This window comes from Rhinolophus ferrumequinum, chromosome X (assembly GCF_004115265.2).
Source record: "Rhinolophus ferrumequinum isolate MPI-CBG mRhiFer1 chromosome X, mRhiFer1_v1.p, whole genome shotgun sequence".
Taxonomy (NCBI): domain Eukaryota; kingdom Metazoa; phylum Chordata; class Mammalia; order Chiroptera; family Rhinolophidae; genus Rhinolophus; species Rhinolophus ferrumequinum.
The window spans coordinates 113,085,675-113,662,390 of NC_046284.1; the positions used below are offsets into that span (position 1 = coordinate 113,085,675).

General features: G+C 42.4%; 3 protein-coding genes and 3 pseudogenes across 17 annotated transcripts; 4 read left to right on the top strand and 2 right to left on the bottom strand.

Annotated features, from left to right (window-relative positions):
• Positions 1 to 5,887: 5,887 nt before the first annotated feature.
• RAI2 (retinoic acid induced 2) lies at positions 5,888 to 67,475 on the top strand. 5 transcript variants are annotated; one of them, XM_033119645.1, is made up of 3 exons: positions 5,944 to 6,127; positions 55,324 to 55,392; positions 64,461 to 67,475. In XM_033119645.1, exon 3 carries the CDS (start codon positions 64,485 to 64,487, stop codon positions 66,072 to 66,074), a length of 1,590 nt encoding a protein of 529 aa, XP_032975536.1. In that variant the 5' UTR covers positions 5,944 to 6,127; positions 55,324 to 55,392; positions 64,461 to 64,484; the 3' UTR covers positions 66,075 to 67,475. The 5 variants fall into 5 exon arrangements, with proteins under 5 accessions (XP_032975525.1, XP_032975536.1, XP_032975514.1 ...); XM_033119654.1 differs by lacking the exons at positions 5,944 to 6,127; positions 55,324 to 55,392 and adding an exon at positions 6,410 to 6,716 and having other exon boundaries at positions 64,461 to 64,619; positions 64,836 to 67,475; XM_033119665.1 differs by lacking the exons at positions 5,944 to 6,127; positions 55,324 to 55,392 and adding an exon at positions 6,410 to 6,716 and having other exon boundaries at positions 64,461 to 64,619; positions 64,911 to 67,475.
• Positions 67,476 to 86,618: 19,143 nt separating this feature from the next.
• Positions 86,619 to 103,900, bottom strand: SCML1 (Scm polycomb group protein like 1). Of its 6 annotated transcripts, none has more exons than XM_033109459.1 (8): positions 103,798 to 103,900; positions 99,616 to 99,760; positions 98,327 to 98,416; positions 97,757 to 97,834; positions 92,607 to 92,711; positions 91,672 to 92,197; positions 90,171 to 90,307; positions 86,619 to 88,685 (listed from the first exon to the last, which is right to left on the bottom strand). In XM_033109459.1, exons 2-8 carry the CDS (start codon positions 99,643 to 99,645, stop codon positions 88,551 to 88,553), a joined length of 1,101 nt encoding a protein of 366 aa, XP_032965350.1. In that variant the 5' UTR covers positions 99,646 to 99,760; positions 103,798 to 103,900; the 3' UTR covers positions 86,619 to 88,550. The 6 variants fall into 6 exon arrangements, with proteins under 6 accessions (XP_032965350.1, XP_032965346.1, XP_032965340.1 ...); XM_033109455.1 differs by having other exon boundaries at positions 103,731 to 103,868; XM_033109449.1 differs by having other exon boundaries at positions 103,726 to 103,868.
• Positions 103,901 to 105,025: 1,125 nt separating this feature from the next.
• On the bottom strand, positions 105,026 to 452,764 carry NHS (NHS actin remodeling regulator). 6 transcript variants are annotated; one of them, XM_033116698.1, is made up of 9 exons: positions 451,637 to 452,764; positions 151,006 to 151,158; positions 145,407 to 145,540; positions 121,566 to 121,628; positions 119,330 to 119,522; positions 116,324 to 116,455; positions 112,094 to 115,072; positions 111,662 to 111,788; positions 105,026 to 109,117 (listed from the first exon to the last, which is right to left on the bottom strand). In XM_033116698.1, exons 1-9 carry the CDS (start codon positions 452,184 to 452,186, stop codon positions 108,511 to 108,513), a joined length of 4,938 nt encoding a protein of 1,645 aa, XP_032972589.1. In that variant the 5' UTR covers positions 452,187 to 452,764; the 3' UTR covers positions 105,026 to 108,510. The 6 variants fall into 6 exon arrangements, with proteins under 6 accessions (XP_032972589.1, XP_032972612.1, XP_032972604.1 ...); XM_033116721.1 differs by lacking the exon at positions 451,637 to 452,764 and adding an exon at positions 200,738 to 201,045; XM_033116713.1 differs by lacking the exon at positions 451,637 to 452,764 and adding an exon at positions 180,262 to 180,784.
• On the top strand, positions 134,445 to 135,048 carry LOC117024832 (calcineurin B homologous protein 1-like; annotated as a pseudogene).
• On the top strand, positions 402,260 to 402,553 carry LOC117028337 (60S ribosomal protein L37-like; annotated as a pseudogene).
• Positions 452,765 to 485,713: 32,949 nt separating the features above from the next.
• On the top strand, positions 485,714 to 486,718 carry LOC117028262 (poly(rC)-binding protein 2-like; annotated as a pseudogene).
• Positions 486,719 to 576,716: the final 89,998 nt, after the last annotated feature.

Genomic DNA, 576,716 nt, shown 5'->3' on the forward strand with positions numbered 1-576,716 from the left:
AAGAAAGGTGCATTTGACAGTTATAAGACTTGTATAAGATAAGGGATATTGAAGCTCCTTAGGAGTAAGAGACCACAAGCGTGAGGGGAGATAATGGGAACTAACCGTTACTTATCGAGGACCCCCTACGTAGAGAACTGAGGTAGGGACTGTGGGAGATGTATGCCATGGGTCCTCATTAGATGCCGACAGTCGAGTCAGAGAGACTGGACACGACATCAGGGGGAGGACGGCTGCTCCTGATACGAGGGATCCAAGTCCAGAGAGAACAGAGCCTCTCAGACAGCGCAGTGAGAGATCGGGAAATCAACTCTCCTGGCCCTGAGCACAGGAGTCTCAGCTCTTTGTCAGAGGCAGGAACATGAGGCGCTGCTGAAAGAAAACCGCCATGTGCACAGTGGCCTTCCAGATTCAGCAGAACCGCGTGCTAGTTTAGGTGGGTTCTTTCACTTGTCTTTAAAGTCAGATTAAAATCTCAATTCCTGACGTACTCCTCTCCTCCACTTGTTTTCGTGAGATCTGTCGACTCCAGATGGTCCTTACCCCATCTGGGACTAAGACAAACCAGAACAAAACCAATCCTGCAACTGCATGTACTGGATGTCTTAGGATGCTTTCAATCACAAGCAATAGACTTGACGCAAAGAAGCTTTCACTTATAAAACAGTGTCATAATTTACATAATAGGGAGTGCAAATTCAGGTGGCTCCAGAGGTGGTTGTTCTGGCAGTGCAGAAACATCATTCGAGTTTCTGGTTCTTTGTCTATTTTTGTCATGCTGCCTTGAGCATCAGGTCCCTCCCAGGCCTGGCTCCTAGCATCACAGTAATCATCCATCCTGGGTTGCTGAGAAGACCCAGTTTATGCCTTAGGCCGTGACATAAGCAGTAATAGCAACCCCTTTCACCCTCAATAGTATCCCAGTTTAGATGATCGATTATATGGTCACCTGCATTGTGTTTTTGCTGCCGGTTGCAAATGCAGTTCCATTATCTTCAAGTCCATTGGGAGAGAGAAGGTGGCTCTCCTGGAAGAGTAAGAATTTACCCATAATGCCCCCAGCAAATCTCTCCTGTTGTCTACTTGTTCCAAATTATAGTAGGAGGGGTGCCATCTGCTTCAGATCAAACAGACACCACCTTAAAGCTACGATCAAATTCTAAAGTGCATGTTTTTGTAGGAAAGGGATGGATACCTGAACAACACTGGGGTTCTGTTAAAAAAGAGGAATGGGGAATATAGAATGGAGCCATTTATAATGAACCTATTTTTTACTCTTGACAATTTCCCAAAATTCTCTGAAATGAAATGCTTTCCTGATTATGAGACTAGACAGAGCTACAATTGGACTATGAGAGACCAGTGTAGGGCAGGGCCGATACTTTATTACCCTGTGTGTTCTCACATGTACTACTAATTTACTACTGTAAATTAATAGCTGCTCGAGATATGTTTGTTGATTGCCTAACTGAAGGACGAACTGACATATCCTTTGATTCAATCTTTGCTAAAATTAGCGAAGATTTCATATGAATTCTTTTATACACTTTGGATAAAATCAGGACATAATACAGTTCATATGAAGTCTCCAAATGAAGAATATTGAAGCCCCCATGCCAACCACATTAGAAGTCTCTGTTCTATCAAAATTGTCAAAAACTTTCCCTTATCCCATGGACTCTGAATATTCTTCAGGTTAAAATGTCATTCTCACTGGCCTGTTTCTCTGAATGCTTTCCATCCTTGTTCCCTGAGCCTGGGTTTCATTTCAATCCTCTGTGATTTAATTACCCCTTGTATTTTCCCAGCATTTATCCCTTTGCATTGTGATTATGTTTTTAAATGCCCACTTCAGTCAGTCACTCAGTCATCCAGTAAATATTAGTGGCCACCAAATTTTTTCAACTTTAGTGAAATACAGACCCTTTAAGAATTTCCTGAAAGCAACAGACGCTTTTCCCCAGACACATTCATACCCATGAGCCCTAAATTGGCATTACAACTTCAGGGCTTCCAGGAACTCCTAGAGAAATTGGCAATGATGTTCGTGCAGATAAGATCAAATCATGTTGTCATGGCCCAGGGTGACGGGCTCAGCCATCAACTTAAGTCACATATGTCTTCTGCAGAGCTCATCCACACCCACTGACTGGTTCAACAAACACCCATGGCCCAACAACTCCCAAATCTAGGTCTCCAGCTTAGATTTTGACCTCCACATCTGCTCTTGCAAATGCCTACTGGACTTCTCTCTGTGGCTACCCAACAGGCACTTCCAACTCAAAATGTCCTAATCAGAATTCCCTGGAGCAAACACTGACAGTGCTCTACCCACATCCCTCGGATGCTACCATTTCAGTGTGTTCCACAGACCTCCAAGCTGCCAGCCAGGATCCTCTCCCGATATCTGAGAAGGACTCTCTGCCTATGCCAGGTGGCAAGTTGAAATTCCCAGAAAATTAGCATCCTCTGGGCAGCCCTCAACCAGCTTCCTCACTTCTTGAGTGGGACAATTCTGGAGTGCATGTTTTGCATCGTGTCCAAGAGTTTGCTTGCGAGATTAAGCTCCACTTGCTCATGGTAGTAATGGGCCGTGAAAACATTCCCCCTATTGTCTGCTGCCCCCCTGTCTCCCTTCCCCATTACCCTACCAGTGTTTCCTTCACCTTCCAAATCAACTTTCTGCACTCAAATCCTTATCTCAGGATCTGCTTCTGGGGGAATCTATGGCATTCATCATTTCCAGTCCCAAATCTGCTTCTCTTCCTAGGGACCCCTATCTCAGTGGCCACACCCCACCCCCCTGTTACCCAATTCAGAAAGCCAGGCGTCAGTCATTCTAATCCTTCCTGTTTCCTCCATCATTAAGTCCTGTTGATTTTATTTCCTGAGTACCACTTAAGTTCTGACCCTTCATCTCTGCTGTCACTACCTTCACTCCAACTCTGATCATTGACAAAATCTCTCTCACCTGGTCTCCCTGCTTCCAAGCTTACCCTCTCCAATCAGCCCTTCACACCCCCCAGGGGAGCGATCATTCCTCAACCCGAATCTTTCCTGGTCACTCACTCCCTTGCTTCAACTCTGTCAATGGCTCCCCATTGACTTTAAGAAAAAACTCCTTTACAGGACAGACCAGGGACCTCAACTGACTCCTACCTACCTCTGCACCCCCTACTACTATTCTTCACAGCCTCTACTCTACCTTCACAAAATATTTGCAGCCTCCAGAAAGTGCTTTGCATCCAAGCATTGGTGCCTGCTGTTCCCGTCACTTGTAATGCCTTTCCCTTAACTTTGAAAAACTCCTGTTCATCTCTCAATGCTCAGCTCTTGTCACCATCTCTGTGCAATCTTTTCTGACTGCCCTGCCCCATGCCATTCCCTATGCCTTCTCAGTACAAGGGTAGGCCCACTTCTTCGGTGTTCACCTGGCTGATTTTATAACTCTTCATGTACCACACAGTCTCCATAGTATTATTAACACTTTATTTACTGGACTGTGAGCTCCTTGGGGTCAGCAACCCTATGTTAAACATCTCCCTAACCATAGTCCTTAGCTCAGTGACTGGCATACATCAGGTGCTTAATAGATGTTCATTGGATAAATGAATGAATCACACATCTGGCAAGTATGCAAAAACTAGATTAGGAGGCGATGCTGTATTAGAGAAATAGGACAGAGACAAAAGAATCAGATCTGAGATAGGAAATTTCTTGAGTCCAAATATTAGAATTAAAAATCTCAAAAATCAACCTGAGCAATGAAGTTTTTGTTTGTTTATTTGTTTGTCTGTGGTTCTTTCCTGCTGTTTGGGATGTCCTTTCTTCCCTCCATTTTCTTAGGCATCCCTTAAAACTGTGTAAATACAATTTTTCCATGTCCTATTTCTGTCTGAAAACATCTCCCTCCCAATCCAGACCCTTTCTTTATGGACTCCTCTTTTCCCCTTCCCTCTGCAAGGGTTGTCACGATGAAAATACAGAGGGGTGCCACTGTACATTTCTTTGGGAATAGGGGCCATGATGCCTGTTTATTATGCATTAATCTGAATCAATATAGTCTTTCCTCAAAACATAAGCACCTCAAAGGGCAGCAAATATGAATCACAACTGCCAGCGAGGATCAAACATTAACCCAGGGTTGTGATGAGGCCAACAAAAGAAATAGGCTAGTAATTGCCTTCCAGGATATCAGTCCCTACCGTATACACACATACCCCCTCAACACACACAAAACCTTTATGAATCTTTCATCCATGAACTTGTCCCATTATAATTACCCAGCTGTGTCTTTAGTTGTATTCAGGCTAGGTCCTGGCGACGGAGCCCTCACATACCTGATCCAAGGGCTCAGAACAGTTATGAGAGCCATAGAGGAAGTCTTTGGTTACCGAAGTGGTTGAAGACATATAACAGACAAATATTTCCATTGGTATCATTAGTTACTCAGAGCTGATTTAAAACCCCAAGAGCCTGATTGAAACAAGTAGGATGTGGTACCTTCTGTTGATGTTCATTATTATCAATTCTTAAACTTGAACTGTGTGTCTTTCTGCCCTTATGTTGATTGGGCACTTCTTAAATTAACTCTTTTTTTCAAGAGGAAATTCTGTATCAAGGAATAGTACCACCAGGGCTGACTTCTCTGTTAGCGGCAGTAGGCACAGTGCCTGGGGCCCACAGTCCTTTTAGGGGCCCACGGACATGTTTTAATTTCTTTTAAAATCAGAAGAAAAAGTGATCTTTTAAGTAGAAGAAAATGTTTTAGTATATCATGTTAATATATTCGTCTTTACACTAATGCAATTGAAAAATGTAATCTTTACTATTTTTTTAATGGAGGAACGCATCCACAAAGGCAACGTGCCCACGAAAATCATAATGTGGCCCTGCTTTCTACCATATTATGCTTATAAAACAGCAAGGTTCAAACAGAACCTTTCAAACACAAGTTCAGCTTCCCATACAAATTATAAACTTAACCAGGCTTCTCTCTATGTATTTCACACTCTGGTCGGCCACCCCAAATTCTATAATACAAGAGGGATATCATGGTTACCACTCAGTGTTGGGATTAAAGGACATATGAACATGCAAAGGACAGGTAGATTCAGACTGCTTTCTGCTCCGATTAAAGTCATGTCTGCTCTGCTGTTCTCTCAAATATCTTCATCCTGTTTTGATTAGCAGGAAACAAATCTACATCTTTGGGGATCAATTAAACCAATGTAGTTGCTTCCTTTGCTGTCTTAAAACATTTATAGGATTTAGGTTTTTTATTTTGTTTTAAAATGATCAATAGTACTGCTGATACCTATGATTTATTTACTGGTTAGTAAACCATATATTCATCATCTCTGTCTGTAACTCCAGTTCTTAGCCCTGTGTCTGGGAAACAGTAGGGGCTTAATAAATGTTAGATTCATAAATGAATCACCTCTCAAACAATTACGTGGAAATGAGATTATTGTCCGTGGACTAATTTTGTCTCTAATAATCTCACACTTCGTGAGAAGGATCTTGGACATGTATGACAATTGACATTTTAGGAGGTGATCCCTGGGCCCTTCCCACCTCTCCGGCCTCCATCAGCCAGCCACTTTCTCCCTCCTGGGCTCTGTTCTCACTCCTCTCCATCCTGGGATCTGGAATGGTCCTAGCCCGCCGGCCCTCCCAGGCGTCTCACCACCCCCACCCGGCACCCCGCGCCCCGGGTGCCCCTTCCACCAGCCACCCCTCGCCTCCTACAACCACGCCCTCCCCGTGGGCGAGATCACCTGTCCCTCCTCCGCCACCGCCTCCTCGGGTACCCTTTCGCCCCCCTTCTACTCCCCCTCCTCCGCCACCTCCCCCAAGCCCTCCCCTGCCCCGCCTCCTCCCACCCCTTGGTGTATATAGTAAAGGCTGGGCTCCGCACGCAGACACACACTCGCCCGGACACAGGCGCACACACGCTCACGCACAACCGGCAGCGGCGGCGGCGACAGCAGCTCCGTGACAGCGGCGACGGCGGCTCCCACCGCTGCGCATCCTCTTCAGGCGGCCGGCGGCGAGGCCGGACCCGAGAGTTCCCGCACCCGCGACCACCCTGCGGCTTCCTGGAGGCGGCGGCTGCGACTGCGAGGTACCGGCCGCGGAGCCCCACTACGGGTCGGGGTCCCCCCCGCCCTCCCCGGGCGGACCTGCCACTGGACGCAGGGGGCGCGCCGCGCTGGGCGCGCCTGGCAGGGCCCGGCGCCCGGGGAGGGGCCTGCTCCTGGGGGCAGGACGGCGCCCGGAGGCCGGGGCCAGCGGGGAGGGCCGGGCGGGGGCGGGGACGCACAGGCTGAGGCCGCCACCCGTGCGGCGTCCCCGGGTCCCGCTCCCGCTCCCGGCGCCGCGCACTGGCCGGCGGGGCCGGGGACGGCCGGGGAGGCGGCGCCGGCCGGCGGGGCGGGGGCCCCGAAGTGGGTTTCGGGCCGCCACCAGCGCTGGCACCCGGCGCAGAGGGCGGCGCGCGGCAGACTCCGCGCCTGGGCACCGCACGGGGCCGCCTCTGGCTCTGCCGCTCTGCCCCGGCCCGGAAAACCCGGCGCCTTCCAGGCCCTTCGAAAGATGGATTCTGTTGACGTATCTGGCGGCCCTGGAGAGCCGGGTGGAAAGTTGGGTTTTGCCAGATCGCGTTGGGCTCGCCTTTGTGACGCTCGGCCAGCCCCGCAACCTCCTGGAGCCGGGTGAGTGTGCGTCGGCGCCCCGAACGCCCTCGTGCCCCCCAATGTTCAGACCCAGGGTGGCCGCAGCGGCTCAGGCTTTCTGCCATGTTAGGCACCGAGCAGCGTTCTCGCTGCATTTTTGCGTGCGTTTCCGCGATGTCTTTTGCTGCGGAGGGAGTTATTGCTTGTCGCCGCGTTGGCTTTTTCGGGGTTGGGGTTGTGCTCTGTGTGTTTGCTTGTTTGCCGTTTAAAGCCCGACTATTGTTCCGGATATGCTCCGCCTGGGTGGGGAAATGGCATCCCACCACAGTTGCCGGCGAGGGGTAGAAATGTTGCCAAACAGCTGCTGCTTTGTGTTTCCCTATCAGAAGTCCCTGGAGTAGGTTTGGGGCACGACGGATGGATGGAGAGAGGGATGGGGCACGGAAGAAGAAGGTGGCTTTGGAGAAGCGAATTGTCACCCACCCCGTGGCACGCAGTCAACCTCCTTTTCTGCCTGCCAAACTTTTATGAATATTCCTTTTGTGGCACGGTGAAGCTTAATGAATTCAGCCCAGTTTTCCAGGGAAAAGCAACCCGGCTTTAACAATGGTTTGAGAACTTAATCAATGAGAAAGGCAGGGGGAGACGGAGGAGGCGCAGACACCATATCGGGGATGTGGCTGCTTCTAGCAGAGTCAGGTGGGGGAGAGGTGGGCAGGGCAGGGCGCAGCGCCGGGGTGGCCGCGTTCCGGGAACTATCCATAGCTCTTACCTGTGCTGGCGGAGCCACCCTTAGTCTTGCCCCACCACCTCACCGTCCGCCCCGAACTCGGCGACGGTGCTTGAGGGGCAGCTTGCGGCAGTGCGCGGGCTGGCCCCCCTCATCTGGCGTTTTTAAGGATGTGTAAATATTTTGCTGAGGATAAGTGACATCAACAGAATGATATTCCGCAGAGCCCGGGTGTGCAGCGATGATAAATAGATACGGCCAAACAAAGTTTTGATAACCGCGAATTCTCATGGCTCGCTCTGTTTCATTTGAGTCTTTGTTTTTGTTGGTTTAGCATTCTCTCTCCTCCTCTGGTGTGATCCCTTTATTTAGCTGAGTCTTGGAAGCTTCTCTTTAGAACAGAGAGAAAAGCAGCCAGCAGGGAGAAAGCAATTCTTAGCCTTGCGTGCATAGGGCAAGGTTTGCTGGGCTTTTCCCAGGGGATCTTTCCCACCGTTTTCTAAATGTCCCTCTTCTTCCTTTGGAGTAATCAGAATTGGTTGTTGCTTGACCAAGAGACTTCTGATAACTTTGAAAATGTGTGGTGATGTGCCTTTGTTACAGTAGACGGGTTCCAGTGTGGGTAGAGGACAGTGGGGAGGCCAGTGGGTGGGAACTGCTTGCGCGGGAGCAGCATTATGCCCCCACCCACTTGTTTTCTTCTCAAAAGGGAACATGGGGAGCTGTGCCACTTTCAGAAGCTGGGGATGGGCTGCAAGGTGCACATTCATAAGCCCGGTGGCATCCCAGTTTCTCTGCCTCTGAGAAGCCCAGAGAGGCCGTCTACTGCCGCACCCCCCTCCCCCACACACACATACACAATATCTTCCAAATGGGCACTTTCGTTTCATCCTATAAGATACCCACTAGAGGCGTCAGCAAGGCGGCCAGGGCACAGTGAACCAAATGAGACTGGAACTTGGGATACTGGCTGCTTTGGCACCAGCACCGCTCAGCCCTGGCTGGGGAGCCTTTATAACGTAAAGAAGCCCCCGACCTCCAGCAGTGAAGTTCCGCCCAGGAAAACCTGCCCATCTCGGGATTAAAAGCGAAAACAGCTTTCCCCGTGATGCCAGTTGCCAGTGTGAGAACTTGGTTGGTGGGCAGTTGGGTAAGCACTGCAAAATAAATAAAACGTCTGGTAGCCCAAAAACCAGCCTCCAAGATGAGGCCTCTGAAAGGCAGGAAAGAAAAAGAAAAGGACGGGAGGCGTTGAGGAGGTGTCGCTGGGAGTGCCATAGCACCGAGAGAGAGCTACAGCACTAGTTCCAATGACCAGAGAACTGGATGAGACTGGCCTCCCCCAATCCATTGGACCCAGCATGGAGATATTCTGGATGTGGAGATAGTCACATACAGTGTGCTCTGAGTCTCCAGTCAGAAATACCAAGTGTCTATTCTCTTGCTCCTTCTCTAACCTTAGATTTGGGGAAGGAGGGTAGTGCAGGGAAATAAATTGGGAAATGAATTAACATTTGCTGTTGCCCTCTGTCTGCCAAACTCTTCACATGAGTGCAGGGTGATGTGATGGAGGCATTCATTATTTTACAGATAAGGAATCAGAGGCTCAGAGAAATTTCCAGTCCCATGTCTGATTCCAGACTTGAGCGGTTATGATTTAAAGGGGCAACATGTTCCTCTACCCCTTCCCCAAGTCTCTTATTTATTTCTCCCAAAGGCCAAAGTTCTCAGCCTCTACTCATTCACAAAATGTGGTACCTAAGGGTGAGGGAAGCCTACCAGGGACACAGCCAGTCACCCAAGGTGCATTCTTATCAGGTGGAAAGTCTGTGCCTTTTCATCTTGGAATACCCAACACCCAACTGTTACTTAATAATTAAGAGTTGAGTTACTAAATGATGGAGCTGGTGGAGTGAATGGTGGTGGGGAGGGAGCTGTAAGTCGTTGTCAAGAGAGACCCAGCAGGGGGAAATCTAGAGATATGTATGTTTTGTTGTGGATGTGGAGTTCCTGGTGTCATGCCTCAGTTCAACCCCAGAATAGTTCCAAGCTGACAAGTCCATGTGAGATGGTCAATAGCATCCCCATCTTGTGGGTGAGGAAACTGAGGCTGACACAGGATAAGTAATTAGCCTGAGGCCCATAATGGGACCAAAGGTGGATAAGGTATTTCTGACTCTTAACTGACTAAGATGAATAAACTCTAAATAAAAATGAGGTGGGGTCGTGCTTCTGCAACGTCATTGTCAAAGTTAGTCCCTCAGCCCCCTTCCAACCAGATGGTAGCCTTAACCCTCTAGAAATTTTGGAACCACTGGGAGAGCAAGGATTTGAATCCATATATGAGGTATTTTGATGCTGCTGCCTCCCTTATCAGAATCCAAGGGACACCTCAGAGAACCAGGCTCTCCAGAGAGGGGAAGATGGCTAATTGCACTCTCCCCTGCATAAAAGCCCGTGTGGCATTCTGCATTAAGCTTGATTTGGGGATCAGGGTGACATCCTTGCTGTAGAGTTGGCAGCTCTTGTCTTTGGAGACTGCCTCTGATTATCACTTCTCTCTCCCACCTGATTGTCTGCCCAACGCCCTTCATTTCATTCTTTCCACACTCAGAGCGTTTCCTTTGTGTCTCCCAATTTTTGATAAGCCCCTCAAATCTACCACTCTCTTGTGTTCTGATGGCCTCTGATGAGGAGCTGATTTTGGTGGCTATGTTATCACTTCTGTATTTCGCACGTGACCCTCCTTCTCTCTCCAGCCAAGAACACACACACAAACACACATGCACACACAGACACAGGCACACGTAATTTGATCGTGTTTCTGTATCTGCTGCGCCAAATTAGATTGCAAACCCAGAATTGTTATTGAAAGAACATATGTGACTTTGGTGATCTTCTGTCCCATCCCCTGCCTCAAACAGATCAGAAGAGCTGAGATGGAGGCGGTTCAACCAGCAGATTCCTTGAGTAATGGCTATACTCTCTCTATGCAGGCATGGGCCCTGGGCCTTTCTTAAAAGCTCATTTTAATCTCCACTTAGAGGTAGGACTGGGGACTCCCAGAACATCACAATCCTTGCAGTTCCCATTTCTGCTGTCATTCTTATTTCAATAACTGTAGTCCATCCTGCACTCACCTGTCCCTCTTCTTCCCACAGCTGGTTTGGTCTTTCAGCACAGCACTGTCTAATCGAATTTTCTATGATGGTGGAAGTGTTCTGTATGTCTACATTGTTCCATACAGTAGGCACTAGTCACATGTGAAAGGTAGCCAGTCCAAAATAGGATGTGCTATAAGGATAATATATGCACAGAATTTTTAAGAGTACCAAAAAAGGATGCAAAGTAGGTCTTTAATACTTTTTATATCAATTACATGGTGAAATGATATTATTTTGAATATATTGGTTAAATAAGTGATAACATTAAATTTAGTGTCACCTGGTCCTTTTAATCCTTTTAATGTGCCTGCTAGAAACTTTAAAATTACATATATATTTCTATTAGCACTGCTGCAGCGCAAACTAACTACCAACATGTGCCTTCAGCCTTGAAGCACCTCCAGATGTTTTGGGGGGACATAAACGCTCTCTGCCTCCATGGCAGATGGGGGACATTAGGCTGACTCTGTAGCCACAACAGCCTGTCATTAGGTGACTTAGATTTTTGGTAGCTAAGGTGCTATTTTGGGGATAGTCCCCATCAAGCCTACTCATGAGCATGTTTGCTCAGTCAAGTTCTGTTAGGAATGTGGGTTCCTGAAACTTAATGGAGATGAGAGCAAGGGGAGGCAGGGCTGGCTGGAACAAAATCACCCTTTTCCTTTCTTTTCCTTCCCCCTACTCTACCCCAGGTCAATGCCCTTGTCCATCCGTGCGCTGTCTCCTGCCTGAGCAACCGACACCTGCTCTAGGAATACCCTTCCCAGGGATTTGCTTTGCGAATAGTGTCCCAAGTAGACACTTTCATAACGAGAGTGGGTTATTTGGGGCTGGGGCCAGTCTTAAAGAAGAGAAAGGAGAAAGGGGGACACACATAGTCGTTTCCTGACTGTTTGATGAAAACAAGAGCAAGGAAATCAATATAATTTCTGTGGGAGAGACAGAATAAATGCAAGGAAGCCCAATTTCACACACCATGGTGCCAAAGATGAGGAAACATGACCAAGGGACAGTTCGCTGGGGTAGGGGGAGGATCCCAGGGGCACTGTGGTCTTCCTGGGCCCTTCCCTGGGCTCTTGGGCATAGCCCAAGTAGACAGAAAGAGCTGGAATAGTGAACTTGGAGCTGTGGTGATTTATAGGTCAGGCGCCTGTGGCTCTGGCTCCTGAGGGGGCTGCCCCCACAGGGGACCCTTGGCTGACCTCCTTGAGCTCCTCGGAAGGAGCTGGTTTTGTTTCCCAAGGCAGAAGCAGACTGTTTACTGGAGCACAGGAAGAATCCGACATTCTGGCGAAAAATAATTCATTAACAGCCAGGGTATTACCAGTTCCCTGGAAAAGCTCCTCCAGCTGCACTGTAGCAACTGTTCTTTTTCAGCAGCAGAGTCAGGCCTCGCTGGCAGCCAAGACTGGGCGTGGTTGGGCGTTTTCGTTGTTGTTGTTATTGTTATTTTTGCCTTTGTGTGTATGGCCGCTTTTGCTGTGTATAATTCAGAGAAAGGAACGGTGGCCTGGAAGGGTTGAAATGCTATAGCTGTCAGCCATTCTTCCTTCATGGTTTAAGCCTGGAAGCTCTAGGCTGACTCTAGGAACATACATTTTTCCCGACCAAAGCCCATCCCCACGCTGGGGACATTGTGAGCCACACAGAATGTTTTAGAACTAAAGGAATTTTAGAGAATCTCAACACCTGCTCTTAAGACCCTCTGGAAACAACTGGCTGAAAGACAACCCCCCCCCTGCCCACCACCACCCCCCCACACACACACACACCAGGCAGAAAGTCCTGTCTTGGCTGTGTGGAATTCTTTGCTTACTATTAATTGGCACAGTGGGGCCAAAGTATGTGATTCATCATCCCAGTTTTGAGGGCATTTGGAAAGCCAGGCAGGCATAACCAAGAGAATGGGCTGCATGTTTTGCTCACTAAAAACTGATTGAATCTACAGTAAATAAAATGGAATGGTTCAGGAAGCTTTTTATGCTCTGGAAAAATCTGCTTTAAAAAAAGGTTTTGTCTGCTTGTTTGTGTTTTAATACTGCTTGCTCAGAAATGTGTACCCAGCTAGCAAGAAATGGGAAAGAATGGCATTTCCTTGTTTTAGTTTTTTAAACTCCAATTGCAGGTTAACTAACATACAATGTATTGATTTTGGTTTTGTATGGAACATAACTAGATAATCATTTTATTTTATGAGATATTAATTTCCATCCATTTAGACTGATGAAATATGCATTTAAATGCACCATACCTACCCCCACCATGGTCACAGTATTTCTTTAATGTTCCTACATTCAGATTGAGACCCTATTTCCTTTATTTTGAAGGGAGTAAATATGTTCCTAGTTGACCTTAGATTTCAAAGACAATGGGGTCTTCTCCTTTTGATGACTGCCAACGATAAGAATATTGAAGACCAAGCATACTTGGCTTTATCTATAGCACATTTTTTCCACCTTGGCCCTATTGACATTTTTGACATTTTAGGCCAGATCTTTGTTTATTGTGGGGAAACTGTCCTGTGCGTTCACTGTAGGATGTTTAGCAGCATCTCTGACCTCTACCCACTAGATGCCAGTAGCATCCCCCCGTGACCCCCCCCACAGTTGTGACAACCCAGAATGTCTCCAGACCTTGCCAAATGTCCCTTCTGGAACAAAATCACCCCTGGTTGAGAACCACTGGTCTAGACCAAGATTTAGTAACTTGTGCTTTTGGGAATATTCAATTTGGAATAATAAATGATACAGTTTCCCCCTCTGATTTGTATATATACAATTCGTAGGGGTGATTAATTAACATTTGGAAGCGGGTCATGTGCCTGTTTCAATTCTAAGGTTGGTAGAAGGGTCTGTAAGCTTGCATAAACACAGAGGTTTTGTTTGTTTGTTTGTTTGTTTGTTTCTTCAAGGCAGGCAATTGAATAAGTCATAGGTAATTGGGTGGCACAATATAATAATTAACGGCTTCTCTGGCTTTTCATAAAGAGAACAGGTTTATTCCTCCCTAATTTCTTTTTCATATGCACCTGATTCCAGGCATGCCCTTAAAGCCACCAGACATCTTCCTCTACCCCCGTCCCCTCCCCACTGTCATTTCTCCCGTAGCATCTTAAGCCTGAGCCAATTAATTTAGCCCCTGAGTGTAGTTGGGAGAGCTTTGCTCACAACACTGGAATAGACTCATTTCAGATTGGTCAGTCCTCTGTGTACCACGCATTTCAGGACTGTTGAGGGAGAAAGTCAGTGATGGCTAAATAGAGCATTTTTCAAGATTATTGGAACTTCAAAGTCAGGTGGTCTCCACTACCCCTCCCAACTTTTGTTCCCCATACACGCATTTGTTTCCTTGCAGCAATTCTCCTTAGGAAAGAGAATGTTACCAGGGCTCCCTTAGGCACCTCAGACCTGAAAATGCCTGCAGCCAGCAGCAACAGATGAAATGCTACCGCTGGGACAAGCCCTCAGCCCTCATCTTTCCGGTGGTTCCTTGAAAGGCTAGAAAGGAGGGGCATGCATTCACAGGGAGGGTGTCATTCCTTGCCCAGGCATGGAAATGGGATAGGCTCTTGGGGTACAGAGGGAGAACTCAGAAGGTGGATCACTGACACAGGACAGTGTCCCGGGGTCAACCCTGCCCTGCCCTGCCCGGCTTCCTACTGGGATGGACACTTTGGGGGGGGGGTTGGGTATGGGCAGGTGCTCAGTGTAGACATCAGTGGTGGCCACTTCATTCAGTAGCCATCCAAGGTTAGGTGGACCTGTTTTCCAAAGAGTGTCTGAAGGAGTTTGGAGTAGCATGTGTAGAGGAATTCCTTTGCAAGCTTAGCCAGTGAGGAAAGATGGGAAGGTGACTGTGGAGGGGTTTGCCAAGGCAGCCAGAGACCTTCTATTGGTGACTTCTAGCCTCACTTGAAGAGTAATTTGACTCTTCCATGTCGCTGTGAAGGAAGAAGCAATGAGCTGGCAGACTTCCACAGCGTGCTGGGTCCAGGCAGATAAATAATTGATTTGCTGCACGTGACACTTGGTCATTCTAAGTTGCCAGCCCCTTGCAGGCCAGGATTTGGGTGATGGTTGCAACACTGGAAGAGGAAACAGGATCATAAATCTGGGCTTAGGAGGCCAGTGTTGTGGTGCTGAGGCCACTGGGGCCACTGCTGTGTGCTGCAGAAGCAAACAGGTCCGCGTGGTATGTTGTTCCTCAAAATAATGGCAATGGATGTGGCTGTGAAAAACATTTAGACCCTTGTCATAAAAATGCAAACAGTCTTCCTGCTATAGGGAAAAGCTAAATAAACTCTATTGCAGCTGTATTAAATAGAAACAGATTTGAAAATCGGGTGGGTTTTTTTTGTTTTTGTTTTTTTTCTGAGACACTTATTTATAGCAGGTTGGGCAAAGGCTGCCACTATCTTTCGCGACTCCGGAAGTGTTTCCCAGATGGTCCTTGCGGTTTTCACTTTATTAAGCTTAGCTGAACACAGCCTCGCTTGGAAAGGTTCATAGAAATGGGTGTTATTTTTTTCAGATTACAATGGCCATTGATTGGCTAACAAATCAATGAATGGGAATGGATTGAGCCTGTGCTGATGAATTTCCTTTTGCATTTTAGAAATAAGAAAAATGTCAAGGAAAGCCCAAAATAGGGGTGCTGTTTCTTCAACTATATAAACGAAAGCTTTGAAAACCGTACGGGGTTACATTTTCTATTAACTTACATTTACTTTTTTTCTAAAATAATGCCCTCCTCTTTGCTAAAACTCTACAACGTTATCGTTTCCTTTCCAACATCTAAACAATATCCAGATACATTTCAGATTGAGCAATTAACTCTGGCTGCAATTTCCTTTTATGAAAAAATCACTAACCCACTAGACTAAATACGAAATTATTGAATGTGAAAATATCAATATGAGACCATTTGTTCTAAGATCCTCTGTGGCTTATCACTTGCATTTTAAGAGGGCCAGAAAAGACTGGTTCCACCCTGCCTTTCCATGTTGGACACACCCACAGCAGAAACCTCAAGCTTTGTTTTTGCTCTTAGGAGCTTGGCAGCTGGATTTGGGGTCATCAGAGCTGATACTAACAGCCCAAGTCACACAGGGAACCATTTGGGAATGTCACATAAAGCAGTCTTCCCTACAGACCAGGCTTGTGGACCACTGCTTCCATGGGACAAAATTTCTACCCATGCATAGTGAAATGTAAGAAAAGTGAAAATGTAGTGTTTCCTTTTTTTTTTTTTAAGCTAAACCTTTTCCATTTTACAGAATTGCCCTTTATTCTAAAACGGTCTTTCCCACTTTTCTTAGTGTTAAAATCTCTTTTGTTAATGATTAAGATAGGACATGACATTTGTGGTTTAACATCTTTTTTTGACAGTCAGAAGTTGTCCAACTCCTGTTGGATCCTCCAATTTTTAAAAAAATGTTACTCATCCTGAACATTAGAAAAGTCTGGGAGTCACCCTGGAGACCTGAGTGGATCAGGAGGGGGAGCCTTTATGATCATTCCTAAGCCTGAAAAACCAACCTGAGAGGTCCTGTTCCAAGTCCCTTACCTGACCCTTCTGACCCATCACCCACAGAGCGCTGGCTTTGCCCACAGTCCCTGTGAAGAATGGAATTGCTTCAACAGAGGACTCGGAAGGGGAAAACTGGCCTCTTGGACATAAAGTCTGAACAAGCAACCTCAAAGCTGGGAGCCTGTTCCCTTTATCCTTGGCTCCAGATGTCAGCGCTGCTGCCAGTTCCCGGAGGCTCGACGCCCCCCCTCTTGTCCTCGGCCCTGTCCCCCTGCCACCAGGAGCACAGGCCTCCACGGCTCGCTTGGGTGTGGCTCCAGTCTTCTCACTGCTCCACCTGACTCCTGTCTTTGCTCCCCCAGCTGCTATTCCTCTTGCTAAAGCACCCTTGTAGCCTCGTCGCCCTAGCTCAAGAACATTCAGTGACTCTCTTTCCGAACTAGTCAGAATAAAATGCTACATACGAAGCGCTCTTCCCATTCTCCCCCTCATGACTGGCCTTCAGTAGGGAGGATGTCTCCGGGTTGTGCAATACTCTGGGCTGGATTTTGTTTGTTTTCTTATATGGGGGGAGGTTTGCACCAAGGTTACAGGATCTCTTGGGCATCTTTGTAGATGAAGAACACTGAAGCCTTTGGTCTAATGTAATGGAACATCCCAGGGATTATGACATTAGTGTTGTTTTTTTGTTTTGTTTTGTTTTCATAAAAAGATAATCCCTCACAAAATGAGGCTCTCTGGCTTCGAGAATTGTAGCCTTACTACAAGTCTCTTACATACTGCTTCTGGATTAGGGCGCCACCTTTCTGGTCCTTTCTGGCCAGCAAATGGGTGTTGCTTTGGGATGGTGCTACTGGCTTGTCCTGCTGAAAGTAAAGCCACTTACATGAACTCTAAAATTTGCGGTGACAATGTAGTGGAAGGAGTCCATCCTAGCCAATGCAGACTGTCCATCCCATTAGAAAATGTCTGCAATGGCTGCTCATAAAATCACAGTAGCAGTAATATTACCTATCATTTATCAAGCTCTTGCTATAGGTTGGACAACTGTTCCTGGTAATTTACATTTATTATTTTATTTCCAGCTCCAGAATAATCATATGAGATAAGTGCGTATTATGATATTAATTTCATAAAGGAGGAATCGGGGTTCAGAGAGGGTTAGTAACTTACACAAGGTCACACAGCTCATAGGAGGTAGAACTGCAATTCTATACAGCCTGGTTCAATAGAACTTTCTGCAATGATAGAAATGTCCTACGCTGTCTAATATGGTAATCACTGGCTATAAGTCTCTAATGAGCACTAGAATGAGTGACTAATGTGACTGAGGCCTGACTTTTTAATTTTATTTTTAATTAATTTTATTAAAAATAGTTTTTTCTTAATCATGTTTAAGTGTACAGTTCAGGGGTGTTAAGTGCATTGTTGTGCAACCATCACCACCAGCCATCTCCACTCTTTTCATCTTGCAGACTGAATCTCTGTGCCCATTAAACAATAACCGTTACCCCTCCCCCAAGTCCCTGGCCACCACCCTTATATCTTCTTTTTCTTTCTGTTTTAAAAATTTCCCCTTTTCCCCCACATCCCAGCCTCTGGTAGCCACCATTATACTTTCTGTTACTATGAGTTTGGCTTTTTAAAAGATTCCACATTTAAGTGAGATCATGCAATATTTGTCTTTCTATTTTTAATTTTAAATGTAAATTGCCACATGTGACTTGTGGCTACTGTATTAGACAGTGCAGCTCTGGAACAAGCTTGTTTCACTATGCCATTCTGCCCCATCAGCTCCTCACTTTATATGCCCCTCTCCTGGAATGCCCACCAGCTTGGCATTTTTCTTCCTCCCTCCCAGCCCTACACAGCTCCTCCCTCTTTCAGAGGCCTGTAGACAGGTGGTTCTCAGGCTTTTAATGTGCATTAGTATCACCTGGAGGGCTTGTTAAAAATAGATTCCTGGGACCCCCCCCCCCCCCAGAGCTGGTCTGGAGTGAAGCCCAAGAATTGGCATTTCTAGCAAGTTCCCAAGTGCTGCTGATGCTAGGACCTTTGGTTGTACATTATCCACCTGGGCTTAGGGACTAATTCCTGCATCTTCAAGTAGTATGACCTGGGGTCCAGCTGTTACCTCTTGGTATACAGAGAGCAGTGGTCACTGGCTCACATCACCTGGGAGAAGCTTCCTTCCTGCTACTGTCCTGGGGACCTGGACAGTCCCAACTTTATTTAAGCCACAGTTAGGTTTGGTCACTCCCTTGGCAGTTGTTCTGTAATACATTCATTTTAATTTGGGGCCTCTTGGGAGGCGATAGAGAAACCAGGTGGGGAGAAGGAAGAGGCACCATCTCTAGGAATTGCCTGACCACCCTGGTGATGTAGGGCAAGCCCAAACAGAGGGGCCCATTGGTTGTCTGATCTGCTGTTCTCTGCAATTAAATGGTGGCAGAAAAGTTAACTAGGAAAGAAAAAGAAAAGTGAAGCAAGTCAGGCAGACAGATAAAGAAGCGCAGTCCCCCAACCATTGTATCTTCACCCTAATTAAACTCTTTGCCCATTTGGAGAGCACAGGCCAGATGCCCTGAGACAAGATAGGAGACGAAAGGGTGTGAGTGGCAAGGGGTCCCGGAGGGCTGCCTGGAAGTGGAGACTGTCATGTTTGCCACCTGGACTTTCGAGCTAGCTTTCATCAGTACTGAGAATGTTGTTCTTGCTGAAAAACAAATGCAGATGTAAAGAAATAGCTGAGGTTACTCATGAAAGTATTCTTATGAATACTTGTGGGGACAGAGCCAGGAGTGCAGTTTCCAGGCTCTCGGCCTCACGTGGAAAGGTGCTGGCTCAGGTAATAAATGGCCATCAACTATGATTGGATGGCCGGCCATCAGCTGTGGCTAGCTGGCCGTCAGCTATAACCAGTGAGCCATTGGCCACAAATATAACTGCTGTGACTACGCTAGCAGACAATGGGGGTTAGCAGGAAGATGGTGGCTGGAAAGCACGGATTGCAGTTAGGACAGTGGGTTGCGGACAGTGTGGCTCCTGCTTCCTGTGTCTCCAACCCAGCTGCCAGTGAGAGTATAGTGGTATGACTCCCCTACCTGTGGCTCCGTGAGTGTTCCTTTTTGGCCTCACCATGTCCTGCGTTCTTATGTGGGGTGTGGGAGCTGAAACCCCCCAGGCTGCCCTGCATAACACCTGTAAAGTAAGAGTAACGTGGAATAATTTTTTTCCTAAGTGTACAAATCTGCGTTTTCTCCCCCGGAACCTGTGCCTTCTTCTTTTTTCTCTCTGTTTTTCCTTCTTTGTTTTGTTTTTGTTTTGGTTTTTGAGAGTGGGAATCATGTTTCTTTGGGGGTGCGCAGGGGTCTTGGTCTTAACATTCACTCTCTTGAGCCAAGCAGCACTTCCTAAAGTTCATTTTAATCACCATCTACCACATCCCAGCCCTTCTTGGTTCTTGGCACTGTGCTCTGCAGCACTTAGATAATATAATACGTTTAATAAAAAAAAGTACAAACACACAAATTTCCCCCAGTTTGTTTCCAAAAGCAAGTCTTCAAAGGCATGAGCTCAAGGCCTCATTTCTTTTTACATGGGCTCCATCCCCATTAATCAGTGGCGAAATGAAATATCACATTCTTTGCTTTGAGTACTTCTGTCTTCCCACTTAGCTCTGTGCCATCCATCACCCACCGAGAGCTCAGCAAATCCTACCACACCAGTGGGGCCCTGGCCCTGGGCTCTCATCTCTGTACCACCACTTATGAGGGGACGAGACCCATCTTCCTCTGAGCAACTGGACCTACTCTGAACTCCATCTCAGATATTTGGACACATAGCTGTTCACCCCCCATCTGTGTGGGACCCTTCTTCCCTTCCTTCGTATCTGTTGTTTGCCTCCTCTTTCTGTTGTGGCCAATGCCAAATGCCCCACCCTTTTTACCACTTCTGTGGACGGGGTGAAGCACTCCAAGTTCTCCAAATCCATGATGGAGCTGAAGCACCTGGCCAGGAATTTAATATATGTGCTCTCACTTAAACCCTCAGTGATGTTTAGAAATAGCTATTAAGCCTTGATAATGAGCTTGGACTTCATCCTGAGCAGTTTCACAGAGGCCAGCGATATTATCTACTTTATGTGTTTGGTTTTTTCCCCTAGTGGAGAATGAGCTGGGGTGGGAGGGAAGGAAGACCAGAAAGGCTCTGTTGCAGTAATAATCCAGGGAGAGCAATGAACTTGAACTGAAGCATCATACTGGCTGTGGATGGGGAGATAAGTGGTTGGATTCTAGAAGTATTTAGGAGACTGACTCTGTAGGATGTGGTGATGCCTGGTGGACAGAGTAAATTATGACAACACCCTGGTTTCTGTTGTTTGGGCCCCTCATGGGCCAGGGAACTCAGGAGGGAGGAGAGATTGTGTACCTGGGCCCCACCTTCCCTTTGCAGCCAGGTTTGAGGCAGCCCAGACCTAGGTAAGTGGTCAGAAAACCTTGGCACTGGCACACGGAATCATCTAAGCCCCAATTTCTGAAGGGAGTATGATGAAAACAATAAAGGGACCAGAAATGGGGGCGGGGGTAGAAAACCTGATAGACAGTCCACAACCAGGAGCATGTTCCATCAGTAGCTTTGAATATACTTTCCAAGTTCGTATACTTTAAATAGGCCTGAATTTGTAAGCTGCAGGGAGCATGGGGGAATTCTGCTTCAGGCCTTTATTGGGCCCAGCTGGAGGAGAGGAGTTTGGCTGGTGGCCTGCCGCTAGGGTCACCAACTCGCCTGGTTTGCCTGGGATTGGGATTGGAATTGGTGCGGGGGAGGTTCCTGAGACATAGGACTTTCAGCTTTAAAACCTGGGCAGTCTTGGGCAAATCAGGATAAGCTGCTTACCCCACCTGCCAGGGGAGCAACATGGACAGCTGGGCTGGTCGGGCTCAAAGCAGTGGAGACCCAGCTGAGCCTGGAGACTTGCTGCAGTGATGCTGCCACAGCGCAGGAAGGGAGTTTGGGAATGGGAAAAGCAAGAACATATCCCAAGCCCTTTCAGGTGGTTTCTCTGGGTCCCAACAACATGCTTTTCTTAAAACAAGGGCCTGAGAACTCCATTCTGCTTTTCTGGAAACTAGCCTGTGCCTTACCCTCCTTGTAATCCTGCTCATCTGAGGGAGTCACCGGACATTTTGGGTGACTTTCAGGTGACTGAACTTCTGGCATCTGGGACCTGCAAGTCCTTAACCAGACGTGGGAATATTTTAAACTGGCTCCTGGGTGAGTAAAACAGTTTCTTCACATATGCATTCCTACATCCTTGAAACTATGGTTAGAAAAGACTTTTTTAATGAACAGCAAAATGCAGAATCATTTGTAGTAGTGGCCCATTCGGATCTTAATTTGCAAAGCAACCCTAGCCTTCCATTATTCAAAAGTTTCCCTTCCCCATCCCTACCCCAACTATTTCTCTTGCAAAATAAACCTCAGTAAGTAAGCAGACAGCATGTTGTAAGTGGTAGGACAGAAGAGCCCTGGAATAACGAGCTAACTAACCAGATTTTTCCTGTGAAGGCCTGACTTGGCACAAACCTTCAGGTACATTCAGAAATGCAGAGAGAAACGGAGAGTGAGGTGACACACTCATGTGACACCAGTGCCAGGAAAAAGTGTCAGAGTCCATTCTTGTGGTGGACAACAGCAGCAGGAATAAGGCAGAATTCAGTGCAAGGAAATAAAAGAGAAAGGGGAAAATGTGAAAGAGACCGATGTGAAAAAAGGATGAGATTCCTGTGGCCACTTGGCTCTAATAGTGAAGGAGTGAGAAGAACCCCAAATGGGACTTGGGTCTTTGGAAACAGCCCCCGACAGTAATAACCTGTCCTACCATGAGTCTGAGAGTGAAAATGAGCTTTGTCATTTCCCTGTGCCCTTCTACATCACATCATGAGGAGGAGATATTAGTTATAGCAAAATGGCCTACAGTATATTCTTCCCCAAGCATAAAGGATGAGGTGGGTAAAAGCTTAAACACTAGCTAGTATCAGCATTTTTCAAAGGCTTTCTATGTCACATACACTTTCAATAGGTCAGAAGTTTTAAGCTGTGGGAGGGTCTGGTTTATTTTCTTGGTAATGTTTGATTTTTAAAGCCAGCTATATGGATGGGAGAAGTCCTAAAAATGATCCTTCGTGGATTTTTATTTTCAGATTTTTGTCTAAAATCCTAACATACGTACAGAAAAGTGCACGTGTTGTTAAATGCACAGCTTGAAGAATTTTCACAAATAGCACACCCATGTCACCAGCACCCTGATGGAGACAGAACCACATTAGCCCCCAGCACCCCCCCATACCCTCTTCATTACTCATCACCAACAGTAACTACTGTCTTCCAGGAGCATGGATTAGTTGCGTCTCACGCAAGAATGTTTCAATTGTAGCTTTGTGTATGAGTACCAGGGGGGAAAAAAAGTTCTTGTAATTGTTTTAGGGAGGAGGGAAGACATTTTGTAATGGTTTCCTTTCTCTGGCTGCTCTGAGTTAGGCCTATTAAACATGAAGTTTCCGTTGGTGCAGAGTTTGGGGGCAGACTGGTCTCTGCTGCCCAGAATGATGCCCAGGCTGTGAGCCAGTAGCCTGCCCTTGGTGCCACCTCTGCCAAAGGCAGCCACCAAGTTGGCCTTATCTGCCCATTAAAGCCTCTGTAGGAGCTTGCAAAAAAGACACATGTCCGGACGTATTGAGGACAGGACAACACAATGGCCGAGAGTCTCCTGAACGTATTGGCCTGGAAAGGAAGGCCGGGTATCACCACTAAAACAGCATATCCAATGTGGTCATTTTCCCTCATCTTCCAAATGAGGGTGTGATTAATTTCACTTCCTCATCCGTTTTGTCATAGTTTTTGGTGTGCTTTCTGCCCCCGTTCCTTGTTGCTGCAGGAGGCAAACAGGATGAATGCAGAAATAAAGTTATGGAACATATTAGGTTGGTGCAAAAGTAATTGCGGTTTTCACAATTGTTTTTAACCTTTTAAACCACAATTACTTTTGTACCAACCTAATACATCATAATGTGTCTGGAGCAGCATCAGAAAAGAACTTATTTGTTCTCCTGGGCTATGTAGTGCTGAGTGATTGAATGCTCGCCAAGCTGTCAGTTTTATGAAACAAATTCCCTAACCCCCCTTGGCCCAGAGCTTTGCTCAGCCTGAGATGGAAAAGAAATAACTTTTAATAGAAAACTCATTGCTAAAATCTAAGATAAGATTTCAGAGTTACTTCTCTCCTAAGAATGAAATGAAATGCTGAAGAAAGCATTTGACGGGGGACTCTTAGGGAACCGTATTTCTCAGATGTTGGTTAACAAACTGCTAAGAAAAATATTTAGAACTTCATGATTCATAATGCATTTTTATTCCTAGTGAGCTGGCCTGTTTGTATACACAGATGTTTCCTGGGGTCCTTCTATCATTGCTTCTACTTTTTCTGAAACAATATTTCTAGCAGGAAACAAAATCTTATGTTAAGAACCCTAAGCGCCTCACAGAGCCTGTTTGAGTGAGGGTATTTACATTTCTAGATTTGGTACTTGGTGGCTGAGGGGATGGCGGCAATCTTCTTTTATTCAAAAATACAGAAAATACTTTTGATAAAAAGATAATTCACTGAATCCACTATATCGAGACGTTATTAGAAAATTTTTCTTTGGCTTCTAAACGAGACCTGGCTGATTCATCCAGGCACATTTGTTGCTGAAGGACTGGGCGGCTTTTCGGTCTCCCTTCTCACTGTCAAAACTGCTGTGAGTAAGCCTGCCCTTTCATACAAACGTTAGATGTGTTTGACTGGCTTTTACGGATTTTCCAAAGCATTGTTCTCGCAGAGCTGCAGTTTCCTTTCCAGTACCAGGGACACGGTGGCAACGCAGCTCACCAGCCCAGTTTCTCTGCCACTCTTAGGAGCACATGGAAATCAATTAACAATAAAATCCATAGGCCAGTGTACTAAGGAAGGAAATGAGGTTTTACACATCAGCACTTTTCAAAAAAAAAAAAAAGATGAGCCTGTCTTAATTGAAAAATGGCACAATGCCCTAATGAAAAATTAAGCTTCAGGATTCAGTCCCTAATATCTCAGTGATGAGTGTATATTTCCTCCTGTGGCTACCCCTGTGAGAGAATTCTGAAATAATCAGGCAGTGTGTTGAAATAAGATATCATATCACTGGGCGTGACTAGAGGAGCGAAGCATCGCCCTGTCTGGCTGACTTGTCAGTTACTGCCTAAATACCAGGCGAGAAAGTTTCTAGTTCTTTGGAGTTTTAGTTTCCTTAATATTTTAGTACATTTTGTTTCTTTATGATTATAAAAGTAATACGTACTTATTTTAGAAAATTTACAAATACAGAAAGGCAACAAAAAGAGGATAAATATCATTTGTAGTCCTGCCATCAAAGTATCATTATCACTGTGTTTAGTTCGTGTCCTTTATCTTCCCCAGGAGTTTAGAAGGTATATTCCACAATTGGAAGTCTTCTTGTGCTTAAACTGATTTTTTTTCCCCTCAAAAACCTCTGACATACGTTTCTCGTATGTATTCTTGATTATCAACCTCAAGAACAAAGGCGTCTATTTTGTTACCTCTCTTGTGTGTGACAAAAAATGGGGGCATATTTACTTCCCCCTCTTCCACTGCCCCCATGTTAGGCAGCCTATCCTACTTTAAGTCATACTCCTTGGGTGTTTAAAAAAGTAGCCAACAGTTTTCAAAAGCTTTTTATGCCAAGAATCATCTCGTTCACTACCATATCCCCAGCACCTAGAACAGCGCCTGGCACTTAGCTGTTGCTTGATAAATATTGTTGAATCGATGAATGAGTGATTGAGAGTCCATCCTCACATGACTTCCAGGAGGTGAGCACTGACTCCTGAGGCTGACCTCTTTCCCCCTTGCTTTGCCACCTCTCCCAAGCAGTCTGATGAAGCCATAGGACCCCCCGCTGTCCGCTGGGTCTGCTTTCCCTGATCTTCCATGTGGGGAGGCAGTGCGGGGTGGCAATGAAAAGTGCCCAGTCTTTGAAGTCAAACAGACCAGATACCTAGGCCTACAGATTACTACATAATGGGGCAAGTGTCATTATCTCTCTGGGCCTCAGAGATGCCATCTGTAAAATGGGCAGTGGTGATACTTCCTGGCAAGATGAATGACAAGTATGCACGATGCCTGGAACATAGGAGGGATCCCAAATCTGCAGCTACTAATATGGTTCCCACTTCTCTTTCCAATGACAGCATAAATAAAGAGCTCTTGGGGCCCCGGAGCGTTGCCTTTCTCTTCGCATTTCCAGTCAGTTCATGTAATGAGTATAGGAGACTCTGATGAGGTACTTGATGCTTCTGTGCCAAGTAATCAGAAATGGCAAAGAATCAGTGGCTTTTCTAATAACCTGCACTTCCACTGCCATCACACGGGCTTTCCCTGCAGCAGGTGTCTTGTTGCGTTGTAACTGTGTGTCAAGTAGCGGACTCTCCCACTAGACAGTGAATGGGCCTTCCACCTTGGTATCCTCAACCTGGGATCCACAGTGCTATAACTAAGGAGTCACTCAATATATATTTATTGAATGAATGAATAATATCATGTTGGGCACATCTTGCTCTATCTCAACCACACCTGTGGGTTTTCCACAATCTTCTGGATGACAGAAGCAAACCAGACTGTGGAATTAAATCTCTAGCCCTCTGAATCTATAATGTAACCTTCTGACGGACAGATGCATAAGTAGTGGTTCTGCAAAGCACCAGCTTAAGGGAAAAAATCGTATTTCCTCCTAATTCCCATGATTAAGTCCATGGATTCGCTGGCTGGAATATAAGGTCCTTTAGGAGAGGAGGGGTAAAAATATGTGCACAGTAAAGCTCCCGTCTGCAGCTTTTAGTTTGAGTTATATATGTATTGGCATCCCTTTCACACAGAATCTGATGAGTTGGTATTTATTTTTGACAACATCTCAAATCTTGTGAAAGGTCAGAGCTAGAGGTTGGTGGTGTTTTTTAGTAATATCTCATATGGTAGCAAGACAACCTTGATAATAAAAAAGAGAGGTTTAAAAAGATATCTTCCTAGCGTTCTTCCAGAAAACTAAAAAAAGTTCAACAAAGAAGAGCTTCGGAACTTCCCAGGGAAAAGACTTCCTTGAGCATTGGCATTTTGCAGACTGGACGCAAAGTCACTGGAGTGTGTTTCTTCCTATAACTTACTGGCAGCAATTTCAGGTTAGTCCCTCAAATGTGTTTTGTTCATCTTCCCAGGCACCCAGCCAGCCTACATTTCCCAGCCTCCCTTGCAGTCTGTGTGGCTGAGTTCTAATAGAATGTGAGTGGAAATGACGTGTGCACCTCTGGTTCAATCATAAACGTTTTCCAGGTTTTCCTCCATGTTCTTTTCCCATCCAAGCTGTCTGGGATGGAGCAAAGTCCCTGGGTAACCATGGAAGGTGGCAGAGCCTCCTTTGCCCAGGGAGGATCATTGCATGAAATGGAAGTGCCAGGTCTAGAGCCGCTACCCTAGACGATTTCATAAGCAAGAAATAAGCCCCCATTAGTGAGCTATTACAAGTGTGGAGTGATTTGTTAGGCAACCTATTGTACCTTAACTAAGTCATACACTTTGGGTGTTTAAAAAAAGTAACCAACAGTTTTCAAAGGCCTTTTATGCCAGGAATCATTTACGTTATTAATAATCTCTTCAGCAGACCTGCAAAATTACCCTCATTTTACAGCTGTAGATACCACTCCAAGTGGGAAGGGGGTGGGTATTCTGTCCACCATGATGGCCCCCAGGGTTGGTACAGAGGATGGCATTGAGTAGGCTGTCAGTGAGGTTTGTTGATGATGGAGGAAAGGAAGGCTCAATGAGGCAAGGTCACATGCCCAGGGCCCATGGCTGTAAAATGTTGAACCCACTGTTTCGTCCAGGTGTGCCTGGCTTCAAGGTCCAGTTGCCTCTGAGTATCTGTAACCCAAGACTAAAAAGAATGAGTGGGTAGCCAGTGATGGGGCCTCAGAAAAAAAATGTTAGTCTTTCATCTTGTATTTCTGATTGTATCAGGGTGATCACGTCATAGACTGTGTAGATGCCTGACCACAGCGCTGTATACCTGAAGCTGAGGTAGAATAATATTGAATGTCAACTATAACTATAACTATAACTATAACTATAACTATATATATATATATATATATATTCACAGGATGTAAAATATAGCTTAGGGAATATAGTCAATGGTATAGTAACAAGTACATACGATGTCAGAAGGGTAGTAGATTGAGGGGTTATCACTTTATGAGGGAGTACAAATGTCTAATTATTACATTGTTTTGTACACTTGAAACTAATAGAAAATTTAAAAAATGAAAACATAGACATCCAAAACAAAGAAAGGAACAACCCTCTGTAATATTATCAGAGAAAACTGGTACAATCTTGGTTTTATTCTTTAACTTCTTAACATATACACACATTCAAGAAAAATTAGTTCACTTGGTGTATACAAAATCTATATTCTCTCCCACCACATGACTTTTTCACTTATTTTCCCCTTAAATAATTTCCTTGGACATTATTTGCATGTCAGGACATACCAATCTGTGTTATCCTTTGCAATGACTGGTAATATTCTGCGTAACGATCTGTGATAATTAACCAGTTCCCTCTTGGTTGTCATTTATGTTGTTCCCAGGCTTTACAACACAAAAGAGCAGCGATAAACATGGTTGTGCCTCTCTCTCTGGGGTAGAATCCTAAGAGGGCAATTGTGAAGACACTGACAGGCATATTTCACTGTCTTCCACATGTGGACACCTACTACTATATGAGGTCCAGATGGTCAACAGATATTGAAATGGACTCAGTGGGTTTAGTTCTTCAAGTTAAGGTAGCAGATAACAATGGAAGAAAGGGTTTCTAGGATCTCGGAATGATGCAGGTATGCTCCAAGCCGGTGGCAAAGATTAATGGCGAGGAGTCACTGGCGTCCCAACAGGACGAGGTAGCACATTCACACTGTTGGCTGGTTTCTCTGCAGCCTGCTGGTAATGAGGTCAGTGATGTCTGCAAGACCAGGGCTGAGCTGGGCTTCAGGGAAGACACTGTCTCACAGTAAGAAATGAAACAAGGCTTCCTCTTGGAGGAGGGGGCCGTGGCCAGTAGGCCAGAAAGAAAGGGGGGAGAGTATACAGCCATAGCCACAAGGTTTCTGCGGGGGCCGAGCTGAAGGTTGCAGGACACTCACTCCTCAGAACCAGGCATAAACCTGATGTGCCTGGACAGCTTTCGGGGCGAGCAGGCGGCTCTGGGCAGATGTCTTTGTCTGTGGGCACAGCTGTGTGCTCTCTGAGACGTCCTGTCCATGAGGGATGTTCCTGGAACGATGGCAATGATGATAATGATGATGACAGTGGCTGTGGTTGGCAGCAGGAGGAGGGAGATGATCACCCAGACAGCGCTGCAGCACTAAGCTGAATCGGCGAGAAGGCTGCGCCCAAGCGCACGCAGATGTGTGTTAGCGTCTTCTGTGTTTGTGTGTGTGTGTCTGCAGTGTGATGTGACTGTGCAGGTGGTCTGTGTGTGTGGTGTGTAGTGGATGTGATCTGTGTGTGTGGTGTGTAGTGGATGTGCAGTACTCTGTGTATGCGTGAGTGTGGGATATGTGGATATGTTTGACGGGGGCTCTGATTAAATCCCCCAAGGCACCCATGGGGCCTACCAAAGGCTCCACACACTGTAGGCTCACTTTGAGTTTTTCCTCCTGTCTTCCCTGTTTCCTGTGGCAAAAATGCCAGCTTCACCCAAGAGAACCCTCTAGACCATTTTCTCCCTTAGGAAGCCAAGCTCTAGGGAAGCATTTATGTTACCGCTGGTCATAGCATTACCTGGCAGGGTTAGAGAGAAGGAAGCAGTGTCCTCTAGAACTGTCTTACTTTGTTTTATTCTTCTTTTTAACTAATTCTATTTTACCTTTTTATTGAGATACGTATAACACAGAGTGAAGTGCATGGAGTGTACAAATCTTGAGTGCTGATGGATTTTTACATGTGTAATACACCCATGTAACCACCCCTCAAATCAAAATAGAATCAATTTCCAGCACCCCATAAAGCTCCCTTGAGCCCTCCCTTTTCCAGTCAGTATCCCCCAAAGGCAAACATGATTCTGACTTCTGTCTCCATAGAATAATTATCTCTGTTCTACAATTTCATAGAGGTGGAATCATGCAATCTATATAATCTTTTGTGCGTGGGCGCTTTCACTTAGCACAGTGCTTTAAGATCCAAACATGTTGCCTGATGTATCAGCAGTTCATGTCTTCTTATTGCTGTGTAGTGTCTTATTGTATGGATGTATCCCAATGTGTTTATCAGTTCTCCTGCTGATGGCCATCTGGGTGGTTTCCAGTTTGGGGCTATTGCAAATAAAGCGGCTGCAAACATTCTTGAGCATGTCTTTTGGTGGCCATATGTAGAGCTGTCTTAGTGTTGCCTGTGATAGCATTTGACAAATACAGAGCTTGCAAAAATCCAACAACAACAACAAAAGCACGAACTTACTCCAGCAGGTTTCCCAGGAAGAATGAAGCAGTCCACTTGCAAGCAGCTTGTCTTGAATCTGACTGCTACTCTGCCTTTGGGAAAAGGGAGCATCACATATGGGAGAGTGGCGGGCTCTCTGGAGACTCAAAGCTCTGCTGCTCAACACACGTCATCTATGAGGATTGCAGTATTTATGGAGCCAAGTTTCCCAGTGTAAAAAGTATTCCTTGGGGGTAAATTGGGATCCTTCGAAGGGCCACTGGCTGCTGCAGTCTCTGGGCTGCGATTTGGGCTCCAATGCCAAGATTTTCTCATTGGGAGCCCCCATAGGGGCTGGGTACAGGCAACTTCAGAGATGCCCAGTTTAATTTGAGGGAGGTCAGACCCTGAGGAAATCCAACCTGTTGTCTGATCCCGGACACCAGGAGGGATTTCAAAGAGCCTAGAAAGAGGAACGCCCTGGTCTGTTCCTGCACGGTGGTCTTTCTCAGATATTTTGGTGTCTGCAGCACTTAATCCCTTGATCGTTTCTCTTCAGAAACTCTAGGGGCCAATCACTATGTCCCTGGCATTCATTCCACCTATCTGTGAGCTCACTGCCAACCCCTGTGGCCCTTGGTGACAAGATGTCTGTGCTAGCCCTGGGAGCAGGCGTGGCTCAAGTGTTCCGCATGTAAGAGGTGCTGAAGTTAGTGCCCTGGGGGCAGCCCCCAACCAATGCCACAGTGCAATTGTGAGATAGATACAGGAGCTTTCCCTGTCCCCCAGTCCAGGTCAGCAGGGGGTTAGCCCTGAAGTTAACTCCCAGAGGAACTGATCTCTGGCTGCCCACAGCAGGCACCTGCTCCTTAAATGCCCTGTCTGCCTACCCTCCCAGGCTCACCTCCACCCCCACACCCCAGCAACCAGGACCCTCTTCCTACAAAACTAGTCTTTGCATCTAAGTCTTTGTCTCAAGGCCTTCTTTGGGGCGGGGAGCCCAAATGAAGCCATGCCCCTCCCCGAGAAAAAAGGATCTCTGGCACAGACATGAATTCCGTCTGGGGATTTTGCAAATTCCATGGCATGTTTTGTATCACCCACGCGAGGGATCAGCCAAGCCACCGCCAGGTATCTCTGCTGTGGAGAAGTTTGAGATCGGCGGCTAACACAAGCGAGGACAGCACTAAATAGTACTTAATTTTCAAGCTGCAGTGAAGGCAGGCAGCCTTCACCCCATTGCTCCCTCCCTGTCAGCGTCACTTCCAGTACTGTGCATGACAGATGTGACACTGCAGAAAGGTGTGGGTAAATGGAATCATTGAAGACACCCGCTGAGGGTGAGGGGAGTGGAAGGAGGGTGGGCGTGGCTATTTAAGGGGATTCCAAGCCATTCTGTAACCGTGAGGAAAATGACTTAGAAAATACAGAGTGAAAAGGAAAAAAACAAAAATTGTATCTGTCCTGATAGGTTGTTTCCTTAAAAATAAAACAATAAAATCAAATAAATAGTTTTGATTTATTGGGGGCCTAAGACTCCTGGATGACTTTTTCCTTTTGGTTTTGATTTTCCAAAATGCAGTTTTGAGTGTGAACGTTTTTATTTATTTTTATTTTTATTTTTTATGGTCTTTATCTTAGTGCTTTCTTTTTTGTTTTTTTTATTAGTTTGAGGTGTATAAAGCAACATAATAGACATGTACACCCCTCACAAAGTGATAATCCCCCTCCTCCAATCTACTACTGCTCTGACATATAACTGTTACAATACCACGGACTATCTTCTTTATGCTATACTCCCCCTCCCATGGCTATGTATATATTCTTATAGTTGACATACAGTATTATTCTACTTCTGCTTCAGGTGCACAGTGCAGTGGTCAGGCATCCGCACAGTCTGTGATGTGATTCCCCTGATAAGTCCAGTGCCCATCCGGCACCTTACATGAGCTTTATAACACTGTTGATTATATTCCCCACTCAGTATTTTAGGTGTGAACATTTTTAAAAGAATTCTAAGATGAATCCTTTTGGAGAGGAAAAAAATCAATGCACAAAGCAGTGTGTCCAGTGTCTTTGTAATCTTGTCTTGGAAGGGTATTTTTCCACATAACTTAGGGGAACAGAGGAGGAAGGTGGAGGTTGGGGCCGAGAACTATAATTCAATATAACATTGGATGAGTTGAGTTTGAGTTTGCGTTTCTGGGTGTCTAAACACACGGACCTATCTCTGTGGGGCTGGAGGGACCCGAGGGGCATTAGGGATGGCAGGGTGGCACTGCAGATACAGACAGTTCATCTGTGGGGAGGGCACAGTTGGAGCAGCAAGGGTGTGGGGGAATTTGAAGGCACAGACAAAAACTCACTCTACAGGGTCAGGTTGATGGAGCTTGCGGGGGAGGGCGTGTTCTGGGTTCTGAAGGACTCCCTTTTGTGGGGCTCTCCTCCTCAAACCCACATATTTAGAAGCACACAAGCTGTTTAGTTATATTTTATTAACCTTTTCCCAGGGCTGTGTTTGCCTGGGTTGATCCAGCACACATTTTCTAATCGTTTTGCTGTTTCACTGATTATGAAATTAGAAGCCTCCCCTCTCTAGTAAAAGTAGGTCAGGGAAGTTCCTGACTCTGCTATGCTGCTAATAGATTTCTGAATGGCAGCGTCAGGGCCCCTGGATGTAACATTTAAGCAGAACAATAGTGATCACTCACTGACAGTTTTGAGCATGACTCATTCTTTTCTCCGACAGAGGCACATGTGATGTGGGCGAGGCCTCACACATTACAGGTGCAGGTGCAAAGTAAGGGAGGCACTGAACTGTTGCTTGAAAGCAGAGAAGTGCGTTTTATCAGGGCCTTATCTTTCCCGGTCTCCTCTGCCACCTCTGCTGGTGGCACTCTGCAGTGTTCCTTTCCCAACACTCTCCTTCCTGAAGTAGTACCCCCAATCCTTTTCTGTAACGCCTCCTATGAAATGGCCTTAAGCACAGGATCTCATTCCACCCACCCTCCCTCCCCTCTTACAAGCTGCCTTGGTGGGGCCATCTCATCTCTCTTATCCCGCCTTCTCCCAGTTTGCTTCTTTCTCCTCTTGGTGTTTCATGCTCTTCCCACATTGTTCCAGCTTTAGGATACTGTCAGCCACACAGAACCCATAGAAAATGAAACGGCATCGCCTTATAATAAAATAGTTAAGCCTTTAGATGGTCCCAGGAAAAAGTAAATTAAATGTAATTATTAAGACCTAGACATTGTGAAATTAACCAGATGGGCATTGCTACTGTCAAGTAATTATTTAGATAGGGCATGCTATGAGTGTCTCTTGCTTGCTCTCCTATTTTTTTCTTCTTCACATGAACGATTTTTGTTTAAGCCACTTCTTTCTTTTAGCTCCAGACATGGCAATCATAATCCTGTCCGAGCAAACCAATTGCCAGTGTGTACTCATTTTTTAATTTGAAAAGTGACAACAGTGATTTCTTTCAAGTCTCAGATTCACCCAAAGCTACCCTGCCATTGGCTGCTTTAGAATCCAGAATTTCCTAGAGGAAGAGAAAGGATAAATCAACATAAAATGATGTAATAAAATCCTCTTAAATAATAACCAGGTAGTAAATTAACGTATACATGACCTTTGAAATGATCATGTACAGGGAAGTGGAATCCAGCAAACAGCTGGCCGGGTGCCTGCCGCTGACTAATAGGCTGACAGATACAGCTGCTGGAAAGATATTTGAGAGTGAGTCCTAACTGCAGAAAGCTGTCTTTTATTAAAAAAAAAAAAACTCTGATCCTTACTTTGACAAACCCTAATTTCATTGAGATTGACAGTGTTGCCTTTGTCGAGCACACATTTAACAAATGAGCTAGAACAACCACCCCACTCAGTTTCATCTAATTTAATTTGACAGCCAAAGCAGGTAGGTAGAAGAAAGTACTTACAGAGGAGGTAAGAAAGCTTTCCAGGGGTTAAATGACAGGGCTTGCTGGATCAGGTGTCAGCGAGTATCTCCTCCTCCTGTCTCCTCCTCTTCCGTTATTTTGGTATTTTTGTTGTTTGGTTTTGTTTTAGGTTTTTAATTGACATGTAAAGTATGTCGAGTGAGCTGACCTTAAATGTACAACTTAATAAATGTTTGTCATTATGTAGATTCGTACAGCCGCCATCCAAATCGAGATATAGACTATTCCCATCCCTGCAAAAAGTTATCTTCCCAATCAATATAACTCCCATCTCCTGCTCTCAAGGTAACCACTACCCTGACTTCTAACACTGTTTTTTTAAACCGTCGTCTGTTTTTGAATTTCATATAAAGTCCTTTGGTGTCTGTTTTCTTTCATTCACATGAAATTCATCTAGGTTGTCGCATGTATCAGTAATTAATTCTCTGTTATTGCTCTGTAATACTCCATTGTAAGAATATAGCACAGTTTATGTATTATTGATGGACATTTGGCTTATTTCAGGTTTCCCCCTTACCTTCAGTTTTAACTTCTATTTCTAGATAGTCTATAGAAGGGCATCCGAGAAATAAGCAGGAACGGTATACCTCCAGATTAACTTGTTCCAAACTGGTAGCAAAATCTACTTACCATCACATAAGCAAGCGTGCTATATCCTGAAGGCCGGGACTATCCTGGGTTATCTTTCCCTTAAGAATCAAGCCAGCTCCATGTTCTCTTATCCCATCCCCCACAGAAATGTGGGGCGAAGAGGCTCTTTCATCACTTTGCCCCCTTTAACCCTGAGATAGAAGAAAGGGAGGTGAGCAGTGCCTCAGCCAGTCGTATCAAGACAGCTTAGCAAACAGATTGAAAGGTGGGCCTCAGGATGGGCTTGAAGGCAGCTAGGAGAGGAGCTATTTCTCATCTGGTGTGCCCATATATCTGGCACCATGCCCACCTTTGGGTAGACTCAGGGATGCAACTTAAATTGGGGCATCATTCTGACACCGTCCCATTTTCTGAACCTGGGAAATAAAGAAACGATTATTATCTCTCATAAAGAAGCTGACCAAGCAGTACAGCTAGGGTAGGCATTTGTCATTGGGCAGAAACAGGGCACAAAGGATTGTCGTCTTAGAAGGCTGCCCCCTGCCTGCAGCTGATGGGTAAGGCCAGCAGCTGTACATACAGATGCAGCAGGATTGGGAACTACTGGGAGGGGCAGGTCTGCGAGCTGGATCTGGTGGCATGGAAATGAGGGGAGAGTGTAAGCCATGTAACCGTCCTGCTTTGCCTGGGACTGTTGCCAGTTGAGCACAGAAAGGGTGAGGTCCTGGGAAGCCCCTCAGTCCAGGATGGTTGGTCACCCTAGAAGAAGGACACCTTTTCACTCACTTGTTTATGCAGTCAGTTAACAAATATTATTGAACTTCTATTACACATCATGCACTTTGCAAGCTTTGTGGCATAGAGTGGTAAGCAACAAGGCAGAGGTGATCCCTACCCCCTGCCAGAGTCCTTTCTCTAGACAGAAAGGTGGGGTTTAAAGAAGTGATTATAATCCAGTGGAACGCTTGCTTTGATAGAGATAATAAGGCAATCACTGCTTTAACTGGGAAAATACCAGAGGCTGTGAAAGCAAGTGGGGAAGACAATCTACTACCGTGTTTCCCCGAAAATCAGACCTGGCCGGACCATCAGCTCTAATGCATCTTTTGGAGCAAAAATTAATATAAGACCCGGTCTTATTGTACTATAGTATAAGACTGGGTCTTATATTAATTGCTTCTCTTTATCTCCTTAGCATATCCACAAAATTCTAGAGCTGCTCAGAAAAGCAATTTACACCAAACTCAGATGCATTCAAAATGGCTGTGGAACAAAGAGGGTGGGCAAGGGAGTGATAAGGAAGTAGACAGATTTCAGTCTGTCGATGTAATCCTGTGTGCTGCTTAGACCCCCTTGTGCTTCGTGTCTCCCACTCAGAGGGCACCTTTTAGGTGGAGGGAAGCGGCCAGTTTTGTGGTGAGCAGGAGATCCTGGAGTTGTCTGTGCCCATGAATTCACATTCACAAGCATGCCCTGGCAAACCCACTGCATCTTTTTGGGTCATGTAGATAAAATGTGGTGGTGGGGGTGGGGGGACGGGCTGATGTACTGGGGTTAATAATGCAGTATGTTTATAAACAGGGCTCTAGGAGCAAACAGAGCCAGATTCTCTGTGTTGTGTTACAACAGAACAGCATGTACTTCTAAATATCTAAAACTAATGGACATGTGTTCTTGCCTAAGAGGCCCAGTTATTGTTGGTTTAAAAAAAACTTTTTAATGCATTAGAAATATATGTCAGCTGTTGTAAGATCTGAAAGGCTACTCCAATGCAGGTTCGTTCATCCATCCATTCATTCCATAAATATCTATTGACATACACGTATATGCCCCTGAATGCCGTCACATAGATCCAACAAAACAAAACAAAACCAATCTCCAAAAACTAAGGCCCTTATCTCCATGGGATGGTCCAAACATTTAGTCCAGTGTCAAAGACAGCCAAGTAGTACAGGTCTTGAATTTTAGAGTCTGTTTCTTGTACAGTCATACGTTGCTTAATGACAGGGATACATTCTGAGAAATGCGTCGTTAGGCGATTCCGTCACTGTGCGAACATCATAGAAGCGCTTACACACGCCTAGACGGTCTAGCCTACTGCACACCTAGGCTGTGTGGGGTAGCCCATTGCTCCTGGGCTACAAGCCTGTACAGCATGTGCTGTACTGAATACTGTAGGCAATTGTGACACCATGGTAAGTGTTTGTGTAATGTGTTGTGCTACAACGTCACTAGGCAATAGGACTTTTCAGCAGCATTATAACCTTATGGGACTACCTCATATATGTGGTCCGTGGTTGACCAAAATGTTGTTATGGGGCCATGACTGTATTCCTCAGCCCAGAGGGTGTCATGGTGTTTCTATAAGGGTGTCCTTTTATTGGTATCTGTAGAAAAGATAGGGATGGAAGATTTTTCTAGAGAAGAGTTTTTGTTTGCATCACGTGTTAGAAACAGCGCACATACTTTGGGTCAGAGGTTTGTTCATTTGTTTGTTCTGCTTCTTCTTTCCCTACCTGTATCGTTGTGCAATTAAAACAGAGATCCTTCCAAACCATTCTTTTTTCTATCACATGGGAAGCAACACACTGCCCACACTGCTCTGAGTACTGATCCTTCGGGGTTCCCGTAGAGTGCAGCTCTTTCCAGTCTAAATGGTGAAAAGTTAAGGAGGGATTATGACACCCTCCCCTAGATGACCTCCATCCAAGCTTTCCTTCGCAAGAGGAACCAAGTGTCTGTTCCTTTTTACACTGTGACCATGCCTTCCTTTGTAGCTTGTTCAGCACGCTTGTCCTGATTTATGTATTTTTGCCATCTGGTTTATTTCTCTTGTTGTTTTGTATTGTTTTAAATATGCTCGGGGCCATCTTTGCGTCTTTTCCTTAAAAATACAAATTAAAAAAGTAAATCATATGAGTGTCATTTGAAGGTTAGGGATGAAAGCGAAGTTTAAATAGGACTGAGATCTTCCCTGTGAAGTTCAGTAGCTAAAAATAAAGTTCTTTTTACTTTGATTACATAATAGAGCACGTTCTCAGATGTGAACAGCTATGGAATGTCTCAGTTCAAAGAATTCTTGTTTGGGTTTTCTTAAACAGAGGTGCCACCGTTCTACCAAAGAATTTGAATTCATTCAGTTAGTAATTGAGCACCTACTGGGTGCTAGCCACTGTTGTGAATCACTTTGTGATGTTGATGAGTTTTAACCTGAGGTAGTGCTTGCTTTTCACTTGGTCTAACCTCAGCTTTCATTCGTTTAAGCCAGATTACACTTTCTAAAGAAAAACTTGTGCGACAAGGCAGTGGGGCGGGAGTCCTTTTGTAAGAGAAAAGGGTGGAGCTGTGTGGGGGCAGTTTTTGTTTTAAACAGAGAAGGTAGTCTGGGTGCTGTGTGCTGTCTGTGTTCTGGGAAGTCATGAAATATCAGTGACCTGCATAACTGTTTAAACCATGTTCTTATTAAAACCAGCAGTCCTGGCTTTCCCAGACAAAGAAATTCTGAAACAATTTTGGAAATCTATTCACAAGAGTGGAATTCATAAATGGAACTGTACAGCCATCAGCTGCAGTGTTTAGACATAAAGTTGGATGAGCAAAGGGGGGCTTTTACAAGTATGGAATCAAAGCTTTTAAATGAACGTGCCTAATTGATAGTAGTGATATAGAGCATCTTGCTGGAAGGAAAACAAATCCTGTATCTAAAAACGTTCTCTTAGATGTCAAAGCAAACGCAGCTTCAAACAATGCTTGGGAAACATCTTGCTTGGTTAAGGATTTTGGAAGCGATTTAAGGATCATGAGTTAGCGGCTGGCACTTGGTAAATTGCTCCACACAGTTTAGAAACCTCATCAGGAGCTTCCTAAATCCAATCTGGCTGACCTTAGAATCACTTGGGAGTGTTTGGGACCTGCACAGTCCTGAGCCCCGTCAAATGTAGTGGGTCAGGCTCTTGAGGGTCCCACAGGGAAGCTGTGTGCTCAGAGAGCTCCCCTAGGGGATTTTGATGATTAGCTCAGTTTGAGAACTGCTAACCTGGTCCATTTCTCTGGACTGAGTCCTACCCATACGATCCCAGACAAGTTTTTGCCACACAGATGGCCATGAAATAACATTTCGGCAAATTCCACGGACTAGGGATTATACATTTATTCATGAGCTGAAGCCCAATTTAAAAATCCAATCCACTATAGGATTCCTTCAAATGACTTCAAATCAGGTCACGTGCAGTGCTTGTCAAAGTTTATTTTTGTTTGTTATTATTTTACTGAGTGCTCAGGACATCTAACTGCTTCTGGGTTGGTGGGCTAGAGACATAAATAGCTTTTGGATCTCTTTTGGATCCTGGGGTTGGGATGGTTAAAAAGTTAAATGATGATACGAGAACAAAGGGATGAAAATCAGTGAGTGAGCAAACATTCAACTCAGCATTCAAGTCAGGCTTTCAGAATTTACGCCACCTAGTTCCACCCCACTCTTTTCCACCCTAACTCTGATCGTGAGTTTTCTTCTTATTATCTATGAAGAGCATCTTAAATCTTCTTGGGCTCTGCTCTGGGGTCCAGCTTGGAGATCTGGTTCAGCCACAGCTTGGCTCATCAAGGTCTACTCACTTCTACAGAGACCTCCATAATCTATTTGGAGAAACAGCGCCATTCTGTTCTGATCTGGCATGTTTGAGAGCAATCGAAGGTAGGATCATTTGTTTCTGAATTACAGATAGTCTTCCCTTCATCTCTAGAATGTAATTAAGAAAAGGGGCTCGAGGAATATGAAATTCTAAGCCAAGAGTCTTAAGAAGCTGCCAAAGGAAGTGGGTATTAGCAGCCTCTGCTGCGTTCCACGTGGGCCAAGGGCTGTTCTTAGCTTCTCGGCAGGAGGGAGCAGCTGTGGTGCCAGGAGACGGGAGAGAGGCAGGCGGGCAGGAAGGCTTCTGCCCTTCAGATTTTGTAGAGGTGAAGCAGGATCTAGGCTGGCATTTCCCGGGGATTCCCAGGTGGGCCTTCCCCTGATGGCCTTACTACCATTTTCATTAATTTTCTGAAAGGTGGTGTCTGAACCACCAAGGTTACTCAACCCTTAGCACTAGTGACATTTGGGACCAGATCATTCTTTATCAGGGGGACTGCCCTGTGCATTGCAGTACTTTTAGCAGCATCTGGGGCCTCCACTCACTAGATGCCAGTAGAACCCCCATCCCTGAGTTATGACAACAAAAAATATTCCCAGACATGGCCACATGTGTCCTTGGCAGCAAGGCCAGAATGGCACTAAGTTGAGAACCACTGGCCTAGACCTATAGTAGATACAGGAAAGGAAAAGAGATCTGCTGTGGGGGGAGGGGCACTGGGTTGAAAGTGCTGGCAAGACCCCCAAAGTTCCCCCTTCCCATCTTCCCTCAGGTATATAAAGTGTAGGAGACTTCACCACCCAAGGTTCCTAACTCTCCTTTTTTTAAAAATTAGTTTCAGGTGTACAAAACAACATAATAATCAGACATTTGCATGCCTCACGAAGTGATAAGCCCCCAAGTCTACTGCCCCTCAGACATCGTATATAGCTCTTACTACACCATTGACTATATTCCCTATGCTGTACTTTACATCCTGTGAATATATATATATGTGTGTGTGTGTGTGTAAGTGCATATATATCTATATTTATAGTTGGCATTCAGTATTATTTTATATTAGTTTCAGGGGTACAGAGCAGTGGTTAGGCATTGATATCATCTATGAAGTGATGCCCCCGTAAGTCCAGTGCCCATCTGACACCCTGTGTAGTCCTTACTACGTTATTGATTATATCCCCCACCAGCTTTCCTGTTTTCCCTTTTTCCATGGTGCCCTCCCTCCCCTCCTAGGTACACAGCGCTGCAGCCCGAGTTCAAATCTGAGCTTTGCCACCAAGTAGTAAGTTCCCTATTCCTTTCATGCCTCAGTTTCCTCATTTGTAGAGTAGTGATGATAATATCCCCCTTGTAGGGTTGTTTATCAGGACTGAATATTTGTAATCATTTAAAAGAGTACCAGCACATAATATAAACACTTTGTGTAAGTGTTTTGTAAATAAAACATCAATCATGTAGATGAAGAAGCTCTGTGAAATACCGCCATTCAATGAATGTTTATTGGGTGCTGAACAAGGCCCCACTCCTACCTTCCAGGTGCTCAGAGTTTGGCCTGCAAGGGGGATCGGGGTCACAGGCTCCCTTCCTCCCTCTCAGCCCTAGGCAGCACTGTGGGAGCAGACCCCCCACCCTGGCCGTGCTGTCCTGTCTAGTCCCCAGTGGACATGCCCTCGGGCCTTAGGACCCATGCAGTGCTTCTTACTCACCAGAAGTTGAAGGCTACTCTACCTTGCATCATGCATCAGTTCAACATTCCATTGGCAGCAGCTCAACTCCCTATGGCAGATGTAGCTGAAATAAATGCAACCCTTTATTCAAAATTTAGGGGCACTGCACTGAGGAATTTGAGCTATACCAGTCTTAGGGCACACTAGTTGGGAACATTGCCTTCCCTCCTTCCCTTCCTCCTTCCCTGTTTCTCCCCCTCCCTCTCTTTCTCTCTCCCCTTCTGTCCCTTCTGTCCTCCCTTCCTTCATCCAAATAAATAATCTCTAAGGAGACTGTCTTGATTTGAGACTTAAAGGCTGAGAAGGAACCAGCTGCAGGAAGAACATTCCAAACTGATGAAACAGTCAGTGCAAAGGCCCCGAGGCAGCAAAAAGTGAGGTAGCTTCTAGGAAAAGAAGTATTCTGGTGGAGGAGGAAAGTAATAGGAGATGATATCGAAGGGGATAGAGTGAGGCTGGTCCCATACAGCTTGCCTTTCTTGACACTGCTTTGGGTCAGTGTTCAGGGAATTGATTTTATTCTCTCTTTAGGAAGAGACTCATTGCAATGGTCACAGTGATGTTGGAGGTGGTGACGTCACTCTTGGTATCTAAGACTTCACTACATGCCCACCATCAACCTCTTTGGTGATTTTCTAGTTGTGGGACAGTGCCAGCCCAGCCACACACAGCCCCTGGGCCGCCGTGCCATCCATGACCCATGCTCATTGCGGAATGGCTGGCTGGGGGCTGCGTACAATACAGGAGACCTACCCAGGCCCCTTCTACGTGGGCCATGCAGTACTCAGGGGTGACCTCAGCCTCCTCAGTGCCCTGTTCTGATGGTTGTCCTCTGCGTGGCCTTTCACTTCCAAAGTCCATCCACCTCCTTAACCTTGCCTGAACTTTTAAGCCCAAGAATGGTAGGAAATCCCTCAGAATAAGTCCTTAAAGAGACGTTCGACAAAGCATATATAAACTCACACTTGGTGAAAAGTGACTGTAGAAAAAAGTATGTTTAGCACAAGCTTAAATATTACCGTGCTTTTTATGCGGTCTCCCGCAGCATTTTGGAACCCTGACATTTTTCCTGACTGATCGTTCCCTTTGATTTTTTTTTTCCTCCACTGCTTTGATTTTGTAACACAAGAATAATATTTTTTCTGGATGAAACTTCTTATAAGTAGTCTTACCCAGGGAATGTTTTTAAATTTAAAGAAGATTCTATTTTCTGTTAAGCACCAAGAAGTACATACACATGCAAACATGTTTAAGAGCTTCCAATGGGGTAGTTTGACTTTTTAAAGGCATATTTGCAAAATTTGTTCCTCCTGATTCCATCCCCTAGTTAAAGCTCCATCATTTTAATCCCGTTGCATACGCAGTGGAGAAGGCCCCTCATTACCTACACAGGAGAGACTTGAAGGGCAGGCTTTGGTTCTTGACAAATGGATTCATCCTAAAGTGCAGTGCCTTCCAAATGGACTCAAGGGCAAATCCATCCCATTCTCAGAAAGAACGTTTTTAACTTCCCCAAGTTAAATACCCATCTTCAGTATGTGGGACAAGACTTCAAAATGCCGACAGCTTTGTTCACACCTGCTGGCAGGATTGGATCACCTCATTCATTACCTGAAGGCAGATTTTACAGTTAACTTGTCTGGGTGGGGAAACTAATAGAAGACTGCTCAGCTCAAAATCAGACATTGGACCCTGCCTCACTGAGATTTTTTTTTTTTTTTAATGGTTTAGGTAAATGGCTGGCAGGACACTCTAACAATCTTTTTCCTATCTAAAAGAGTTTTTTTTGTGCTTACACCGCTGAACTCGGGGGTGTATACTGAGTTCTTATGTGAAAGTCTGTGCAAATCCCAAACCCTAATAAGTAAAACCAAAAAATATTGGCCTTGTCTGAGGCTGCCCTTTTTCCACTTCTGTCACCCACGGATCTCTCTTTAATCAGAACTGCAGGCCCTGGGGAGAAAATCCAGCCAGGGCCTGCATTGCCTTGGGGTGATTCCAAGAAGTAGATTTTCTGGGTCAGTGGGTATGAATACTTTTAAATTGCCTTCCAGAAAGTTTTTAACCAATTTTACTTCCATGCCAGCAGACATTTGCTATGGTGCTGTATTCATTTGTTCATTCATTCATTCATTTATCCATCCATCCATTCATCCATCTATGTGTCTGTTCATTCACTTACAGATTCAGCACCAAGACTGTATCCCAGGCACTGTGGACTCACACACAAATCCTAATCAGTTCCTGCCCTGCTTGGGGATTGGTGGATTTTCTGTCTTTGCGAAGAGGATTGAGACTGTGTCAGTGCCTCCCTGAGGCTCGACCAGGATAAGCTCTCATTCATGTCAGGAGGAGGGGAGTCCAGACTTGGAGGTGGGGTTTTCACCCCTGGCAGTACATTGGAATCACCTAAGGAGCTCTAACAAATGTTGATGCCTGGGCTGACCATGGAAGATTCTGATTTCATTGGTCGGAGTGTGGCCTGGGTATCCGGATCTTTCAAAGCGCCCAGCTGGGTCTCCGACGCAGCCTGAGCTGATTGTCCCTCCCCACCTTTAGTCCTGGGTAGTTTAGCCTAATGAAAACCCTCCATCAGGTTCCAACTGCCTCTGCTCGTGACCTTTTTCTTGTCACTTCAGACTTGATGGCGATTACTGTTCCCCTGCACACTTTGCCCACTGTGGGCCATGGGAGGCCAGCACCGTGCCAGGCTTAACACTGCTGAGAAAAAAAATCACCTCCTTTTCATCTGATTTATTGCTGCTTTATAATTTAAATTAAATTCTCACCTTATTAACAATAGCTAACCCTTATGGAGTGCTTACTGTGTGCCAGGAACTGTTTCAAGTGTTTTGCATGTTAACTCACCTATTCCCCTTAACAACCATGCGACACATATGTCGTTATCACCCCATTGTATAGATGAAGATACTGAGGCATAGAGAGGTTAAGGAATTTGCTCCTGCTCCCACAGCCAGTCCCTGGCCGAGTTGGGCATCTCCATCCTGTTTCATCAAGTAGGGCTCCTCTCTACAAGTTGGAAGGATTTGTCATGCTTCTACATTATGAATTGTTTCTCAAGTTAGAACTGCAGGCAGTGAGGGAGGGTAAACCTGTGCGCTCTATCACTGCCCTGTCGCTTTCGCAATGGCAAAGAGTGGCTTAGGACAGAGAGCTTAGCAAGGGCATCTTTCAACAGCTTCTCAGCCAACGGTTTGAGTCACTTGCGTTGCATCCACTGGACCAAGTTTCAGTAACTAAAAGCAGACAGTTAACCTGCACCAAGAGATGTCAGGCCCGTCTGCCATTAGCACTTTCACACACTTTCGGAATTGTTTCAAGAAAAAATGAGAGGTGAAGAAAAGCCTGGGCGTGATTCAGGAATAGCCTGACCTTGTCTCTTTGATGATACGTAAAACTTCTCATGTGCTTATTCAATCACGGGAGAGTCAGAGGCTCTCAGAAGTCAGTGATTGTGACCTCTTGCATCACAGCCCAGCGTGGGGACCCAAGACGGAAACAGCGTGTGTGTCTGTTGCCATAGACCAGTCAGCTGACTAGAGGGCTGAAATCTCCTCCTAAAAGGAAGTGATTAGCTGGTTAAAGAGAAAAACAGATTTGAGAAATCCATTTACCCTGAAGGCTCAAGAGAGCAGGTCAGGCTTACTCCAGTGTCTTTCCTCATGCTGTGTCTCCTGGTTTATTTCTTGCACCCACCTCAGAGTTTCAAAAGAAAGGAAGTGGGTGAGCCTTTAAACCCTGACCTTCATATTTCTATCCACATTATTAGGAGTAAGAATTCTTGTCATTTATTGAACTGAAGTAATGGCATTAAAATACATGTAAAATTATTAATCTGCTACTTGTATATTTCTCAGTTATTTGTAGGTTATTAAGACAAATCCTTGCTTCTGCTTCTATGATCATAGCACCAAACTCAAATTTCAAAGGATGTCACTAGCATATCCTTGATTTTTCTCTTGAGAATAAATATTACCCAAGATAAGAAGATAACTGGGAAATATTCACATGGATTTTGACATGGCCCTAAGGCTATGAAAGAATGTCAGAATCCTAATTAGTCTTTAAATAATCTTTATTGTGGTGGAGAACTTTTGCTTGGTAAAATACCATTTCAATATACTGTTTGTCACTTCATTACTTACAAGCCACTTGGAGGCATTTTGTAGAATTCAAACCATTTGAGGGGGCAAAGAGCAGCACACTGTCATGGAAGTTGCACACAGCCTGGGACAGAGGAGACTTTGAATTCTAACCATAATCTTGCCCCTAAGGAGATACTGGTCTGGGGCAAATCACTCTTTCTGAGCCTTTGTTTCCCAAGCTGAAAAATGGGTTGTACTATACTAGGTAGTCTTTGTAAAAGGAAAATTAGAAGGCTATGTAGATCTAGTCCCTTGCCTTTCTTTTCTGAAGGGGCAGAGCTAAGGTCTGTGGCCAGCTCAATCTGCAAGCTCCAGCGGATGCCAGTACCTTCCTTATAAAGCCGCCCCGGGCTGTTTGCAGGCTAAAGGGCGATTGGGTGGGACCTCCAGGGTTCTCACTAGGAAAAAAGAACATTCCCCTCTATCCTGCAAAATAGGAGACTTTTGCCCTGAAGGAATTTCTAACTTCCGCTCCAGCAGGGGCTTCTCTGGGTGCGCCCCATCCTGGAGACCCACGGAGGAGGTCTCAGTAGCAGCACTTTGAAACCTCTCCCACAGGGCCCCTTAGTTGGATAGCAATTGTCCAAAGACCAATGCGTTTTGGCTCTTGCTTGCCTTGATACTCCCTCCCGGTTCCCAAACACAAAAATATTGCCATTTCCTGGAAAGTGGTTTTGGCTCAAAGCCTGATAGCTATCCCACACTCTTGGGCCAACTTTCCTTGGGGCCTCTGTTCTTTTATTTCATTGAGTGTTTGTTTGGGGGCTGACTGTGCTTCCTCCTTCATTTGTACCTGGGGCAAAGGGCCCCTGGCAGGTGCCCTGGGAGGTGCCCACACCCCCTCACCGCCAGCAGCCTCTACTCCACCTCCTCTCCCTCCACTGTGCTCAGCATTGGTCAAAACTGACAGTACAGGCAGACAGATCTACTTTGGGTGTCCTTTTTCTTTTTTGCAGTTTAATAGTTTTTTCAGTCTCTTTTCTTAAATCAAGGGATAATTAACATAAAATCCAGTGATTCGTAAGTGCTCAGATGAATCAGTTTTGACAATTGTGTACACCTTTTTAACCACCACCTGAAAGAGGCTATAAAACATTCCTATCACCCCAGAAAAATCCTTCCCTCTCCCTGTGCTCCAGAGCAAGTACTTTCTGATTTCTATCATTATACATTTTTTTTGGCCTGTTTTTGGACTTTTGCCTCAGTGAAATCTTATAGCACATACACTTTTGTACCTGGCTTCTTTCGCTCAACACAGTGTTTTCGAGACTCATCTATGTCATTGCATGTGGCAGGAGTTCACTGATTTTTATTGCTGAGTAGAAGTCTGGTGGTGGGTGTTACACAGCGTGTTTATCCATTCACCTGTTGACAGACATTTGGGTTGTTTCCAGTTTGTGGCTCTTATGACCAGACTGCTGTGAACATCTGTGTACAAGTTTTTGTGAGTATATTTTTCATTTCTCTTGAAAAGATACCTAGGAGTGTCATTGCTGAGCCCGAGGGTGGGCAGTTGTTAACTTCACTGGAAACTGCCAGACAGGTCCCTAAAGTGGCTGTAACTTTTTACCATCAGCATACAAGTGAGCATTCCAGTTGCTCCATACCCTCACCAAATTGTGGTGCTACAGTCTTTTTAATTTTAGTTTTTCTAATGGATGTGATATGATTCCTCCTTTTTTTATTTTAAAGGACATTTATAAGCATTTTCAAGCATGTCAGTCAGTGCCAGCTCAGACGCTGAAAGGGTCCTATGGGAGGGGAAGCCAAGTATTACATTTTTATCGACGGGAGATTTCTGATCATCATCCCTGTCCCTGAAGCAGAGTCTGTCCAGCCCAGAGGGCTGTCTACAGGCTGCTGCAGGGCAAGTTCAAAACCAGAACCTCAGAGGGGCTAGCCTGGGCAGGAGAAGGAGGCAGGTCAGAGAGTCAGAGTGGAGAGGGGAGGGGTCTCCTGCACGGGGCACTCAGAATCACACTGCGACAGCCAGTCTCAGGGCAAATTGTGCCACACACACAAAGAAAATGAAAATCTGACATGTAAGTAGCCAGCAGGCACAAACCAGTTCATAGGCCTGTGCTAGGAGGTCCTAGCTGGCTGTCCTTTCAGCTGCTGTGACCACACATGGTAGGAAAGTTCCACTCAACACAGATAGTGACAACATTTGCAAGGCAGAATTTTGCTACCTTTTCGTTGACATAAGCAACCGGAAATCCTCCAAAACCAGTTGCTAAGCATGGGACCAGTTAGGTGGCAAGCACTGGAACCATCCTTGGGTTCTGGCTACAGGCTTTCCTGGATTTTCCAACTTTGTGTGCAAAATGAGGGGTGCCTCTAAAATATTTTGGCTAATCCATTTATCTTTAATATCACTAATTTCCCCCATTTTAGTCATCACACTAATTAGCAAGCCACCCATTTCACCACCAAAAGAACATTTCTAATATTCCCTGTGCTCTGTAGCCAAGCCCCAAGTATTGACGGAAATGAAGAGATTACTGGAACTCTGCGGGCTGACTGGGTTAGAGCTTCACCTACGTCACGGACCGGAAATGTTCCCACTATAGGTGCTGGTGCCCCTACTGTGTAGAAAGTGTTCTGATCATTTCACTCCAATGTGGCAATGACCAAGAATCTTTAGACAGATCAGTATTTTGGAAAGGAATCCAGAAAGAGGGCAATAATGTTGAACACAAGACAAGAGCTTGCTAGTAGTGGAAACGTCATTGGTTGGTAGAAGGGAAGGATACTGTTAAATGGACAGTCTTTTGCCTAGAAAAAAATTGTGTGGGGTACCAAGGGAAAGCTGACCCAGACCCCTGAGCCATAGATGATGAGCTCCCCAAAAGGAAAAGCCACAGGGACCATTCCTAGAAAGTATCCAGTGTGGCTGGGGAAAGGGCGGAAATCCCAGGCTTCTCTGCTCTGCAAAACAACAAAACATCCAAGGGTACAAAGAGAGAAGGGGGTGTTGTGGTCTGAGCCGTTCCCTCTGGCCGGACGCCAGGCATGCCAGCTCCACGGGTCTGTTTGCCTGTGTCGTGCCAGGGCCGTGCTGCTTCTCCGTCCCACACCCCCACTCACTCACATGGATGAGGGCTGCCTGTGGGTCTCCAGTGGGGGAAGGCTGCTGGCAGGCTTGCCTCATCCTGCTCTGCGAAGGCAGCTCCACACCCCCTGCCCTCTCCCAACCCTCCCATCTCAATGAATGCCAATGAAATTTCAGTGGATATTTATGCAGGAACCAAGCAAAGAATGGTCTCGAACCCATATTAATAAATGCATTCAAGTCAGGAAGAACAGCCAAGGGTGTCTATCATTGCTTTTAGTGGAGAAAAGTTAGCACGTGGGAGCTCAGAATTGGGCTCTGAGCACTTGGGCTGCTCCTGTAGTCTGATTTTAAGCTAGTGGGGTTCACAATGCTCTGAAGCTGCAAGTAAGTCTGCCCCTAGCATTCGCTGTGTAGTGTGTCACTTTAAGTAATGCTAGCTGCTGTTACAAACAAATCAAAAGTGTATCATGGCTCAAACGCAATAGAAGTTTATTCTTCCGTCACATAACGTGCAAATGGATGTTCCTGATGGCCGGTGGTTCTCCCTCAAACCATGATTCAGGCATGCAGGCCCTTCCATCTTGTGGGTCTACTATCTCCAACAGGTGGCTTCCAAAATGTCCCTGTGCATCAAGCTGAGGGAAGGAGAAAGAGATTAGAGCATCACATAAGAAAGGTTTGTAGGAGCCAGGCCTGGAAGTGGTACATATCACTTCCACCCACACATTATGTTGGTTAGAAGTCAGGCACATGGCCACCCCTAACTGCAAGGGAGGCTGGGAAATGTAGTGCAGGCGGAAGAGGAAATGGGTATGGTGAACAATCAGTCAGACAGCAACAGATGAAATGTATACCTGAGAAGGCTGGAAGTGAAGCCCTGCCTGGGACACAAGCTGGTCCAGAGGTGTAGGAAGGGAGAGTTGGGCTCCAAGAAGAAAGAAGAGCACCTGTGTCCTTCAGGGGCCAGTGATGGCTGGCTGCAGTGGTAATGGTGGAGGGGTAAGCACAGAGCTGGGCCTACTCCTGGTGCAGAAGGAGGCCAAGGAATTCTAGGTTCTGGTCAGAGGTGAGAAGACAATTCCCCCTTCTCCTTCCCTTCCTGTCCTTCCCCATCTGCCAGCACACATGGTGCTAGGAACCTTTGCCCTCTCTTTTCCTCACCTCCCCAGACCTGCCTTCCCTGCGCTGAACGTTGTAGAAAACTCTTTCTCTCCCACCCATCCCCTGGGGATTCACAGCTCAGTTTCCTGGAAAAAAAAGAAGAAGAAAAAACCCAACAAACCAATTCACACCAAGGCGGTACTGATCTGCTGGGATTGCTGAGAAACTGAGATAAGAAAATGAATGTAAAATACCTAGCAGGGTGCCTGACACATAATAAGTAAATCTTAGTAAATAGTTTGTTAATATCATCTTGTGAGTGTGTGTGAGAGAGCGGGAGAGAGAGAAGGGGGAGCTGGCACAGTCCTGCCAATGAATGTCCTTTCTCTTCTTTCCAACCTAATGGTCTCAGTACTGCGTCATGAACTCCTGTAGTTCATCAGGGCCAGTGAACACATCAAAATTGTGGTTGAGTTGGCAGTCCTTTGGGGCACAAGGTTCATTGTTGAGGGGCAACTTTTAACACCCTTTGGAAGAGCTAGACACCCCTCTAATGTTCACAGCACCCCGTCTCGCCCTCAAGCCCTCCCCAGTCCTGGGCTCCAGCCACCCAGCCTGCTGGCCAGTCTCCACACCTTTCCTCCTGTGCCCTTCCTCCTGCGCTTCTGGAAACCTCCCTCCATTCTACCATTTCCTCTGCTGAAATCCTACTCAAGTGGCCAGGCTCACTTCACATGTCACCTCCAGGAATAAGGGTTTAGTGGCTGGAACTCAGAGGTGGAACAGGTGAGGACAAAGGAGAATCACCATGAATCTTGGTTGGGGATCTGCCTCGAGTGTTAGAGGGACAACAGGTGGCCTCCTTCCTACTCACCCTCTGTGGGGTGTGTGTATGTGTGTCTGTAAACACATTTCAGGAGAACGCTCCCCTTCACAAAGAAAATAGGAAATAACACCTATATTCTTCATTGTCAACTAGCTAAATGTTACACAGCAGCTTTTTCCTTCCCCCATCTCAACCTTGTGTTGTTTATGCTGTATTAGTGGCAACCACCATACTTGCTTTAAGATAATAAATACAGTGAATTCATCAGACTTCAAAAGGCTCACCAACCCTAAGATTCTTCCAAGTGTGGTGTTCTGCTTTTGAGAGCGCTCGCCTCCAGGCAGAGGGGTGCTTCTGACAAAGCAATTCCAGAAAGCAGGCTCCCTGTTTAAAAAATGAGCGCTCTCCACCCTCTTCGTCCTGCATTGTCTGTGTACTTCTTGGGTCAAGGTTGTTGTTGTTATTATTATTATTATTGTAGGTGGTATGCAGCTGATGAAATGAAGTGGTGTTTATTTATTGTTTTTTGGACCCTGAGTTGGAATACAAAATCACCAGAAGAGAAACTCCCTCTGTGACTCATCCCAGGAACATCTTGCATTCCAGCCAACACAAATATGATTCAAAGAACTTTCTCGAGGGCTCCATTTATATTCTAGCAAAGGAACGCATTAGCCAAGCTGCCCATCTCTAGACCGTTTTGCTTTTGGAAAGACAGCCATGCCTGGCCTCTTGATGTGCCTGGCTTTTTACAGGATCTCGAGGCACACTTCTTGTGAGCTGATTCCTCTGTAGCTTGGAGATGATCATAATAGAGTGTCTTCTTCACAGTGGTCATAGAAGGTGTCACCAGATGGGGGAAACACCTGGTTTGGGGTCGTGGTGGTCTGAATTGCTGACATGTGAGTCTTCATGTAATAAGCACTGGAACTTGCCAGGGCATGGCTGGTGTAAAGCAGACATGGTTGGTGCCCTGCCCCTTGTCCCATCAGACTGGCTGGCCTCTATGTTCCAAAGACTGCTGAAAGCCAATACCTGTGATGCTCCCTGGGCCTGTTTTTGATCTCAGCAGCACACTAGACCCACATGCTGGGCTAGCTGGGAGTGCCACGGAATGAACACATCTTCCAGGAGCAGCCCTTGGCCAGTGACGGATGAGGATAAACACGCCAGTGCTGAGGCGTGTGTTCTCCATTCTCTCCCAGCATGCCCCGGTGGAAGTGAGCCCCAGTTGCCAGCCGTGGTAACTTACTTGATAAATTAGCTTCCTTCCTTTCCCAGTCTCACTGCCTCACTCCTCTACTGCTATTTTCTGGGATCTTCTCCCAAATAAACTACTTTCAATCAAGTCAATCTGTTTGTGGGGGAACCCAAACTAAGATAATGAACCAGTTGGGTCCACCAAAAACCAACAGCTTCCCCCTTCCCCCTCCTCACCATGTCTACCACTATTGGTCATGGTCATTAAGTTTCCGTTCTGGCTGTAGTACTGCAATAGCATGTTGTGCATTGGGGCAGGGGGGAGTCCTTTGAGAGCCCCTAACTTCTGCACAGAAACCTAGTACGATGGAAACCAGAGTTGCAGTAAGTAGCCAGTTCAGTAACAGGATAAGTGAGGACCATGAAGTACCATGAAGTAAGGGCAATTCCAGATACTGCTAAAATCTCCAGACCCAGGAGGCACGGACTCGTAAGGTGGCATGTGAACAGTCAGTATTTGTGGATTAAGTTTATAAAGGAATGAAGCGTTGACTCACATTAATTTTCTCTCTTAGCTCCGAGTGCTTAAAGGTTGAGGCTATATCCCACCCCCTTTGTGAACATCAAGTGCTTTTAAATGGAACCAGCAAAATGGTCATGGCTGCCTGTAGGCTCTTGTCTGTATGGAGAGATTTCAGGACATAGTAGGAAGGGCGCTCCTCATGATTGGTATCTGAAATCCCTCAATTAGAGTTTCATTTCTTTGTCCATAGCTTTATCACTGACTGAACTATGTTTATTTTACCAGTAAAGGAAAGAATCTTGAACCTGTCAGTCATAGACCGCAGTGAGAATGAGTTTATCAGCTTCTTTATGGAAAATCCAATTTTGATGGGGAAAACCCAATTCTGACTACCCAAGAAGGGGTGAGAGGTAGACAGAAATGAAGATCAGGAACCAAAAGAAGATAAATCTATGTTTTTTTCCTAGCACTGACAGCACAACCAAGTCACAAGTGAATGTGCTTGGTGGCTTTAAAAGCATGGACCTATGTAATTTTACTAACCATCGTCAGCCCAATAAACTTTAAGAAAAGACGAAAGTAAATAATAGGGGAAACTGTGATATATATATATATATATATATATATATATATATATATATATATATATATATATATAGGAATCTCAACTTTCTATGAATCTAGATCTATTTTAAAATAAAATCTTATTAAAATTGAAAAAAAAGAAAAAAGCATGGGAGAAGCTTTCCCCAAATTTGTATCCCCTTCCTTATGTACCTCTAGTACTGGTGAACAATGTCATGTTTCCCCCACGTTCTCATTCTACTAAGAAGCTCCAGTCCCCACCTCTCGGTCCACCACGCTGTGCAGTAACCAAGCTGTTGTAGCTCAGCAGCGTCCCCTTGTGGCCAGCTGAATAACATTCATTCAGTGCTTTCCTCACAGCTTTCCTCAGTTTCTCTGTTTTATCTCTTCCATTTGAGCAGCCTCTTTCTTGTTTGGACCTACACATACTTTTTAATCTACTTCCCCTTTCCTGCAACTCTTGCCCAGTTATCTTAGAAAATCTCTTTGCCTTCTCTCTCCTTCTTATTCTTACCCTCTTCCTTTTTTCCACCCCTCCCTTGTTTTTGTTCCTCTTGTGAGTGAGAAATTGATGCTAATCCTGCTGCTAAGCAGGAGAGGAGAGCGATTTAGGCCCTTGTGTCAGCAACCAGAAGGAAAACAGTAGAACCTGAAGTGATTCTATACAGCGTAGGCAATCAGCAGTAACTTCAGAACCTAGCAAGTGCTTGTGGGGGTGGAAAATACTTTTGCTCCCTCCCTTGGAAGTTCTTCTGGCTGGTCTAATCAAATTAACATGAGACAGATTAACATGATAAGATCACCAAATTTGTTACATGTGTGCATATGTGGGTTCACTAAGAACATGGGACCCTAGGATACATTGGCAGTTGAGGCTTAGAAGCCATTCTCGACTAAGGAGAGGGAGGCAGCTCTGGGACTTCAAAGGGAAAGCAGGCAATTCACAGGTGGATGAGAAGGAGCAAATATTTGGTAAACAAATTCTTGCTGGGCCACCCAGAAACAGTGGGACACAGAAGGGAGTCTAACAAACAGACTCTCTTGGTTCCTCCCTGTCTGCCACACTTAGTTCCTATGTGCTGAGGTGAAGATGCTAAGGTTGCCTTCTGAAGCAGGTTTTGCTCCCTGAATTCTTCTAGGCAGGTGAGGGGGAGGTAAAACAACAACAGCAGCAGCAAAAAACCCACCTCTTTTTGAGCTGGTTGGGCTTTCATTGTTTTCAGCATGAAATATCTGTATGCCAGGGTGGGCGGCACATTCTGGGGACACTCAGTTCTGGACCCCCTACATGCTCATGAGTCCATATTCAAGATACAAAAGACTCTGGCCACCTCTTTTTTTCTCCCCCAGCCTTTCAGCCCTGGGGGGAATAGATTTTCGTATTTATTTATTTAATTGTTTTTCCATTGTCTTTTATTTCCAGTAGTGCAACAATGTGGCTTTCTATTTTCACTGCAAATGTTCAATATTTCAGCTAAGTTGGGGGTTAAGTGAGTTTTTGTGGAAACTTCACCATCAGGTATAACATTAATTCTATGGTAAATGCCTTCCCAGTTCCTAGCAGCAGATTTTAAAACGTACCTTTGGACAAACAGGGTTTTAACTTGGAGGGTGAATGTATGAACCTACTGGGAGCATTTGTAGTGCTACTTACGATGCTCAGAAGAAATGTGGGCAGTGGATCTGATAATGATGACAGTGACTCTGTTGATGAAATGGCAGTGATGATGATGGTGGTGACGGTGATGGTGACGACGGTGGCCATGTTTTATTGAGCACTTTCCATGTGCCAGGCACTGTGCCAAGTATTTTTCATAGATTATTTCCTACAATTGTTACAACCACCCTAGGACATTTTTAAATTCCCTATTTGTGGCACACAGAGAAACTGAGGCTTAGAACTAACTTGCCCAAGGTCACATAGCTAGCAAAGGTAGGCAGAGCTGAAATTTGAACCTAGGCCTGTTACTTCTGACCACTCTCAGCGGGGGCTCAGTGACCAGGGTGAGGCTGGCGCTGTTTCTATGCCAGTGGTTGGTGAAGGGCTCAGATGCATTAGGAGAAAGGGAAAATCTGAACTCCAGTCCTTTGTACTTTACAAATCTACACCCCTTCCTTCCAGTGACCCCTTAGAGGGTCTATTTCTGGCACACGAGTCTCTGGAAAATGTCCTGCTAATGACACGGGATTATAAACAGCCCTTTTCCCAGAACAAAAATTTAACCTTTGTATCTCAATCTAATTAGAAGTATTTTCTCTTCCAGAGGCAGGTTCTCCCACTTTGTTCCATATTTAAGAGGTTTCATGCCAGGAACATCTCTAAAAACCATAGGTTTTTAAGATACACCCTGGCCTGGGACCTTAAACACGCCCGCACAGAATGCCTGTTCCAGCAGCAGCACCTGAGGGTGTCTGGGCTTCTGCATGTCCAGCTGAATGTTGTGGGGCGTTCGCTGGATTTGGGGACAGACACTCACTGACTCTCACAGCCCACCGTCCAGGTGATTGTCCCCTACCACCAGCAGCAGTTCTTCATGATTTTCTCCTGTGATTCTGAGGTGTGCCTCTCACCTTCTACGAAGGTTCACCAAGACCTGAGGAGGACATTTCTTTCCTCTTAGTTTCAGAGGCAACCCTCTCTGGGAAACAGCATTTCTTCCTTACTTTAGAGAGGTCTTTGCAATAACTATTGTCTCTTCCCTTTGCTGTCTAGGGACTGGCATTCTTCTTTAGAGACTTACTCCTTTACCTCTGCAGGAAATATGGGCCTTAAAGGAGCCCTGTTAGAAGCAGATAATCCTGGGAGAATATCAATTGGTTAGTAATTTGGGAACTGAGCCGAGAGAGAAGGCAATGAGCCTGTGGAGAAAATAGTGCCAGGGTGGAAGAATAGGAAATTCATGGCTGGCACACAGTAGGTGCTCAGATAGCTTTTGAAAGAATAAACAAATGGGTGTGAACTTAGTTCCCTATTCCAGCCCCGCACACAGGCCTGCAACGCCCCAGGGCTGCCATAGGTCCTTTGTGGGCAGGCTGGAGGTTACCCAGAGTGTGAAATGTGATCAGAAATGCAAAGACAGCTGACACTTTCCACGTGGGCAAGAAAGGAGGCAGGGAAACCTTCTGGTGCCTTCCCCAACCAGTCTCCCAAACCCCTCTTGTGCTCTGGTGGAACCCAGCGAAAGCCACCGACAGAAAACCAGGCCTGTGAGCTGTTGGCTCTAGTTGTGAAGTTCTCCCTGTGCTCTTTGGATTTTTCCAGCTTCAATATCTCGCTTTTCAACCAGGTTTCCACAAATCTGTTTACTTCGCAAGGCCCAGCCCTAACCTGAGACGCTTCAGGGACCACATAGTAGGTACGTTTGGCATATAGTGGGTTCTTTGCCAGTGCTCTGATGTCTTCTGATCACAGACACTGCTCTGCTATGGGAAGTTGAGTCCCAAGAGAGACAAACCACGCTCTAACTGAAGCTAGAGGGTGAGGTCTTCTTACCTTCCTTTCAGCCTTTACTCCCCCTGATGTTTAAAGATGAACCCGAACTGCCAGAAGAACCCACCTCTTTTCTCCAACCTCTCCATGTTCACCGTTCCTGGTCCCTCCCTCCAAGCTGCTCACCTCATCCCTCTGTGGCCTGGAATTGGGAGGACAAGGAGGGGAGTTTTCTCAGCGGTCATGGGAGTGGCCCAGCGAGACCCCCCACAGCTCTTCCCTTCCTCCATTTCTCCCTGAATGCCCATACTTCCCCATCCTTCATGGCCCACAGCAATTCCTCAAAGGGCAGGTTTGACTCCTTCTCAGCAGCTACTACTGACTCCTGGGAGGCCTGAGTTGACTTTCCACCCCACCATGAGAATGAAGCAGTACCCCGTGTCATAGAAAGAGAAACTGACTCCCTGGGATAGAAAATGACTTCCCCACTGTCATGAAAAGCTCATGCGTGTGTGTCTTGAGTCTCATCTCTTCTATTTCAATCATTTGTCTATTAGGTATCACAAACTCAGGTTGATTTCATGTTTTTTATCAAGCTCCTCCCCCAGCAAACTCTATTGACATTTTGATGGTTGAATCAGACCATCCCGCACACTGGTGTTCAGTGTGGTTACAATAGAGATGTAACAAGGGATCCCTTAGACTCAAGTGAAATTTGAAACCAAAGCCATGGGTGAGGGCCTGGGCTTTTGAAGGAGCACAGGTCTGGGAGTCCTCTGAGCCTCACTCAACCTCTGAACCTCAGTTTCCTGGTCTGTGAAATGGGAGGGCTAAACTAGGCCAGTGACCCCAAGACTTTTTCAAGCAGGGGGACTCTGGAACTCTCACTGGGCCTTGAGAGCATCATCTTTCCAGCTGAGTTGCAACTTTTTCATTCTTGCACACCTATCAGAAAAAAATTTTCAACACCCCCCTCAACACACACATATTATTAAATTATGTGTTCCTGTATTTATTACATATGCTGTAAAATAGGACAAATAGGCATAAAAAGGATGAGACGATAACATGAACGTAACTAAGTCTTATGGCATCCCCGGGATGACCTCACCTTGCTCTCTGGGAAGACCTTGGCGTACCCTGGTGTTGATGGCCAGTTTATGATTTTTTGGGCCCACCGCTTCCTCTGCCTGACTCGCCCACCTCTTCCCTTTTTCACCAATATCCCATCAAAGCTAAGATTTGCACTCTGTCTTCTCTGGCAGACTTCCCTGCAGCACTGTCCATCTTCAGGAAGGTGATGCTCAGTCATAAACCATGTGGCCACCATTGTTTTAATAAATGAAGTAATACATGAAGTAAGACATGAGGGAACGTATTTCCAAAGCTAACCTGGGTGGTCATATTACTTTGGAGGGCTGTGGCCATGTAGATCTCTGGATGTAAAAGGCAATCGGCCCTAAGGTGGGTGCCTATTTTGTGTATTCTTCATATTTGAAACAATTTGCGAAGACCTTTATGTGGTAATTATGTTCACAACTTCAGTAGAAAGTCCCTGTGCTGATGTTTAAAGCTCAGAAAATTTAATCACTGGGGCAAGTAATTGATCATTATTACACCCTAGGGGGAAAGCAAAACCATTTTTTACCCAGTTTGAATTACCTCTTAGATATTTAGTACATATCAGGTCCTGAATGGTGAAACCATATCCATGTTGTATTAAAGGGTGGAAATTATGCTTTGCTCATTTGGTTGGTGATTCTTATACAGAATTCAGTCAGTCACTGAGGGTGCAGCTGAAATACTGGATTAAGAGCAGAACATAGACTCAGAATAGTGTGTCAATGGAAGAGAGTGGGATTCTTAGCAGAGGTTTCTGGGAAGTTAGTCTTGCAAGAGGGAGAGACGTCTCATCTTGTCCTGGTGGGGGGGTGGGGGTGACATGGGGAGACACTGGGAGACTGGGTGAGGGATTTCGGGGTTGATGGCTTTCCTCTTTTCTGTGAAGCAAGAAGCAAGGTCAGCCACAAATAAGAAGGTTGGCTGGCCAGCTGCCTTGTTCTCTGGCCGTAGGACGAAGGGTTCCCAACTTGACTACACATTACAGTCACCCAGGGAAGTTTGCAAAACCCCAATGACCCAGCTGTACCCAGACCAATTAAATCCCAGTCTTGGTGGGAGGACCCAGGCATCAGTACTTTTGAAAGTTCTCAAGCAATCTTAAGGTGCAACCAAGTTTGAGAACCAGGCTAAGCCAGCACTTGTCAGACTGTAACGTGCACACAAATCGCTGGGAGCTTGTTGACATGCAGATTCTGATTCAGGAGGTGTGCGTGGGACCTGAGAATCCATATTTTTAGCCAGCTCCCTGGAGATGTGGCTGCTGCTGCTTCAGGGACCCCACTTGGAGCCGCAAGGACACAGACAGTCCAGTTTTGACCTGAAATAATTGATAACTGCCTACAGGCTCCCCCAAAAGCAAAGCTCTTGAGTTGGGAAACACAAATCTTCAGAGAATTACCAGGATATATTTTTTTAAAAAATGAATGTTTTAGAGCAGGGGTGTCCAAACTTTTTTCAACGGTTTTCACCAAGGGCCATATGCGGTAAAATACACAAACAGCCGGGCCACTCACTCGAGGTGAAGTACGTATTGCCTCGCCTGGTTTATTTAAGTAAACTAAATATATTTTTGGAATTTGCTGCAGGACAATTAACAATGGATCGCGGGCCGCAGTTGGCCTGTGGGCCGCAGTTTGGACACCCCTGTTTTAGAGGCAGGAAGGAAATTATCTTGATAGAAAAATCTGGATGATGCTTATTTCAGTGGAAGAGGAAAGCAGGGCACATCTGTAGGCTGTTGGGGCTGCAGGGGGCATCCCCAGGCACAGGGCCAGAAGCAACGGCCCCTGGCTTGAGATACTATGAAGTAACCTCAGCCCGTGCTACCCCAGTACCCAGCCCTAAAACATTTGCTAGGAGTGCTTGGCACTGTGGACCATAGGCCTTGTGGTCTTCTTGATAGTTGTTTCTATGGTGAAAATACTTTCAATTCACAAAATAAAATCAAGCCTCTGTCCAGAAGGTCATCTGGGCCTCTGAGAGAGACTCCCAGCGTGCCCCAGGGTTTTTGTCCAAATTCTTGGCTCAGAAACTTGGTTTTGTCTGAGGTGGTCTCAGAAACCCTGCCCTGGCTCGGTGTGGCGTTCACAGTCACATTCTGAACTTCCTTCAGTTTCAGTTGCTGCAGGCCCGTGAGGGGGGGCCCCATAGGATCATTTAGGATGTGGCTGAGGGCGTTAGGGGTGAGGGTGTTAGGTTATTTGTAAGAGAGAGAGGAGAGAGAGAGAGGGAGAGGGGAGAGGAGAGAGAGAGAGAGAGAGAGAGGGAGGAGAGGAGAGAGAGAGGGGAGAGAGAACAAAGAGAGGAGAGAGAGAAGGAGGAGAGGAGAGAGAGAGGGGAGACAGGGGAGAGAGGGAGAGAGAGGGAGAGAGAAGGAGAGAGAGAGAGACTGTGTCAAATACCCACAATGAGGAGGTAGATGGACTCTAGGACTTGGAGAATAGTCTAAATTATCTGAGTGTTCATGTATATTCTACTTTTTAAATTAACACATAAATTTATCCTCATTATAAAACTGTCAGTCTGTATGGAGGCCCCTCGGGCGAAATGAGTACTTTGTGTAATGCTCTGGAAGCCGGAGGCCTGGCCTGGGCGGCAGGCACGGCTGGCAGTGGTGCCCAGCGGGGCACAGAAGTGCAGAGGGTCACTGACTGGAGTTAGGCCCCCCGGTCTGATTCTTCAAGAATGTAACTCCTTATAAGGAAAACAGCACACATGCCGCTTTGTTTTGGTTTTCTTTTTCTGGGTGTGTCAGAGAAACACGGGAACCCAGGAGAAATTCATTCACACATCATCCCCGTTAGACTTTTCACTGTCCACAAAGTGATTTTGCATCTGCTGTCTCCTTGCAGGCTCCCACTGGCTGGTGAAGCTGGGTGGCTGCCTTGTTACCCTCCATGGTGCCTATGGGGCCTGACCCTCTGTTCTTTCCACAGTGAGAGCGTGGTGACCTGTGTAATAACAGACCTTGGGCAAATTTTAGTCAGCCTTTCTAGGCCACAGTCTCCTCATCTGTAAAGGGGTCAGGAAGAGGACAGAGATGTAAGCTTTAACACCCCTTCAGCTTTGACCTGCCATGATTCTATAAATGCTGGGCCTGCAATAAGAGGCTGGGCATGAGAACACCAGACTCAGAAAGGTCTAGATACTCATTCAGGTGTTCCTGCCTTCATTCTGAAAGTATTTACTGAGCACCTGCTGTTCACAGGTATGAATGTAAAGATGAACTGATGAGACAGTTCTTCCGTCCTAAAGAAACAAATAAATAGGCAATCCCAGTATGGGGGATGGTGAGGATTAGACAAGGGTAAATTGGGGTCGGGGGAGATCTCAGAGGAGGAGACCCCGACGTCTAACAGGCGAGCAGGAATTGATTGGGTGAGGGCAGAGGTCCAAGAGGTCTCCAGACGAGGGGCAGATCCTGGGAGAATCAGCCCCAGGACGTGTAGATCTTCATGATCATGATGTTAACATTAGGGGTTCAGATACCAAGTCTGTGACCCCACAGGTCTCTGAGCCCAGCTACTGCCTCCGTCCCTATTTCTCCATCTGCTCTGGGCCCTGAGGCTTTTTCTCAGAATCTCCATCTGGAAGGCAAGTGGCCTACACTGGGCTGGACCCCAGCCCCCCGGCCCCCAGCCTCCAACTCCAGCAACTGCCCAAGGGCCAAGAGAGAGAGGGTGTCCTGTGACCAGCAGATCTGGATTGCCCACTTCCCATTGGCCAGACTGTCTTGTTTAGCCATGTACCACAACCCCAGTGATAATGGGTCTGGGGAATGGATGGGTGATTTCATTAAAAATTCATTTGCAAACAATGTTTAAAAAACTCAAACTAGTGTTCCTGTCACCTCTGAAGAAATCAATGCTCCCTCTGCTTGAGCAGTAGTTGGTGGCTCCTGTGACACTCCTTGATTTGAAGCCATTCTCAGCGCACCCCTCACCCCACCTCACCCCACACTAATTAGCATGGAGGAGACAGGCCTCGTCTTTCTCTCCAGGCCTTATCTGACTTCATGGCTCATCCTGGGGGACAAAGACTTGCCCTTTGAGCCCTCATCTCATGAGCTGGTTGTTATTCTCAGGGCATCGCTGGGGCTTCAAGCATTGGCTCCTGCAGCAGCGACGCCCACTCTGCCCACACTAGGCACACTCAGGCCCCCAGCTGCTGTCCCTGAGTGGGGTGCCTGCTGGCAGGGTGAACAGCAGGGGGAGGAGGAGCAGGGAGAAAGAGGGAAAGAGCCTCTCTGGGAGGCCGGAGGGTGCATGACAAAGGTAGGCTCCTATTTCCTTTGCTGATTCCACCCCAGCTCTCTGCCTGGTGCCTGGTGGGGAGCTGGGGCTCAGTCCTCGTGCTGCGGAGTAAAGGCAGTCTCATCAACCTGGTGACTCCCCAGGGAAGAGGCTGGAGTGCTCGGGAGGCCTGCCTTGGCTGAGTCCTCAGGCAGGTCCAAAGCCAGTCAAGTGGGAGGAGGTAGAGGTTAGATTTTGGCCCTTGGCCACTGACATGCTGCACGCTGCTCACCTCCACTGCATCACAGCCTGTCCTGCATCCCATCGAGCCCTGGTCTATTCCAGAGAATTGAGGCCCCAGCAGGGGATCTGATGGCCTCCTTGGAACTCTTGGGTGCTGACGTGTCCTCCCACCCATGTGACGTCTGTGTCAGGAAGGCAGGATTGAGTGGGTGGGTAACTGGAGGTAGGCTGAGAGGATGGAGGCCTCCTAGCTGTCCAGTAACAGAACCATAGCCGCTTTGGGCTATACTCCCCAAGGATAGGAGCTCTGGTGACCCTTCAGCTCTTTCCCTGGTAAGAGGGACAGAGGAGGTCCCTGTGGAGAAAAGAGAATGAGCAAACAGTTCAGTGATTTTTCTGGAAAGGACCTGGCCACTACTGTGAAGACATGTTATGCTCAATTGCTCTCTCGTGGACAGCTCTACAGGCACCTGCACTTGGTGTTGAAGGGGGAGGCTGTAGGGGCCACTCTTGCCAAGAAACGAAATGCATGGAGGGGTGTGGCCCTCACAGCTCCCACAGGGGTGACCGTGAACTCTAATCCCAACCTCAGTGATTCCTGTGGAGTCAGTTTTCTCATCAATAAAATGAGTATAATTCTTGGACCCCTTCGGTAGGGTTGTTTTGAGGATTAAATGAGGTAATGCATGGAAAGTTCTCAGAATTCTCAGCAGAGGGCCTGGCACATAGCAAATGCTCAACGAGTTTTAGCTCTGGCTATCTGTGGGAGGTGCAGGGGCCTGTGGGAGGCACCCCGCCCGGGAGAGGGCCCCTCCTCACACTCTAAGCAAGAAGGTTCCGGGGCAGTAGCAGGCCTACAACCAGGTCCAGGCGGGAAAAGGAATGAGGTTTTGCAGGAGTTGATGAGAGCTGGCACCTGAGCAGAAGGTGTGTGTCAGGAGCAGGGGGAGGAGGCATTGAGAAGTCTGCTCTCTCTCCCTTGGGAAAGGGTGGTGGTCAAGGAGGCAGAGAGGGAGGGAGGCCGCCATGTCTGGAAGGGCAGACAGGTGCAGTCCATTATGAGAAAGCAGTCTCGCTACTGGATAATGCTAAACCCACAGGAAGCACAGAACATGGCTTTGCCCAGTGACTTACCATGCAGGCCCTCAGAAGCCACCTCAGATGGGTGACCATGGGTGCCTTCTCGGACCGTTGCTGTCGTAGTCCTCACCAGCCTCAACCCAGCTTCCTTGCATCTTTTTCTCCTCCATGAGAGTTGTGGCCACTCAGAGGCATAGGGCAGACCTTTCTGGAGGAGGCCTTAAGTTCTCAGGGCCTTCACAGGGCTGCCAGTAAGTGGCCAGCAAAACTTCGTCATGCTGATGTTGCTGCCTCTCCTGGCATAATTTTTATGCCTTCTCATGCTAGCAAATCTCTGTCCAGTCAAAGACCTGTGCCCCACTAGACTGTCATCTCCATGAAAGCAGGAACCTTTTCTGTCTGATTCTGACAGCATCTCCAGCTGCCAGCAAAGTGCTGGCATGCAGTAGGCATTCAGCAAATTATTTGGTTGGATGTGTGAATGGTGTTTAGGAGGGATGGTGTTTTATGGGCTGAATCAGGGAGCATGCCTCTCAGGGAAAACCAGGCTCTGCAGCTGGAGAAGCCCCCTCAGCTTCCTAGGGACAGCCTGCCTGTCTCCTCTGCCCCAAGGGCATTATTGGCCAGCATACTGGGTTACTTTGTGGTTTCCAGAGGGTATCCTGCCCTGGAGAGCCAGGCTCTGGGGCCCCTCCATCAGAGGCACTGTGGTGCGCTCTGCCAAGTGTGTCACCCACCAGTCTCCCCACAACGTGATACTTTGCGCGACATCCTTCCCCTTGTCCTCCCCTCCTCCTGCTTCAGAGAAACTCCTTGTTCTATGCATTTGACACGTTTGGATTCTCTGGAAATATCACAGTTGTTCATTTGGTAAGCCACCTTCCTGTAGGGAGGCCTTGTTTATTTCTAATCCCACAGTGTGCTGGACTATTTCTCTTACTTGTTTTGGAGGTTGTGTTGGTAATTGGGGGGTGAGAAGAGGAGGACGAGATGACCACAGGACTAAAGTGTAGGCAGTTCTGACAGGTAAGGTCAAGAATTGGAGTTGCCCAAGTCCTGCCCAGCGAGAGCAGTGATTACTGAATTATTGAGCCCAACCAGACTCCACGGCTGCACAGATCCCGGAGTTAGACATGGTGCCTGCCTTCTCCATGGTAACCAGGCTAAATATGGACGCATTTCCATGGAGAGCCATATCACAGCTGCAGCCATGCTTCCTCCAGGAAGCACCCGTGCTCAGTTCCTTTGGCCTCTCCAGAGGTGGCCATAGGTGCCAAGGACATTAAGAGAGTGTATCTCACCTTTGAGGATGCTTGTTTCCAACAAGTGTTCCATTTCCCTAGCCCTAGAATCATCGTCAGCCCCTCCTCTTGACAGCTAGAAGTTAGGAGAGGTCATGGGTCAGACAGATGAGTTGATTGGGGAAAGTGACAGTGGACCCGATGAGTATTCATGTTGCATCTTCACTTTGCTCCGCAGGGTAGATTTTCATGTTAGTGGGAGGAAAGGGGATGTCACTGGTGGGAGGTAGACCATAAGACCACTGGAATGACCCCCTTGAAATGCACTGCTGTTCCTCTTATCAAGCTTTTTTTGGGAAGAACGATTGTTAGAGAGTTTTTAAAGTGCTTTCCGTAATTGGGATGGCCCCCTTCCATTTTCATAGAATATTCTAATGTGACAGTTTTTTTTTTTATTAAAGGAAAAGTAAGTCTTTGCTGCCTATTTGAATTTGAGCAAGTCAAATCTCCACGTATGTCTACTGTGTGGTATAGCAATGTAGAAATGAGACTTTGTGTCTGTTGAAGGCTAAACATACAAGCTGAGTATTAGGCTTAAAAATACTGTTTAACCTCACCTGGCTATTTAGTCGTTACATCATCTATGCTTATAGCAAAATCATCTGTCAGATTGAGGCTCTCTAGGCACAGCTGATAACATGGGTGTGTTCGTATATATTGGGAAATATCTCTAACATGTATGTATACATAGAGAGATGGGTGTGCTCCTTGGTTAACTAAGATATGGAAACTTTTAAAAGATATGGAGAGAGCTCTTAAGGCAGGGGTGTCCAAACTTTTTTCAACGGTTTTCACCAAGGGCCATATGCGGTAAAATACACAAACAGCCGGGCCACTCACTCGAGGTGAAGTACGTATTGCCTCACCTGGTTTATTTAAGTCAACGAAATATATTTTTGGAATTTGCTGCAGGGCCACTAACAATGGACTGCGGGCCGCAGTTTGGACACCCCTGTCTTAAGGCAGTTATAAGTAGTTTCTAAAGGAAGATTCATGCTGTGTGTTCTGTGTTGCAGGTGGAGTGGCGTCAGAGGCGAGTGATGGACAATCTGCAGTCACAGAACCTCTCCATGGACATGGCCGACTCCTCTCCTGCCTTGACCAATAACAGACTGGAGAACGGCATGGCCCAGCTGATCACCACCGAGGCCTGGAACATCAACTCCACAGACCTGGTAAAGAAGGCCCTGGTGACGGTGCCGGCTCCATCCATTCTGAACCCCCCAGCCGAGTCCCAGAGTGGCATGGCTCTAAAGGTGGCGGCCACTGTGCTGCAGCCCCTGTGCCTTGGGGAGACCCCAGTGGTGATGCCCATTCACATGCAGGTGGAGGGAAGTTCCACGCCCGAGCTCAACCCTAACGGCAATGCCACCTATGTTATGACCACACAGGGCCCCATGCAGCTGCCCGTGGTGCTGGAGCAGCATGTCTTTCAGCACCTCAACTCCCCTCTGGTCCTGCCGCAGGAGACCCCATGCTCTTCCAGTGCCATCCACAACAACCTCTTCCAGGCAGCCGAGGACCCCGAAGCCCAGCCCCAGCTCCTGGACTTGCGCATCCCCAGCCAGCCTCAGGAGCCCACGTTGCCATTTGAAGCTGTGCTCCAGAATTTGTTTCCCTCACAGGGTTCTCTGGGCCCCCCACCCTGTCAGCCTCCTCCTGGATATGCCCCGGTGCCCCCCCAGCCCTTTAATCCCCCCTTGTCTCCCCTGGTCCCACCAGCCACCCTTTTGGTGCCCTACCCTGTGATCGTCCCCTTACCGGTGCCCATCCCTATTCCCATCCCCATCCCAGTGCCTCAGAGTTCTGAGTCCAAGTTCAGCCCCAGTTTCTCCAAGCCGCCATCTTCCTTCGGCCTGCACCCCTTTAAAGGCACCCAGACTTCTGTGGAGAACGAGGAATTGAAGCCCTTCAACATCCTCCAGCCCAAGGAGTATTTTCAGCTCGGCCGCCACACGGTCATCAAGATGGGGAGTGAAAACGAGGCCCTGGATCTCTCCATGAAGTCAGTGCCCTGGCTCAAGGCTGGCAAAGTCACTCCCCAGATCTGCCAGGAGGATGCAGCCCTAGACCTGTCGCTGGCAGCCCACCGGAAATCTGAGCCTCCTCCTGCCACTCTGTATAACAGCAGCAGGTCAGTGGACAGCCCATGTCACATGGTGATGGAGAAGCGGCCCAGAGGCATGGAAATGCCCTTTGTCCCTGCCACGACCTATGAGGCTTCGGCCATGATGAATAGCCGCATACGCAGCAATGACGCTGCCCAGCTGCTCAGCCAGCCCAGCCAGCCCAGCAGCGAGGTCAAGGCTGAAAATAACATTGAGATGGTGAGCGAGTCCCAGGCGTCCAAGGTGATTGTCTCAGTGGAAGATGCCATGCCTACCATCTTCTGTGGCAAGATCAAAGGTCTCTCGGGTGTGTCCACCAAAAACTTCTCCTTCAAAAGAGAAGACTCCGTGTTTCAGGGCTATGACATCAATGGTCAAGGAGAAGAGTCCATGGGAAACACAGAGGCCCTTAGGAAATCTGTGAAAAACCGGAGCATAAAGTTCAAGAAAGTGAACTCCCAGGAAATACACATGCTCCCGATCAAAAAACAACGGCTGGCCACCTTTTTTTCAAGAAAGTGAATAATGGCTTTTAAAAGTTTTTACGATTATAATATGAGGAAAGGTGCATTGGTTTTATAAAAAGGCATTTTAAAACAAATTATCTTTGTTAATTATTTTGGGGAGTAGTTGGGAAGCAGGAAGATGAATTGGTTCTAGAGGCCTGTAAGCTAGTATCATTTTCTTTTTTAATTTTTGACTTTTCACAAATGAGTAAATAAGAGCAACCTATTTTTCAAGCAGATTGCACATTTTTTGCAGCTTTAATGGAATATTGGGTGAATCAGAGGGGTAAAAAAGCTATTTTCATTGCCACAAAGTGCTTTGATGATGTAATACCTAATAAAGGGTAGGATGAATATTTCACAATAAATGTTTGTTTGCACTAATTGGTTGCAGCATTCTATCATTTTTAAATTTTGCATTCCTTAACTGGCATGGTTTGGCCCAAACTGTTGCTTGCAAAGCCCTACAAGTTCTGGCAAAAAAGAATTCCATTGGCCTCAGCCCCCACAAAAGGACGATTAGGAATATGTATGACCTTGAGCAAGTCGCTCGCCCTTCTAGGCCTCAGTTTCTTCATTTGTAAAAGTGTGGCAAAGGCGTTGGGGGTGGGGAGGTGTTTTAAGTCCCTGTTCACAGAGACACTGGTGTGTAGAATTCTGTGTCTAAACATTTCTGTAGACAAAAAAAAAAAAAAAAAGCCCCTGAAAGGGAGATTTACCTGCTTCCTCCATACCCCACTCCCAGAATTTAGCTGGAAAGGACCTTTTTCAAGGGTAATAAGAGCATTGTTCTGAATGACTGAAAGTCTTGCAAGTCAAAAGTATTACCGAAGGCCACTCAGAATGAGAGGAAAGTTTGTTGTCAGTGGATGAGGAGATGTCTCTTAAATGTTCCCTGGCCCTGGGTAGATATTGGGGAATGGGGTTCAGAAGGCAAGAGAACATCATTTCTTGTGAGTTTACCCCAGTGATTCTCACCAAGGGGTGACCATGACCCCCCAGGGAACATCTGGCAATACCTGGAGACATTTTGATTGTCACAGCTGGGGCAGAGGGTGCTACTGGCATCGGGTGGGTAGAGACCCGGGATGTTGCTAAACATCCCACAATGCACACGAGAGCACCCACCACAGAGAGTGACCCTGACCCAAATGTCACTAACGCCGAGGCTGAGAACCCCTGGTTTAGCCATTTCTTGATGGTCGGAAGGGATGCATCTAAAGCCACCCACACAAAAGAGGAATGGTGAGTGTACATTTCAAACAGACCTGCTAGGTGGCACATCACGCTGGTGTCTGAAACTGTGCTGGCAAGAGACTGATTATGGCATGCCTGCTTTTAAACTTAAAGCTCTTTCTTTCACTTCTTGCAATTAGTATGTATCCAGCTGTTGCTGTGAACACGAACAGGAGGAAAAGCAGTTTCGAGACTGTTCTTTTATTACCAGGTTCTCTGTGTATAGGATTACAGCTTTAGCTGGTCCTGTACCATATACCCAGAATGGCTTTTCTTTTTCCTGTGTCATTAAAATTTCTTTCTCAAAGTGTGACACGATGGTAAATAACCAAATAGCTGTTTCTCGTTAGGCTAACTAGTCCCGTTCTAGGGCCCCAGCCAGACTCCATCCTTTCAGCTTACATGGTGCTGTCTTTTTCCATTTTTACTCCCATTGTGGGTTTCCTGAGCATGGCATGTGTATTGTAGTTTCAAACACAGCCAGCACAAATGTGCCTAGGGACTGGCATTTCCCATTCAGCTGAGGTCTTCTCCCCATGTTTGCGGTCATCTCTGCTGCCCCTGCAGCGTTAGGCAGTCGCTCTCCACCAGCCAGCAGCGCCCCCGGCCTCACAGCACTCTGCCAAGAGCTGCTGCTTCTCCGGCTTCCAGGGAACAGAATTCTCAGTTTGCCCTTCAGAAGCGAGGGCTTAAAGCTGAGCGAAATGCGTACAGGTGGAAAGGAAGGCATTGGTAGCCTGTAATTACATTATAAAACCTCAAGCCACAGATTTCTCTTGGTTATATCTGGCAATTCACTTTCCCCTTCAGATGTCAGCTCCAGTAGGATGAGAAACCTTGGCTCCACAGCCAACCCTGGGTGTTGAGCCGCTGTGGCCATCCCTCAGCCCCAGGATAGATTCCTGCAACAGGCCTCCCCACCCATGTGCCTTGCCATTCATCTCTGGGGGCCTCTGTGGAGGGACAGTTGTGGTGGGGACCAGCTGCAGTGTTACCCATTGAGATCTATGAAGGCTACACCGGAGTGTTGTGTGTGAGACCAGAGTTGTGCTACTGGGGCAGTGACATTCTCTGCCTAGCCTTCCTAGCCTTTGATGGAAGCTGGAATCCACTTGGCTACATGCAGGCCAGGGAATCAAGAGAAAGATAAAGGGCTTGCTGTGACCAGAGTCATCCTAAGGTTTCCTGATGCTTCGATTCCATGCTCCCTCCCCAGCCAGAAGTTTGCGGCCTTTCGCACAAATCTTACGTAAGAACCATCAGGCTGGAACCATGGTGCCTGGTCTGAGGTACGTGATTCCCACACGGCTCACAGAGTAGGCCACTGGCAAACTCTCAGGCCCCATTATGTGTCCAATTGATGCAGGCAGCTGTGGTCACTCTTTATGTCCCCACTCCTCACAACTGTCTCCAGCTAACCTACATGCAGGTTTCAGGCGTGCACGATTTCCATCAGGCTTCGTCTCATGACTTAAATTCCCGTCTCTTCGCAAAACGTTTGGGCCAGCTAACCTAAAGAATAGCCTTTCAGAGTCTTTTAGGAAATAGGATTAGTCCCCCAAAATGTTGCTATTTGCTCAGACTTGTCAAAATGGCTTCAGCTGACTTCAGTTCAGAAATGATAAAAAATTGGAAAAAGTTAAGAAAGAGATTTGGGGGTACTGATCCTCCTGGTAAAGTAAAAGTTAGCTGGTCTAAAGAAAGATTTAAAAAGGATGCGGTTACTGTCCTAACCAAGGAAGTCCTTGACAGTGAGTAGAAAATTCTAAAGTGAGGTCAAAGATTTGTTTAGATTCAAAGGCAAAACTCTCACACTTTAAGCATGAAAAAAATATGTCTTCAGCGGTGAAAATTCCAAATGGAAGGAAAGAAGGAAGGAAGGAAGGAAAAAAGGAAGGAAGGAAGGTCAGAGAGAGAAACGTAGCCAATAACTGAGAGAGTACGTCAATGTAGTCATTATCTTCATAAATAGCATAATTAATAAAACAGAGCAGGAAAGGATTTAGATTCTACTTTACAAGTGACGAAATTGAGGCTCAGAAGGGTTTTCTGCTTTCAGTTTTTAAGCACCAGCAACTCAAAAATATGTACTTTGTGATGATTCTTAAATATTGGGTTTGAAGCCCAATGAACCCACAGGAATTTGGATCCTTTGGGGGCAAAAACCAGTATAAATTACTGAAGAGTCTGAATTACAGATTTTTTTTCAATTATTTTCAAGACCATTCCAGTTAACTGGAACGCCCAGAGCACTTGGCACAACGGTAAAGGGGAGATTTCGAGCTGAAGGATGGAGATGCCAAGCCTCTGAAAGCCACACTCAAAAGCTGCTAAGTTGAAAACTTTAACAGCAGGGAAAAAAGCGTTGGAGATCATTCTGGCTGACTTTACTCCTCATTAAATAAAAAAGGCAATTTTCCAGAACAGCTCACTACCACCAGGTCAAATAACTGACCTCCCACATCAGCGAAACAAAATAGGGTGTATTTGAGGTCCTTAGGGTGCCATTTTAATAAACCGGTATTTTATTTTAATTAACATATTGGTTGCTTTTATAGTAAGTAGTATATATGAGAGCTTGAAAGAACTAGTTCCAAAATAGTGCAAATAATTCATCTGCAACTATTATTAAACCAGGGGATTTCTAAGCAAAGTGAGATTTTAGCTATGCCCTGCCGAAATTATGAACAAGTTCAAGTTAAAGGAAATGAGCTATAGAGATTTACTATATTGGCTCAACTTGTAGGTTATTTTCCATCTAACTATATTCTATATGTACATTCAAATAAAAATGTCGGCCCATTCTGCTGATAAAGATGATAAAGTTCACCTGTGTCCTGTCCTAATGAACCCCTTTATATCAATAGCACCATGCTGTCGATCCCGAATGGTATTGGGAAATTTGGTTTAGTTATAATTGCTTCAAATAAGGAACTTGAAGAGCTTTTCTCATAGATGCAGAAATTTTCATTAGCACACATTTCAAGTCATACTAAGAAACAGCACAATTAATTGACCAAATCCTTTCTTTTATTTTTGTTTTTTTTATTTTATTGGGGAATATTGGGGCACAGTGTGTTTCTCCAGGGCCCATCAGCTCCAAGTCATTGTCCTTCAATCTAGTTGTGGAGGGCACAGCTCAGCTCCAAGTCCAGTCGCCGTTTTCAATCTTTAGTTGTGGGGGCGCAGCCCACCATCCCTTGTGGGAATTGAACCGACAACCTTGTTGTTCAGAGCTCGCGCTCTAACCAGCTGAGCCATCAGGACGCCCCTCTGGAAGCTCAGTGGCAGCTCGCTGTCCTTCAGTTTAGTTGTGGAGGGAGCAGCTCACTGGCCCATGTGGGAATCGAACCGGCAACCCTGTTGTTCAGAGCTCACACTCTAACCAACTGAGCCATCCGGCTGCCCACAAATCCTTTGAGAGCAGGTACTGAATCCTAATTCTTTATCTCAGGGTTTCTCGAGCTTGGTCCTATTGACATTTGGGATTGGATGATCTGTTGTAAGGCACTGTCCTGTGCACTCTAGGATGTTTAGCAGCATCTCTGGTCTCTACCCATGAGATGACAGTAGCACCCCACCCCCTGCCCCAATTGTGCACAAAAACATCTTCAGGCATTGCCAACAGTTCCGTGGGGGGCAAAGTCACTCCTGGTTAAGAACAACTGCTTTATCTCTAGTCTGTATTACCCCTGGCCCACAACAGGAGCTCAAAAATTCTTTGAAGAATAAATTTAATCAAGAAACAATCAGGAAGAGAGACCTGTAGCTGTGGTTTCTAGTGCCCCTCACATGAGGCTGATATGACCAGGAAACTATTATTTGAAACCTCCATTCATAAATCCAAAGGGCCATCACTCATCTAGCATGTAACAGGGCTCTCTAGAAGCTTCTCCCTAAACGGGGATTAGCAGAACTACACCTCACAGAAAGGGCAGCCACTCAGCCAATTCTGAAGAAATGCTTCATCATTGTACTGTCACCATGAAACTGGAAGAAGCCATTGTTCAAAACTCACTCTGTGATGACTGTTCATCAGTCTTAAGTCCAAGGGCAGCATAACCCAGGTATTTATAAACATTGCCAGGAAGTTGGGCGTGTTTTTTATTTCCCTCGTGTTTTACCTAAATCCCCTTGCTGTAATCGAGCCCAGTTTTTTGTTTGTCCTTAAGGGAAACATAGGCCAAATCTCCTCCTTTTAGTAGTTCCCTATTTTAAACACCAGATCTTCCCACAGCCTCCTTCCCTTGGCCTCAAGAGTCCCATCCCCCTCCCATGCTCTCTGAGCTCCTACTTTATAATCTTTTTGTCATCTTGGTTGCTCTTTACCCAATTTCTCCATCTACTCTGTAGAGTCAAGAACTCTAGGTAGGAGATGAAAATGTTCTAAAATTGATTGTGGTGATGGTTGTACAACTCTGTGAATATACTAAAAAAAACACATTGAAATGTACACTTTACATGGGATAATTGTATGGTATGTGAATTATATCTTAATAAAGCTGTTCTTTTTAAAAATAATAAAAGAACCCCAGATGAAAATTGGGAACTGCCTGTGGGTTCCAGCAAAGCCTCCTAGAATTGAATAGGTACTTCCTATCTTCAATCAGTTATATCCCTCCCCACTTCCCACTGTGTCCCAACATCTTTGATTAGTTATGTGCCTGTTGATACATCCTCACTTCCCTTTGGATCCCACCTATCTGAATTTCCTAGGTTTCTCTTTATAGTCCAAACTTTGCTTGAAACATCATCTCCTACGTGTCATTTCTTGGAATTTGGAGTCTCTTCCTCCAAGTTGTTTGCCCTGAATAGGCTTTCCCAAGTCTTCAGCCTGCTCCTCACCATTTCCCCACTAGGGTTCAAACTATATTGGGCCACAGGCCTCTTAATTCAAACAAAATCACATGAAGGAGACCAGTGTATGAAAATATCATAGAACAGCAGCTGCTCTGGTCTGGAGTCCCAACTAACTGCCCCCTTGCCCTGCAGGGCCTGCACGCATGGTTGAAAAAAGCTACTGCACAATGGTGGCACTGTACATGCCCTGGCAATGCAGCTTTTGCCATCCCCTTCAGCACCATCTGCATCTGGATTCTAGACACCAGAGCAGTATGCCTTCTATTTTATCTTACATCGTATCCAGGTGTAGAGGGAGCATTCAGGGCACATATGATCTAATGACCTCTAAGCTCAGAATTAGGTGACCAGGTTCCCAACCATCATTTCTTCCTCTGGAAGGGGGGAGCTGAGTCCCAGGGCAGAGAAGCAGTCAAAGATCCAAGCACTATCCTTACAAAACAGACTCAGCCCCTGATTACAGGATGTCTGCAGGTGTCAGTCCCCAAGGTGGCCACAATGGCAATGGAGAAAATTGAAAGGCCCTGGAGAATGTAGTCTTCCTGGAGGCAAAGCCAGCATACAGAGTTAACAGGTTTTTGTTAACAAACTATGTTTTTGTTATGCGGCTTTATGATTTCAAATACCTATTAATGGAATTTAGCTAACAAGGTCTTATCTAGCAGAAGTCCTTGGCAGAATAGGCTTCATTTGTAAAGAGGGTATCAACTGTTTGTAAATGAATAAGGTACTCCTAAGGTACTTGAGGGTGGATGAGAGCAGTCTGTTTTCTTGTGTGGCTGGGGAATGGAACTAGGCAGGCAGTGGGAGAGCCAGGCTAATTAAGACCTGAGACCTTTTATTGCAACAGTTTTCAATGGGAATCTTTTCAAAATGCATCAAGCATCTCAGCAGAGGAAATCTTTCCTTGACTCTGTTACTGTTACGGGCACTGGTGACTGGCCTGGGCCGGATTGACAGATGTCCTCCGGACCATCGGAATGGGGGATGTTTGTCTCTAGCTGGTGTTGGCTCTCCTGTCCCCAGCAGCCACTCCACACTGGTACCGCTCTTCTTTTTCATTAAAAAAAAAATCTCTTCTAGTCATGGGTCTTCTCAGCTTCCATGACAGCAGGGCATGCCTGGCCAGCCACTGCTGGCCAGCTGGCTCTCATCCATAACCTGACCCAAAGCATGAAATGGTCCCCACTGTCCCCACTCTCCTGGCAAGTGCCTTCTCACTGCCCTGCGAGGCTCAACCCCAGTGCCACCTCTAGGAAGATCTTCCCCAACTCCTTTACTCCACACACTTCTCTGAGACCCACTTTGGAGGAATGACATGCTAGGGAAGGCCTCTCTCCTCTTATTGAGCGAGTCTATGGTCTTAGGCTGTAAGCTCCCTGAGACAGTCCTCTGTGAAGTGACTGTTGGGTCCTTTTGACCCACAGTACAGAGTAGCTGTGAAAACCTCAACAATTGCTTATTGAATTGAAGCACGGAGTGCCTTCTTTACTTTTGTATGTATCTCTTCTTGGCCGTACTGGCCCCTGAGCTGGGCTCAGCCACTGTCAGGCCCTTCTACCTTGGGCCTGTTCTGGATGCTGGTCAAGGGTGATTTGTGCAAGCACCAGATGGACAGGACACTGTTTTAGACATTATACATACAGTCCGCCTATTCTGTTTATTTACTTCTTAGACCCTTTCCTTGTTTTGTTTTGTTTTTTAACATTTTATTGGGGAGGGGGAACAGGACTTTATTGGGGAACAGTGTGTACTTCCAGGACTTTTCCAAGTCAAGTTGTTGTCCTTTCAGTCTTAGTTGTGGAGGGCGCAGCTCAGCTCCAGGTCCAGTTGCCCTTGTTAGTTGCAGGGCACAGCCCACCATCCCTTGCGGGAGTCGAACCGGCAACCTTGGGGTTGAGAGGACACACTTCAACCAACTGAGCCATCCGGGAGCTCAGCAGCAGCTCAGCTCAAGGTGCTGTGTTCAATCTTAGTTGCAGGGGGCAGAGCCCACCATCCCTTGCGGGACTCGAGGAATCGAACAGGCCACCTTGTGGTTGAGAGCCCACGCTCCAACCAACTGAGCCATCTGGCCACCCGGGAGCTGAGCGGCAGCTCATTGACTTCATTCTAGTTGCGGACGGCGCAACTCACTCGTCCATGTGGGAATTGACCCCAGAGCCCCGTTGCCCAGAGCTCATGCTCTAACCAACTGAGCCACCCGTCTGCCCCGACCCTTTCCTTGTTGCCATCATTAAGGTTAAAATCCAGTGGAGCCCATTTGAGCTATTGCAAATTTACAAATGAGTGAAGTTTTAATGAATGTTTTACTGACGCTCCTTTCTTTCTCTCCTTTGCTCCCTTTCTTTGCTTTTTCTTTTGTTTTTCAACTCCCAGAAGTGCTGCTTCTGTTTAATTTTATAAGTGACAATAATTTCGCAGGGAGCCATGATTGCCTCTCAAGCCTCATCTTCCTGACCCCTCAGAGGTGTGGGATGCTTTCCCCTACCCTCTTAGCTTTCCTGGCTCATCTCTCTCCGCATTCTCCTGTCTCCTCCTCTCTTCTTCTTGCCCTCCTCAGATAATGATGCTATGACCCACCTCTTTCTCTTTCTCTAGCCATAGCACACAATGTCTCAGGCCCACAGTTCTCATTCCATGTGCTCTCAAGGTGACTTCATCTGCTGTCCTAGTTGTCTCCATCTTTATTGTTCATTCCTCTCTATTGCCAGCCCTAGCTCCCTCCCTCTCCTCATTCCCATCCACTCTTTCTCTTCAGACTGTAATACCCGGAGTCCAACCTGCCATATTCACAGGGTGGTCCTATAGGTACTTCAGACTCATTATTCCTAAAACTGAACTCAGCATCTCCCTTCCTAACCCCTACCCCAGATCCAGCTGACTCTGGTTGCCCAAGCGAGGAATGTGGAGCTGTTCTCCATGACTTCTCCCTTTTCTTCCCTTCCCACATCCTGACTGTCTTGCGGACTTTGCCTCCTTCATATTCCTCAAATCCATCATTCCTTTCCTTCACACTTACTATTCTTGACCCAACGCATATAATCCTCTGCTTAGACTTTTAAAATGCCCTCTGAACTTGGTGGGCTCCATGCCTACATTTTAGCCCCTCCCACCCCAAATCTCCTTTCTATACTCCTACTAGAATATTTTTGGCAAAAGTCAAGTCTTACTATGTTGTTTGCTGCACAAAAGCTTTTGGAGTTGGATATATCCCCATATACTGCAGAGGCCTCCCATGTCCAGCCTTCTGAGATAAAGCCCCAGACCTCCTTGTGGCTGGAGCTCACTGCTTCACCCCCTGTGTAAGCTCCAGGAATACAGAGGATTTCAGTTCCCAGCACAAGCCTCTATGGTTCCGCCCTTGAGTGTCCTGACACTCCTCCCCACCTTTTTACTCTGGGTAGTCCTTCCAAATTTAGCTCAAAACAACACCTCCTCCAGAAAGCTCTCCATGACTGCTCCAGGATAAGCTAAGAGCCATCTCCTGCCCTCCCACAGCAACACATGCATACTTGTATATCATCTTTTTTCTTCAATTAAAGTTTATCGGGGTGACAACTGTTAGTAAAGTTACATAGATTTCAGGTGTACAATTCTGTAGTACATCATCTATAAATCACATTGTGTATTCACTACCCAGAATCGTATATCATCTTATCCATCTCATTCAATTTAAAAAATATACATCTGTCCACCCCACTATATCATAAACCTCTCTAGGGCCAAGGTCAAGGCCATTGTATCTATCTCACATGCCTAGCACAGTGTGTAGCACTTAGATGGTCCTCAATAAATGTGTGTGGACTGAACTGAGCCTCCGGGGAAAGTCCAAGTATGCCCCTGCTGGCCAGACCACTACAGCACATGGAATTCCAGACATACAAAACAGAAATAGCTGGAATTTACACTTCACTTTGCAAAAAAAAAAAAAAAAAAAAAGATGTACTGATAGGTTCTTTTAAATCATATGGTTCACTATGCTTCAAAACAAGATGGATTCTTCAAAAGTGGTTTCCACATTCATATAAATATACTTAGAACATCAAGCAACAGTCAAAATCTCATTGGTGGTATACAAAGAAAATGTTTTTGCATGAACCTCCTCAGAGTTTGTGGATTTATTTATAACTTACATGCATGAATTATAAATGCATAGATTATAACACATGTGCAATAATGAACATTTTGAAAGAATGAAACAAATATAAAGAGGTTCAATATTTTTCTTCTGTGCCCCAATTCATCATCTTACGTACCCTGCTTGGATATAATGAAACAAGAATATTCTAACTCTCTCAACTGATAGAATTAACCTTTAAATCCTCCTATAGAGCCAAGCACCCTTCTGTCTCAAAATGTGGGAAATCACCAAGCATAAGATAATTTCTGTGTCAAAACTAGCAACAGTTTGTGTCACTGCACCTAAGCGAGGGGGTGGTTAGGGACCCTGGGTACAAGTTAGGAGTGTGGCTTCAGAGTCTAGATTTAGTTCCCACCTCCAGTCCTTTCTAGCTGTGTGACTTTGGGCAAGTCACCTAACCTCTCTGTTCCCATTTCCTCAACTGTAAAACGGGAGCAATGAAATATCTGCGAGTACATGAATTAGCATGTTAGGGGCACCAAAGACAGAGTGCTCAATAAATTAGTTTGTATTATACTTTGTTTATGGATAAAACTAGAAAGCAAGGCCAACAAAGGTTACGGAAATTCCTGATTTTACAAAGCCTTTCATTACATCTGGCATTTTTTTCAGATTTCACTTTGCTCTACAAAGGTGGGTTTCCAGCCAGGCACTTTCATGCCTTCCTCCAGACTACTGACTAAATATCATCTCATTCTCCTTCCTTTTGGCCTGACAGAGGGTTTCATCTCTTGGCTATCAGTAAGAAAATGGACTAGTTAGAAAAGGAGAAAAAGAGACACGGACTGGGAGAAAAAAACCCTGAAAGGCAAGATTGGCCGTGGACTCAAAGTGGTGCGTGTTCTTAACCCTCACGCTGCTCTGGATTCCTCATCTGTAAAACCATGACTCAGCTGCCTTTCTAGTGGGGATTGATGACATAATGCAAATGTCTAAGGCGTACGCGGGCCACCATTAGCCCCTTTCTCTCCCTAAGGTAGGCATAGGGCGCTCAGGGGGCCTCCAGGGACAGGTCCTGTCCAGAGGCCGCTGCATGCCCCAGGGGCAGCTCTGTGGTGGCCCCATGGGGCTGTACAGCCCTAGAAGGCTGCAATCTGGTGAGCAGGGCAATGCCTTCCTCAGAGGTAACCATATAGAGCTGTATTCCCTTTTATCAAATCCTTATAAACATCTGACGTCTGAGAGCAGATAAACCTTTATTTGAATTAGAAATATAAATTCACTTTACAAGAGATAACAGTAGTTTCTTCTTTCAGTGACAGAGCTTTCTTAAGTGCCCTTGAAACATGGTCTAGCTTGTGGGCAACTCTCAGAAACACAGCTACTAGATACTTTGGGGCCAACTGTATTTGAAATAAGTACAGAAAGGAGTTTGTGAAGTGAGCATAGCAAAGGAATCCCTTATTCATCCTGCATAAGAGCTCCTGACCTCTCCACCACAGGAAGAGGAGCCTTTGCAGTAAAGGAATTTTCATAAAATCAGAACAGCCACTGCTTCTCCACCAGCCTGCTGGGGAGAAATCATCTTGCACCCACTCTATCTGAGCTGGGGAGACAGTGCCCTCTGCTGGCAGCTATGACGACAACCACAGGACACTCCCACACATAGTGGTCCTGAAATAGGCACCTGGCTAGTGACCTCGGTCTCTGGAGGAAGCTAGTCTGTCAGCATCTTAGGACATCCTTGAGAAAGATCCAGATTGAAATCCTTGAGGGTCCAAGTTTTCAGAAAGGAGCCTCCTCACCCTTTAGTGTTCTAGCACTAAAACTGTTCTAACAAAGCTGGCAAGAGAGGCCTTTCCAGCTTCCCTTACAGGCTAAGATACAAGCTGGGGCACACTGCACACTGCAGTTGTGGGGACAGAACCCCAGAGAGCAGTTTCCAGGCTCTTGACCTCACGTGGAAAGGTGCTGGCTCGGGTAGTAGGTGGCCATCAGCTGTGACTAGTTGGCCATCAGCTGTAACCAGTTAGCCATTAGCCAGTAATATAACTGCCATGGATAAGCTAGCAAGTGCAGATTGCAGCTAGCAGGTTGGGTTGGTTGGTTGGCGGAGAAGTGGACGGTGGATTGTGGGTCGTGTGGCTCCTGCTGTCTGTGTCTCCAACCCAGCCGCCAGCGAGAATATAGTGGTATGACTCCCCTACCTATGGCTCCGTGGGTGTTCCTTTATGGCCTCACCATATCCTGCGTTCTTATGTGGGGAGCGGGAGCTGAGACCCCGCATGACACCCTGCATGACAGCAGTGTATGGAGCTGAAGCGGCAACTTCAGTTTGCGGGGTGGGGACAAAAAAATAGAGTAGGGAAAAGTTGGTGGGTTTCTTGGAAAACAACAAAAGGAGAAGGACAGAAGGCACAGCTCCCAAAGAAACTGGAAGGAGAAGGGCAGTCAGGCTGGGGAGCGCAGGACCCAGACTCCAGCCACTGCCCCCAAGGGAAGGCAGGCAGGGAGCCCAGCTATGTTACAACTGACGTTGGTCACTCTTCTAGACGCCCGTTCCCCTGTCTGGCTGTACCCAGAATCACCAGGAGAGCTGTAAAAACTCCTGGTACCCAGGCCTGGGCCACAGAGACTCCCGTGACACTGGTCATGAGGGGGCGGGTTTGAAAAGTTCCAGGGGATTCTCACGAGCATCAGTCTGAGGCGCACCGCTATTCACGCCATGCAGGTCAGTCATAGGATCATCGCATTTCATTCTCACGTCACCTGGGCACGTTCATGTTAACCGCTGGTTTATGTGCAGCAGAAGGGAGCAGGCTGAAGAGGCCGTGAAGTGGCTTTAATGCAACCTACAGCACCGCCACCCACAGCCCACAAGACACAGGACGGACACGGCCTTTTCACAGAACAGCACCCACCCTGAGGCGTGCAGCACACTCTGATGGTTCCTAATGACTCCATTGAATCTCCCAGAAACCCCCAATGGGCTGGATTTCACCAGGCACCGCTGATGGTGACCAATCCCAGCGTGAAATGCTGGGGGCTGCAGAGCCCAGGCGTGAAACCCCACACTTGACTAAGACCCGTGTTCTTGCTGCCTTACTCTCTCCCACCCCCAGCCCCCACAGGGGCCACAATGGACTGATTGGCTTCAATGCCTTTGGAACACTTCTAGGGACAGAGCAAGTTTGAGGAACACGTTTTCTTGTAAGGACAGGGAAAGGCCCAGAAGGGGCTGTGTCCTAGAGGTGATGAGACTAGATCCCACCTACTGGATCCCAAACACACAGAGATGTATGCGTGTGTGTGTGTGTGTGTGTGTGTGTTTGTCTGTGTCTATGTGTGTATCTGTGTGTGTCTTTGTGTGTGTGTGTGTGTGTGTGTCTCTGTGTGTGTCTGTGTCTGTGTGTGAGAGACGGTGTGTGTGAGAAACAGAGACTGAGGGGAAGATGGGGCTGCGATGGGAGCTGTGAACAGGAAAGAACTCGGGAAGGAGACAGGTAAATAAGAGCAAACATCTCCCCATTGTTGTGTGACCTATAGTAGGTGACCTCAGCAAGGTACGTCTGACCATCTGACCGAGGCTAGTCTTGCACTGGGACCCTGGTGGAGACCGAGGGAGCTAGGGACGGAGGGCGGCCCAGCTCCAGGAGCAGGTGGCGAGGAGCTTGGTCCCCAGGCTGACACCTCGTCCTGCCCCTTCAGACGACAATGGCCACCAGGGGTAGAACTAGGGACCTCTCCTCTCTTGCCTTGTTTGTGGCATTGACCTGAGTCCCATATCGTTTCCTAGCCAAGGTGCATGGCCCCTGGGTGCCTGTGGGTGGGGGGACCCACCCATACCCCATCACGGTTCACACCTGAGAGAGTGGCCACAGCACACACAGCTCTCCCCGCCAGACCCAGAACTTTCTGATCCTGAGCGCAGGGCCACAGGGACTCTGCCGCCTGGAATCCAGATCACAGGCGGTCAAGGCTTCTGGTTCCCTCCCCCTGTTCTTAACCTGACATTTATTTGAATGCTGAGAAAGCAAATGGGAGAGACTGACATTTAAAAGCTCTGCCTGAAAGTTCACCTAAGTCCCCTGCAAAAAGCTGGGCTTCCCAGACCTCGGGCAATCTTTAAAGTAGCTGCTTCTACCATTTGAAAGAAAAGCGTGGTTGTGCTTGACCGTTTGCTGGCTGTAATTAACCCAACAACTTGGCCACCCTCAGAGGGACACCTACTCTACTGAGAACAGCCCAGAAAAAGGCAGATGTCAAGTACAGCACAGGGAACATGGTCAATAATGTTGCAACAACTACATACAATGCCAGGTGGGTACTAATTGGGGGGAATCACTTTGTAAATTATATAAATGTCTAACCACTATGCTATACACCTGAAACTAATATAAAATAATCTTGAATGTCAACTGTAATTGAAAAAAATAATTTAAGAAAAAAGGTAGATTGAAATGGCTGGAGTCGCCCCCAAGGAAAATAACGGGATGGGATTACGTGGAGGGTACTGTGCAGTGTGGACGAGGGTGCTGTTCGCTGAGAGCTCTCCTCCCCACCCTCCGTGGCTGCCAGAATGATCAGTCCCCAATGCAGGTCTGGCTGTGGGAACCCCCTCATTTATAACCCTTTCATTGCTTCCCACAGCCTTTGGGGCCCCATCCAAAGCCCATCCAACAACCTTCCCGTCCCAGGCCTCGTTCAGCTCTCCAAGTTCATAATGTCTGCCCGTTACCCATCTCATGTTTTAATCTCTGTCAACACTTTATGGCTTCCCAAATGCCTCAAGATTACACAGCCTGGCAGGGACCTGGAATTCAGGGAATCTGTTGTCCTTTAAGTGTGGCCCCAGGAGCTCCAGCAGTCAGCTGAGAATGGAGTACTGTAAGAATGAAAGATTGGAACCTGAACCAAGATGGACATCGGGGAATGCTCACAGGGAGAGCCAAGATTCTTCTTAGAAATTTGGGATTAGCTCTACCTCACGGATAAATAAAGGGCCATTCAACCTCCAAGTTCCTAGGTCAAAGAGCTGGGATCTTAAGCTGGCAGCACGTAGATAAATTTAGACCTGCAATTTTGTTTGGCCTGTGCTTTCATATACTTAAACCTATATTTTAAAATTGGGAGATTTTACATTAAAATCTGCATTTCCACTTACTTCTGGAAAATTGAAAGACCTGTAACATTAGATTCAACATTTTGCAGGGTAATGGCTGCAAGGATTACTATCCTCCTTAAGCGTAACAGGTGGGCTCCAGCTAGATGCAACCCCTTCCAGTCACCTGTGCTCACCTATGCACTATACCCAGCCAGCTTATCACAGGCCACCAACCTGGCCCAGCCCCAAGGTATGCCTACAATCACGTTAGCTTCAAAAATATGTTTAAAACCTTGTGGTAGAAACAATGCTGTATGTAGCTTCCACTTTCCTCTTCTTCTTGAGAAAACCATTCTACCCAACTGTTTTGCACTTAAGGGGAGCCAGGTGACTAGTTCTACCAGTAGGCTCTGACTAGAAGTACCACATGTCACCTCTGGACTGAGGCAACAAAAAGAATCTTGGAGGCCATGTGTTACATGGGCAGGGCCACACAAAAGAAGCAGCAGCTATGGAGAATCAGACTTCCTAGGAGAAAAGCAAAGCCACTGAGGTTTCAGGGTTTGTTTGTTATGCAGCATAGCATAGTTTATCCTGACCAATACAAGTACAGTGACCAAAACCATATCCTTTATTAGGCAGTTTACTTATTATTATGTAATAATAAAGATTAAAATCTTTTGCATAATTGTCATGAGTGTACCCATTTAGCAGGTAATACAGACATTGGACAATGTCTGGAGTGGAACTCAGTGCTGATTGTCACCATTCCCCACCCTGCCATGTGCCTCGGCATAGTCCCCTGTTGGAGGGAGGCTCATATGTTGCTAACTCAGGCATTTCAGAAAGGAATTCTATCAGGGCACTCTTTTCCCACTAGAGTCATTCCTTGTGTACCTGCACTTTTTCTAATAGAAACATTGCTATTGATTTTGCCAGCATCCATGCTAACTTCAGGAATACATTGATACATACATCAATAAAGCAAGATGCAACATTAGAAACCAGTAATCCTTACTCAATGAATATTTCTAAATGGTGACACTCATATGCTGATTATATATTATAGATAAATTTTCCATATAGAAATGAGATATACACTCATGTATAGGAAAAGCAAACAAGAACAAAATATTTTTAAAAGAATAAAAGGGGGGCGGCTGGATGGCTCAGTTGGTTAGAGCACAAGCTCTTAACAACAAGGTTGCTGGTTCAATTCCCACATGGGATGGTGGGCTGTGCCCTCTGCAACTAAAGACGGAACACGGCGACTGGACTTGGAGCTGAGCTGCGCCCTCCACAACTAGATGGAAGGACAGCGACTTGGAGCTGATGGGCCTTGGAGAAACACACTGTTCCCTAATGCTCCCCAATTTGAAAAAAATTTAAAAAGACTAAGAGGGAAAGAAGAAATAAATCTCCACGAACATACAGAACTTCCCTGTTAAGATTATGCAAGAACTCCTATTATTCCTGGGAGCTGACCTCATTCAGTCATACACAAACATTGAAATACAAGTGAAAACAAGGCCCAGGAACTCCATCAGAGATGTAAAAATAACCACCAGAGCAGGTTGCACAAATCAAATATTTCATGCACCAAGAAGAAACTTTGCATATTTTCCTTTTCAAGGAAAAGACTTCTCCTTCTAAATATCACTGGGACTTTGGGCAACGATTTTCACAGTTCAGATTTGAGAGATCAGGACTTTAAACAGAAAACAGCTAACAAGCATTTCCAATGGCAACAGCTTTTCACCCGATTCTGTGATTGTTATCAGTGGAGGGAGAGAACCAGGGAAAGAATGGCTTGGCAGTGAGGTTGGGAAAATGGAATAATAATCAAGTAAAACTTATTGCCTTTAATTAAAAACATAGAAACCATAGTTTTAGTTATAAATCGCTGCATAACAATGAACATTTATCACATTTTCTGTGGGTTAGGAACTTAGGGGTGACTTAGCTTGTTGCTTCTAGCTCAAGATCTCTCATGGGATTGCAGTCAAGCTGTCAGGTGATCTCAACTGAAGCCCCATAGGTGATTGAATGGGAATTCACTTTCCGGTTCACTCACTAAGTTGTTGGCAGCCCTTAGACCTCACATATGAGACCTTTCAAGGGGTCATAAGATGTGGCAGCTGGCTTCCTAAAAGGGTGCCTAAGACAGAAGCCACAGTCTTTTCAATGTGATCTCACAATTGACACCTAATAACTTATCTTGTATTCTGTTCTTTAGAAGGGAGTTAGAAGTCTCAATGGGAGGAGATTACATAAGGGTGTGGGTACAGGGTACAGGGATCATGAGGACATCTTCACTGGTGAGGAGAAAAGCGCTGTTTTAAATATTTCATGGCATCTATGAGTGTAGTGAGGTGACAGGAAGGCACTAGTATAGAAAATGGAAACAGTGTGAAGATGAGTTGGCTGGTATGAGGTGTGTGGGCAAGGACATAGCATGAAATGACATCAGCCAAGGAGGGGAGAATTGTATTAGAGTTCTGAGGGCCACAATTTTGATTATGGATTCAGTTGAAATAAAAATTTATTTTAGATACATGGTGCATAGGATCCTGGAGAATATAGGAATTCTTGACCATGAACACAGGTAACTAGTGTCTATAAATAATGATGTGGCAAGAGATAATGCCAAAAGAGATGGGCAGAATCAGCTGTGTACTGGAGAAGGAAACAATAGAACCTGATAACTGACTCTGTGTGTGTGTGTGTGTGCGTGGAGAGAGAGAGAGAGATTAGATACCTATTTTATGCTGCATGTTAAGATGTCTAAGGGGACTCCAGTAAATATCACCCCTCTTTCCCCCGCTCCCAGGTTCTGAAAAGTTGAGAAATAAAAGTGTAAAGATGAAGGCTAAACTAACATCTTTCTCCTATAAAAGCTAAGTTGCAGGATACAACTTAGTGTGAGAGGCCAAGGAGCCTGCAGGTGGATTCCAGCATTAGGGGGACTCATCCACCCAGAAATCTCACCTGTCAGCAGTCTTTCTTCCAGGAGGAAAAAGAACAGATAGAACATAGCCAGTTATTCTTCCCAAAATCACTGATCAGAAAACCCCCCCTCTTCCCCAGAGATAAAGTGAACAAAATGGGCTCAGAGGCCAGTAATGAAGCTGCCTGAACTGTCAGGAAGAAGTGACGACCCTGCCCCAGGACACTGTGTGAAGCTTTCCATACTGATGGCTGTAAGCCTCCATAAAAAGGGAAACAGGGACCGAGATTGCACAGCTAGTGAGTTGCTAGTGACTCCAGAACCAAGTTGAAATTTATTTCAAAAAGAAAATGAAAGTCTTCTTTAGTATCAAGGCCACACAGCTGCTTTCCTGGGCTCCAGTATAATGGGGGCGAGCTGTGAACAGGATGTAGAAAAGGGAGCAGCAGGGCTGAGGGGAGGGCAAGGCAGGAATAAAGGAGCAGATACTTTCAGCACCTGCCATGTGAAGCTGCTTCGTGGCCGCATCTCCCTGAATTCTCAGACCCCTAGGGGAAGGGGTAACCCCCAACTCTGAGAGCTGAAGTGACCAAAGTCACATTTATCTGTACATCTAATGTACAGATAAATGTACACGATGTCAGGAAGTACATCAGGTACATTTCACCATATTTTTGAATTGTGGTACTATCCCCCAAACCCAGTTAAGTTACAACCATACACTTCGACGTCCTGCTCATGAACGCTGTAGGAAGTGAAAGGATGGCTTGGCCCAGCCCCAACTGCCTTCTGGCTCGAGAATCCAGTCTGAAGGAGAAGCCTCTATGGCACACTCTGTGCTCAGAGCAGAGGGGGAATGAATTAAGAGAGATGATCAAGAAGCCATTGTAAAGCTCCTGCTGGGACCTGATGTTGTTCAGGACCACTTACATCCCATGGCCCAAAGCAGGATGCAGGGCCAACAAAGGGGTGGGCACAAGATTTTACCTTCAAGTTGCCTCTAGTATGGCAGGCAGTGTGGACAAGCTCGAGCTGAGTGTGCGCTCACTGGGGAGAGGTGCTTTCACGGCTCAGTGTCATCAAGCTGCTGGACAAGAGGGAACGTCGGGAGGGAAGGAAGGGCAAAGTGTCTGCCATGCATTTCGAAGGTGGGCCTCACAGGACTTAGACATACAAGCAGGCCCAGCATCACACTGTGGAAACTGCCCCAGAAACAGAACTGTACTTCACTTCCTCAGCCCACTGAGTACAGTCCCTCCTGTAGCTTGAAAAAGCAGTGCTTTCCCCCCAATTACATTGTTCCTAGTCATGATGTGTAATTTTCCATTTCTAATATTACAAAAGGGCATGCACGGCCTTTTCATGCTTACAGAGGGGGCCCGGATTTAAGTCTGGGAAATCCTTCTCTGGAACATGTACTACAAGATATTTCCATGATCAGAAATCATGCAGACTAAAGAAAGCAAATACTCGGTGTGCCCGAGTTGCAATTCTGTTGGCTACAGAGTGTCTAAGGATGGACTGAGAGGCAAAACTAGAGGAAAGTTCACAGGAGGCTAACATGCTATTTATTCTCTGGACTCCAGATTGGCCAACTGGACAATGAACAAACAAGTGGTTCTGAATGACCCAAGCGTGGACAGCAAATGGACACCACACCCCAGTCACCTGAGAATCACCCCTGGAGCCTGTTAGGGCCCCGTCGCCTCCAGGAGCTACAGGACACACTGCTGAGAAGCAATAGCAGGAAGTTTCTGTGTTCCCAGGCACCGAGCAGCAGCTGCTGGGCGGATGGGATGAGGGGTCGGGGCCTGAAGGCGACTCAAGCACAACCCTGAGCCTCTAACCCTTTCCACCAAGTGAGCTGGGAGAGCTGGCCTGAAGGCGACTCAAGCACAACCCTGAGCCTCTAACCCTTTCCACCAAGTGAGCTGGGAGAGCTGAAGACAAGACGCTTTGACTTCCGGCCCCCAGGAGTAAAAGTAGCCACAATTGCCAGTCAGATGCATGAACTCAGGTGGACGGTATCTGGGGGGCACTGCATTTTCTAGCATACTCGCTTCCTCAGTAACACTGCCAGTAACAAAGGTTTTGAGCACAGAGAAAGCTCACTGATTTAACTACTTACTGTTCCCCTGAGGTCTCGTTTAAGGCCCCTGCAAGAGATCAGCCCTTTGCTCCTAGGAATCTGTTTACCAATAGAATGAAGTGTTAAAATTCAAGTATCTGGACATATAAAACCACGAACTTTTTAGAGTGTTTCTTTATCAATAACGTAGTGAAAGCAAACAAAATGAAACCTGCACCTTTGACACCAATTGTTGCAGTTATTTAACTTTATTATATTTTAAAATCTGACAACTGTAAAACATAGTATTTATACAAACACCTGAGGACTGTTCAACCGGGCACAGCATCTTCACACAAACAATTTGAGAGAAGATTAAAAGTATAAATAAATAAAAAAGTGTAAATTAAAACCTTGCCTTATAACACAAAAGCAATAGCACAGGTAAAACCACTCTATAAATCATATATGCTCAGTAAACAGTTGTATCTGTTTATAAAGGACACTTGGTTTTTTAAAAAGAAAATGTATATTCTGGCCCCTGGTGAACATTTTATTGGCATTTAGAACAAACGGCTAATACACTTAGCACCAGTTCTCATAACTTATAAGTATTAAAACAAATTTTATATAACAAAAAAATAAAATAAGAGTGAGCATGTTTTGCTTGAAAGTTCTATTATTTAAAATAAAGTCCCAAACAAATCAGAATGCACCTTTCAAAATTTAGTACGATAAATGGCTCAGAAAGCAAATTAACTAGAAACATTGCACAAGACAGAGAACTTCCCTGTGTGGAAACCCTGAAGAGTGAGCCAAAAGGTACTTAGTGATGTGCATATTTTTTACAGAATAAAAACATCTCACTATATATAGACTTAATCTTTACCTCTGTAGAAGTGCAAAGTGCCATTTTAAATTCAAAAAGAAAAGATTTACTTGTGTGTATGCTTCAGATATAGAATAAAACATGAAACAGTATCCATGTGAGGAATACACACAGACAATAGAATACATATGTTTTTTAAAATTTGGACATAGGTATCTTCACAAATAGATGTGAGCTAGTTAAACATCCGAGCTTAGGCAAAATATTAAAAGATTTAGAATAATAGATATTTAATGGAAAAGAATATAATCAGACTCCACACCCATTCAACCCGTGTAGTGTATCTATTGCATAAAATGACCATTCTATCTATAACTTATCAAAACACTGGTAAGAACACTTTAAGTCTGTAATCTTCTTTCTTTAGATAGTTACAAATACAACATACAGAGAAATAATAACAAAAAGAAAATAATTTATATGGCTATTCCCTTTCTGAAAACTGGTAGAACAATGTAGTAACAGATAAACACTTGTGTATCCATATGAGGAATACACACAGACAATAGAATACGTATTTTTTTAAAAACTTGGACATAGGTATCTTCACAAATAGATGTGAGCTAGTTAAACATCCGAGCTTAGGCAAAATAGTAAAAGATTTAGAATAATAGATATTTAATGGAAAAGAATATAATCAGACTCCACACCCATTCAACCCGTGTAGTGTATCTATTGCATAAAATGACCATTCTATCTATAACTTATCAAAACACTGGTAAGAACACTTTAAGTCTGTAAGCTTCTTTCTTTAGATAGTTACAAATACAACATACAGAGAAATAATAACAAAAAGAAAATAATTTATATGGCTATTCCCTTTCTGAAAACTGGTAGAACAATGTAGTAACAGATAAACACTTATCTGAAAATGAGACAGCATCTGCAGTTGCATCTTGAAATTCTCTTCTAAGGAAAGCTTCTCATGGATTATTCATTAGACAACTTGTCAATCCCTGATACTTTCCCCCTTGAATTTAGCTGTTTTGGTTTTTTATATAAACGTTAACTGAAATCAAAGGTGTTTTTCTGTTTCCTACATGAAGTATACTTGTCAACTGTATGATAAAATAACAAGATACAGATAACAAACGTCTAATGTGAATATGCTAATATTAACATTTTACATGGTTTCTAAAGAAGTAGACTGGACTGGACTGGACTTCTGCAATTCTGGATATAACGTATTTTTTGGAGGAACCTTCTACACAACAAAAACTTCTAAGGGAAGAAAAATTATTTTACACCAAGATGGCATTGGTCTTCCTAGAATTAAGTCCAATCTAAATCTACACAATTTTTTTTCAATAGTTAAAGTATTTTCCTCCTTTAAGCTTTTCGATGTAGTGGCACAATTTCACAGCTGTTCCTAGCTTAAGCCCCCAGTACTTCATCATCATGTCACTATTGAGTAGTAGCAGAGCTTTCCCATCAATGTCCTACAGAGAGAAGGAAATTACAAGAATTAATAATGCTTTCGTATTTTATCAGAATGGTCATTTCTTTATATATAAGAACAGGTAAGACCAATTAAAGGGCAGTTTATTCCAGATGTATACTCTCTGAATATGCATCTGCTTGATGAAAACTATTAAAGATACAATTTGTACAGTGAAACACCATTTGATCATTTGTAAATTTACTTCAAATTTTAAGGAAAAGGAAATATAACCTAATATCTTAAACGTGTCCTAAGTGTCTACCTAATTTTAAATACTATGTTGAATAAAATATTGCATACCTTGTTTCCCTGAAAATGAGATCTAGCTGGATAACCAGCTCTAATGCGTCTTTTGGAGCAAAAATTAAAATAAGACCCGGTCTTATATAATATAATATAATGCAATATAAGACCGGGTCTTATATTAATTTTTGCTCAAAAAGACGCATTAGAGCTGATGGTCTGGCTAGGTCTTATTTTCAGGGAAACACGGTAGCTATGACAAAAACAGTAAAAACTGTAAATGGTGGAAATGAATTTCAGATGGTTAACTTTCTTAGAAAGGCTGGGAATGTGAGTATGTCAGCATCAATGCAAACTGTAAATGAGCTATGCAGTATTGTCTTGATGTTGAAAGTTAGTTGTCTGAAGCTAATTAGATGCTAAAACTAATTAATGATTTTCTTACAATATTGTAAAGGGTGTATCAGATATGTCACCACTAATTTTATTTGTTAGGAAAAACTATAAAAATATGACTTGATAGATACAAGGCATCCTCCTTAAATTCTTTATTACATTAACTGACCAACCGATGCTACTGAACCATATTATTTGATTCTCATGAGATACAGTTTAAAAATAAAACTACAGAATCCTATATCACCATCTGAAAAGACCTGAAATCCTGTGTAGTACTGCCTTTGTCAGGCACCTTCTATACTTTTTCTGCTAAGTAAAACTAGAAGTCAAAGAAATTAGAATTCATAAAAACTTAGTCCATGACGTCACTTTGTAAATAGCGTGAGGGTATCGGCATCCCAAATTGTCAATAATCACAAAGGGTTGACAGAACTGAGCCAAATGGAATCAGTTGCTGAAGCAGGACACCCTGTCACAGCCTGTGGTCCACCCCCTACTGAAGGTCCTAGGGCAGAGCAGGGAGCAGGTGGGGAGGAGGATCCTTGTAGCTGTTCTTACAAAGGAGAAGACACCTAATAATGACCATGCTGAATTATCTTCTCTTGAGAATTTGAAGACTTGTAGTATTTCAGGTACTCGGGGACTCATTTAAAGCATAGGTCCAGCCTCTACCACTTAAGGATCTAACCTGGGCAAAGTAACCTTTCTCACATATGGAAAAAAATCAGTCAACAGGGTCCCCCCCACACACCCTCCACACTCATCAGCATCCAAGTGAAGGGGCTGCACAGAGGTCATTCAAAGGCATTACGGCAGGAAACCAGATCAAAAGATACATTACATGTTGCCTGAAGAGGTCAGCGAGGTAGGTGAGCATATGAGGATCCGTATATTGCAGAAACAGGATCACTTCGTCTATGGACCAGGCTGAAGGATCACTAGTGCAGCTTTGTTTTAGTATAGGCTGGTCAGTTCCAACTAGTGAAGTTGCAGGTTCAAGGTGGTGGGGGGGGGCGGGGGGGAGGAAAAGACAAATTAAACTTGACCTGATCATTATCCTGAAAGAAGAAATGTTAAGTACAGAGTAATGGTTTCATTCCTGGAACCATCTGTTAAATATCCCGGCAAGGACCCAGGACTCCACGTGTAAAATCCAGTGAAAGCCTAGATAAAGATGACGTGAGGATGGCTACCCACGAGCATCCCATCTGATCTCCCCTGAACAACAAAAGAATCCTCAGAAGTTATCTTAAAGCTTCAAAGATCATAAAACAGACTGAGCAATCCGAGGTCTCTTTGGCTACAGGCAAATACAGTAAAAGATCTGTTACTTGGGTTAAGTTAGGTCAATCTAAGCTAACCTATTACTCTCTTTTTTAAATATTTCAATGAATTTCTCTTTCCTCTTGCTGTGTCTAGATTACATTTATTTTAGTAGCCAAATACAATGGAGATGTCCCAAATTTAGTTTAACAACTGCTTACATTTCTTCACTTTAATCAATGAATTTCAGTAACTCCATTATTTTGAGAACCAAATTATTCTTTTACCGAATCGCTCCCATGTATTCAATGTGGACATTTTCAGCATTACCTTACTCTTTAAATTCCTGTCTCTCAAGGCTTACATGTTTATCTGACTTTTGATGAAAACAAGATCTTCTGCTTAGCTAGGTCAGAAGTAACTTTAACATTATATTCAATACCTCTTTCAAGTTTAATTGCATATAATAGATACATTGGTTGAAGGTTTATATGTTGAAAAAAGAAATAGCTGAGACATGAAACAATTTAAGTGCTCAGACCTCGAGAAGTTTTAGCTGTGCTGTTCACTAAGTTGTGCTAAAACTGCTGTGTCTGGATAAGTCCTCATTTACTCAACCAGAGCACTCGACTCCCTTAAGTTAGTGTGTGATAACAGAAGTGAGTTTTATAATTCGCTAGGAAGATTTGTGTCTCTAACCAAGGACCGTCCACACAATTTTCATCTTTTTTGCACTTAAATTAGACACAGATGTATATACCTTTTCTTTCCTATTATCTGGGCTCTGGCTACTTTAGGGATATTTTGAGTATTTACCCAGGGAAAGGGCAAAGAAAAACAAAGGTTAAAAACTCACAGAGAGATCATTATGCGTATTAGTAGAGAAGAGGCATATTAGTTGGTTAGCACAGGGTCTGGCACATAATAAACACTAACAATAAATGTTAGTCATCATTATAAATATCACTCAAACCAGCCCTCAAAATAGGAAACAAACAGCTTTGACTAGCTTGCACCAAGGACACTGAGCAATATAGGTTAAATAGTGCTATTTGTTGTATGTGTTGTTTCACACTCACTGAAGCCAGCCGGGATGCAGAAAGATGAGGTAGTACAGCTGAGGGTATTATTTTCCAGCAAAGGTGGGTAAGTTATCATCTCAGCGTTGTTAATTGCACTGGCTCTGCCTTGGGCCATTATGGCTGTAGATACTGCTGTGGAAGTTTGGACAGATGAGAAGATACTATTGGTGCCTTGAGGCCCTGTGTCGGGAAAGCCGGGACCAGCAGGGTAGCCCTCAGGTGGATTATCGGGAGTGTAATATGGCTGATAGGTATGTTGGAAGATGGAGGAGTGGTTTGATGGAGTAGGGCTGAGGCCTATATCCTGATTGTCGTAGATTGCTTCCGCTTTCGGATCCGGGGAATTGTATGAATGGTAAGCATGGCTCTGGTAATCATTTTCTCCCCTTTCTACCGGTACAGTTGGACTATAACTTTCATGGCAAGTGTATGAAGAAGGAGACAACGCCCTCTTCTTTGATTTCTGCAATTTGATCTTTTTAGAAAGCAGGTGATAACTTTTGTATGCATATCCAAGCAGCTTCTGAAATGACACAAACCCAGCATAATAAACCAACTGTGAGTGAGCAAAAAAGGAACAGTAAATACATTAATACTTATTTTCCATGCAACATTGCTTTCTATAATTAAAGATTAATGCTCTATTTTGATTATATGATTTTTATTCCTCTTCAACCCTACATTTTAATTGCATTTTATACTTTATACATTGTGGTTACAAACATAAATAATAACCATTGTTGAGACATTTGTCAAACTTAAACTTCACCCTTCTTCCCAAAGAGGTTTAGTTTCCCTTCTGCTGCTACTGTAAATATACATCATCAGCCTTGCAATCCCAGAGTTATCAGTTCTCTCTCACTTCTAACTGACAGGCATCTTCAGAAACCAGAGGCTTATTATAGCTGTGAAAATATTTTTATAACACTTACACGATTTTGCGACAATGTTTTCACACGCATACGGTAAATTTTTGAAACCTTTCCAGTAATGACATCAAACTTCTTATCCAGGTTTTTAATAGCATCGTAGATGACCTATAATAGAAATTAGCAGTTTCTATTTCAAAAGAACAGTAACATACAAGAAAATACTAATAAGCCAAATTTTACCTGCTAGGAACAAAGAAAACTTCTCAAGCTCTCAGAAATTCCTTCTCACTTGATACCTGGTTGTTGGTGACATAGTGCCCAGCTGCTGACACAAGGAGCCCCAGACTCCTATACAACTATTTCATGTCATTCAGGCATTTTAAGAAGCTTTAATTCTGGAAAAATAATGTACCACAATTCCTAAAACCCATCACATTTATGATGGTGTGGGAAAGATGTTAGGAAAATTTGCCTTCATTGGCTGATGTTATCTTTTGTCTGTCAGCTTTATGTTCCCTCACATGAGAGACTGCATGTGAGGTGATCGTTAGCTTTTAGTCAGCTTTTAGTTCCCTCACATGAAAGACTGCCATGTGAGGTGCTGGTTAGCTTAGCCTTCAGTGGCTGATGTTATCTTCTGTCTGTTAGCTTTTTGTTCCCCCACAGGAGAGACTGCATGTGGGGGTTCCCTCACATTAGAGACTGCATGTGAGGTACTGGTTAGTTTTTTGTTCCCTCACATGAGAGACTGCATATGAGGTGCTGGTTAGCTTTTAATTAGTGTTTTGCTCTTTTGTTCCGTCACATGAGAGAATGCACGTGAGGTATTGGTTAGCTTAAAGAGAAAATTCTCCCTTGTCTCATTCCCGACAGGGGAGATATGAGATGATGTTGTTTTCTGTCTGTTTTGCCTGTATTAGTAAATGAGGTAGAAAAGTAAGTTATATCAGAATGACATGACAGGCACGTTGCCAGGCTTTGGAAGGCTTTGGGCTGATGGTCCTAGGTGAGAACAGTAGGTATTTATTGTTTGTCCAAATAAACTGGCCCTTCTGCCAGATAAGCAATATTTTTATCACAGTAACTGCCAAACCCTCCTGGAACTGGCCATTCCCTGAGGGGGAGGCAGGAACAAGGAGCTTGGCTCTAAGGTACATTGAAAAAATATGACAGACCTCAGTTGGCAGTGTAATTACGTCATTTGTGATTGATAATTCTTCATCATTCTAACATTTTGGAAACTCGTATACAACATGCAGCTTACAACACCAGGGGACTCCCTGACTTCCAGCTGTGGATCTGGTGAGGTTTGGCTGGTTCCCGACCTCTCCGGTGCTGTTCCCCACGGTAAGCCTTCTTAAGAACTTGTCAGCATTTTAGAAACTTGTATGCAGCTTGCAGTGCCAGGAGACACCCTAACTTCCCAGCAACAGCAACAGCAATGGCAACAGCAACGGCAGCAGCATTCTTGAGAACGTGTTAGTATTTTGGAAACTTGTATGTGGCTTGCACCATCAGTAGACACCTCAATTTTCCAGCCGTGGACCTGGCAAGGTTTTGATTCCTGACCTTTCCACTGTTGTTTCCCCACAGTTTGGTGAGCTTTTAGCATCTACTGTAATAGTTGCTATCCTATAAAATTTATTACGGCTTTTAGATATTCCTTATTGTTGTTTGTTATTTAGCCAAGTGCTTTTTTAATCAATAGTAAACGTATGTTGTGAGCTCTTAAACTCGTATATATGTATACTCTTTTGACATGACATTGTTATCAATATAGTTTAGTCTTAACTGCCTTTACTTTCTGTCATTAGCACATTCTATTAATTGCCTTTGTCTTTTGCTATTACATATTGCTAAATAAATTGATTAGATATTGCTAAATAAATTAATTAGTCCCATTCTAGCGTGTGCTTCTCTTTCTTTTCCTGGCTCATCATTACAGATGGAGTCATTTTACATCAAGAAAGGTACTACTTAAGAAATTTTCAAATTTGCTAAAAGGCCAAAGAGGCTTTTTGCACATGATGCCGGCATGAACGAATGGGCAATGAGTGTTCCACTGAAAGAACAGTGCGCCCAATGTAACAGATGTGACTGCTGGCTTCAAAGTATTTTAACATCATGTAATCAACAATTAACTTCATAAACCTTTGAGTACACATCCCCTATATGCTAATCAGGTATGTGACTGATAAAACCTGAGAATTCTTGAAATACCCAGAAATTTCTCCTGAACAAAAACTACTTAAATAAGAGGCCAGAAACATTTTCTCGTTCCTTCATTCCAATAAACATTTATGGAGGGGCTATCCTGTCAGAGCTACTTTGCTAGATGCTGCAAATGTGGACATCGAGGGGAAAAAAACCCCAAACAGAGCCTATCCTAACAAACTCCCATTTTAGCTGGAGAGAGAGACAAGTAAAGGGACAATTTCAACAGAGAAAGTGACCAGAAGCCTGGAGCAGTGGTTCTCAAAGTGTGGGCCATGGACCAGCAGCTTCAACATGACCTACTAGCTTGTTGGAATTGCCAAATCTCCCACCCCAGACTTAATGAATTGGGAACTCCGAGAGTGGAGGCAGCGAGCTTCATTTTTACAAGCCCTCCAGGTGATTCTGATGTACCATCAAGAATGAGACCCACTGGGCTACAGCGCTGAGGTAAATAGCGCAGGCTCTAGGGGAACACACTTGGGCTTAAATACTACAGTTCTGCCACTTACTGACTCTCTGACCTTGGTCAAGTAACTTTACTTCTCTGTGCTTCAATTTCTTCATGTACAGAACCAAGATAAAAATCTCAGAGTTCTGAGGACTAAATGGGTGCTATATGAGGTTGAACAATTAAATTTGTGAACTCATCCTAGAAAAAGTGCTACATACCTCACTGCTGAATGTCACTACAATCACCTTCAAAGGACTCCCTTTGGGAAGCTATGTACCTACTCCAGTGCCTAGTCCACCCTTCAAAGCAATTTTGGAGCTCTTTTTCTGGAATGGCCATCAGAGCTGTTGTTGTATTACTCTTGATGTCCTGAATGTCATCAAAATATCTTCCTTTCAATATTTCCTTTATCTTCAGGTCAAGAAAGAAGTCATTGGGGGCCAGGTCAGGTGAGTAGGGAGGGTGTTCCAATAATTATTTATTTACTGGCTAAAATCTCCCTCACAGACAGTGCCGTGTGAGCTGGTGCACTGTCGTGAGGCAAGAGCCATGAATTGTTGGCAAAAAGTTCATGCAGCCTTTTCAGCACTTTCAAATAGTAAAACTTGGTTAACTGTTTGTCCAGCTGGTACAAATTCATAATGAATAATCCCTCTGATATCAAAAAAGGTTAGCAACATCGTTTTGACTCATTTGGACTGACAGAACTTTTTTGGTCGTGGAGAATTGGCTGACTTCCCTTGTGCACTTTGGCACTTTGTTTCAGGTTCGTATTGGTACACCCATGTTTCATCACCTGTGATAAAACGGCCCAATGTTATCACCAGTGATAACACTGTCTTGCCTCTCTAAAAAGTTTTTGTAAACTTCGACTCTCCTTTCCTTTTGTTCACGGTGAGCTCCTTTGGGACCATTTTTGCACACACGTTTCTCATGCCAAGACTTTCAGTTAAGATTTTCCTATTTCTCTATCAATGTTTACTTGGTCTGCTATGTTTACTTGCTTCTCACAGTCAGCTGACAATTCTGATGCACAATTCGACGAATTTCTGCAATGTTTTTGTCAGTTCTGCTCGTTATTGGCCGCCCTGACCTTCTTCATCAGTGACACGTTCTCTCCTCTCAGAAAAATGTTTAATTCATTTGTACACTGCCTTTTTCTTCATGGCATTATCACCATAAACTTGGACTAACATGTCCCTGATTTCACTTCCTCTCTTGCCAAGTTTAACAAGAAATTTTTTTAAAGAACATTTTGAAACATTTAGATAATGTATTGGTTTACTTATTTTAGAAGGGAAAAAAATTCAACACATCTATTATTTTTCTTCCTCACACTCATAATCTGTACACATGTATCCAGGCCATAATGAGTAGAAATAAAAGAAATCAAATTATCATTGATAGTTATATCAACTTAAGGCAGTTTGGCTTCTAAAAAATGGCTCTTTTGTTTTTTCCTTTTTTTTTAAGTTGGTAAAAATTTTTAAATTTTATTAAATTTATTGAGGTAACATTAGTTAACAGCATTATATAAATTTCAAGTACAAGAAATTTAATGTTTGTTACTCTAATTCAAGCTCATTCTTGCAATGGCACACAAAAACACGCAACAACAATAATGAATGCCACTCAGCAAGACACCACCACACGTCGACACAAGCACAGCTGTGAGACACTGATATACCAAGGTTATGAAACCTTACCGAGCTGTTTGTACAGTGCTGCCAATTTAAGCGCACGGTGGCAAGTTCACGAACTTAACTGTCACACCTCATATGTAAGGCAGGCCAAGGATAGCCCTGTTCAAAATCAGAACTTCGTCCCTCTCCATCTACGGCCCACCCTCTGTACATCCTTCCCCAGAAGATTTGGTATCTTCCCTTTAAGCATTCCACTTCTGCTCTCAGTGATAACAATGATAAAGACTCGCATAAATATTCTACTTTTCCAAGTATGTTAGCTCATTTTACTCAACACACTTGATACGTTCAGAAACACTTTTTAAAAAATAAACTTTCATTACCTCTACGGTATGCAGCTCACTAAATCTTTGATAATTACATACTGCTATCAATCTCTACCAACATGCTAATTTTTATAAGACTCCCTCAAAACTATGTAAGATTCACTCTTGTAAAAACAGTGGTAGGCTGCCATTTTGTTTCAATTGAGATATCTCGAAATGCATTTAGGCACATACTAAATTTCATCCAAATCAGTCAATTTCCTTTAAAGATTTTGTAGGGAAAATGAATTCAATATTGTGCATTCTAGATGAAAGAGACATAACTATATTTGATCAGTTAAGAACTTTTAAAAATAAGCTATAAAATCTACATATTGCTATTGTAAAATTTTCACCTGGAGATGCTATTCAACTAGAAATTGTTAAAAATTATCACAATGGGGTGATAATCATGAAAAATTTAATACAGCAAAATTTCTATTCATTGTATACTTCCTTCCTCTTTATATGAGATAAAGAGAATTTCAGTTTAGTATTTTAGAAAACTATATTTGAGAGAAGGAATTTTTGTACCTCGCAATGACTCAGGACATCCTCAACTGTTTTTTGTTGCTCTTCGGGGCAGCATGCCTCAGACACAACACTTGCCTGCTAAGATTTTAAAAGTAAAATAATTAATACTTATAGAAATAAAGAGCCAAACTGAATATTCAAAGAAAAATAACAACACTTTATTTACTTAAATTGCTTTTATTTTTCAACGACTTTTCAAAGAGTTTTAGAAGTCTTAGTCTAAAGCAGAGATGAAACAACAGTAAAATTCACATCACTATGAGAATGGAAATGATTAAAGCTAATTAAAAGAGAAAGTAAGGAAAGCATTTATTCTATCAGAAGGACCTATGTTTAGAGTTTTGTACCGAAAATGAGTAAGCACTGCTCTGAATTTCCTACTAGATAAAGAAAAGAGGGAAGTAAAATGGTTAAATGCTCATTGTGTAATGAAAGGAAGTAAACAAATTCGGGAGAGAATAATATTTTCTTGGTTTAGAGGCACTCTATAGTATGTGAAGAATTTAAATCTTTTTCTTTAAAATGGTTAAGTGTTACTATATTTGGCAAATGGCAATTAATATTACTTACATCATTGACACATGCAGTATTTGGTTCATATGCATAAAGAACAGTGTTATCACCGTCACAAGTGTCACAAGTAGATATTCGAGTTTTTATCTAAGGGAGAGTTATTAACAAATTAAAAGGAAAGACTAGAGAACTGAAAGATAGGACTTCAAGTTCACTTTCAAGAGGCTCTAAAAGCCTACTTGTGATATCAAAGGACCTTTGCCCATTGTAAATCTTATGACTACAAGAAAAGATGTCATTGCAGAACTGTTTTCTCCTTAACCCAATTACAATTAAGACATCATTTCCAGAGTTTAACCTCTTTTGTACCTCAGGGTAGAAAGACGAGTTTTCTAGTACTCTGACACCAGAACAGAATTATTAAAGCAAGTATCTAACCGCAAAGAACCATGTTATGTGACTTTTGATTTTTAAATAATCCAACAGTGCCACTCTGTGGAGAGAATATGAAACACTTAAGTACCTATTTCTTCATAAATCTCTAAATCACCTTAAAACATTCTTTGGAATGAGACAGGGTATAAATAAATAGAGAGTAAATAACCATTCAATTTCATTTAGTAACTTTATTCTAAGAATTAATTGTGAACTATAGAAATAATTTCAAAATAAACATATTTAGAAGCTATGTGTATCTGTTGCAAAAGACATAACCAAAATAATATGGAATTGCTATCAGTTAGTACTTATAAAAATATGCCATCTTACCCTTATATAGTACCTTACGCTTTTCCAAGTGCTTTTACATAATCATGTCAGAAAAAAATGACTCTTGGTAGGCAGTTAACCTTACCATCAAAAATGAAAAATGTTAGGGCTGATAGAAGTTAAGAGAATTGCCTGTACCGCTTAGGTGGCATTAATATCCGTATCTTTATGTAAGTAAAGAAATGTGTTTTCCGTTAAGCCAAATTACATATAGTTTAATAATCTCTACTTTTATTCAATTTCAGGGATCAAGAAATATAGCAGAATGTGACAGAAATGTACAAGGCCACAACCACTTTGAAAAACTGGTTGGCAGATTCTTATAAAGTTAAAATTACAAAGAACCCTGTGACCTAACAATTCAACTCCTGAGTATTTACCCAAAAGAAATGTTAGTATCTGTTCACAAAAAATTTGTACATTGAACATACATAGCAGCTTTACAGATCACTGTCAAAACTCATGAACTGTACACTTACGATCTCTGAATTTCACGGTGTGAAATTAAATTCAATTTAGACAAGAAACATAGCACAATGAAAAGAACAACAGCAGATTTTCAATTTGAAAATACAAACCACATCGGGGTCACTGGAGCAGCTAGACATCTTTGTGCAACAGGAGCAATTCCACTTCCTCTGAGTTGGTCCTTATTATTTTTAAACTTGCTGGATAGTTTATTTGTGAAACTGCTTGGTCACCTAGGAGGTAAAACTTCTATTCCTGAAAAGCCAACGCATAAAAAGTTACTTTACACACTACCTTAATAAACTTAGTATGGTTATGTTCTCACAATGCCAAATCGAACTGGGAGTCCAGTTGAATTTTAGAGTGACAAAACAAGAAATTTTCCATTTGTGATTTAGAATAAACCTTTAAAAATTGAAGGGCTATATTGCCCACACCTAAGAATATGAATAAAGATCAAACACAACTCCAAATTGTGAAGTGAATGCTTCACAATTTAAAAGTTACAGAGGCAATGCTGGAAACAAGAGAACAGGATTCCTAACTGCTTTTCCTTCTATAAAGGAACCTCAGAAAGGCTTTTTTTACTTCGGGAGTCAGGAGTCTGTTCCAGCTTGGGCCCCCGCCAAGGTGTAGGCTGGGCAAACCACTCAAGACACCACATCCTCATCTGCCAGGTGTAAACTGGTTGAGATTATCTCTACAGTCATTTCAGCTCTAAGATTATGATTGATTCTGCAGTTAAATTTTATATTAAACCTAAATAAATGTATGTGAAATATAAGCCAAAAAATCTTCTAGAATTATGTAAGTTATGGTTCTGAGTCATTTAACTCTGCAACTAGAAAAAGACACACAGTGCAACGCAATCATATTATATCTTGTAGTAGGGGTTTGAACCCTGACATCATAGTACTGGAAAGGGTGCATTAATGACAGTGCTAATTCCCTTTATCCATCCTGAGCCAGGGCTGTCACAACAGTCTGAATAAAGGGAAAATTAACTCTCAAGTTAGATAAACGCAGGCTAATACTGTGGGAAAACTTCAAATTATAAAATACCTCCAATTTAAGCTATAATTCAACGAGATTTTACTTTTTAAAACGATATGTATTTTTTTCTGATTATAAGACTAATACAAGCTATGAACAATTAAACTTTGGTGTTTTCGTACAAAGTAAGACTACACAGCAATAAGAATAAACCAACTACTGCTACACAAGAGGGCAAATCTCACCGCGGTAACGTTGAGTAAAAGCCAGACACAAAAGAGAATATAGTGCCTGATTCAATTGATCTAAAACTCAAAAACAGGCAAAAGTAATTAATCGATGGTGGGAGAAGTCTTTCCAAAGCAATACCTTTAGATACACCGCAGTCACTTTAACAACTTCTTAGTTTCCTACCATGCAGACAGGCCATGATTCATTTAATCAGTCCCAATTCACAGATATTCAAGTCACTTCTAAAGTTTTGCTCTTACAAAGAACCCTGCAGAGCAATCTTGTACCTCTACTTGAACTCACAGAATGAGAATAGTGAATTAAAGTTTCCCAACTCTAATAGTATTTCTTATACTCACTGTATTTCTAACAATTTTATTTTATTGATTTATATATACATATATTTTTTTTTTCATTAAATATAGTTTCACTATAGAAAATTTGGAATATACCACAAGGTACAGATACTACTAAGAGATTTTACTGCTTACTCTGGCAAGCAATATTCTAAGTACTTGATGTATGTTAACTCTTTTAGTATTCCTGACAACCCCACAGGGCAGGCTCTATTATTATCCCTATTTCCCTTAAGAGAAATCTGAGGCAAAGAAAGTTGAAATCATTTACCTAGGCCTCATAGCTAGTTAGGTTGTACAGTTTGGCTCCAGACTCTACGTGCCTTACTTCATTATTAAAATCACATGGAATCCCTTCTATAACAATAACAAAACAAAATCCAAACTTCTATTAAGGCTTGTAAGGTCCTTACACAGTCAGGAGCCTCCTTACCTCTAAGGTCACCTCTTACCACTTGTCCCCTTGCTCTAAGCCTAAAATATTGACTACCTGGCCTTTTATAGACTAAGTTTGCCAATCGCTGTTAGACTCTTACAATCAGACAATTCCCTGCTGGGTTAATTACAATGTTGCTAAAACTTGGCTGTAGCTAGACACAGGAGCAGCAAGCATTGAGTCTACCACTGGACTCTCAACATTTCTACCGTATGAGGCAACTTTAAATGCCATTAAGACCTTAGGCTTGGGGCCAGAATAGCTGGATTTGGGTCTCAGCTCCTCAATTTACTAGCTGTGTGACTTTGGACAACTTACTTAACTTCACTCTCCTTTAAAAAAAATCTGTAAAATGGGGATAATAGTAGCAACTTCATAGAGTTATAAGGATTACATGAATTAATAATATATGTCAAGTGCTGAGAACAATGGCAGGCATAGCAAGGGCACCCAATGTTGGCTACTATTATTTTATTACAACATCCTCCCAATAGAACGATTCATCATGGAGCACATGTAAAACAAAACCTCAGGGTCATATCATGTAATTTTCATTCACTTGCACCTGTACATTGCACATACAGCAACTATTTCTTGTAAGTCAATTTGAAGTACTGGGGCATAGTGCAAAAAACCGAGCTTGAATAATTGAATCCAAGGCCAAGTTGCAAAATTTGCTATTTTGCTTTAGGCAGGTATTTAAACTCTCTGTGCCTCAATTTCTTAACCCATAAAGTTAAATAATATCTACTTTACAATGCTGTGAAGACCAAGTGACACAGTTAAGCACGCAACATTGTATCTAGTTGATAGCAGGCACAGCATAAATTTTATCTGCCTTTCACTTCTTCCTACAAGGTAAATAAAGTTTCTGCAACATTCTCTTAGAGCACAACCATGACTAGATTATGCAAAATTAATATGCTATTAAATTCAAAATCCTGCAAAATTAGTTTACTTAATACGAAGCTCATTCGTATCTAAAAATCTAAACTCTTGATAACATAAGAATAAAACGCCATCTGACTTTTTAAGACATTTTTTAGACATTTAAGACATTTCAAAAACATTTTTCAAGTCATTTGAAGAGTCTGCTCCCAAGGTACAAGGCATTCATTTGCCATCAACCTATCACAACGGTGAGGGATGAAAACAGCGGCGTTTCCACCCGAAAACAAACTGCAAGGAATACACAGCAAAACAGGGCACATTACAACAGCCAGATCACCGCAAAAAAAAATTTTTAAAACCATACGGTGTGTCAATACACTGAACAATCTATTTCTAAAACTCCTATCCGGACTCTCAAAAGCAGCCCTTCTACTGTCCGTATCAAACTTCAGGGACTACAAAATGTGCCAAATGGGGGATAACGCCGCCCAAACTGTATCCCATCGCCCAGCACTGAATCGAGCCCATGCCCTTCTTTATAAAACATCGTACAGAGAAGTTGCTTGTAAAAATCACAATTTGGAAACATTAAACCAGTTTAAAATCCTAGAGCAGTCCGAATTCGGGGAGAACCGGGTTGGGGAGGGAGGGAAGCGATCCCCAACAGACGAAGTAATCAAACGACCGTGCTCAACCTACGTCTTTATTTTCTTTCTCCTCATTTACGTATTTACAGTAAAAGAGCGAGGCTGCACTATTCGTCTTTGATCAAACGAGGTTATCATCAAAGCCTCAAAATCAGCGTCTCAATATTAAAAGATATTACAGTGAATCAACTTGCTAGTTTACCAATTATTTAAACTCAAAATTATATATAGTCTGAGAGTTTTGGTCGTTCCTCGACCCCCACCCACCACAGCCAAGGAAGAGAAAGGATGAAAAAAGATCAACTCGTCCCCAAAAGTCGCACCAAGTACTCAACAAGTGGCCAAATCTCAAAAGGTCACATGCGCTGTCATCCCTGGAGAGGCGGTGGGAGGCGGTGGGAACCGGTGGGAACCGGTGGGAACCGGTGGGAACCGGTGGAAACCGGTGGAAACCACCCCGAACCACCCTGAACCACCCCACCGCAGTGATACAGAAATTTAAATATCAACTTGTTCTTCCAGAAAAGCAAATTCTTTCTTTTTCCTCAAGGCAAATTCTCGTTCCCCCCGCCCCGGACTTCCCCAGCTGTTAAAGCCAAATCGCTCCTCAACTGCTTCTCGCCCACATCCAAAACCATAAAGTTCAAGGAGAGGAACAAATGAAACCTTTCCTAGCGAGCGATCTTGCTATATCGGCCTCCGGAGGACGCGGGAACCGGCTAGCGATGGCGCGTCTACCTGAGCCGCGACCGTTAAAACCGTTAGAACAGCTGGAGCTTTTAACGGTCTTCGCACCGGAAGTTGAGCCGGCCACGTGACGCGCAGGGCGCGAGCCCCATGCAAGCTGATGCCCAACGCACGCACACACCAAGGACCAGCCGCAGTGCGCAGGCTCCCAAGCGCGCGGCGGGTTACCCACCAATCCCGAGGGCGCATGCACAGTCCTCGCGGAACGGGACCTCGCTAGGGAAACCACCAAGGGGAGGGGCTTTGCTTCCCAGTGCGCCCCAGCAGTGCGGGCCTGCCAGGTATCCGTTTGCAGAGGTTGGTGGTATTGGAACCCAGCACAAAACTGCAGGCGTGAGCCTCCCGTGCTGAGAGGGGTTTCTGCGGCTGCGCAGAAGCACCAGCGCGTGCGACAGTTTTCGGGGAGGTTGAGGGTTCCTGGGGGCGATTTGCAGGAGTGTGGCGATTAGGCTCCAGGCCACCCCACGGTCACTGATTGGTTATTTGAAGCTTTTTTAAAAAAAATGTAATTCCTCTCCTCCTCCTCCTAATGACACACAACGGACAGCGAAATTGACTGAATCCTAGATGTACGCCTCAGTGTTGGAATTTGAAGGGGCAGAGAGGTGGGGCCTTAGCAATCGACCGTGGCAATCTTAGTTTGGTACAAACAGGTGGAAAGTTATTTTAAAAAGTTGTTACCCCAGCTCCAACACTCAGTTGCCCTATGACTTTGGGCAAGCCAAATAGCGTCTCTGTGCTTCAGTTTCCCTATCCATAAAATGGGCACAACGTAGGGAGTTAGAGTCAGCAAAGCACTTGATACTAAAAGTATCTGGCACATTAATTTGCTATGTATTATAATAAAGAGTACACGATATTATTTAGTAGCATATTGTCTTACATATATCAAGGCTGTCCATTTTGGGAAGGAGGCACAGTCTGAGTACTTATCAGAAGCAAAGGTGAGTATTTCAAAGTAAAGCCAAAAATCTTTTCCTGGCCCAGAGAGGAGCTACAAGGAAAGTATACAGGACATTGGATTTGGGTTCTTTCTCTTCTCAAACACAAAACTAGATTAGAGCCCATTGTAGAGACAGTATTTATTACCATTTTTATTACTTGGCTCATACTTTTGCTATAACAGTTCCCCTCCTTTATGTCCAGTTTCCTATAAAACACTTGTGTTTTTGAAACCCCAATAATGCAATTATATAACAGTGAAGAGAGAAACCAATTGTTTAATTGCAGTCACGTTTATTTGCAGTTTCTATACACACTTCTAGGTAATCAAACTTTTCTGGTACATTTTTTTGAGGGGTTCACAATGAAACTGTCACCATTTTTACTAAAAATAAATACAAGACTTAAAGTGTTGCACAGCTCTAAAATATACAAAGGCTTGAATTGAATGTAAACGTTGAAAACATCTTACAAAAGAAACCATTTTTGCAATTTAAAAAGTTCATATTTACAGATATTACAAAAATACAAAATGGATGCAAGTCCACAAACCATTGTCTTTTCGGCCAGCATGAACTGGTTCTAGTACCAAAATAGTTACACTGTAACCTTCTTCATAGTTTTAAATCTTTGTCATGATCTAGTTCTTTAATCAGCTACCACTGCAGCAAATGTACTCACTCACTGACCTTTGGCAAGAGCAAACAGTGTGTTTTGTTTGCTATAACTAGTCCATGTCCTCTACTTAGCCAAAAAAATAAAAAATAATAAAAAATAGAAAAGTAAGGAAAAAGCTTCCCCCACACAACACAGACATGTAGAAACATAAAAGAACAAAAAATTAGCATCAGTGCAAACAACAGAAGAAAAGTTTGGATTGATGTTTTTTGCAATACCTAATGTGTGCACCCTGCTTCAAGACAGCAGTGATGGTGAAGATAGTACTCTAAATCTTGTTTTTATGCTATGTAATAAAGCCATGGGGAATATTCCAGATTACTAAGGAATTCCTTGCTTTTTTAACTAAGTTTGTTACTCAATACTCTTCCACAGTGAATTTAAAATCCATCTTTATTTGGGTTTTTTTTTTTAAATCTATGAAATATAAAATAGAGAAACTCTGCTATAGATTTTTAGAGTAAACAAAATAAGTAAAACTATATTATAAGGGTTAGTTCCGTGACCATTACATACAGAAAGCATTTTATTGCCTCACAATTCAAGTCAATATATATGGTACCATTACTTAATGTCAATGATGAAAAGGTGACATATTTATTAAAGCCAATTAATGTGTTTTCAAGATTTAGAATCACTTTTAAAGCCCACATACCTTTCTTTATGCTTAAAAAACCCCTAACTACACAAAAGCCATACTGCAAACGAACTGCTTTTATGAAAATTACAAAAGATCACCTATTGTGACTGGAAATGACTGTTTCTTATGCGTTTGTCTAAAAACTTTATTTTTAAAATTTTGCCAACTGTACTTTTCAAAGCATGAGAAAAAGATATTCATGTTCTCATGTGGTGTCAAACCATGCTGGTTTTCTTAACTAATGGGTTCCAATAAGAAATGATGGTCCATTTTTTTAAAACCCCCAACATTTTTCTTTTAATAAAAAGTATAACACCTTGTAAATATTCAAATGTACCCTTTACCAGGTAGCTTATCTATCCCAGCACAAGTGTTCGTGCACGCACATGTGCACACACACACACACACACACACACTCACACATTCTTCCTCCTCTACCCCGCCACCCCCAGCACCCATTTTACATACAAGGATGACAAGAAATTAAGAAACAATTTGATCGTGAAAACAAGTAGTAGAATCCAGACATGTTTTTTCCTTCCCAGACAAACAAGAAACCAAACAGCAATCAGATTCTCTAATTCTCAATCTGTAACATCTTAGAAAGTGTTTCTGTTGAAAGACAGCATCTTCTTAGACCAGGCTTTCTCCTTCATATTGCATGAATTCAACAAAACCACAAACCTCCTTTCACACATCCTACTTTTCCAAATACCACTTGCATAAGCTTAAAGCTAGCTGCATATCAATTTCTTGGTAACTCTGTTATGTTCTATCATTCTACTCTCAGTCTGTTCTTTTATAGGCCATATCCCTTCTTAGTTCTCTCTACTTTCTACCTTCTCCCATTCAAAACATATTCTAAGTACATAACTGCTTATATTTCTGACATATCATTTCAAATATTAGCATCAGTTCATGTTAAAATCAGAAGTGTAAAAACTATTTGAAGATTTCAACTTGTAACTACACTTTTTTTTCAGTTTTAAGACAAGAAAATTCAAGTAATTTCAAGTAATTCAGCTTGTTTCCCTGCCTTCATTTTATCAGAGCACTTGCCCTGACATTTCCTTTCCCACCCACCACCCTTCCCCTTTTGCCATCAAGCAGATATAGTAAAATCAGACAAAAACTCAGTTGTATGTAGCATTTGTGAACCAGAGCTGTTCCCCACTCCCAGTTTAACAGTGAATATAAATAATGCATATACACATACCTATTTCCCAACTACATTGTTCACAGTGTCATTTCTGTTCATTTTTAGGTAGCATGAATCTCATCAGCACAGAGAGAAAGCTTCAGAAAACTCACTGCAGGTATTTACTGATGAATCAACAGCTCTGTGGCATGCTTATGTTTTATTTTTGTTAGTTAAAAATCCTGGAGCTAATTGCTAGACTGTTGAAGGAGTTTAAAGATTATAGTCATTAGATTATGACCATTTACGTCCCTAGTAGCCTAATATACAACATAACCTAAAATTAACTACTCTTTTCCCTACTCCTTTTCTTTAAAGCAATCCGTTGAAAAATTAAAGTTCAAAGGACACTGTCAATGCTGTTGTTCAGGGCTTTGTGTCGAGAATGATGATTTCTCTTATTGATTACGAAAAAAATCAAAAGCATGCTTTTCATTCTGTCCAAATTAGCACATGGCAAACTATAGCCACATGATTACTGTTATTCGCTTGTTTGGTGCTGCAATTTGTCACAAAAATGGTTAGGTCTGAATTCATTATTTTAAATTAATCACATTTCAGTATATGACCTCAAGATTTCCTTTATTTTACCAGTTTAAAATTCATATTTGTGGTTTATCACTCAGAAATCATATTGGTGGACATTTAAATATGGTATTCGATATGAAAATGGTATTCACAGAATACAATTATTACATTTTATCTGTTGTGTTCTATAAACAGTTGGTGTGTGGTAGATAATTGGCCACATGTCCACTCATCATTGATAAATCTATTTACACATTTTTATCAAAAATATGGTATTTACATGTGTGTAGTCCTTTCTTCTAAATTTTGCTTTAGTTCATTTTAATGTAAAAAAATACCAAACCTCCAGAGTAATTTCATCTTCTTAAGAATTATGACAGTGAGGGTTTTGTTTTCTGAATAGGCAGCTCTGGGAAAACTTTTCTCTAGGTTTCATGAAAAGCAGACATTTTCGAATTCTATTTTATCAAAAGGAATGAGATTAGATAAATCAAACTAAGCTAAAGAAAAATGTGAAAGACAGTGCAGCTACCTAAAAAATATGGAAAATAATCAGGAAAGACCAAACCACCTTTCGTCTCCCCAGCACATATTTAGGAATTTGTTGGTAGTATGTGATGGTACCCCGTGATGTTCTGACTTCTCCCTAGTCTTCTGTTCCTCCATCCTCATGTGACTAAGGCTTTTGGCCTTTGACAGCCAGCCTGGCACAGGCCACCTATGTAGAGCTCTGGGAGGATCGATCGTCGTGTGGGCTCCCATCAGAATTTTCAGTCTCACCCTCAGAGATCGCCTGCATGGGTGCGTTGTACAGCCTGCAGCGGACACTGTAGCGGCTGCTGCTGGCTGCTGGGGGGGCCCGAGAACGTCCAACCCTTGCCGATGCTGAGGTGGCAAAGTTCTTTGAGGAAAACCCTTCCGCATTAACTCGTGGGGAGCATGGAGAGAGTGGGGACAATGCCTCTGCCCCAGGTGGCCCCTGGTGGGCCTCATGGGTGCTCTGGGGGGACTCAGCAGTGAGCTCCCCAGGAGGTTTGGGCAAGATGGGACTCTTCAGGATCTCAGTAGCAGACATGCGGTAACTGGAATCCGAGCGACTGCCTTTCTTGAGGAGTAACAGCTTAAACTCTTCATTCGATGTATTGGACTTTTTGGCATTTCGGTAGATAAGGCCAGGAGACCTGTGGCTATTTGGGGTGGTCACACTGTTGGGTGAAGTGACAGAACCAGTGCTGCTGCTGCTGCTGCTGCCAAGAGAAGCTCTCGATTTGCTTCGAACAGACATGTCCCCAGAATCTTTTCTTCCAAGTACTTTTCTCTTGGACCTTTTCAGAAAAAAATGAATCTCAGTCCAGATACATTTTAATGAAGCTAAAAACATTAAGTCACATTCATACATCATTTTCAAGAGCATTTTGGTGCACCCTATCTGATCGGATGGAAGCATTAGGGCTATGGCAATGAGGAGGGAGATACATTCCTTCTCCAAAACCAGTGGACATAAATTAGGTTCTGGAAATTACCATTTCAAATAATGACTAATGTGGAGGCTAAAGGTTCTACAGGAGGACTTCTTGGGATGTTTTAGTATAAGAAATTACTGCTATCTGACGCCCAGTTAGAGTGTAGGCGGTGAAAAACTGTAGCTTTCTCTTATTAATCTGTCTCTGCGATATAGATAAAATGCTCTGATGTCTGGGCTTGGCTTCCAATCAATACCAGAAGAGCAAAGCAGATGGAGGTGTGGAGGGGACAGGATTAGCCATGGATTGACGGTTGACAGGCTTGGGTGATGGATAAGTGTGTATGTGTGTATGTGTGTGGGGGTACATGATACTGTTCTGTCTGCTTTTTAAATTTCTCCACATAAAAAATTTCTTAAATGACTTTTTAAATAAGTCAATCCATTTTTAGCTGCAAATACCATTGTCCATAGCTGCCTGGGGACGTCAAGAGTGTATTAATCAGCGAGCCAACTTTCTGTGAGGAGCTGAAAACCTATACTACCTCTGGAGCTCTTAAAGCTCTGTATACTGTAAGTTCTCAAGAAAACAAAATCATTCTTGTCACAGTGCTGCAGATAGATAGATAGATAGATAGATAGATAGATAGACAGATAGATCCTACACAAATGCAAATCTAAGATTACGAAACTCAGTAAAGCTACCAAACCTAGGCACTCATCATATTATTTCTCTTGATTAAAAGTAAACTGGCGTCAATTCAGTGAATGTGCAGCCTGATTCAGTTCACTGTTAAGTATTGGCAGCATGCTCTCTCACCAACCTAAAAATCACAGGGTAGAGAAAATGTCAGCTTTGCAATTGGAGACCAGTCTGATTTGGGTTCACTGAATCCTTTGTGGTTGTTATCTTGTGTATGCCAGTGTCCAGCACTCCAATAGGGTAGGAGTTTCAAACTAACATTTGCTTTAAGCATCTACCAGAGTCCAGTCATGAAAATGTTATTTTATCATCACAGCTGAATATGTGAACAACAGGCATCTCCACTTCCAGTAAGGGACTAGGTAGAGAGGTTTGAACTGACTCCAGACTGGATAGGAAGTGGCAGCATTAGGATTCGATTCCAGGTCTTTCTGACTCCACTACTTATGTTCTGTCCACTATTCCATTGTTCTTTGGGGGTAAAAACTTGACTCTTTAACTAACAGCATTTTAGTAACTTGTCCTAAGGTTGAAGATTAAGTGGGGTGAGAGGAATATAATCGGGGCTTACATTACACACAGGGGCAAAGAAAAGTAAACTTACGATTCTTCACCCTGTGAATGGAGAAGTGTGCCCGCCAAGGTATACACAGAAGCCATTTCTGATGGCCTCTTTTAAAAACATTGTTGAAGAGCAATGCTTCTTCATTATGAGAGAACCACATCAAGAGAAAACACAAGTTCCCTTAAAAAGTAGAATTCTGGGGACAACAATGGTAAGCTGCTAGCAAAGAACTTGCTTCAAAAAGTATAACTTCACGAGATAGAAAAGACAGTCCCCAAGTTTTATGCCTTGGGAGTCCCACGTAGGTCACCAAGGCCTAGTAGAAGAAGACAGTCATAATGATCAAAGGAGTAGGCACATCTTGATTGGACAGCTCAGTCTGATATGGATTTGGTTTCCAAGGGCTGGTTCGTGCTCTGTTCACCTGTGACAGGTTGCAAGGAGTATTCTTGCAAATACAGACATGGACCCCAAGGAGGCAGGAGGCAGATGAGAGAATGTGAATGGCAGCATGGACTGGCCCTGTCTTGGAAAAGCAGCCCAGAGGACACCCCCTATTTGTGGGCTATGGAGCATTCACTTGAGAAAAGGCTGGTGTTATTAATGAATTTTAAGTTTTAGGAAGAGAGGTAAAAAGAAGCAGTGATTAATTGTTCTGAGCTATGAAATGGGCAGGTTTTTCATACACTGTCTTGTCTCAAATTTGGGGCTCTGTTTAGTGAATCAACTTACATTTATCTCTGCTAGTATAGGATGACAGCTCTCAGCATATGTTTTTAGGTTCAAGAAATTATTTAAAAGTCAGAGCTTGCATGAGAGTTTTTAAGCTTTCACTCTAAATGACTTAACCACAAATTGTTTTCAAATCAAAACTTGTTCCAGAATACCTTTCTTAGGGAAAAAAACACCATCTTTCAGCATTTCTTATGAAAGTCTCTCTCTTCAGGTCTATCTAACTATACATAAAGACTCATATTTCTCAACTTCAATACAAGTCTATCAATTTGATTTGGAAAAATAATCTCTCTTTGCTTGCTTTTAACTTTTTGCTGAATGCATTACAAGTCACAAGGCTTTCCCACATTTGCTTTTCATGAGAAGCTCCATAAGAAGCAAAACCTTTGGTATTGTTGCCTCACCTGTGAATGACTGCAAATAAATCCTCAGTTGTTCGAGGTTTGTTTGGCGACACAAACACACCTTCCACTTCAGTCTGAGAGTCTTCACTAAGCGGTGAAATCATAGAGTCGTCACTCAGTGACAATTCTTAAATTAAGAACAAAAGCATCTTTAGGAGGAAGTTACCTGGCATACTGCTGCGCGTCACTGACTCAGGGAATAAATAAACAACAGCTCTCTTACCACCATGTTTAAAACGAGAAGCTATATCTGTCACCGTTTAGTCCCTCAATAGCAAACGTTTTGGGTTTTTTTTTAAATCTCAATTGTTTTAATAAGTGAAAAGAGATAGTGGAGGGAACCCAACACCCAGGGCCGTACCGTGTTATGGGGAATTAAGAGACAAATTTCAAGAAGTGCCATGAGACCCCTTTCGATTGTGACAAACTGACCTTTCAATGAAACCTCATCCACACTTCCTTGGGTCTCCTCTGCTCCGCTGTTATCAGAGGCACTTTTGGCTGAAATACTTGAAGCAGTATTTTCCTGCTCGGAACATTTTTCAGGACATGAATTTACAGTTGATAGCTCTGCTTCGCAGCTGATAGTCCCAGGCACTTTGTCATGGTGGCGGCTCATCGCGAGTTGATGCTTAAGTTGATTGCTTATGTCTGCGGCTCTAGTTTGTGAGTTTGACTGAGATGTGAGCACATCCGCAGATTCAGGGTGTACAACTTCCTCACGATCTGCAGAGGATGACTTCTGGACCTGTGTTAGGGCTCCATCTAAAGCAGCTCCGTAGTGTAGTGTTTTACCATCCAAATCATTGGGGCGGGTAGCAGACACCCTCTGAAATCCTTCTGTGGGAAAGTCACCAGTTTTACTTGGTGTGCTTTCTGGAACAGGCTCACTCTCCACATGTATTTGGTCTTTTGTGACACTTGAATCTGGAAGATTGCTACCAGCTGAGGTTACTGTTTCAGGATCACAATGAATCTTCACATCAAAAGGACGTTTTTTTTCTAACTGTAGTTTATCTGGTCCCGTCTCAACTGCAGAGGAGTCTAAAAAGGACAGTATGGTGTCCTCAGTGGAGTACTGACGTGCTATTGATTTCTTAGCCATATGTGGCCTAATCTTACCTGGAGACAGGGCAGCCATTGTGAGAGTGCTTTGCTCTAAGTAGGGGAGTTCTGGATTGTTGCCTTCTTTTTGCTTAACTTCTTCAGACTTACTGATGGACCTAAGGCTAACAGATTTCAAGACTGTTGGTGTAATTGCAAGGGACGGTGGAGGATTCGACCTCAGTGTTTCTCCTACTGTGTTCTGCTTATTATGACTAAAAACATGCAGCGGGTGACGGTGGTGGAATGGTTTATTCAAGACATGAAGAGCACTTAGGTCAAGGTGGGTAGGAGGTATAATTGGAAGTTCAAGATCTTTACTCAGTGCTAGAGCTCCATCTTTTAAAGAGGGTTGCTGTAGTGAGGATTTCCTTTCTGGGACTTTCGGTTTTCTTTTGCTACCTCCAGGAGACAGTGGACCAGAAAAGAAAGCTGTAGGGAAAGAGGATGTTGGCGTTTCAGACTGGCTTGAGTAGCCACTTGATGGAGACGCCAAACCAGCCAGCTTTTCTGGTGAAGCCAGTTTAAAGTCATTGTCAACAGAAGGAAGGGATGGGGTGGTGGCTCTTGATTCTGACTGGGACGTTTGGGATTCAGAGCTCTCTGGAGATTTGATGCACTCGATAACGGTGGTACCCGTAGCAGTGCTTGAATTAGATAAAGATCTATAAGGATCATTTGCTTTCAAGTCATTTAGAAGCCAGAGGTCTGCATAGTGAGTTGATTCAGCACCTTCGTCTTTGAATGGTGGAATATCTGAAGTATCTAACTGAGGTTCCTTAGTACCATGTTCAGTCTGGTTGATCCAAGAAGGTTCCTGCTTGGTGGGAAGACTGGTATTTTCCATTCGAGAAGGTGTGTTGGAGAAATCAAGCGGCAGCTTCATTTCCCTGGAACTGTGAGGCAGGAGCTGGCTACTGCTTGTCTTTGGTTCTTTCTTCTCAGAAATGTCTGCATTTCCATCGGACTTCCTCAATGATGAGCTCCTTTTAGGTGGGGTCGGCTTTGCCTTTGGTTTCCTGAAAGAGATGCTTGGTCTCCCCTGCCTCCTATGCTCTAAGTAGTCCTGCCAGGCACAGTCCGGAAGAGCAGGCGGAACTCCAATGCCCTGGCCATTCTCTGGGCCCAAGGCTGCATAGTGACAGACATAATTCTTACTACCTTTGAGACCACAGTCAAAGTGCATGGAGGTGTAGTATCCTTCCGTGTCCACTGAAAAGTGAGAGCTCGTGTCTGCTTTGTCTGATGGAGACTTTTCCAGAAAGCTATCATAAGTGGCCATGCTTGTGAAGCTTGGGCAGCCCAGGCTGTCTGCCTTGGGGCGCTCAGGACTAAAATCCTGGCGGCAGGAGGCGTCATGATGGTGGTGGAGGTAATTCCACTCGCTGTCACTTGTGTTGCTATTATTGGGGTCATCCAGAAGATCTGCCACAGTGGAGGTAAAGGAGTTCGCTCGGTGGCCTCTCACTTTATCCAGGTGGTCATTGTACTGCTCTGTCACAAAGACACTGGCGTCCTCATTAGCATGAGGGGCCGTGTTTAGAGACAACTCTGAGTCACAGTGCGAAGAGCCAGTGAGGGGAGGAGAAGCTGCAGGAGGGATTGTCTCTGAGGTCTGTGAGGGACATGTGGAACTGCTCCCACTCCAGTTGCCACTGGATGACTGGTGGTCATCTTTCTGGTCCATGTGACCGCTGAGGAGGACGCCAGCTGTGGAAATGCAATGGATGGGGCTCCCAAAGGTGTCTGAGTTGGAGGAGATGTCACAGCTGCCAGAGTCAGCAGCCATTCGGGACAGACGTGACCTCCCTCTCTCACTTAATTTGTGCTGGGGGCTGTGAAGATGTTGAGAACAGGCCAGGCCCAAAGCAGGCTGGTGTTCCTGTACACTTGGGCTGCTGGGGGCCTCGCTGCAATTGTTAGGGGATCTTTCTCGGTCACTGACAAAAGGCTCCCCCTCTTCATATGCTGAGGGTTTAGTACCAACTTTGGACTCAGTGTCTCCGCCTCTATTGCCCTCCCGGGGAAGGCTCCGAGATCTTGTTCGGGTGCTCACTGCAGTCGTAAACATGGCGTCACCTTTGTCTGCCAAGGCAGAGATATTGCCAGCAGAATGAGAAAGGGAAGCTGCAATGCTTTGACCCCTTTGAGCTCTGATTCTCCTTCTGGATGGAGCAGCAATCAGAATGTCCTCAGTTTGGCACTCCGAGTCCCTGGTTCCAGACCTCCTATTGACAGTGTTGGAAGGGTCTGGATTTGTGTGCACAATCACATTCCTTTCCCTGGCCACGGGTGATTCATCAGAATCTGGGGCACATGGAAAACATAATGAGATATTTTATACCACACCATACCACCAGACATTCTGAGAGACATCCACAAATCTAGGTGCTAGCATGGTGGAGCTTTTTCTTATAGAAAACAAATCAGCATATAAAATTAGGAGAAAGTTAAAATGCTTTGGAAAATCTCTTTCTCTGCCTCTCTCTGTCTCTGTCTCTCTCTCTCTCTACACACACACACACACACAGTTCCAAAAAAATGTATACACATTTTAAGAAAGGAAAAATCTGTATTAAAATTGTAATACAATGAATGACGCTAGCATTCATTTGATTAACGCCATCTTTTGAGCTAATGTCATACTACACATTGCTACCGTAATTCAACTTTGAAAAGTAATACATAGATAACATCTCTTAAAATGTGTACATTTTTTGGCACCTCCGGAATATATGTATTTGTGTGTGTGTGTGTGTGTGTGTGTGTATATATATATATATATAAAACACATGTGTATATATATATATATACACACACACACACACACACTAAGAGAAGATATGCTTTTAAATCTTTTGTGAATTCTCTCTCTCTCTTCAATATCAAATTACTTTTCCCCAATAAGTGGCTACTATTTTTTTAAATGAAAGTCCATTTTATCTTCTTGGCCACTATTCATTTTTACTTTGTGATATAGACATAACAAAATAAAAACCTTAGAATTCATTATAAGAAGTAAAAATCTTATATACAAGAGATACTACCATAATAATAATTTTAAAACATAGGAAAAGATATCTTAAACACAGTGAACAAAAAAATAGAAAAAAAGTTACCAAGGGTATCCTATTATCAATATTCAATATTTAATTGAGTATGCTTGAAATTTTCCTTTTAAAATTATTGTCATAAAAGTATATCACTCTTCAAATAAAGGTATACTTTTCTAAAAGAATCTTTCAGTGAATCTTGTTACTTTTTATTCATAATTTCTATCTTAATAAAACTTTAAAAAATAGCAAAATATTGCATTTCAGCAATAAGACCTGAACATGTATGCCTAAATCCATAAGGTTAAACCTTCATAGTCAGCAACAGAGATTTAAAAAGTCCTACCACCTGGCTCTCTGAAAACAAAACAAATATACACCATTTCAAAACCTCTACAAGTTACAGCACTATTTTTAAGGAAGCTGGTTAAAGGCCTGCTTCTGTTTCATCTCCTTAAAATCAGCACCTAACAGAATATTAACCATTAACAGTTTTATACTGCACCTATTTCTTGTTGGACTCTTCTGGGGATACCCGAGATGGTTTTCCTCCTCCTCAGTTTTCGTCTGCGCTGCAGTACGGATTGTGAATGAACAAGAGAGCAGCGTATACTAGCCTCTCTGTCAAAACCAACTCCTGCAACCCACAAATAGGTCTCATTAGCCTTTAGAAATGGCAAACACATTTTCATTTGCTTGCAACACAGTGATATTTATTGAAGTAAAGGAAGAATTTGGAGTAAGCCTGTGAACAAATATAAGGGAGCCCTTATTCAGCTTTTATTTAAATTATGGTACAATATATCAAGCTTTACTTCTAAATGCAGCTCTCCACACAGCTTGCACTGCCCAAAGTAAATAGCAAAGAAAGAAAAATCAAAAGAAAAAGGAAAGAGAAATAACATCAAAGAGTCACCGTCACATAGAAATGACTCCTTACAACTTTTAGTTACTATGACTTACTGGTCTATTTCTGGGCTCTTGGAAGCTGATATCTTTGCATAGCAAATCCATACCCAAGATGTTAACCTAAATTAGTTCAGCTAAGATATCCTGACCCGTCTCTTCATCAAAAGCATCTTTGTGAGGTTTCTCCCCTTCTACCCACTCTGCCCAACCTCTCCCCACCCCAACATACACACTTACTGTGAGGAAACAACAGCCTAGAGATTTTTTTTTAAATCATCATGTAACTCTGTCTACTTTCTTCTACTGACTAAATTGGACACTTTTTAATTTAGCACTGGTGTCTTATCATATAAAATAAAAATATAAGGCAGTCCCGTTCTGTACTTAAGTGGATCTACCTTCTGAGCCAATTGTAAATAAAGCTGGAATTCCCAGTCTTTACAATGTGTCTGTCTGCTTTAGTAACACAGGAAGCAAACCAGGATGCCTGTTAGTTTCTCTCTCCATAGTCACATTATTGACACCCTATACACAGTCCTCTCCAACCTAGAATGCTGAGGGAGGAGGTGAGAAACTCAAACTCTCATCTGGCACAAGCATGTGCCATGGATTTTTCAGAGTGAGCTTTGCCTCAGGGAGCTATAATGTCAAAAGTGCTTTGGAATCTGGTTGTCTGATCATTTATCCTGATTGTTAGGCATGGGCAGGATGGCATGTTAAACCTTGTTCAGCTATATAATGAAGCAGTTTGAGTTCTGCTTAGCATTACAGTGAGAACAGTTTCTAGAAGTCACTTTGAAAATCTGTATGAGATATCACATGATGAATGATTACAATATTATTGGAGAATTTGTACTAATGGAATTTTTCTTTCTTAGTTCCAACCAAAAATTAAAATCCTTCATTCTAATCATAATAATTACAGAACACATGGCATACAGGCACAGATACTTTGTGTTACATGGGCATAATCAACAACTTTCTCATTAAAGCTCTTGAAATCAACATATAATCTAGGCTTTAGTCTCAGAGTTCCCAAAATAAAGCAGAAGGAAAGATCTTCCCTTTTCCTGACTCACAAGGCCCATAATCAAAGAACAAAATTTGAAAACAAAATTTTACTTACGGTGCCATGAAGAAAGCAGGTGCTGCTAACAATCAGCTGTTCCCAGAACTGAAAATTAGTTTAAGAGGATGCCAAAATGATCCATTTTGACAGCTGAACTTCCCTAATTCATCCCATTTACCCTGTTTCCCTGGAAATAAGACCTAGCCAGACCATCAGCTCTAATGCATCTTTTGGAGCAAAAATTAATATAAGACCTGGTCTTATTTTACTACAATTTAAGACCGGCTCTTTAATCTAATTAATATAATATAATATTATAATATAACATAATATACATATAATACAGGGTCTCATATTAATTTTTGCTCCAAAAGATGCATTAGAGCAGATGGTCCGGCCAGGTCTTATTTTCGAGGAAACACGGTAGATTATGGAGATCAGATAAAGTGCACATGCTTAGAATAATTTATCCTTCAATTTGACTAGGTCATCAGGAAAATTAACCCCCAGCTCAGAACCAGCGGATCAACTGGAACTCCTTTTTTCAGGAAGGAAATAATATCTGTCCCAAATACCAGGTCATCATTTGCTCCCCACTTTACGTGAGAGAAATTTGAGTGGGGTTAATAATAGCTGTGTCCAAACTGCATCTCGAGCAACAAACAATCTTTAGTCACATGGTAGGAGGATGAAAATCAGTCATAATATGGCCATTTTGAAATTTTCAATATATAAATAAGTTAAACTATAACTATTAGAACTATTTAAAGAAAGCCCAATGAATCGACTATTTAATTTCTATCTTTGAAAGTTAGAATATTTTATAACATGATTTTACTTACAAAGATTACCATTTCCAATTCTGGAATTTACAATCGCTACCAATAAACTTTTCAAGAAAAGTCTGACGGGCCTGCATTCAACCTGAACTAATATTCACACTGTCAATTCATAGAAGTAAGGAAAGCAGAGAGTGAAGGGAAGGCAGGCTTGCTGGCTTTAGAGTAGAATTCAGCTTTCACCTATGAATCCATATATATTTTAGGTCAAAAATCCCTAAAATCAATGCAGACTTCTAAATGATCTTTTAAACAAGCCTACCTTCGTTCAAGGAAGCATGAAAACAGATTTTATAGTTGGTCTACAGGATCATTACTTGCAGTTTTAGAAATCTGGGTTTGCCGTTTTCTTTCTTGCAGTGCCACACATCATTATCATATGATTTATCACTGCCGCTTTCTCCATTGTTTCAGTCAGCTATGGCCAAAGAGCTATTTGGTGACTTTTTTTCTTTCAAAAAGAAACTGTCCATCATTTACATAACAAGTGGCCCAACAGAACATATGCAAATTGGTGTTCAAAACCTGACAAAAGCATATTGGACATCTCTGGGTTGTATTCTGATGAAAAGGGTATTACTTGTTTAGAAAGCAGTATTCTTAACTGGTACCCCCAAGCAGCACAGGTTTTGAACATATTTAATACACAGAATATTCTGACCCAACTGTCCCTAAGAAAAGAATATAACGATACCAGTGACATTGATGGGAATAATGCAAGAAGAAATCACTTGAGCATCTTGTTTCATCTTCTCCTCTGGCGTCGGGAGAGGTAGTGCTTTGCTCCAGTTGGTCTGCTTGTCCAGTGTTGAGGGGATATTGTGTACTGGGTTTTTCGGCCTCTGCCCTAACATGACATCTGTATCTTCGTCCTCCGGGGGATGGGACTGCAAATGAAGTACATTCGGACTCAACCACCATGGTTTATATGTAAACACACATATAAGGGATTTCATAGTTTAGTTAAGAAAGATTTGGTCAGAAATAAGCTTTTAGGTCAAAGGAAGTATTCCTAGAAATAGGTAGTAAGCACAATTAATTGAAAGTTATACTTTCAATAGTCAAGCGACACAAAAGAAAAAGAATGGGTTAAATAAACATGCTTTTTGGGTCAAGTGGAATTAAGAGGAGAGACAAGGTAGCCAGAAATCCCCAAACTTCAAACTGAAGAAAAATGTTAGTCTCTACTCCAGTGAGAGGTAGATCCACTTTCTAGATATCCGTCTCGCTGTACATTCCTATTGAAAGTCTTGAGAGCGCTAGATTACTAGGGTCAAAGGGAAAAGATGATTTAAATATTTGTGAAATGTTTCAGAAAATGTACCAGAAAACCTGGAGTCAGGAGACATTCCAGAACACATCACCTGAAGGACAAGCCAATCTAATCTGAGAGGCTGGATTAAAACACAGAGTTCATTTTACTGCAGGACTATGGCGTTTGTGAATAACATTTTAAAAATATGGTTTCATCAATACTATATGCACATGGAAAAGCAAAAGTGAAGAATCTCCCCCTCACCAACTATAGTGGAAAACATAAATGCTGTTACTGGGAGAGGGGATTCAAATGGGTTTCTTTTTCAAATCCGGAGGTGTAAAACATAAAACAGTCCTAGTTTCTTTTCTTTCAGCTTTACAGTCTGAAGCTTTTCTTCCAGCAGCGTACTTAGAGGCCTTGACTTCTATATAACATTTGAAAATTCTCCATTCAAACCTTTGATAGATATTAATATTATATAATTTTGATTTCAGGGTTGGGCTCCTAACACAAATTATTAAAAAGGCACCATTCCAATTTGGATTCCAGGGCTGGGTTTCTAAATCCGATTATTAAAAGACCCAGTTTTCATCACTGGACCTAGATTTGTTTCTTTCCATAATTTTGAGAAAGGTGGGTGTTTGCAGAAAATAAATACTTTTGCTCTTATTCCAGTTAGGTTTCAATAATATTCTGTCCTAAAACCAGGATCATTAAAACACTTTGTTCTCCTCTTCACCTTTGGAGGCATGATGCCCTGTTGAGTCAGAGGATTTCACATATTGTTAAATGACCTGTTCTCAAGCCCCATTAAAGAGAAGACTCCAGAGCCAGTTGTTTAAACTAACCCGCAGCATTTGCTTACCTTGTCAGAGGTATCTGCAAAGCCCCCCAACACACCCAACAGGATTCCCCCCCTGGAGAAAAATGTGTTCGCCATGGAAGTTTTAGTAAAAACATTGCAATCTTCTTTCTCTCTTCAGCTTTTGTGCAGATTCCCAGCGAAGTGAATAGCTCAAAAAAAGTTGCAGCACAAAAGACTTTGTTTCCTAGGTAACTTCCAGAAAGAAAAAAAGTTTGGTGCATGCAAAAAGAGAGACAGAGAGGGATAGAGAGCAAGAGCTGGAGAAAAACCCCCGCCACCAGAGGCCACATTTTGTAGGCGATTCCTTCCTTGAATAACAATGGACTGAGAAACAAAGAAAGAATAGTGACTGACTACAGGCTCTGACCAGCAGCCAAACGCACTTTTTATTTAATGGTGACAGGGACAATTGGCTGTCAGAGAATCCTTTTGTCCTATTGTCTTTTTTGATTTGAGAAGCCGAACCTTTACAGTTCTGATAAATATAGGGCAAGTTGGAATTTCTTTCCTCCGAACTAAATAAAGTCCAGAGGCAACTTAGGTGATGCGCATCTTGAACAGAGCCTTATTTGCCACTTATGGGTGGGGGTGGGGGGGCGGGAAGTAATGGGGAAAAAGCCAATGGCATGGCTATATAAATTATATTTTATTTAATTCAAGTTAGGAAAAGACCCACTGTTTAAATTGATTTAAAAGAATACCTGTTAGTTAGAAACAATAGTTTGCCATAAAGTTGAAAGAGAAGAAAGTGAAAGTGTCTGGAAAGAGTGGGCTAGGGCTGTGATAGAATGTTCTCAGAATCAGTACCTTTCTACTCCATGGGGTCATGTGGCAACACTCAGTGGGGGAGGGCGAACGGGTGCTGTTAAACTATGAACATGAAATGCAAAAAAAAAAAATTAAAACATGCACACAACACACAGTATACCCTGGGTAAGCCAAATCTATGGTATGAATGAACGAATATAATGGGATAACTCAATCGTTCCTTCCTCCCTCCCTTCATCCCTTCCTTCCTTTCTTCCTTCCTCCCTTCTGTCCATCTGTCAAGTCCGTCTTTATGAGAAATAGTATAAATAGTGGTTAACAGCACAGACTCTGGAGCTAGACCAAGTTCAAATTCTGGATCTACCATTTATTTGCCATGTGACTGGGGCAATTACTCAACCTCTCTAAGGTCAGTTTCCTCATCTGTAAGATAGGAAATAATAGTATCTACCATCCAAGGCTCTTTTGAGGATTAAATGAGTAAATATACGTAATAGACTTAGAAGAATCTTGGCACTTAATAAGCTCTATATGTTAGTGTCAGCTACTAATACCACTACTGCTACTATTATTATTATACTTACCTTGTAGCTGTGAAATATCTGAGAAATTGTCTTTGCAAATTGTAATTTTCTATCTTTTAGATCCCAATCCAATTTGCTAATTTGGAAAACACTGAATTATTTTCTTTCCTTAGGAAGAGTTTATTTTCCTATGAACTACTTGGAAGAAAATTTCCTGTGTATAAATTCCTCCTCTGGACTGTTAAAAAACTGTCTCTTCCTCATATTCAGAGACTGTATTTGAATATAGGGCTGGTTTTGTGGGCATGTGACCTGTGCACTCACACAGGGCCCCACACTCAGAAGGACACACTTGGCTTAATGCTGTCACTGCCTTGAAATTTTTAGTTTTTAAGTAGAGGGTCCCGCATTTTCATTTTGCACTGGGCCCCACAAATTATGTAGTCCTGTTTGAAAAATAACCTGGTAACCAGAATCCCTTTTTCAGGATCTACTGAGAAAGACACTGAAACTCTAACCTTTGTCAGCGTTGGATTCAATTAGGCTCCTATTACAGCACTTTCCATGTGCATTGCTTTAATGTAACATGAATTATCCCTGGATGTGTCTTTTTCATCTATTAAATTACTAATTCCTAGAGGTCAAGAGCCATATTTAATTTTCCTTTCAGTCTTCCATGATGCCAACAAAATGCCTCCTCATTGTAAGAGCTCAATAAATTATTTGTACACTTGAATGATAACAGCGCTGTGTGTTTTAACAGTGATGGGAAACGCAAATAAAGGGTCATTGCTCAAGATCTCAGGAGGAAGCAGATACCACAGAATCCAAGGGAACTTACCATCTTAGTGCAAATAGATGAAAACAAATAGAGGAAAGCACAAGGAACACTTGGTTCTATTGCAGGCTTGGTATTGACGTATGCTGGTTCTAGTTATTCTTAAGCCTATGGCATACATGTGTTGTTTTGGGGGGTAGAAGGACACTCAAGATCTAATTCTATTCTGTTTCCAAATTTTAACCGACAGGGGTTGCTCATTAATTTTTAAGTAGAGCAAATGCCATCTCCTCAGTCCCAGTTAACTTTGATCTAGATCTTACTTAAAACAAATTATTTTATAAGGTCTGTGGCTCCCCCACTGAAAGTGATGGTTTTGACAGACGTGGTGTATGTGGCCTGAGTTCAGACACTAACCTGGTTCTTTCATAAAAATCAATTACAGATAGTGATGAGCAGGTCTCAAGTAAGACACTGGGATGTGCAAACTAGAGAGCAAATTCATGGAAGTAGGAAAACACGAGCCTCAAAGCAAAGCCTACATGGTAAAGGAATCTGTTCCCAACAAACCAAAGGCTTTGGTGTCTCATGAAAGGATTTCAAACTATTACACAGCAGGAAACTGGGGCAGAAACATATTAATGATATTAATGTATTAATTTTGGTAGTTTGTCTTCAATCTCCTAAGTCAGCTCTCTGTTGAGCATTTTTTCCAGGAGTGAGGGATGAGAAGTGATTTGTATTTTTCATCTTTTTGAGAACCACCCCCATCCCATTAAACAAGCATGAGATAACACCTGGGGATGTCTAAGGATGGCAAGTCAGAGAGAGAGAGAGCTCAGACTCTTCAGTTTGGGTCATCATCATCAATAAGTCAAGGTCTCCGTGGGTTCCACTCCACAGAAGATTCCTTCTCATCAGTCTCTCTACTATTTTGATAGTAGCTCCAACCTCTAGCTTGTGAGGACTGAAACTCGGTACTGTTGAGCTTGTGTGTGGAAGGATTGTGTTCTTTGGTTCTACCACTTAGACACAAGCACTTAAGTCCCTGCAGATGGTCTGTCGATTTAGAGTATTTTAGTTTATAATATTCAAGTGGGCTATGATTTTATTTCTGCCATGAATTAGTAACTGCCTTAGTGTAGTATTCTAAAGCATCGTCCTTCCTAGGTGTTTGGTCAAAGGAAGTAAAATTGTTCTGATGATTTCTGATTAGATTATTACATGGTGAATGCAATAATCCGTTCATCGAAATTTTTCTAAATTATCTATGAGATAAAACTGCAAAAGAACTGCTATCTCAGGGCATCTCTACATGGCCCAGCATGCCACTCCTTAACGGGTGCAGATGGATAAGGTTAGGAAAAGCTGCATGCTGATCAAACTTGTATGAGCTAAATTATTCTTTAAAGGCTCTATTTAAATGAATCCTATTGCTCATTCAGAGTAAGACTTGTAAGGGCAGGAGCCATTTCTTGTTCATAACTATATTCCTACTGCCTCAGTAGTGCCCTATAAATATTGTACTGTTAGCATCCCCATGTGCCTGGCATAAGCAAACAAAAATCCTCTCTAAAGAAATGATATCAAATTATTTCCACACATAATTTTTCAGTACAACAGCCAGCACAAAGCCAAAGAAAACAAGGCAAGGAGGAGACAAGACAGCATAAGCAAGAAGCAACCAAAACAACAGATGATAGAAGCAGACCCACAGGGACTCCTGCTTTTGGAATTACACTCCATGCAGGAGTAGCAGTGAAACACGTTGGGGTCCCCAGAATACGTGTGTGGGAAGATTGTTAGACCACTCATTCATTCATTCAAGAGCATTTCTTTGATGAAATGGGGTGAATATCAGCCCCATTGGAAACAAATTGTCAGATTAAAAATAATATCTCCCTTATGAGCGTATGCATGTTCACTGTATAATTCTTTTGAATTTTCTGTACTTTTGAAAATTTTTATAATAAAAAGTTGGAATAAAATGAAAAAGAATTTCTCCTACCTTGTCTAGGTTCCCATTCTGGCCCTCCTACCACTGATTTTGAGAGGCTTCAGACTTCAAGTTGCACCACTTTTGGATCAGTCACTATTAGTCACGCCCATCTTGTCCCTGACAAAAGTTGCTTCTTTGATGCTTTTACCCCATTTCTGTCCCTGCTGGCCTATCCCTTATACTCTCCAACCCTTTCCCTAGCGTCCCATGAAACCACTTCAACAAAAGCTAGAGTTATACTTATGATCAGTGTTCACAACAAAAAATAATAGACATTATACTCAAAAGCAGTCAAAGAAATTTCTTTGGTGAACAATGAAAGAATAGTTTCCAAACCCCAATGTTTCTTGTGGTGTGAAGTTCATTTCTTCATTTTGTGGCTATGAACAAGCATTTCTCCAAAGATCTCAAGATTTTTCCCATCTTTTCTCTTACTGCCAAAAGAAAAAAAGTCATCCCTCATTTTACTTTTTTTTTTTTTTACATTTTTTTAAACTTTATTTTACATTTTACTTTCTTTTCGGTTTTATTTTATATGCTGATGGGGGCTTACTTTGCTTCAAAACTTTCCAAAATACATCTTAAAATGTTGTGGGTATTCCAGCAGGAAATGTTTTGAAAATTTGGCTTTGGTTTGTGATCTAACTGATACCACATGGCATTTATAGCAGTCGACTTTCTGAGCTTATTTATTACTATCATGCTGTCTTAAACATGAGAAATATTTACTAGAGAATGGATGTTGGGGTACATTTGAATACAGGAATAAAACCTTGGAGTGAAGATGGCCATTGCAAAGCACGCTGGGTTCCTAGTGAGGTGATCTGGGATCTTATTTTCATTCTACCCTGGGGCTTGTTTGTCTTTAGACCAAATCCCAGAATTTCTGCACATATTATGGCCTGTCTGTGAGATAGAAGGGACCTTGTCTGCCTCATATTTTTCTTCACTGGAGTGTGTGTATGTGTTGTACATAAATATAAAGTGCTTTGATCCTTCTGGAAAGCTTAAAGGAGTCTGGCAATACCTTCTTCACATATCACTCTTGCTCCTACAATTACAGAGCATTTTTATTCCCTTGAGACTGTCCCAAAGTCTCTTGCTGGCAGGCACTGTGCTCTTATCTACCAAACATGTTTTAGAACATCATGTTGAACTCATACTGTGCTTCTCCCTTTCCTCTCTCCTCAACTCCAACAATTTACCAAAGTGAGCAACTGTGGGAAAACAAAATGATGAAGTAAATAAAAGTTTAGGGCACATCCTATGCTTTCTTTGTCCCAAGTCTTTCTTCCCTTTCCTGGTTTATCCTTTGTCACAACTCTCTCACAGGCAGCCAGGGCCTTCATGCTTCCCCATAGGGCCTGAATGCAGCAAAGCCCAAGTTTCCAAAGTCTTCACACCCCACACCCAGCAAGTTGTGAGGCTAGAAAGAAGCCCACAGATGCACTCACATTAACATACTTAGAAATCCTAGTGATAAACCCAAAGGAATAAATCTCTGAAGCAGAATTCTGGACAATGGCTATTGGCTAGGAGGGAGATATTTGGGAACAGGTACCTACTATTTTTTCTTCTTTTAACCACTTTCTACATTAATATCTATTTAAAACACCAAAAATGTATAACTACGCAGGACTAGGAAAAATGGCCTTATCATTGATAAGCCTGCTTTTCCAAATCACACCTTTCTTCCTGTTCCCTAACAGATATTGCCACCATAACTTCCTCAATTCTCCTGAGAAGTACTTTGCAGAAGAAAATACACAAAAGACCAATAAGCATATGCAAAGGCACTCAACATCATTTCTCAATTGGGAAAATTCAAATAAAAACCACAGCGATATAGTACTATATACTAAAGGCGCTAAAATTCAAAAAGATTAATAATACCAAGTGTTGACAAAATGCGGAGCAGCTCGAACTCGTGTAGATTGCTGGGGGGGTAAGTGTAAAATGGTGTAGTCATTTTCAGAGACTGGCAGTAGCTAATAACCTATATCTACCCTTCAATTCCCTTTTAGGTATATGGAGGTGGGAAAAAAGAGTTGCACAAAAATATTTATAGCAGCTTTAGTCACAAAAATCCCCCCGCCCCCCCAAAAAAAACACACAACTAGAAACAACTCAAATATCTACCAACAGCAGAATGGATAAACAAAGTGTGGACTATTATATTCATACAATGGAATACTACACAGCAATTAAAATCAATACCTAATTGATACATGCCACATCAACCTTAAAAAAGCATGTGGCGCGGAAGAAGCCAAACACAAAAGAGGACGTGCTCCTTCACTTTTGAATCCCATCCTGTAATGGACGGGTGTTTTGGGTATGAGATTAGCCTCTAGTGAGCAGAGCCTAAACAGCAGTAGCAATGGTGTAGTTTTCATCCAAAGAGAGGCTTTCTGAAAGACGGCATGTAACTGCAAAGACTATTTCTCTCCTTTTGATCTCAGCTGGAACTAAACAAAAACTCTTAGGGTGATGGAATGCAAAATGATTTTATGTATTTTAAAGTTCAGGAACACTTTGTTTAATGGCGTCCTATTAATGAAGCAATTTAAATGTGCAGAGCATAACAAAATTATATTTTCAAGCATGTGTGGCCAGTAGCCCCCACGTGAATGGAAAAGAGGGCTCCAGGAAGGCCAGAGGGAGAACACTTCCTGCTGCCCCTCAGTCTTTTATTGACAGGAATTGCTCTGGACTGTCAAGAGGAACACAAAACAAGGCCCATTGGACCATGGTCACTGTGATGTTGATGCCAGTGAGAATCTTTTCATCCCCTGTGGCCAGCTTTGCCAATTAGTGGGGTCACAGCCAAGGGCCATTCAAGCATCACTCTTCAAAGGTTGCTAGCACCAAATGAAAGACATGAGTGGGGAAAAGGCAGGCCAGGCTTTGAAGTTCAGGGAAGAAGAAGGCTTTGAACTGCTGCAAACAGCGCAAATACCCTCACCCAAATCACAGGAGCTGGTAGCATGAGTCCCAGAACAGCCCAGAGGCACAGGGAGAGTTCCTGCCCCAGCCTCCATGCCTTGCCCTCAGCTGGGGGCTCCGAGGTGCTCAGAAATTGAAGAGATGTTATACAGTTGGTCTCACTCCAAGTGACACTCTTCCCTCATAACTCAGACTGGATGTGGCAAAAGCTCAGTATGGTCATACTTGACCTTACCACACCAATTTATTTTTAAAAGATGAAACCTTCTCACATACAAGCAATGCATGTTCTGCCTTTACTTTTTCCCTTTTTTCATTTTTTAATTTACTATCTTTGAGCACAGCTCTATGAATGTTATCAAATGCACAGACTCATGTAACCCCACCACAATCCGGTTTCAGAACATTGCCATTATCCCCCAAAACATCCCTCATATTATCTCTTTCTAGTCACAGTCTCCCCCCATTCCAAGCCCCTGGCAACCATTCATCTGTTCTCCATCACTATGGTTTTGTGTTTTTGAAAGTGTCGTATGAATGGAATCATACCTTTTGAGACTGGCTTCTTTCGCTCAGCATAATGCCTTTGAGATCCATCCAACTTGTTGTGTGTATCAGCAATTTGTTCCTTTTTATTGTGAGTAGTATTCCATTGTCTGCTTATACTTTGAACAGTGAAATAAATGTCTTAGGCATGCAAGAGAATGTCAACCTGAGAATATTCTGTAATGATGTATACAGACAAGTAATTTTAATGGCTGTTCCATAGCCAGGCTAATGTTTAAAAAGAAAGAATTCCAAAGCTGAGAACTGCAGGAAGGAATTTTCTTTATTTCTCAGCATATTTAATATAAACAAGACTCATTGGCTAATACTTTCATTAACTATTGTGCTGACTATTAAGCTATAATATTGTCTGTCAGCTCCAAATGTATTCCACACTCTGCTCTGTTATGCTGGGACTCTGCAAACATTTCTTCCTCACCAGTTGCTTTCGGTTAGGTTCTTCCCTAGGAGTGTCAGCTACTTTCTGTGGTCACTATCTGTCACCTCAGTTTCCCACTTGCCATGTCAGTCTTATAATACCTTTCCTATGTTGAATTCTTTCTGTTAAAATAACTGGTGTGGTTTCTGCTTTCCTGACTGGATAAAGTACGTGGTACCAGGCTTCATCTCCTGGTTTGCTTGTGTCTGAGGCATCTAAAGTACTTGCTACTTCTGTTCCTCAGTCCAAAGAGGAAAAGATGAACCAGGGTGATGTTCTGTGGGGTGTCCAGATGATAATGATTCCTGCAGCTTATGGCAGACAGCAGGACAGCTGACATAGTCTCAAAAGCAAACTGCTTCTGGTGACCCTTGAAAATGGCTATAGAGGGAAAAAGTATTTGCTGGGGTCAGTAGCTGTATCATTTCACATGCTAGGTGCTGTGCTGATTTGCTCCAAGAAAAATACCACATTGGAACAGCAGTAACAATTAAAGTCACAAGTTATTAATATTTACAGCCAGTCTCCAAGATCCGTCAATTTGCTAAGAATAGACAGGTGAATTAAATGGAGAGTGTGATAGGCATCACCACTCCTGCAATCTTATGTTTGAAACTAGTGTCAGGCTCTTCTCTCCCTACTATACCAAGAAAAAGCCTCTAGAAATTGAGGAAATTAACCCTATACATGCACGGCCTGGTATCTTCAGAAAGCACTGCTCTTTCTGATCATGTTATTTCCGTGCTCAAAACCCTTCAATAATTTCCTATGCCTGTGGAATAAATTCAAACTTTTTAGTCTGACATTCAAGATCCTTCAAGATCTAGTCTGCCGAAGCATTGCAGCCCAGCCAAAGTATTTGAATTCATGTATAGGCACTCCATTTTCTCCTGCCTCTGTTGCTTGCTCTCGTGGTTTCCTCAGCCTGTAAACCTTTTCCTTCCAGAATTCCTCATGTCACAATTCTACCCCATCCTTCAGGGCCTTCTTCATGAAGTTTAATGCTACTTTTACCATGAAGTTTAATCCTAACACCTGAGATTATCTAACACCACACACCAGTTAGGTATTAAAACATTATATTCAATCCATATAATTTCCTCCAGTATCCATGTCCTCCGGATGGCAGAGATTATGTTTCACTCAGTTTTATATCCTTATAGTACTTATTAATAGTAGGTGCCCAGTTAATTTTTTTCAAAATGAAAAAATAAATAAGAGGCCATAATGGAAGAGAGGGCATTCCAAGTGGAAATACTGTTTTGAGAGTGCAGGACATTTTCTAGAGAAGCACGTGTAGTTTGGTTTGGCTGAGGTCTAATATCTGTGCAAAGGATTTGTGGGAAATCCATCTGGCAAGGTAAATTAGGACCAGATTAGACAGAGGCTGGAGAGTAGGCCTAAGGATTTGAAATTATTTCTTTAGGCAGAATGGAGCAATTGAAGGTTTAGGATTAGGAAAGAATTTGTATGTCAAAGATTTTCATAACCAAGGTTAGAATTTTTCTTAACTGGTTTAAAGGGACGAACTACATGAGATAAAGGAACAAACCTAAGATGAACCAAGAGAGATTGGATGGACAGCACCATTTTGAAACAAGTCATAAAACAACAGAAGACTTCTGAGAGAGCTTGTAAAACTATGAAAATATTCTATAAAAGCAAAACAAGACCTGCCTAGGACACTATGGTATGTGTACTTCTTTTACAGTAAAGGAAAGGCTTGGTCAGTCCCAGCTCTTATAAAAAACAAAAGAATCCACAATGAGATACCACCTCACCCCGGTCAAAATGGCTATCATCAACAAATCAACAAACAACAAGTGCTGGCGAGGATGTGGAGAAAAGGGAACGCTTGTGCACTGTTGGTGGGATTGCAGATTGGTGCAGCCACTATGGAAAACAGTATGGAGGTATCTCAAAAATCTGAAAATGGAACTACCTTATGATCCAGCAATTCCACTCCTGGGTGTGTATCCGGAGAAATCCAAAACTCCAATTCAAAAATCTTTATGCACTCCTATGTTTATTGCAGTACTATACACAATAGCCAAGACATGGAAACAACCGAAATGCCCATCGGTAGATGACTGGATTAAGAAACTGTGGTACATTTATACAATGGAGTACTACGCAGCCATAAAGAAGAAAGAAATCTTACCATTTGCAACAACATGGATGGACCTAGAGAACATTATGTTAAGTGAAATAAGTCAGGCAGAGAAAGATAAGTACCATATGATCTCACTTATATGCGGAATCTAAAGAAAAGAATAAGTGAATGAACTAATCAGAAACGGCTTTGGAGACAAAGAGGAAAAACTGAGAGTTGCTAGATGGGCGGGGGGGTGGGGGTAAGGGGGAAGGTGAGGGGATTAGAAAACAGTCAGTAACCACAAGATGGCCACGGGGTTTCGAAAATTAATCTGGGGAACGTAATCAATAATGTTGTAAAGATTTTGTTGGGTATCCGATGGACACGTGTCCCATTTGGGAGACCACCTCAGGGATGATGCAGATGCCTGATCACTGCACTGTACACCTGAAGCTGAACAATAATGAATGCCAACTATAATTTTATATATATATGTATATATACGTATGTATATACTTACAAGAAGCGCAGTACAGCATTAGGAATAGAGACAGTGGAAATGTAATGGCTGTGCGATGTCAGAGGGGTAGTGGATGGGGGGAGGGGGGTTCACAAAGTGTGAGGGAAAGAAATGATAAACGTCTAAGTATTACTTTGTCTTGTGCACCTGAAACTAATAAAAAAAAAGAATATTGAAAATCTCTAATGCGCACCCATGGAGAAAGGGGAGGGGAGAGGCTGGATAAGACTAAGATAGAGCTGGGAATGGGAGAGAGAGAGAGAGAGAGAGGCAGTGAGAAGGTCTTTCTCCCAGGGCAGGTCAAATACTATTGAAATATTCCTTCTGTCAGCTCTAGGCTTTAATCCTCTTTCCTGGCTGAGAACTCCATTCGCAGTCTTCTAATTCTTCTCTAAGCTCGTTTATTTTTTCTCAGAAGCTGCTTTCTTATATGACCTATTTTTTTCTTCTTGATAGAAAATGGAAGAGTAAATGTGGCCATTGTTTATAGCTCTGGACTATGACCAAAGATGGCTGGGTCCTAGTTTGAGTGATTTCCTCCATTTACTTCACAAGAAGGCTGTTGGAATGTCCCTTGTCCTTAGTAAGAAGAAAAGTATGATTTGACAGACTTTTATTTTTAAGTCCCTGGATGCCACAGTGTGGTAAGTTAGAAAACCACCATCAGCCTATGAAATGACAAAGAATCCACGATATTCTTTCCTAGGTAATTTTATCAAGTCTGACAAAGAATATAACTGTGACATAATACGTTATAATGAGTTAACTGTCAATCCTGATAAGGATTTAAGCCTCAGCGTTCCTCTGGAACCTGGTCAATTGTTGTCACAGGGCCCCATCTCATGTCAAGCATCTTCCTCCAATACCACAGAGACCATGAGACATTTCACCCCTCGATCACTTATGAGGCTTGGAGAGGGACACTTGGTGAGACTACTGGAGTCTCTTGCCACATGTGAGGAAGGATGACATCTGTGACTGTATGTCTAAACATCAGAACCTAAGCCTTCAAATATCTTAGACTTCAAGGGTCCCCATGAACCTGACTGCAGGCTGAATACAGCAATAGGAGACGTTTCAGCTCAAGTGTGGATTCCAGTCAGTAGTGGCTGTGAGGACGCAGTGGGGAAGAGTGCTGTAACCTATTGGAAATACCTGCCTTACGCTTGCACAAAGGGAGAGCTAATGAATGTCCCAAGTGCTTGCACATCTGGGCCTGAACCAAGAGACCAGACTGATGAGAACAGAGGAGCTGGACATTCCATTCAGAAGGGGATGAGGGTGAACTGCTGTGACACACTGGCTCCACACTCTGAAATGGGAATCTAAGCCATAATGGTGCACTAGGGGCCAGAGTGTCATATACCATAGCAACTTCTAATCAGTTTGGGTTCTCTGTGGTCTTGTCCATTTTGCTATTGAAAGAAAATGTGAACTAAGCATTTACTGGTTGAACTTAATATCCATGGCTGTGTGTGTGTGTGTGTGTGTGTGTGTGTGTATCTTTCTGTTTTGAAATAATGTTATACTTACAGATAAGTTGTAAAAATAGTAGAGAGAGTTCCCAAATACGCTTTATCTAGCTTTTCCTAATGTTACCATGTTACATAACCATAGTATATTTATTGAAACCAGGAAATGAACATTGATAAATTCCATTAACTAAATCTATTAACTTTATTTGGATTCTGCCAGTTCTCCCGCTAATGTACTTTCCTGGCCCTGGATCCAATCCAGGATCCCGTATTGCATTTAGTTGTCAAATCTCCTTAGTCTCTTTCAATTTGTGATTGTCTTTCAATCTTTGCCTTTCATGACTTTGACACTTGAAGAGGGCTGGCCAATTATTTTCTAGAATGTCCCTCAATTTGGGGTTGTCTGCTGTTTTCTTCTGATTAGATTGAGGTTCCACATTTTTGTTAAGAATCCCACAGAAGTGTCATTTCAATGCATCATATTAGGACGTTCACATATAGGCATGCCCTGTTACTGGTGATGTTAACTTCCATGGTGTCTGCCAGGTTTCTGCAGCTACTAAATTACTATTTTCTCTCTGTAATCAACAAGTATCTTGTAGGGAGAAACTCTGAGACTTATGCAAATATCCTGTTTCTCAGCATAATTTTCCCCAACTAATTTTAGCATCCATTAATGATTATTGCCTGCAAGAATTGTTACTGTCATCATATCTGGCCAATGGTGGTGATTCTTAACATTTCCATCAGTACTTCTATATTTATTAATTAGAATTCTTCTGTAAGGAAGAGCTACTCCACCTCCGTGTATTTATTTACTTATCCCAAGTAATCTCAGTATAGACTCATGGATGTTTATTTTATTCTCTGTGGGATAATCTATTACTAGCATTTATTTAATTGCTCAAAGTGTCCCAGATTTGGCCAGTGGGAGCTCCTTCAAATCGGCTCCTGTGCCCTTTTGACCCCTGTTGTTTTTATTTTTTTATTTTATTTTATTTTTTAGCATTTTCCTGCTTTGTGGCATCTCAGGATATCTAGGATTATTTGTTTTCCCTGACTGAGCCTTGGAATAAATAATTTCTCCAAACAGCCTGGTTTCTTTTATTAGAGAATGATATTTAGAAACATTTGGGCGCTAGCTGTGCTCAATGTTACCAGAGTGTCATTGCTTCTAAGGCCCTCTCAGATGACAAAGGTTAGAAATGCATGTTTGTATACTCATACATGTACATATACACATCTTTATTTTATGCCTATCCATCTACATATACAGGTATATATGTATGTGTGTGAGTGTGTGTGTGTGAGAATATATGTATGACTTTATACTGATATTTTAGATTCTATCCAATACCACAGGACTCATTCTAGATGCCGCCTTTCTTTATTTGTAACTCCTTTCTCCAATAGTGACAAACTGTCATTACCCACAACATGTTTATTTGCTCAATCCTAGTACTCACATAAAGTAGTTTCAGAATTTCTAACTCATTCCCTTGTGAAGAACAAATTTACCAACTAGAGTACAATATTTGTCTACAATGCCTTTTCTCATGAGCTTTATGGTGTTTCTTCAAGCACAGTTACTTCCTGATGAGCTCCTGCTTGGGGGTGGGGTCTCAGGCCTCCATAATACTGAGGAAAGAGGAGCTCAAGGGGATCAAGATGGAGACTGGCTTTTCCCACAGTCAGATCACCCACCTCTACAGTTGGCTCACCAACGTGGACAAAGGTGAGAATGGGGCCCTCAGCCAAGAAGATTTTCAGTGGATTCCAAAACTTGTCATTAACCTAGTGGGGGACCGACTCATCAGTGCCTTCTTTCCAGAAGGAGAAGATCAGGTCAACTTCCATAGGTTCATAAAAACTTTAGCTCATTTCTGACCCATTCAAGATAGTGCAAAAAGCAAAGAAGAAAGGACCAGAAGCACTCAACAACCAAAGCAGCAAACTGTACTTCGCTGTTTGATTATATGATTTGGATAAAGATGACAAGATCTCCGGTGATGAGCTGTTCCAGGTGCTATGCATGGTGGTTGGAGAGAATATCTCAGATGAGCAACTGAGCAGCATCACAGACAGGATCATCCAGGAGGCTAATCAGGACGGCAATGGAGCCATATCTTTCACAGAGTTTGTTAAAGTTTTGGAGAAGGTGGATATAGATGAGAAAACGAGCATCTGATATCTTGACTAAAAGGCTGAGACCAAAATGTTCCTTGCTTTCTAGTATTTAAGAACTATAACTTGAGAGTTTTCCTATCTACCAGCCCCACCATTACCCTATCCTCCCCTTTCTCCCCATATTCTGCTGCTGTCACATGCCACCCCCATGTGTGCTGTCAACGCAAACCTGCCTTTGATATAAACAGGGCATTACAGAACGGCACACCCAGTCTGTTTCTCTTCAGTATCCATGCACCAGTTCCCCATTTATAAATACATCTCCCCCAGCTATAGTGCTGAATGCCACATGTTCATCCAGTCTCAGAAAGAGAGAGAGGGACTCATGCCAAGAACCAGCCAAGCAAGCTCTTTCACTGGATAGAGACTGAAGCCATGCTGCCTTCCCTCCAGCTGGGCTTCTGCGTGCTCCTTCAACCTTTCCCATATGTCCTTTGCTTCCTGCTGCTCTATCATCCAACCTACCATTCACTTGATCTTTTAATCTTCCTGCTTTTTATTATGTCTCAAAATCCCCTGTTCTACCTGACACCCCAAGCTATGCCTGTTAAATATATATGTCTCACTTGACAAGATGGTTCTGTGGTCTGGCGGTTTTTATTTACCTTCTCTCATAAATGAGCTTCTGGGGTATTATCTCCCCAGGAGCTTTTTGGAACCAGCACTTCTCTCAGAAGAACGTGACCATCTCTTTTGTCTCCTGCAGTTGAAGGGCTGCTGGATGGAGATGTTCTTCTTGAAAGGTGAAAGCTGTCGAGTCAAGTCTTCTAGGTAGCTTGCCCATGTCACTTGACCTCTGGCCTCCAAATCCCTACACGTAGAGTACCTTTATGGCTACTCTTGTTAGTACAGTGTTGGTGCTTTAGAAAATACCCATATGCCTGCAGGTTTGGTCAGCTTTGGAGCACTGTAACCACAAGAATGGCTTTTCTGACAATATGTTTGGGGACTTTCTCATGGTGTTTTGAACAAGGAAGCTGGGCACCTCAAAACACTCCTCTATTCCCACCTCTGCAGCATGGTTTATGCCTCAGTGTTGGATGTTTTTTACTTCACATTTCCAAGTAGAAAGATTAGTTACAGAGGTGCCTAACTTACCTCTCCAAGAGATTTAAAGATTGTGTTCAGTATCCTGAAGGTTTTGGCAAATGATTATGCTGGGAGCCGGGATCAGCTCCCAGCAGAGATCCAAAGCACTGGTTGTATTGTCACATTAGCTACCTGGTTACATTGGCTTCCTCCTGGTATAGAGCACTGCTAATCTCTTAGAAACACAGGGCCTGGCAGTGGTGGCACAACCTGAGGTGGCATTATAGACCTTTCAGCGAGCCAGAGCAGCTTCTTTGCCAAAGTCAGCTTAGTTTAGACCTCATTGAATCAAGCTGTTGCCATCCTAACGTCTGTCTAAGTCTATTTATTCATATATCTGCCTGTGGCTGATTTTCTAACTAATTCTTTGCTTGCTGGCTTCCTTGCTTGGGAAGGAAGATGTGCACAAAATTCTTTAGGAAGGCAATGGCTAAAGAACACCACTGCCAAGGGAAAGGAAAGAAATGGGAAACAGAGGAGTAGCCAGGTGGGATGGCTCAAGTATAAATGAATGAGAAAAAACAAACATATGGGATTGCATCAAACTAAAAAGATTTTTCACAGCAAAGGAAACCATCAATAAAACAAAAAGGCATCCTACTGAATGGGAGAAGATATTTGTCAATGATACACGTGATAAGGGGTTAATATCCAAAATTTATAAAAAACTCATTTAACTCAACACCAAAGAATCAACCCAATTAAAAAATGGGCAGAGGACATGAAGAGACATTTTTCTAAAGAGGACATACAGATGGTCAAAAGACATATGAAAAGATACTCAACGTCACTAATCATCAGAGAAATGCAAATAAAAACCACAATGAGATACCACCTCACCTCGGTCAAAATGGCTATCACCAATAAATCAACAAACAACAAGTGCTGGCGCGGATGTGGAGAAAAGGGAACCCTGGTACACTGTTGGTGGGATTGCAGATTGGTGCAGCCACTGTGGAAATCAGTATGGAGGTATCTTAAAAAACTGGAAATGGAACTACCTTATGACCCAGCAATTCCACTCTTAGGTATCTATCCAGAGAAATTCAAGACGCTAATTTGAAAAAATTTATGCACTCCTATGTTTATTGCAGCACTATTCACAATAGCCAAGACATGGAAACAAGCGTAATGTCCATCGGTAAACGACTGGATTAAGAAACTGTGGTACATTTATACAATGGAGTATTACTCGGCCATAAAGAAGAATGAAATCTTACCATTTGCAATGATATGGATGGACCTAGAGAACATTATTATGCTAAGTGAAATAAGTCAGACGGAGAAAGACAAATACCCTGTTTCCCTGAAAATGAGACCTAGCCGGACAATCAGAACTAATGAGTCTTTTGGAGCAAATATTAGTATAAGACCCGGTATATTATATCATATCATATCATATCATATCATATCATATCATATCATATCATCATATATCATATCATATTATAACATATTACATATTACCCAGTCTTATATTGTAGCAAAATAAGACCGGGTCTTATATTAATTTTTGCTCCAAAAGATGCATTAGAGCTGATTGTCTGGCCCTGTCTTATTTTTGGGGAAACACAGTGCCATATGATCTCACTTATATGTAGAATCTAAAGAACAGAATAAATGAGCAAACTAATCAGAAACAGTCTCAGAGACATAGAGAAAAAAACTGAGGGTTGCTCGATGGGAGGGGGTGGGGATGAAGGAGAAGGGGAAGGGATTAGAAAGCACAATTGGTAACCCCAACATTGCCACGGCGATAACGAAAGTCAGTTTGGGGAACATAATCAATAGTGTTGTAAAGATTTGGTAGGGGTATCCGATGGACACTTGTCTCATTAGGGAGACCACCTCAGGGATGATGTAGATGCCTGATCACTGCACTGTACACCTGAAGCTGAAGCGGAACAATAATGAATGCCAACTATAATTTAATATATATATATATATATATATATATATATATATATATATATAGTCACGGGATGTGGAGTACAGCATAAGAAATAGAATCAATGGAATTGTAACAGCTATATACGATGTCAGAGGGGTAGTAGATTGGGGGAGGGGTTATTACTTTGTGAGGGCTGTAAATGTCTAACTATTACATTGTTTTGTATACGCGAAACTAATAAAAAAAAGTATAAATGAATGAGGAATTCTGTATGAAATATCATCCTGGCTTTGTGATCAAGTAATGTAACACAGGAATTGAATAAAAGGGAAAAATTATCTGATACTTATCTATTCGGTACCTCAGAGGCTCTTTGACTTGAATATGTAAAGTTCCTAAGTTTATAGCTTTTCCCTCTTTAGGCGGTGTAGCAAACTGTTTTAAGGCATGGTTGTGGTTTATTGTTCTATATAATGTTATGCTCATCAACCCATCAATAAATATTGGTGTTAAAACACAACAAAAACACTTCTTTCCAAAGTTACTAAAGTTAGCTATTTTCTTCCCCACCTCCTTCAGTGTGGTTATGATATTCATTTGTAACATAGTTAGATTTATTTACTTTTTGTTTTTCATTTTGGGTTCTCCTCACATTCTGGGTTGATGTTATTTATTTACTGGAAGGGTGGTATGTGACACATTACCTGGGTTCTAAGAGTTAAAGCCACCCAAAAAAATGTATTCAGACAAGTGTCACTCTCCTTTAACCCTACCACTTCCTTCCCGTCCCCCATTCTTTCTGTCCCATTCCCACCCACCCCCTATTGGTTAACCAGTCTCATTAGTTTCTGGTTTAACCTTCCTGTACTGTCAGTTTTACTATAATGCTTGTTTTGACAAAGTGAATTTGTTCCAATGTGATTGACATCTTAGAGAACAATTTAAGCATAATGTGAATTTCGCATTTGCTCATGCAGGATTTCATGCATGAGCAACTCTAGAAGAACACAGAAACTGTACCCAGCTGACCTGAGCTGTGTAGGAATATACAAGATGTGCACACCTCACACATCTCCAAGTTCCTTGGGTTTACCTGTGTGAGGAGTCACACTCATCCACACCTGGGCCTATAACCTCCCCTCTGATTTCAGGGAGCCCTGTTGTCACCCCTTTATCGTAACTCACAAGCTGCAGTCCTCCTGAGGCCTACTCCAGAAGCAACCATCAGGACTTTTTCCAGGTAAAGGGACACATTTATTGTACTATGTATTTCTTAACCATTTAACGTGTATAAAATTGTGCTACTGTTTTTTTAAATTAGGTTCTTCTCTCTCTCTCTCTCTCTCTCTCTCTCTCTCTCTCTCTCTCTCTCTCTCTCTCTCTCTCTCTCCCCCTCCCCCTCCCTCTCCCTCTCCCTCTCCCTCTCCCTGGCTCCTTCCCTCCCTCCCTCCCTCCCTCCCTCTTTCCCTCCCTCCTTCCTTTCCTCCCTTCCTCCGTTGGAAGAAGATTGAATGTTGTGCCCTGTTTTCTTCATAAACCCTTTGATTTTTATTGTGTAATTTTGCACAGTAGGGATGCTTATGTTGTATTATAGCAGAATTGACTATTTCTTTCACACAAATAAATGGATACCTGTATCTTTTCTCATATTCCCTTCTTTCTAACACAAAGGGTAGCACACTATAGACACTCTTGAGCTTTGCCTTTTTCACTTAAGTGATATTGTGGAAATCACTCCTTATTAGTTCATAAAGCTCTTTCTCAATTTTCACAGCTACATAGTACTCCATTGTGTGAATGTCCTATAGTTTATTCCATCACTATATGTACACATACCACAGAAAGAGGGCTAATATTACTAAGGGATAAATACCTCTTAAATACATCCATCTATGTATAGGCACCTTGGTTGTTTCCAATATCTTGTAATTATAAACAATGCTGCAATAAATAACCTTTTGTATTATTGGAGGTTTATGTTTAGTGGGATTGCTAGGGCAAAGTAAATGCATATGTAGTTTTTTTAGATATCACCAAATTCCCTTCCAGATAGGTTGTACTAAGTTTGCATTTCCATCGGCACTGTATGTGAGTACATGTTTTCCCCTAGTTTCACCAGCAGAATATGTTGTCATGTTGTTTAATTTTTGCCAATCGAATAGATGATTAATGGTATCTCAGTGTTGTTTGCATTGCTCTAATTATGAGTGAGTTTGAATAATTTTTCTTAAGTTTAAGAAACATTTTTATTTATTTATTTATTTATTTATTTATTTATTTATTTATTTATTTATTTATTTATTGACTGTCTGTTCAAGGCTTTTCTCTCATTTTTCTACCAGGTTTTTGCTCCTTTCTTTGTCCCTCAATTTTTAAGAGGTATTTATCTGTTAGTAAAATTAATCCTTTTTCTGTGATATATGTTGCACATATTTTCTCCCTTTTTGGGATGTTTTTTGACTTTGTTTATAGTGTTTGAGCATACAGAAATACTTACTGTTCAAATTTATCAATCTTTTATTGCCTCTGTATTTTGAGTTAGACTTAAAAAGCCTTTTCCTGGAATGAGGTCATAGAATAATTCACCCCTATTTTCTTTTAGTACTTATATCATTTCATTTGTTGTGTGTGTTTAGGTTCCTGGTCCATTTGGAGTTTAATCTTGTGTATAGTGTGAAATATGGATCTAATTAAATGATTCTCAACTGGGGGCGATTCTGTCCCCGCAGGGGACATTTGGCAGTGTCTGGAGATATTTTGGGTTGTCAAAACTAGGGGAAAGAGTTCTCCTGGCATTAGTGGCTGGAGGCCAAGGCGGCTGCTAAACATCCTACTGTTGTACAGGACGGCCCCGCAGCAAAGAATTGTTTGATCAAAATTGTCAATAACGCTGAGGTTGAGAAACTCTGATACATTTCTCTCTTTTACCAAGTAGCTACCTAGTTGTTCCAGGATCATTTTTTTAAAAACTCCATCTTTTGCCTCAGTGTTTTGAGATACTGCCTTTATCCTATGTAATATTTTCATAAATACTTGTGTTGATTTCTGGACTTTTTGTTCTATTCTACTGGTATATTTGTCTATTTGTGTGCCAGTACCACACTGTTGTAATGATAAAGGCTTTAAAGATATTTGAATGTCTGGTTGGGCTAGTCACCCCTGTACGTTTCTTTTTTTCAATGTTTTCCTGGCTGTTTTTGTATGTTTGTTTCTCCTTAAGAACTTTCGTATCAGTGGGTCTAACCCCATTTTTAAAAAGCTTACTGGTATTTTTATTGCAATTGTGTTAAATTTATAAGTTAACTTAGAGAGAATTGCGTTATTTATAATGCTGAATCATTCTATTCAAGAACAGGGAATGTCCTTCCATTTGAGAAAGTATAATTTTGTGTCTTTTAGGAATGTTTTCACGTTTTTCTCATTTGGTTTTCTACATTTCTGGTAAATTAATTCCTAAGTATTTAATCTTTGTTATTGCTGTAAATGGACTTTTCTCTACCTCTAGGTCTACTACTTATCTATCATTTGTGTAAATGAAGGATTTTGATTTTTGTGTGTTTATATCCTGCTACCTTGCTGAATTTTTTTGTTGTTTGAGTCAGTTTTATCATTGATTCTCTAGGATTTTTCTGATATAGTATCATGTAATCTGCAGGTTAGTATCATATCAAAAGTAGATATAGTATCATATCAAAAGTAGATTTAGGTTTACTTCTTCTTTACCAATTCTCATGCCTGTAATTGGTTTATGTTGTCTAATTGCATTGATTAATACCTCTAGTACAATGCTAATAATAACAGACAGTGAGCATATTTGCCTCGTTCTTGATTTGAGTGGAAATACCTATAGTATTACCTCATTAAGTAAGATTTTAGCTTCAGGACTAAGGTCTATATATTTTATCATGTTAATGAAGTGCCACTCAATTCCTATTTTCTTGAGTGTTTTTATAAAGAATAGGCATTGAATTTTATTTAAAGCCTTTCCAGCATTATGGAGATAAGGATATGGATTTTTCTCCCTTAGATCTATTAATATTGTATATGATACTAACAGATTTCCTATGTTAAACCAACCTTCCATTCCTGAAATAAATCCCATTTAGTCATGGTATATTAATTTTTTAAATGTGGTATTGTATTCTGTTTGGTAACATTTAATTTAGTATTTTTGCATTAATAATCATGAATGATATTGGTCTGTAGTCTCCCTCCCTCCTTCTCTTCCTTCCTTCCTTCCTTCCTTCCTTCCTTCCTTCCTTCCTTCCTTCCTGTCTTTATCAGGATTAGGTATCAAACCTTTATAAAATGTTCATAAAAGAAATGGGGGGGGAGTTCTACTTCATTTGCAATGTTCTGAAATAGTTTATAGAGCACTGGGATTATCTGGACTTTGAAGGCTTAGTAGAATTCCTCTGGAAAACCATCTGGGTCTAAAATCACTCCCTTTGCCACCTCTGATGAAGGAGGACTCCCAGATGGGTTTCAGTTAGGAGACATCCCTTGAATTTTCAATTGACAGAGGGTTTTAAGCTAAATTGGCTGGTCAGTTTCCTGTGAGTTCCCCTCGGAGAACTTTTGATAATAAATCAAATGTCAAGAAAGCAAGCATCCCCTTTTTCCACTTACAGGAGCTATGAGGCTACTTTGGAGCGATTACCAGATGTCACCAGACAGATGACACTGTGTTTCTTAAAAAATTTAAATATCCCAGTGCACCCTTAGGATTTCATGACTGTGCCCCAGGGTACTTCACAGTTTGGGAACCGCAGGTATATAGCCTTTCAGCCTTTCCCCCTATGCATATGTGTATACATACTCACGTATACACTCATAGATATGTTTTTGAGATCACACTCTATACTGTTTAAAAATCCCTGATGATAAAACATATACATTTTCTGTCATTATATTCCTGTATAGCACTATTTTTGATATTGTATTCTATCCTATGATTATATCAGAATTCATTAAACTAAGTCTATTGTTCAACTTTTAGGATATTTGTAATTATTTTTCCTATTGTAAACAGTGTTTTGATGAACATTCTGGTGAATAAATCTTTGCATATACTCTTGTTATTGCCTTGGGACAAATTCCTAGACATAGAATGGCTACATCAAAGGGTATGAATGTTTTATAAACATTGGCAAATTGCCCTCTAGAAAGGGTATGACAACTTATACTTCCTCCAGTCTTATATATGAGTATACATCGTAGGCTTTTCATGTAATGGTAAGAGTTTTATTATAAGTGATTACAAGTATAGATTCAGATATTCATGTATTTTAGGGACTGCTGGGCACTTTCACACATAATTTAATCATATTTACATAACATTGTATTAAGTCTTCTTAACAACCTTGTAATATCGAAGTTATTATTCCCATTTTGCAGATAAAGAAATTGGGACTCAGATATAATATCTTTTTCTAAATCACACAACCAAAAAGTTTAAACCTAGTTAGACCCATGATACAATCACTATATCACTGATACCTCAGGGACTTGACTGGCTAATAATAATAATGATGATGATGATGATGCCTAATACATGGAGTTTGCTTATTATGTATCCCCAACTTACTTAGAAATACTAAATATTATCATTTGAGATGGGTCAAGTTTCTGAAGTTTACATGAGTACAATCTAGACTTTTCCTTTATTGATGTTTGCTAGGCAAATGAAGCACCCACATTACTATTCATTATTTTAAGCCTTTTCCTATAGTTTTACTTTGGTATTTAGACATTTATTATTAAAAATTATGCAGAACATGACAATGGGTAATATTTTTATGTCATTTCTGTAAATGCTCAACATTCTTCTCTCCCACCTCGACCCCCGCCCCAAGAAAACTAACTTAATGAGCCACAAAACATGTATAATGAATGGGAAAATATTTTTAGCATTTTATGCAGAAAGTGCCTCATTAAAAGCAAATGCTTCAGCAAGCAGATTTGAGCTTAATATGAACTTTTGTTGAGCAGGGACTTTTATGACAAATCACTAGCATGTGTGTAACTGCTCTATATAAAGACCTAGAAAGCCCTAAGAAGCTCTTACCTTCTTTTCTTATCCCTGAGCTGCACTAGAGTAATGCAGTGAGTATGACATGGCACTCAGTAGACACTTGATGAGCCTGAAGGACATGAAGACTACCGTCCCAGCCACAAGTAGAAAAATGTCTATGTATTGTCCAATATCATTCACTATTTTATCTGGATATGTTATATCATGCAGATTCATTTAGAGGAAGTCTGTTCATCTGGATGTTTGGCATCATGTGACCCAAATAATTTGCATCTATTTTGCATATTGTAAAAGCCAGAAGAGTGTAGGGTTTATAGTCATACATAACACATTTAATTTCAAATAAAAAACCTCAACGTGTAACCACACTGTTGTAACTTCTTTAGATTTTGGGCCTCAAACTAGAATGACAAGAGAGCAGGGGTCTAGCCATGTGGACAGGTAGTATGGGCTGATTTGGTCACAGAAACCATAGCCCCTCACTTCAGCGATGCCCTCCCTGCTCAGAGAAACAAAGTGCTCACTTGTCCCCACTGAGGCCCCAGAAGGCACATCTGGGAGATGGTGTTGGCAGCGGCTGCTGATAGTGTTTGCAGGTGTTCTGAACTGGGCTCAGCTTCATCATCTGTGATCCCTACTTGGGGCTGAGCTAAGTTATAGCCACACCTACCCAGGCAAAGCTGAAATCACCAGCAGTGATGCCATCGCTCTGGTAATTGGTTACCCTGAAGAACTAGCCTCCCTTGTAGAATAAAATGATGAGATGAGTTGTCTTCAAATGGAAAATTTCCACATCATTTAAGTTCTTTTCCAGCTCACCCTACTGAGTCAGCCAAGCTATCACCGGACTAGGAATAATAGTAGTTATCATAGAAGTTCACATTTATTGAGGTCTGACTCTGTGCCAGGCACTACGCTAGGTTCTTTCCATGCCTTATCTCATTTAACCTTCCAACACGATGAGCTAGGTACTATTAATACCCCCATATTATAGATGAGGGAACTGAGGGCAAAGAAGGTAAGTCATCTGCCCTAAATCTTTCAGCTTGTGTGCAGAAGAACTGGGATTTGAAGAACGTTTTTTGCCCCTGATTTTATAGTCCTTAACTGTTATTGCTTTACTGCATTGTGTAACCAGTTAACTAATATATACATCTCTGTATCCCCACTCTATTCCCAAAACAGATATTCATTTCAGGAATGCAAGAGGACAAAGTTAAGTTGTTCTCAAATGCCCATGATTTGCTCCCTCAAGCGGCCCAGCCTCCTCCACTAGGAGGAGGGAAACTGACTCCCAGGACCCACTCGTGCTTCCTGATGAGCAAGGACAGAGCTGCCAGTTGGCCACCAAGCTCACCGTTAAGAAGTGACGGTCCTTAACTTCGCGCCTCCTCTGGCTGTGAGCTGGGGGGTAGGCCGGCAGGGGGGGAGCCACTACAGAAAGGGGGGCAGCGGCTCTCTGCTCCCGGCGATCACTCCGGCTGCGATGATCTGGGGGCAGAAAAAGCAATAATACAGAAACAGACTTGGCATTGGCATTTTCCACTTGTCTTGTCCCCTTGGGAGGAGGAGCAAAAGGCTCGAAAACGTGAGGTTGTGCTAATCTAGTTCATTTGTATACCAAATAAGATTTTCAGAAGGGTTCCAAACTAAACTTCCACTTCATAGTAATATGAAGCTGGACACCTACATTTCATTGGGTCCACCTCAGAATCTTTGTACGACATGGCTCCCTCTAGAGTTTGGAAAAAGCAGCATATGTTTCAACATGCCTCATTTCAAAACAACATGAGCCAAAGAAAAAGAAAAAAATCCAGAACAATGATGGAAGATGTGCTGACGTCATGCTGGTGTGAACAGTAGGTACAGCCATGCCAGATCCACTGGGGAGTGCCAGGGACAAATGCTCACAGCCATCCAGGGGGTGCTGGGGCCAGCTCATACAGGCTCAGGGGTGCTAGGTGTTATGTGTTCAGGAATTTTGCAAGCCAAGTTTTAAACTGTTGGTAGCTTGAAACAGGCCATGATGGGAGTATGGCAAGGTATGTGAGAGAGCTCTGTGTCAGGGCTTTTGTTTATTTACTTTATTACTTTTTGTTTGTTTAGAGAGCTTGTGACCAGCGCACCGTTGCAGCCATCTAAGCCCTGTCACCCACAACACGCAGAGGGCTCCTAGAGAAAGTAAAGGAATCCCAATGACAACAGTTGTCTGATTTAGAAATAAAGCTGCCACTGGGAAGCGCCAAGACATTTCCACGTGTGGCATAAAATGGTCCTCACTTTATGGTAACAATCACTGAGACGCCAAAAGCGCCATTTAGCTTTCTGGGTGTTTCAGTGAGTCCTAAAGCACACCCAGCTCAACATACTGGCCACACGAAAGGCCACCCCACCTGCCAAAATGCAGCCTGTACTCATGCCTGAAATCTCGTGACCCCCTAATGACCCAAGGTACAGAGTTTTGCAGCAGATCTCTTGATGTGCCCTTCTATTATTCAAAATCACCATTACTCAGCACATCAGTAATAATTACGATGCCCAATAGTTCCTGAGCAATTGCTACATGTCAAAGATGCTTTGCTGAAGCTCTTAGTGTGATCTCAGCAATGGTATGAAGTGGGTCCTGACGCCATCCCTCTTCTGCAGATGCTTTAACAGGCTCAGGGAGACTAAGTGACTGCCGAGCTACCAGTGGTACACTTGGCCCCTCAGCCCTCCCCTTAACCACTACTTGACCTACAGGTACTGTGAGGCCCTAACATACCTTCTCACTCATCACACCAAGATTGCTTGGGTTTGATAGTATTTGATTATAATTATACACTTATTTTATCACATTCTAATTCTTTGAATGTTGATAATATAGAATATAGAATATTTGACAGCTCATAGGACACTGCTTACTGTTTTACCCATCTTAGGAAATGAAAGTAACTACACTAACCCTCTCAAGTGACGTCAGAAGCCCTTTCTTCAAAGGCCCGATAATGCCCAGTTCCCATTTCATCTCATCATTGTATTGATAAAAATCATCTGTCTATGCGTCTGCTTCTTTCCCTCGAAGGAGGACAGAGACTATGTTTTATTTAGCTTTCAATCCCAGTGCCCTGCCGTGCTTGAGACATAATGGGTTCTCAATCAATGTTTGCTGAGTGACTAAAAGGAAGAACGAATTAATGCTTTCATTAAAGGTTAGCCTTTTTACATCAGCACGCACTCCATACCGCTACCTTTCTCACCGGCTGTGTGGCTGGGGCTGTCACTGTTAGGTCCTTCTCCGGGTCCTGTTTCCACTGGCCTCCCTAATGCCGGCCCCCTTCCTCTTTGCTGGAGTCAGTGTGCGGTGCTCTAAACTAGTACCCAAGCACTCTCGAACTTTCATATTTCTGGTCATGTCTGATTTGACTGTCTGTGGGCCTCCCTGCTTGAAATGCCGACTTCATCTGTGGCAAGAAAACGTGGTAGTGTTCTTCATCTTCCTTTGCTTGGGATTCTTTAGACAAATGTTGATTCCCATTCACAAGCAAAAGAACGTCCTCGTCACCACGTAGGTAGTCTTTGCTAACCTGCCTCTACAACCAATGTTGATCAGGAAGACATTTTGAGAGAAATGTGTTCCTTGTTCCAATACCTATGTCCAGTGCCACCCTCATTTTTCTCTGCAAGCAAACAGTGGGCTTTTCTCTAAACGGGCAGTGCAAGGAAAAGCTCTGACATTCTTAAATTCATAACAGAATAGAATACAGGGGTCACTGGTTACGAAAAGGTGGAAAGAGAGGAGGAGTCTGGAGGGAGACATCAACTTAATTTCCCATTCAGTCACTCCCCTCCTACACTTTCTTAAACGTCTCTCTTGCATTCACCCTAGGCCAAGGGTAGGCAGGCGAGATTAATGGCTCCCTAATAATACTTTTTTCTGGTGGTGGGGTGGGGAGGGCATTTGTCTACTAGAGCCTGATACTGAAGTAGACTCTTGGCTCTTATTACCTCAGACCAATGGAACTTAGACCCCAGCTCTGAAACTTGAAGGCAAGGAAATGTATAATATATCTTTTTAAATCCATCTAGTAATCTCTCTCTCCCTGTCTTACAAATAAGCAATGGCATCACTGAACGCCACTATTGGCTCTGAGCATAAAGAATTGCTAAGAAACAAGGGAAAAAAGAGGAATCAGATTCTCCAGAACTTGAAATCCATTAAGGTCTCCTCCTTCTGGGGAGCCTTCCCTGAAGCTCCATGGCGTGATTACTGCCTTTCCTCTGCGCCCCTATATCCCTATGTTGAAATCACCCGGTTACTCATTGTCTCCCTCACCAAACCAGAACTCCCTTGTGGGCAGGGACCATTCATTACTGTTCTCTCAATCCCTAGTTTAGCACAATGCCTGGCCCTCAATACACTTTGTTGAGGGGTTTGCTTGCTATTGAGCAGATCTTGAAGACAGCCAATTTCTAGGTTCTGGTCTCAGTCCCCCAGGTTCCTCCTTATAGCCTCATCTCCAAAAGGAGCACAGAGCTGCTGCCACCGCAGCCTTGCTTGTCTGTGCTTCATTATCCACTCCCTTCTGGTGGAAGCCAGGATATTCCAGCTGACCAAATAGAGAACCTACAGGGAAGCTCACTGCGGCACATGCTGTGCATGGTTGTGGTCTGATGGGTCAGTATTAGTCCTGGCCACCAGATGGCAGAAGTGGTATTCTGATGGATGCACTGCTAAGCTAGTGTGTTTCTTGGACAAGGTTAAAAAAAAAAGTCACTTTCTAATTTTAATTCTACACTGCATGTTTTTAATTCTATGATGCCTATAATTCCTGTTTATGGCTCTCTGCAGTGCTATTAAAACTACTACACCCAAGATTTGCTATTGAGACAAGCACAAAGCTAGCCAGTCTGTGGAGGTAAGATGCAGCTCCAGGGTCTTCCTTCTAAACCCCAGGGGGCCCCACATCCCTCTCTCAGCCCCCAGGAGGAAGTGTGGAGAAAATTGATATTGGCACTTGCTATTCTTCAGTTCTGCCATTAAGTCCAAACCTGACAACACAGTGAAATGTGATAGCTTACGAGCAGCTTAATGTTATCTGGTTGAATCTGGAAAATCTAATCAAGGATGACTTATGAATAATAATAAAGGGATAAAAATAATTATGGCTAAAGGGCTAAAGGGTTACTCAAGCTCTCTAATGATGGGATCAGGGAAAGTATTTAGTTAAAATGATCAGATTCCTCTGTCGTCATTCTGTGCCCTCAGTGCTAACCCGTTTTCTGCAGAATTCGATTCAGTTGCACAAACATTCATGGAAGACCTATTATATGTCAGGTTCATGCTAAGGGCTTAGAATAAAAAAGTTAATAAGATATCCTTGCCCTTGAGTGGCTCATGGATGAATGGTGGAAGACAGGCCCATAAGTGTTTAGTTATGACAATAAGTGCCATGATAGGAGGAGGCACGGGATATTAGGGAAGGGTGCCTAAGCCAGGGTGCAAAGGAATGGCGAGAGTGGTAAGCAAGATTTCCAGAAGGTGGCTTGCACTAAAAATTTGGTAAAGAAGACCTTTTTAGCTAACTATATCATCGAAGTGAATAATAAGAATGCCAGAGATACTTCTAGAGGGTACTGATTGTCACTCTTCATTATAAATGTCATAGTATCTGCTACTAATAAGCAAGGGGAATTTTTAGGGATATTAGTAGGTTAGCTCTTTCATTAAAGGGGAAAAAGACTAGGGATGGGGAAAATGGAGAAGTCATACACTTGTGGAAAAAAATAAGCTAAAAAAACATTTGTCATTTTATTTCCCCATCTTGATAGCAACATTAAAATATTCTACTTGCATTGTAATACATTTGCAAAATACCATTCCTTAAAGGAGCACAGAGGTGTATTTGGAACAAAGACATCGAATGTATAGACACCATCTTCTCCACAGCAAACATCTATCTAAAGGCCAAAAAAGCTGGCAGGCCAACTTCTGATACCCAATTCAAGGGGCTCCGAAAGGCTGATGCCAGTTTTTAATCTGCTTGTCCTAATTAGAATAGTGTTAAGGCACCGAAAAGTAACAGGGCTGTTATCTTCTACGTTGACTGCTACGGGCCTATCTCTGGCTTTCTCAGGACTGTAAGAGAAGTTGAAAGAGTGATTTCCCTAGGACTCAGTGTATGGTGAGGAGGAAAAGAGTACTGGCTGGGGGTCTGGAGGCCTGGCGCTGAGTCTTGCCACTGTACCTAACCTGCTGTGTGTGACCCTGAGCAAGTTTCAGGCCTCCACGTGCTCTGCTGTAGAATGGACCAGATCACTGGTGCTCAGCAGAAGCAGAAGAGCCCCAGGGGGTTGGTTCTGGTTGTAGGATGACTAGGTGGGAGCACAGGACAGTCCCAAGGTGCCTCAGGTCCCACAAATAGCTCACCAGAATTTCTTGTAAGGGAAAAGTTGAGAATCTATTTCTGAATCAAACCTAATTCCCATTTAATTATAATCACAGGTTGTTTATTTTACTTTTTGCTCATGTGTAATATACTCTGAATGTCCCAGTTTTTATGGTGTGTCCTCCTGGCCCACGACTCCTTTATTTCCCCATTTTTCCTCAGAACGGCTTCTGATTGTCCTTACTTAATGCAAACCTACTTTGGATAGACACAAACATCTGAATGTTTCTTTATGTCTTCTAGTGTTGCTGGGTCTGAGCATTTATTTGCATATTGTAAATATTATTATTATACGTAATTTTCCTTTTAAATTCTCATTATCATAGTTAGACCATAATGCTATATTTAATTATGTGCATAGTAGGTTATATTACCCATGAATTTCATTCAGGGTAGAAAAGGGAGTGTTTCAATGTACTTGCTATAATAGAGGGACATGTTGGGACTGATGGGACAGACAACAACCCCTGGATGGGACAAGCTCCGAGTTCTATCCCCGAAAAGCCCCCCAAGCCCGGGATCAGTCACCTCTGCGCAGGGCTTGCAGGCTTTGCCGGGCATGGCGGTGTAGCTCCTCCACACACGGCGGCCTCGTGGCCGGGAGGAAGATGTTTCTCTGCTGGTGCCACGGTGCGCGGTAGTACACACTCAACTTACTCTCGATGTCCAGGTTGGAGACGGCTGCAAGACATAGGGAAACAGGGCATTTACACACCAGCAGCTTTAAATTGTGCATTTGGCAGACACTGGGGTAGGGAGGGGGACAGGGTGGAGCCTGGGTGGAGTGGAAGTCCCGACCGCTGCGTTCACATTGGGAACTCACTGAAGGCTGGAGAAAGGTTTGAAGTTTACTACACAGAGAGTGTCAGGACAACCTGTGCCCTCAACCATCTCTCTTCCTGTGACAAGATAACTTCCTCTCCACACCTTCACTTCACACTCTCTCTGACGCAGTCACTCTTCACCCTGGACAAGCCCCCAGCCAGCACTGCTAGGGGGTGGGGTGGGCATGGGGGTCCTGCCTTCCCAGGAAGCAGAGAAAAGCCTCAGGGATGAGTCTAAAAGGTGGCCTCAGCTCCGCTCTTCTGTCTGCAGGGCCTCAGAACTATTGTGTTGCACACCTGCTCATGATGCCGACCAGAAGTCTGCCCCTCACTTGCCCTGCTTTCTGTCTCCTGTGACCCCTGGCCCCCAACCCTCACTACTGAACTTTATCCTCCTGTCCACCTGCCAACTCCACCGACTGCCATGTTTCAAAGCATTGCTCAGCTTCCCTAGTTTCACCAAGGGGAGAACACAAGCATTAAAGATCCCATTACAGGGGCAATGGGTGTTAAGGGAGAAAAACCACAGACAGTGCTGGTGAGGAAAAGAGCATGGTCCTTGCAACTCGGAATCCAAGAGATCAGGGAAGGAGGTCTCCTTCCCCAAAACACAGCATTTGACTCACTATGCCTTCTGCATGGACACACTGAGCCCAGGATGGAGCTCACTCATGAGTTGAAGGTAAACTTTTACGGAAGGGGCTGTTCCTAAGCAGCATTCTGGTTAGGAAATTACTGCACAGAGGAACTCCTAAGCACCTGAGCAGCCTGCCAGCCTTGGGAATGGTGAGCGCGGGCTCAGTCTGCCTTACCCTCCAGACCCGCTGTCCAGACCAGATCCCCATCCTGGGCTCACCCTCTGCCTCCCAGTCTCATTGCCTCTTTTTGCTCCTTTTCATCTTTCTCCGAGTGTATGATTTGGGGGCGTTCTGCCCAACTCTTTATTTCTGTGCCCCAAACAGCCTTTTGGTTTCTGTCTGATCCTTTTTTTTTCTGAGGTCTGGTCTACCATTTCTCTTTGGGGAGCCTTACCTAGAATAAAATACTCTACAGATAGAGCAGAAAGGCAAATGAAAAAGAAAAGAGGGTACTTTTGTCGAAGAGGAATAGAAGAAATAAAACTGGGAAAAATACAACCTTTTGATAATTAACCTGACCCCCCAATTACTGCATATATGGCAGTTATTTTTGGTTTTCATTTGTTTTCTAATGTCTTCAGTAGTATATTTTTCTGGAATAATGGAATAATGCATCATACCCAGAAGGAGCACCAATAAAACAAAGATATATTTCCAAAGATGCTAAAGAGACATCACATGGACAGGATCAAAGGGGCAACACCATGCCTCTAAAACAGTGACATCCAATAGAAATTTTTGTGATGATTAAATACTCTACAGCTGTGCTGTCCAACATGGATGCCACTAGCCACAATGGCTATTAAGTACTTTTTACTTTTTAATTTTTTTTACATTTACACTAAATGTAAATAGGTGTAGGTGGCTATTGTATTGGACAATCATAACCATATACAGCCTGTTACATTCTCTCACCTTCAGCTACAGAGCAGATTACTTCCTTTGACCTAGATTTATCCTTCTTTGATTTTTAATCTCCAAGAAGAATTCAAGCCCAAGAGTTAGAGATCCCAGGATTATCTTTTAGGGAAGAGTTTAGGGGAGATTACTTTTAGGGAAGAGTTCTATGGGCTCAAAAATGAGGACAGCAACTTTTCTTTCTTTAGTTACTCTATAACCTCAACTCTTTCCTTGGAAACCATAGTGTTTGGTGAACCAGTCAGGAGTCACCAAGTGCTGGAGACAATAAAATCTAAGAGGAATTGCTAGGGGAGAAGCCAGCCTCTTCCTGTCTCAGATGAGGCGTGGGAGACCTTGGGGTAGAAAGCGCGGGCCCTATCTAGATCAGAGCTTTCTTTCTCTCATGTGTAAAGTAATGTGTAAAGTAGTGAGGAGTGCTGAAAATAGAGACTTTACTTAGCCAACCTTGGAGGCATACTCTGGTTCAGTGACTGGGATTGACTAAAACGTCAGCCTTTCCCTAGATGCAGAAGTCAACTCCTACCAAACAGGGCAGAGGTTATTACTAAACCCAAGAGAGGTGGCTTGAATTCATGTGCTAGCGCCAGCCGGGAGAAGGGACAGAACAGAAAGCTTGCCTGGTGGAAAGAAGACTCAAGAAGTTCAGTGGGCAATCCCAGAAGTGGAGGGGCTTCTGAGCACCTCCTCTCTTAGGCCCATCAATTCAGGAAGACAGGAGCCAGGACTTGGAGCTGGGCCCAAGTGACTTGGGGGTAGACCAGAAGACTCTTACAACCTCTCATTCTCTCAGCACCACTGACAAGAAGCTCAGAGTTTAACTTTTGATAGCTCCTCAGAAATCAGGTCAAGTGGCTGTGGCTCTTCAGTCTTTGTGTGCAGAAGAGCTGAGCTCCTGCTATTTATCTCAATGTTGATCTAAAGAAAAAACTCATCAGAAGTACTTGTCAAAAACACGGATTCCTGGGCTCCAACCTAGACTTCCTGAACCAAAACTTCCAACAGAGAGACCTAGTAATTAATCTGTGTATTTGAAAAGTGCCCCAGATTATTTTTTTATCATCGGGAAAGTTAGAGAAACAAAACATGTTATCTGATGATACCTTGGGATCCTGTGGGAAAGAAGGGCGATGGGCAACTTAGGGGAAGGGAAGAGACTGCAGAAAATGGAAACACCCATTCATGGGACGTTTTATAAATAGCTATTATGTCCCAGGCACAGTGCTGGGAGCTGGTATACAGCACAGAACAAAACACACAAGAATCTTTGCTTTTATGGAGCGTGCATTCTTTGGTTCTGCATGAAAAAGGTTTAGCTGTGATTCTACCTGGAAGCAATAGGTTGGGTGAAGTGACCTCTGGCAGACTCCTCCGGTTTTAGTATATACGATTCCCTAGGGATGGTCTAAGACTTCTAGACTCTAAAGGCCATAAACACCGAAAAGATTATAGTCTCCACTCCTCCACTCCTACAGATTACCTCTGTAGTAGGTAATCCCAAATTAAACAATAAATTAGTATATCATAAAATAAATGTAAGGAAGTTTAGCAAAATTCTCTTTCCTTCTTATTAAATATTAAATATCAGGTTATTTGAAAAAAGCATTCCTGGTACCTCTGCGTTCCTAATGCCCTAAACACATTCTTACTGTGCCTACTGGGCAAGCCAGTGCTGAGTTTCTGAGCTGTTCAACTCTGTCTGCTGCTGAGGACTGTGGATTCTCAGATGCAAAGACTAACGCATGAGTTCAAGTGTGGACAGCCAAGTCATGGTTCCTGGAAAGAACCAGATCTTACAGTGGCAGCCCTCAGGGCTACGAAGCCTCACCTCTTCCCTGTCTTTTTCTTCATCTGCTGAGAAGCTATAATGGATTTTTGCTGTGCATTAGCAGGTGAACATTTCACTCATCAGTTGCCACAATAGTGTTTATCTCTTAGACAGGGAAGGGAAGCAAAACTCTTTAATGCCTTTGCTTTCAGGTTTGTCCTTTGGTTACAGAGCATTAACTAGTATTATGTGTCCACCGGAGGCAGACAGGCAGGCACTAATGGAGCTCTTCCAGGGAAAACTATCCCATTTTCCTTCTTTAAAAAAAATCTATTCTTTTTCCTAAGTAACAGTTCATTGAAAGTTGAATCCACTCATTCATAAGCTCGCTGTGCCATGGCCATTGAAAGGCTGTCCACATCTTCAGGCTCCCCCTGCCCCCTTTTCTTCCGTTTAATAATTTCACCATGGCTGAGCCATGCAAGACAGCAGGCTTAGTACTCCCAGTAATGTTTGTTCTCATAAAAATGATACAAAGAGAAGAAAAAGGTTTCTCCTCTGCTTATTTGGATATCCAGGTGTCCCTCTGTGGTAGGCAGAATTCTAGGATAGCCCCCAAGATTCCTGCCCTCCCATGTATAGTCTTCTCCCCTTGAGTGAAGGTAGAACCTACGAATTATGTTGCATTACCTGGCAAAAGGGATTTTAAGATCCCTACTCAGTTGACTTTGAGTTAATCAAAAGGGAGAAAATTACCTGGGTATATCTGGCCTAATCAGGTGAGCCCTTAAAAAAAAGACATGGAGAAGCAGAAACACTCTCTTGTTGTCCTTGAATAACAAACTGCCACATTGTAGAGAAGGCCACTTGGCAAATAATGGTAGGTGGCCTCTGGGAACTGACTGTCTCAGTCCTACAACCTCAAGGAACTGAATTTTGGCAACAACCAATGAACTTGAAGAGGTTCCCGGGCCTCAGATGAGAACTCAGCCTCAGCCAAAAGCTTGATTGCAGCCTAGTGGGACCTGGAGCAGAGTAAGACCCAGTTAGTCTCTGCCCAGAATCCTGACCCACAGCAATTGTGAGATCATAAATGGGTATTGTTTTAAGCTGCTAAATTTGTGGCAATTTTTTATGCGACAATAGAAAACTAATATACCTTCCCACTATTTTATCTACTTCTCTGGAGCCAGTCGCTTGTCTTACCTAGTACTTGTCTTCTCCTCCCTTTGTTACTGCTCCCCAAGGAAAGGGCAGATCATGGCAGGGGTTACAATGGGAAATAGGGCTATGTGTCTCATTTTTATCCCCTACAGCAAGTAAAAGGTTATGTGGCTGTGTCATTTCTCCTGTCCAAGACTGTAGGCTCTTGCAGAGAGCTCCAGCCATATGCCATGCTCTAAGCCAATTGCATTATATTCATGACATTGTGAGAGAACCCAACGATTAAAGTATTGCTCCCATTTTACAGATAAGGAAACAGAAACTAAGAGAAAGTAAGTAAATTTCCAAAGTCATACACCTGGCAAGCAGAAGATCTGGGATTAGAAATCACCTCTGTTTGGCTTCCAAGCTGCTGCTCTTTCCCAAACCAATACTGAAATAAGTTTGCCTAAACTAAGGCTGAGTGGGCTGTATGCCACATAAAAAGTATCTAGTGCTTCTCAAAATCAAAATAAAGGATTCACAACTTCTACTTGCTGTATCATCCATAGCATTAGGTGTAACCAAGAACTGAGTGAATCTTTCAGAAAATACCCAGCAGATTTGTCATATTATAGAAATATAAACAGTACCACAAACACCGAACTGCTAGAAGAAAATGCCATCATAGGAAATGTCCACAGGGCAGTGAAGTCTTTATAGACTGAACTTAGTTCATTCCTCCGTCAAACTCTGGGATAATGGAATTGTCTAGACCTTGATTCACAGCGATGCTTGGAAAGGATGGATATGGTCACTGCGTTCATCTGAAATGAGTTGACTTGGAAGTTGAGGAAAACTAGTGGCCACCATTCTTTTAGAAAGGTCAGGCCCAATTCTAAGGGCAGGAGGAGGCTCGGGTTTAGGGACTGTTGGGAAAAGGTGAAAATCAGGGGGCAGATATAATCTTGCCCCAAGCCTCTCTAGCTCCCAGTGTCTCCCTGCCCTGCTGGGGTTGGTACTTGTTCAACACTGCCTTTCCTAGCCTCATGAGTCTCTCACTCCCTTAAAGTTTTATTACCCCTAGGAGGAGGACAAAATGCTTATTCTTTGGCTCTCTTCCTGGAAAGCATCTACCTCAAGTCTCCACCCCTCCTGCTGGCTTTCTCTCTATCCTACTCCTTCTTCCTTCTCCCAGGCTCTCAAGACTTTAAAAGGGGGAAGGCGACAGCTGAAATTAAAGTTTGAATGCTACGTGTGGTAAAAATTTCAGAAAAATGTGCAAAGTGACTCAGAAATGGAATTTCTATCCCTGCAAGGGAGGGAAGGGATTTTTGAAAATGTCCTTAGCGTGCTTACAGGCTTAACTACCCACATACACCTTGCTAACATTTCTTTCTGCCCTTCTACCCATCACACAGCTTTCTTGCTAAGAACACATTTCTCCACAAACCATCCGGTCAGATGCCCCGAGCAGTGAGGAGTGTGTTAGCACATTAATACAGAGGGTGCCAAAAAAAATGTATACGCATTTTAAGAAAGGAAAAAAACTGTATTAAAATTGTAATACTCAATATATACCAATAACAAAAGATGAATACAAGTCATATGTATACATTTTTTTTGGCACCCCCAGTATATGAATGAGCATCTGAAATAGTCAGTGTCACAGATATGTCACTGGTTTGCTCCCTGGGTCCCAGCTATACATAAGCAAGTCCTCAGCAGTCATCAGCTTGGTAAGCAAAATGGAATCTACTCAGGGTCTCTCTTGCTGCTGCCTGAGTTCTCCTATCTGTTAGGGAGATAGGGAGGAGATTTCATCAAGTGAAACCATTCCTTCCTGCCTGCGCTTCCTTCCTTGGCAGCCAGCCCTGTGCCCACTCTCCTTGGCAACATGGAGGAGGGAGCAGGGTAGGGAGCACCAGGGCCCCGCCACCTGTGGAGCAGCCCAACGTCAGAGCCAGGTTCCCACAGTCTGTCCCTGCTGGGCTTCCTTTTCTGTAGACCCATAGTAATTCAGACTTGTCCCCGCTCTAAACAAAGCATCCAACAAGGACCCCTCAGCATCAGAAAAGTCTAGGCTCCGTGACAGTTCCAGTGTCCTAAAACATTCTAGCACCCACATTCTACAACATATTTGTATATTTATTTATATACTAAAAAGATCTAGACTGATTTTTCCCATAGAAATATTTCCCCATCTTCTAAAACAAAATCATGCTTCACACCAGGAGTACCACTTAATTATTAGTTACTGTTATTACTTTTTGGTTTTTTGTTAATTTATTTTTTTCAGTTATAGTGGACATTCAATATAATTTTATATTAGTTTCAGGTGTATAGCATACCATGTTTCCCCGAAAGTAAGACCTAACCGGAAAATAAGCCGTAGCATGATTTTCTCAGGATGACATCCCCTGAACATAAGCCCTAATGCGTCTTTTGGCACAAAAATTAATATAAGACCCAGTCTCATTTTCGGGGAAACACGGTAGTGGTTAGACATTGATATAATTTATGCAGTGATTCCCCCAAATAATGTAGTACCCATCTGGCACTATTTTAATGTCCAACATCCTATGGAAAGACCACTAGAAGCCTGGGTTCTACTTGCAGTTCTGCGCCCTTGAGCTTTTCACTGAAATTTCCCAGGACCCAAGTTCCCCATCTTTACAAATAAGGGTTTGGACTTTCTGCTGTCTGAGTCCTGTCTTGTACCGTTTATGCCTCTGCTTTCTACCAGTCACCCAAATGAAGTGAGGTTGCATCATCCATCCAGAAGGATTCTGTAGTCAAGCAATGGCAGGATGCACTGGGGAAAAGACCCTGGGCTCTGGGATGGAAAGCTGGGGATTCATCATAGCAGCTAGCAGTGGATCCAGAACAAGTTAGTGGACTCTTGGGGCCTCTGTACTCGCCTTTGGAAAGTGGGAACCCTAGAGTCTTCACAGAGTGGTTCTGAGGATCCAATGAAATGATAAAATCTTTGCCACGTAATTGCTTAGTAAATGTTAAGTTTCCTTTCCTGGACTGGGAACAAATGAAGACCAAGGGGCCATGATTGGGGTCTAAGTTCCAAAGAGGAAAGTCTAAAGCTCTCCCAGTTTCTTTTTACTTTATTTTCCTGTCTTCTTGGTGAGTGAGGTGTAAACAAAGATGAGGCCACTAGGGCAGGGGAGGGGTGTGTGTGTCTTACAATCTGAAAACTGGAAAGAAGGTTACCCACCACTGCGGAGCCCATAACCTCTCTGAAAGGTCAGATGTCCCAGTCTGTGATATAGGTTGACTTCGGCACCATTCAGTGTAATGACTTGGAGATCCTAATTCTCTGAGTCACTGTCAGAGCTGCAGCATGACACATCCTCCTTGGGAGCGGCTTATAATTCACTTGTTTATCTTCGGGTCATTCTACTGCCATGCTCTACACCACACACTTCCTCCAGAATGTAAGCATGTAACCATCTGTCACAGTTCAGCTATTGTTTTAAGAAAATTCCTTTAGGCATCTAGAAGAGTCATTGGATTCTACTGCTGGAAGGGACCTCGGAAATTATGGAGTTTTGTGTTTTTTCAAACCTCAGGGCATGACCCATTAGTGAATTGTGAAATCCATTCAGCAGGTCAAGACTATAATTTTTAAAATAATGAAATAGAAGAGAGTAGGAAAAACAAAACATAATGACTGCATGTAGTAAGCATTGTTTTGTGAAGCTATTGTTTGTGTCACATGTGTGTACATGTGTTTGTGTGTGTGTGCTGGGTTGTAATGTAAAAATTTGTTTCTTGTTCTGGGTAGCAGTCAACAAACACATTGAAAGCTACTGTGTAGGCCACCCCTTTCATGTACTGATGAGGAAATTGAGGTTCAAAGATTTGACGCAAGATCACATAGCTGATTTTTGTCAGAGGTAAAAACAAAGCTCAGGTCTCCTGATCCATGGCAATCTCTTCCTCCCGTGCCAACGTTCAGCCTGGCTGCTGCACCCTTTATCTCTCTCAGTCGTGATTTCCTACCTGTCATATCTATCAGGTTGTCCTTCAAAAGGAAAAAAAATACACTTTCTCACCGTTCTCTAAGAAACCAGCCATTTTGATTTTAGGACTCCAGAAGCATGTCCGCCCAGGGAGTAAGGAACAGGTTCCCTAGGGATGCTGACTCAGCCAGTTAGCAAACCACACATGGAGTAGTATGAGTTTAAAGAATGAGATACCAAGGTAAAAAGGTAGGTAATAGATTAAAAACTATTAAATTAGTGATAGTCAGCTGCTTTGCTCTACAAAAACTACCTTGATAGCTCAATTTAATAATTAGGTCGACCCCACGCTTAGCTTTACCGGAAGGGCCGTGATGTTCTTAGATAGTGGTAAAGTACTGGCTTTCCAGCAACTTGGACTGAACGTGACTAGCCCGTCACCAAGTCATGACACATTTGTTCCAGTTTTCAAGGCTTTCATGCCTGAGCTTAAATCAGAGTGGGAGGGATGGAAGCTTGGCTCAACCTTTGTTTCGTGAGCCCCCTCCCCTGCCCCCCTTAAAGAGACAGTGGCAGTTTTACACGTTGGCAAACAGGTTAAAGTATAAAAAAAGGTAATACTGATCAGAAAGAAGGTATTTGATCTTTTCGGAGAGCCAAATGGATAGTTAAGGAATACTTCCCAAGATTCAGAAGAGGGTGGATGTCACAAATCTGTTTTCATTATTTGCAAAGAACCAAGAGAGTGAGTTTGGTTACAGGGAAGACCAGGAGTGTCATTCTTTGGTACTCTTGGTTCCTGAAAGCAGGAAAATAGAGAGGAAAGAAGGCACTCTGCCTACAAAGATGAATATGTTCTAAAGTCCCCTCCCTCTTGCTCAAACTACAGATGTGATATCATGAACACAGGCACCTTTGACATTCTAGGGAAGACAGTGGAGCTGGAGTGGGAGAAGCAGGTCAGAAAAAGCCTGTGAAAATCACTTTTCTATTCAGTCAGAAGTGACTGCACACAGCCACTGGATGTCAGAGGAAAGGGTTCTGTTTCCACTATGGTACATGGAGCCTCTCTGGTCATCTTGGAGAGATGCCCTTGGCTTGGTTAAATTGTGAAGCACTAAGTTAATTAGCACATGACACCCAATTATATATGCTAATAAATCTCTTCTCCTAGGTAGAGGTTAGTTTCTTAAAATTGACTTAGAGATCATCAGTGACAATGGACATTTTTAAATACTTACAAAAGTCCCCATATACCACCTTCACTTCACTTACTTAGAATTATTACTTGCTAATTATTGTCTTCGTAGGTAGAGGAAAAGTGATGCTGTTTACGTATTGGGCCAACAATGCTATAAATACATGAGCCTGCAAGCCAAAAGGAATTCTTTTCTAAGGACCTTTCCACCCCCAAAGCCTAGCCATGTATAATGAGTTCTGTGCTCTCTATAAAAGACACAGCATGAGCTATATGAGTGAGGAATACTTAACACACAAGACATTGAATCTGGAGCCAGAAAAGATATGTTCTCTTGTGACTCCATTAGCCTGAGTCTAGCTGAGTCTGCAGCGATACCTAGGGAGGTCTGCTCTCCATGGACAATGGCTCTTTCCCACCCTACCTGCCCATGGAAGACAGGCTCAGAGAATGAAAAGAAGAGTTGGGGTTTCCCCAGGACAGGCAGTGAAACAAAGGTTCAAGTACAAATAGTTTATTTAGTTGGTAATGCTAGAAAGTTACCAGTAGGGAGTGGGAGGAAGTGAGAAAGGTAAGGGAAGGAAACCAATAAAGGGTGTGTTCATGAGCATGTTATTGCTGTGGGTAACTGAGGCTGGACTGTATCGAGAGCCAGTGCAGAACACACACCTCAGAGGCAAGGGAGTTGGGATATTTATCTACCACTTCAGTCATTGGTTGAGGGCTGCCTAGGCACCGGAGCAATATTTCTCTGGTACTTCTAGAAAAGCAGCTCCCTGGCCAGAGAAAGCTCTCTGCAAAGAATGCAGGTCCTGGGAGATGTAAGTCCTGCTGCTATGCACTGAAGTGATAAGAGTGAGTGAATATGGGCACCCCAATAGTCCTGAGGGTTTTAAGAATATGACCCTCACAGTACACAAGTATGTGCATTTCAAATTTGGGATGTCTTGTTTGTGCAGCTGGCTGATTTGAAAAGTTTTCAAATGTTAAAATGGCTTAAAATAGATTTGTTGTCAAAATCTCCCAGTGTGGCAGTGAAGAACCCTGGTCAGACAGCTCTGGATCCTTTGGAACATTAGCTGGGAAGGCTGTGGCCTGGCAGCCTGGCTAAGGGGAGGCGGCCTTGTACAGGAGCATGGACCAGGCACCCTGGCTATTCCCAGGGCCCTGCCTCCTGTATGGCATTGAGCAGGTCACTGGAGCTCTCGAGGTCTGTTTCCTCCTCTGTCAGAGATTCAGGCATGATAAGGTGTCCCAGGTTCATCTTGTACACTAGCTGCTCCAGACCTGGACTCAGCCCTTTCTCCAAGAATCCCTGGCTTCTCTCACAGGGAACAGGCTTTAGAGACCACATTCTGTATGCCAGGGGTATTCATTCTTGCTGGGTTGTCATTGACTCTAGGTTTCTTCAATAGACGGAGCTAGAAAATATGCACATTTCAGAAGGTGACGGTAAATCATGAACCCAAACTGCTATTTCCAGTTTATTAGGTTGGTGCACAAGTAATTGCGGTTTAAAAGGCTAAAAGTAATTGCAAAAACAGCAATTACTTTTGCACCAACCTAATAATTTAAATTTCTTGATTTTATACTAGATCTCTTTTCTCTTATGCTGAAAATCTTGATTCTTAATGACAGTGACATAATGTCTTATTTAATACTCTCACAATGACTACACTAAGATAACTGAATTCAGTTTTAGATTTTTTTGTTTTCCTTTTGTCTTTAAGATGTTTTCTACAACAAATGGACAATCAAAAGTACTTTGTTTAAAAGTCACATGAAATGACTGTAGGTGTCGAATACAATGATTGTTAAGGTCCTGTATATTCCTTTGGCTACATAAAATGAGGAAACTATGAGAGGCTCCCAGCTGCCTCATTCAGGTGGATCTAGTTCATAAATAACGAAAAGCCATCTCAAGTTTCTGAATTTCAAATTTACAGTTTGAGAAAAACATACAGGCCTTATGGCCCTTCATGCTCATCTGCCTCACGTGTTGCAATATTTAGGAAACGAGGAGTTCCTTCCCTTCCCTCCTTGTCTCTTGAGAACTCTGCTACTGGCCCTCGGAGGAGCTTTGTTGAGTAACCGTGCAGAAATGCCCATGTGGTGAGGAGGAAAGCCTTTGATGTCCAAAAGACTTGAAAACTCAAACCTGGAGGTCTTGGCATTTATCCCAGAGATCAAACACATATGTTGGCACCTGCAGGGAAAAGGGAAATTAACTAGCCACTTTTGAATCCAGAGCCTATGATGGAAACTCCACAAGCCATGGCAGAATCTACCGAAGGCCATGGCCCATCAGAAGCTATGAGCAGCCTCTCTGGGGATCTCTCTACCAAGGATTTGGCTGGGTAGACCACACACAGGGATCAGACCACTTCACCTATGAATGACTGTGAATGAGCCCACATGCCAAAACATTAGGTTGAACCATATGAAACTGACACTTCTGTAGGTCAAAATAGTTGGATATTGTAAATTTGACTTGGCTCAACTTTATAGTTCTTAAATAAGCAAATGAGGATCCAAAAACTCAATAATCTTTCATAGATAAATGACACCCTATTTCTCCCTCCCAGGTTCAAGGTTATTTCTGTCAAGTTTCTCTTCTCAGGTTGATTTGCCAAGGAGGCAGGCAGAGGTGAGAAGAGAAGAGAGAACAAAGATACGTACAGCAGGCACCTGATTCTAGAGGGTCTTATTAGAGAACAAGGGCCTGGGCTCCAGTGCTGGCTGTCATGGTTCAGAGGCTCACTAATAGATCTCTAACCCATTCACTCTGAGTGTTCCAGAGTCCCTGTCAAATGACACTTGGGTCGGAGAACTAGAATATGTCACCTCTCATTAAGTTCAAAATACTTGAACTTAATGTGCAGTCGTACTTTGAGGAGAAAAAAACATCATCAGTGCCTTCAGAAGTTTATAACCTGGTAGCCACATTAGACAAATTAGATAATAATCCCAGGTGGGATCAAGCGTGCACCCTGAGAGAGGCACAGAGCGCCACAGGTTCAAGAGAAATGCTGTCTGGTTCAGGAAGGGGTACAGGAAAGAGGTAACCTTGAAGTGGGGTTGGGGGGAGGGTTGATGGATAGGTTTAGCAGGAAGGTTGGAAAACACTGGAAGAGAACCACATGAAATTTCCATTTCGAGGTAAGAAAGATTTGAATATTGGCGATTTCCTATGTGGCAACCCAATATGAAGGTTGGAAACAGTCTGTTACTGTGGGTCCCAGCAGGACCCCTGCGGCTGGACCAGGAGTTGTGTGAAGCAGCGAGGGGAGGGGGTAGGTTAGAGGCCACCAAGGAGGAAGATAATACCACTTAGCATGTTCATGAAGCAGGAACTGCTTTAGGCTCTTGATAGAGGTAATCTCATTTGGCTCCCACAATAAACCCAGGAAGCACATTTGATTATTTCCAATTTACTGAATAGGCACAGAGAGGTTAAGAAACTTGCCTAATGGCCCAAAGATTATAAATGCTAGAGCCAGGACATAAAGCAAGTACGTTTGATCTCAAAGGCCACACCACCTTTGGCCTTGCTACCTCACTTTGTAGAAAACCCACACCACTGCCCTATACAGGAGCAGATATCCATGTGGGAAGACCATGGTCATCCTGAAAAGGAAGACTGAAATTGTTTAGTGGAGAGCCCTGGTGGCTGGGATGAGGAACCTGCGACATAACAGGGAGTGTCTTAGTTGCCCCTAAAGCGAAGCTCAAAACAAGCTGTTTGAAGATAGAGATGGGCTTTCTTGTGTATTTTTTTGCACCCTCTAGCTAAGCACCAGTCTTAGAACACTGACCTACTTACTATACGTTATAGAAGCTCAAGTATGTAGCTTGAATGGATGTGGCTAAACTCCATAGAAGGTTCAATCTATACCTCTTGAGGTCCTCCATTTCTATCTCCTTTTAGTCTACCACATTTCCCTGATCTCTTTTCTCCTAGATAAATTCTACTCAATACCCAGCTCAAGTTGTACCTCCTCCATGAAGCCGTTCAAGACCCCCAGGGCCCAGGTGGTTCATTCATTCATTGAGCAATGACTGATTAAGGACCTCCCACATGTCAGGCGCTGCAACACAGTGGTGGACGTGACAGACACAATCCTTGCCATCGTGGAGCTTACACCCAGGTAGGAAGAAGGACAGGAAGTAACCCGATTGATAAGGAAGGATGTAATCAGGTAGTAATAAGCACTCTGATGAAATAAAACAGGGGGATGTGAGAGAGAGCAAGGCTAGTGTGAGGCATGGCATGGAGGAAATGACAGCGGAGAACTAATGATCAGGAAGGCCTGAGATTCTTAACTAGGCATCAGAGATACCAAGGTAAGGGAAAGAGAAGGTCTCTATCTATATGGAGCTAGTGGGGTGACCTCTTCCTCTAACTCAGCATGGCAGACTGGCCTAGCTGGTTAGTAAAGTCATTTCCTCTTCTTCCTGGCACACAGCTAGACTACATTTCCCAGCATCTCTTGCAGTTGGATATGGTCACGTGTCGAGGTCTAACAGTAGAATGTGAGCAGAAGTGATATGCACCACGTAAAGCACAGCCCATAAAAACCTCCCACACATTCTCCTTCGTGTTCTCGAGACCTTAGAAGCCATATACTGAAGATGGTAGATTCGTAAGATTGAAGGAACCTGGATCCTTGAACTCTGGGTATGAGAGGAGCTACCCACGAATGAAGAAAGATCCACGTTGGAATTATGCAAATTAGAAATAAATCTGAATTTTATTAAGCCACTGAGCTATTGGAGGTTATTTGTTACAGCAGCTCACATTACACTAATTCACTGAAGTTCCTGTATCATTGCCATAGCTACTTATTTGGCCCCTTCTCAGCCTAGGACATGGTTCCTATTGTATTACCATTTCCCTTTGAACTTTCAGTTCACTTTTCCTTCCTGTAGTTTCCATCCCCTGAACTCATATGGCAACAGTGCAGTCAGAGGCTTGCCCTTCAGAGGGGAGTGCTTTGATATCTTATCTGCTCATTGAAGTGAGATTCTGCTTTCACTGCTATATCATGTCAATGGATACTTTTATGGCCCTTTAAGTCATTTGTATTTTTAGGTAGGGGGACTAGTCAATGCTTTCATCTCTTGTCTTTTAGTTTCCTTAAGAGACATGTTTTCTAGACTACCACAAATAGAATCCTTATCTCAATCCTTTCCCAAATTATGATCATTTCTGAATTGGTGGGTCCAGGGTTAATATGACAGCACTACCTCATACATTGTCGTAGTTGCTTATTTCCCTGTCAGATTGTATACTTTACAGGACAGAGTATTTCTTCTATATACCTCAGCACCAGAGACAGTATTGGGCACATTGTAGGTGCTCAATTAATGCTTGCTTGCTGAATGAATAAGGTTATTTAATGTTGTTAAATATGCTGGTATGCTTTGGAAATAATCTGCCAAAGGTTTTGTTCTTCAGGAAACATCTCTAAAGCCACCCCCTCAATTTACAGTCAGCATTAACAAAAGCTTTTCCTTGAAAACCAGATGCATAGAAGTCAGGCTGAATTACGAGTCGCTTCGGGGCATCCACAGAAATGAGGATTGTGCGGGAGCACACGCTAAATAGGGCTCTGCTTTCCTGCTGCTGTGCTAGGTGCTGGCTTCCTCCCCTCATTTGCTCTTTCTTCCAAAACTCTACCTCCAAATTATCTCTAGAATTCTACAGGCAGAGTCACTCTTCATCCTGACACAAACCTCCCTAAGTCACCTACCCAGTGAAAGCTATAAGCACTCAGTTAGCCAAAACACTGTGCTCGATTTCTCTTCAGGGCAAATCCTTAGGCAATGCATGGGTACCAGGCAGTGACTGTGGCTAGTCCATACTGAGATGCCTTGTCAGTGCCCTCAGAGCAAGTTGCCCAACCCCACATGGGCTCTCACCTTCACAGTGCCCTCCTCCTCCAGAATCAACTTTGAGGGTTACAGTGCTGAGCTTCATTGATCAGAGACACCAAGGCCAGGCCAATTTGGCAAAAGAGCCAGATAAGGAAAGAAATGGGCTATACCATAAGCCCAACTTGGGAATCTCATTTTATTTAAGAGTGAGTTTCAGCCAATGTCCTGGCTCTTTTTTTTAACTTTCTTTTAAAGGCTGTCAAACCAGTAGCTATGGTAAGCACAACTTTTATTTGCCTTTACCCAACCAGGTAAAAGTTTGTTCTTTGCAGAACAAAAGCCACCTGGGACAAGTGACATGCAGAGCTGTCTAGATTCTCAGGCCTATCACCATTGTATCACCTTACGTTGTGCCCTCCCAGGTTGTGTTTAAATATTGGCTAGTGGCTAAAGCCCATTCCAGAAACACCGGTCTTCTGTGGTAGGGTTTTCTGCAAATCCACAGAGAGCAGGATCCACTGAGGCTGTCCAAGCAAACTGCCTTTTTCAGGGATAACAAACTCTAGAAGTTCCCTCCTCCTGGGGTAGATTCAAGCCAGTGGCCAGGAACAAATAGTTCAGGGTCTGAACTGTGGGACTATCAAGGCCTTTTTAGTAAGAAGTATGGATTTAGGGCTTTGGGGTGGGATAGACCCCAAAAGGCGCATCTCAAAAATTAAGAAAATCCCAGTTGAATATTCAATTGTTAGTGAGGACTCAAATATTGTTAGGCCCTTCCTTTGCCTGCTGCTTCCCTGGACTGCACATTTTCTATCACTCTCTTACCCCACTTTCTTTCTCTGCCCCCTTCACACTCCTTTCCCTGTTGCCCTCTACTAAACCAAGACTAGCCTGTCTTTTTTTAGGTATATTACATTTTCCAGCCTGTAAAGAAACTCCTGTTGTTGGTTTTTTACCATTTGGTATATGGGGCAAAAGTCATAGCTCTCATGACCATGACAATAATGAAATACTTGAGTATCCAGAAAAATCAGACCAAGAAACTGGAATGACAAGTCATTCTCTGTCTTTTATCCATTAAAAAACAACAACTACAAAAAACAATGACATTACTTACTCAACAAATATTAATCATGCACCTGCCATAGCCCTCCACTGTGTAATGTTCACCTTTGTTTCTGCGACTTATTTCTGTCCCGCTTCTCCCACACTTTCACGTGCTGAAGATAACAGTGATGTCAACAAGTTTCCATCTTTCTCTGAATACTCATTCATTCAACAAATAATTACTGAGCATTTACTGAATACTATCCTTGCCTGAGACATTGAGAGACATAGGAGGTCTCTGCCCTCCTGGAGCATGTTTTCTAGTGGGAGAGACAGATGACAAAGAAATATACAGATATAATGTCAGGTGGGATAAGTTCTGTGAGGAAGTAAGCCAGTGCGGTAAGGAAACAAAGCATGCCAGGGTCGCTCTTTTGGAGAGGGTGGTGTAGCAGATAAGCTCAGCGCCTTGCCAGTATCCCCTTAGCATTCACCTCGATACTCCAACAGGTGGGCCCTGTGACCCCTTAAGACTCTCTGCCTGAGGGTGGTTTTTTTTTTCCTGGCAATGGAAGAATGCTTGGCCCACAAGCAGGGCAAGCAAGAAGTATTAGAGAATCCACGCATTGGGAGCAGCCATCACCAACAACAGATGCCCTCCTCTGAGGTTAAGCTAACTCAGAAGTGTAGTCCTCACCTCGTCCAAAATCCCTCAGCAGGACTGAGCTCCAGCTGACTGCGTGGTGACTGCTGATAGCGCACCTTTATTGGGTCCATTCCCTCTTCTGTTGCACTTCCCTACACCCCTACAGGTGTTACCTGGACTTACCACTCAAATCAACCACTTGTACTCCAATCCTCGTGTCAGGGTCTACTTCCGGGGGAACCCAAACTAATACATCTCTGCCAAGGTGACATTTGAGCAAACACTTTACCCCATGAAGGGGGGAGCTAAGTGAAAAATGTGTGGTAAAAGAATTCCAAGCATAGAGAACAGAAAAAGCAAAGGCCCCTGTGTGGGTACACGTGTGAGTGAAAAACAGCGAAGCCCGAGTGCAGGAACAGAATGACAGAGGGAAAGGGCATGAGAACATATCTTCCTTACTTTCCTAATTTTATAGCTACAATATCTCCTTTAATCCCTTCTTTCACTATTTCATCCAGTTGGAACACTTCTCATTTCTCTGACGGCTCATTTTCTGAGAGTTCTGCCATTTTATCTGCATTTTCTATGTCACTCTATTTAAATGTGTCCACCACTTATGGGCGAAGGGGAGCTGGGATATTATGCACAGTTCTACGTAGGGAGGCAGCCTCCGGGGGGAGGCAGCAGGCTCTCTGCACTAGCATCCCTCCCCCAATCTTTGTAAAACATAGGAGACTTATTTTCTCTCACTCCATCACCATCCTCATTATCATCAATGACACCTCCTCTCAACCTATTATGTGCCAAACTTCATGCCATTTGTTTGGCCTTCATCTTCTCTGACCCTCACATCAGCTCTGAAAACCAAACAGTAACTACAACTCAGCCCAGGGAGGTAATTTTCTTCCTCCTATTTCACCCTCCTGCGGCAGATGAGGTATTCACGTCACACCTCTGGCTACACTTGACACACCCCAGCAGTGAGTCCCGAGTGCCATGGCTACTGTGCCTTCGCCATGTATCCTGAGCCCTGCCGAGGCAGCTACTTTGATCTAGAACAGGAGACTCCAGATCAGAGAGGATGTGGAGTTCTCTTTAGGCAGCTGGCATGAGCTTAGTGCAGATGCCTCCCGGAGTAGGACTGCTTTGCTGCGTCCTGGGAGGTTCATCATCAAAACTCCCTGCCCTGACCCACATCGTTCCTCTCTCCATTTGTGCTTCTGGCTAGAGCTACCGGGTAACTGACGGCGGAGTCTATTAGTGCTTCATTCTGCTCACAGTTCCTTCTGGAGGAGTTGGCATCTAAAAATTAGTTAGCAATAAGCAAGCCCTGAGGTGATACCTATTAAAGCCTAAGAGGCAGACCAGGGAGACTGAGCTCCATTGGCAGAACTGGTGTTGGTCTACGCGGGTGGTCCTCAGTAACGGCCTTCGTGTCTCTTGGGCTTAGGTCTCTGGCTCAGAGCAATCACGACATTTTTAGGGCTCCTTTTACTCCTTTTTAATTGTCCTTCTGAGTGCCCATCTAATTTTCCCACTTCCTGTGCAGTTCAATTGGGGCCAAATGACAGACTATTGACTACTAGCCAGTGGGATGTGGGCAGAAGTCATGTACACCACACTGAGGCTTGGTCCTTACAAAACATCCCAAGAGCCTCTCTTTCCCTCCACTGCATGGGGAGTACATGTTCTAGACTTACATCAGACTTTGTGTGAGGAAGAAATAGAACTTGTATTGTGTTAAAGCACTGAGCTTTGTTAGTTTATCTGTTATCACAGCATAGTGCAGTCTATCCTGAGTAATAAACTTTTCCTTTACTCTGCCTATTCATTCGTTTCTTCATTTGTACTTTCCGATGTCGTTCATTCACTTGGTATTGTCTACTACACGGCTAGTACTTTAAAGTGCATCAACCTTGGGTTCTTCTCCTGGAAGAACTAGATGTCTAGATGAGGAGGTTGATATAGAAGCAGAGACAATAATCATACTGTGATAAGTGTGTACTAGGTGCATAACATTGCATTGTGTGCAGGTAAATAAATATTCAGAAGCCTTTACCTTTAGGAACGTCAAGCACTATACTCTCCCTTAGTTTCATTCTTTATCAGACTCCTTTCATCTAGGCAGCGCTCACCCCTGCGTCCTGCACTAGTTCTAAAAGAACCACATTTACCGCTACTCTCTCCTTTCTACCAGCCCATTATTTCAAATCAATCCTTCTGAAGTACCATTTCTACAGGTCATGCACCTGTTTGAAAACCATCTAGGAGTTTTTCCATTGCCTACAAAAGGTCCAAACTCCTCCATTTGGCATTGATCCAGTTCTGAGCTATTTTTCGAACATTATTTTTCACTTCTCCTTCACCCAAAGCTTCTCTTTCAACCAGACTGGCATAAACCATGTCCAAAAATGCACACCATCACAGATCCCACTCCCAAGTCTTTTCTCATACCATTCTTTCCCTAGGACTCTCCTCCTTGTCTGCTCAATTCCCTTCTTCTCTTGAAAGTCCCACTGCAAGTGGTATCTTTGGCCTTTCTGCCTACTCCAGTCTACAGTATTAATACATTCAACAACTTAGATGAAATGGATGATTATTTCAAAGAAAAATCTAGCAAGGGACACAGGAGAAATAGAAAATATAAATAGTCCTACATCTCTTAAAGAAATTAAATTCTTAATCAAAACCCTTACCACAAAGTAAATTCCCAACCCAGATGGCTTCACCAGTGAATTCCATAAAACATTTTAGGAAGAAATAATACCAATTTACACAAATTCTTTCAGAAAACAGAGGAGAGAACATTTCCCAGCTCATTGTATGAATGGAGCCTGTATAACCTTGATACCAAAATCTGATGAAAGACATCTCTGAAAAATCTATAGCTAACATCATATATAATGGTGAAACATTAACTGCTTTCCCCTAAGAGTGGGAAGAAATCAAGACATCTACTTTCACCAGTTTAATAATACATAAAGATAAAACAGGAAGTAGTAAATACTGTCATTATTAGACAATATAATTGTGTAGGTTAAAAACCCTATGAACTCTACAAAAACTGCTAGAACTAAAGAGGGAATTTAGAAGTCACTCGATATAAGGTCAACATATAAAAATAAATTATATTTATTTATTCTATATACATACTAGTAATAATTGGAAAATTAAATAAAAAGGAATATCATTTACAATATCATAACATATCAGATAACATAGGGATAAATCTAACAAAAGATGAGTGAGTCATCTACATTAAAACTGCCAAACACTGTTCAGAGAAATTAAAGACCTATGATCAAAAGCTATCCTATATTCGGGGATTAGAAGACACAACATTGCTAAAGATGTCCATTCTCCCCAAATTCATCATTAGATTCAAATCAATGGCCAATCAAAACCCCAGCATTTTTTCAAGAAATTGGTAAGCTGATTCTAAAACATATATGTAAATAAATAGGTTCTAGAATAGCTAAAATAATCTTGAAAGAGAAGAACAAATTTGGAGGATTTATACTACCTGATTTCAAGACTTACTATAAATCCACAGAGGTCAAGACAGTGTGGTTTTGGCAAGAGAGTAGATATATAGAGACCAATGGAGCAGAAGAAAGAGTCCAGAAATAGACCCACACACATACAGTTGATTGATTTTTTTTTTAAAAGGCATTAAATCAATTCAACGGGGGAAAAGAAAGGGTTTTGTTTGTTTGTTTGTTGTTCAAATGGTTCTGGAACAACTGAATAATACATATGGGGAAAAATGAGTTTCGAGCCCTACCTCACTCCTCACCCCTATGCAAGAATTACAGAAGGATCATAGACTTAACCATAAAAGGTAGAACTATAAAACCTCTAGAAGAAATTGCATGAGAAAATTTTCATGAACTCAAGGGAAGCATATTTCTCTGACAGGGCTCAAAAGGGACTAGCCATTTAAAAAATACTGACAAATTGGACTTTGTCAAAATTTACAAATGTCTCATCAAAAGAACACCATTAAAAAATAAATTGGCAAGACAGACTGGGAATAAATATTTACAATTCATACGTTTGACAAAGAATTTTCAGAGTATATAAAGAGCTGCTACAAATCAATAACAAAAAGCCAAGAACCCAATTAAAAATGAGGAAAAGACTTAGCTGGACATTTCACAAGAGAAGCCGTATGAATGTCTAGTGAGCACACGAAAAGGTATTCAACGCTTTTTGTCATCAGAGAAGTTCAAATGAAAACCACAATGAGATACCCTTTCATATCCCCCAGAATGACTGCTTACATACCAAGTGTTAGCGAGGATGCAGAGCAACTAGAACTCTGACGCATTGCTGGTAGGAGTGTAAAATGGTACAACCGTTTTGGGAAGAATCTCTGCCAGTTTCTTATAAAACCAAACATACACTTACCCTATGACTAAGCAATTTCACTCCTTGATATTTACCCAAGAGAAATGAAAATGTAAATCCACAGAAAGACTTGTACAAAAATATTCTTAGCAGCTTTTTTCATAATAGCCCCAAACTGGAAACAGCCCAACTAAATGGATAAACAAACTGTGGTATATTCTTACAATGGATTACTGCTCAGCAATAAAAGGAAACTACTGATACATGCAACAACATGGGTAAATTACAAAAATGTTATGCTGAATGAAAGAAGCCAGGCATTTTTAAAAAAATCATACTATATGATTCCATTTACATGAAGCTTTTGAACAGGCAAATCTAATCTATGTGATCAAAATCAGAATAATGGTTGCCAAAAAGGTGGAAGATTGGAAAGGGGTACTAAAAATTTGGGGGTGATGGAAATGTACCATACAGGCATACCTCATTTTATTGTGCTTTGCTTTATTGCACTTCACAGATGTGGCTTTTTTCACAAATTAAAGGCAAGACCCTCTACCAGCAGAAAGATTACAACTTGCTGAAGGCTCAGATGATGGTTAGCATTTTTAAATTAAGGTATGTACATTGTTTTTAAAGACATAATTCTATTGCACACTTAACAGACTACAGCATATAGACTACTGTAAACATAACTTTTATATGTACTGGGAAACCAAAGCATGCGTGTCACTCTCTTTATTGAGGTGGTCTGGAACCGAACCTGCAATATCTCTGAGGTGTGCCTGTCTGTATGTTATTTCGGGAGTGGTTACACAAATGTATATGTCAGAGCTCATTGAACTCAACACATAAGACCTGTACAGAACTTAATTGTATGCAAGTGATATCTCAATAAAAAAAGAAAACATTACCACCTCCACCTCCCCCAAAAGCCATGTTGGATGCTACTGTATTGTATTGTTACACGTATTTATTTTCGTATGTGGTTATCCATTTTAAACTTTCTTAGATCCCTCAGCAGGACCTGCACAATACTTGGGATACCATATTTATTGAATGAATGAATAATAATCAGATAGTATAAAAGGGAAAGAAGGTAAAGAAAAATGAGAATATGACATCATACACATTTCCACTGCTTCTATTTTCCTGAGAGTAACACCATTGCAAACACAGGTCCTTATCTCCCAACACAAAACAATAACCCAATATCTAAGACATCTTGCTTTTATTTACAATAAAAGAGGAGGCAAGGAAATAAGAAAGCTTTTGTCTCCTATATTTTGAAGTAACATCACATAATTATTACTCTATTTCTTAACTTTGGTGAGAGACCAAAAGACATCTGATGAATCACCTTTTCATTCATAAAACCCTGCTTTTATCTTTCATCGCTTTTATCCTCCTAGAATAATAGCAGAGAAACAGTACTTGATGGGCCTGCATTATCAGACGCTATTGGAAAGGTCTAGATAAGAGTGCTGAACCACTTATTAGTATTCTGCATGCAAACCCTTCTCTATAACCCAGAGTCATCCGTATCCTGGCAACCCTCAAAATTTCATTCTCATTGAATTGCTAGATCTTTATCAAAATATAATTATAGCCTTAATTTGAAAGATAAATTTTGATTGCCACTGCCATGCCCAAAGGAAGAAATAATCAGGTGGGAGAGCGCTTAAGCACAATTGTTAACCATATAATCAATGTCATGAATTACCCATCCCCTAAAAAAAAATAACTTTGGGGGAAGTTGTGAGGGGTAGAGTAAGGAGGGAGAAAAATCATTGAGGCATCAGACTTAGGACTGTTACATTATATTTGCTCATTTTCTCTTATTGTTGCTTAAGTACTTATCATCTCTTCCCAACTGAGAAGGCCTGTGCTGTATGTTCTGCTTCTATGTGTGCTACAGTGGCCTAACCTGTAGTAGGAAGTAACCCGGTTCCCCGGAAGTAGACTTTGAGATAGACACTGGTGTGGGGGAAGCTTAGTAGGAACTGCTCTTTGGATCAATTCCTATGGAGGAATTAAGCAGGACTGGGCAGAGAAGTTGGGCTGTGATACAGTCACAACAAAGGCTCGGCCAATCCCATGGGGGAGCGATGGAGCTGAGATGGCCCTGCAGAATCCTGAATTGAGGCAAGGTGACCAGTCATTGGAAGTGTGCTGAACTGGGAAAGGGTGTGATGTTGGGCAAAGTGGCTGTCTTGGGCCAAGGACAATTCCCAAAAGAGGGACTTGGCTGTGAGCTGTCAGCCACCAGTGCCCAGCTCTGATGGATGAGTACTTGGGGAATGATGAGGAAGGGGGATGTGGGTGGTGCATCAAAGGAGCCCCTGCATCCCACTGGCTATAGTGATTCAAGGGCTTGGGGGAAATGATCTGAAGTAGAACCTTGATGATTGAACTTACTAACCTATTTCTGCAGGAGAGCCGCTCTACCTCCTGAGGCAGCCAGGGGCTTCTGTTCTGCATGCTAAGTCACCTCGGAATGTGTGACTTGCTGGGAAAGAGTAGATGGAGATTGGAAATAGTCTTGTCTCCTGATCCAATTGGTATGCTCCTGACTTTTCAGAAACTATCCTTAATTTTTCTGTCTGAGGGTGGGTGCTGATACCTTTCTAAAAATCGATAACTTTGAGACACAGTATGGGAGGGGCAAGAAAGCAGAAATCACACACTTCAGTTCTCTTTCCTTTTGGGCAGTCACATCTACAGCCTTGGTGCTTTCACGGGCATAAATGGCTCGTTAACTTGGGGATGGAGAAAGATCCATGCATACATAACAGCCTCTCTCCACTGGAGTAAAAGGATGGATTTTATTTAACGTACATTTTAATGTACAGTCAACTTCTCCTGAGACATTTGGGAGTCCTCAGATTTGTAAATCCAGAAGCTTCAGCCTTCACCACTCTGGTCGTCTGTTTCCATGCCTCCTGAGACTCACAACCTTGGTTAATTCTCTGCCTTGGAGTCTGGCTTGAGTGTGGGACTTACCTCATTCTACTGGTAAAATAAATCACAGGCCCAGCTTCGAGAAGTCCTGGAAGCTTCTGCCTTTGTGCTTTTGGGAACCCTATACTGCTAGTTAGGAAGTCCAGTTACCCTGCTGGACACACTATGCAGAGAGACCTCGTGGAGAGGCTGCATGGAGAGGGAGAAGCCCTGAGACTACATTGAAAGAGACAGACACAGAGCGAGCCCAGAATCCCAGCTGAGCCTAGCCTCCACCAGCAAGATTAGTGAGCCCATCCCAGACTGCAGAATTTTAAACCAATGGATTGGCTGTTGTGTCTTCCATCAGTAAGTTTTGGGGTGGTTTCTTATGCAATCACAGACAGACAAAATAGCCCCAAGTAGCAATTTTCTCAAGAGTCAAGTGACTGTGCTCTCCTTGCCCCACCCTTACCAATCAACTGCCTTTTAACCTTGCACTTAGAGTCCTTCCTCATTAGATGGCCTCTTTTCACAAGGAAACAAACATTTTTATGACTTCACAATAGTTAGTGCCTAACCAGTGATGAGTAGACCAAAAAATTTAAATGAGAACAAAAAAAAGCCTCGCTGGGCTATTGGGGCAGGAGGTTGGGGATTGAGCTCCCTCACTAGCTAAATAGCTCAATCCTGTGTATCAATTTCATAAGCTTAGGGCTCAAATTCATGCCTCAGCAAATTTACAAATGACTCCCTATCAGACCTTCAAGGTCACTCACTAAGAGAAGAAACTCAGAATATTAAATCCTAAGCATCTGGGCCCGTGTCAGTTGGACACACCAGAGAAGGCCGGACACGAGTACACCAGATCAGAGATGTAGCGTAGTGACATAATCCAGGGCTGGATTTTGCAGCCAGATCGCCTGGGATCAAATCCCAGATCTGTCACTTGTTAGCCGTAAAACCATGGGCAAGTTACTTAACCCCACTGTGCGTCAGCATCCTCATCTATAAAGTGGGGATAATAACAGTCCGTACCTCCCAGGGTTACTGTGAGGATTAAATGAGTTAATATATGTATAGGGCATAGAACAGTGTCTGGCTATTCTGAGCCTGACTATAAGTGGTTCTATAGTAAGAATTGGAAAAAAAACTCACATGGATTTTAAATAATGTGAATAGCTGTTTTTAGTGATTATACAAGATGAAAGGCTGCCCAATGACTCCATATCAGCTTTCTTGAAAGTATATCCTATATAACCATTTTCATGAGAGGGTAGGGTGAACCGAGTATGGTGGAAAGAACACTGAGCTAAGAGAAGGAGATCTAGGTTCTGATTCCAGCCCTGTAGTAAACTAGCTGTGTCACACTGGGCAAGTGATCTATAACATGGGGATAATGACAATGACCTTGCTTAAAGAGGCTAGACCAGATGGTCCCTCTAGGAGCGTTTTATGTCTCAATACCTTTCCAAATCCCTGTGAGACAGGAAAGAGCAGGTGGAATGACCACCATTCTTAAGATGGAAATCTGTATTTCACCACATGACTTGTCCAGAGCCAAATCCAAATCCAAAAGTAGAGCTAAAAAAGGGGGTTTTCATGTCAGAGAGCTTATTGCTGTGGCACAGAACTCCCAGCTTCCCTTGCAGTTAGATGTGGTCGTGTGGTTGAATGCTGGCCAGCGGAATGTAGGTGGGGGTGAGGTGTGCTACTTCCGATCCTCCATGCTCTCTCTTTCACCTCCTGCTGACTAGATGCAGAGGAACCCAGGCAGGACTCCGAGGTGCTACGGGAGGTTAGAGCCCCAAGACGGCATGACACTAAGTTCCTTGTCATCACAAGCCAAAAGTGTATTTGACTTGATGCAATAGAAATAAACTGCATTGTGTTAAACCCCTGAGATTTGGGGCTTGTTACAGTATTGAGCTTTCTCTGACCAATACACTCAGTGAGAGTCTCTAGTTAATTGCTGATTCAGGTTCTGAGCTTCAAAAGGAAGCAGCCCCTTTCTGTTTCAGAGCAGGGGTTCACTGACATCTTATTTGCTACAGGCAGAGCCAAGTCATCTTTATAAAGCTGAATCCCAACTCATGGTCTTCCCATCTAGTCTTCTAAGTGGGCCAAAGAGTTAGCTACTATTGGACTGGGCCTTTGGGGTACACTGAATCCTCAGTAATCTTGCATATCTAGAGGGAACACAAAAATTGGGAACATTTAGAAGACAAACCAGCAACTATTTTCAGGTCTACTGGAAGACTAGAGGAATGATGGATTTCTCAGAGGTGCTTTCTATTTCTTGGTCTCTTCCTTCCCTCAAATCAAGCCCTCTATCTTATTATTTTCTCAGTGATTACATTTATTACCTATAGAAAGTAAAGGTAACATTTAAGCATCAAAATTCACTTTGAAAGGGAAAGGAGAATCACCTGGTAGGTTCTATCTTGAACAGAGAACTGATGGTAGGGAATCACACCTTCCCTTTTAAATTCTCACGCGCTTTAGTTTGTTTCTTTCACTGTAGAAAAATTAAGCATTTCCATTTTTTCAGCACTTACTGATGCATTTTTGCAAAAAAAAAATTTTCCATTGTTCAACCAAATCAAGAACAGAGGGGACCTTTTTTCATCAAGCTGGACATTGCCACCAAAGAAAAGGCTAACATGGAGTAAATGACGGCTTTGGAAAATAAATAATGGGGGAGGCCTAGCAGGCTCTTGGGGTCCAGGACCCACAGAAGGAGACCTGAGCTTCCACTGCAATCACTGAAAAGTCTCCATTCCATGTGGTACCTTCCCGATGAGCTGGGGGTGGCCCCCTTCAGACAGACTAGGTACCTATTGCTTATCAAGAAGAGGTTCCTCACTCAACCGTCCAGGAGTTTCCATTGGAAAGGAAAGAGCGGCACACCAGCTACCACCCACACAGAGGAAGCTGGAATGATTTAAGCACTACCATGGACCCTTTCCTCTCTCTGTATTCTGGGCCAAACTCCTTTGGGGGGAGTGGCCTGCTGGCCCCTGAAGCACAGAGGAGAAAGCCCCATATATATGGCTGGGTGGAACTCAGAGTGAATGTAAAGCTGTAGATGCCCATGTCTGGGGACAGGGAAGGGGTACTTGTCCAGGCTCCCATCCCCCAATCTTGCAGTCCAGTTCCTTTGGGTCTCACTACGAATGGATGAGCTGCTGCCCTTCTTACACAGACCAGCACTCCAGCCTCCCTGTCCTGCCTGGAGACTGGAGGCTGAACTGTTCTGAAGGATGTGTGGACCTGGTGTCAGGCTGCTTGGGGGGCCAAAGTTTCGCTCACCCTCATGCAGCTGGGAAGGGAGACCCCATCCTTGTAATAGTGGGGTCAAGCTAAGCTGCCTCTCCAGCCGCAGGGCTATTTTTAGATGCTGTTATCTTTGCCTTGCTCACAAGCAGCTGTGAAAAACAAACTGGTGACCAGGAGGCACAAAACTGTAAAATAAAAACCTCATAAAACAAGAGCTCCCAAACTCAAGAGCAGACCACACTATGGCTAAAACACTGTGCACCATCATGGCGGGGCCTGCTTAACCTTTCCCTGAGAGGGCACCAGGTGGGGCTTTGCTCTTTTGCTACCCACACATTCCTGGCCTGGCATGCTCTGGGCAAGTCCAGCTGTCGTCCACCAGCCCTGGCAGGGCTAGTCAGCCAGGCAGCCCCACTCACACCCACAGATGGTGACCCAAGGAGCAGCCTGGATGGGGTTAACACTGCCACAAAAGGAAAAGCTCCCGCTCTCTCGTCCCTCTTCCAGCTCATCCTACCAGTCCATTGCCTTACAGCATCACAGCCAGCTCCATGACTGTGAAACCCCTGAACAGGCAAAATGTCACCCAACACCAAGTGGCAGAGCAATAAAACAGGATGGGACACCAGGGACTTCTCCGCAGTCCTCAGAGCTCCCAAAAGGCTAAGCCTCAGGGCACCTTCCCACTCGCTGCACCCTTAAGTCCCCGTGTCCCCTGCCATAAGCCCACCACCAGATACTGCAGCCACTGCAGCCTCCTCCACGCAGCTGGTAAGGGCCTGGGCAGGAGCGTAGAAAAGTGCCGCCCCGCCCCAGAACCCGGGATGGGGGTTGGGGAGGCGGCGGCAAACTTCAAAGCTGCAGCTGCAATATGCTTTAAAAAATAAAAGACCCCTGAAAGCCAAAGCTGCTCCCCTCGCCCCTTGGAGCTATGCGCGGTCCACCTTGACCACCCACTCACCCTCACTCAGTTCTGCCAAGGGAACCCAGCCCTCAGACCTCGGGGGGCGGGGGGTAGGGAGTGGGGATTTCCTCTCAGGCTAGCACGCAGCGGGGCTGCGGCTCTTGCCTCGTCAGTCCCCCAAGTTCACCCACCACCCAGAGGTATGAAAAATTAGTTTAAAATTATATCACCTGCCCATACCCCCTCCCCCCAAGCTGGTCCCATCTCACACACACCCGCGTGGCCTGGGCTGCGAGTCGCGGAGCATCCCGGGGGGTTGCGGTGGGGCGCTGTGCCGAGGCTAGCTTCTCCAGGAGCCCGCTCAGTCTCGGGCTCGGCCCTAGGAAGCCCGCCCGCGCATCGTTCCCGCGGTGCAGAAATCCTACCGCCCGTGCGCCCTGGGCGCGCTGCCGGGCCCCGCGCCGGCTCCCCGGGAATGCGGCCGTCAGGTGAGGTAGGCATGCGTGCCGACTCCGCAGCGAAGCAGCAGCTGGCTGGGGCGCTGGGCTCAGGATCTTCCTCTTCTCCCTCTCCCCGCAAAGGAGAGGCCTCTCGGGGGCTTTCCAGTGCCTTGTTGCGTTAGGACCGCATTCCCCTTTCCTTTTTCCCTTTTATCTTAGTTTCTCCTTCAGATGCAAAAAGACAGATCGCAGGAGTCCATGCCCAGCTCCAGCCTAACTCGGTCCACAGGCAGAGAGAGAATTATGAATGGATGCTGCCTTCTGATGAGGAAGTCGACTGGGGAGGTCTCTGCGCACGGCGCGCTCCATCAAAGCCGGGGCATTGGCCCCTCCGCTGCTTCAATGCTGCAGGCTGAGACACCTAATTGACCACTGGGAAATCAGGTGCCGGGAGACCTGGGCGGGACGTAGCCTCAGGGCCACGCTGGGATCCAGCGCCTTGCCGGTGTAGACAGCTTCGATTTACAGCCCAGTGAATGGAGGGGACTGCGGCAGCCAAACCTCCCGGGCAGCAGGCACGGTTGCACCAATGCTCTGCAGACAGCAGCCCGGCTCTGTGAACATCTCCCGGCTCCACTGGGCTAAAGGGAACCTGCTAAAAATAATCTGTCCCCTGCCGCCAGCCGCAGTGAGCTGCAGGACTCAGCCCCCAGCCCCAAACTCGGCGGTGCACGGGAGGCGGCCACAACGTGGGCCCTGTACACTTAGACGAGCCGGGGGCTGCGGAGGATCCCGGATCCGGATTTCTGGTACCTGTGCGTTTCCTTCTCCAGCAGCACGGACACTGGTGCTGTGCGTTACCCATGCCCGGAGTGGCGGTGGGCTCGGCACATCACCAACAGGCTGGACCCACCGCGGCTGCTCAGCATCGCACCCCCGTGGCTCCCTTCTCACCTCCCTTGTCCCCCGTCTCTGGCCAACAGCAAAGGAATCAGAGACGCGGACCGTGCCAACTCCTCCAGCCCGGGCAAGAGGGAGGACAGAGACTGGGATGGAGCATGTGCCCTCGTGTAACAGGAATAGAGCGTCCCGAAAATTGTAACATTGCGTCCCCTCCCCCTATTCATCTCCGGACCTGAAACCTCGCATCCTAGATACAACTCACCCTGCCCAGGCTTAAAAACACTGCAAAGACAATGCCTTCCTTGCGATGTACTAACCTCCAGGGAAGGGGGATTTTACTAAACCAGCTCTGAGGTTGAACCAGGGTTAAAAACCATGGCAGTGTGTGCCCATGCCTTAGGCGGGCAGCTTCTATGTACAACAACCACATGCAGAAGACAGAAAGCCATTTAGGGCCACTTTAAAGCACACCACTTCTGGGATATATCCTAATACATAACAAGGGAAAAATCCGTGAATGAAATTATCCAAAGATGACTTGTGGGATGTCCTTTTTGGTCATTTGTCTTGTCCTTTTTGGTCATTTGTCTTGATGCCTTGGAAACCCATTTAGGGAAAACTTGACTATTTTCTGACCAGGCCACATATTTTCAAATAGGGAGGTTTATGCCCTGGGCAGATTTGCATGAGTGGGCAGTACTGTGTCCATGAGCCCCATGACTCCCCCATAATTCACAAATTGTAGCAAAACACTCGATTTGCCAAGGTCACAAGAAATCACAGGGCTTGCACAAGCACTGGTAGAGCGTATTTCCTAATAGACATTACTATGAATTATGATTGTGGTCACATGCAGTATCAGATCAAACTCATGTTAGCCTGGGTTGGCTGCTCTCCTCACACCCCACTCATGCCAACCTCTTCGGAGGGCTGCCAGCCACCAGTGAAGATGGAGAATCTGGCTGGAGTCCCCCTGGAAGACAGAATGTGGCTGGGACAGGAAGGATGAGGTGGGAAGGAGTGGCATGGTCACTTCCCCAGTAAGGTAAGAAGAGCCATGAACCCAGAGTGTAAGGGGGGTGAGCAAAGGAAAAGAGGCCACCAGAGAAAAAGAGATGAGTCAAAGAAGCAGGCGACCAGGAGGGAGGGAGGACCCCATCTCAGAAACCAGGGGAGGAAAGGGTTTCAAGAATGCAGAGCAATCAATGCCAAATGTCACTGAGAAGTCAGTAGGAGTAGTTTGCCTGCCAAGGGCAGACTTCGGCCCCTTGGACTGCAGGACGCCCTGATAGAGTAGACATTGGTGGGAAGTGTGGGGTAGGTGGGAAGGCCAGTCTTGCCCTTAGCCTTGCTCATTCAAGGACCAGGGCCACAGCAGTACCTGGGAGCTTGTTTGAGGTGCTCATGCTCGGGCCCCACCCAGACAGGCTGAGTTAAACTCGGGGTGAGGCCTGACCATCTATGTGTGAACAAGCTCCCAGACTGCACGTGGGGAACCAGAAGCCCCACCACGCGTGGACTCAACACAGCTCAGGCCTTGAAATGGGAATTTATGTTGGGGGCAGCAAAATGGCCACCCTCTCTGCAGCGATCCCTGGCAAGATCACGGGAAGCTGGTGGCCAAGTCACTAATCACATATCCCAAGGAGATGAACTGTGTTGCTCTGGGTTTTCAAGCCTGCTCTATCAGGGGAGAGCCTTGGCAATGAGAGCTGCAGAACTCCATAAAGCAATGAAAATGGCCATGCCTTCCCCTTTGCATTGATCTTTACAATAATGAGGTTGTTGTTAACAGTGACAATGAAAATAATGATACAACTAGACTGCTTACATTTGAATCAGGCTTTAGCAAGTCCCATGGTGTAGAGGAAGAAAACCTGGGCTTTGGTCCCAGAAAGACCTGTATTTGAATCCTAGTTCCTCCATGTCTTAGCAGCATGGCCTTGGGAAAATGATTTGACTTCTGTGACCTCGATTGCTTCGTTTGTAAAATGCAAACAGGAATACCTAATTTATGGGGTTGTTAGGAAAAGTACATGAAATAATAGATATAATGCACCATGATGGTACCTGGCACATAATAAAAGCCCAGTGAAGGTAGTTCCTTCCGGTGTTTGAGGTCTTCATACATACGTCGTATGCTCATGTTGTATAATAGTTTTTCTGGGGTCCCTATCCCCTGTATGGTGGCTAGAGTACCTGATGCTTCCCATGGCTTGATGGTTGAAACAGAAGTACCTTTTGAACATCTCTTAGATGCCAGGTACTGTGATGGGTGCTGGTGGGGAAAGAACAGAGTCTGGGCCCTGTTGGAGCTAGCATTCTAAGGGTAGAGTTTACATCCCGGTTCATGGGGGTGTCCCCCAGCTTTTACTGGAAGCCAAGAGGACCAGGTCTCAGGAGGAAAACAATTGCAAAGGTGTCCTCCCTTAGGACAGGGATGATCTAGAGCAGGGATCAGTAAACTTGTTCTGTAAAGGACCAGAGAGTAAACATTTTTTTTTTTTTGCAGGTTGTGCCATCTCTGTTGCAACTACTCTACTCTGCTGCTGTAGTGAGAAAGCAGCCATAGGTAAGGCATAAACGAATGGATGTGTTCCAATAAAACTTTAATCACAAAAACAGGCAGTGGGTGGGATTTGGTCCATTGGCCATAGTTTGCCTGCCTCTGATCTATGGTGTGGCTCAGGACATAACTATTCTCTTTAACTGATATTGCTGGTAAATGTGTAAGTCTACATAGGTGATTTTCCATGGAACTAAAGTTTATCCAACCAAGAGTAGCTTTCCGAAGCCCCACATTGTTTTAAAACGTATTTTATACTTTCCTTGGAAGAAACTGGCTAGTTATTCACCCAACTGTCTCCCTCTTTCTCCTGCAGCCAGCCTCCCTTGCAGTTAGGTACAGCCATGTAATTCGGTGCTAGCCAGTGGAATGTACGTAAAGGGATGTGTGCCTCCGGGCCCGGCCCATAAAAACTCCTACCCATCCCTACATATATGCCCTTCTCTTCCCCACTGGCTGAACACAGAGGGTCTGTGACGGTGAGGGGAGAGGTGTGGAACCCCAAGATGGAAGGAGCCTAGGTACCCAAATGACTGTATGCTGACCTGCATTAGACTGCAATGTGAGAAATAAGCCATTGAAATGTTGGGGGTTTTATTACCAGAATTAGCCTACCTTGAACAATTCACTTTCCTGTCTCTTTAATCAGATGATACAAAACACAATTTAATGCTTTGCTGATTAACTTAGGGTCTTTATTAAGAAGGCTTATTATTAGTCTCTATGGCAACACATTTCAAAGATTCCTTTTTCAATTTCCAAGCTCTTTGCTTGATATTTAGTTCTCTACTGTCATTCTTCTCACAACCTCCTTCTATTTCCTTCCCTGTCATTTGAATCTACAGTGAGCTGAGGAAAACAGACACCATGGATGGGAAACATCTGTCCATTAAAAAAGTTACTAATAGCCTGAGCAAGATGCTAACTGATAAAGTGCATGGGCTTGCTGACAACTATCTGCAGCCTTGGGAAGCTCCTTTCACTTACTTTCAGGCTTAGTGCTGTGTTCAGAGAGCTGGTTGTTGGAAGTTGAGCATCTCTGAGAGGAGTTGGGCATTTCAGTATTATCTAGCTTTAATTCTCCTACTAGTCATCTTGGGGGAATCCATAATAAAGGTTCTGGTTCTGTCCCCTGACATTCATGGGCTATTCAACTTTTGAAATATTGTCATTTCCTGAATTTTCTACACATAGATTATACCCATTATATGCTCTGCATCTGTTTTAAACTCACCTCTTGTGCTTATTTTGTTGATACCAACAGATCTTAGTTGACCCCTATCTTCCAGGAGATGGAAGAATTGACTTGAAAATGCTAAATAATTTTATTCCTGTTCCAGAGGTAGTATATTACCTTTACTATATCTCAAGGCAATTTACCAAGAAAACCCAGCTGTGCTCTAGACTTGGTCTTTGGGTTATTCTGACAGGTGGGGATGTGGTCCTTTTCCAGCATGAGGTAAGAAGCAGGAGAAGACTTGGTGGGCAGAACAAGGGGAAGGAAACTGGAAGAGATCAACAGGGTCCAAGTACTTTGACAGTCTGATTTTACTTTTTTGTTGAAAGAACCAAGACAACCATATTTAAATGATCCTCTTGGTCTATTTCTTCCCCTATAAAACACAGAGGGTGGAGATGATCTGTAAGGTTCTCTCTAGGTCTCTCATTTTAGAAATCTATCATCGCTCTTTGGAACCAAAAACACCTTCTGAAGTGATTTCTGATCATCAGTGCTTATTTCTTCTTCCCATTCTGTTGATCATCCAGAACTGACCACTCTACCTATAAACTTCAGCATCTGTAAGGGCAATAATATGTTCTGTGATCTGCCCAGGCCGGGTAACCTTTTTGCCCCAGACTGACCTTGTTGGTGACCTTGCGGAATCTCAATTCCAGCTCTACTCTCCTGCATATACACCCCCTCCTTATGTTTATATAGGGTGGCTTCCCTGCTTTATTCTTCTTGGCTCCAATAATGAAAACCCAGTTTTGCCTCCAAAGTTGACTTCTGTGGAGCAAGTTGGATATCCCCTCCATAGCTATGGACGTGGCTGAGACTTATTCCTCCTCCATCCTGGTAGCAGCACATCATTTCTGCTACTTCCCCACCACTGCTGCTCACGAGAGACCCCATGACTTCCAGAAGAAATCACTGCTATAAAACATCTCACTCGCTCATAAGGAACTATGTGTTTATTTATATATATTTTATATCATAACAAATGTAAATTAATTTCAGGGCGCAACTACCCAAGTTAGTATCTATATGACTGCCTGTATAAAATTTCTCTTTCAAAATTCTCCAAACCATCTGGCATAAACTACTGTATTGTGACCTGTTAAAATAAGTAACAGCTGCGATAATCCCTCTCGATTTATGGCAAGCTATAAAGCTTTGCATATACTGGCAATGCATATAAAATAATAAATAAAACCATTATCATTCTGTGCTGTCTTGGTGGGAATTATGATGATTTAGCCAAAATGGGGCCCTATGGAATGCATCAGAGAAGAAGCAGAGGTTTTGCCCAGTCTGGCCCCTTGTTGTTCCCAAAGAACAACCTCACTACTTAGAACTCCCAGATATGTTTGAAAACCTTATCCAATGTAAATGTATCATTTCTGAGAGAACATCATTCTCATACATTGCTGCCCAACTTCCATTATTTCAAAGTCTTTTTTGATGGTAGCTTTCCAAAATTCCACAGTGTATGCAGACCATAAAGAAAAACCAACTATGCACAACTCAAAAATGTGAAATAATTTGTCGCACCAAAACTAAGAATTGTATTGGAATTTTTAACTGTAAGCTTATATTTGCAAACACTGCCAAGATCCCAGGATGAAAATGCTATATCACAGTTATCTCTCAAAGATATACAATACATAGAAAAATAAAAGCTAGTTTCTGGCAGGGAAAGGACTAGGCAGCTTTGTAGAGTTACTATGCCCACTACACACGAATTTCAAAAAATTAAGGGGATGGGGAAGGATGCTAGCATGAAATGTCTCTTTACTGTGTGCTGGCCATTACACCATAATCTCATTTAATCCTCACAATAGCCCTATGCCTTAAGTATTACTCCTGTTTTATGGTTGAGAAAATTGATGCTTAGAGAGGTTAAGTAACTTGCCTAAGGCCATCTGGCCAACAAGTTGTGGAGATAGAGTTTGAACTCAGAGCTGTCTGATGCTAAGGTTCATGCCCTTCCACCTCACCACACTGCCTTTTGGACAGCTGTTTGCCATCTTTTTCTGACATGACCCTCACGCTAGATAGCATTTACATGGATAACTCATTTTCATGGCCATGGGCAATTCCCACCCCTTGCTCTCCCACTTACAAAGGCTGTATGAATGCAAGTGACAGTTACTTTATTAGTGGAACTCCAAATCCATTTTAATTTATATATTACAAATTTGCAACTAAGGGTGCTTGGTTATTGTGGTAGATTTCAAAAATAGCCACAGTACTTTTCAGCTCTTCCCATCAAGAGTGTCACTTGATTTGGCCAAAAGAATGTGGCAGAACTGACATTATACTTGTCCTGAGCCTGGGCTTAAGAAGCCTTGCAGCTTCTACTTTTGCTTGTCTTGGTACTCACCCATGCTACGTCAGTCTATTAAGAAGGCTGGGCTAGTCTGTTAGATAATGAGATATATGTGGCCCAGTTACCCCCTCAAGCTGGCCCATAGCCTGCTAACCACTAGACATGTCAGTGAGGCCACCCTAGGTCATTCGACCCCAGCTGAGCAACTACAGACACATAAGCAAGCCCTGCAGAGCTCAACTGAGCCAGCCCAGACCAGAACAACCACCCACTAATTTTTTTTTTTTTTAACTTTTATTTATTTTAAGTGTGTTTTTCCAGGACCCATCAGCTCCAAGTCAAGCAGTTATTTCAATATAGTTGTTCAGGGTGCAGATCACAATGGCCCATGTGGGGATCGAACCGGCAACTTGCTGTTAAGAGCACCGCGCTCTAACCAACTGAGCCAACCGGCTGCCCCCCAACCCACTAAATTTTTAAGCCACTAAATATTGGGGTGATCTGTTACACAGAAAAGGCTAACTGATGAAGTTCTTTAAAATAAATTTCTAGCCACACGTCAAAACAGATACTAACGGTTGAGAATTATTGAGCACAGATACCATAAATTAAAGCCTTCTTAGAAACAAAATAAGTCCTTTTCGATGGCTCCAAATACTCATAGCTCAAAGTCTTCTCATAATCTCAATTATGCCCCATTAAAGTGCCAGTTCAGAGAGGCTTCCTATGGATAGCCTTCAGTCCCAGAAGCCCATCTCCCTTCCTCCAATTCTGGGCTTATCAGGCTGATGTTAGGTCACGTGGTTTAAGGAAAAGAATCACCAAGATGCGTGGCCCAGAGCCACCCTCAAGAGACAATGGGGGGGGGGGGTGTGGGGAAGAGACACAACCACAATGGAAGGAAGAGAAAGAGAGATGATTAAAGACTACAAATGCCAATGCATAACCCCAGAAACCCTTCAGGGAAATAGAGGAGTAAGGTCATGGAACAAGAACTACCCTGTGTTAGGACGTGGTGTCAGTTTTGTCATATTCAACAATGATCACGGCTGTCTTAAGAAGATGGAGCATCCAAAGACACAGGTGGGAGGGGTCAAAGAGATGTCCACCCTCCCCTTCCTACACACTTGGGAAACTTACAAATGGAAACCCTCAAAAGAAAGAAAGGAATAATTACAAACTAAATTAGGGCCAAATGAACTATCTGAGAAAGGAAAAACTAATTGTTACAACTAAATACTGCTCAACCTTGGCTGTACATTGCAATTTCAACATAGTGAAATCAACTCTTGCACTCTTAATCATGACATTAATTACTAACTTTACTTAATAGGAAAAAATGTTCAGCATTTGGAATTCCCACCAGTTTTGACAAAAGCCATTTCTTTTGAAGCAAATGTTGGTGAGTAACATATTAGTTGATTCTTCAGCTATCGTAGCATGTAGATAGTTGGGTTTCTTTTTTTTTCTTTTCTTATTTTCTTAGTAAATCTGGGAACCTTTGAACTTTGAATAATTTATTTTTTCTTTCTCTCAGTGCCCTTTAGTTTTACAAACACAAAAAATAATTACAGAGGCAGTATTTACATGTATATGTCTATGGCTTTTTCATTTGGCATTTACAATGCTAAGTGAATGAATTAATTTAGTTCATTTTACTTCTTGGGAAAAAGTATATGTAATGAAAGGGGGTACCTTTTAGTTGACTCTGGCAAGGTTTTATAAGGAGCATATAAAGGAGGAGAGAGAAAGAACCCTTCTTTGTAGTCCTGAAAAAATATATTGGTCGGTACCCTAAACAATTTTTCTACATTTGTGGTTAAACACGTACTAATTATGTTCCAGAAATGGGGATGTTTTACTGAGAAACTTTATGAGTTAAAGAAAAACCCTCTCTATACCAGTGTTTGCCGTTATTCCAAGTTCAGGCTCTGAATTTGCTTCCTAACAGCTTTTTCCAGTCTAAGACTGTGGCCAGGACACTGAATTTGGGCTATAGGCTGGGACCTCCATTAGTTGCTTTCCAGTTAGAATTAGAAATGAAACTAGAAATCCAGGTTAGAGTTAATATTAAAATAGGATTATGTGCCCATTTGGGAGGGGTTTCTTCATTTAAGGATAGGGTGAAGTCGAACAACGGAAAGAAAAATGACCAGAAGGGAGAATCAATAGTCCCTATGATGTACCAGAAGCTACACTAGAGAAGCCAGGTAAAGAAGGCTACCCTAACTTGTCAGAAGCCCTTTATCCATGTTTTACCACCTGGAGAGTGACATGGAGGAGAAACAAGAGATGGTTTGGCCATCGACAAAATAAAGAGGCAACCAACTGAATGGGAGAAGATTTTTGCAAACAGTGCCTCCGATAAGGGGCTAATATCCAAAATATACAAGGAACTCATGAAACTCAACAACAAAAAAAACCAAACAATCCAATTACAAAATGGGCAGAGGACCTGAAGAGACATTTTTCCAAAGAGGACATACAAATGGCAAATAGACATATGAAAAGATGCTCAACATCACTAATCATCAGAGAAATGCAAAAAAAAACCACAATGAGGTATCACCTCACCCCAGTAAGGATGGCTATCATCAACAAGACAAATAGTAACAAGTGTTGGAGAGGCTGTGGAGAAAAAGGAACCCTCATACACTGTTGGTGGGAATGCAGACTGGTGCAGCCGCTATGGAAGGCAGTGTGGAAGTTCCTCAAAAAATTACGAATAGAATTACCATGTGACCCAGCAATCCCTCTCCTGGGTATCTACCCAGAAAATCTGAAAACATTTATACATAAAGACACGTGTGCTCCAATGTTCATTGTAGCTTTGTTTATGGTGGCCAAGATGTGGAAACAACCAAAATGTCCTTTGATAGATGACTGGATAAAGAAGTTGTGGTATATATACACAATGGAATACTATTCAGCGGTAAGAAAAGATGATATAGGAACATTTGTGACAACATGGATGGATCTTGAGAGTATAATGCTAAGCGAAATAAGCCAGACAGAAAAAGCAGAGAACCATATGATTTCACTGATATGTGGTATATAAACGAAAAACAACAAAAGAACAAAACAAACAAATGAGAAACAAAAACTCATAGACACAGGCAATAGTTTAGTGGTTACCAGAGGGTAAGGGGGGTGGGGGGTGGGAGATGAGGGTAAGGGGGATCAAATATATGGTGATGGAAGGAGAACTGACTCTGGTGGTGAACACACAATGGGATTTATAGATGATGTAATACAGAACTGTACACCTGAAATCTATGTAATTTTACTAACAATTGTCACCCCAATAAATTAAAAAAAAAAATTCAAAACAGAAAAAAAAAAAGAGAGATGGTTTGGCCTGTTCTTGAAGGGTTTTGGTAAAAGAAGCAAGGCGAAGCAGTGGGAAGTTTCCAAAGAATAATTTCATAATAAATAGATCATATGTTAGAAAGTTGCTTTGCACCTAGGAGCTCTTATAACCCTTCATATGTCTTAATAAACTTAAGATTTTTTAAAATTGATTTTTTTTTTTAATGGAGAGACAACAGATGGCTCCCGTGTTCATTTGTCTCAGAAAGGGGACGGTTTTAGGATCACAAATATGCAAATGTCAGTGGAATTTGTAAGAATGAATCTTTCTGGCTTCCCGGGAAGATGACCTGATGATGATGCTGGTAGAACCCTGAGAAAGCCGAGGGAAGGACCCATCTGAGGTCCTCCTGTCCACTCCAGTGATTCTGGGCTATTGCTCTGTGTCTGTAGCATGAGGCTTCCTTCCCCCTCCCTCAGGCTGTCGGCAGTAAGCCACATAACTGAAGCTGCAGGATGAAGGGGTTTGATACAGTCAGTCTCCAGCCTCGGAGTATTCCAAAGTTCATGTGTAAGTTTTTCTTTTTAATTCGGGACACATTTTCCCATGGGAAAAAAGTTACAAATGGCATTTAGAGTTCCAGGTTTGCCCATTAAGGCTTACTTCCTCCACAATATTGCTGGAGAAATGTGTATTTGCAATGCACAAGAGTGGGAAACAATACTGATATCATGGTAGTGAATAAACGTTCATATAACTCAAGAAGATAGTTTCAGAAATTAATCTTAAATGCCAGTGCCCAAGGAAATACAAGAAAAACTAGAGAAAGAGTAGTGGGCTGATGGGGACCTGGTGGTCTACAACTGGAATGTCTGTCTCTGAGGATTAATGACACTGGCTCTTTGCTATGCCTAATATTACTGGAAAGATTCTCTCATTCCAAAAAATAGTGCTTTTGAGTATCTAAAATCCACTAGGCACTATTATAGCAGAGATGGAAGACCTAGTCCCTACTCTGAAGGAGCCCATAGAATTGCCAACTAGAAAGACACTGTACATGATTTTCAGAGGGACTTTACATGTTCTTCCAGGATACACTGTGTTGTGCCTGGGGGTTTAGGAAGCCACAGGATAGATGTGGAGTAATCTGCCTGGACCACTAGTTTTACTCAATAATTGTTTGGGGGGAGATTATTTTATATTAAATAATGTACAAAATAGTGCTAATTTTGTAAGAATTTTAGGATGACACGTATGATTACAAAGAAATCTTGGCCGGCCCAGTGGCTCAGGTGGTTGGAGCGCCATGCTCCTGTTGCGGGGTCAGTTCCCACATGGGCCAGGGAGCTGCGCCCTCTACAGCTAAGACTGTGAACAACGGCTCTCCCTGGAGCTGGGCTGCGGTGAGCAGCCGGAGGTGGACGTGAGCTGCCACAGGCTGCTGCTGTGTGCTGCCGTGAGTGGCCGGCAGCCAGCGAAAGCTGCCATGAGCTGCTGTGAGCAGCCGACTGACTGACTACCTCAGCTGGGGGTGGGGGGGGGGAGCGCAAAGGCTCATAACATCAGCATGGGTCAGGGAGCTGTGTCCTACACAACGAGACTGAGAAAACAACGGCTTGAACCAGAGTGGTGGGGGGAAAAAAATCTTAAAATCTATGGAAGGCTGTTATGGGCCATACCCAACTCTACCCCTCTCCATCTCCACCCTCTGGCTCAGATCCCCTTACGGGTACTAGTTCATCTTCTGTTCTTGGAAACACTACTAAAATATAGGCATGCACAGCACATGGGCTATGAAAAGGGAGATGTCGAAATCATCCTGGGCGATTTCAGGAAAGGCTTCTCAAGGAAGGTGAAGGCTTCTCAACCAAGGCTCCCAAACTGGCCAGGTGAAACAGGTTACAAAAGCATTCTAGAGAGGGAACAGTGAACATAGGCCTGGAAGTGTGTGAGAGAGCATGGTGTGATGAGCAAATGTAACCAATTTTGCATGACTGAAACACTCAGCTGGTATAGGGAATTTCAGAGCCACATACATGCATTATCATCTCAAAGGACAAGAAAGAAGGCCGAGTCCAAGAGTTCTCTGTCCTAGCCAACAGGTGGTGCTGTTGGCCCAGGGCAGCTTGGTGATTATCCAGAGCAAGTGGCCTTGGACATTTTTGGAAAGCAGATGGTGATATGAGGATGGCCAAGTATGGAAGAGAGACATTTAAATATTATGTTTGGAGTTACAAAAACTCCAAAGGAAGAGCTGTAATCGTATCTGCTACTTGTTATTTTGCCCTGAAACTTTGAATGAGATGAAGTATAATCCCTGCAAGCACCTTCACCAGGATGCTGAAGTTAAGAAATTAAAGGACAAACCATCCTCTTTCTCACCACTGAAAAACACCACCTCTTCATGCTGAACTGCCAACCCATCCAAGCAGCGGTGTGGGAAATTCTGCATTGTAACTTCTTGACCTGCCACAACCTCCAGCACTTGTTAATCCATCACCTTTTATGATCCCAGAGACATTTATAACTCTCTCCTAGGAAATGAATATTTGAACAGTATGTCATTGATAAACAATGCTGGGTAATAAATATATCAGTTACAGGCAGTCAAGTTAATTAGCAAAATGTTCTAGAATCATGATAGGAATTGAGAGAAAGCAAATGGCCTTACCTACCTTCTTCTGTTTTCTCATTGGTTCTGCCCCTGGTCTGACACCTTTTGGCTCACAGTCTCATATTTTGGCGGGGGACATCTCTGCAGATTGGTTCTTGCTCCTTTAAATCAAAACTAAGTTTCCTTCTGCTTTGGATGATCTAAGATGAGACTGTTGCATAGGCCATAGCACATCTTTTAACTCTTAACCTGTATGATAACCTAAAAACACCACCCCTATGTTTAGTTTAGGGTCATTATTTTCAAACCCTTGCAAGCAGTGGAACCTCAAGGTACAAAGCCCAGGTTTGGGGATCAGATAGAATTGGACCCATGTCCTGGATCTACAACATCCAAGCTGTAATCTTGGGCAAGTCATATACGTAAATACTCCAAGCCTCATTTTCCTCATCTGTGGAATGAGCACAATAATTGTGCAATATGAACTATGACAGAGCAGTTAGCTGAGCACATAATAAGGGGTCATTAAATGACTTTTCATATTAATGTCCTGGCTTTCCCCAACTACTGGGCCCAAATCTCCTCAGCCCCAATGTCAATGGACAAGCCCCTCTCAAACACATTATAGTCATTATTTATGATGCCAAAGTACTTAGTCTTCTATTTTATCTCCCAAACTTTAGAAGAAATGCGTTTCATTGCTTCTTTCCAGAGACACCTTTTTCCTTTGTGACCTGAATGAAACCACTGGAGGATAAACAGATTAGGAAAAAAAAATACCCTGAGTGAATATTTTTTGAAGTTGCTAAAATAAGACGTTGAAAACAAAGACCCAAGAGAGATGCTAACGTAAGCTATTGGTTTTATATTTACACCTTCACTCAAATATCTACCCACGACTGAAATTATAAATGAGTGTATGTTTTTAACCCTACTCCATTGTCCAATAGAACATCTTTTGATACTTGGTTGAATCTGCTTTCATTTGCCAGAGGTGAACTGATACTAACCAAAGTATACCAAGATACGAAAGATGAGGGTCAGCCTCAGAACAAGTAGGGTAAGATTAGAGGGAAAGAGTTTTAATTATCTGTGACAGATAGCATCATTTCCCTATGAAGAACCCTGAAGGTTTTGCTCACACACTTCCAATACCGTCTCCTGGTAATGATGATAACAACAACAAACATTTATTCAGCCTTATCACGTGCCAAGCACTGTGCTATGCACTTTATTTTCATTACATCATTCCATCTTCACAACAAGCCTATGAGATTTTACAGAAGAAACTACAGCTTACAGAGGTATATGTTTCTCCTGGCTAACAAATTCCTACCAATCCATCAAAGCCGAGCTCAAATCTCACTTCCTTCAGGAAGTTTCCCTCCCTTTTCCTCTTCACCTCCTCCACCCCCCATTCACTTTTTCTTTGATCATTATGGAGCCTGTTTTTTTTTTTAATAGACACACTTGGAGACACAGTCACACACCAGTTTTGTTTCATTGCTCTTTCACTGTGTGTGTGTTGGGTCTCTGGATGTGGTTGCAATACCTTAAAGGTAGGGGGAGTCCTCAGTTTTGCCCCAAATATAGGGCAGAATGTAGGGAGAGTCTGTACCTACAAAATATGATCCAGGACTAGACATCTATTAAATTGCAATGAATTGGATTTTTGCCCTTTACCACGTTTCAGATTTCATATCATATTTCCCCAAAAATAAGTCCTAGCATGATTTTTGAGGATGACATCCCCTGAACATAAGCCCTCATGCTTGTTTTGGAGCAAAACTTAATATAAGAGCTGGTCTTATTTTCGGGTAAACACAGTAGTTATTTTCTGCTTGATACTTTGGACCAAGGGCAGAGGAATGTCACTGTCCTACAGACAGCTCCAGCCACAAGAATGTTGTAGAACAGGAAAGGAAGTCATTTTTTATCATTGAACTCAAAAGATTCCCTTCTTGTATGAATCAAGGGTGTATCGTATCTCCCACTTATTTCTTCTGAGTCCATCAGTGGCTGGGACTGCCACCCTCCTATAAAAGGAGAGTAGACAAAGAGAAGCAAAATGCAATTTGGTGGCTAAGAACATTTTTCCCCAGCAGAAAATGGAGTGACTTTTAGCTTATCTGCTGTCACCTTGTTAATGTGATCATTGGTCTTCAAAATAAAATCTCTTCTCACCCATGATGTCTTTCGTGTAAAAAAAAATAAAAGAAGCAAGAAATGCCAAGAGGAGAGGGGCAGAAGGGGAAAAATAAAAGGCTAATTCATGAAGAGAATCTATAAATCAACCTCTTTCCAAGGAAAACCACTCGATACACAATTATCTTAATTCTCCCAGGCGTCCATTTTCCTTGCTTTCCAAGTTAGGTGTGGAAAGTACTAGAAACCCATGGTCCTTGTCATCATCCCTGGCTTACAGAGTAGGAGCTACAGGTCTGTGTTAGTCGGGATGAGTAATTTATCGTTCATTTAAGCCAAGGGCTCTGTGGCTATTGATGTGTGCCCCTGGCCTGTTCTCAAGCACATCCTTATTTTCAAATTAATCATCCAGCTCTAACTTACTGGTGAAGGTTTCCAGGGATAAAAACTTAGACGGAAGAAAGATCCTAGTTGTTAATAGCCAAATGCCATCTATTGCAAGCATAACACAAAAACGAGGCAGTGAGAGAAGAGTGATTTACTTTATCTTGAAGAATAGTCAAAATTTTCTCTTTGCTTCACTGTAGGGTGGGGCAAGAAAGCAGTAAAGATGGCATTCCTGGGAGACCTGAGTTCGTCAAGGCTGAGGAAACGTTTGCATTTTCCCCTTATTGGAGTTTGACATTTGGCCTCTAGATGCTGAAGAGCCAGTCCTGTGTTTCAGTTGTGAGAGGACATGGCTGAGATTAATCCCCTTCTGCATCTCCTTTCTGTCATTTAGGGAGCCAGCGGTTGTCACCACACTCACGGTCCATGACTTATAGCTACATGTAAGGCCAGCATCCCTCAGGAGAGTGGAGTTTCTCAGGATTCCTACTGACCCAAACAGAAGCACACAGGAAGGAGGGAGCCATGCTGCCCAACAGAGTATTCAGAAGCACAGGTGGGCTTCAGAGACTAGAAGAGTCTTCCCTGAACACAGACAAGTAACCTCCAAATAAATTTACATACAGATGGCTTGTATGGGATAGAATGTGGGCAGCAGATTAGAGTTGCTTATAGCTTCTTGCAGCCTCATCTCATTCTAATCTTACCATCTCCTCTACCTCCCCACCCACCAGACCGAGAGAAGGCAAGAATCAATGCAAAGCAAGTAGCCTTTAATTTTCTGAAAAATATTGTCTCTATAGAATATGTTTCCCTTGGTTTTAGAGACCAGGTAGTTTTTTCGTTTGTTTTTGTTTTTAGTTTTGAATATCATCAGAGTGAGGTCATTCCATTGTGTTCTAAAAAATAAAACAAGACAAAACCAAAGAAGAAAAGAAAAACCCCACAAACTAAAATCCACCTAAACCTTGATATACATTAACCTATTTATCCTACCAGACTCAGTTCAAAAATCCCCTCCTCCACTGGCCTCACTTGGCTTGCCACCCCACCCCACGAGGGAGAGTTGGGCCCTCCTTCGTGTGGATGGGCCCTGAGGTAATGTGTCCAGCCTTTCTGGTGCTCATGGGTCAGTATCCTCCTCTCAGTCATGTCTGATGCCCAGAGCCCAGCAGGGAGATGCAGCTCCAAACAGTTTAGTTCCCCCAATGCCACCTCCTTCAAGGCCCATGGCAAGCAGTCAGGGCCCTAAAGAGTGGGAAGTGACACAGTTGGGTAGTGAGGAAAGAGGCCAGGTCTGAGACAGAGCAGCCCAAATGTTCTATTGAGGAACATTCCACAAGAGACAGAGACTAAAAAACTTCAGAGGAATTTCTCAGTGGTGAGGTTTTGTGTTGTGCTGAGTTTTTTCCTGGCTCACCTCGGCATGCTCAATCCAGTGTAACATTTGGCTTCATGCCCTCCCCTAGGCACACTGTTGGTATTTTCATGTCCCATCTGCCAGTGCCTCTGGAGGACATTAGGATAAGTGGGTTGATCCAGAAAGGACACCCACTGTTCTGGCCCTCTGCCTAAGACATACAAACGGAGAGCAGTTTCCCAGCCACAAAGCTTTTGCCTGTGCCAAAGGCATATCATTTTAAATATGAGTATTATTCATAGCTACTATAGACTGAGCAGCTACTAGGTGAACTATGCTAAGTCCTTTTGCCTGCATTCTTGCATTTCATTCTCATTTAAAGAATACATAAGGCAGATATCATCTTCATTTTAGAAATGAGGAATTTGCAATCCCGTAACTTTCCCCTAGTCATACATCTCATAAATGATAGAGCAAGAATTCAAACCCAGATCTGGCAGACACCAAAGTCCATTTTCCCAACACCATGCAGCCTCTCTAAAACCTAACTATCTACAGGATGAAATCCATAACAATAAGCCCACACAGTAAAGCCACTGGAAATTACCAAAGCTGTACTCTGAGGTAAATTTATAGTTCTCAAGTCTCATATTTATTCTTTAAACTAAGCATTCAACTTAAGAAATAGGAAAAAACAAGTTTAAAATCTCAAGTTATTGAATATAAAAATCAGATAAATTAATTAAAAATGGAAAACACCAATAAAATGGACAAAACAGACTTTGCCATGAGATGGCGGCAGCCTACACTTTGCTCCCTCTGAATGTGGCATTCCCAGGAATGAACTAAGGGACCTGAGCTGACATTTATACTGATATGAAAGCTTTGCTTCTGGGAAATATGGATGCCCAGAGATGTGGGCGTAAATAATGGCAGGAGATGTTGGGCTCCCTGGCTCCTGTCTATGGGTTGGCATAAGTGTGTGGGCACCGAGAGCTTCCCTGATCAGCTTAAGTGGTTCTCATACCTGCACAACCACCAGGACAGTGTTGTAGGCTGGATGCAACAGGAGCCTGAAGCTAGACCCACACTCCACTTTTCCTGAAGACCACACTAACCCTTTCATGTCTACCCACCTATAGTCTATCAGGTACTTGGCTGTGCCTGCCTCCAGGTTGCAGAAATTCGGCAGGGGCTGAGGAAGAAAGAAAGCAGAGCTTTATTTTCCCCTGAATCATTCCTATGCTTATAAGGAAATCGTATGAAACAATTGTTCCATGGCTTTAAATCTAGTAAATAAAACTCCCTTTGAGACTCCAGTTTGAAAGATGGTGAAGATCAGAGTAACTACATTGTTTATGTAGTAAACACACACCCAAAACTATAACATTTTTATAATGAAACCTGGTGTAATAAAATTTGTGTTGAGGCAAAAAGCAGCCATTTTCCCCTCTGCTTTTATTGTGCTGAACGCAATATCTGCCAAGTCCTACTTGGAGGCATCTTTGATTAAGGGTCAGGTTTCCCCACTTGTGCGCTGTCCAGAGTTGGCAGGGGGCCATGACCTTGCCAACAGTCATGCCAGAAGATGGCCAAACTCAAAGTGCCAGCAGCTCCATGAAGTTTGAGCCCTCTGCCACATAATTCTGCAGCCTTTCCTATCGCTCCCTGGTCTGCCAGCCACCCCCAGGCCTTGGATCTCCAACTCTCCAAGGTAAACTGGGTTAAGGCATTCTGAAGACTTTGTCTCCATCTTTCTCCTTGAGCTTACACTGGAAACTTCTGGCAGGTACCTAAAGGGGCCTTATTTTTTTGGTACTCCTTCCCATCACGTAGTCCTTCAGGCCTGATCAATACTACCTGGCCGTTGGACACTCTCCCCTGAATCCACTGATCCTTAAGAAAATGTGTGGACTTAGGTCCTTAATGGTCTCACTCAGTTCCCTGAGGGAAGTTGGGGGGTTAGAGTGGGATTAGAGTTCTTACTTCTACCTTTAGTCAGTGATTTTAAACGCAGTCAATGATTTCAACATTGGAATCCACCTGGGAAGCTTTTCATAAAATGCACTGATGTACTGGTCCATCCCCAGACGTTCTGATTGAACTGTTCTGAGGTGTGGCCTGCATATCAAATAATGGCTATTCATTGTAAGTATATAGGATATTAGGGATTTCGATTTGAACAACTTCACTCCCAAATTCGGAAACTACAATGCCTGGAAGAAACTGACAGGGTTCAGTGGTACCCGCCAGAAGCTGCCTGGTCCACAGGCATGTTTCCTTCCCTCCTAAGGGATCTCAGGTAACAAAGTGGGCCAAACCAGTGCATTCCCATCATCACACCCCGAAAAGCAACTCACGGGCGTGTTCTGAGATGGCAGGACAGAACAGCACTTTCATCCAGCAGGGCTGCGTATAACCGTATTGGGAGTGGTTAGGCCAACATGTGGCCCGTAGAGCGTGGCCATGCCATACATCAGTCCCCACAGAGACAATGGAGGCAAATGTGCAATAAGGGGGTTTAGCTGGGGCAAGGAGAGCAGGGACTTGAACACTCCCACTGCCCACCCTGTATGTGCTCAACATGACTGGGGGAGGGGTGGAGTCTATGGGAAAAAGGCCACTGTCCCTGACGTTCAGGAGCCTGAGTTAAAATGGAAGGACTAACCTGAATGCAAGGTGAATACTGCAAAGAGTTCAACACTTGTCAAACAGGGTTCAACTGTGTTGCTGACCTTCCGTGATAAAGGAACACCGTGAAAGAGGGTTTATAGGACTAAAGAAGTCAAGACAGGCTCCTAGATGGTTTAAGGCCATTTAAGACAGAATACAAAGTAGAAATTGGGAGACTTGGGTCTGGGGACTCCCAGTTCAGGGCTGTTTGGGCCCATAGGGAGATAAAGAAACTTCTCTGTGTAATCTCAGGGTGAGGGCAGGATACTGAGGAATTCCAAGAAGACAGGAGGGGGCGGGGTGCGGGAGGAGAAGAAAGGGCTAGGCAAGCAGGGCCCAGTGCGAGCTGGTGCAGGACACAGGCCTGAGTCTGCAGCGGCTCTTCCCAGCAGCCCTGGGCCCTGGAACCCGTACTTGGGCTACCCTCTGGGCCCTCTTGGAAGACATGCAAATGTCAGAGAGGAAGAGGAGGAGGGAGAAAGTCTTGTCCTCTCTGTCTTAAGTAGTCCAACACCTCAGAAGGAGCAAAGTTGCAAACATGGCCAGCCAGTATAAAGAACCCAAAGTCCCCAAAGCTTAGGAGCTGCTGACCCCAAACGTCAAGGTCATCCCTGCGGGTCAGGCATAGCCTCCCTTGCTCACGGCTGTTCCTGTGAAAGGGCTCACTTTCTTCAAAAACCAGACCTCTCAGTCCCCCCAGAATAGGAAGCGGCTGCAGTGCAAGCCCCTCTCCAGTAGGCCTGGCCTCCTCCAACTCCCCTCCCCCTTTGTCTTGCCTGGAAATGCTGCAAACCCCAAATACCTGCATTCTTGGGCATGCAGCAGGCGAGAGGCATGCTTGGATTCCCGCTCTGCTTCTTAAGGACAGGCCTTTTCTTTAATCCAAAGCCCTCTCGGAGTCCCAGAGAGCTGAAAGCTGATCTGCTTAAGTCGGCCAGCAGAGCAGGGGGGCGGGAGGGCGAAAGAGGGCAACCTTCTGTGAGAAGGGTGGCAGATTTTCACACAACATCTGTGCTGCCTCCGGGACTCCCCCCTGGAGGGGGAGATGGTCTCACCCAAGTGCTGGGCCAGCCACTAATCCCTCCGGGGTTCACTTGAATGGCAAATCAGGACTCCAGGGCAGCCTCAGACACACCCAGTCTCCAGAGGAGGGGCTTAGCACTTTCCTTTTCCAGCCCTGAAGGAGTTTAGAATGCAGTGGTACTTTGTTTTTTACAGCCTAGCTGCTCCAAGGGCAATAGGCCAGGGGGTCAGCCATTACCTGGGAGTTTGTTGGAAATGCAGACTCTCAGGCCTCGCCAGCTGGAAAGCTCTGCCAAGTGCCACGTGGTTATGGAAACCGTGAGCACGCTGCCAGACACAAGAAGCTGGGCAAATACTAAAACCCAGGGAGCCACAGCAGCCCAGCCCTATGCCAACTGTCCAGTCATGAGAAGGAATACATCCCATTCCATCTCCCCATGGCTGCCTCACATTGCCACCCATTCTTCTCACCAGGCTGGGGTTGGTTCACTTGGCTGTGAAATTTCAGGTCAGTGTGAGGTTGAACTCTTCAACAGGCCTGCAAATATTTGCACACACACTGAAAGGATGTTTCACACAACTGGAGTTTGCTCTTTGCAGGTTGCAAGGTTGCAAATCAATTTCTGATCCCCTCCTACCCCCAACACACACACCACCTGTATCAACATGCTAGACTCTGGCGATGCCAATAACAACAGTAATAGTACATGGCAAGAATCCTCAAGCCTCTTCACAAACATCAACCATCCTGAAGCCTATTCAGATCGTCCTCTTGGCAAGAAAGGGAGAATTTCGGGACTTCCACAGCTTTGTTCTAATAGCCTTCATGTCATCAAGGCACATGCTTTACCTCCCACCTGAACCCAGCAACTGAATTCATGTGCAAAAGCTGGAAGGGTGGAGAGAAGGAAAGAATAGAAACCAATGGAAAGTCGGAGAAGAGCTTTTGTTTTGCAGTCTAGAGAGAACATTGAAATAACTAATAGTGAGGTAGATGGACTTGCTTTGTTCTCACACAGTCCCCAGGTCTCTGCTGATGGTATCAGTTCCCTACATTCGATGCTTCTGCTCCTTAATCATGTGGAGCAAGAGCCAGAATGGGTGACATCATTTCTGAAGATGAACTGAATGGCGCTGAGGTTCTGGGATGCATTAAGACAGCCCAAATCAACAGAAAGTCTGGCTGGAACCTTGGGGAAGTGACCCAGACGGAATCTTCAGCCTTCCACGCATCTGTTAGTGGCATCAGTGGATGGCACGGCAATTGCCTAAAACACTGTACATTGCAGTGCTCTCGCCTAACAGTCCCCTCCCATTAGCAGAGTGTCAGGGCCCTGCCTGAGGGAGGAAATCAAAGGACTAGAGAGAAGGTGGAGGGAAAGCCAGCCAGCGATGAACAGAGGAAAGAGAAAGCAAAGAGGGTGGCCCTGGGCTTTACTGGGATTTGTGTGGGCTCTTTAAAGCAATCATGGTGGGCTCTTGAGTAGAAAACCAAGCTAAAACAGTATTTAAAAATCTTCTTGGGATCCCCAGTCTTGCCTCAAACAACAATCACTCATAAAAAGACTCTCATGAATGGAAGGAAATGATGCCATTGTTTTATTTTCTATGGGAAGTCGTAATAGTTTTTAAAAGGTTAATCTCCTTCTCGGTCCTGTTTTTTCCCTTCCAGTGACCCCAAGCTGAAAAGGAAAAATATTTGCACTTGGTGTTTAAAAACCACAGTGAATTAGCTTTTGTTGTTCATGGCAAGTCCACTATTTAGCTGCCCAGAATCAAACCAGATGTCAGGGAAGAAAGCAGGCCCGCATCCTGTGAACTTGCCTTTTACCTTTGCAGAAGGGCTAAGGGGAAGGCTGGGCTGAGAAGACAAAATGGAGGGAGTTTGGTGGTCAACAAACCTGATGTGTGGTTTTGATGCAACCGCTGGTTAGCTCTTTGTGGGGTGCTGCCTGTGAGATTAGACAGCAACAGCTCTGGGAACCTGGATGCACAATGTCTCTTGACTTCCAGAAGTTTCTTCTGTGGACACTAGGCCAGCAGCACTATTCCCATTAGGTGGCAGAGACCAAGGCGAGCAATAGAGAAGGACGGAAAAGAGAATTAGGAGACAGAAACAATACAAAAAGAGGTCAGCAGGACTCACTGGAACACTAAATGTATCAGAGAAGGGGAAAAAAAAACTAAAAGCAAAAACAACAACAAAAAAACCCAATATATTTTCTTTCTGTGGCCTTCTGGGAGAGTATGAGGAGTAGATTATTATTCAGTCTTGTTTTTCTTTAGCACACCACCCACAACTCACACCTTAAATTAGCCCCTCCCCCCAAAAAAAAGTTCCTATAGGGCCTAGTCTATTTCTCACTGTTTCCTAAATCTAGCAGCATAAGAGAGCAGGAAGTCCTCTTTATACTGAGACACTTGTTAAGCATTCAACCAATATTTACCAAGCCCCTACTCTGGTAAGATATTTGGGTGATACCAGAAGGCCTTGGTTCCTATTCCTGCCTATGAGAAGTTTACAGCTTATTGGGTAAGATAGGCATGTTTACAACAACAGTGATAAGTACCATTTTTTCAAAATGTAATGATGTGCCCATGATTGTGCTTGCTATATAGAATGTTATTTAATCCTTACAATAACCCTGTGCAGTATGTTTTATTATTCCCATTTTACAGATGAGGAAACTGAGGCCGAGAAAGTTTGAGGAACTTCATCAAGATCATATAGCTATTAAGCTAGTAGGAGCTTTTGCTTCTATCAGTGATGAAGCCCAAGTGCCTAGAATACTGCCTGGCACCTAGTAGGTACTCAATAAGTATTTACTGAATGAAGAAAGCTGCTGGGGGTACAGGGAAAGGCTGTCTGAAGCATTGGAGGGACATAGTAGATTAATACTTCTGAGCACGGAGACTGGGAAGCATTAATTAAATTCAAAGTTTGGTCAAATACCCTGTTTTGGAAAGCTCCATAGCAACTCAGTGCCTCACAAGAGTCTCACTTTTCCCACCCAGACAGACCTTTACACTTCGCCACACACATACAAAAAAATGTAAAGATACAGTTTGCTTAAAAAGTTCTAAGAGTCAGCATGGTATGCTGAACTTCAAGAAATTCTGCCAAAAGCTGTGGATCCTTTTACTTAAATCTCTGCTTCTTAGTGTCTTTGACAGATTGTGTGGTTTATTCCTGAACTTAAATCAATAAATGTTTACTAAAAGACCTAGGGAAGGAAATAAAGATGATGAGCTAGAGTGAGTGGTTCCCATTGGTCAAAGAACTGGCTGCATTAATATTACCAAGGATCCACTTAGGAAAACTACAGTATCTCAGGCCTCACCCTAGACCCATTATATCAGAATCTCTGGATGTAGGACCTGGGAATCTGTTTTTTTAAAGTTGCCCAGGTAATTCTAATGTACAGTCAGGTTTGGAACTGTTCTCAAATGCCCCCTCCTCCAATTCTCTCTTAGGTTGGGTTCCTTAAAAGCAAAGTCTAAGATGGCGATTTTTGTTCAAGTGATGTATGGAGGGGATGCTCTCAGTAGAAAGGACACGAGGAAAGCAGGATGCAGCGGGGGGAGGGATTAAGTACGGATGTGGCCTCATCTGGAGATCTGGTTCAGCCTGATCCCGCAGGGAGTTCTGGAGTACAAATTGCACCACAGAGCTGGTCTCACCTTGAGGCAAGATGGTTGGTGGGGCTAGTATTTGGCAGATAGCAATTCTCTGGGGAAGGGGCAGCCAACACCCACAGCAGGTGGAGGAGGGGTACCCCAGCTGGTAAAAGAGATATAGGCAGGGCACCAACAGCATCCACTACCAACTCCAACCTACAGGGCCGTATTGGAATCGGCCCCAGTACTTTTGTGGCTTTGCTCTCCACTGAAGTCTTAATGTCTACATTCCCTTTGCTGACTTGGCCTGAGTTGACCTTTTACAGATGGGTCTTGGAGAAGAGTTTAACCTGTAGGTAGGAAGGCTTTCACAATCCGATATGGTATTTTCAGTGACCAGGGACACTGAGCTGGCACACCAGATTACCAGTGCATCGGCTGGGGTTAAACATCTGCATGCTAAATTGTGCCAGGAGTTGGCCCAAAGTCAGAGTCCCAGAACCCTTCCCATGAGCTCCAGCCATATTCACTCATATGCTCCATAACAAGTGACGCAGGGAATCTGGCCACCTGGAGGTCCATATACTCTTTCTTCTCCCTTGACAAATCAAGATGCAGGCCACTGAACTTCCTTTGGCTCATTCTCAATGACTCCTAAATAGGTCAAATCACTTTGGAGACTGGCCAAAAGCTAATTTCGTATTCATCACTGACCTGTTTTTCCTTTGGCATTTTAGGAAAAATTTGAGTAAACGCCTTTTCCCCTTGTTTGTCTAAGTCTCCATCCTCTGGAGCAAAATTTGCAGCCCAGGCTACTTTGATTTATTCAGAGCTACTGCTACTTATCAATGGATTGCTACCCAAGCTTGCTTGCTGCCTATCTGCTGGATTCCTGTACATATGTGCACATGGATGGAAAATTAAAGGCCCAGCAAGCCCTGGCTGGAGCTGCCTTGGCCTACGGCAGTTCCAGCCCCAACCAGGCTTAATGCCAGGGTCCGCTGATGCAGTCCTTACCACATGGTCAAGAAATGGGGAGCATCAATGATAAAGTACACCCTAGTTCCTCATCTGTCAGTTGCTTTTCATTAGGAGCTTAGGCAGGTATAGTTTATATAGCACTCCATCCTCCTACACAGCCCCACAGCTGCTCACTCTCTGTTCTCATGAAGGAAGTGCCACCATTTTGGTTTCTTATATCAGAGCGGACACCCAGGAAAGGAAGCAGAAAAGGGAGTGAGGACTGAGGAGTGCTGAATAAAGGGAACAATATGCTTTCCTTTTGTGGTTTATTCACATCCAAGAGGAAGCTCAACACTTCCAATCACTCAAAGTCTGGAGCTAAAAAAACAAAACAAAACAAAACAAAACAAAACAAAACAAAACAAAACAAAAAACTCAGGCCTGGTTCAACTGTCTCTCCAGAAGTTGCTCTGTAGTAATGCTTTTATTTAACTGTAAGACGTCAATCCTCCTCTCTATCTCACCCCACATTTCATTGTTTGTTTTGTTTTGAGACATTTAGTTGTTTTTCCTTTTCCTTCAGACACTGAGAAATATCTGCAGATGAGTCTGCACGGCAATCTGGCCCTGCCAGAAGAACAGACGTTGTGATACTAATAGGGTTCTCCCTACTCTTCCCACTAAATGTGAATCCATTATGTAATGGAAGTTTCCTCATGGTAATAATATAATAATGATAATATTAACGTTCTCTTAATTGAGCAGATATTTATTGAGCACCTACTACGTGCCAGGCATTGTTTTAAATATTGTATATATACCGTTTCAGTTCATTCTCACAACAATTCTGTGAGGTAGGTACCAGTATTACGTCCATTTTACAGATCAGGAAACTGAGGTGCAGAGAGGTTACATCACTTGTCCAGGGCATTGAAGGTGGTAAATGGTACAGCTTGGGCTCCTAACTACTATGCTAGGTTACCCCAATAATTCAGGTTAGGGAACTCATTATTCTGCTTCAGCAAGCACAGACTCGCCATCTCCCATCACTCACATCCCAACCCCAAGTCAACAATAAGGCAAGACCAGGATGGAAATCCCAGCTACCCACAGGAAATAGTTATCACTTGCTTTGCTATGTTTCAGGAGGAACATTCATGTGCAGATGGAGGTGTGTATATGTGTGTGTACGTGTGTGTGTGTCCATGGGTGTGTGCATGCATGGATGACTACATATACTCTCTTATGCAATGCTCTTCCTTAAGCCTGGATAAGGGGTTTCCAGTCATAGTAAAATTGAAAACAAGACCCTAACCTCTCCACCTTGCATGGCTCCCCACTGTTATTTCCACAAACTGAGATGACAAAGGCACTAACGTACCCTTCTGGCAAGGCTGGGAACCCTTACCCTGGGCCTGAGCTGCTCCTCAGTACCAGAACCTTCCACTTGGCAGGGACTCCAGTTTTGGCAAGAACAATTATGAAGTACCTGGATCACCACAGGGAGTCCAAAGATAAATTCATACAAATGCAGATGTTTTGGGAGAAGGGGCCAGTGACTGTTGAGCCACAAGTAGAGCCGCTAAGCTCCCAATTAGGGACTCTGTGCCCTCCAAGGTGGCACTCCGTCTACCGCCAACCCCCTTGCCTTACTGACACAAAACCCCTCACTTTGACCCTTTTATCACCAAAGTCAAAAGGCCTGATAATGGTTAAGTGTTAGCCTTTCCTAAGGTATTCACATTTTAGTAGCAGTGACAGGCCTAATGATGAAAGGATAAGCCTGCAGTGGGAGAACTAGAGGTATCAGTCAGCAGGTGGAAGAGAATTTGAGCAGGAAAGGGATGGAGAAACCATTGGGTTTTCTATTTTCTCTAGTTCTAGAACTATCTAACACTTCACTTAAGATTTCTTGAGGATAGTAGTAAAAGCAAAACTACATTTTATCCAGAAAAGGGAAAGAACATTAAAATAGTCTTAAGAACAAGACCATTCAGGTACAGAGACAGCATTAGATGATCTGCAAGGCGCCTAATAGTTCTAACACTTTAACTTTTGTATTTCATCTTTTGATGACTCCGGCTCCTTTAATGTGAGTGCTGAAGAAAAGGCTTGGCTTCTCCAAATCAGAATGCATTCAAGATGGTAGCACAATTGTGTCTTAGCTATGAATTTTGTGCCTAGCCACTCTCATGTGGTCATGGCTCTTCCAGCACTCTGCACTGTGGACCTGAAGACAGAAAACTGAGGTTATCCAGTCCAAGGAGGAGCCCAGGAAAACCTCAGTCTACATGTCATTTCACGTGAAATCATTTCAACAAGAATGGTGCTAGCCTTCACTAAGCTCCTGATGGATGTGAATTCAGTTTATTTAGTTTGGCTACCTCAGATAAGGAACTTTCAGAAGCTTTCCAGTTCCTTTTAGATTTATTTGAAATGACATCATGCACTCAGACGCAGGATTCTTGAATGAGTCCAACATTAGGAGAATGGATATGATGGAATGATAAGACTGGCTAAAAGCTTAAACAGTCAACTTGGGGAAGGGAGAACATTTGAAGGAGATAAAAGTCATTTTCTCATTTGCCCACTCAATGACAAGAATCAAACACTTGACCAGCCACAAAACTTGCAGTAATGGCACCAAATGGTTAGACTTGGAATTCTAGTCTTTTTATTTGGGGAGTACAAATAAGAAATCCCCCAATGTGAAAGTGGGATAGGTTTTCATTTTCCTGAATTTGAAATGTTTGGAGATGATGCATTTCACAAACAAAACGAAGTCTTTAACACTGTACAGACTTTTCTTGGCTCTCTCCTTTGAAGTTTCTTAAATGACTTTTGCTGCCTTTGAGTTATAAGATGCTAATTTCAGTGGTGCATCTTTACCTTGAGTGCTTTTGGGCTGGAATTTCACTCCATTGCTTCCCTTTACCCTTTGGAAAGCATACCAATGAATGGAGACAGGAAGAGAAAAGGTAAGGAAACCTGCCTTATCTTTCGGACACTGATGTGGAGTTCATCACTAAGAACTTAGCAGACTTTCTACTGTTTGGTCCCAATAAGCACAGCAGCCTGGCCTAAGTTCTTCACAGTGTCATCCCATTTAAGTTCGTGCCATGTCCAATCAGAGACAGGTCCATTCCAGGGCTGGCTGGGGCCAGCAGTATATTTTACAGCCATTTCAGTAACAATGTGATTATTCTATGTACATGAAAACATCAAATGAAAAAGCCCGGGAAGCCAAGCTGGAAGGGAACCTGACTTGCTAACTGGCTGTGGAGTGATTCCCCCCTCCCAGCTCTCTGTCAAACATCTTAACCAGCCTGAAGAAACCCACTGCGGCACCAGTTTTCTAGAAAAATCAGAATGATTAACTTTTCCTAATCAGGCTTCTAAGCACTGAAGAACCAACGGATAAGGAAAGCAAAGGATAAAGTTCAGATCGGCTCTGTCCAATGTGGTAGCCACTAGCCATATGTGACTACTGAGCACTTGCAATGTGGTTGATGTGAATGAGGAACTGAATTTCTTATTTCATTTCATTTTAATTACTTTGAATACTGAGACTCCATCAGTTATTGGAAAAACTCGAATATGTGAATCTACTTTTTCAAATTTTGTGGAATTTTATGAAATCTAAAAACAGATCAAATATTTTTGATGAAAATTTAGCACCTGAATTGCGACATACTATAAATGAAAATATGCACTGATTTTGAAGACTTAATATGAAAAAAGAATGTAATATATGTCATTAATATTTTATATAACTTGATTTTCATGATTTTATTTTGTTGATTTTATATGCTGAAAGGATAATAGTTTATAAATATTGAGTTAAATAAAATGCATTATTAAAATTAATTTCACCTGTTCCTTTTTCAGTTTTTTAAGTGGCCACTAAAAATTTTTAATTACATAAAAGGCTTGCAGTATGTTTCTAATGGATAGCACTGGGTTTGAATGAACAAAGTGAAAACACTTCAAATTGATGTTTTTACGAGTAAGGATTATAAAGCGTTGAGAAGAAAATATGAGTTTTTATTCAGCTAAGAAGTGAATTAACTCATGGTGGTTTGGAGTAAGTTAGCAAAACTCCCCATTGAGTGAGTCAACTTGGGGGTGCCTGTCCATTGGAGGTTTCCATGCTAAAGCTGGTTGGGGTGTTCTAGAGTAGTGGTTCTCAAATTTTGGACAGGGGAGACCTGGGGGCCCCTGAGAGTCTTTCAGGAGATCTGCAAAGTCCAAATTTACCATAATGATACTAAGACATCCTTTGCCTTTTTCACTCTCATTCTCTCCCGAGTGACATGTGATACCACACCAGCTGGAATTCAGAAGCAGATATGAGAATCCAGCAGTCTTCTATTAAGCCAGACTGCTATTCAAGAGATTTTTGGGGGGAAAAAGTAAAAGAAAAAAATGCCTCTTTTCACTAACATTTGTTGTCTTGAAAAATAGTTTTTTTCCTCAAAATATTTTATTTATAGACATGTAATATACATATATACATTTATATATAGAGAGAGTATGTACTGATTGTTAATTTTGAAATAAATTATCAAGTAAATCTTTTTTACATCTCAGTTTTAATTCCTAGTATGATAAACATTGATATAACTCATCCAAACTAAAGCTCTTTGGGGTCCTCAATAATTTTGAAGAGTACAAAGCAGTCCTGAGAGCTAAAACTTGGAGAATTGCTGTTCTAGAAAGACTTGCTAGCAGATGCTGTCGATGGCCCATTCCAGAGCTCCTCGGCCTCCCTCTGAGTCCTCCACAGCTGCGGTGGACAGTTTCCCTCCTCAAACACCAGGGTCTCTGTTGTTCTGCCTGAGGGCTTACTCGCATGCTGCAGGACTGTCAGTGAAAGTCCAACATCAGAAACAACCAAGTGGCAATTAACAACAGCCTGAATAGATAAGTTCTTGTGCTTTCACACGATGGAATGCTATACAGAAACAAGAACAAACAAGCCACTGCTACATGCAACAACGTGGGTGACTCTCACAGCTATAATGTTGAGTAAAAGAAGCTAGAGATCAAAGAGTACAGGTTGTATGATTCCATCTTTATAAAGTTAAAAGCCAGGCAAATCTAATCTATGGTATTAGAAATCAAGACAGTGATTAGTTTTGGGGAGGAAGAAGAGCCTGTGGCGATTCTGGCAGCTGATAACATTCTAGGCCTTGACCTATCTGGCGGGTATAGGGGTGAGTTCATTTCTTCATAATTCATTGATCTGTATGATTTGAGCCCTTTTTCTGTATGTATGTTAGACATCACTCAAGGTAAAAGAATGAAATATTAATTATAGTTTTTACACCATGCTGCTCTGCTAGGCACAGGAGAGGATAAAATAGAATTTTCAGACATTGCTTGTGGTTTCTGACTTTACGTCAGTCCTCCTGAGAGGTAACTATAGTAGAAGATAGAATTTTTTTTAGATTTAATTTGAGGTAGGCAATCTGCGGTGGGTTGTTTGCATGGACAGTACGATGACTTGTTTGTTTTTAATTTACTTTGAACGCCTTTATTTACTTAGAATGCACACAGCATCCCAGTCCCCACCGCTCCTTATTATGCTACACTGACTCTGTCGCACATTTAAGCTACCTGCCTGACCCTGAAGGCACTTGAGTTTGAGGCGTATAACGTAAATGATGGTTCCAGCGGTGACTTGAGCTATTGTGCAATGGAGATCCAGCTCATCGCACCAACAGTGATGGGCAAGGGTGTGGCTAGAGAGAGGCAGGGAGGGGGTGTTGGCATGAGGAAGAAGAGCATGGAGGGCGGCAATGAGCCAGGGACTCTGCTGTGTTCCCAAGGGCCCTCTGAGGGAGATAGTGAGGAGATAACACTGGCAGGCCAGGATTTAGAGGGAACTGCTATCTAGGGGATATGAATGTGACCTTAGCAGCAGGCCCCTGGGACAATTCTCCAGTCAATAAGTCACTTGTTGCCATCCCTATCACTTCCAATACCCAAGTTTTCTATCAGTCAGGACTCATGACTGCATCCAATCATTCGCATGGGTCTCTGGGGGCAGATGGTAAAGACCTTTCAGAAGACCCAGCACCTTAGCCTGCGCCTTAATCAGGTGTGAGCTACACCTCCGAGCTTCATCTCACTTCCATCCCCTCCCTCCACCACACACAGACACATGCACACGAAAAGTGGGGGGAAAGCCTGGGATTCACTGTCCAGCCTGGCTCCACGAACCACAAGGAAGGCTGGGAAATGTAGTCTGGTCGTGTGCCCAGAAAAAAGAGAACATGGATATAGGAGAGCAGTGGCTGCCTCTGCTTCATGTTAATCCCCTTCTTCCTGCCTGGAGAGCCAACAACACTTGGCAGGGGGTATAAAAGAAGCACTGAGATGCCCCTCTCTGCTCTGGCATCGAAACTCATGTGGAGCTCTCCCACATGCCTTGCCTCTAGCTCCGATGTTCCAGGCTCCTAGACCTCTCAGACCTTCACTGAATCCACAGCCCTAATTGCACAGCCAGCTGGATGACAAAACCTATCGTATCCTACATCTGCCAGGATGCTTTTCTGGGCCCTGCTGGCGAGGCTGCCACTGCTGCTGACTGGAATCACAGCCCGTCTCTGATTATAGCTTATTCACCCAGGGCACCCCAACAGTCTGGAGACTTCCAATTTAGGCCTGCCCCTGGGCAGGGATGGATGCCGCCTCAGGCCTATGCACGTGTCCCACCCTGAAGTGAAATGACAACTGCCTAATGTTCTAGAATATGATTTTGTTTGGAGGTCCTGACTCCTGTCTTTGCTGGAGGAAGTAACTCTCCTTCAGGACCACTACAGACAGTTGGTACACTGTCTTCATAACAGACGGAATTATTTCCTCTTTTCAACCACTCACAAATGTTTGCCCAAATACCGGGCTCATAAGCACATGTTGGCATTTAGGGAACCCTCGACTGGGGATGGATAATTGTGCACTGGAACCCAAGTGCACTGGAACTTGAAAGCCAAGGTACATTCTCTCCTTGTATCTCTAAGACTGAAATCTCTCCTGCCGTCAATAAATGAAATTTGGGAAGCAACAGGAGGAGTTGAATGAGGCCTGTGGAATAGTATCTCCTCACACCTACACTGGAGTCTTAGGAATTCAGATGTGCTCAGAGGGTCAAGGTTTGAAACAAAGCGGGAGGTTTGTGTGTGTTTTTAATTGAAGCTGAACAGCTGCAGCCCACCCAGCCTCCACAGGGCCTTGCACCAAAGAACAAAAGCTATTCTCTCTCAGGTATTGATGGCTATTATACCTGTTCCTGTGCCAATTCTGGAAGAGGCCACTCACCTCACCCTGAGGGCTGAGACAACATAGAATCAGAAAACATTAAAGCTCAAAGTGCTCTTCAGCCCAATCCCCTCATTTTATGGGTGAGGAAAAGGAGGCCTGGACCACGCAGCTAAAGAATGGCAGGGCTCAGACATAAATCAAGACCTGCACACAGACACCAGCAGCGTCTTCCTCATCAGTAATGTTCAGAGCACGAACCACCATTTGGGGGCTTATTCCTTAGAGCTGCAGAGAAGGAAGTCACAAGACCATATGGCAGTAAGGGGACGATCTCTGGGGATAAAAACCAATGGGTTGAAGCAGAATGGAGACCAAGAGAAGCCAAGATTGGAGCAGACCAGCTAGGAGAGGCAGAAATGACTCTTTAGCATCTTGAAAACGAGATAGGCAATGAAGCCAAAAAAAAAAAAAAAATGAAGTGTGTAGGGCTCAGAAATCTGATCTGAATCTGCCTTTCCTTGTGTCCTTCCTCTGTATTAACATCTGATCGCTTACTCAGAACGTCCTCCTCCTTTCTCTTGGCCTGGCTGTATACCCACCCACCTGTCTCCTGTACATTCCCTGTTAGCAACGCCATGGGTACCTCAGATTCACCATGTCTGGAACTCCTCAGCCTCCTGTGCACACATGCCCCTCCCCAGGGTTTCCTGTTGCAGAAGAGGGACCCCCAACTCCACCTCTATTGCCCAAGTCAGAAACCTGGAAATCCTGGATTACAACTCTCTGCCTCAATTCCCATATCCAGTTCTTTTCCAAGTGCCATAAGTTCTACCTCCCAAGGAGCTCTGAAACTGGTTGCTTCTTTTCACACCTTCAGACCCTCCCTCTACTCAGGCTTCCATTTGGGGCTTGGGTTTGGGGCAGTTTCTTCACAGAGTAGCTAGTGTTCTTCCTAAAACACACATCATCTCATTTCCATCCTCTGCTTACAATCTTTCTCATCTCTCCCACTGCTCACAGGCTAAAACTCAGACTGGAAACAGCACACAAGGTTCTCCATAAATGACCCTCTGCCTCTTTCTCTTGGCAGGCTACTCTCTCACCTCAGGGGCAGATAAAACCTTAATATGTCCCTTTGCCTGGAATGTTCTCTTTCCAGATTTCTATACAGCTGTTTTGTTGTTTTGTTTTTTTTTTCCCCATTCAGACTTCAGCTTACACGTCATGGAAATACCTGTTTCCCCAGAGGCCTTCCTGACCACTGATAGAATCTTCCTGACCTGGCATTTTCAATCACATTTACCTGTGGGAATCTTTTTTCACAGAATGTTATCTCCATCTGACATTTTCTTGTTTGTTTATGTCAGTTTGTCCCTCACTTAGTGGAACCTCCTTTAGAGCTGGGCCATTTTTTTTGTTTTGTGTATCATTGTGTCCCAGCACCTAGAACCAGGCCCTGGGAGCAGCTCCATAAATCTTTGGAAAATGAATACACAAAAGAGTAAAACATCAAGATCTGTCCTGGTCCATAAACAAGGAGATTTGGCTCTAACCACTACCTACCTGTACTTTTGTTCCTGAACGTTTTCGCTTATGGACTCGGGCCATCAATTAATTGAGCTCCAGCCCTTAAAAACTCCTGATGGCCAATAAAATGAAACCTGAAAATGGATCCTGTTCTTGATTCTAATAGTGATTTGTGTTTTGACTCTTGACTCAGCTAAAGTCAGTTTACCTCCTTAAGTTTCCCGTTTTTAAGCAGGAGATAAAAAGTATTCCAGCCTGCCTCACTTAACTGGTCTGAGGACCAGCTCATGAATGATCCCAAGACTATTGCTTATGCCTGATAACCAAAATCACATTGTCATTCATTCCCTTAATCATTCAGTCAACAACATGTATGTGCCAGGCAATGGGCACAACACTGGGGTTACAACAGTGAGCCAAATTGAAATGGCCCTTGCCCTCTAAGACATATGCACATGGTCTAAGGGGAAGAGTCAAGATCAAGAGCTAGACATTGCCATCCAGTGAGGTAAGAAGTCCGATGAAGGCACATGGGCAGTGACAAGGCCACAGATTGGGAGGCATAAGAGGTGAGCAACCCAGACATGGCTGGGGGTTAGAGAAGTCCTCTAAGAGAAAAAAAAAAATTGAAGTTAAAGCCTGAAGTTCTTGGCAATTTTTATGGATTTCCACACCCTACCCTCTCTCCTCTGGGGAAGCTGCTTACTGAAATGATCAGTTTTCACTACATGAAACCATCCACATCCACGGCTGCATTTGCCCTCAATAAAAGGCTGACTCAAACAGAAAATCACAGTAACCATGTGACTTAACTGGACATGGTGATCAAAGAGCCACATGGCACATTGGTTACACATTTTCACAACATACTGTTTAATAGCAGCAATATGCTCTGTGTGTTCCCCCTTGCAATCTGTAGAATGTGTATAAGGAGAGTATTGATTCTCTGTTACGTTTAAGAGAATATTAGTTAGAGTAGGCTAACTGGTGTAACAACACCCAAATCTCACTAGTTTTATACAACAAAGTTCAATTTCTTGCTGATGTCACTCCCAAGGCAGTTTACCTGAGATGCTTGGTTCCATGCAGTCATTCAGGGAATGAGACTCCTACTATCTTGTGGTCCTACCATCCCCCAGAGGCCCAAGGTCCTCCACCAGATTCTCTATACCTATCTAACAAAGGAAGAGAGTGTGGAGGACTAGAAGGGAAGATTTTAAGGCCAGGGCTGAAAGAGGATTCCGTTACTTCTGCTCACATCCCATTGGTCATAACTCAGTCACAGAGTTCGTTCTAACTACAAGGAATGCTGGGAAATGTAGTCTGTTTGTATATTTGGGAAGAAAAGAAAATGAGGTTGGGTGAACATCTAGCATTGTCTCTGCCATGAGGATACTTAACAGTGAGATAAAGTATGGGTCAATGTAGTGAAAATAGACTGGTGGCATTGTATAAACCAAACAACCAATCACCTGACCACAAACAATAAAACCATAAGCTAAGTCTTAAATAACTAACTCCATTTTTCAACTGGAGAGTTAATCCTGCTTGAAATTTAGTCAAAGCATTTTCTCTCCCTGGTGACAATCACAAACAGTTATTAATTGATGAAAATAATTTCTCCATCTAATTCACAAGCTGTAACTCTGAAAATGTTCAAGTATATAAAATTAGTAGAAGAAACTAATGCTTGGCCATATTCTCAAAAGCATACCTGACTCTGTATCTACTCACTTACTCAAGGGATATTTATTAAATATGTCAAGCCAAATTTAAGTTTGCACATTACATGTCTATATTCCAAAGTGAACACATAGAAAGCCATAATTTTTCTTGCCCATTGAAAAATCCCAGCATGAATAAACAAGCTTAAATATGCATGGTTCTCTAAAGATATTTATTTATACTTAGAGAAATAAAAGTTTATAGAGGGCCTTACAATTTTCTTATGAAAGTTGCTTTCTAAGCAGAAAGCATTATTTGATTTGTCTGAACAAAATGATGGAGCAAGGTGAAAGACTGGAGATGCTGGGAAGAAGCCAAGAATTAATGATGTGGATTTGGCTGTAGCTGTGCCCAAGAATTTTTCATATTGGCGGCACTGTGCTAACTTCAAAAGTAATAATGATTAAATATACTGAGTACTTATATATCATCGACTCCTAAACAAAGCCAAAAAACAGACAGTTCCAAGGGCAAGAAATGTGTCAGCACCACACTGTCACAGATCACAAATCCAGACCACCCTCAGGATGGTTATTTGGATATGTAATGAAATAATTGACAAAAGCCATTCCAAGGGCCGTGACTCAAATGTGTCAGCAGATCTGAATGTCTAAAGTTCATGTAGCTTGGTAGCACAGAGGCCTGCACACATTTTTCACATTAGGGAACAGATGGAAGCTGTAATTCCCGCCATAGCTGAATGATGCCTTGCACCCAACAGCAGCAGATAATAAGCTCATTTGGGGAGAAATTTGCCATTTTCATCCAAGAGCTCAGGGAACTGCTGCTGAACCACTCATCCAACTGTGGACAGCATGCTTCCCGGCGGGAAAGAAGAGAACCTGCACCTGTTTCAAAACCCTTAAGGGTCTAGAGTCATTTCAGTTTCCCCTTAGGCCTTAAATCTCACATCAGAGCCAGCCATGAAGCCATGCTTCACCCTCACACAGTTCTGGGGAAATCAATTCCTAACCCTGGTTTCCTATTATAAATAAGCAATGTTGAATGCTTTCATGGTTTTGCATGAGACACGGGTATCTATATACTGGGTTAGGTGACACACCTCATTTTCATTTGTCCCAAAATATTTTGCTCTAAACTCAAGCTTTAAATTGTTCTCTAGGGTGCCATTCAATGGGAAACTTGAAGTAGGGGGGAAAGTATAGTGAAATATTTTGGATTTGAAAAATATGCTGTTTGGCTGAGAAAGACGTTTTCCACAGATTTGATCACTCAAAAGCAGTTAAGCACTGAAACTTCAAATATGTTCTAATCTGACAAAAGCCGAGAGCATCTAAAAAATGTGTTATCCCAGCGCTGCAGATGATAAAACATGCATTGCCACACGTGCTATCAGACACTGGTGTCGGCCTCGACTGCAAAAGGAAGCACAGATCAGTGTGGTTGTGAGGGGGTAGCTACTGTGCAGACAGAGACCCCAATCCACAATCCAGCCTGGCCAACAAGCCTGGGAATTACACGGGTCATTTCATCCCTGGGTTTTCAAGTGCTTCGTAAGCAGAATCCTATTACCTTTCTTGGCAGCTCCAGGAAGCCAGCGGCAGGCCCTAGTTTCAGGAAGAACTTAGCGGTAAGCTGGCTCACTGGAGTTCTCTAATAACTCTCCCCATCAAACTTTTTTATTTTTTTATTTTAGTTAAGCTGTAGGAGCAGAGGAATGAGCTAAACGATACTCAGAAATCTTTGTACCCTAGGGCTGCAAGTCCCGACACGGCAGGCACCAGCCACATGTGGCTACTGAGCATTTCAAAGGAAGCCAGTGCTACTGGGGAACGGAATGTTAAATTTTATGTAATTTGAATGGGCTGAATTTCAATTTAAAAGTGCTGTGAAATTCAGTTATTGGAAAACTTTTAAACATGTTTGGAAAAACTTGGATATGTGAATTTACTTTTAAACTATACATTTTATGAAATCTAAACAGATCAAGTATTCATGATGAAAATTTAGCATTTGAATTAAGATGTGTGGTGTCAATACACACCAGATTTTAAAGAGTTCATACCAAGAAAAGAATAGGGTGATGGAAGGAGAACTGCCTCTGGGTAGTGAACACACAATGGGATTTATAGATGATGTATTACAGAATTGTACACCTGAAACCTACGTAACTTTACTAACCATTGTCACCCCAATCAACTTTAATTTTAAAAAAAGAAACAAAGAAACATCTCATTAATAATTTTTTATATTGGTTGCATTCTGAAATAGTAATAGTTTGGATATCTCGAGCTAAATAAAATATATTATTAAAATTAATGTCACTTCTTTTTACTTTTTAAATTTGAATACAAGCATACCTTGAAGGTACTGTGGGGTCAGTGCCAGACCACTTCAATAAAGCAAATGTCATAATAAAGCGAGTCATATGAATTTTCTGGTTTCTTAGTACATATAAAGGTTATGTTTACACTATACTGTAGTCTATTAAGTGTGCAGTACCATCATGTCTACAAAAACAATGTACGTACCTTAATTAAAAAATACTTGATTGCTGAAAAAGGCTAACCGTCATCTGAACCTGCTGGAAAACTGGCACTGATTGCCAGTCTTCCTCGACACAGAGTTGCCACAAACCTTCAATTTGTAAAAAGTGCAATAAAGAGAAGTGCAATAAAACAAGGTATGCCTGTATATGTGTGGCTCCCATTGCATTTCTATGGAACAGTACTACTGAAGAGTAAAAAGCACCTCACACAGACAGGTACACATATCATCTACCTGCCTCTCCAAGTTCTTGCCCTAGAAGCACATACATACAGCTCCCCCTCCAGTGTATAAAATGGCAAATGGTAACTGAACATCTAGTACCAAGATCTCTGAAGAGGTGACATCACCCAGCCACTGAGGATTGTGACCGAACTGACAGTGTCCCTGACTAGATTTGTCCTTTGAAGAACTTTGGACAAGTGAATCCCCTTAGCTGTCATTACAGCAATAGGTGCTAACCTCCCTTTACCTCCAACACAAGGATATCATTCACTCACTCAGTTCATTTACTGAGCTCTCCTTAAGGCCAGACCACTTGCTATGTGCCACAGCAGGGCCCAGAGACAAATGAGACATCATCCCTGGGCTCAAGGGGCTTGCGGTCTAGTTGTTTCCAAGCACATAATTAACTAACTAGAATGTTTTCTAGTTAATTACTTTAGGCTGAAATAAATGCTGAAATTGAGCTCACAAAAAAGGGCTCCAGAAGCACAGGGTAGAGAGTAAAGAGTTCTGCGTATCAGGGTTCTGGAGATCAGGGTGAGCTTTCCATGCAGTAACATGTCAGATGAACCATGACAGACAGGGAGGATTTTATCAGCGGGGAAGGGGGAGAAGGCATTGCAGATGATGGAAACAGCCTGAGCCGAGGAAAGGATATGGGTATGTGCTCATGGCGTTCAGGAATGGTGAGGGGGTAGAAGGAGAGAAGTCCTGACAGATGAGGTTGGAAAAGTCCAAAGAGACCAGAGGATGAAGAATCAGGAATGCCAAATGAATCAGTTGGGACCAGTGTGGTTTTAGAACACAGGCTCATGGGGACCATGGCAATATGCCAAGCAAGAAGTGGCAAGAGCCTGACCTGGGACAGGGGAAGAAAAATGGCAGAGAGGAGGCATATGAAAAAGGCACAGTGGAGGAATATTAGGCTATCACGGCAGTAAGGAAAGAGGAGATCGAACGAATGGTGTTGTAATTAAGCAAGATTAGGGAACATGGAGGAAGAACAGATTTGACAAGATGTGGTTTTTTTTTTTTTTTTTTTTTTTTAAAAAAAAAAGCACTGCAAACTCTTTGGAAGAAAGCCTGAATTAACACCAGACACTGATAACAGACCCACAGACCCATAGACCCACTGTATGCCTAGTGCTGTACTTGGCTGGTACCAAAAACCTTTATCACACAATGAAGATGGGCAATTGCCAAGGGGGGGAAGTCTTCATTTTGGGATTTCCTGAGTTAATTTTCAAACGCGAGGTAGCAAGAGTGTAGACTGTTGACACTTAATACATGAAACATTGGAAATGAAACAAATACACAGTAAGCGTGGGTGCTAGAATCCTAACAATACACCTATAATCAGTTAAAAGTCAAAGCTGTGCCCTTAGAAAATGGAGCCCGCTGTGATGAAAAGATTATGTAATTTTTGTGGGGTCAAAATTATCAGAGGGTTTGCTTATACAAGTGGAACAGACACCAATCTCCCCAACCGTCCACCCCCACGGCAACAGGAGCTCAGGTTTCAAAAGCAAGCTTTTTGCCTAGCCCTCAGGCTGAGGTTCTGTGGTTTCAGATTGGTTTTGGCTTCAAGCAAAGGCAAGTCCTTCCTTCTGCTCTCTGAACGAATTCCAGCATTTACGGCTGAGCCTTGTGGCCCCTTGTCTGCTGACCATGTGGGGAGCTTCAAAGTCTTTTAGATGTGATTATTTGTTCTGTCAACAGCTCCATGCCTCTGAAAAGGGAGGGCCACTGCTTATAGCTATCACTCATCCTCTCTCTCCCTGTATCATTTCTCAACAATGCAGACCTTCTTCTGGAGAATGCTCAGCATTTTAACGCCACCTCCCCACCCCAATTGATACTAAGTGATACCAGGCGTCTCTTTTAATCTCACAAGAACAAACCAAACACTATGTTCCTATTCCCACTCCCACCAGAAAGTGTATATTGAGCAAAATAGAAGGTTTACTAGCAGATTAACCATGAACCCGTTAATGAATTCCATCTCACGAGAGCTGATAGATCTGAAGCTTCTTTATATTTTATCCATCATGTTTAGTTGTCTTCAACAGACCCAGTGGTCAGAGTGACCTAGTCAACCATTATCCAAAGCGCAAGTCCCTAGAGCTTAACTGCACTCTTCAGTATTTATCCCAGTGCCACAGTCAATTGAAAACATTTCTTTAAAAGTCCATCTTGAGAGGAACCGAATGAAGCAAATGGACGGTGTAAGGGGAGAGCCATTTTCTTATGGGATATTATGAAAACAGAAGTGGGGGTGTGCTGAAAACATGGAACTGGGTTGAAGTCAGACACTAGGGATCCTGTCTCCCCTATTGCTGCCATTAGATGTGCCTTCAGAACTCAGCTTCTCAGGCTCTAAAAAAGGAGCCCAAAATTCTGCTTTCATCACGGGCGAAGTCAGAAGGAAAGAGCTCATGTTCAAAACATCACGACAATCAGAACAAGTAGAAGGTCTAAAGGAAATGAAGCCAGACCCTCAAATAAACCAAATGTGGGGGAGTTATTACTTTTAGTAAAAATGGCCGTTCAGACCCTGAACCTGGAACTTGGAAGCATTGGAACACCACAGTCAAGATGGATTGTGAGACCCCGCCCTCACCTCCCCCCCAGCACCAGTACTTTTTAATGCAATGTCATTACTTTGTCATTACTATGAGATGTGTGGAAGAGTGATGACAACAGTGGTTACTTTTGAAAAAGAATCAATCAATACATCTATACAGCATACCTATTATACAAAGACAGCTGAGGGAATGCAATCTAGTTTGGGAGATAAGACATGCACATGGGGGAAAAATGACTTGCAAGGCTATGTTTGAGGGTAACCAAGGGAGTGGTACACGCAGTTAGAGCTATAATTTAAGGAGAGATCACTTCCAGCTGTGGAAGCCAGAGCTGACCTGGAGAAACGAGCAGCATTTGGATGGGTAGAGAGAAGAGGAAGGCACAGAAAGCACAGGAAACAATGGCCCAGAAATGGGAAGATCTGAGGCATTTCCAGGGTGCAGTGCAGAATAGCACAACAATCTTGACATAAAATAATATGGATCTATTTTGCCATCTGTACAATGGGGTTCATAATTACCTTCCTCATTGGATTCCTGTGAGGATTAAATGCAATAATGTGTAGAAAGTGCTTTGCATGGGTTCTGGCACAGAAAAAAACCACTCAACAAATTTGGGGAGAGTAAGGCAATGGTGACCGAAAGAAGCGGAAAAAGCCGGGAAAGATGTTTCCAAGGGAGATCCATCAAGGCATGGCTGGACATGGGGAAGAAAAGGACAGAGAATATCACAGGTGGCTCTGAAGTTTGGGGTCTGGGAAGTGGGGTCACGGAGGGATGACTGGCAGAACCTGGGGGAGGGACAGGAGATGGCATGTTTCAAACATGGGGTGCTCAAGTGCCAGAAGGCAATGTTTGTGTATTTGCACAAGATGAACAACCACATTTTCACAAGAATAAAAAAGCACCTAAAAGTCATGGGGAACTACATGGTGTCTGAAGCCATCTGATTTGAATTCCTGCTATTTGTTACAGTTAGGTGATCCAATTAGGTCCTTTGGAAAAACTGTGCTGTCTGTTTGAAAATTTTCATAATAAAATGCTGGGTGGAAACAATCCTAAGAAGCAGCTCTTATTGAATTCCATTGACCAATGATGCATTTATGCTTTCCTGAAAGTTAGATTCTAGTTTACTTCAAATGCACAGGATCTGAATAGCAACCAAGATTTATTTACATTTGCTTGCCTGACAGTTCTCTAACTGGCTACGTCTATACTGCCTGAGAACACACACATCTGACAAGGTCCCCGCTTGATGGCTAGATAGCCTGGATTTGAAGACCTTTGCCTTTCACTCCCAAGCAGACACACTCAACACATTCCGATAGAAACAAAGAGAAGTGCTCTTTGCTGGTGAAACAATAGTTCTGAAATCAACCACCTGATAAGGACTCTCATCTCTTCCTTCTAAGTACTTGGGTATGGATAATTTGGCTCTTGTTTATTTGCTGAAAATGTGGGAAGTTTGAGAATTTTGTGCTATAGTCTTTCCTAAATGCCCAATGAATGGAAATTTAAATGGAACTAACATTGCTAAGCCAACTTTATTATGAAAAATCCAGGCAAGTTTCTATTAGGTAAAAAGAAAAACTTCTAAAAATGTTTCTTTCTGATAGTTCTTTCCATTGACTTACAAACAAACCAAAAACGGAAACAAGAAATCAAATGTTGTCCTAATAATGGGAGGGCTAAAAGCCTTTGGCTACCTAAGATCAGTTTCTCCACTGATCTAGGTCCCTATGTGCCTCACTGCAGGCACAGCCTTGGGCCTGAATGCAGGAAAGGTGCCTCTAGAAGGAGGAAAAGGAAAACGGAGGGTGGGAAGGAATCCAACGAATTGTGTGGGTTTCCCCCTCCCCTCTATTGTGTTCACTGGCTTCCCTCGTATAAATGGAAGTCTGGAATTAGTTCTTAAATCTGACAATGTGTCTAATGACAGGATATGGTTTGAGATCAAATAACCAACCAAAACAAGGGGTCTGTTTCACCTCAGCCACTCAGCATTTTGCTTTTATCTCCCCTATTTGTTTCATGATAACTTTCAAAGGAGTTGACTGATTCTGATCAAATGTGGGGCATGGCTAAAGGGTTTCAAGATACATCTTAAGCTCAATTTGTGGTTCCGCCAGCCATCCTGAAACAAAACAGTAGCCAGTAAAAGTTTCTAAAAGGGCATATCTGCTGTAATCTTTAGCAGACTTCACCGAAGTTCATACATGAGTAGTGGTTACAGATCTATGTGATTACACGGAGTGAAGTTTGCAGATCACAGACCCACGAAGGTATCTAAATTCACTGCACACAATGACTTCTCACAGCCTGTCCAGAGGCAAGTGTTATCTCTGTCCAGACAAGGAGGAATAAAAGACTTAATAAAGGGGACAAAGTTACATTTCTTTGGCTATATCCTGTGAATGATTCATGAGAGGAACAGTTCAATAGATGTAGAAACCAACCCAGTAGAAACAAGCAAAGCTCCAGTAGCTAAATCTCTGTCGTTGAAACAGGATATTCAAGAAGCAATGCAGCCACAAGTTGATAAATCTGAACGTCAGAGGAGAAATTGTTCAGCCTGACATATCGGAATGAAGTCTTTATCATGGTGGTACCAAAGGATGGCTTGGAGGGGAGTTAATCCCGCCAAATCTCCATCAGACTCCCCACAAAACCCACCTGAAATGAACAGATAATTTTGCTACTATAAACCCACTGAAGTTTCCTTTGAATGAGAACAAAGTGTGTAGCTACACGTTTTCATTAATTGCGTTTTTTTTCTTTCATTCTGTGATCAGTTCTAGGCACCTGATGACATCACTCATACAGGAAGTAAAGAATTACATCTTGATAATATTCCTGTAATGATTTGTTTTGTTTTATATTTGTTCTTTCCACTTGCCCTATTTTTATAGACCGATAATATGTAATTCTACTAAAAGCAATGTGCTTCCTATGCAACACAGCTTCCAGAAAAGCCCCCTTCCAGCCAGGCTTTAAGTCCTTCTTAGGTAGAACTCTGCAGTCACCATGGGACTTGGATTATTTGATTATATACTGAATAAGGAAAGTCACTTGAATATAACAGATCATTAACAACTCAGAAAGAACTGAAAGAGAGAAGCCTTCATGCCCAACGATAGGGCTGGAATAACATGCTGATGGATTTCCAACTACATACCTTCTGGAGTGAGCATCTCAAAAGTCTCCTGTCCAGAGCTGAGTGTCACCTTTTCATCCAAGGCCGCTGCATGTTAGTTAAGAATGTCCATTTCCACTAGGTCCACTGAGCTGGAATCCCCAGAATCATCCTCACCTCCCTGTCTTCCAAATCCAATAACCAACTGCTGTTGATCCTACCTCATAATGGCTCACAACTCCACCCATTCTTTCCCATTGCCTCAGCTAATGCCAGAGGCCATTGGTTCCCTTACCTCTCATGTTAACTGTAGCCTCCTCACTGGTTTCCCTGACACTGGTCCATTTCTCTCCTCTGGTCACTCTGTCACATGGCTAGAGATGTCATTTTCCTCCAAATCAAACTCCACCATCACACGCTAAAATAAACTTTATTGGCTCCCTGTTGCTTACAGAATTAAGTCTATCTTCTGGCATGCCATTCAAAGCACTTGAGAATATGACACCAACATAAATTCTCCACTTCATGTCCTACTGGACTCCACACCCCTACCACCACCACCCAAACTCTATGCTCCAAACACATGGCACTTGTAATTCCTTTGTCTGATATTGCTCACCTTGTGGCTTTCTACTTACTATGCTATCTGCCTAGAATGCCCTGTGTCCTGGTGAACTTCTACTCATCTTTCAAGACCCAGATCAAATATCACTTTCTTCAAACTTCCTTTATACCCCTATGTCAAAGTAATGACTTCCTTTTCTGGCCTCCGACAGCTTTTTATAAACACTTCCATTTTAGTGTTGGCTCAAGTTTTTCCATAAGGTAATTATTTGTTTGCATATCTGTCTCCCTTACTGTCTAACTCAATTTGATGTTAAATAAATCAATGATGGGGTGGCTCAGTGCCTTCTCACTGAAATAATTTCATTTCCTGGAAGTTTGGCAGAGCCACGATATTCAGGGTTGATACTCAAAATACTTAACAACTGTATGGCACGGGCACTGACCAATCCAATAGATTCCTGGCTGGGCTGGTGCATCCCAACTGAACCTTGGCCATAGCCCAATGGTCAGGGTTTCAATGAAGGGTGTTCCATATCTGATTCAGTCTTTAAAAAACTGCTCAGGTTTCAAGCTGATTAGGTCAGCTAGGGCCTGAGGCTTTGGGTACTGTTAGTTAAATCCTTCAGGATCCAAGAAATTGCTCTGAGTGTAGATAGCAGGTTAAAAAAAAGTTACTATCATAATTATTTTTAGAAAGACTGGAGCCAAGAAGGTGAACAGTAGCTAATTGTGAGATTGTTCTGTAGTGACAAGGGCTTCAACACACACACACAAACTTATATCAAAAAAAAAAAAAAGTCCTTTCATTGTTTCTGCAGTAACAGTATAACCACACAAAGCGGGCTTTCATTTATGTCTCCCTCTCTCTGGGAAGCCAGGCCAGAGAGTAAAAGATATCTTAATGTTCTCTTTCAAGGCTGCTGAGATGTAGAAACAAAGATTGGTAGGATGCTACAATATCGGCCTTTCTTTCACTTTCCTCCTGCCCTTTTTCTTACCTTCTACTTGTCTTTTTTTAAAAAAGGTTTTTAAGCAGCTCCTGTTTTACTTAGCTACCTGGAAATGTGTTCAAAGTAAGTAGCAGTGGGAAGAAATTCAACTCTGAAGAGAAAGACTGAATTTGGGGTTTTGCGGCCCATGTTCATGAATTTACATTTTAATTGAATAGTGTACATTTGAAATCTGTACCTCTGGTCAACTATTCAAGCTTTTTGTAGTGAAATTTAGGAACTTAGAATAACCTGAACCAAGTTGGGAAGAGAGGGCTTGATGCCATGTTTAGGGTAGGAAAATGCTAGGGCTGTGCAGTCCGCTGCAGAAGTCACTGGTCACATGTGGTTATTCATAGTCAAATTTAAATTAATTAACATTAAATACAATTTAAAATTCAGTTCCTTAGTCACACTAGCCACATTTCAAGTGCTCAATAGCCACATATAGCTAGGGACTACCCTACTGAACAGCATAGATATAGAACATTTCCATCATTGCAGAAAGTTCTATTGGGCAGTGTTACCAGTGATTTGATCTTGGCAGAGGGGGTGGAGGTGTGGCAGAGTCATGCTAGAAAACAGAAAACTCCTTATCGGGGGAGTAACAGAAAATTCTGGAACATTTCTCCTTCCTCCTGTCTCCCTGCTTTTATACTGATTTTCCTATCCCTGATTCCCTTCTTTGTCGTCTTCATGGATGGGGGTATCTGATCAGGACATATACTAGAATGGAATCTCCTCAAGGGCAGTTGGGGCCCTTTGGTTCACTGTTGTACCCTCCGTAGTGCTTAAGAGCAGGTGCTTAGTAAGTGCTTGTTGGATGAGTGATCCCATTGCGATGCGGTGTCTCCACTTCCCTCCTTGAGGAAGGAAACTAAAACATCTTCCGATTCCTCCTTAGTCATTGAGAAGCTGCTGTCTGGATCAACCAAGTACACCAAGGACCACCAGGGACACTCTCAGACAGTCTCAACCCTCAACTCCTGGGGCTGGCCAAAATCCTGCCTTTATTATGAGACTCCAAGGGGCAGCTTGCCACAGGGATTGAAAACTCGATTCCCTGGGTGTGAACACTGGCTCTGCCACTTGGGAGCTGTATGGCCCTGCGGGAAGTCATTAAACCTGCTTTGTGCCTCAGTTGCCTCATCTTTCAAATGAGGATAATAAATAATAGGTCCTACCTCATAGGGTTGTTTACATGTTAATTCACGTAAAGCATTTGGAGCACTTCTGGGTCCATAATAAGTGCTCAATAAATGTTAGCTATTGAACTCCTCCCACCAAGCCCATCCTGCTAAATGAGGAGTCTCAGTATGAACTGTTGCCAATGAGCCCACAAACAGCAGCAGAACTGACTATACCGAATAAAATGAAACACTAAAAATCTGCTCCAGTCATCTGAAGCATGTATGTTAGGAGGATTCTGGGAGTGTAAGGTATTTGAGAGATTTAAAAGTAGAATGAACCACTCCATAAACAGGAAACACAAAACTTTTAGGAAAACCGAGAGTGGAACTCCTTTTCAGCCCTTCCAACTGGTCATTTTTGTTCAAGGACGATAAATCTACACGGTTGTTTTCAATGGAAATGAGTTCTGAATATCTTCCAATGACAGAGAAATGACTCTCCATGAACTGAAATTTGAAGGGCCAGACCAGCATGCGTTCTGAAATTTGACAGTTAGACAACATATCACGTCAGCCCCATCAAGTGAGGAGTGTGCCAACCCTCTTGTGACTCTAATGTCTACCATGTGCCTCTGTCGCTTCAAAAAAAATTCTGACTCCCAAGACTCCCAGAGGCCACCACTGGTGTGAGTCTACTCAGAAGAAAACTGGCTAGGAAGCACGACTGGCCAGCAGGGCAGCTTCAAGCATCCTCCCTCTGCAGAGGTCCTTACAGAAGCCCATATGCTGTCAGGGGCTCGTCTCTAGCCCCCAAGTGCAGCTCAGGTACCAAGAGAGAAGAGGCACTTCAGTGAGTACAGAGTCTATCTTGGCACAGAAGCCCCTGGAGCTAATATCTCTTTTAAGCAACTATAGTTTCCAGGGGTCCCATAAGGGACATGCCAGTACCAAGAGTCCCACACTGAGGGAAGCCTAAATCTGTGGCTTCCCACTGGTATTTAGATTCATTCACAAGCCTGCTGCACCGAAAGCAGTTTAACAATTGGGTCATTTTTACTATAAGTAATATTGCCTGTTAACACAGCTGACATTCCACCTCCACCAGGTTTCCAGGGCAACAGAGCTGTGAAGTTAACACAAGGACAGATTTCCACAGAGAAGAGAAAAGGGTTATGTTAGCCCTTTACCCATAGTGACAAACTCTTCCACAGGAGGAGGCTTGCCAATCACCGCTAACTGGACGCAGGGACAAGATAGAATGCAGAGAAGCTGGACCCCAATCCAGGCCTGAAGGCAAAGGGTGACCATAAGAAATCCTAAGAGAGATGGGACTCCCTTGGCAATGAATAATTAGGATTGGGGTTAGGGCTAATCCTGTGAGAGAAAGACCACGAGCAAGAGGCCTTTAGGACTTCCATACTACAGAAGACAAGATGGCTGACACATGGTGAGAAAGCGTCATGATTCGCACCCCAGGGAAAACATTGTGAACCCAAAGAAAGAAATTTTAGTGAACCAAGCTATTCACTGACCTGCAGTGACAGGACTTAACTAAGAACAGGTCTTAGTTTCCTGGCTTAGCATTTGCTTGGAGGATGCACTTCCCTAACCTCTGGTACAGCAACCTCATCATTTTGGTCCAATAAGATACATACAACGGATGTTGCATGCATGTACAGTTCCCAGTAAGCAAGCTGTTTCCTCTCTCTCTCTCTCTCTCTCTCTCTCTCTCTCTCTCTCTCTCTCTCTCTCTCTCTCACTCTCTCTCTCTCTCAAGAAAACATATCAAAATGGGATGCTAGTTGTAGCCTTAAATCCACCCTAATTTATATTTAACAGTGAATTTTTCCCAAGTGTCTGTCAATTAAGAAAATACTTAAGGCTTACAACTTGAGCTTACAACTGACACGTCGATGTGTCAGGACCTGTATCTGAGAACCAATGTCCTGTTATATCAGCATAGGAGCAGGGAGAACATTCCCTGTGCCGCCCTCAAAGTCCACCTCAAAATGTACAGACATGATTTTATCTTTCTCGAGTCAAACTGGCAGGCATCTGGCACCTCCGTCCCCAACCTGCACTGCTCTTGAATATTTTATTGGGGTCAGGCTACAGTTCTGGGACACCCAAGGTGAACCAGTTATGATATTTCTTCACCTGGTTTGGTCATTTATCTAATGCGAGGAACCCCAAATCCTCAGGATGCATTTTATATTCTCATATGACCATGAGTCAAAGGATAATCAGGGTCAGCTGGTACTTGGCTTAACTGATGCTTGGAAAAAGCATCCATTCATTCATTCACTGAACAATCAAGTATCAAACATGTATGTGATACGCTGGTGAGGGTGACCTCAGGGAGTCTTCATGGAGTTTCTGATCTCAAGGAGTTCAAGACTTTGCTTATTTGGATATCTGATCAACCCTTCTCCCTAACTCCATCCCCCACTTCCACCCACGGAGAAGTCACAGAAATTCTTTCTTACTAGAGGCATGGCCTGCCTGCTCTGTAAAGGATCACTCTTGCAGAAAGTTGCTTTCTAAAACACCATCTCCCAAAATGTGTTTCATGGAACCCAAGACATAAATGTGTTAATAGAGTTCCATGGTTAAATGAGTTTGGGAAATACTTCACGCTTGATCCTCTTTTAGAGAGTCACAATGAACTTCAGGATATTAAACGTTCTGATAGGTTCTGCAATAAAGAAACCTGTTGTTGTTGTTGTTGTTGCTTTATGTCATCTAGTTTTCTTAAACCTCCTTGATCATAGAAGTGTGTGTGTGTGGGGGGCATGTGCGTGCGTGTGCGTGTGCGTGCACACGTGTGTATGTGTGTGCGTGACACGTACTAATATCTCAAGGAACCCACATAGTTTGGGAAACACTTTACTAAAGCAATGTACCCTTCACTTGTCTGCCACTTGATATAAATATCCCATATCTGGAGATGTATTTATTGACATATAAATACATAAAATATCTTACGATTGTACACTATTATTAACTTGACCCATATTGTCGAACTCTATTATTAAAATTAATATTATAAATATTACATTATCATGACACAAATATTGTCTAAGTGACGTTCTTAAGGTCCCAGAGTAGGATGCTGTGGGACAGAGATAATAGGTCAGTGAAGAGGCGAATTAATGGTCCTCAGGAGTCTACAGTCTTCTGCGAGATATCATTGAAACCAAGCCAATTTATTTTCCTCTTGGGCCATGGGTCCCAGGGGTTTAGGCAAAGAAAGCTCTAGTAGCTTATTAAAATATGTGCCCCTCTGTTATTGCCACTCTAGCTTTGGGTGCCAATCAAAGTTAGAACTAAAGTGGCTTCATGACTTGGCTGCAGTGACATTAGGGTGGTGCTGAGCCATGGTGTGAAGTCACAGAAACATCTTTTAGCACTTATAACTATATTTTATTATGTTCTTTGTTTGAGCCATTAATAATGGGATGTGAATGACTGAATAAATGTCTAACTATATAGTAGGTTTGGCAGGCATTTGTGAGAAGCTGTGGATTCTGGAAAGAGAAAAAAAAGAATGTAGATTCCTTTTGTTCTATTTTCTGAGCTCTGAAATATCTTGGAGAGAAGTTTGAAATGGTTACAAGTATCAATTCAGTGTCCCCAAATGAAGCCAGCATGTTTTGTCTAAGACTTTTCTGGCATTTGGCCGACATATTTCTTGAATCCTGCTCTTTGGAAAGAAGGAAAGTAGTTTATCTTGACTTAAACACCCCAAGCCTGAAATCATTGTTGCTAAATTCCTCAGAAAAGAAATGCAAGTGTGTGTGCAAATGTATATAAGAAAGGAAATTAAAAGTTTAATAAGTTTATCGTGTTAACAGTAGCTGGGTTGTTGCCAAGTAACCCTATGTTCTAAGCTTTCCCCCTAGAAGAAACCCCACTGAAAGAAGTGCAAAGAATTTTCTTCATTGAAATTTTATCTTCGCTTAAACACTGTTCTCAGAGAGAGAAAGGTAAACGCTGACTTGCTTAGCAAATAGCAGGGAACTTTCAGCATCCATGCTAGGCCTAGTCACTCCATATTGCTTTCCATACAAGGCCACAGATACCCCACCAGGATATCTCCTCTCCAATCTGCAGCAAGCACACTACCTTTTTTCTAGTGGCGTCTCACTCACACCCTCCAGAGCCTACTTTATTGGAGTGTATTGGGCCATCTCCAGTTGAGCAATCTTCCCTTTTCTTCCTCAGAAGCTTACCTGACCTAGTTTCTGATGAATGACAGGAAGCATCTTTAGCTACTACCAAAGACCAGAGGCTCAGTGGAAGGAAGCTGTGACTTTCCATCTCTTCTCTGTCTTAGCAATTCTAAGTATCCAGGATGCTTTCCTGGGAAGACTCTTAAATGATTTCTTAGATTAGCCCTTAATGTACCGAGAACACCTAGAGAATCACATAGGTTTAATTTTCTAGGTGTGTGTGTGTGTGTGTGTGTGTGTGTGAGAGAGAGAGAGAGAGAGAGAGAGAGAGAGAGAGAGAGAGAGAGAGACACCAATTCTTTAGGAATCCTAGCTTGCATTATTTACCATGTTTCCCTAAAACAAGAATTAGCCGGACCATCAACTCTAGTGCGTCTTTTGAAGCAAAAATTAATAAGACCTGATACTATATCATATCATATCATATCATATCATATCATATCATATCATATCATATCATATCATATCATATTATAAAGACCCGGTCTTATAGTAAAATAAGACCGGGTCTTATATTAATGTTTGCTCCAAAAGATGCATTAGAGCTGATGGTCCGGCTAGGTCTTATTTTCAGGGAAACACGGTAGAAGAAGGAATCGTGTTTGCTATCCTGTCCATTAGCTCTTAGCTCCCCAGAAGAACTTTGGTTCTGGTCCTGCTTCTTTCCTGGCATTCAAGGGCACCTCACATTTGCACTTTAAAGTCCAATTTATAAAAGAACCAATGGAAAGCGACACTTAGGGATAAATAACAGCAGTTGGACATTTGATTTGGGTTTTTAAATAAATTTTGTGACTTTAGACAGGGACTTAACGCCTCTGACTTTAAATCTCCTTTTATGTAAAAGAGGCTGATCTCTCTCACGGTGCTAAAAAGAGCTTTCAGCTTGTTGCTATTTTCCCAGAATATGAGGGTGAGGTCAGTTGAAGTACCAGTTAACAGCAAACCCTTAAAAAACAAGAAGTTGTGTTCCTCCCAGGGTGAAATAGTTCTGTAAGTTATAATTTGGAGGCTGTGCTCCTTAAGCCACTTAAAAATCTATATAAGGCTACAAGTATACAGGCCAATCTAAGTGAGTTTTTAATTAAGCAAGATTTTCTAAGACATCTTTTAAAGCTCTAGACATAATGTTCTCCTTCTTCATCCAATAATTATGTAATTTTTAGGACAACTGCTCTTTTGCATCATCAAATCCATTTATCTTGATTTAAGACGTGTACACTGCCCATGGTAAACAATTCTGCCATGCTTGGGATCTTTTAGAATTTTCCTTCCGTTTACTCTTTCCTTTGATAAGAAACTAATGTTCCTTTTCTGGCCTGTAATTGTCAAGACCGTGTTTTCCAACACCACCACCTCCTCCCCAACCAACGAAAGACAAATGATCTGCAGAGTTGTCTCTCTACTTGACAACCATCCCTCTTCTCCATGATTTTTCAAAACGTTGATTGTCAGGAGACAGGGTGCCCATTTCTCAACTCTACCAAGTTATTCACCCATCAGATCTGCTGAGCCTATATGTTTGAGCTTTCCAAGAAGCTTTAAAAAAATTAATTCCATAACCTTTCTCTCCTCCATGACCTGCCACCACCATCCCCTCCAATGCCTCCACTTCCCATGGTTTTTACCACTTCTTAATTAGTTACAACACTAGCACTTACAATGGTGTCCCAGGGGTTTCCACCAGAATTTATCATTGACCTACTTTCTCTCTAGTTTCTTTATACTTCCCTTACCCCTACACAGTCTGACAAATTGCTTGTTTTAGAGTCCCTTTATATTTGTTCTTGGAGGTTTGATCCTGGCATTTATTGTTCTATGGCTGGCACTTTGCCTTAGGGTCCATCATGCCAGATAATATACCAGAGTAAAAAAGCTTATAAGCTCCCACTCATTCTCATTCTTTCTCTCTCTTTTCCCTTTTTTATCCCCTACCTCCTTTCCTCCCTTTTTCCTCCCCTCCCCCGTCACTCAGTTCACTCTCTCCAAATTCCACCTTTCCATGAATAGAGTCTGACAATACCAGACAGCTGAGATCTACTGGAAAATACTAAAAATAATTGCCTTTTGTTATTAAAGTCAGGATTGGGGCTGCTGTTCCCTCCCAGGAATTTGTAGTTTCCTGCAGGGATTCAGAGGTCTGTACCCCAGTGCTTTTTTTTAGAACACGAAGGGCTATTTCAATAAACATGCCACTAAATCGACGACAACGTCGTCTTAAATTAATGTGTATTGTCTCTTGTCCCATTTAGCTCTGACTGCTGCTTTCCTGGAATTTGCTATTGGAATATTTTACACACTGATCTCTTCCTGCTGTGCTCCACACCCTCTTTGACATTAAAGTTCCTTCTGAGATTCCACGGGGGCCAAGAGCCCTAACTCTCTCTGTCTCAGTTTCCTTACCCACTGGGGACCAGCTGCATCATTTATGTTTTCCAGTGCAGTCTTTTTTAGTCAAGGTCTTGGGAAACCTAACTCAAGAGTCATTCTGGTATTAACAGGCTGATTTTTGGCCCACGAGCCGTTATTTTATCAAAATAAGTACAGTGTGAACTAAATAAGTGTCTTAGTACTAGATGCCCAGCCTGGAAGATGATATGTCCCCTGGATCTAAAATATTATAGGTACTATTTACTGGGCTTGCTTTCCTATGTCTAGAACACAGGTTATCAGGATTTAGGGTGCAATATAACCACCTGAGGTTTCTTGTTCAAAAGGCACATTCTTGGCCTCTATCCCCAGAGGTTTTGATTCTTAAAAGAGTGGGATGGGGCCCAAGAACTGGCATTTTCCCAGGAGCCCCATGTGTTTCTTTAGGCCACATGTGGAGCATCCCAGATCAAGGACAATGATCATAAAGGTTTACACTAGGTAACAACTTCCTGCATCATCTGGTAGGTTTGACTTTAACAAGTGAAGAATTGCATTAAAGTTATGAACCCACCCCTGGTCTATTTGAATAATCTAACTGTGAATCTGTTACCTAGCAGTCCTCAATTTGACAAAGGGAGAAGACATTAACACTGTTATTCATTTCTCAGGTGTGTTTGCTGTTTAACAATCATTACATAAATGGTAAGATATCAGTATTGGTTCATGAATTATAACAAGTATACCACACTAATATAAAGTGTTAATAACAGGGGAAGCTGGGTGAGAGATATATAGGAGCTCTCTGTAGTATCTTCTCGATTTTTCTGTAAGTCTAGAACTCTTCTAAAAATAGGCTATTTTTTTTTAAAGTGTGATACATGCCACCCTCCAGAATGGCTAAAAATAAAACAAGAAAATTCCAAGTGTTGGCAAGAGTGTGGAGCAACGGGAACTCACACACTGCTGGTAGGGTTATAAACTGGTCCACTTTGAAAAACTGTTCGGCAGTATCTACTAAAGCTGGATATTTGTATTCTCAGTGATCTTGTTCTTCTAGGTATATAATATATACCTACAGAAATATGTCCATGAATTTACCAAAAGATGTGTACATAGCAGCACTATTCATACCATCCCAAACTGGATATTAGCAAAATGTCCATCAATAACAAAATGGATAAATCAATTGTACTGTGTTTAAAATCTGAAATACTATACAGCAATGAATACAAATAAATTTGAACTATATCCAACAACAAAGGTGATACAGTGGGAAAGAAATCAGACATGCAAAAAAAGCATCCTGCATGATTCTACTTATATACAATTCAAAAAACAGTTAAAACTCATCCATGCTGATAAAAGTCAGGACAAGGGTTATCCTTGGGGTCGAGGTAGAGGTGAAGGGGCTCCTCTGGGACTAGTGATGTTCTGTTTGTGGGGGGCTGTTGAGTATTTGGGTATGTTCACTGAAAACTCATTAAGCTGTATACTTAGGATTTGTACATTTTTCTGTATGTATGTTATATTATTTTACAAAAGCAACCCACGTTTTCTTTGGGGAAAAAAACATATAAAGAGTCAGCCTAGTAGAGTTATGAACACAGACTCTGAAACTAGACAGCCTTGGTTCAAATTTCAGGTGTATCACCTATAAAGTGCATGACCTGAGTACGCCATGAAGCCTTTCTTACCTCTGTGTCCTCATCTGTAAAGTAGGAATAATGGCACCTATGTTATGTGGTTGTTGTGAGGATCGAATGAGTTATTACTATCTGTCCAACACTTAGAACAGTGTAAGGCCCAAAGGAAGTACCATACAAGTGTTTGTAAATAAATAAAACAGTTTTCTGGGAGTGGGTGCACTTTAAAAATGTCTTTTAATGATTACCACTCTAAAGGAGATTGAAGAAGAGTTAAGAAAATAAGAAAGGAGTTGAACTTATTTGCTGGGCAGACTTCTTGATTATGAGGGAAAATATTCTCTTGGTGCTTGGCCAATTAATTCTGTTCTTCTTGACTGGGAGTCTGGACTTCCAACAGGCTCCTGGGCACCGCTCCAGAGGCTTGACAACAAGCCACGTTTGGGACTGCCAGAAACTGCCACAAAAGAGTCCGCCCCAGAGGGCCTGTGGGAATTGCTGGGGAGGGAGAGCACGATCCAGTCAGGAACCACACCGGGCCCCACGCCAGGCTGGAGGCCCCTGACGCTACCTGCTGGGGAGGGCAGGCCCTAGGCCCTTGCCTTTCCTCCAGCTCCCTGCCAGAACTTTCCCTTCCATCACAGGTCTCCTCCAAAAGGAATGGACTGGGACAGGGCTGCATTCACAGACAGGAAAAGAACAGAGAGAGAGAAAATGGAGCAAGATTGTCCTGCCTTTTCAGAAGTGAGCCTGTGCACGTTTTTGCCCCCTCTCTCAGTCGAGTTTGTTCTTCCCTGAACATCCCTCGTGAAAGGGGAGCCTAAGGATGCTCACTCCTGTCACAGCCCACCTCCAGAGTCCGCCACGATCAGGTGCCGCAGTGGGGCTCAATCCGCTCTTCCTCTCTTGGTTACTATTTGACACAGCTGGGTCCTCAATCAAAGCACATTTCCCTCTCATCTAATCCTTTGCTTTAGTAAGTTGAACTCACCCTCTAAAGCCTGTGCCTGAACAAAATAAACCCCAATGAGAACAATTTTTATCTCCCATTATGAGTACAAGTGAATCTACTCTAACTTGGCAACTCTCCTGCAGTACCCCACTTTTAACTAGTTTCTTGCCTGCTCTCTTTCTAGCGCTCTCCCAAATGCTTGCTAAAGAAGACTATTCTCCCCCTCCCCCCTTCTTTAGATGAATGGTCTCAAGTTTTTGAAGCTATGTGTGGCAGACTGGCTAGTTTTACACAAACCATTTCCCTTTACATCTTGGGCACACAGATTTCCAGCCTCCCCTGCATGTTTGTGGGTTCATGTGACAGTTGTGGCCAGAATATGGGTGGGCCCATAAAACTTCCCATGCTACATCCTTCGTGCTGCTGCTTCCTCTCCTCCTTTTTTTTTTTTTTTTGCCTCATCTGCTAGCTGGATGCAGGAGCTCAGGAGGCTGAGGACTAGACAGTCCCAGGGGAGAGTGAAGCCATAAAATGGAAAGACTTTGGGTCTCTGAATGCCTGTCTAAACACAGCCTGCTTGGAATGTGACACGAGCAAGAAATAAACCTTGATTTGTGTGAAGCCCTGAAACTTGGAGTAGTTGGTACAGCGGTGAGCGTACCGCCTGACTAACACACCAGGTTCCAGACTCTCAAACTTCTTTGCACAAGCCTGAACACTCCAGGCCTCAGTGGTTTCCTGTGCAGCCGTCTTTGACCTCTCTGTGTGGTAGGCCACACCTGGTATATTAGCATCAAAGTCCCGTGTCCTGACCCTCAACCTCTAACCTCGGTTCATGTTTCAACTTTTAAAATGGTTTCCTGCCTGTTGATTAAAATGTACTTGTTGGAAGTGAATTAGAAGTCTCAGAAATGGTGCCTATTTTCCTTTAACTGTGTCCTTAGGCTATATGCTCTGTGTCCATGTGGGCATGTTGGGATATTTGAATTAGTCCTACTGGCTGCAGTGTAGATATACAAGCAAAGAGACGGGAAGCTGCCAAGTCCGTCCAAGCTGGACAAGTTCTCCAAAGCCATCCTCCCCATTCTAAGGCAGAACAATTACAAGCACATTACAAAGAACAAGCCATTCAGCATCTTGGCTTTGCCTGTGCCCTGACTTGCATCCATGACAAGAAACAGGCAGCTTTGTGGTAAACAGAGGATGACACAGACCTACAGACTGAGAAACTGAGTTGATTTATTATATTTGACTTTGTGAGATTTGAGGCTGCCAGATTTCAGTGAATACTGGGGAGTACAACAAATCTTCAGTGTTTTTTTTTTTTTTTGAGTGGGGGAGTAGGTGATTGAATTATCTGTAATTTAAGCCCAGCTCAAGGCTCTGAATATCTTTCAGTCAGTTCTTACTTGGTGGGAAATTGTAGCTTTTAGAGCTACATAAAATTCACATTTCCGTTATTAAAGAACCAACACAAGTAATGTTTGACTCAAGTTAACATTCACTCCTTGGAATAGATGATGAGTAAATATTTACCCACTGGCATAGCTGTTGAGTAATTGCCCATTAAGAAAGTTAAATGTTAATCACTTATTTCTGGATTGAATAATTTCAACACGATCCTATGACTAATCCTTAAGGTCTAAAGGCAAGGAAAAAAAAGCCTACATCCGTTGGTTTCTTTCAATCCTGACCAGAAGGGAAATGCACATTCTTAGGAAGGTCTCAAATTAGACACATAACCAGTTTGCACTCCCTTAACACTCAAAGCCAACCTGATTGCTTTTTCATTGTTCTTCACCCAAAGAAACCTTGACCCCACGTTAAGTATTAACAGGATCGGAGAGGGAAGTACTGGACAGGTGTTTAGCAGGAATATCGGGAACATCTGAACCAAGAGGGAAAAACTTGGGGATAGAAGGCAGAAGATATAACCTAGATGTCATGATGTTGGCTGTCCTGCATCAAAGGGAATTGTGCATGATTAATGCCATTAAAGTTAAAAGCCTAGGCTAGATGTCACCAAGAATACTACATTTTGATTGAGTCAGGGGGACCTCAGCAGCAGATGGCCAGCAAAGAGTGAACGGGGAAAGTCTCGAGCCTGCCAGGCTCATGGCAAGGTTCTTTGCTTGGTAACCTCTCTACCCCAGGATCAAAGAATGAACTTCCAGGTGGACTATCTCCACCCAACAAGTCAGTCTGCATTCAGATGAGAAGGGCAGTGGCCAAAATACCTGCAGAAATTCTGCATACACTCCACGCGAGCAGGAACACATGCAGGCGCTTGGCGAGTACAGTGGATGTTGTGGATGCCCCACCCAGATCTCTTAACTGGGCTGGAATTCCCCAGTGCTACGAGTGTTGGCTGCTAACAGCAGCTCACGGCTGATCCCTTCTCGAGAGAATTGTCCTTGGTCAATGGAAGTTACTGAGCCGGGAAGGTTACGCCTCCTTCCCCAGGGGCAGCCTATAGATATGGCTGACTGATACCTTGATACAAAAAGCCAGCACTTGCTTCAGGTGGGATCAACTCTGTGTGTGATTCCTGATCCTGTGAGAAGAGGCTGAAGCCAATCTCTAGCTAAGACCATAAATGTGCTTAGACCTTTTCCCTTGCCCTATCCTGCTTCCCTCATTCCCCTTCTCCTGACAGCAGTCTCTCAGTGAGGCACGTGCACAATAATCAATGTTTCATTTTCTGCTCCTGTTCTGCTTTTTTTTTCTGAATCTGAACAAAGACGGTAGGAGAGGCAAGACATCTGGTCTCCTTTCACTGCCTCCAAGTTGCCTGAGAATTTGTTGGCAGAGGTTGCCCCTGTGGACAGGTGTGGTAGCTTGATCCTAGGGGTATCCCAGGCAGAATGGAGATAGAGTAACCCACCTCAGTCCTTCCAACCAGAGACTGAGTTCCACTTGGAGGAGAAGTCTAGGAGTATACGACTGCCTGCCACCTCTTTCCTCCCTCCATTGATCCATGCCTTCCCCTCATCTGCCACTCACCCTGCAATGTATAACCAAGTGAACACTCCCTTTCTTCCACTGGATTTTCTTTGACCAGTGATTCCCTTGCCTCTTAGAAATGTATTTGAGTTACTGACTCTCTTCCTCATTTCTATACTAGTATGAATAGTTTTTACAATAGGTATGCCAGCATTGCATGATGCATATAGGAAAGGAGCAAAGACTTACGTAGTATGTGAACTTGGGCGAGTTCTTCAACTTTTCTGAGTGTGGATTTCTTCTTCTGTAAAATGGTAGTAATAAGGCCTACCTCAGAGTGTTGTGAGGATTAAATAATATAAAAACTAGGTGTTCACTCATACCTTGCCTCGTACACAATAGGTACCCAGTGGTAGACTAACTGGTATACAGTAGGTTCTCCTTAGTGGGACTTTTTAAAAAGGACAAACCAGAGCTAAAAAAGAAACTGAAAAGTAAAAGTCTACTCTTAGCACACAAAGACACATAGGTATCCTGCCTCAGGTCAGTTTCTACCATCCATCCATCCATCCACCCACCCACCCATTTATCTCCACATCTATCTATCCATCCATCCATCCACCCACCCATCCAAAAAAACCCTTAGTCCTTGTTGTGAGCCATGAATTGGGGATAGAGAAGTAAATTAGATACAGACTCCATGTAAAAAGCTCACATGATGGCAGATGAAAGTGGCATGCCTCTTCCCCTGGGAATCTAGGAACATCTGGATAGAGAAGGAAGCAGAAGACTGGGGGCTCAGTTCCACATTGGGAACTCATTTATTTTAGAAGCCCCTCCTGGTGGATTCTTACACTCCCACCCAATGAAATAACCAGGTATCCTTTGGGATTTGATGGGAAATTCTCCCCATTGAGGTGTTACTGCAGCCTGGAAGAGGCTCCCAAATCATCAAATTCCAAGAAATTGGGACTGCTGGTCTGGCCCTTCCCATGTGACCTGAGAGCTCCTGCTTTTCTGAAGACCAAAGGAATGGTTACTCCCAAACTTGTTCCCTCCAGGTGAGCCCACTGGAATCCATTGGGATTCTTAATCCACTTAGAATATTAATTTAAAAAGCAGGACCACTTTGAGGGAGTGCCCACCAAGGCCAGGAAGAGTTTTTAAGTGCTTGACATATATTAATCCCAACAACTCCGGAAGGTGGGTGTGTTGTATCCTCATTTTATAGCTGAGGAAACTGAAGATCAGTGACTTGCCCAGGGTTAATGGAGTAAAATACATGATTTGAACCCACGTCCTGCTCCAAAGTCCGTGCTCATTATAACCTTTGTGCTATGGTCTTTTAATAAGTATAGTCTTGTATTAAGTATGTTCTTTTTCTCTGCCATTTACTTGTTGAATGATCTTGGCTAGGTTTTTTCATTATTATTATTATTTTGGGGTGGGGAGTAGGTAGTTTACGGTCTTATGGAGAATTTCCAACTTACCCCAAAGTAGATAGAACTTTACAATGAAACTCCACATACTCATCACGTACACACAATAAACATCTAGAGCCCATATACTCCATTCACAGTCCCATCCACTTCCTCCCTCCTATCTTGGCAATGCCAAAAATCAAATGCTGAAGGTCTGTCTCTAAAACCTCTCGCCATGCTGATCCCTGCTTTTTTCCTAGCACTGGGCACTATTAAAGCACTTTCCAAGGCCCACTTTAAATGATCATTTCTGATGTATATTTCTCTTTTAAAAAAATAAGAAAAAATGAATAAATTTGATGGAATAGTGAAATTGACTGTAGAGAGCATTTCAAGGCTTATCCTTAGACTTCAAATTGCCCAGCAAAGTTCTAAGTTATTGTCACTAAGCTACCTTGGCAATTGTTGAGACAATGTTAGGGTGGAATAGAATTCAAAGCACCTTTCCTCCAGCAAAAAATAAATATATAACCAAATAACTAGCTTGCCAATTAGGGAATGCAACTTGTTCCTTTACCTCCCCTTAATTACCTCACAATGGAACATTCTAGAATACCCAGGGGGTAAGTTTCCACTCATCTTCAGGCCTCTCTAAAGGCCAGTGCCGATGCAAAAGTTAAATATAGAACAATATCCTATGAACAAAGTCCTGAGTTTTTAGGACTCGAATGATTCAAACATTATTTTCATTCATGGCTTACAAAGAAAGTAACATGAATTGTGTCAATGGTTTCAACACCTCTAGAGAGTATTATATTAGAATACAAAAGACACAGAAGGTCACCTTCAAGGAATTTATGATATGGTTGAGTATGTATGGAATATGCCTAAAGGAAATGATGGAGATACACGGAAATACAGTGACAGTTACATACATAGACTTATGACTGCCTGGTGTTACACACACACACACACACACACACACACACACACATACACACACACACACACACTGGCTGATCACCCCATCTCAGATCCATGGAGTCACAGTGTGATATAAACACAGAGAAACACAAGACCACCCGGGGGCAATGAGAGTCTGAAGCCTCAGTTTGGGTTTCAAGTCAGCCCACCTAGATAAAGGCAACCTGAGGGCAATGGTGGAGCCTGCTGGACAAAATTCTTAAGATTGGAATATGTTCCATTCCTGGATCAGCCAGTAATGAGTCATTTCTTTAAGCTGCTTGACTTCACAGGAGCTGAATCTCTTTGTTTCTAAGGCTCCTTCCAGCTCTAACATGCTATGATGCTATGAAGACTCATTTGAAAAACAAGCCACAAGGACAATCTATATAGTAAGTAGTTGTGGAACAAGCAATGTGATCAGAGTCCACACATTAGTTGGAGCACCTCACCCAATTTAATCGATAAGTTATCACAAAACCAAGCAGTGTCAAGTGACTTTGACAGGGGCATGAAGGCAGAGAGGTTACCTACTCTATCTGGCAGATATGAAGGATTCCCTCTTCATAGGAAATACTACGGGAATAGTGGAGACAGATGTTTTCCCACCCATTATGAGGGCTTGACATTTAATCTGGAAGTATGCAGTAGTGTTTGAACATTCTGGTTTGGCTAGTGAATCTTGCGTTTGTTTCTGAAGTGCAAGAATTGCTGCGTTGACACCTCTTGGCCACCAGAGGGCTCCATGCATCCAGCCAGAGGTACGTATTGTATCAGAAAGCACAAGTTTAAAAGAGGCAGGCTGTCTGCCCTTAAGTCCCTGCAGCGTGAAGCACAGACACTATTATAATTTTTATACCAGCACAATTCACTCATCTGCCCCATCAACAGTAACTCTGACCTTGTCCCTTTGCCTTTTAGAACGTGAGACTTGGTGTATTCAGGAGGCAGAGGATAAACATGGATACGAGGTCCCTACTGTGGTCAAATGGCTTCCCAGCTGTGGGAGAGCAAAAGCCTGGGCCCCCAGTCTTACTTGTTTTGCTGGTGGCTACTCACACTGATGGCCACATGTAATGCAGTACTCAAGAAATCTTTGTATAGGCTTTATTTGGTGGTCATTTTCTTTTCCTACTCATAAAAATAATACATGCCAATCACGGAAAAGTTGGAAAATACTATCTAGTATAAAGAAGAAAATGGCAATAATCCATCATTCTCCATCCAGAGAAAATCACTGATAAATTTGGACATATTTCCTTTCAATCTTCTTTTTCTTTTGGGAGGTGTGGGTATTCTTACATAATTGGCATCCACATATTCTCATGTTTGGGGTAATTTTTCTAACCTGATATTTTCTCTTAATTTTATAACTGTTTTTCCATGTCATTACATGTGCAATGCAAGACAATTTGGAGAATTCAGAGCAGCATAGCAGAAAATAAAAAAACCCTTATTTTTCCAGTACCCAGAGATAATCACTGTCACATTTTGGTGTTTTACCTTCTAGCCACTTTTCTAAAGATATTTACTCATTTATACAAAACTGGGACCATGTTGTATATACTGTTTCATAGATTCTTTTTTACATAAATATTACATCATGACCATTTCCCTCACATCATTAAATACCTTTCAAAAATTTGATTATTAATATCTGGGTAATATTAAAATATCTAAATGGAGTTTAATTCATTTAATGAATTGTCTATTGTTGGCCATTTGTGTTGATTCCAATACTTTTTATTTCAAATAACACCAGGATGAATAACTTTATGCTAATTATAGCTTATGTTCATTCACATCATTGATTATCCACCTAGCATAAATTCTTAGATTTTAAAAATCTTTGCCCATTTCATACACACACACACACACACACACACACACACACACACACACACACATCCAAAGTTATTTCTGACTGAACATTTACAACTTTGTGTATTGGCCATTTTTATTTCTTCATTTGTGAACTGAGAACCTAATAAGTATCCAGCACTGTGCTGCATGTTTAAAAACAATTACCACTAAGTCCTCCAAAGAACCATGGAAGATAAATACCACAATCTCCATTTTACAGACGAGGAAACTGAGGCATAGAGATCTTAAGTGTTTTCTCAAGGTCACACAGCAAGTAAATGACAAAGTTTGGCTTCAAATTGAGATCCGTGGTTCCAATGCCATGCTCTGTCTACAATACCACATTGCCTCCCTGAAATATTATATATTTTCATAGAGGAGATAAGATTAAAGAACTCCTCTGCTATCCATATAAGAAATGTTATGAGACTGCCTAGTAATGTCTACTTAAATCTTTGAAGGTAGAGAAGGAGTGAATGAGAGAACCTCGGAGACCCTTTTACAATTACAGAATCCAACTGCCTCATTTTTATAGATGAGAACTCTGAGACCCTGAGGAGTTAAACAACCTACTAGATATGGCGGTTTGACCAAAAGATGGGGGAAAGAGGGCAAGAAAATACAAAGAGCACAAGAATCTGACAAGCTCTTTCATGCCTCTATGTCTTTGCACAGCGGGTTTCCTGTTTGGATTTCTCTCCCCAATTCACCTGGTGACTCAGCTAAAACGTGGAGTCCTCTACAAAACCTCCCATCAATTTTCAAGGCAGAATTAACTGTCTCCATACTCTGTAGGCATCTGTGCTTACCATATTACGAGTACTTTTTATATTATGTGGAAGAGATGTCTAATTGCCCAACAAAAGTTTTTCATCCTTTCCACAGAGATCTGAGGGACTGAGTTGATGATGGAAAGTGGCTGCCCAGCCAAACTGCATTTCCAGGTGCCCCCTACCCCCACCGGCCCTGTATCTAGGTGCGGCCATGTGACCTGTTTTGGTGAATACCCTGTGAGTGGACATGATCTTCCACCACCCCACCTTGCTTATGGCTTGTGAACTCTGTCATTTGAGAATATGATACTTGGAGCAAGACAATCACATTGCAACCATGAGGTAATAAGCCTAAGGACAAAAAGCCACCATGAGGGGGATGGCAAAGCAAAACAATGGGAAGAGCCCGGCGTGAAAGATATTGTTGAGTTACTGAACCAGCCCTAGAACCATTTACCTTCAGACATTAATTTTTAAGATAACTAAATATCTTTATCATTGAAACCACCATTAGGTGGGTATTCTGTCCTCGCAGTCAGAAGCATCCTACTGCTGTCTTTGATTATTTGCCTCTTTCACTAGATTATTAACTTTTAAGGACACCCTTTGTATCAAATTCATCTTTGTATCCCTCTTCCTCAGGCCCGATGACAGAGTCCGACAGGGGCTCAATATTCAAGTTTGGTAAAAGATAAGACTATGACCAATAATTCTTGATTTCCGCTGGCCAATTCCTATAAGAACCTATTTACTTAAAACCAAACTCTTCCAGCTGTGGCTCCATGAAGCTCTCTGCCATTCACACAGCCCAGTACAGAATTTGCTAGGCAAGGGTTCATTTACTGCTTGTTAATTAGTCAAGTGCTGAGTGCACCACATGACTCATTTTTACATTATTCGCACAATTGCACAATTAGCATTTTAAAAGGTTTTCTAGGAGGCTGGCCCAAGTAAGTTTATCTTGAAAAATGTCACAAAAGGAAAAGAATAATTAACAAATCAGTTCCCAAGCAGATTTAGTGGACCGTTGGCTTCAGCCAGAAAGGTACTGCATGGAAGACTCGCTTTTAATACGTGGCCAAGGAACTGATTTTTGCTGGACTTAAACATAAAGGGTCCGCCTCTACCCCAAAGCAGAAGACCTGGTCAGGAAGGCAGGGAATGCATTGTGCTCAGTGGTGTTATGTGCTTTTTATATTGTTCAGTTCAACAACTAACTGAGGCACCTAACTGACTCCAAATCCAACTAATGGGAAAGTTACCAGTTTGACAGTTTGGTTTTGGAAGAAGCTAAAGAAGTCCATGAGAGGCATCTCATCTTTATTATTAAGTGAAAAAAACATGCATTTGCTAATGTAGATTTGTAGTTGCCACATAAATTAATTAACCGGTAAGTTAATATGTGTCAACGTATTTGTATCTTACCCTAAAAACTCCAACTAACTAAATCAACAATGTTTTGTGTATTAGAAGTCCAATTTGTAGGCCCCACCTGCCCTCCATAATTCACTAATAAACAAGGTGACTCTAGGCAAGTCAGTTAAGAAGTTAAGAAAAAATTGTGGTACCATCCTCTGTCCTGTCAACGTCAGAGAGTTTAGAAGAGACATAATAAGCCTGTGTAAAGCCTACAGCATAGCAAAGAGATTTCTTTCTGGTCAACTCTGTCAGCTTGGCCATTGAGCAGTGGTATTCGTGCTTCTTACTGGTGTTTCAGCCAGCAGTTCTTGGTTTTATGACATCACAGCCCAGCTTCCCAAGTCCTGGTGGACAGGCAAGTTTGATTAGAGGGCTGGGTTGAGGATGTCATGGATTAGAGTCCTACCAGGAGTCAAGTGACATTAGGGGCACTCTTAGAGCTCAAGTAAATGGCTGTGTTTGCTCACAGAAGGTGGCCAGGGGGCTTGTGGCTAAAATGGGGAACCTGATCTCTTGACACACAAGCAACTGACAAGGTATCCTACCCCCTATCAACTCCATGTGGGTTCCCAGCCACAGGTTCTCTCGGGCATCTATCTTATTACAGTATTATTCAATGTTCTTGTGGTGACTATAATTTTATCCTTTTCCTTAGTACGTGTTGAAGCAGCTTTTACATGTGTGCTTTGAGTTCTCTTTGGTTCTATGTCCTGTGAAGGCAGTGGCTTGTTTTCTGATGCACTTGCGATGTTCTCAGTTTGGACACTCAGAGCTCTACACACTGAGAAGAAAGCCTACAGTACAGAATGAACAGATATGCCTATACTCACTTAACAATGTGACACCATGACCCACTGTCACATCTCTCATTCCCCCAGAATATCTCTGTAGGACAGGAACTTCTAGCTTCATTTTCTTAATGAGGTACAGAGAGATTAAGTACCTTGTTCCAGGCCACACACGGCAGAACCAGGACAAGGAGACAGGTTCTCTGACTCTTTCCCTGGACTTTAAAAATGAAGTTAAGGGTATCTGAGAACAAATACCCTTGGTTTTGTAGAGAGACAAAAAAGCATCTTCAGTCTTGTCTTTCCTTCTGTCAGATGGCTTTGTAGTTCTTCTCATTTCTTCTGCTTTCTGTGTACAAACAACCACACAGATATGCTCTTACGGTTTTCATAGCGCAGTTGGCAAGCTAAACAAAATAGCTTTCCCCCCCAAAACCCCAACTGATTTTCTATCAGCTCATCTAGTATGAGATTTTTGTTTCTCCTTTTTTCTATCTAAGTCAATCTGAGCCAGTTATTTGGCCATAAATCTCCCATCATATTCCTGGGAAGTGGAGCCTCCTCTGGGTGACAGCACCCATATTAAGACCCCAGGGGATTGTGAGGGAAGAAGTAACCTTATCTGTCAGGCCCCCTCCTTACAGCCAAAGGCCCATTCCAATTCTTCCCCCTCTCCTACTCAAGAAAGCTTCGTGTCAGAAGCCATGAAAAAATCAAATCACACTGGATCCCACTAGAGAAAACCAAACAGAGGGTCAGGCTTCTTCACTCACATGGGCCCAATCCTTAGTGAAAATGCTGCTCATTGAGGCTTGGCCATACCCTTCAAGGTCTATGAATCTAGGAAAGATGCAAAGTTAACACTGATATGTAGGAAAAGTACATACTACTGACAAAATAGTTAATATTGGCTTAGCCAGAATATAGATGTTGTACTAAACCCCCACAGCAACGCTTTGAGATAAATAGTAATACCATCACCCTTTTACAGATGAAGAAACTGAGGCATGGAAGAAGTTAGGTATGCTGCCCAAGGACACACAGAGCAATAAACAATGGTTAACTCCGGGGAATGGTTTGGAGAGGGGCTACTTTCCACTTTTTAAAAATTGTATACATTACTGTTTTATCTTTATTATTTTTTGCCACAAGCAACTAACTGTATTACTTCTTTAATTAAAAAGACGTAGCCAAACTCCAAAGTGAGCTTAATTCAGATTAAATGAAAATAACGGTAAGTTCTTATATTAGTGACAAGTATAAAATATTATAAAAGAAAGTACAGTTTTTCATCTTTAAGTGTTGAAGCTAGGTCAACCAAACACCATGAAAGGAAAGTTTCCTAGGGCAACTGTTTGTGTGTGAAAAGATATTTCAAAGTAGAGACCCTTAAGTGAGTGGGGATACTTAAAATGCTTTATCTTCGGAAGCATTTTAAGCATTTTCTCAGCACTCTTTTTCTGGTTCTCGGTGAATCAGCATCCCAAATTCCACACTAGTGGCCTCTAGCCTAATAAGGTTTGTTCATATTACAAGGAGAGAGCAGCTGAATAAAACTCACGAATTACTGCCAAACCCAAGGTTTGCCTTTGGTGCCCACCTCCTTTTGCAGAACAGAACTTTGTGTGCAGCCGCCTTATAGACCCTGCTGTGCACAAAACACAATGGGAGGCACACAAAGGCGCCCGGCAAGAGGGAAACGCGAAATGACAGACACCCAGATCCTCTGCCCAGGAAGTGGAGAAGTGACCACACTACACACTCACTTCCTCCCTCCCCAGAGTAGGGGCAGCCTCTCCTTTGTCCTCCTCCTCAGAGCCTGGCTGGGTTGAAAGTCGAAACCCAGAGGAAGTGCAACAGTGTCAGGATGCAATTACTCAGGAAGGACAGACTTCCTTTGAGTCCCTGATTTTCAAATCAGAGAATCTAGAAAACTGGGCCGCCCCATCTCTCCTCACTGCCATCATCCCCTCCAAAGGAAAGCTTCTTGTCTTCTTACACAGACACAGAATGGCCTGTCTCAGCAACTGACTTATCCATTTTGATCAGGGCCTCCTCTGTGCCAACTTCCAACTCTCTCAGAAAACAAAGACAGAGGAAGAAGAATCAGGGACATCTGCTGGTTGCCACACCCGTCTGCATAACTGGATCGATAATCCTCATTTTGGAAATGGCCTAAATGTACTTTTACCTGAATGTTGTTCTGAAAACTCAGTAAGAGTCAACTTATAACTCACCAAATAGCAGAGAATCCTCACTGGTGATATATTATCCTCAGTCAAACCCAACAAAGGAAATTGTACAGGGAAATCCTACAATAATTTGTGGACACCTCTGGCCTGAACGCAAGGAGGGGCAGGCTGGTGCAGTGGGAAGACCAACTTTCCCTCATTTCCTTTTGGAATCCCACATGTGCTGGAAATTCCTCCCACAACTCCCAGTTCAGCTCTAGGCCCACAAAATGCATTTGTGTAATTCCTTGGCCGGAAATAATTTGTCTGGGTGGCCATGCCTGGCGGACACTGCCGTGCTGAGTGAGTTCGGCTCAAAATTAACTGTCCCAGATCATTCCATTGAATACAAGATGCCTCATTTAGGGAGAAGGGGAGAGAAATGATTTGTGTGAATACCTGGAGGTCAGGCAGCTCTTTACATCCTCAACTGCTCCATCATTACTGCCGAATGAATGAATGAATGGATTTGGAGGCATTACTTGGTGAGAGATGGATTTGTGACATCTTTTCCATAGCACTCCTGACATTCACCACCACCTGACATAGTTTATTGTCTGCCTCTCTTCCCTAGAATATAAGCTCTATGGGGTGAGGGACCTTATCTGATTAGGAACCTACTGTATAGCCAACATCTAGAATTATGCAGTAGGCACCCAACTCACATTTGTTGAATATTACTCATGACTTAATTAGCTATGGGGTATCATTGGAGTGGCACTCTGAATGGCATGAAGAAAGAGCCTAACAGAATGTTTTTCTCCAAAGGCCATAAAAACAAATATTCAGATATTTCCCAGAGCGATTAAACACTGATCCATGATAGGAAGACCGGCGACTCAATTAGTAGGTTGGCATGTGGTCCCAGTGGGAGTTGAGGCATAGTCTCAATGCCCATATAATCCTGACCAAGTTAGCTTAGACTCATGACTACAGCTCTTCCTAACCTGGCAGCCATCGGTACTATGCATACACGTACAGGTATGTGTGTCTGCCTGTGGGCACACACTTTTGTGACTTAAGTTTATTATCTTTATTTTACAGAAGAGGAAAATGAGGCATGCAGAGAGTAAGTGACTTTACTCAGGTCATGAAACGGGAACATTTCAGAGGTAGGATTCACCCTTGAGCCTTTAGCTACCACTGTATTCATGTAGCTGCACCCATCTAAACAGCACAGAAACAGGCAGAGCACCCAGGAGACCTCTCTGTGCTGAGTCTGGTTGTGTGCCCTGGCAGGCCCAAGGAGAGTACCATCCTCTTCCATTTCGGAGTGGCCCTGGCACATCCAGGAAAAGCTCAAAGGTCTTTCCCTTCTTCTTAAAGCCACCAGAAGAACAATTCTTGTCAGTCGCGCTCCCCACCCCCCTGCCCCGTTGGACATCCCACCTCACTTCTAGGCTTGGATAGAGTCGAGAGGGAATATTGCTATATAATCTTTTATTTTATCCCCTATGGTGTTTCAGCCTTTCTTGGAAAAGAAATACATCAATTCTTAGTCATCCCTTTTAAGTAAAGGGGCACAAAAAAAGCCACAGAATTTTCTAAAATCTCCTTTTGGCCAACATTTCAACTTCACTTCATACCAAATCTTCCCAGAAACACCCCAAGCAGCAAAATAAATAACTGATTTGAGTTTTATTTCTTCATCCCATTTTCCCCATGGCGGGTCCTAAAAAGTGGGGAAAGAGCCAAAAAAGCAGACAATGGAAGTAAAAAGAGGAGGCAAGTAAGAGAACTAAATGAAAACAAGGCCTAAATACCAGCCCCTGAAAACCCAACCAAATTATTGACATGTGCTGGCCTGACAGGTCCAGCAGCAGTAGCCCCACGAAGAAAGGGAGTGGGGAATGGGGAGCCCTTGGCAACTTTCAGCAGAGCGAACAACACAACTTCCTCTCTCTGCAATTCTGTAACCCTTTTTTCTATTTTGGAAGAGAGATTAACGCCACTAAATAATAGAAGACCTACATTCTTGAAAATTTAATGACTGTCCTACATCAAGCAGCTGTCAAATTTATTTGCTTGTTTTCCTGACAAAGTGTTTCATCCCAAACGTTCACAGGGGATCTTGCCTTCATCAGTCTCAAGTCACTTAAGAGGGGGGAAGGTGAGAGGCAACCCAAGAAAGCAGGAAATCCCAATTTCCTAATTAACCCGTTGATTCCAAAGACCAAATCAGCCTACCTTTCCCCCAAGCAGTTCCACAGAAATGATAGAGCAGAGGATAAAGCAGACACAGACAATGCCATTTTACTTTGTTGGAATCATTAGCCAATTTCAACAGGTTTCTAATGGGTGTCTTTGACTTGTCTCCCTTCCTTCAGTTCGCTTCATGGCTAGTGGTCCCAATGCCCAGAACACCCTCGAAGGTGGCTTCTTTGGCTCCTCTCCCCACCCCAGTCTCTCTTCTCGTCTCTGGGGGCGGGGGAGGGGGACTCTCTACTGTCAACCCTTTGGTGCAAGCACCTATTCCTTCCCTAACACCACCAGCTCTTCACCTTAGTTCCCAACCACTGACTTTGCCCAGTTCTCTTTCCACTTTCACTCCTCTCTGGGAATAATACCAGGAAGAGGTACTGTCATAAGGAACCTCAGCTAAGTCCTTAACCACTGATGCTGCCGTGTGGGGGTGGATATTAAAATATCCGCCCCCTCCCTGTCTCCCTGGTAACCCCATGCAACGTTGCACCCTTGAGACCAGCCCTTTGTTCCAATATTATGTCTGCATGGTCCCAGGAGGCAATTGAAGGTAAAACTCTAATTTCTCCACTGTGCACGCAAGCCACTCCATGCCCTTGAAACTAATGATTAAGCTTCATTTTCAATTACAGGGGAATTTGAACTAAGCATGCTCTCGAATTTCCTCCCTGCCCTTCCTGCCCCAGTGATCCTGGATATGGTAAGGTTGGCCATTAAAGTTCAACTGGACTTCAAACAGGGAGGTAGTTCCTGACATGTATGCATCATTCATTGAACATTTACTTTTGGGTGTCTACTATTAGCCAGGCTCCAGATATGTGTAACGAAGTTAATGTGGGCAAAGAGTTTCATCTGGAAAGAAGACAGACACTTGTTTCCTGTCCTTAGTGAATATTAATAGCATTAGCTTCTCCTTGGAGACTGATTTGGCAAATGAGGAGGGAGAAGGAGATTATCTGGTGGGGGCAGCCCATCGCAGAATCAAGCTCCACAGTCTTCCCACTGCAGGAGGCAGAAAAGCAACTGACAACCTGAGTTAAAATTGTAAACAGCCCCTCCCCCACCTCCCATTGCTAACGTCTCTTCCTTTGCTTGAGTTCTTCAGTCCATAGCAGTTATCACTTTCTAGCATACAATATGCTTTATATATTCATTACATTTATTGTTTATGATCTGTCTCCTCCCATTAGACTGCCATCACCAGGAGGGAGGGCAGGTATTCTGTCTGCTTTGCTCACTTGATATAATGCCAGCACCCAGAATAGCATGTGGTACATAGTAGGTGCTGAATAAATATTTGTCGAATGAGGTAATGAAAATTAGCAGCCAAAGAAATGTTAGCTTCAAGAACCTAAAGAGAATTGTACATCCCAAATAAGAGTATGGCATAAAAAAACCGCTCCAACAAAAGGGACCATAGTGTGTGTGTGTGTGTGTGTGTGTGTGTGTGTGTGTGGTCTTTTCCCATCTTTTATTCTGGCACTCAGAGAGAGTGGGGAAGGGGAAGCGTAAGGACTATAATTGAGTAAATATTTTTAGGTTCTTCTCCTATTTTGGGTTTCCTCAAAAAGCTGCCCATGAAGGGATGATTTGGGTGCAAGAGATGATTCTAGAAAGCCCAGCAAGAGTGTATGTAGGGGGTGTGAGACAGGGGAGGGAAGGAAGCCAATGCAAGTCACCATAAGCGATTGGGACTTGATCCTGCTGGGGACCCTCTGAGAGATTATGGAACACATCTCAGGCGTGTCCCACGAATCTGGGGTATTCTTCCTCCAAATCTCCTCCTTGCTTGAGGATTACTCTGTGAGTGTGTGTGTCTGTGGGGGGTTGTCAAGCATGCTCCTACAACCCAGAGAAATCCCTCGGAGAAGTTGCAGTGCTTGTGGTAAGAAGTGTAGGTGTGTAGCCGATTGTCTGCCGAGCTCTAGGTGACCTTTGGGTGGGCTTAGGTGATAGGGGTGGAGCACTGACAGCGTCTGAGACGGTTCCCCACTCTGTTTCCTCCTGAACCCGGGATACCTACATGAAGAGGGGTAATTGGTTTTGTTCTTTGTTAGTTGTCACGTCAGCCTGTCTCTCATTAGCCTGGTTGCCTGATGCTTAGATTTTTTTTCTCTCCTCATCAATAAAAGCAATTGAAGTGTTTCCTTTGGGGAAAAAAGAGAAAGAGAATGGAATCCTGTGGTGCTTGGAAAAGACAGGAGAAATGAGGCTGTTTCCAAATCAAAATAGCATCAAGACAAAAAATAGGAAAAAATGCCTGCAGAAAGTTCCATTTCTTCTCATTCATTGTTAACACTCTAAAATAAAGCACTCTATAAATATGAAGCACTGGGATATTTGGAGAACATCAACCTACTCAAGTTTAAAACATGACACACATTCCTGAGACGCTAACTGTAAATTGTGTCATGTACTGAGAATTATTTTTTCACTTTTTACTTGCTTTTAAAATGCAAGATTTCCTGGCCAAAACAATCTGATCAGGGGAAATGTTTCTTGCCTAGAAAGGGCAATAAATGTTTTAAAGGAATTTGAATTTCACCAGGCTTACAGCTCTCAATTTGATTTCCTGCAACTGAACTTTTGGCTGAGATAATTTGCTGAGTGAGTTCTTTGACCTGCTACTAGCACACACCTTCTTGCTCACTGCCATGCGTTCATGCGTGTGTGCACACACACACATGTGTGTACACGCGCATGCACACACACTCCACATTGAGAGAGAGAGAGAGAGAGAGAGAGAGAGAGAGAGGGAGGTGGGATAGGAGCATTATCTCTGGGCCCCAATGAAGCTCTTAAAACTGCCTCTCCAACACTGCAGGAAATGGAAGCAGTATAGTGAGAAAATAGCTAACACCCATTGAACACTTACTATGTGCCAGGCATGGTTGTAAACAGATTTTTCTTTTAGGGCAGAGATACACTTTACTCATGAAATATCTTAGACAGACAGATCTAAGAACTGGCTATACTACTAGTTTTGATTATTTCATGATGCCAATTGATTTTCTGTTGTTATGTTAGAGAGCATTTCAGCCTTACTTCTTATTGTTAATGGCTGTTATTAAATATGAAACTATAATATTTATGCTCTGAGCATTCTGACATGTAGGAAGTCACTTAATCCACACACCCTATGCAACAAGTTACCCTTCTAGCCCCAATTTACAGCAGGTGAAACTAAGACACAGGAGGTTAAATAACTTACCTAACATCACTGAACTTGTAAGTGGCAGAGAAATAATTGAACCCAGGCAGTTGGACTCCAAACCTCCTTTTCTTAACTATCAACTAATCCAATGCTGGGATGCAGGAGGGATGGATCCTAGTCCAGGCTCTACCCCTACCCATGTGTAATCTAGATGAAGTTATGTAATTTCTCTGGGCCTGTGTCTGAGCACATTCTTCATAGCTATTGGGTGCATATGCTTCTCTGATCATTTCCAACAACTGGAAAATGTTAAAAGTCTTTAATATGGGATATTAAATGCTGGCAAAATTAAAGAGCATCATCAATCATACTATCATTCAATAGAGCTGTTATACCCTCCACTTCATACCCCTTCAACAGCATTTATGAAGTGCTTCCTGTATATTTAGCAGACATATTTTACATCATTTCTAGGATAAGAATGGAATCTCATTCATCTTTTTATCTTTCATGACTTGCACAATAGCACTTAATTGGCACTCAGGCAAGTTTATTAAATGAACGAGTAGCTGAAAGTTATATGAGGGCATATGTGTATATATATATATATATTCAAAAATATACACATTTTAAGAAAGGAAAAACTGTATTAAAATTGTAATACTTAGTATGTACCAATAACAAAAGATGAATACAAGTCATGTGTATACATATTTTTTGGCACCCCCGCTATACACACGTACACAAGGTTCACGAACTCATCCTAGAAACAGTGCTACACACCTCATTGCTGAATTATCACTACGGTCACCTTCGAAGTACTCCCCTTGGGGAGCTATGCACTGATGCCAGCGCCTAGTCCACCCTTCAATGCAATTTTGGAACTCTTTTTCTGGAATGGCCATCAGAGCTGTTGTCGTATTACCCTTGATGTCCTGAATGTCATCCAAATGTCTTCCTTTCAATATTTCCTTTATCTTTGGGTAGAGAAAGAAGTCACTGGGGGCCAGATCAGGTGAGTAGGGAGGGTGTTCCAATACAGTTATTTGTTTACTGGCTAAAAACTCCCTCACTGACAGTGCCGTGTGAGCTGGTGCATTGTCGTGATACAAGAGCCATGAATTGTTGGCGAACAGTTCAGGTTGTCTAACTTTCTCACACAGCCTTTTCAGCCCCTCCAAATAGTAAACTTGGTTAACTTCGTACAAATTCATAATGAATAATCCCTCTGATAGCAAAAAAGGTTAGCAACATCGGTGCAACAAGTTGGCGAACTTCATTGTCACACCTTGTATTCCATTAAATTGCAGAACTAAAGTACTGCAAGAGTCTTAGAAGTACCCTAATTTAACTCTCCACTCACACGCCTTTTTAGAGGTGAGTAAGCAGAAAGAGTTTGATGTTGTAGAGCAGGTGGGGGAAGGGAAAGACAGAATGAGGAAAAGGTAGACAGGCTTCTAATACCACCTGAGTCAATTCCTGCATTTCTCCATTATGTTATTTGAAGCTAATTTTCAGCATGTCAGTTAAAACCAGGAACACCTTCCAAAGTCAAATGTGAATGATTTCTGAGGTGTTGGCAATTTGGGGGGCCACTTTGTATTAGTATGAAAAATTGAGGTTCGAATTATATTTAATTCCCTTTAGACCAAATTTTGAAATTTAAGTGACAAAGAGCATATAGATGTTTGACTGTAAGCCTGCTTTAAGATATTCATCATATTCCATTCCCTGATTTAGCCCCATAATGTAAGAAGTATTTGACCTAATCAAAATGAAAAAGATTCAACTTAAAATTTAAGCAGTGAACTATCAGTAACGCTAGAAATAGGGAGCATGGAGGTTCCAGACTGCTGGCATCTCCAGAGGTTGTTTTCATTTCCTTGTGTATCTATCGGAACCTTTTCTCAAATGAGGTCCATGAGGATTTTAATGGATCTGCAATAATTCTCTAGGCTCCTAGTTATCTTTCATGAATTCTGATTATGGTTCATAAAAGCTTACAAAGCTACTTATTGAGACACTGGGGAAGTTGATGGATGCTGGAAGTTTTGGGTTTAGGGCTAAGGGAACAAACGTTGGCTACACTCAACAGCTATAAGGAATATTCATGGCAGTTCCATTTGCTCTTCCCACTGGCATGGCGATTAGGAGAAAGAGGAAAGGCAAAGAAGGACGTGGAGTCCAAAACCCCCATCTTGGGCAACTGAGGTCCACCAGATAACCTTTTCTTTCTTTCCTTGTTTGTTTGCCTGTCTGTAAGATGGGAGGAGAATGAATATACCATTTGTTTTCTTTGAAGATTTCCTTCTGATGAGAGATTCTGGGAATGCATCAAAGCTGGATAAGTGCCCATCCCTCAACCTTAAGATGATGTAAATTGAACAGACCTGGATGGGGTCCATCAAGTCGCCTCTCCCCATCACTGCTCCTTGTGAAAGGGAAAATAATCGTGTGTTTATCCTCACTGCTGACAATGTGCAGATGTGTTTTCTTAATGGCACTTGCGACACGTTTATTTATCCTCTTTGGCACTTGGAACCTGTGCTTTTCACGTCTTTTCCAGCTGTACAGGGCAAGTCTGTTGGTAACCTCCTATTTTTTCAAGCTGATTCTCTTACCCTGGATTGTTTGTTTTGTTTTTTAAGTAATTTAAACCACACAAGTAGCCCTTGAGAGAAGGGTTATTCAATCAAGGGAAAGTTGTTTAGAACACGACCCATGAGCTCTTCCCATAGTTCATCCTTTGGCCAGGACAAAGGTGGGGGGATAAGAAAAAAAAAAGAGAGATTTGTCTTATACCAATCTTTCTGAGAAAAATTGAAGGAATGTCTGGAAGGTGGAAAGAGACCAAAGTCTATCCACCTCTTTACCTTTATTAGAGATTATCTCTAATAACATAAAGGAGAAATTAACTTCCAATGGTTCAGAGCTAAGTTCTTAAATTCATACTTAATTAGCTTATTGGTTCACATTCTGTAATATTAAATTATTTGAGGGTGAATATATACATGATTGACTATGCTGTGGGTCTCAGATTCAACTATTTCAGGTGGCTGACGATAATGAGGGAGTAGTATATTAGGTATTCTATAAATGCTATTTAGGGAGTAGCATTTCCTGGATATTCTGGACAATAAGAGAACTATTCAACATCTAATATCCTTCTACCTTTCATCCTGCCACAAAGCCAAGAGAACCAATTGCAAAAGATGCCATCTTTTCTTGCTGTGCAATGGATCTGTGGCCTCTTCACATTAAAATTCCAATAAGGGCACAACTCTCTGGAATGAGACAGACCCACACTCAGGTCTGGAGCACAAGATGGCAGGTGACAGTATATAAATAAGACTTTTGGGAGCCAGGGAAGTAAGGCAAGGTGATTCCCAGCCATAGCCTGTCATGTCTCCAAATACACAGCACAGATATTCCAGATACACCAACCATTCGTGTATCAACAAATATTTATCACACACAGAAGCCAGGACCTGTGCTAAGTGGTGAACATACAACAGTAAACAATATAGACATGATTATTGCTCTTACAGAATTTCCAGTTTAGTAGGGAAAGTACAGAGGTAGCAGGGACGTAATCAAACAAATAAAAATACCTCTCAATTATGAGAAGATCCATGAAGGATAAAAAGAGGGTGTTGAGATATAGAAAAATGGGGATGGAGTGGGTACTGAAGTATGAGCAGGGCTCGAGGATGAAGTGATAGGGAAAAGAGCAGAGGGAACAGCATATATGAACGCTCTGACATAAGAAAGAGCTTGCATGTATTTGAAAACTGGTGACAGGCCAGCATGGCAGGGGAGTGCTGGGCCTCGAGGAGCATGGCACAGCATGAAGCTGGTGAGGTGGGCAGGGCTTGCCAGGTCATGCACGGATTTCATTCTAAGTGCCATAGAAGGGAATGAAGAGCTCATAGAGGGGCATGCCCCTGTGCGGCTCATGACTTAAAGGATCACTTTGATGGCTGTGTGAAGAATGGACTGTAGCTAGCAATAGTGGACATAGGGAAGACAGAAAGGAGGCGACTGCTGTGGTCCAGGCAGGAGGAGGTGGTGCTAAAGATGGAGAAAAGGAGGCAGATAGTAGTGAATTCTCTTCTGCTCTTGTCACTGTTTCTTCTCATGATGGGTGAGTGTAATCTTAAAAGACATCCTCATGTCTAGGTCCTAGGAACTAGGGCTATTCTGTGCCTCTGTTCCCCATCTGTTAAAAGAGAATGAAACAACACCTACATCATAGTTGTTTTAAGATTTGCTTAGAATCATGCCCAGCACATAGACAATGCTAAAACAAACAAACAAAACAAAAACCACAACAGTTAGCTACTATTATTGTGACATCAGATAATAGTAACTAATATTTCCTGATCCCTTACTCTGTGACATATGCTTGATACATATTATCTCACTTAGTTTTTACCCTGAATAGTGATAATACATCTGGCAAACCATATGGGATCTCCATCACACTAGTACAAACATTCCCTCCAGCTTGCATGGAGGGTGAAGGCCTGCTGTGGGACGGCTTTCTAAATGGGACAGCTCACCCAGATGACACTCAGATAAGAAGAGTTGAGACATGGACAGTTCTCTCTGGCATGCCCAGCAACAAGTCAATGGTTTTCATATGAGCTGACCAAGATGCTAGGTGGGATCCTGTGTCCTTGACCTCGGTAGCCAGATATCAGTGCATTAGAGTGGCAGACCCCACAGAAATACTTATTTACCGCCTTGGAGGAGAAATGATCGGAGGCTTGCGCTGGCACTTCTTTAATATATTTTAGAATTAGACAGGAGGACTGGAAGGGTACTTACAACTATATCTGGAAGGACCAGGAGGGGAAATTAGGGATGGAAAAGATACTTTTAATAGGTTTATTCACACTTTGAAATAATTATTTGAATCATTCCTCTGCCTTCTTTTAAGCTAGTCCCTTTTATTCTCTCCCTCTTTTTTCTCCTCTTCCTTCCTCTTCCCGATTCTCTTTCCCTCTCTTTTTGTCTCCCTCTCTTTCGCTTTTCCTCTACCCCCATCTTTCTCTGTCTCTGTTGCTCTCCCTCACACACACACTTGCATGCACATGCGCACACACATACAACTAGAAATAGCTTCTTTTCTTCACTGGCTGTTCTCCCCCTGGGGCTCAGGGACATGGTGACATGGACGGGAGGTGCAAGCCAGGGAACCCATCCATTTCCTCTTAGACAAAGGGCAGGGGTGCACTTTGCTTGTTTATTTATTTTTTCCTTCGAAGCTATAGATCATTCTTGAGCAGATGAGACAGCACATAACCCCAGTGCAGTCTGCCAGGGATGCAGCCTGTTTGTCTGCGGGGGGGGGGGGGGGCCGAGCTGAGGGGAAAGGAAACCAACTGTCTTTCTCATTTAGGTCATAACAGAAAATGAAGTGAGCGGGTGGCAGGGGGATGGGCATAGCTACTCCTAACCAGAGTGACTGCAGGGTAATTCCATTCTAGCTTCATCTTCTGCCCAAGGCTTCAAACAGAGTTGCCACATTCTCATTCTTTCAAGCACCCAGCACACAGCTGGTTCCTAAGAAACACTGAGAATCAGACCACTCGTGGCCCACATTGGGACATTTCTTTGATGGCTTCTGTAATTATTTTTAAAGTAAATGAATTAACTATAAGCCTCACCCCAGAGGCCAAATCTTCAGTTCAGTGTTAAGTAGAATCAAGATGAGAACTATTATTAGCTTCATATCATAAAAGACCATTTTGCTTTCACATTCTGGAGTACGGAAAAGGACTTGGCTTGACAGGCAGATGAATAGTAACAATAATGTAACTCTGAGAGGTAAATGTGGTGCCCGGTCAGTGCGTGGGTGGGCCTGGAAGCTCCTCCGCGAGTCCCGGGGCCAAGCAGGGCGCGCAGAAGCCTGCTCTCAATGACACAAGGCCAGCCCAAAGTCAGGGCTGCTCACAGTGCAGCCCACTGAGCTCAAGAAGGAATCCTCCGTGTTTTCTCTCCCATAATCACAAGCTGTGACACATCAGATAATCAAGTGTGTCAAGAAGCTTTTTAAAGGGATAAAATCCTAGAATTAAAAAAAAAAATGCTAATCCTCTCAGAATTTCAGTGTCCTCACTCATCAAGCAGAGCAGGAAACGGAAGGCAATGAATTCCAAGCTCTCCTCCAACTCTCAGCTTCTGTGATGCATTCATTTACTCATTCATACATTCATCAACAAATTTATTGAGTAAACAACCAGGAACCAAACCCTGTGCTATGTGTGGGGCGGGGGGAGGGGTTGTTGTTGTTGGTGGTGGTGGTGCCATAAGCAAAGAGAAAGATAGAATTTCTCTTCTCATGTAGGTGAAGTCCAGTGAGGGCTGGTACGTGCAACATTAAAGAAGTAACTCACAGAGAATTATTATCATGAGTGCTAACTACAGCGTTCCTTAGGTAATAAAGAAAGGGCTTCCTAAGGCATCTGCTATAGATCAAAAGAGATATTCAGTAGAAGCAGTAAGACAGAAAGTCAATTAATGCCCACCGTTTGCGAGGAAATTCTTGGTTTGAAATACCACTTTGCAACTATGACAATGAGAAATTGAGGCTTAAGATTTTTCAGTCATATACACATGCCTAGGGGATATGTCATGGTTAAACTGAGCATGGCTAAACTAGGTGTATATGTGTGACATTGGTATGCAGTACATATACAGGAGCAGAACATATGAGGCATCCACCACATATGGATGCTATGTAGGTACTCATTCTATAGAGCAGACACTTGGCCTTTTCAGCTTTCACTCAGAAGTTTTTGACCCTTTTTCATGGCTTCCAAATACAGAAATCAGCAGTTTGCCTGAAGAATGTGACTTAATGGTGCCCACTGGGAGGCTGGTTTGAGGGCCTGAGATACTCAGCTAGTGAGTGATGGCAGCCCACCAGCCAGCAGTCCAGGAGAGCATGGCTTTGCTGCTCTCTACTTGAAGTCACACTCTAATAGATTGTTTAAAACCATAAAACTGCCAATAGCTGTGTATCGGATATCTACCACTGCATAACAATCCATCCCAAAACTTAGTGGCTTCAAACAACAATGATTTATTACTTATGATTATGGACCTGCTGGGTGGTTATGGATCTGCCTGGTGGTTTTTCTAGTTTCACCTGGTCTCACTCATTTGTCTGGGTTTAGTTGGAAGGTCAGTATAGACTAGAAGGTCCAAGATGGCCCTACTTACATGTCTGATTGGTGTTTTTGGCCATTAGTGGGGTGCGTTGGCTCTCCTCCACATGGCCACTCATTCTGCAGTAAGGTACGCCATTTTCCCTACATGGCAACCTCAGGACACTGGCGAAGAGAGTCAAGGTGAAAACTGCAAGACCTCTTCAATGTCTAGGCTCTAGAACTAAACAACACCATTTCTGCCACATATTGTTCAAAGCAAATCACAAGGTCAGACCAGAATCAACAGGGTAGAGAATAGACTCCACCCATTAATGGGAATCACTGCAAAGAATTTGTGGCCATATTTAATTTACCACAGGGTGAAAGAGAAATTTTGAGGGGAATTTTGCAATGTGGTTAGCTTGTGGTATGCGGCTCTGCATGGAAAACATTGGACTCAACTTAGAAATGTGACTGAGAAGAGTCACGAACCTAAACAAACATTTTCATGTTCAAGAACTGGGGAGTTTCAAAAGGTATTCAGGACATATCTCTTAGTCTGTGTGCTTAGGTTGAGCCAGTGAAAACTGGACATTTGACTATTTGGGCCACCAAAAAAATGGTAGCTCCATATGCTCTAACCTAACACATGCTGAAAAATATCTGATTTAGAGCTGATAGAGAATGAAGTGCCCTGGTGAGAAAAACATCTTGTTTGGTTGTTTGAATGTTGCCAATTCTCTTATGCACACCACACATGGAATAATTCCATTTAAATGTTTGTACGTGATTCTGAAGACATACAAGAAGACATATAAGACATCATTTGAAACCCTGAAATTGTATAGAGCAGGAAGTGTTGGATTCTAGGATCCACTAAGCCTCTATCTAGGCCAGTCATTCTCAATCAGGAGTGATTTTGCCCCTCAGGGGACATTAGCAGTGTCTGGAGATATTTTTGAATGTAACAACTGGGGGAAGGTGATACTGACATCTGGTAGTTAAGAGGCCAGGGATGCTGTTAAACACCCATTCCGCCAGACAGTCCACCACAGCAAAGAATTATCTGGCCCTAAATGTCACGAGTGGCAAAGTTAAAAACCCTGGTCTAGATGAATGAGAGGTCAGTTACCACATCCAAGCCGCCATTTCCTCACCTTTAACAGGAAACAAGACAACTGCTTTCTAGGGTTCTATTTCTAAAATTGTACTCATTACATATTTGTGATGTCAATGTACTTCTTTGAGTTTTCTGGTTATTTAAATTTTGCATGTACAGAATGTGTGTGTGTGTGTAAGAGAGAGAGAGAGAGAAAGAGAGAGAGAGAGAGAGAGAGAATCTAAATAGCCAGGTACTATCAGTTAATATTAACTAGATTAGATTAGCTTTAGGAACAAACAAACACAGTAAGAAGACACTAAGTCTGGAAGAATACAACCTGTTGGAAAAACACACACCTATGCCAAACTGTGGAACAAGCACACCACTGCCCTGAAAACATGACTCACACGGACACACCACCACCCCCTCTACCCCTCCATGTGCAGCTTTTCCCCTTCTTCCTCCTCCCCCAATCACACACACTTGCCACCCACAGAAACCATACAGGGATACAGGGCCCTTCCTTCTTGGCTTTCCATTCAACCTCTCATTACCCATCAATCCCAGAGAATGACAAAAATTTTCTTGCGTGACTGATCGACCCTGTGAGGCTTTTGTGGTTAAGATATAAAGTTCCTGAAAAAAAACCTTTCCAAATCTGAACAGGATTGCAGCGACATCAAAGCTTTTCCTCTTCAATGCCTTTCATCTTTTTCAGCCTCCGGCACTCTACCCACCAGCGTCAAGTCAATTAATTGAAAAGTCATTAGAAAGGCCCTCTGCTGTGAAGGCCCACCTCGTCAGCTCCAGATCTGGGTCTTTGGGGAAGGAATAGAAAGGCCCAACACCCTCCACATTACTGGTGCCTCTCCCTCCTCTCCCCTTTTCTGTTCTCAGCTGAGGCTGGTCCCAGGAGATATCAGTGAGCTGGACAGAATCTGCTCAGCCCATCAAACATTTATGGAGTGCCCACTATGTGCCAGACATTGAAATCGAACCTGGCCTAGTGCCCATGCTAAAACATCTTGTCCTTATCCCTATCCAGCTGCAGTAAGTGGACTTAGCTCGTTTCACCAGAAAGGTTAAATGTATAAGATCAGACCCTTTTTCTGTCAGTTTCTTCTGCATTACAGACGTTTGACATGTGGTCTCAGATATGAAATCCCTAGCCATTTGTCTTACAAAATGGATGCCACAGTCATGAAGACAACCTAGTGAGGGGCTGCATGGGCACAAACCATGGCACAGAAGTAGCTGAAGGAGCCTGCTTCATTATTGGGGACTCACTACCCAGAGTATAATGTATTGCTTTGCCAGAAGTCCATTTCAACATTTCCCAACTGAAGTCCTAGAGAAAAGGCTTCAACAGTGGGTCCACAGTGAAGGAAGAATTTTAGGGATTCAGGCAAGTATACCCCCAATATGCAGGAATGTATGATTGTACTGAAAGGTATTAAAATCTGGAATTTCGTACCTACTTATTTTAAAATTTAGGTATAATTTACACACAGTAAAATGCACAGACTTGAAGTGTACAGCATGATTTAGATAAATGTATATACCATGGAATATACACCACTATCCTCTGGTTCTTAAAAAGTTCTCTTTCCTTAAAATAAGTTTGTGTATTATTTCCAATCTTTCATTATATTTTATTAAAGGGTACAAATATTTCTAGAGACCATATCTGTGAGAAAACATCCCTCCCCAACAATCTATATACATATTCCTATGTGACTGTAGCAGCCATCATTGTCCCCTGTATAGCCCTTGGACCTCTCACCTTGGTGCACTGCAGCTGACTTCCAAAGGCCTCTTTCACATCTCTGTTCCTGGCTTCCTCCCCCTAACTGAGGAAGGCCACTCTGTCCGCAGTCTTGGCCAGAAGTGTTGGCAAGTAAGCAACACCCAGGAGCATCTCTTAACAAATGACTCTTGGGATTTGGATTACAAATGCTGCAGCTTCCTCACCCGTCAGGTGGGAGCACTCAGGGTTCTCCACTATCATCCAGAGTCCCCCTTGGGACTCAGCTCCAGTTGCTCACAGTGGTAATTCACTTAATAACCCTCCTATGGCTTCATTCCTTTCGCCATCTCCCTTCCCCACTCTGCTACCGGTGTTTCATTCACCTCTCAAATAAACTACTTGCACTTCAGCCTTTGTCTAAGGCTTTGCTTCTGGGGAACCAAACTAAGATGGTCATCCAGAATCCATTGATAAACTCTACCTTTTTGGGGCAGTCACATAGGGTTTTTCTACATGATACACACATGCACACATACTAAGGAAAAGGCTGAGAACAAACATCAGGAAAGATGAAAGCCAGAAACTTTAGAGCCTAGTTCACCTGGACTAGGAGTCTATTCCTGACCAAGATACACATTTAGATGCCTCATAACATCCTCCAAGATTAGACAAATGCGCCCCTAATTTCCTAATCTTTCCTCAAAACCCTTGAAGAACTTTTCAGTATTTTACTGCCCTATTTGGGGAGATTAACATCATGTTTGTTTTTTTCTTGCCAGGGAAATGGTCTCTTCTCTGACTGCTTCAGTGCCTCTTATTTCTCATTAAAACTTCTCCCAGGAGCCTGGGTCATTTCTTTATTTTCTAAAAGTTGGCACCACATAGTGCGCAGCTCTCCAAGCTCTAGTCCAGCCCTGTCAAGCCAAGCCATGCTTTAGGAAGGCATGGTGTGTGTGTGTGTGTGTGTGTGTGTGTGTGTGTGTGTGTGTGCGCGTGCGCATGCACGTGCATGCATCCACGCGCGCACTTGCATGGGCGTAGACCTCAAAATGACTCTATCCACTGGCTTGAGAATGCAGGAAAGAGGGCTCCTCTTTGCTCTCCCTCACTCCAAAGTCCTACAAGAGGGGGACTTCTCATTTCAATGCACTCTTGATATTTGTGTGAACCCTCTTCCGCTTTCAGACAATGGAGGGGAGACAGCACCTCTGCACACCTCCCAAGTGGGTGATCTGGCAAAAGTAAGAGGAGAGGTCTATGAGGGTTGGGATTGAGGAAACAGCAAGAGAAGTGTTTGTATTTCTGCCTGTTCCATCACCACAAATACTGTTTCTCACTACTACAGAGCCATGATATCTATTCAGCCATGGAATATCATTGCAATGGGAAATTCGAGGGTACTAACAGCAAGACAAGGCTCGTGGACCTTATGCCCTGGATGGACAACATGGCAGGGCAGAGGGATAGTCAAGGTTTTCCCTACAAACCAGGCCTCCTTCGACATCCCTCTGCTTCTGGTTCATTACTGAATGAGCTATTTGTAAAGAAGGGAAGGTGCTCTTGAGCAGGACTGGTGAACAGGTGTGGGCTGGATGACATTCTCCTCAGCTGAGTGCTGTGGGAGACTGTTCTCAGGATGGTGAACGCCACCATCACTTAAAGGCCACTGGGAGGCCCTGGGGGAAATGGCCTTTGGGTGGGACTGTTAGCTTGTGCTGCTGCAGGCCTCTTCCAGCCAGGCTGAGCCAACAGAGTGGGCCTTTATAGTCGAATAGGGTGGTTAAGGAGCAACTTAAATCTGAGTGGCTAAAAAATGTGATCACCTGAAAGACAATGGGGGGCTTTGTTCCAGGCAGGGAGAAAATAAGGGAGTATTCAGCCCTCCGAAATCTTTATGCTGAGGCCAGTGGAGTCTGTTTTCAAAGGCTGTTTGAAGTATATTTATATGTCTATACAGTGCCAAACCATGTGTTGGAGTTAAAGCTGGCAAGTGAGAATATTCATGCCACCCTGATATCATGAAGCTGCCTATGGTGTCAGAGCGGGATGATTCAAGATGCACATGTTGCCTAGTCTTCCTTGCATGGAGGGCTAAACTGACAGAACCCATGGGTGTCCCAAGGGCAGCAAAGTATCTGTGGGGAGCTTCTGCTTAATTCTGTGCTTGGACATTTCTTTATGCTTCATTGCAAGTCCCAAGTATGGAAATTACTCTTTCAAGTACAGGAGAATTTAGCAAACCCAATCCTGAAGATCTCCTTCCAGTCAGCTAGCCTAGGATCCACAAACCTCCACCACAAATCAGTGTAAAAGTCTGCCAAGCCATCCTCAATAGGTCAAATTGGTTCCGGAAGCAGGTGCCCGGGGAGAGAGTACTCTGACATCAACCACCTGACACCAAATCAGAAGACTGGAAGGGGAGCTTCCAGGCTCCTGAAACCAGTGGCCTTCAAAATGCCGAGTGCGCACCCCAGGAGTAAGGAAAAAGATTAGGCCATAGGTATACTATGTATGTATGTATATCTCCTCCTTTTACATTTTCTACTTTTATATGTCATTTTAAACGTAAGTGTTTTAAAATACAAGTAAGGTAGGTTTCTCTAGCAGACTCAGGAGACAAGGCTTCAAGGGTAAAGGGTTTATTTGGGAGGTGCAGGGAATCCTGGTAGGAGTGTGAGTATTAATAAAACAGAGAAGGGAAGGAAGCCAGTAAAGCGTGCTAGCAAGTACCTGGAGATCAGTCCCACTGGGAGACTCTACAAAAGTGGCACAGAACAGGCACCTCCAAGTATTTTTCCTCGGAGTAAGGGAGCTGGAGTATTTATACACCAGCCCCCAACATTAATTGGATGGGGGATTTGGGGGGTATTTGAATTTCCTTGCACTTCTGGCCTGCCCAGGGAGCCAGCAGAGAAGTCTTCTTCATCCCTAGAGAAAGTGCACAGGCAAAAAGATGGAGAATCTGGCAGCTGCCTATCAGAAGGCTAGCCTTAAGTGTTACAGTTCCTCTCATTTATCAAATAAGAAGACTAACATTCAGAGAGCATGAGTAACTTTTCCAAAGTCATATTCATAAAGGGTAGAGCAGGGGTCAGGACTCCCTGGTTGCAAAGCTCATGCACACCCCACTGCTCTAGCCAATGGGGAATCTTGGAGAACAGACTTCTAAAATGTACTCTTATCACCAACCTAGCAAAGGTATAATTGAAGAAATGAAAAGCACTTTTGATATAACAAAGACATCTCTCTATATCCAATAATGAGAAAAACATCCTTAATTGATTTTATTGTTGATTATGATATATTTTAGGGAGAATGAGATGGGGGTGGGGGCACGGGCAAGATTTAGCAGCAGCCAAATATGAGGCTACCACTAAGAATTAGAGAGTTTATACTGCCAGCAATCAGTTATATTTTACCTATGAACATATTTTTTCTTTTAAAATGTAATGTAACATATTTCAGACATATTGTACCAGGCAAACCTCTAAGATGTTCCTCACCTCCAGTATTCATGCCCTTGTATAATTCCCTCCCCTTAAGTGTGGGCTGGACCTAGCGGCTGGCTTCTAATGAATAGAACACAGCAAAAATGATGAGCTATCACTTTGATAATTAGGTTATAAAAGACTGTAACTCCTCTCTCTGTGTCTCTCAAAACCCTCACTGATAAATATGACCACCATGTTGTAAGGCGCCCTATGGAGTAGGCCACGTAGCAATGAACTGAGAGTGGCCTTTAGGAAACAGCCCGTGAGGAACCGAGGCCCTCAGTCCAACAGCCCATGGGAATCCAAATCCTGCCAACAGCCACACGAGTGAGCTTGGAAGAAAATCCACTCCCAGTTGAGCCTTGAGATGACTGAAGCCCCAGCTGATACCTTGATTCTGCCTGTGACAGGCCCTGAGCACAGGACCCAGATTTCTGACCCACAGGGACTGTAAGATCATAAATGGTGCTGTTTCAAGCCACTAAGTTCTGGAGTGATACACACACACACACACACACACACACACAGTGCCAAAAAAATGTATAGACATTTTAAGAAAGGAAAAAACTATTAAAATTGTAATACTTGATATATACCGACAACAAAAGATGAATACAAGTCAAGTGTATGCATTCTTTTGGCACCCCCTGGTGTGTGTGTGTGTGTGTGTGTGTGTATGAATACTTGTGTATTGCCCACTCAGCTTAAGAAAAAAATTCAAATACACTTAAAGCTCCTTTTGTATTTCCTGATCATATTCCCTTCCTGGCTCCCTAGATGTAAACACTCAATGGAACCAGACCCTGGAATGCAAGATATGTATGTGTGTGTGTATATATATATATACACACACACACACACACATACATATATATATATATATAGCCCTTAACAAAATATAGTTTTGTATATATTTACCTATATATAAATTGTATCATATTCTATGTATAGTAGTTCATCATTTGATTACATCACAATTTATCCCTTCTTTAAACAATGAGTGTGTGTGTGTGTGTGTGTGTGTGTGTGTATTTGGTGAAACCATATGAAATTGCCAGTAGTCAGCCATTTTTATCTACAAAAAATAGCTCTTTCATGTGATTCAATTTAATAAATTTTCATATACATAAACTATGGCCCTTTATTTACAATGATAATGCTACTGATGTTAATCATTATCTAAGCTTTTTCCTGGCCTGGGCATTTAAGTCAGACAGCTGTGTGGCTGTCACAAAATGACTTCTCTCCATTTTCTTCAGTTATAAAATGGAGATAATGATAGTACCTACTTTACGGAGCTAAGTGAGGATTTAATATGATGATGTATATACAGCCAGATACACGGTAAGGATCCAATAAAAATAAGCTGTTGCTGTGGTTGTTTCTTTAATCATCTTTGTGATGGGTTTAAACCTGACATTGACACTTTTCCACACTGAGGGACTATAGAGGAAGCCTTTGGGGTGTGTCCATTTGCATGACCTGTGAGACCTTCACTCTGCATGGGGGCCTCTTACTCCAGCCTCCCCTCATTGCCTTCCCCAGGACTGATCTTCATGCTTTGGCCAGAAATCCCAAGAGAATACCCTCTCTCTTCTCAGATGAGTGAGACTTTTAAATCAGCCTGCTACACAGCAGTCTGAAAAAGCTCAAAATTTTAGGAACAACCTTTCCTGCAGTCCAGATGTTTCTGTCACTCCCAGTCCCAACCTAGGAAGTATTTCAAAAGAAAAAAAATTTAAAATAAAATCCAGACTTGATTCTCCTCCATAGTCTAACTCAAAACCCCTTTAAATGCAGTCTGGGACTGAAGGCCAGGTTCAACAGAACGTGTATTTTATCCAAACCCATCTGCTCTTCTCTCTTGCCAGCAACACATTTTTAAAAATCTAATCTCTGTTTTCTTTACATGAATCTAGACCAAATGTGATTTCTCCCCTGCATGTGAAAATAAATTATTTCAAATGTAATTTTCTCCTCTGGTTTGTTCCTGCTCCTCCGGAGACCTTTGAAGGGTGTAACTCCAGATGCAAGCTGCCTGCTACTGCAGCGCCAGCAGGAACTCCCAGGTCCCCAAGGTCCCCTGGGGGTGGATGGAAGAGGAAGTATGGGGGAGGGCAGCCAGGCTAATCCCTTAGCACCTAGGATTTCTGCTTCACACTCCAAAGATGGTATCTTAACTCCCTCCATAAATGAGCATTGGGGGAGTGAAAATTAAGAGCTAGGCTCAAAAGGAAAACAGGAGATCACATCGAGTTCTTCTTATCCAGACATATTCAATCTGTGCTAAGGGTGAGCTAGTGAGGGTTAATAGCACTTGGCACCTCTTTTGGACCACTGCTACTCAAAGTGTGGTCCCCGGACCGGCAGCATCATCATCACCTGGGAGCCTGTCAGAAATGTCAATTCTCATGCCCCACTCCACTGAGCCTCTGAGGGTGAGGCCCAGTAATCTGGGCACTGCCAAGCTTTCCAGGTGATTCTATGCATGCTCCAATGTGAGAAGCCCTGTTTTAGGGAGTCAGCTGCATAAAGTGGAGACCCATGGCTTGGAGCTCAAATCTGTCACTGCAATCTAGTGAGGGGACAGAGGAACTGAATGTAAAACAAATCCAAACCAACGTTTGAAACAATAATCTGCTGCCAGCCCTCTCCCACTCACTGAACAGCCCTCACACAGCACCCTGCAGCATCAACACAATGAACTCCAAGAGAAGAAGGGTCTTCTGTCTAGAAGAGAATTAATGGTCACCACAGTTGTAAACATGGCCACTGAGTCTTTAAAAAGATATGTTCCATACAGTACTATAAATGGAAGCATGGATTTTCCAAGCTGGGCTTCAAATTCTTAGAGATGAATACAATGAAAAATCAGACAGCCCTTCATGTCACTGTATCCCAGTCAGCGAGCAATGGCTCCTACTGGAATGGTCCTGTTGGGCCGACCACGCTATCGTTCCCAGTTCTGCACAACAGAGAGCTTCCACAGTCCAGGGGTGAGACTGGGCAGGCACTGCCTTTGTTCTGCCTGTTGTTGGCAAATGGAACCTAACATGTCATCTCCCATTCACATAGTCATCCTTGCCCATCATCATGACCTATGTCCCTCTGCCACTGTGGCCCGTGTCTGGGAATATGGAACATTTAAAAGGTCTCTGGATAGTGTTCTAAGAAAAGGCACTGTAGAAACTCAATAACAGAAGCTTGGACTGAGGAACGACACCCTGATACTCTACAGCTGTCCTACTAGACAGCATAAGGGTCTGAAGCCACCCAGCAAAATCTACAGGAAGGTTGCTGGGTCTACCATCACCCTGAATCCAAAACCTCTCTCATACAATAGCAAAACGGTTAAGAAGGAGACAAAATACAGATACTCTGGGCTGCAGTGAGCTGACTTAAGGCCCTGGGGAAAGCACTATTGCTCCTTAGCTGTTTGGGAGAGGTCCACAAAGTTCCCATGAGCCATTGGGCCCACAATCAGAATGCCTAGACTAAAGGACCAAAGCAAAGTTCTTAAGGAAGCTATCCCAGATGCTCTACGATTTCTTGCCCCCTCCTATGGGTAGCAAAGAGAGTTCCAGTGCGTTGCACTGTTACTTGCCAAGTGGCTCCCAGACCCCAGGCTTCCAGAGGAGGGCCCTGTCTTCTCTTTCCCACTCCAGTAGGCCTGTGGTACAGGTTTGTTAATGAAGTGTGAGGCCTGAGAAATCAGTTGTCCCCCAGGCTCCCCAAACAGGGGTTTTCCGGCAGCCACATGGGCTGCCTGAGACATGAAGAAGGAGGCTGGGAGGCAGAAGGGGGAGGACTCGGAGGACGTTCAAGGTCAAAAAAAGTTGGTTTTTTTCCACTAATAAATCAGCTCACTCCAGCTCATTCCTGTTGCTCTTGGCTGGCAGGACTAAAAATTAACTCTGAGTCACCAATGCTACTCCTGACAAGCACTTCCTGTGTGGGGATCGGGCATTTCTCTTCTGTTTTCTTGGCAGAAGGAAGAAAGCAACATGAAGGGGTGAAAGAAAGGAGTGAGGAAAGAGTTAATCTGCTATGTTACCAGGTTCTTAATCCATAGCCCATTCATGCTGGCTGTTGATGTATTATTAAGTCCAGTAATGATACCTCTGAACCACCTGGATAAAAAGCCCACAGGGTTCTTAACAATTTCCTTGCCAGCTCTCCACACCTCCTACCAGGAGAGCAGGGCCCTGCCATGTTCCTATGTTGATGAGTCCTGGCTCAGGCCTTGGTCATCCCATATCCCAAAGAAAAGACCTTCCATTGATCTTTCTTGTCCTCTCCAAGGTAACGTTTTGGGTTTCCTGCGTTTTAGTTATAGGCACTTCCTTACTATTGGCAAAGGGAGAGTAGGACCCCACAGACAAGAGCTGATAGGGTGGTTTGCCCAGGACTGGGGAGTTTCCCAGGACGTGGGACTGTCAGTGCTAAAACCAGGACAGTCCTGAGCAAACCAGGATGCATTGGTCATCCTAGAGCTGAAAGCTGTCAGAACTTTGGTGAAGGCCAGGGAGACAGTCCTATGCTCTAGAAACAGTGCTTCTCAAACACTCTTCACGGATCACCTGGGGATTGTGCTAAAGTTCCGATTTTGATCCAGTAGGTCTGGGCTGGAGCCTAAGATTTTGCATTTCTAACCGGCTCCCAGATGGTAATGATGTCATCATTAGGGATCTAGAATCACTCCCTATTTCAGGGAGTGCACAACTCATATCAGAGCATCACTCTACCTTCTGATTCTCTTCCGTGTTTCAGCCCAGGAGGACCAATAAGTTCTGTTGGCTTGGCATAGCCAATAAAGAATGGGACGGGACGGCCAGATGGCTCAGTTGGTTAAAGCGCAAGCTCTGAACAACAAGGTTGCCAGTTTGATTCCCACATGGGCCAGTGAGCTACACCCCCTGCAACTAAAGATTGAAAATGGCATCTGGACTTTGACCTGAGCTGCGCCCTCCACAACTAGATGGAAGGACAACGACTTGGAGCTGATGGGCCCTGGAGAAACACACTGTTCCCCCAATATTCCCCAATAATATTTTTTTTTTAAATGGGACAGTGCTGGCCACAGGGTCTGCTAAAAAGGCTCCCAGCCAGGAAGTTGAAAATATTGGTGTGGTAGGCACTGTTTTCCCAGAGTTCCATCTCCAACTCCTCTCCCTTGTTGCCTTCCATTTCAAAGCCTTGAAATTTAAAATACTTTCTTTCCCAGTCTACAGGTAGGGGTGGCCCTGTGACACAGTTCTGGTTGATGAATCATGAGCAGAAATCTTCTGGAAAGTGGAGATGGAAGTCTGGGAAGGTTTAGCTTTCATGATAAAAAGGTTAACAACCATAACCAATGCCCCCTCCCCAACTTCTTTCTCCCTAAAACACAGATGTAATGCTTCAAGTTGTAGCAGCCATCATGCAACCATGAGGAAAAGGCTGAGAAAATTTCTGAGACACTAAAACTAGCATTATTGAGCTGCTGAACCAATCTCTGCATCCACCTACCTCCAGACCTTTGGCTATGTGAGAAAACTAAAACTCCATTTTGTTTCATCCCCTCCACCCCGAGAGTTCAGCTTTTCTATTTCTTGCAGTGCAATGCATTCCTAATTGATACAACTGGTCTCCCTAAGCCATATATTATTCCCAGCAGAGAGTCAGGGTGGCTGTGTACAGCAGTGTAAGTTGTGTACTCCAGAAGGCATCATTCATGATGCCTTTGGAGTTGTGCAGTGCACAACCTGGATCACCATACAAGGTAGCCATGGAGGCACTGCCGTGCATGGTGTATGGAACCAGACATTGATAGAAACCCTGTTCCACTACTTATTTTCCTAATTGGCCCTGAACCAGTTAGGTAACCTGTTTGAGTCTCACTTTCCTCTCTTTAAAGAGAAATAATAATGCCTCCTTGAAAGGATTCTTGTAAAGATTAAAGATATGTGTAAAACACCTGGCACATAGCAGATACTCTATAAATAGCAGATATTATAGAAAACATCATACAATCTGTGCTGGTGTCTGTTTGGAACACCCTGTGTTGAAAGACTGCAGTGATTATACGGGTCTCCTCCTCCCACAGCTGCAGTGTGTCAGGCTCAGGCTACTGCCTGGGATATCTACTGAGGGGCGCAGGGAGGGTAGAGGATGGGGGGGTGCAGAGAAGCAAGGGGTTGTGCAGGGAAGAGAGGGATGTCTGTACATCAGGGAGGCACACTGAGAAGCTGTCCTACTCCATTTAATCACATACCCTTGTGTGTCTACTTTGTGCTGCCATTTATGGGATCAGCAGTTTCATCAGGGGAGCCCCTGCACCCTACCATTGTGAAGCTGTGGATTCAGGCAGTGTCCTGGGGAACCTGCCTCATCACCAGACCAAGGAGTTCTGTCTAATTGGGGCCATGGGAACAGGCCATCTTCTAACTTACAAGAGGTGTCTCCATGGGAGAAAGAGCAGATCACAGAACTTTGGCCATTCTTGAATCCAACAGTTAACATCAAGACTGCTAGGGAGGGGACAGTCTCCCAGAGACACACCATCCAGCTCAATCTAGTCATCAAAACCGAGAAAGAGCTTGGCTTCTGCAGCTCAGTGAAAGCACGAGGATTTGAGTGACAATTTGAATGCCATCCCAAAAAGCATTCTCTGGTGTCAGTCTGTTCATTCTTCCTACGAATATTTACCGAGCTCCTACTATGTGCCAAACACTGTTATAGGCCTTGCAGGTACAGTATTGAATAAGACAAACAAAAATATTTGCCCTCAGAGAGCTTACATCCAGGGGGGGAGCAGATAATAAACAAAATACAGATACAAAATATATACCGTTTCCCCAAAAATAAGACCTAGCCGGACCATCAGCTCTAATGCATCTTTTGGAGCAAAAATTAATATAAGATCTGGTCTTATTTTACTATAACGTAAGACCGGGTCTTTATAATATAATATAATTAATATAATATAATATAATATAATATAATATAATATAATATAATATAACATAATACCAGGTCTCATATTAATTTTTGCTCCAAAAGACGCATTAGAGCTGATGGTCCGGCTAGGTCTTATTTTTGGGGAAACAGGGTAGTTTGTTAGGTGGTGATAAATGCTATGGAGAAAAAAATTAAGCAAGGAAGGGGGATTCAGAGATCCTAGAGGGTGGTCAGGAAGGGCCTCACTGTGAATATGAATTTGGAAGGAGATGAGGGAGGAAGCCATTCGGATGCCTGGTGAAAGAGTGTTCCAGGCAGAGGATCAGCAAAAATGGAAGCCCTAAGACAGAAATGCTGGGAGCAGCCATGAGGGCAGTGCAGATGGAGCAGAGACAGTGAGGGGAGGGTGGGGAGAGAGAGAGGCTGGGGCCTGATCACACAGGGCCTTGTGGGCCACCCCAAAGTAAGGGCTTTCACTTTTACCCTGAGGGACACGGGTGACCTTGGGATGGCTTTGAGCAAAGGAGGGACATGATTTGACCTCTATTAAAAGGACTCTTCAAGCAGTTGTATGAAGAATGGAGTAGAGGCAGTGATGGTTGCTTCGGGCACCTCTCCCTGCTAAGCCTCAGATCTTCAGGGAGCTGGGGTAGGAGTGACACAAAGAAAAGAGCCACCGTGGGCATCCAAGCAGGTCAGCTCTGTCCCTCCAGGCTGGACCCGCTTGCGTCAGCCCTGGGACAGCAGATGAGGTCCAGACATGAGTGTCCAAAGGCCACCCCATGGCTAAGTGACAGCAAAAGCCAGGTGCCCTAGGCCATATGCTGCCTTTAACTGCACATTGCTACATCTTTATGGTGCCACAACTGGCCAAGTCAAGCATCTGCCCGCCTGATCTTTAACCAGAATCCTGACAAGCACCCAAACAAGAAAACATTCATCTCCCCGGGACATGAACTTGAGAGGTGATACCAAGTCCAAGGAAGGTTTAAAATGTTTTAAAAGGAAAGGTTAAGTGTGTGGTCCAGGACAAGTGCAGAATGTCCTGTGAGGTGAATTCCTTTCTGCCTCACAGAGGCAGCTAGCGCGCGTGCTCTCTCTCTCTCTCTCTCTCTCTCTCTCTCTCTCTCTCTCTCTCTCTCTCTCTCTCTCTCTCTCTCTCTCTCTGTTTGTGTGTGTGTGTGTGTGTGTGTGTGTGTGTGTGTGTGTGTGTGTATGTATGCAAGATGATGAGAGAGTTAGAGAAAATAGTTAAGCATCTTTGGGTACTAGGGATCTAAAGAAATCATCTATTTACTGATTCCTTTACATTTATTTTTACCATCTTAAGAAAAATCATAGCCTATGGCTAGCACCCCAATTGTCCTGCATTTGAACTTGGGTTCCTCATTAGTAATAATAAATTCAGTCTTTCTTCCAAATCCTTCGTGGTCTCTAACAGACACCCCTTCCTGACTCAAGGGGCCTTGGTTAAGTCTCCTCCTCCAGACAGAAGATGTGGCTCTATTCAAACACATCTGTTCCTTTGCTGGGAGGGGTTCAAGGGCTTTGCAAATTCTTTCTCTCCCCAGCCCTCCTCCCATCCCATACCCCAAGTCCTCCAGCTATTTTCCCTAGTGCTGACATCAGCCGTCCTTCCACCTCTGAGAAAATCATGGCGAGCTGCCTCTTGGACAACTGGCAGCATCAATTTCTGTAAGGGACTGTGGTGGCAGCAGCTGCCTCTCTGCCTCCCTTGCTCCTATTCTATAGGACAGAGCTGTTCTGTTGTACGTGGTCTCACACCCACCACTGTGAACACCCTGGCTGTAATGCCATTGAATGTTGGCATGGAAGCTGACACTCTTGTCAGCTGAAAACCTCGAAACATATACAAGACCAAAGCCAACAGCCTGTCTTTCTTTTTCATCTAGTGGGTGAGGCCCACATTTTTGCTGACATGAGTGCCTGCGAATGAGACCTGGGAACAATGGGCAGTCTGGACCACAGTAGGACTTAAAGAAACAACTCAGCCTCTAGGGACTTGCTCACTTCCACATGTTCCAAAAGAGCCTGATATACACAGCCACTAGGGTGACTGGCCCTGGCCACACAAGCCCTAATGGAAGCAGGCACTGAAGTGGGTTGCTTTTCTGATGCTAATATATAGCCTGGCTTTTTACACCTGAGGTCCCTATTCATCTTGAAACCTTTTTAAATAGGTCTCCTCCCAACCCCCAGCCCCAACCCCCGTTTCTTCTTCCTCCCCACCTGCTTCTCTATTATTAGCATAAAGACCTGTTTCCCCCAAGTGTGTCCATAGAGATGGGAAAATTAATTTAAACAGACATGTGTCAACACTGTTCTTAAAAAAACGGAACAAGTATGATGTGCAAAAATGTACTTCGTGATTCATTATGTAGAGCAGAGCATGGTGGAATCTTGAGTTAACATTCATTGACTTTAAAGGGGGCAGAGGAAGCTTCCCCCAGGGCCTGTTGTTGGCCCTCTTCCCTCTCCTCTCTCCATAGCCTGGTTTTTACTTGGCAATTCTGGGATCACCTAGGGTGGGCTTCTGTGAGTCTTCTAAGATTGTTTGAAAATCATGCATGTGCATGTACATTGTGTATGTGTGTGGTATGTGTACATGTGTAGGAGTGTGTGAGCATGCATGTGTGAGGCCCATGCATGATGTGTGTGCATGTGGTATATATGCATGTGTACACATGTGTGTCTCTGGCTTTTAGCAGAGTCTCCAATCTCTCCTTTATCTTTGTCCCATCACCTCCATGTCAGGAAGTCATATGTTTCTCCTACACATTACCGCCCCCACCCCAGCCTCTGTCCTAGGGGATCTGCATATCTGGCAAATAGATGGAGCTCAGGACATTTTGGTTGAATGACTTTGAGTAGTTTGTTAGATGGTAGTGAGGTGAGACCCATCCGTACCCCAACCCACATGGAAACAAAATATCATTCATCAAATTGGACCTTCGTTCAGATCTGGTTCTCAATGACCCCACCATTCCTTTCACCCAGCTCCTCGTTCTTGACACTGTCACAGCCGGCCACCTTCTTACTGGCCTCCACATGTAAACAAGCTGCCAAAATGTCTCTGGCACCTATTACCTCCTGTGGAAACTGTGCAAAATGGCCCTTGGATCATCCCCACCCACGCTGATTCTGGCTTGGCCTTGTGACTTGCTTTCATCCAAGAGACAATAGGAAACTTGACTCAAGCTGAGACATGCAAAAACACTTGGGCTTCCAGGCTTGCCCTCTCTTCCTGCTGGGGGCCCTTCCAGCACCATGCAAGCAAGTCCAGGCTATCCTCCTAGACGATGAGAGACCACGTGCAGAAGGGACTCAGCCAACGCAGCTGTCCAGGCTCAGACCCCAGCCCTGGGAGTGAGGCCATTCTAGACCTTCCAGCCTTGACCAGGCCGGCCCAGACCAGATCTGCCCAACTGACCCACAGCATCATGGGAAATAATAAGCCTGTGTGGCTGTAAGTCATTAAGTTACAGCAATGCTAACAGATAAACCTCTGTTATATCCCCACAGCCACCACCTCTAACACTTGACCTCATTGTTTCCTGACTGAGATAAAGTCTACAGAAAACAGAAAATACTAAATCACATTGGGTTATATATTTAGACATTGCCTTTATTGAGACAAACCAAATTATATGAAACCAGGATCATCTCAGAAATGCTAAGTTAAACAGGTCACCATAATGACAGCCTAGAAATGAAGCAGTGCTTGGCACAGAGTGAGCCCTTAATAAATATTGGCTGGATCCTGAGCTGATCTAATCTGACTGCCCATTTTAAAGATGAGAAACAGAGGGCCAAGGAGGTTATATGGCTTCCCTCAGTCCTAACACTAATGGCAGGCTTCTTCTGCAATGTCACACTCATTGTATGAAAAAGGGGGTGTCCAGGTGACTTGTGACTTTCCTGGATCAGTGAGGTGGAATGCGCCTCAGCAGTACATAGAATCCATTGATTCAAATCCATAGGGTCTGTCTTATTGTTTGTCACTGGCACACAGTAGGTGATCCATTAATGTCAAATGAGGACATGCATGTGGAAAAGTTGCCATACTAAAGGAAAAATCTGCAGTTCTTTCCAGCAGGGCCCTTTCTCTCTCCTCACACAGAATCACAGAAAATGTACCACCTTCCCAATGTGTTGGAAAAGTTTAGCCTTGAGTGCTCTGTAGCAAATGCCTAAAGGATGCAAATTAAAGGAGCATCCTCCTCCACACACCCCAGGGAGGAAAGCAGAGGCCTCCAAGAGGCCAATGTGCATTGACTGCCCTCATTTATTTTACACTTTTCTCATTCTGTTCAGTCAAGGTCAAGCTCCACTTGATTTGCCCCCTGATTGGGAAGACTGCTTGCTAGGAGAGCAAATCCAGGCAGCAGAACAATTGATGATCTCCATGCCAGGCCAAGGACATGCTAAATGCCACTTTCCCCTCCTCTTTTTTCTCCAACAAGATGAACTAAACTCATTTCCACACAATCCTCCAATGGAGGCAGCCAAGAACAAGGCTCTCTGCTCTCAAGCCCGAATGTCTTTCAGTACTTCTCTATTCTTTTTCTCATTTATACCACGGGTGTGCATACCTGTGTATGTATGTGCACATGCATGTGTGTGCTGTGTGTGCATGCGTGTGGTGTGAGCTCCTCAAGGGCAAGAACTGCTTTATTCATAGCTCTATCCCCAATGCCAAGCACATGTCTGGTATTCAATGATGTGTTCAGTGAACCAATGAATGAATGGATTGTACTTGGATGTCTCTCTGAGAGACCCTTTGAGATTCCACTGTGGTTGCACCATGTAACCAAAACATAAATGGTGTGAGCTTGAAACAAAAGCCTCTGCACCAGTTATTAAGTTATTGTCTCTCAGTTCCAAATCCACCCTTTCTATATACACTGCTTTGTGATGCCGGGGCTGGGACTCGGCATCCCTCCTTCCTGCTTTGCCAGCTGCTTCCTGTTGGGCTCCGCCAGTAGGGGGAGCTAGAGGGAGACTGGCAGGAGGAAGGAAGAAGGGATTGCTCCCTCTCTTTGCTTCCCATTCCCATGAGTATCTCCTTAGTAATGGCTCTCCATTTGGGCAACAGCCATTGGTTCCAAAAGCTAGCTGTCTTACGGGTGTTTTGGCAATCCCAGAACCAGCTTCATTGTGCCCCCTCTGAGACAGCAGCACTAGCCAGGCAGCATTTCCTCCTCAGGACTCTGGGTCCCAGCTCTGCAGGGTATCACCTCCAAACTTCAAAGGTTTGATAACCTCCGCCTCTTCCCTTTGTTCTCCCAGTCCCGGGGGTGGCCGCTGATTCCTGCAGTTCCCATCTCTGTTTCCCTTGTTGCCTTTTCAGTCTTCTAACGCCTGTTTAACCAATGGCCTCTGTTAAAATAATTGGCATGGGTGCTCTTCTCCTGGCTGATTCCTGGTTGATGTGGGAACTGGGGTGTTTCTAGGGGCAACAGCACCTTGTGCACTCCCCTAAAAGATTAGAAATCAGGCACAGTGACCTCTACTTAGTCTAGTATAGGACCCTCCATATTTGGCTCTGACCAAAAAGACAAAAGACAAAACTGCCTTATGCCTACAGCAAACAAATCACAAACAGGATCGATGGGTCTGACACAACAGACACTACAAAAATATTCATTGAACAAATGAATGTTCCTGTGGCTGGGACTGCTATGGGCTCCCTAGGACTTGTTACCATGTCCTTCTCAAAACACAGGTGGACTATATTTTCCAGCCTCCCTTGCAGTTAGGATGATCATGTGACTGAGTGCTGGCCAATGGAAAGCGCAGATGTGATGTGCACCACGTCTAGGCCTGGCCCATAGACACGCCCCAGAGGTGAGACTCCCCTGTTGACCTGTCAGATTTAGAGGAAGGAAGACTGTGAGGGAGGACCACAAGGTGGAGGGGTCTGATCTCAGAATGACCAGGTGGAGGATCTCCTGCCAAATGTGGAAATAGAAAACAATGAAACAGAACTGCTAGCTGAGAACACAATAAATGCCTATTGTGTTAAGCTGTTGAGATTTGAGGGCTGCTTGTTGCAGCAATCCCTAACCAGTAAAGAGGCCAAGGGCATAAGTTTGGTCTCTAGTCCTGGCCATCCAACTCTCTGCAGCAAGTTTTGGGGCATGAAGGTGGCTACACAGGAATTTGGTTGATCAGCAGATCTCATTTCAACAACTGGAGGAACAGCTCAAAGGGCATAGTCTCCAGACAGCAGGTCCCTGCCCAGCAGGAGAGCACATGATTATAAGAGGAGTCCTTCCATCCAGATAATGGAGTCAGCCCCCTTTTGGGGGCCCCATGTAGGTAAATCTACAGAATGATTAACCAAACTGACTAGCTCCTGCAGAGTTTGTGTCTCTGGGACTCCACAGAACAACAGCAGATCATCTTCCTGGGATGACTTTAGATATTAAACTAGGAGGAAAGAGACTGAGCTAAGTGATTTTTCTTTCAATTAGTAAGCAAAGTATATTTTATTGTAAAAGTAATATATGGTCATTGGGAAAACAGAGAATCAGAATAGAAGGAAAAAAGCACATAGTTGTAACACTGCATCATCCAGACAAATCACTGTCAAAATATTGATATATTTCCTTTCAGAATTATTGCCTGGCTTATATTTTTTACATGGTTGTGATTATACACATACAAAGCATTGTGGTTAAAACCAGTTCAAAATGTCAGATATGAATCCTATCTCTGCCACTTCCTAGCCTTACAACCTGGAACAAATTACTTCACCTCTTTGGGACTCCATTTCTTCATCTGTAAAACGGGGACAATGATTCAAATCTCATTCAACTTGTGGCAAGAATTAAATGATGGTAGACATGAAAGCACTCGGCACAGTGTCTACCTGGCTGAGATAAAGCACTTAGGAAGTGTTAGCTTTTGTTGAGGCTATGTCCAGAATTATCTATCTTGATTGAAAGAAATTGGTAGCTAGGTTTTCTGATTATAAAAGTGATATTTCCTCATTGTGGGCAATTAGGAAAATGTAGAAAGACACCACACAAAAGAATCCATGATCTCTGGATGCCCTACAGCTCTCTCTTACATTTTTTTGTCCTTAGGAAGATCCTAATTCAGGGACTCCCAGAATCCAGGCACTTTTGAGTGAAGGAGCCCCTGGTGTCAAGAGAGAAAAGAGGGTGGGGGGCATGGAGAAGGGAGCAAAATCCTGAACTCTGAGCGAAGGCACTGACAAATGAAGATGTGAGGGAAAACTGACAGGACACCGAGGGCAATGTAGCCCCTTATTTTGATAGCAATGGTATTTGATTTTCATGTCTCATAACGATATAAGAAAAAAAATCAAGAACCGCCTAGAGAGTGTTTGCACCCTTATTTTCCTCTCTGCATGAGCTCTGTGCAAGGGAAGCAGACAATGAACACATTTTCCTCCATCAGCTCCATCTGCCTCCCTCGGGGAGGGGAACCCACACTTCTCTGTGACGGGAATACGCTCTGATTTCTAAGCAGTGTTCAGGTTCAGCAATGGGATCAGCCTTCAAGCCGTAAGCATTTCTTAGTTATGTCAGTTTTTCCAGGCATTAGCTTTGCCTTCCTGTCTTATCAATCCTTAGGACAATGTTAAGCATTAATTCTGCAGCCGAACGGAATAGGAGTTGCAGTCAGGTAAAAATCACATGATTCTCTGTGGAGCTTGTAGCATGAGCTAAGATGAAATGCATTGCATCCCACCCTCACACGCTTCAGAATATGTGGTGCAGACAAGGGTAATGCTGTCCTGTGGTTTATACCACTGCTGCTCCAAGTGAGGTCTGGTGATCAACATCACCAGGGGCCTTGTTAGAAATGCGGATCTGTGGAATCAGAACCTCTGAGGGAGGGGCTCAGAAATCTGCATTCTTACCAACTCTCCTGATGATTCTAATGCACACTAAAGTTTGAGAAGCATGGCTTTATACTCCTTCCCTGGAGGGTCAAGCACTTGTGAGAATATTATTAATAATGATGTATAGTAATAACACCTAGCATTAAATATTCACTATGTACTAGAAACTGTGTTAATTATTATTCATTATCTCATTTACTCTTCATAACAATTCCACCACATGCTAGATACTGTTGTTATACCCATTTCATAGATAAGGAAACTGAGGATTAGGACGATTATGTAACTTGTCCAAGGTCACCCAGCCTGGAAGTGATGGATCCGGAGCTTGAATCCAGGGCTGACAGATGTAAAAGCACTACTCGTCTCAACTTCTCTCCACTCCTCTCCCCTGGATTCAGGACTTCCGCTAGGAAAAGTTCCCTAGGGTATCACCTTGTTGTAGCTGCTATACTTTCTCTGGATTCAGGCATCTGAATAATAGATGCCTGTGAGGCTGACCCAGGAAGCCCCAACTGCTTGGAGACAGGAAGCTTTAAGGAAATGGCCAGACCCCTCCACTGTCTTTGGCATTAGTTTTAATGACAACCAGGCAGGTTCAAGCATCCTCAGGCCGTCACTGCAGTGGAATTGGTTGGCACAGCCATGGTGGCATGCTTGGCACTGTCCCTGTTCCTGCTGGCATGGGCCAGTGCCAGGAAGGAACAGGCACCAGTGCCAAGCAGTGATGCCAAGCCTCCCCAGCGGGCTGCTTTGCTGCAGCAGGTCAGGCGAGTGGCAGAAATGTAAAAACTGCTTCTTGCAACTGGGGAGCGGGTGTGCAAGTACACGGAACCCTGGCAGGCTCTCCACAGGCTGCTTCCAAAGGCTCTGTCCGCTTTGCACGATGGTGCTGGCAGGGGGCTGGGATGGAGACAATTCACGGCAGGCCCAGCTCCAACACAGATAGATGTCAGGCGACTAGTGAGTGATGAGTGACCATGCCAAGAAGATTATGACCCCCTCACCACACCACTTTCAAAGGTTTAGGTGCCCTTCCAGGATTGTTTTTCAATGTTTTCTCTCTTGCCCTTTCCCACTGGAACTGGGATTATAAGCTACTAGACAGTTTTTTTGACCCTTGGTATTACACTCTCTTAGGTCATAGTCTACGGAAAGCAAACCCTAAAAGAATCCATAAAGAGGATTTGTGTGCACATGATTTATCAAAGAGATGTTCTCAGGAGAGACAGGTAAGGGAGTGGTAGAAGCAGGATAGAGAAGGGGGGAGAGCTAAGCAAGGGTCTCAGGCAAAGCTTCCCTGAGGTGGCAGGGAACTCTGGAGTATAAGTTATACTCAGAATCATCTCAGTTTGTGGCAAGGGAGCTGGGCTCTTGTACCCATCAGTCTTTGGCTAAGGTGTGTGTGTGTGTGTGTGTGTGTGTGTGTGTGTGTGTGTACATGTGCACATGAGCATAAACTCAGGCACTCTGTCTCTGCCAGCCTGTGGGCAAAACAGGTCCAATCGCCCAAGAACAGTTCTCAGAAGATGAACCACAGGTGCTCACCACTGAAAGATATCGAAGCTGAAGGGTTGCAAAGACCCGAACAGAATTCCAGGGGGTCTGGACAGAACACCTACATTCTTTACTGCATATACCATTCCTCACATTTTATTAACATGTGATAAATATTACCTGCGAATTAAAAAATCATTATAATTATCAGCATTTATTAGCATCTTGGACCATAGACACTATGCTGAGTAATAGGCTACTGAGTTACTAAGCTATTTATCCTCACAATGACCCTACAAGGAAGATGGAAGGCAAATACCAAGTAAGCCCCACTCCACAGGGAAAGATGGAGAGATTTCTCCATGATGGAGAGATTTTACACATCTCTTGCAAAAGCCTTGTGCAGTAACATGATGTATTACAGAACCATTGTCACCTTCACAGCTCACTCTGAAGCCAGACTGTCTGGGTTTGAATCCCAGCTCTGCCACTTAACTCCAGACAAGCCACTTTACCTCTCTGTGCCTCGATTTCTTCATCTGTGAAATGGGGGAAATAGCAGTACCCACCTCATAGCGCTGTGGAGAAGGTGACATGAGTTGACTCAAGTGACCCACTGAAGCCAAGGAGCTGGCACTTGGTGGGAGCTCTTACAATTTTGATGATGTCCTTATTCACAGTCTCTTGGGAAATGCCTGGTGTTTTGCCTTAACCAGGGTCCAGAGAAGTAAAATTAATTTTCCAAAGCTCTTCAGAGGCTTGACTGTTTCTCAAGAGCTAGGGTCCAGATTTCCTCATTTCTGCTCACTTCCACCCACGCTCTTTCCACTACCCAAATCAGATGATTGGTAGGCTTGATATGATCAGATTCTTTCTCCTTCAGGCTAACATTCCACCTTCTCAAATACCAAAGTCACTTGCTATGTAGCCCCAGATCTCATATCTAATTGTCCCTGCTCACCCCATGTTATGGAATGTGGTTCCTCTCTGACTCCAAAGGCAGCATGCTCTGTCCACATGGCTGAGAAAGTGCGTCTGTGGGAAAGGCTGGGTTCTCAGTAATTCCTCCCTAGGGCTACTGTAGAAGTTGCAAGCTAGAGTGTGTGCGCTAGCGCATGTACATGTACACACACACACACACACACACACACACACACACACTCCATGCTGAACATCCTCCCTATGGTACGAAGATTGCTTACTTTGTGAATAAGAAAATAGGGGCTCAGAGTGAAGTCACTTATCTACAGCACCACTAATGCTTGATTATATTAGTTAGGACGTGGTAGGTCATATTGTAATAACAACCCCCAAATCAAAGGTTTGCTTTTTGCCCGAGTCATATGTCCAAAGCAAGACAGTGTGTGTGTGTGGGGGGGGGGGGTTCTGCTCCACATCATTATTCAGGGATCCTGGCGGACCAGAAGGTCCACCATCTCCCCACGTGGCTTCAGGGTTTGCTGAGGCAGGTGACAAGAACACATAGAGACCTCAAACCTGCTCTTCCATACCTCAGCCAGGAAGTGACACGTCATTCCCACTAAAAGCCCATTGACCAGAAGTCCTGTGGCCCTGCCCCACTGAAGAGGGCTGGGGAGTGTAATCTTCCACATACCAAGGAGAGGAGAGCTGGATACTGGTAAGCTAGTCACATCTAGGACATTGAGGAAGCTGGGCTCTGAACCTAGGGGTTCCGGCCAAGGTGGACTGGGCCCCAGAGCCTCTGTTCTGTCTACTGCATGAGGAGAAACCTCCATGAGGGTGTCTAAAATTTAGGGCACAGAGGTCCTGTAAGTCTTCCAGGCACTGCACTAGGAGCTAGAGAAAGGGGGGAAAGGAGGAAACATCTAATCTCCAAGGGTCTCCACAGTACCATTCATTTATTCAACAAGTTTCTTCTGCATCTATGACATGCCAGGCACAGTTTTAGGCATTGGAGATACAGTAGTGAACCAGACACAGGTCCCTGCCTTCATAAAGCTTATATTCTAGAGAGGCTAAGCAGACAAGTAGACATGCAATATGAAATAAAACAAACAAGTAATATGGTATGCCACAGAGCATTAAGAACCTTGGAGAACAATAAAGGAGAGAGGGAGGACAAAAAAGGGTGAGTGGTTGTACAATATTTTAAATGAAGCGATTGGGAAGGGCCTCATTGGTAAGGCAAGGTGTGAGTGGAGACCAAAAGAGGAGTCAGAGCCACGTGAAAAGTAGCAGGAAGGTACTCCACAGGCAGTGCAGTTGGTATGGGGCGAGAACAAGGAAAAATAGGACTGTAATCAGAAAGAAGCCAGAGCACCCAGAGAAATGCTTGCTTGCCTAGACTCAGAAACGTCAGCCTCCCTGCTAGCTAAGGGGGTTGCCAAGACCCTGACAAGGAACTCTCTGGAGAAGTCCCCCCTCCCACTCTGTACATGCCCATGGCTTCCTGTACTGTGGACATGCGACATTCTGCCTGAGGGCTTTCTCTGGCCACAGGAGCTCAGAAGTGCCAGGGACACAATGCCACTGGGAGCAGCCTTCAACCAAGGAGGGGCAGAAATTGTGGATGATGCCCTCTCCACCCTGCTTTTCTCACCCCCTGGGTGGGAAGCTCTGAAGAATGTTCTACTCAGTCTCCCAGAGGTCCCCAGAGGGATGGAGCCCCCATTGCCCACTGGAGCTGCTCGCTAACCTGGCTGTATTACCTACCCTCCCTTCCCTGTCTCACCTCCTCAGTCCCTGACCACCGCTTCCTGGGATCTCCTCCTAAATACCCAGATTGCGCTCCATTCTTCATCTCATGTCTACTTTTAGAGGAAGCCAATCAAAGGCACTGACAGAGTCCAGAAAAGGCACTTCACTTTTATAGGTCTCGTTTCCTTTAACGCACCTTAAAATGAGGGTGTCAGACTAGGATTAACCATGAGGCCACTTTCTGCTCTACCATCCTATGAGTCCAGGACCCACAAATAAGGAAGTGGCACAACCCTTCTGAAATTTGAGCTGCAGGAGAAGTTCATGGACCTGACCCTTCCCACCCCTGCCTTTCCCTCCTCTCTATGAAATGGGCAAGGGCCCAGAAGCCCTGGGGCTGCTTTGTCTTACACAAGATGGGGGCAGGCAGCCTCCCCAGGCAAGCCACGCAGGAGGCCCTCCTGCCTGCGGCTGGCTCTGTAGTCCTCCCTTCCTGTGGATGTGCTGGGAACAGCTTCCCCTTTGTCCCTCTGATCCCATCTGCTCAGCAACTGCCCAAATTCAATTCAGGCATCGCGTGCCTCTAGCCTCCAGTGGTGCATTGTCTCTTAGGAATCACTCCAATCCCCCCAAACAAAGGACCTCCAATCTGAATAAACCCTCTGACATCAGCCTGGCGGGTCAGGGCACTGAGCAGGACAGTCCCCATGCCTGCCTCTTTGAAACCCTAGGGCTTTGCTGACCTTTGTCTAACCTCCCTGTGCAATGCACTCCCCTGTCACCGTCAGGCCAGACGCCACATCTCCTGGTGGATTTAGCCACTGTGCTGAGCCAACAGGACACCTCCATATTTTGTGACCCGAAGCATTCCTTTTACGAAGTTCAGCTTTGTCCTTTTACAGAAATTAACCTCCATAGGATCTGATTTGTGAATAGTTGACCTCATCATCAGGTTAGCACCAGGCAGGACCATGTGGTTGCCCCTGCCTGGGATGCATGAGGAAGCATATTTTCTGGAAATTCTTCAGCTTCATAATTTTGTTCTACCTCACTTTACTTTCTAATCCTTATGCAAAGAGATTGTGTCTTCTTCTAGAGGTAGATTTGTCCCAGTTTAAACCTGCAATCACAGATACTTCATCATTCATTATGCTTAGAATCCAATTTAAAGACCAAGCTCTCTTCTTCCTGTGGTGCTTTTGATAGAGCTCAGCTGGTGGGTTTTGCTGATGCCAACGCCTAACAGAATAAAGGTCTACCACAAACTCATCTTCAAGGTTGATGCCATACGCCTGCCTGGAAGATACGCGTAGAATGCCTCATTTTTTCTTCCTTTTTTGGGGTTGGTCCTTGTCTTGCTTGGACATGACAAGAGTCATTGCTTTGCTTCCTATCTGGCAAGCCTTTGCTGCTGTTTCAATAAGTTTTATGACTCATATTTCAATTTACCACCACAGTTCGATCATTTTATGGAAAATCAAGATAAGAATTCCCCTAAAGTTTCCTTCCTGGAAAAATTAAGCTCACCATACACCAAAGAAGCATGGTAGCATAGTCTTCCAATGCCTTCTTAGAATGGAAAAAAAATATTTGCAAAGAAAAGTTCTCAAAGGTTTCATGCAGTGAACAAGAACAACTTGTTGATTAGTCAATTTAGTACACATTTATGGAATGTTTCCTACATGTCATACAGTAGCTAGATGTGTGGCAAAATGAGACCAATCTTTCCCATTCAAGAACATATTTTTAGATCTTCTTCAAGAAAAAGAAGCATTTTTTTGAGCTCCTTAAATACTTTTGTAAGAAACAAAAAGCAAAATGGTGGTGGCCTCAAATCACTCCAGTAGTAGAACAATAAATGGCTCATGAATAAATCACAAATCTGACTCCACCTAAGACAGAACAAACCTTCCAGAACCTTCTTCTATACCATACGTGTGGGTCTCTGACAAGGTAGAGATAACCAGAGACATTGTTACCCAGGATGAGCCTGCTCTAAGAAAAAGCCAATGTTCTCAGAGCATGTATATGTCTGCAGGCAAGCTTTTAAAGTTCTTCATTGACTACAAAGGCAGGGAAACCCTGTCAAATAAATGAAGGGGAAATGGGTCAAGGAGTTTAAGAAAGCAGAGTGACTGAATTAAACGCTCCCTTCTTCAATGTTTTAAGAAGGAGGTAAGTCAGTGGTTATTGCTAACATTATAGAATCTACTCAAGAGTCATCATTGAACAGCCCCCAAAACTGAAATATACCATAGTGGGTGTCAGTCCACGTCTGAGGTTCTTGACTGATAAACGAATTGTAGAATGTCAGAATGAGAAAGGACTTCCGAAATGATCTGGTAGCAGTTCTTGACCAGAAATGGTGCTGCCTCCTTCAGGTATATGGCATCGCATGGGGTGTTTTTTGTTTCGCCATGACTGCAGGAGTCTCCACCCCTTCCTTCAATGGTTTCAGTAGGGATGGCCAGAGATGCTAGATGACTTGGAATGGTCGGTTCACCCCATGCAACAAGTCATTGTCCCACCAAAACTACCTATCACACTGCAGTTGAAGCAGCCTATGACCCTCATTTTATAGAAGAGTTGAGATCTCAAGAAATGAGGTTAGTTGCCCAAAGACAGAGAGAGACAGTGATAGAGCTGGAGTTGGTAATCTGGGTTTTTATATTATACTTCAGAAAATGAGATCATTACTTTTTAAAAAAGGACATTCTGATATGTTGCCTCAGAATGGATTCCCCCCAAAGCCAACCCTGAGACAGACTCAAGTGTAAGTACAGATGGTCCTGACTTACAATTGTTCAACCCAATGATTTTTTTCAACTTTACGATGGTGAGAAAGCGATATGCATTCAGTAGAAACCGTACTGCCAATCTTGAATTTTGATCTTTTCTGGAGCTAGCAATATGTGGTACAACACACTCTCGTGATGCTGGGCGGTGTCAGCCACAGCCCCCAGTCAGCCACGTGATCACGTGGTCAACTACCCAGACTCTACAGTGTACGGTGTTGCCAGGGTTTTTTGGATTTTGCATTTTGAGTTTTTACATCCTATCGTGCCTACAAGGTACCATCGGTGTCTCCTGCTTCTGGTGAAAAGAAGAGGAAGGCAATAACTCTTGAGGTGAAACTCAAGATAATTGCCCACTGCAGGCAAATGTAAGTGTTCTGGGCATGCTTAAGGTAGGCTAGGCTAAGCTATGATGTTCCATAGGTTAGGTGTATTAGACGTAGTTTTTACTTATGATATTTTCAACTTACAATGGGTTTATTGAGACATAACTCCATCATAAGTCTAGGAGCATCTGTAGTGTATCTGGAAAGCATGGTAACAGAGTGGGGAAGGGAGACAGAGAAGGGCAGGCAGCCATAATGGACAGGTTATCAAACAGGTTCCCACCATGAGCAATGGAGGTTCAATCTCGTTGCGGGACTCTGGGGCATACTGTAAAACACAGCTCAGAGCTCTCCCACCAGAGGGTTGAGGAAACTGGGGCACCAATCCTCCAACTTCATCCTTCATTGACGGAAGGCTGCTGCAAGGTGCATTAATTCCCAGGTACCGCTGGCCTGTCCTGCTCACAGGCTGAGAAAAAGCTCTCAGGCTGAGAACTGTAGCTACTTGGAGCAGGATGCTGTCTAGGTATGCACCAGAACACTGAATGTTGAAAGCATGCGGGTGAATAGCAACAGCATCTGTGAGAGATGCAAAGGTGAGTCTAGTCACTTATTCAGTTCATGAATCAAACATCCTGGACTTGTAGAAGTTGCTGGAATTTATTTTTTAAACACTTGCTTTTATGTTTGGAACAGTGTATACCATTAAACTGTGGACTCCCAAAGCAGATTTGCCCAAAGGTCCCTCCAGAAGCCACAGGCTCTGGGGAGTTTCCAGTTATGGGGCCACTAGAGTGATAGCTGCACTTTTTTTCTCTCTCTTTAAAATTGTTGCTGCTTTCCCAGCTCCAGACCCTAACCTTCAAAACATGAGAGCTATAGCAACACAAAACCTACCGAAGGCCACCAAGGTCTCTAACCACACTGGGTTCTGAGGGTACATGCAGGGTAAGCAAAGGTAGCCATGGTCATGAGAGAAAAAATAACATGGTGTCACTTCCCAGAAGCCAATGTCCCAGGCACCACTGGCCAGGCACGTTTTCTAATATTCTGTCATCAAACTACACAATTTTCTGCTCATGAAATCAAGTTGTGGTCCCAATCCTATGAATTCCTTCCAAAGACCCATCAGCTGCTAAGTCATCATGTGTTCTGGGAAAAAAGTATTAATGTGGACACACACACACACACACACGAAATGACCTTTCAGACTACATACTCTGAAGAAACCTTTCTTTCTCTCAGTAGGTGAGAGAATCATCATCAAAAGAGAAAATAGTAAAATATCACACTCATAGACTCCCTTAATTTGGTTTTGTAATTAATTCTTTTAAGTGCTGACAAGACTTTTGCTCAGAGAAAGTGCATATTAATGGGAAGTGAAGGGAAACCAACAATTTATTGGACACACTGTTAGACACTTTTGTACCTATGTCATTTAATCTTCCAAACAGCCCTCAGAATAGGTATTACTATTAATCACATTGTACAGGCCACAAATCAAGACTTAGAGACGTCGTGGGGCCTGCCCAAGGTCACAGAACCCAAAGGGTGGTATCAGGATGCAAATCCAGTTCTGTGAAGTCCCAATGCCATGTCCAGGACCCTCAGGCACACCCATCTTCCTAGTGGGAGTCAGCAGTTTGTACTCAGTACTTAGAAGTGATAACTCCCTGATTGCTTTCAATGTATTTTTATAGCCCGTAACTTAAAAACAAAAAAACATGAAGCCTTACCGAAAAAAAAAAAAAGGTTGTCGAAAAATATGTAAAGGACTTAGAGTAATCAACTGTCTAACCACATGGACTCATGCACTTGAGAAGATTCTATATAAAGCCATGGCCAATGACCTTCACTTTTCCAAGAGCTTTGACGTGCCTGCATTTCTTTGATGATTCAGTGCTCCTGTGGCGGTGGAGGGGGGCGCAGGACAGACACCTGCCAGCAACTTAATACGCTGCTTTGGTGATGGTTGTTGTTCATTATAGAAAATTGCACATACGAGGTCTTTGGTAGGCACTGCTCTGCAGGCCTGATACACATCATAACAATAGATTCAGTATCTCTACCTACAGGCGTTATGCTAAGTGGCGCCATATATCATCCTATTTATTCCTCAGCATAGCTCTATAGGTAGATATTATTATCATTTCACAGATGAGGAAAGTGAGGCTCAGAGAGGTTCAGAAGAGTGCCCGAGTTGCTTACTGGTAAGTGGCAGGGTCAGGATTGAAGCCAGGTGAGAGTTAGCTTGCCCTAGCCCCACAGCCCCAGCCCCTTCCTTGGCTCTTTCCAACAATGCTGACATTTTCACTGAAGTCCCAAAATCTCACCTCCTCCCACGAGACATTCTGTAGATTTCTCATGGTGATGTCTCAAACTCTCGGAAACGCAGGATGAGGAGAGCGCTGAGGCTGATGCGAAGCAAAGCACACTTCTGGTGCCATGCTCCATACCTTAACTGAATTCTTCCCTGATATTAAACTATCCGGGCCCGCCATCTGCCACCTGTCCCCTCAAGGGCAGAAAATGCATCATTCACCACCGTTTCCTAGGGCTGCAGCCCAGTGCCCAGCATAGAATCAGGGTTGAAGAAGTGTGTGTTGATGGATTGATTAATTTATATAGAAATGCCTTCCACTTTGTCCTAATAAAAGCCAGAGCAAAGAAACCCTCCTGACCTCGAGGGCTGATTCATACTACCAATTATGGAGATATTCAGAGCCGACTTCTTGTATATTTAAGGCAATTTTTAAAAGGCAATTGTTAAAGGTTTGGAGGCGAGTCTCATTTTTGTTTCCAAGTATCATATTTTAGGAAACCAGCACCCCCCACGCTCCCTAAATGAGGCAGACAGTACACTCGAGGTGTGGATAGCGTGTGCAGCACTGCACAGAATTGCAAAGGATTCCCACTGGCATCGTCAGCAAATATTTATAGGGTACATTCTTGATGCCAGCTCCTGAGGACACAGGGACCAACATGAAGGAATCAGGTCCCTCTGCTCCATGGAACTAACAGTCCAGGAGGAGACACACATTGATTCAATCATTATACTTTGAATGTACAATGAAAAGGGCAAAAGGCCCCGAGGATGAGAGGGTGGGTTTATCACAAAGGAATCTCACCAGTTGGGGAGTAGTCAGAACAGGCCTCCCTGGGGAAGCCTGGGGAGCAATCAAAAGGATGCTGACTCACTCATCAAATGAAGTAAGGGTAGGGGGAGCATATTAGCTCGGGTAATAAACTGACAATAGGCCAGTGTGGCTGGAGCAGAGCACAGAGCCAGGTGAGGGCATCAGGGAGGAAGATGGGGGAGTGGGCAGGACCCACCCACAATGCCTCCTGGGCCATGCTCAGGATTGGAGGCTAAAATTAAGGGCTAAGATCCTCATTTCACAGAAGAGGAAATCGAGGCACAGAGAGGTGAAGTGGCTTGCCTGGAGTTAAATGGCAGAGTTGAGATTTGAACCCAGTCTGGCTCTAGAGCAAGATGTGAAGGTGACGATGGTTCTGTAGTAGATCGGGTGACTACACAAGGCTTTTGTATGAGATGTGCAAAATGCTTTCATGGACTAATCTCTCCATCTTTCCCTCTAGAGAAGGGCTTAATTGGTATTAACCAATTGTTAGCCAGTGAAAGGGCTGAAGTTGTGGCAGCAGAGGGGAGGGAGTCATGGTGTGGGAGACTTTGAAAATGTCACTAGAACTTGAGGGTGGAAGAAACTGGATGAAAGCAAGAGAACCTACAAGGAGACCACTTCAAGGACACCTACCAGTAAGATGGGGGCATAGACCCCAGTGGCGGTGGTCAGGGTGGAGAGGAGATCCTTGGGAGGTGAAACAAATGATCTGGTGATAGATTGGATGGGAGGAAGATGAGGGAGAGGGAAGCCCATAGGACATTTACTATCTAAGTGGGAAGCTAGGCTGTGGGGACAGAGCCAGGAGTGCAGTTTCCAGGCTCTCGGCCTCACATAGAAAGGTGCCGGCTCAGGTAGTAAATGGCCATCGACTATGATTGGATGGCCATCAGCTGTGGCTAGTTGGCTGTCAGCTGAAAACAGTGAGCCACTGGCCACTAATATAACTGCCGTGGTTACACCAGCAGAAAATGGGGGCTAGCAAGAAGATGGTGGCTGAGCTAGCAAGAGCGGATTGCAGTTAGGACGGCGGGTTGCGGACAGTGTGGCTCCTGCTTCCTGTGTCTCCAACCCAGCCGCCAGCAAGACTATAGTGGTGTGACTCCCCTACCTATGGCTCCGTGGGTGTTCCTTTCTGGACTCACCATGTCCTGCATTCTTATGTGGGGGGCGGGAGGTGAGACCCCGCCTGCCGCCCTGCATGACATAGGGGCACTGGAGAACTAGGAAGCTGGTGGAGGGGAGGGGAGATCTCAGAGGGGCCATGGAAGATGAGTATGGGCCTGGATTCCTGGGGTCAGGAAGTGGGGAGGTCCTTAAGGAGGAGGAACTGGCCTCCTGGAAGAAACAAAGGGGAAGGGAATCAGGGGACAGGGAGAGGAGCCAGCAGGTGTGGAGCATTGACATGGAGACAGGAAATAAAGGCTGTTCAAGGGATGAGGGAGCTCAAAGTGTGGCCCTAGGACCTACAAAGCATCACCAGGGAGCCCATTAGAAATGAAGTCTTGAACACTGTTGTATAATTGAAACTTGCTAGGACAGTAGAACTTAAATGTTTTTTTCTCCAAAAAAAAAAAAAAGAGAGAGAGAGAGAAATATGTGAGATGATGGATGCATTAATTAACTAGATGGAAAGAATCCTTTTACAATGGGTATATAGATCAAATCATCACGATGTACACTTTAAATATCTTACAATTTTATTTGTCAATTATACCTCAGTAATGCTGGGAAAAAATGAATGAATGCAGATTCTCAGGCCTCACCCCAGACCTGATGGATCTGAGCGCAGGACCCAGCAATCTGTTTTAGCACAATTGCTAAAGCAGGTGACTGTGATGTACACTCAAGTTTGAGAACAGCTGCTCTGGACCAGGGCTTCTCAAACATTCACGTGTATACGAATCCTCTGGGGATCATGTTAAACAGCAAATTCTGACTCCACTGATCAGGGGTGGAGCCTAAGATTGCACATTTCTAACCGGTTCCCAAGGTGATGATACTACTAGTCCCAACACTCCATTTTGAGCAAGTGTCCAAGAGGTTAAGGCATCATCCATTTGCTCACTGGTGACAAACGAGCACTCAACATAAAGCTAGAACATCATCTCTCCAGAAACCTGAGATATGTCATGATCCTTAACCAAATTTCTTCCAGAGAAAGCCCAGCACAGCCCGCCCCCCCACCCCCCCATTCAGCAGGGCTGGAAACCTACCGAGCAGATATGAATAGCCCACTCCATCCAACAGCCGAGCTGGAGAGGAGATAGGAGATTTGAATCCAGACACCCCGGGAGTGTTTGTTAAAACTCAATGTCAACTTCTCCTCATGCAATTTTTACATAATTAGCTCCTTTTCCCCCCATTATTAGCTCAGTCTTGGAGTCATTGTATTTCAGGGAAAGCATCTTTTTTCTTTCTTCTCTGTGGTCCAAAACTAGAGGGGATGAAGCTCCCTCAGCTACCACCAAAGCGACAAAAGTCACAAAGCAGCGCACATCCAGAGAGTCTCGAAGTGAAGTGAAAGGCACAGGTCAACAGGAACACCAAAGGGGGAAACAAACAAACGAAAGCAAACAGGACATAGTTGAGTTTTAGCTGACTTCCTGGGCTATGTATGAATTCCAAACCGTCATCTCCCAAGCATGGAATCTCCTCATGAGAACGAAACTTAAAAGCTCTCTCTTGGGACAAATCGAATCCTGATGAGGATGCCCCTTTCATGCTTTTTAAGACTTACTGTGAATTGATTTTTTTTTTTCAGGGAAAATGTACAGAATGGCAAGAACTGAAAGAATAATTCAAAAACTGAGTTGGAGTCAGTGTGCATGGACTCTGGATGGCTCAGTCTCATTTCTATTTTATGCTACCTGTGGGGACAGAGCGAGGAGTGGTTTCTAGGCTCTCGGCCTCACGTGGAAAGGTGCTGGCTCAAGTAGTAAATGGCCATCGACTGATCAAATGGCCATCAGCTGTGGCTAGTTGGCCGTCAGCTGTAACCAGTGAGCCATTGGGCACTAATATAACTGCCGTGGCTACGCTAGCAGACAATGGGGGCTAGCGAGAAGATGGTGGCTGGCAAGCGCGGATTGCAGTTAGCACGGTGGAGTGCGGGTTGCAGATTGCAGAGAAGCGGACGGCAGGTTGCAGATAGTGTGGCTCCTGCTTCCTGTGTCTCCAACGCAGCCGCCAGCGAGTACAATGGTATGACTCCCCTATCTATGGCTCCTTGGGTGTTCCTTTTTGGCCTCACCATGCCCTGTGTTCTTATGTGGGGAGCGGGAGCTGAGACCCCGCATGACACCCTGCATGACACTGCCTGTCTGTACGGGGAACGTGGAGGGAGTGGATTGTTTTATTCCCTAGAAAACAGCATGTCAGCTCTCTTCACCAGCTCAGTGACACTAAGGGCATTGCAGCATTAGCCAAACGGGAGCCCACTGGATCTTGCACACTTCTGAGCAGGAATCAAGTCATCTCTGGCATCGGACACTTTCTTGTCTCACAAGCCCTCCGCACCACTCTTTTGACTGACCTTCCTGTACGGGCCTGCATTTACCCACGTTTCCTAGCCGTACACACGACATCTCACTACGAGCAATTTTTAGCCCTCTGACACATAATAAAGGCATCCGTTTGCAGCTAAAGCAGACCTTCTGTTCAAAGTGCTTTCCCTAGAAAATACGGCGTCTTCTAATTAAATAACTAACTGAGCAGCAGGAAGGGATAATGTGGAAATCAGAGCAGCATTTCAGCTTACATAGCACCCTTCTTGACAAGCAGCCCACGGTAGTTGACGGGCTTCAGAAAGTCAAGCTGTGTTGCCTTCCTGCTGGTGAAAGAAAGGAGGGAGGAGGGAAAGGCAGGGGAGAGGAGTAGAGGGGAAGGGAAGGGAGAGGAGAGAGACAGAGAGAGAAAGAAAGAGGGAGGAAGGGAAGGAGAGAGGGAGGGGATAAACATCCTGCAAGTCAGGGTGGCTTCAGAAAGAATGTTTTTGCCAGATAGGGTGAGGTGATGTGCTGGGCAGCAACGCCTCATGATGGAAGTAGAGGTGAGAGGAGCAGTGGTTAGCTGTTCAAGGGAAAGACAGGGAGATACAGGGAAAAGTGGAGGCAGAGAGAGAAGAGAATACGGAGAGAGACATTAAGAGGCCTTTAAGAGATCTCATTTAGCCCTGGCCCTTCCCTAGGAAGACAGACAGAGCCAAGGCCTTTGTTCTCCTGGCTCTAGAATATATGTCCTCCTCAGCACCTTAGGGTGGCTTTGGAGATTTCTCAGCCTACCCCTGGAAGACACTTTAAAGATGGACAGAGATGAAGACCATTATACAGATGGCAAAGGGCTACTCTACCTCCCATAACTCCTTTACCTGGAGGGAGCGGACACCAAAGACCCACACTGGGCATGGAGGGAGCCTGGAAGCTTGAGAGGGTAGGCAACTCCAAGGTGCCAGCATCTCTCTCTTGGGTTGTTGCAATGAGCTCCCGACTGGCAGTCTCTGCGTGGGCTCTGGCCTCCCAGTGTCTAGTCTCTACATGGTACCAGAGTGCCCCTGTTAAGTTGGACATTTCCACCTAACGGCCTTTGCCCTGGCTCTTCTGTCTGCTGGAATGCTGTTCTCCACAGAGCAATACAGGAGTGGCTCCTCTGCCTCATTCAGGCCTCTGCTCAAATGTCGCCTCCTCTGAGAGATCTCCTTTACTCCCTCCCTACCACAGTCTATCCCCTTACCCAGCTTCATTTGTTTTCACAGCACTTATCACTACCTGGCATCTTATCACCCATCACTTTGTTCTGTATTGTGTGTTTCCCCCACTAGGATGTCAGCTCCAGGAGGACAGAGGCTCTGATTTGCTGTGTTCACTGCCACCTCTCCAATGCCTAGAATAGTGCCTGTCACACAGTAGGCACTCAACAGATGTTGCTCCATGTTTAATTCAATGATCCTAGAAGAGAGGAAGAAGAGGGAAGAGCCAGAAGGAGATATCCTGGGAATGGCCATCTTATAGACAATATGCTGCAGGACTAGTGTCAGGAAAGGTGTGGCTTGTGAAAGAGTGTGGCTAGCTCAAGGTCTCAGGTCTGACACCTCCTGGGTATACACAGGTCAACCCACCACCATTCCCTGGTTATCACCCAGCTGTCAATCTGCTGTTGGTTACAGTGTACTGTATTTATAAAGAAGGATGGTGGCCCAGGGCTGTCTAACTTTCCCAAATGACAGATCTGGAACATTCTGAGGAGACCATATATTTATAAATATTTGAAAAATGGGGCATTTCCAGTGTAACATATATTCGTACGGGTTTCCTTGAAGTGTGGGTGTTTTAACTTATTTTTCTTTCTTCCTTTTTTTTCTTTAAAGCCAGCAATCCTACCCTAAAGCCACACACAGTATTTGAAAAAGGGGTTAGTCAGTCAGCAGTCCCGGAGAGAGTTAGTTCTTCAGAGAAGAGTCAAAGATTAGCCTCCGTGAAACTCCCCTGTGGGTAAATCCAGTACAGCTGCCACCCAAAGCAACCTAGAATCGGGAGTTCCATTACGAATTCTCAGTGCTGACATGACCCAGTTTTTCATATGTACTCAAGGATCCAAGGGTCAGTAACACCCTTAAGGAAAAAATTCTCTCCTTTGTGGGTCTTAGTTATTTAAAAGCAAAGATAATGCAACCAACACTAGACGTAGAACAGTCCTCTACAGGAAGGAAGGCAGAGCCATAGCGGAAGTAGGGGAAGAAATCAACCCCTCCCCAGGTGAGAACAAGAGGAAACAGTAGAACAAATCAACAGGCACCAATTACTTTGGGGGTAAAGTGGGGAAAGGACAGTGAAGGAAGAAATATAGAGGACGTAAGAGCAGAAGCTACGAGAGGAAGATCTCACAGGCTTCAGCCAAGAAGAATTCAAATTCAAATTCAACTTGCAGATCAGACCAGTGGGTAGAGTTTCCAACCCAAGAACTCACCATGCTTGTGGGTCCCTTTGAAGGTAGCAGTGAGTTCATAAAAGGAACAGTGAAGCCTATTTAAAAGGGAGTGTCTTGTGGCGCAGTAGATAACTTATCTAACTTACTTTAAGAATTCCAAGCAGTAAGAAACTCCAAATACCACCCCTGAATGCTTCTTTCTTTCAACTTGAAGACTAACAAAACTTTCTGTCAACACATAGGAGCCTGAAGTGATTAAAGCACAAGGGAGCACTCCCTCTAGTGTGTCTGCTTTTAATCCTCAGAGAGTTTTTCTTCTAGACACACATACAAACAGCTTGGGATTTGTTTATGCTAACTGCAGAGGGCTTTGTGCAATGAGGGGAGGAGGAGCTGCTGAGACCATGAAGTAAAGTGAAGAGGGAAACAGAGGCAAAAATTTCCTTCCCCAGCTTGGAGTCAAGAGCTCTGGCTGAATTCAAGGACACTTGGTGTCAGGCAGTGGACTGCTCCCAGGTGTCTGGAAGGGGCATACCAGGAAGTTGGCAGGGACCTCCTCCCTTTATCATTCAGAAGCCAAATCAGCCACTGGAAAGTTAAATGCTACCTTTATCATATAATAAAGGACACTGTAGAGCACCTCTAAGACTCCAATGCGCTTAGTAAAGGCTAACTAAATAAACAAAGAAAAGGCCTTGAGAAAACAATCTTCACACCTGGATACCCTCTTTATTACAGACTTCAGTTTAGCAATAACCCACCAAGCTGAGACCTTACATGAGAAACAAGCCGAATAGGGTAAACTGGTCAGAGAAGGTAAAACTGGACCTATCTTCCAGCCTTCAGGCCCTGAGAGGAAAATGTCTGGTCTGCACTCCAGATTGTTTTTGCAATTTACTTGATTATCCATCTTGTGAATGGATTTGAAGCTTGGTTCACTTTACTGTCAAGTTAATCCTCAGCTTCATTTCTAAGTAAGGTAGGGGACCTCATGTGCCATACATGAATGGTAATTATAACAAAAACAATACCCCTTATAGAGCACTTACTACATGCTAGTTCAAAGCACTTTACATGGATTAACTCATTAAATCCAAACCAAAGCTTTTTTATAACTTCTGCAATGATAAATTATCTGTATCTCATTTTCCTCCTCCCACATAAATTCTCCCAAACCCAGAAATATGCATAAAAATAACAGTCACATATTTAGTTGGTCTCTGTGCTAGACTGTGAAAATGGCCTCCATCATTCCCCTCCTGGTAGCTCTACTCCTTTGCTTGAGATCTTGCAGGCCTTCCCATCAAGAAGTGGAGTCTATTTCCAGTACCCTTGGATCTAGGTAGGCTTGGTTATGTGACTTGCCTGGGCCAATACACTGCAATAGAAGTGGCATCGTATGAGTTCTAAGCCTGGGTCTCAACAGGTCTTGCATACTTCTGCGCACATGCTTGGAATCCTATGACCACCATGTGAACAAGCCCAGGCTAGCCTGCTGGAGGAGGAGAGAATGCCTCCAGGAGCAACACCCAACATGAGGCCAATCTAGACCAGTCAGTCCCCAGTTGACTTGCCAGTTGACCATGGACATAGGACACAGCCCAGCTGAGATGGACCAAGCTAGGCCCAGGAAGGAACAACCACCCAGCCCAATTACAGACTACATACATATTTGCTGTTTTTAGCCACTACGTTTTGGAGTAGTTTGTCCTCCTACAAAGGTGTACTATTCAGAGCATTGACTACAATCTTGATTTGTGACTCTCTAAGAGGGAGTTATGATTTGCAGTGTTTTTGAAACTTATTCAACCAGAAACTTACTCTCTTTCCCTTTTCTCTCTTCTGTCTGTGCACACATGCACATTCCAGGGAACACATGCACTCGGGGAAAGACTGCTCCAGATCACACATCACAGGAGTAACTAGCATTTGTTCATTTGTAGGTTTTATGGAAAACAGCTGCTTTTCCTTCATGTCCACTTACAGCTTTCACTGCTGTTCTGAAAACAGTTACCTTAATGGGAACTGTAACAACCAGTGTTATAACAACATAAGAGCTGAGAAACCTCCCAAACATTCCCCCACTATTCCTTTGTTCTTACTAAGAGCTATTAGAACTACTATTTGAAAAGACAAAAATCAAGAGCAATAACTTACTACTCCAGCCCCAGTAAAACAACAATCAGAGGTTTACCCATGGAAACCCCTTCCACGAACAGCAGTAAATGGTTGCAAAAAGTGGACCAGAATGAACTGGCTAGAAACTGATTAAGGATTCACGTTGAATCAAATTAGGAAAAAAATAAAATTCCAAGCAATGCCATTCACTGCTTCAACCCCCTTCCTTCCAAAGAGCTTCCAACACAGTAATTTGGAATATTTCTGGAAGTGTATGTTTTACTTAATTCAGCTGCTTCCAATACCAAGTTTTCCTTTTCAGTCCAACCATCCTTCTCAGAGTTCAAACAATCTCTCTAATTTTCCCCCCTTTCTTTGGAGCAGGGTTCACATGGTGAGAAGGTATTATTAATACTCTCACCATGTTCAGCTTTTTGTTATCAACACTGTGTAAAAGATTCAGGTGAAGTTTCCAGCAGATGCCACAAAAATAAATTATAACATATGTGACCAAAATTCTACATTTTTGGAAAGCATTTAAAAGGTTATTGAAAAGTCATCTAGTATATGATAAGTATTTCCAAAATGAGTTACTATATGTGTCAAAACACACACTTAACCAACAAGGACAGCTTTACAAAAGCTGTCAGTCAAGGCCCTTCCTCAGCTACCAAGCTCAACAGGGTGGATATGCTTTCTCATCCAATCAAGGACTATTTTGGACTCACAAATATAGAAGGAATGATGGATGCAATCATCAGAGTAAACCATTATTCAGGCAAGGCTCATCAGTGAATAGTAAAACTAGGTGGAGAAAGTTTGGTGAAGAGTGGGATATTGACATATGTCAAAGTATCTTCTTACAAATTATACTTGTTCATTATAAAAGGAAAAGGAGAGACTACACGAAGATCATTTTAACCAAGTGATCAAACCTGACATCACCAATAAGGGGCAAATGAACATCTGTGCCTCCTGATATGGTCCCCAAAGAAGGACAAATCACTTACATCACTTACATTGTATTCAGCAAAGGATGCATAAATCTGAATCAAAACATGAGGAAACATCAGAGAAACCTAAATTAAGGGACATTCTATAAAATAACTGGCCAGCATTCTTCAAAAAAGCCAAGATCGTAAAAGACACAGGAAGACTTATACACTATTCTGGATTAAAGGAAACTAAAGAGACAGGACAACTAAATGCAATGTGGGATCCAGGACTAGCTTGCAACCATTAGAAAATTGTTATAAAGGGCATTATTGGAATATGGATTATGTAAAAGTATTAAATCAATATTACATTCCCTGAATTTAAGAGCTGTACATAGTTATGTGAGGGAATATTCTTGTTCTTAGGAAGTACAAGGGTTAAAGGGAGTTGGATGCCAGCAGCCCACTCACAAATGGTTCAGAAAAAAAATTACATATATACATGAATGTGTGTGTGTGTGTGTATGTGTGTACGTGAGTGTAGAGAGAGGAGAGACAAAACAAATATGGCAGGCAGTCTAGGTAAAGGAATAGAGGAATTCTTTGTATTATTCATGTAACTTTCCTATAAGTTTGGATTATTCAAAATAAAAAGTAAAAGAGACAAACAACAGCACAAACTCAGAGGTTTGGACATGGCAAGCCTGGGCCTGCAGAGCAGTGGATCAGGGAGCAGTCTCCCCTCCCAGTCACCATCTACAGCACCGTCCAGAGCCTTCTCTAGAAAGGGACCCCCTCTTAGCTTCTTCTGAGACAGAGCTTTTGTGACCACAGGCACTGCCATGGCACTCTGGGACACTGTGTGCCTTGAAAGTCAGGAAACTGAAACCACTCCAGGCCACAGTTCAATTCTTTTTGAACATTTTTTTCCTGTGTGTTTTCCATTGTGGTGGTTGGAGGCTATAGTTCTTTTGCTGGCACTGTCCAGAGAGAGACATGACTGTGCTTTTACTGAGGCATGAGGTGACCTGGGGAGGCAACAGAGGGATAGGTGAGAAATCACAGGTTCCAAGATGCTCCCTCGGGGTTTTGGATGCCGCCCTGTCTAGACCATCTTCTACCTTTTGTGGAAAGGTCTGTTGAGGTCAGCTCATCTAGAGGAACTGCCTGTATATACTGGCTCTGCCTCTGGACTGTCGAGGGCCTGAGGGTGGGTCCCATGGCTGCTCCAAACCTCAGTTTCCTCATCAGCTCATTGGGGATAAGCAATCCTGCAGTACAGGCAGATTGAGCCATCTCTGGGCTGATTGGACCCTGGAAAGACACTCTGGCAGGAAAAGTGGGTCTCTGTCACTCAGATGTCACCTGCTGCTGAGTTTTCTACTTGTGGCTGTGTCTGCCCAGTCACGTGACTGGGTTGCTACCTCAGTTTCCTCTCCAGCACTCCTGCATTCTGCCAGGTCTGGAGTCCTGCCAGGCGCTAAGACTCAGCCTGATGGTGCCCCAGCTTTTGCCTGGCTCTAGGTCTCCCCTGCTGTCACCCCTACTTGCTAGATTCCACCTCCATGTGTACACTTGCCAGATTCATGATGTTCAGATAGTGACAGAATCATCTTGCTAACTGTGAAGGACAAGTCCTCAAAGGACAGTCACCGACATGAGCAGTTCTCTCAGCTTAAGAGTCTTCCCTAGCCATTCTTTTCCTGACAGTAAAGTAACCCCAGAGGTGACCTCTGACCTCTAGAGCCATAGGCCGGTGCTAACCTTCATTCTATTGGTGACCAGGCAGGCCAGGGAAAAGACCCACCAGAACTGCACAAGGGAGCCGCACCGCTTCCCCAACCTCAGCTACCGGGGACTGAGTGGCTGCGTTCTCACATCACTTTGAGAGGAATTATTTTAAGAAAAAGAAAAAAAGATTTGGGGACAGTGTCACAAGATGGCTCCTCACAGGCCAGTTGCCAATGTCAGAATTCACATTCTGGGTCCTTGAACCAACACTTCACAAAGAAAGGCTATCTGCTACAGACAAGCCCACATCTGCTCTGAGCCAGGCCTGAACAGAAGTCCAGTCCGGGTTTTTCAGATGGCAGCACCGGGAACTTTAGAAGAGCTGCCACACCCAGGCGCTGCAGCTCCTGAAACCTGGACCACAGAGGGTTCTGGGCTGCTTCTCAGAGGCTTCCAACTACTATTTAAGTGAATGTGTCTGAGCACCACAGGGGAAAATTGTGGGCCTGGCAGAGAGCCCCACCCCACCCCCCAAATAGGTTTCTTTCAGAGGCTATGGTATCCACAAACCATCCTGAAATAGCCAAGGCCAGAACATTCCCAAGTCAGTTCCCCCCAAAGCCCACCCATTGAACATGACAGTCTGGTAGCTGGAAGAACCACTGTACTTCTCTGAGGCCAGAATCCACACTCTAATGTCAGAGCTTGCTTCAGGCCACTCGGGCGTGGACAAAGAGGAGATAGCAGAGATTCAGGAAGAATGACCTTAAAATGCTGCAGAGAACGGTGGACTCCATTTCCCGACTGGCCCTGGAGCTGAAGTGGCTGTGACCCAGGGCCCATCTGTCTCCTCCAAGCCTAGGCCTCACTCCACAGCCCTCCGGGGAGCAGAGGCCAAGGTATCCTGGCTTTGACAAAATCCAGTTATGGGTCGAGCATGCGGGCTGCTTCCTCTTCCAAACCAAAACTCAGCAATGAGGCAATTATCCAGAGAATTGGAGCCAAACCCTGATTTGCCAAGGTCATTCAGTGAAATGCAGGCCATTTCTTAATCTTCCACTTTGCTTCAGCTATGGTGACCTGGCCTTAGCCAGCTTGATATTTTAAATGAAGCACTAGCAAATAAAAATACATTTGATTTTATGAAATGAATGAATCAATGAATGAATTAAAGAAGAAAACTGAACAAGCAAAACTACCATCTTACTGTTGGAAATGTATAACGCATCAGACATAATAAATATTTGTCAGGCAAGAGTGAGGGGATAGCAAGTAGGGGGCTGAGGCAGAATTGACTGGCGATTTCTTCAGTGGTAGAAACAGAGAGAAATGGGAGAATCCAGTTTAACTCTTCAAGGTCTCATGAGTCACACGTGACAATTACAGGAGCCTCAAACTGATCCCCTGCCATCTGCCCCAGCCATCGCTCCAACTAAACTTTCTGGAGCAGAGCTTTGCTATTTCCACCATGGAAATGAGATGGCATAGCACACAGCCAACACCTGGCTTTGAGCACCATAAGGAGGGCCAAATTGGGCCCTTGCATGTGTCCTGACTGGGTTAGAGTGAGTCAGTTGACGCAGCACGAGAAGTGTCTGTGGCTCTTTAAAAATCCCAGAGCAATGCCTCTTAGACTGTACTGTGCATGCAAACCACACACCCCAGGCTCTTGTTGAAATGCAGATTCTGATTCAGACCATCTCAAGTAGGGCTGAGAGTCTCCATTTCTCATGAGCTCCCTGGTGATGGCAATGCTGCTGCTTGCACGGACTCCACTTTGAGATACCAGGCTCTAAAATATACACACAAATGAAGGGGGTAGGGGCTGAAGATACATCCCAGTTTAAGTAAAACGAAAGCACACTCTACTTCTACTCTTCTCCATGTTGAAATCACACCTTCAATTATGAAACAGGGGTCATGCGTGCTTGCAAAAATCTCATCCCACTAATGACGGCACTATTAGAATGGATGGAGATGTGTTTCTGCTTTCCAGTCATTCTTAGGAAAATTCCATTTATGAATTATGAATTTCCTTCCATTCACCCTCTCCCTCTCTCCCCCTACAACTCCTTTCAACATGACTTTAAACACGATGCCCTGCAGCCAGTCCAGCTGGAGGGCCACAACACTAGAAGCAATTCCTAAAAGGGGTAAATGTTTTGGGTCCAGCAATTCTCCTTTCTCTAAATAGAATGTGAGCAATCCCCCCTCTCCTCCGAGCCAGCCTCAAATCCCTACGGAGCTCGCTTTCTTGGCAGTCAGCAAGACTATCACTGTCTGTGCCTTTGTTATCCACTCTTAGATCTTAATCGCTGGGAGACATTCCTATTTACCATGTTTGTGGGGAAAAAACAAAAAACAAAAATGAAAAAACACCCTCCTGATCAAAACCCCACAGAAATACGAAATTCCAGAAGTGGCATTTTATTGGTCATCTGGCCTAATCCTTCAGGGACCCTTGTAAAATTGTTCCCTAGGGTGGATTCAATGAGTGCAGCCAAGTTTTAAAAGTCTACAAAGATGAGACTTCCCATAAATTCACAAATGTCAAACGGAACTAACTCTGATGTGTGTGTCATATGCAAAGAATTAGGAACGATCAGGAAATAGCTCCTGGAAACAGAAATATAAGTCTTGACATTTGCTCATTAAATTATTAAAAACTCCATAACCAAAAACCGGAGGGGGGATCCTTATCGCAGGATTTGAGAGACTCAGAGGCAAGGAACTTGCCAAATAAGCGTTAAAAGGCCGAGCAGTCCTACAGGCTTATTTTAAAAGAAACAGACATACTTGGTGACATCACAGTGACAATGTCCCCTCCTCCCTAAGGGAAGTCCCCCAGGATGGTGGTCCTAGGTGGGTTATCGTTAACCACAAACAAACGTGACTAATATCTAAAAGCAAGTGTTTAGAGCTCTTTTAAGCTGATCACCACCCAGCCCCTTGCCAGCACTTCCCATGCTTCGTGTTCTATTTCAAAGTGAAACCCAAACACATGCAGGGACATCCGGGGGACGGTGAGTGTGTGTGCGTGCACACGCTCCCCAGTCTGAGCCCAGCTGGCCTGTCTCCTGGTTGTGTAATACCCTGGGAGGAAGGCAAAACGCTGCCCTGCAGGCTTCTAAACAGCCTGCTCATTCATGTGGGAAAGTAAAATGAGCAGCAAAGCAATGGAAAGACATTTCAAAATCGTTGCTTTTCATTCTTTTTTTGTTTTACCATAAAAACTTCTCCCAAATGAGCCCTCCATGCTGCATACAGGGGAATCAGTGGTGAGGGCCTGGGAGAGCCTGAGGTGTTTTTCTTGTCTGAGGCCCTGAGAAGTCAGGGAAAGCCAGAGCTGCTTTCATTCCCATAACCTAGACCATCATGAAATGCAATCATGTTTAATAGCATAGTGCGGCTTTTACAACACACCACTTCGTCACCGGCCAACCTATTAGAAGAGCTGTGTTTTCCAGAAGGCACTGGTGCAGCACAGGAAGCATGCTGAAACAGGGTAACAAGAATCACAACGACAACAGAAGTCATCATACTTATCAAGCACTTACTAGGACCTACATACAAAGCTTACTGCTTTATCCACCTCTCTTACAATCATCACAACAAAAGTCTACCAAAACCAAGCAGTACAGAAATAAAGCAACTTGAGCCAAAGCAATACAGCTGAGAAATGGAGACGGCAAGTTCTGAACTCAGGTGGCAGCTAGGTCAGAAGCACTTGCTTTGAACCAGAGGTCCTCAGAGTTTGCATTAGAATCATCCAGGCCCAGGCCGTGCTCAAGACTAACCCAGTCAGTGTCCCTGGTGGTAGGACCTAGACATCAGTATTTTTGAAAGCTGTGACTCCAAGGTGCAGTCGAACTTGAGAACCAATGTTGCAAACCACTCCTCAGTGCTTCTTCAGAAAATAAAGAACAGGTGGATAGGTTGGGCCCAGCCTAGGTCTTTGTTCAAGTCATCAGAAAATCCACATGGAGAGCAAACAAGCATCTTTCATAGACAGAAGGATTTGGGAAAGGTCAAAGGTTAGCAGAGGCGAGCCTGACAGGAGTTACTATTATAATATGCCTCAGGGGCTGTTGTTTGGTGTGTTCAAGGTGAAAGTGAACTCTAGTAGAACACCAGGGGGAATAGAGAAGGTAGGCCATGCCAGCTATGAGCTAACCTTAAACTGTAGCCACTTGGGTACTCCTTGGGTAGCTGGAAGTTTGTGACACTCTCTATTATGTTGTGTTTAACTGCTGTGGTGGATTGTATTATTGTTCTCACTTTTGTCCCTGCAGAGGGGTGACACATCCCTATCCTTGCTCTGTTGAACTTAGAGTTGCCTTGGCCACATGACTAGCTTTGCCAATTAAGCGTTAGCAGAAATGTTGTGTGTCATTTCTGAGCATAAGCATTAAGAGCAATTGTGTGATTCACCATTTTCTCTTCCCCCATTTACCACTTGGACCTGCAGTGTTCTAGGCGAGACTGATCCCATCAGTCTCAGTCCTGGAGTGAAGGTGATGGAGGACAGAGCTGCAGATGACTCGTGACAGACATTTTTATGAGCAGGAAATAAACTTATGCTTCTATAAGCAACTGAGATTTTTGGAGTCATTTGTTACCAGGCCTATCCTGACTGATACAATTACCCACTCTCAGAAATCTCTGATTTCATCTATGCACTAGACTGGATAAGACACACTAGAGCATTCCCTTCTCTATGAAACTCTCCACAAGAGGGAAAGATGAAAACATCCAATATTATTAGTTCTCCTTCCCTGACACTTTCATTCCTTTCTGAGACTAGAAAGGTTTACCTGAAATTCAAATAAAGTAAATGGATTTTCTCTCTACTTACAAATATATTACAAACAAGCAGCATTTGAAATTAGACACCTATGTGCCCCATTTCTCTCTCGCTTGTCCTTGAATTTTCCACCAAAAAAAAGGGATGGTTCATTTACAATACAAACAGCCCCAAACCCAGATTTTCTGATTTAATTGGTCTAGAATCAGGCCTGGGCATCAGCAGTTTTTAAAACACTCCCCATAGGAATGGTGACAGTGGGGCACACTTTTTGAGTTCTTCTCCGGATCTTATCACAAACGGGACATCTATAACCCATCAAAGGACTCTTTGCTCATCACGCAGAACAGCTAAGAGACTCGTGCAAGGATTACTTGAAGGTGGGCAAATTGGGCGAGCAGGGGAAGAGGGAAGGGAGCAGCATGGTGACGCGGCCTGCATCTGCGGCGGTGGAAACACGGTCTGTATCTGTGGCTGTGGAAATGCAGCCCGCATCTGCAGCTGTGGGGATGCGGCCTGCACCTTCAGCTGTGGAAACCGACTGGCATCTGCGGCTGTGTAAACACGCCCACATCTGCGGCGGTGGAAACGCAGCCAGCATCCTCAGCTGCAGAAACGTAGGAGATCCCAGGACGGAACAGAGAACACAAAAGCTAGGAGGTGGGCTCTTTCCCTGCGTCCCACAGCTGATCTCTCCAGCATATCCAGCATTTGAGGCAATAACCTCAGTGAGACCTCCAGTTGGGCCCTAGGCTGGACAAAGGACACAAACTCCATACCTGGGCCCCTCCCCCTGCTCTTCCAATCCTACCCCCACCCTTCCAGAGACTTAAACTGACCCCTGAACTGAGGATCAGTGTCAGATTACAGAGGAGCCTTAGTGCTCAGGCTCTGGGAAGACTGGCGTGCAGTTCTGACCCAGGGAAGAGGCTGGGAAGAGTGTGATTTTTGCTGGGCTAGGAGAGAAGAGACTCCTCTACCCCCAGCCACTACCTTTTCTGGCCTGCGGGAATAGTGTGACACGGCTGGGCTGGGAAAGAGAAGACCCCTCCATCCCCAGCCCCCACCCTTTCTGGTCTGCCTAGGGCAGGGCAATTACAACTGCTGAGGCATTCCCAGGGATCAGCAGTAAGCGGCAGACGGAGCTCTGGGCTTTTAGCAGCTCAGAAATCTCCCACCCGCCACACACACACACACACACACACACGGAAGAAGTGCCCTAAGACACAGGAGAACTGGACACAGGGCTGGTCGTGCTACTCTCAGTGCGCATATGTGCAGGCAAGAGCAAAAACTGCACTAACTTTGTAGAAACTACCATCCAGACCCCTCAGCCCCACGCATCTAAATCTGTAGTCCCAACGTCACTCTGGGCACCAGGTGACTGGCTCTGCCTGCACAATATGCAGGGGATTCTTTGGTACAGCAGAGGACAACCTAGAGAGTACTTGGTGGGCTTAAGCCAAGACTGGCACTGCTTTTTGTTTTGTTTTGTTTTGTCTTTATATCTTTGATATCTTTGCCTGTGTTGAGTGGGGGTTGTCGGTTGTTTTTACATGTGAATGTATTTGATTTTTTTCTTTGTTGTTATTGTTGTTGTGCTTGGTGATTTGTTTTGTTCTGAAATTGCCCTACCAGGGCCCAGCTTAAGAGGCACAAGATTCGACATACCCAGAGGCCAACTCCAGACCAAACCAGAGTACTAACAGGTTTGACCTACAAGTGACACACGCAGAGGAAATTCTCTACAGACACAAGAGCCCATAGAGGCCAAACCACATTTAAGTGGTCAACCCTCACGCAGCTTTTCTGGCCTGCGGTGGGCAGAGCCAAGTCTCACAACTAGTCAGCCTAGGAGTTAACCCCACCTACTCACAAGTGAAAAGCAATTAAAGATCTTCTTTAACAGGACAATATACAAAACACAAGAGTCACCTTTGGAGCACACGCAGAGGAGAAGAAGGAAGTGGTACAAGTCAAATATAAAGGACAAATACTACATAAGATAACCCAGCAAGACCTAAGAACTCTAGGGGATCTACCTAATACATCGAAGTAAACACAGAGAGTCAGCCAGAATGAGGAAACAAAGAAACATGTTCCAAACAAAAGAACAGAAGAAACTTCCAGAAATGGAACCAAATGAAATAGAGGTAACCAACCTATCAAAGACAGAGTTCAGAATACTGATGATAAGAATGTTTAAGGAGCTTAGAGACGACATAAAGAAGGATGTAGAAATCATAATGAACAACCAGTTAAAACTAAAGAACACAATTACTGAAATAAAGAACTCACTTGAAGGAATTAACAGCAGGTTAGATGAAGCAGAGGATCGAATCAGCGACTTAGAAGACAAGGTAGCAGAGATCACCCAAATAGAACAACAGAAAGAAAAAAGAATAAAAAACAATGAAGATGGTTTAAGAGACCTCTGGGATAACACCAAGCGCAACAACATGCGCATCATACGAATACCAGAAGGTGAAGAGAGGAAGCAAGGGATTGAGAACATGTTTGAAGTAATAAAGTCCGAAAACTTCCCTAACCTGATGAAGCAAACCAACATACAAGCCCAGGAAGTGCAGAGAGTTCCAACCAGGATAAACCCAAACAGGTCCACACCAAGACACATTATAGTTAAAATGGCAAAGGTTAAACACAAAGAGAGAATCCTAAAAGCAGCAAGAGAAAGACAGAGGGTTACATACAAGGGAACTCCCATAAGACTATCAAATGACTTTTCTACAGAAACATTGAAGGCCAGGAGGGAGTGGCAGGAGATACTCAAAGTGATGGAAAACAAAGGCCTACAACCTAGATTGCTTTATCCAGCAAGGCTATCATTTAAAGTTGATGGAGAGATAAAGAGCTTCCCAGAAAAGAATAAGCTAAAGGAATTTATTACCACCAAGTCAGCATTGCAAGAAATACTAAAAGGACTTCTGTAAATAGAAGAAAGATGAAAACAATCTAACTACAAATTTAAAAATGGCAATAACTATGTACCTATCAATAATCACTTTAAACGTAAACGGATTAAATGCTCCAATCAAGAGACATAGGGTGGCTGAGTGGATAAGAAAGCAAGACCCTTGTATATGCTGTATACAAGAGACTCACCTCAGATCAAAAGACACACGCAGGCTGAGAGTGAAGGGTTGGAGTAAGATATTTCATGCAAATGGAAATGAGAAAAAAGCTAGAGTTGCAATACTTATATCTGACAAAATAGACGTTAAAATGAAGAACATATTAAAAGACAAAGATGGGTACCATATAATAATAAAGGGATCGATCCGACAAGAGGACATAACCCTAGTAAACATCTATGCACCCAACATAGGAGCACCTAAATATATAAAACAGATATTGACTGACATAAAGACAGAGATCAACACTAACACTATCATAGTAGGGGACTTCAACACACCTCTGACCACAAGGGACAGGTCTTCCAGACAGAAAATCAATATGGAAACAACAGCCTTAAATGACACATTGGACCACTTGAATTTAATCGATATTTTCAGAGCATTTCACCCCAAAGCTGCAGAATACACGTTCTTCTCAAGCGCACATGGAACATTTTCCAAGATAGACCATATGTTAGGCCACAAAACAAGTCTTGATAAATTTAAGAAAACTGAAATCATACCAGTTGTCTTCTCTGACCACAGTGCTATGAAATTAGAAATGAACTACAGGAAAAAAACTGGAAGACACACCAATTCATGGAGGCTGAATAACATGTTACTAAATAATGAATGGGTCAACCAGGAGATCAAGGAAGAAATCAAAAGATATCTTGAGGCAAACGAAAATGAAAACATGACGGCCCAAAATCTATGGGATGCCACGAAAGCAGTCCTAAGAGGGAAATTCATAGCATTGCAGGCCTACCTAAAGAAACAAGAAAAATCAGTAATCAACAGTCTATCTTCACACTTAAGGGATCTGGAAAAAGAACAGCAAAATAAGCCCAAAGGGAGTACAAGGAAGGAGATAATAAAGATCAGAGCGGAAATAAATGAAATGGAAACCAGAAAAACAATACAAAAGATCAATGAATCCAAGAGTTGCTTCTTAGAGAAGATAAACAAAATTGACAAACCTTTAGCCAGACTCATTAAAAAAAAGAGAGAGAGGACCCAAATTAATAAAATCAGAAATGAAAGAGGAGAAGTGACAACAGACACCGCAGAAATACAAAAAATTTTAAGAAATTACTATGAGCAACTATGTGCCAACAAATTTGACAATCTGGAAGAAATGGACAATTTTCTAGAGGCGTACAACCTTCCAAGGCTAACTCAAGAAGAAACAGAAAACCTGAATAGACTGATTACCACCAGGGAAATTGAATCAGTAATCAACAATCTCCCAACAAACAAAAGCCCTGGACCAGATGGCTTTACAGGTGAATTTTACAAAACGTTCAAAAAAGAATTATCACCTATTCTCCTCAAGCTCTTCCAAAAAATCCAGAAGGAGGGAAGACTCCCAAACACTTTTTACGAAGCCACTATCACCCTGATCCCAAAATCAGACAAAGACACCACAAAAAAAGAAAACTACAGGCCGATATTTCTAATGAATATAGATGCAAAAATCCTCAACAAAATATTAGCGAACAGAATTCAGCAATACATTAAAAGGATCATACACCATGATCAAGTGGGATTTATGCCTGGTATGCAACGGTGGTTCAACATCTGCAAATCAATTAATGTGATACACCACATTAACAAAATGAAAAATAAAAATCACATGATCATATCAATAGATGCAGAAAAAGCATTTGATAAAATCCAACAGCCATTTATGATAAAAACCCTTAATAAAGTGGGAATAGAGGGATCATATCTCAACATAATAAAGGCCATATACGATAAACCCACAGCTAACATCATACTCAATGGGGAAAAGCTAAAACCATTCCCCTTAAGATCAGGAACAAGGCAAGGTTGCCCACTTTCTCCACTTCTATTCAACATATTGCTGGAAGTTCTAGCCACAGCAATCAGACAAGAAAAAGAAATAAAAGGCATCCAAATCAGTAAGGAGGAAGTAAAATTGTCATTATATGCAGATGACATGATACTATATATAGAGAACCCTAAAGACTCCACCAAGAATTAGACCTCATAGATGAATTTAGTAAAGTAGCAGGACACAAAATTAATATTCAGAAATCAGTTGCATTTGTATATACCAATAATAAAACATCAGAAGGAGAAATTAAAAAAATATCCCATTTACAATTGCTCCAAAGACTATAAAATGCCTGGGAATAAATTTAACCAAAGAAGTAAAAGATCTGTACTCAGAAAATTATAAGACACTGAAGAAAGAAATGAAAGATGATACAAATAGATGGAAACACATACCATGTTCATGGATAGGAAGAATTAACATAGCTAAAATGTCCACACTGCCTAAGGCAATATACATATTCAATGCAATTCCTATCAAACTACCAACGACGTTTTTCACAGAAATAGAACATATAATCCTAAAATTTATATGGGACCATAAAAGACCCTGGATAGTCTCAGCAATCTTGACAAATAAGAACAAAGTGGGAAGTATAACACTACCTGATATCAAATTATACTACAAGGCTACAGTAATCAAAACGGCATGGTACTGGCATAAAAACAGACACATAGATCAATGGAACAGGATAGAGAGTCCAGAAATAAATCCATGCCTATATGGCCATTTAATCTACGACAATGGAAGCAAGAATGTACGGTGGGGTAAAGACAGGCTATTCAATAAATGGTGCTGAGAAACCTGGACAGACACATGCAAAAAAAATGAAGCTGGACCACCGCCGTACACCATATACAAAAATGAATTCAAAATGGCTTAAAGACTTAAATGTAAGATCTGAAACCATAAAATACCTAGAAGAAAATATAGGAAGAAACTTCACAGACATTACCCGGAGTAAGATTTTTACTGATACATCCCCTTGCGTGAGGGAAGTAAGAGAAAAAATAAACATGTGGGATTACATCAAACTAAAAAGTTTTTTCACAACAAAGGAAACCATCAATAAAACAAAAAGGGATCCTACTGAATAGGAAAAGCTATTTGCCAATGATATATCTGATAAGGGGTTAATACCACAAATTTATAAAAAACTCACTCAACTCACCTCCAAAAAAAGCAAACAACCCAATTGAAAAATGGGCAGAGGACATGAAGAGACATTTTTCTAAAAAGGACATACAGATGGCAAACAGACATATGAAGAAATGCTCAACCTCATTAACCATCAGAGAAATGCAAATAAAAACCACAATGAGATACCACCTCATCCCAGTCAAAATGGCTATCATCACTAAATCAACAAACAACAAGTGCTGCCGTGGATGTGGAGAAAAGGGAATGCTTGTGCACTGTTGGTGGGATTGCAGATTGGTGCAGCTACTATGAAAAACAGTATGGAAGTATCTCAAATATCTGAAAATGGAACTACCTTATGATTCAGCAATTCCACTCCTAGGTATCTATCCGGAGAAATCCTAAACTCTAATTCAAAAATCTTTATGCACTCCTATATTTATTGCAGCACTATACACAATAGCCAAGACATGGATACAACCGAAATGCCCATCGCTAGATGACTGGATTAAGAAACTGTGGTACATTTATACAATGGAGTATTATGCAGCCATAAAGAAGAAAGAAATCTTACCATTTGCAACAACATGGATGGACCTAGAGAACATTATGTTAAGTGAAATAAGTCAGACAGAGAAAGACAAGTACCATATGATCTCACTTATATGTGGAATCTAAAGAAAAGAATAAGTGAATGAACTAATCAGAAACAGTTTTGGAGACATAGAGGAAAAACTGAGGGTTGCTAGATGGGCGGGGGGGGGGTGGGGATAAGGGGGAGGGTGAGGGGATTAGAAAACAGCCAGTAACCACAAGATGGCCACGGGGTTTTGAAAATTAATCTGGGGAACGTAATCAATAATGTTGTAAAGATTTCGTAGGGTATCCAATGGACACGTGTCCCATTTGGGAGACCACCTCAGGGATGATGTAGATGACTGGTCACTGCACTGTACACCTGAAGCTGAACAATAATGGATGCAAACTATAATTTAAAAAAAAACCAAAACACTCCCCAATGACTCTAATGTTTCAATCCTGGATTGAAATCTAATCCTACTTCCTTTTCTTACCCCGGCGGGATGGAAGTCATATAGCTAGTTAATGGCAGAGGTCAAGGCTAAAACAGTTCACCCATGATCTTCTCACTACAGTGTTGTTCCTCAATGATTATGGGTGTTTTTCTAGAAGTCATTTGCCTCCATCAATTGAATTAACAAAAAGATGACAATAGCAATGGCTAGTGTTCTTGCTGGCCTGTCTGAGTGTTCAAAGGCACCTCTGTGCATTTTATTCAGCAATCATGGATTACTGTTTTCTACTAGAAAATTACACAAAACACACTTGCTCTTCAAGACTCTAAAATAAGCCCACATTCTTCTGAGTTGAGTTGATGTCTTTCATGAAACTCGGTGCCATTATTAGACAAGTGCAGGAGCTATGCTGGAGTTCTGAGATAGCCCACAAGTTTATTTGCTCTTAGGGTATAGATCCGTACACTCCCACTGCTGGAGACAGATAGATAGATGATAGATAGATGATAGATAGATAGACAGATAGATAGATAGATAGATAGATAGATAGATAGATAGATAGATATAGAGAGATATACAGAGGATGCCAAAAAATGTATACACGTTTTAAGAAAGGAAAAACCTGTATTAAAATCGTAATAATATATAGCAATAACAAAAGATAAATGCAAGCCATGTGTATACGTTTTTTGGCATCCATGGTATATAGCATTTAAATCACATGGGGCCAAGATGGCAATTATGTGAATGTTGAAAGGTCAGCCAGATAAAGAAAGGTATCGCACAGGCACAAATAAAACATTTCTCCCTTCCCATACACTTGTATTGAATCCTCAATCCAATGAAATGTATACATTGACAACAAAGATGGTGTAGGTGTGTGTGTGTGTGTGTATGTGTGTGTGTGTAGGTGCTTGTAAGTTAAATCCGCTTTCAAAAATATTTGTTGACAGTTAAATAGTGTTTGGTGTGCAAAGGAGGGTATAAATGCTCGGGCCCATTTGCAGATGCATAAGTCTGCTTCTGGACAGAAATAGCCACAGAACTCTGTCAAAATACGGAGAGACGTTTAAGGTCTCTCTCTGACTTGAGCTAAGCAGGATTGGAAAACCACCTTTCTGCCTTTCAAACAATCATTCAAACTCAGTTCTCAAAGTCTACATTTTCTCACCAAATCTCAGCTAAAGCTGCATTGTCCAATATGGTGGCCACTAGCCACAGGTGTCTTTAGAACACTTAAAATATGGCTCATCCAAATTGAGGTACGCTGTAAGTATAAAATATACACCGATTTCAATGGCTTAGTACAAAAGAAAAATGGAAGCCATCTCATTAATAATATTTTATAGTGATCACATGTTGAAATTATAATATTCTGGATATGTTGGCTTAATAAAATATATCATCAAAATAAATTTCACCTTTTCCTTTTACATCTTAAAAAAAATCAGTTCCTAGAACATTTAAAATTACATTTGTGACCCATGTATTTCTACTGGACAGTGCTGGACCAAGAGAATCATTTTAATGTTTATTCCACTTGGTTCAAGTCAAAGGTGACAAATTGTTGACTACACTTGAAGAAGTTAAGGCAAAATAATACTATTGTTAAGAACCCAGACTGCCTCGGTTTCAATTGTAGTTTGGCACCTTGATATCTGTGTGTCCCTGGTATTTAGCCTCATCTGTAAAATGGTAATAATCATACTTCTACCCCATAGAGTTGTTGTGAGGATTAAGTGAGCAAAATAAATGTACGATACTTAGAACATCTGGCAGGTGTAAGTGCTCAGTGGATGTTAGGTATTATAATTATCCAAACCTTGTTGACATTTCAATAATTTTAAAAGATCCCAAAGGGTTTTCCCAACTTTAACAGGCTACAGATGAAAGAGGTTCCACATGCAAGCTAGAGCATACACAAAACATTTAAATAATATACACGAACTTGTAAAATATCACTAATTAGCACTCAAAACGTCCTTTCTTGTACATTATCTGACAAACTTTATCATTGAATTATAGACTTATCATGGAGATACATATGACTTGGGATATAATATAGATTCTTAGAATTTCATAATTAGACATTTAATTACCATTTATAGTATACATGAATTACCAGTTTTCAAAAATCCATGGCACAATGGAATACTCTCAGTGTTGAAATGATACTGAGTACTCTAACCCCTCTTTGAGGATTTAGAAGTTAATTCCAGGTCTTTCAGTAAATGAGGGGCAGTAACTAATGAGGCATGGAAATACCAGTCCAAGCACTGTCCTAGGTGATGAAAAGGGCTAGCTTTCACTATATCATGCATGTATCGGTTAGGTAATAAAAATTGAGTATGTCTATGAGTTTTTGTTTCTTCATTTGTCATAGACACAGACAATAGTTTAGTGGTTACCAGAGGGGAAGGGGGGAAGGGGGTGGTAGAGGAGGGTAAAAGGCATGAGGGTATATAAGGGTATAAGGTGATGGAAGGAGAACTGACTCTGGGTGGTGAACACACAATGGGATTTATAGATGATGTAATACAGAATTGTACACCTGAAACCTATGTAACTTTACTAACAATTGTCACCCCAATAAACTTAAAAAAAAAAAAAGAAAACCAGAAAAAAAATTGAGTGACGAAAAAATCTACACACTGACAGAAAAGCCCATTTCTGCATCTCTAAATTTGTGCTATTTGCTCTAACTCTGCAAGGTCCCTTAATCTCTAGGATGACTTGACCTGACCTGACTTACAGTTCAACTCATGGATGCCGGAGAACGCATCTTTAAGAGAGGCAGATATCACCCCTACCACCGCGATTCCACCTATATGCAGCTACCAGTCTGCCTAACACGCATATTTCTGCTCATCCAGAGAACTTTGTCATTACTAAACCACCCAGATGTGAAGAAACCAAGGAAAATAATGACAAAGGAAACAGCCCTATAAGAGCAGCAGACTCTGGAGAAATCCCTAAGGGTCCAAACCAGAGTTTCTCAATCTTGGCACTGTTGACATTTGGAACCATATATTTCTGTGTGGAGGGTGCTGTCCTGTGCACTGTAGGATATTTAGCAGCATCCCTGGCCTCTACCTACTAGATGCCAGTAGCACTCCCCTCTGAGTTGTGGCAAGCAAAAATGTCTCTAGTCATTGCCAAATGTCCCCTGGAGGGCACAACTGGCCCCAGTTGAGAGCCACAAACCTTTGAGTTTCAACTTTGAGTGCACATAAGCATCAGTCGGTAGCTTGTAGAAAAGGTAAATCCCTGAGCCCCACTCCCAAGATATTTTGATTCAGGAGGTCTGGGGTGGAGTCCAAGAAGCTGTGCTTGTAACAAGCTCCCTAGGGATTCTGATGTGGGTGGTCTGAAGTCCACACTCAGAAAAACATTGATCTTACAGCCTGTGTGCACGTCCAGGTCAAAAATCAAGGCTACAGAGAGTATGAACTTGAAACCGAAGCAGAACCAGTTAAACAAATGAGCCATGTGGTATATAAGTTGCTTGATTGTGTAGAGCCACACGTGGGAGAAATCAGGTATTGAGATTAAAGAAGTTGTAGAATAGAAAAGAACCCATTTGTAACCTACCATGGGAAATTAAGAATGAGCCGAACTCATGCTGTAATTTTACCTCCTGGGAAGCACTGAATGGAGGCAAATAATATATCTACCAAAGTTCTATGTTAATCTTTTTTTTTTTTCCTAATAAAGGAAGGAGCTGAGCGTTTACAGAATTCTGCTCCAGCTCATAATAATCTGACATTTGATTTTAGGTTTAAATCAGTTCTAAGAAACTACAAATTAGCGAATGAGATTTTCAGGACCTGTAAAACAGGGTCACAGTCCCATAGAGAATACAGGATAATGAGTGGGCAAGGCAGTGTGGCTTGGGATGCAGAGCCTCTGGCAGGGGACATTTTGGCTGGAGATCCCACTTCCTACATACAGCCACAGTCTCTGTTGATCTCGTCTGGGTGTGAAAGGGCTTGTGTTTTATGTATCAGCTTAGTTCATCACAAGAAAGATCCAATTAAAAACTAAAACCTCCATCAAGCTGCCATTAATAGTTATGTTACTTTAAGTTTGGAAGCAAGACCCGAAACAACGAAGCCGGTGCAAGTACAGTCAGTTCTGCTCTAACATGTATGTTGAAAATGCAAATATGTTCCAACGTGATTGATATATTAGGGAACAATTGAGCATCACGTGAATTTTGTGTTTACTTATGTGCAATTTTGTCTGCAAGAAACAGTAGGTGAACACAGAAAAGTGCACCCAGCTGAATGGAGCTGCATTTACAAAATGCACACAAAGGCAGACACCTCAAACATGTACCAGTTACTTCAGTTCACTTTAGAAGCCCCAACCATCCACACCTATTGTTACAACTGTCCATCTGGTTCCTGATAATGCACCTTCCACCCCTTCACAATAACTTACAAGTTGCAAGCCTTCTGATGCCCACTTCTGCAAGCCACCTTCACGGCTTTCTTTAGGAAGAGTGCCTTAGCTATTGTTGTATTTATGTATTTCTTAACCATATAACATGTGTAAAACTGTGCTACCATTTTTATTAGGTTCTCACATATTTTTTTATGTGCTACTAAGTTTTTAAGTGTTTTGCCCTTGATCTCATTTATCCCACAAACCCTGTGGTTTTTATCGCATAATTTTGCATAGGAAGGTAATTTTCTAGGAACTTGTGTCATGTTATAGCAGAACTCACTGTAGTTTATTTGAGAGGCAAGGGAACACTGGTAAGGAAACAAGGAAGAAAGACAGGAAGGAAAGGCAGCCTATAAAGAGTGTGTTGTCAAGCATATTACTCTGGGTGACTACTGTTCAGTCTCACCGGAAAATGCTGGAAATGGCGCAAGACAGAGCCCAGATTTATCCCACCTGAAAGGCAAGGGAGCTGGGGTATTTATGCACCAACTCGTCTCAGGCCCCAGTTAAGGGCTGCTCCTGAGGGTGTTGATTCCAGCCCGCTGAGCCTTCAGGAAAGCCAGAAGATGCAGTTATTGACAGATGGAAATCCCCCTGGAGCACCCTGGAGTGGTAAGACCCAGGAGATATGAGTCATCTCCCTATGAGCATCTGCCACAAAGGCTAAAAAATGGGGGGAAACACTGCAGAACAAAAGAAGACAAGGCTGTGGGATTGCATATTTCAAAGCCTCTATGAACCAGTGTTTCCCAAGCATGTAAGATACTAGGCATCACCTGAGGTTTGTTAAAATACAAACTCCTGGGACCCACACACATCTATTGAATCCAATTCTCTCCAGAGGAAGAGTCTGGAAAGCTTCTTTTTTGTTTGTTTGTTTGTTTGTTTGTTTTTACTTTCCTGAAATTAAATTTATTGGGGTGACAATGGTTAGCAAAATTGCATAGGCTTCAGATATACAATTCTGTAATACGTCATCTATATAGCACATTGTGTGTTCACCACCTAGAGTCGGTTCTCTTTCCATCACCATATATTTGACCCCCTTTACCCTCTTCTACCAAGCTTCTTAATGGTGAACAACATCCCTCCCCCCACTGCCACCCTCCAAAGGTGACTATCTCATCCGGCAAACCTGGGAAACACTGCCAAATGAACAATCTACTACCATTTTTCCCCGAAAATAAGACCTAGCCAGACAATCAGCTGTAATGCATCTTTTGAGGCAAAAATTAATATAAGACCCGGTATTATATTATACTGTAATATATTATACCTGGTATTATACTATATTATATTTACTGTATTATATTATATTATATTATATTATACCCGGTCTTATATTATAATAAAACAAGACCGGTCTTATACTAATTTTTGCTCCAAAAGACACATTAGAGATGATTGTCTGGCTAGGTCTTATTCTTGGGGAAACACAGTAGGTCTGCCAGATTCCAACTGGCCAAGGAAGAAGTTCCCATACTGAGTCCCAGGAGCAGAGGAGTAATAGAAATCACTGTGCAAAGGCCTAATGTGGTCTTCAGCCCCTCCACCATTCAATTATACCCACTCTCAGAAGACAAAGAGGTGGCAGGCCAGCTGTGGTCATTTATCTCTTCCTTTAGTCTTCAAGGCAGTAAGTGGCTTATGGAGAGTGAGGGCCAGGCATACGGGCCTCCCTTCCAAGGTTACATCCTGCCCACCCACAAGCAAGGTCACTTAAGGCCCTAGAATAGCTTCTCTCATCCTAGAGATAACTCAGCTTCAGGAAATTGCTGTACATTTAATCTCCTAGAGTTTAAGGCCAAGGCAATCCCACCTCAGTACCCGCAGTCCAGCACAGAGCTAGAATTCTGCAGACAAGCAGGCCTTCTACAACCAGAATGAATCTCTTGTGCATCAGCCTCAATTCCTTAGTTTTCCTTAACCCAAAACATGGCTTATTTCAGAGCATGGCCAACCGAACGAACCCCTCATCTAGGAAACGGAATGAAATAACTTGATGGAGAATGTTGCTCTAGAGTTGATAAGTAAATAAACCTATGTCATCAGTTAAATTGGCCATCGAAGCCTTATGGCTGCATCCAAAAAGTCCAAAAATAAAATGTCAGAGTAATGAGGCTGGAGTTTATTTTTACATGCAACAATGTATGAATCAGAAGGACAGACTCGTCCCTCGTGGCTAAGGGGGGATGGAGAGACCAGCCATTCAGGCTCCCTTTGGAAAGTCTAAACAGTCTCACCACTCGATTTATAATCTCACTACTTAAGTACCACCTCGAATGCTGCTATAGAAACAGTGCTAACCTTGGACATGTGTTTGCATTAGGCATCTTGCAAAGCAATGCTTTCCCCATTACTCATTAATGGCAGTTCACAGCACTGAACCCATCTCTGTGTGACACCTTCTGAACAAATATGCCAATAGGAAAGGAGGAGGTGGGTATCTCCAGAGCAGTAAACCCACAATGAGGAATGAGAGACTGTGTAAAAGCCCATGTCCAGTACTCAGGGCAAAGTGTGGTTTGATTGGCCCTCCAAGGGAATGCAAAGCAGTTTGGGAAGTTCTAGAAATTCTGACTTTAGCACTCACTGCCCACTTGATATCTCCCGTTTCCAGGGTCCTCATCTAAGGGGTCAGGGAGAGGGCAAGATGATTCATATGATCTGAGAAAATGGGAAAATGGGGGAGGGTATTTAAAAAGAGAAAAAATTAACAGTTCCTACTTGTAGCCAAGGGCAATGTTACCAAGGGTGAACAGCTTCCAGAGACAAACTTTGAGATAGACTCTGGGGTATGGGGTACACCTTTCAAGTTGACAGCTTTATGATGCTTATTTCAGATATTAAGGTGCTGATTAACAAATGTTAATAAAAAGTTACTCTGTGTGCTGGATTATATGCACTGCATGAGCATATGTACAGATGCTGGAATCATCATTTGTGGCTGTTGTGTTGCTGTTATCATTATTATGGCATAATCGCTTTAAAATAACATTCCTTTATTATAACTGGCTTTGATTACAAGAAGGCAGTTGGTATAACTGCCTTTTGTATAACTTTTGTTTGTATAACTTTTCTAACTCCTGATTGCTGATGGGAGAGGCAGCATGGCCCAGCAGAAAGACCATAGAGGACCCAGCACGAACCCTGGATCACCTACCTTTAAACTGTGTGACCCAGAGTAAGTTCTTTAAACTCTCTGAGCACCAAGTCCTTTATTTGTAAAATAGAGATGCAAGTTATAAAGCTGGCCTTTCCAACCTCAGAGGGTTGTTATAAGGGCCAAATGAAAACCCTATGTAAAAATCTGTTACGAAAGTAACATGCCATATAGATTCAAATTGGTTATAACTGTTATCTGAATTTCAGGAATAAAGAAGGATGCCTCCCAACAATACTATTTTACTAGAGAACAGTGGATACTTTAAAGGAATGTCATCTGAACTCCATCCATGGCCACTGGACTTTCAAAGTCAGCGCTTAAGAGACTTTGTTGTAACCTAATAAGAAATATGAGCAGAAGAAATGTATGAAGCTTTAGGACAGGGAGGAAAACCAAAATAAATATAAAGACTGTGTTACTGCTTGGTGGTGTAGAGCTTAAATAGCTGTCTTTTAAAGCTCTATTTCTTTAATGCTAAGACTAGACTCAGAGAGCAAAGGTCAAGAGCAAAACCCTGTCTTTTGAGCCAAGTATGCAGGGATTTGCAGATTGAGGACTTCATCAGCAATGGAGGAAATTACGAGATGTTCTTTCAGGCAGCTAAGATGAGGGTATGCATCAGGAAAACAAGGGAAAGAAAGGCTGGGGGACATGGAAAATAAAACTTGCCGACTTGAAAAAAAAAAAAAAAAAAAAAAAAAAAAAAAAAAAAAAAAAAGAGACTTTGTTGTAAGTTCCCTAGGTAGAATTCCAGGGACAGCACTGTAATGAGAGTATAGGAAGGAGCATAACATAGTGCTTACATGAAGGTCCCAGGTTTGAATCCTATCTCCAACCCTTATTAGCATATTTAACTTCTCTGTACCCAAGTTTCTACATAAAATATTGATAAACATAATACCAACCTTATTATACCCAAAAGAAATGAAAACTGGCATTCAAAGAAACAGATGTGCATGCATGTTCATACAGTACTATCCACAGTAGCCAAAAGGTGAAAAGAATTCAAAGGTACAGCAGTGGATGAATAGATATACAAAATGTGGCATATCAATACAATGGAATTTCATTCAGACATAAAAAGGAATGAAGTACTGATACATGCTATAATGTTCATGAACCTTCAAAACATTGTGCTAAGTGAAAGAAGCCAGACACAAAAGGACAAATATTGTATGACTGCACTTAAATGAAATGTCCAGAATGAGCAAATCCACAGAAACAGAAAGCAGGCTGGTGGTTGCCAGGGCCGGGAAAGGGGGAGAAAGGGGTTGCCAGGGCCGGGAAACCATTAAAGGGATATGGAATTTCCTCTTGGGGTGACAAAACTATTTTGGAACTAGATTGAGGTGGTGGTTGCACAACATGGTGAATGTACTAAATGCCACTTAATTGTTAACTTTAAAAGGGCTAATTTTGTATTACATAAATTACACTTCAATTACAAAAATACAATTCAAATAATAATAATAATAATGATAATAATAATAATAATGCCAACCTCAAGCTTCCTATGAGTATTAAATGAGATAGTATGTGTAAAACACTCAGCACTATGCCTGGCAGAGTAAACCTTCAATAAATGCTGACCTTTATCACTCCTGCCCCCGTCTTTCAGAGAAAGAGGGTGAAATACTTAGCAAAGCCACACTATGAGAGATGAACTAGATTAAGACTGAATGTCATTCTTGGCTCCTGATAAAAAAGGCTAATCTAACTCATACTCTAAAAACAGATGAACACACCCCTTTACCTCAATGAATCCCAAAGCTCTCTAGCGGTTTTGTCTATGTCTTGGGCAAGTGCCAATACGAATAATGAATGACCAGGCACCCCAGGTAAACCAAGGTGAGAGCAGGCCTGGTCTTTACTAAAACTCCTCATCTGAAATGGGAAAAGAAGCAACTGTGTTTTACATTCTAAAAGGGAAAGCCCTTTCTGGCAAGAAGCATGGAGAATCCCCTGAGGCAAAATTTTCTGGAGATTTAAAGACACACCTGGATGTCTTGCCATTCTTCATTTTTTCACTTTGATCTTCATTACAGTGCGGTGAGGTGTGGTTTCAGGTATTTGTGTTTTTTCAGCTCAAAGCAAAACTCCAGCACAAGTGAAGACCGGGAAAGGTATGACAAGTTCACAGAAGCATACAAGTCACAATAGAAAGGATGTCATCACATAAATACCCCAGATGTCAAAACAGCAATGAAACCATCTCTTCACTCATTTCATGTTTGTTAATGACCCATAAGCTAAGTATCCATTTATGAAACCCATGAAATATGGCATCTGAAGATGTCACCTTTTACAAATGAAAGGGTAGGGTGTTTGTCCCAGTTTTGTTTGTTGGCTATTTGGGGATAGTTTTTGCAAAAAGCCTAATTAGACTGTCCAGTGGGATTGTTAAAATCCAGATACAGGCTGGGAGAAAAAAACAACTATAAAAAATAGTAATGAGTCAAGATTGGTCATCGAATATGACTGGAACTTTTTTCCAGCCTTAAGTGTTTCCAAGTGGCATATATGTTGCAGATTTAGTCCCTAAAAACCAGTGAATCTGAGAAATCCCCAGTAGATTCAAAAAGGCACAGCTACATCTACTTGACAAATTCTAATTTCCAGCTAGGATCTAGATGCAAGACAGTTTGGGAAATGTAGTTTATAGCTTTCCAGCCTCTTCAGTACAGTACAGGAAGGCATGCTAGGAGACTGGAAGTCAGGTGCCAATCCACCGTCTTGTGAAGAATTAGCAAGACAGAAATTCCTGTAGCTCCCTTCACTCTCACAGAATTACCAACAGTCGCAAGGAGAGAACAGTAGAGACTAAAAAGTCCCTGAAGTTTCTCCACTGCTGTCAGCCTAAGGGCAACCTGACTTTAATAAGTGGTGTGTATAATATTCCCACCTTTCTGGTGAATATGTCTGTGAGAATAAGAGATGGGAGAGGCAGCCTGTTTGTGCTGCTTCTGGGACTGAGTGCTTTGGAAATGTGAGGTGACAAAGTTATTACATGATTCTAAGAAATTTCACACATGGCACTTAATTCCATATTCCCTGGTTCTATTTCAGTGGGATGCACGGAGTGATGATTTGGCTGAGAGTTAGATGAGGAATGATAATGCTGGGTGTGAGAATTAAATTGGGTGATATAGAGGGAAGCATCTGAGGCTCAAATGTGAATTTTCCAGGGTATTATGGGGGAATGGTTGAGAGAAGAAGAGAAAAATCCTTCATTCAGTCATCTTCCCTTCTCAGGTCCCGGCGCCACATTACGCACACACATTCACACAATGTTTCCACCCTCATCCCTGCTGGAGAGACAATGCAATTTAGTAAAAACAAATTAAATCGTGAGTCAGGAAACCTGGGGTTGTTTTGGAAACCTGGTTTTGATTCTCTGTTCCCTCACTGCTTGGCTTTGGGAAGTCACTTTCCCTCTCTGAGGCTGAGTTTCCTCATATGGAAAAATAACACTAATCCCAACATTACTATTCATTATACAGATTAAATGAGAGAATATAATCTAAGGCGTTAATAAAGGAAATCACAATGAAAATGAGAGCTGTCATTTTAAATCATTAAATATACCTTGTATCACCTACTTCAGATGAGCAAAGGTTAAAAGCTTAGTAACATTCAGAGTTGTTGCAGGTTGGAAGAAATAAGGCTCGCACACACAGAGGGTAGAAGCACAGTAGTATAACCTAATTGGAGGGCGATTTGGCAGTATCTCTCCAGCTAGAAAACGAACCACCCTTTGAACTGACAATTCCCCAGATACACGTGCAAGAGTAAATGAAGTTATAAGCAAACGAATATATCATGCATCGATGTTGATAGCAGAAAATATGAAATCCTATGTCTAAACAGAAACAAACTCATAGATACACAGAACATTTTGATGGTTGCCAGATGGGAGGGGGGCTGGGGGATGGGAGAAAAAGGGGAAAGGTTTAAGAAGTACCAATTGGTTGTTACAAAATAGTTATGGGGATGTAAAGTACAGCATAGGGAATTATTGTAGTCAACAATGTTGTGATAACTGTGTGTGGTATCAGATGGGTACTAGATTTATTGGGGTGATCACTTTGTGAGTTGTATAGATGTCTAATCAGTATGTTGTACACCTAAAACTAATGTAACATTGTATGTAATTGAAAAATAAAAAAATATATTTTAGAAAGGAAACTTTCAAATTATTATTGTAAGGTGAATAGAACCTTGACACCAGCACTTGACAAGATTATTAAAATTAAAAAGTAAAAAAGAAAATCCTATATCTGTCGGTGGGGACTGGTTCAATAAATTATAGAGTTTTAAATACTATGCATCTGATGAAAAGAATGATCAGCTCATTTGGAACTGGAAAGATTTTCAGGTTTGTTATTAAGTTAACTAAAAAGCAAGATAATGAGCATTATGTGTGTTATTAGATAGATTGATAAAGAGAGAGATATTCATGCAAACACACATATAGGTAATTGAATAAAACCTTTGTTTCTGGAATGATACACGTGAACCTGTTGTCAGTGTTTACTTCTGGAGAAAAGCTAAAACTCAGGGGAGAGGAAGGCTTTCATGTTTCATTTTATTTTATTCCTTTCTTTATAATTGGAAGTTTTATTTTTAATCCTTGCGTGTGTTTTATTTTTTTAATTTCAAATTACACAGAATAAAAGAAAACTAGCAAATAGGACAAAGAAGCCCTTTTTGCAAGTGGACGCTGTGAAAATAAGAAAGAAATCAGCAAATAGAAACACTGTGATGCTGCATGAGGTGTTGAGGAAACAATGCTATGTCAACTGCCAGTCCTCTCTCACTCTCAACATCCCTGTCTTCAGGAATTATGAAAGGTAGAGAGGGCAGAGGAAAATAGGACTGGAAATCCCATGAAAATAAATATAGAAAGAGCCTAAGAATAAATGGAGAGAAAACATGACGTAAGAAGTAGGTGAGAAGAGTCAACATGTAACCACATTCTCAACGGTGGCACAGGTCAGTGAAGGAAGAGATGCCTCGAGGGTCAGTTTCACATCTTTACAGATACAGTTTGTATTTAAGTGAGTATTTTCACCATAAGGATGTCTGTGGGGGAAGCATACGCATCTAGTTAGTTGAGAATCCCAAGAGGTAGCAGATATATAATCTTTTTACAAGAAGACTCCTGTTGTTCCTAATATTTATCCAGCTACTATATATACACAGATGGGTACCAGCACCAAAATAGCTAAACTTTCAAATCTTTGCAGATTCAAAGTTGTAGACACCACTTACAAAAAACGTGCAAGCCAGTGTGTCCCTAGAGTCTGCCAGAACCCCAGATCTAGGGGCTATTAATAAAACACTACGTCAAGAGTAGATTTCATGGTAAAACAAGGATGGTAAACACTTGAATAATCTAAGTTGAATAGGTTTCTCAACTGTGGAACATCTACATTCCTTTGACCGGTTCATATACACTATGAATTCCAAAAGGGTAGGGCATGACGTGCAGTGCTTCCCCAAATTCCTGCCTGGGAAACCTTCCCTTTAGGCATGATGCCGGACTGGTGTGCCTCAAAATGCACTCTGGAAAGCCAATTCATTCAAGGATTGTCGCTCCTCCTCAATGTCGAGATCAGAGAATGGGGATGGGAAATGGAAAGTAAGCCACAGGATACTATACCCATAGAACTATTTCAGCATATGGATCAGGGCAAAAATGGTAAAACTCAGCTGTGTGGCTACAGAAACCCCCTCTGAAGTTCTCGCTGTCTTTCACCATATTAGTCCTAGAATAGAATTTAGAAATAATACAACTTGTCCTCTTCATTGTACAAATAAGGAAATGGAGTCCCAGAGAATCTTAAACAGAGAGGGAACACAGCTAGTGGTTCAGAGCCGGGACTCTGGAACCAGAAGGCTTGGGTTCAAACCCCAGCATTCTGCAGGACCTCAAGCAAGTGACACGACTGCTCTGGGCCTCCATTCCTCACCTGAAAAATGAAAATAACTGTTGTCTTGTAGTAAGGATTAAGTGGGCTGGTATTTATAAAGTACATCGGGCAGTACCTAGCACATAATAAGTGCTAGACAAATGTTTCTTTAAGCAAAATAAAGTTACCAGGGCCTCAGGGTCCTAAACCTTACTCCAAAATTACCATTCTTACACAACACTTCCACTTTAATAAAAGAGTAATTTTAAAAAGTGAAACCGAAAGAGTAATGGTTCAGTCATCATCAAAAAGTCAATGTTAGTGAGAAATTAATAGGCCCACCATCGCCAGATCAAATCTCAAGAATTCAAATAACACTTCTCCCTCCAGAAACACATAGTGTATAATTAAAAATATATATGGGCCAGGAAGGCAAGGGATACATCGATTTTTTTTTCTTGCCAGCTTTAAGGTTCTAGAAAGATTAGGTCATTTTTAAAGAGGATAGTCACAGTCAGCATTGGGGGCTAGGAAGCTGGAGGCTGCAGAAGGGACAAGAGACGGAAGTTGAAAGTGGGACATACTGGACCTTAAAGAAAAATGGAGGTGTTTCTGGCAGCATAGTAGAAAAAGTCAGGACATAAGGGTGGGCTGAGGTTCCTTCCTCCCTTTTAATTTGTATTCAGGCATACGTGTTGGCAGAGTAGAAAGCTCTGACTCCTTAAGTGAAGGCTGTTCCTAAGTCAAATGGCATTAGCTGCCTTGTGCTGGCACTTGAGTGCTGGCCTGAACTCTGAAAAGTGTATTTGCTAACTGGAGCATGGAGAAGGCTGCAGACAGAGAAGGGGCAGAAAGGAGGGGAAGGAAGGGAGCGTGTCCGCCTGTCCACTGCCCTCTGCTCTCCCTCCCCAGTCGCACAGGGTATAGAGCTGGGCAGGGACAACGAACTGCCCGTGAAGCCTTGTTCACCTGATCCTCCTTGGGAAACTGGCTCCTCCCGAGCTTTGGAAGAACACTTGCAAATATTAGGTGAGGCGAATGGGAGGTTAACCAAGGCAGATAGAAAAAGATGGAAGGGATCAGAGAAGACAATGGGCTATTTTGTTTTTCAAGCTGACACAGGCATTGATTGAGAGTGGTGTCTAAAATGTCAGCTTATGATATCGAACACTGAGGTTAAAAAAAAAAGACAACTATGTTAAATGAACTCTCCACCAAACAATTTAAATTTAAACAGGCAACAATTTAAAGAGGCATCATAAACAACAAAAGTAACACATGAGGAAACTGCTTTCTTTGAAAGTGCTCCAAAGAGTCCAAATGTTCCCAAGCAGGTCAGCCTAGAGCCGCATTTGCCCACAAGAGTGATCATATTTTATGAACCTCAAATCTGTATACTTGGTTGCCCACTGAGATGGAATATCTGAAATTGTAACTGTCCTGGAATATTCAAGACATATGGTCTTGAACCTGCCCACGCATCTGGATGGGATGCTTGTGACCTTCCTTTTTCCCGCCTTGGCTGGGGTCTCAGGGAAATAAGTCACTCAAAGCATCCTAATGTGTTTCTTGGTCTCCCCAAGAAGGGCTATTAGCTCTGGTCTATGTCTATACTCCCATAAACCAGGAATGCAACAGAACTTTCTTAGGAAGCTATAACAGCTGCCATGTACTGAGTATTTACAACAAGACAGGCAATTATGTAACACTAGCTCACGTAACCCTCCAAACCACCCTTTAAAACAGGTTTTATTTTCCCCACTTTCAGACAGAACAATAGAATCTGGGAGACGTTAAGGCTCTGTGCTATGGAAGCTCCCACAGCTGATAAGTGGTGGAACCAAGACTCAACCCCAGTCCCCAAACACTTGTCCCTATTCCACATTGCTTCCAACCCTTGTCATTCTCTCTTGAAGAAGTAGCTGAAGATATCTGCAGAGACATGAATTCCCACTGAGCCACCATGTAAAGCTCACAGGCTCTTTTCCCTACCGTCCTAAAGAAAGGGGGCTACAGTCTTAGCTACATATTTCTAGTGCTGTTTCTTCAGAGTGGGAGTTCTAACCAGATACCCCAGGAGGAAACATGGCCAGATATTACAACAGGCAACAATGGGATCACAGCCGGGACATTTCTACGAATCCTTTCCTCCCCCTGTACAACCTCCAGATGACAAACAAATGATAAGACACAATCAGAATCAAGGAGGGTTTCCAGCAAAATAAAACCTGACTTCAGCCTAACAAACATTCCCCAGGTTTATGGCTTAAGGAAGCAATTGCATCCAAGGCTCCTGGGTCTGCTGTTTGCTTTCAATGCCTCAAAGCCCCAGCTTGTGAATCATTTCTGGGAGCTCAGACTGGGAAAGGCACCGGCCTTCTTTTCCCATCTACTAGGGGATTAATTTCATCATGCCACTTATCCTGCTTATCAGTTCACATGTGCCTTAAAATGCTTCTCAACATATAGTCAAAGTGGCTTCCAGGCACATTGAAAGTCCTAGACTCAATTCCAGGATTAATATTAAACTAGCAAAGATACAGTCAGACCTGTAGCCAGGAGAAAGATGCATTATTAATTATAGTCCTTTCACAGCACTCGATATCTATGGCAATAGTGCTAATTATTCGCCTACCTACATGAAGCCCGTTTCGTTTCACAGCCTCACATGGCAGTATGTGATAGTTGGAAGTGTTATTCTCTGTTGCCAGTCCAGAGGGCAGTAGGGACAGTGGTGCCCCACCAAGATCCCCTAAACCAGGCCTGCGCACCCATCCTCCAGCTGCTGTGAGTGGTGGCCTCTTATTGCTCACAACTGCCCCCTTCTCAGGAGAGTCGCCCTTGGCTAATGAAAGCCACCTTCCCTGGGAGGTTAGGGCCACCCCCTTCCCACTGACATCCCCAAGCCATTACAAAAGCTGTATATAGATCAGAGCAAAGCTGGACTCTATCTGAGACCACACTATAGCTCAGCCATGTCCCCTTCCCCGTTCTGCTTCCTTCATACCCTTACAAGTTTCTCCTGAAACTGCTCCCATGCACTAGAATTCTTGTCTCAGGCTCTGCCTCTAGGGCACCAAACTCAAGACACAAAATTAAAAGCAAAGATAAGCAGTAGTGTAAAACCCTACAACGAGGCACCCCATAATAATAACATACTGGATGGAACGCAATTGGTGATGGGTTGTACTTTCAAAAAGGGCTAAGGTAATGTCCTTATCTGGGGGGAAGAGATGGAAGAAATGTGAGGGGAAGGTGAGGCTGGACAGGGAAATAAATGGCAGGCAAGCATGTCTCAGTAAGTGACATAAGGAGGAGGGAGACAGTTAGTTCCCTGAGTCCCCAGTATTCTCCTGGCCCACTCTCCCCAGATAGGCCCATGAAAGAGATTCCTGGAATATCCAGCCATGGGACCCAGGATTGTCCCTATTAATATATAAGCCAGAGATGGCCACCACCCCAGAGAATGCCACCAGAGACAACACTAGACCTGATTTGGATTACATACCATCGGAGTCCTGGAACCCCTTGCCAGGTAGCTATGTAGACCTCATGGGCACAGCATTTTACATGTTTGAATGATTTTGTGGTCCTCATTTGCATACTATTAGGGAGGTTTACTGTATTAAGGTTAAGGTTGCTAAGTTCAAAGCAGACAACAATTACAGCCTCACCAATTTTCACCCATTAAATTTTCTAAATCTATACAAACACAGGGAGAAGAAGTTTAATGTGAGTTTTCCATGTTTTAGCAGGTTAGAAAGCCTCACTTAGCTGTCCAGAATGTCCAAAGAGAGATCACACCAGGGCCAAAAGGTATTTCAACACTGCTATGGTTTGAGTAAGGTCAAAGCTAAGATCGCTTTGATGTTTCTCCACAATCGCTCTGATCTAACCACCATGGAAGTCTGTACTTGGCTGAACATCCTGTTTCTCCAGCTGCTCAGGGGACTATCACATTGGACCTGTGGCTAAGCAACATTATAGCAACATAGCCTGAGTCATTTGTCATTTGGTACCCCAAAAACTAGACATCACAGAGGAGTGCCAAACCATGCCATGAAAAGACTGTTAGACTATACCAAGTAGAATGGATGGCAGGAACCTCTTGACTGTAACCCCTTAAACTACAAAATCATGTGGTATTGGGCACCCCACGCTTTGAGTTATACTTTATGAGAACAGTTCTTACTCTGCAATCTTGGGGAGAGGCAAGATTTTATCAGGGGATGAATCAGGTGGATGCAGGCATGGGAAGTCATCAAAGGGATAGCTCTCTGCCTCCTTTGAGATCCCTAAAGGGACAAGATCAATAAAGTGTAGGGGAAGAGACGATGCCACAGGAACAAGAGATCTCACACTCTGTCAGTGGCATTTCCACTGGAATGACCACTTTGGAGAATAACTTGGCAGTATTTAAAAAGCTGAAGTGGAACAAACCTTTGGACCCATAAATTTCATTTTCAGGTCTATGCCCTAAAGCAATGGTTGTCAAAGTGGGCTGCACATTGGAATTACCTGGGGGAGCTTTTAAAAAATGCAGGTGCTTGCTTCCCACCCCCAATGATTCGGATTTAATTGAGCTGGGTGCAGCCTGGTGCTGGGACTTTTCAAAGCCCCCCAGGCAATCGGATGTATACAAAAGGTTCAGGTCCATTGCCTAGAGACCTTTCCCCCACGTACCAGAAGGACATTTGACATAAGTGTTTGTGGCAGCATGGTTTGCAGGAGCAAGAAATTGGGAGTAACCTAAATATCCATCAATAGGAGAATGCATAAACAAATTACACTGTATTCCTTTATAGCATTCCTCAGGGCCGTGAAAGATGAGTACAGCAGAGCCGTATGCATCAATATGTTTAAGTCATATAGCAATTTCCAGAATGATACATACAATGTTCTATGATTCATGCAAATTTTAAAACATGTCAGTACTGTTTTGAATATATACCTGTGTAGTAATAAGATTAAAATGCATTGAGGAGAGAACTAGTAAACACAAAAATGAGGATAATAGCTACCACTGGGGATGGAGGGTATAATCAGATTAGGCAAGGAACGGAGGGGCTTTCAATTCTAACTGTAATATTTTATTTCTTAAAATAAATATAAAGCAAGCATGGGAGAAATGCTAGCTTTCATAGAATTGAATGGTGGGCACATGGCTGTTACGTTCTTCTTTGTTTGAAAACTTGCATAATAAATATTTAAAGCTACAGAACATAAAAGTGATCAAGCCGATAAAATGATTCAACATATACATAAGTCCCAAATTCATCACAAACTCAACAGCACAGAAAACAGAGGCAATAACTCATTAAAAGAACCGAAACTAAACAAAACCTTGAAGATAATTTATTATTTAGGGTTTATTAAGTCCCCAGAAAAACTCTAAAACATTAGTTGCCTGCTATCAAATGCTGCCGTGTGTATTTAAAACAAAAAGGCACCTGTCAAAGGAAATGAACAGGGTACTGTACATTTTGCATGTTCCCATCCATTCAGCGAGCATTTCTTTTTTAAGAACCTATTGTGCACCCGGCCCTGAATGAGGTATAGGGTTTCTCTTTTATCTCTTCCCCATCGTGAACCCAAATGACCATAAGTTTCCCTTTTCATTGGTAAGAGTTCACAAAACTGTGCTGTGAACCACAGAAATGATTTTTCTTACGCCAGGGTTTTCCCATTTTGGTTTAAGGGCATCAGATGTCTCCAATTATCTACACAGAAGGTTGTGGAATGAAAGAAAAAAAGTCCTGCAAATAAACTTACCTTTAAGAGAGAAATATATATGGAAAATGGAACCCTGGGGGTGAAGGGAGGGCAGTGAACAGAAGGAGACAACAATCCTGCAAAATCCAGCAATGAGGAGAGGGTTTCGCAAAACTACAAAGGTTGAAATGAGTATTTTAATCAGGCTAATTAAGTAGTATCCAGAAGAATGGGTGATGTATGCCAGTCCTTTGGGTCTATCAGCTTGTTGCCAAACCAGTTCTCCTGGTGGGGCATTTGGCAGCATTCTTTTTGGCATCTGCTTGCCAAGATACTCACTGATGCAGTCCTTTGTTGGGTCACTGGAGCTTTGGTCCCTGTGTCCGTAAAGCAACACAAGTTTCTGTCTGGGCCTCAAATGCATCACTGAACCAATCTAAAACACTTTCTCTCACCTTTGGAGACTACCAAGCAACTCCTATTTTTGGTCAAAAAAATGAATTACTGCCAAACCTGTTGGAGAGCGAGGGAGTGTCATCAAGGAACCACGGGGATCAGGGGTCCTTTGGAGGAGGAAAACTTGAGGGCATGACTCTATTAGGTTGGTGCAGAAGTAATTGCGGTTTTTGCAATTATTTGTAACCTTTTAAACCACAATTACTTTTCCACCAACCTAATAGTTCTGGGAGTGCACCCACACTTAAGAGGAGACGATGCCGTGCTGACCCAGGTCCATTCCTCACCTTCCCCTGCTCTGTTGGGTATCACAGGGAGGGTGCAACCCTGTACGCTGCATCTTCCAGGTCCACTGGCTTTCGGCTAGGCTTCACCAAGAGGCACTGAGAGGAGACTGGAAGGCAGGAGGAGGGAAGAAGTCAGGATATTTCCTCCCTTCATACTTAGCTCATGACCATGTCGCCTCTGGGGTGTCAACTTCCACCACCCTGGCTTACCATTGTCTCAGCCTCTGCAAGGGGTCTCCAGCCTTTGGGTTCTGATAGCATTGCTCCTTCCCTCTGTCCCTCTAGCTTAAGAGTGGTAGCAGCTTCCTGCCATCACTAAACTCTGGCTTACCTCACCATTCTCTGTTTGGCTTCTCAGCTCTTTCATGGTCAGTGTAACCAATTCCCTGTATTAAATTCTCTCTGTGTGAAATACCTAGAATGATTCCATTTTTCCTGATCAAATGCTGAGTGGTACAGACACTCTGAGGCAGCTGTGTACCAATGGGTTTACAACTGGCTTATATGTTACTCTTGGCTGATATATGCCAATAGGCATTTTGCTTTGAGTCAGAAGACCTACGCTCATATCCCTGCTCTAACACTACCTAGAAGTGTGCCATTGGGCATTTTCATAAGTTTTCTAAGCCTCGAATTTCTCACTTTTTTAAACATGGAACTAACAGTGTCCACTTTGCTGGATTGCTGAGAAGCTTAGGTGAAATTACGTGTAGGAAAGGACCCATATCTCTACAGAATGGCAAACAAACCTAAGCAAGTATTGCTGTACTATCAGCATTATTATTGTTATTAAGTTTTTGGTCTATGGGCACCATTTTTATAAAATGATTCATTTTATAAATATGAAATGTTTGCTCTGCCCTATCCACTTATCTCTAAAGGGCAATTTTTATAAGATATTTTAAAGTGAATATTTCCCTTTCTTTTATAGAAATGTTTACCATGTAAATACACAGCCAGGCCAAGATAGAAGTAGGATTGCTGAGCTCTGTTGGAACAGCCCCAGGTAAACACACTGTGTCATGTACTGGATGTATGAGGCAAGACTGGGGAGTTTTGGGTGACAGGTAGGCCATGAGGGACATTCACCTTGGCCGTCCCTCTTCCCTGTAATCATTAAAAAGCTTGAGTTCTGCCTCCCTGCACGGTCCAGTTTTTTAGAATCCTTCCACATTAGAATAGAGAAAAGTGAGTTTATAAGTAAGATCTGCCCCAAACTGTCTGACTACCCTTGAGCTGAACTGACTCAAGTGTGTTGGTCGATGATTCCAACCAAAAGAAATGGAAGTGACCACCAGGACTCGTAACACCCAAGCCAAAAGCAGAATCCATGTGATATGATTCTAGAGGCACACACATATGCAAAAAAAATTTTTTTAAAGATTTCCCCCACTAGTCTTCTGATACCTACATCAGGAAGGGGAAAAAACAACTTTTATTCTACAATCGAGGACCAAAAATATTTAAGGAATGAAATGCTTTGTGATGGATGATACTGGATTTTTGCCTGGGAGCAGGATCTTAGGAGACAGGGCATGCAATGCCCCAGAAAGAGAAGGATCTCACAGAAAAGGGGAAAAGATGCAAAAGTGAGGGGCTGGGAGCACCAAAGCCCAGCCTCCCACTTCACAAGTTTTCCAAGTGCTCTCCATGATTCTGACCAAACAAGAGGGAGAAAGGGTTCCAACATAAGTTAAAATTATCAGAAGTCAAAATTATCAGAGCTTTTGAAAGATGAACAAGTGTCATTCCCTCATATTTTGGAAAGACAGCCATTTGGAGTTAACTCAGGAATTATTCAGAACCTGCTCTGCACTCCATACCAGAGTCATTGCCACATTTCATCTTCCCATGATGCTGGGAGATAGGCCTCATTCATGCCGGTTTTTCAGATGAGAAAACAGAGGCCTACAGAACCAATAAATGGGCAAACCACAGTTCACACCTACGATGCCTGATGGACTTCCCGTGCCTCGCTTTGCCCTCCTGGGCGGTAAGGTCTTTGAAATCATAGCAGGAAGCTCTTCCTGATTGGCATTCTCACTCTTCTCGTTTAAGGGGGTAAATCAATGCTCCTTAAACTGTGATGTGCCTACAGAATCACCTGGGAATCTTGTTAACATGCAGATTCTGATGCAGTAGGTGTGGGGTGGGGCGTGAGATTCTCGATTTCCAGCAAGCTTCCAGAAGACGTCAATGCTGTGGTTCAGGGACCCCACTTTGAGTAGCAACATCCTATATCCCCATAGCCTACCTTTCTTCTTTGAGCCATCCATTCCTTCCAAATGTATTGCATTTAATAAGCACTTACTCTACGCCAGGCATTGTGCTGGGAGTTGGGGATGCAGCCATGAATAGGTAGACAAAGCCTTTTTTCCTCATGGGCCTACACTGTGGTTGAAAGAAACAGGAAATACATGGAGAAGTGAACAAATAAATAAGAGCACATCAGCTATGTGCTGGACAGCACAGGACACACAATGACTGGGGACAGGGTTCTCTGACACTGATCCATGAGCAGAACAAAGTGCTACTAATGGCACTTCTGAATCAAGCCTCCAGCAATCCATAAAGATTTAGTGGCCCATCTACTGCATATAAATCAAAGTATGGGTGAAATGATATAATGTCTGGGATTCGCTTCAAAATGCTATGGGAAGGGGAAGTGGGTGAATGTATAGGTGAAAGAAATTGACTGTGAATCGATAATAATTGAAGCAAGAAGATGGATACCTGGGGGAGGTTCATCCTATTGTTCTATTTATTATATGTTTGACATTTTGCAGAATTAAAAAAAAAAACAGAATTAAAGTACATAAGTGGTTTAAATATAATACCTGTCCTCAAAAAACTTACAAACTGTCACGCAGTCTGATTCTACATCAGGGGTCCTAAATTAGAATTCAAGGGGTCTGAGAACTTGGAGGAGAATTTTAAATTTTATTTCACTCATCTATAACTGAAATGTAGCATTTATTTCAATTATGAATGTAGGCAACAAACTACAACAGTATGAGCAGGACCTGTTACTCTGTCACCAAGGAAATCATAGGCATTTTCACATCATAGTAACTGTCCTTATGAGTCTCAAAACATCACTCCTTTAACCCTTCAACGACATCTTGATAATTCGTGGGTTAAGAAGAAGCTCATATTTTACTATAGCACAAATTCATATTTTTGTTTTTTAATAATTGTTTTTCTTTAGTAACTATTTAATAACTGCTGATCCTTTGTAATTCTATATATTTTTATATTTTCAAATCTTAGTTTTTGATGGGTCCAGGTTTCACCCATCTGCCAGAAGGGTCCATGGCAAGGAAAAGTTTAGGAATCCCAGCTCTAGGTCAGGTTTCCAGGACAGGGAGCCACCGCATACCTCCGCCACCTGCCCAGGCAGTGCTGCCACGCCCCCTGCACATCCACAGCAGGCCTCCCCTGCCGGTAGCAGCAATAAATCTCCCATCTCTTCCATCCCCCAAAAATGTGGGCCCTTCAGCCCTCAAGCCCAAATGTCATCCTGACTCAGAATGAGGGGAAGAGGGCTAGAGGCATTTGGAAGTTTCCAGTATCTTGGAGATAAGGCCTGACTCTAGTTAAAAACATTGGGCAGTGGGCCAAATAAAAGTAACATTCTTCCCTGCTTGTCCTTTCTGGATCATTTGTACCTTATCTATAGGAATCTCTGCCTGCAGCCAAAACTCCTGAATGACAGGGGTATAGCAGTCAGATTCTGACAGGAGACAAGTTAGGAGGCGGGGGGAGTGGCAGGAACAGGTAAGATGTCAGCAGAATACAGGTGAGGACAAATGCATTAACCGGAGTTTTGCTGGCATGGTTTTCAAACCTATTGCAATGGGAGCATACCTTGGCACAACTCCCCCAGCTGATGAGCAGCAAGCCGCAGGTTATGTTCAGAGCTGTTGATCTCTATTTTATTTGGGGTTTGAGAATGTCCAGTTCCCTCGAGCTCCCGCAAATGGGTGACTTTGGATCCTCTCATAGCTTTGGGGTGAAAATGTTACTCACACCTAGAGACACTTTATTAAAATTTTGATTCCCAGCTGTGGCTCTAGTGTCTCCACACAATCCAAACATCCTTGAGGCAGTGCTTTCTCCCAGGTTTCAGGAGACGAGGCTTGCGGCTCGGGTACACCTGTTAACACAGCCTAAAGAGCCCCCTTCACTTCCCCTCGCCTTTCATCAAGGACTAAAATTACAGCCATTGAGCTGGCCTCGCCCTTCTGAGCTTGTAACCAGACACCGCGGGACAGCCACAGCTGCCACAGTGCTCTGTAGAGGAAGAAAGCCAGGGCGGGGTCCGCAGGGGAGGGAAGGGGACACTTGGGGACATGCCAGGTCATGAGAAACTAAGGACTTGGAGACCGTGAGAACTAATGCGCAGCTATCTCACCATGGCATCGATCCCATGCCAAGGAACCAGGGCACAAATCCCCTGGCCAGAAAATAAATAAGCAAGTAAGTAAAGTAAAAGGCCGCCCTGTAGGGTGAGAGCCCTAAATTAGAAGCCTCCCAAAGACCGAAGGCAAAATCATAAAGGAAAAATGCTTGGTAACTGCCTAGTGGCTCCTCCTTCACAGAGGAGGATTCCTGCCAGGAGCAAGGCCCAGGAGTCCATGTTGGCTCAGCCACTCCCCAGCTGTGTGACGTGGGTCAGTCCCTTATATCTCTGAGCCTCAGTGTCCCCGTCCACAGTAAATGGAGAGAACAAGACATCCCCTACCTGGTGAGCCAGTATCTGTGCTAGCATGTTGCAGACTTTAAGGTGCTCCAAAGACGTTAAGTTCCTTCTTGGTAGCTGGGGAGGGAGACCAGAGTGGGTAAGAGAGTAGGAGTTGAGTTCAGACTGCGGGTGTGAATGCTGGTTCTGCTGTCTCCTAGATGTATGTCCTCCAGCAAGTTCATCAGTAATTCTGTGTTTCAACTTTCTTATCTGTAAAATGGAGCTTACACATAGTAGCACCTACCCCATAGGGTTGTCATGATGGTTAAATGAGTGGTTTATTCACGTAAAATGCTTAGTATCTGACAGAGTAACATCCAATAAACGGTAGTTATTATGAGAGTCTGGATTATTGTTCAGTGATTATTCATTTCCTTCACTGTCCCACTGAGGACAGAGTATCCTTTACCACCCATGGCTTTGGGGCTTGGCCATATGACTTGCTTGGCCAAGGACAAGTTGGAAAATCTGATGTGAGCCAATGCTTTAAATGTGTTTGTGATGTGGGACTTGTCCTCTTATACTCCTACCATTGCCGTGAAAAGACTGTGCCCTGGTTAGCCTACTGGTCCCAGAAGGATGCAAGCCATGTGGAGCTGACTAGAACCAAACCTGAAGATCAGAGCCAAGCCCAAACTAGATTAGCCAACTGGCAGTCCTGCAGCTAAAGGCAGTCACCACAGCTGATGTTCAAAACTAAAAGCCGGAGAATAGAAACTTATTGTTGTATGCTACTGAGTTTCGGGTTATTTGTTACACAGCCATGCTGACTAATAGTTATCATTATTTTTACAGTCCAGCTCCAGTTTGGACATTTTTGGCAGTTTTAATGCTAAATTTTAAAACAGTCCATTCCATTAAAAAAAAACAAACTCTTGTTATAAAAAAGAAACAACAGAAAGGGTTATTGCCTTTCCACGGTAGGACACATAAAAATAAGCATTTGTTCATTCATCCAACTACCATTTACTGAGCACCTACTACATGCAGATACCACACTAGGTGCTGGGAAACATATGCTTCAGAGCCATCTGCATTTAATTCCTGCAGCTGAATCATCTTCTGTTGCCTGATATGCTGATTCTTAGAAAGCCAAGTCATGCCCTGTGATGCATCAGCCCTGGCGAGGGGAGGCAGGCTTGCATGCCCTGATCACCACTGGAATCTACCAAAGTCTTTAGCTAGCCATGTGTCTGCTCAGCAGGAAGGCTGGCAGTGTCCAAGATCCCCTCAGCCCTGAAGAAAGTTCTGTAGCCTCCAAATTGCCACTGATGTTCAGGATCCAAAGCACTGCCATCTTTTTCCTGGATAAAACCCAGCTCACACCTAGGATTGGAAAGGCAGTACATTGTATGTCTCTTTCCCTCGGGCTAAAGCAGTCCTGGTATTTAACAGCCGGCTGCTTTTCTGGGGTTTGGGGGAATTGAAAAGCAGTCCATCTGGAAACTCCTCCAATAGCTGATGCTGTTTAGAACCTGGCAGGAGCACGGATCAAGCGCTGGGCCACTACTGTATCATCCCTCTGATGTAGGCCATCTAAGAGTCTATTATCCAACCTGGGTTAAATGACAAAACTCCAAGTCAGCACATTTCCGAGTCAGAGGGCACCTCAGAAGCCATTTCACCCATGCTGCCTTCACTGCCCTCAGCCTCAGACCTGGGGATAAAGAAAGGGTTTAGTCTGCAGATTATTCCATTTGAACTTCACTGTGAGCCATGAAATAGTGGACCTCATGTGTAGAATGTTTACAACTCTCCAGAAGGCACATTTCTTTGCTTACGTACAACATAGAACATGGTAGCATAAAAATAACTGGTGAGTGTTTATTTCTTCTAAATGCTCACTTGGTTTCTAGAAATGTGAACTGTATGTCCCCTGAAGTTTGAATTCATGCACAGAGGGCTGAGACTGGTGCCATGTAGGTAACATGAAGTCCTCTGCGGACCTATCATAGCTGAGTTACCTCAAGCTTTAAATTGGCCATGAATCTCAGCTTTTACTTTCTATCATGCTTCTTATGAGGACAGCTGTAGCTGCCAATATGTGCAATGTGACCTTCTTGCCATTGAAGCTAAAGGTAGCGGGGGGACATCTCATGCTACTTATCTGGAAACAATTCCAATGTCATCCTCTGCCTTCTACTCTCAGAACAGTACTGGCTTCTGTGTTAATCATGTCTTTTTGTTCTGTACTTTTGATGCGTTGACATCTTGGGGACTTGATGAGCCTGGAGGGATGATCTCTCCCAGAGCTAGTTAATTCCTAGAGATAGTCAGCAACTCACCTGGTCCATGTCTTTCATATGTAAGCTTGCCAATACATAGCCCAGACACCCAACCACCTCCTTTATGGAGCTCTAGCCCTCCAGGACACTATCCACTGCCTTAATCACCCCAGGTCAGGTACAAGATGACTAGGGACAGCTCCTGTACTCCAGAGCCCACTAAAATTATTCCAACTAGCCAATCCTTAATGTGCTTACTCTGTCTTGCCCATTCCTCCCCTTGAAAACCACAATAAAGGCTCCTGCCCACAGTTTCCTCCTCTCCCTCTGCCTTCTGACCAATCCTGGTGCTTTCCCATGTGTTCCCACTCCCCATTCCCACCCCTGCCCCCACCACATGGCTTGGCCTCTCCTCTTGGAATCTGTGAGTGACAAACTGTCTTTGCAAGGGCAATCATCCCCTGGTCTGTTGGCCTATTCATATCTGAATAATAATAGAACCTACATTTTACAATAGCCTCAGTACCCAGGAAGGAGAAGGGTGGGGGACAGTAGGTAAGTGAGCCAAGACCCTGTGTCACCAAGGAAACTGGTTCTTCTAATTGTGAGGTGGTTGTTCAAATCCTCTACATTAGAGGGAAAAGGACTGGGAACACATGAGGGACAAAGGAGTAGGTTCAAAGGTAAATGTTTCACAACTGGTTTTTTAAATGAAAATGTTCTGACTAGCAGTGTTTAGGGATTTCATTATGTAAATAGTCCAACCATGGCCGATTTCAAGCCACCAACATGAGAAGAGATGCATACAATCGACTCTTGCAAGCTTTATCTGTTAGCTTTGGCACACCAGCGGATTAGGAGTGTCTACTATTTGCTAGGGACCCTGGGGAATTCCCAAAATGTGGCCCTAGAGACCCAAGAGTAAACAAAAATCTTGATATTCCCACAGCACAGGCTTTCAGAAGAGATAGGAGCCTCTCTTCTCCTTGGAGAACTATAGAAAATCCAGAAAAGAATGTGCCTGCCAAGGTCTTTTAAAAGCCCTTGGGCATCCCTCATGCCAGTATCCCTTAGGGGAAACTGCAGCTCAGGGCATGCAGTCTGTGGGAGAGAGAACCCAAGCTGTGGTGTCACAAAGGCCTGTTGTATGACCTTGGACGGCTTAGTCCAACTCTGAATCTCAGTTTCCTCATCTGTAAACTAGAAATAACAACTCCAACATTGCTGGCTTGTGGTAAAGCCTAGGAATAATGCCTGTTCAGGGTTTAGCACAATGCCTCCCTCACACAGACAGAGGTTCTTAACTCACCTAAGGGAGCCATGGATATTGTTTTTCATCAATTTGTAACTGAAATTTAGTATTTCCTTAAATTAGGAATGAAGGCAACAAACCACAGAGGTATTAGCAGTACTTGTGAGTTTGTTGCCAATAGAAATTATAGATATTTTCATATCACATTATAATGGACATCCTGAAATATTATTTACATCACCACTTCAAATTATGATGGTCGTTGGATTCACCAGTAATTCTTATTACTTAATGTGTTAATAAAGAAGCTTATATCTATTACAATATCACAATTTAAAAAATATTTGATAATGGTATTTCAATATACTTGGCTTCCACTGTAATCCTACGTATTATATTTTATGCATTGAGAAACATTATTCTGAGAAGCGATCCATAGGATTTACCACATTGCCAAAGGGGTCCATGATTCAAATTAACATTAAGCATTCCTGGATTGATACTGTAGATGGTAGCTAGATGATGATGATGACAACGACGACGACGATGATGATTCACACAGCCTCTGGGACAGAAGTAGCCTTGTTTTGGTGAGGCCAGTGGAGCAGCTGCCCCCCATTCCTAAGAGAACAGCTTGGCTAACACCCACGAGCTATTACAACATCAAGAAAGCCATTGGGGGCGACCAGATGGCTCAGATGGTTAGAGCGCGAGCTCTGAACAACAGGGTTGCTGGTTCAATTCCCACATGGAGCCAGTGAGCTGCACCCTCCACAACTAGATTGAAGACAACAAGCTGCCGCTGAGCTGCCAGAGGGGTGGCCGGATGGCTAAGTAGGTTAGAGCACAAGTTCTTAACAACAAGGTTGCCGAACGGCGACTGGACTTGGAGCTGAGCTGCACCCTCCACAACTAGATTGAAGGACAACGACTTGGAGCTGATGGGCCCTGGAAAAACACATTGTTCCCCAATATTCCCCAATAAAAAAATCAGAAACAAACAAACAAAAAAGCCATTGAATAGGAAGGCTATGCTCACTGCCTGTTTTTCTCTCTTACCCCCTAGAAATCCTAGCCATTGTTCACCAGGCCCCAGACAAAGCTTTCTAGGCTACAATGGCACCAGGTGCGAATCCCAGCTCTGTGCCCACTGACTGGGTGTTTCCCAAGTCATTTTTATGTTCTGACTCCTGAAGGAGTGGCTTCTGGAGCCCAGGAAACATGGCTCCTGGATGTCCTCAACAAGTACCAATTGCTAATACTCTGCCACAATCTGTGGTTCAGAAAACATAGACATGGCACCTATAAGATGTCATGAGAAGCAAACCAAATGGCCTTGAGACCAGACTGTCAAGAACATCAAGACTGTACCTGTGAGCTGTTTTGCAGCTTGGAAAAATGGAAAATAAATAATGTTATTTGTTAGGTTCAAACATTGTAGAGGATATGGAGCTTAATGTGTAGAGAAGGACTGTGGGTAAATTACTACTTGGGCAGTTAATACAGTGTCATCTAGCTAAAGCATTTTAGGAATTCCCTACAAAACCACTGAGTTGTCTCTTGTCCTTCTAGCTGGGAACAAGTGGGCAAGCAAAAGTTGGCAGCATGCAAAACAATGAAGCTGGACCACCTCCTTACACCATATACAAGAATAAACTCAAAATGGCTTAAAGACTTAAATGTAAGATCTGAAACCATAAAACTCCTAGAAGAAAGTATAGGAAGAAACTTCACAGACATTATCCGGAGTAAGATTTTTACTGATATATCCCCTTGAGGAAGAGAAGTAAGAGAAAAAAATAAACAGGTAGGATTACATCAAACTAAAAAGTGTTTTCACAGCAAAGGCAACCATTAATAAAACAAAAAGGGATCCTGCTGAATGGGAGAAGATATTTGCCAATGACATATCCAACAAGGGGTTAATATCCAAAATTTATAAAAAACTAACTCAACTCCAAAAAAACAAACAACCCAATTGTAAAATGGCAGAGGACATGAAGAGACATTTTTTTTTAAAGAGGACATACAGATGGCAAATAGACATATGAAAAAATGCTCAACCTCACTAATCATTAGAGAAATGCAAATAAAAACCACAATGAGATACCACCTCACCCCAGTCAAAATGGCTATCATCAATAAATCAACAAACAACAAGTGCTGGTGCAGATGTGGAGAAAAGGGAACCCTTGTGCACTGTTGGTGGGATTGCAGATTAGTGCAGCCACTATGGAAAACAGTATGGAGGTATCTCAAAAAATCTGAAAATGGAACTACGTTATGACCCAGCAAGTCCATTCCTAGGTATCTATCCAGAGAAATCCAAAACTAATTAGAAAAAATTTATGCACCCCTATGTTTATTGCAGCACTATACACAATAGCCAAGACATGGAAACAACCGAAATGCCCATCGGTAGATGACTGGATTAAGAAACTGTGGTACATTTATACAAAGGAGTATTACACAGCCATAAAGAAGAATGAAATCTTACCATTTGCAACAATATGGATGGACCTAGAGAACATTATGCTAAGTGAAGTCAGTCAGACAGAGAAAGACAAATACCATATGACCTCACTTATATGTGGAATCTAAAGAAAAGAATAAATGAACGAACTAATCAGAAATAGTCTCAGAGACATAGAAGAAAAACTGAAGGTTGCTAGATGGGAGGGGGGTGGAAATAAGGGGGAAGGTGAGGGGTTTAGAAAGCACAGTCGGTAACCACAAGATTGCCACGGGGATATGAAAGTCAATTTGGAGAATGTCATCAATAATGTTGTAAAGATTTTGTAGGGTATCCGATGGACACTTGTCTCATTAGGGAGACCACCTCAGGGATGATGTAGATGCCTGATCACTGCACTGTACACCTGAAGCTGAAGCTGAACAATAATGAATGTCAACTACAATTTTATATATATACATAGTTACAAGAAGCAGAGTACAGCATTAGAAATAGAGACAGTGGAAATGTAATGGCTGTGTGCGATGTCAGAGGAGTAGTAGAAGTGGGGAGGGGAATTATCACTTTGTGAGGGATATAAATGATAAATGTCTTAACTATTACATTGTTTTGTACACCTGAAACTAATAAATAATAATAATAATAATAATAAAGAAAATAACCTTATTAAAAATAAACAAATGTCAAATGCTGGGGGAAAAAAGGTTGGCAGCAGAAATTATACGACAGTAGCTGTCCTAGACTAGTCTAGCCACTTGAAAATATATTTGTTGATTTTGTACATCTGAAAATAAATAAATAAATAAACAGAAAATATATCTGTTGAATGAAGAAACTATTTTATTCCAATCCACAAACCTTTGAGTTAAATACTGTTGTTTCCCCCCATTTTAGAGATGAGAAAACTAAAGTAAAGCTACTTGCCCAAGGTCACACAGGTAGTAGTAGGTGGTAAAAATAGGATTCAAACTCAGTTCAGTATAGCTCCAAAGCCTGTATTCTTAGCCCCTATTCTAAATAAATAGATGTATCCTCAAAGAATTACAAAGACTGAAGAGCCCGCTGGATGATCAGGTACATTTAAAGCAGTATTTGGGGTAGTGGTGATTTTTGATCCTGGATGACTCTCTGGCTATAGTCAATACATAAGCCTTGGATAATGAACTTGAAAACATAAAAGTGATGGTTGATTTGACAACTGGGAGCCAAAGGATGCTTTGTCAGCTGAGTTACTATGATGAGCACATCAGCTGCATGGAGACAACCCTTCCTGCTTCCTTGCCATTCTTTCTCTTAGAGGGATGTATCAGGAAGAATCATTTCAGATGAACTCTATGGTCCTGCAGTGAATGTTCCAGAGTCTTGCCACTGTGTGATATCAGGCTTTCTGCTTCTAGCTTCAGCACAAAACTCCTTTCTCCAACGTGATTTTCAAACAAACCAGGAACATTCATCACAATGTTCAACTTTTGAGTTTCCTGGTCTAAAATTCTGATAGATTCACTGATGTTCCCAGATCAGATATAAACATTATCCGGAATTTTTCTGTAATTTCATACAGCACTTTTGAGTCCACAGAATGCCTTGTAATTATTTCCATAAGCTCTTTCGAACAGTGGCGTCTATTTTACTCGACATAATCATGCACTAGTACCAGCATATGTTAGTAAATGTTTAACAACTAACTTTCCATAGGGAAAAAGAAAAACCCTGACTTGTAGTGTTTGCTGATTTCTGTGGCGTAAATACTCTTACCTCGGCTGATTTCAAGCTACAACCTGATGTCACTGAATAAAGACTTGATAAGACGTGTGTACAACTGGCTCTTAAGAACCAGTACAAGCTATCTCCAGCACACCACAGCCCAGCACCCAAACATATTATGAAAAAGCTCATCTTGTAATACTTCTCAGAATACCAAAAACTTACTGGGAGTCTGTGATGAATAACAAGTGATTAAGGGTATTTGAGACCCAGCTGAACAGCAAGATCTTGGGAGCTGATAGCATTGTGCCTTTTGTATTGAAAGCCAAGTGCTAGGACAGCAAATGCACAAATCAGGCAAAAAAGACCAGCCATCCACCAGTCATTAAAGCTGTACACAGAGGAGACAAAATTCATTCCACTACGTATCTTTCAAGCATTTCATACCTGGATAAGCATTATCTCATGGTTTATTCCTCAACATACGAAGTATGACAATTAAGTTCGTGAAGTCTTCCTAGAAAAAATGCTACATACCTCATTGCTGAATATCACTATGATCACCATCGAAGAGCTACCCAGCGCCTAGTCCACCCTTCAAAGCAATTTTGGGACTCTTTTTCTGGACTGGCCATCAGAGCTGTTGTCGTATTACCCTTGATGTCCTGAATGTCATCCAAATGTCTTCCTTTCAATATTTCCTTTATCTTTGGGTAAAGAAAGAAGTCATTGGAGGCCAGATCAGGTGAGTAGGGAGGGTGTTCCAATACAGTTATTTGTTTACTGGCTAAAAACTCCCTCACAGACAGTGCCGTGTGAGCTGGTGCATTGTCGTGATGCAAGAGCTATGAATTGTTGGCGAAAAGTTCAGGTCATTTAACTTTCTCATGCAGCCTTTTCAGCACTTCCAAATAGTACACTTGGTTAACTGTTTGTCTAGTTGGTACAAATTCATAATGAATAATCCCTCCGATATCAAAAAAGTTTAGCAACATCGTTGCAACAAGTTCGCAAACTTTATTGTCAGACCTCATGCGTGTGTGTGTGTGTGTGTGTGTGTCTGTGTGTGTACACACACGTATATGTATACACACACACACACACACATACGGTCATGGTTATAATTGTAGTTATATATTTATCTGTGCAATATAAATATATTATATTATATTATGATTATATACTATATACATAGATAAATGTTACACAGATATCTGCCTTTTATTTTATCGATCAATTGGTTTTTTAAAATTTTTCCATGTTTATACAGATTTTTTTAAATTTTCAATTACTGTTGACATTCAATATTATTTTATATTAATTTCAGGTGTATAGCATAGTGGTTAGACATTTGTATAATTTAGGAAGTGATCCCTCTGACTAGTCTAGTACCTACCTGGCACTATACATAGTTATTACAATATCATTGACTAAAAAATATCTGCATTTTAAAATCCTCTTTCTTCCATTTGCTTTCTTTTCTTAACAAGATGGAACAAAATCCATGTTGAGGAAAAGCAGGTACACACACACGCTCACACATGTGCACAACTCTCTGAACAAGACAGAAAGTTCAAATGCTGTGGAAAACATACTCCATTTACTACAAATGATTACACCATCAGACACACAGAGGAGAAATTAATTTGTGGCTACATGTTGAAAGAAAAAAATAGATTACTTCCAAATCCTAGAAAACACAATCTCTCAGGAAACAAAGTTTCCATGGATGTGAGGCCAGAATCAAAAGGGGAAGAAAAAAAGTCATGTCAGAAGCAGAAAAGTTTGTCTTTTCCTCCTCAAATGTCAGTACCCACTGATCACTAAATCACTCTCCCATCTTATTAAAGTAAATGTCACAGAAAGTTACGGACACCACCTTATTCATTAAATGCACTTGAAGAGCTTCCTGGGGGAGAATTTTCTTTTAAATCAAATAGGAGGTTTACATTGCAGTGAGAGGGTTATAACCCACACCAGCCGGAAGGTCATTCCTCACAGTGAATGGGTGTTGGATGAGATGTTTTCATTCTCAGGCTGCACTAAAAATAGGGAGAATGTGAAGTTTAACCTTTAAGCCAACTTACTCGCAATGCATTCATCTATCACTAACTGGCATCCACAAATCCACAGGAGTCTGTGGCAACCATGCGCTAAGGAGGTCATGGACATATCTTCCTAGACCATCCATTTTGCTCCACAGAAGAGCATACATATTATAAAAAACAAAATCACACATATTACAATTACAACATTATCATGCATTTTTAAGCTAAGATTTTAAAGTAATTTTGTACTTGAACCCCCAAAGCCATCCAGGTACTCATTCTCTTTTCTCTACCATCAGGAGCTCTTCAGTGGAAAAACCTGAAAAGTACTATATAGAGCTACACAGTCCAATATGGTATTTAAGTTTAAATTTAAGTGAATGAAAATTTGAAATAATATCAAAGTGACTTAAAAATCTAGTTCCTCACTGCTAACCATATGTTACGTGTTCAATAGCCATAAGTGGCTAGTGGCTATCATATTTGACAGTGCAGATACGGAACATCTATTATCGCATAAAGTACTATTGGACAGGGCTGGTCTAGATGACAAAACTCTGGTTAATCTATAGACATGCTTCAAGATCCTTTCCTCCTAGCTTGGGAAGAAGAGGGGAATGTCTGAGGTATCAGACTGTTGTAGAAACTGACCTCAATTCTATGGACACATTAATTAAGCATCTACCAGGTACTATGTGTTGGGAGGAGAATCAAAGGAACCAGCATAGACCTTGGCTTCAAGAAATATGCACATTAATTACTCCAATACAAGAACATAGTACCAGACCTTTTGTTGACACCACATTTAGAATATCACCGTCCACCCAACTCACAGAACCTAAAACAGCTTCAGTTCCATAATCAAGGCCATCCATCGTTAAGCAGGTAGAAAACGGATGATATTAACAACTGGCACAGAATTCATCTTGGGCATGTTAGGGTTGAAGACCCTGGCTTTGGTTGGGAAGCTTCCAAAGCTTACTGAAAGTGCACTGTGAGATTCGGTGCAAAGTGATCAAGAGCAAGGGTACTGAAGATCTGGCAAAAGGCTCTTGATGACGTCAGGGCTGGGTATTTGTTCTCAAGAAAGAAGGACATGGAGAGCTAGAAGAGGCAGTAATGAGAAGGGAAAAAAGAAGCTGACAAAAGGGCACGGTAACAGGGTTAAAGGGAGCAAGGCAGTCAAAGGGCAGTGCTTTTCCAATTTGTTCCCTCATCTCTAATTGGCATATGCATACCCACTGGTATAGATGGTGGCTATGGTCTAAGACAGACGTGGCACATCTTCCTGGACTTTCCATTTTATTCCATAATATGAGGTGGGGTGGCGCAAGGAACTTTAAAGAACAGCAATATTGGAAGTTCAATTTGAGGTTGTTTGCGATGGTAGGTTGTTTGTAAAAAAAAAAAAAAAATTACCACAATAATTTCTCTTCCTGTATCCACACCCTTTTGCAAAGTGACTTGTAGCTACTCCCATCAAGAGTTGAGTCTGTTTCTCCTTACTTGAATATAGGCTTGTTTTTTGACTTGTTTTAGCCAACAGATTGTAGCAGAAACTGCATCGTGCCAATTTCACACGGAGGCCTCGAGAGGTCTGTTCTCACTCTCATTTTTTATTCATTTATTGCGGATTAAAATGGAAGGTCCTGGAAGATGTGCTACCTAATGGGTGTCCCTATTTTCATCCACTCCTGCCCTGCCTCGGTATGTTCTCAGCACAGCAACATAATCCAGAACATGTCCCTTCTTTGCTAAAAGCCCTCCGATAGCTCTTCATCTCATTCAGAATAAAAGGCCAAGGACCACCAATCATCCACAAGATCCTGCATGACCTGCAGGGTAGCCTCACCTTATGGCTTCTCTAAGCTCATCTCTCTGCTTTATGCCTGACCCACTCTGCTCTAACAGCACAATAGCAAGGGCTCCTTACTATTTCTGGAACACGCCAGGCACACAAAGGTCCTGCCTCAGGAACTTTGCACTTAGTATTTCCTCAGCTTGGAAGGTTCTTCTCCCAGATATCCTATGATTCATTCCTGCCAGGGTTTTACTCATATGTTCACTTCTCATTGAGACTTTCCCTATCTACCCGATTTAATATGGTGCCCTCAACAATCCTTAGCCTCTATTTTTCTTCATGGCTTTACTACCACATAACAAGCTATTAATTTACATATTGTATTTATTTTGATCTCCTTATAGTCTAATCTCACCAGACTGGAAGTTCTCTGAGGGCAGTGATTTGTATGTGTTTTGCTTATTGCTGTATCTTCAATACTTAGGACAGTGCCAAGAACATAGGAGCAGCTCAATAAGTATTTGAGTGAACGAATGAATGAAACTTAGCTACTATAGCAGACCATCAGTGCCCCATGCATATCTCTTAGACCCTTCAGGTAAGCTCTAGTAGATTTCCAACGGCTTGCATCTCTGAGCCTAAGGGTCAATTTTCCTGAGCTAGTACTGCAAAAGGCTTCTCTGCCCATGCACAAAGTGGGCTGGAAATGGCAGGGAACTAACGCCCCCCAGGAGCTGCTCCCAACCAATGACTCTTAGGAGGTTGGAGTATAAATACTCCAGCTCCATTGCTCCTTGGATAGGATAATTTCCCCTTTTTGGCTTCCCTCCTGTCCTGTATCATATCCTCATGACCTACTAGTGTTTCTGAATCCCCCACATAAAATACCTACACTTGGACCATTGTCTCAGTGACTGTTTTGGGGGGAACCAAATCCAAGACAGCTGAGAGTCTGGATAATCACACACTGAGCAAACAATTTCTGAGCCCCAACTGCGTGCCAAACCCACATGTTGAGCCCAATACAAGATGTCTAATTCCTGCTTTCAGCCTAATGAATGAATAGGCGTAGGAAGGCTGTTCAATTATAAACTATATGGCCATTGTCGCCATTAACCACTTTCCAGGAAGAAAGGAGAGAAAAGGATTAAAGCCCATTATAGCTTTCCTCAACAGCTGTCACTGAGCCCCAATGACACGTCCCCAGCCCATCTCTAAAATTAAATAAACAAATGCTGCTCTGCTTCTTCTTTAGTCTTCTGATAAAATGCACAATATTTGTCATGTGGTCTAACCCAACTAACCCAAGCATCCTGAAGCTATCACAGCTCTAAAAACTACAGCCTTTCCAGAACAATCCCCCCTTTGACTCCCTTTCTTGGTCCCCACTCTCTCCCATCTCCATCCCTCCCTATGGTCATTCCCTCTGGCAGATAAATCAGAGGTCTGAATTCTCTTGTGATGTTGTAACAAGCTGGCAAGGGGCATGACATGTAGCAGGGGAGGGCAAGAAGCCCCTAAATCAGAAATAATGAGATTTCTCTCTCAGAGGCAGCATGAAATGAGAAGCAAAGAGTGAGGCGGCTGGAGATAGGAAAGGGATGAAGGTGGGGGCAGGAAGGGAAACGAGGTAGCTGGGGGCAGCTTTAACCCAGTTTGCACTAACATGCTTTCAGAGGTGTGAGTTAAAGAGTGTGTGAATCCCTGTGTGAGCACAGACATGTGTGACACGCTCAGCTGTTAAATTACAGATAACTGGCAGGAGAAGCAGAAGAGGCTTATGGGAAAATGCTTCTGTCCAATGATCACAGGCCGTTGGGCATCTATGATGAATCAGTGTTTACAAGTAGGCAGGGGAGGTTCTTGGGAAGTAGTGCCAACATGTAAACTTGACCTAAAGGACAAAATAGAAAACGGGAAACAGAGCAACCAGATGGATGGACACACAGAAAAATCAGAGTCAAGCTCTCAGGGATCAAGTGGCTACCACACTCTTATTTCCTCTGCAGCAACTACAAGTCACTCTCTGGAGAAACTGGGGACTGGGACCTGCTTGCTCTTTTTCTTGGCTTGTTATCTGAGTAACATACATTCTCTCTGTGGTTGGAAGCCAGTGGAATACTAGTCTACACTGAGAGTCTTGACTTCTTTCTAAATTTATCTGGGAAGGATATTTGCTGTGGGACCAGCTTCCTTCTTGCCCTTCCTGGCCCACATTTCTGAATGGCTGCTGGGCTGTGGCTACAGCCCAATACAGAAGTTAGAGGAAATAAAATGTCCCTCTGCATACTTATAACACCGGGGTTTTATGAGTGGTTGAGTCATATTGATTCATCCTTCTATTCTCCCTCTCCATTCTTCTCTCCCCTTTTCCCAATCCGTTAATCTTTCTGTGTTCTAGAAATTGTGGCTCATTCCAGGGCAGAAAGGAGAGGAATGCCAGAAGATACATATACCACTCCTCATTCTCAGGCACAGGCAGGTTTTTTAGTTCCTCAGGTCTAGGATAATGCCATTTGAAAGGCTTTGCCTGTCTGAGTCTGGCTGGGGGTTGGCTGATGGTTAGAGCAAAATACAAATGCCATAGTAGATGCTGTGGTATGCTACCCAGACACCCCATTTTAGGTTGAGGTAGTCTTTCCCCCAGCTGCTGGAAACGTTGGCTGCTGGGGGCTCACAGCTATTTGCTGCTCTAGGAACTGCCTTCTGTGGAAGGGAGCTGCCTCATTCAAGGTTCAGTGTCCTACCTAGAGGCAACCTACATCTAAAGACTGGTCAGTTGGAGGATTCAAAGGCCCAACTTCCTTGCCTCAATGTAAGACAACTCTAAAGGGCCCACTCATCTCCAGAGCTGAGGTCTCTGTTGGGTTGGCAATTCAACTCCCCTGCCCATTGCCTTGCTTCCCTCACACCTAACAGGCACCTGCAGTAAGTTTCCTGTACACAAACCACCGTCTAAGAGTCTATCCAGGGAATCCAACCCAAGACTACTTTTAGTATGAAGCACATTCTCCTGAAACCGTTTACCAGCTAGACTCTTCAATGAGCTTAAGGCTTAAACAAAACACACAAAACCTAGCCTTCTCAGCACACAGAGATTTGCATTAGATAAATCACCTAGTGGTTGGGTTCAGGGAACAGATGGAAAAAGCCGAGGAAACTTTAAGTACCACAAAAGGATACAGGGTCCACTATTTTCTTTAGATTCCAATTCATTTCAATCTCCAGGGGCAAAGCTAGTCTCAACTACCAAATGTGATACCTAAAGCACTGTAAAATTGAAATATAATGCAAGAATGCAAGCCACATATGTAATTTAACATTTTCCAGTAGCCATCTTAAAAACTAAAAAAAAAAAAAAAAAAAAAAAAGTTAAAAGGATCAGGTGAAATTAAGTTTCATAATGTATTTTATTTAACACAATATGTCCAAAATATTATCAACACAGGATCAATGTAAAAAAATTATTAAGATAGTTTACATTTTTTTTTATATTAAATCTTTGAAATCCCATGTGTTTTTCACACCTAAAGCATATCTCAGTTTGGGTGGTAAATTTTCAATAGAAATATTTGATCTGTATTTAGATTTCATGAAATGCACAGTTGGAAAAGTAGTTTTACAATACCAAAATTGTTCCAAAGTTACTAAAACTTTTCCAATAATTGAATCAATTATTAGTTTTTTTTATTTCAATTAATGAAAATTAAGTAAAATTTAAAATTCAGCTCCTCCGTCACACTACCCACATTTCAATTGCTCAACAACCACCGGGGGTAATGGCTGCCATATTGGACAGCACAGCCTTAGAGTTCTTGACAATTGAATATTTTGGGTTGATGATAAACTGGTTATTTAGTTGAGAAAAAAAACAATCAGGTTACTCTTCCAATGGGAAAAAGCGTCCTTCCTCTCCGTTATCGAGCTTGTTCATATATGTCAAAGAGAAAGATTCCAGTATAAATGGGCTACTGTTCAAGAACATTATGCTTTTTCTATAAGGACTCTTTAAAAAGAATTCCATCTACCACCACTTATTCTTTCCCACCACTTAGTTATGTTGGGTTCTCATTTTTATTCTGGTGTCTGTCAAGATTTTACTGGCACACTCAAGTTTCCTGGCTTGGCTCGATAGTCTTGATATTCTGTGGTAAATAAATCATGTGTGTTTACATTCAAACTTCACTCTCTGAATATCACTGGAAAATTTGAATATTCCTTACTCAAACTTGTACTTCATACATGGTCTCTGTTCCTTGGACACCTTTGAAAAAGTAGAATATCACCTTTTCCTCCTGCTACAGTTGCTGTCTGGAATTTGAACTCCATTTGCTAAAGGAAAACATGCCTTTGATGTCACACATTGAGGGACTCACCAATGAAAATTGCTTTGCATATATAGTGACTACATCACTCCACTGGATCAGTGTCCTTGGGTCCAAAAAACCCAGACTGAAACCCACTAAACTCTACAAAGTGCCCTATCCTGGGTCTATAACGGTCTAAACTCTGGACCCAATGCCGCTGGACACAGGATTTGCAGGGAACGTTTTCTGTGCTCACAGTTGTATGGCACTTGGGGATAACCACTGACCTTTAACCTCTTGAAGTATATTGAAAACTGTCCTGCCTTGAAGAAAATGTCTTTCATATACTTAGAATCAAAGGGGGAGGGTCAAGATGGAAGGAACATTAAGAATCAACTCACTTGTCACAGTGGACCTCAATGGTGGGGGCCTAAAAATTCGATTAGGTGAAATTTTCATCTTTAAGACAGCAGCACAGATCTGCTTTTTCATTCTCCTACACCGCCCAAATATGTCTGTCTGTTGCTGTCACTCCCACTCTTGCTCTTCATCTCTGTCTTCCCCTTTCACTTTCTCTTTACTTCTTGTCCTGATCTCCCTTAAGATCAGAAACGATCCCCCCAAGATGCAGAATCCTTGGTGCTTTCCCTGATCATATTTCACATACTAACTAAATGCCTTGATCTTAACACAAGTGGGCATGGCGTCGGGAGACTCCCTGGGAAAATCAAGCCTATCAGATTGCTAACCAAAGCTAGAATGAGACACAAGAATCTCCAAACAAATTTACGACCCCTTCTCCATCACTTTATAAAGCAGGGTTCACCAGATGACATTTGGCTGTGAAACCATTCAGTGTTCTCTGGACTAAGATTTCACCCCAGAGGTTAAGTACCTAAACTAGATATTAAGTTGCCATCAATCCCTTCCCTGCCTCCCAAACATACATCTCTGTCACTGAGAGTCCATGAACAGGATTCTCCTTAGTCACGTAGGCTTTATTTCCTATTGGCTTATATATGCACCGGGAGAATCATCCCTTAGTGATGCACCTTCTTATGGTTTGATTCTGACTCTGCTAATTTCCTAATTATAGAGATAGATTTTCTGTCGTGTTATTCTAACATAGTGAGATTTCACTTACACCTAGAGAAAAAAGCCCCAAAATGCGGTTTGAACTTTTTCATTCTAGTGTAACCTTCATCTCCCCATGGTTTTAATTACAGCAGTAAAATAATAGAAGTAATGTGGCAAACAATAGAAGACATTTGTTAGAAGGGAATTAACAAATGATACTACAACAGCAATTATATTCACAGGTTAGAAACCAATCCATGTCAATTGAAATGTTGTTTAAAAATAGCTTGGTTTAAATGATAATTGGATAACCTGTTATTTTTTAAAATCTGAGTGCTGCTCTTTTCCACTTCAGTGGCTCATGCAAAACTGGGAGGGCAGGAGGAGAGATCTAAACCACAGACTCCCAGACATGGAGGTTTGAAGGTCTAACCTAGTCAGCAGGCCTCATCATAGCTGTGGTTGGCTATGGTCTCAGCACTCAATCTTTAATGTACAGAGATAAAACAGACATATACAAACCAAAGTAAATAAATATAGAGCCGAACAAGAAGAAAGACATGAAATAAAAGGCTCAACCAAACCAAAAACTGGCTCTTTGAGAAGCCTAATGAAAAGATAAACCTCTGGCAAGAATAATCAAGAAAAAAAGAGAGAACGTAAAAATAAATAATATTGGAAATATGAAAGGATATAGGGGGAAAACTGAAAGTTTTCCCCATTAAATACCGGTTCCAGCTACCCTCCTTGGATATCAATTTTCTAAATTTTAAAGCCAGTTTCATTCATTCATCCATTCATTCAATATTTATTGATATACCAGGGATACACAATGATCAAAAAACCCCAGCCCATCTGAAGCCTACTTCGTCTGTCAACTGATATAAAACAAAGCAAATCAATATATCACATGCCAGGTAGCAGAAGTACTTTGAAGAAAAGTAAAGCCAGTCAGGAAGTAGGACATGATAAAGAGATAATATTATATAGGAAGGTCAGAAACGGTCTCTTTTAGTTAGGTGACTTTGAGCAGAGCCCTAAAGGAAATGAGAAAGCAAGCCATGAGAATATGTGGGAAAGAGAATTCCAGCCAGAGGGAATGGCAAGTGCAAAGGTCCTGAGGCATATTAAGGAGGTCAATGTGACTAGAGAGCAGTGAGGGGGGTGGAGGGTATCTGAGGAGGAAGAATGGCAAAATAAGAGCAAGTGATACTTATGTGCTTTTTTCACAGGTTTCCAGCAACAATCACAGAAGATTGCAGAAGGGCAAATACAAAAGGTTAAATTAAGTTTTGAAATGGACTTAGGGGAAAAAAAGAGGAGAGGGAAATCATTTTTATTTGTGCCTGTCTCTATTACACTGTGGCTTCTGGGCAATAACTTTACCAGAGAAACAAAAACTTGGACCAAAAGGGTCAACCACTGTCACCGAAATGTATCACACAGGCGCTTGACAGTCTGTGAGATTGTGAAATGGGCAGTGCGTGGGAGCAGAATATTCTGGTTTGGATAATTAAGAAGGGGATCCCTGGAGTCAGACTGCCTGGGTTCAGCTCTGTCTCTTAGATGTGTGTCCTGAGGAATGTCTCCTAACCACTTTACCCCTCAGTTTCCACAGCTGTAAACTAGGGATAAGAACATGGCTGCCTCATAGGGCTGATGTAAGGATTGAGTGACGTAACCCATAAAGTGCCAGTGCCATCCAGGTACACCAGCCCTCCCTAAGTCTGCCATGTAGGCCTATTTTCCCCTCTCGAGTAAGGACAATGAACCAAAATCAACTGTTTTCAAACTTCTTTTTTTAAACTACAGAACTCGCTCTTAAAATATTGTGTGAAATTCCAACACTGTCTGTAGGCTAGATAAAAGGGGCACTGCTCTGGTCGAAGGCAGGGAGCCCCAAAGCCCCATCCAAGCTCTTCACTCCCCCCAGTGAAGACCCCAAAGCTCCCAGAGCACAGTGGGGCAAAAATCAGAAAAGTACTAGCCAGATCTGTGTTCTGTGAGGCCCCCTCCAGTCCTAAAATCCCATAACCACTTTCACTTATATAAGATGGGGGTAAAAACGAAACAAGTTTTCTATCTAAATAGTCCCTCTTGAATGATCCAGAATTTCCTCTCTTGGATATATACAAGGTCGGGAAATTAAGTTCCTGAACTCATCCTAGAAAAAGTGCTGCATGCCTCATTGCTGAATATCATTATGGCCACCTTCGAAGTACTCCCCTTGGGAAGCTATGCACCAATGCTAGTGCCTAGTCCACCCTTCAAAGCAATTTTGGAACTCTTTTTCTGGAATGGCCATCAGAGCTGTCATCGTATTACCCTTGATGTCCTGAATATCATCAAAATGTCTTCCTTTCAGTATTTCCTTTATCTCTGGGTCAAGAAAGAAGTCATTGGGGGCCAGATCAGGTGAGTAGGGAGGGTGTTCCAATACAGTTATTTGTTTACTGGCTAAAAACTCCCTCACAGACAGTGCCGTGTGAGCTGGTGCATTGTCGTGATGCAAGAGCTATGAATTGTTGGTGAAAAGTTCAGATCGTCTAATGTTTTCATGCAGCCTTTTCAGCACTTCCAAATAGTAAACTTGGTTAACTGTTTGTCCAGTTGGTACAAATTCATCATGAATAATCCCTCTGATGTCAAACAAGGTTAGCGACATCATTTCAACAAGTTTGCAAACTTAATTGTCAGACCTTGTACAACAGAAATACAAACACATGTTCTCCAAAAGTCACGTACGAGAATGTTCATAGAAGGGTTATTAGTAATAGCCCTACACAAGAACATACCCGAAAGTCCATGGACAATAGACTGGATAAATAAATTCACTGTGGCTTTTGTATACAATGGAATGCAATTTAGTGATGTGGATGAATCAGCCACTACTATACACCACGGCAGAGTTGAATCTCCCAAACATATGTTGAGCAAAAGAGGCCAGATACAAAAAGGCACATACTGTATGATTCCATTTATATAAAGTATGAAAACAAGCAAAATTAATCAATGGTGTTAGCAGCAGAATAGTGGTTATCCTGGGGGCAGGGGGCAGGTAGGTAGAAAAAAGAAGGGCTTCTGGGGTGCTGGCCACGTTTCTTGTTGTCTTGAGTTTGTAACAATTCAGTAAGCTGTACTGTTAATTTTGGCACACTTATCTACATGTATGTTCTACTTCAATTTAAAAATGAATTGGAAAATAACTCTTTGTGAGGCCAAACTCTAATGGTAACTAGACCTTCATGTGATCATTGGTTTTGGTGCCACAGCCAGGATGTCACTCTCACCTAATTCCTTCATTCGGTACACTGACAGTGAATAAAGCAGCAAGCTCCACACTCAGAGACACTTCTTTATTTCACACCACCCTGTGTGAAATATGGCTGAACCTGCCAAAGGCTCACACGTCAAGCTGTAAGAGGAAGGATTTGTATTCTTTTATGCACTGTGATGGATGGTAAAGGACTTTTTATTTTGAATGTCATGGTGACCATGTTCCTCATATATTTTTTTTAACACTGGCAAATAGCACTATCAGAAAAACCAGTAGTAGATATGGTAGGTGAGACGGATATGAGAATTACGTGTCATGACTAGAAATCGCATGGCTTTGTTTCCTTTGTCTATTACAGTAGATAAATGAGTCCATTTTTATATGTTCATAATAAAAGAAGAAACAGTATTTTCCCAAATGTCTGAGGTAGGAGTAGGGTATGGTAAGAGATAAAAATCAATATGATGATTTATATTAATGTGTTCAAATCTACAAATTTGTTCTTTCCCATGAAGAGTCTCTATGTATATTTCACATGCTTTTAATTGGCCACATTTTTTTTAAAGCCAATTAATTAAGTTGAAACCTTGGCTCTTATCAATTATATGGTACCATGTTTCCCCAAAAATAAGACCGGGTCTTACATTGATTTTTGCTCCAAAAGAAGCATTAGGGCATATTTTCAGGGGATGTCTTATTTTTTCATGTACAACAATCTATGTTTATTCAAACACAGTCATGTCATCTTCTTCTGGAACATTGTCATAACGTACTAAATGTGTCCGTCTGGCTGACGATCTTTAACTGGGGCTTATTTTCGGGGAAACACGGTATGTCCTTTCTTAAATGTTTTATCTCAGTTTCACCCACATTCCACAGATCTGATCTTTCAGAAATACTTCTTGTTAAGAAAAAAATCCTTGTGTGGTTTTTGCTCATTTTTTGTTTTTCTTTTCTGCTTTTTCTGTTAAAATCTAGGCTAATTATTGGGTTAAGAGCCAACTAAGTAATTAATGAAATGGTAATTAATTTAATTTTAAAGAGCTATATCTAGGGGAATAACTTTAAGTGAGAAAATTCAGGTTCTACCAACATGTTCCATTATAATAGGCAATATTATCATTTGGAAGAATGATAAACTAAAAATCTAATTACTATGAAAGTTGATGTCACCCCCTATGATCCCCGCCCTCAAGAAAAAAGTTGTAATGTAGTAGGAACCTAATATGCCCAACTCTTAGAATAGTGAAACCTTATTAATTTGTTTAGTTTGAAGTGAATTGAGGGATGAGATGCTGTGTTGGACACTGAAAGGAAAGATCAAGAGTTTGAGGAGACTAGATGCACCCCTCCCCAACCCCAGCCCCTGTAGTAAGTAAAAGTACATTTCTGTGTCTTCTTTTGAAACTTAAAGAAAAGAAAAGGCAACTTTAAGAGGACCATCTTTTTCATTAGGAACATTAAGGTAATATAGGGGATAAGAGAAATTAGGAAACAAACGGTAGAGCAGAAAGAGCAGTGGGTTAGGGGTGTGGCTGGAGACCCAGAACCATTCCCTTCATCTCACCAGGTCTAAGACCAGGGATCTGAAGACTTCCCAACCTTCTAAGTTCTCAGGTCCTGGCGCTCGATGCTGATGATGAGAACCAAAAAAAGGGAAGTCGTCACTCCATGTGGAGCCACTGACCATGGTATATTAACAGCTGGTTCGCATGGACATCTAGGGCTTACGCATAACTTTTTGCAAATCTGATTTTCTTCAACAGAAGTGCATGAAACGAACCTATGAAGTCAGTGTTCAGTTTCTCACATCATGGGATCAACCACATCAAATGAGCTTCCATCATCTCTAAAGGTACGGTCCATAGCATAAAAGGCGGATGAGTGCATTGGTCAGGGAGGGAAGGTCTATGTTTTTGGACTGCATCGAAAACCTCCTCAGAGATGAAAATAAAAAATGAGATGCTAGGGGTTTGATGCTGGATAACAGATCTTCTGGCAATGGCTTCTTCCCTAGAGATGCAAAGGAACTTTCTGTTCCTCCTTTCCATTTTATTGTTGACAAGATTACAATAAGATTATTTTCAGACTCTTCTTTCCACTGAGAAGTGCTTGACTACCTCAACTCTGGCCAACTCTTTCCACTCCAGCCCCGTGTAATACACAGACCTAGCCTTTCCAATGATTGATCAGCCATGAATTAAACATCACTATTCAAAGTTTAGTTATAACCAATCCTACCTGGGAAGTTGCTTTGTGTCATCTAATTCAATAACCTATCTTGAGCACTGAAATCCTTTCTAACACCCTAATAACAAGACATTCCTTAAACTACCCGAGGACAACAAATTGGATTTTTCCAGACTTCCCCCATCTGTTTTCCAACCACTTCCATATGGCACCTCTATCTCCCCCTCCCCAGCCTGGCCTGCTTCCCTGCCCCACTGCAGCTCTCTCATGGTCAGTGAGGTAAATGTGTCCACCAGGGCAGGAGGGCAGAACTTGATTTGACTACCCCCACAGTAAGCATGTCTGTACTGTTTGCAGCACATGCTTACATACCCAGTGTCACAGCTAATCGCCATATGCTAGACATTCAAATTTTGTCATATCCTGAGGACAGGTCATACAAGACAGAACAGACAGGCAGAAGGCTGATTCCCCTGGGGCCAGGAGGGTGCCACTGGGTAAGTACCCAGCCAGATTTAAACTCCAGCAAGAAATGTATATAAAATAGCTTTGGCATGTTGGACATTACCCATGATATACTGGACATTACACCATACACTCTAGAATTTAATGCTTTAAAAATAGACAAGGCAAATGGACAAACAGAAATTCCTCCACAGGCAAGCATGAAAGGTAAAAAAACAAAAAGAAACACAAAAAAGGCATGTTCCCAGAGAAAGAATACACTCTCCTAGATCCTAATTTCCATTGTGTAAGGAGTACTTTATTTTTCCTGGAAGAACAGATTCTCCTGAGATGCATGAAACCCTGTTCTTGCCCCCTCATCTACTATTCCAGCAATCTGAGAATTTAGCCGAAGGGAATTTCATTTTTTCTTTCCCTCCACAAATACCATTACAAGTATTAACAATGAGCAACCTCACCCTTATCTGAGCTCCACACTGACAAGAGCACAAAGAGCCCTTTCCTTTTATGCTGTCTGCTGCTGTCCTGACCATGTATAACAAACAGAAAAGATTTCAATGGAGGCCTCCAAAGTACTACTTTAATTCTTTCCATATTTTTTTGCTTTGGGGCATTTATGAAGACTAGTATGAGCTGAGCCGCCAACTGCATCGTTTATCCACCCTGCAGTGTCATCACACTGTCGCCAAATCCATCCAAAAGCTCCTGTGTCTTGGTCAAACTCTGTACCCCAGATACCTACAAAATCCACATTTGTAATAGCTCAAACCACCTTAGCTTAAAACATGGGTCTCCTTTCTCACCGTTGTTCTCAGCAGCTCTCCCAGCCCCAATGAGAATGCATTTGTACATCAATGACTTGCTACCCAAAATAAATGCTCTCACAATTTGGTGGCAAGTTCCCGTCTTCTGTTCTACATATTTCTCCCCAGGAATTTAAGGCATTTTGCAAATATAATACCCGTGTCTGAATATTGCCAGCTAGAGCATGAGAGACGATGACCGCCTTGGTTCAGCAGGTTGGCATTTCCATGAGGCTGGCTCTCCCCCTCTATACACGTTCTCCGACTCTTCTGTCTCCACAGATTCACTGCTGCCATGACATGGCTGACTCTGGTCTGAAAGCAGACCCTGCTATATGTGAGAACTTGAGATATTTTGCTCTGGTATTTTTCTGAAATTTCTCTTAAAGTTAGGGAGGGCAATGGTAGGACAAAAGGAGAACGAAGGTTTTAGCTGAACACAGTGGTGGGACACATTCCAGTGGAACACTCAACTGGAATCTTCCAACTTGTTCCTTGCACCCGGTTGCTAGCCCCACTCTCGAAATTCAGAGGAACCACCTCTCCTATCATCTTCATTTTCCTTCTATTAACTGAACTCAAGAGCATTTCCGAAATGGGAGTCATCTTTCATCATTATAGGGGGAGTGCTGTGGAGGTGGGAACTCATTTCAGGGTACTGGTCAATCCAGGATAGAACTGCTAGTTGTGCTTCTCATTGCCACATGCTGACTCTTCTGCCCAACCACCCTGAAGACCAGGAGCAAACTCTCCCAGTAGGGAACTAGCCACCTCTTGAGTCAAAAAAGCTGCTCTTCCACAAGTCTTAAATGGTCACCAGCACCTCCTCGATCCCTGAGAGCCCTCACTCTTCTTCATTTAGAATTACATCAACCCTACAGAAACCCAAGAGGCAAAAATATGAAGTCAGGGACCACGAGAGGCCACTGCCACTCTGGACTGTCAGTTTCCATAACATCCCATTTATAAGGTATATGACGTATGAGGTGCTCCACTAAGAAACATCATCATCGTCATCGTCATCATCTACAGGACTCTTTCTGAATGACATTATTTAATCCTCTCTCCTGATTAACAAAGCACATCAACATAATCTGAGCTTTTCTCCTCTTCTAAAACCCAACTACTGTACAAGTAGTAAGACAGTGACCCCCCTCAGGTGCTATAGAGCTTTTCATGGGCTATTTGTCCCTATACCAACATCCCCAAGCCTTCACACTTTGAGTTCATGTGCTTTTTGGCAAACTAGTTAGTTTTTCAAAGTCTTCCACCGTTTTTCCATTGGAATGACCTTATACGCTGTTGTCAGACTTTTTAACCCAATCCTGTTTTATCTGCTTCACTAACCTATACAAGGTAGAAAACCAGATGAGTGAGCTTGCAAGCACTGCAAGGGCACCACTTTGTACACTCCAGTGTGCCACTGACATCATAGCCTAACGGAACAGTGTCCCTGGAGTGGGGACAGCGCACAGTTGGCTCTGCCTGGTACAATGGACAACAAAATAATAAACTCCTCCGGAAAATGTATGGGCTTTGTGATGACAACTCTAGCTGCATCTCTAGGTGCCTTTTTTTCTTTATTATATTATCATCTATGCTCTGGAGAGTTCCAAGATCCCCCTCCCCAACACTGTAAATCCGGAATACTAAATAAAGTGAAATGATAGCATGAATTATATAAGAGCATTGAATCTTCAGGTCTGGATCTGAATCTTAGCTTCCCCACGTACAAGTTGTGCAGCCTTAGACATATAACTTTCTTCTTGGAGCAGTTGGTTTCCTCATCTGTAAAGTGGGGATAAGAGCAGTCCTTGATAGATCAGATTGCTATGGGAATAAAATGCCACAACGTATATAAACTGCTTCGAACAGAGCCAGGCACACCCTAGGTTTTCAATACGTTAGTATATATTAGTCTTATTCCGACAGTTTGGTGGCACATCAACAAAATTTCACTAAGCTGTTAATGGGAAAAATGGCACAATGGTTAAGAGCCCACAGACTCTGGAGCCAGACTGCCTGGATGAGAATTCTGGAGCCACCTCTTACTAGCTGTATGACTGTGGGCAAGTTACTCAACCTCTCAAAGACTCAAGTCATTCCTCTGAAAAATGGGAGAAATAGAACACCTAGCTCTACGGGCTGTTGTGTGGTTGAAATGACTTAAGGTATACATAGAACAGTACCTCCACCTTGTAAGCATTTAATAGATGTTGGCTAACTGCATTGCTATTATATGCTCTGACTTTGTGAATGATTATGAAAATGGCCACAAATTGGTCCTCTTTCTGCATTCACACCCTTGCGATATGACATTGCAGATCTCTTATCACGTGGTGGAGTCTATTTTCCCACTCCTTGAATCGAAGCTGGCCATGTGACCTCCTTTGGTCAATGGACCATTAGCAAACATAATGCAGAGAGGATTGGAAAAGTACTTATGAACTGGGGCTTACCCTCTGTTGCTACTTTTGGGAGTCCTGTGTCTACCTTGTGAGTGAACCCAAGCTAGCCTGCTGGATGATAAGATGCCATATGGAAGAGAACTAAGGCACCCTAGCAAACAGCCACAGCCTGACTAACAACCTGACTAGCAAACAGTCAACGGCTAGACTTGTGGCCCAGCCACAAGCTAACCTTCCTGTTGGCCACAGATGCATATATGAGCCCAAAAGAGGTTATCTGAACCAGTCCAGAGCAGAAAAACTGTTCAGATAACACACAGAATTATGAGCCAAGTAAATAGTTGATGTTTTAAGCCATTAGGTTTCAGGGTCATTTGTTACACAGCACAAACTACCTTAGCCAGGCCTTCTAGAGTCTAAAATGCATTTCCATGTACCATTCTTACTCCTGAATCCTTGTCTGCAAGGCTTCTGTGGCCAGACCAAGAAATGGATATTTGAAGGCATTTTAACACACACACACACACACACACACACACACACACACACACCAATCCCTGTGTCTTGGCTAACCAGTTTTTCTAAAGAGAGTAAAACCCCCTGAAGACATTTCTATTAAAAACAGCTTAAGAGGAAAAGCTCCTTGGTATAATTATAGACACACAGATGGGATCTAAAAGTTGGAACATAACAAGCAGAAAACTTTGTGGGTGGAAGGGACATTAAGACATAGGGCAGGCTCTAAACAATTACAAACTTCTACTCATGCAACTTGGGGCTGATTAGGCAAAGGGGCTAGAACTGGCTCAAGGCCAGCTCCTCTGGAAAGTTTTCCTCAGCTCTTCTCACTGACATCAACCTCTTCTTATTGACTTCCTATACCTGAAGGACGCAGTTAGCCTTTAGATCATTTCTGATCCCATGTGGCCCGAGAGGATCTATGTTACCATGTGCATCTGCGTCTTATCAACCAAACAAAATTCTAAATTTTTTGAAGGCAGTGATTTGTCTCAGTTCCTCATAGCACCTAGCAAATTTCCAAGCACGAATTAGGCATTCAAGAAAATCTTATTGGATTGCACAAAACTAAGCCATGCATTTTTAAAAATTCAGTGGCCATTATGTAAAAGAAGCTCTCCAAGTTAGAAATGAATACATATGTATTTCATATTCATGGAGAGGCAGCATAGTAAGAGGGTCCAAGAGCACAGACTCTATGCCAGATTGCTTGGGTTTGAATCATTACCCTCTAAATTACTAACTGTACCTCAGTTTCCTTGTCTGTAAATGGTGATAAAAGCAGCTACCTCTTGGGGTTGTTGTGAGGATGAATTCAGGTAATAAATGTAAAGCACCATATACTATATACCACGGACTACTATTTGGCAATAAAAAGGAACAATTTCAGAAATGTTATACTCAGTGAAAGAAGACACATATTATATGATTTCATTTAAAGATCACATATTATATGATTTCATTTACATGAACTTTTCAAAAACGGCAAATTCATAGAGACAGAAAGTTGGTTAGTAGCTGCCTGGGGCCGGTGGTGGGACGGGAAAGTGACTAGAAATGGGCATGAGAGGTGAGAGGAATGTTCTATAATCAGATTGTGATTATGGCAGCACAATTCTCTAAATTTACTATAAAATCTCATTGAATGCTACACTCAAAACAGGTGAATTTTATCGTATGTAAATTACACCTCAATAAAGCTGTTTTAAAAAGTGTACGGGGTTTACAGAATAGTTCCTGGGCCAGATTGAGTACTATGTAAGTGTGTATAAAATAAAATAAAATAAAGTAAAATAAAAAATAAAATAAAATAAGGGTTTTCTTGGGAAAACCTGGGCATAGCAGTGTTCCCAAGGATGCTGAACTACCTTAGTCTTTCTAAGCCCTTGCTCACCCCACCTCCTCATCCCAGGGATGGAGGATCCTCTTCCCATGAGTCCAAGATGCTGCTAAGCCAGCCATATGTGTCTCCTTGGCTGCTACCCTCCCTCCCCCTGCCAAAACGCTACAGAGTTTATTAAATGTCTCTTGTTTATATAGCTCATGGTGCCAAGCTGTATTTTATTACATTGAGCCAACTGCTCTTATGCAAGATTTTTTGCAGGGAGGTGTTGGGAGGAGGGAATGATGACACTGTTGAAGGAGGGAGATTCCTTAAAACAATGACTCCGAAAACAGCTGCTGATTACTCACAGAAGCCGACACATCCCTGCCCTTGACAAATGTCATGCGACAGGGTAGCCTTAACTCTGATCAAAGTCTGGACAATATCCTCTTGGGCAGAAAGAAGGAAGGAGCTGGGAGGGAGGAGCGAGTTCAAGAACATGAAAAGGGAAATGGGATGGGAAAGAAAATGCAGTTTGAAATAGATTTACAGCCAGGCTCTGCCACATACACAGGAATGGGGAATGTTACATTTGTAATAAGTCCCTGGAACAGACAAGAGTCCCAAGCATACAATTCTTGTCAACTTGTGGCTTTAGCATCTTGCCCCAAACCATCTGCATGGGTTCTCACTCTGCCCTGTTTTAGTTCCTGACCATCATTATGAACTGGCCCATTTACTCAGTTCCCATCAGTTCACATGCTTAGCTGCTCAGTATTTCCCACTTCAATGCTGTTTGGGTCTATCTTCCCAGCCATTTAAGTGAATTCGTCCACATTTTTTTAGAGTGAAAGAAATACGACTCCATCTCCGCACAGTCTCCTTAGACTTGGCAAAATGGATACCTGGAGTCATGCCAAGACCTAGTACTAACACCAACCCACTTCCCCCACTCAATGTCAATATGCGTGCAATCATTCAAAAATTATCTATTGAACACCCACGTGTGACAGGACCTGGGTTCCATATCTTAGCAGTGCTTCTCACAGTTGAGCATGCATGAGGATCACCCAGAGAAATATTAAAACACAAATTCCTGGGCCGTCCCCCCAGAGCTATTAATTCAGTATGTTAGAGATGGGACCTGGATTGAGCATTTCTAATAAGCTCCCAGGTGGTGCTAATGCTGCCGGTCCATGGACCACTCTTGGAGGAGCACTGTTTTAGAGACTACAAAGGTGAAGAACAGGTAGAGCTTACCTCAAGCATCTGACACTCCATTACTGGACCTAAGACATGTATGCACACATGAACATGCACAAAACTATAACACCATGTAAAACATGATAAGGCTTAGTCTTAGGAGAGACACAGAGAGCAAGCGAGGGAAATTGAGGGGAGAGGTTGGGCTGAAGTGATATCTGTGTATATACCTGTGTATACACATTTACATCTGTATGCATATATCTCCATACATGAGTTTTTCATGGGCAAAGACTTCATCTTATTCATTTTTTTACTTCTAACATCTAGTACAATGCCTGGTACACAGTGGATGCTCAATGGACTGCTTATGGAATGAATGAACGAATAAATACAAATGTAAGCACTCATCTATTAAATTGCATGTAACAAAGTTTCGTGTCCTGGTAGTGCATTTCTCTGGCCTATCATAAATCAATGTGTCAACAAGCATTGAAAGAGCACAGGACTCTGTCTGGAATATTCTGTGCTAGATCCCACAGTGAGCATGACACACATGGCTCCTGCTCTCCTAAAGCTAAGAGTCTGAGGTTCCTCTGCAGGTGATTCTCTCCATACTGAGTCCAAAGCCCATTGGAGCCTTTCCTAAAATCAATCTCTGGCTGGAATGCCATAATCCCTGGCTCTGAATATTGGTTTGCTGGCTATGGGTGTCGGGGTAAGTTACTTAACCTCTCCGTGCTTCTGTTTCCTCATCTCTAAAATGGGTAAAATGACTGAACCCCCATCAAAGGGCTCGAGTGAAGACTGACTTCATTTATATAATGCACTTAGAACAGTGTTGGGTATGTAGAAAGTGCTTAAATAGACCCTCATTTTTATTACCATTATTATTATCATCATTATTATACTGCCTTCACTATCATCATCAAAAGTTGACACCTTCAGGAGGGCAAGATATTATCAGCTTACAAAGTGTTAAGCTGAGAAGTGAGGAGATAAAGAAAACAAGCCTTTTGAGCCTCAAAAAGCCCAGCCCAGGCTTACAGCTTTCTTCCCCCAGCCTTATTTTTCCCATTCTCCCCCAATCTGCTCTCATAACAGCTTCATGAAACATCCAACCTGTTTACAAATCAGAGCCATTGCTGGGATGGCTCGAGTCCAGGCCCAAGCTGGCAGGATCAAGGAAAGACGGGCCCCTCTCATTCAGCCACACGCAGTCTACTTGTCACCCTTTTGGAAACCAGTGACTCAGATGTAACTCTCCTGCAAGGTGGCAGCTGGTGGGCTTTGGCAAAGCACACAAAGGGAGCACATTCTCTCTCCCAGCGACCCGGGGCACCAAGGAGAAGGTCTCAACGCTGCATTCATTCATGCTTTAGCCTAATTAAAATGGCATTACCAGTTTCAATGGTGGGTTTCTTCTGCCAGCTGCAACTGGTTCTCTTCTCAGGAGCTTTTTCTTCTTGTTTTCACATTTTATTGATCTCCCAACATTGGAACTAAGGATGGCTAGATTAAAAGATAGCAGCTCAGATGTCTTTCCTCTCTCCCCTGTCCTGACATCTGAGGTCTGCCGACAATTATTGCTATCTCTGTTTATCTAAATTGGCTCAGAGGCCTAGCAATGGGCACATTTTTATAAAGCAATAACCCAAACTCTTCTGGGTTAACAAATAGACTATATTTTATAATTTAGCATAACACCTTCCATGAGCCAGAAGCACACATTTTATATAAACCAAGACACCCCTTGGTCTGCCATCCTCAAAAAGACACAGTGTTCATTCTAGTATCTGGTAGGCTAAGAAGATAGGTAACAAAATGGACCTCATATCCCCTCTGCAAATTCTAAATTCCTTCCTCTCAGGAGGGGGCTACTTTACTTACCTGCCAACATCTCCAGGGAATTCTATGAAAAAATAGGTTTTGCCTGCCTTGGTCATCAACCAAGTGCTAACTTGCAGTCTCTGGCTCAAGAGCCATTTAGAAGCAATACTGTGGCATTTAGTGAGGGGTTCAACTGCCACATCAAGCAAAAGCAGCTAAACTCTGAGTTGAGATTTACAGGAACAGAGCAAAAGGGTTTATACTATTTGGGATAGGAAGTGAAGAAACAACAAAAGAATAAATGACACCCCAGTAAATCCACTACCATGACCCCAGTCCTTTTTTCACCCTATGGTATTTATTCTTTTATCCATTTGCTCATCTGTTCCTTACATGTTTATCGAATACCAAAGAAACTGTATATGGCATGCTGGTTGAGGGCATGGGCTTTGGGTTCCAGCAGATCTGCTCAATTTCTAGTTGTACCATTTGACCAGCTGTGTCCTGGGACAAGTCATTTGGCTTCTCTAAGCCTCAGTTGCCTAAGTGCAATGGAGTATGGCTGTGAGACCTAATGAGAGGATGTATATAAACCACTCAGCACAATCCCCACACAGGATGAGCTATGGAACATGTGATGATCATGATGGTGATGTGGTGATGACGAGGAGGAGGAGGGTTAGGAAAAAGAGTAGGACCTCTGTTGGCTATTGGGAGGCAGCCAATGGTAGCTATCGATCTGGCTATTCGTCTTGTGAACCTCCTTTTCCAACTCCAAGATTTCCAGCCTTTTTCTGGATGAGAAACTACATTTGAGCCTTCCAAAGCCTTGGGATTCCAGCCAACATTTTCTGGGGAAGCCAGCCTCTGAGAACAATAGAAGGTAGGGAAATCAAAGAGGATATTGCATTTTGTGCTTCACTGTCGCCCGTGATCCCTTCTCTTCTGGGACCCTCTGTGATTGTTAAATTGGATCCATGAGGAGAAGGAAGACCACCCATTCTCTAATACTACAAGCTTGGAGCTCAACCTGGGAAGGAGCAGAAATCAACAGGGACCCTGTTCTAACTGAGCATAAAATTAAGCCCTTTCAGGATGATTTGGCGGATGACCACTACAGGTATTGTAGGCATAAAACAAACCTCAGCCCTTCAAACTCTTCTCTTCAATGAATAGCCAGTAGAAAGATAAGATGAACTCCGAGAGGCTCTTGGGATGGAGCCCATAGGTGCCTTGGGAGAGTCCCCTATGCTCTCACCAAGTTTTTTTCTCTGCAAAGTCTGTTTTTCACACACTTTGATGCTCTTAGGAATTCTAAGTAGGGCACGTACTGAACTCAACTAACAGATGAAACTGAAACGGACAGAGGCAAGATGGTACTCCCAAGATCACACAACTGTCACCAGACAGTAAAAATTAGAAGCTCAGTCTCCTTGTGCCCTCTTCACCCAGCAGCCTTCTAGCCAACATTCACTGCTGAACTGAGCTTATACAATCCTCACCAGCAAAATGAGGGGCTAGATTGCTTGTTACTGAAATAGGGGAGGAGTTGGTAGCCCTGAGTGCAAGTATCAGGGAAGCCTCAAAGCTAACCTACACGAAGGTCCATCTGGGGTTGTCAGTGGCTCGGGACACTGATAAGATGATACCCATGAAGAATTCTCAATTTGCCTCCAGTTCACGTCTTCTATGGCCCCTTCTGCTCTGAATTTATGCCTTCATCCCATCTACCCAGAAGCTTCCCTTAATATTTTCATCTCAATACATAATCAATATAAAAACATATTAATAATAGGGTCTACATTATTTTTCTCATACAGAATCTTAGAAACTCGGCGTATATTTTACACTTAGAGCACATCACATCTCAAATGATCATCTAGATACATTTAAAGTGTTCAATAGCCATGTGTAACTAGTGACTGCTATATTGGACAGCACAGATCTAGCCAGCATGGGGAGAGCTGTGGGGATTACCCCACTGGAAATCGATTTCATTTAGACAAGCAGATAAGAGCTCAGACTCTGGAACCAGACTGGGTTCTGATGCTGTCTCTGTTACCAGCTATGGAACCTTGAGCAAGTGACTTCATATCCCTGCATCTACCTTCTTTCTCTCTAAGAGGGCAATAGCAATACCAGAGTTGGTGAGGATTAAATAAATCAATGCAAGCAAGATGCTTACAACTGCATCAGGCACATAGTAAGCTGTCGATAAATGTTAACTAATGTTATTATGACAGCTCCAGAGGGGACAGGAAGAGATATTAGAGAAGTACAAAACCTATAGAGGATGAGAGGCTTGCTACTTCCCTTTCAGTGTCATCCACACTGATTCAGCAACTCTGCTGTCCTCTCTTACTGGACAATGAAAGTGAGAATCCTGGTACACAGTGTCCCAGCACGAAATGGTCCTGGAGGGTGGCAGGCCCTCAAGTTTGCAATCTAAAGGCAATCTGAGGAGCTATGGTTCCAATTAGAAGGCAGAGCTGGCTCAAATACCATTCCCCACAGCTTGGCAGGAAAAGCCATTTGCAACAAACCAGACCATGTCTCCCATTTTCTGTCTTTGTTTCTCTGTTCTAATATTTGCAAGTCGTTCTGACTTTGGGAGAGGTGGCAGCAGCAACCGTTTTAAATGGCACAGCCAGGATCAAATGAAGACAGCCCAAACACACAAGCGGTCAGGGGTATCAGAAGCCAGAATATAAATCATGCAAGTAAAAGAAAACTAAGAGTAATGAAATTAATGTCTGCTGAATACAAGCAATTACGTTTTCCAGGAAATAACCGCTGATACTTACAGATTAAGAGCTATCCACATCTCTCAACCCCTGACTGATTTTTCTCCTAAATCTCACTCAGATACATCTATTTCTCTTCCCTGGCATTCCTGGCATGGCTTCTAAAATATTGGCACAGGTCAATATAGATGTCTTCATTTCATTTACTTTTACATTGAGCTATCACTTACATATAGTAAAGTATATAAATCTTAAGTGTACAGCTCAAAGATTTTTTACATATCTCCATAGTCAGGTTAACACCATTCAGGTCAAAATATAGACTATTTCCAATCCTCCAGCAGACGCCCTAGGGCCCCTCCCGAGATCACTACTCTTCTGACCTCTATCTCCAGAGATTAGCTTTGCCTGGTTTGGAACTTCATATAAATGATATGCCTCCCTTCTATTCCTTGAGTCATCAAGCACCTAATTAAGCATAGTATAGCAGAGACACAGAAGAAAAGGGAGCAAGAGGAAGTGTCCAAGGACACGAGAGTTGTGTCATTTATACTACTTAATACCAAAAAGGGGCACCTCAAAAGTGGCTCTACAGAGGATCACAGGTCCCCAAACACACCAACGTGCTGCACTCTGGTCTCTGATTCTGATGCATGAACACTGCTGCCCTAAGTTTCACGGTGTCCAAACCCAGTTCCAGTACTTCTCTGTGGGATCGCGGGCCCCCAGCCATTGGAAGATGAGCTACATCATAACAAGACTCAGCTTTATCTGGAGAAAGCTGGGGAGGTCTTGCTTCCTCTAGGGACATCCTTTTCAGTTTAGCATGCAAGTTAAGAGCTGAAGACAGTCAGTCTGGGTTGGGAGTTTAGCTTTGCCATTTCCAAGCTGAGTGACCTCAGATAAGTTTCTTCACTTCTCTGTGCCTCAGTTTCCTCATCTGAAAACGGGGGTAGCAACAGTACATACTTCATTAGGTGTTGTATTGATTAATTGCATAGAACAGTGCTCGAAACATGGTACTTCATAAAGATTACCTATTATTATTATACCTAGACAATATCCTTAATGCCTTCAGAGACACCTGGGGGGTACAATATAGACCAACGAATATGCACTGTGCACATACAAACACATGTTCACAGGTGTAAACACACACACACAGGGTGCACGCATGTGCACATAAATGAGGACACACGTGTGCACACATATACATGCATATATATTTGCACACATGCATGCATGTACACACGTGCGTACCTTCAACTCCCCTCTTCTCAGGATATAGATGACAAAAATTCTCCTAACCTTCTCAGAATGCTCCTGCTCACAAAAAGCCAGAGACAAAAGATCAAACGGAAGGAAGCCTAAAAGAGAGAGAGGTACCTCATTTATAAGGAATATATTTGCGATAAGCAGCTCTCAGGATTGCAAACGTCTCACTCCCCGAATGCATGTGGGGTTCACTCAGTCTGAAATGACACTATCTGAGCTGGAATGCACAAAATGGCTATAAAATACTGGTGGGAGACAAGATGCATGGCCCCAAACTGCAGTGGGGTATTCACAAGAGGAGGCAGGGAGCTACATTATTCTCATTCACACAAGCGCAAACACTAGATAGAAAATCAAGTCATCCCAGAATATCATCTTAGAAATTCCATTCACCTCTAGAATTCTCTAACACCTATGGAATTTTCAATAGCCTCATGGCTGGAGAAAAATAGGGTTACATGGCATTAGGTAGTATCAAGGTGGCCCTGCCTCTAAAAGGAATATCTAACAACTTGAAGGATTTTTGTTCTAGACAGCAATGAAAGTTTTCAGAGATGCTGCGATAATAGTAAGAAAATGTCTGGCTTAAAAATTTTCTAGTATAATTACAAATATCCTATAACATATTTCTCCCCAGCATCTCACCCAGGAGGTTCTCATGGGATGAAATATACTGCCATATTTACTGCACAAGAGGGTCAAAAGGAACCAACTCAAAACCCAGTTGTAAAGATCAGCTCAACCAGACTGCGGAGGGGGAAGATGGAACAGTGGTGGAGTTAAAAGACCTTTGAAATCCCAGGAAGGTCAGTAACTTATTGTATGAAATAAATGAAGACCTTTCTAAGCAGAAATAATTATAACCTCTTAAGGGCATACATAAGGAATGACTGAAATGTTTCAGATCTAGCAGTTTCTCCTTGTTTCATCATTAAAGAAGAAAAGACGGGAAAACTCTCTCTCTCTCTCTCCCCCGCCTCTCCTTCCCTCCCCCTCTCCCGTGTGTGTGTGTGTGTGTGTGTGTGTGTGTGTGTGTGTGTGTGTGTGGCCAAAGTCCAAATGTTATTGTTGACTCAAAATCTCGCTAGTACTGTATCTATTTGTTCTCAAAGTGCTAGCCAGCAAATGTTGATATGAGCCAAAATTACTTGGATTTTGGCCATAGCATGTGTATAAAGACAACGAAATTTTATTTCCTTTTCCTCATCATTAATGAGCTTATTGGCTCAAAGTGCTTTAAAGTTCTCCAAAGTAGTTCTGTGGTTTATAAACACTCTAATAGCATCCCCAATAAAAACTACAATGTCCACCTTTCTCTTTGGCCCTCTGAGAAGATTGCATAAGAATTAAGGATCCGATTACCATGTAATCCCTTTTGGTAAAAAGGGAAAAAGTCAACCAATGCCCACAGGTGCTAGTTAACACAATTGAACTATTTCATAAAATTAAAAAGGTGTGCCTTCAAAATTAGAATCTTGTGGCCCTAATGCCTAGCGGACACAGTTTCACTTTTTGGCAGGCAGGAAAGAGAAAATTCATAAACCCAACCTAATGATAAGTTGATGAAAAATCACCCCTTCGCTCCTAACTTTCTAAAAATAACCAGAGATCAGGACATTTCAGAAACACATGGAGTACATGGCCTTCATTTCAGAAACACATGGAGAACTTCCCATCTTGACAGCTATGCCCACCAGCTTATCACCACCCAGCAGACACCAACTGGCACCCATAAGCTTGGGGCAGTCAAATACACCCTTAGGTCAAAAATTCAAGCCTGTTTTCCATCAAAAGGGTTGGCAATATTACTTACTGATTGCATTTTATGACAATAAAAGATGTTTAAGGCAGCTCATGAATCTCATGTAAAAAAAAAAAAGGAAGTTTAAATTATATTAAGCCAAATTTGCTATACAAAGTAAAACTATGTAACCATTAAAGGGGATGTTGTAGAAGAATATTTGGTGACACAAAAAGATATTCTTGTTCTAATAACTGAAAAAAATCAATTTACAAATGAATATGTAAACTATAAGCCCATTTTATTAAAATATGTACAGAGAAAATACTGAAGGATATACACTAACATATTAAGAGTGATTCTCTTTGGGTGATAGATTTAGAGATTATTTTTATTTTTAATTTTGTTGATCTTTACTTTTTATATTTTGTTCCTTTTGTAGGTCTTATGCTTCTATACTAAGAAAAATTAAAAACTGCTGTTAAATTTAGCTTTACTCAAGTCCCAACTCTGCCGAGAGTCCAAGATCAATACTTGAACAAAATCCGTCCCTACCACTGTCACCAACAACATGGTGAATCTTATGAACATAATTATGCTGTGTGGAAGAAACCAGACACTAAAGGGTACAAATTGAATGGTTCTTTTACCTAAAACACAAAAAGCAGCAACGCAATACTATGATGTCAGAAGTTAGGGTGGTAGTTCGCCTTGGGCTAAGTGAATACTTAGTATTATTTAGGCTCTTGCATTATTTCCAGGGTTTCTAGTTATGCTCAGCGGGAAGAAGCTGAGAGAAATGAGTCTCTGCCAACTTGTGTGGGCTGGCCAGGCAAGGAAAGGAGAGCTGTTGAAAAACACCTTACCTACCCCCTTATAAAAGCTAAATCTGGTGGCCAAACAAAATGCCTGCTGTGGCCTGAGGGCTCCAATCGGCCTCAGGACCAGCCAACAACACACACATCCGAAATTTCACAGACACAATGTGAGTCTGGATTCCAGTACAAGCATAGGAAGGAAGAATTTCCAAACTCCTTCTTCCCCACACTTTGGCTCCCACTGCCTAGCAGTTGAAAAAAATAAATAAATGAAATGAGGCTTTAAAAAAATAAAACAGGAAGAAATGAAGCGCTTACTATAATGTTGCAAAAACATAAAGACAGCCAACAGGACAGTTCTGGATGAAAATAATGTATACGGATTCCTAAACCCTTCTCATTGTCAGTTCCCAATATTCTCACACTTAGGACCAAAAGAAACTTCGGTTTTCAGAAAGTAGGAAAATGGGAAGTCGGAAAGCGCAGAGGGAAATGCGGTGAAGGGAGAAAGGGAGAGGGACCTCTGGGCACCCATGTGTGCTGGCTGGTCCAGGCACCTCCCTGAAACCACCCAGCCACCTGTAAACGAAGCGTTGTAATCTCCCCTAAAAACGGGGGAATCGAGGCACAGTCAGTTAGAGTAATGCTTCCTGAGCCTGGCGGCACATTAGAATCTCCTGGGGATCTTCTAAGAGTCCCGATGCCCAGTCCCACTCCACACCAATTACTTTTGAATCTCGAGGGGTGAAATGCAGGCACCAGCATTTTTAGAAATCCTCCAGATGAATCCAGTGTGCAGCTAAGATTGAGAACAATGGTTTAGACCAGCGTGTGTTAAACTTTAATACACAGACATTGCACATGAAAAGTCAGACTGTGATTCAGGAGATCTGAGGTGGGGCCTGATAACGTGATGCTGGCATTCTTGGCTTCGGATCCCCATTTGGACTAGGGAGGGTATAGACCACCACCTGTCTGAGGCCGCAAGGAACTTAATGAATGCACATTTCAAAAAGGGGCAGGGACATTCTAAGATAGATTTTTTTTCTAGCCCTTTATGTCCACTTACACACAATGGGATTCCAAATCTGTGTCCCTTTGTACTAAAGCAGATGTGCTGCTCCTCTGTTTGCCCTCCTCTGCTTTAGAGAGAGGCCAAAAGAAGTGCAAGATACCCAGTTTCTGGAACATCAAGTCAAAGAAAGGCAGCCAGCTACCCCAGCCCCACCCCATTAATCACTAGAGGCTGCTTTATGGCTCCCTGCAGTTGGGTGGTTTGCAAGCGTCTTCTATATTCTCCCATATTTGACAAGATATTAGGCATAAGCCAGACCACGGTGTGCATTAATGAGATCCACATGTAACTGCTTAAGAGCACTCAGTCCTATGTAGCTGAACGGTCTAACAAACGATTAGCTAGTGGCATCTATTTAGGATATATGATCCAATTGATATGATGATTTCTTTCTAAGGGCTGAACTGATTTTGACACATATAAAAATGTGGTTTCAATCACCCACAACTGCACCGTTTGAACAAGGGGGAGAGAAAGGCTTTTAAAGGGCCCAGACCTGAGGGGAGCAAATAACAAGGTGAAATGAGGGACATCTGCACTGGTGCTGGGATGAGGAGGGGGCACCTCTGGGACATTAGTACTGCCATCAAGGAGCCCAGGAAATTTCCATCTCTGCTGCTGGTCAACTCAGCTGTGGGCTACTAATTAACTATGTAAGTGCAGACTGGAGAAAGAGCTTGGTGAATTCCTCATCAGCTCTTCCCTCAGACTATGTTCATATCCATCAACAATTCAGGGGCCCCCAAATCACTGAAAGACACTGGAGCTATAAGGAAAGGACAGGACTGTGTCAGGGCTAGGATGGTTATTCAACAACCAAACAAAGGCTAAGGGAGTTCATCTGCTCAAAGAACCTCCATATTGGCCTCAGCTCCAAAGAGGGAAAAATGGTGGGATGCTATAGGGGGCTAGGAATCTCATGAAACTTGATCCAATAGCTTTCAGTATACTCTTTAGCTTCTTCTCATCTCATCATCCCAAATCGTATGAGGTAGGCAACATGATTAGCTGCTTTATACACATGAGGAAACTGAGGCATAAAGGTCAAAGTCACCCAGTTGGGTAATGGCGTTGATTCCAGACAGCACAACTCCAGAAACTAAGTATTTAATTAATCTTGCTGTGGTCTCAGGCCTACGCTACTCCCTCAGGCCTGGCTGGGGCAGCCTGATTCCTTGTGGTATGTCTGAGGCATAACGCTGCAGCCTTTGGAACAGCCACCCAACTGCTGAGACGGGGTTTGTGTCTATGTCCTTTAAAAGCTGAATCCCACAGCCGCCCACATGAATGGGCTCCCGATGCCACAATAGCTTGGCTACATCTGTCCGTCTGAGTGCAGAAAACATCAGAAATAACTACTATCTGTTATGTGCTTGGCACTGGGCCACTGGTTTTCATATATCTTATCCCAATTTTTATAGAGAAAGGAAAACAGATACTGAAAAGTTATGCAACTTTACAAAGTCATCTATCCAGGTTTTCAACGAAGAGCACCTGCACCTAAATCTGGTGATTATTTTTCCCACTCTTCAGCTATGCTATAATGATGCTAAATAATGACCTGAACTGTCTGCAGTAACTTTCCTTGGAAGAGCATGAAACATTCGTTTATTCTCTCAATACAAATGCTCCTTTCCAGTCAAACCAAGTTTCTTGTGGATCCTCAAGCAGGCTATGGCAAAGACTGCTATATATCCATTCTCTTTTCCCTTTTCTATCCAGGCATGAGGCTGGGACACATTTCCCAGACTCCCTTGCATTAAGCGATACTGTGTAACTGAGTTCTGGCCAATGGCAAATGGGCAGAAGTGACATGTTTCTCCTTTAGGTCTAGCACATGAGAGCCTTTTGCACAATCCTCCATTCTCTCTTCCCTCAACTGCTGGCTAGATTCAGATGCTCTAATGGAGGACATGAAGTCCCCAGGGAGTGGCAGAGCCACAGTCAGAAGGATCCTGGCCCCCTGAATGCCTGCATGGAGCAGAGCACTCCCCTGTCTACCCACACTGGACTGTAACATAAACAAGAAATACAACTTCATTGTGTTACACCACAAAGACTTTAGGGCTTGTTTGTTATGACAGCTAAACTACTCTAACTAGTAGTAACCAGATCACACTCATTTCCTTTCTCTTGCACTTTAAAAAATCTTACCTATTGGTTAAGTCAGTGATTTCCCAAGTGTGGTCCCTAATAGCAGCAGGAGCTTGTTAGTAATGCTAATTCTCAGGCCTCACTCCTGTCCTGCTCAATCAGAAACTTGGTGGGAGGGGTGGAATGCAGACATCTGTGTTTTAATGAGGCCTCCAGATGATTCTGATGCACACTTGAGTAATTTACTCAAACTGAAATTTACTGATGAAATCTACAAGGCTATAGCCAAGCCTCATCCAGCTCCTTCTTCTCTGATCTCTGCCACCCACTCATTTCCATCCTTAAGTACACAGGGTCACTGTCATTGTGACCACACTGCTTTCTCTGTGCTGTACATACTTGCCCTAAGTTACCATGGGCAGAGACCACATCCCTTATCTATTGGCAAGTGCAGGAAGAGAGGGAGGGGGGAAAGAGAGAGGAAGGGAGAAAGAGAGGGAAGAAGGGAGGAAGGAGGAGAGACAGAATGAGAGAGAGAGAGAGAAGGAGGTGCATACCCATGATACAGAACAGGGCAGGACAGCCAAGTCATCGATCACCCCCATTCAACAGATGGAAAATGTCAACTGTCAAAAGACTAGGTGAGTTGTCAAACTGTAATTTCAGTAAACGTGCTCACTTTGGGTGGCTTGATGTTATCACCTACAGGTTTGAATCCCAATTGCAGAGAGAGGACATCATAAGGAGTTAAGTGCTTGAGTACTAAAGCCAGACAGGCTTTCTGGGTTCAGATCTGGGCTTCTGTACTCACTGGCTGTGCAATTGCAGGTCAATTATTTAACCTCTCTGTGTCTGTTGGGATAGTACTGGTCCCTACCCTCAGTGGGATGTGATAAGGATTTAAAGAGAAAATTGTATATAAGGTGCTTAGAACAATGCCTGGTGTACAGAAAGTGCTCCATAAAGTTAGGAATTATATCCTATTGGATGAGTAACCTGGGGAAGTCACCTAAACTCTGAGCCTTGGTTTCCTCATCTATAGAAAGGGGTGTTGCGAAAATGAATTGAGATGATGAATGGTGGACACTGAGCACAGGGACTGGCACGTAAGAGGGGCTAGGTGGAAGCTTAGGGGTTCCCTCCTCTACAAAGCTTGCCTTCTTTCCATCTCTAGGTGTTGCTTGTGTGGTACAGAATGGGACAGCATACACGGATACACACTTCCAGGAAAGTGGGGTGCAAGTCAGACAGCAATCAATTCACAGAGGGCTTGGGCTTCCTGGAGTGGGAGGGGGCAGTTCAGGACCAGTAGAGGAACTGACCAGGCTCCCCAGAGAGATGAACTATGGAAGGACAGCTCCTTGGGCTCCCCAAATCCATGCTTCATTTCTAAACAAGCAACAAAGATGGCACCATTGACTTAGATCCAGAGAAATCTTTGTCCAGCTTTGAAAAACTGCCCACAGCCACTAGAGAGCAAAGGTTAGACACCGTTCTCCCCAGACTTGTTATTAATGGATTCCAAAAAGGAAGGGGGGTGCTGATTTATGACCTCCTTCCAGCTCGCCCCTTCCTGAACTGCAGAGAGAGAGACAGGAAGGTGAGGAATTTCCTTCTAAACTTTGTTTTCTTTTTTAAGATTAAAAGCAAATTTACAAGGTCAAGAAAACGCACAATGTTTACTTAAGGTTAAGAGGCATGCAAGAGGAGCAAGAAAGGTAGAAATTTTAAGCTTTACTTTTTTTTAATTTATTGGGGTGACAATTGTTAGTAAAATTACATAGATTTCAGGTGTACAATTCTGTATCACATCATCTATAAATACCATTGTGTGTTCACCACCCAGAGTCAGTTCTCCTTCCATCACCATATATTTGGTCCCCCTTACCCTCAAAGGGGGAAGCTGAGGGGATTAGAAAACAATCAGTAAGCTTTACTTTTTTCTTACTCATTCTCTAGCTTCCATCTGTTCTTGGGGTCCATTTTTCCTGAGCTTTTCGACTTAAAAGCTCATAGAAGTGTGAACTAGTACACTTGGAAGAGGAATTTGGCAAGCTCTTGCAAAGCCAAAGATACACACAGCCATCGACCCAGCAAGTCCATCCCTAGATTGACCATGAACCCCACAGCAAGTTTAATTTCATTAAACTTGTTTTAATTACAAGGTAGCTGGTTGCTGAAGTAAACTGTATCACCTTGTAATTGAAACAAGTCTAATGTAACATTATCTCCTCTTACCATGGGCAACATATTCTGATATTTTCTAATATATTCTATTCTATTTCATTTTTTTCAATGTTGGTTACAACCAGTTGGTTTGAGTTCATGATCAACGAATGGGTTGCAACACACTCTGTGAAAAACAATGTCCTGAAAAACGCACACATAAATGCACAAAAGCAACATACGTTCATTGCAGCATTGTTTGGAAGACAAAAAACTAGAAACAACTTATGTGTCTATCAACAGGAGAACAGATGAATAAACAGAAGTACTTTCATATAGTGAAACTATATAGCAATTAAAAATGAATCAAGTAGAGCTAGAAGTAACAGTAGGAATAAATCTCCATATATAACATTGAACAAAAAAGGCAAGTTATAGAAAGAGACATACAGTATAAAAGAATGTGTACAAATTTAAAATTGGGCAAAATAATACTAAATGCTACTTAGGAATACATACATGTATATTAAAATATAAAGACATGCCTGGGAATTATTAACACCAAATTTCAGGGTATGGCTGAAGAAGGTGATGCTATTTGCATGTGTCTGTGTACGCACATGTGCTTGAGCACATGCATGTGTGTTGTGTGTGTGTGTGTGTGTGTATTTGCCATTCTAGTAAACTCCCAAACTGTCTGCCTGCTTGGACTAGAACCATTTACCAGGAACACGGAAGGCAAAGTGGAGGAGAAACTTGCATGTGGAGGGTGGGTGAGAGCATTGTTTTGAGCTCATTTGCCACTGCCTGAAATGTATGTCAGAGACAACAAGCAGGACATTCTAGGGTCAGGAGTTCTGATGGGCCCCATTCAGAAGCATCAAGAGAAAGTACCCTAGGAAGCTGAAAATGCTCAGTGATCCTCCTCCAGGGTGTCCCTGTAGGATGGCAAACACTGCTGGCAGGCCATCCTGAAGAAGCTTGAACTTATACTAGAAGAGGAATAGGTACAACAGAAACTCATGAACCTACTTTAAAAATCAAAACACAGCATGGTGTAACAGCTGGAGATACACAAAAAGTACAGCAGATCCTCCCACCTATACCCAAGGTAGACCAAGCTAATGAATCACAGCACTTCTGAGTAAATATTGGGCCTCAGAATCCTTCTGAACACAGTGTTTTCACAGCCACTATCAAATGATGAAGACCAGCATGCAATCGAAAACCTGCCTGCTATCTCTGTTAAGGGAATGAGTTTTTCCCGAGCTTCAGGAGACCAGGTTTCTAGTCCTGGCTTTGTCACTAAACAGTTGTGTGACCTTGGACCAGGCACTTGACCTCTTAGGTCTTCTGTTTTCTCAGGTGTCGAATGGGAGAACTGAGAGATTAGAGCCCTTGAGTTGGAGAAGGGGGTTATTGCTGGCAGACAACCCAAGCTGACTCTCCTGGACATCTTCGATTCCAGCAGGTTTCCCTGTTCTCCATAGCTCATTTTTCCTGTATGGCAATGAAGACTCAGGTATTCTGCTGGGTGTCACATTCAAATATCTGAGAAAGCACAAGTCAGACCCCACACTGCCAGAGTGGCTGATTACCCACAGTGGAAAATGATGGGGTGGGGAGTGGCTTAGATTTTTGTTTGTTTGTTAGCCTAAATGTTTACCTGGAATCTCCTGGCAAAATGGCAACAGTATATAATCATAGAGATAATCACTACAATTTTATTTTTCAGCCAGTTTCTAGATAGTCGTATATATCCACGAGGTAAGTGTGCAGATATAAATCATTTACAAAGCTTTGTTCCCACACCCGCATCCAGGATGCCTAGAAAAATCCATGCCCAAGAGGATACCATCAGAGGACAGAACTTGGATACAGAGGAAAGGCAACGTGTTTTCCCTTTATCTCTGAGAAAAACCCAATAACCACAGTTTTTCTGTGAGGAAAATAGTAAAAATGGTCTAAACTTTTCCCTCAGTTGTATTCTTTTTTTTTTGGGGGGGGGGGGCTTTAATTCCCTTTTTTGTGTGGCATCAATATTTTATTTATTTATTTATTTTATAACATTTTTCATTAGTTTCAGGTGCACAAAACAATGTACTAGTTAGACATTTATCATTTCTATCTCTCACACAGTGACAACCCCCCTACCCCCATCCACTACCCCTCTGACACCGCACAGCCATTACATTTCCACTGTCTCTATTCCTAATGCTGTCCTCCGCTTCTTGTATTCTTCAACAAGCTATTGCCTCTATTTGGGATAATCACCCCGCCCCCAACCTCTCAGGCCTCTGAGAGATACAGCCCTGACTTTGATGCAATACCCAGCTCCAGGATTTCTAGGCCTCCAATTCACTAGTTTGAATGATAACAATGTAAGGTTAAGGCTGTCTGCTGTCCAAACAGGAACAAAGTGTTTGCTTTTCATGTTAAGGTAACTCCTCATGGCTGAGCAGGTGCGTGTTTGCTACCAGGGATGTCCCAGGGGCTTCCAAACATGAGCAAAAGAGTGTGGCCTAGGGAAGGCAGGAAGTCTGCAAAAACCAAGCCTGTTTAGCATGCAGGCCTAGGGCTCTGGGGTCTCTGTGTTTTCCTTATAAGAGAGCAGACTGACAGGCCCAAGAGCGGGCTGGAAACAACAGCCTATGGACCCCTCCATTATGTGCAAGACCCCATGCTGACCAAAAAAATCCCAATGGGTTCTTTCTAAAGGAGCCCTTGCATGCCCACTGACCAGCTTGCTGAATGGCAAGCTGCAAGTTCTGAGGCTGCACCTGTGCCTGCCTGGCCCCAGGGAAAAGCAGACTCCAGCCAGTCTGGAGCAGGGCCTGGGCTTTGGCCCTCCTCTGTGTAAGAAATCAGAGAGAGGGACAGGTCTCTATTTAGGCCATCATCACTCTTGTCCTACCTTCCCCCAAACCACCAAAGGCAATGAGATAATTAGACCCTGCGGGAGGAGTTTTGGTGTTGGTGAAACACTGCCAGGCTGAGAGCTCTGGGGAGAAGTGATTCCTCCTTATACCCAAGAAGAAATACCTCCTGGAAAGTGGCTTCTCCTCAACTAAACCTTTCCCACTCTGTCCTGCTCTACACTGACCCCAAGCTTCAGTGTGGAAGTAAGTTCATTCTGGAAAGCTTTCAGTCCCACACACACACACACACACACACATACACACACACACACACACACACACACACACACACGGGTGGCTGGCACTCTCCTCCTGGCCTCTCTTTGAAGCTGCTACCATGTTTCCCCAAAAATAAGACCTACCCCGAAAATAAGTCCCAGTTAAGATTGTCAGCCAGATGGACTCATTTAGTACATTATGACGATGTTCCAGAAGAAGATGACATGACTGTATTTGAATAAATGTAGATTGTTGTACATGAAAAAATAAGACATCCCCTGAAAATACACCCTACTGTGTCTTTTGGAGCAAAAGTTCATATAAGACCCGGACTTACTTTGGGGGAAATACAGTATTCTAGTGATTCTTGACCTTGGCTGTTCATCAGAATCACCTGGGAAGCTTCTCTTAAAAACAAACCAAAACCAATGCCTGTACCTACCCACCCTCCCCATGCAAGATTCTGAGTTAATTGGCCAAATCTACCCAAGGTGACACCAAAGGGCAGTCAAGGCTGAGAATTACTGAGCTATTCCCTCTGCCTGACATACAGTTACCCATACCACTGCCTTGCCTTCCTTCAGCTGGCTGTCTTAGTACCCCTATTTCAGGTCTGTGTAAACGTCACTTTTTTTCCTGGAAATTTCTCTGGCTCTCCCAGACTTGCCTTGGTCTCCAGCTGTCGGCTCCCATAGCACTCTTACTTTCCCCTACATAGTCCTTAGATTATATGGAATGTGCATGTTCAGTTGCCTGTCTTCTGAAAGATGCCAGCTCCTAAAGAACATGGACTGCTTCTGGTATTCCTCACCATCATAGCCCCTGTGCCCAACACAATGCCTGACATATGGTAGATGCTTAATAGAAAACCCTTTGAATGAATAATTGACGTTGGCTGAGTCAGTGCTGGTCCCTTCCCTAGGATACACTAATAGCAATTTATTTTAAATCAAGCATTTTCCAAACCACAGTAAAATACCCTTTCTCTCCTTATGGCGACTGAAAGGGGATGGTTCCAGTTTGGTTTCTGTGGCAGAGATTGAGTAGTTTTTCACCAAACCATTTGCCTTTCCTCTGGTCATATTGCTAGACCATGTTTCCCAGCTTCCCTGTGGCTAGGTGTGGCCATGAACTGAGGCTGGCCAATGGAATGTGGGCGGCAGTGATAAACACTATTTTCAGGCCTGGCCCATAAAAACTGCCCTCTTAACTCCCCCACATTTGCTCTCTCTCTCATTCCCTGACTGCTGGTTAAATTTGGAGATCTAGTGGAGGACTCTGAGACCCTGAAGGAGGGTAGAGCCACAAGATGAAAGGAGCCTGGGTCCTTGAATGACCATGTGTAGCACAGCACCCTCCCCCATCCCCTGCCAACCACATTAGATTGTGGCATGAGTGAGAAATAAACATTTCCTGGGATAAGTTACTAAGATTTGAGGGTATTCCAGCAGTTAGCTTTACCATGGATAATGTACTTAAATTTTTTTTCACCAGTTTACCGAAATTTCAGGATAGATATAATCCATAAATTCAAAGGTGAAAGTGAGTAAAATCACCTTGACTCATTCCGTACTTCTGTTTTGATGCACATGGTTTCTTTCCACAGAATATGTGGCAACTGGTTCAGTGTAACTCAGCTCTCTACTTCTCAGCTTGGCCAAGTGTTACATGATGCTAAATAAAACAGAGAAATCTTTTCAGGTACCAGTTGGCATCTATCTCCCTTTGACCTGTCACTTGTCCCCTGGGCATCCAGGAAGGAGCCTGGCCTGCATGTGGACCAACCCTATGCTATTCTGGACCACTGGACAAGTGACTTCTTATTCTCTGTAACCAGTCATGTCCAAGAAGAGAGAGGCCTCAGCTCCCCACTAAACAACCACAGCATTCCCAACCATGAACAAAAGGAGCACAGTAACAGTGATTAACTTCAGAACCCAATGCAAATAATCCATTATTTTCAGACAGAACCAAAGGGTTTGTGTGCGCTTTTATTAAAAAAAAAAAAAAATACACACACACACAACATTTGAAGGAGTTCAAAGCAGAATGAAACCTATATATTTTCCAAAATTGTTAAACTCCAATAAAACTTTAACATCAACCTGTTCTTTGAACTGAACTCACATTTTTATTTATTACGAGTCTCTGGCTCCCACTGTCACCCACCTCTTTAACTTTTACCTTTATCACTTCCTTTAGGAAAAAAGAAAGAAAGCCACATGCCATGAAATTGTTGAAGGGATACCCTCTCTGTACACATATGTCTCTGTGTTTGCATCCAGTAAAAAACACTTGGCAATTTAATGGTTTAAGACCATCGTTTCCAAAGGGGATTAATTATTTACCAAATATTTATTGCCCCCCACGCAAGGCCTCACAGGAAATGCTGAAACAACTGACCCAGGCTCTACTTTCCAAGGGCTGACCATCTGGATAAGGGAGTTACATTTAAAGCACAATTAACTCCAATAAAGGTTAAATGTGGAAAACTCCATAAAAGGAGGTAGAGACAAAGTGTTATCAAAGCCTTGAGGAACAGTGGATTGCTCCCAGATGGGAAAATGCATTCATTCATTCATTCAACAAGTATTTATTGAGCATTTATTATATGCCAGGCACTGTGCTTGGTACTATACTCCCAGTAGTGAGCAAGACAGATATTCATGCAAGTGCTTCATAGAAGAGGTGCAATCTAAGCTGGGCCAACAACCATTAAGTAGATGGAACATAGCATAATAACAACAACAACAACAAATACAGCTAAGCACTGACTAAGTTCCTTCTGAGCGTATCACATCTGTTAACCTATTTAATCTGCCCAACAACCGCATGAGGTAGGTATTCTTATTCCCATTTTACAGAAGAAGCCACTGGGCTCCAAGAGGTTAAATTACTTTCCCGGGGTCATCCAGAGCCGGGATTAGCCCCAAGCACTCCACTTCCGTGGCCCACATTCTTATCTGCTACACCCTAAATCATGGATGGTCTTGAATTCCAGGGCAAGGAATTTCAAGCCCAGTCTTTGCCATGATCTGAGCCACTGGTACACACAGGATGAAGGCACATAAATGAAGCTTAGAGCTGAAACCTGCCCGTAGTATAAGTCAGAGAAGGCACTCCACCCAAATTCAGGTCAGTTCAACAAAGCAGGAGAAAACTATTCTGTGTGCCCCAGAACATATTGTGTTTCCCCGAAAATAAGACCGGGTCTTCTATTGATTTTTGCTCCAAAAGATGCATTAGGGCTTATGTTCAGGGGATGTCATCCTGAAAAATCATGCTAGGGCTTATTTTCCGGTTAGGGCTTATTTTCGGGGAAACACGGTAAGTGACGAAGGTTTCACTTGGCACTGCCAGTATCATGAACATCCACACCAGGGGGCCATTTATAAGTGAAATTGTGCTACAAGACCCTTTTGTCATTTTAGGAATTAAAGCCCCTAGGAAGGGGTCCTCTATAGAAAGTAGAGGTTTTTCCAGCCTAATCTGATTCTGTTTTAAAGGTAATTTCTCCTCGGTGTGACATGCTCCTCCTTACCAACACACACACACACACACACACACACACACACACACACCCCGCCCATTCCTCATGGAATAGATGAATCATTGGATTCCATCAAATGTCTTACTAAATTGTTGAGTTTAAGAAAAAGCACGGCACTTTAGTCAAGGCCCAGACACCACGCAAATAACAGATTATGAAACGAAGGATCCAATTAAAGGGGGCTGGCAACTGCAAGGCTATAACTTGGGCCATTGTTTGGGGGGTGGGGAACCTATGAAAGGCAGTTCCAGATGAGACAGGAGCTAATGGAGCTGAACAGCTGGTTTGTGTTCCCTGCAGATACAGGCTGACAGTCCATCAAGCACTCTAGGGGTTGTGTTTCACAGACGTCCCTCAAGAGAGGTTAAAAATCAAAAATCCCTAGTTTACAATCCCAGGAGTGTCGTTAGTCTCTAGAAAATAAGGCCACAAGGAACTGAAGAAAATGATCTTGTACCCATAAAAATGGCACTGCCAGGCTGAGATCCACCAATGTCTACCCTGTACTAATTTCTACCCCCTTTCCTACCTTCAAGCCTCACAGGACAATACCAGGTCAAAAATGCATAACCAGTTCCTCCAAAGATCATACGGAGTAATCATATGACCCAGCAATTCCACTCATAGGCATATAACAAAAAGAAATGAAAATATATGTTTACGCAGAAACTTGTACACAGATGGTTATAACAGCATATTTATAACAGTCAAAAGGTAGGACACACACCAGATGACTGGATAAACAAAATGTGACTATCCATACAATGAAATATTATTCACCTATAAAAAGTAATAATATACTGACACAGGCTACAACATGGATGAACCTTAAAACCATTATACTAAGTGAAGGAAGCCAGACATAAAAGGTTACATTATTGTGTGATTCTAATTTATATGACGTGTCCAGAATAGTGAAATCCATATAGACAGAAGTAGATTAGTGGTTGCCAGAGGCGAAAGGGAGGGAGAAATGGGGAGTGGCACTTAATGGGTACAGAGTTTCTTTTTGGAGTGATGAAAACGTTCTAAAATTGATTGTGGTGATGCTTGCAGGTAAAGCTCTGTGAATACACTAAAAACCACTGAACTGTATGCTTTACATGAGTGAACTATATTTCAATAAAGCTGTTATTTTTAAAATGTTATACAAGGTAAACTCTTTACTCAATAAATGTTTGGCATCCAGTAAAAAATGAAAAATGACCAAATTAAAGACAAAGAAAGACAGAGCGAGACGTGTCAGGGACCACTGCTGCTCTCTGGGTATTCAACAATGTCCAAACCTCCACCGTCTTCTGCCCTGAGCCTCTTCACGAGCTCCCTAGCCTTCAGCCAAACTAACCAAAGAGGGTGAGGGGACAAGGCAGCAAGTGCTGCAGGCCGTTCTGTAGTGGAAGGCGCGGACGCGGACGGGAGAGGAATGGGGCCAAAGGGCTCCCAAGCAGTAATGCTGAGAAGTTCTGTGCCGCCACCCTGCATTCTGACCCCAGACAGGAGAGGGCCATTTTACAATTACTAGCGTTAACAGCAACTCAGCAATAACCTGACCCCAGGACCAGAGTCAACAAGGTACCAAGGGCCACAGTTCCAGGAAGGCAGTGGAGTCTCTCTGTGCCATTTCCTTTCTGATGCATGGATCCTGGGTTTGCCTGATTGCCCCCACGTGGAGACAGCCACAGCGCCCTAATGGCTCTGCTTTCTTCCCAATCAAACATTTGCTTATGCGCCTCATTTTAAATCTTCTGATGGTCAGGACACATGCCTACTAGATGTTAAAACTCTCAGACAGAAAACAGAATGAAATTACAAGACTGGCCTCAAAACCAATAAAGTTTCCCTTCTCCAATTTTTCTGAAAGTCTTACTATTAGGTTGGTGCAAGTAATTGCGGTTTAAAAGGTTAAAACTAATTGCAAAAACTGCAATTACTTTTGCACCAACCTAATAGATTTTGATTCCCAGCAAGCCTACTCAGATGCCTTGGAATTGCCCACAGAAATACTTGACGTTACCGTGGATCAAATCTAAGGGAATTAAACATTAAAGCAGTTGGATAACATTGCAGGTGTGTGATGGTTTGCGCTATAACACACACACACACACACACACACACACACACACACACACACACAGATGTACCTTTTCTTTAATGGTCTTCAATATCCTTTCTTTAGGAACTTTCCCACTACTAAGCTGCTAGGTTAACACTGGGAGTTTCTTGCCATCCCTTCGTTCGGAATCCTATGAAAATCTCTCTGATTCCCTTAAGTGTTTGCATATTGGTTACTAATGGCAACTGTTTCCCTGTATCTACTTTGGTCACTTTTATATCCCCAATGCATGGTGCAGTACCTAATGCACAGTAGATGTTAAATAAATATTTGATAAATTCAGTTGAAGTCGGAATTCAAAAGTACACGAGGGAACAGGCCAAAGCTTTGGCTGTGGTGAACTGTGACTAAGTTTCTTTTGTTTAGCATACTTGCATGTGCGTGTGTATGCACGTGTAAATGCACACACACACAAATCCAAGGGCAGAAGGGAGATTAAAAGGCTCAAATCCAAGAATTTCCAAAAGGGTATTAACTCATTCTCCAAACTCAACGTTCTTAAACTGGGGTTCACCTACCACTGGGGTCCCCAAAGACTTTCTGGCAGATGTGGGCATATGGATAGCTTTACGAGATTCAATTTCCAGATCTTCAGCTTCCATATGTTGCCTCCCTAAAGCTAATCTGCCGGATCTGGGGTCTCCTGCTTTTCCTTACTCCTCTTTCGCAGCTTGCCCCTCCCCCTTTACTAAAGAAAGGCATATTTTGCCCACCTATCCTCAATCTTACCAGGGTGCATTATCCCACGGAGCAAAAATCTCCTGGTAGACAAACAACAGGATAACTGAAGACAGCATCAGTTTAGAGGGAGAATCCCAAGAGTAAAGCAAAGAAACCTTCAATAAGAAATAGGAAAGGCTACTGTGCCATATTTTATTCAGGCCACAAATTCATAGCACAGCTTTGTGCCTTATATATTCATCTAGCCATGCAGCTCCCCATCCATCCAAGAATCAGAACTCAGAAGGAGAAGATTAGCCAAGCACACATATTAACACATTCACTTGAATCAACAAAGTCAATTCTTTTTACTGACTAAAAGCCAGTCTGGTTTGGCTGATTGGTTTGACAATAAGAAATGGCTTCTCCAATTAGGGCATGTAACAGACCTTTTTTTCCATAAATTGAAAGGTTTTGATGAAGATATACTTAATGCATGTATATGATATACACCAGTGCTTCTCAGACTGTAATGTGCACATAAATCACCTGGAAATCTTATTAAAATGCTGATTCTGATTTAGTGGGACTACGGAAGGACTTGAGATTCTGCATTTCTAACAAGCTCCCAGGGGATGCTGATGTCGCTGGTCCGTGAATCACACTTTGAGCAATGAGAATGTACTGGAAAATACATTTTTTTCAGTGAATTAAAGTTATCATTAAAAATTCAGATATCAAATATATAACGTACAAGGGTGTACTTAATTTTAAATATAACTTCATATATATATAATATATATAAATGAAGTATTCCAACAAGAAAAGTTTGAAGACCTCTGAGTTGTGCTACTGTTGGCAGCCTGAAGCTAAGAGATTTGCAGTCAGCCTCCATTGTCAGAACTCAATTTTCCTCTGAAGTTGAATCCCAGAGCAATTTACTTCTTTTCCAGCCCTTCACATAGTTTATGCTTTTGGTGGCAGACTCAATGGCTCAGACCTTCAGGTGTGGAAATCATGGCTCCAGTCACTGAATGCAGTCAAGTTGGGATGGCAGGGTGGGTAACCAACCCGGCAAACAGTCAGCAAAGCACTCAGGATTCCTAATTCAAGAATAAATGGCCTCACAAACACAATCACAATAACAGCTGGCCTGAGTTGGCACATGTCATTGGGCAGAGAGGGCTCATCCCATGGACACGTATTTCTGCAGGTGATGAAATATGAGCCTACATGTCTTAACAGATTTTAAGCAAAATCACAAAGTTGCCACGTCTGTAGTCAGTCCCAACTCCCTATCAGCACCTCTTCCCCTTCCAGGCACCCCATAAATATGTATTTTATCCCTTCTACATTCCATTAAGTCTACCCTCAATCCCCAATATAAACTCGCATCACACTTCTTTTAAAGAATTTTGAAAAGAAAGCCTTATTTAAACATGTTTTTCAAAAATCTTCTGGACTAGCAAAAACCTATTCAAATGTATTTCCACTTTAGAGAGGTGGAAAACACACAGAGCTCTATCTGCACATCAGCCAGGCCAAGCATGCCAAGTAATCTGGGGTTATATACAGCAGACTAATCTCAAAACTGGAACTTCTTTAAGACCAGGAGGTAGCCTCATTCTGATCAAGAAAAGATAAGTCAATAATTCACCACTATGATAGACCCCTTGTAAAACAGGCACACTCATGCAGCCTTCTTTGGAGAGTGACCATGAAGGGTAATGACTGCTGCCTTGAGTACTTTGACACCTCCAGATAAAAGGAACTAATTAGTGATGATTCTCACCTGGAGTGGCCCCATTCATTCATGCTCGAGGCAGAAGTCTAGATAGAAGTGAAATTATTGGGAGACCAAGATCCGGATGAAAAAAATGAGAAAGCTTTGAAGTGTTCCAAGCCTTTAAAAGACATGACATTTCCTAGCAGCTAAGCACTCATCGAATCACAGAATGTCAGAGCTAAAAGGAAACTTAGCGATCATCTAATGATCCAAATTACTTTTATTATAATGAAGAGGAAGCTGAGGACTAGAGAGGCAAAATGACCTGCCATATAGCTTATTAGTAAAAGGAAAAAAATTATCACCCTAGCAATCTTCTGCCACACAGCCTATCTCACAGTGCTCTCTCTTAGGCTGAGTATAGTAGGTGAGAGAACAAGGGGCAGACCGCCTTTACACAAGAGGAACACACAATAAAAGCACAGCAAAGGGAGTCTCTTCCCTGTAAGCTACACGGCCCCGTAAGTGAGGCTGAGGAGATATTAGGGGTGAGGCTAACTGCCTGTGTGTGCTGGTTGAGGAGCCCTGATTTGCAGCATTTGTCAATTTCTGTGGTGTCAATACACCCACCATGGCAGATTTCAAGCTACCAACGTGATGTCACTGAAAGCAAGTTGGGGAGAGATGTCACAGTCAGCTCTTGAGGGCTGGTACAAGCTGACTCCAGCACACCATTGGAATTTCTGAGAAGTCTAAATCACTTGGGTGGAGTAACCTTTTGCCTCACAAGGGAAAAACACCCAGGTTTGTGAGAAAAATTCTAGCAGCACACTCCCTCACTCACTGAACCCTAAAGTCTCCAGTTCCAATGTCCATGGGGCCCAGAGAAAACCAAAGTTTTCAGCAGTCACTTGGTTCATCCACCCTGTATCTCTGATGACTCCAGGCAGGAGCACTGAAAGGTACAATCGACATTCCCTATTTTAATGCTCTGGGCAACCAAGCGTTCCTTTCCCAGCAGCAATGGGATCCAGTTTCCAAGGTGATGCATGAGCTCAGAACTCCATCTTTGCCAATGTCAGTGGAGGTGCTTGCATTCAGCTGTGGGCAGTCCAAGCAGGTCTCCTAAGCAGGAGTGAAAACATGAAAAACCAAATTCCCCCTCAATTTCCTTGTGCTAGAAAAACTCCAAGATTAGGGGCAGCAAGTCATCAGGGAAAGTTCTTAGCCTGTTCTTTCTCTTTGCCAAACATTGATTGGCTAATAAAGAAAAAACTAGTATAGAAACAAAGGTGGCTGACGACATCGAGGGTCTGCAGCAATTCCTCTACATCGTTCTGACAGCTAACAAATGGAAATAGCTCTTAGGGAGCATGTTTAAGAAACAGCTGGAATATGTAACAGACATTTTTCTGCAAGTTTGACAGGTTGAGCTCCATCACGGTTGAGCTACACTCACCGGACACCAATCGGAATGAACTCTGCCATTCCTAGGAAGGTTGCCAAGAGGTCTTTGAAGAGAAGGGAATCCAGGGCCTCGATTTTAGGAATGGAGGAGAATAAATACCAGAAAGATCATAAGCAGACCTGATTTAAAGAGAAAGACCTACAAATGCCAGTCTCTCCCTAGCTTCTTGACCCTACGATGTGCCTCACTAAAATGACATAGGCACAACCCTATCCAGAGGGTCACTTGGGGGGGAGATCCTACCACATGTCGCCTATTGGTCTTTAGTCTCATTCCCCCCCACATATTTGATAAAGTCAACAAATGCAAGTTACTGAAAGATAAAGAATATACAAGATACGTTTGCCTCACACAAGGATTCTCTTTAAGCATCATTTAAGTGAAAAACTCCCATGGGGCCCCTAAAATAACCTGATTTACCAAAATCTGGTTTGCCCTTGGTGTTTCAGGAGCATGTCCATTCTCTAAAGCCAGGCGGTTTTTAAAATTTGTTTTATTATTATTAGTTTCAGGTGCACAAAACAACATAATGATTAGACATTTACACCCCTCACAAAGTGATAACCCCCCTCCCAGTCTACTACCCCTGACATAGTATATAGTTGTTACAATACCATTGACTATATTCTCTGTGATATACTTTACATCCCGTGACTATAATTAAATATATGTATTTAATTATATAGTTTAAATATATATAATATATGTATTTAAATATACATATATATTTAATTACAGTTGACATTCGATATTATTCTACATCAACTACAGGTATCCAGCACAGTTGTCAGGCATCTACACAATCTATAAAGTGACCCAGGAGAGGAATTGCTATGTCATAAGATAGTTCCATTTTCAATTTTTTGAGATACCTCCATACTGTTTTCCATAGTGGCTGCACCAATCTGCAATCCCACCAACAGTGCACGAGGGTTCCTTTTCTCCACATCCTCGCCAACACTTGTTGTTTCTTGATTTATTGATGATAGCCATTCTGACCGAGGTGAGGTGATATCTCACGGTGGTTTTAACTTGCATTTCTCTGATGATCAGAGACGTTGAGCATCTTTTCATATGTCTATTGGCCATCTGTATGTCCTCTTTGGAGAAATGTTGCTTCATGTCCTCTGCCCATTTTTAAATCGGGTTGTTTTGTTTTTTATTTTGTGTGTGTGTGTGTGTGTGTGTGTGTGTGTGTGTTGAGTTGTATGAGCTTTCTTTTATATAAATTTTGGATATTAACCCCTTACCAGATGTATCATTGGAAATATCTTCTCTCATTCGGTAGGATGTCTTTTTGTTTTGTTGATGGTTTCCTTTGCTGTGAAAAAACTTTTTAGTTTGATATAGTCCCATTTGTTTATTTTTTCTTTTGCATCCCTTGCGTAAGTGAAATAAGTCAGACTGAGAAAGACAATTACCATATGATCTCACTTATATATAGAATCAAAAGAACAGAATGAGCAAACAAAACAGAAATAGATTCAGAGATACAGAGCAAGGTGGATTTTAAAATCAATGACCACAGAAACTTCTCAAAAGAATTAGACAGAATTTTTAAGATTAAAAGATTCAAATCAACAAATGATTGAATACTCCTGGTACTATTATTTTTCTTCTTTATTACAAACAATAACATGTCTAGAAAAGATCCTAAGAAGGCTGCAAGATCTATAGAAGCCACCAGTGCAATAGTAGGTAGACATGCTTCTCAACAAAGCCCTGCATCCCTCTCACTGTGAGCTCCGTTCTAATACACAAACCTCAGGGAAGCAAAAGATGAATTGATGAGTTGCAATCAGCATGCATACTCATGGAATCCCTCTTCTAAATCTGGGCTGGGAAAGGGAAACTCACCTCATGAAAGACATAATCGGAAGGCATGACAGCCTTGAGGAGCAAGCTACTGCTAAGACAGTGGAAGTTCTATTCCTGCTGTAAAAGTGAGGAGAACGCAGAACGTTTTACTCCCAGCTTCTCTCTCCCTTGCAGTCTTCTCATCTGTCATAACGTCAAAAATGACCTCCATCTCAAGAAATCCTTCCATCTCAAGGCCATCTCACAGGACCTCCCTTAACCCCACTTCCTCTCTCCACCACAAAGTAAATTCAGCTCACCCTGGAAAACCACCAGGCTTGATAATTAATACATTCTGAGCTAAAGATCTTCAGAAGTCATGCCAATTGATAAGCTAAATTAGTACCAAGGCATAAAATAAAGTGGCACTGTCTTTGTTCTACATTGATTAGCACATTGTCCAGCCCACCAAGAAAGCACTTTGCTCCATGAAACACACTTCAACGTCAAGAAAAACACAACTGCTGAAAAGGGACAACGAAGAAACTAAGGATACTTCCAGCAGGCACTTGCTGCCTTCCTTTAATACTACTTAGCACTTCCACAAGCCTTTTCATCTTCAAAGCACTTGAGGAACATTAGCTAATTAATCCTCCCAACAGCCCTGCAAGGTGAGGAAGGATTATCTCCATTTCACAGATGGAGAAATGAAATATTTTGAACACAGGCATAAAACCCAGTGACAGACAGAATTGCCAGAAACTGGGCTGGGTTCCTTCCCGGTGTCTTTGATGCCCACCCAAGCCTGCCAAGGTATCTCATCCCCAACCTGAGCACTGCCAAAGGCTCCCAACCAGGAGGCAGCCGAGCAGACAGAGGGCCAGAGGCAAGACAAACCAGGCTCTCATGCTAACTCTTCCAAGTCTATAATTAACTCATGATTTCACCATACTGTCTGGTTAGGGGAGGTCCTTCGTGAAAGTTGGATGAAGGAGGAGGAGATGCCTTCTCAAGTCATCTTCTGAGCAATGATTCTAATATCCCTCTCTATAATATATCTCTACTCTGATTGATATTTTACACCAATGCGGAAGACAGCACATGCAATGATAAACAACCACCTTAAATCCTACCTGGAACCAAGGCAGGTTTTAAACAAATACATGAAAAGCCATTGGCATGTTGCTTTTATTATTCAAGTTTTCTCATATTTTAGAACACTACTTTCTCTGATCAAACCCCAGCTGCAAATGCCCGTTAGAAGCCTGGTCAAAACCTCATAATGAAATACAGTATAGGAACTTCATGCCTACTCCAGGGCTGTTACTCAAGGCATAATGCCAAACTGTGGAGGTCTTAGAAGTTCTTGAATTCTCAAAAGCTCTAAAAATCACTTGGAGATTTGGAATGTCAACAGATTCTTCAGAATCGCCACTTTTAAGTTTGACCATTTGCCCTGTCAATAGCTACCATGAAAGCTTACCAGTTCTTGCCTTCATGCTTTCTTTCATACTGTTCTCTACCCCCAGAAATGAAATTTGTGTGCTTTGCACATCCAGGTACATAACAAAAGGAGAATTTGAATGAGAAAAACACAGTAAGTATTCAAAAAGGTGTATGAACTGAAATGTAGGAAGCAGTAGCAGTATATTTAGAACAATGGTTTTCAACCGAAGGTGATTCTAGTAATGTCTGGATACATTTTTGGTTGTCATGGGGGGGACAGTCCGGGGGGGGTGGATGCTACGGGTACCTAGTGGATAGAGGCCAAGGAGGCTGCTAAACATCCCACAGTGCACAGAACAGCCCCCACCACAAAGAATTACCCAGCCCCAAGTGTCAATAGTGCTAAGGGTGAGAAACTGGATTAGAAGAGAACCATCTAGATGAAGCACACACTGAGCACATACTAAGTGGGTTTTCAATAAAAACTGACAGATTGATGGACTGAATCATTAGCTGCCTCTATCACTGGGGCCAATCCCTGTTGTCAAAACAAAACAAAGATGTCAGACAAACCCAACTAAGAGCAATTCAGGTAGCAATTTCACTTTCTTAGAACCCAGGCAGAAACCTTGATAATTTTGTCTGTAAATAAAAGCACAAAGTTTATTTACTTTAAATGAATTGTGAGATAGTTGGTGGCAGGGATCGTGTCTTATACTTCGTTTATCCCCAGTGATTCTGGGAACATAGTAAGTGTAAAAAAATTTTGTTAATTAATTGATGATCGTGGACCTCAGGGGCAAAAGGCCAAATATAAATGGAAAAATAGAATATTTTAGCTCAATCCTATTATGGTTTTAAGATAACACACCCAGGGAAGTTTCTGGTCAAAAATCAGTCATTATATAAAATACAATACAGCAATCCAAACAAACAAACAGAACAGCTCCTCAATACACAACAACATAGATGAATAACACAGGCATAATATTCATCAAAAGAAGCCATGACACAAAAGATACATACTGTATGATTTCATTTGTATGAACTTCAAAAATAAGTGAAATGAATCAATGATAGAGTTAAGAATAGCAGTTACTGCTGTGGGAGGTAGGGTATGACTACTGACTGAAAAGGGGCACAAGAGAGCTTTCTGGAACACTGGAAATGTTCTATATCTGGATCTGATTGGGGGTCAGATGTGTGTGTACACACACAAAAATCTGTCAAGCCGTACACTTAAGGTTTGTTCACATTCCTGTATGTCAGTTGTATCTCTTTTTTAAAAAGAAAACATTAATTAAAAACACAAAGTACAAAAATGAAAAAATCAGTCACAGTAGAAAAGTTTAAAACTATGGTTTTAAACAGGTAGGCTTATGTTAACAAGGCTCTTTCCAATAGTAAATATTCACAGCTTTCATCCAAATTTCAGCTCCAAGAGTTATCTTCTTTCTTAATTAAAATGCAAATATAGACTTGATGGCTAGAAAACAAGGCAGGAAAAAATGACTCTCTCAGCTAGAAAGAACACACTAACTTATTTCCAGTTCAAACAATGAAATTAAGTCCGTGTCTGACAGACCAGGTCTGTCTCCAAGACCCAGGCCAGCAACACACACACACACACACACACACACACACACACACACACACACACACCTGCCTTTGATGTGGCTTCCTGGGGCAACTCATAACAGGAATAACAGTACTTAAAAATCTAAACAGTTGCATTTCATAATTAAGAAACCACTGCTACCTCTGCCCTCTCCCTCCCAAGAAACAAAAATCATTAGTTTCCTGCTACTGAAAAAAAAAAAAAAAAGACACAAGTGTTTTTAGAACCATTCAATTCTCAGCTATGTCCCCCTCCTGGATTCCCACATTCCAATAGCCCCTTAATTCCATGTAATACCTGCCTCTACATTTCTTATTTCCATTTTAAAAACATACCTTTATAGAAATGCTATACCTGCAAATAAGAAATCAGGAGAGTACAGGAAGAAAATATTCAGTTTCCAAAGTAGAACCTAGCATTGTCTTTTAAAACAGTAAGTATTAAAGAATGCCCAGTACACATTTACTGTGATTAGACCACTGTGCATGAAGAATGCTTTTTCTACCAGGAAATTCAAAATCTTTATAAAGAATTTTTTATTGCTTTTTTTAAAATTAAAGTTTATTGAGGTGACATTGTTAGTAAAGTTACATAGGTTTCAAGTGTACAATTCTGTAATACATCATCTATATATCATGTTGTGTCTTCGCCACCCAGAGTCAGTTCTCCTCCCATCGCCATATATTTGATCCCCTTTACCTTCATCTACCATTCCTCTCCCCCCTTTCCCTCTGTAGCTTGTCTCCCCACTCAGATTTTGAGCTTCTAGAGGACAGGGATTTTGTCCTCTGTCTATTTTGTTCCCCTAGTTTGTCAACTTTATATTTAAAATGCCAAGACATGTGCCAAGACCATCATAGACCTTCAGCATCTGTCTGGTGAATGATGGGTGGATGGGTAAATGAATAGATGGGGAGAGGGAGGGATAAGGGGTAGGGGAAGAGATGGATGGGGAGAGGGAGAAATGAAAGGATGGATGGGTAGATGGATGGATGAAGAGATGGGTAGATGAATGCATGGGTGGGTGGAAGAGTAGATGGGGCATGAGAAGGTGAAAGTCAGGTTAATGGATGAATGAACAAAGTACTAGCAAATCGATTACATGCTTTGGCAAATTATTTTTAGATTCTCAAATTGTTTTTATTAGACTTCTACTTATAATATCTCTCCGAGTCAGGTTCATAGTATGTTCTCAGTTAATACTTATCAATTAAAACAATTAAAATGTAACCTCATTTTACAAAAGGGAAGGAATGAGCAGATTGCATACTGACATAGAATACTATGGCATACAGAAGTTAAAGAAATAGTCTATAGGCACCATTCAGTTTCCAGATTTGTTGAAGAAAACCAAAGTTAATACAACAGAAATCTATAAATCCATGAATAAGGTGTACATGGATAAGGTGTACATGGATTTGCTCCCAACATCTAGAAATATCGGGAAAGATTTACAGAATTACTTACTCCAAAAGTGTGTATAAGCAAGACACTTTAGCGATTCAAAACTATGAGTGTCTAGGAAAGAAGCTATCACAAACCTCACCTTTGAAAGTGACATCAGGGCTCTTTGGTCTTGGCCGCAGAAGTGCGATGACGAAGGGAATGTCATCATTCAGAAAGCATCACAATAAGCCGCACATGCTATGCTGCCTCTGTGGCTCTAAGGCCTACCATGTCGAGAAGTCTACCTGTGACAAATGTGGCTACCCTGCCAAGCGGAAGAGAAAGTATCACTGGAATACCGAGGCTAAAAGATGAAATACCACCGGGACTGGTCGAATGAGGCACCTAAAACTTATACACCACAGATTCAGGCATGGATTCCATGAAGCAACAACAGCTAAACCCAAGAGGGTAGTTGTTGCAGCATCCAGTTCCTCTTAAGAATTTCAATGATTAGTTGCACAATAAAGTTTTTGAATTTAAAAAACAACAACAACAAAAACAAGTGATATTCAGGGAACAATTTTAGCTTTTCATGGCTGGTTCATGGCAGAACCCAGGGCTGTGTGGGTTGTGTACATGACTAATCATTTCTCATTTTCTAGACCTTCTAACCCAGTATTCTTTATAAACGAAATCTAGAGATATTTTTTCTATCACAAACATGTGCACAAACATGGACACATGGACACATACATGTGGTGCATAAAACATCAAACCAACTTTAAGCAACATTACACAATCTTCAGCAGTCCAGAACAAATACCACCCAGGTTTCCCACAGATATTAAAGACAACAGTTATTTTCTTTTCATGTTTTCTACCTGTGCATTTTGTCTACATTTCTGTTTTCACTTCAAGCCAGAAATGATAGTCGTCCAAAAGCTTTAATGTTATTATTCTGAGAAACACACTAGGTTGTGGAAATTTATGTCCAAGATCAGAAGGTCCACTTGAAAAAGAAAAAAGTTTCAATACAGAATTTTAATACAAACCAAAGTTAATTTCAGAATCCAATTTTGAAATGTTCCTGGTACTGATGGCGAGCCATTGAAGATTTTAAACAAAAGATCTGCCCATAAGAAGAACCATGCCCTTTAGATTTCCAGGCTCCACACTAAAAAGGGAACATTCTGTTTATAAAAATCTATAGCAAAGCTTGCTGGTTTTAAGATCCATTGATCAAAGGAAAGGATCTATGTTAAACCATAAAGACGCTAAGATAAAACCGCAACAAAAATATTTACAGCAGAATAATCCCGTTTATTCGTGGTCCTATCCACAAATATATTTACATGAACCAAAAAAAGAGGTATCTGCTCTGAGAGTCTTAGCTGTGAAACAGATTTACCAGTCACCAGCCTGACCATCAATATTCTCCTCTATTTGCTCTTTGCTGTTAAGAGTTGCTTTCTTTTCCTCCTCCTCCCCCCCTCCCTCTCCCTCCCTCCTCTGACTTTCTCTTCCCTTTACTTCAGTATCAGATGGGCTGGACGAACAGCATCACAAAGGTAAGCCTTGGGGAAAATATGCTTGGAGGGACCCTTGGCCCATGAAAATTTATCATGGGCTCCAATGTCACACAGAGATTTAAGGACTAACACATCCTCAAAGGATAGAGATTGTTCTTTTCTACAAAATCATCTTAACATGGCAGAAGTTGAGGGAATTTCTAAGCCTCCTCGGCATTGAATTGAGGGCAGCCACGTATAAGGAGAAAGGAAGTATGGGGTCCTGACATTGGATTTGAGGTGCTCTGGGCACAAGGAGCACTTCCTGGGAGGTGGGGGGCAGAGCACCCTAGAAGGGAGGGGCAAGGAAGAGCCAGCCCCTGCCAAGGTGATGAAGAGGTCATCTCTACACTCCCAACCTTTTTTTTTTTTAAACCAGCAACAATGAAAAGACACCAGCCTTCCAAGAATGAATGAATTCTTAGAATACACCATCTTTCTTTCTTGTAATATTAAGGCCTGAACACATACATTTGCAATTCACCTCATCCTTATTTATCTTTTCTTTTTGCATTGATTTATTGTTGCTTAGCTTTGTCAGGAAGAGTCCTTGATGTACAAGAACAGGATGTAACCTTCCAAATATTCTGTGGTGAAATCAACAGCCTCCATGCTTAAGTAGAGATTTGAGCCGCCCCAAGATTAATAATAAATAACGAAGCCCATGCTTTTGTAGGACTTGGCAATTTTCGAATTCTTTTGTGCAAGTGCTCTTGGGTGGCATGCATGATCCGGACCAGAGTTGCTTAAAATGAGGAATTTGCGAATGTGGCTGCAAAGAGAGGCTATCCCTGACAAAACAGAAAAACTGCAAAATTAACCACAGACAGGAGGACGTTGATGTACAAAATCCATAGCCTCTTATTCCTCATCCAAATGCAATCACTAGAGTGGTTCACAGAATAATCTGCAGCCCTATTATAAAATAAGCAAATATCTTGACCACACTGTCACTTCTACAAATATATTTGTAATGCCCAGTTCTGACTGTTTTGATCAACACAATGCCAAAAAGGTGCAGTAATCCTCTCTGGAAAAATTCATCTTTCTCGGATAATGTTTAATCATTGTAAATGAGGAAATGAACCATGGAAGCCAGAAGTAAGGAAAAGTATTGCTAAAACTTGGATTTTTGTATTGAATTTTATTTTACTTGTGGCAGCCTGAAGAGTTTCATCATAAATATTTGTGGTTAACATGAAAATAAATTGATTCTAATACCATCACCCATTCTCAGTATGTTTGCTCCTGCTCTACATCCCTTCACATGCTTTATATAATTCCAAAAAATTGCGGAAGAAAATATTTTAAGATGAAATCATTGCTGAATATTCACTATTCAAAAGTGGAGACTTTGCATGTGAATTTAAAAATCTGTAATTTAAAAAAATATGTTTTTATAAATTCTATATTGTCTATGGCTTCCTTCTCTCTATAAGGCAGACTTGAGTAGTCGTAACAAAGACTAAATGTCTCACAACGCTGAAAATATTTATTATCTGGCCTTTTACAGAAAAAGTTTGCTGATCCCTGGTATGTAATAACTCAATGAAAAATAATCTTAATTTGTGCATTTTAAAAACTGAGAGTATGTGTTTGTGTGTGTGTGTGTGTGTTCTGAAATTCACATAGACCCACAAATCTTAGTAAAATACAGAAGCATTGTGTCATCTCATAACAATATTGGGTATTTGTCCAGAAGACCGATAAAGAGGATAAATATACTTATCTTGGTATTTCTTGAAGGGAACATCCCCTCTTCCAATGCTCATTTCCAGACAACTATGACTTTTGTAATTAGACAACACCACCAAGTCGAAGTAATTTTCCCTGTCTCTTTCTGTCTCTGTCTCTGTCTCTGTCTCTGTCTCTCTCTCTCTCTCTCTCTCTCTCTCACACACACACACACACACTCAGACACACACACACACACACACACACACACACACACACAATTCCTCATTTTCCTCATGGGCCCCGTCCACTCATTAAGTAAATATTTACTGAACACCTTCTGGATGCCAGGCAGTACGCTGGGCCCCGAGAATCTAAGCAGAATAAGACACGGCTCCCACCTTCACTGGGCTGGCAGTGGACTGCAACAGATATGTAATAAACGATTATGGTCCCATGTGGTTAAGTATTTATTATTAATCTTGGTTCAGAGGAACATCTATAAACTATGAAAATATTTTGACTGCAAAATGGATGAGCCAGCAGATGAAGAAGTTAGGGAAGACTTCACAGAGGAAGTGACATTTGGCTTGGGGTTTGAAGTCTGAGTAGGAGTTGTTTCCAGTAAAGAAAAGAAAGGGGTATGTGAAGCAGCAGGAACAGCATATGCAGTGAAGTGAAACAACCATGGCAGGTCGGGGGGGAGTGAGAGGTGTAAAAGGATGAGCTAGAAAGTGGGCTGGGGTCAGACCCATGCCTTACTAAGGAGTTGGGACTTTATCTTTAAAGGTGGGGACTATAGGTTTTCTTAAGCAGAAAGATTTCTGTTTTAAGATGATAATGTTGGATGAGGGGGTGGTGGGAGGATGGGGGTGATGGGGACAGACTGAAAGCAACATCTTCCCAAATTTACCAGCGTATGTCTACGCACGAGTCCTCCCCAGGCACACCAAATGCACAGGACCTCTGTAAATGGAAGGATATCCTAATTCCGGTGTGAACTGAAGAAAGAGTTCACGCAATCTGTTCGTTGGAAAATACTAAACAGTCATGGCATGCCAATTTTACTTCATAAGAGGCAAAAAAGAAAAGAAAAGAAAAAAAGAACAACCCTTCCTCTCTCTGTTGCTCGTGTGTGTGAAAATCCCCAGTATCCAGAGCAGAGCCCTGCAAATGGCAATGGAAGTACACAGAAATGCTACAGTTACCAGCTTTTGTACTTGAGGCCAAAAAAGAATGAAGACTCTGTTTCCAAGCCCAGAAACATTGATTATTACAATATCCTGATCATAGCCCAGACATCTCCAACTTGTGGAATGTTTGCTCCATACTCTCCTCTCAGAAATGCCTCCTGATTACAGAATTCTTGCAAAAGTGAAATAATTCCAGCTACTGTTTTTGCCATAAAAGGGACCACTGTGCTTCTGCTACTTTCCCCCAGCATGTTTCTGTAGGTGGTCATTTCAACAATAAAGGAAGTTCAAGGGTTCAAACAGATTTCCACTGTTACAGCCCAAAAATCTGAGGTTTTTTCAAGGAAGTCCCCCCTACCGAGCAATTATGCTTGAATTCAAGGCTGGCTCTTTCTTACCAAAGCTGTGGGGAGAGGAGGGCAGAGGGGAGAGGGGTAAGGAACTGGGGGAGGGAAGAGGAGAAGATAAGGGACTAAAGAAATCAGAGCACTCAATCAGAAGTAAATGGTTGCAAGCAGCCATCTGATACCATGGAGACTCAGGAAGGGGGGGTGTCGAGAGGAGTCTGGGGGATTGTTTCATTCCCTACTCTTACTCCTGGTGAGTTTTTACTCTGATGAATCGATACACGTAGGGGAAAAAAGGCCTACTGGGGCCATATGGGGACTATAGCATGCCCCAGGGGACATATTTAGAAGGTGCTAGAAGGAGCCAGGTGGAGCTGTAGTGTCCAGCAGGGAACACGTGCTAGTTCATGGTGCAGTCTTGTGATCACCACACTGCTCAGCCCTCCCCAGCCAGGTCTCCACCCTTATGTGATGTCCCATGACCTCCCCAGGGCAGGGAAGGCCCACTCACAAGATGCCAGCGCCACCCCTTCCAGCGTTACCAAGGGCAACAGAGAACTGCTGCTTCACCATTTTCTCTTCTGCTTTTCTGTCCCCCATTCCTGAAAGGCCTATGAGTGAAGGTGACTCCAAAGATACATGGGGACGGTAAGGGCCTTCCTTGCTTCTCCACCCTCAATCTCTCATCTCTCTTTCCTCTGCCTCAGAATGTGTTTGTGTGTGTGTGTGTGTGTGTGTGTGTGTGTGTGTGTGTGTCTTCCTCTCTGTGTTGCCCATCACAATGGTGACATTCGTTATCCTCACCATTTTCATGGAGTGTATTCATAAAAACTTCAGAGGCTAGAAAAGTCCTCATTTCCGTTTTCCCCTTCTGCTAAAATTGCTGAGACTCCAGCCACCCAGTCGCCCACCTCCCAGCTCTCAGTGGAGACCTTTCACGAAAGCTGCTAGGGTGCCATTTCCTTGCCACTGCTAATGAGTACACCGCGAGTAACCACTTAGAGAAAACAGGCCCAGCCAAGAAGAGGAATTCTTTTAAATGTATTACCCAATTATTTCACCAAGGGGGGGGGGAGAAATATTATGAAATAAAAACCTTGAAAACCCACATATTTTTAAGAGCAAACTGCACATGAAGGCACACCACTGACTATGATTAAAGTGACTGAAATATCACAGTAACACTCATGAACGCACGTGCTAATGGAATTTATGAATGCACAACTGCACCTCGAGCCACAGATTCGTCTCTGTCCTTCCCCCCTCAGGTGATTTTTACATGTTTGCTTGCTGCTGCCTTGTACTAAGGATCTGTTCATTTTACAGAGAAGCAGACTAAGGTTAAGAGAATGTGTGTGGTTTTACAGAGGTTCTGCGATCAAATGCACAGAGGGCAATGAGGGAAAAAATTCTCTACTGGTCACTGCCTGAGCCAATTCCCCCCTAGTAAAACCTGGTGGATTAAAAGCCCAGAAGAACTAGCCCGGACACCAAATGGTGTTAATATTACAAAAGGATGAGTCAGTGTCATACTGTGTACCTTTCCATGCCTGCAGTGTGGATGTGGGGTACATCATAAAGGAACTGAGTAGATCGGTTAAAAAAGAGAGAAAGAAAATGTTTCCCCAGGTTTCCCAAGGTTAAGAAGTGTCTAACTGTATTTATTTGGATTTTGCTAACATGAATAAGCCCCGTGATGAAGAGATTATTCTGTTTCTATATGACTTTTGACATTTTTTTTTGGGGGGGAGACTCAAAAGGGTCTATATTGTCTCTTTTTTGTTTTTGACAAGTTGGGTGTGCTTTGTGCTGCCTTAGAAAGCTAACATGGTTTCTGTTATGGTTGAAGGTAGGGAGAGGGGGCAGAATACTTTTTCCTATAGGTAGGTAATCTCAAGAAAAGTCTTTGGGAAAATAAAACGTGATTGCTTCGAAATAAAATGTAAACAATATCTGCATTTTTTTCATTTGCATTTCTAAACTTATGTGCCCTGCTATCATTTAGCTAAATGAAAATCATCACTTTAACTTAAATTCTTCCCATTTAGGAAAGACCAATTATTTCTTTGAAACAAAAATATAAAGGAAAGATATGTTTAGCCCAAGAGTCAGGAAGTAAGACCTTCAGCCTAAATGTCTACAAGACAGAGCTTCTCAAATAAAAGGCAAGACCCAGTGACAAAAGGCCACGGCTCTTGTCTGACTGCCTGAATCTCACAAGAAGTGCTCCTGCAGGCTGATCCCACATGTATTCAAAATAGAAGAGTCATTTTTTTTTCTATGCTTATCAACTCCTTTTGGTATGACTTTTGAAAGTGTCTATCCTTTCAACCTTTCCAGTGTAAAAGGTTTAATAAAGAGTGATAGTTCCCCTGAGGATAAACAGGTGAGCAGATAGTAAAAGCCAGATTTATCATCCCAATAAATCCACTTCTCAAAACAAACTCCTTATTATTTGGAAAAGCATTGTTCTTTCCCATTTCTGGGCAAATGATTAGTTGTGTTTTGTTTTTTGTTTTTTTTCTGGGAAGAAATCAAAGTATTTTTAATACAGTCTGAAAAGAGTGATCAATCTGACCAAACCTGTAGTTTCATTTCAATTAATGCTTAGTTGAAAACTGCAGAAAGACATCAATAGAGAATGACTCATAGAAAATTTGACTTTTTTTTAAAAAAAAAAGGCCACGTGAATAGCATCATCACTAAAGAGTATTAATTAAGCGGCCCATATGATCATGATGCAATGGACTTGAGAGGAGTACAGGGGTTCAGATCAAGCTACCTCAAGATATGCTTCTCTGGTATACGAATTATTTTGAGTTAAAGGCAATTTTAGCTTCAAGCTCAAGAGAAACTTCTGTCCCCCCCCTTTAACTACCTAGAAGAACTTGAATAAGGGGCCTGGCCCATAATGAGAGGTTATCATGGATAATCTCTTGTTGACCCACTATAGGGCAGGGCAAATTTATTTACTAAACATCTGCTCTTCTTATCCTCCTGCAATGACTCTTTGAAGCCCCCCAGGTACACTATTACCTCATCCCTAGCTCGGGATGCCTTATATACCTCAATCCCTCTTTCTACTGAATCTCTTCTGCATGTGGGGTCTCTGACTCTCTCATGTATGCAGGGCTCCTGCACATATGTACATATTAGATTTGGTTATCTTCTCTTGCTACTATGTCTTATGTCTATTTGATTATTAGACCAGCCAAAAGAACCTTGAGGGTAGAGGAAAGTTTGCTCCTCCCCCACAGGAGAAAAGACAACAATGACAACACTGCATAAGCTTTAGTTGGATAAGCTAGCCACAATCCCAGAAAGAATCAGAATATTTATTTAGAAAACGGAGCACATTTGTTTACTGTAAGACAAAATTACAAATACAGGAATTCTTGTAGACTGATCTGAAGAAATGCATATAAACAGTCCCTCTCATCCTTGTGTGTGTGTGCATGCCTTCACACACACATTTTTGAACACATGCATGTGCTAAATATATAGCTAGTCACACATTCAACTAGGTACCATATGTAAATTGTTTTTCAATTAGGCTATAGTTTAAAAGCTACATATTTAAGATCAGAGGATGAAAACTTTAGCCCACAAACCAAACTGACCTATCATCTGTTTTTATACATAAAGTTTTATTGGAATACAGCCCTGCACGCTCATTTACATATTGTCCGTGGCTGCTTTCACATTTACAATGACAAAGTGGAGCAGTTGCAACAGAGACTGTAGAGCCTGCAAAACTATACAATCTGAATCATTACAAAAAAAGTTTGCCAATCTCTAATTAAGACAATGAATACCTTCTAACTCACATATTAGTCAGCCTGCACACATTGTTCAGGTTTGATTCAATAAGCTATAGATTCTCTTTTTTCAAATTATTGAAAAGTATTATTAAATATCATAACACACTAAGAATTCAGATAAAAGGAACTTTTGAGACTTAGTATAATTAATACCTTTGTTTTGAACCTTAATTTCTTTGTAAACATTTTTCAGCTATGTTGTTGATATGATGATACAATACATATATATTATTTTAATATATAATATGTTTTATAAATATATAATTTAAGTATATAAATATCATTAAAATGGAGCTACACAAATGTTACTCATCCATGTTTCAAGAGCTTCATACATGCACAGGATTTTTCTCACTACTTCATATAACTCCATAATTACAGTTACTGTCATTCATTATCATTTAATTCTACTCCATCGCAAAACACAGGGAAATGTATAACAATCAGGGGAAGCTAAACAGCCATCTGAAGTCCCATTACCAAAAGTATGAAGCTATGTGTGATTCTAATACCACTGTGAAATACATTTCTCACATACATCTTTCCTGAGCATAACAACCACTTACCCCTTACAAAATGAGATTATTGTATTTCAAAAAAAATCACTTATTCGTGTTTACTGTGTCCTTATTTCTCATGCACTGTGCTTAAAAGTACATTTGGAGAGAACATAAATATGGGGTAGGCAGCCAGGGAGAGGAAAATATTACAGAATATCATCACAGGTAATTCTATACTATCTGAATATATTTCAAGGAATCTTCCATTTTTCCTCTGTTTCTAAGTTCAATAATTCTGATTTCAGCACTCACATGGAACCTATTAATTATCTCCATGTGATATGAAATTACCTTTTTAAAAATCTAAATATAAGGTTTTTACTGTTTGAGGCTAAGGATTGAGCACAATACATATTGCTACTGTCATTCTCTGTCAAACCCATGCCCTGAAGATGACAGAGACGGTGATGAAGTATAGTAAGGTAGCCAAGATTGTGTTGTTCTGTATGTAGATGTAGACTGTCACATTTGTGATTTGGATCAAGGGTACATGACCTCATTCCATAGCTGGTCAACCTAGAGCACATGTAATTTATTGGAGCCAGGAGGCCTCATTATGATCTGGCATTCAACACAGCTCATTTCTCTTACCAAAGTTAACTCCCCTTACGAAGAAAAATGATAGCCACATAAGAAATCCATATTACTAGTCTTCATTTTATTGACAAGATTTCTAAGGTAATAGAAAGAAAATACATTGCCCAGGGTTTGCCAACCCATTACGGGACATACTTGGCATATTAAAACAAAGTGAATTAGGAAAATCATTCATTTGAAATCTCATTGGAAAATTTGACTTTGGGATAACACTTTTATGACACTTTGCTGAAATCACCATCTCCTGGGAAAAGCTTAACCTGCCACTGCTTAACTTAGGATTCAAAAATATCTTTAATGTCTCAAAAGCCACTTGTATCTGTCATTTCTCTTTATAGGTGGAAATACCCTGCCCATACCACACTGCTTTCTAAGTTTCACACAAAGACACTACAGCATGATGGTTCTTTCCACATGATTCAGAATGGGTTCTTTTAAGGAAAATTGGAAGATGTAGCCTAAGAAGCAGAAGTTTCCTTTAACTAAGTGATGGAATTTTTGCCTTTTGATGAAAAGACAAAATGTAAGAGCAAGGAAGAGGTGTGAGATAGTGTGTAAAGTGGGGAAGATGTAAGCTAATAATATCTGTTCATGGGCTTATTTGGAGTTTTCCAGGAAAGTTCCATTATAAGTAATTTAACCAAAGGGAGCCACTCAAAACTTAATGGAAGCGAAGGCCTGTGTATTGGGAAGACTATGGAAGAGGAAGGAACGGTGTCAGGAGGAATGTGGATTTCCTTACTAAGGAAAGGTGAGTAAGGAAACAGACTAAGGTCTGTTTGGAAAAAAAAATAAAGCAGAGAGTTGCTGTCAGAAAGGTCAGTCTAGTCTCCCTTCCATGCTGTTCTGAAAGCCTGTATGACCTTTATCTGGGCAGATAATGAACTAGTTATTATCTCAACGGAAGGTCCTGACTCCTGATGCGCTCCCTATCATCAACTCACCATGCTTAATTCAATCTGTGTTTATGTAGCTCAAATGTAATCCCACCAGATTCAGCCATCCCCTTTCCAGACAGCGATACTGTTGCTAACATCAGGCTGGTATCACTTTCAGGAAGGATGGGGAGAAAGCTTTATCATTACAAGGAGACCACCCTCAGACACAGCCATTATCTTAAAATGTTTTGGCATGTTTGGGGGGTTTTCATTTCTCAGTGGATCTGAGATAAGCCACCTGGAGAGCTTTTAATTGTTTCTTTGAGGCTATTGTTATTTATACTGTATGGACATTTGAAAGGCAACTCTCATGATCTCAATGGAAAATGGTTTCAGTCTAGGCACAGAAATATTCAGCTAGGCAAGAAATCCTAGATGTTAGAGCTGTTTTGCAAACACAATTTTTAAAAAAGCACTAAGTAAATAAAAATTCTCATTTGTGCCACAAATTTTACTCAAGTTCCACCCACATTTAACCTAAGCCTCATTATTACTCCATTATAATAATAATCAGTGCTGTTTGCCAAATACTTTAGCTTTCCTCCTTCGTAGTAAGATTGCTTCGTTAACCTCTTTGAGGTTGGGGATGGCCACGTGGCTTACTTTACCCAATGAAGGATGAGCAGAAAGTGATATGCAGCACTTCTAGGTGAAAACTTTAAGAGCTGGTGTGCAATTTACTAAGTCGCCCTTTGTGACGCATGTGTCAAAATGGAGACTCCATCAGCCTGGATCCCAGAACAATTATAACTAGCAGAGCACCCCTGTTGACACGCCTGTGACATGTAGTGTAAGGGAGAAATAAACATTTGTTATACTGAGCCACTGGGATTTGAAGAATGTTTATCATTACAGCATAACCCAATTTATCCTGACTTTCCTATTCCACCTTCTTTTGCTACTGCTGCTCTGTCTCCAAAATGTGAATAGCTTTCTGCAGTTGATATGCTCAGAAGAATTCCCTCGGATTCAAAAAAATCATAATGGAAGGAAAAGACAAGAGCATGGTAAAACTGGTTCAATCAACCATAGATTTTCATTAAGTGTTCCTCCTGCCTTTTAGACTCTACACACATGGTACTATGCTCATTTACATGAAGAGTCTAGTACTGTGTTTATTTTTCATCACCTTTTTCTTGAATAGGAAACTCCAGATATTACAGTAGGCAATGAGTACATTGTGTTATGGACTGAATGTCCGTGTTCCCCCTGCCCAATTCATATGTTAAGAGTCCTAACCCCCCACTGTGCCTGTATTTGGAGATGGGGCCTCCAAGTAAGTAATTAAAGTTAAATAAGGTTATAAGGATGGGGCCCTGATCCAGTAGGATTAGTGTCCTTATGAGGAGAGACACCAGACCGCACATGCGTGAGCTCCCTTCCTCCCCGCCCCCCATCATATGAGGACACAGCAAGAAGGGGGCTACCTATACACCAGAAAGAGAGTTCTCACCAGAAAATGAATCAACCAGGACCTTGGTCTCGGGCTTCCCAGCTTCCAGAACTATGGGAAATAAATTTCTGTTGTTTAAAGCACCCAGTCTGTGGTATTTTGTTACAGCAGTCCGAGCTGACTAATACACATCGGGACAAGTCATATGTGCATACAATGAGGTAAGTTGGTGATTATGTGAAAGGAATTTCTCTCAGGACCAAGACATTAGGATTTTAAAAAAGAGCTCATCTTAAGGAAGGAGGGATTTGAACAATCTTTGATGGATAGGTGTTCTGTGGGAGCACAATAGATAAGCATTATATGCCAGGTACTGTGTGGAGCTGGGGACACAAAGGCAAGTGACACACAGGCCCTGACTCCAAAGAACTCACAATGTAATGGAAAATACATTGAATAAACACATTACTTCAATATCACAGACATCTGCTGAGCACCTACCATGTACTATTAAACATTGTGCTAGGAGTTGAACCAAGTAATACATAATTATTGATCATCTCACCATTCTTCATAGAAATGCATATCCTGCTCAACTGTGAGTAGAATCAATAACCAGGGAAGTGTGTTGGGGGTACAAACACTCCATGCCCACCTCACCAAATGGTAGCACAACTGTCTTCAGAATGTTGCCATATTTTCCGAGCTGGGCTCCATCTGACTGACTTACCCTGAAAAGATCTCAAGAGAAGTCTGACCAGTATGGTGACTTGTAAACAGCAGGCACTCACGAAAGAGGAACGAATAACAGCCATACCCTCAGCTCCACTAGGCAAATGCTTGGCTCGCAGAAAAGGTTATATGATAACATGTCTTCATATACAATTCAAAGCAACTGGTCATTGCATAACACAGTACCCAAATCAAGCACACCATTGGGCTGTCATGAATAGTAACAGAAGCAGGCTTGAATTCTTACCTGAACGCTGGCAAAATAATCCTCACAAAAAGCAACATCAGTACTCCTCAGCGAGAGCTTGCTTTTCAGAGCCTTTCCTAAAATCTTATGGACCAAGCATCATTTATTCATGTCATCTTCACTCAAGAGACCTTAGGACAGATCATAAAAGGCCCGTAACTTCTCTGTTTGAGAAAAACGGGGTTATCTTCCCTAAGGGAGGAAACACAGATGCCATCCAAATTGGCTGGGCTTTTTATTACTATTAGCAAAAGGGAGAAATTGGAGAAGGGCTTCAAAATATGGTTTATAGGGATGTGAGGGGAGAACAAAAAAGGAAAACAGAAAATAGTGTTAATAAACAACATTCTGACGGCAGAAGAGGAAACACCACAATCTCCCCCTAACTCTGGATTTACTACATTAATCTCTTAATACAGAAAGGGATTTGCCGAGACAGATACCAACATAGATACTATTCGATGTCGGTCATGTTCTGCTTCTGAGAAAACAATGCATGGGAGATGATGCCAGAAGATGTGGGTTTCCCAGGTCTCCCCGAGCCAGTGGGAGGGAGGGAGGAAGGTTTCAGAACTAACATTAGCCAGTCTTTCCTCCAGAAGGATACTTCCTTTGCGCTGTTAGGATTTTGCTTCTAGAAATTCTGTCTTAGGTTCTGTGGAGGTAAGGAACTCATCCTGACCCCCTTTGCCCTTCCTACATCTTCCCACATGACAGCCAACCTTTAGCTTTACCCTCCTCCTCTGTGCTGGCAAAACCCATAACCCAGACTATGATACATGGTGGAAACTATAACCTTCGCCTTTAATTAGGTAGGATGGCAAGGTAATGTCAGCTTTCTGTCTGAGTGAGGTCAGGAGAGAGTGTTAAGGATTCCTGGGAATGCAACACAAGTGCTCAGCGGCAAGCATGCACATGGACACTTACTGAAATATCCCAGCCCTGGACTTTCTTGTTTTGTTTTAATAAAAAAAAAGTCCCATGGCACAACCCCATCTAGACCCTGTTGTAATGAACTAGGATGTAAGGTACTGCAACTTGGAAAACGTTTTAGCTATCTTTGGCTTTCTCCCCCAACTCTCAGAGGGAAGACACAGATCCCCAGCGCACAGAGATTTAAATATAGGGGAGGATTTTGTGGTAGCTTCTTGCAGACCCGCTTGTTTAGACAGGAAAATAAATGGCCAGTGTTGAGAGGTAAGGTCAGTCATCAGACATATTTTCCAGTCCCATAATTGCAAGCTAAGAGGGAATCTTCTGGAAAATAGTTTGCAGATTTGAGAATGGGGCTTGGGGTAGAAACATCAAGTGTGGAAGAGTAGCCACGTGGTCTTGGGAAAGTCATCCGAGCTACTTTCAGCCTCGGTTTGCTCATCTATAAAGCAGACATAATAACCCTTGGCTTTCTTACCTCACCATGTTGTTATGAGGATGAAATGAGATAAGGTGTGGGAAAGTGCTTTGAAAAATTCGAGAGCCACCCACAGGGAAGGAGTTATTATATCCCAGCCCATCCAGAAGTTGAGGTTAATTTTCAAACTAAACAGTTGGTCATCAGTAGCTATCACCATGTGGTTCTCTTGCTTCTTCCTATCCATGTGGGGAATGAGGTTTTTGCCACCTGTAGGGGGCTGGGATGAGGGAGAAGCCTGGGTGGACGCCTCAGTCAGAGGGAGCATGGCCTCAGGGATGGTCTGACCGTGGAACAGAGAATTGACATGTTACATGTGCTACACACACCTGCTCCCTCCCGAGCAGAATGACAGGCAGCCAGGCGCACACACAGGCATGCTACCTGCTTCTTCCATAGACCTAGGAGCAATATGTGAAAAAAGCTGACACAATTACCTTCTACAGAATAAAAGAAGCAGTCCTCATTCCTCTTCCCTGTTACCCCCTTCTGTGTCCCATCTGAGAAAATTAATTTTAGTATTAATAAAAATCTCTGGGGTGGCTGGTTAGCCCAGTTGGTTAGAGTGCGATGCTCATAACAACAGGGTTGCCGGTTCGATCCCCACATCGGAGGGCCACTGTGAGCTGCGCCCTCCACAACTAAATTGAAACAACCACTTGACTTGGAGCTGATGGGTCCTGGAAAAACACACTTAAAATCAAGAAAAGTTAAAAAAAAAAATCTTCCCCTGGAAGACTTAAAGGATAGCACCTTACTGTCTGGGTGCCAGATTCCCTCTTCCTTCTGACACTATCTATAATATTTTCAAGGTATCCAGGACTTAGAATCCACTGGGCTCTTTCTTTGTGATCTGTCATCACATGTCCCTCCTGATGATTAAATTGAATCACCTAAAATCCAGATGGAGCCTAGAGTACAACATTCACTCATTCAACAAATTCAACAAATATTTACTCAGTTCCTACCACATGGCAGGCAAGCACTGGTATGGCAGAGACCAGCTATTAGGTTGGTATAAAAGTAATTGTGGTTTTTGCAATTTTTTTTAACCTTTTAGACCACAGTTACTTTTACACCAACCTAATACCTACTCAACAAGCCTGCTCACAACTGGTTAACATTTCCCAGCATCCCTTGCAATGATATGTGATCACATGACTAAATTCTGGCCAATGGAATATAGGTAAAAATTAAGTATACTACTTCCAGGCATGGCCCATAAAAACCCTCCTATATGATCTCCATTCTCTCTTTTCCCATTTGCTGTCGGATGCAGACTTGGAAAGAGAGAACAGCCATAGGGAATAAAAGAGGTATAAAATGAAAGGGGCCTAGATTTCTGAATAACCATGTGGAAGGCCATCTACTAAATGCCCACACTGAACTGTCATGTAGGCAAGAAATAAAACTTCTGCTGTTTCCAGCTACTTAGATATTTGGGGTTCTTTGATAAAGAAATTAGCCTACCCTGACTCATACAGGGAGTACAATGGGGAATAAGACATGATCCCTGATCCCATGAGGTGTTCAGCTTACTGGAGGAGTGAAAAAACAAACTGGTAATTACAACAGAATGAGATAATTGCCGTGGAGAGGGAGATACAGAGTGCGGTAGCAAGTAGCTCAACGAGGCAAATGGGGTTAGTCAGGACTCCTACGAGGAGAAAGACCATCGAGGTCAGGATCAAAGGAAGCTGTAGGAGCTAGAAAGTATGGCATATAAGAGGAACCGGAAGAATCTTAGAACTGGGGCCAGAGCAATGAGTCTAGGGAAACAGAAGGAGACATGAGGCTAGGACCAGACTCATATGGTTTTGAAAACCAATTCATTTAGATGTTATCAAAAGAGCAATAAGAAGCCATGGAAGAATGTAAACTAGGGAGTGATGTGATTGGATTTGTACCTTGCAAGATTCACTCTGCAGGAGTGCAGGGAATGAATTAGGGGAAAATAAGACAAGCAAACACAATGACCAATCGGAAACCTCTTCCGTGCACCAGAACCATGGGCACTGACATCAGCCCAGATCCCACCCACCATTACCCACATCTTGGCCACTGTTATTTAGACCATTGGCCATCTTCTCTAAGGTCCTGATTGCAACAGAATCACTTCTCCCTGGCCCTGGTGCTCTCCCTTACTGATTTACAGCCCTCTTCTTGCCAGCCTGTCCTCAATGTCCCAGCATGCCTTTCAGCAAAGCCCACAGGGGCTTATGCCACAAAGGAAGAGGCTGTGCTCTTTTATCTCACATTCTCCATAAACAATGCTCATTAAACATCCAGCATTATACCAAGAGACAAGGGCCTCTGAAAACAAAGACAAGCCAGTGAGGTGATTTTCACTACAGCATTAGTAGCCAGACATAGTCTGTCAGAAAGGCAGGCAGCGGTTGTCTGGAAGGCCAGGTACACTCACTACAGAAATGTCAAGACAGCCCTGAAAACATGGAAAAGGTACTTGGGGGAAGGAGCTTCAATCTGAGGGATCCACTCAGATGAGCTGGTTCCCGAACAGAACTCGGGTACCCCGGCCACAAAGCAGCAGATGTGGCTGGGAGTAAAGAACACTTGGAGAGAGGGAGCCAAGAAGAAAAAAGATCAAGAAGGGCCTGGGGCAGATTTCTATTTAAAGCACAACCTTAAAAGGGGACACATTCTTATTTTTATTCGTCCCATGTCCAAGTGCAAAGAAACAGCAGTTTTATTTCCCACATTCATTCCTCTCTTGCTCCCCATTCAATGACAACGTGGACAGCATGGCTACATTTGTCATTCCATTGGAGAAATGCTAAAATGTTCTTCATTTCCCTCCTGAGACATTACTAGTAGAGACTGGGCTACATTCACCTGCAGAAATGTGTACCATTACAGTACTTTTGACCCAGGAATGTTCCACCTAGAACAGTGGGAGAAAACAACCCAGTCCTGTTCTCAGCGGTGACCACAAATACATGCCACCTCAAGGTGGGCTCTGAAACTGCAATCCTTCTCTTTGTCCTTGGTCAGCCCTTGTAGCAGAGGCTAGCTAGTGGTTCAGCAAACCTGTTTGCCTTTTCTTCTAGGATGCATAAATAGACTGTATGTGCCAGTCTCCCCTGCAGGTAGGTGTGGTCGTGTGACTGAGTTCTGGCCAACAGAATGTGAATAGAAGTGAACCAAGCAAGTCACTTCCAGGCTTCTACTACAAAACTTTCCCATGCTCAATCCTCACTCTCTTTCCCGACCCAGCAGCTGAATGGAGAAGGCACCAAAGATCTTAAGGAGGACAGAGACAAATGAAACAAATGCCTGATTTACCATTTGGAGTAGAGCCACTGAGAATAGTCACCTGACCAGGATCAGACAACTGTATGAGAGAAACTTTTATTGTGCTCTGCCACTGAAAGTTGTGGGCTGTTGGTTGCGGCAGCTCACCTAACGTAACTAATACAGCTCTCTCCCCATTCTTTTGGGTAATGATTCCAAGTCATTAACATTTTTTCTCAAGTCTCCTAACATACTGCACTTGGGGCAGAGGGCCTCACCTTATTTTTGTTTTTACAGCTTTATTGAGACATAATTCACACACAACAAAATTCGCCCTTTAAAATGTACAATTCAATGGTTTTTAGCATATTCACAGAGTTGTACAACCATCACCACTATCTAATGTTAGAATATTTCATCTCCCCTAAAAAAAACCCCAGAGTCATTAGCAGTCACTTTCTATTCCCCCCTATCTCCAGTACTAAGCAACCACTAACCTGCTTTATGTCCTGATAAATTTGTCTGTTCTGGACATTTTATATCATTGGGATCATACAATATGGGTTCTTGTACGACAGGTTTATCCTTCACTTAGCATAATGTTTTCAAGGTTTATCCATGTTACAACATGTATCAATAATTTGTATTCCTTTTTATCACCTTGCTTATTGTCAAACAATATTCCATTGCCTGGATATACAACATTTTCTTTATCCATTTATCAGGTGATGGACATTTTGGCTATTTTGATCTTTCAACTATTGTGAATAATGCAGTAATGAACATCCATGCACCTGTTTTTATGTAAACACATGTTTAAACAATCACACGTAGAATTGCTAGGACATACAGTAACTCTATGTTTAACATTTTGAGGAACTGCCAAACTGTTCTCCGAAACTACTGAACTATTTTACTTATGTAGCAATGCATAAGGGTGCTAATTTCTCTACATTCTCACCAACACTTGTCATTGTCTGTCTTTTTTATTTTAGCCATCCTAATGAGTATGAAATGATATCTCATGGTTTTCATTTCCATTTTCCTGATGACTAATGATTATGAGCATCTTTTTGTATGTTTATGCCCACCTTTAAGTCTTCTTTGGAGAAATGTCTATTCAAATCCTTTGCCTATTTGGAAAATTAGGTTGTCTTTTTATTGTTGAGTTGTTAAGAGTTGTTGTTGTTTTTTTTTTAACAACTCTAGATGTAAGTCTGTTGTGGGTTGATTTGTGCTCCTCCCTGCAAAATATGTTGATGTCCTAATCTTCAGTACCTATGAATGTGACTTTATTTGGAAATAGGTTCTTTGCAGGGGAAATCAAGTGAAGATGAGTTCATAGTAGATTGGGATAAGCCCTAATTCCAATGAGTGGCATCCTTATAAGAAGGCCATGTGAAGACCCAGGGACACTGAGACACATATAGAGGAAAGTGCCATGTGAAGATGGAGACAGAATGGAATTAAGTGACTATAAGCTAAGGAACACCAAGTATTGCTGGCAACCACCAGCAGGAGAAAGCAAGGAAGAGCCTGCAGAGGGAGTATGGTTCTGCTGACAGCATGATTTTGGACTTCTGAAAGAATAAATTTCTGTTGTCTTTTTTTGGGGGGGGAATGTTGGGGAACACTGCATTCCAGGGCCCATCAGCTCCAAGTCAAGTCACTGTCCTTCATTCTAGTTGTGGAGGGCGCAGCTCAGCTCAAAGTCCAGTCGCCGTTTTCAATCTTTAGTTGCAGGGGGCGCAGCCCACCATCCCTTGCGGGACTCAAGGAGTTGAACTGGCAACCTTATGGTTGAGAGCCCACTGGCCCATGTGGGAATCGAATCAGCAGCCTTCGGAGTTAGGAGCACGGAGCTCTAACCACCTGAGCCACCGGTCCGGCCCTTAATTTTTTTTTTTTTTTATTGGGGGACAGTGTGTTTCTCCAGGGCCCATCAGCTCCAAGTCGTTGTCCTTCAACCTAGTTGTGGAGGGCGCAGCTCAGCTCCAAGTCCAGTTGCCGTTTTCAATCTTTAGTTGCAGGGGGCACAGCCCACCATCCCATGCAGGAATTGAACCGGCAACCTTGTTGTTGAGAGTTCGCTCTAACCAACTGAGCCATCCAGTCATCCCTCCGGCAGCTCAGCGGCTGCTCGTTGTCTTCAATCTAGTTGTGGAGGGCGCAGCTCACTGGCCCATGTGGGAATCGAACCAACAACCCTGTTGTTCAGAGCTCATGCTCTAACCAACTGATCCATTTGGCCACCCCTAAGTATCTATTATTTTTGATGCTATTATAAAAGGAATTGTTCTCTTAATTTCTTTTCTTTTTCTTATTGTTCCGTGCTAGTGTGTAGAATACAATTGATTTTTGTATATTGATCTTGTATCTTGAAAGCTTGCTAAACTCATTTATTAGTCCTAATGGGAATTTTCTGTGGATTCCTTAGGAATTTCTATATACAAATCATGTCATCTGTGAATAGAGATACTTTTACTTCTCCCTTTCCAATCTGAATGACTTTTCTTTCCTAATTGCTCTAGCTAGAATCTCCAGTATGATGTTAAATAGAAATGGCAAGAATGGACAGCCTTGTCTTGTATCTCATCTTAGGGGAAAAGCATTCAATTTTTCATTACTAGTATGATGTCAGCTGTGAGTGTTTGATACATGTCCTTTATCAGGTTGGAGAAGTTCCCTTCTGTTCCTACTTTAAATGTTTTTGTCTTGAAAGGGTATTGAATTTTGTTGAATGATGTTTCTGCATCTATCTATATGATCATGTGGCTGCACCTTCTGAAAAGACCACTGAAAAGAAATTCAATTTCCATCCCTCTTTCCTATAATATTTCACTGTAATAATCTGTTTACCTTTCTTCCTTCCCTTCCAGACTGTGGATTACCTAAATTAGGGGCCTACCATACACGTATTTATATCCTCAATATCTAGCTAAGTGTCTGATACATAGGAGTCACTCAATAAATCTTTGTGGAAACGGTGAGGATGAATTCATCTTTCAGAGGCATCTAAAAGAATCAGGGTGACCAAAAGCTGAAAGGGTCTTTCCATGGCAAAGGGCTGCTAATGGAAAGACTGTGACTGACAGTCAAGTGTCCCTTATATTTTACTTTTTTTTAAAAGTGTAAAAAAGAGTAAAATGTCCCTGTACACTTAAAGTACAATGTCCCTTACCACAAGCAATAAATATCATCTATCTCAAACACAAAGAATTTGAAAACTCAAGCAGGTGAGTGGTATATAGAAAGCAGGTATATAGAAAGAGTCATGGCCATGGTCTCCTTGTAAAGATAGCTTTGGACTTAGATAGCGGTTTCAAACATATATTTTTTTCCAATGTCCAACTTAAGAAGAGAAGACATGGTGATAACACAGTATTCTTGTGGTAGATAGCAAAGAGGGCAACAATTCTTTCCTTCCTATATCCACACCCCTTGCAATTCTCCAACCAGGAAGCAGAGTTTCTTTCTCCACCTCCTGAGTATGAGTTGGTCTTGTAATTTGCTTTGACCAGCTCCAAGCCTAGGCCTCAAGAGGCTAAGCACACTTTCCTGCTCTGTTGGAACTCTGCTGATAATGAGAGATTCCAGACTCAGTTACCTGATTCCAGACTCAGTTACCCCAGCCAACACCTATCCATCCCTAAGATACAAAGCCATCTTAGACCAGCCAGTTCTCAGATGAATTGCCAGCTGATCAGTAACTCATCATTGACATGAGTGAGCCCAGCTGAGATGAGAGGAACCACCCAGGTGACTCATAAAAATATGGGCTAAATAGTTGTTGGTTTAAGCCACTTAGTTTTGGAGTTACTTGTTACATAACAAAAGCTGATACAGAGGTAATGGCCACATAAATTAGAAGAACAGGTCTTATTCCTGAATTGTTAACTAACCAATTTTACAGCCTCGGAACAAATCACTTCACCTTTTTCAGTTCACCTTCTCAATTTTTAAACCACAGAAACAAAGAAAGATGGTGGACTGGTCCAGTGTTTTGCAAATATCATTAAGCAAACAAGGCCTTTCCTCTAATGATACTCAACAAGGATATGAAACGATGAAACAGATGAAAAGGGACATGCTCTAGTTCTGGAGGAAGCTAAACTCCATCTGTTCAGCTTTCCTCTCACTCCTCCCTCATACACCCACCTTCGCTCCCTGGAATGGCACACCAGCAATCTGTGGATAAAGTCTGGAAAGCATTGTGCCATTCAGTTTTTCTAAGGCTTCTCTCAAGGTAACATTCCATGATTCTAGTCCTGAAGAGGAGACAGTTTTATATGAATCACGTCAGGTTGGCCTCTCTAGTAGCACTGCCCACACTATGTGGTAATTACTTGCTTACTTGTCTCTCTGCTCCACCAGACTGTGAGCAACTCAACTACAGACTGCTCTTCCTCCTTTTGGAGTTCCTTTCCCTACCTCAGTGACTGGAACATGCCCCTCAATACAAAACCATCTAGTCAAGAAATACCATGTAAGTGAATGCCTTGGGTGGATGGATGGAAGGAAAAATTAATAAAAAAAATACCCCACGAATGGATAATTATCATTGAATTGATATGAAATGCTATAAATGGAATGAATGAAAACAAATAAATAAAGGAGCACATGAATAACTTTGACATGTTATTCACAATGTTTCAAAGACTGAATGAATTTAGCGTTATCCCTAAGTATAAGGCCAGGGCTCCAATTAACATTTTCAGCATTGGCAGATTACTCTCAGCAAAATGTCTGAAACAACAGTAACTAAATTAGTACATCTTGGAAAGCAACTCCAGTTATTTTCTCAGATTTCCTAACATTAATTCCTTTCAAGGGCAGGAAGCATTTCTCTTCATGCCCCTACCCTGAAAATGCCAGCCAGCCTTTCCCAAACTCCAACCCTATGGATCATCTTCCCCCTCTTGGCAGTTGGCACACGGGCCAAAAGATTTACTTGGGCTCTACATAAACAGAACTTTCTGCGGAAATCTCTGCCCCACTTGTCGACCAATGGTTTTCGCAGAGAAGAGCCAGGGAAAGCTCACTTTATATACCACCCCCTTTGGTTGTATGGCCATGATGGGGGTGGAGCTCCTTGGGCTGTTCTGCAGATTTTCAGCTTGTGCTGAGAGCAGGAAGCCCATGGGGAAGTACGCTGGCTCAGGCCAAGGATTCTTTCTGTCCTCCTTCAAAGCTTCTGTTTCCTGCTCTAAGTTCTTAATGACTGCCTTCCATTTAAAAGCACCTTTAGCTTTAAAGGAGGCTAACTTCAACAGTACTGTAAGCCAAGATAATCTGATCAGAAAGTAATCTGATGAATTTAATATCCTTTTTTTTTTTTTAAGGTAGGGAATGAGCACGAAAAAAATGTAATCTGGAACAGAAATACAAATAAATCCCAGAGAACTGATGCAATATCACTGGGGTAAAGCAATAAGTAGGGATGTTTGGTGACCTTCTGAGTTTAAAGAGGTAAGGTCATGTTTCATTTTCTTGTTATTCTATTATTTAAACTATGTGTCTCAATGGCTATTTCCTGTCATGATGTTCTTTAAGAGTCCCAGAACACTCTGCATGCCCAATAATTATGAAGTAGAGCAGGCATCTTATTTTATGCAATCAATGTGTTCCTAAAAAGTTGCAGGTTATCAACTTGTTTTTAAATGGAATCATGTCGTTTTCATCAGCCTTTGTATTACATAAGGAACATGGAGAAGCAAAAATGACCTCCCTTCTCAAAAAAACAAAGCTATCTATACTCCTACCTGCCAGAGATGACCACTGTTAACATTCTAGAGCAGAGTTTTTCAAACTGTGGCTTGAAAAAACTGTGGCCCATTAGGAGATCATGAAATCAACTTAGTGAGTCACAACCAGCATCTTAAAAATGAAACAGAAAAAGGAGAAGAGGAATAGAATTGGAATAAAGTAGGATAGGGTAGAGAAGGATAGAATAAGATAATATAGTCAAGAAAATTTTTAAAAAATAAATAAACATATCAGAATGTGTCACATAGAGAAAAGTATTGTTAATAAAATTATTGCTTCAGCTACATACATCTAGTAGGTCACAAATGTAAATTGTATTTTTCACTGTGGATCATGATCAAAACATGTTTTAAAAATACTCATTGGGTATATATCCTGTCAGACCTTTTTACCCTATATTCCTACATCTTCTTAATAAACACGCAATAATCTGCATCCTATTTGGTGGTGTCTCTTTAACTTTGGAATGTATCATAAACACATTTCTGAGTTAATAAAGATCCATTTGTTTTATTTTAATGAGTACAGTATTTCACTATTCCAATATGTAGTGATGTTGTTTGATGTACCAATGTATGGTAACATTTATTCAACCAATTTTCTATCGTTAATCATTTATGGTATTTCCAATATTTCTTAATGTAAGCAACACTGAGGTATCTATATATTCTTTTATTTTACTTTTCCAATTATTTTCTTACGTTAAATATTTTTAAAATTTTTTTAAATATTTTTCTCCTCTATAGTTTTTACTTTTTTAATTGAGGTATAATTGACATATAGCATTATATTAATTTCAGGTGTACAGCATAATGATTCAATATTTATATATACTCTATTGCAAAATGATCACTACAATAACTCTAGCTAACATCCGTCACCATCGTTAATATTTTTTTTTCTTGTGATGAGTTAATTTATATTTTGAAGTAAAATCTCTGGCATACAGTTTTTTGTATATGAAATTTATAAAGGCCAACTACCTCCAGAAAATTTATACCATTTTACACATCCATCAGCAGGGTCTAAAAGTACCCTCATGCCCACCCTACTCTTAATCCCACCTCAAATCTGATCATTCTTATTTTTTCATCTTGGCCTATTTGGATAAATGTGGAAAAGTGTCAATTTATTTTAATTTGGTTTGATTACTTATTTGAATTGAAGTCACCCACAGTTAATTTATACCAGCCTTCAAGCAACACTATAGAATACAGAAGGCGACCACTGAGCTAGAAAAGAAACCTGTGTATCCATGACGTGAATCATTTGGGTTTAGATAGTAAAGGCCTTGATATGTAAAATGACCGCTGCTATAGCAAATGACCTATTTTATACAGTCAGTATGTTCCCCCAAACTATTGTTACAATTGAACAACCAATAAGTTACAGCCAGATAGGCAGCCACCACCTTGCCCAATTATACATGCTAACATCCAACAGAGCCTTATGCCTGCGCCAGACGCACAGTAAGTACTTCTTGATTTGTGCGCCTTTTTATCCAGAGGTCCCAACCCCAGCCCTTGTGAGCATCAAGGACCCACCTGGATATTGTACTCCTATCTTTTTTTTTCTGCCTCTGTTTCCCCATCATAAATCAGGAGGCTGAAGGCTACCGCAGTAGCAATAAGGTGGTAGGAGTGGGAGGGACCATTAGAAAGGCTCTGGGTAGAGTAGATAGAGCCGGAAAACTGAAGACAGAGAACCACATCTGAATCCTGGATTCAAATTTAAACAGTGTAGTCTTAAAACAGGGCCTCCATTTCCTCATCTACCAAAAGAATATCATAATATTTCCATACAGAATTTTGAGATGCTTGTGAAATAACATGAGATAGTACTAGCAGAAAGCAGTCATACAATAAATGTTAAGGGAGTGTGTGTGTGTGAGTACATGTGTGTACGTGTGTAAATTTATTTGATATCTGCCTAAACATGTTTAGAAGAATTCCCTTGATAACACTCAATCATCGAAGACAAAAAAAAATCGCCATCTAACAAAAACTGGGGGCAGGGCTGCCTACAGGAAAAAGTCAAAGGGGTGAAAAATAAACTGTAGGCTGTGGTCTCAGCTGTACCCTACACATGAGAAAGACAACTTGGGACAAGCAGTGGATTTAAGCAAGAGTTACCCAGGTCCTCAGAGTAAGTCTGGATTTTTAAAGGGCTCTTATTCTGCATAAAGCTCTTTTGCATTTCACACCTGGTGAGTAGAGAAATGCATATCCTCCCCCAACCAACCCCACCTGCAACTCTGACTTCACAGAGCTGTCTCACTAGGTCTCCAGTTTTTAAAAGCCAAAACTCGATTACATAGTCACCTCTACATTTGAAAAAAATCTGGGTTAATGGTCCAAAGCAGTTTGCTCATGGAAAAATCAGCTCCCTATCCTCTAGTTAGGAAAAGGAATGAAGCAAAGTATAGTAAAGTTTAAAAACATGTCCAAATTTATCATAAAACCCCACTTTCAAAGGCCCAGCTGTGTGTCACTCAGCAGCAGGGTCCCCTGGGGGCTTCTCACAACCATTTTTCAGACTTAACTGTAAAGGCTTCACACGCCTTCACACCCAAAGCGAACCAAGCCTTCCATCAAAACACAAGGCAGCCGTGGGGCTGCTTGGACCTCAAAGATGTTTCAGACATTCCCATAATGCTTGAAGGGGAAGAGGAAGGCTGAAATATTTACCCCTCAACTCTCCAATCATGGTCATTTCAAATCAAACAGTGAGGAAGTCTGTGGGCCGGCAGGGGTGGGGAGGTAGTTACAGCACTCATCGAGCCCAGGATTTCAAACCTCAGCAAAGGCATCTGGGAAGCTGAGCCTATATCGGGGGTTTGAAAGAAAGTCCTGTGGGCAGTTTTAGAATTTGCTTGAGGCCTTTTCAACCCCCAGAACCCACAAAGTTCTGTCTAGCCAGGGCTGCTACTTTGTGCATTAGATATCCAAGGCTCTGAAAGTGAGCCACAAGAATAGACCTTGTCAGGGGGATTTGAAAAGCCTTTCCCTCTTGTCTCTTGTCCTTCTGAGGAAATATTCAGCTTTCCCTAGATTTTGCATAAAACCTTGATAGTATGGCAACAGGCAACTAGAGAAGGCAACTCCTCTATAGCTCTAAGGCTCATCACTCTCCAAATGATTAGAGAACTCATCACTCTTACTCCTCCATTCCCTTCCCAAGGAAAGGAAGCAATCTGAAAATCGAAAAGGATTCTCCTTCTCACAGAGGAAGAGCTGAAGCAGGGCCAATGAAGATTCCAATGTCAAACTTCAATTACACAGAGTTTGCAAGTGATATGAAACATGGCTTTGTGAAGAGCCCTCGTCTGACAATCAAAAGGCACAATAACTAGGTTTTAATTTAAAAAGAGACGGGAAAAGTCCTTTAGAATACACCACATTTCCTCCATTTCAGACTCCAAAACTTTGTCCTTAGTGATTAGTGATAATCTTTTGTGTTACAGAAAAACAGAACAAGATTTCTGCTTAGTGTAGAAGTCAAGGGACAGTAAGGAGAAGAAGTCACTGTCACAGTGTCTTATTGAAGGAGAAAGTTTTGTAAAACTACAACTCAGGAAGTTTTTACCCAAGAGAAGTATGTAGGTACATTTACCAAAAGATGGTAACTAGAATGTTCATAGCAGCATTCTTTGGAATAGCCCAAACTGGAAATTATCCAAATGTCCATCAATAGTAGAATGGACAATAAATCATGATGTATTCATATGATGGAATACTATACAGCAACGAAAATAAATGAACTACAGCTACATGCAACAACATGAGTGAGGCACATAAACATAATTTTGAGCAAAAAATAATCAAGATTTTAAAAAGCATACACTGTATGATTCCAAAACAGGCCAAAGTAATCTATGCTGTTAGAAGTTAGGATAATGGCCATTCTTGGGCAGGTATGACTGGAAGGCAACAGTAGCAGAATTTCTAGAGGGCTGCAAATATTGCTTCTTGATCCAGGTGCTGGTTACAGAACTGTGTTCAATTTGTAAAAATTCATTCAGCTGTACACTTATGATCTGTGCACATTGTGGTATTTGTGTTATAATTAGATCTTAAAAGTTTTACAAATACATATTATAATTTTATAATATATATAATTTACAAATATATATATATACATTTACATATATATACATATACATATATATAAAGAGAGAGAGAGAGAGAGAGAGAGAGAGAGAGAGAGAGAGAGAGAGAGAGAATGGGAATATGAATGAATTCTTTTAGTTCCAGGTAGCAACATTTCTCTAGAAAATAGAACCCTGTTAACAAGTTTTTATTTCCATTTGTTTACTTGAGGAAAGCTGCCACACTGTCTGGTCAAACACAGAAACTCTGTCTCTCAGAAAAAAGAGCCTACAGTTTAGTGCCTCTTTTATTCACTGAAAGAACACCAAATACTTCAGAGTACTTTTATCACTTGTGCATTTTCAGGAAAACCAGTCCTTTTTCTCCCTGCACTGTACCTCTGTGTTAGTCAGGGTCAGCTAAATGCTGTAACAAACATCCCCTAAATCTCACAATAAAAGTTTATTTCTCTCTCCTGTGAAATCCAATCAGGTGTTGGCAGACAGCCTTTCATGGGGTGATTCAGGAACCCAGGCTCCTTCCATTTGGTAGCTCTACCATCTCTTAGGGCCTTGGAGTCCTCTGCTGAATCCTCTATATGTAGCCAGCAGAGTGGGAAGAAATAAACTGCAGAGGATTGTGTAAGAGCTTTTATGTGCCCATCCCAGAGTGGAACATTATTCCTCTTACATTCCTTTGGACAGAATTCAGTCACATAGTACCACCCAACTGCAAGGGAGGCTGGAAAATGTAGTCTAGTTATATGCTCAGGAGGAAAAGGGAAAGAGTTGGTGAACACCTTAGGCATTCTCTGTCATGGTCTGCCCAGGTCTATCATCTTTCTTCTGCTAGCTATTCCATACCTGATGTCTGACTACAAAGAGCAGAAGACAAAGCCCTAGACCTGTCATTATGGGAGAAGATACATAAAGTCCCAGAAAATGAAGGCATAGGTGTCTGCACTTGGTGCCACTTCTACAATGGCTCACATTCTCAGCCAGAATGTCCCCGCCATCAGAAGTCCACAACCTTCAAGAATGAGGGAGTAACAGCAGCTGGATATTAAATTGTTCTTGCAATGTTCCACGACATGGAACCACGACATGAGTTGGGCCAGCCAAGCCAGAAAGAGGGGTGACATTCTTCTGTCCTCATTTTCACCAGGCATCCAGCTAACCAGAATATTTACACTGGTTGAGGAGCCACAGGGACTGGGTTTTATCCATGTTTATACCTATTTCCTTTACCCAAGCTAATAATGATAACACAACAACAAAAATGGTAGCATCAATGGCACACAAGTACTAGCCCTTACTATGTATTCTGTGACACGCCACACACTGCTGGCACTGTCCATGGATTGATTCACTTAATCTTATCAATAATTCTATGTAGTAAGTACTAATAGCATCCCCACTTCACAGATAAGGAAAGTAAGGCACGCAGACTAAGAATTTGTCCAACGTTGCACAGCTGGCAAGTGCCGGAATTGAGAGAATCACAGGCCAACATGTACTTTTACTAGAAAGGCTACCAGGATTAGGAAAAAAAAAATGAAATACAGCCTGTGATCATGGTGAAATCCCCATCCCTAGGGGGGCAAACCTTGAATTTCCTAAGTGCAAGGCTTGATCCAACCAAGCTGATCAGGGCACAGAAAAGCATAAAGAGCAACTTGGAAAGAAAATAAAGTACAAGTTGAAAAGCAAAGGAGGGTGTCTCTTCAGTTGTTTTATTGTTGTTGTTTTTTTTTTTAATTTTCCTTCTCACTCAACAGCCATTAAAACTTTGAATTGACAAATCAATTAAAAAAACACACCAAAAGGGCTTCAGATTTGTGTTGACAAGCCAATACCCTTAATAGCCTGCCCCACTCATTGTCTTTACTCAAATACATCTGTACATGAATCCCATTTCTCACTATCACTTCCCACCCAATCTCTGGCCTGAGATTCACTAGCCTTAGGAAATGGGGCAAAGGGTTAAAATAAAGCCACACAAGCACAACATTACGCAATATATTTTTCTTCGTGCAACTGGATTAATTTTAATTAGCAAAGGCTAAACCTTTGCCAGATGAGCACTAGTGACATCTGATACTTAAGCAGGGTTCCAACATCTCTTCTCTCACACTGAAGGCATTTAACCCAAATGAAACTCTGAGAAAACCTTCCAGGGCATCCTTCCTGGTACATCTTCTTGGTTTGCCCACATTCCCCCACAATGCCCTGAACTTTGAAGCATCTGTCTCTCCCACTTGTGAAACAGAAAGCCCCATGACTTCTCACATGGAAAAGGATTCTGAGGTATTTATTCACACTGCACTTTTCCCTCTTCAAAGTTAATCTCTAGAATTGAACTCTCAATAAACATGCGCCATCTTGCAGTGAAAGCCCTTCAGGGGTAAGAAGGGGACTGGCTGAGGCAGCAGAACTCTGATGTGAAATTAAAAAAGAAAACACGGTTTTACTCACATTTTTTAAATATAAATACAGGCTTAAGGAACAGAGTCCAGATGCATGCTAGAGAGCAACATAAATATTGATATTATATTCTAATGAAAACTAGGTCTCACTGGCTGTCATCCTTCCTCATAGTTACTAGTTCTTCCCTTTCTCAGATGTCTACTATTAAAAATCAAGAGTAAAGGAATCTAAAGTGGAGCTTATTTCACAAATCTTAATCCACTTAGATAGAATAATCAGAAATCAAATTTTAAAGAAACTTGTCCTCCATTCAAATCTCCGAGCATCAGCATAAGCTGTTAACAGTCACAAACCAGTGTTCCCTGCTACTTACCATGTTTCCCCAATATTAAGACCTAGTTGGACAATCAGCTCTAATGCGTCTTTTGGAGCAAAAATTCATATAAAACCCGGTCTTATTTTACTATAAGACCAGGTCTTTAATATAATATAATACAATATAACATAATACCAGGTCTTATATTAATTTTTGCTCCAAAAGACTCATTAGGGCTGATTGTCTGTCTAGGTCTTATTTGGGGGGAAACAGGGGAGAAGTTTGCCTAAGAGTAACAAGATCTTTTTTTCATGTCTTTATAAATGTTATTTTAGCTTTATCTTAGAAAAACTCCTACTGCTAAGTTACTCCTGGGGCCTCAGAGGCCAGATTCTTATCCCTGTCCCAAACTGGGTCCTCCCTAAAGTTCGGTACCCAGATGTCATAAACAACCCAGCACCTCTGACCAGAAAGAGGAAACTCCACTCTTCCAATTGTCTGGAAAATCCTTTTTTTAATTGTGATGTAATTGACACATAACATTATTAGTTTCAGGTGTACAATATAATGATTCAATATTTGCATATATGGCAAAAGGAGCACCACAATAAATAAACATCCATCACCACACATAGTTAGATTTTTTTCTTGTGATGAGAAAATTTAAGATCTACTCTGTTAGCAACTTTCAAATATACAATACCGTTATTGACTATAGTCACCGTGCCATACATCACATCCCCAGGACTTATTTATCTTATAACTGGAAGTTTGTTCCTTTGCAAATCTTATACAGAGAATCACTAGTTCTTAGTCTGATCCTACTGGAGAATCCAGAAATTCCTGTGGAATCATTTTCTTCCATGTCCATATACATACAACAGCCTCACTAGAGATTAGTGCGAGGGCACCATAGTTAAAATATTGCTTTCTTACCTCAAAAAGTTATCATCTATATGAAGTGAGGGAATTGTCTCTCTCTTAATAGGGATGTGGGTTACACAGGTGCATACGGTTGTTAAAACTCATCAAACTACACACTTGCAATCTACACATTTCACTGTATGGAAATTGTACATTGATTTTTAAGAAGAGTATTCATTAGAACACCTTTTAAATTTGCCCAAGACAGCAAAATAAGATTAATCAACAAGACTCTAGGAGTAGTGCCTATTTCCTCAACATTCAGAAGTGGCTTTACAAAACCCATTAGACCTATGTGAGAATTCCCTTTTGCTCCACCTAGAAGGAGCACAACACATTATAACATGGTTTCCTCTGGAGCAAGTCTGGCAGAGTAACAGAGGAGGAGGGCTTTCCTTTCTGTCTCAGTTTTATGCCCTTCTCTATGGGTTGAACTGCCTAGCCCTAAACATGAAATAGAAAATGTCAACATCTCTAAGTGGGATCCAACCACTTCTCATTACGTCCACCAAATCACCACCATCTCTCACCAGGATGACTGCAACAGCCGCCTACTTGGTCCCTCTGCTTCTACCCTGACCTCTCCGGCAGTCTCTTCTCGACAAAACAGCCAAAGTGACCCTTTTAAATAATAAGTCCATCATGTCACTCCCAGGCTTAAAACCCTCCATGAGTCCCCACTTCACTCAGAGCAAAAGTCAAAGTCCTCGAATCAGCCTACTAGACCCTGCATGAGCCGCCCTCCACCACACCTCCCTGGCCTCCTCTCCTCCCGCTCTCCCCAGGCTCACTCCATACCCTTCATCTTGGCCTCCTTGCCATCTGTCTATCACGCCAACCATGCTCTCACCTCAGGGCCTTTGGACTAGCTCTGGTTCCTTCTGCGGAAATGCTCTTTCTCCAGCTAGCTCATTAACTCACTCACCTCTTTCCAATCTGCATTCACATGCTGCTTCCTCAATGAAGCCCACCTGACCACCCATTTGAAGGGCAATCCCTCTCCAATCCTTTGCATCGCCCTCAACCTGCTCTAGTTTCTTGTCGCCCATAACTTACCACCTCCTAACATGCTCTGTAATCTTCTTAAATGGATTGTGTTTGTTGTTTATGGTTTGTCTCTCTCCCCTGTAAGCTCTTTGTAACTTTTTGTTCAATGGTGAAACCAAAATGCCTAGAAAAGTGTCTGGCATAATAAACAAAGGAATCTGGATGATAACATTAGTGGTCATTTTTTTATTATTATTTCTATACTTGTCTGCATAACAATATGAGGCCACAAAGAACATAGAAATCTTAACAGTTGTCTGACCATGCAGAGGGACACAGCACTGCTTGGTTAGCTGTCTACTTCCCCCTACCCCAGCATTTCCCAGATTCAGGCACAGGTTTTCACCTACTTGGAAAAAATGGACACATGCCTCCCACTCTGCATGATCCAATTACAGTATCAATAAAATAACAGCCAATAATTACCAGCAGCTCACTATATGCCAGGCACAGTTCTCAGTGCCCGTGCCCCTTGACTCCTTCAGCCCTGTCAACAATCTGACGCAGTAGGTACTGTTTTTATCTCCAGCCCATAACAGAAAAAGAAATATTCAGTGAATTGTCCAAAGTCATACAGCTTTGAAGGTGCGAAGCCATGATTTGAACCCATGCAGCCTGACTTCAGAGTCCACACTCTTAACTACATATTCGTTTGCTTCTCAACAATTAGATAAGCCTGACACTTGCCAACCTTACTTAAACTGAGCCTAAGCAAACTCCGAAGGTCATGAATTCCAAACCTTTCCTTAAGAAGCAAGAACAAAAGGAAACAAAAGAAAAAATAAACAAATTGGACTCCATCAAACTAAAACGTTTTCGCACAGCAAAGGAAACCATCAACAAAATGAAAAGAGAGCCTATTGAATGGGAGAAGATATTTGCCAATGAAACATCTGATAAGGGATTAATATCCAAAATTTATATATATTTTTAAAAAACTCATAGAACTCAACACGAAAAAAACAAACAATCCAATTTGAAAATGGGCAGAGGACCTCAATACACGTTTCTCCAAAGACGACATACACATGGCAAATAGACATATGAAAAAATGCTCAACATCACTAATCATCAGAGAAATGCAAATAAAAACCACAATGAGATACCACCTCACCCCAGTTAGAATGGCTATCATTAACAAGACAAATAGTAACAAGTGTTGGAGAGGCTGTGGAGAAAAAGGAACCCTCATACACTGTTGGTGGGAATGCAAATTGGTGCAGCCACTATGGAAAACAGTATGAACTACTAAAAGAGAGAAATTATGAGCCAAGAATAATTATTCCAGCAAAGATATCCTTTAGATATGAAGGAGGAATAAAGACCTTTCCAGACATACAGAAGCTGAGGGAATTTTCTAATACACGACCTGCACTACAAGAAATACTAAAGGAGGATATTCGACAACCATCAACAGGGACAATTTGTGGCAACCGAAACATAAAAAGGGGGAGAGTAAAGGCCTGAACCAGAATACGGGAATGGAGAAAGTAAGCGTGCTGAAGAAAATGGAATACTCTAAATATCAAACTTTCTTTTACATACACTTAAGGGTAACCACTCAAAAAAAATCCAGAACTGAAATATATACTGTAATAAAAGAAGAAACAGAGGGAAACATCATAGAACACCACCACACAGAAATAATAGACAACAACATAAAGGCAAAGAAACAATGGAGACACAGCCTTACTAGAAAACTAAAGATAGAATGACAGAAAATCCTCACATATCAATAATCACCCTAAATGTAAATGGACTGAACTCACCAATAAAAAGGCACAGAGTAGCAGATTGGATCAAAAAACTCAACCCAACCATATGCTGTCTCCAAGAGACACATCTCAGCTACAAGGACAAGCATAGACTCAAAGTGAAAGGGTAGAAATTGACACTCCAAGCCAATGGTACCCAGAGAAAATCAGGTGTAGCCATAATGATATCAGATGAAACAGACTTCACGGTGAAAAAGATAACAAGAGACAAAGATGGACATTTCATAATGGTAAAGGGGACTGTACAACAAGAAGACATAACAGTCATCAATATTTATGCCCCCAATCAGGGAGCACCGAAATATACCAAGCAACTATTAACAGAACTAAAGGGAGAAGTTGACCAAAACACAATTATACTAGGGGACTTAAATACATCATTGACAGCTATGGATAGATCATCCAAACAGAAAATAAATAACGAAATAGCAGCCCTAAATGACACATTAGATGAAATGGACATAATTGACATATATAGAGCACTTCATCCTAAAACATCAAACAATACGTTCTTTCCTAGTGTACATGGAACATTCTCAAGGATAGACCATATATTGGGACATAATATCAGCCTCAGCAAATTTAAGAAGATTGAAATCATACCAAGCATATTCTCTGATCACAAGGCTTTGAAATTCGATATCAACTGCAAAAAGAAAGCAGGAAAAAACGCAAATACATGGAGATTAAACAACATACTTTTAAAGAACGACTGGGTCAAAGAAGAAATTAGAGGAGAGATCAAAAGATACATAGAAACAAATGACAATGAAAATACATCCTACCAAAATTTTTGGGATGCAGCGAAAGCAGTTTTAAGAGGGAAATTTATATCTTTACAGGCCTATCTCAAGAACAAGAAAAATCCCAAATAAATGACCTCATGTTACACCTTAAAGAACTAGAAAAAGAAGAACAAGTGAAACCCAAGGTCAGCAAAAGAAAGGAAATAACAAAAATCAGAGCAGAACTAAACGAAATAGAGAACAAAAAGACAATAGAAAAAATTAATGTGACAAAGAGCTGGTTTTTTGAAAGGATTAACAAACCTGACAAACCCTTGGCAAGACTCACTAAGATAAAAAGAGAGAAGACACTAATTAACAAAATCAGAAATGAAAAAGGGGAAGTTATCACGGACACCACAGAAATACAAAGGATCATCCAAGAATACTATGAAGGACTATATGCCACCAAATACAATAACCTAGAAGAAATGGACAAGTTCTTAGAAACATACAGCCTTCCAAGGCTGAACCATGAAGAACTGGAAAATCAAAACAGACTGACCAATAACGAAATTGAATCAGTCATCCAAAACCTTCTCAAAAGTAAAAGTCTGGGACCAGATGGCTTCACTAGTGAATTCTACCAAACCTTCAAAGAGTATCTAATACCAATCCTGCTCAAACTCTTCCAAAAAATTGAAGAAGAGACAGTACTCCCTAACTCATTTAATGAGGCCAACAGTACCCTGATACCAAAACCTGGTAAGGACAACACAAAAAAAGAGTAGTACAGACCAATATCTCTGATGAATAAAGATGCAAAAATCCTAAACAAAATTCTAGCAAATCGCATACAATGCATTAAAAAGATTATTCATCACGACCAAGTGGGGTTCATCCCCGGGGCACAAGGATGGTTCAACATCTGCAAATCCATCACTGTGATACATCACATAAACAAAATAAAGGACAAAAATCATATGATTATATCAATTGATGCAGAAAAAGCATTTGACAAGATACAACATCCATTTATGATTAAAACACTTAATAAAATAGGTATAGAAGGAAAATACCTTTACATAATAAAGGCCATATATGACAAGCCCTCAGCTAATCTCATAATTAATGGTGAAAAACTGAACCCCTTTGCTCTACGTTCAGGAACACGACAGGGCTGTCCCCTCTCACCTCTGCTTTTCAACACCATGTTGGAAGTCCTTGCCAGAGCAATCAGGCAAGAGAAAGAAATAAAAGGCATCCACATTGGGAATGAAGAAGTTAAATTATCACTCTTTGTAGATGACATGATGCTATATATAGAAAACCCTAAAGACTCCACCAAAAAGCTATTAGAAACAATCAACGAATACAGTAAAGTTGCTGGCTACAAAATCAACGTACAAAAGTCCATTGCATTCCTATATACTAACAATGAAATCTCAGAAAAAGAAATTTAAAAAAAATTCATTTTGCAATTGCAGCAAAAAGAATAAAATACCTAGGAATAAACTTAACCAAGGATGTGAAGGACCTATATGCTGAAAACTATAAGACATTTTTGAAAGAAATTAAGGAAGACACAATGAAATGGAAAGACATTCCGTGCTCACGGATTGGAAGAATCAACATAGTTAAAATGGCCATATTACCCAAAGCAATATACAGATTTAATGCAATCCCCATCAAAATCCTAATGGCATTTTTTAAAGAAATAGAACAAAAAATCATCAGATTTGTTTGGAACCACAAAAGACCCCGAATAGCCAAAGCAATCTTAAGAAAAAAGAACAATACTGGAGGTATCACACTCCCTGACTTTAGCTTGTACTACAGGGCTACAATAATCAAAGCAGCATGATATTGGCAGAAAAACAGACACATAGACCAATGGAATAGAATTGAGAACCCAGAAATAAAACCACATAAATATGGACAGACAATTTTTGACAAGGAAGCTAAAAACATACAATGGAGAAAAGACAGCCCCTTCAATAAATGGTGCTGGGAGAATTGGATAGCCACGCGCAAAAGAATGAAACTGGACTGCTATCTGTCACCATGTACCAAAATTAATTCAAAATGGATCAAAGACTTAAGCATAAAACCTGACACAATAAACTGCATAGAAGAAAACATAGGTACTAAACATATGGACCTTGGGTTCAAAGAGCATTTTATGAATTTGACTCCAAAGGCAATGGAAGTAAAAGCTTAAATAAATGAATGGGACTATATGAAACTTGAAAGCTTCTGCACAGCAAAAGAAACCATCGACAAAATAAAGAGGAAACCAACTGAATGGGAGAAGATTATTGCAAACAGTGCCTCCGTTAAGGGGCTAATATCCAAAATATACAAGAAACTCATGAACTCAACAACAAAAAACAAACAACCCAATTGAAAAATAGGCAGAGGACCTGAAGAAACATTTCTCCAAAGAGGACATACAAATGGCAAATAGACATATGAAAAAATGCTCAACATCACTAATCATCAGAGAAATGCAAATAAAAACCACAATGAGACATCACCTCACCCCAGTCAGAATGGCTATCATCAACAAGACAAATAGTAAAAAGTGTTGGAGAGGCTGTGGAGAAAAAGGAACCCTCATACACTGTTGGTGGGAATGCAGACTGGTGCAGCCGTTATGGAAGGCAGTGTGGAGGTTCCTCAAAAAATTACGAATAGAATTACCATGTAACCCAGCAATCCCTCTCCTGGGTATCTACTCAAAAAATCTGAAAACATTTATACATAAAGACACATGTGCTCCAATATTCATTGTAGCTTTGTTTACGGTGGCCAAGACATGGAAACAACCAAAATGTCCTTCGATAGATGAATGGATAAAGAAGTTGTGGTATATATACACAATGGAATATTATTCGGCGGTAAGAAAAGATGATATAGGAACATTTGTGACAACATGGATGGATCTTGAGAGTATAATGCTAAGCGAAATAAGTCAGACAGAAAAAGCAGAGAACCATATGATTTCACTAATATGTGGTATATAAACCAAAAACAACAAAAGAACAAGACAAACAAATGAGAAACAAAAACTCATAGACACAGACAATAGTTTAGTGGTTACCAGAGGGTAAGGGGGTTAGGGGGTGGGAGATGAGGGTAAGGGGGATCAAATATATGGTGATGGAAGGAGAACTGACTCCAGGTGGTGAACACACAATGGGATTTATAGATGATATAATACAGAATTGTACACCTGAAATCTATGTAATTTTACTAACAATTGTCACCCCAATAAATTAAAAAAAAAAAGAAAACAGTATGGAGGTTCCTCAAAAAATGAAAAATAGAACTACCCTATGACCCAGCAATTCCACTCCTGGTATGTATCCAAAGAAATCCAAAACACTAATTTGAAAAAAATATATGCATCCCTATGTTTACTGCAGCATTATTCACAATAGCCAAGATATGGAAACAACCAAAATGCTCATCAACAGATGATTGGATAAAGAAAACATAGTACATTTATACAATGGAGTATTACTCTGCCACAGAAAGGATGAAATCTGCAACAACATGTATGACATAGAGGGTATTATACTAAGTGAAACAAGTCAGACTGAGAAAAACAAATACCATATGATCTCACTTATATGTGGAATCTAAAGAAAGGTGAAGGGATTAGGAAGTACAAATTTGTAGTCATAAAATAGTCATGGAGATGTGAAATGTAGTATGGGAAATATAGTCAATAATGTTGTAAAAACTATATATGGTGTCAGATGGGTACTAGATTTATCGGGGGGAATCACTTCATAAATTATATATATGCCTAACCACTACACTGTACACCTGAAACTAATGTAAAATAATATTGAATGTCAACTATAATTTTATATATATAAAATTATAGTTGACATTCAATATTATTTTACATATATATATGGTACAGCATAGGGAATATAGTCAATGGTACTGTAATAGTTATTTATGATGTCAGATGGGTAGATTTGTTGTGGTTATCACTTTGTGAGGTGTGTAGATGTCTAATGATTATGTTGTTTTATACACCTGAAACTAATAATGAAAAAAAAAAGAAAAGAGACAAGGACATAAGGTTCTCACCAGGTATCCTAAAAGAAGGGAAGGGATAAGAACTCCGATTCTCTATCTTTTATAAGCCAGGCACTTTGGAATCCGAGAAATGGACTCTAGGACTCAGAGAATCCCCTTACAGTCCAACGGTGCAGTCATTCTATGGGTAAATCCAAAGCAGATTCCCCCAAATAAACTCTTTATCCATTATATACAAGAAAATTTAAATAGCCCCTCTGATGGCTGTAAGTGAGTCTAGTTTGAGCCAGACTAACCTCATTTCCCTTTTGAGTAGGGTTATTAGACTGGGAGATCAAAGGAATACTGCAGACATATGGTATCTTGATTTCAGCAAACCATTTGACAATCGCTCATGATGATAGATCTTGTGGGCAAGGTGGAGAAATGTGGTTTGAATGGGACTGGGATGGTGAGGGGAGCATTTGTGGCTGCTGCAACAACGGTACCCAAGGAATGTTGATTAATAGACATCAACTCGGAGGGATGTTGCTAGTACTGCTTGCCAATGGGCTCTGGCCTTCAGTCCATCTGAACAATCATTTTATCGAAGATGTAGGAGATGGGCTAGAATCATGTTTATGATGTCTGCAGAGAGCACAATGCTGTGGGCAGTAGCTGACACATTGAATCAAGATTTTAAACCATCAGCACTGATTGGAAGTGAAAGAGCAAAGCAAGCCAGATTCAATTTAAGAGAGACAATGGGGGAGTGTTGTGAAATTTAAGTTCAAAATACCAACTGCACAAATAGAATAGAGGCAACCTCATATAAAAGAACTGCTACTGTAAATGAAAGGAGTTTGTTGAGCCATAAGAGCAATAATGCACCAACAGTGTCTTACAATGGTTAAAACCACAAGGGCCATCTTAGTCCTAGTGCGGCATTCATATGAAGAAAGGAATGAGTCTATCCATGCTCTGCACCTGTGGCAGAGGGCCACAAGCATGGGAGAGGACAGCAAACGTGGCATTACGAGGCTTAGTGGAAAGAACTGAAGTTATTTTACCTGAGATGAAGAAAGCTTAGAAGTGACCATAACAGTAACCTCTAGCCACTTAAAAGATGTCTTAGATAAGAGATCATAAGATTATATATGTCTCCAGATATCAGAATAAGGACCAAAAGGCTGGCACTACAAAAAGACAGATTTAGTCTCATTATAGATAAGGATGGTTTGAGAATGGGAACTCTCTGGCAATAAAGTGGGGGTGGGTGGGGGTGGCCCCTTCCCACTCTCGGGAGTCTTATAGAGCATGGAAACCAGATGGGTTGTCATTTGGGACATCTTAAAAAAGAGTGCCACCCTAGGTGGGAGGTTGAATTCTATGGGTGCTGAGGTCTTTCTCAACTCTAAGATGCCGAGATTCTCCAACTCTTGTTAAATTATTTTATTCTTGGTTAATTTCACTTGGAAGGACTTAGGCACTTCAAAATTAAGTAATTTTTCAGCATATGAATGCCCAGGTCCTCAGATTGCTATTTCAGTACACCCAAACCTTCTCCTGTTCATTAGTGGATTAAGGGATAGACATTAGTGTCAGAAATAAAAAGTAATCAAGCCTGCCTTAGTCATTCAAAAAGATGAGCTAGACAAGGTCTCTGTACTTTGTGGGCTTGCAGTCTGGTAGGGCTCTCCAAAACCTTGTTTTAACAAATTCAGACCTTAGAATGAGAGACTTACAATCTGAAACCATTCCCACCTTATTATTTTTTATTTTCATTTATTATCAAGATGTGATTCATGAGGAATTCTTGATGAAAAAAGAACTTTCAGGAATTTCTGTGATTGGTGGTTTGTTCCAGGCATACTCTTCACATGATATTTTAGTAGTGTCCCCCCAAAAATCTTGTGTTCCATTATTCTTTTTTTGTAATTTTTATTGGGGAATATTGGGGACAGTGTGTTTCTCCAGGGCCCATCAGCTCCAAGTCGTTGTTGTGGAGGGCGCAGCTCAGCTCCAAGTCCAGTCACCGTTCTCAGTCTTCAGTTGCAGGGGGCTCAGCCCACCATCCCATACGGGAATTGAACCTGCAACCTTGTTGTTGAGGGCTGGTGCTCTAAGCAACTGAGCCATCCGGCCGCCCCATTGGCCGCTCAGCGGCAGCTGGTTCTCTTCAGTTTAGTTGTGGAGGGTGCAGCTCACAGTGGCCTATGTGGGAATCAAACCGGCAATCCTGTTGTTCAGAGCTGGCACTCTAACTTACTGAGCCATCCGGTCGTCCCCTCCACTATTCTTAATAGAGTAAAAAGAAGTTAAACTGAACTGTCCAAACAAACTTCCAACTACATTTAAAATTGTCTTTGTCCCTAAAATTTCACAGCATTATATGAATCCTTAAGACTCTTGAGCTAACATGGGACAGTAGGAGAGATTTCATATGTTGTTGCAATTTAAAAGTAATGCCCATTAAAGGTGGACTAGAAGCTTTGAGACTGAAGAAGTTTCTGAGAGTGTATGGGGAATTCACACTTTTCTGATGGCATTGTGTGGAAAAGGTCTCCACAAATAGGAAGAAAGAAATCTTTATTGTTATCATCTTAGCAATGTCAACCCAACAGAATCTCAAGGATTTCCCAGGTAACGTAGTTCAGTAGTTTAGATTTAAAAGCCCAATCCAGTACCACAAGAGAAGTCTAGAAAGAAATGTGTTGCTGTTACTGGTTATGAGGAAATTACAACTATGAATTATTAACCTTTGAAAGATTGCTTTCTTCTCAGTTGTTCAGTGATGGGTTTAAAAGCAACTTTTATTGGAGCCATTAGGATCTTACAATGCCTCAAAGAAACTCACTGAGCAGAGACAGGAGGGAAAGAAACCTAACCACAGTCACTGAAACATCAAAAAAAAAAACCCAGAAAACAACAACAAAAAAAAAACAACAAAAAAAAAACAACCCCACATTAACCAGTCTGCAAAGGGTTTCTGCATGTGGTGGAATGAACAGAATGGGGAGGAACAGGATCCTCCTTCCAAAAGCAGAATGAACCCATGATTAGCGTTACTACCCCAATCCCAAATGATCAATTCACCCAATGTGTTGCTTCCTAGTTTCATTCCAGATTTAGCAGTTTCTGTGTCTGTTCTGGCTAAAATTATGCTTCCCAAATAGGGAGCTTTGACACCTGGGGCCACCATTGACCCCATTTCACAGGATGATAAACAATACTCTAAAAGGCTGGCCAATGGACCGTTGAGGAACTGAGACGTTGTGTCTTCATCATCTTAGACTTGTGTTCCTTCCGTGCCCCTTCTCACCCTTGAAACTAAAGGTCTTTCCTAAAGGGTAGTAAGTAAGTTTCAGACCCAACACAGAGCACCTGGGAGGTGCCAGGCACGTGGCTAATGTAATAATCCTGGAGAAAACAGTTTAAGGGAAAAGAGAGAAACATCACCTCTACCATACTCCCAGCCCAAGGTCTTTGCCCTCATAGTTCAAAGATTAAACAGATTGTTTTGGTCTGGGTTCCACCAGACCTTATGAGTGCAAGTGCAACTTCAATCACAAGTAGTTTATGTGGGAGGTGTCCTCTGGAACCACCCATACATGAGTGAGAAAGTGAGATGGAGAAAGGAAGGCAAAAAACACATATTGAGTTATCAAATAAGTCACCACTGTGGGAAACTAGAGCTCAATCCTACTGGGGAATTCTGAAAGATGGTGTAGAACATGCCTCAGAGTTCTCTCATCCAAGGGGCAGAGAAGCTGGGGTGTTCATCCACCAACACCCTGTCCATCACTGGTTGAGTGCTGCTTCAGGGGCATTAACTTGCTGGCACTTCTGGCTTCCCCTGTGTGCAAGTCCAAGCATGGTCCATTAGCCAGAGAAACAAAAAGCCCTAGGCAGATTCCCAGGATTTTGCAGTAAGCAACCTTCAGCATGAAAGGTAAGGACTGAAGGAATATACGAGGTGTGATCCAACAATACAGTGAATGTTTAAATAAAAAAATATATTAAAGCAAAAGACACATTGACATTAATTCCCCTTAAAATGTTCCCCCTCACTTTGAACACACTTATCTCATCATCCTTGCCACTTTCTAAAGAAGTTCTAGAAGTTCTCTTTTGTGAGAGTCTTTACTTCATCCTCCATCATAACAATGCTCCATGTCACACATCACAGCAATTTCTGCCAAATAAAAACATTACAGTGTGTCCTCATCCACCTTATTCACTGCATCTGGCTGGCACCATGCAACTTCTGGCTCTTCCCTGAAGTCAAAATGACAATGAAAAATAAATGTTTTGAATCGATTCAGGACATCAAGGCAGCCACGACAGCGCAACTAAAGACATTCATGAAAGAGGACTTCCAGAACCACTTCAGAAAGTGACAAGAATGATGGGATAAGTGCGTTCAAAGCGAGGGGGAGTCTCTTGAGAGGGATTAATGGCAATGTGTTTTACTATAATGAATTTTTTTTATTTAAGCATTCACTGTATTTTCGGATCACACCTCATAAATAGAGCACCAACACTGTCTGCTGTTCAGAATAAGAAAATCAAAAATAAAGGTTAGCACAGAGTTCTGGAAAACTTGTAGGTGAGGAGGTGGTGGGCAAGGAATCACGTTCCATTTCATAGAGAATATGATGTGCCAGCTGAGTGTCAAAGAATGACCATATACGAATTAGCCAGAGAAATGTTCCAGAAGGAAAGAGTAGTATCTACATAGGCTTGAAGAATGAGAAAGCCTGGCAAGTTGGGGAACACCCAAGAGTTCAGTATTACTGGACTGGGGTGGAAAATGGAGAAGGCAGGGAGGCCCAATGCATAGAAAAGCAAGAAATGAAACTTGTCAAGTGGACATAAGCATATCGAGAAAGGCCTTGATTTTAATATAGTAATTCCCCTAGATTTGTGCAGCAATGCATGGAAGAAAAGTCTAGTGCTTGGAAAGAAAGCTGTGAACTCAGAACTGAATCCCAATCTAGGCTTCAGTTCTTTCTAGCTGTTGCTACCTGGAGCAAGTTGCTAACCCTCTTTAAAGTGGGAAAATAATTGTACCTCTCACATAGAGTTATTCTGAAGATTAGATAATTCATATAAAGGTCTTAGCACAGGGCCTGACATATAGCAGAACTCAATAAATGTTAGCTAAAAATTAAATCAATTCACTCAATAGATGACAGAGATGTCACGGCAGTGAAATGGGGAAATGATGGTCTTTTCAGTAAGGGGAAATGGATCAATTGTGTATCCATATGGAAAAAGAATTCATCTTGACCCCTACCTCACACCATTTTCAAACACCAATTTCATATGAATCATGGATTTAAATGACACAGGCAAAACGAAAAACTTCTAGAACATAGGAGAATAACTTCGTGACCTTGGAGTCAGTGAAGAATTTCTTTAAGAACAAATAAAACAGAACATAAAAAAATACTAATCATAAAGAAAAAAACTGATAAACTGGATGACATAAAAATAAGAACTTCTGCTCACCAAAAGACAACACTAAGAGAGTGAAAAGGCAAGCCACGGAGTGAGAAAAGGTATTTGCAATTCCTATAGGTCAAAAATGATTCGTATCCACAATATATAAAAAACTCCTACAATAAAAAAGATACAAAGCTCCTTACTGAAAAATGAGCAAAGGCCTTGAACAGGTAATTCACAAAAAAAGAATATCCAAATGGTCAAAAATATATATGAAAATGGTGTTCAATCTCCCAAGCTATCAGAAATGCAAATTAAAACCATAAAAAGATGTTTATTACCCACCCATCAGAGTAGCTATTAAAAAGACAACACCTTACTAACCATTGTCACCCCAATAAACTTTAATTAAAAAAAAAAAGATAACACCAGTGTTGGTGAGGATGTGGAGCAACTGGAACTTTCATGTACTCCTGGAAGTATCAATTGGTACAGCCAGTTTAGAAAACTCTTAGGCAGTAGCTACTAAAGCCAAAAATATCCATTCCTTTTGATGCAGAAATCCTACTTTTAGCTATATACCAAACAAATGTGTATACATAAGCTCACAAACGGCAAGTAAAAAAAAATGTGGCAAGAGTTCTAAACTGGAAACAATCCAAATGGCCATCATCAGGAGAATAGATTGACAAATTGTGGAATTTTGGAATTATTCAGACCATGCTTGGCCTTGTACACAATGGAATTTTGAATTTTTCAGCAATGGGAAGGAACAATCTACTGTATATGCAACAATATAGAAGAATCTTGCAAACATAATGGGTGAACAATGCTAGATGCCAAAAAGTATATACTATACTCATATGACTCCACTTACATAAAGTTCAAAAACAGGAAAATCTAATTGATGGAAGTAGAAGTCAGAATAGTGGTTACTTTTGGAAAGGGTAAAGGGTCTGGGTGGGGAGGATATTTCAGGATACAGTAATGCTTTATTTCTTGATCTGGGTGATGGCTACATAAGTTGCTCACTTTGTGAAAATTAACCAAGCTATACATTCATTGTGCACTTTTCTGTAGGAATGTTCAACTTTAATACAAAATTTACTTTAAAACTCAGTAACTAAATATAATCAACAGCAACCCAAAAGCCAACAACTTTAAAATGTCCAACAATGAACAGCTTGGGGTCAAGGCCCATGAAGTAATTCCAAAGTCTCAGGTTTTAGTGACTGAAAAACTGGACTTCAAATTTATGACCATAAATCTCAGAAGGCTAGCAACACAGCCAGGTAATTCCCCTACACTTCCTTACTGCATCCATGTTCCCTGAGACAACATTAACACCTTGCCTTCTCTCCTCACATTACCAACACTGTCTCACCTGATGACCTCACCAGGTACTTCACAGAGAAAATAAATGTAATCAAATAAGAACACTCCATCCTACCACCATCAGTTCACCAGCCCACCTGCCTGTCTGCCCATATCCTTCATCTTTCCTCCAGTTCCTAAGGCTGAAAGGGTGTTTTGATCCCTTCCCCTCTCAGCTTCTCAAGGTCTTCCATAATTATCCAGTTCTTTCCCCAGCATCATCAATTCCCCCTCTCCATGGAATCTAAACATGCCTAAACATCAATACCTTTTAAGAAAATCTCCCTTGACCCTGTATTCCCCTCCAGCCACTGCTCCTTACAAGAGTCATCTGTGGTTTCTGTCTCCTCTTCCACTCCTCCTGTTGGCTCCTCATCCCATCTTCTTTGGCCTTTATCTCCACCCCTCCACTTAAATGGCACCTATCAGGGCCATTAATTGCTTACAAGTTACCAAATTCAATGGTCTCATCTCAGAGCTTATCTTATTCTTGGAAGTATTTAACAAAGTTGACTTCTCAATTCTTGAAACACCTTCTCCTGACTTCCATCAGACCGTACTCTCCTGATTTTACTTCTAGCTTGCTGACTGCTTTCTCAGTCTTTCTCCTCCTCTACTAAACTTCCAAAGTTGGACTGCCCTAGGCTAATTCCTGCCCGCCCCCCCGCCCCCCCACCCCCGTTTTTAACTATCTGCATTGTCACTAACTCCATGGCTTCACATACCATCTTTACCCTTATGTTTCACATTTACATCTCCAGCCTGGACCTCTCTCGAGTTCTGAACTCACATCTAGTGGTCTAAGTCAGATGAGACATCTCAAGTTAATATGGCACAAATAGAAAACTATTGATTCCATCCTCCCCACAATAAAATATCCACTCTACTACTAGCTTTTCCCATTTCTGGAAATGGTACCACCTTCTCTGAGTTGTTTAAGCCAAAAAAAGAAAAAAGAAAAGAAAGCTAGGAGTCATCCATAATTATTTTTTCCTCTCACACACAATCCAATTAGTAAGTCCTGTCAATTCTATTTCCAAAATGAATTCAAAATCCCACCACTTCTCACTGTCTCCATAACTTCCTCCCTAGTCTTAGCCACCATCACCAGTCACATTAACTGGTTTACCAGCCTTCAGACTTGCCTCCAGAGTGACTTCACTAAAGTATGTGTCAGATCATTTCACCCCTGCAAACTCCCCCAACCCCCAACCTGTCTCAGGGCAATCAGAAGCAGCTGTCTAAGGATGAAGCAGCATTCAGACTGCATGGGGACTGGCGATCCTGGTGGGAAGGCTATACAGGGGGTATGGAGGCACCCAGACACCTTCAAAGGGAGAGAAAAGGGAATGTGGGTCACTTCCTTTGATACTCCCCTAGGCCTTGAGCAATGCAACTATAAAAGGAGATGCATAATGTAGGAGATACCACTGATACTCCACGCATAGGCCCTCTGCCCTCCCCAGAGGACCGCTGCAGACATTCTTGTATATACCTGTAGGCCTTTTGCATCTCTCTACCTGGCCTGGGAGCACGCAGAACCCACACACAGGGCAGGCCCCAGAAACTGGGGAGTTCGTGCTCCAGGTGCCCCCTTCCATCAGTGAGGGATAGAAGTTGGTGGATAAATACTCCAACTTACTTACTCCTCAGAGGAACTCTCCTGAGGTGAGTGCTAGATTGAATCCTGGTTGCCCAGAGTGGTAACCAAGCTCACACCATGCATGAATTTTCCTCCCTGCCCTCTCCCACTTCCGCACTCCCTCCCTGTGCTTCCTGGGATGCCCTCTGAAATAAACCACTTGCACAGAAACCCTAACATGAAGTGTGGAGATAACATTTAAAAATATCAAAAAATAATAGGAGATTGTTAGTCCATTCCTGGGTATTGTATTACACCCATCTTTATTTATTATTCATGTATAAATATGCATAAACAGCATATATTCATCAACTGTATGCACACATTAAAATTTTTGTCTCTTCTCCATTAACCATCAGTTTGCACTTCAAACAGTCAAAAGGATTTGAAAGGACTGTGTCAAATTCCAGGTATATAACTGCCCACTGCTGCCTCTAAAGAAAGAGGGGAGAAGAGGGAGGACACAATCTGCTCCAGCACTGAGTTTCACTTGGGTGAAATCTAAGGAGCGGCCTTTTCTCTTTATCTTCTCTCTTCTCTTCTCTTCTCTTCTCTTTTCTCTTCTCTTCTCTTCTCTTCTCTTCTCCTCTCTCTCTCTCTCTCTCTCTCTCTCTCTCTCTCTCTCTCTCTCTCTCTCTCTCTCACACACACACACACACACACACACACACACACACACACACACGAAATGTATGCACCACTCAACAGTCTGCAAAACTTCCCTTCTTTTGAAGTAAAATCACCACTCACCCCAACCGCACTCCCCAGATATCAGCGCTGTGGAAAGTGAAGGGGCTGGCCCTGCTGTGCGGTTTGGGGTAAAAAGTAGGCAGGATTAAAGCGCTCATTTCAAGTCCCAAAAGTAAAATACGACTTGGCCTACGGCAGTCCTAATTCTTTCCAGAACTCATCCCCGGAATTGCCCTTTTAAACAACCAGTCATTAACCCAACTCCGGGTCTTTTATAGCTGCGAAAACCGATCGTGCACATCATTTATTCATTACGCTTATTATTGTTGCTATTGCAGAAAAGCAGCGAATTCCAGGGGGCGTTCAAAAGGTTTATTTGGGGGAGGGGGCAATGCTCGAGCTGGGTTGCAGGGCAGAGGTGCCTGGAAACCCCCGGGGAAGGTTGCCGCGAGAGCGCCCCCGCCCCGCACGCTCCCGGGCCACCGCGCACCGGCGCAGCTGCTGCAGCAACCGGGGAAGCTTCTTACGTAAGTCAGACACGCTGACATCACCTTCGCCGTGAGCGTCGCAGCCGGACTAGGCGCCTAAAGACTGGCGCACCGGCCTAGTGCCCCCGCCCACCGTCGGCTCATTTCTAAATGATTCCACCGCCTCCTGATTTGACCGTCTGTGCACCAGTGGACCCTCCTGAGCGCCTCTCAGAGGGCAGATGACACAGAAAGACATTTATTGGGAACCCTGGGGTGCCGCAAGAGTGAAGTTAACGGGCAGCAAAGATGCCCACGGGTCTTCCACACGCGGGTGGATTTCGGCGACAGTATATGGTGCGGGGCGGAGGGACGCCTCTGGAGTCCTCGGAGAGCAGATGACACAGGGAGCCATTTAGTAGGGATCCTGTGCTGTTTAGCGCAGAAAAGATACCCAGGGGTCTCATCGATCTTCCCAGGGCCCGGGGCACTCCTCCCTCCACGCCCCTCCCCGCGGCCCCTCTGGGCCACAAGGTTGGCTCAGAGCGCGAGAGAGTTCACTCTAGGAGGCGAGCGGTGCCGCGCTGTGTCGTACATGAGCGCAAGGCACAAGTTCAGGGCTCGGCGCAGCCCCTGAGGTCACAGTAAGAGTGACAAAACCGCCACGGCGAAGCAGAAGCCCTAAAAGGACCCTCACTACTCCTCGAACCCCCCAAGGACGCGTGGGCGCGGGAACTATAGGACGCGGGAAACCACAGAAGTTGCACCAACCCCTCCGCACCCCGTGGAGGGACGGGAATGGCGAGCCCCAGAGATGAACGACAGACCCCTCTGCCAACGATGTCCCCAGAAACGCTCCCTCTCAGCCCGCAGCTGCCTCCGAGTCCCGAGGCCGCCCCTTTAACTTTCTCCCCTCCGCATCCCTGCATGGGAATCCAACTGGAACTCTCAGCACGGGGAGGCTTGGGGTGGGTCCCAGGGGAAGGGAAGGGACGGGTGGGGAGGCAAGAGTAAGGTGCAAAGCTGCAGTGGGAGCGGCGCCGAGGCGCTGGGATTGCGGCGACCGGGGAGGGCGGAGGGTGCGGCGCAGGAGCAGAGCGCCGGACTGGCGGCGCGGGTACTCACGCACTGCCTCCTGCTTGGGGTCCAGCGTGCTGAGGACGCGCTGCACGCCGCCGAGCTTGCCCTGCAGCGCCCAGACGCGGCGGTGGGTCAGCTGGATGTCGCTCTCGAGTTCCTGGAAGAGGCTGCACGCGTGCCGGGCCACGTCCGACAGCTGCCGGAGGACGCGGGCCAGCGCGGCGTTGCTAACCGCGCACAGGTCCAGCATGAGCAGCACGGCCGCGGCCGCCGCCGAGGACGCCTCGCCAGCCGCGGACACCGCCTCCGGGATCCCCGCCGCGCTCTCCTCGCCCGCCGCGGGCGCCTCTCCGTGCGGCTGCTGTGCCTGGTCGGTCGACGCGGGCAACGGCGGCGGTGGCCCAGGAGGTGCAGGGGGCACGCGGGGAGGATCCTCTGGCCCCGGCGCCACGGCCTCATCCTGTCGGCCGGGCGGCTGCTGGGGCGGTGGCGGTTCGGCGCTGCCTCCTCCGTTCGCGTCCTCCGCCGGACCGAGCGGCGGACGCCGCTGCCGGCACAGCCACTGCGGCTCCACGATCCGCTTGGCGAAAGGCATCCCGCGCAGCCGAGCCGCGACTTTCTGGTCTCCTCAAAGCGCCGCTTGCGAGCTGGGAACCGGGCGCGCCCACCTGGGCGGAGAAGGGGCAGGCGTCGGGCAAAGGCGCGCAGGGGCAGTCCAGATATGCAGGGGGCTCCTCCGTTCACCTGGTCTCCTCCTCTTCCCCGCCCTCCCCCTAGCAAATCAGTCCACCCGGTCCTTCTCCGGGTGCACCGTTCCCTGGGGAGGATGACAAGCGCGGGGCACAGAAATCCTGGGTTGCGCCTGAGCTCTGCTCACTTGCTTCCAACCCAGGTCGGCTGGCTCAGCTCCATCATTCCTGCGCTCGCCGCCGCCGCCCGGGCCGCTGCCGCCGCCACCGCCTATATAAATGGGCGTGTGTGTGTGTGTGTGTCCGTGCGTGTGTGTGTGTGTGTGTGTGTGTGTGTGTGTCTGGGTGTGAGTGTGTGCGCGCGCCTCAGTTTGAAAGTACCCCAGCGCAGGCCTCTCCCCGCGCGCCCCTCGGCCGCTCCGGGGAGCGATTGCGCCCAGGCTCTCTCCCTCTCTGGGCGGGGAGGTGGTTTCGGAAAGGCGCTTTGAAAACCCGGAGAGAGGAATCCGCCTCCAGTCCCGGCGCAGGAGGCGGCGCGGGGGAGGCAGGGCGGACGCTGGACGGGGGGAGGCCGGGGCGAGGGGGGCGCAGCGCCCAGTGCGGCCGCTGGGAGTCACTGGTGGCCTCGCCGTGCCCGGCGCGTTCCAAGGAAAAAACACTTCCTTGCATCCAAGGGGTTAGGGCTGAGACTGTCAGCGTGGTGGGGGCGGGGAGTCCTCAAGTTGGGGTTGGGGGTGTGGGTAGCGAGCGCAGAGGCAGAGGGGTGGGGTACTGGTGATGCGGCAGATCTGGCATGTTGGAGCAAGTTGTTTTCATCGAATTCCAGCTCTGAGCAAATCCTTTGGGTTCTTAGGGGGGGAAGGGGGAAACTGGACTACCCTCTTGAAGTGCCCCCGGCTCTGTGAGCGCACTGAGACAGCTGGGGAGGGTGACAAGGCCTGGGCGCACCCCAGTGCTGCCAGAATGGCCAGCTGTTTATACCCCCTTCCCCGGCATCATTCGGCTGCCTGCGCTCCGCCAGATCTCTACAGAATATCATGAATGAAACCCAAACCACCAAAGAGCAAAATGCCCAGAAAACTGCTTGCAAAACTCATTGACACGTTAGGTGAGATAAGCAAGATTACCTCTGTCACCCTCCTGTGCTGATCATACACAGGGATTTTAACGTTCTCCATCACAGAGATGATGATTCACAGCAGAAAGGAAAGTTTTCCCCTTCAGTTAACTGAAAGGTATAATTTCTAAAAAGGCATGTACTTCGATTGCAGTAGTCTGCAGGCTGGATGCTGTCAGCCTAAAACCTCTTTTAAAAAGAGTTAGGGAAATGTTAATAAAATACATGCTTTCATCCCTCCAAAAAGAATACTGTAAAAATATATATATATATTTTATTTTAAAGCCACAAGCCAGATCTTGGGAATGCAGCCTTCGTTTCGTGTGTCTAAAGAGAACATGGAAAAAATGTTTTATGGCAACAATAAAGTCCTCCAGACCTGCTGTGGTGTCTCCTCTCCCCTCTCCCAGTCTTTGGAGCCTGCACAGGGCCCCACAATCAGCACTTGGGAATGGCCCACGCTCTCATTATAAAGGTTTCAACAGACCCTTCTCTTACTGTACCTAAAAAAATAACATTTTTGGCAAGGGAATGTCCTTGTTCATAAAAGATCCAAGCTGGGGTTTGGGAGTAAAGGGTCGTGATGTATTCAAGGTACACATAAATGATTCAGTACCAACAAGAATAATAATGATAATAACAATGATGTATATGTACAAAGAGAGAGCAAAAAAGAAAATACAGCAAAATGTGCACAATAGTCTAAGTAAAGGGCATATTGGGATTCATCGTACATTTCTTGCAACTTCAAATTTGGTTTGGTTTCCAAATAAAAAGTGAAAGAAAGAGAATGTCTTGGAAAAGGATCTTTTAAGAGTTCTTCTTTATCTCACAAATCTAAAAAGCTTAGAGCTGGGTGTTTTCAAATTTAGCTTGACTTTTTAATATGTTCAAAATTCTGAACATGAGTTCTGCCATGTAGCCAAGCCACATACTCCTCCCTAAACATATTGAGGTAAAGAACAATGAAGGGTATTAAAGGCATCCAGTTAGCGAGGCTTGTGGTAAGTCTGCCCTGCCTCTCACTCTCCCTCATTCAGTACTGTCCTATTAATAGCATTCAAGGGGCCAGTGGAGTGGGCCCAGCTGAATGCTAACATGGGCAATGAGTGGTGTTGAGTTCTCACTACTAAAGGGAGCTTCGAATTAGTGATGGAAGGTGAAGGCAGAAAAGCCTGATGGGAGAGAGTCGTCCCCTAGGCCCAGGATGGAGAAGATTCCAGGGGGTAATTAAGTTCAAAATCAGTCTAGCTACCTTGGTGTCTCCCCCACAGTGGTCAGCACAGACTCAAGATTTCAAAATGATTCAAAGCACACGTTCAGCTATGCAAAAAGGAAAACTCTCTTTGTAATCTCCGGGACTCCTAGTCATGTGCTAATAAAGCCATTTGGTTCAAAATAAAAAAATTTGATTTGGGCTTTTGATCCCCTTTGTTCTCACAACCCGCCCCCCTTTTTGGTAGTCTCCAGTGACCTCTCCAAGGTCACTTCAGTCTTTATTTTTGGTAACTTTGAAAGATAGCTTCCTTCAGAGTCACCAAAAATAAGACTAATACAAATAAAAATATTTATTGATATGGTTGGTTGATGTTTTCTCAGTCCACTATAAGGTGTAAATAAAGGCATCTTTAGAAATGTGATTATTATACACCTGCAACACCATCTAAATAAAAACTGTGCTAGCTGTGCAAGGGCAGCTCCAAGACAACCCTCTGGCTTCACTGTACCCTCTCTCCTTTCAACCCCCTCCTATGTGGCTTACTCCATACACACACCCCTATACAAATATGTTAGTTTGACATCTACTTTCTAGAACTGAAATACTGAAATATATAAAAGTGTAGCAACCACATGTAATCATGATGGGATAGATGAATATTCTCTTTTTTTCCTTTTTTCAATTAAATTGATTGGGGTAACATTGGTTAATAACATGATATAAATTTCAGGTGTACAAAATTTTAATGCCAGTGAGTTTTACACACATCCAGGAGTTGTACCTTTCTTATTCAAATCCCTGATTGTACCATTTTACTCTGAGTTTTCCCACAAAAAGTTCTGATGAAATCAAGTTGATACCTGCAGCCAAATTGTTATACCTACTTATGTATGTGTTGATCTCTCCTGACCACACCCCCCCACCCATTTACACATATTTATTACCATGAACTGGTAGCCAAAATGGAAAGGAAAGGCAGCCTTTTAAAATGACCCCATTGCCAGCAATCTTGAGAAAAAAGAACAAAGTTGGAGGTATCACACTACTTGATATCAAATTACACTATAAGGCCTTAGTAATCAAAACAGCATGGTACTGGCATAAACATAGACACATAGATTAGTGAAACAAAATAGAGAACCCAGAAATAAACCCACACCAATATGGTCAATTAATCTATGACAAAGGAGGCAAGAATATACAATGGAGTAAAGACAGTCTATTCAATAAATGGTGTTGGGAAAACTGGACAGATACATGCAAAAAAAAAGAAAGAAAGAAAGAAAGCATTGGACCACCTTCTTACACTATATACAAGAATAAAATCAAAATGGATTAAAGATTTAAATGTGAGACCTGAAACCATAAAACTCCTAGAAGAAAATATAGGCAGCAAACTCTCTGACATTGCTCTTAGCAATATTTTTTCTGATCTATCTTCCTGGGCAAAGGAAACAAACAAACAAAAAAATCAAATGGGACTATATCAAACTGAAAAGCTTTTGCACAGCAAATGAAACCATCAACAAAACAAAAAGACATCCTACTGAATGGGAGAATATATTTGCCAATGACATACCCAATAATGGGTTAATATCCAAAATTTATAGAGAACTCACACAACTCAACACCAAAAAAACCCAAACAATCCATTTAAAACATGGGCAGAGGACCTGAATAGACATTTCTCCAAAGAGGACATACAGATGGCCAATAGACATATGAAAAGATATTCAACATCACTAACCATCAGAGAAATACAAATTAAAACCACAATGAGATATCACTTCTCACCTGTCAAAATGGATATTCTCAAAAAGTCAACAAATAACAAGCATTGGCGAGGATGTGGAGAAAAGGGAACCATCGTGCACTGTTGGTGGGATTGCAAATTGGTGTAGCAACTACGGAAAACAGTATGGAAGTTCCTCAAAAAATTAAAAGTAGAACTACGTTAGTATTAGGTTGGTGCAAAAGTAATTGCGGTTTTTGCAATTATTTTTAACCTTTTAAACAGCAATTACTTTTGCACCAACCTAATAATTCTACTAGTAATTCCACTTCTGGGTATTTATCCAAAGAAATCCAAAACACTATATCGAAAATATATATGCACCCCTATGTTCGTTGCAGCATTATTTACTATAGCCAAGATGTGGAAGCAACATAAGTGCCCATCAATAGACAACTGGATAAAGAAGATATAGTACATTTATACAATGGAATATTACTCAGCCATGAAAAAGAATGAAATCTTACCATTTGTGACAACGTGGATGGACCTAGAGGGTATTATGCTAAGTGAAATAAGTCAGACTGAGAAAGACAAATACCATATGATCTCACTTGGAATCTAAAGAAGAAAATAAATGAACAAACAAAACAGAAATTCATAGATACAGAGAACAAACTGATGGTTGCCAGATGGGAGGGGGGTTGGCAGCATGGGTGATAAAGGTGAAGGGATTAAAAAGTACAAATAGGAAGCACAAATTGGTAGTTACAAAATAGTCACAGGGATGTGAAATTCAGTATGGGAAATACAGTCAATAGTACTGTAAAAACTGTGTATAGTGTCAAATGGGTACTAGACTTAATGGGGGGAACTCTTCATAAATTATATAAATGCCTAACCACTATGCTTTATACTTAAAACTACTATAAAATAATATTGAATGTCAACTATAATAAAAAATATATAGTCATAGAATGTAAAGTACAGTATAGGGAATATAGTCAATGGTATTGTAATAGCAATGTATGGTGTCAGATGGATAGTAGACCTGTTGGGGTCATCTCTTGGTGAGGTGTGTAAATGTCTAATCACTATGTTTTGTACACCTGAAACTAATAATAAAAAAATTGGCAGTTACAAAATTGTCACAGAGATGTAAGGTACAGCTTAGGGAATATAGTCAATAATATTGTAATAATTATGTACAGTGCCAGGTGGGTACCAGACTAATCAGGGGGATAACTTCATAAATTATATAAACGTCTAACCACTACCCTGTACCCCTGAAACTAATATAAAATAATGGTGAATGTCAATTGTAATTGAAAAAAAACCACATGGACAAAAAAATGACACGAATAAACAAAATCAGATATTTAAAAAACTGACCCCATTGCCTAATCCCCAGAGCTCATTCACACAGCTCAAAGGCCAGCGCAATTTCCCTCTAAACTCTAATGTTCAGTCAGTCTAAACCTTATGCCATTGTAAAATGAATGAAATTTCCTGTCTCTGTCACCGTGGCCCCCAGTTACACTCCTGCCTGCTGCGGCTCAGTAGGAAGAAGGTCTTTGTTGAAGGAAAGGACTGGCATAGAATGCGTTCTAAGGCACCTCTGCCTGCAACCTGGCTAGCCTCCTGCTTCCACAGAACTATAGTCAAGTTTCCTCTAGAACCTCACAAGAAACAAAGCAGAGATTCCTGAAAGATTCTTCACCAAAAATGCCTGTTCTGTTTCAAAGATACCAGCATTGATGCTGCACCATCATTATTTATACTTAAAAAATATTTCTTTTGTCTAAGAAATTCCAGGAGGTACATGGGCTTGTTAACATAATCATGTAATTATAGTGACTGAAGTCTCCCTTCCTCTGCCCAATTGCACCTATTCCTCACTTAATTATTTTAATTCACTCCTAAAAGCCCTGCCACTTCGTAAAAAGCTGTTAAATAAAAAATATTCTCAGTAATTTTATTGGAATAAATATGAGTATTCCATCCCAACCTAAGTTACCCAGACCATTTCACAGATCAGATGGGCAACAGGCTTATTGGGTCATCACTTTGTGAGGTGTATAAATGTCTAATCGCTATGTTGTTTGTACACCTGAAACTAATTAAATAAATCGAAAAATGTATCAAGTTCACATTGTAAGAAGCTACAATTTGGAAGTAAATGAATATGGTTTGTCCATAAAATGTAATGTCTTGTAATGGACGTGCGTTATACTTGCCAAAGGAGGAAGAGCAAATTTGAGAGATGGCTGGAGGAGGAGGGACAGGCTGCCATTGTTGGGAAACTATTGGACAGTCATATGGTTCACATTCAAGCAGAAAACTTTTTGGAGCTCATGGTTATCCTACACTCAAACTGCACCCACAAATAAAGTCATAGCACAGAAAAACACCTTTAGGGCAAAATAAAAGCTGAAGATGAGAAAGCCGTGAAACATATGGGAAGAAGGCTTACAAACAGCCAAGGGAAGGACTGAAGACGTTCCTCACCCCTTTCCACCCCACAACACAGGAGCCCACCGCCGCATGCTCCCCAGGAGTTTCTCCCAAGTTTTATGCGAGCTGCTGAGCTCTGAGATTCACCAGCCCTGTCCTTCCCTTAGCTTTGCTGGTTCCTGGGAGGAAGCCAGCAGCCCAAGGTTGTATGCCATCTTGTTGCAAGCACGCATTCTTCCCGATCTATGGTTCACAGCATAAAGCTTATGTCCAAACCTTTGACGGCTTCGTTTTTAAAATTCAAAAGTCCCATTTCTTCCAGTTCAAGAACATTAAATTTGGCTTTCTGTACCTGTGTTCCCAAGAAACACTAGGGGAAAAGTTCATTAGTATCTCAAACTCTGATGCCACCATTCATGTAAGTACAGGTACACGCATATTGACAACCACCACGTACATAGTTTTAAGGGGGAAAAAAGACTACATAACACTACTGAAAGTTTTCCCTTGTTTTAGTTTGTGCTTTCTTCCTCAAAAATCCTCATTGAGTCTATCAAGTATGAAGGACAAGGGTTTCTTTCTACATTTTACTGACAGGGAAACATGGGCAGAAAAAAAATAATGCTATTAAATGATCTTCCCAAAATGCCAAAGACTGTGAATGCAAAGACTGTTTCAACCAGCCTTTTTATCTTCCCTGCAAAGAAGTGATTACTCACATTGTTTCCAATGGGAGGAATTAAGACTTCTTTCTTATCTTCAAAATCCAAGCTTCACATTTTACAACTGAATATAATTTTAAACATGCCAAATCTGGATCTAGTCAGAACTGCAAATACATCAAAATAATTGACAGAGTTAAAGCAGATGGTGATAGCAAACAACAAGGGTGGTTCATTCACTTATTCATTCCCCTACTTATGCAACAAACATTTACCGGAAGCTTTATTTACTGAGTGCAAACATTTATTGGGTGCTCAGGCCTCTGTTAGCTGCCAGGGATATAAAAGGAAAGAAGACATAAACAATGCTTTCAAAGGGTGGAATCTAGGAGGGGAGATAGACATGGAAACAAATAATAGAGAAGAATTAAGTGCTATTCAAAATCCCAGGGCGATTATCACTGTCTAGGGGGGAAATACAGACTGGAGCAGGGGTTCTAAAGGCAAAGGGTCTTCAGGGCTGGTTCTTACAGCTTAGAAACAGAAAGACTAAAAGCTGAGATTAAGCATCACCACATGGTTAAAAGCTAAACAGACTGGCGAAAATTGAGACCCCCCAACCAGCTGCAAGAGATGTGCTATTGACTAGAATCATTAAACGGCATTTCTAACAAGTCTTAAAAATCCTGAAAACCAGTTGGTAGGAAAAAAAAATGTGGAAATTATGTTACTTTTTTTAAAGCTGACTTGTAATTTTCACCCTTTGGCAGGGCTCAGTTTATAAAGAGGAAGTGGATTTTTAATATATTTACTATAAAGAAGTCTTCAATTGGGTAAAATGAACCACAGTCTCTAGAGCACATGGCGCTAATAAAGCTAAACAGCCATTCCCCAAGGGTTCGTAAGTTACCCCCTGCAGCTCCCCGTTTTTTTTAACTGTTCAGAATTTGCTCTCCAAGCACCCTTCTGTGATGAAAACACCCAGTGCTGGCCTTGACGCAGAGAAAGTGCTTTTGACTGTGGTGGTCCTGAAATAAATCAGGTCTTTTTGAGAGGAACTTGAGGGAGTGAAATCTACAATTCACATTATCAGTCTGGGATTGAGTCCCTGTGAACAGCAGAGGCAGCAAACTTCAAACTTTATCAAGATTGTAATGCTCATTAAGGAAGTGAAATTGAGCCAGATTTGAAAGAAAGCACTGTAGTAATTACAGAGTTATGAAGATTTAAAAGCTATGCGTCTGGGCACGCAGAGCGCAACGTGTTTCCTTTGGGTTCAGAGACACCGCAATTACAGGGCTTAAGGGTAGCAAAGCACTGAATTAGAACTCCCCATTAGTTTGATTAATCACTGATGTGAATGCAGGCACTGGAATTGGCTATGGCTCAGTCTGATTTGTGTCTCTTCCTAGTCTCCCCTCCCCTTTTCTCCCTCTATTTCCTTTACAAGATCGGGGGTCGGGGAAGAATACAAACCTTGTATTAATGATAAGAAATTGGGTGCAAGAAAGTTAAAACTTCCTGAAGCTTAATGATTTCCCTACATTGGTGTAGGCTTTGCCAAGAGTTGTATAATAGTGTATTCTTTCCTCTTCCCAGGCTGTTAAATGGTACAACAATGACATGTTAGTAAATCTAATAAGAAAATCAGAGAATAAAGTATTTTATGTGGGTGTAGAAAAGTTATCCTCCCGGGAAGCTCACTGAGATAATAATATACGATATTGCATTAGACAGGCTATAACAAACAAACAAGAAAACCAATATCTAGCCAATTAGCAATAATGGGCTAGAGTTTCATTGTTTGGAAGGAACTGTTACACACTTCTGATCAACTTGACTAACAAATCTACTTGCAGAAATGGTGTCTTGCCCTGGAAAACAATGCTGCTAGTGTGAGGTAAGCATTTTGGGGTCAGGATATTTGACTTTTTACTTGGTGCCTCTATGTCACTACAAACCAAAACTACACAAGACCTATGGGTGGTTCCAAATGATTTTTTTTTTTTGATGAATGGGGAACACAAGGCACAAAAAGACCAATGCACTAATTCAAACCCAGCATGACCATTCAGAGAAAGAACTCTGTAAATGAAAATCCAGAACTCTTGACAGAAAGGCACTTTATTGGAGAGGACAGCTTTTAAATTATGCAACAAGATGACCTTTGGTGGGAAAGGTGATTTTGTCAGTGGGAGATTTTTAAATAAAAAAACGTAACCAAAATTTACTTATGTGGCCCATTTTCATATTTATATATGAACTACAGGGCTCTTGGGATCAAACATGAGACAACCAAGCAGCCATGCCTCTTAAATTATTTTTCTGAAGGTGTTTTCTTTCTCCACCTCAATTGCAAAGATCCAGGAATAACATCCCAGGGCACAAAGTAGACATTTTTATTTCTCATCCTGTCTCAATGGTCTCATAATGGGTTCAATACGAGTTTGGAAATAATGAAAGCTTCTCCATGGAGAAACACAAGACTCACCATGAGGAACGACAGCACCTAGGTGTCTCCTATAGTAACGGCAACACCAGCAGAAACATTGCGGGAGTTCAAATTTCCTACTTAAGAGAAAAAGAATTTAAAAGGTGACCGTCCTACACACTCACTAATGTACAGATGGAATATCAGGACACTAAGATGAAAATAAACAGTTGTCTAAAAATTCTGCTGAAAAAAGTGGTAAGCAAGTGCCTGGATTACAGGCTCATTTTGATCTGTTTTGAGACATGTTTAAAGTAATTCCTACTGATTTGGGGCAGAACTTTACCCCTGGTTGCTAGAAAAGTCATAATAAAAGGATGGGGAAAGTGAAAAAGACAAAGGGATTTAAGTTTTTTAAATGATTTTCCATTTTCTTTTAATTTTGCCTTTATTTGCTCTTGGGAGACAAGGTATTCATTTTGAACCACCTATAGGTTTTGTGTAGTTTGCTACAGTGGCAGACACTGTTATTTGCTTACCCTTTCTTCTTTTCTAACAGAATCTCGATTTTGTTCCAGGTAGCAAGGGGGCCATCAAATCTGTTCACCATTCTATACTCCCTTGCACTCAGGGTTGGCCAGATGATCCAGTTCTGGATAAAGATGTCTACATGGACATCTGCTAGAGATTTCTAGGAATGTTTTGCTTTCCTGATATAGGTGCGTCCCTCCCTGCTTCTTCCTTCTTCTTTGGCCCGGGAGAACGGACTCAAGCCTGAGATGGAAGGGCTGTCCTATACCTGTAACATACATAAGGATGAAAGCCTCATGCAAAGGGATAAGGCTCCTGGAATATACATAAGAGGGCAGAGCACTGCCCCAGACCTGCACTCCTCCCTCTTCCAGACTTCTTGGATCGTGAGAAGAATAACCCCCTATTTGGGTCAGCTACTATACATACAGTCAGATGTACTTTTGGTAGATAGGTGCCGGAAAAGGTCAGGGAGACCACATCGCTAGGGCTTGGTCATGAGTGTGATACATGCATGAGAGAGAAAAAAAGAAGGCCAATTCCTAGGCCCCAAGATTGATGGGTGATTCACTGGGGCAAAGAATGTGAGAAAAGACCCAGAGGCCTGTGAGTGTCTAGAGCTAAGATTCTATGACACTATGAGAATGAAACCGACCCCTAACCCAGACAGAGATCAGGGCAGAGGAGGGACCTTAGCTAAGAAATGCAATGGCTCTCAAAGTGGTCATTTCAACACCTGGGCAGGATCTTTGTGTAGTTAAAAGGAAGGCCACTAAAGAGCCTGTTCCCATAGGCCCCAAAGCTGAATAACTTGAAAGGGAAAAATGAACAGAAGAACAAAAAGTGACTGTATCATGATGGAAGTTACCCTCTGTGGGAGAGAGGCCTTGTAAACCATGGAGGCACTCAGAGAAAACTCTCTTCCTCCTTCTCGGGGTAGACTATGTGGTCTCTGAGAATTCATATTTGTCCTTGGGAGATCTCTGCGTGTGTGTGTGTGTGTGTGTGTGTGTGAGAGAGAGAGAGAGAGAGAGAGAGAGAGAGAGAGAGAGAGAGAGAGAGAGAGAGAGAGATCCATAGCTATTGTTGGACAATCTGAAGAGTAGACACCCATCCGTCCACCACCCAGGCATGCAGATCTTGAGGGACAGTGGACAGAATACCACCCCTGGGAGACTGCAGAGGTATTTGTTGACTAACTCACACTGGAGGAAAGGTCCTGCCAGGGGGAAAGGGATATATCCTGGGAGAGAACAGCTCCAGCACATGAACATTTCCAAAAGTCAAAAGGCAGAGATGGAAGAAGGAATTCCACAGAAAGGAGCTGACTGGAGGGCAGGAGAGCAAGGACAGGAACTGGAGTTTTCCTCTAGGAGTCCCCCTGTGAAAGCTTAAACTCCTTGAGGTTTCCCAAGGGTCCACATTCTTTTTTTCACATGTGGTTTTCCCCCCTTTGATGCTCCTCAGACCTTGAGCACAGACTGCCAGACCCGCATAATTGTCTGGCTGTGTTAGGGAGGAAAAAGAGAGCTGAGTCTCCCAATTACCCCTAAAGCTCCTGGAGATCCTTGAAAAGGAACAGCAACCTAGGGAGCTAAGGTCCTCCCAAGTTCCAGACCTCCACCCACATGAAGTTTTTAGCGTCCCCTAGTGGAGTGAGGAGTAACACACGACTCAGAGAAGCCGAGTGATGCAGGTGGACAACTTAAGAATGGACTGGAATTCAATCTGTCACTTTCCCAAATAGCATGGGGGAAGCAACCTTAAGAGATGGAAATTTCCATTTGATTTACAGAGGCAAAACACCAGGCCCAGTGTCTGGTTCAACATTGGCACTCAGTAATTGGCAGCCATTATGACGATTATGATTGTTAAGATTCAGTTGCCATAGATATCTGGTGGCCTTAGATGACCTGAGCATGGTCCACAGAGTAAGAAGTCCCACAGGCTCTGAGCAAGTAGACTGTAATGTGGAGAGTTTGAGGGCATAATCAATCTAGCTCCAAACCTATCCTTAGCCTTTCTTCCCAGCAAGTATATGTTGGCCAGCTGATGGTCATGAGTGTCACACTTAGACCATACATCTGAAGACTTCTGGGGGCTGTGCTTCTTGCTCCAGAAAAGCTCATTCCTGTTACTGTAGCCTCTTTCGTGCTGTTTCCCAAAGAGTCAGCAGGTGTTTTGAAAGGCCCACCATGCATCATGCTAGAGGCCCGAGGAGGCCAGAAGATGCTGCAGGAGGTGAGAGAAAAATCAGAGCCAAGTAGGGCCAAGGGGTGGGGTAGGAGTGGAGAAGAGAGGAAAGTAGGACCAGACAGGGTCCCAACAGGAAACATATGGTATATTCAAATGAGGATGATTTGAAGAGGGTTCTTTTACACAATGGCAGTGCGTGGGAAAATGCAGTAATTCAGGGCAAGCAGCAGAGCTATTACCACCCTTAGGCCTAAAGGGATGAGGGGAGAGAGAAGTTACCAAAAGGAGAGAGGCATGTAGGCTTCCTTGAAAGAAGCAGTGACCTTAGGTCAAGGGACAGAGCCAGCCCAAAGAGGGAACTGAGCAGAATATCTGGACCTTACTGTCTTCGTACCCTCTGATTTACTTCCAGAACTCTCCATAGTTTGAACCCAACTGAAAACCTGTGGACAAAAAAACCCCCCAAAAAACCCTACTGACATAATTTCCATGATCAAGCACCCCAGCCACAGAGCAGGCTGGAGAAGGGTGAAGAAGGGCAAATAGAAGATACCCAGCATAGTAGAGGAGGGACATCTAAGGATTGATATTGGTGTGGGGTTTTGTGTTTTTGTTTTGTTTATTTTGTTTTGTTTTATTTTATCAAGAAGGTAAGACCACAGGCCCTTTAGCAGCAGGACAGGCTGAATATAATTATCCCAGAAATGATGATGGGTTTATGTTCACCATCCAAACTCTCTCTTTGCTCTTGGGGTGAAAGACAGCTTCATTTTGGCAACAGTCATGCCAGGAATAGGAGTAGGAAGAGAATACCCTAGCAAAGAAATAGAGTTTTCCCTTGTGACTGCTAACAGGACCACAGGGAACTAGAAAAAGATATGGTGAGGGGGTAGGAAAAGGTGAGCCCTGGGTGGGAGTGGGAGAGAGCAGAAGCACTCATAAAGAAAAACAAACCTTTGGCAGTCAGAGAATAGCAGAGTAGAATGTGACTATACAAAGTGTAGTCGGGGATTCTTAATAAAGGACATCAGCCTGGAAATTGGGGGTGAGGTGGGGGCAAGGAATGGGGTCCAGTTGATATATCACATTTTTCATAGTCTAAGATTCAACTTCCTTCTCTTTTCATCCAACGTCCTCCTGGAAGTTGTATAGACCTTTCCCTAACACCACAGTGTGCGTGTGTGTGTGTGTGTGTGTGTGTTCACTTGTCACTAAACGATCAGTATTCAATGAAACGTTTCTATTTTGGGGCATTACCATCTCTAAAACAAGACACAGAAAAGCAGAGGGAGGCAGCTATGGGCTGCATTTAATCTTCTCTAATATCGCAGTGCGAAGGAAACTGGGGAATGAAAACATAGTCATTTAGAAAATGGTTGATGAGTCACTGATTGGCACCGGGTGGAGAAAAAGAGAAGTCATTATTCATTCAGAGTATGCCTGGTCTTTTAAAAATAGGCTCCTCACTCTGCTGGAGGGGGCGTCTGGGCTTTAGAGACTGAGAGGATAATGGCAGAGGGCAAGGGCTGGGATGGAAACTGCCCAAGGCAGGCAGGGCCCTCATCCTCCATCTAGATGCATCTCAGCCCTTGAAAACCCTTCAGCTTTAAGAAGCAGAAAGACAGCTTAATGCCTCCTTGTTCCTCCTGTACCTCTTTCTTGAGGCCTTAATAGTACTTTTTGGGAAACTTCAGCTTCGAGGGCACCAGGCCAAGTAGAAGAAACGGCACTTTTTGTGACCATAATTTTGCCAAAAGACCCAACACTCCATTACTCACAGAGTTCCTTTTCCAGGTCCTGGACTACACAGGTCTCTCTTCTTCTCCCTGCTTTTGACCTCTTGGTTGCTCGTTAGTTGTTCTATACTTGAGTTGGTAGGGGTGGTGGGGGTTCAAATCTGTCAAATTAGAACATGGTGAAATGTTTGCTGCAGGAGGAAAATTAAAGTCCTGGGTAAGCAGAGGCTAAGGATGCTTGGGAATTTTGTTTCTGCATGTGTTACAAGAAAACAAAACAAAACAAAACAAAATAAAAATCCTGCCTGCTAAGGGTTTTGTTTGTTTTGTTTTATTTCATTTCGTTTTGTTTGCCTCTGCCTGATAGTTCTTGGGACTTAACGTACAGATCTGGGCAATGGGTGAGGCACTGAACTGGAAAGGGCTTGATTATTTACAATGAGAAGGGCAGAGAAAAGAATGGATCTAGAAGGTGAGAGATAGAAAAGGAGAGAAAGCCTAAGGACATTTTTGGGAGAGGTGTAATGGCAATTTTGGGGTTGTGATGAAATGGGCTTTGGGGAGAAAGATGAGCGAAGAGGAACTTGGCTGTGTGTTTTGAATAAGCTTGCTTCTTTACATTTTGTTGATACTACAGGAAAAATTTAAAGTTTTTCAATACTTTTGGGTTGTTGGAGTGGTGTTTCTTTTGAATGTAGCAGTGAATTTTTAGATAAAGAATATTTTGTTAGGACCTACATCTACTTACTTCTTATACAATGTTATTTTAAACATTATTATATGTACAATATACAATTTCACTCTTCATATTTATTCTTTGTCAGAATAAATAATTTGCATTTTAATTTTACACACTCTTTTTAGTCCTTCAAAATCCTAAAAATGACTTCTTTTGTCCAACCAAGATGTAACTTCTCTAGGAAAAAAATAGTAAAGCAATATACTAAAAGAATTATACATCATAATCTAGCAGGATTTATTCCAGGATTGTAAGGTCTCAATAGATGTCTAAGGCATTTCATAAGACATAATGCCCATTCCTGATAATTCTTAGTCAACTAAGAATATAAGGACACTTTCTTTTAAAAAAAAATTTTTTTATTGGGGAATATCAGGGAACAGTGTATTTTTTCAAGGCCCATCAGCTCCAAGTCGTTGTCCTTCAATCTAGTTGTGGAGGGCACAGCTCAGCTCCAAGTCCAGTCGCCGTTTTCAATCTTTAGTTGCAGGGGGCGCAGCCCACCATCCCATGTGGGAATTGAACCAGCAACCCTGTTGTTGAGAGCTCACACTCTAACCTACTGAGCCATCCGGCCACCCCAGGACACTTTCTTAATAAGATAAAGCATATTTGTCATCAACCAACAGCCAACAGCACATTTAATATTAGCTAACAAACAACAAAAGAGCTAGAAGCATTTCCATTAAAGTAAGGAAGAAAGAACTCTCGATATCACCATTGTTCCATTGCTGTTCAACATCGCCCTGTCAATTCTAGCCACTATAATGAGATGTTAAATAGCATGAAGTGGAAAAACTTGTCACCAGGCCCAGATGATCTAGGCTAATGGGGAGATCACTGCTTAAATCATATAAATGTCTAACCACTATGCTATACACCTGAAACTAATATACAGTAATACTGAATGTCAACTATCAGTGGGAAAAAAGAAATAAATAACTAAAATAAAAAAAAAAGAATCAGCTACAACCACCAGCCATGCTTCATGTAAAAAGAAGGATGACTCAAAGGCTGGAGCCAAAAGTCCAGAGGGCAGCACTAAGACCTTCTGAGAACTATTTCCAGAAATTAGGACTAGCAACATGTGCCTGGCTGGAATTCGACATTGCTATGGGCCAGTGACTGCTATATACTTCCTGTTTTGTGTTTTGTTTTTTGAATGGGCGTGTCTATAGTGGTTATTCAGTGCCTCTTCCACCATCGTATGTTGGATGTATGAGGTATTAGATAACTTTTATTTAGTTCAATGTCTTCAGATTAAGAGAAACTACTCGAGGAGCTACAGTCAAGTGACTGCACGCCAGGAGCCTGATGTCACCTTGACCGAAAATAGGTGATGAACTTCTGGAACTCAAGCTTGAACTCATAGCTATAGTTCCTTTTGGGAGGCCTTATGAAGAGAAGAGATATTTTTCATGTTGAAGAAATGTAAGTAATTTGTGGCACACAGAAGAAGTTGGCTTTAAAAACATCTCTACCTCCTCCCAGGAAAAAAATATGGAGACTGTTTCCTCTACCTTGGAATAATGGCTGGCTTGAATGACTTTCTTCTGATAAATGGAAGATTGGCACCATTGACTTTGAGGCTATGTTAGAAGAGATACCACAGTTCCTGCTAAGTTCTCTCTTGGAATTCTTCTCCTTGAAATCAGTCTCTGTGTCACGTGGCACGAGGCAGGCTGAAGATACAATAGCAGACATCATTGAGGTAAATCTCCAGGAAGTTCATGATCTCCAAGGTATGGAAATGGCAATCTTCCTGTCTCAGCAAGTATCTCTTCTACCTATGGCCAGTTTGAACACAGCCCAGTGTGGATTAATCTGAACTCTGACTGTACTGATCATTACTCTTCAGAGCCTTTCCAGCTCACAGGACAATGAGGAAATCACCAGAACATGGGAATCATCTCAAATCTGAAACAGAGAAGGCATAGCCTAGTCTAGGCTTTTGGAGGGTAATATCCAAACTTCTTAGACTGCTATTCAAGTCTTCGTCCTTGGCCCTGATGTATTTCTCAACTTTATCATCTACACTCTCCACCATGGATACTGAAATCAAAGAAAATGAAGGAATTTATTGTTCCCAAATATTTTGTACATATTTCTGCCTTGAATTTTTTCATGTCTTTATGTCAGTTTGATTTAAAACTTTTCCAAAAATTAAAAAAAAAAAAAAACAACGGGCCAAACAATCAAATTCCTTAACGTGGGCCAGTTATAAGACAAATACACAAAATTAATTTATATCATCTTTTCTGTAAATTAGCAATCTCCAGTTAGAAAATATATTGAGAAAAGATCATATTTTTAATAGTAACATATGTTTTTAAAAGTTAGTTTCACTATGCACAAGGTATTCATCTGTGACTTCCAGCAACAGAGATAATCACCTTTTCCAGTGGTTACTATATTCCAACTGCCAAACTGAGGCCAAGCTTCCCAAAGTGTATATTATAGAGAAAAAGCTAGCACATCCATGGATATCACTGCTTAGGATGACACTTAAGAAGTCTCCTTTTGAAACTAAATGTATTTTAGTTAATAGAAGTGGCATTTGTTTTAAGTGGGGAAATGGGCGAACACTAACAGAGGGAGTGTACTGAATTGGTTCCAATTGCTGCTCCCCACCCACCTATTCCCTTCCCCGCCCCGGCTGGTCTTCATGGCTCACATCATGGGCTCCATTGCTTCTGGCTGGGTGCAGCCAATAGGGAGCCCCCACTGGAGATGGGGGGAGGAGAGTGAGACTGGGGCACTTGTTCAGTCTCCAGCTTCCTCTACAGCAAGAGTCCCTGCAAGATAACTGGGTCACGATCTTGCAGCCTTCTCTAAACAGCTCCCCAGTTCTGTGCATGCTTTCTTCTTTTGCTCCCTTCAGACCTGGTTTGGTAACAGCTCCCTGCATCATCCTTTAGCTGGTTTTGTTGAACCCTGCCCACACTTCTGTAACAGATCCCTTTACTAAACTTTCTGCAAAATTACCCTGACTGATCTGGTGATACGTGAGTGACTCAAGTTTGGGAAGCTGAACTGTTATGAAGTAATCATAACAACCTTTTAAGATGAGTATCATTATCTCCATTTGACACAGGAGGAAAGTGCAGCTTAGAGAGCCTAGGTAGCTTAGGCAATGTCAGCCAACTACGAAATGGTACTGGTGGACCAGATGGCAAGTCTGGGGTCTGTCTGCTGCTGTAACACTTTACTACATAACCTCTCAGGTAAACCCAAAGCTGTGTCCGACTTCGCTGCTAACCCATCACCTCCTTGTAGTTTCTCCAAGTAAAATACAATAGTAACTCTGGCCAACTGTGATCTAACTCCTCAGGTTTCTTTTCTTCAGGCCAAATGCTTCAGAAGGCCCTGTTCTGAGGAGTGGTTCGTTATGTATCCTTGCATTTAAAACCTGTTCAACTAGCTAGTGGTCTGGGGGTTCAGAATGGAAAAGGAGCTATATACTAATCTGTAGGCCCCCACAGAATCAACAGTGCTGTAGTTGGCTATGTCCCATTTGAGGTGATAAAAATAAAACAGAAGTCCACACTCACCCAAGAAAGGCAGACTCCTGAAGTGATTCCAGCCCTTCTGAACCCACAAGAGGTCTCATAAAATTTAAGTCAGCTAATAATGACTCATGTTCTCTATCCTTCCATAGATTTTAAAGGTTTTATAAATAATACTACACTTTATATAAACATTTGGGGGGGTTGAGGACTTACAATTTCTTCTTTAGATAGAGGGAGGAGATTTAAAATTTTAAATAATTTGATGAAGCTCATTTAACTTTTTACTGAGGAAAATCTGAGTGATCTCAGCCTTTTATTTGGTGTTTCCTTTTTGCTTTCTTTCTGGGAGGACAACTATTCTTATAGATCCTATTATTTAATTGTTTTTAAATAAAACTTATCTTTTTGGTATTTAATAACAGTGAAATAAATTAAAATCCTTAGATGATCCTTAGAGGGAAGTGTAGCATTGTGGGTAAGAGCTTGAACTTGGACATCAGCAGCCCTGAGACTTACTCCCCAGCTATGTTGTCTTAGATAAGTTTCTTAACTTCTCTGTGTTTCAGGTTCCTTATGTGTAAAATGAGACTAATGGTGGTATTTACTTCATAGGGTTAGTAGGAGAAGTAAATGAGCCAATTCATGTAAACCTTTAAACATGGTGCTTAACATACAGTAAACACTCAATAATTGCTAATTATTATTATTACTATGTTGAAGCTTCTATGATAGGCACTGTGGAGGGTCAAAGATGAAAGAATCTCTACATGCAAGGGGATTATAACTTTATAGAGAATAATGAGCATAAACAACTATACTACAAGGCAGAACTAATGCATGGTCTGATAGAAATACAGAGGGTCATAGCAATACAGAGGATGGAAAAATTATTTCCAGCTTTATATTCCAGGGAAGGATGCATGATGGAGTGCCATTTGGAGTGACCGTGAAGATGGCTGAGACTTTGATAGTTAGATCAGGAGGGCAGGGAATCCTAGGCAGAGGAAACAATGGGGATAAAGGTCCAGAGAAAAGGAGATCAATGTTATGTACAGGAAAGAGGTAAGCTGGAGCAAAATATGCATTAAGGATGAGGGGACACCAAGGGACTTGAAGAGTAGACAGATACTAGAAGGATGGCCTGGAGGAGATAAGGCAGAAGACAGGCTGCAGGTGGGTAGCCATGTGGGCATGTAAGAAACTGAAGCCAAGAATGAAAAGAGAATTGGATTGGAGTCAGAACTCTGGCTGTCCTACTCCTGATGCTCTATTCATTGGGCCATGAGACCTCTGGATTCGGTTTCTTCATTTGGAAATGGGGGGCATTGGACCAGATGATTGCCGATACTCTTTCCATCTGCATAACTGCGAGCCTAAGAAGCCAAGGTGGTTAGTGGGCCATCTGCAGCCTGAGTCAAAAAGCCAGGAACGAAACAGCAGGGCCATACTCATACGGACAATGCCTGGAATTCTATCTTGGGGCAAAAGCAAAGACTGCCTGGAGACTTGTTCATGTAACACAATAATAGCATTTCAGGGCCTTCCAATTTTGGTAAAAGGAAAATAGTTATTTAAACCAATATTCCCACAGAAGACAGATAAAAAAGCTGAATGATATATGTATTAACCAAGGTATAGCTGGGAGACAGAAATGACGCATTATTTTAACTGAGAATTTAATATAAAGAATTGTTAACTAAGGTATTAATTAGGTAACTGAAAAAGCAAAGAGAACACTAAGGTTATCACAGAGGTAGCACCTGCTAGAGAAAGCTACCTACCACTCCTGGGGCTGGGGAACAAAGTAAAAAGGTTGGAATTATCAAAACATAGCAGTCCCCAGTCCCGTGGGGCAAGGGTCCAGAACTCTGAAGATGTGGCATCAGCTAGCTAGTAGAGCTGTTGTTTCTTGTGTGAGGGGTGGGGGACGGAGCAGGAATCGGGATGGCAATGAAGTTGATCTGGAATGTTAGAAAGCTGCAAACTGGATTTAACTGCTATAGGAAGGTACTACTACTGCACTGGTGGTGTGATCCTCTCTGGAAAGGAAGCAAACAAAAAGGAGAATGTCCTTCCTTCTATAGCCTTCTAGTCTATTCTAGTGCCCCCTATTGGCAAGGCCTAATAGGTAGCCAGCTTGAAAAGCAGAAATGGGTTTGCACAGAAGTGTTAAGTATATTTACATTGTTGTAAAACAGATCTCCAGAACTTTTTCACTTGCAGAACTGAAATTCTATACCCATTAAACAACAATTTCTCTTTGCCTCACTTCCCCAAGACTCTAGTGAGCACCATTCTATTTTCTATATTTATGAATTTGACTACTTTAGATACTTCATGTAAGTGGAATCATATAGTATTTGTCCTTTTGTTACTGGTTTATTGTACTTAGCATAATGTCCCCAAGGTTCATCCATATTGTAGCATGTGACAGGATTTTCTTCCTTTTTATGGCTGCATAATATTCCATTGTATGTATAGACCACGTTTTGCTTATCCATTCATCCATTGTTGGATATCTGAGTTGCTTCTACCTCTTGTTTATTATGAATAGTGCTTCTATGAACATGGGTACGCAAACATCTCTTTGAGACCTTCCTTTCAATTCGTTTGGTGATAAATCCAGCAGTGCAATTTCTGGATCAGATGGTAGTTCTATTTTTAATCTTTAAAAATTTTTTTGAGGAATCACCATACTGGTTTTCATAGAGGTTGCACCATTTTACAGTCCTACTAAGAGTGCACAAGGTTTCCAACTTCTCCACATCTCCACCAACACTAGTTTTCTGTTTTTTGAGTAGTAGCTATTCAAATGGGTGTGAGGTGATATCTCATTGTGCTTTAGATTTGCATTTCTCTGATGATGACTGGTGATGTTGAACATCTTTTCATATGCTTGTTGACCATTTGTACATCATCTTTGTAGAAATGTCTATTCAAGTGCTTTGCCCATTTTTATTTGGGATATTTGATTTTTTTTTTTTTTTGGTTTTGTTTTTGAGTTATAGGAGTTCTTTATATATTCTGGATATTAACCCCTTAAATAATTTGCAACATTTTCTCCCATTCTGTATGTTACCTTTTCACTTTGTTGATTGTGTACTTTGATGAACAAAAGTTTTTAAGTTTTATGTAGTCTAATTTATCTAGTTTTGCTTTTGTTGCCGGAGTTTTGATATCCAAGAAATCACTGCCAAATCTGTCATGAAGTTTTTCCTCTATGTCTTCTAGGATATTTGTCATTTTGTATGTCACCAGCCCATAAACTTGCCAGTTGCACAGGGCCTTAGAATGCAGTGAGAGGAACCAAGGGCATGGGGGACAGCTGCCAACAGGAACAGATGGGGTCTAGACACCAGCAGTGAGAGCAGTGTGGTAAAGAAGGTTGTGGGTGACACCTTGGGACACAAGCACCAGCTCCAACACCCAGGCCCTGAGGTTGCCATGGCTACCATCATTTTTATGTTCCTCTAAGAGTTAGTTTCATGTGTAAAAGAGTGATATAATGAAACTCCAAGAGTCTATCTCTAAACAGCCTCTCATCATTCATTCAGTCTACACTTACCATGCATCATCTATGTAGGAGACATGGTTCAAAGCCCCTTGCATGTGCTAACTCTTTTCATCCTCAGAATGCACTAACTAAGCATCTACTATGTGCCCAGCAAAACTGTAGGCACTAGGGATGAATGATGACCAAGATATACCCTTTGTGCTCTAAGAATTCACCATCTAGCCAAAGTCACAAGGGTTTATTTTCACTTCTTTATTTTTCCTTCTCCCTCTCTTTCTTATAAAGTGGCTCTTCTTTCTCTGTGACTGATCCTCCTTATAGCTCAGCATATGTCAGGCTGTCAACATATGGCATATTTTGCAAACAGATAAACAGTGGCACATATGCAGCCATATATTCCTGGCACGCAGATGCCTCAGCCTGACTTCGTCAGTCTCAGCAGAAAGCATTTGGTTAAGTCTCTCTCAGAAATTCCAAAATGCACTAGTTGACCATATCCTTTGAGGAGTGGTTAAAATAAGTTGTTCCATGTCTTCTTCGGTGCAAAAGCCAGAACACTGTCTTCCTGCCCTTTCGATTCAGAGGCATTTATTTAATACCAAAGGCTCTGTCCACACTGTCAACTATTTGGGATGCTCTGACCAGAGGTCAAGTTACTCGTTAATGATTCTTTTGTTTTTCCCTTTGGCAGGAATTCATTACCTCCTCTGCACCAGTGATCAGCCCTACCAGGGCATGGATGGGCTGTACTCTGAGAATCCTAGGTCTATTTTGTCTTCTTAAAAATAAAAATAAATCTGTGTAGCAGACTCTGTAAATGCCCCACTCATGTCCTTCAACACTCGCCGTTTCCCTGCATGCCAGCCTGAACGCCTGAATCTGTATTTCTTTGCCCGAGTGCTTTCTCTGTTCATAGGCAAAGTAGGCCCAAGGTACCCCCTCTCTCCCCTAGTGTCCCTCAACCAATGACTGATAAGAAATGGTGGACAAATGCTCAGCTCTCTCATCCTTCAGTGGGGTAATTCTGAGGCAATGGGTCCCAGAGTGCCCACAGAGAAGCTTGCTTCATAGTATATCCTACTCGATTCTTTCCTTTTCATCTCTCTTCCCCACCAACCACTACCAGTGTTTCCTAGAATTACCCCATAAACAAAGTGCTTGCACTTGAATCCTTGTGCCAGGGTCTTCTTCTGAGAGTACCCAAATTATGACAATCTGTAATTCAACTTTGGCAAAAAGATAATCAATGATAACATGGGATCTCCTCTACCTTGGACTTTTTTTTTTTAATTTATTTTTAATTTATTGGGGTGACAATTGTTAGTAAAATTACATAGATTTCAGGTGTGCAATTCTGTATCACATCATCCATAAATCACATTGTGTGTTCACCACCCAGAGTCAGCTCCCCTTCCATCGCCATACATTTGATCCCCCTCACCCTCATCCCCCACCCCCCAACCCCTTTATACCTTGGACTTTTGATTGGTGGCCCAGAAGGCAATCTGCACTGTAAAAATGCTCCTGGATGTCAACAAAAGCAGCAGCAGATCCCAAGCCACTGGAAATACTGTGCCCAAATTCTACTTGGTCACTTGATCTGGTAAGAATTTGTCCTAGCAGCTAAGGAGAATTTTCCTGCCTTAGCCGTGTTGAAATGAGAGTGGAAAAGAGTGAGAAAGTTAGATTCTGCCACGTTTTCTATTCCTTGTGTGGCTTCTTGCCTCCTTCTTCTTAAGATCATATTTTTCTCCTTTTCCTTGTAAAGATTAAAATGTACACAAACAATAAAGGAAAACAGCATTCAAAAAAGAAAGTGAACATGACTGGTTATTTTAACAGCTCACTAGAAGCTCACTGTGTAATAAATCTGAGTTAACATTTAACTGCTAAGAACTCAGGTTAGACCCAAGGAGTCAAAAGTCATTTAACAAAGGTAATGAAGACAGAAAGTTTAAAAAGTATCTAGACTATTGCCCTTTAACTAGCTACCCTAAAATTTTCAGGGAAATCCCAGTGGCAAAATTGGAATTGTTATAAACTGAATATCAGAAGGAAGAAAACAAGAGTTTGAGAGCCTCATTACATCTCAACCCTTGATCCATTCAGTAACCTCTAGGCTAGCACTGTCCAACAGAACTTTTTGTGATGATGGAATGTTCTAGAACTACACTGTCCAATACAGTAGCCACTAGCCACATGTGGCTATTGAGTACTTGAAATGTGGGTAGTGCATTCAATATGTACCACAGTTATTTAAATAGTTCATATATTGCATTATTATATATGTTGTACAATATAGCTTAAGAGTTATAATTATAATAATGGTTATTCCAGTTCCAGCTATTTCCCACCATCCCCTTCTCCTTAGTCTCCCCAGTGAAGCCCTGACTCGAGCTCATTTTTCTGTATTTGACCCAAGTAACACCTTCAGGATTGATTTTCTGTTCTTACTCTCTGGATCTGCTTACTGTCCCCCACCTCCCGGACTTTGGGATCTATTGGTGGGGTTGCCCTTATGAGAGGAGTATCACAATTGTCTATCTCCAAGCCAAAGTCCTCTTTAACCTTTTTCCTATTGACTCAACCTGGGGACGGAGACACCAAAGAAAATATGGTGACTGTCTCAAACCTTGCATTATCTACATACTCTTGGTACCTCCTTCCTTTCATACGTAGGTTTAGTCTGAATTTGTGAAGAGACCTTGACAAATTATCCCTTTAGAACAGTGAGTCAGATGCAGTCAGATGTCTACACATATCCCCGTAGAGCCCTTCACCATCTTCATGCACACCTGTCACTCCCCACCCCCCACCCTGCACAGCTGGCACCTGCATCTCTTTGTTAGAGGACAGTCCTCAGGCTGCTAGAACCCACATTGTCCATGTAAGGAGATCAAGAAGTGCCTGGTAATCTGTGCTGCATTGAATCCTGATCCATTGATTAACATGGGGAGGGAGGTCTATAAATACTCCAGCTCCCATGTCCCCTGATAAGGACCTACACTATCCCCAAGCAGGCCTGAGGCCAAGTTACCTTCTTAGGGACTGCTTGCTACATCACCCTTCCTTGGAGTTCTTCCCTTTCTGGTTCCGTTTTCTTACTGGTTTTTATCAACCCTCACCTCACAGTCTACTACCAGAGAATCCAATCTAAAACAAGTATTTCTTTCAATAAAAAGAACACCAATCTTTAAAATCCACTAAAGGTTTTCTGTTTGTAATTTCTTTAAAAAGAAAAGCTTTTTTTTTAAAAGAGGACGGTGGGTAGAAATATTTTCCATTTGAATAGTTAAAAAATATGTTGAGCCTAGCTGAACAGATCAGTTTTACCTTAAACTCTTGAAAATGTTATCTGTCCAACAGATATGTTTGTGAAGGTCCTCAGTTCAAACATTTGAATCAGTAGTTCAGTGTCAGGCCCTCAAAATATAAAAGGAAAGAGAGGGACACTTTTAGATTCAGCAAATATTTGTTGCAAGTGTACAATATTTGTGGCATTTGTGCCAGATGAAGAGTTGAAAGTAACAGGGTACCCCACGTTGCTGTCAATTTCACACAGTTCCAAAAAAAGAGCCTGCTAATCACATTGCGACTTTGCCAAACATACTCGGCGACAGGGACTTATTAAAGATGGAATTGAGCTCTTCAAAATCTTTTTTAAAACTTCACCAAAGGGCTATTTCATGACCTAGCTTCTTTATTAAGTAATAACGTATGGAACGTCTTGTTTTCAGTCCCCAGCAGCTGCCAAAACCTTAATGTATCAAATCCAACAGATCACAGCCATCCACGAGATCTATTAATAGCAAGATAATTTTCAAGTCCACTGTACCGAGTAGCATTTTGTTTTTTGGTTAGGCATATAATACATTCCATATCACGTCTGGTGAGTTGTGTTCTGAGGTTGCATTTTTAAAAATAAATCAGGCTTGTTTTAAATTAGGGCAACAATAAATCCATCATTGTTTGGTATTTTGGCTTGGGATATTATGGTACCACAGCTAATATCTAGATTTGTGGAGCCTAAATTAAAACACACTTGTCTCTTTTATGTTCTTGTACTGTATTTTTTTTTTTTTTTTTGGTTTTTATCAGGAATCACACAAGAAAGAAAATAGCTCTCTGGCAAGAAAGTAAGTTGTGATGATCCCATGAAGCATATTATCTAATATGGATTCTGTTCTACTTGGGGGCATCTCAAATGAGGGGGAAGAACTGCACAGGCTAAGAAAACAAAACATTCCCCCCACCCTTTTCAAACCATTTATCAAGTCCTCATGTGTGTGTTTGTTTGTGTATCTGTGTGTGTATGTCTTATTTAAAAATCTTTCCCTACTGCAGGGCCATAAAGCTATTGTGATGGTTCATTTTCTGTGTCAACTTGGCTAGTCTATGATGCTCAGTTGTTTGGTCAAACAGGAGTCCAGATGTTGCTTTGAAGGTATTTTATAGATGTGATTAACATTTACATCATTAGACTTTGATAAAGCAGATTACCTTCCACAGTGTGTGGGCCTCATCCAATCAGTTGAAGGCCTTAAAACAATGGAGATATATATACATATATATATGTATATATATCTCCTATTGGTTCTGTTTCTATAGAGAACTCTGACTAATACAGATATTCTCCTATGTGTTCTTCTAAAAGTTAAGTTTGAGATTTCACAACTAAGTTTTCAACCAATCTAAAATTGATTTTGTAGCTATATTCTTAATTTATTATTTCTTCAGTAATTTTCATGTGCTTTGGGAAGTAAGAAGAGATAGCAGTCCTCTTGGACTGTAAATTTGTGTATCTTTTTAAAATCATAAACATCTAGTTCTCATTGTGGAAATTCTGATTTAGTAGGTCTGAGTTGGGGCCTACACACATATATTTGTTTATACAGGCAATTCTGAAGTTCTATATAGAAGAAAATATAGATGAATATTTTTATATCCTTTAAGTAGGGAACATCTGAGAATGATATTAGTGACAAAATCCATTAAGAAAAAAGCTTGAGATATTTAACCATATTAAGTATTTTAAACTACATAAAACTATCAGTTATAAGACAAACAAGATCCGAGGATCTAATGTGTAACACAGTGACTATAGGTGACAACACTGTATTATGTGATTGAAAATTGCTGAGAGTAGAACTTAAGTGTTCTCAAAAAAATGAACTATGTGAGGTGATGAACAATGTTCATTAACTTGGTGGTGGCAATCCTTTCACAATGTATATGTATATCAAATCATCACTTTGTACACTCTAAATGTATGACAATTTTGTCAATTAAATGTCAATCAAGGTAAAAAAAAATATTCATATAGAAAAGTGCATCCGTAATACTTTTAAACTCCTTTAGAGCAAGCAACACCAGAAAGAAAGTTAAAAGTATTAGGTTGGTGAAAAAGTAATTGGGGTTTTTGCAATTAATTTTAACGTGTTAAATTGCAATTACTTTTGTACCAACCTAACAGAAGGACAAACTAAGAAAAATGTAAAATATCTATTAAAATTAATATCCATATGTAAAAAGCTCTTATAAGTAAATCTGCAGAAGCAATAAATAGATCAGAATGATTAAGAACCTGAGTTAAGACCCGGGTGTGCACATTACTAAATCTTTGCCTCTATTTTCACATCTCTAAAATGGGAATAAGAATAGTTTTATATGATCATGGTGAATATTAAAATAGGTAATGCCTATTAAGGGCTTAGAATAGTGACACATTGTAAGGCATCAAAAATATTAGCTTTTTAATTAAAAGAGTAACATCATAAAGAAAAATGGGCAGAGGACATAAATGGGCAATTCATTAACAGCAACAATAATAACCCAGTATAAACGGTGATGAAACATAAAGATATTGCCCTCACTTGTGATTAGAAAAATGCAAAATAGGGGCGGCCAGTTGGCTCAGTGTTTGGAGCGCAGTGCTCATAACACCAAGGTCACTGGTTTGATTCCCACATGGGCCAGCGAGTTGCACCCTCCACAACTAGAATGAAAACAATGACTTGACTTGGAGCTGATGGGTCCAAGTCACACTGTTCCCCAATAAAAAGAAAAAAAAAGAAAAAGAAAAATACAAAATAAAAGAGGGTATTATTTTCATTATTATCATGGAAACAACATTGTTTGTCAGATCGGCAAAGATTAAAAAGAGAGACAGTATCTACAGTTGGAGAGAGTGATGGGAAACACATATTCCCATACCCTGCTCTGTGGCTGATACTTAGTATGGTTGTAAATGTAAACAACAGTTATGCCACCACTAGCATCTCTGAGTTCAACCGATTAGCCCAGCTGCTTGGCCCTCTCCCCTGGGACCTGGACCTCTCAATCCAGCAATTAAAGGGTTACCTTGAGGACTCTGCTCCATACTAAGGTCAGTATCCATTCTGCTGTCGAGTGATAATCTCTGGATATAATTTTTCTGTATGATATTCTTGCAATATTTCAGAGGTTGAAATATATACACCAAAGAACTAATGAGAAAAATATATAAAAGTCTACATATTATGAAGGTTGTTGCAAAATTTGAAACAACCTAAAAGTCCTACAAGAGACTTTGGTTAAATTTGTCATGGTAAATCCATATACTGTAACCTTACGCATACCTTAAAATGAGTATATTAAAATGCCCCCAGTATGTAATTCATGGGAAAAAACTTACAAAACATCATGTTTAATGATTGCTTTTGTTTGGATATGTATGTTTTTATACATTTGTATGTGTAAAAAAATATATACGTTTATATATGTATACATACATATACACATATACATATTTCATATATATATGTGTATGTGTATATATATATATATATATATATATATATATATATATACACACACACATATATTTAATTTTTAACAGTATTCATCTGTGGTGAGTTGCAAAAAGTAGCCACAAATTATTCCTACCTCTGTATGCCTGTACCTTTGGAATGTGACTTTGGCTCTGCTCAGATAAAAGGGTGAAATCTCTCTCTTGACACCTTGAATCTGTTCTTAGCCATGTAACTTGCTTGGCCAATGGGACATTAGCAGATGTCGTACTAGCAGAGGCCTGAAAAATGCTTGGTTTTTGGTGCTTTTCATCTTGTTGTGCTTGGAACCCTGAGACCACCATGTGACTAGGTGACTAGCCTATTCTCCAGCAGGTGAATAGCTTGCTGGAGAGGCCACGTGGAGGAAAACTGAACTGCCTTGGCCAATAGCCTACCAACTGCCAGCTGTGAGTGAGGCCATGCTTGACCATCCAGCCCAGCCAAGCCTCCAGAAGACTGCAGAGATATGCTGAACCCGATCTGACAACCCACAGAATTAGGAATTCTAATTGATTATTGCTTCAAGCTACTAAGTTCTATCTAGATGGTTTGATATATTATCTCAGGATAGTAGAATTTGGATACTTAAAAGTTCAAAAGCAATTTTTTAATAACTCTGAATTTTCTGAACTTTTACAAAGAATATGAATTACTTTTAAAATTAGAAAAAATGCTTTTTCTATTTAAAATTTTTAGAATTACTTTCTAAATTTTTTATATTAAAAATGAAAAACTCTACCTAATTTAAGCTGTTTAACAGAATATTTAATAGCTAACATTTAAATAGCACCTACTATGTGCCAGTCATTATATGTTTTACATATATTATCTTAATCTCCATAATTCAATCGCAAAGAATACTGTTATCATACCCTTTTTCCAGTTGAGGAAATTGAGACCCATAAAAGTTTAATAACTTGTCCAAGGTTATTATCCCTCTAACTAAAAGCAGGTTTGTCAATTGACATGGTTCTTATAATTTATGCTTTCCCTCTTCACCAAGCCCGCCAAAGAGAGAGAGCTATTTATAAGGTTGTTTATCCCATGGTCTATTGTGCAAGAGGTATTTTTTATACTACACTTCTAGCACGTTTCTGTACACACTACGAACAGTGACTGCTCAACAAAAATGTAGATGATGGTGATGATGATATTCAGACACACCCAGCAAATTCTCAAAAGGGGGTCGTGTGACAGAGTAGTTAAGAGCAGAACTTTAGAGTCAGATTTGATCTGGGTTCAAATCCTGCTGCCACTATTGACAAGTCATGCGTCTTTGGGCAAGTTAGTGAAATCTCTTGGTGCCTCTGCTTTTTCCTGTGGCAAGTAGAAATAGGAGGGTGTTGTGAAGATTAAATGACATGACTCATCGAGAACTTGGCAAGAGCTGCTACTCTCTATCATCATCACCACATCATCATCACCTCAACTTATCAATAAAAAGTTTAGAAACTGTAACGTCATCAAACTCTAAATTATCTATAGACTTCAATGTCATCCAAAGCAAAGAAATAGGAGATCTTTACCGTGGATGACAGAACCAAGAGGCTAAAATTCGTGGTGACAATCCTTTCTTGTGGTCTTGATAGCATAAAATTGGCACAAGATGGTGGCCCAAGATGGCCAAATGAAATCAAAATCGCTAATCCCATGTGTAGTCACCTGATGATCTGTGGCTTGCCATTTCCCAAGAGAAATTACCTCCAAGTATTGTTGTGACTTGGAGACGTGAGTCCCTTTCCAACTCAGCATGGCCACAGTCATAGACTATTAATGGCTGAAGACAACAGAAAGCAGGCCTGTGCCTGTTCTGCCTTTTCATTATTGTCTCCCACAGCCATAATTACCCAATATGACAGGCTTCTTGTCTTCCAAAAGACAGGGTTAATATGTCCAGTCTTAGATAATAATTTGAAGTCTACAACAGTTAAACTATAAACAAGACAGTCATGTTGAAAAAAATTAAAGAAACAGATTTTGCTACATAAAAAAAGTGAAACTAGGGCAGCCGGATGGCTCAGTTGGTTAGAGCATGAGCTCTCAACAACAAGGTTGCCGGTTCAATTCCCACATGGGATGGTGGGCTGTGCCCCCTGCAACTAGGTTGAAAACAGTGACTGGACTTGGAGCTGAGCTGCGCCCTCTACAACTAGATTGAAAACGACTTGACTTGGAGCTGATGGGTCCTGGAGAAACACACTGTTCCCCAATATTCCCAATAAAAATTTTTAACAACAACAACAACAACAACAAAAAAAAAACGTGAAACTAAAGGAAAGGTCATATTTTTTGTATTTCTGTGAAACTGCAATCTAATGATAATCCCTATCTGTTAGACTCCCTCTGCTTTTTAAGGTTATAATTAAATTTCTCCTTGAATAATCATCTAGCACACTTTCCTTAGGGAAAACTGTTTCCATTTCATATCTTTGAAATGTGATATATCTCTATTTTAATCAACATTTCCTATTTGGTAAAAGACTGATAACAGGTTTGTTTTGAAAAATCAAGTCGTCAATGAATTTGACTGGTAGAAGTACCACAAGTCGCTGCGGTTTTAGAGATAGTTTCGATAATGAATGGCTACAATGCCATAAGTACCTTTGGCAGATTGATGTAGTAGTAACGGCTCCTAATTTGTTCAAGTCTCCCTGTAACCATACTCTTGAATAGTCTCCTTCTACACTGACTCTAGCCTTGGCCATGTGATTTGTTGACCAATAGGATTATACAAATGTGATACAAGCAAAGATTTGAAAAGCACTTGCACATTAGGGCCATTCCGCTCTTGCTCTTCTTAGGACTCTTGTTATAGCTGCCACGTGAACAAGCCCATACAGGGCTGCCTGATGGATGATGAGAGAAATCCACGACTGGAACACATATGGCTGCCTTAGTGAACAGCCAGCCAATATCCTAGCTGACCTAGCAGCTGCCTACAGATACATAAGTAACACCCAGTTGAGACCAGTAGAAGGTTCATCCATCTGAGCCCAGTTCCAATTTCCAGCGCACAGAATTGTGGTTGTTGTTTTAAGCCACTAGGTTTTGGGACAGTATGTTATCCAGTGAAAGTTAACTGACCAGGTGTCTCAGTGAGAGCAGAGTATAGCACCAGCATTAGGGCAGATGTTGGATCCCATCAGAATGATTTTGCTTATAAACAGTTGTGATTGACAGTCACATAAAACAACAAGAAGTGAGCAAATCGGGGGTGTTCCATCCATTCACAGACACAGTCTTCAACATGGTGACTATGAAACCTGGAAGAAATGTAGCCAGAGAGTATGGGTATGGCTATGGGCTGACCCCTCACTATTCAGTGTTTGCGATCAATTGAGTAGACACTTAAAATTATGAGGATTTTAAGAATAGTAAGGGCCTCTAGTTCAGCACCACCTAAAACTTCATTTGTTTGCTACTTTGCATTTTATGCTTTGCATAAAGCTCCCGAAGTCCTTCGTTGGACCAGATCAACTGGCTGGTGAAACTGGGATTTGCTTTATGATGTGTTTTTTTCCCCATATATTTTTCCTAAGTATATGCTCTGTAAGACATCCCTTAGGAAAAGCATTCCGTGGTCACATAAATCCTTGCGTACTCTTGACCCCTCTTGGAATTTCACAATGTACCTTGACATATTAAAGACCTGTTCATCTTCATTTATTCCAGTGCTGAAATGTATTTGACCATAGAACCCTTTTTTGTGAGTAATGTATATTCAAATCCCACTGACCAATGTTTCTTAGAGAACACTTTGAGAAAGTTTTTTTTAACTTTCTTACAATGAAATATAGCACACATGTGGAAAAGTACATGAAGCACAAACATGTAGCATAATGAACTACTGCAGACCAAACACTCTTGTAACTATCCTCCTGATCAAGAAATAGAACTCTGCCAACCCCTCCACTAGCCCCTTGTGGACTCCTGGCTATTACAAATACCTCCCTCCTCCTTAAGGTAACCATGTCCCTGACTTTATGGAAGTAACTGCCTTCCAGTGTTTTAATGTTTTGCCACCGAAGTATGTATACCTAAACTATAGACATGTTTTGTGTTTTTGAAAGCTATATAAATGGAATTATACAGCATGTATTGGAGGGGCATAGGGTTTAAGTATCTTCGACTTCAACAGGTAATGTCAATCTCTTTCCCAAAACGAGAGTACCAATTGACACTATTGCCAATAGTGTATGAGAGTTCTAGTTGCTCCACGTCCTAGGTTATACTTGGCAATGTCAGATAGTGGAGATTTGAATTTGCATTTATCTGATTAGTAATGAGGTTGAGCACATTTTATTGTTTATTGGTCACTTGGATATCCTCTTCTGTACAGCTTATGTTCAAGCTTTTTGCTGATTTCTCTACTCCATTTCTAGTTCTTTCTTAATTTATAGGAGTTCTTTATTCTAGATAAAAGTCCTTTGTTGTGTATAGGAGTTATAAATGTCTTCTTTCCCTCTATGGCTTGCTTTTTTCTCTTTCTTAATGGGGCCTTTTGTTGAACAAAATTCTTCACTTAAGTGTAATCAAATGTATCAATTGTTTTCCCATGCTTAGTGCTTTGTGTGTCTCTTCTAATCACATCTGTCTCCACGTTGAAGGTGCTGGATTTTGAATGGTCAAGTCTTTGGCCACTGGTAGTGGTGAAAATCCAAAACTGCAGATCAAGAAGAAAAGAGTGTATGGGAAGGGGAATGGCTGAACAAAAGGAAGAACAATAGGAATTGGCAGGGAGGTGACAAGGGCCCTGCAGGAAGATGGAGGGTATTATTGAAGGTGGATTAAATGTTTTCACCATCCAGCTCCTTATGCATGGAAAGGAAGTTGGCAGTATCATCAGAAAGAAAGGAGGAGCAGTTAAGATGATGTGTGGGGAAAGAGGTGCAACATTATCAACATCTCAGAAGGGACTTGTGTTGAGAGAATTATCACTTCGGCTGGACTAGAATAGGACATCAGCATAATAGTACAGCTATAGCATAGCTACCAGTTGACCCAGGTCATCCTGAGACTGGTGGTCCCTGCTATCAGTGTAGCTCTTTCATTGGGAAAAGTGGTTTCAAGATCAAGGATATATGACGAGAATACAGAGGCTCAGGTCCAGGTGGCAGGGAACATGCTTCCAAGTTCAACCAAGCAGGCCATTACAACTGCTGACCTGAGAAATCCATCACTGAGTGTGTCAAACAGACCTGTCTGGTCATGTTGGAGTCACCTTGACCCTGAAGGCCATCCAGCTCTCTGGTCATCTTTGCAGGTGGTCAGGACAGGTACAGAACAGGCAGCAATGTGTGAGTTTTTCCCATACCACCTCATACATGTACCTCAGCACTGACCTGAAGGGACTCCCTCTGGAGACCTATACCATTCAATGACAGCATGTCATTCCATAGCCATATTTGACCAAGCTGCCCCTGTGGGCAATGCAAAAGTCTTGTTTTTCTATGATGTATGGCAACCCTGGATTCAATGACATTGAAATTCAATGAGGTGAAAGGCTATTGGGCAGGTTTGGATGCATCCACTAAAACTATTCATGAACTCACCATTCCAAGCATTTAATTGGCGGCACAATTGGGCATTAGGGTGCCAAAATCAATAAGATATACCAGATGTCTGGGACACAGATCAAAATTGCAAACCCAGTAGAAGGTTCTAGTGATAAGCAGGTTAATATTATTAGATCTGCTGCCAGCATTAGCCTGGTTCAATATTTGACTATTAGGCTTTCCTCAGAGACAGGTGGCATGGAAAGCAGCTAAAACAATGAAGATTCATCCATAATCCTTTTTGGCTATTCACCACTCTTGATCCATGTGTGTAGTTTCCGAATAGTCAGCAATCCCAGGTTTTAAATTGTCTGTAAAGTTTTGGTTTCTTTACACTTTATCATCCACTCATGATTTTTAAATTATTTTAATTCCTTTCTCCATTTAGCTGTTAGAGCTGAATTCCATATTTAATTTTATAAGCCTCTCTCTATTTTATTTTGGGGGTTTTTGCTCATATTTTGTTTGTTTGTCATAGAACCATAAGAGTGGAATATTAATACAATTCAGTTTAGTTCTAGAATGTCAGCAATTTTTCAAGAAATAATCAAAAGATGGACTGGAAAAAATTTTTAGCCAGATAAGGTTTGCCACAGTTTTTTTCCTACTGTTTTGCAACCACATGAAGCTTGGAATCTTGATACATTCTTGCTCTGGGTATCTATTTGCTTCATTTTCCCATGACAAAAGCTACAAGGACAAGAACATTATATTCTATTGGTAATAACTGTGGAACAACCTATGGGAGATCAAAGAACTGACATTTATTGGTTTGCTACTATATGTCAAGCTCAGTACTGAGCTGTTGCCGTACATTATGTAGTTAATTCTCTTAACAATTCTGGAGGGAGGTATTATTATTCCTCTTTTATAAGTGCAGAAACTGAGGTTTACTGAGGCAAAATAAGTTGACCAAGGTCACACAAGTCAAAGAGCCAGTGAATGGCAAAGGCAAGATTTGAACTCAAGATTGAATCTAACCCCAAAGTTCATGGCTTTCCCACGCAACATGCTGCCATCTGGTAAGAGCAGGGAACTTGGCAAAGTTGTTCTCTGACAGTGAATTATAAAGTGTTGTCTTTGTTGCATGATAATAAATCTTCACATTCACTTTCTTAGTGTGGGTTACCCTAGAAGCAGAACCCAAGAGAAGGATTTGGGTTGTGATTCCAGGAAACACCAGTAGGGGAAGTGAGACTAGAATGAAAAGCAGCCAATAAAGGGAACCTTATCAAACACTGGGGGTCACTGGAGCTCAGTCCTTCTGGGAAACTCCCAGAGGCCATTGTTGCCCCATACCCCAGAGTTAAATCACCTCATCATTGCTCCAACTGGGTATTTCTCATAGTCATCATTAGATGAGGGCAGCCTTGGTGAGATTAGTTCCCAGCACTTTGGGCTTGCCCTGAATGTGGACCCAGATGCTCCTAGGGCTAGAAAAGGCAGTGCAGGTGTTTGTAGTAAAGAGCCTTTGGCATAGTGGTTGATACCAAGGGGATGTAGCAGAAAACCGATAGTCTGCTACACCATCTACTAACAGAAGCCAATGAAAAATAGAAATAAACATGAGCTCTGGCAAAGGAGAGAACACTATAGAAGAGTTTAAAATCTCTCCAAAAGACTGTGCAATGTAATATTCCTGAGATGTTAACACTGACACCTTCAAATGTAATTTGCCACACTAAGGAAGTGACACCCACCACACTACAGTTTAATAATTTAGCTATTATTCGAGAGCAATCCTATTAACCATCCATTCATTTTCTCCATGGCAGTTCAGTCATTGAAATTCATCCACTGTGTCTTGTGACTATTAGTGATACTCTGGGAAGTATTATTTATGAATGTGTACAAAAAAAGATTTGACAAAGATTTCACATGCAACCTGATACTAAAGACATGATTTCCAAATCTGATTGAGGAATGAGCTGGGCTGGGTTCAGTCTCAGACATTCTCTTATAGCTGGAGTTTTTCATCTCACTTTTCCATTCACAAAATTCGGGGAGGGGTGGATAGTGGAGGTGGTATTTAGAGATTTTAAATACCAACTAAATAAAGGGGCCTTTTAAATGCTAATTGACCCACTTAATCCCTTTCAGGGACTAGGACTTTCAACAGCTTTAAAATAGAAGAAAATGTAATAAATGGGGAAGGGGAGAAGAGTTGACTATTTAAGAAAGCACAACTGAAGTTAACCTGCACTGAGTATAGAGGGCTGTGATGCTGGATAGATTCAGAAAGAGCAAACATTCAAAAAAAAACACTACAAAATTGAAATAATTTTCAGTTTCTGGCTCAATTCCTTGTTTAATGATATACAACCAGTGAGTGCCCTGCCTTGTACAAAGGTGCTGCAATTTACTTCATTTGCTCTTGTAAAAGTAGTTTTACACCAAGGAATAAAAGAAAATTAGGCTAACTAGTTATCAAAGTAGTCACTCTTTTCTTGGCCCCCCACATATATGGACACACATGCCCCCCCCACACATATCCCTTTTTAAAGATAATATTTTCTTTCTTAAAGATGAAATAATTTCTAAGATGTTCTGATGCTTGGCATGTATTTTAGCTTCAGAACTTTTTCTGTTATTAGGGTCACCTAAATTGCTTGCTGATCATAGCACTACTGATGGAATCAGACTGACCTGGATTACAGTTCAGGTTCTGCCACTTGTCTTAGTTTTTGGGGTTTTTTTAACTTGTAAAATGGGGCTGATAATGGTCTATTCCTTATCAGCTGTAAAAAAAATTGTGCTTCAGTGGAAAACTATGCACTGTCCAGAGAAAGGAGGTCAAGAAACCTCTCTGTAAAGGGCCAGATAGTAAATATTTTAGGTTTTGTGGTCTACATGACCACTGCTGCAACTACTTGTTTCTGCCGTTGTAGCATTAAAGCTACTACAGAAAACATACAAATGAATGTGTGTGACTGTGTTCCAATAAAATTTTATGTACAAAAGCAGGCAGTGGGCTGCATTTGTCACATGGGCAGTAGTCTAGATCACACCTTTCTTGAGGTTATATCATTCTAGCCTTTCATTGCCTTTCAGCCATTTTACAACTCTGCATTTGCAAAATAATTCTTGTCTACTGACACACAAATTCTGTACAATAGAGATTCAACTGATTTCTCTCCATGACTATGGAGGAGATCAATTTTACTTTCATTTGTATACTCATTTAAATATTTCAGACCTATAAATGTGTCTATTCTTTGGATTCTCCCTTGAACTCATTGTAAGATCTTACCAGTTCTCTCATCAATGAGTTAAATTAAATATTTAACATTGTTAAAGAAATAATTATTCCATATCTTGGCTATTGTAAATAATGCTACAATGAACATAAGGGTGCATATATCTTTTCAAATTAGTATTTTCATTTTCTTTGTATGAATACCCAGAAGTGGAATTGCTGGGTCGTACGGTATATGTTTTTTCAGTTTTTTGAAGAATCTCCATACTGTTTTCCATCTGGGCTGCACCAGTTTGCAGTCCCACCAACAATGCACAAAGAGTTCCCTTTTCTCCACATCCTTGCCAGCACATGTTATTTGTTGACTTTTTGATAATAGCCATTCCGCCAAGGTACAGAAGCAACCTCAGTGTCCATTGATAGACAAATAGATAAAGAAGATGTAACATATACATATATGTGCATATAATGGGATATTATGCAGCAATAAAAAATTATGAAATCTTGCCATTTGCAACAACAGGGATGGATCTAGAGAGTATTACGCTAAGTGAAATAAGTCATGCCGAGAAAGACAAATACCATAAGCTTTCACTCATATGTGGAATCTAAAGACAAAACAAACAAAACAAAAGCAGACTTATAGAAACAAAGACCAAATGGGTGGTTCCCAGAAGGGAGGGGTGGGGGATGGATGAAAAGGGGAAGGGAAATATAGTCAATAACACTGTGATAAGATTACATGGTGACAGATGATTACTAGAATTAGTGGGATATCACATTGTAAGGCATAAAAATGTCAGACCACCTGAAACTAATATAACCAATATACGATTGTATACCAACTATAATTAAATTAAAAATTTAATTTAAAAAAGAAAAATTATTCCGATGCTTCTCAAAATGGTAAGGAGGACTTTATTCAGGACTATTGCAAAAGGTGTCAAGACTACCACAGTAGGGGAGAGAGACGTGCTCCATTCTGAATATGGCAAAGACAGCCGGGGTTCGTAGCCAACAAGCAGAGTAAAGGGGTCAGTGAACAGAAAATTACTAAGAGACATCAGGGGTGGGGGGATTCTTGCTAAGCTAACTTAACAGGAGTCCTGCTGAAGGCAGGCCAGCTGATCAGATATCAAGGATGGGGGATGAGGAATTTGATCAGAAACCAAGGGTGATCGGATATCAGGGATGGGGGGGCATTCTCACTAACCTGATTTAGCAGGCTTCTTGCTAAACCTGGGCTAGGCAGGCCTAAGACAAGGCCTAAGGATGAAGCCTAGTCAAAAAAAAAAACAAAAAAACCGAGCTCAGAGGAGCCTGTCTAAAGTTTGCTCAAGGAAAGAGCCTTTGTCATGTTAAAGAAACAGTTTCATGACACTTGTTAAAGACATTAAGTCAGACCTTATTCAGGGGGATTACTACGAGGGGGTTTTGCAGAGGGGAGAGAGATCAGGCTCAACTCTGACGACAAGGACAGGAGGAGATTTATAGCCAAAGAGCAGGGTGAGGGATCAGCAGATAGTAAATTACTAAGAGGAAACATCAGGGATGAGGGGGATTCTAGCTAAACTGACTTGATAAGATTATTGCTGAAGTCAGTCCAGGGAGATACGATATCAAGGGGGTGGGGATGAGAAATTTGATTAAATATCAAGGGAATGGGATACCTAGGATGGGGGATTCTGGGTAAACTGACGAGGTGGGATTCTTGAATAAACAGGCCAAGGACAAAACCCAAACTTGGGGCCTAGAGGGGTTAGAGGAGCCTGACTAGAGGTTAAGGAGAGAGTCTTTGTCAGTCAACATGCGTTCACTTTACATCTGCATGAAAGTCACAGTGGTACCTGCTTTGAAAATTAGCCTTTAATCCAGCCAATACTTTTAAAGGGATTAACATAGCAACAGGCACATGGTAAGCATTCAAAGTTTTTGTTGAGTTGTTTGCTTTTGTTGTTATGTTTATATAAATGAGAATTCCAATAAGCAATAGAATAGCCCAGAGATTCAAATGAAGAGGCTCCAGGAAAGGGGTATTAAAGGACCTAGAGTCTATGATAAGAAGCCATTACCACTCCCATCCTCAAGGGAACAAAGGGAAGAGATAGAGTCACTGGATTGCATCAAGAGCTGGGGCCACGGATGAGGGGCCACTTGTCAGGATCTGTAGTCATGGAGAGACCCAGATCTTGCCAGAGATGGAGTGCTGAAACAGAAAGAGACCAGGGAAGACACATCTCTCAGTCTCTCTTCCTGCACTCTGATCTCTGCCTGGGCCCTCCCATTGGCTGAACCCAATCAGAAGTCAGTTGATAGGAGAACCCGGGTGATGTAGTCTTGGGGCACAGAGCCAGGCAAAGAATGGTGGAGAATGCATCTTGGGGAGGTAGGGGAGGGTGAATAACAATGAGCACAATTATTACTATTATATTTTTATAATGCTCAAAGCCTATAGAATGTACAACGCCAAGAGTGAACCCTAATGTAAACTATGGATTTGGGGTAATTATGATATATCAGTATAGGTTCAGCAATTGTAACAAATATACCACTCGGGTGGGGCTGCTGGTAGTAGAGGAGGCAGTGTGTGTGGGGTGGGGAGTGGGCAGTATGGGAAATCTCTGTACTTTCTACTCAATTCTACTCAATTTTGCTGTGACCCTAAAACTGCTCTACTGCATAGTCTACTGAGTTTCAAAAGTATTTTGTAATGTTTTATATTTTCTAAAACCTTTGCAAAAAAGTTGTCAGGAGGAGATAGGGCAAATATAGTATCCTCATATGACAGACAAAGAAAGTAAAGCTTCAAATACTCCAAGTTCAACCCACAAGTTAGAGAGCCTTCTGATTCTAAGTTCAGTTTGCATAGAACAAACGTCAGTCTTTTGTGGGACGAAATGCTACGGAAGCTGAGGAAGAAAGCAAAGAGAAAATTTCCTGTTTTGCACATTTTGTCCCCGATAGAAACAGGAGTGGATCCTATTTACTTCTGGCCAACAAAGTGTATCCATGTATGAGTGTGTGTGTGTGTGTGTGGGGGGGGGAATCAGCCTCATGTGATCACCCTCTGTAACACTTCTCCCAGAACTCTTGTGTGTTGAGGTAGTTGTACCTTGAGAGACCCTTCTTATATTTTAACCTCTCCCTTTCCACATACCTGCCTCTGCTGGTTTCCCAAGGGCAGAGTGGTCCACAAGAATGCCCCATGCTGAGTGTCTCCAAAGCTCAATGATAGTGTAGAGGGCTATCAGTGTGCCAACTTCAGAACCTCTCTAGCAATCTGTTTCCTCCGCCTAAAAAATCTGCTCTCTCACCTCCACCCCTGCCCCATTAATTTTCCTCTTTAGGGCCTCAATTTAAAGGTACTTTCTCCAGAGATGCTTTCTCTGACCCTCAATATAAATTGTTTCCCCCATTATTCTTTTCCTTATGCCTTGTTTTTTTCTTCAAAGAGCTTATCACAATGTATAATTCTTTAGATATTTGCCAATCTGTTTATTGCTAGAGTTCCTTTCTATAGACTATAAGGTTCATGAGAATTGAAACATTATTTACCACCAATTACCTGTATTCAGCAGAGGCCCAACGTGGAGGTGATAATCAATAAATGTGTTAAATAAGTGCATGAATAAATTAGTTCAACAAATTAGTTCAATAAATTAAATTGAAAGAATGAAAGTAGTCAGCCCTTCTAACCACACATAACAGTCTTGTCTACCTCCAACCAGACTATGGATATTGATACCAGAGGGATAGGAAAGGATTTAGGAATGAGGACAGATGTTATAGATGGTTGTAAGGACTTGGGCTTGTATTCTGAAGGAGATAGGAAACCACTGGAGACATCTTTTGTTCCATCTTCTCCTTCACCTAGCACTCCCTCCCGTCCCTAGTGACTCACAGTAGGCACTCAACTTTGTTGAGTGAATGAATGAAAATATGATCTCTATCCCTAAAGAACTTATGAGTGTTATAAGATACAATTCATAGCTTTAAATTATTGGAGAATTCCAGGAATGGGAGGAGGTACAAGATACACACCAGATTTCAACCAAATACTTGGTGAAAGAAACTTGATAATTGTGTTGATATATTTTGAATTGGTTCATTGTCAGCCTTGTCTCTACTATTTAAGCCATAAAAAGCTTCAGAGAAGAGTCAGGTCTATGACTGATTCAGATTCTTTGGGGGACTAGCACTGAGCCCAATACCATGAGGTGTACCAAAAATACTCTTCCAATTCTTATGCTGCTTCAGCAGGTGGATTAATTTTTAATGCAGTGCATTTCACATGCCAGTCCTCTAGCTAGACCCTGAGTAATACCTCCCGGGGAGCTACTAGATGTGGTTCCCATCATTTTTGCTCAGCCAAGAAATGGTTCTGAAGATTTCCCTTGGCTGTCCTGATTCTCTAGTCTTCCCTCGTGATAGGGGTGGGAGCAATGGTGGTTGGTCTGGAATCATGAGCTTTTCTGTACAGAATCCAGGTGCTCCAGGATTGTGGGAAGAGCTTTGAACTTGTTTTAGATTCAGCTCACTTCATCTATCTGGGCCTCAGTGTTTCTCACCCATAAAATTACAAAGTAGAGGGTGGATAAGAGAATTCCCAAAATCTCTTCCTGCACTTCTAGGATTCTAATTCCTGATGTGATGTGAGAAAATGATTCCTTAAATGGCCACAATCCATCTTCTAGCTTCCAAAACACTCCTAAGCCATATATTTGCTATATCTCTGGACCATTTCCAGAGATTTCAGATTCTGCTCATCCTAGAGGCTCTCTTATTTCTGAAATGCCAGACCCTGATCAGTTTAGTAAATGCACCTTATTTTTATTTTTTTAGCGTTGAATTTCTGACATCTGGAACAACTTCCTGTCAGATCCCAGAAAGTTCCCTCTCAGAGTGTCTTCAACAGCAGCAAACAATTTACACCCACCCACGACCCATCATGCCTAAGATGTCTTGGGCATCTTATTGCAATTAGGAGAAAATGAAACCAGGAGCTCAGTCTGATGAAAACTGAGGTTGGAAACTAGTATTAAAATAGAAATCATTAATGCAGACAAAATGTAGCTGAAAGTGCCAATTCATGTGAGGTAGCATGTTTGGGAGGGCAAGGGGAGAGTGCCAAGTTGTTGTAGTTATGTCTGCAGTTTTGTGGGACGGGACAAACTCAAGAACAACATTAAGTATCTACTTGCTGGTTAATGTGCCAGAGATTCTGATGAGCTGATAAAACAGGAGAAGCCACTGAAGGGCTTATGGGATAGTGCCCTTAAACATCATTACCTTATAGGGCTAGTAGTTGACTATCTTAGGTTGCACTCTCCCAGATGCAGACTCTGAGAAAAGGATGGGAGTGTAGTAGTTTACTTAGAAGGTGATCCCAGAAAGCACTTAGGGCAATGAGGAAGTGAGATAGAGAAGGGAAGCAAGCCAATAAAAAGTATTACTGAGTAGGGTATCATTATGTGTTGAAGGTCAATCTGCTGGGGAACTCTGGGAAACTGTGTAGAACACACCTGAGTGTGCCACCTGAGGGGCATGGAAACTGGGGTATTTATCCTCCGGCTCCCAGCCATCACTGGCTGAGGGTGGCAACCTATTGGCCTCCCCTCCTATAGGTTGATAGAGAACCCTAAAGGGAAGAGCTATATATCCTTGAAGTAGGATGCTTTCAGCGGGTACTGGAATGATAAGTGCTGAGGGGATGTGAGTGGGGCACTGATAGCGCCTGATGCATTAACCTTGACTATGGTTCATATAGCTGGGTAGTCAATCACAACAAGTCAGGTATGGGGGGAAATCATAGCATCTTTGAGATGAGTGCACCTTACCAATCTGTGGCCTATCTCCCTCATTTTCCAGATAAGAAAACTAAGGTTTAGAATAGCACTGTCCAACAAAAATATAATGCAAGCAACATATATAAAATTTTAAAAATGTTAGTAGCATATTGAAAAAGTAAAATGAAACAGCTAAAATTGATTTTGGTAGCATATTTTATTTAACCCAATATATTCAAACTATTATATTTTTAACATGTAATCAACATAAAAATGATTACTAAGATAGTTTGCATTTTTTGTACTATGGCTTTGAAATTCTCCACTCATAACACATCCCAATTTTGACTGGCCATATCTCCAGTGCTCAGTGGCTACCTATGGCTACTGCCTACCACACTGGACAGCACAGGTTTAGAATATTTCCATTACTGCAGAAGGTTCTACTGGACAGCTCTGGCCTATTTAGTTTGTGTCATTTGTCCCAAGTTGGTGAGCTTATGGGTGGTAGAAGTAGACAAGAAGCCAGAAGAGAACTCCAGGGTCTCTGCTTAGGCTGGAACGCTGAGCTTCAAATCTTCCCAAAACTAGGAGGAGGGAAGGGGTTTTTATGGAGCCTCAAGCTATTGAGTGTCAAGATTAACTTGACGGCTTGCATAACCTCCTCTATAGAAGAAGATCCAAAGGAAAGGACCAGATCACTCTTGTTCACTGCTGTGTCCCCAGCCCAGGACCTGGCTCCTACAAAGCCCTCAAGGGAGCTCTGTTGGATGTTAATTAGAAGCAACCTTTGGGTGGCTGTCATAGAGTCATCAGTAGGTGAGGGCTGTGGAACAGCTGTGAGGTTGTCATGCGCTTCATCACCATTTTGGAGGACGCCTGGGTGAAGAAATCACGAGCAAACTGGTAAAAGGACAGTTGGACCAAGGAACCTAAAAGAGAATGAAGTACCTTCCCACTCACCAACCCTTTCTTCACAGACCACTTAACATGCCATCCTACAAACAGAAACAGAGGCACAGACCAATGAAGAGAATTTTCCAACAAGACCATTGTGTTTGCCTGGAGTGAACTGCTTTGACATTGGGCCCAACATACACATTCAACAAGAGGCAATTTTCCCAGGGTTTTATTCCCACAATAAATCTTATCATTTTCTGCTCCTTAAGACAGCCTGTCTTCTCTTCTCTGCATTACACTAAGAGCTCCCTTTCCCAGCAGCGGTGGTAATAAATGGTGTGCTCACAATGAAGAAGTTAAGGTTTCAAGGTGAAGCCTTTGGAAGTGATTCCTTTGTAATTTCATTTATGGCTACGCCATATTTCATGGTGCAACTCACTAACGCTGTGGGTGGCTTTGTGTGTGTTCCAGAGAAAGAGAGTGAGCGGCATCCACCCGCCAATCCTCACATACCCCTCCCAGTGGAATCTGGAAGTTAAAGCACCTCCTGGATTTTAAAGGGAGATTTTAACCTCTCCTAGTGTTCACACGGAGTTGCTTGCAGCCGCATAAGAAATGTTGGAGATGTGGCTGCTCCAGGAAACGTCTTCTAATCCCTTCAGCCCACCATGAGGACCCCCCCTAGAACCCCTATAGCACTGCCAAGCCAGGACTCTGTCCTCTGTCCACAATTAGACAGTCATTTGTCTTGAGAGTGGAGACTAGGGAGGAATGTTACTGCTTCCTTCCCTGCCCCATGCATACAGCCCAACCCCAGCAAAGCACTGGCAATTGATTGATGGATTTAACAAACAATCAGCAACCTCCATCTTTGGAGTACTAAAATCATCCAATTAGTATGGCTTCTCTAGGGGACAAACAATGCAACATGATTGGCCCACATCCTTCAAGAAGGAGCCAAGAGTCCTATGACCAGAGAGGGAAGAAACTCAATATATGTTTGGTGTCTAGATCAGTTTCAAGTTCTGTCTGAAGCCAAAGCATAACCTAACTTTACACACAGACTCCCCTAACACACACACACGATGAGAGATGTTTTAGGACTCCTTGGAGACATAGTCAATATATTCTTTATCTGGTACAGAGTGGATGCTCAATAAATATTTGTTAAATAAAATCTGTGAAGGCGGCCACCAAGACTTTGCTTATCCTGGGGAGGCTGCATGATAAAGTGGGAAAACCATGGGCAACAGACCTGAGTTAAATCCTGCCCCCATCTCAAGCTATCTGAATGGGTTTAGGCAAATGCCTTAACCTTTCAGGGTCTCAATTTCTTCACCTATAAAATGGGAATGATAATATTTACCTGTTAGAATTGTTTTGATGATTACACGAGATTTTTTAATACAACTCCTAGTTTGCCAATTCCCGGTCTATAACTTTGCCAATGTCTGGACAGCCCTCTTTTCTACCTGCCTACTTAAATTCTATCTATCCTCTCTCTTTCAACTATAACATTACTACTTATCTACTGCCTTAGCCTATTGTTACTGTACTGTAATTACAGGTGTTCTAGTAGATACTAGATAAATATTCAACAGTTTGTTGAGAAGTGTTCTACTTTTGTAGGGATTTTTACGGGGTACGCTTTGGAATTATGCTTGGACAGGACTGGACTGGGAGAATGTAAACATTCATAATAATAGTGTACAGGGTATTAACCTTATGGTGTGGTCAGCACAGTGATTCCCATCTTAGAAGAAAAAGACGTACAAAAAAATAAAGTTAAGCAGCTCTACAATGACACAATGGTAGAGCAACAAAGAGAAGCCATGTACTATGACTCAATGTTTCATTCCTTAAGAAGGGTTCTCAGGGCGGACGAGTGGCTCATTGGTTAGAGCGGGAGCTCTGGGCAATGGGGCTGCCGGTTGGATTCCCACATGGGCCAGCGAGCTGCGCCCTTTGCAACTAGAATGAAATCAACAAGTTACAGCTCAGCAGCCAGATGGCTCAGTTGGTTGGAGCGCGGGCTCTCAACCACAAGGTTGCCAGTTCAACTCCCACAAGGGATGGTGGGCTGCGCCCCCTGCAACTAAGATTGAACACGGCACCTTGAGCTGTGCTGCCGCTGAGCTCACAGATGGCTCAGTTGGTTGGAGTGCATCCTCTCAACCACAAGGTTGCCGGTTCGACTCCTGCAAGGGATGGTGGGCTGCGCCCCCTGCAACTAACAACAGCAATGGGACCTGGAGCTGAGCTGCGCCCTCCACAACTAAGACTGAAAGGACAACAACTTGACTTGGAAAAAAGTCCTGGAAGTACCACTCTTCCCCAGTAAAAGTCCTGTTCCCCTTCCCCAATAAAATGTTAAAAAAGAAAAAAGAAGAAGGGTTGTCACTCTATTTCTAAAATCTAAAAGGAAAAACAATAATAGCAACTTCTTTAGGGGAATTTAAGACCCAAGTGCAAAGGAGGTTTTGGTGTCTTTGGACAAGCTGGGGAGGATAAATCAAACGCCACTACTGCAAATGTTGAAGTTTCCCTTCTAAATTAGCCACCATATAGCAGTTTGTGCAGAACTCTGGCTGCAGCTCTCAGTTTTCATTTTTTCTGCCCTCCCAAACGCTGAGCCTGTGCTCTTGGCTCCATGAGATGGGCTAAGGTTTATGCTTAGGATCACGTGGCAGCCCCAGCAGCTCTCAGCAATTGTGACTGAGTAGTCCATAAATGGTTCTTGTTTGGTGGCAAAATGCTTGGCTCCTTCTCCCTAAAAAGGAAATAATAAAGAAAATGTACCTAACAGTCGCCATGCCGCTGATAACACAATTTCCTGGCTTTCATACCACTTGCTGACAGAGCAGACCCTTGGAGAACAGAGATGCAAAGCCTATTGATTCACACTTGGGGCTTTTCTGAACATTTGACAACCTGTACTTTCAGCAGCAGTAGCAGTAGCGGCAGCAGCAGCAGCTCTGTCTGTGAGCACACACAACATCTGGCCCCAGAGCCATTGGAACTAAATGAAGAGAATACATTTGAATAGAGCTTTGACCTGGGGTTTTAAAACACACCTCCTATGACTTCCTTTGGAATTACAGACTTAATGACTTCCACCTTCCTTCCCCTCAACTCATTCCAACCATACCAAACCTTTTAAAACCAAAGCTCATGCATTCACTCATTGACTCAGTCACTCATTGACTCATTCATTCTTTCTTTCATTAAAAGAGAATATATTGAGCACTTCACAAATGCCAATACTTCAGATACAGCAATGTGAAAGTCAAATGTGGTCCCTATCCTCCCAGAAATTACAGTAGACAAGACAGACATTAAACACTTATAATTTAAGTGTGAGGAAGGTTATGTACGGAAGAGTACAGAGTGCTATGGGTAAGATGACCATATAATTTGCCATCCAAACCTGGATGCTTTTGAGAGTAAAAGGAGGTGCTATTAATAACTATTCCAAAACAGCAGATTAAGCTAGGATTGTCCTGGGCCAACCAAGTCATATGGTTCCTCTAGCTTTGGCCATGCAGCAAAGGATGTCAGTTTATATAGGTCCACTTCCTCTCCTCTCCCTTTGTTACTCTGGCCCTACTTTCCCCCATTCTCCTCCTGCTGTTGCTCCTTGAAAGGGTAGCAGAATTAGGTGGCATGTGTGATGTCAGTGCTTTCAACCCAGCACTTGGCAGTGTTGCTGGCCATTGATCTGTCATCATCGCCTGCTATTCCAGGTTACCTTGAGAAGAACCTTCACCACACAGAGGCTCTAAATCTTGACTCCTGCCTTGGATTCCAGCTCCCTTCCCGTATTTTAAGAATGTGGCTGGGCCTCTGCCCAGGGTTGGCATGTGATTTTATACTCTTTAGCAATATGAAGTGCAGGCTGGCTTTGTTTTTCTGGGAGCTCCTTCAGGGATGATGGGCTTCCAAAAGCCCAAAGCTCAGTACAGCGGTCACCTAGAGGGCGTCCCAAAGGTATAAATACCTCACCAACAACCTATCGTTTTGTTCTGCCTGTAAGTCTGAGCTGTCAAAGATTTCTCTTCATTATCAAGGGTGGACCTGCAAAACTCTATTATTAATGACAGGTTTGGGGCACGTGGCAGATGCTAGTGAGGCTCCATTCCATAGCCCGTAGGCCCACCTCAGATTTCACCAACTGCCACAGTGGATACTTTCCAGCAGGCTGGTAGCTTCTCACCATAAATACCTACAAACCCTCTGCCCAAGGCTTTACCAGTCCCTCCTCACGCTTGCTCAACCCACACAAGGCAAACCTCAACCAAAGAGGTTACAGGAGACAATGGATGTGGTAACCAGGCTCTAAATGATTCTTGCCTCCTACCGTGTTTCTCTGAAAATAAGACTGGATCTTATATTAATTTTTGCTCCAAAAGACACATTAGGGCTTATGTTCAGGGGATGTCATCCTGAAAAATCAAGCTAGGGCTTCTTTTCCAGTTAGGTCTTATTTTCGGGAAACACAGTAGTATTCATGCCCTTGTGTAGTCCCCTCCCACAATGAATACGGCCGATCTTTTTAACTAATATAATATAGTAGAAATGATGGTGTGTGACTTCTCAGGCTACCTCATGAAAGGCATTACTGCTTCCATCCGGCTCTCTTTTGGATCGCTTGCTCTGGGGGAAGCCAGCTGCCATGTTGTGAGGACAGTCAAGTAGCGTCCCAGAGAGGGCCAGCTGCCATGTGGTGAAGAACGCAGGCCTCCTGACAACAGTTAGCACTGAGTTGTCAGCCAGGTGAGGGAGTCATCTCAGAAGTGGATCCTGCAGCCCCAGTTAAGCCTTCAGAGAACTGCATCTCTGCCAACAGCTTTACTGCAACCTTATAAGAGACCGCAAGCCAGACTACCCTGCTAAATCAACCTAAAATCCCTGACCCTTAAAACGGTGAGAGATAATACATGCTAATCTTGCTTTAACCTGTTCAGTTTAGAGCAACTTGTTACACAGCGTTAGATAATGAACACCCCAGCTTCCCCAGAAGCAGCTTCCACTGGTTCCTCAGGCAGTCCTCAGTGGGATTGAGCCCTGGTTGTCCACAGTTGGTAATCGTCTCACTGCATGCTTTTTATTATTATCTGTTTTGTGTATTTTTCCCTCTGTGCCTCATTCTCTCCACTCCCTCACTTGTGCTTCCCATGATCCTCTCCCAAATAAACGACCTGCCCCCAAGTCCTGGCCTTGGCATCTGCTTTGAGGGAACCCAAACCAAGTCAGGGCATGTTGTTCATATCCATGGATCAAGTTTTCAAAGGAAGACTAGCTTTTAAAAATATTTTTGTCTCTAGAAAACTCCTAAGTCTTTATCAAAAACAGCTCTACCAAATATTGTATAATTCCCTTAATATGAAATGTCCAGAGCAGGTAAATCTATAGAGACAGAAAGTAGATCAGTGGTTGCTTTGTACTGAAGGTGGAAATGGGGACTGACTGCAAATGGGAACAAGTGATCTTTTGGGGGTGATAGAAATATCCTAAAACTGGATTACAGTGATAGCTGCACAGCTCTATATATTTACTAAAATCATCACATTATTCACTTTAAACAGGTGGATTTTATAGTATACAAATTATGCCTCAATAAAACTTGCTTTAAAAAAAGAAAACTGATTTTCAGACCTAAAACATGCAGAAATGAGAGAAAAAGAAGTAGGACAGAGGAAAATGTGAAGGAAACGATTTCTATTGCCTGCCACTTTGGATCCATAAGAAACATTTACTATAGTCTCTTCCATAATAAAACCAACATATATGATACAGGACAAGAAATAATTAGGCCAACTATGCCTATTCCAAGTACAGGAAACTAATGTTAAAGACAGAATCTCACGCGAGCTTTGTCTAACCAAGGAAGACTCCCCTAGAAATGGCACATCTGTGGTTTTAGGGACCGATATCCATGTCCAATATGTAAGAACTCTCCTAGGGAACCTGCCTTAGGAACGCCATTAGCAATGACCAAATGTTGTGGGGTATGAAGTGTGGTGGGGAGGTTGAGAAATTCTAACATATAAACCCCATGACAAGAAGGAGGAAAACACCAGTGGTTATCATCCATTTCCTTCTAATCAGAAGAACTGAGGTGCACACACGTATCTTCCTTCATCCCTCTTGCTGGGGCTGCCAGACAGAAGCAGTGTCCCCAGGGAAATGAGTGGTGTGGCCCATTCTAGGTACCTCCTTTGTTTAGATTGGCCAGGTCTCTGCTTGGCCAGGAGCCTGTGGCAGGAGAGGGATGAGAGAGGGAAGATGAAGAGAGGGATCATTTACTCTTTCTCTACATGTTTATTTATGGAGCTTGGAGTTCCTACAGAGTGTCTGAGTGAAGGCCTTACCTGGACTATGCTGATTTCAGAATATGTTGGGAGCATCTGTTACGGATATGGGGGAAGATGTAAGAGACACACGCAGGCACGCAGGCACACAGGCACACACACACACACACACACACACACGCACACACTTGGTTGTACCAGCTACTTGGTTGTATTGGTTAGCTTTTGCTACATAAGAAACCACCCCACAACTTAGTGGCTTAAAACAACCACTATTTAGATCATGATTCTGAGGTTTGTCCAAGTAGTTCTTCTGGTCTGGACTGAGATTTCTCATTTGTCTGCAGTGAGCTAGTGAGTTATGTAGGGGCTGGGTGACCTATGAGGGCCATACTCATGCACAGTATTGGCAAGTTATTGGCTAGTGCAACTACATGTCTCTCATCATCCAGCAGGCAATCTTGGGTGTCAGAGCCACAGGAACCAGAAGAGAACAAGCCCGAATGCACAAGCAACTTTCAAGCCTCTGCTTGCTTCATATTTGCTAATGTCCCATTGGCCAAAGCAGGTCACATGGCCACACCAGACACAAGGGGTGAAGAAATAGATCCCACCTCTTAATGGGAAATTCTACAATGCCACAGGCAGGGGAAATATTTGACGCCATCATTCATATAATCTACCACACTTGCCTAGTTTTGGTTTTTAAAATTCTCTTCTCATTTAAGACCTGCAGATTGTCTTTCTTCTTCTCACTTGCTGGAGAATGTGTTTTGTTCAACAGCTGTTCTAGCAGCTAGAGAATATCATTTATTTTGAGATGAACCATTTTGCCCTGGGATTAATTAAACTCTAGCTCTTTCTCTTAAAGAAAAAATTCTCTGTTGCCCTAATCAGCTATTGACTGCTATGTAGACACCCCCAGAGTCTGGTTACAAGCCAAATATAGGACACCATTCCAGGGAACCTGTTGACAGTGTGGATTTGGCTCACAGGCCATGGTGGGCCTGGAGTAAATGAAAATGGCAGTGTCGAAGTCATGAAAGAGGAGAGGGAGTGAGGGAGTAAGAAAGTGAGAAGAGAGGAAGTACTCAGTTAATAGATCTGGCATTGGTGTCACCATGGAGGAACACCCAAGTACATGCCACTCAACACCTCAGGAGGAATTTGTAGCCTGGAGACCTTAGCTGAATCTTTTAAGGGTGGTTCAACAGCATATGGGGTAAAGTTGGACTAATCACAGTGGAGGGAAAATGCTCTGTGTTCAATTACATACTGTCATAGCCAGTCAACACCGTTGGGGTCTGTGAGGGAGGAGGAGAGAGAAAAGATTGTTGGGTAATGGAAGTAGGTGGGGAAGGGCACATCTGGCTTGGGAGGATTTTCCAGGAAAAGAAAAAAAGATTTAAGACTTCAGTTTCAGCTCCCCACTGTGAGACAAACATGTTGGGGGAAGGAACAGGGCCCTTCAGCTCACTTCCCTCCTGCTTTACTCAGCTCCTGAAACACATTCAGTTCTAGCTGAACTTGGTATCAGGCAAGAGTTCAAGAATTAGTAAATAACCCTCTTGCCCAAAGCCCACAGATCACAGTGCAAGTGCGTACACACAAAGGGCAAATGCAGGAGAGGCCAGAGTAGAAAAAAGTCTCAGTGAGGCCTGAAGAATATCGTTCTTCCCTCAAAGCATGGAAGGAACAGTCCCCCAAACAGCCCCTTGGGGGATTTGAGGGCTTGCTCTTTGGGGTGAAGGCTGCCAGTTGTCCATGGCAATCCACTTTCCCCATCTTACTGGGTACACAGCTTTCCTACATTTCCTAGTCTCCCTTGCAATGAGCCTTGGTCATGTGATTATATTCTGGCCAGTACGATGTGAGAGGAAGCGATGCATTGCACTTTCAGAACTAGGACTCAAGATAGTAGACATGTCTCCTCCATGTTATCTTTCTCCTTACCACCACCTGGAACCCCCCACAATCTAGCTTCAAACACACAGATAACAATACCCTAGGGGACGGCAGAGCCACACAATAGAAGGACCTCGGGTTTCTGATTGACTGTGGAGCAGTGCTGCTTCACCAATCTGAACCATGCAGCTCTGAGTTGCATTGTTACCTGAAATACAAAGAAACCTCTTGCTTCTGTAGGCTACTGTGTTGTTAAGTCTCTTTGTTAACAGCATCTTAGCCTTTTACCCTAATTAATACTTTCATTCATCAACCTAAATGTTGGAGGGCCCCTTTGGGAAATTCTCTTCTGGTTTTGAGGTCACCTTGAGGCCAACTTTAAACACTAATGAATTAAAAATATCAACGTAAATATTCAACTCTTAAAAGACTGTAGAATGATGGATGTTTTCCCTGAAATTTTCTTTAGGGTGGGCACAGGAGGTGTTGACATTGTACATGACTCAGCAAACTGCTCAGAACATCTCTTTTTCTCCCCACTGTTTACCTCTATGACAAATATCATCTTCTGTGTGTATGTTTCTCATTCCTGATCTTGCTGTTATGCTCTCTTCACACACACACACACACACACACACACACACACAAACACACAGTCTCCGACCTCTTCTTCTTCCACCTCTCTCCCCCTTCTGCTCTTTGCTCTGCTATATTCTCCCACTCCTTCTGGTCTTGTCCCTCTTGCCATCCCTTATTTGTACTTTATCAACAATCCAGGTCACAAAAACCAAGAGATCACCCTTAGCATCCACCCTTACCAGGAGGCAGTGAAATCCGGGAAATACTAACTATTGTCATGTTTTTTAAGTCAGGATGAATATAAATAATTTAATGTTTTTCTGTCTTGCATAGGGAAACAAATTCTAAATAAGTATCTACTATGAACTTACAAGGCAGACATGGAACCATCTGGAAAGAATCTTGAAGAGAAACCAATGAGAAAACCAGAGTTCAGAAATTTACTTGCCTAGAACTTATTAATGGAAGAATCAAGACTAGAATCTATTCTCTTAACCACTCATGCTCAACTTCTAGCCCCATGCTATTTCCTGACCCTACCCCTATACCCTGCTCTGAAACTTGGGGGGAAGTACCTGAGGCCACTCCACAGAATGCTTACTGGAACTTCAGTACACTAGACCCATCAGAGGGGGAGGAAGGCAGGCCAGAGAGAGGGATGGGGAAACTGATCCAGCCACAGAGGCAACCAGAGCAAAGGCTTCACACCTACCCTATGATCCAACAATTTTACTCCTAGATATTTACTCAATGGAAATGAAAATACATGCCTGTAAGAATACTTGTGCATGAATGTTCATGGTAGCTTTATTCATAATAGATAAAAACAGCAAATAAGGCAAATATCAAACATGACAAGAATTGACAAATAAATTATGCTACAGTCATACAATAGAATATGATCCAGCAATAAAAAAGGAATGGACTTCTGATATACACAACAACATGGATAATCTCTGAAGCATTCTATTGAGTGAAAGAAGCAAGACATAAAAGAGTACATACTGTATGACTTCATTTTTTCCCTGAAAATAAGACCGGGTCTTATATTGATTTTTGCTCCAAAACACACATTAGGGCTTATTTTCAGGGGATGTCTTATTTTTTTAATGTACAATAATCTACATTTATTTATGTACAACAATCTACATTTATTCACGTACAAAAATCTACATATATTCAAATACAGTCATGTCATCTTCTTCTGGAACATCGTCATAACTCTCCAAACCCCAAATTCCGGCTTGAATTTCTTGTGACTCCATTTCCTGTAGAACCATTGGCCCCAATCTCTCATGTCCAGCAATAGAGCTCTCCCTAAATGAGCACTTCTTGTCCATGTAGCTGCTCGTAATGCACTGGCAACACAGCTGTCAGTGATTTTACCCCATGAGTTCTTCACCCAAGTCACGAACTCTTGCAGGCTGGGCTTCACAAAGTTTCCACGCTGATTTCTCTCCATTCTATTTTCAACGTAGTCATTGATTTCCATGTGTAAATGGTCCTTGAATGGCTTGTTTATTGCAATATCAACAGTCTGAAGATAGGCAGTCATTCCTGCGGGAATCATTATTTGATCTATTCTTCTCTCTGCAAGGAAGTTCTTCATGTCTTTAGCGCGGTGAGTGCTGGCTGAATCCCAGACTAACACACCTCTTTGGCCACATCGCAAAACAAGTGGCAGCATTACATCGACCTACTTCCTTATATCTGCTAGTGTGCACCAGGCTTTTTCGGTTTCAAGAACATAAATACCTGAAACACGTTCAACCTTATCTTTTATGCCCTTAGTGATGATTAGAGGTGGGGCTTTCTTTCCATCCAGACGAATTGCCAAAATACAGGTAACACGTACACTTTAGTAACCAGTGGAGGGAAGTAGATTGACAAAGCACCCCTCTGATCAATTGTCGTTTGAGATCCTTGGCCCATAAACACTGCAGTTTCATCCATAGCAATCATGTTGGAGAGCTGGTATTTAGAAAAGTCGTTGCCATCAACAAAGGACTTAAATGCAAGTGCACGTTTAAAAACTTCAGTGTCTTCCAGCATGAATAGTGTTGTCGATCTTAGAGACAGTTCATATCACTGAAGGAAGCCATCCAGCCAGTGTTGTGATGCTTTGAATTCTTCTGGGGATATTTCTAACTGTGGTGCCATTGCAAGGGCAAATGCTTTAATATCAGCCCTGTGCACAACCAAAGCCTCTGCTCTCCTGTCAGCAACCCATTCACAGATGATGTCTTCCAGGTCAGGAAGTAATGGTTGCCGAGCTGATCCACACTTAGGCTTCTCAGCATTTCCCTCGTCCACCTGCTGACTGAGGTTATTGTACTTTGCTCGCCATTTTCGGACCATTTGGAGATCCAACTTCTTTTTGCAGAAAGTCATAAGATTCTTGCCCCGGGAGTCCTCCACCGTTCCTTTCTTGTACTCGATAGAATAGCTCTTTCTTTTTGCACTCATCTTGTCTGGGAGTCAAAAATATTATTCCATTTAAATCTACCATTAAATCAAGTGTTAATTGAAGACTTAGGAGACAGGAGTGGCAACAAAAATGATGACAGTTAAGAATGATGGTCCACACAAAAGTGACAAAAAACTGCAGGCCCCAAAATTCAGAAAACATTTCTTTATTTCACATGAGTGCATTAAGTACATCCGTTACAACACACAACGTATTGAATTATGAAGATTCATATCAGACACAACCACATCAGTTCGTTATCAAGTGCACACATTATTCGTGCGTTGTGTCTGTACTCCGATTGGTCATTCGGCCATAAGTCTCAAGTTCATCTGTTTACATAGGAATTTACCTCTTGTCCGAAGGCGCCCACCAGGGTACTTACAAATACTTAGTTATAATTTATATTATCATTTATTTTAAGTATTAATGTAAATAATATTACTTATTTATATTTAATTATATATTAATATTATTTTAAAATTCAATACGTCCATTGTGTGTTGCAACGGACGTACTAAATGCATCCGTGTGGCTGACGATTTTAACTGGGGCTTATTTTTGGGGTAGGGCTTATATTACAAGCATCCTAAAAAATCAAGCTAGGGTTTATTTTCTGGTTAGGTCTTATTTTTGGGGAAATATGGTACTATAGTATGATAGAAATCATAACAGTGATTGCCTTTGGTGGGGGGGGGTGGGAATTGACTGCAAAGGGACATAAGAGAACATTCTGGGGTGATTGAAATGCCCTATATCTTGATTTGTGAGGTTAGGATTGGATGTATACATTTGTCAAAGCTCATTGAATAGTACATTGAAGAACCGTGTACTTCACTATATATAAATTATACCTCAAACACACACACACAATATTGGGGAAAAAAGACTATTATAAGAAAAATGTTACATTAAACTTGTAGTTTTTGCTTCTTCCACATAATATTACAAACAGATCTCTCCCCAGTCTCATCCCTCACTCATCTCTCAGCTTCATCTACCCTTCACCTGCATTCCACCTCTCAAAAGCTCTCCCCCCTTCCCATCAAAAATGTCATGCCAAATCTTTTGGGTGCAATTGCACAGCTTCAGCCTGTGACAGAGCCTAAATGAGCACCCTAGGCTCATCCCTGGGCTATGTGACTCCAGGTCAAGTTGTGGATAAAAAAGACAAGAGCAGAGAGGTAATGGAAGCTGTTTACCAAGTCCTAGAGTTCAATCTCACTGTGGAACTCTGGGAACTCTGACAGTATGAAATGATCCCACCCAAGTGATGAGGAAGCTAGGGCATTTATACACCAATTCCCATCGGTCACTGATTGAAGGATGCTCATATTAGTGTTAATTCTCCAGAACTTCTGGTCTACTGTGTACACAGGCAAAGGGGGATCTGACAGCCAGAGAAAGGCCTCAGGCAAAGAAATGCAGAAGTTGGCAGCTGGAAGTCGGATAGATATAGACAGAAATGGTAAGGCCTGAAGGGTTATGGGTGGGGCATTATAACTGCTACAATATCTAAACATATAGGACTGAGTATTGTTCCCTGAATGGGTCTGATGCCTTAATCCAGGACCTTTGTATTGGTTAGCTTCTGCTGTGTAACAAACCACCCTAAACCATAGTGGCCTAAAACAATAAACATTTTATTTAGCTCACAATTCTGTGGGTTGACCAGGTAATTCTTCTGATCTGGGCTGGCTCAGCTGATCTCTGCTTAGCTCTCTCATAAGTCTGTAGACATGAGTTAAATGAACAGTTGCTTTTAGTCACTAATTTGGGAGATGATTACATGACAAAAGCTAACTGATACATGGGATAAAGTAGTGAAGTTAGATTAGGTGATCAGGTAAAGCTTCACTGAGGGGACATTTAAGCTGAGACCTAAAAGATGTCAAAGAGATGCTGATGCTAAGAGAGGGTAGGGAATTCAAGGCATATAGAACGGAAAATGCGAAGGTCATGACAGGAAAGTCTTGGTGTTTTGAAGGAAATGAAAGAAAATGAAGAAATGCTGTTAGGACTGAAACCAGAGAGAGACAGAAGATTGAAGGGCTCAGGGAAAATCTATTCATACTCTGACTCATGAGAGGAAAGGCGTCATGAGAAAATACTCTTTGTTAGTATCCTTCACTAATAGAGTCTTATTGAAAAATATATTCTGAATATGCAGCATTTTTATCATATATATTATTAATAGAGAAAACGCTAATAAAATTATTCATATTCTATATACAGTCTTCTCATGCTCTTCACTCTCCCCTTTCTCTTCTTCCCAGGCTCAGCTACAGGAGGAGGGATCTGGGGCAGAGGCAATCTAAATATTCCTTTAAATGAAGACAATATGAAAACCCATCAACTAAACAAAAAAAGTTCACAAAAACAAGACAGTGGTGTGAGTCAGCCATTCAGCAAATTGGCCATTTGGAAAACTGGATTTTAGAAAATTGGCTTCCAGCTTTGCAACCCTGAAAGCTTCCAGCTCTTCACTTTCTGTGCTTTAGTCTCCTCAGAAAATAGACCGGATGAAGCATAAGTCCCTTCTAGCTCTAGTGTAGTGAGGTTTTATGGGACCCATGAGTTTCATGGACTTGTGTGTGGGTGTCCATATGAGTAAGTAGAAATTAATTAATTTCAGATGCCTGAAAGGTATTAAAATAGAAAGGGAGTGAGTGATCTTAGGGTGGAAGGAGAGAAAAGGGAGGAGGAGGTATTCACTGGGTCGCCTTGAATTGCACCAGATTTTAATTCAACAATAAACTAGTTCTCTAATTTCAAAGTCTAATGCTTGGTCACGAATGTTTTATAACAGGAGAATGGACATGGAAATAGACCATAATTGAAAACCCTTTTTTTCCCCTTTTCTCAACACTCAAATTTGCCAGGTAAATTCCCAAATAAGCTTTGTTTAGTTTTGTTTTCTTAAATGAAGAAAGGAAACTACAGCATATCCAGCATGGAAGCAGACTTCCAGACAAAAATAGGGGCAAATGTGGAAACAAAATTGAAAAACACATCATGCCTATGGCACTAATCATGAGACCAAAGATATAGACTAGACCTGCTTCTGCTATTAACTAACTATGTAACCAGGAGAAAATCACATCATCTTTCTGTGCTACAGTTACCTCTTATGAAGACATAACTGGATCACTGATGGCAAAAACTTAGTATGTATGACACCACAATCTCTGTCCAGGCCAGTGAGAGACATCAATAATCAGTAATAGCAATCTTTCCTGTAACATCTAGAGATGTCCTCAGAATCCACCTCAATGCAGTGCTTCCAGTAACCACTACCAAATTAACAAAATTCACTCTCAAAATTAAACGTATTCTACTTTTCTTAGACCACTGGTTCCCAACTTATGGGCTGCAGACTCCTGGGAGGCTTTAAGTTTACTGAAAAATGTCTGTTAAGTTATATGCTCACCACGCCTTGTCTGTAGGATCAATAAAGTACTATCACATCGGTGTCTTCATTCCCAAAAGAGATTGGGAATATCTGGCCAAAAGCTTTCCAAACCCCTCTTCTGCTCTGGTATTTTCCATCCCAAGGATGAATTTCTCTCTGTCCCCTATTCTCTTTCCTTCTACCTCCTGCCCCCTACTCAAGATCTTCTAACACTAACATAGACTCTTTGGTTGGAAAGGAATTTTCCAAACCTCTGTGATAAAGAACCAGTCAGCATATGACAATAGATGAGTCACAATAATCAGCATTGCTTTGTTCTTGAGATGAGCTGTGACCAACTTGAGAATCATCTGCCAAAACTGGCTCTGGACTGAACCCTCATATTTCAGGTCATAAGTCCAGGGTCTTTCTTTCCATATCATTTTCCAGACTTTCCTAAATGTTTAATATCATCCCAGATTCAAGTTTAATTTCTCTGTCAGTATTTTTGAGTGGAAAACTAAGACTCAAGGAAGTATGGAGTACAAGTGTGGACACTATTACTTACTAGTTGAATAACCTTCAGTAGTTTCCTTCATCTCTTTGAGCCTCAATTCCCTCATCTGTAAAGTGGGACAGCTGTGATGATTAAATAAGATAATATATGTAAATTGCCTAATACAGAGCCTGCCACATAGTAGGTGTTCAATAAATGATAATGATGATGACAATAGCTATGTTTATTGGACACTTACTCTATCAGGTACTCTGTTAAACATGTCACAGAAAAACTGTTTAACCAATTATATTTGTTTTTTGTGATAGGTTACAATAATGGCCACAATTTTTAATAGCTTCTATATCTCCACTCTTTGCTTCTGGGTATTGGCCAATATAATGTGACAGAAACTACACTGTGTGAGTTTGGAGTTGAGGCCTCAACAGACTTTGCAGATTTCTGCTCCCAGGATTCTGCTCAGCTGCCATGTAAACAAATCTAGCTTAGTCTATTGGAGGGTGAGAGACAAAATGGAGCAGACACACACTTTCCCAGCTAAAGCCATCCTAGACCAACCAGTCACAAACCAACGCAGCAGCTGACCACATTTGCATGAGTGAGCCCAGTTGGCTGATCAGGTAAGCCTGACGTAAATCAGTATAACTGTCTAGCTGATCCCAGCCCAAATTGCTGCCCCACAGAATTGTCAACTAAGTAAAGGATTGTTTTAAACCACTAAGTTTTGTGATGGCTTATAATGCAGTGATACGTGATCAACTTTTCTTTTTGAGTACTCAACTAGACTATGTTTCCCATATCCTTTTGTTCCTAGATTGGCCATGTGACTAGTTCTCCCCCAGTAAAATGTGAGTGGAAAATGGCATGTGTCACTGGGAGATTCTATTTCAGATGGCCCTTTGAGAAACTCTAGTTAGTGGTCGGGCATAGCATTTGCACAGAATTTTGTAGATGTGGTACCAGAACTCATGGGGTAATCTAGGCTGGGCTTCTGCAGCCAAAGGCTGGGGACACTGGACAGCAACATGATGGTTCATAGAACTGCTAGCAAGTCAGCACCACAGAATGCCCAGAAAAGCAAAGAACAAAGAATCCAATTAAATCTATTGGGTCCCCATAAAAAGATGGAGAGAAAAGGAAACTGTCATCACTGAAGTGACAAATAACATGCTGAATGTGAATACTTTCCTTGAATTAAGTTACCAGGTTTTCAGGGAAGCAGCTTGTGGGAACACATTAAAATAGCATAACAGACTGAAGCTCTTTATGGGAAACTCAGATTTTTCTTACCTTAAATCAAATATTCATTGAAAGGAAAATTTCATACCAAAAACAAGCAGCACTGAATTGTTTTAAGAGGCGCCAGTTACAGCTGTGTCCCTGGCCAAGCCCCAGCTCTGGGAGCATTATCACTGATCTTTAATAAGAGATTTGGTTCCTGCGGACACAACAAGGACAAATGGGTAGGAATTACAGGAAAACAGACTTCAGCTTGCTGTGAGGAAGAACTTTTGAATAATGTAAAAATGAAACATGTTGCCTTTTGAGGCAGCAAACTGTTATTTGAAGAATTCAAGCCTAGATGCACTGCTGTGTATTTACCAAGCTCTCTTTGTAGCTGGAGATACAAAGAAGAAGATTAAGACATAGTCTTTGACCTCAGTGGACTCATAGTGCAGTGGGGGAAGCAGAAAAATAAACCCACAAATACAATATGGTTCAATGAGACCATGACTATAGTATATCTGGGTACTGCAAGACCCCAAGAGAGGAGGTTCTGGCTCAGATGGAAAGGCCAGAAAAGGCTTCTTAGAGAAAGTGACATGAGACTTGAATGCTAAGCCATTCAGAGAAGGAGAAAGAATGGCATTCTGGGCAGATGGAACAGCACATGTGAGGGCATGGAGGCATAAAACTGCGTCATGGGAAGGAAAAAAGGCAGAAAGTTCAGTAGGTTGCAATGTAGGATACTGGAAAAAGGAGCTAGGACAAAAGCTAGAGAGACAGGCATGGATCAGCTCATGAAGAATTTCTTGGGCTAAGGTGAGGGGTTTTAGCTCCAGCTTGAAAATGGTGAGGAGTCACTGAAGGTTGACCTAGATGACCTCTAGAACCCTTTGCAGTAAAAAATTCTTTGAGTCTAGAAAACTATTTGCTTCTTCTAAAGTTATTTTTCTAAATGGATTATATATATATGTGTGTACACACACACACACACACACACACACAAATCAATGCAATTTTAGTCACAATCAAGCATTTATAAAATCTTGGTATGTAACTGAAGTGATATTATAAATCAGTAGAGAAAAAAGACACTATTAATAGTTTTGGGACAATTGGCTAGCCATAAAGAAAAAGAAAAAATTAGAGCCAAATCTCACACCATACACAAGCATAAATTCCAAATGGATCAGGGATCTAAATATTTTTAAAAAAGAAAAGAAACTGTACAAGTGCTAGAACAAAACATAAGTGAATTCCTCTATGATCTGGGTGTAGGGAAAGACTTTTTAACTATGCCTCACAATCTAGAGGCAATAAAATAAAAGGTTGACAAATTTGATGACTTAAATACAATTTTTTGTGTGGCCAAAAATACTATAAACAAAGTTAAAAGGCAACAGACAAATGGACAGAAAAATTCTCCAATATACCACAGAAAAAGCATTAATATTCCTAATAGATAAATAACTTTTAAAATGGGAATAGAAGGGGTTGGGGTAAGGGTGGCATGAGGAGTTACTGCTTAATGGTTACAGAGTTTATGTTTAAGGTGGTGGGAAAGTTCTGGAAATAGATAGTGGTGATGGTTGCACAATTTTGTGAATGTACTTAATGCCACCGATTGTACACTTAAAATGGCTAAAATGTCAAATGTTGTGTTACATATATATATATTTTACCACAATGAATGTTTTAAAGTCTTTTTTAAAAAATGGAGGACAATGAACAAAAAACCCTGATGGAAAAATTAAAAAAAAATACATAAACAGACAATTCACAAAGAAGTTATGAAAATGGCCCTTAAACATAAGAAAAATATTCACACCCATCATAATTAGAGAAATACAAAATAAAGCAACACAAAGATGTAACCTGTTACCTACCAGATTGGTAAAACTTTAAAAGTATAACAACAAATTGTGTTGGCAAAGCTGTGAGAACATAAGCACTCTCACACATGATTGGTGAGAATGCAAACTGGCACAAACCTTCTGGAGGGAAGTCCGCAATAGGTATAGAATTATATATGCAAGTTATCTTTTGACTCAATAATATCGCTTCTGGGAAATATATCCAACAATACAACAATATATATGTACAAGATTATTGATTGTGTCATCATTTGTAATTGCAAAATATTGGAAACAACCTCCATGCTGATACATGAGAGAGTGGTTGAATCAAGAAATGGAGTAGCTACACAATGAAGTACTATATGCAGATGTAAAAAAAAAAAAAGAACGAGGAAGATATTTACAAATTGATATGGAGTGAATTCCAAGACATAATGGCAAGTGGAAAAAAAAGGACAGTATAAAAGAGGACTTATAGTATGCAACCCTTCATGTGAGAAAGAAGGGAATATAAGAAACTATATGTGTATCTGTACAATTGTGCAAAAGAAATATAGAAAGGATCAACTAGAAACTGAGGAGACTGGGTAACTATAGGGGATGAGTGGGACCAGAGTGGAAAAAAAATGGGGGAATGGGAACAGGGTAGTAGAGATGAGAGGGAAGTGACATTTTTATGAGTATACATTTTTGTTAGTTCTGGCTTTTAGAACTGTTAATGCTTCGATTACCATTAAAAAAAAATGATTAAAACCAGGATGCGAAGACAGCTCAAGATGGTATATATACAGTAACAAATGAGTCTGACTGTATTACAAGTGAATAAGATAACCACATTGAAGGGAAAATAACTTACTTAAGTAAATTTGTTAAACAATAGTTTGATTGTATACTATAAGGTTAAAGACATAAAGAACTGTATATTGTTCTCTAGTTAGTAAATTGTTTTTCACAGGGGTTTAGTTTAGCAATTCTAAACCTATTTTATGTATATACTACAACTGAGCAAATACATAAATTTATCATGGATAATGAGAACCAGGTTTTCTCCCTGTTGGGGAAAGGAATTACAAATAAGGAAAAAAGGAAGGCTAGAATGAATCCTGTAGTGTTGGACTGGAGGAGGTATCAGTACGAATTCATGGTTTTTAACATATACACGTATGGAGAGGCAGAGAAATAAATATAGGTGTGTGTTATACATGTATGAGCATACGTGCATGTATTTCCTAGCTGTTTACTGAGAACCCGAGGATGTCATGACACTTCAGAAGCAACAAGCATACCTAGTACCCACATCTTGATTTCTAAATATCATTATCCAATAAAAGGAACCAGGGCTTTTTAGAGAAATGGTGATTTCAGGGCTAGGGCAGGGAAAATAAAAGATAAGCCTGGCACATCTTATGGTGTTTGAAAGTAAGGAAATTCTCAAAAACTGATGGAGTATGTTGAAAGGACTCAGAACCAACTTCAAGGGAACTCCCAAGAGTCAAATCTGGGGTAATTTCAACAATAAAATAATGATAGTAATAAATTATAACTCATAGGAAAAAATATCTGTACTGATATAAATAAATAAGTTGACGAGCAGCTTTTCCTTCCAGTAGAACTCCAGTTAGTAAATACAGAAGAAATGACAGAAATTGAAAAATGCCATTAGGGAAAGACCACAGTAATAGTTGCTGCAGGCAAGGATCATTGATGGATTCTACTATGGACGGAATTGTGCCCCCCCCCCCTATTTATGTTAAAGACCTAACCCCAATGTGACTGTATTTGAAGATAAGACCTTTAAGAAGGTAATGAAGGTTAAATGAGGTCATAAGGCTGGGGCTCTGCTCCAACAGGACGGGTGTTCTTACAAGAAGAGGATGAGACCCCAGGGATGCTTGCACAGAGAAACAGAAAAAAAGCCCTGTGAGGACATAACGAGAAGGTGGTCATGTACAGGCCAAGGAGAAAGGCTGCAGGAGAAAACAATCCTGCCAGCACCTTGATCTCAGACTTCCAGCCTCTAGGACTGTGAGAAAAGAAATGTCTGTTACGCCATTCAGTCTGTGGTATTCTGTTACGGCAGTCCTAGCAGACTAATATGGATGATAAAATTAGTGAGCAAAAGTATTATGAGAAACAAGGTATTATAGTAACTTTACAGTGGAGAAATGCTGCAGACACCTTAACCTAGTGATCAAGGTTAACATTACTAGTAATAAGATATACTGACGTTGTGAACGCTTGATATGATGGTCTGAGATGAACACATCATTTGTGTGGAATTCCTGCTCCAAAAGCATAACCTCAATTAAAAAACAAGAAAATATTAGACAAGTACAAATAAAAGAACGTTCTACAAAATAACTAACCACTACTTTTCAAAAGTGCAAAGGTCATGAAAGATAAGGAAAAGCTAAGGAACTATCACAGATTGGAGGAGACTAAAGAGATGTGACAACTAACTGTAATATTAGGTTGGTGCAAAAGAAATTGCGGTTTAAAAGGTTAAAAATAATTGCAAAAACCACAATTACTTTGGCACCAACCTAATAATATAGGATCCTGGACCAGAACAAGACATCAGTAGGAAAACTGGCAAAATCCAAATAAGGTTTATAGAAAAACGAATAGTATTTCCTGATTTCAACATTGTACTATGCTTGTACAAGATGTAAACAATAGAGGAAGCTGGGTTGAGGGTGTACAGGAAATTCACACTATTTTTGCAACTCCTCTATAAATCTAAAATTATTCCCATATAATTAAAAAAAAACATAATGTCGAGTAAAAAGACCAGGTAAAAAAAGTTACACTGACTTCATTTACATATCATTCAAAAATATACACATATACACACACAAGCAATGAAATGTATTGTTCATAGATAGATAGATACACGTGTACTAAAAATACACACACATGAGCTAGACAGTGGTTTGTTTTTCGATCTTGGCTGCACATTGAAATCACCAGAGAAGCTTTAAAAACTATTGATGCAGGCTCTGTTAAAAGAGGGCAATTTATAGTCCTTCCCTTTGCCACTTAGCACTCCCCAGTTTTAAGTAGGGAAACTAAGACCTGTCCATATCCACATTAAATAAGGGGTTCAAAACACACACACACAGAAAAAACATGCTTAGGATTAACTGAGGCCTGAATTCCCCTCTTCCAACCCTTCTCCTGATTTTATTTGTCTGGTATGAGACCCAGGCACCAGAGATTTCTAATAGATTCCCAGGTGATTCTGATGTGCAGCCAGGGCTGAGAACCACTGGATCTGAAGGAGACAGGAAATCTGTGTCGGTCGCCTCTGTCTGGGGAGGGAGGAAGAAGTGTGGAATCAGCAAGAAGAAACTTCAACTTTGCTTCAAATCTGAAGCAAACATGACTAAACGTTAGGACTTGTAATTCTGGAAGGTGAGACCACAAGTATTTGTTATATTATTCTCAAATTATCTCTATTTCTTTAAATTGACGACATTTTTTAAAGATTAAAAATAAGATTATTTGTGAACACAGAGGAGTGGCATTTTGATGAACATACGTATAATCAAGAAACATTGTTGGTTTCGTTTTATAGAGACAAAGGAACAAGGAAATAAAGAAACACAGGCTTCAGGTTTGCAACTGTTGAAGGCCCATTGGAGGCCCCATCAACAATGTTAGTATCTTCTCCAGACCTCTTGCCCACAGCTAAAACATGTTAATCCTCGTTCCAGTTCACTCTTGATCAATTTCTGGCCAATGGTATAATTTAGTGGTTCAATACAGTAGAAAAATAAGTGGTTCAAAATTATAACAATAATAACAGCAATGCTGTTTACAAACAGAAATCATTTTTTAATAGATAAGCACTTGAGCAACTTTTTAAAAATAATTTACTTTATTTTATTTTATTTTATTGGGGAATACTGGGGAACAGTGTGTTTCTCCAGGGCCCATGTGGGGACAGAGTCCCAGAGAGCAGTTTCCAGGCTCTCGGCCTCACATAGAAAGGTGCTGGCTCGGGTAATAGATGGCCATCAGCTGTGACTAGTTGGCCATCAGCTGTAACCAGTTAGCCATTAGCCACTAATAACTGCTGTGGCTAAGCTAGCAAGTGCAGATTGCAGCTAACGAGTGGGGTTGGTTGGTTGGCAGAGAAGTGGAGGGCAGATTGCGGCTCCTGCTTCCTGTGTGTCCAACCCAGCTGCCAGCGAGAATATAGTGGTATGACTCCCCTATCTATGGCTCCGTGGGTGTTCCTTTCTGGCCTCACCATATTCTGCATTCTTGTGCGAGGAGTGGGAGCTGAGATCCTGCATTACACATGGCGCAACGAGCAGGGTATGGTGTTTGCTCCTTTTCAGTCTCCACGTCTCCCGCGTTCACCTGCTGAGAGCGGGACGGAATCCCTGAATGACAGCCCATCACCTCCAAGTTCCAAGTCGTTGTCCTTCAATCTAGTTGTGGATGGTGCAGCTCAGCTCCAAGTCCAGTCACCGTTTTCAATCTTAGTTGCAGGGGGTGCAGCCCACCATCCTATGTGGGAATTGAACCAGCAACCTGTTAAGAGCTCGTGCTCTAACCAACTGACCCATCCGGCTGCCCCTCTGGAAGCTCAGCGGCAGCTCATTGTCTTCAATCTAGTTATGGAGGGCACAGCTCACTGGTCCATGTGGGAATCGAACTGGCAACCCTGTTGTTCAGAGCTCGCACTCTAACCAACTGAGCCATCCGGCCGTCCCAGCAATTGCAATTTTTAAATAATCCTGAACAGGCTAGTATTTAGCCTGCTTACACAGCTTTAGCTGTACTGATTGTTTTTCGCCTGATTGGTTGGTTGCCGTGCTGCACCAGCTGATAAATATTTTGACTATCCACCTTAGGCTTGTTAATCAGTCTGCACAAATATAACCCTCCCTCTCATTTTACTCTCCAGTGGGAACAGTGGCACACCTCAGCAAGAATGCCACTAAGGATGCAGTCTGTGGCCAGAGAACAGAGAGGCTTATGGTCTCCCAGACTGGATCACACCCCTGGTCATCAGGAGGTCTCATCTAACCAAGCACAGAGAGGGGACTCCAGAAAAAAGAATATCAGTTAAGGAAGGCTGCTGGAGGTGGGGTAGGGAATTATATTCAGTGCTCAAAAAAGAAAAAAAAAAAAACTCTGAACAAAGGATAGAAAATATGAGTTCTAGTCCTACCTCTGTTCAAGTGGCTATGGCATGTTTTGTCTTTATTCCTTCTCTTGTTGTCATCTATCTCCTCTCCTCCCTTCTTTGAGTTAAAACAAAGCACATTTTATTTTTATTTTTTCAATTAAACTAAAAACAAAAACAGTTCACCTGTATTTTAGATTCTACATATAAGAGAGTTCATATGGTATTTGTCTTTATCTGACTTATTTTACTTAGTATATGCCGTAAAGGTCATCCATATTGTCACAAATGGCAAGATGTCATTCTTTTATATGGCTGAATAATATTCCAGTGTGTTTGTGTGTGTGTGTGTGTGTGCATGTGCACACACACACACACAGAGGGTGCCAAAAAAAAATGTATACACATTTTAAGAAAGGAAACCACTATTAAAATTGTAATACTCAATATATACCGATAACAAAAGATGAATACAGGTCACGTTTGACTTCTGCAATTACATGAGGTGCTCAAAGTGGTTCCCATCAGCGTCCAGACACTTCTGATGACGACAAACTACTGCTTGAGCAACATTGACCAAAGTGTCCACTTATATACATATTTTTGGCCGCCCCGGTGTGTGTGTGTGTGTGTCTGTAAAATGTATACACATTTTAAGAAAGGAAAAACTATTAAAATTATGCTAATGGTAACCACTTTGAGCACCTCTTGTAACTGCAGAAGTCAAGCGTGATTTGTATTCATCTTGTTATTGGTATATATTGAGTAGTACAACTTTAATACAGTTTTTTCCTTTCTTAAAATGTGTATACATTTTTTGGGCTCCTTTGTATGTATGTGTGTGTATGTGTGTGTGTGTGTGTGTGTGTGTGTGTGTGTGTATGGACACTTAGGTTTTTTCCATATCCTGGCTATTGCAAATAATGCTGTGATGAACATGGGGGTGCTTATACTTTTTGAGTTCGTGTTTTTTGCTTTCTTTGGATAAATACCCAGAAATGGAATTGTTGGATCATATGGTAGTTCTATTTTCAATTTTTAAAGGTACTTTCATATTGTTTTCCATCATGGCTGCACCAATTTACATTCACAACAATAGTGCTCACGGATTCTCTTTTCTCTACATCCTCAGTAACAGTTGTTATTTCTAATCTTTTTGATAACAGCTAGCTTTTTTATTTTAAAATATTTTCAGTCAATAAACATTTTTTCATCCAAAAGAAAATCCAAGTGTTTTAAGAAACAATTTGGCTTGTCTGACATTATCAACAATTGCATTGCCACTCAGGAGGAGTGGTCCTCTAAATTATAATGTGTTTATGTTGTGATATACACTCAGTAAGCTAATACTGCACAAAACTTGGAATATCACACATTAATGAAGCTGATAGCCCCCTCTGCATCCCATTCTACCCGTTCAGTGCCTCTATAATCATGTTGAGTGGTGGCTAATTTGTGATACCTCTTGTCTTTCCACCAGATCATGGGTCCCTCAAAGGCTTGTCTTTATCTGTATATCCCCAGTGCCTAGACCACAAGTAAATACTCAAATATTATTTGAATTGGCTAGAACTGACACTAAAAAGGAGTAAATCAGTAGGTCATCTGTTGCTGGTTCCCTTTTGGAAAAAATTCTTTGGCTTTGTTTCTAGTTCAGTATTGTAGCCTTCCCAAGCCTCCCTTCAGGATTAAAGTACTTATTAGCCCAGCTGACTGGAGTGTTGGCAGCCAACCATTCTCCACGTGATGGAAGGATGTACCCTTTACTGGGAGCGCCCACGCCTAATGACTAGTGGGTAGAGAGGGATAAAGACCTCTAACCCCAGACAACTCTGCAAGGTTATCCCAGCTCCAGAGCTCCCTATAGGATCAATAGAAGCCCTTGTTACAACTGCACTGCAGCTCAAATCATCCCCTGCCTAATCCTGTCACTTTCTCTTCTTCCAAAGGTGTTGATCCTAATAAACTCTCTGTAAATGAATCTCTCCATCAGTCCGCTTCCTGGGAAACACAGCAGACCACACTCTCTAACCTGTATTAGATGTGCCTTTCTCAGACCCGATCCATAAAACACTGAATACCTGTTGTAGCCTAGATATACTTCTGAGCTGAGTTTTCATTAAAGAGGCCTGCAGGATAAGGAGACAGGGCCACAGTCTCACGCATAAGACACTATTCTGTTCCCCTACCCCTCCTTCCCACTCCTCTACAAATGTCTACACATCCCTACTCAGAGATCCTGTTACGATCCAAACAGACAAAAATTCCCTCTTTGGGCCCAAAGTAACTGTAAACTGAACACTATTTCGTTGAAACTGAATCCTTTCACAGGAAGTGCCTGCTTCCAATATCTTTCAACAACTGAGCACATCCCAAGTTCAAATCCCAGCCTCCCCACCGAGAGGCTATCCTGCCTCACAAAGCAAAACCCTCAGCTCAGCAGAAGCACCCTTGGCACAAACCAGCTGCTCTCCCAGCTCCATTTGCAGAGTTGCTGCAGCTTGGGTTTTCCACCACCTGGAACTCCTTTCAGCTGCGGATGGCTTTTGGAATCCTATGGAGGAGATGGCTTCCACTGCTCCTCAGCCAAAGTCAGCCTGAAGGTTTCCCAGGCTAGTCCAGCCCAAGCCAACCAGGGATGAGAGTCATTTTGAGGAAGAAAATGATGGAAATATTCAAACACAGAACTCACCTGACTGATTTTGACTTGACAGCTAGGGCCCCTAAGTCCCATCACTTCTGTCCTGGAGCTATCCGCCATCTTGTTGTATCATATGCCCTCAGCAGACACCAGACCTCAGTCACACAACTGTCTGTGCATCACTGTGCAAATGTCTCTATTAGCTTCCTAACAGTATAGGCCTTTCCATCTACTTCTCCCTCTGCCTGTGGAACATTTTCTCATACCCACAAAAAAGAAAGACTTCTCAGGAGGCTCTAACATTCCGTTTTCAACCATCCCCCTCCCCAGCAATACAGTTTTTTCTTTGTATTTGATAGAATCAAAATCAGATGCGTTGCCATCAGGATATGATAAACTGTACTCTTGGTGTTTCATCATAATAGCAGGTTTGGGACTAAAGCCAAACAGTGGCAATTTCTTCCCTTCAAAGAAAAATTGCTTTTAAGAATTAAATAAAATTCTCCTTCTTCACACCATCTTCAACCGACTCTTCCCCAACCCATGGTACAATATTTTATGAGAAAGATCTTTTTGTAGAATATCTTGAATATTTCCGTATTTCAAATCAATTCATTTGATGCCTTCAGCAAAAATGAATAAAGTAGAGGCTTTAGTAGATCATTTTAGAGTCATGGGCCAGATAAAATTAAGGTGAAATCTGGCCTTAAAAAGGAATTTTTTAAAAAACAAGTAGAAGTGGAAGAAAGACTACACTGCCTTGCTCTGTAAGTAGAAAGAATTGATCTGGAGTGGAGATTTGATGGACTTTAATCTTACCCCTGGTATTTGGGGGACTTCCAGCACCCACACATTTTTGTCAGGCAGTGTTTATAAAGAACTGGAGAAGCAGCATCAATTCAGAAAAAGATTTTGTTTCAGGACGGAAAAGATTAATCAAGAAGTCACGTGGTCTATAATTATGCAACAAGAAGTAATGGAGTTGTAAGTAAGTGGTGAGAGAAATGACTTAGAAAAAACCTTTTTTTCTTTCCAAAAGGATAAAAGGAAGAAGAGCTGGAGACAATTTCAGTGCTACTCAGGAAGTGAAATTCAAGGTTTTGATCATTTCTTCACACCTCCAAAAGAGTGGGTAGCATTTCTGAAGCTCTAGTAAATATTGATAGTATAATTGCTGAAGATTGACTTTGGGGCTCTCAAGAGAAATAATTTTCTCAGATTGAAGTTTTTTCATTGCAGCTAGCCCACTAGGACAAAATGATTATTTCTTCTGCTTCCTGTACTGCAATTAGTTTATTGAGAGCTGTGTGAGATCAGTATTATTGTCAATCACCATCACCTAATGGAGACAATGGTAATCGAGTTGGCAGTGATGGAGAGGAGAGCAGCAAGGGTGATGGTGCTAGACATGGGATGGTAAATGGAGGTGGCTGTGGTGACGTGGTAGTGGTGGTGGTGATGGTCGTGGTAACAATGATGCTCACAGTGGTAGTGATGGCAACGTGTTGATGTTGTTAGTCGTGGTAGTAGTCACGTGGTAGATATAATGATAAGACCAATCTTTTACAGAGATTATGTCCCTATTGAGAAAGCGGCAAGATTTTAGAATTCATTTCTGAACTTCTTTTAATGAGTCCTCACAGTACTAGTGGATTTATTTATTCTGTCATTCGAAAAATATTTATCAGCATCTACTATGTTCCAGGCACTGGTCAAGGTACTGATGATGATACAGCAATGAACAAAATAAACAAAACTCCATGCTCTCAAAGAGCCTCCATTTTAGCCAATGAGACAGACGATAAACAAAGTAGATAAGTAAAATATGTCATAGGTAGGGTGATGATAAGCCCTAAAGAGAAAAAGCATGGGAAGTAAGATAGGGAGCACAGGCAGGGGAGCACACGGGATGGATATATGTGCATGTGTGTGATAGTTGGGGTAATTGTTCAAATATTCTCTTTCCCCTCCCAGTGTGGGCAGAGTATACTTCGATAACTCATTAACGTGGGATTTGGTCATGTGATTTCCTTTGACCAATAGAATGTTCGTGGAATGTGATGATCCTTAAATGCTTATATTACTTTGCTTGGCTCTTGTACTCTGATGATATATCTGAGAGGAGCATGCCCTGGGTAGCAACTGCCCCTTCATTCTGGGCCTCAACACAAGCACAAATAGAGCAGACCTGAACCCAACCTGCAGTCTAAAGCAGAGCTCACAAACTAAGACCATCCTAGATCAACCTAGTCTCATTCGAACTCTTGAGTACAGAAATAAGTGCTTACTGTAAGCCACTGAGTCTGGGGTCATTTATGATACAGCCTAATTATGGAAATGGCTGACTAACACAAAGTACTTGCAATTTTATATCAGGTAATCAGGAAAGGCCATACTGGGAAGACACCATCTGAGAAAAGATCTGAGGGAGGTGAAGCAACAAGTAATGCATGTACCTGGTAAAAGATCCAGGCAGAGGGAACAGCAAGTACAGAAATTCCAAGGTGTGAATAGAAATGACATGTTCAAGCAAGGACGCCAGTATGCCTGGAGCAAAGTAGGAAACGGGAAGAGTAACAGGAGGTGAGGTTAGAGAAGGAATGTGAGCGTGGGCAGATTGTGGAGGGCCTCGTAGGTCATATTAAAAATATTGGGAAGCCATCAGAGGGTTTTGAGCTGAAGAGTGACACAATTTAACTTGTATTTTGAGAGGATCACTGTGGTTACAATGTGGGTGAACAATAAGCTATGGGAAGTAGGAGCAGAAGCAAGGAGACCCAAGTGGAAGGCAACTGCTAAAACCCTGGTGAGAGATGATGGTGGCTTAGATGGGGTGGGGAGGTGGAGGTAAGTTGCAGTGGTGACTTATTGTCTTGGACCATCTCCACGGGATGGTCTAGACTCTTCATCATCCCCTCCCCCCAGTATGTGAGGAAGCTGAAGCCATTAGGGTTGGGTGCAGCAATAGTTATCAGTGATAACAGAGCCAAGACAAAAGCTCTCACTCCCATGTCTCCAATCTGTTGCTTAGCACAGGGAGCGTCACCACTCCATCCTTCTATTGTCCGGGGGTGGGGGGGTCTTAGTGATTCAGGAAAGGAGGATCTTTTCAGAACAGCTCAGGCAGACACAAATACAGCCTGACAGCCCAGGCACAGTCTCTTGTGTGCGTGGATCCTTCCCACTTTGTCTCAGTTGGCAACACGCCTTTTATTCCAAACCTCAGACGAAGAGCCTGCCTGCATCCTGGGGGCCCTGGCTGCTCTTAATATTTCATGGTGGCACCTAAAGGGCTGGGATCCTACATTCTAAACCTCCTTCTTTTCCTAGGCTCCATTTGAAACGAATTTGCCTGACTCAGCACTCCAATGACCCTCCACCTCCCCATGGTGCCACATTGTCCTTAACCAACTGTTTCCCTATTTGGCCTTGGACCTCTGTGGAACAATCAAAAAGGCAGACTTAGTCTAGCATTTTCTAAACTCTGTGGGGGACATTACTCTTTTCTTCAAGTTTCATCTGATTACATGGGAAGGTGGCTAAGGGTGTGTGTGTGTGTGTGTGTGTAGTTGTGTGCATGTACTTGTGCTAGGCAGTGGTATTGTTCAGAAAATTTGAGTTATCAAATAACATTTGATTATTATCTTAAAATTATTAGTTATTGAAGCTTGTGTTCCCTGCCTTTTATTTTTCTTGGTTTAATTGCAAGCACTCACAGAATGTTTTGAAAAAGAAGATAATTTTTTCCAAGTCAAAAGATGGCCTATCTATCTGTAAGAATATTTAAAAAGATTAGCAAATTGAATCAAATTGGTACCAGTCCACTCTTATTTTGTCAAGTGTCCCCTAAGGAAAAGGAGTCAAATTTGTGAAAAGTTATCAGAGTGACTAAATACTTTGTTTCCTATTAGCGAATCACCAGGTTTGGAGAAACACTCTGTCCTGACCTTCTGTAGGCACATATGAGTCCATTTGGCTGGATTTAGTGTCAACCTCAGTTTTTGGCTGCAGGTTACCATGACAACAAGCTCCACCCCAGTGAAGGGAGAGGGAGGAGGTTTTCAACAAGAGAGAACTCCAGGCAGAAGTGTTCTTTTGCTTTGGGGAAGGAATGCTAACTCCATCCAGAAGCTAAGCAGACACTAGGGGGAAGGGTCACAAGATCATCTTCCAGCATCACAGTGGGCTGGGACTGGAGAGGGGACTCTGGGAACAGCAAAAGAGCCACCCCATTTTACTGATGAGGAAACTGAGGTCCAGTGTTGGAGGTCACCAAATCTGATTCCCAGTACAGTCCTTGTGAGGTGGAGGTGGATTTCTAATGCAGTTCACTGGAAAATATAAACGGCTGATCAGAGGTGTAGAACAATTGCTCATTGAGTAACGTAAAAAGTTGCTGTAGCAGGTCAAATTTGTCTTGTGTTCAGTGTGTGAGGCTGGATAAAATGCTGAAGCAGGGCCACTGCTCTGTTTGGATTCTCTTCAAGGACTATATTTGAGGATGAACCAAAAGTATAAAGCTGGCTGCAAAAGAAAACATCCCCGGGTGGTTCCCATCAGCTGATGGCAGTCTGCATGAATAGTTCTTCCCTGCCTAGTAGCTCCCACAGTCTGACTTCCCAGGCGAGGCTGTGGATTTCTTACCTTCATACTTTCCTACCTTTCCTCCAACTGTATTTCTCTAGCCATGTGGCCTTTAATTAACTGCTGTCATATAACTGACCCTGAGATTTTCATGTATTCTCTCATTCTAATCACTTAGCAAAACAAGTCTCAGGAAGAGACAAGTTCAGTGATTTGCCAAAGGTCACATATCTTGTAAGTAAAAAAAGCAGGTCTCTGGGAAAACAAATTGAGTGCATTTTGCACCAACTATGCCCTTCCGCCTTCAGAAAAATGTTACAGATTGTTAATTGGATGATACAGCTTAATGCTAGAAATGGTTAACAAGTAGAAATACTGCAAAAATGCATAGGTAAAGACAATCTGTAAGTAAGGCAAGTGAGGAAAATAATTGCTGAAAGCTAGGAAAGAGACCAAACCATCAACAAAAGGAAAAAATAAACAACTACTTGATTATCTGGACAGGTAGTCAACAAAAGGAGGAAATTGAGTGATGCCAAATGTCAACTGTTGTTAGATCACCAATCTAAGATAGTAAAGCAGAGTCAAATGCCGAGATAGATACAGAAATTTGTAAGGGAAAGACTTCACTTATAAAAGTCAAAACAAAATGAAATGCATGAGTTTGAGATGAGCCACTTCTATGAAAAAAATTAAAACCCACCATATGATTGCAAGCAAGAGAAAAAACCGATTATCCTAAGCAAACGAGCGAACTGATTATCAAGCTATCAAGGGTTAACAGAATCAACGAGAAGCTGGAGGAGAAGGCTTAGACAACCTGCAGGACTCAAGGGTGCTACTGAAGTAGCAGAAACCATAGCCAAAGCCCCACTGCCACAGGCACAGTATTTTCCTCAAGTGTCCACTGCTACGTATCTGATTCTGAACTTTCCCTACGTCTTTGTGCCCCTTGTTTAAGATTCAGTAGTCCATGAGCAAGTGTCTAAGTGGCTTTACCAGGGGACAGATAGAAAGGGGAACCGGACCCCCTTGTCTTCTATAATGGAAGCATGAGCAGGAGGCTGAAATGGCTATTGCCCTCCTACTAACACAATGCACAGTGAGGATGTATTAGTTAGGGCAATACTAATTGCTGTAACTAACAAACCCGAAGGTTAATGGCTTAACACAGTAGACGCATATTCTTTAGGCATGTAACTGTCCAACACAAATAGATTCCTGTTTGGCAGTCAACCTCCCACAGATTTTTCATGACCCAGGCTCCTTCCACATTGTGGCTCCACCCTCCTCCTGGGCCCTGGAGTCCTTTGCATTCAGCTGGAGGATGGGTAAAGACAACGAAGGTACACCCACTGCTTAAGCTTCTTGATCCAGACATGATGTGCATCTCTACTGCTCCCATTCCAATGGCTAGAACCAGTCCTGTGGCCTCAACTACATGTAAGGAGGCATGAGAATGTAGTTCCTAGTAGGCAAATGCTTCCAATCAATGATTCTACACTCTGCAAGAGGAGTCCAAATCTGCTATGGACAAAAAGTTGTCTCTGTTATGGGAGAACTCCTACAAAGAGAAATGGGGGCCAACAGGAATGTGTGGGTAGGATGTATAACAGCCAAAAGCCAACATAAGTCCATTACAGAATGTATTTCCAGACACTCGTAAGGAAACATATTTTAATTTAAATGAAATGGGCTGTACCTTCTTTAGCAGAGTTTATAACTCTTAGGATTGGATATTATCCTGAGAGACCCACCTGCTGCCCAGGCTAGAATTCCCCTCCGGTGTCTCTGATGACAAGGCAGTATTCAACCTATATTCTAAAACCTCCTCAGGAGCAGTATATCAACTAGCATGTTTTAAAGCAGACATAATAGAACACCGAACTCAAAGTGAAATCCAGGGGTACAGGCGACTTCAGGCATAGGATGGTCACAGCTTAATGGACAGGTTCTTTCCATCTCTCTGCTCTGCCATCCTCAGTGCTGATTTCATCTTAAGGCTGGTTCCCCTCAAGACCACAAGATGGCTGCCAGTGAGAGTCAAGACTAATGAGTCCTCATGCATTTCCAGCAGGAGAGAAGGAAAATCTCTCCCCCAACCATGAAATACAAGAGCTTCCTTTAATTCTGACTGGACCAGCTTAGGGTGTGTACCAACCTCTAGACCAGTAAGAGCTACTAAGAGAATGCTGAATGGCTTGGACTAATCAGGATCCATCGCTGGGGATGGGGTCCCTCTCCCATAATTACATGAATATGATACTTCAACAAAATTGGGGTTCTGTAGTCAAGAGGGGGGGAAATGGACACTGGGTAATCAATCAACAGCATCTACTAAAGATGGAGAAGGCTTTATCTGGTAAGAAAGGCCATTCCACTTTGGGGCAGTGCTAATTATTAGAAAGTACTTCTTTATATTGAGCCCAAACCTAGTTCCCAGCTTTGCTCTCTGGCACTCCACAGCAGAAGTCTACACCTTCCTTATGACATACTTTCAAAACTTTACATACAGCTATTGCATATTCTTACTCCACACCAGTTTTCTCTTCTTTAATCTGAAGCCTCTCACTTTTATCCTCCCCAATATATCATTTTCCCACCTCCTCATCACTCTTGTCTTTCATTTATGTACATATTCCAGTTGGACAAAATCCCTCTTCAGGGTAATTTCCAGGAAAGGACAGCAAAACCCTCCTTTGTTTTTCCTACAATCCCTCTATTAATACAGTCAGAGATTATATATTTAATTAGGTAATAAATGCTACTGTAAGAGATAAACCCTATTATCTCAACCCCTTTACACAATAAAGGTTTCTCACTCACATAAAGTCCTGATTGACAGGTGGCTCTCCTCTAAGCAGTGGCGATCCATGACCCTTCCATCTTGAGGCTCTGCTATAGTCAACACACAGCTTCCAAAGTCACTCATTTCATCTGTGTCAAGCTAGAAGGGGAAGGCACATGAAGGATCATGTGTGGGCAGTGTTTATAGACCTGTCCTGGAAACAGAGCACCTCACCTGTGGTCACATTCTATTGGCTAGAACTCAGTCACATGGCCATACCTAATTGCAAGGGAAGCTAGAAAGTGTAGTCTGACTATTTCTGCCACAGATATTTAGCCATTGGGCACCTGCATCCAATTGATGGTTTTCCTTGAGCTTGCTGTTGCCCAAACTCTACTAAATTTTATCTTAATGGGCTACCGCCAAGCTGGCCTTGCTGTCCTATAATTATAGAATTCATCTTTTGAACCTGGGGTAGGGCTCTTCCTGGCTCCCACTCATTGCCCACTTGGGCCTCTCATTCTGCTTGCTGTTTTGTCTACTTCCCTCCCTTTTAGGAAGGTCTCTTTGCGTGTTGTCTAAGACCTACCTGAAGAAGAGTAATTTTTAACTGAGTGCAATCAAATTTGTGTAAGTTAAACAATGGTGCTGACCTTTTTCAAGGATATCAAAGGCTCGAAGGGGGTTACTAATTAATATCTCCAGTAAAAAGCACATGTCACTATCTATACCTTTTTTGCCACTGTGGAGTTCTTTTTTGTTTGTTTATGAATTTACAAGTAGATTTCCAGATCCTCTGTTGGTTTATTCTTCTGTGTCTTAAGTGCCACGTGAAAAAGAGGAAATATCGTATGGCTGGCTCTGCTCTGTAATGCTGAGAATTTTTAAATGAACTTGAAGTCTATGTTGCTTTCATCACTTTTTGAGGCTTTGTGGGCCAGAGAATTTGCTCTGTGTATCTATTTCCAACCCATAATGTAAGACATGTAATTAGTGGTGCCTCCGCCTCTTGCTGGCAAGCTTAATCAGGCAGAGCCCATCCAAATGTACTCCACAGCCTCCTCGTTCACAGCAAACCAGGGCAGATGTTTCTTACTCCAAAGCACCATTTTCAAACAATTCTCCAGCCAAAGAATCTTCATTGGGATGTCACTCAATGGTATATGCTCTGGAGCAGCTCATTAAATAAATACTGGACATGGGATTGTATGTGGCTAGAATCATTACAATAAAATTTCAAAGGAGTTAGTGTACCACATAGGTCAAAAAATAGCTTACAAGATTCTTTCCAAAAAGCCAGTGTGTGGCTCAATCTCATGGTGTCACAATCTTTTTTTAGACCTAGAAGAAATCCATAGATTCATTCATGTATTCAAAGATTTACTAAGCACCTACTGTGTGCCAGGCACTAGAATGGGTGATAGAGATAGACATGAACCTCTGGCTAGAGAAGCTTCCAGGTCAATAGAGAAGACAGACATAAATCTGAAATTTGATATAATAATCGATTTATATAAAATTCAGTGGAAAGATATTAGACCCAGATGAGGTCTCACAGATCATCAATTCCAATCTTTCTCAACCTTTTAGAACCAATACCCACCTTTATATAGAAACAAAAATGTAAAAACAAAAATCTCTAGGCCACCCCTCAGGAAATGACAATATCATTCCCCCGTCCCAGGAGCTATGAATCTTTTAGGAACATGGAGTTGTCTTCTGTTGACCTTGGCCAGCCCAGGAGATTTGTTCCTACTTTGCTTTTTGGTAGTTTTAGTTTTTAAAAATCTCAATGTCTTCTAAATATTGAAATGCTATTTTAAAAACTCCTCCCTCCTCTCCTCTTCTCATCCACCACCCCAGTCAGCTCCTCTAATCCAAGATCCACCCCCCCCCCGCCGCATTTTGAAGATAAAGACATTGAAGTCCAGAGAGAGAAAAACCAAAACACAGGGACCCTGGTGCCTTCAATATTGTTGGGGGTTCATAAAGATGTGGGATGATGAAATAAATAGCAGGACCGGTTTAAAGAATTGTGTAGCCTTTGCTTCTCAAAATGTGATCTGTGAACCAGCAGTATCAATATCATCTAGGAGCTTGTGAAAAATGCAGAATTTCAGGCACCACCCAAGACCTACAGAATCAGAATCTGCATTTTAACAAGCTCCCTGGGTGATTTGTATATACACTAAAATCTGAGAAGCAGTCATTGTTGATCCGCCCATACCATATCTCATTTGCCCTCCTGAGTTCATCAGCAGACATAATAGACAGTTTCTAACATGCCAATGGCTTCCTACTGCAAATGTCTGCATCTTCACTCCTTACAAGTATGGTGAAGTTAATGATCCAGGGTAAACCTTCAACCAATGAGGGACTGAAGCCAGTGGATAAATGCCCCACTCTCCCCATCATTTAACCAGGGAGTTAATTAATCCTCAGCTGGTATGGTTTGTCCAGTGATGCAAACATCTTACCAAGAGGAACACTAAATAATCCTGAAAGATTTTGTCCCAAAGCTCACTAGAGGATCACGCTGACTCTTATCAACATCTACTTTGTTCAGGTGATTGTTTGGTTTTTCCCTGGCTCCTTGCCATTCCTCCACCTCCTAGTCATCTCCCATGACTTAGGATTACCCCAGGCATGGGAAAATAGCACCCAGTAATTTCTTGCAAACAGACTCCACCTGATTCTTTCATACAGGTTCCCCATGTTGCTTTGGGAATTTATCCAACAGCCTCTACCTTTCAAAGCCTTGAATCAGACACCGATCTGACTGAGGCTGGAATTTCAGGGCACTGCTTTCTTTATTTGGATTGGGTTTTAATCATAGGCTTGCCCTTCTCATGTCACACTGACCATAGTCCCTCGGGGTCTCTAATTTACTTATTTTACTTACTCTTTCTAAGAGGCATGCCTTCCATGGACGATGAATGTTTATACTCTGCCACCTAGTGGAGGAACTGGAACTGCAGGGATGGAGCCTAAAGGCTGAAAAGAAAGGATCAATAATTTAACAACCACCATGTTCCTATTGAACGTTTATTATTGTCATGCAGGGACTCAGCTCCCGCTCCCCACATAAGAACGCAGGATATGGTGAGGCCAAAAAGGAACACCCACGGAGCCATAGATAGGGGAGTCATACCACTATATTCTCGCTGGCGGCTGGGTTGGAGACACAGGAAGCCGGAGCTGCAATCCGCCTGTCCGCTTCTCTGCCAACCAACCAACCCCCTTGCTAGCGTAGCCACAGCAGTTATATTAGTGGCTAATGGCTAACTGGTTACAGCTGATGGCCACCCAGCCACAGTAGATGGCCATCTGATTACAGCTGACGGCCATCTACTACCTGAGCCAGCACCTTTCCACGTGAGGCCGAGAGCCTGGAAACTGCTCTCTGGGACTCAGTCCCCACAATTATGTACAAAGCACTCTATAGATAGAAGCTCATTTAATCCTCATAGCAACCCTATGATAAAGATGTGATCCTAATTTCACAGGCTTAAGAAAATTAAGCAATTTGGCAATAGTGACACAGGGAAAAGACAACCAACACTGAGCTCACTAATGAATGGGTTACAGCTCTGGGCAACTGAGGCTCAACTCTGCTGAGGATCCTTTGACAAATTATGTGGAACATGCCTCAGAATCATCCCACTAAAGGCCAGAGAGCCTGCAGCATTTATACTGACTCCTATGTCTCATTGGTTAAAGGATGTTAACTCGCCTGCAATTCTGGGTTGTACCTACTTGTGGCTAAACAGACGTCAGTGGTATCAGAGAATGCTCACGGGAAAGAAACTGAGATTCAGGCTCTTGAGGTGGGAAGTTTCTAGCATGCTAGAAACTTAGAAAGTGATAGAAAAAGGTTCTGTTCCAGGCATGTCTGACTCCAAAATCCATCTCTTAACCTGTCTATCACACTGTCTTAATAGCTGAGCAAAGTATGAAGTATATCACTTGTTAAGTTCTTGCCTGGCAAGTTCTACCATGTAGTCAGAGCTCTAGACAATGGTCAGTCAGACCTGGAGTTCTCATGTCAGTTCTGGTTCCAACTGTAATGTGAAGCCAGCATCCATGGTTTCTATGGATCCCCTGATTGACTATGGATGATTACGGTCTTTGATCTGCTTCATCTCATCATGCTCACAAGCAGCTGTGTTGCATCAGCTTCTTGAGATTTAGCCTGGAAAGGCCTGATGGATGGAAATCCTAACGCAATCATCTGCCACCTAGGGCAGGTTGTAGACATGTGATGCAGTAACCCCAGTTTTTGGCTTTATCCAGGCCCTCCAATCGACATTAGTGTCTTGTTCAGTAGCAGCAAAATACACATCATTATTAGGAAAAGAGCACAGGCTTTCACCAGACAGACCTGGATTTCAATTTGAGCTCTGCCAGTGACCAGCTGAATGAACTTGAGAAGATCACTTGATCTGCCTGAGTCTGTTACCTCATCTGTCAATTGGAGCAGATAATACCTACTACCCTGAGGGTTGCAATGATTGGACAAAAGAATGTGTGTAAAGCTGATCACGATACCAGGCTTTGGATGGAACTAGTTCATTTGGGGATGCACTCTAGACTGATAGGGAAGCAGGAGAAGTGAAGCAGGGAAGGGAGAACAGCCCACAAAGGGTGGGCTGTTAAGCTGGCTACCACAGTGGGCAACTGGAATCTCATCCTCAGGAAAACCGGGAAACAGTCTAAAACCCTCTGCTCTGAATCATCCCAAAAAAGGGGTGAGGGAATCTGAGAGACATTAGTTGGGGGTTACTCCAAAAGAGTGTAAATTCTCCCATCTTTCCACAGTCACAGGGGCAGGAGGGGAGAGGAATGAGCCCTCAGTCACAGAGACATAGACACTGGCAGATGAAAGTGAGCCAGAGCACCCTGAAAGGACCATGGACCATAAGCAGGGTGTCACAGGATCTGCTCAAAGTAGGCAGCCATGCTAGGCACAGAGGAGCTGCTCAATATGTTGGTCCCACTCTCTTGTCTCTTTGCCATCCCACTCCCCTTCAAAGTCTCTCTTCTGCCATTTTGCTGAACACAGTGTGGCAGGTATGCACTGCTCTCCTCTGTAATCATGTTCTTATTTAATCCTTATGCTTCCTGCTTAATCTCTTTTCTGTACTACATCTACCCTTCCCCCAACCTACCTATATTACTACCCTCTTCTACACACTGTCTTATACTTAAATCCCTCATGTTTGAGCCATTATTCTTTTTTTCCCCATCTCTGGTGACCATCAACTTCTTTCCCAACTGTTCAGGAATCAGCCTTTGTGATATTTCAAAAGTCCCTTCTCCCATGACTTATGTTAGCAAAAGCATTTCCTTCTCTCTTGCTCCATGAAAGATCAGGTTACCCATTCAGAAAGAGTATTAAGGAACAGAGCACCATGGCAGACACTGCAGATTGCTCAGCCAATGGCTATTTGATCCCCTTCTTCTTACCGAGAAAACACTGATTTTTGTTTTCCCTTCAAGAAGAAGCCATGTCCTGAAGAAGAGTCCAAGACCAAAGGAGAAATGCTTTTTGGTCTAAGCCAATCAGGAGGCTAGCCTTTCCCTTGCAAGTGACTGCTTTAGACATTGTCAGGTTAGACAGTGCTGGCCAATAAGACCTAAGAAATACCCAATGCAGGTCTCTGGGAAGGTTTGCCTTGTTCATGAAAAGGGATCTGTTTTTCTTCCACTTCTGGACATTGTCACCTGCATATAATACCCAGAATGGCCACAATCCACTTGGAACTGTGAGAGAAATACCAGAGAACATTAAAGAAGTGGAACTAGAGCTACCATGTTGTTGAGCCACTGACTCCACCGGCCCCAGAGCCAACCTGTCTGATTGTTTAAGCCTATTTCAATTGAGTCATCCGTCACTTACAACCAAAAGCACCCTGAAATAATATGATAAGGTCCTTAGACTTCAAAAGTTCATTTTTAAAAAAACACTTATGAAAGAATGATTTTAATACATAGACAGTCTGCTCACAAATGTTCTTAATGGTCCATATATTTTCACTGGGCTTGGCCACAGTCTCTAGCCTCATGTCATTGTGTAAGAATCAGCCTCAACAGACACAGGAGCACGTCTAAATGAGTTCATCTGGCCTTTGATTAATGCAACTCCTGAAAAGTCGAGTGGAAACTGAATATTTCCTACAATGAAGAGCAAGCTAACTAAATTAAATAATGTTTTTGGAAGTGTTCTGGATAAACCTGAGGTAGTGATAGCTTATGAACCACTTTAAATAATAAGGTTTCTTTTAAATAAACAAGCCCCATGGCAAATCCTTTTGGGTTCAGAAAAACTCTTTTATAAAAGTATATATTTTCCCTGTGATGAAAACATCCTTAAATTGGGGTTTGGCTTCAGGGAATCTGTGAATCCCATGAAATTATAAGCAACATTCTGTGTCTATGTGTAAATGTGAATTTCTCTTAGGAGAAGGTACTAAGCTTTCATCAGATTCTGGAAAGGAGTTTGAAACTGCCCTTCTCTCTCTGAATAAAAGGAGTTAAGAGCCACTACTAATGTAGGTGTGTTCAAAGCCTGGATTTTCTTAAAGAAGCATACACTTATATTTGAAGGCAATCTGACAGGGGGCTAACGTTATATTTTGAGGAACCCATATTCATATCCAATTTGTGAATTCTCAGATGTCACACCAAATGTCCTTATTTTCATAATGGTGCTAAGGCCTTATGGGGAAAAATATGCAAAGGAGATTTTGGAACGAGTTGCCATGCCCCACGTTCTCAGACGTTGTCGACTGTTACACTAATAGCCCCCAGTTTTTTTTTCACCTGGCTCTGTATCCGGCCCTTGGCTAGTCACCTCTCACACTGACTCTGAGCTTGGCCACATGACTTGCTTTGGCCAAAGAAACAATAGCAATTGTGACAGAAGCAGACTTGAAAACTATCAAATGTTGGGGATTTCCCTCTTTTACTGTTACTGGAGTCCCTGCCACCACCTCCATATGAAGAAGCCTGGACTAGCCTGATGGATGATGAGAAACATATGATCCAGTCACAGCCTACATATGATCCTAGCCTACAGCCAATCTCAGAAGCAGAACCATGTATCTGGGTGCCAGCTGACTGCACATGAGTGAGTCCTGTTGAGATAGCAGTAGAACTACCCAACTGAGCTCAGCCCAAACCACCAGGCTTGTAAATTAAGTAAATAGCTTGTTGTTGTAAGCCACTGTTTGGGGATGGTTTGTTATGCAGCAAAAGCTAACTGATACAGGAAGGAAGAGAATGGCATTGGTTGTGGCTGTGCATGGTAAAGATAGCAAGGAAGGGGACCGGAACTTCTGTAACAGCTCCAGGCCATAGGGAGGCTCAGTGGCAGCCCCCGAAGCAGTGATCAGCAAGCCAGGCTGAGCAGGATGGGGGCCCAGCGGGCAGAGAGGTAACATGATCCCTCCACTGGGTCCTCATTGACCCTGAGCTAGCTGGAGTTATCTGAGGCCCGGAGGTCCCCTCCCTTTAGCCACTCTATCTCTCACCAAAGGAGGGCCTGGAAGGTGGAGGCTAGATAAAGTTTTTTAAGGGTTACTCAGGCCCTTGTTTTTTTCGCCATGGTTGGTATGATTTGGCAAAATGAGAGTTATAAGAGATTAGGTAGAAGAGAACATCAGGAATTGAGTGTCATTAGGAGAAAGGGAATCAAAGAATGAAGGAGTGAAAAACAAAAGAGAAAGAAGAGATGTTGAATATCACCCAGACTTGATCATAAAGAGTAAGAAGGAAAACATATTACTTTCAGGTTCTTGCATGCTCAGTAAGCCATTTAACCCTCCTAAGTATCCTGGGGAAACTGAGGCTCACAAGGGTCATGTCAGTTGTTCTAAGATTATACTGCCCCAAAGTGGCAGAACCAAGCCTTCAGCCAGTACTCGTCCCACTAAGATGTCTTGATGTGGATAATAATAACAGACAACACTTTTTGGTGCTTATTATGTGCAACACACTATTCTAAGTACTTTCTATGATTAATCCATCTGATATTCAGAACAGCGAGGCTCCGTGATCATCATCATCCCCATTTCACAGATGAGGAAACAAAGACACAGAGAGGCTAAGCAACTTGCTCAAGATTACTTGGCTAGTAATCGATGAAACAAAGGATGTAAACCCACGTAATCTGGCTTCAGAGTCTTCACTTTCAGCAACTACACTATAATGCCTATCAAAATGCTACCAGAGCAGCCGCTATGGAAGGCAGTGTGGAGGTTCCTCAAAAAATTACGAATAGAATTACCGTATGACCCAGCAATCCCTCTCCCGGGTATCTACCCAAAAAATCTGAAAACATTTATACATAAAGACACGTGTGCTCCAATGTTCATTGTAGCTTTGTTTACGGTGGCCAAGACATGGAAACAACCAAAATGCCCTTCGATAGATGAATGGATAAAGAAGTTGTGGTATATATACACAATGGAATATTATTCGGTGGTAAGAAAAGATGATATGGGGACATTTGTGACAACATGGATGGATCTGGAGAGTATGATGCTAAGCGAAATAAGTCAGACAGAAAAAGCAGAGAACCATATGATTTCACTGATATGTGGTATATAAACCAAAAACAACAAAAGAACAAGACAAACAAATGAGAAACAAGAATTCATAGACACAGACAATAGTTTAGTGGTTACCAGAGGGTAAGGGGGGTGGGAGGTGGGAGATGAGGGTAAGGGGGATCAAATATATGGTGATGGAAAGAGAACTGACTCTGGGTGGTGAACACACAATGGGATATATAGATGATGTAATACAGAATTGTACACCTGAAATCTATGTAACTTTACTAACAATTGTCACCCCAATAAATTAAAAAAAAAAAAGAGGAAAAAAAATGCTACCAGATTCCAACCCCACTGCTGCTGCCATCACTCTGAGCTTCCCAAGTGGCCCATGGATGGGCTTGTAGTGCCAGGACAGGCCTCACATGAGGACTGATCACAATGTAAAGATTTGTGAAGGCAAAAAAAAAAAAATCCACAAGGAGATCAAGCAGAACCTCCTGAACTTCAGACAGAAGCGATAAGTCCAGTGATGAGGCCTGGCTGCCTTATGCTCTTCCCAGAGCCAAGCATACCTCTGGGGTATAAATGCATGGGGCACAAGATCTGAAGACCAGCTGAGTACACTGAGCTACATGAGAAAGAACCAGGAATGGCTTCTTCTCATTTTGATGCCTATGCCTTTGGAAGCTGGGAAGAGACTGCAGGGAGCTGTTTAAAGAAAGAATGCAGGATTGCATGGGGGGAGATGAGGGCTTAGAGACAATTCTGCAAAGACAGGTGGAGGGGAGCCATAAAAGAGGAGGGGCTCCCCCCGGGGGAAAGGGGCTTTGTATTACTGACTGCATAGCTCATAAATTTATTTTAAGTCCATTGGGATCCACAGGTGTATCCCAGGTGTACCCGACATTGAGTCTGGTTCAGAACTTGAATCCCTAGAAGTCTCTCTCTGTTTAGATCTTAGATAATAATCCCAGAAGAAGAAAGAGTGGAAGATTTTCTAAAATAAAATTTAATTCAGAAATCTGTTCAGTTTTTGAAGTTCCTCTAAAAGAAAATCAATCACCTTTGTCTCCCAATTTTCACTAGCCTTACTCTTCTCCGATTTTCTTCTGTCACTAACACACTTAAGGCACTTCAAGGCAAGACACATCAGCAGTAAGTTTAGCATGAGGATTCATTAAAAAAAGAAAAAAGAAAAGAAAGAAGAGACTTTGATGACGGTGACAATGCTGATTCTTGTGATATGAATCCAATTGGAATAAGGAGACTGTGGCTTTGGAACCTGGGGAGTCTTTTTTTTTTTTTTTTTTGCTGGAAATCTCTGGATCTCTGGGCTTCAGGGGCTTTCAGCATCAAATCATCTGCCCCCATTCCACATATAACAGAAGAAAAGGAGTGTGAAGTGCTTGATTTCTCTCCTTCGTGGTTTGAAGTGTTTCTAGGGAGAGTATTAACACTCTCAAAAACCCTAAGGTATAGATTTACATTTCTGAGATGGAAGTTAAAGGTAAGAAAAGAACACAAGGTTTCCAAAGGGAGAATTCCAGAAGAAGTAACCATGGAAACCGTTCCAAGGTCTTCAGAGTAGTGTCACATTGAGCCGAGAGACAGCAAGCCCCATTAATGGGAAACCCTAAAGCAGAGAAGCTGAGCTGAGAAGTGAAATGAATCGAAAATGAATGAAGTAATTTTTAATAACCAGGTGAATCAGACTCAGTAAGCAGTGAAAATCAAAGTAGCAAAAATCATATGCTTCTCTAAATGAAAGATGAAAACAGGTATGCTTTCAGTAGCCCCTCTTCCTGTAGGCTGCATTCTAATCACATGCATAGTTTTAGGCTTTGCAAGTTCACCAGGACCAGATTTCAAAACTTCATTCATTCCCATACATTTATTCGCCAGCAGTTCACTCTTTTCATTCAACAGCTGTTATAAGGTATCCAATGCCACATTTATTTATCCATTCATTCAATATTTATTGAGTACCTACTATGTCCCATGTACTGTACTAGGTACTAGAGATATTACAGAAAACAAGACAGGTATACTACCTATCTTTACAGAGCTTGCCATCTAGTTTAACAACTAGTTCCCTAACCGCAAGGAACCCACAATTTCCTTAAGAGAAAAAACAATACAGTAAGAATTAAATGCTTATACAAGAGGTAGATCAAAATTCCAGGCAAGGATACAAGCAATGACACAGGCAATATACTTACATTTTTCCCATTTTATCACTGTCCAAGCTCATTCTCAACCTGTCTCCAGCTATTTAATACTTTGCAAAGTTCCTTTGTGACGGGAATACTTAATGAGATGAATATCTTGAAGTAAATCCACCCAGTGTCTGTTTACGTTTCATTCACCCCTTAACTTATATCTCCAAAGACAAATTTGGTTATAGGTAAATTTCCAAATCTACCTGATGGAATGGTGGAGTGAGAAGAAATATACAAGGTTTGATCATACAATATGGTGAATGTTTAAATTTAAAAAATTTATTATGGTAAAAGACACATTGCCATTAATCCCCCTCAGAATACTCCCCCTCGCTTCAAATACACTTATCCCATCGTTCTTGCCACTTTCTGAAGCAGTTCTGGAAGTCCTCTTTCATGAGTGTCTTTAGTTGTGCTGTCATGGCTGCTTCGATGTCCTAAATCGATTCAAAACGTTTACCTTTCATGGTCATTTTGACTTTGGGGAAGAACCAGAAGTCGCACAGTGTCAGATCTGGTGACTAAGGTGGATGAGGACATACCGTAATGCTTTTATTTGACAGAAATTGCCATACCAGAAGTGATGTGTGACACGGAGCCTTTCCATTGTGATCACAAAATATAGTGAATGCTGCTGCCGAGTGCCATCCAACAGAAAGGCAGGGATCTTCAATAAGGGAAAAGGTGCGTGGAACAGTGGGTGACAAGTTTCAACTTGTTTGGTGCAGTCAGTTGGGTGTGAGCTACGGTTGAGAGAAGGTGTGTTTTAAAGTGTGCGGTAAATCATGGATCACGAACATCACATTAACATAAAATGAGCACACAGTTTCATCCTCCATCATGACAGCACTCCTCGATGTGTCACGCATCGAGGAACATTGATGGCAATGTGTCTTTTACTGTAATAATTTTTTTTATTTAAACATTCACCATGTTTTGATCACACCTCATATTTTTTGAGTGTTTTTTTTATTAGTTTCAGGTGTACAAAACAACATAATGGATAAATTCATAGAAACTGTACACCCCTTGTATTTTGAATCTAGCCACTTTGAGGGCACCATAAATGGCTGGCCCACTTTGAAACGTGTCCGTGGGGCAGCTCTGACCCTTTGGGAACTACCAAGTCATCTTCACTCTCACCTTTGGAGTTGGGCCAGTACTAGACAACTCTGTAGAATTCAGAATAAAACCTTAGGTTCCTGCCTTCTAGAAGATCAGGAAAAGGTGTGGGTCTTATGAGAAGAGAAAAAATGGAATATGAGCATCAACCTTGACCGTGGATCTTGCACTGATGATCATGTGAAAATGGGACACAGTCAAGCCCAGGTGGAAGGCAGCCTGGCCTCCTTCCTCTCACCTGGCACCTGGCATGCCCCCCTCTCCTTTTTTAAGTGACACAAGATGACTAATTTATCACAAGAAGACCACTGTGCTTACCCCAAGAAAGTGACCACTGGGTTGTAGAAGTGAGACTGTTTTGAATCTTTGGCTACATAATTCTCAAGACGCACTGGTGGAAAACCTGTGTAATAGGTAAGGGAACGATTATTATTTGGGGAGAGAATACTCCCATTGGGGTGTATTTCCTTTCTATTTTGTCTCTAGTTTACTTATCACTGGCAGAGAAAAAGAGTTAGTGAACAAAACAAAACGATGATCCTGGGCTATCGTGGACCCAAGATGGCTAAACTTGAAGAAAGTGGGGTTGGAGGGTGAGTCTCAAGTCTATGGTAAGGCTGATTGATGGGCTGGTCTCAGGCAAAACTGTGGCAGTCTTGATGAAGAGAGAATACAGACTCTGGTTCATTTCAATTTCCTTAAATTTCTTGATGAATCAAAATCCTTTTCACTTCATTGAGTTTTGATGGTAATTGGGTGATGAGCTACTCACTTGTCAGAATTTTTTAATTAGCACAGAAAGAAAAGGAGTCTTCAACCTGCTTGTCTCGTTGGCCTGCCTCGAAGGCAGAGGTCATAAATTGCAGTTAGCTACCTTCCCCATGGATTTTTGTTTTTGTTTTTTATTTTACTTGGTAGAGGGAAGGCAGGGAATGGGGTTTCCAGTCCTGAGCCAGGCTCACTGCCTGATACCTGGCCTAATTATTACCACTCCAAAACTTAGTATGGGGAATATAATCAACAATAATCTCTTATTAACTTACAATTTTGTGGGTCAGCATTTGGCCTGGGATCAGCTGGATGGTTCTTTTGGTGGTCTCGCCTGGAGTTATGCATACAGCTACAGTCGGCTAGAATATTGGCTGGAGACCAATATTGACTGATTGGTCAGTCTAGGGTGGCCTCACTCACATGCCTGGCCGTTGGTACTGGCTATTGGTTGGAACAATGTGGGTAATTGGGCTACACATCTTCAACAGGCCAGCCTATGCTTATTTACTTGACAGGGTTCTTAGGATTCCCAGGAGCACCAAGAGACAACAAGCCCAGTGCAGAAGCACTTCTCAAGTCTCTGCCTCCATCATGTTTTCTAATACCCCACTCGTCAAAGCAGTCACATGATCAAGACTAGAATCAAGGGGTAGAGAAATAGATTCCACATCTTGATGGGAATTGCTGCAAAGTTACGTTTCAAAGGGGTATGCATGCAGAGAGGGCAGGAGTTCTTGTGGCCATTTTTGCAAACAATTTACCACACCCCTGTTGCCGTTCCAGATAGCAGCCCCTGCAAGGACTCTCTTGCATCTGGCTGGCAGTGTTACAGGCTTGGTTGGACTCCATGTTTCATGTTTTTCCTGTGGTAAAATGAAATGGTTTGGAGGAAACAAAGGAAAAGATGTGAAGTGTTTAAAGTTGCCAGAGGGTATTGTTTCAATTACATTTCCATATCTCTACAAGAACAAAATCACACACATATGTATATTTGATATATATGTATATACATACACAAATTATGTCTATACACATACATACTGTGTTCTTTTGGTAACTATGCATGCTAGTACAGCGTCTAAGTACTTTTTTTTGTCAAAGCAATGTTGATCATGTCTAGTCAAATAAATAAATAGTCCCAATCTTGACTTATTCATTTGATAGAAATAGAAAGTTTTCACATCAACTTCTAAACCGATCCATGCAATCCGCTATAAACACACACACACACACACACACACACAGAGATTATATTTTCAAGCTAAACAATAAATATTTAGAAGTGATAAGATTTTTTCACTTTCTCACTTTCCTGACATCTGTTGGTCCACTCCTATCGTTTTGTGTAAGGAGAATATGCTGCAGATTGCAAAAGCAATGGTGAGTGGGAGACGTAGTGTATAATTTATCTAGGTAAGAATATTATACGTTACTTTTTAGTATATTTTTAAACATATTTAAATATATTTAACCTAGAAGGACATAACAAGGTAATGGTTGAACATATACTTCAACTGTTTAATCCATCTTATAATGGAAAGCAAACAAACAGATTATAACAACCCTATATCAGAGTTTGGTCAGGAAATCAGAAACCACTCTAGTTATTCCAAGAAGAAAAAAATTTAATTCAGAAAATCAAGTACTTACAAAACCATTGAAAGGGCTCAGGAAATGAAGGTCAGGAAAACCTTCTCCTAGCTTTTAAGAAACCAGGAAGTTGCAGGAATTCTAGAAAGCTGCCATTAATGGTCTCAGCTGCCTGCCACACTGAAATGGGTAATTTACAAGAGAATGCCTAGAAGCTGCTGAAAAACCTTACATCTATTGTCTGCTAAAGTCCACACACCTTCTTGTTGCTGTTATAAATGGTCTGCTTCTCTTCTGCTATAGGAATCTTGCAAGGGGCCTCTCAACAGAGGACTCTATCTTGGAAGCTGGCTGGCAAGGGTTTCTAGGAGATGCAGCACTCTAGGCTTCCAGTCCCTCAGTAGACAGATCATATAAAGAAATAGGGATAGATACTTGTCGAAATAAAACCATCCAGCACAGACTCAAACTCCTCTTAACCTTATAGCAGCCAGTTTTCTTAAGACTGGGACCCCATATTGTATTGTACCTATATATCTTAACAAAATGCAATCAATCTATACATACTGGTTTTGTGTTCTTTTTTCTAACCTATATTGATGTATCCATATAACTATCAAACCTATAAATTGATAATTTTCATGGTAATAGTATACTTCTTTTATTTAATATATTTAAGCATTCTTGAGCTCTTACGCAAGTGGATTTCTAATCTTTTTTCCTCTGTTACAAAAACAGTTACTTTATACAAATAGCTATTTTTTTCCTTTTTGAGTTCATTTCTTAAGTGTTATTCCTCAAATGAATTAATGAGTCAAAATGCATAATTAGTTCCTTAAAAGATGTCGTCTTGTTAAAACTAGCGTAGAATAGTAAGTTGTACTAATAAACAGTATGCAGTGCAATCTTACACCATATGGCATTAATCAGTCTGTTACTAGCTTTTGTTTTTCTCTGGGTATATAAGGGATTAAAAAGTAAAGCTTCACACTAAGACATCTGGCTTTAAAACAATTTAAGTCACAAAGATATATATATATATATATATATATATATATATATATATATATATATACACACACACACACATATGTATATATGTATATACATATATATATATGTATATGTGTGTGTATATATATATATATTTGCTTTCTCACCATTCTTCCCCAAACTTTCCAATCCCACTCAGAATTTTTGGCTAATCCCCCCCATAAAAGTCCACCTCCCAAACTTTTGATTACTTCTGTCCTTCCATAATTTATCCAGTGTAAGCCCACGTTGAACCTTCTATCATGGAGTGGGAAGGGTATCTGGACAGTATAGACCACACCTCAGGGGTCCTGAGAGGCCCTGGGAGGCAGCCCAAACTCCAAAATTGCTGTTTGCCTGAATGTGGGCCAGCCCTCCCTACTCCAGGACTTCTGGAGAGAGTGATTAGGTCACTACCACATCTCAACTTCTACATGGAGCTCTCTTCTTCAACTCTTGACATCTTTAACCACTCCCCTTGATTACCCTCTCCACGCCCCTCAAAAAGTCAAGACTGTGGTCATGATTCGAAGCTATGCTCAAAGGCCACATCCTCTAAAAGGCTTCTCTGAGTTCCCAAATAAAAGGGATCTCACTGCAGAACTGCCATGATACTTCATCTGTACTAGTTTTTACATAACTCTAATTTTTTTCTCATTTGTGAAGTGATCCATACTCATTACAGAAAAGATGAGAAATATGAAAAAAATTAAAGAAAAAAAATCACTCAGTCCCACAACGCAGAGATAATCATTGTTAACATTTTCCTGTGTTATCCCTTTAGCTTTTTTTTCCCCTTTAGCTTTTTTGATGCGTTTTAAAAACATAATTGAGAGCAAACCATGGATACAGTTTTTTTTTACTTAACATTTTATCATGAGCATATTTTCATGTCGTTAATTTTTTGATGTCTCATTTTAACAGGAACATAAATTCTATTGTGCAGATGTACTATAATTATCTAATCCTCAGTTGTTCAATATTTGGGTTGTTTCCAGTTTTATACTATTGTACATAATACTATAATAAATATCCTCAATAATACATCTTTGTTTATATGTCCATTTCCTTATGATCAGTTTCTAGAAGTGGGAGTATTGTAGTGAATTAAACAATGATTTTTATTTTATTTAAGAATTATACAAAATTAAGGATCCTCTCCCAAGAATAAAGCAATCAAACATATAACCATACTTTTGCATATACTTTAAGGAAATTCACCTGAAACTCACATGTGGATTTCCTAGGGGTCCAAGGATCTCTAAGGTAAATGTATTTGAATTACTAGATCAAGAGATATGAAAAATTTAAGGATATTGATAAATATTCCTAATTTTTTTCCAGAAACATCTATCTGTCCCATTTTTACAGTACAGATACTACTTTCTACCTTTTACCACTGCTGTTTATGTCTTATCACCTCTACTAAACTGTAAGCCCGCTGAAGGAAGAGTTATGTCTGATTTGTCTCTGAATTTTCCGTAGGACTGAGAAAAGTGCCTAACCCACAACAGATGCTCAGAAAAGGGTCATTGAATCAATAACTCAATTTGAAAGTCAGTAAGTCCAAGGAAAAGTTCCCAGTTTGATCATCTGGAAAGTGATTCAGGGTATGCTTCATATCAATGATAAATGGTACCAAGAAATGGTCACTGGAGCCCTCACCAGGCCTACTAAGCAGGGTGGAGCATGCCACTTTGGATAGCTAAAGGAACAATGCTGCAAATAGATCTTCAGATTTGAATGCAAGTGACAAATGCTCCATTTTCTGCAGTATGGAGGGTGGCTATTGCCTTTCTCTTTGATACTGAAGGCTCTTTGCACCAGCAACCAGCCATCAATTACTTGACGGTGAAGTATTGTTAAGAACCATAATGACCTACTAATTTTTATTAAAATTATATATAAGTTGAATTACCAACCCACATTTAACTCCTTGCGTAATGCACATTTTCCAAACAATGTGGAAGGGAACAAATATCTTGTGGCAGACATACATAGTGACCTATCTAAAAGCCACCCACTTCTCTGTGAGAAGAGACTCACTTTAATTTAGTTTGGGTTGGCAATGTGCTCAGGCCTAAAGGGTGACTATGATAAATGAGAAACTAATTAAGACAATTCCATTCCCCCTTTCCAGGTAGACTTACCTCACATAATGATTGTTCAGTTAACGACTTTTTGTCATAAGGGCTCTTAAAAAGTTGTACCACTTTTTGAACAATGACTGCCTTTCCCCCAATATATGGACTTTTTCACCCCCAAAAACAAACTAAACAAATAAGAAGTGATATGACATCATTTCAGTTTCAGACTAAGTCACGCTCACCAATTTTACTCGACATACATTTACTAGTCAGAGCATATCATATGGAACAAATCTGAATTGAGCATCATGTTTGAATGAGCCCAGAATGTTCTGCTTTGCATATGTATACCAAGTGAGATGGATAAAGAGGTATCACCTACATTTCTTTAGTCTTTGCGCATGTACAATTTCATGTTTCAAATCACTGTCATGTTTATCTTTTGCTTTGCCCTAAAGGTGATATCTAGACTATATCTTTATATTTAAGTGCAGTTAGAATACAAAATAGCTGTGAACCCCCCCTCTCCAAAGTTGGAAAGCTGGTGAGACAAATGGTGTTGACAAAACAATTTATCTTCTAAATAATGACTCCCCCACCCTCTTTTCCACCACCCCTATCGCATCAACCTTTTCTTTTTTTTTTTTTTGTTTGGTTTTTGGCGCTTTTTAAAAAAAATTTATTGGGGTGACAATTGTTAGTAAAATTACATAGATTTCAGGTGTACAATTCTGTATCACACCATCTATAAATCCCATTGTGTGTTCACCACCCAGAGTCAGTTCTCCTTCCATCACCATATATTTGATCCCCTTTACCCTCATCTCCCAGCCTCCTCCCCCCCTTACCCTCTGGTAACCACTAAACTATTGTCTGTGTCTATGAGTTTTTGTTTGTCTTGTTCTTTTGTTGTTTTTGGTCTATATACCACATATCAGTGAAATCATATGGTTCTCTGCTTTTTCTGTCTGACTTATTTCGCTTAGCATTATACTCTCAAGATCCATCCATGTTGTCACAAATGGTCCTATTTCATCTTTTCTTACCACCGAGTAGTATTTCATTGTCAGAACCACCTCTTAATAGTCATATGTTACTGATGTTCCCAAAGCCCCTAGCTCCCCATCTATATGATGAAGTGATGGCAACTTCTTCACAATAGTGTTGTGAGACTTTCATGACATCAGCAATGTGCATAATTGGGGCTGAATAAGCACTCATCCCTCGTCTCCCTATCTCTCCACTTGCTTCACTGTCACCCATTCATCATCACCCTTCTCGGTTTTCATAGTCGTACCCAGGCTGATGTTCCCTGGACAGTTTTCCCAGAACAGTGAGTTTTTATTTATTTATTTATTTATTTATTTATTTATTTATTTATTTATTTATCTAAAAGGAGGGCGCAGCTCACAGCAGCCCATCTGGGGATTGAACCAGCAACCTTGGTGCTACCAGCACCACGCTCCAACCGGTTGAGCTAACCGGCTACCCCTGTAGAACAGTGCTTTTTAACCAGAAGCAACTGTGTCCCCGGGGGACATCTGAAAGTGTCTGGAGACATTTTGTCACAACTGGAGGGGAGAGGGCTACTGGCACCTAGTGAATAGAGACAAGGGGTGCTGCTCAACATCCTTCAATGCATAAGACAAAGAGCTATCCTGTGCAAAGTGCCAGTAGTGCTGAGGTTGAGAAACCCTATTTTAGAGGTTTTTATAAAACTCCAGGTGCTTGTTTGTACAAATTGGAAGCATACTGCATTTAAGAAAATCATTTGATTTTAGGATCATTTCAGCAGTTTCCACCATTGCTCTGTTTTCCAGAACATAAGTCTATCTTTGAGCAAAGGAGAAGGGAAAGTGAGGGGAAATAATTGCTACATCTTTTATTCCAGGAACTTGAGAAATTTTCCTATGCCCGTTAAGACTATAAACGGAGGTAGATTTTATCACTTATCTATTGTAGTATAGCATGTCACCCAAAATGTAGTGATTATAACAACAAACAGCCTTTAGTTACCTTCTGCTCAACAGTTCTTCTGTGGTCCGGGACAGGCTCAGCTGATCTCAATTAGCTCCACCAGTAAAACCACCCAGCTGGGCCCAGTCCAAATTTCTGACCTGTGAAATCATGGGTTGTTGTTTTAACTGCTAAGTTTTGAAGTTGTTTGTTATACAGCAAAAGCTAACAGACACAATGAGCATTTGGGGTTTTTTATTTCAGTTTGGGGCTCTTGGCAATAGTGCTGCTATGAACATTTTTGTACACAACTCATCCACGTGTGCATGTGGTTTTGTTGAGTACAGGAGTGAAAATGCTGGTATATATGGTTCATTCTCAAAATACCAAATTATTCACACACACACACACACACACACACACACACACACACACACAGCTTCATTTTCTTTTCATAACTTCTCTTTGTTGCCTTCAGTTGCAGCAACTGCTATGGGCCCATTTTTCAAAAAGAAAAGACAATTGGCAGGAAGCTGGTTCATGATGATTTCTCATAGACAGGCTGGAAGCCCAAACTTCTGGTGTCCCGTCTGCCATCTCTCCCACAGTGAAAACATCTTCTTCCATTAAAAACATACTTTTCATTTTTTTCTATGCAAAGAACTCTTTCCAAACATTTTTACACATAAGAAGGAAATGACCAAGAGCACACAATAGCTAAATCATCTCTCAGGCATGTAAGAATATAAGAGCTATTGTGGTTTTTAAAAAGCACACTTCCATGAATAGGACAGAAGTTTTGTTGGATTCTGAATCAGGACCTGGAGGCAGTACATGGGTAGGATACTGCTAATTCCTGTGGGTAAGATGAATATGTCAGGAAGATGCCTATGGCTGCTCATCAATCAACAGATATTTATTGTAAATATGTAATATTATAAGTATGTAATCAATTAACAAATATTTATTGAGCACCAATTGGAATAAACTGCTGCACTTCCTGTAACTCCTTTGGACCATGAGGAAAAAGAGAAAAGGGCTGTGTGTTCAGCCTGGGGTTACAGATGCCAGGTGATTGAGCCCCCAAATCAGAAACTGGTCCCACCCAGTTCAGGTTCCTGTGATTTAGCCTTGGTTAGGTTATTTTCTCTTAGTGTAACTCAGTTTTCTTCATCTCAAAAAATGAGAAAAAAATATATGGGCTTAGGCAGTTCTACACTTTTGAGGAATTTACTGGATAATGTCATTAAATCCAACAGACAGTTTTCTGTGCTCCTCTGAATTGATTTCATAAAAGCTTTAGCCACTGTGGACCACTCACTACTTTGAAAAATCTTCCCTTCCCTTGGCTTCAATGAAACAATACCCTCCTGGTTTTCTTCCAGCTTTTCTGGGCTCTCTGAATCCTGGGTAGGTTTTTTCCTCCTACACCAAACTACTAGATTTGGGAGTTCGTCAGTCCTTGGCCCTTGACCATCTCCCCTCTCCCTAAAAAATCTCATCCACACCTGTAACTAAGACATTTGTATGATAATGGCTCACAAATTTCTTCCCTAGACCTGTCCTCTGAGCTCCAGACCTCTACGAATGGCCTACCTGACACCTCCTCATAGATGGCTCAAGGGCAGCCCAAATCCAGCAATTCCAAACCAAACTCATGAGTGTCCAAAACAAACCTAGTCCTTATTAATGATCTGTTCCCTATGTCAGTGAGCTGCACCATCATTCATCCAGGAGATGCAGGGCTGAGACTGGTTATTCTTGGCACCCCATCGTCCTCCCTCTCACAGAAGCCTCATGACCAAGCATTACCACATCCTGTTGAGTTTCCCCACGTATCTCCCATCTTTCCACTTCTCTCCATTTGTAGCTAGTACAATCTATCATCATTGTTCAACTCTATTACTAGCCCCTCCATTCCACGCTCTACACCCTATAGCAGAATTATCTTTTCAAGGTGTAAATATGAGCACACCAACTCCCCTGCTTAAAGCCTACCAATATTTTCTCATGGCTTTGGGGATTGAGGCAAAATTATTGGACATGACCTAAAAGATCCTATATGATCGAGTCCCTGCCTGTCTCTCTAGCCTCCTCATGTCCCACCCCCTTACTAGGCTCTAGCTATACTGACTTTAGTCCCTTCTGTTTGAGAGGCTCTGTCTAATCCTAGGGTTTTTGCAAATGTTGTTTGTTCCACCTAGAATGAGCTTATAGTAGACAGAACATCAGCCCTCAAAGATGTCCATGTCTTATCACCACAATCCATGAATATGTTCATGTATATGGCAAAAAGGACTTTGTAGATGTGATAAAGATAAGGATCACAAAATGGGGAGAACATCCTGGATGATCCTGGTAGGCCGACTGTAATTACAAGTATCCTTATAAGGGAAAGAGGGAGGCAGGAGAGCCAGAATCAGAGAAGACCTGATGAGGAAAGCAGAGATTATAAAGGAAAGAGATTTAAAGATGCTATGCTGCTGGCTTTGAAGGTGAAGAAAGAGGACAAGAACCAAGGAATGTAGGTGGCCTCTAGTCGCTAGAAAAGGCAAGGACATGGATTCTCCCCTAGAGCCTTCAGATAGAATGCAGTCCTTCTGACACCTTGGTTTAGGACTTCTGACCTCCAGAACTATAAAACAACAAATTTGTATTGTTTTAACTCACCAAGTTTGTGGTGATTTTTTACAGCAGAAATAGGAAAACGCTATACCTCTCGTCTTCATCTAATTGATTCCTATTTCCTTCAGATCTTAGCTCTTCAGGCAAGCCTTCTCAACATTCTGACTCGGTCAGATCTACCTAGTACAGGTCCTCCAAGACTGAGCACATCTTCTATCCGGTTTTTGTCACACTTGTGTGATTGTTCATCACCCTGGTTAAAAGTTCCATGAGAGTAGGCACCACGTCTATTTCTGCCCATCAGTTTATCCCCAGCATGTAGCACTGTGCCTGGCATAGAATAACCCTTAAGAAATGTTTGTTGAAATACCATATAAAATTGACAAACCTTTGGCTAGACTCACTAAGATAAAAAGAGAGAAGACACTAATTAACAAAATCAGAAATGAAAAAGGGGAAGTTATCACAGACACCACAGAAATACAAAGGATCATCCAAGAATACTATGAAGGACTATATGCCACCAGATTCAATAACCTAGAAGAAATGGACAAGTTCTTAGAAACATATAGCCTTCCAAGGCTGAACCATGAAGAACTGGAAAAATCTAAACAGACCGATCACCAGTAATGACATTGAATCAGTCATCCAAAACCTTCCCAAAAGCAAAAGCCCAGGACCAGATGGCTTCACCAGTAAATTCTACCAAACCTTCAAAGAGGATCTAATACCAATCCTGCTCAAACTCTTCCAAAAAATTGAAGAAGAGACAGTTCTCCCTAACTCATTTTATGAGGCCAACAGTACCCTGATACCAAAACCTGGTAAGGATAACACAAGAAAAGAAAACTACAGCCAATACCTCTGATGAATACAGATGCAAAAATCCTAAACAAAATTCTAGCAAATCGAATACAACAATGCATTAAAAAGATTATTCATCACGACCAAGTGGAGTTCATCCCTGGGGCACAAGGATGGTTCAATATCTGCAAATCCATCAATGTGATACATCACATAAACAAAATAAAGGAAAAATCATATGATTATATCGATTGATGCAGAAAAAACATTTGACAAGATACAACATTCATTTATGATTAAAACACTTAATAAAAGGTATAGAAGGAAAATACTTAACATAATAAAGGCCATATATGACAAACCCTCAGCTAATCTCATAATTAGTGGTGAAAAACTAAACCCCTTTGCTCTACGTTCAGGAACACGACAGGGCTGTCCCCTCTCACCTCTGCTTTTCAACATAGTGTTGGAAGTCCTTGCCAGAGCAATCAGGCAAGAGAAAGAAATAAAAGGCATCCAAATTGGGAATGAAGAAGTTAAATTGTCACTCTTTGCAGATGACGTGATGCTATATATAGAAAACCCTAAAGACTCCACCAAAAAGCTATTAGAAACAATCAATGAATACAGTAAAGTTGCCGGCTACAAAATCAACGTACAAAAGTCCATTGCATTCCTATATACTAACAATGAAATCTCAGAAAAAGAAATACAAAAAACAATTCCTTTTGCAATTGCAGCAAAAAGAATAAAATACCTAGGAATAAACTTAACCAAGGATGTGAAAGACCTATAAGCTGAAAACTATAACACATTTTTAAAAGAAATTGAAGAAGACACAAAGAAATGGAAAGACATTCCGTGCTCATGGATTGGAAGAATCAACATAGTTAAAAGGGCCATATTACCCAAAGCAATATACAGATTTAATGCAATCCCTATCAAAATCCCAATGGCATTTTTTAAAGAAATAGAACAAAAAAATCATCAGATTTGTTTGGAACCACAAAAGACCCCGAATAGCCAAAGCAATCTTAAGAAAAAAGAACAATACTGGAGGTATCACACTCCCTGACTTTAGCTTGTACTACAGGGCTACAATAATCAAAACAGCATGGTATTGGCAGAAAAACAGACACATAGACCAATGGAATAGAACTGAGAACCCAGAAATAAAACCACATAAATATGGACAGATAATTTTTGACAAAGAAGCAAAAAGCATACAATGGAGAAAAGACAGCCTCTTCCATAAATGGTGCTGGGAGAATTGGATAGCCACGTGCAAGAGAATGAAACTGGACTGCTATCTGTCACCATGTACCAAAATTAATTCAAAATGGATCAAAGACTTAAGCATAAGACCTGACACAATAAATTGCATAGAAGAAAACATAGGTATTAAACATAAGGACCTTGGGTTCAAAGAGCATTTTATGAATTTGACTCCAAAGGCAATGGAAGTAAAAGCTTAAATAAATGAATGGGACCATATGAAACCTAAAAGCTTCTGCACAGCAAAAGAAACCATCAACAAAATAAAGAGGCAACCAACTGAATGGGAGATTTTTGCAAACAGTGCCTCCGATAAGGGGCTAATATCCAAAATATACAAGGAACTCATGCAACTCAACAACAAAAAAACAAACAACCCAATTGAAAAATGGGCAGGCAATCTGAAGAGACATTTCTCCAAAGAGGACATACAAATGGCAAATAGACATATGAAAAAATGCTCAACATCACTAATCATCAGAGAAATGCAAATAAAAACCACAATGAGATATCACCTCACCCCAGTCAGAATGGCTATCATCAACAAGACAAATAGTAACAAGCGTTGGAGAGGCTGTGGAGAAAAAGGAACCCTCATACACTGTTGGTGGGAATGCAGACTGGTGCAGCTGTTATGGAAGGCAGTGTGGAGGTTCCTCAAAAAATTACGAATAGAATTACCGTATGACCCAGCAATCCCTCTCCTGGGTATCTACCCAAAAAAATCTGAAAACATTGATCCATAAAGACACATGTGCTCTAATGTTCATTGCAGCTTTGTTTACGGTGGCCAAGACATGGAAGCAACCAAAGTGTCCTTCGATAGATGAAGGGATAAAGAAGTTGTGGTATATACACAATGGAATACTCTTCAGTGGTAAGATGAAATAGGACCATTTGTGACAACATGGATGGATCTTGAGGTTATAATCCTAAGTGAAATAAGTCAGACAGAAAACGCAGAGAACCATATGATTTCACTGATAAGTGGTATATAAACCAAAAACAAAAGAACAAGACAAACAAATGAAAAACAAAAACTGATAGACACAGACAACAGTTTAGTGGTTACCAGAGGGTAAGGGGGGTGGGAGGTGGGAGATGAGGGTAAGGGGAATCAAATATATGGTGATGGAAGGAAAACTGACTCTGGGTGGTGAACACCCAATGGGATTTATAGATGATGTAATACAGAATTGTACACCTGAAATCTATGTAATTTTACTAACAATTGTCCCCCCAATAAATAAATAAGTAAATTTTTTTAAAAAAGAAAAACTATATATAAAGCTCTAAAATGGTTCTTTGTCATAAAATGAGCTTCCCCAAAATAAACAGAAGTGGCAATGCTGCACGTTATGAACAGGTATCAAAATGTATCACAACCAAACTCTCTCCAACAACTAACTCTCTCTGGGAAAACATTGACATACACTGTTCTTTTTTCTGAAAATAGGAGCATTCTTGTTGCAACTCTGGCTATCACAGCATCCTTCAGACCAAATTCTGGCATGTGTTTACATAAAGAAATCACATGGTAAGGTCCTTTACAGTTTACAAATGAACATCACATGTATTAATTAGATTTAATCCTCAAAACAATCCTATGAGGTAGACTCAGCTGAATTTCTTACAGTGGCTTTATGCAAGGAAAGTGGTGCTCATAGGAATTAGGTGAATTGCCCAAATGAACCATAATGCCCAAGAAACAAAGGTAGGTCTCAAACCCCGCCCTTCAGACTCTGAATGCAACATGATTCCCACTGCATTGTGCCCCACACTATGTTATGCCTCAGTGGATTTAGCAGGTTTCTTCATGCGAGTGTTGAGCACGCTATTGGTGTGTGCTTGCTCATCACTGTTAAGCAGCTTTGAATAAATGGGCTAGAGCCATCCTGCTATTTGTCCAAGAGGCATTAAGAGCATTATACCCATTCTGTAATGCCCCAGCTCTACATTTTATAGAACCAAAACAACTCCCTGGATTTGTTGCTTTGGGAGAACAGAGATTATGAAGGAGACAAAGGAATTGGAAATAATTGCAGGGTGTGGCTGAGGGGGAGAGAGACAAACATCACTGGAAGAGGAAAATCAAAGTACAGAGGGGCAGAATATTGGAAATGTATTGACATGGTATGGAAATCCCCAAGAATCAATACAGGAGCAATATTAGAGAGAGTGACAGTGAGAGGATCTAAAAGCTTGGAAGAAAGAGGAAGAATGACACAAGGTTGGCAGATGACTATAACCAGGAGGAATGGTGGGTGCTGCAGTCCAATGACCTGATATTCAAAGATGTAGACAGGGGTGGTATTAGTAAGGAATAAGAGAGAATGGTCTAGGAAACTAGAAATAAATAGCCAGGAAAGATACCCATTCCACCTTCCAGTCCAGGGATATGAGGAACATGGGAGAGAAAACAGATACCACCTGAAAGGGTGGCAGGAAAAGCTATGTCCTCAAGAGAGAGTCAGTGTGCATGTAGAGCAAGAAGATAAAAAAAAAATTCAGAGAACAGATTTAGGATAGAGGGAACTTTGTTAATGACCAAACAAGAATTCCAGAGGGCATAACAGAAACATTTAAGTAGTTGAGGAAAGGTGGCGGAAAAAGGTCAGGAAGGGGTGTGTGTAAGCTAGTCTCCAAGGATTCCCCAGCAAGTCCTGCCTTTCCTGTATATTCCTCAAGAGGTGGAGTGCCTTTTCCCCTTCCCTTGAATCAGTGCTGTCCATTGACTAATAGAGTACTTCGTTCCTTGGACTACCCCCTTTGGGACTCAGCCACTATCCTGTGAGAATTCCAAGCCATATGGAGAGTTTACATGGAGGGGAATCAAGGAACTCTGGTCAACTGCCCACTGGAACTTTCTGCCAAAAGCCTGCATCAATTGCCAGCCATGTGAGCAAGCCACATTGGATATTCTAGTCCAATCAAACTGCCAAATGACTGCTGTCCCAGTTGACATCATGATCAGAAGAACCATCTGGCTTAACCCATTTAACCCAATGAATCATGTGAAATAATAAAATGGTTGGTGTTTTAAGCCATTACGATTTTGAGTGGTTTGGGTATAATAAATGACTGAAACGGGGATGCATGAAGTCATCTAGGGTCTATGGTAGGTAAGTGAGGGGTGACCAAGGAACCTTGAGTTTCCTTTGTGATTGATATAATCAGGGATAAAAGCTTAATGAGTTAAACTTCTTTATTCCCCAAGCAACTGGAAGAATGGAATTTCCTTGGGAAGTGTACCTTCTCCCTGTTGTTTCTGCACTGAGTCACATTCCAATAAATGACTACTTTTCTACTTCAAGACACATTCTCTGCCACTGAAACATACACATATGCAAGATACAGAGCTCCAACGATAGATGTGAAGAGGAGGTCTCCAGATGAATTGTGGTTTCAAGCTGCATCTTAAAAAATAATTTCTAGAGGAGATACAACATGGCAGACTAGATAAACACTGTGCCTGCTTCCTTCCATGAACACATTAAAATTACAACTAAATTATACAACAATCAACATGGAGAACTGTCTGAAATCTAGCTGAACAGAAGTTTTATGAGTAAAGATATAAAGAAGAAGCCATGTAGAGACTGGTAGGAGGGGCAGAGACGCGAAACGGGCTGTTCTCATACTCTGTGTGGCAGTTGAAAATAGGGAGGGATACTTTGGCTGTGGAGGTTCCCCCCAGAGAAGTGAAGAACCCCAGTCCCACTCCCTAGCCCAGAGTGCCAAGAAGAGGAGCCCCCCAACATCTGGCTGTGAAAAACAATGGGGATGCCAACCATCTGGGTGAGATGGAAGGCTGAGGGAAACCCAGACATCCTCTTAAATGGCCCACAAAGAGACTCACTTGTTCACAGGCTCTTACCTTGGGCTCCAGCACAGGGACAGTGACTCGGGGGGGGGGGGTATCAGATGCATACGGGGAACAGACTGAAGTGTGTATCTTTGAGGCCAAGGCTGGAGGACAGTCACCTTTTTCCCTGTGTGGGGTCCTTCTCCTGTGAAGCTGGGCAGGTGGCTGCCATCTTTAATGTGTTGAGCCCACTGCCTATGCTTACAACCAAATCTGAATCAGATTGGTCTGATGAGCTCTGGAATTCCACCCTACTAACTCACTGGGACCCCTCCCAACCTAACTCCCACAATGCTGGAGGTACTTTCCTGGGGAGCCGCCAGCCCTCCCCACATTGCACTCTTTCTTGGAAAACTGGTGACGACTGGCCTTGGTGTGCTCTGAGACTTTGCCTGAGTAGCTCCAGACTCAGCACTGGAACCAAACCAGAATCTCCATTAACCTGGTGAACACAACTCTTCTCACTCTAGTGATTCCCTGAGACTCTGCCTCATCCAACTCACATACTGCACGAGGCTTTATCAGCGACTGAACTTTAAGGAAACTGGCAGGTGGCAGCAAGCCTTGGGAAGTCCTGGTTTTTTGCGGAGCTACTCAAGGCCTGGTCCTGGTGGCAGCCATCCTCTGTTTGCAGCGTGGCCTCTCCCACATGCCTCCAGGTTTAGCACAGGCAGCAAAAAAAAAAAACACAGATTGCTTTGTAGCTCTTACCAAGTAGCCCCCGGCTGGTCATAGGCAGTGGGTGACCTAGGCCTATACCAGAGCCCTTCCCAAGAGGCCCCAGAACCAACATACTTGGAGGTTGGTTTCAGATCACAGCAGAGCACCACCCAATTAGCCCCACAACCAGCATACACAAAGGGTGATCTCAACAGGCACCAGAGCCTGCTGGGGTGAATCCCACTCACTGGGGTAAGCCCCCTGCACAGCAACCTATAAGCTGTGGACATGGCCAAACCCCACAGTCAACCAGTCTGAGTGTCAATCCCACCCACCGACATGCCAATAGCAATCAAGGCTCAACTATAACAGGAAGGCACACACAGCCCACACAAGGGACACTCCTGAAGCACTCGGAGCAGGTGACCGAGGAGACTGTGCCAGGGCCCCACAGGGCACCTACTACATAAGGCCACCCGGCCAAGACAGGAAGACATAGCAGATATAACTTATACATAGAAACAAACACAGGGAGGCAGCCAAAATGAGGAAACAAAGAAATATGTCTGAAATAAAAGAATAGAAGAAAACCCCAGAAAAAGAACTGAATGAAATGGAGGCAAGCAACCTACCAGAGACAGACTTCAAAACAATGGCTATAAGGATGCTCAAGGAACTCAGTGAGAACTTCAACAAAGAGATAGCAAGCATAAAAAAGGACATAGAAACCATAAAAAAGAACCCATCAGAAGTGAAGAATACAATAACTTAAATGAAGAATACACTAAAAGGAATCACCAGCAGACTAGATGAAGCACAGCATCGAATCAGCGATTTGGAAGACAAGGTAGCAGAAAACACCCAATCGAAACAGCAAGAGGAAAAAAGGATTTAAAAAATAAGTATAGGGGCGGCCGGATGGCTCAGTTGGTTAGAGCACTAGCTCTCAACAGCAAGGTTGCTGGTTCAATTCCCACATGGGATGATGGGTTGTGACCCCTGCAACTAAAGACTGAAAAACAGCAACTGGATTTGGAACTGAGTTGCGCCCTCCACAATTAGACTGAAGGAAAACAACTTGGAGCTGATGGAGAAACACATCGTTCTCCGATATTCCCCAATAAAATTTATAAAATAATAATAATAATAAAATAAGTGTTTAAAAAAACGAGGATAGGTTAAGAGACCTCTGGGACAACATCAAGTGCAACAGCATTTGCATCATAGGGGCACCAGAAGGAGAAGAGAGAAAGCAAAGGACTGAGAACCTATCTGAAGAAATAATGACTGAAAACTTTCCTAACCTGGCAAAAGATTTAGACTTTCAAGCCCAGGAAGTGCAGAAAGTCCCAAACAAGATGAACCCAAACAGGTCCATACCAAGACACATTATAATTAAAATGGCAAAGGCTAAAGCCAACGAGAGAATCGTAAAGGCAGCAAAAGAAAGGCAACTAGTCACTTATAAGGGAGCCCCGTAAGACTGTCAACTGATTTCTCAACAGAAAGTTTACAAGCCAGAAGGGATTGGCAGGAAATAGTCAAAGTGATGAAAAGCAAGAATCTACAACCAACACTACCTAGCAAGGCTATCATTTAAAATCAAAGGACAGATAAAGAGCTTCCCAGACAAGAAAAAGCTAAAGGAGTTCATCACCACCAAAGTAGTATAAGGAATGTTAGAGGGACTTCTTTGAGATGGGGGGAGAAAAGACCAAAATTATGAATAATAAAATGGCAATAGCTATATATCTATCAATAATTACTTTCAATGTAAATGGATTAAAGCTTCAATCAAAGATATAGGAGGGCTGAATGGATAAGAAAACAAAATCCTTACATACGCTGCCTACAAGAGAATCACTTCAGATTGAAAGACACACACACAGACATAAAGAAAAGAGATGGAGAAAGATATTTCATTAAAATGGAAACAAACAAACAAAAAATCTGGAGTAGCCATACTTATAGCAGACAAAATAGACTTTAAAACAAAGGCTGTAACAAGAGACAAAAAAAAGACCCAGTAATCCCACTTCTGGGAAACCAAAATGCTACTTTGAAGGCATGTGTGCATCCATATGTTCATTGCAGCATTGCTTACAATGGCCAAGATGCGGAGGCAGCCTGGGTGTCCGTTGATGAAAGAATGGATAAAGGGGAGGTGGTATATATACGAGATCTGACAATTAAGTTTGTGAACTTGTTGCAACCATGTTGCTAACCTTTTATTTTTATATCAGAGGGAATATTCATTATGAATTTGTACCAACTGGTCAAACAGTTAACCAAGTTTACTATTTGGAAGGGCTGAAAAGGTTGCATGAAAACATTAGATGACCTGAACTTTTTGTCAACAATTCATGGCTCTTGCATCACGACAATGCACCAGCTCACACGGCACTGTCTATGAGGGAGTTTTGAGCCAGTCAACAAATAACTGTATTGGAACACCCTCCCTGCTCATCTGATCTGGCCCCCGTGACTTCTTTCTTTACCTGAAGATAGAGGAAATATTGAAAGGAAGACATTTTGATGACCTTCAGGACATCGAGGGTAATACGACGACAGCTCTGATGGTCATTCCAGAAAAAAGTTCCAAAATTGCTTTGAAGGGTGGACTAGGTGCTGGCGGCGGTGCATAGGTTCCCAAGGGGAGTACTTGGAAGGTGACTGCAGTGACATTCAGCAATGAGGTATGTAGCACTTTTTCTAGGATGAGTTCGTGAACTTAATTGTCTGACCTTGTATACAATGGAATATTGCTCAGCCATAGACAGGAGTGGGTTCTTGCCATCTGTGGAAGCATGGACGGACCTGGAGGGTGTTGTGCTGAGTGGAGTATGTCAGACAGAGAAAGACAGATGAAATGTGATTTTGCCTATATGTGGAATCTAAAGAACAAAATAAACAAACAAATCAGAAACAAACTCATAGATACAGAGAACATTCTGATGGTTGCCAGATGAGAGGGGATTTGCGGGTGTGGATGAAAAAAGGGGAAGGGATTAAGAAGTACAAATTAGGGGCCGGCCGGTTAGCTCAGTTGGTTAGAGCCCGGTGCTCTTAACAACAAGGTCACCGGTTTGATCTCCACATGGGCCACTGTGAGCTGTGCCCTCCACAACTAGATTGAAACAGCTACTTGACTTGGAGCTGATGGGTCCTGGAAAAACATACTTAAAAAAAAAAATTGGTTGTTACAAAGTAGTCAAGGGAATGTAGGGTATAGCATAAGGAATATGGTCAATAATATTGTAATAACTATGTACAGTGTCAGATGGGTACTAGATTTGTTGGGGTGATTAGATGGGAGGGAGCTGGGGGATGAGGTAAAAATAAGGTAAAGGGATTAGGAAGTAGAAATTGGTTGTTACAAAATAGTCATGGGGATGTAAAGTACAGCATAGAGAATATAGTCAATAATATTGTAATAACTATGTATAATGCCAGGTGAGTACTAGACTAGTCAGGGGGATCACTTCTTAAATTATATAAATGTCTAACTACTATGTACCCCTGAAATTAATATAAAAAATACTGAATGTCAACTGTAATTGAAAAATTTAAAAAGTGGGGGAGGCGAAAGTCAATAAGAGGTCCAAATTTCCAGGTATAAAACAAATGTCACGGGGGTGTAATGTACAGCATGGGGAATGTAGTCTATAACATCTTGATAGCACAGTATGGTGTCAGATGGTACCTGGACTTGTCAGATCACTTGTTTAGGTCTATAAATGTTGAATAACTATGGTGTACCCCTGAAGCTCATATAATATTGTATGTTACCTATATTTTTAATAACAATCTTTAAGAAAACTGTTTCTATTTTGGAGGTGACTTTATCTAAAACCATCCCTCAGACCCTTGGGAATTAGGACTCTGCCTCACCTTTCATGTATGATTCCCCGCCCCCTTGAAGGAGACCTTCTGAGTGGTTTTCAAGTTAGTATGAAAGAAGCTTAAAGATGCAAATGAACTGAGTAACCATGACAACAAAAAAGGGAAGAAAACAAAAACCAGTTATGCCTATGTACATTCCTCCCTGAATCATCTAGCTGAGAGATCATGGCTGTCAGCAATAATGCCTAATGGCCAATGGCAAATGCAGAATGAGTTTTTAGTAGCACCTACGGTGGCAGCTGTGGTAGAGGAGGAAGCTAAACCTTCACAAGTCACTGCTATTGGCTCACATTCACGATGGTGGCAAGTTTGTGGTGTGTGTGTGTGTGCGCGCGCGTTTATTGAGCACCTGTATACCAATGACTTTCAGATAAGGTGCATTACATTTCACTTAATTGTCTTCAGTTCAGGCCTTCCTGGACCTTTGTTTTAATAGCATCTTAGACATAGCTCCATCAAAGCCCTTAACTTACCAAACTCCAATTGTCATGGGGTAGAAGAGTCCTTCTCCAATTGTACTGTGCATATGAATCATGTAGGCATCTTGTTAAACTACAGATTCTAATTAAGTATGTCTGGGGTGGGCCCAAGATTATGCATTTCTAATAAGCTCTTCCAAGAGTCATACCTTCAGAACTGAAGGGGAAAAGTTAAGAGTATAGGTTTTGCATCCAGACGAGCTGGGTTCAAATTCTGACTCCATATGTTATCTATGTGATCTTTGACAAGCTTTCTGTATTTCTTTATTTGTAAAATAGGGATGATGAAAATAGCAAGGAATAGTGTTTTCCTGTAAGGGTCGTTGGGTGACCTAAATGAGTTTATGCATTTAAAATGTTTAAGCAGTGACTGGCATGTGGTAAACAATAAATATTAACTATTGCCATCTTCTTACATCTTACCCACTAATTGAACATATTCTACATACCGGGAACAATGTACTATATACTTACCTTGGTCATAGATGTTAATTCTCATAATTCTGTGAGGAAATTGGTCCCACTTTACAAAGAAAACAGGTTTAGTGAGGTCATGAAGCCAGCTGGAAGTTGAATTTGAAGGCAAACCATCTGATTCCAGAACCCACAACATCTATGTTGAGTGTTATGACAGAAGAAATTGTAACTATTCATGACTTCCTCAGGAAGCTAGCATAAAATCAGTATATAATAGGGGGAAAAATGTGTTGAATGAATTACCTAACAGGTATTTCTGACTGAATTTAGAGGTAAGTAAACCAGAGTTCAAAAGAATTTTAAAACATGCCCAATTACACCACAATGGGGAGGGTTGGGATTGAAACTCAGATCTGTTATATATAAAGGCAGTAGACTATTCTCATTACAGAAATAATCATGACTTTATCCACTGGGAGAGATGAAAGTGGGTAAAGGAGAGACTGATAAGCAAGCACTTGAAAACTACCAAATTCAATGAGGGCTGCTTGACTTGTATTAAGGATAATTGACCAATGGAAATCCAAAATTCATGCATTTGCTCATATGAAACTTCTTTGCCAAAGTTTCCCCCTGTTAGAGCCTCTAAAGGGTATCAGAATCATTAACCTACGCTTCCTTGCACTTTCAGCTAATGGATTAATGGAAGCTTCTTTAATGATCTTATATAACTTTTGGAGGGTATCTTAGTTTGGGTTCCGCCAAGAAGTCAGTGCAAGTACTTTATTTGGGAGGTCTTAAGAACGTGAATAGGAGAATGGAAAACTGATACAGAGAAGGGAAGGTATCCACTAAGGAGTACATTGTCAAGTCATCCACCCACAATAGATAATTGGAAATTAATCCCATGGGGAAGCTCTGGGAAATGGTGTAAAACGCAGGTCTCAAATTTATCTCACATGAGGGGAAAAGGGAGCTGAGGTACTTGTACCTCAACAGCTAGGATCATTGGTTGATGGCTGCTCTCAGGGATGTTAAGTCCTTAGCACTTCCAGTCTGCCACATATAGAAGCATAGTGGCCCCGCTGTTCCAGAAAAAGCCATCAGGCGCAGAGATATAGATACTGCCATTTGGAAGTCAATGGGAGCACTCTGAAATGGTAGACGTCAAGGGATATGGACGGGAAACCAATGGAGTCTGCTAAATAGGAGCGCCATTTGCTGCTCCCCACGACAGCAGCTCACCAAGAGGGGAATTACATGGAGGAAAATTACCTACTTGTTCAACTGGGGCTGTTAAGGAAAGGGTATGTAAGTCCTAGGCTAGGCTTTGCACAGTCTTTTGCCAACAGGGAGATGCAGGAGACAATGGACCACATCTATTGGATAGAGTGTTGGTAAGTGGCTCACGTCTGTATCACTTAACCCTGAATCCATTTACATGGATTCTTGAATATGGTTGTGGGAAAGGTAATAAGAGGATCTGTACTTGGGGGGTGATGGCAAGAGGAGGCGTCCCGTATGTGTTATTAGATTTGTTCTTAATCCCAGAAGGAAAGAATACATATATTTTCTGAAATATCAGTGTTTTCCAGAATCAGTGAGGTCATGGAAACCGTAATCTTTGCCATGTGCTCTCACAGCCACAGTTATGCTAATTAAACGGGGGGAGGGGGAATGCTCTGCTGAACATGGTGAAATCAGACTTGAGTCTATGGGCTGGAGGGGGATGGGAAAGCATGTGGAGGCTTCAGCAGTTGTTTTTGCATTCAAGGCTTAGGTATGAGGCCAATTGGTCCCTGATCTTCCTTTTATTTCCTTGACACCTGGGCCTTGGAAGCTGCCCATACTCCAGCGTGGAGTAGCAGACAGCAAAATATACCATCGCTGTTAATCTGATCTGTCATCACCAATGACAGGAGGAAAATCATTCTAGGAGGATTTTAAAACTGGATTTGGGGTCTAGAGGACTTCAGATGTTGTTGCTATTTTTACTCAGTTATTTAAACAAAGGGGCTGCGCTGCTGTTGTGGAATTACAGTAATGTGGACCTCAAGAAGCCACAACAGACATTCATTAGCATTTGCAACTCTGCTTCTAAAGGTGGGGTTAAAATATTGAATATGCTTTCAAATCATCACACAACATTTATTCCAAAGACATCTAAAAGAGCATAGGGAAGGTAAATGTGTTTTGTGTGTCTATGCAATCCTGTCTCTTTCTTTCTGTCCCCTTTTCCTTCCTGCCATCCCTGGTTCTCCATATAGAAAATGTCCTTAAAGCATAGAGTGGTTCTGTGTATATTTGCATAACAGCAGTCCTCTATATAAAAATAAATCCTGAATAGATTGCTCCATTGTATATATGTGTGGGTATACATGTCACACACACGGATTTATTTTTCCAAGAACAAATGTCTTAATGTTTCTTTTCCTTGAGAAAAATTACCAACTGCCAGATTCTCGAATTCCATGTGGAACTTCGCAATAACAGAGAAAATATATGTAAAAAGCCACAACGAAATGAAATACAGTGAGGAGTCAAATTTTTGTTTCAAACAGCCCTGAATTTTCAAAGACTTCACAAGTCAAGTAGAAGGCTATTCTTGGAATGACTTTGTCCTCTACAGTAGGTGAATAATCTCTGGGACACTGGATAGTGATCAAGTAACCAAGACTCCTTCTTTCCCTGAAGCAAAGAGAAGCTATGGCCACAGAATTGTAGAACTGTGGTAAAACACAGCTTTGGAAACAGACTGTCCTGAGTTCAAATCCAAACTCTGCCACTTACTTGAGCAAGTTTCTAAAGCTCTTCAAATCTGCTCTGTCACCTAGATAATGGGCTATTCACACCTACATCACAGTGGTATTGTGAAGATTAGCTATAGTGTATGTGAAAGCACCTGGCAGAAAGTAGATGCCAAAAAGTGCAAAGGATCTATGATTTCACCCTGCTTACAAACTAACAAGCTAGCCTGCCAGTTTTATGGGTACTGTTAGAAGACATAAGACTCCTGGATCAGAGATGAAGGACAGTTTCTTACTCACAGTAATAATAGTAGCCAGATTATCAACAGTTTATGCATCAGCTTCCCAAACCCCAATTCCCACAGGGGGATGTAAGGAGGGCCAGGTAACACCTGCATATGCAAGTAGCTTTTATTATAGGAAAGGAACTGGGGTAGGTTAGAGCAGGGAATGGTGAATCAGGGGGTTATACCAGGCAGTGGGCCCTAGGGAGACAGAAGAACAACCTTTTTGAAACAGGATGGAAAGGGGAAGAAAGTGGAATAAGACCCCAGCAAAATGAAGGGTAGGGAGGAAATAGGTTGAAGGGTGTCTCATGGCTTCTAGCCTTGTACTGAGGCAGATGATATTTTCCAAAAATTGCCTTAACGATATTCCTAGTTCCACATGCTTTTCCAGAACTTTTCCCCTCCCCTGTCCAGAGGTGGAGTCTATTTTCCCTCCCCTTGAATCTGCATGGGCCTTTGTAACTGTCTCAACAAATAGAATGCGGCAGAAGTGATATGTGCCTTTCAAGACTAGACTAGAAAAGGCAATATAGCTTCCACCTGGCCCTCTTTCTTGGGATGCTCATTCTTGAAACTGAGCCATCATATTGTGAGGAAGCCCACGCTACACAGAGAGGTCACGTGTAGGTGTTCTGTCTGAGGTCCTAGACACGTTAGTGAACGATCCTGCAGATAACTCTGGCTCCCAGCTGCCAAGTCACCACCAGCCTCTGAGGCCCTACTGTGTAACAGAGATAAACCATTTCTGCTGGGCCCTGTCTAAATTCCTGACCCACAGAATCCATGAGCATAATAAGTGCTTGTTTTATGTCACTGAGTTTGGGGGTAATTTGTTACGCAGCAACAGATGAGCACAACAACCTGGCTGCGGAGTAGGAAAGCCTTCTTCAATAGGGCCATGGGCAACTGAGACAGTGTCTTTTCGAGAGAAATGAAAAGCTTTCAGTGGAGTGGAGCCGGCCTGAGGCATGCGAAGCCCGGGTTTGTGGGGGCAATTGGCTCAGTGTGTCAACATTCTTGAGCCAAGCTCAGCCCCCAGAAATAGTGGATGGTCCTATCAGACAGGGAGGGCAAAAGAAGGCCCCTGCCTCCTCAGGGTCTCCAACTTATGAACCCAGGAGCATTTCTAACCCCAATCTCAGACTCACTGCCGCACCTTCTCCTCTTGCCCATCTTCCTTCTTCCTCCTCATTTCCTGTCGTAGGAAGGTCAGCGACACTAAGCAGCCACCCAAGCAGGAAAATGAGCAGCATACATCTGAAACAGAACCTCTCTTCTTCACTTCCGTGAGCTTGCTACAACTCCTTTGCCCATTCTACTTTGAAAACAATTACAGTTTTTAAAAAAGTGCACCAGTATCAACATTTAAAACTTACAAATCGGTTTATAATTTATATTATATACCTTATATTATAATATAATATATAATAGAAATATAATTTATTCCTTGCTCTTGAGCGCCTGTCTCCATTGATGGTGCCAGTCACAGACACCTCAGTTTCTTCCTCTTTTAATTGTTTCTTGCAGGTAGTTACTTATTCAGTTTTGCATCCTTATCAAGGATTCTTCCTCCTCTTTTTCCCAATATGGTGACTAGGTGCATTTTTATGGTTGGGGAAAGATGGCTTGGTCCTCCTGCTGCCCTCTGGGGGTGGCTTGCCCCACCTGACAACTTGGCATCCTGCCTGGTCTCCACTGAAGTGTGGCCGGTCTTTTGGGCATTTTGTTGGCGCCCCCTGCTGTTGATTGTGTCCCTTGCCCCTGCCTTCATTCCAAGGTCCCCATATTCTGCAAGGTCCCTTCTGGAGTACATCTGTCCTCTCAATGCTTCCATGCCCAAGTCAGCAGCCCAGCAACTCTTTCCTGCCTTCTGGGGTATGCATGACTATGAGACAGCTGTTGCTTCACTTCTCTCTCATCAAAGAGGATGAAACACAAGGCAATGGCAGGTTCCTCTGAAATGCTTGTATTAATTCAGGATATGTCTAGTGAGGTGGTCATTCCTCCTGATGCTTTCAGATTCTCTGAAGCCCATGTGGGTGTTTCCGCCATCCCTTACTTCTGCCCGTATGCCCTATTTGGAGGGCGGGAAGGATGGCGAGGTAAGGGGACAATTGTGTCTTCCTTTCTCTTTGACCAACTTCACCTCCTAGAACTGGAAGGGTGTTCCCTCTCCTGTGTGTGGGAGCTCCCTGACTTATGCTGTGTCCTCATCCTTCTACTCTGGCTTTTCCATGGCTAACCCTCTAAGCTTTGGTTTCTATTTTATAAGAGCCCGACTTTGGGAATCCTGAGAAAATCCTTTTCTTTCCCTTGTTAGTCTGACTTTCAGGACTATTGTCCTCCTAGTCGGGCCTTTTGAAAAATCTGGTTAATTTAAAGCTAAGCAATGATTAACTTGTCCTAGGCTGTATCTATCTCATGCCAGGAAAGCCTCCATCTTATGGCATAATCTTAACAGCAAAAGAACAGCAAGTGATTCTTTTTTCTTTTTAAAAATCAAAACTACCTACTGAAAAGGAAAAAACATACTTGGATAATATTTTAAAACATTATCCTAATATCTAAGCTAAGTTGAAAAATAAAGTCATGGGAAGTTGTGGAGTATTAGCTTCCATTTTTAATTATATGTACTTTAAGAAAATGAAAATTGGTTTGCCAATAATTAAAATATTGAGTTATTTTTATTGCATGTGGCGTAAGTCTGAATTCAAGTTAATTATCATTCTCCAGAGCGAAATTTTGAAGCTGGAGGGAGAAATCTTTAAATATTATCTCAAATACACCATGTACACCATTTTTAATGTGTTTTCCCAGGATAGAAGAAGCACGATCATAAATTTAGGAGAGAAAATTCTCATCATCAATCATCTGCTAGATCCAGAATACTCACCAGAAGTCATATTTGTATTAATGACAATTTCTGTGTTTCCCCAAAAATAAGACCTAGCCGGACCCATCAGCTCTAATACATCTTTTGGAGCAAAAATTAATATAATATAGTAAAATAAGACTGGCTATAATATAATGTAATAATATAATATAATACAATAATATAATATAGTATAAAATACCAGGTCTTATATTAATTTTTGCTCCGAAAGATGCATTAGAGCTGATGGTCCAGCTAGGTCTTATTTTCGTGGAAACAGGGTTGATTCCCCAATATGTACAAGCTCACAATTTTAGGCTCCATTTTTTAAAACTTGGAACACATATTTGGGGAAAGATGAGCTTTGTATGTGTATGAGATGAGAGTGGACAGGAGGTTCTGTTGGGCTAGCTGAACAGGGCCAGAAAAGGTCCCCATCCCCAACTACCTTCCCCAACCAGGTATCAAGGTGCTAAATATTTCACCATTAGAGAGTTATTCCTCTAACTTGGGAATTACCCTACTCAGCAATTCTCTTTTAAAATCCTTTCATTAGCGTCACCAAATATTTAATGAGCACTACATACAAGTTACTTTACTAGAGCTCAAAAATGTGTTGGGGGTGGAGGATGGGCAGAGATGAGGGAGAAACAACAAACAAAAAATGAATTAATCAAGTCAGCAACACCTTAGTATGACTTAGTTTTTCCAGAGGTTTTTTTTTTTTCTTTTGGGGTCGAATTAGACTTAATGAGAGCTTTGAGTAACTGAAGAGAGAGCAGGAAGAAGGAAGAGAAATAGAAGGTGGAAGCTGGGGAGAGGGTAGAGAAGCTGCTAGAAACGATTGTATTTCCTTGATTTACATTGTAATTTCTCCCTCCCTTACACCCACACACATTTAATATTTCTCAAGTCAGGATTTACACTGTAATCTATAAATAGATTTAATGAGGAAGTGCATCTCTTCTTTTTCCTTAAGTTATTAAATTGAGCTTATTAAATAGTGCTTCTTATAATCCATGGCATGTGTAATACTTAGACCTCAGTAGTATTTATAATTGAAATTTTTATTGAGATAATTGTAGATTTACATAAAGTCATAAGATATAATACAGAGAGTTCCTGTGAACTCTTTATCCAGTTTCCCCCAATGGTAACATTTTACAAAACCATAATATAATATCACAACCAGAGTATTAACGTCGATAGAATCCAAAAATCTTAATTGTATATCCACATCTTACTAGTACTTGTGTGTGCACACGCGTGAGTATGTGCGTGTATTTAGTTCTATAGTTTTTAATCATATGTGTAGATCTACGTATCTACCACCCCAGGCAAGATACTAAATAATTGCATTACTAAAAATTCCTTCATAGTGCCCTTTTATAACCACACCCACCTCCCTCTCACTCCTGTACCCCATCTCTAACCCCCGACAACCACTAATCTAGTCTCTAAAATTTTGTCATGTCAAAAATGTTACATAAATGAAATCACATATTATATAAGCTTCAGGATTTTTTCACTCAGCCTAATACGTTGTAGATTAAGTTTTGTATGTATCTATAGTTTTATCCTTTCTATTGCTGAGTTGCTTTCCATGGGACGTATGTAACATGGTTTGTTTAACCATTTACCCGTTGAAGGACATCTGAGCTATTTCCAGTTTGGGGCTATTAGATCAGTAATATTTATTGAGCACCTACTATATGTGTTAGGCACTATCTGTTGTCCCAACTAAACTTTACCCCCTAATAGCCCAAAACTAAACTTTACCCCCTAATAGACCAAAATCCTTGTGAGATAAATATTCATACCCGTGCTTTATAAATTAAGAAACTGAGGCTCTGTAATGCCAATTAACATGCCAAGGTCACACGATTGGTAAATGGCACAGTCAGAAATCATACTCAGATCTTCAGATCCCACGCCCATAAGTACTAGTTCTTAGTTGATTAGATGATTTTTCCCTTGGACTTGCACAGGCATCGAGGCGAGGGCCCGCGCTGGCCAAAATGAGCCCCGAGTAAGAGCACTTAGAACTGTTCATGCATCCCCAGCTTTCTCCATTTTGTTCCTATAAATCAGGGAAGGCCTGAGGAACTGGGCAGTGAAATGCCTGGTAGCTCATTTGCTTGATGGATTTCTGTTTTAGAGTGCCCGTGCTTAGAGGGTCCTCAACAAGCCAAATAGAAAAGTGAAGAAGGTGAAATTTGGTTTCCCCCATCTTGGTAAACATTCCATTGTTTCCTGTGCTCTTTCCCCACTTTCTCTTCTAATTGACAAACTATCTGGAGAGTGGTGGTTAAACTGACACATTGTCATTCTGAAAACAAATGATTGGAAATGCCACCCCGGCTCACATAGTTCCAGAAAAAGCTTCCGAGCAGCTCATCTGCCTAGGGGAGGGACACCTTCTGCCTGTCATAACTTAAGCACAGTCTCCTGGAGGAATTAGAGTCCGCCTGTCAGTAATGAGCCAGCGCTCTGAGGGGAGAGCCTTCAGGAAAATAGGCACATACATGCTATCCCCTTCTGGACTTCAAAGCTGGGGCAAATTCCTAAGTCTTCTCTCCTGATGAAAGTGCTTCTCCCACCCACTCGTCACCTACAATTGGCACTCCCACTTCACACCCCAGAAACCAATCAGAAATCTGAAATCGTGGCAACAGCAAGGAGGCATGTGTACAATTCAAGGGGGGAATGAAGACCACAATGATATACCACCACAATGGCTAAAACTAGAAACATTGACAATACCAAGTGCTGCCAAGGTGCAGAGTAACAGGTGCTCTCATACATTGCTGATAGGAACACAAAATGGTACAATCACTTGGGAAAACTGTTTGGCTATGTCTACGAAAGCTAAACATATGCGTCTTCTATAGTCCAGCAATCTGACTCCTAGGCATAGACTCAAGAGAAATGAATGCATATGTCTACCAAAAGACATGTACAAAAATGTTCATAGCAGATTTATTCATAATAGCCCCAAACTGTAAAAACCCAAATGTTCATCGATGGGACAATACATATATATTTAAAATATATATATATTCATGCAATAGAATACTAAACAGCAAAAAAAATGTACTGATATATACAATATGGGTGAATCTTATGGGAGCCGAACTCAAGAGTGTGTAATGTGTGATGCCATTTATACGAAGTTCAAGAACAGGCAAAATTCATCTATGGTGATAGAATTCAGAATAGTGAATTCCCCTGGATTCCCCCTACCTCTGGAGTGAAAGGGAGATGGTTAGTGACTGAAAAGGGGCATGAGGAATCATCTAGGGTGCTACAAAATGGTTCCATGTCTTGATATGGGACGTGGTTACTTGAGTATATACATATGTAAAAATTCACCAAGCAAACACTTAAGATTTGTAAGCTTTATGCCCTTTATTATATATATGTTATCAAAATTTTTAAAGTTTAAAAATATGTAAGGGAGAGCTACTCCCCCATTCACTTCAGGGGACACTGGATCAGACCACCCTTCTTTCCTATCCTCCTCTTCCTCATCTATGGATCTGCCAACACCAGGGCGTGTGACAGCCAGTTGACTGCTCCACCCAGTGGATTATTTGGGAGAACCAAATTGATACAATAGTAGGCATAATTAGCAGGAACCCAGAGGAGAGATTGGCACTGCAGTCTGAGGCAGGATAAGCACTTCATGCTAAAATGCCTCCAGAGACTTTTCCTGTCTCCTGTTAACAAAAGGGTGACTCATGCCAAGGCGGAGATGGAGGAATTATTTGAGCATGGATGATTTCTGCTCCCTTGGAAACTTTGAGTTTGGGAGACAGAAACACACACACACACACACACACACACACACACACACACACACATCTATTTCTGACAGGCACTGATTCCAGAGGAATTTAAATACTCAAAATGAGAGATGGAGATTTCAGCAAAATTATCAGGGTGTACCAAACTCGCATAACATATGCATTTGTTGTTTTTATTTATCCATTTCTAATTTGCATACAATAAAATTCACTCTTTGTGATATGAAGTTCTATAAGCTTGAACAAATGCATGTGGTTGTGCAAGCACCACAACTACCAAGACATGGAACAGTGCTATCACATCAAAAAATTCCCTCAAGGTGCCCTTTTGTAACCAGCTCCTTGCCCCACCCAACCCTGTCAGCCACTGATGTGTTCTCCGTCCCTGTAAGTCCCTATAGCTTTACCTTTTCCACAGTATCATGTAAATGGAATCATACAGTGTGTAACCTTTTGGGTCTGACTTCTTTCACTTAGCATAAGGTCTTTGAGAATCATCCATGATGTTGTGTGTCAATAGTTCCTTCTGTTTTATTGCTGAGTCATATATGGATGTAGTACAGTATGTTTAACCATTCACCAGTTGAAGGACATTTGGGTTATGCCTAGATTTTGGTGATTATGAATAAAACCCCTACAAACATTCATGTACAGGTTATTGTGTGAACATATGTTTTCATTTCTGGGGCAAATACCTATAAGAGCGATTGCTGATCAGTGTAGGTTTACCTTTGGAAGACGCTAACAAACTGTATTCCAAAGTGCTTGTACCATTTTGTTTTCCCGCTAGCAATGTGTAAGAGTTACAACTGTTCTACATCCTTGTCAACATTTGGTATTTTCACTTTAAAAATTTAGCCATTGTAATAAGTGTGAAGTAGAATCACATTGTGGTTTTAACTTGCATTTACCCAATGACTAATGAAAGTGAGCATTTTTTCATGTGCTTATTTGCTTATTTGCCATCCATATATCTTTTTGGTGCTGTGTCTATTAAATCTTTTGACCATTTAAAAAAATGGGATGTTTGTTTTCTTATTGCTGAATTTAGAGAGTTCTATATATATTCTGGATACCAGCACTTTGTCAGAAGTGTGATTTGAAAACAATTTCTCCCAGTCTATGGCTTGTCTTTTCATTCTCCTAAGAGTGTCTTTCAAAGAACAGAAGTTTTTAATTTTGATAAAGTCTAATTTATTGTTTTCTTTCTTTTATGGATCATGCTTTTCATGTCCTATCTAAGAACTGTCCGCATCACAAAGATTTCCTCCTATGCTTTCCTAGAAGCTTTATAGGTTCATTTTTAAGTTTTATATTTATGTCTATAATCCATTTTGAGTTAATTTTTGTGTAAGTTGTAAAGTTGGGTCGAAGTTCATCTTTTTGCATATGGATGTCCAATTGTTCCAGTACATTTATTGAAAAGACTATCTTTCTCCATTGAATTGCCTTTACAACTTTGATGAAAATCAGTTTATTGTATTTCAATGGGTTCATTTCTGGACTCTGTTTTATTTCATTGATCTATGTTTCTATCCTTTACTAATACCACATTGTCCTGATTAATGTGGCTTTATAGTAAGTCTTGAAATCATAGTGTGACTCCACTGACTTTGTCCTTTTTCAAAATTGCTTTGGCTATTCTAGTCCATTTGCATTTCCATGTAAAATTTAGAATCAGCTTATCAGTATTTACCTAAAAACATCCTGCTGGGATTTAGATTAGGATTACATTGAATCTATAGATCAATTTGTGGAGAATTGACATCTAAACAACATTGAGTTTTCTGATTCATGAACTTAATATATCTTCCCATTTATTTAGATCTTCTTCAATTTATTTCTTCTGTGTGCTGTAGCTTTCAGCATGCAGGTCCTGCACATATGTTGTTAGACTTTTTGGGTGCTGTTGTAAGTAGCATTATTTTTACATTTTAAATTGCAATTATTTCTCGTGAATATATAGAAATACAATGAATTATTGTATATTTGCCTTGTATCCTATGACCTTGCTAAATTTAAACTCACTTGTTAGTTCTATGAGGATTTTTTTTTTTTTTTGTAGATTCTTTAGGATTTTCTACATAGACAACGAGGTCTTCTGTAAATAGAAACAAGTTTTTAGTTCTTCCTTTCCAATCTGGAAGCCTTTTATGTATTAATTTTAAGGTGAATCCCATCCCTGTTTAAAAATTTTCCCTCCAAAAGCCAAACCTTGCAGTTCTTAAGATGTTGCCCATCTCTCATATTGCACACTAATAACTAAAACTGGGGCCCAACTAAACTACATTATTCAGGAGGTTAGGTTTTGCTATAGTAACAACTAGCCCTAATATCCCAATAATAAATATTTCTTACAACAAAAATGTTGTAAAATCTTGCTCATAGTATATGCGCATTATGGGTTGACAGAAGGACTCTGCGCTTCATGGGCTCTCAGGGACCCAGGCAAATAGACCAGCCACTGTCTTAAATGTTGCCTGCGCCTGTTCCAGAGCGAAGGAGAATTCCGAGAATTTTTCATAGAAGATTCATTGCTCAGCTCAAGTGACTCACATACCTTCTGCTCATAAGTTCTTGATCAGAACAAGCCACATAGCCCCATCCCACCACGAGGGACCTAGGAAATACAATCCTACCATATAACTGGAAGTAGAGCACTAGAAATATTTGGTGAAGAGCACTAATGACTATCAAGGCAAACACAAACACACACACACACACACACACGCACAGGAAGATAAGACATAAAAATCATTCTAATACAAGCTAGAAGGTGGTATGTCTTTAGAGAGGTACAGAGAAAGTGCAATTGGACTTACGAGAAGGTTTTCCTTGAATGAGCTCAGGGGAGGTCCCAGTCAGCAGGAACTTTGGAAATCAAGCCTTAAAAGATGGTGGCCATTGGACATTCAATATATTTATATTTCAAAACACAGTATACTAGTTAAGAGCAGGAGTTCTGGAGCCAGATTGTCTGCGTTCAAATCACAGATCTACCCAATATTAGCTGCATGACCTTGGGCAAGCCACTTAACTTCTCTGGGCCTAAGTTTCCTCATCTACAAAATTAGGCTACTAATAGTCCCTGCTTCGTAGGTTGTTGAGAGGATTAAATTAGTTAATATTTGTAAAACTCTAGTGTCTGCCACAAAGTGCTACAGATGGTACACACATACACACACACAATCCCTGTCTTCAACAAATTTAAAATCCAAAAGTCCAAACAAGACTTTTGCGATTTTTACATTCAGAGACTGGATAAGAAACAAAATTAGAAAATTGGTTCTCTCTGGTGAAATTTACTCCTGGTTCCTGGTTCCAGCAAGGGTTGCAAACTGACAAAGCGGTCCATTCACATAGTGTCCTTGACCCTGAAGCACTGAGCAGGGCTCCTCCTTTCACTTTACAACCAGAAATTCAGATCAGATTTCTTAGCTACAGGCTAGAATTTTCCCTTTCCTGTCCAGAGATATACCAGCTGAGCCTTTCCTAGGAGATTTTCCCCTCTGACTTTGCAGACTTAAATTCTGTTTAGGAAAGCCTTTTCACCAAGCTATGTGAAAATAAACCTTCACTCATCACCTGGCTGCGGATGTCTTTGAGTTTCAAGGAGAAGTAGAGACACCACAGGACAGATAAGCATGCAACAATAGGAATTTGCTCAGAGACACTTTCAGGAAAAGGATGGAAATAGCACTAGGACACCTCCACATCTCTTTGAAGATGAGCAACTGAGGAAATATTTCTACTGTAAATGGGAAAGTAATAAATCTCGTAAGTAGAGTAATAATGAAAACGTCCATTGGTTTAGCTTGTTTGAATGAGTAAAGCTCTTTCAAGCATGTTGT

Bases quoted from the DNA above. Each gene is read 5' to 3' on its own strand.
- RAI2 (XM_033119634.1), top strand. From the start codon at position 64,485: ATGGACAATCTGCAGTCACAGAACCTCTCCATGGACATGGCCGACTCC.
- SCML1 (XM_033109459.1), bottom strand. From the start codon at position 99,645: ATGTCTAGCTGCTCCAGTGACCCCGATGTG. The intron at 92,198-92,606 runs GTAAGTGTTATA...GTGTCATTTCAG, and splicing joins AAACATTGTCGCAAAATCGT to AAGCTGCTTGGATATGCATA. The intron at 88,686-90,170 runs GTAATGTATCTT...TTCTCTCTGTAG, and splicing joins CTGACCTCTTCAGGCAACAT to GACATTGATGGGAAAGCTCT.
- NHS (XM_033116698.1), bottom strand. From the start codon at position 452,186: ATGCCTTTCGCCAAGCGGATCGTGGAGCCGCAGTGGCTGTGCCGGCAG. The intron at 151,159-451,636 runs GTGAGTACCCGC...TATGTCTTGCAG, and splicing joins CCCCAAGCAGGAGGCAGTGC to CCGTCTCCAACCTGGACATC. The intron at 111,789-112,093 runs GTCAGTTTGTCA...TCTTAATTTAAG, and splicing joins GGATGAGGTTTCATTGAAAG to AATTGTCACTGAGTGACGAC.